This window comes from Syngnathoides biaculeatus, chromosome 12 (genome assembly GCF_019802595.1).
Source record: "Syngnathoides biaculeatus isolate LvHL_M chromosome 12, ASM1980259v1, whole genome shotgun sequence".
In the NCBI taxonomy this organism is placed as follows: Eukaryota; Metazoa; Chordata; class Actinopteri; order Syngnathiformes; family Syngnathidae; genus Syngnathoides; species Syngnathoides biaculeatus.
Window position 1 is genome coordinate 7,633,803 of NC_084651.1, and position 448,047 is coordinate 8,081,849.

General features: G+C 43.6%; 10 protein-coding genes, 2 long non-coding RNA genes and 1 pseudogene across 44 annotated transcripts in view; 7 read left to right on the forward strand and 6 right to left on the reverse strand.

The window, feature by feature from the left end:
* LOC133509618 (uncharacterized) overlaps positions 1-3,291 on the reverse strand; it is a 9,249-nt gene extending 5,958 nt beyond the window's left edge. The window contains exons 1-2 of the long non-coding RNA XR_009797396.1: positions 2,875-3,291; positions 575-742 (exon numbers count right to left, since the gene is read on the reverse strand). This is a non-coding gene — a long non-coding RNA (uncharacterized LOC133509618). The remainder of the gene's footprint in view (positions 1-574; positions 743-2,874) is intronic.
* Positions 1-23,162, forward strand: part of dachc (dachshund c) — a 53,305-nt gene extending 30,143 nt beyond the window's left edge. The window contains exons 4-11 of one of the 3 annotated variants that reach the window (XM_061836823.1): positions 6,030-6,211; positions 7,105-7,228; positions 7,317-7,430; positions 14,331-14,506; positions 16,235-16,385; positions 18,144-18,275; positions 18,443-18,514; positions 22,778-23,162. In XM_061836823.1, the coding sequence (XP_061692807.1) occupies positions 6,030-6,211; positions 7,105-7,228; positions 7,317-7,430; positions 14,331-14,506; positions 16,235-16,385; positions 18,144-18,275; positions 18,443-18,514; positions 22,778-22,815 (989 nt within the window). In that variant the 3' untranslated portion in view covers positions 22,816-23,162. Of the gene's footprint in view, positions 1-6,029; positions 6,212-7,104; positions 7,229-7,316; positions 7,431-14,330; positions 14,507-16,234; positions 16,386-18,143; positions 18,276-18,404; positions 18,515-22,777 lie in introns of those variants that run through there. The other 2 variants (XM_061836824.1, XM_061836825.1) reach the window with 2 other exon arrangements.
* Positions 23,163-27,226: 4,064 nt separating this feature from the next.
* ubac2 (UBA domain containing 2) lies at positions 27,227-37,192 on the forward strand. Of its 3 annotated transcripts, none has more exons than XM_061837823.1 (10): positions 27,227-27,519; positions 29,330-29,454; positions 29,657-29,776; positions 31,612-31,718; positions 31,790-31,913; positions 32,002-32,049; positions 32,463-32,571; positions 32,653-32,792; positions 34,090-34,218; positions 35,070-37,192. In XM_061837823.1, the coding sequence occupies exons 1-10, from the start codon at positions 27,489-27,491 to the stop codon at positions 35,175-35,177; spliced, it is 1,041 nt and encodes a 346-aa protein (XP_061693807.1). In that variant the 5' UTR covers positions 27,227-27,488; the 3' UTR covers positions 35,178-37,192. The 3 variants fall into 3 exon arrangements, with proteins under 3 accessions (XP_061693807.1, XP_061693808.1, XP_061693809.1); XM_061837824.1 differs by having other exon boundaries at positions 34,093-34,218; XM_061837825.1 differs by lacking the exon at positions 27,227-27,519 and adding an exon at positions 27,939-28,024.
* A 16,146-nt stretch (positions 37,193-53,338) lies between these two features.
* On the forward strand, positions 53,339-199,961 carry LOC133509923 (ankyrin-3-like). Of its 16 annotated transcripts, none has more exons than XM_061837451.1 (50): positions 53,339-53,379; positions 54,778-54,893; positions 55,865-55,994; positions 56,117-56,271; positions 56,477-56,793; positions 126,292-126,393; positions 127,577-127,675; positions 130,261-130,359; positions 131,155-131,253; positions 131,872-132,057; positions 134,371-134,469; positions 135,513-135,611; positions 136,582-136,680; positions 137,761-137,958; positions 138,983-139,081; positions 140,416-140,514; positions 140,609-140,707; positions 140,951-141,148; positions 144,327-144,425; positions 147,434-147,532; positions 148,451-148,648; positions 149,805-149,903; positions 150,337-150,435; positions 150,521-150,619; positions 150,715-150,810; positions 152,434-152,506; positions 152,627-152,683; positions 157,959-158,082; positions 163,723-163,825; positions 165,445-165,554; positions 168,350-168,574; positions 169,741-169,895; positions 170,791-171,002; positions 171,348-171,555; positions 171,636-171,732; positions 171,965-172,193; positions 172,293-172,418; positions 173,684-173,806; positions 174,276-174,302; positions 175,334-175,415; positions 184,686-184,760; positions 184,868-184,999; positions 185,155-185,298; positions 189,902-189,983; positions 190,057-190,219; positions 190,833-190,913; positions 193,032-193,115; positions 193,218-193,322; positions 194,440-194,537; positions 197,214-199,896. In XM_061837451.1, the coding sequence occupies exons 5-49, from the start codon at positions 56,716-56,718 to the stop codon at positions 194,509-194,511; spliced, it is 5,331 nt and encodes a 1,776-aa protein (XP_061693435.1). In that variant the 5' UTR covers positions 53,339-53,379; positions 54,778-54,893; positions 55,865-55,994; positions 56,117-56,271; positions 56,477-56,715; the 3' UTR covers positions 194,512-194,537; positions 197,214-199,896. The 16 variants fall into 16 exon arrangements, with proteins under 16 accessions (XP_061693435.1, XP_061693437.1, XP_061693427.1 ...); XM_061837443.1 differs by having other exon boundaries at positions 53,340-53,379; positions 185,155-185,235; positions 188,771-189,983; positions 197,214-199,961; XM_061837439.1 differs by having other exon boundaries at positions 53,340-53,379; positions 188,771-189,983; positions 197,214-199,960.
* Positions 199,962-200,428: 467 nt separating this feature from the next.
* On the forward strand, positions 200,429-213,968 carry LOC133509925 (coiled-coil domain-containing protein 6-like). 2 transcript variants are annotated; one of them, XM_061837456.1, is made up of 9 exons: positions 200,429-200,908; positions 203,359-203,508; positions 206,228-206,356; positions 207,749-207,852; positions 207,932-208,110; positions 208,609-208,765; positions 210,408-210,508; positions 211,910-212,031; positions 212,677-213,968. In XM_061837456.1, exons 1-9 carry the CDS (start codon positions 200,654-200,656, stop codon positions 212,866-212,868), a joined length of 1,389 nt encoding a protein of 462 aa, XP_061693440.1. In that variant the 5' UTR covers positions 200,429-200,653; the 3' UTR covers positions 212,869-213,968. The 2 variants fall into 2 exon arrangements, with proteins under 2 accessions (XP_061693440.1, XP_061693441.1); XM_061837457.1 differs by having other exon boundaries at positions 200,435-200,908; positions 207,950-208,110.
* Positions 213,969-216,497: 2,529 nt separating this feature from the next.
* On the forward strand, positions 216,498-231,947 carry slc16a9a (solute carrier family 16 member 9a). Its single transcript, XM_061837786.1, has 7 exons — positions 216,498-216,583; positions 219,356-219,428; positions 220,559-220,813; positions 224,890-225,033; positions 227,038-227,133; positions 228,961-229,839; positions 230,577-231,947. The coding sequence occupies exons 3-7, from the start codon at positions 220,621-220,623 to the stop codon at positions 230,762-230,764; spliced, it is 1,500 nt and encodes a 499-aa protein (XP_061693770.1). The 5' UTR covers positions 216,498-216,583; positions 219,356-219,428; positions 220,559-220,620; the 3' UTR covers positions 230,765-231,947.
* Positions 231,948-232,358: 411 nt separating this feature from the next.
* LOC133510297 (5S ribosomal RNA) lies at positions 232,359-232,477 on the reverse strand (annotated as a pseudogene).
* A 1,553-nt stretch (positions 232,478-234,030) lies between these two features.
* On the forward strand, positions 234,031-256,179 carry fam13c (family with sequence similarity 13 member C). Its single transcript, XM_061837854.1, has 15 exons — positions 234,031-234,494; positions 235,214-235,415; positions 235,504-235,710; positions 236,627-236,807; positions 237,925-238,067; positions 243,352-244,193; positions 246,727-246,970; positions 247,153-247,282; positions 247,465-247,546; positions 248,588-248,805; positions 248,886-248,969; positions 250,149-250,253; positions 250,791-250,981; positions 251,108-251,209; positions 252,831-256,179. Exons 6-15 carry the CDS (start codon positions 243,968-243,970, stop codon positions 252,955-252,957), a joined length of 1,509 nt encoding a protein of 502 aa, XP_061693838.1. The 5' UTR covers positions 234,031-234,494; positions 235,214-235,415; positions 235,504-235,710; positions 236,627-236,807; positions 237,925-238,067; positions 243,352-243,967; the 3' UTR covers positions 252,958-256,179.
* A 55-nt stretch (positions 256,180-256,234) lies between these two features.
* phyhiplb (phytanoyl-CoA 2-hydroxylase interacting protein-like b) lies at positions 256,235-271,605 on the reverse strand. 6 transcript variants are annotated; one of them, XM_061837073.1, is made up of 5 exons: positions 271,289-271,605; positions 262,366-262,562; positions 259,937-260,111; positions 258,831-258,948; positions 256,235-256,784 (listed from the first exon to the last, which is right to left on the reverse strand). In XM_061837073.1, exons 1-5 carry the CDS (start codon positions 271,395-271,397, stop codon positions 256,235-256,237), a joined length of 1,149 nt encoding a protein of 382 aa, XP_061693057.1. In that variant the 5' UTR covers positions 271,398-271,605. The 6 variants fall into 6 exon arrangements, with proteins under 6 accessions (XP_061693057.1, XP_061693061.1, XP_061693058.1 ...); XM_061837077.1 differs by lacking the exon at positions 271,289-271,605 and adding an exon at positions 270,764-270,940; XM_061837074.1 differs by lacking the exon at positions 271,289-271,605 and adding an exon at positions 268,574-268,617.
* A 10,785-nt stretch (positions 271,606-282,390) lies between these two features.
* On the reverse strand, positions 282,391-361,295 carry LOC133509879 (protein bicaudal C homolog 1-like). 3 transcript variants are annotated; one of them, XM_061837312.1, is made up of 21 exons: positions 360,863-361,295; positions 338,740-338,786; positions 323,354-323,423; positions 314,399-314,478; positions 312,181-312,339; positions 308,894-308,947; positions 304,690-304,872; positions 299,655-299,906; positions 297,646-297,777; positions 294,930-295,137; positions 293,174-293,329; positions 292,759-292,946; positions 292,539-292,680; positions 289,536-289,689; positions 287,937-288,096; positions 287,818-287,857; positions 286,831-286,985; positions 286,555-286,717; positions 285,817-285,980; positions 285,266-285,365; positions 282,391-282,598 (listed from the first exon to the last, which is right to left on the reverse strand). In XM_061837312.1, the coding sequence occupies exons 1-21, from the start codon at positions 361,059-361,061 to the stop codon at positions 282,471-282,473; spliced, it is 2,934 nt and encodes a 977-aa protein (XP_061693296.1). In that variant the 5' UTR covers positions 361,062-361,295; the 3' UTR covers positions 282,391-282,470. The 3 variants fall into 3 exon arrangements, with proteins under 3 accessions (XP_061693296.1, XP_061693297.1, XP_061693298.1); XM_061837313.1 differs by lacking the exon at positions 338,740-338,786 and having other exon boundaries at positions 360,863-360,998; XM_061837314.1 differs by lacking the exons at positions 323,354-323,423; positions 338,740-338,786; positions 360,863-361,295 and adding an exon at positions 317,173-317,242.
* Positions 361,296-363,772: 2,477 nt separating this feature from the next.
* On the reverse strand, positions 363,773-369,780 carry LOC133509403 (ubiquitin-conjugating enzyme E2 D4-like). The gene is made up of 7 exons (XM_061836330.1): positions 369,600-369,780; positions 369,087-369,150; positions 367,723-367,754; positions 367,347-367,424; positions 364,772-364,877; positions 364,491-364,584; positions 363,773-364,397 (listed from the first exon to the last, which is right to left on the reverse strand). The coding sequence occupies exons 1-7, from the start codon at positions 369,777-369,779 to the stop codon at positions 364,352-364,354; spliced, it is 600 nt and encodes a 199-aa protein (XP_061692314.1). The 5' UTR covers position 369,780; the 3' UTR covers positions 363,773-364,351.
* A 5,733-nt stretch (positions 369,781-375,513) lies between these two features.
* Positions 375,514-446,923, forward strand: rgs7a (regulator of G protein signaling 7a). Of its 4 annotated transcripts, XM_061836327.1 has the most exons (19): positions 375,514-375,683; positions 378,381-378,485; positions 379,660-379,780; positions 422,089-422,185; positions 426,705-426,755; positions 430,134-430,240; positions 432,354-432,405; positions 433,919-433,983; positions 434,289-434,365; positions 434,656-434,737; positions 435,448-435,522; positions 435,595-435,693; positions 435,777-435,838; positions 437,000-437,110; positions 438,301-438,426; positions 440,382-440,568; positions 440,782-440,871; positions 445,445-445,479; positions 446,048-446,923. In XM_061836327.1, exons 3-18 carry the CDS (start codon positions 379,703-379,705, stop codon positions 445,463-445,465), a joined length of 1,380 nt encoding a protein of 459 aa, XP_061692311.1. In that variant the 5' UTR covers positions 375,514-375,683; positions 378,381-378,485; positions 379,660-379,702; the 3' UTR covers positions 445,466-445,479; positions 446,048-446,923. The 4 variants fall into 4 exon arrangements, with proteins under 4 accessions (XP_061692311.1, XP_061692310.1, XP_061692312.1 ...); XM_061836326.1 differs by lacking the exon at positions 378,381-378,485; XM_061836328.1 differs by lacking the exon at positions 378,381-378,485 and having other exon boundaries at positions 446,158-446,923.
* Positions 377,099-400,385, reverse strand: LOC133509405 (uncharacterized). 3 transcript variants are annotated; one of them, XR_009797327.1, is made up of 7 exons: positions 400,240-400,385; positions 397,721-397,780; positions 397,519-397,594; positions 392,168-392,294; positions 386,287-386,750; positions 386,147-386,197; positions 377,099-377,182 (listed from the first exon to the last, which is right to left on the reverse strand). It is a non-coding gene; the product is annotated as an uncharacterized LOC133509405 (long non-coding RNA). The 3 variants fall into 3 exon arrangements; XR_009797326.1 differs by having other exon boundaries at positions 386,287-386,821; XR_009797328.1 differs by having other exon boundaries at positions 386,287-386,821; positions 397,692-397,780.
* Positions 446,924-448,047: the final 1,124 nt, after the last annotated feature.

The following is a 448,047-nucleotide window of genomic DNA, read 5'->3' on the forward strand; positions in this document are numbered from 1 at the left end:
CACCGCCAAAACTGTTGCGTCTGTGCAAATCTGTCAATGTGAATCATGCAGCTGTGTTTACACGGGGCTGATTGGACCCCAGGATGTGACATCAGTCACATTGCTAGCGTCTTGCTTGGTAGAGAGGAAGTAGTCCAACAGGGAAAATATAGAGAGGTACCTTTATATTCAAGTTTAACTTATTCCGTGACCAAGATGAGAACTTCATTTCATAGATGAGATGAGAAAAATGTTAAATGTCCAGTTTTCTATTGTGCTTGTCCTCATGAAGGTCACAGGTGACCTGTAGCCTCTCTCAGCTAGCTTTTGTAATGTTGGAGGAAATTGGAGTACCCAGAAAAAATGAGCACACCACACAGCATGGGTCGGAGAGACGAACCTGGTACCTTTTGACTGTGAGGCAGAAGCATTCACCACGCAGTCCCAACAATATATTCATCCATTTATATTGCATTTGCACTGAATTTCACATTAGATTGGTCCAAAATTTGTAGTAATAACAGAGCCATGTGTTAAAAATTTTAAAAAATCCATCCATTAACCTCACAAGGGTCATGGGAGTGAAGGAGCCTACCCCAGCTATCTTCGGACAAAAGCCAGCCAATCCCGAATAAACAACCAGTCGCACCCACTGTCAGGAACCATCGGTGCAGGGCTGTACCCAAATGCAGGACTCCGAGACGAGGGCATGATGTTAGGCGTGGTCTATTCGAGGAACAGGGTCATACACGGTGTAAGCAGTCTGAGAACGCAGAGGCACAAAAAGGCTCAGCAAAGACAGGATCCAAAAACGTGAAGCGAGGTCTGGTGACTCGGCCACAAACTAGGAAACATGAACTAGGACTCGACTATGACTATGAAACATAAACTAAGACAGGACTAAACCGAGGTGGTTACAAGGATAGCTCAACATTACACTATTCTCAGTGGTGGAGATTCTTACTGTCAGTGAATGCAACTCATGAACTCAGGGCAACAAACTGGCAAATGTCAGTGACAAAACTCCAACATAAATACTTTGTCTAATCACAGTCCCAATGTGAATCAGCTGTGAGCGGTGACACCTGTCACCGCCCAGAGCAGTGTCCTGGCCACGCCCCTCTTGGCAGTGGCCAAGACCCGCTTGTGACACCCACAATCACACCTAAAGACAATTTAAAGTGTCCGATTAAAGCATGTTTTTGGGATATGAAATTTAATACATTTGGACACAGACGGTTTCGGTGTAACACCAGTGCTAGGTAAAATTATCCATCCATCCATTTTCTTTGCTACTTATCCTCACGAGGGTCGCGGGGAGTGCTGGAGCCTATTCCAGCTGTCAACGGGCAGCATGCGGGGTACACCCTGAACTGGTTGCCAGCCAATCGCAGGGCACATAGAGACAAACAGCCGCGCTCACAATCACACCTAGGGGCAATTTAAAGTGTCCAATTAATGTTGCATGTTTTTGGAATGTGGGAGAAAACCGGAGTGCCCGGAGGAAACCAATGCAGGCACGGGGAGAACATGTAAACGCCACATAAGCGGATTGAACCCGGGACCTCAGAACTGTGAGGCCAATGCTTTACAAGCTGACCCACCGTGCCGCCTCGGTAAAATTATATAATTCTAATTATTTTTAAATTGTATCCATTGAACGCATAGAAAAAAATTAATTGATACACATTACTAATTGTAGGTAAAAATAAACATTTAATAAATGAAAAAAAATTACAGGATTCTGTGTGATATTATACATTAATTACTAACTCACGCAAGTGCTTGGTGGAGCAGATTACAGAACAGCGCAAACCGTACGCGATTACGCAGGGTCCGTACTTTGCCTACCTTTATGGCCTTGATGGCCAGATCTAGAGATGACCAAGAAAAGATGCCGAAGCGCAATCGATAGCCTCCTCTGTAATTCACTACCTTGAATGCAAACGACAAACAGGCGCACAATCGATAGCACACAAGCCGGATGCACACCCCCACCCATACACCCACCCACCCCCGCGCGCCGCCGTTATCGACAGGTTAAAGCGACATCAGTGTGTTTAGACAGATGACAGGGCTTATTGGGAAGCCTGCGCGGAATACACTATCAATGTAGGGCACACTCACACACGTACAGTTTAAATTAGGCGTCTCTTTATATGTTACTGTCATTACTATTATTAGTTTCTATTGTACACTTTTCCCCTGGTACTCGCGTCCCCTCGCAAGCTTTGTTTACCGCCACTGATAGCATCTGTGTGGCGTTAGGTGGCATGGTTACCACCGCCCATTACAAACCTTTAAAGCTTAATCACTCTTAATGGTAAAGTCAAGTGGAAACACACACACACACACACACACACACACATATGCATACAACAGTTTTTTTTTTTAATTTTCCCTTAGCGCCGCCCCACTGCCTTCTGGGAAGCGTAGAGCCCCTACCAGGCCTCGAACCACCGCAAAGACGGCCCTCGCGTACACACTAACGCACGGGCACAAATGCTGACTGTGACACCTTTCCGGGCGAGAGCGAGCAGCCATTTGTGCGTTTAACAAGATCTTCTGGGAAATTTACAACGACTGTTTTGTTTACAGTAATGGTTTGTTTGGATAAACATGAGAGAGCCACTTTGACTTTTGATGTTTTTTAATGAAACATAAGAGAGAACGATGGGAGGGCCGGAGAGAGGAAGGGGCGGGGGAGAGGTGGAAAAGGGAGAGAGAACGAAATGATAGCAGGAGGTGGAGGTGTTGGGGGTGACAGAGAAGAAGAAAAATGCACACAGTGGCTGCTACTTCATTGTGGCAGCAGCTGTTTACATCCACTCACATTTTCTTTTGTCTGAAAGGATCCCGGGTGCCAAAACACCAAACATATGTTCACTTACTCACCGTGCATTCACCTCCATCTTCTTTCTTTTGTGAGTCATTCCGTTTCTTTTCTTTGCAGTTTGCCATTTTGTAGCACTGTTCAGAAGTGAAGTGAACACAGAGGCACCTTGAGATGAGTCCTTCCTTCCTCCCTTCCTTCTTTAGTTTACTGTCTTTCATCCCTTCATTCTTTTTCCATCCTTTATTTCCACTCAATTGCATCTTCATTTTCTTTATTTGTTTGCCATGTCACATCTGTCCTACCTATGCCCCCCTGTTTCCATTCCTTTCTTCCTTCCCTCTCTCTCTCTCTCTCTCTCTCTCTCTCTCTCTCTCTCTCTCTCTCTCTCTCTCTCTCATTCCGTCTTCCCTTTCCCTAGCTGTCCTCCCTTCATTCCCTTTCTTCTCCCGAACTCCCTTTCATATTATTTATGACAACTGTGCAGAAAGGCGACCGACATTGTGTTTTTCTCCCCTCCTTTGTGTGAATAATTACCCATCATGCATTGCTGGCCCAGGACCAGCACTGCCATCAGCTTCTTTTGTTCCACTTCCTCTCCGTGTGTGTCTTTTGTTTTTGCTGGTGCCTTTATTAAATGATAAATATTTATGTCAAAGCCTTACTGCCCCCCGCCACCCCCTCGCCATCTCCCAAATGGAATTGTTTGTGTCCTGAACAGAGGGGTCGTCAACAAGCCACAGGGGTGCTGTTGAGTGAAGGGATTTCCCCTTAAAGCGAGTCAATTCTTGACTTAAAGAGCGCTTTGCGAACAATACATCGGCCGAGATGAGACGAGAAGCGCTTGGAAATGGCGAAAGCGCGTCGGGATATCGAAAGGGACAAGTTGTTCTTTGACGCTAGTGGGGCGACCAGTGAGAACATCATCTTTGTGCTGTCGTGAGCACAACAACAATATCAACTTAACTCAAGTGAGGCAAAGTGGAACGCAGGAACTATCACACTTGCAGATTTTAGTCCCCTTTAAGGCGAGGTCCACTTTGCTCTCCGCCTTGGTGCTGTTCACTTGGTCAGGTGTGAACGCAGTAATAAGTACAGATTGGTTCTTTGCAAGGTCATTCCTAAAACAATGGAAGTTTCAGGCAACTTTCTATAGACTGTTTTCGACCACGTGACTGCATATGCGGCACCTTGCCACGTTGGATGGGTTCACTCTACCGACGCGTTGTTCACTCTATGGATTTGCACACAGACCGGAGTTACACAAATGTTCGTACGACTGTTAAAAGTGACGCATGATGGCTAAAAAGACTTATTATAAAGTTATCGGGGCTCATTAGATGTTGTTTCAAGAAACCGTGCTTTGATCGACAATATCGACCCATATGCCTTGGAGAAACAAACAAACGGAGCACAGAAATGTGGGCGTCGGTAATCTATCCAGACTTCGTCAACTATCTCCTCTTCTCGACAAACGCTTATACCGTGGACCAACTAACGAATTACAAAGGTCTGGAGGCCTACAACCGATTCATCAATGGCTGAGTTCGTGATGCGGCGGTATCCATTGTAAGCAACCTGTGTCTCCACACTGCTAAGGTTAGCTTACCGCACAATGCAATTTGAATATGTACAGTCAGCGTTGTGTTAAATTATATTGATCATACCGATGAAAGAGGTGAAGATTATTAATTTCGGGGTTTTTTTACCGAGATGTAGCGAGAGAGAGTTTCGACCGGGACGAGTCCCAAGCGGAGCCCGCACCTTTTTCCCACTTCCACGGCTACATTTTTAACTCAACTCACGAAACAGCTAGCAGTCCGGTAACTCGTTTTTGCAAACTTATTAGAAGAAAACAGAAAATACTGATTTTGGAGACATGCATTGCATTCACACACGAGTATTATGTAGGCCCTTGGCCCTAAAGAATACATCTCCTTCACAGAACTTAGTTATTGCTAAGTAGGTGTGAAATTCTAAAAGGTATCCAATACTTGCCAAGAACAAAATGCTCCGAGCAAAGATCGCCTGTGCTAATACGAGACAGCCAAATTTGTCACCGTTTGGTTGATAACTGCTCCGTTTTCTCGCACTGGTTCTTCATCACAGCTGACAGTCGAAAGAAAGACGCTTTACAACGCCCCACTTTCGTTTGAGCAACCGATAACATAGCAGTCCGCCCCCTATTCGTACGCCTTTCTGAAATGATTCCTGCGTCGTTACTGTTTGTTTACACGAAGTCACGAAACCAAAATGGCACCCGCGTTCTAAATCGGAAGGTGTGTGACGTCATTCGAAAACAGTCTATAAACTTTGAATGGACAATTCAGCTAACAAATTCTCAAATTACATAAACATTTTCAACAGTCACACTGACAATTAGACGAAGTATACCAAAGAAATGGGCGCCATGGTGCCTCAGCTAGTAAAGCGTTGGCCTCACAGTTCTGAGGACCCCGGGTTCAATCCCGGCCCCGCCTGTGTGGAGTTTGCATGTTCTCCTCGTGCTTGCGTGGGTTTTCTCTGGGTACTCTGGTTTCCTCCCACATCCCAAAAACAAGCAACATTAATTGGGCACTCTAAATTGCCCCTAGGTGTGATTGTGGGCGGGGCTGTTTGTCTGCGATTGGCTGACAACCAGTTCAGGGTGTACCCTGCCTCCTGCCCGTTGACTGCTGGGATAGGCTACAGCACTCTCCGTGACCCTCGTGAGGATAAGCGGCAAAGAAAATGGATGGATAGCAAAGAAATAACCAACAGTCTGACTGACTGATCTGATTGACTAGCTTAACTACTTACTAAGTAACAAAATAAGTGATCACAATCTGAATGGCAGCTAAGCAATTCCACAAACAACTAATCCACAGGCAGCTGGAACACTGACTACTTAATTAAACAAAAATAAGAATCTGACTTGACAACTAACAATAAAAAAAAAAACTAACAATTTGATCAACAATTGACATACTAACTAATTAATTATTACCCAAGCATACTGTATGAAACACTGACTCACTAAATCAACAAATAACCAACAAACTGATTGACGAACAAATCAACCACAGCAAACGTTTTGGAGAGCAAGTATAACAATTAATTGGATACATTGTATTGCATACAAATATAATGCACAATTGTTTCGTCATAAGCAGACGTGCATGCGGAAATTTTGCCATTTTTGTCAATAGAAACATTTTATTGTTTTCTCCCTCTCAAGTTCTGGACCAGTTGCCCTTCATGATGATGTCACATCCCCTGATCCCGGCCAGTCTGGCACCGGCCTCCGTTTCCATGGCGATGGGCCAGATGAACCGCTTGAGCACGCTGGCCAGCATCGCCAACATGGCACAGCTCCACCACGCCAACCCCGCCGCCCGGCCCCCCGCCTCCGTCATTAAGGTGAATGTGCGGGGATGTCGTCGACCTAAAAGCGAAAATCATATTCCTTTGCTGGCTAGAACCGTCTTGTTCCATTGCTCAGGAAATACTGTGAAAATGAAAAGTTGACTTTTTGATTTTTTTTTCTCATATTTATGTCATCCTGTTTCACACAGTTGCTTTTTTTTTTTAACTTCAGCATGAAAAACATACATTACAATGTAGCCAATCTTGCTTTTGTGTGTTTAACAAGTTTTCACAAACAGGATGCCATAAAAGTTTAATATTCTTTCAGTGTATAAGTAGCACCACACTGGATTTGAACCGGACTATTTTTGCGTGTCTCCAAATAGATGCAGCAACCGGCAGGGTGCACTCAAAAGGTTATATTTTTCCATGAAAGAAATGTGTATTTTTCTAGTGTTTAATGTGAGGACATGCCCTTCCCTGTATCGTTTTAGTTTTCTTGATAGTTTTAGTACAAAATCCTGCTAAACTGTTGTGAGAACGGAGATGTTTATTTAGCAGTATCCTGCTGATTCTCTCTTGTCACGACAAATTATTAAGACGTACGCCAAACGTGCGATTGCCAGGAGCAGGACATCTTAATAATAATAAAAAAAAAACATTAAATCTTGATTGCAAGGAGGGACATTGTTTTTCAGTGGCTCACAGTTTCCAAGTCTAATAGCAACAATTCCAAATTATTCTGGACGAAGCATTAGGGCAAAACTTTACATCACCGTTTCCATTTTTATATATGAGACCTGCATTCACCGGCCAATCTGTTAGGTCCAGCTAGCCATCTCATATTTGATTGTTTTGTGGAACAAGAATGGACTCTGAAGAGGGTGAAAATTGTGCTTTGTCACATTGTCGGGTTCAGAAATGAACGTTCTCTCATTTGCCAATAGGAGCGAATGCATGACGATAGCCCTTCCCCATCCCCCTCGCTGGAGGAAGCTCAGATGTCATCCAATCACAGCAGCAGCGTGTCCAGTTCGCCCTCTCACACAGAACGCGCCACGGAAAACACACGTATGTCCTCGGCCTGTGTCTTCCCAAGCACCGAAAGATGGCAATGACCGGCAAATGCCGGGTATTGACTCACGCGTTTTGACTTCAGACCAGCTCCACGATGGCGTCACATTAAGTCACTGCGTGTTGGCACAGTCGGGGGTCCGAGAGTCGGACTCGATGGAATACAGCAAAGAAAGCAAAAGGGGGCGCATTGACAAAGGTAAGATCACATCATATAGGCCAAACTGTACATACAAATTGGACTTAAGCCGAAAATAAGAAGTTGGTTAGGTTTAAAAAGTGAGGCTCAAACTATAAAAGTAGAGCAGGCACAGGAACAAAACATGTATTTTAAATGAAGGCCATAGCTATTTTTTATGTATATTATACAAGTACATCATCAAACCTGCAATAAAGTTAGAAAAGTTACAATGCGAATTTTTAGACAAATTGTCAAAATAATATTGGAGGTGGAAAAAAAAGGGATTTTTACAGTTTAGAGGGAAAAAAAAGGAGGGATTCGGGTTTGAGTTATGAAGATCTGGATTACCATCATTTCTGGCCTACAAGCCACGACTTTTTTCATACGCTCAACCCTGCGGCTTATACAGTGATTATAACCAGGGGCGCTCTGTAGGCCGGGAATTACGGTAGTTTTAGGGGTTCTCGTTAGGGTTACAGCGGTTTGGGTTGGGGATTCACGGATAGGCCTGTTACACACTAAGCAACATGAAGAAATCCAACTGAACCGTCACACAGTGTTGTGGGTTGTGCAATTAGTTTTCTTGAGTGGGCCATCATGTCTAGTTTTTCTGCACTTCAAAATCTAAATCGCAGGCGAACTCCGCCTTAGCGTCGCAGATATAATGTGACAAAAATGTGTGTCTGGTTATAAAAAAGGGGTCACGACAAGACAAAGCTGCTGAGCAACAAAAAAAAGACATAACTTTGAAACGTTTTAGGACACTCACATTAGAACCTACATCTTCTGTGTTGGGTCAAACAGTTTTTTCCCCCTAGATTTTCTTGTCACTGCAATTAATCATTTGTAGATGCTAAATTAGTAATGATTATTCCACGGACAAATCAATAGGCAAGGAACAACGCTTGCCAATAGGATGTTTGGATACTTTGAATAATCCATGCAAACGCCGTGTCCTTTGCAGAATTTTCAAAAACAACTGCTGTCTGAGTAACTTTTTTCGTATTTATATTGTTAATGTTATTTTATTGTTAGATTTGTTTTTCCTTTCATGAAAGTAAAAAATACAGTATAAAAAAACAATCTTTGATTCAACACTTTTCATGATCGCAAAAGAAGAGTAATCAGAATATGTTCTTCTTTGTATCAAAATAGTCAAATATTTCAACCTTGGAAGTTTAATTATATTTCCAGTGAAAATGCATGAAAAAAAAATAGCAAGGTGTAATTAATTCAGAAGACCAAAACAATTCAAAATTTAAACATCTTCAAATTTAAACAAGCAGTAAAATTTCCAAAGCACCATGGTAATTGTAATTAATCCCTCTTTTTCAATTAAAAAAAATGAAAAACATGGCATACAGTCCTTAAAGTAGTTCTGCTGAGAATTCCAAGGTTCTTCTCAACCAACAGAAGTGTACATTTGTTTTAAAGTCATCTGAGGAACGTCATCATTTCCAAACAAGTAGTTGATGTCCTTCCACTCCCCTGCCGAAAGCGAAGGCGAATAACTCTGTCCAATGGCGTTAGCCCGCCGTTTGCCAGGGGGCGGCTGAGGGGGGTGGGTGGGGGGTTACCGCGGCCTAACGAGCCGGGCGGCGCTCCCGGACCTCATCTGCATAACGACCCACCTCCCTGTCGTTAGGGACCCAGCGTCGGCTCGGCGCTGCAACGTCAGTTTGTTTGCTTCTCTCTGTCCTGGAGCTTTGCATTAGCTTAATGAGGACTGCTCAAGGACAAACAGTCAGCAGAAAAATAAAGAGGGGAGCGCCTGTGCAAATGTATTCTAATGCAGAATCGCATTATTCCGTAAATCAAATCTCCCAAATCACAAAGGCATCCTCAGGTAAGTTTTTTTTGGGGGTGGTGGTGGTGGTGGTGTGCTGTCAGGTCGCTGTGAACATATTGACAAAGACGGTGACGGTGGCACGCAAAGGCCCCTTTCGGGCGGACGCCGCATTTATGCAATTGACTTTGAATTGATTTTCCCCGGATGCAAATAAAGTCCGCGTACATTTGCTGGATTACATGCTTCTTCTGCGGATTGCGGGGGGGGGGGGGGGGGGGGGGTCAAAGTTTTCAAAGGGCACTCCGGCGCTGTCATTCTGTCAATCCATTGTGCTTAAATCTGCGCGTGTGTGTGAGAGAGAATCGGATTTGGCTGTGTGTGCTGTTTCGCGCACGCTTTGAACAACGTATCCATGCAGCAAAGATCAGAGGCCATCCCTGACACCTCACTCCCATTAACCAAACATCAGCAGAATTTTATTCCGTCTCCGGCTCCCCCGCCTCTCCTCACCTCTCCTCCATCCCTCCATCTCTCCTTTCCTCCCTCTCTTGTCTCTCTCCCTTCCGCTGACTGGCAGTCTTCATGCAGTGATGCTCGATGCCCCCTGGGGACGGCCGGGAGAGGAATAAGAGCGGAGGAAAAAGAGCAATGAAGTTTAAGAGGAGGCGGGGAGGGAGAAAACAGACAGTGACCTTGGTTAGGTAGATGGGTAAATGATCAAACGGGCCAGCAGATGTGTGTGTGTGTGCTTATGACTGGCGTGTGTGTGTGAGAGAGAGAGAGGGAGAGAGAGAGTGAGGTAAAGTAGGCGTAAAACAGTAACTCAATAACGGATCAGTCACATCCAAGGAGCCTGGGGAGCTCACACTGCTGACTGCGCACTTCAGCGGGCTATCAGTATGTACGTGTATGTGTGTGTACGTGTATGTATATACGTGTTAGTGTCTGTGTGTGTGTGTTTGTGTGAGCCACAGGAGTGTCGTTGGATGCCCTCCGCTGAGCTCGCCAGCACCTGCTAATTACCTTTCTCAGCAGAGCAATGCTCTTAGCTAGAAAGTAATAGACGGAGGTTTGTGTGTGTGTGGTGGGGGGGCCAATGCTTCTCATCTGTGAAACACCTTGAACGTGACAGTTGCCAAGATGTGAGGCCAAGACGGGAGTATTTTATATTTATTTTTTTGTGTGTGTGTGTGTGTGTGTGTGTGTGTGTGTGTGTGTGTGTGTGTGGATGTTGAAAGATGCTGCGGTCAGCTAAGTGGATAAAACACTGTCATTTGTCACAGATAGAAGAGGGAGAGGAAAAAAAGTGTCAGGGTATCAAAGTGCACGTTTAAGCTCCACAAACCCTCCACCGGTACTCACCAAGCAAAAAACAAAAAAAACAAAACAAAAGTGTCTGACACGGGTTTAAAAAAAATTGCACATCTTCATCACCATCACTATGAACCAGAGGCGAAGAAAGTACTTATACATTGTACGTAACTACAGGTACAGATATCCATCCATCCATCCATTTTCTTTGCCGCTTATCCTCACGAGGGTCGCGGGGTGTGCTGGAGCCTATCCCAGCTGTCAACAGGCAGGAGTCGGGGTACACCCTGAACTGGTCGCCAGCCAATCTCAGGGCACATGGAGACAGACAACAGTCGCACTCACAATCACACCTAGGGGCAATTTAGAGTGTCCAATTAATGTTGCATGTTTTTGGGATGTGGGAGGAAACCGGGGTGCCCGGAGAAAACCCACACGGGCACGGGGAGAACATGCAAACTCCTCACAGGCGGGGCCGGGATTGAATCCGGGTCCTCAGAACTGTGAGGCCAACGTTCCGCCCAGGTGCAGATATTTGCATTAAAAAAAAAAAAAGGCTGGAATGACTGATTCTACGCCGTTCAAGGGGTTCTGTGTAGCTTCACGTCACTAACACCGGACTGGGTGGCGGTGCGGTTCTGACTCAGTTCCACTCTCATAGGATTGCTGAATAATGTGTTTAGTTAGCTGTTTACAAATGGGAGACAAGGAGGTAAGCTAATATGCGTGACTTCCGGTTATACGTCATTTAAGGGGTTCTAGCAAGTGGTCGGCGTGGCGATCCGAGCGCTCCTGGTGCTGAAAAGTCTACTTGTGATTAACGCGCTTGTGTGTCTATCAATGTGTATATTTTATAAACTTCCGGCCAGTCTGAAACATCCCCGTCCATGCTTCAACATCTGCCATTCGACAACTTGTCGCCGAGTGTTCATGTTCTCTATGCATGTATTAGAAAGATGAACACAGCCAACACACATATATGTGTTTATCTTTTTTATCAACTTTTGTTTTAAGGTTAGGTTAGGATATAACCTATGCTGGTGCCCTCTATGTACAAGAAGGGGAACTATGGGACCGGGGGATTTCCCAGTAAGTGTCTGCTACGTACCCAGAGTTCCCATATTAGTAAAGCATGCACCTTAATCACAAGGAGACTTTTCAGCACGGGGGAACGCTCAGACCGTCACACCGGTCTGGGAATGTCGCCATTCGACATATGATATAAAAATATATTATAAATTAAATACAAAAAAGTATAGCAAGATGTTTGTGAAGCTAATGGGCTTAATCGGCATTGTGTTATTCATTTCCTGTGGTAGTAGCTTGAGTGAAAAATGTTTTTTTTAACAATAAAAGTTACGCAATGCAGCTTAAAGTACAAAATTAAGCTACTTTTGGCTTGTCCACAAAAGATATCTTGGGGGGGGGGAAGCTAGAAATGTTTTTTTTTTCTAGTGGGATAAAAAAGTCGCGTCTGTGTTTTCGTATTCCTAAAAACAAAACATTCAGTGGGTTTTTAAAGAGAAGTCGCAATTTCACAATGCTATAAAATGGGCAAAACCAAAGTTTTTGTACTTTGTTGCTTCCCATCACTCCCATGTAGAAAGCACACGAGTGCTTCTCACGTGTCCAAACAGATGGTCATCCATAATGCAGCTTCTTCTTTGCTGCTTTTTATGGGCCACATCAAGCTGTGATGCATTATCAATAGGCGCGCTGCCATGTCATAAAAAGAGAAATCCTCAACCAGGACAAAGATTAGTGTAAACACTCATTTAATATGTACTTTTATGTGTTTACAAGGAATTCACTCAACAAATTAGAATGTTGTAAATTATTTAAATGTGCGTAGAGCAAAAATATCATTTGGATGAATTGGTCGAACGGTGTGGTGGGTGCTCTGCTCATGTCGGTCAGAAGAACAAGACTTTAATTCGAAAGTACTTCATGCAGCAGCTGTCAAAATGTGGCACGTTGCAATAAAAATGCTTTATGGGCAGAAAAAGAAAATGCTTTGCTGATTTATTTGGGTTGGCCTTTCTCTTTTTTTTTCCCTGTTGAAGTTGGAGAGTGTTTGTTGAATTCAATTACACGCAAAATAGAAATTGGAACGCGATGCATTGCAGTGTACTTTGGCAGATGCAAAATCGGCAGCGGTAAAGACAATAAAATCGTTTTCACGCGTGTTGTCAACACATCATAGAACCCACGCAAGCATGACGACAACACAGGAAGGCCGGAGGAGGGATTTGAACGCATAACCTCTCAAATGTGTGGTACATGAGCTTACCACTATCTGCTGTGGTACCCCTGTCAGTTTTCCACAGTCCAGTTTTTTGTTGACGGTGGTGCCTTGAAATAGAAGTTGCAATACGATACAATGCTTCTAACATAAAACACTCGTTCTCCATTGAAAAGACTGGAAATGCCGCTAATCTGTTCTAGCCTCCTTCCTCAGGATAAAAGAATTGGGATTATATGTTGCTGCTGTACCATTTGTCTTCAAATATCCATTTTAACACGGCACGCCAATGTTGTCCCTGAGCTTGTCTACATTGTTTCCCTTTATATTTTAGCATCAAGATAGCAGACGTTAAGGCAAACTTTTTTTTACTCTTTTTTTTTTTTTTTAAGTTCAAAATGTGTCATTTTCTTTAAATTGAGTTAAAGTGGAAATCCAGTGGTTTGCATGAACAGTGTATGTAATATGTAATCAATGTAATATGTATGTATGTATGTCATGTAATATGTACCCTATTTTGACAATGTGAGGCAGGCCGAAGCGAGGCTAAAGGCCTCCGCCGCCCGGAACCTCTGCTTGCGGCCCGCCGGCGGGGGTTGCAGCCTACCTTCGGCGTTGGCGGAGGCCTTTAGCCTAGCTTCGGCGTCTGGGGCTAACTGCCTCCGCTACCTGGAAGCTTGGCTCACAGCCTGCTGCTGGGGTTTGCAGCCCACCTTCAGCGTTTGCGATACCCTTTCGCCTAGCTTCGGCATCCAGGGCTAACGGCCTCCGCCGCCTGGAAGCTCGGCTCACGGCCCGCCGCCGGAGCTGGCTCGACGGACTCCGCTTCATTCCTCTCCAAAGAACCATCTGAATATTAAACATTAATTAGAGGTTCAAATCTGTATGGAAGTATTCCTCCGTCTTCCCGATCAACCGATACTGCTATTTCTTCATCAGATGAGGATAAATCCGAGAAATCGGCACTGGGCTTAAACGGTGTCCCATGTAATCGAGCCTTTGTTGCGGCACGATACACGTCACATCCGCGCACGTAGGTCATGTGACTCGCGAAAATGGCAGCGCCCCTGAAAATTCGTAATTGTCGATTAAAAATCTTCTCAAAACACTATTAAATGAGAGAGGATTTAACATCACATTGTCAAAATAGGGTACATATTACATGACCTATTGGGTTCACTGTTCACGCAAGTGCTCGCATCTCATTTTTTTTGCTCGTAAGTCAATGCAAAAAATTAAAGTAACCCTACTTGCATCTCAAGGTAACATTGTTTGTCCATTTTAACAACAAGAAACAGGAACACTTCATTTTAGATGAAAATGTTATTAATTCAACTTGTAAATTCTACCTGTGTGAAATAAGTGTGTATTACAGGTTGAATGTGGAAATTAGAACTGAACAAGCATGTGAATGGTTTGCTTTGGACTTGTCCGGAACAAAAGAGAAGTAATCCACACTCGATCAGGTTTTGGCACAGCATGCAGGGATCGTGTCTTTTGTTGATTTGTTCTGTTCAAGAGAGCGAAAGTGCCTCCTTATTAGGGCCTGAGAGATGTTCGCCTAAATGTCTCGTAGAATCCAACCCGTTGGCCGGTGATAGACAAGTGTACCAGCAACCCCCGCCGAGCAGGGACGGCTGCGAGAAGGTGCCGTACCCCGCGGGACAGAAACTCCCAGCAGGTCTTCACCACGCTCCCTTCATCTTCCCGGAAGGCTTGTCCTCCATAGAGACCTTGCTCACCAACATCCAGGTGAGGCTCTGCCGGGGCTTTGTTGCCATAATTATCATCGCCGCTTTTATACTCAAAGATGAATAGAAGGGCGATGACGAGTTGCTCTTTTAAGAGTCGCCCGAATTGTAAATAACACCGTAGGGAGACATTTAGGAGACGGGCAAATTGTGATGGGCGTGCGGTGGGTTGCATGTCTTTGTTATGAAGCAGTCACCGCAAGCTTGGTTTTCACTCTATCTATCCATTTTCTTTGACGCTTATCCTCACGAGGGTCACGGGGAGTGCTGGTGCCCATCCCAGATGTCAATGGGCAGGAGGCGGGGTACACCCTGAACTGGTTGCCGGCAAATTGCAGGGCACATAGAGACAAACATCCACACTCACAATCACACCTAGAGGCAATTTAGAGTGTAAAAATGTATCCAGCCATCCATTTTCTGAGCCGCTTATCCTCATAAGGGTCACAGAAGTGCTGGAGCCTGTCCCAGCTGTAAATGGGAAGGAGGCGGGGTATGCCCTGAATTGGCTATTTGCAGGGCACATGGAGACAAACAAGAGTCGCATTCACGATCAGACCTCGGGGCAATTTCGAGCTGGAATTCGAACCCCGATCCTCAGAACAGTGAGGCCAACCCTCTTCAGCTGCTCCACCGTGCTGCCCTTATGAAAATATACAATTTTAAAAAAATAAATAAACTATGCAAACATAAAATTATTACCAGTGGCTCTGGATTTGCAGACTGGGGTGGTGGTCACCATTTTTAAGAAGGGGGACCGGAGGGTGTGTTCCAACTGCAGGCAGATCACACTCCTCACTCAGCCTCTCTGGTAAGGTCTATTCAGGGGTGACGGAGAGGAGTCGAATCTCAGATTAAGGAGGAGCAGTGTGGTTTTCGTCCTGGCCGTGAAACAGTAGACCAGCTCTTCACGCTCAGCAGAGTCCTCGAGGAGTTATGGGAGTTTGCCCAACCAGTCTACGTGCTCAGAGTAGACCCACTGCTCCTCTGTATTGAGAGGAGCCAGATGAGTTGGCACGGGAGTCTGTTTAGCCTCCCATGTGAGGTGTTCTGGGCATGTCCCGCTGAGAGGAGACTCTGGGGGACGCCCCAGGATCCCCTCGGAGAAGCTGGAGGAAGTGGCCGGGGAAAGGGAATTCTGGGCTTCCTTGCTACAGTTACTGCCCCCGCGACCCGGCCTTGGATGGTATTGAGACTTTTGTCATTTAGAGTATGAGAAGCCAAAACACAGAAGCTCTCATCCAAAAAAAGGTACTTTTTGGAGAAAATGCACCAAAAATGTGTTTTCTTGCTGGATCCTAGTCATCAAGATGACATCTGCCGATCATAAAATCCTGTTGAAAGAAGGTTTTGTCTTTCGTCCATCATTATATATGTATTTGGTAATTTGTCAGTTTAAAAAAATTACTGTTTTAAAAATATACTTTGCTCCATTAGTTCCTGCCTACGTATGTCTAAGATGGGTGAATATCGTTCGATGTTAATCTGCGGTCCTTAAATAGGATTTCATTGCATTATGACACTTTGGATTACAAAAAAAAACCCCTCCTTTTAATAATATACTCTGATAAAATTGTCATGATTTCAACTATCCCCCCCCAACAAGGTTTAAATGCAAATTCCATTTGTCGGGCCGCGAGCGGCTGCTGCAAAATGTCTGCCGCGGCTCCCGGCTGGTCGTGTTCAGCGTGTAACCTGTTGTTGATGTGCGCCCGTGTGTGTCTCCAAGCAGGGTCTGCTGAGGGTTGCCATAGAGAACGCCCGGGCGCAGGAGAAGCAGGACCACCTGGAGAGGACCGAGCTGAAGATGGAGCTGGTGCGCGAGCGAGAGCTGCGAGAGACGCTGGAGAGGCAGCTGAGCATGGAGCAGAAAAACAGAGGTAAGCCGTCGAGCCCTCTATGCCCTTTTTATACCTCATTATTTTAATTTTTTTGCAGTCAGTTGGCCGTGTAGCTTGTTGTGATGTACAGAGTAATAAACATATGGTGAAGTGAATGCATTTCTGATAAAAACTGATCGTTCAAGTAAATGAGTAAATATTATTTACATCCTGGAGGAAATTTCACACTGGAATCACAAAATGTGTCACATCATCGAAGCATCAAGTGGGCAAAACAGAAAGTGAATACAAACTATTCAAAACTTCTTTTTTGTTTTCAAAGTGTCCAACAGTTTCAACATCTTAGAAAAACGAAGAGATTGAGCCACAAGGTGGCGCTTCGAGGTCAAATTTGGAAGAATGATCCGTTTAAAGGCACATGACTGCAGAAGAGAGCCAGTCAAAACCTTTGGCATTATTTGGTAGTGACGTGACATGAAAAACAGTGGTAAAGCGTTGGCCTCGCAGTTCTGAGGACCTGGGTTCGATCCCGGCCCCGTCTGGGTTTTCTCCAGGCACTCCAGTTTCCTCCCACATGCCAAAAACATGCAACATTCATTGGAGACTCAAAATTGCCCCTAGGTGTGATTGTGAGTGGGATTGTTTGTCTCCATGTGCCCTGCAATTGACTGGCAACCAGTTCAGGGTGTACCCCGCCTCCTGCTTGTTGTAGCTGGACAGGCCCTGGCACTCCGCGCGATCCTTGTGAGGATAAGCGGCAAAGAAAATGGATGGATGGATGAAAAACTCAATTTGAGCTGTTTCATCTGTTGTTCAAATGTAAAAAAAAATACATATATATTTATGGAAATTTACAAAAGCAACTTGAATGCAATCTCCCAGTAGCGTAATGAATCACATCCATCCATTTTCTTTGCCGCTTATCCTCACGAGGGTCGCGGGGAGTGCTGGAGCCTATCCCTGCTGTCAACGGGCAGCAGGCGGGAGACAAACAGCCACACTCACAATCACACCTATGAGCAATTTAGAGTGTCTAATTAACGTTGCATGCTTTTGGGATGTGGGAGGAAACCGGAGTGCCCGGAGAAAACCCACGCAGGCATGGGGAGAACATGCAAACTCCACACAGGCGGGTCCGGGATTGAACCCGCGACCTCAGAGCTGTGAGGCCAACGCTTTACCAGCTGTGCCACCATCACATGTACACACATATTAAATTAGTATACATAATCTAGTTGATTGTTCTGTGGAACAGTATTTTGCCGTGACATCTTTTTCTGGTTAGGAAATTATCAAATTTCCATTAGTTGGTCAAAATATTATTCATCCACAACCCCAAAAAATTCATCTTTGTTCATCCGTCTATGACAGCGGTGTATAAAGACAGACAGAACAAATAAATGCTTTTGTAATAGATGGTAGAAAGTGTATAATTAACTTATGTATCCACCGATTTTTGTTTGTTGGTGTGCCGTGAGATTTTTCAAATGTAAGATACCCGCCTTGGGTCAATAAAGGTTGGGAATCACTGATTTAGTTACTCCCAACACTGATTTTACACTTGCAACTTTTTTTGGGGGTTCATGTTCACAATATGTTTCAATATGTATTCAATATGTTTAAAGAGTAACCGTTCGAAGCTAACCTCCGTTTGCAAAGAGTCAGAACAACAACGCTGACCTAATGCATGATGATCTCACCTGAATCTTCATGATGTGATGTCAGCCGACAGACGGGCCAAAACTAATAGATGCCTTCATTGTTATCACTTTTCTCTCCTCCTATGGTTTCTTTCAGTTCTCATCCAGAAGCGACTGAAAAAGGAAAAGAGGAGTAAGAGGAGACTTCAAGAGGCTTTGGAGGAGGAGGTGAAACTCCGAGATCAGGCAGAGCACAGCTTCCTGCAGCACGCTGCCGGCGCGCTCTCGGGTACGCCGAAAAAGCTTTTTTTTTTTTTTTTTTTGATAAAAATGTCATGTCAACAAGCATTTACTCGCAAACAGCCTCGACTGTTCGTTAGCCTCATAATTGACTTCCTTTATTCATTAATGACCAAAGCGCAGCGCATCAATCATCGGCCGCCTCTTTCCCGACAGAGTCTGTGACCCAGGACGCGGACGTCGTCAAGCTGGAGGACGACAGGCTGGACGCGACGGCAACTGTGCAAGGTATTAAACAAAAGGGCTGTCCTCCTGCGACTCACAACAGCTTGTGTACCTTGTTAATGAGCTTAAAGCCCAAGTGTCATCGCTATAAACATTCTAAAATAGATATTGAAATGAAAAATACATTTAACATTATTCACTTCAATGTCTATATGAAAGAATAAATATGAGCGGAGTGCGCATCATCCGTGCGCAAAGTTGCGGAAATGTCATCCGGCATCCAAGTGGTCGCCATATTGGCTGCATTTCCTGCCCGTGATGTCACAGTGGGACATTCGCCATTGAAAACACGCTGCGGCCCCTACTATGGGACACACCCCTTCAGACACGGAAGCTCTTTTCGAAGAAGAGCACATCTCAAGATCTAGTGAAGTGTCCTCGGCAATATTACCGTATTGTTTCGAGCCATATTTAGATGATATGTGGCTCACTTCTAACTAACAACAGACTCCAAGACAGTATGTTTGAGCCAGCCCAGCCGAAGCCGTGCTCGTCCGTGAGGCACGGCTTGGCCGGCGGTTCGCGGGATACGGAAGCTCGGCCGACCCCGTGATTGGCGGACACGGCACATTAAGCACCTCTCACTTTTGGACGTGGATCTTTTGTTACGTTCTGAAAGGATTACGTCCTCCCCCCCAAACTATTATTTATTTTTAATAGCTGTAGACACACATGCCTGTCATTTGGAACCCATGAAGCTCTCGTCCTTCGCACCGGTGCAATCCATTTTTCACGACGAACCGGGTCTCTTGGAAACTTATGAAGGCTAAATCCATCCTCCCGAGTGTTCAAGCAATATCCCGCAATGCAACGAGTCGGCATTTTGGCCAACACGCAGGAACAACGAGCTACCTTCCAGCAGGGAAAACTAGTATAAACATACGAGAACGCTTGAGCGCACTCCTGCCTCCAACGTCACTTCCTCCTTCTTGTCGAAAACCAATCCCTCGAGAGGATTTTCATGGCGGGAGTGACAAAAAGCCACATACGTCAAAATCATGTTTTGTGGTGGAAAAAAAAATGGATGGATCCATAGTGGCAGCCGTTTTTTCATTAATAACATATTAAAAATCATCCATTTCATGACAGTGGCACTTTAAACTCATCTGTGATACGATGTCACGTGCTGTATATCCAAAAAAAAAAAATATTTCACACGGACTGCCACAATATTTAAAAAAAAATAAGGGTCGGGATGGGCTGAGTGAAAAGTAGAGAAGTGGAGAATTATATTTTTTTAAATGACCACATAACTTTACCTTTTAGTCTGCTAGCATAATGCTAACCCATAATGGGACACACCATGACTAACAAATTGGAACCATGCGATGGTGTTGTACTACTTAAGTGATAGATAATGGAAGACTAATGGTGCAGTAACACAGAGACAGACAATATAACAATATTCATACCCGCATATTTTTTATCCTCTGCAAAATATCACTTCAGACGTGATTCAGATCTACGCTCGGAAACAACAAATCGACCGAGCCGCAGCTCTTGACTGGAGAAACTAGTCCGAGTTTCTTGCAAGTGAAGGTGCCACTGTATGTTCAAAACTGTAGACAGGAAGCTCGCGAGCAAACATATAAGACTCCCACACAACATCCTTGGCCAGGGGTGGTAATTGATCATTTTTGCCCCCCCCGTCCCCCCACCCCATGCCTCACTGATCAGTCTGCTGGAAGGAGCTTTGGGTGATTTATTTTTTTTTACCTCACAGGGAGACAGAGCACTTCTGAGAAACACCGCTGAGCACGACTCGCTTGACTGCGCCTTCTGTTTTAATGCACCGCGACGTTTAATATATTTATTATTTGTCCCACTCAATTGTCTCCGCGGCCATTGGATTAACGACACAACGCGGCTTGTTGGACAGACACCGAGAGACAAGAGTAGAAAAGCCGAAGTTCCTGGCTGTACCACCTCCGTTCTAAGCCCCCGCCCGAAATTCCCCAATGAAGCGGACCCGGGGCCCGCCGCGGCAGTCAGCGAGCTTGTTCCAAGGAGCTTTTTTTTTTTTTTTTTTTTAATTGAATGCCAGTGAAGCAAGAAGAGAAGTGGCCACTAATTAACGGCTGTCTTAATTGTTCTCGTGATGAGTTTGTTTGGACATCATTTGCATAATTAACACCCAGCAATAAATCATTTAAAGGGGAATTGTCTGTCAGACGGCGGGGGCAGGATGCGCTTCCTTTGTGCCAGGAAGTTTAATCGTGCAGAAATCGGGATCAAATGCCTTTAAAAAAAGAAAAAAAGGACAACGGCCTTCAGATGAGCCTTTTTTTCAAATAATGCTCTTAGGTCAAAACAATGTAGGAACCGTGTACGCTAATTATCATACTAATGAATTGATCGCACAAAGCATATTCTGTCAAAAGGACCTGATTTATGTTGTTCTTGCCTGTCTTTGCTCGAGTTTTCTTCAGCTATTAAGGCTTCCTCCCAAATTCCAAAAATGTTCATTGAAGACTTTTGTCGGTGTGAATGGCCATTCTTCTCTTTGTGCCCTGGAATTTACTAGGGACCTCTCCAGGGTGTCCCCCGCTTATTGCCCAAAACTTTCACCTGTCACCTTAAGAGAGGACAAGAGAAAATGAATGGATGTTTGAATGGTGTCCCAAACACCAGGCAAAAGTCACTCTTTGGTTGTTTTTTTTTGTTTGTTAGGGGTTTCAAAACAACTCCCCCAAAACCTCTCATCTGGAAACCTGAGAACAACTTAGCCACTACCATTTTCAGTAGTTGACATGGAATTAGGTGTACATGTTTGTTCGTGGCGGCACGGTGGAGCAGCTGGTAAAGCGTTGGCCTCACAGTTCTGAGGACCCTCGGTTCGATCCTGACCCCGCCTGTGTGGAGTTTGCATGTTCTCCCCGTGCCTGCGTGGGTTTTCTCCAGGCACTCCGGTTTCCTCCCACATCCCAAAAACATGCAACATTAATTGGACACTAAATTGCCCCTAAGTGTGATTGTGAGTGCGACTGTTGTCTGTCTCCATGTGCCCTGCGATTGGCTGGCAACCAGTCCAGGGTGTACCCCGCCTCCTGCCTGTTGACAGCTGGGATAGGCTCCTGCACTCCCTGCGAGACTACTGAGGATAAGCGGCAAAGAAAATGAATGGGTGGATGCTTGTTCGTAACAGGACGTACAATAAAGGTCTCAAGGAAATTGAACAGAAAGTCGGTTGTTTTGATTTGGTGTATCAAATTTGGGAACATTCAAGGACTTGTAGATCATCATTTCGAGATTTCAAGGAAAGTAAAAATAAATAAATAAATAAATAAATATCAGCCACTGATGAGTTTTTACAAATCAACACCAAATTTTGTGCACGTCTATTATAACCAGACACATTTAAAGATGGACAGACAAAGTTGTGCAAGTTTTCTGTCTACACTATACTATTTCAATGAGTCTCAAAAACTTCCATCCATCTATTTTCTTTGCCGCTTATCCTCACGAGGTCGTGGGGAGTGCTGGATTCTATCCCAGCTGTCAACGGGCAAGAGGCGGGGTACACCCTGAACCAGTCGCCAGCCAATCGCGGGGCACTCACGCCCACAATCACACCTTGGGGCAATTTAGAGGGTCCAATTAATGTTGCATGTTTTTTGGGGGGAAGTGGGAGGAAACCGGAGTGCCCAGAGGAAACCCACGCAGGCACGGGGAGAACATGCAAACTCCACACAGGCGGGGCCTGGATTGAACCCGGGACCTCAGAACTGTGAGGCCAACAGTTTACTAGGTGCCCCACCGTGCCGCCCCTCGGAAACTTACAAAAAAAAAAAATCAAATCAGCCTCAAATACCATATTCACCGAAAGTTTGTCAGTCATGTTGATCATAGCAGCGCACATGAAAAACCATCAAGTACCCATGCCAGGAATTAAAGAGAAAGTCGTCCATTTTGATTTGACGCATGAATCGCAGGGCTTGTTGTTACTTTGCTAAAATCCTACCATTAAATTGTCCCAAATGAGCCCCCGTAGAAGCAGGTACACTAGACGGATAGTTGACACTAAATTCCCAAGCATTTTTGCCTGTGCCTAGGGGCAATATATGCATTGATTTTGGGCAAATTTTAGGGGTTGTATGTTGATTCACTTGTATTGTCCAAAATGAGCCCCAAAATGGATGTTGTGTTGCAAAACTTTTCTTTCTCTCTTTCTCTTATGTGGGCGACTTTGTCGTCAAATTTGATGATCGTTCGGAGGGTTCGCCATAAAAACGCTTGAATTAATCTTTGTGCTTGCGTGTCTTTCAGAGGGCCGAGTATTCCTCAAGACGGCTCCGATGTATTGAAGAAACACACGTTTGAACTTTTTCCACTCTTCTCTACCTTTTAATTTATTGCATTTATTACCCAATCCTGGACCGTAGTAGCTGCAATTACTTTATTCTGCTGATGTGTTTGTGTTTCTTTCACCGGAGGTCCCACCCGACGAGGAGCGTAGTTGTTTTTTTTTTTTTTTTTGTATTTTTGTTTGTCTGGACACAAGTGATCGGCATAACTTCCAACCCGGCTGTGTACATATATAGTTATTGCTTTATGTTGTTATAATCCCCAAAAAAAGGCATGTTGTATAGTCAGTACTTGTATGTTGTATGTTATGCAGTAGGGCAGTTTGACAAGACAATACAAATACTTTTTAATATTAAAATGTGTCCTTGCCTCTCCATCTTTTTTTTCTTTTTCTTCACATCACACAAAGTATTTTTATTAGGCTTGAAATTTTAACATTCGAGAAAGTGGGGAAAGAAGTTTTGTTGGTCTACTAACATGTAATTACAGTTTTTTTTTGTGTAGGGGGGATAATTACACATCGATTCTGACCATTATTTTTGGGTATACAAGTCATTTGGAACAAAGAATGTGTAACACCCAGCATGATCAGAATTTTGGGACACAAAAGTCCTTTGGAATTGCGGCGTTGGATTGGGTGAGACATCTGCCTCACAGTCATGAGATCTGGGTTTGAATCTCTACTGAAACATTTATTTATTTACGTACACTTTATTGAAGGAGGTAAAAGACCAGTTCAGTGGTGACCTGGCCAACATCAAGTCAAAAGCAATCACATTCAACAACATTAGATTCAATCACATCAACGATCCAGACAACAAATGATGACCAAGCACGATGGAAAATATGGATGGGTGTGGATGTAACTTAAAATATTCATCCATCCATTTTTTTTTTTTTTTTGCCAGAGCCTATCACAGCTGTCAACGGGCAGGAGGCGGGGTACACCCCGAACTGGTTGTCAGCCAATCGCAGAGCACATCAAGACGAACAGCCGCACTCACAATCACACCTATGGGCAATTTAGAATGTCCAATTAATGTTGCATGTTTTTGGGATGTGGGAGGAAACCGGAGTGGCCAGAGAAAACCCACGCAGGCACAGGGAGAACATGCAAACTCCACCCAGGCGGGTCCGGGATGGAAGCCAGGACCTCAGAACCGCGAGGCCAACCCTTTACCAGCTGATTCCACCGTGCCGCCAAATTAAAATACATATGGGTAAATACAACCGGGGCCTCCATTTTCCAGGTCCAAGCCGAGCCGGATTTGAACTAAAGATGCGGGGTGCGCCCTGGGCTGTGTGAGAAAAGCCGTAGAACACTGAAAAAACACGTAACAAAAGGGAGAACATTCTAACTTCACGCTAGAGTACCCGAGTCCAGACTTGAAGCCTGAACTTGAGAGTAAACGTGGTTAGCTCGGTTTAAAATCGATATTCCAAACATAAGGCCGTTCTACTTAAACCTTAAATCTACCGTTCAGAGGTTTTAAAAATGCCACATTGTTGTCAAATGATGATTTCTCAATTTTCTTGTGGTTGAATAGAAGGGTGGAGTGGTGGCACAGCTGTAAAGTGTAGCCCACACAGTTCTGAGGACCCGGGTTCAATCCCAGCCCTCCCTGTGCGGAGTTTCCATCTTCTCCCTGTGCCTCGGTGGTTTTTCTCCGGGTGGGCACTCCGGTTTCCTCCCACATCTCAAAAACATGCAACATTAATTGGACACTAAATTGCCCCTAGGTGCGATTGCGACTGTGACTGTTTGTCTCTACCCTGCTATTGGCTGGCAACCGGTTCAGGATGTACCCCGCCTCATGCCCGTTGACAGTTGGAATAGGCTCCAGCATTCCTGCAACCCTCGTGAGGATAAGCGGCTAAGAAAATGGATGAATCGATTGTATAGGATAATAGGAAACCACCCAATCCTTGTTGTCATGTTGCATACACTGCAAAGTTGCCTTAAAAGTGAGTCCGTGGTTTTCCCTCTTCTACGATTCAGTGTTAAAATTGCGTCATTGTTGACTTACATTGGTTACATAATGCGAGATCGGATAAGAGGTGGGAAAATACCTCACCGTAAATGGTAAGGCGTAGAAAGTACATATATCCGGAAAATCTACTAACATTCAGTATTTGTACTTGTCACCACTGCGACCTGAATATTTCAAATGTGTCATTTCCTCAAAGAGGTGACACACTCCGCGCTACTGTACTTTTTGTCATCCTCAAATACGCAGTGTGACTCACAAATGGATTAGCGAAAGAGTCATTGCCTTTTTTTTTTTTTTTTGAGGGAGGGGGGGGGTGGAAACACTTTACCGTGTCTTCATTGGGCACAGTTCTACTGTTTCACACTGCCTTGTCTTTCATTTACACACATGCGCGCCGTCACGGCGTAACATTGTCCTGCTGAAAGATGTGTAATGGAAAAGATAAATGGAGGATGAAGCTCGGGTGACAGGCCTGAAACTGTACGCGCGTGTGTGTGTGTGTGTGTGTGGTGTGTGTGTGTGCGCACAACAGTGCAGCAAACCATCTGCTCATCTCCTCTTAATGAACAAAGCAAACAGCAGGAGTCAAGGCTGTCTCCAAATCTGCTCTCATTTTATTGGCACGCTCACACACACACCCGCGGCCACGTCTTTGTGGCGTTTAATCTGATTATCTTTGATTGAGAACAGGGGCAAAGCAACCTTTTTAGACCCGACTCCTACGCCGGTGACAGAGAAGGTCTGAAACGCAATTAGCAAGCTGTTCCTCGCGCTCAAAGTCTGACCACCGGCGAGCAAATAGAGCTAATGGGCAGGAACTAACCAATGGGAACGAGCAGGCCGGCGCGTCGCCGTACACGCAATACTATTAGACAGCTGTTGTACTTGGACGTAAGGCGGCACTGGAGGATCAATCGGAGCCACCAGAGTCACACATGAAGGCCTCGTCGCTTGCGTTTGATGTGGAGTGAGGCGAAGCAGCGGGAATCTGCAACGTGACAAGCTGTGACACAGCACATATCGAGGAGATATCGAACAGACGGCAAGAAATCCACCGTACAGGTGCAACAGTAATAAACTACGGCATGAAACGCAGGTAAAAATGCGTTATTCAGATGATTCGCTAGGGTTCCGGTATTGGGACAAATCACACGGGCCAAAGATACTGAATGCTTAGACGGTAAATCCCAATTTCCCATCCACGCGTGTATCCTTCCCCGCAAACGCTAACTAGGGTCATGACTCGTGGTGGTGTTGACTTTGAGCACAACCCGAGCCGGTTGCCGCCCAATCGCAGGGCACGTAATGTATCACGGAACAACCGTTCACACTCACACGCACACCTACTGACAATTTGGAATCTCCAATTAAACGGCCCTGCGTGTTTTTTTTTGGGAAACCGGAGTAACCAACGCAGGCACGGGCAGAACGTGCAAAGGTCACGTTTGAATCCGCGACCTTGAGAATGTCAGACGAATGTGCTCACCGGTCGGAGGCCAAGTCACCAAATCTCAATTTTTATCCCGCATATTATCCAGATTTGTCCTTTAACATGCATTTCATGGACAAAAGCGCATCTTTTAGTATATAAAGAAATCAAAAAATGGACCAGAGCCCAATTTGCCAGAGGAACTTAATCTATTGTACATAATATAGTATAGTTATTGTTATCCATCCAGCCATTTTCTTCGCCGCTTATCCTCACGAGGGTCACGGGGAGTGCTGGAGCCAATCACAGCTGTCAAGGGGCAGGAGGCGGGTTACACCCTGAACTGGTTGCCAGTCAATCGAAGGGCACATCAAGACAAACAGCCGCACTCACAATCACACCTAGGGGCAATTTTAGAGTGTCCAATTAATGTTGCATGTTTTTGGAATGTGGGAGGAAACCGGAGTGCCCACCCGGAGAAAACCCACGCAGGCACGGGGAGAACGTGTCACCGCCACACAGGCGGGTCCGGGATTGAACCCGGGACCTCAGAACTGTGAGACCAACCCTTTTACCAGCTGATGCATTGTGTCGCCTGATTATTATTAAAAATGATAATATATAGAAAATTATGCTAAAACAATCTTTGTGTTTTTAATGTATTCCACTAATGATGATGACGATGATGAATAATATTAATGACTATTCTAATTACTCATATTGTCGATTAGTGCGGTGTTCTGACTGCAACACCTGAATAAAAACGTCGTTCACAAGGCGGTGTTATAATTATGTTAATTATGTTTCACTCTTCTCACTTTTAATGGTATTTCTTGCACTGTACGCTGCTTATTTTTCATCTTTAATAAATATATATATTTTGTTGTCATTTTTATTGTTTTTCCCCCGTTTTTTATATGTTTCATTTCTTTTTTGTTAGCTTGTGTATGAAATGCACTATATAAATAAATTGGCTTTGCTTTTCACGTTTAAACGTAAGCAAACACTCCCCTCTAGTGACCAAGTTGTAGAAGACAAGTTGAGCTTCCGTCAAATGAGGAAGGTGTTGTGGTCTAACGGAGCTTCCGTCGGTGGAGGTGGTTCACTTTTCCCCTTTCTGTCCCCACTAGCCAGGCAGCCTCCGCCACTACTCCAGTCCTGATCTCAGCATGGATCGCTTTTTCTGCATCACCTCATTGTGTCGATCGTAGTTTTTGTTGACACACTGCCTGTTGTGAACTCCTTCGACGCCATGTTTAGCACCACTGGTTCACGGGGCCTGTGTGAGTATTCCCTTCTCGGACACTAGATGGCTACACAGCTAGCTCAGTTAAGTAGATTAGCATCGAGCTGTCATTTTTTTTTTTTTTTAATTTCTCTCGAGGCAGAGGGTATAAAGCGCAATTATTTGGAATTTACTTTATTATTTTTAGTGCTGGGTTGAGCTAGCTGAGATTCGGTTGTAGAAATCTCCGAAATTCGTCATGTAAATTTTAAGTCATATCTACATCTTTCACCTAAATGAAACTTTTCCCCAGATTTGTCAAACTCTTTAAAAAAAAAAAAAAAAGTCCAAACATGAAATTTATTGCCGAAAACGACACGATGAAATGTTTCTCCATTGTTCTAATGAACTATTGTTTTTCAAAATTTAGCTCTTCAGAATGATGGGAAAATGAATAATTCAGTTTATCATCTACAGGTGTCCATCATTCATAGCTGATTATGGATAGATTTCCAATTACGCCATCTTGTGTGTCATAGAGGTCAAAGAACAACAGGTGACAGGTGAAGCCGGAAGCTTTTTTTCCATCGTTAATTTATCCGATTGGTCTCAAGGTGGTGGTGACGTCACTGGAAACCCATCCATAGCGACTGAATATAAAATTTGAAACAGAAAAATAGTACTGCCTTATAATACTGTATCAGTTTATACAGAATTAGTGTTTAGAATATTTGTACTCCATTTTCTATACAATTATATTAATCCTCAAAATTCTCTCTTACTCTTTATGTATTTTTTCCCCCACTTTAAATTTCACCCCAAGGCCTGGAAGAATCTCTGATTTTCTTTTTATTGAATGAACTTTCTATGTCCAACATGCAGAACAACAGAAATAGAAAAACCTGCAAAACAAATATTCCACAATTAAACACTTCAAAAAGGAGTCCGAAGAAATGTAAAAAGTTTTCAGGTCATACACCTTCTTTCATTACATCAGATTAATTATCTGTCAAAAGTGCAATTTAGTAAAAATACATGTTTTAGAGTGCCCTTGTATTTTGGGTAGCCGACGGCACACCTGTGTGATCATCGCCATCTTTATATGCCATGCTTGTGAGGTTGATGGATTATGGAGGAAAAGGAGACATGCTCACCAACTTAGATTTTTGAACAATATTTAAGAGAAATAGGCTGTTTTTGTACATAGCCTTAGATATCTGAGTTCAGCTCGTGAAAAATGTGATTGAATAACAAGTGTTTTGTTGTTTATATTTTTGTCCACTATACATAGACGAACTACCATACATACATATATAGTACATTTGCATAGGTTCTCTCTCTCTTTTTTTTATTCTATTCATATATATATATATATACACACACGCTAGAAATGCCTATACACATGTACCACAGATAAAAATGTCTATAATGCATATGCCCCGCACTTTGACAATATAGTTCTGTTTTGTGGTTTCCATACAAGGCTCCTCTGTTATTTATATTTTTGTTCAGTATACATAGAGACGAACTACTATACATACATATATAGTATATTTACATACATATATAGTATATTTGCATCAGTTCTCTCTCTCTATTATTTTATTCCTATTGATATATCTATATATATATACACATATTTTCTTCTCTCACTCTCTTTTTTATTTTATTGATATACATACATATATCTATCTATCTATCTATCTATCTATCTATCTATCTATCTATCTATCTCTCTATCTATCTATCTCTCTATCTCTCTATCTCTCTATCTCTCTATGCCTATACACATGTACCACAGATAAAAATATGTATCTAATGCCTATGCCCCGCCCTTTGAGAATATAGTTCTGTTTTGTGCTCTCTAGACAAGGCTCCTCTATCCAAAGGCCTCCTCCTGGTGCTGAGCGGGTTGACGGTGATGCTCAGTCTGCTGCCCCAATACCAACACATGTTCGAGTACAACATGTATGCCGTCAGCCACCAGCAGCAGGTATGGAGTCTGCTCTGGACTGTCTTGTATGAAGGAGCTAAAAGCAGTGTACATGTACTTCAACAGAAAAGTTAAAGTCAGTTTGAGACTTGATTACTTAGTCTTAACATTTTTTGCCATTCGTTCTTGTATGAAAAGTCACTTTCTGATACTCAATTATTAGTGGGAGACTGTGTCTAACAATTCGGTTGTATTGTCGTAGGTGTGGCGCTTGTTGTGCGGCCGGCTGGTGTGTCTGGACGTTAAGGACTCCTTCTGCAGCGGCCTGCTAATATACAACTTCAGAGTCTTTGAAAGGAGATTCGGCTCCAGGAAGTTTGGTGTAAGTATCATGCCGATCTAACTTTGACATCATGATATGGGTGACGCCCATCTCCTTCCAGTTGGGTCTCTGATTTAACACGAACATCTTTCCCTGTCCTGAGCGCCGGTGGCCCCCTCCCCGCCCCCCATTTTTTATTATAATACAGTTAGAGATCCATTCGTGTTGTCAGCTCCACATTTATGAGTGTATGTAGTCACATTTGGAGTTAACCAGATGAAAGCTCACTGATCGTAAAAAATGGGATACGGTGCTATTGGAATACAAGGTTTTATTGCAATAGTCTGACATAGTGCAATCGTAAAAGAACAGATTTGTCTTAGTAGTCTGATCCACGCATTACGTGTTGTCTCTCTAGCGGTCTTCTCTCCCCCATCGAGCTGGTGGGTTTTTTTTTTTTTTGTTTTGTTTTTTAAACTTTATTGGTTATCAGATGTTTACAGGGATGAGAATTTTGTGCGTATTTGTGGAATTCCGAGTTTTTCCATCTGAAAATGACATTTTTGTGAAACGTCTAAATCCGTTGAACATTTTTTTTGGGGGGGCTGTGAAATTAGTCACACCTATGATTGCGGAAAGCGGCATTGCTATCTTTTTGCATTAAATTTGATGTTTATAATAACAACAACATTCCTATTTCCGGTAGCATTTTGGCGGTATTTCGTCGGTATTTTCACTCTGATGTTAACATTTCATAGAGAAGCGTTCTATTTACTACGGCATAGTTATAACTTATAGGCTTATGTACGCATGTGTTATCGAGCGGTCTGCACGTTTGGCGAAAGTCTTTGGGCGAAAAGATGAAGATCGTGCCAGGGAAATTGATAAAAACCATGGAGTAAAAAAACTGTTTCAGATGGGCATGGGTTGAAAAAAGTGTAACTGTACTGATAGGAATGAAAACGGTATCAACCTGTCTAACTGAGCACATAGAAAACGACGTTCCCGGCAAAGTGCTGTGCACTCTGTGTTCTGATAGGAACAAATAATATGCAGGAGCATATCCAAACCGGAAATTTCTCAAATATTATATAATTGACAACTGTTACTACGATAAGGCCTATCTGTAGCACTGGCCCTGTAGATCACGCATTTTATTACTCACTTTTATGTTATATTTCATGATCTCTCTCTCTCTCTCTCCAAATTACTTGTGTACTTATTTCTAAGTATAACTTATAAGTGCAGTAGCCTGTTTGATATGAATTTCACTCAGTCTACATTTTCATGTGTGAAGTTTGGCAAAATTATTTGGGTTGTTTGGACTCATATTTTAAGTTTTCAAACAGTTATGATTCCCCTGTATTTACACTGTTAGAAGTAACCTGAGGTCACCATTCAACAATGTGTTTTATAAAAAAATTTCTGCCGAAGATAGACATTTTCAGTGTTTTTCCAAATTGGTCATTCTCATCCCTGTGTTTACAGTTCTACGTAAAGTGACACAAAAAAAATATAAATAAAGTCGCATTTGGATTCAGATGTACTGTGAGAGGTGTGGACACGGAGTTAATGTCTTTCTCCATGACATCATTGATCGGATCGGCAAATTATGACGTCAAAACCGATCGGCAAATAAATGCCAATTATCGGCCGATCCGATCAGGCCGATCAAATCGTTGTAAAGTGTACTTACGAGTGCCTTTTTACTTCCACCGTTGTATTTTCAGCCATTTATTGAACTGGCTAAACACTTAAACCCACCATTGGATTGGATTAACGGCATTTAAATAGGGAACATTATTTAGTGTGTGATTTAAATTGAAATAAATTAAACTTTTCAGTCAAGGTAGTAAAGAAACTACTGCTTTCTTTCTGTCTGTCTTCCTGCAAAGTCATTCCTGGTCGGCACCTGGTGTCTCTCTGCACTACTGGATTTTGTGTTGGCTCAAGCGCTCTCCTTGTTCTTCAACTTTGAGGTGGAGGACTTGCCCGCAGGGCTGTGAGTAGCGGTGACATCATTTCAAATGATATCTAATCATAAGCTTGATGGTTGACCCCTGACTTCCACAGGCTGGCCCCAGTCTTTGCTCTCTTCGTGCCTTTCTACTTGTCCATCCCTAAGGTGCCAGTCACCCAGGTCATGGGCAGCATCAACATCACCAACAAGACTTTGGTCTACATAGTCGGGCTGCAGGTATGGTTATGTTCAGCACTCCGAATTTCCTCTTTTTTTGCACATCCAGGTGTGAACCTTAACCCTACTTCTCTGTGTGTCTTTGTAGCTGTTCACATCCAGCCCCTTCATGTGGCTCCTCGCGCTCAGCGGACTGGTGAGTCACATGATTGTCCCAAGGCCCATTAGAGCACCTGTGCAAAGTCAGTGGACCCTCAAATGGTTTCAGTACTTGAGCAGCTCAGAATTTCAAGCTAAAATGTCACCATTATCTGGTGCAAACATCAAAGAACAATGCCAAATCTTTACATTTGGACACCCAAATATTTGTTTACAAACAAAAACAGTATTAACATTTTTTTCATATCTCTCTGAAAGGATTACCTGATTTAAAAGTGAATTTGTCTCTTGTTATTTCTCAAGAAGTATTCCTCTCAAATCCATCCATTTGACATCCAAAGTAGAACATTTACCTCAGAGAGTCCACTGTACTAAGCTAAACTAGGCTAAAAATGTCAGCACACCATATCGTAACACAATAATATACTAATTTCAATATGTATATATCAGATCTCAGGTGGTTTGTACCACGCCAATGTCCTCTGGCTCCAGAAGTTGCTGTTTGTGCCTGCCTGGCTGTGTGCTGTTGCACGTTACCTCCTGGAGCCCCTCTTCTCGAGTGAGTTCAAAATGGAGCCGTCGCAATTCACACAGCAGCCGTGTACAAACGTGATCATGCGTGTTTATTTTACCCTCGAAGCTTCTCAACCAACCAGTGAGGCGCCTCTGGGGATGGGCGCCACACTCGACATCCAGAGGCAACAGCGGATGGACCAATTGGATCAACAACTGTTGCTGGCCCAGTTCGAGGCTCGTGCGAATTCCAGACACCAAGCACAAGTAGGGCCTGCCATCACTTATCCTTAGGGGGTGTGGATGAACTGCAGTCTGTCCCAGGGCGGAGAGGCGGGGTTACAAAATTTCAGGAACTCTCAGAGTTGGACTCTATGGGAATTAGTGAAAAATTCATGGGAATTAATGGGAGTAAAGCAGGAATTTACAAGATTGAAGGAATTTAAGAATAATTTTAGCACAAGCCTGATTATAACCAGTCTTGATTTACAAGTGCCCTAATATGAGTTTTTTTACGTTCTGAACCGTTACGTAGTATATCCCCCCCCCCTTTCATTGTGTTCTGATTCAAAATTGAGAATTCAGAGTGAGCTCCAGTTACAGTGCTGGCTAATTGAAGTCACTGTGGAGAGTTGAATGTATTCATTTTCAAAGCCACCTATCCTCACAAGGTTCACAGTAGTGCTGTAGCCTGTCCGAGCTAACTTTGGGCAACAGGCAGATTACACCCTGAAGTGTTCTCCAGTCAGTCGCAGCGCACATATCGACACAATCACTGAGCAAAGACAAAATAAAAAAAGTAAGTGATTAAGGCTCTCCAATCCCCTTAGATATGGTCAAGGAGATGTATCTATTTTGCATAACAAAATATTTACATGTATCATTCCATATGATACCTTTTTTATTTGCTCCACCTCAGTTCCAAGTTAATCTTGCACATTTGGATTTTGGCTTTCCCAAATTCACCCATTTGCAGATTTTTTTTTTTTTTTTCAGATTCTATACAAGTCTAACTTTGGCAACATCTGATGGCATTTTGGTCTCAAAGAATTATCTTGAAGTGAGTTGGAGTTTAATTTAGACAAACTGGTTCTTTGTTGCCATCTTGTTGCAGCTATGTTGAGGAATTACTGTGTGTTGAAGTGAGTTTAGGAGTTTCCCATGGGGGAAAAAAATAATGCTTTGCTGCCACCTTGTAGCCATTATAAACCATTCTGAGGGGAGGGCTTATTTGCAGATTTTTGTAATTCACAGCAGCATTTTCGCTCTCTATCATCAGCAAATGGGGGCTTTGGCTACCAGTTCCAGTTTCTGGACTTTTGGCCAAAGATAGCTGAGATATGCTCGAGGATGCCCGCGACCCCAGTGAGGATAAGGGGTTGAGAAAATGGATGGATGCACTTCCTGTGGAAGTTTATCAGAAAGTTAGTTTTAATCTTCAATAAATCTAACTTGCATGTCTGCGGAATGTGGGAGGAAGCCAGAGCTGCCAACACCTATTTAGCTGAAGTAGAAAAAATGAAAACGTCCATTTTTAAAATTAAAAAAAATAATAATGTTTCAGCAGACTGGGTTGCTCCAGTGGACCAGATTGTTCCCCTCCCTGAGAGCCAGAAGAGCGGCCCCGACGCAGGCTCAAACACAGCCCTCGGCACCTCCGCCACCATTGGACAACTCCGTCGTCGAAGAGCAGGTGCAGCCGCGTTTACCTGTACTTTCCGATTTTGATGCTTCTAAAGAGATCCTATTCAAGAGACATATCAATTAATTGTACCTTCATGATGCCAATAATGGTCGTTTTGATCGGTACAGGATGCCGAACACGTTTTTCTTATGTTCACCCACTCGTGAAATTAGCCAAGGTACCACATTTTTTAAACACAGCACTCAGAATGATTCGATGCAGTTCTACACCACTGCAAACTCCAACCCCAATAACAAATATATGAGACATTATGCAAAATGTTCTTTTTTTGTAATTTTTCAGTGACATACTAAGGCTTGATAATTATAGTATAGTTTTCTCCCCCTTTGTTTCGATTTGTGTGGTTTGAGGAGGCGATTCTTTGTCGCGCCAATGAGGCACTGCGCCCTTCCCCCTTTATGCTGGGCTGATGATGCAGAGGGGTACATCCAGCAGATACGTGCCCAAACATCAGCGCCAGTTATTTTTTATTTACCCCTAAAGCTAAAAATGAGAGCGTGTGAACTGCAAAGCACACACAAGACAGTGACAGTAGAAGCCTCAATAGATATTTTCACTCCTTCGCCCCACTTTCATCACCAAGCTGCCAAAACAGTTGACAGTTAGTGTGTGGATCTGTATAAGTGGTAGATACAACAAACACATCACTAAACAGATGATCCAAAATGAAATATGGCAACAGAAACAAGTCTTGCATTAGCTTTACATCATCACAAGCTGGTACTAAAGACCATTTGCTCATAAAGCATGACGTGCTCAATTTCTATATCGAAATGCTTTCGGTGCTTGCATGATACTACACATTCTCTCTCATTCAATCCATGGCTCACCTCCTCTAGGTTGCCAGGTTGGTGGAAATGGGCTTCTCCCGGATGGACGCGCTCGAGGCCCTTCGGGCTTCTAACAACGACATCAACATGGCCACCAACTTCCTCCTGCAGCACTGAAACCCCCCAACGTGAGAGTGGGATGAGCAGCAAACCGAAGCGGCGCAGCCGAAAACAAGAAGGCAGGAGAAGAGATTGGGGGGGAAAAAAAGAAATGGTGACAAAAGAAGCAGTGTGTTGTGCTTGTGCAGATAACGTGAAGGCTCCACACAGCTGATCACGCCTCGAACCGAACAGTTCTTACCGACCGAGGAGGTTTGAAGCACAAAGTGGGATGTCATAGTCGACAACTGTACAAATGGCAAGCCTCACATTACAGCTTACATATATTTAAAAAAAAACAATGTGATCCAAATGGCCTTTAAAATCTGTCATTTGTACAGGAGTCCATGGTTTACGACAGTCTTGACACAAGGTTTTAAGGTTGTGGACTGGGCACAATGAAGTAGTTTTCGCAGCGGCATAAGAATACACTGAATCGTCACTATTTGCGGGGGTTAAGGGAGCAAGTCTTTCCACCAATAGCAAATACCCGCAAGTAATTGTCGCACTCCATACTTGCCTATGAATGCCACAAGATGATGGTGATGCAATACATGAAGCTCCTCAACTCATGTCAACACGGTTCTTTTGCACCATGATACCACGAGATGGCAGCAATGCACTACATGAACCTCCTCATTTCATTTCATCCTAGTTCCTTGGCACCAAGGTACCACTAGATGGTGCCAAAGCAATGCTCATATCTTATACAAGGCTCATCTCAACTCATTGTCCAGGATTACAATTAAAAATTCATAGTCTACAAATGATTTGATTTGGAGAAAAAAAAAAATCACTGGAAGTGCAAAGACCCTGATGTGTGTATGTGGGAGGGGTGTTAAAGAGAGCATAGAAATACGTGGATAGGTGTGACAGTAAATATTTATCATTCAGCAGAAGAAGGTGCACATAGTTTCTTGTTTTATTTACTTTTTTTGATTTGGTTTTATTTTTAAGGACCACAAGCATTTTTCATCGTGTCTGGAATGGTTTCAAAACAGTACACGGTCCGACTACAAATTTCGGTTCCATCTCCACGGTACAAATGGACCATTTTTTTCACTCCATTGTCATCAATGACCCTCATAACTGTAGTGACGGTATGCAAAACATGCCAAAACAGATCCTCAAGGCAGAAATATTTTTTTATACTTTTCATCTTGTACTGGAATAAAAAGTGCTTTGTTAATTTGGCAAGGAGATCATATAGTCTTACTCTTAATGCCAAAACATTTCATTTTACAGTATAAAACTATGAAGCACATGCAATGCTTTAACTTTTTTCTAATACTTGCTGTCCATATGTTGTCTCTCTGAAATGCTTTTTTTTTTGTCTTTAACAAGTCAGCAAGTGTGACTGATGGCAGCAGATCTTTGCGAGGACGCGTGTTCATTCCGTCTTGCAGGTTAGATGGGTCATCTCAGGTGAGACCGTGTGTTCTGTTTAATCACAATCTCTTTCGCACCCCCTCACGGAACACATTAGGTGCACCTGTACCAAAAAAAAAAAAAACACGTCTTCACTGAGATCTACTGAGGACATATTACAAATGCAGAATATCCCACTATGATGTGTAATTAAAAAACAATGCAAACTACAACCACAATATTAAACAAATGTTCTCTTTAGTCAAGCTTTTCTCTTACAAAGGCAGCTCCTGTTTGCAGGTGTACCTAATGATGTGGCTGTTGAGTGCAAATATACTTGATGTATTTATCATATTTTCAATTGTTCCCTGATTTGGAAGAAAATAAACTTTAAATGTTTATTTATTATGCAGTAAATATGACAAATGCTGTTGCACATATCACGTGTGTGTGTTTTGTGAGTATTGTAAATGTTCAAGAGACAGCAGTTGCGTCAGTGAAGGGTACCACTTCTGTACATTGGCACAAAAATAATATTGCTATGTGAGCGCACTTGAGTAGAGCCTAATGATTTATAATCAAAGTGAAAATGTAGAGATGTTGCTTGGAATCGCAATGTAACAGAGCCTACTTTTATTGATGAAATAAATCAACTTGCTGATTGAGCTATGCCCTCCACGTGAGACTTTCACCAAGGAACACAAGCATGACTTTCTAAGTCCATGTTCTGAGGACTGGGGTTCAAATCTTGTGTGGAGCTTGCATGTTCTCCCCATGCCTGCGTGGGTTTTCTCCGGGCACTCCCGTTTCCCACATCCCACAAACATGCGGTAATTGGAGACTCTAAATTTCCCTCAGGTGTGATTGTGAGTGTGACTGTTTGTCTCTATGTGCCCTTTAATTCACTGCCAACTAGTCCAGGGTGTATGCCGCCTCCGAGCCCAATGATAGCTGGGTAGGTTCCAGAACTCCCGTTACCCTTGTGAGGATAAGTGGCTCTGAAAATGGATGGATGTACTCTGTGATGGGCTGGCAACCAGCCCAGGGGAGGATATGGGGTCCAGGTCTACCGTCTCTCACCCGAAGTCAGGTGCCACACACAATTACCAAATATAATACACAGTAAAGGCAATTGATTTTTTTTAAAAGCTCTTAATTAGAATTTACAGATAATCATTTTCCCCTTTACAAAGAATTAATTAAACCGATTGTGAAAATGTTCTAAAACATCTCTGAAATCCCTGTGTTTATGTTGAATTAATAGACAATAATCAAGACTCAGCAGGTAAAGCGTTTGCCTCACAGTTTTGAGGTCCCGCGTTCAATCCCGGACCCGCCTGTGTGGAGTTTGCATGATCTCCCCGTGTCTGCGTGTGTTTCCTCCCACATCCCTAAAACATGCAACATTAATTGGACCCTCTAAATTGCCCCTAGGCGTGATTGTGAGTGCGGCTATTCGTCTCCATGTGCCCTGCGATTGGCTGGGGACCAGTTCAGGGTGTACCCCACCTCCTGCCCGTTGACAGCTGGGATAGGCTCCAGCACTCCCCGCGACCATCGTGAGCATAAGCGGAAAAGAAAATCAATGGATGGATGGATAATCAAGACACCTTTTTACAAAACTGCTCACAAATGAGCCATGAATTAATCCATTTCTGTGTGTATTGAAATAACTATACAACCAGAGTTCAAAATCACAACGTTGTCTTGACACTCGATGGCGCTCTTTGATAGCAAAATGTACACCCACATACTATCAGAATTCACCCCCCCACACCGCAAAGCCTAGATTGCTTCACACGCAAAAAAAATGGGTAGACTTAAGTCAGCATTTTAGATTTGATTTTTAGACTCGTGTAGTAATGAATGCGTAAAACTCATGTAATTAAACAATGTATCTGGTATATTAGAAACAACGGTGGTATATCTTGTGCAGGTCCACATTAATAAGCATCATTTTCATTTAGTAGCGAATTTTTGATCGGCCTCTTGTATGGGATCTCAGAATGTCTGTGCCGTCCCCAAGGAAGTGCCCAGTGGTGGCTTTGGCCTAGAGATGGCCCCATTGAGTCAGATATTGTTGCCAGGCGACGGCGTGCGACATCCTTTGAGTCCACACTGAGCAGACGTCTCCATCCGCCTCATTCCTCAATGGAGATGCAACAAAAAAACCTAAAGTGGGGAAACCACCATTGTTAAATGTGTGCATTGTGTTCTGCACCATGAGGTTTTTTTTGTTGTTTTTTTTTTCCTATTCACAGCAGTCACTTTAACATGGACTGATATATTTTTGCAGCTCTGTTCTATTTAAGGGAAGAGCACGACAAATACTTTGTCACTTTAGTCCAATTTCCCCCCCGGCAGATTGTATGTCATAGTTTTCTAATGAATAAATATAAAATCCTTGTATCAACAAGTCTATCAAAGTTATCCCCTCGAGTAGTCTTACCAGGAGCGTTATTGTGCGTGTGTGCGGTACAGCTGAGAACACACACTTCTTAACCCAATTAAGTTACAGTCACTTTTAATTTAACACATCCACCTTAAAATGAAACGGAAAATAAGATTGGGAGGAAGCCTCGTGTTAAGAACTTGGGGTTATGCAGTCAGTCAGGTTTGAACCTTTGCAACCGTCAACTGCTGTGATGCGCGGAAATAACACCTTGCAGCTGTATTATTAGCTCGAGCGTTTACTGTAATGGTAAATAAGATTTCAAGTTGCCGCTCGTCCATCCACTCGTTTCGCTCGCATGGTTTTCCAGGTCGCGTGCTCGCAACTTTGACAAACACTTTTTTGTTAGGTACAGTATTTACACTTCAGCATGTTTTGTTATTTGGTCAAACCGAAAGAACAAACATCTGGTCAATTTCAAAATAATCATCTATGGTTTTAATTCAATTTTTACTTTTCAAGGAAACATCCAGAGGTTGTCTTGATACATTCATTCAAAATTAATAAAAGTAATAATAAAAAGATGGATATACGTATATGTATAAACATGTAATCAAATGTAATTAAGTTATTTGAAGAAGGATGTTAAAATAATTACACTCATTACATTTTCAGCAAGGTAACTTGTAACTGTAACTACATAATCTTCCCAACACTGCTTACTATCTTCCCTCCCCCGCCCTCTACTACTGTACACTACCATAGGACATTTCAGCACACTAGTACGAAAACTTTGGCGTACTATTAGGACCAACTACATAATACAAGCGATGCAAAATTGCCCTAGTTAAATTTTATGATATGCATAAAAGTACTACTGCCACGCAATTGTTACCTTGTACATGCAGTTTTGCCTCAGCAGTAGCATGTAGTTTTTTGACTACTGCGGTATGCCAAAATTGTCCACCTAGTCAGGACAAAGACCATACTAGTGGAAGAACCGAAAGCTGGATCTCAAGGATAATCACATTTATTTGGGATTTTTGACAGGTTCATAGGCGGCACGGTGGCTTAGCTGGAAAGCTCACAGTTCTGAGGTCCCGGGTTCAATCCCGGACCCGGCTGTGTGGAGTTTGCATGTTCTCTCCATGCCTGCGTGGGTTTCCTCTGGACACCCCGGTTTCCTCCTGCAGCCCAGAAACATGCAACGTTCATTGGACACTCTAAATTGCCCCTAGGTGTGATTGTGAGTGCGGCTGTTTGTCTCGATGTGCCCTGCGATAGGCTGGCAACCAGTTCAGGGTTGACCCTGCCTCCTGCCTGTTGACATATGGGATAGGCTCCAGCACTCCCCGCGACCCTCGTGAGGATAGGCGGCAAAGAAAATGGATGGATGGATGTTATAATTAATGAGCTCTTTGGCCTCACTCAGAGGATGATTTGACAAGTGGAGAGACTTTATTACAATGTTTTCCTACTACTACACAAAATTTTTTCTAGAAAAGTAGGAGAACTTTGGCACACCAGTTGGACTAGTAGATGTAAATCTTGAGGCAAAATGGACCACTAGTTAGATGCATTTAACTAGTATTACTCGTGAAGTGCTAGATGTTAGCTAGTGGAATGCAATGATGTGAAGTAGTACTAGCCGTTTGATCATTTTAGTTGTATGGTTTGATTACAAATGTGTAGAAAAAAGGGAAAATCATTATTAGTACAGTAAGTGGTTTTACTAGTGGACTGAGTTGTCTTATTATTGATGACAAAAAGCGTACTATTGACCTTAAGCTTGATATCAAGGACGTTGATTGAACGCTCACGTGGCTTTTCACACAGGCTCTATGCATGTCTCACTCCGAGTGGCCCAGACGACAACCCCGCCGCCGTGCTATTCCCTCGTCGCCGGCTCTGTTGCCATGGTGAGCGTGCGCCATGGCAACGCCGTATGCGAGAACCGTCCGTCCACGCTCTGCTCGCGTGCGCGCGCGCACGTTTCTGTGAATCATTTTGCACGACTCGCAGCGGAAAACGAGCGATCGCCACACTCAGTGACTTGAATTGTCAAAAGTATGAGAGGAACGGGGAACAATGTCACATCTGTTCTCCCGCCTCACATGAAGCCGTTGTTACGTAAGAATGCTAAATGCCACCCACTGCTGCGTTAAAATGTTTGTAACTAGTGGCCACATGTTCCTGAGAACATATAGGAACGTTTCCGTCACCTTTTGGTGAGCCGATTGCCTTCAGGTTGTGCACATAGTTTTGCGGTTCCTTGTAATCATCAAGCCTCAGGTTGTCGGGTTCACTTGAGTTATTGTGGTTTCAACTTGTGCTCAACTTGTTTTTCCATCCTTCATCAAAGCATGTTGACACTCTTAATAGTTTTTTCTTTTCTTTTTTTAAAATCTGATAGTGGGTCTTTGCCCAGACCTGCTATGAAAAACCAAAACCGCACAGCGTATGGGGGAAAAAAAAAAAAAAAGTAATTAGTAAGTTAAATAGCTTCTACAATTCAGTTACAAAGCCAACGGCCATGATAAAACACATCAACCACACAATTAAACACTAGATTATATACAGCATTCCTGCGAAAGTATGACTTGGTTATAAAAGATACATTTTTTCATGTTAAAACTAGATGAGGCAGCACGGTGATGCAGCTGGTAAAGCATTGGCCTCACAGTTCTGAGGACCCGGGTTCGATCCCGGCCCCGCCTGTGTGGAGATTGCACCGTCTCCCCGTGTCTGCGTGGGTCTTCTCGGGGTACTCCGGTTTCCTCTCACATCCCAAAAACACGCAACATTAATTGGACACTCTCAATTGCCCCTCAGTGTGATTGTGAGTGCGGCTGTTTGTCTCGATGTGCCCTGTGATTGGCTGGCAATCAGTTCAGGGTGTACCCCGCCTCCTGCCTATTGACAGCTGGGATAGGCTCCAGCACACCCTTGTGAGGATAAGCAGCAAAGAAAATGGATGGATGGAAAATAGATGATTTTATTATATTAAGATTGCAGCTGGAACCTCATTTTTTAAAATTTTGCCCTATTTCAGGGGATGTGTTCCAGACCTACCCACAATATGTAAAAAATACCCAAGACAGAGATCAGATAAAACTTAAAAATAAAATAATTTTAACTCCCCTCACTTGCTTTACTGTGACGGAGGAGTGAATGAATAATCCTTGAAATTGAGTGCCGATAAAACCCCCAGGTAAGCGTAAAGCATTGTTATTATTAGTAGACTGTATTATCATTACGATGAGAAAGTTAATCTTGTATTTTGATGGTGTTTCGTAGCGTCCACGTGAAAACAAAGAAGGTTATTTGTACTTTAAAAAGCAAAGCAAATGGGAAGGTCTTTGTCTTAGTGACGACACTTTAAGGGAAGTCACTTGTCACCAGCCCTGGCGCTATCCTTTGCACAGTGACACACTGCAGACACTCTGAGTGAAAATGTAAATGTTCTCCGCTGACTAGAATGGAACCAGAACCCCCCCTATTAAACCTACGCATGGTCCCTTGTAACAGCGCCCACGGCCACCCTCTCAAGAATCTCCCAGTGACGTCTGACCTTTCACTGAGGTTCATTTCCTCTGTAACTGTACACAAAGATGCACACGCACGCACCAGTGAAAGTCGGAATCTTTTTTTATTTGCCAAGCATGTCAGAAACACTTGAGGAATTTCTCCCCGGTAATCGAAGCTGCTCTAGTATGACAACAGACAGCCATTTTGAGACATAAAAACAAATACTTACAGACTTTCCCCTTCGTCCTGGTGGAGATTCTTCTGTCACGTAGAACAGCAGACACCTTCGGTCAAGTGTTCCACCCCACTTGGACCCGTTTCTTCACTTCCTTGCCACACTCTCCATTGCTTTGTATTGTGGACCCGAAGTATTTGGAGTTGTCCACCCTCGCCATCTCTTGTCCCTGGAGCTTCACTCTTCCTCCTCCGCACATATATTCTGTTTCACTTCGGCTAATCTTCATTCCTCTCCTTTCCAGTGCGTGCCTCCATCTTTCTAATTGTTCCTCCACCCGTTCACTCCAGATCACAATACCATCTTCGAACATCATAGTCCAAGGGGATTCCAGCCTAACCTCCTCTGTCAGCCTATCCATTACTACCGCAAACAGGAAGGGGCTCAGCGTGGATCCCTGATGCAGTCCTACCTCCACCTTAAATTCTTCTGACACACCTATGGCACATCTCACCGCTGTTCTGCTGCTATACCTTAATCTATAACAGTGTCACGTTCAGGTAGTTCTCAAACAGAAATGGTGACCATTGCCAAGAACAGATATGGAAATGGCGCAGAGTGATGTGACTACTTAGTGATGTTTTGACTTCTGCGGAATGTACCTAGATCTATTAAGACCGCTTTTAGTCTCCGTTTGAGCATTTATTCCATTCAGCAATAGCTCCAAAAACTATTAGTCTATAAGTGCGCACTTTGTTGTAACAACCCAGCTCAATGTTCATGTCCTAGAACAGAGGTGCTTTGAGAGTTTTGATTTGTTCCATCACCTCACTTGAAACTCAAAGCACCTTATCAAATCATTTTTCTTTAAAGAACGGACATGCCATGAAAATAATTCAAGCCCACAAAACAAAACTTATTTTTTTAACCCCATAAATTGTACATTTACCATCCTGGATGCGTGGAAAATGCAGGAACAAAGCACTTCTGTGGTTTATTGTTGTTCCAGTTGGGGTCTCCGGAGGTATGTGGATGTTAGGCTTCAACTCAAGGATGTCGAATGCATTTTAGCATTTTTTTTATATGCTTGATATCATCTGAACATCACTGGTAGGCTAAAAGTTGCACTTATGAAATTAAATAACATTACTAGTACAGAACGAGTTGTTCTACTAATGCGCCAAGTTGTTCAACTAGTGTGCCGAATTGTCTCACTAGTTACTGGGTGAAGAGCATACTAGTACATGGACCTTAAACTGGATATCAAGGATACTAGGATTTTACTGTCATTTTTTTTCCCCCCAGATGGATACTAACATTGTGTCCTCCATTTTTGACATTTTTCCACATCGCCTGTTCTGCGCAATTGTGTACATGATTCTTTATTGTACACTAAGTAAACGTATGTCACTTTTTCCAATTGTGTAAAAATTTTAAGCAGAGTAAAAGTTTCTATGGCCGTCTGCAAGGAAAGTGTTGCGAACCACTGACCTAAAACTGACTTAATGAAGTCACTGTGATTGTCATGAACTGTAAATGACTTTTTCAAATAATCACTTCATCTGCACTGCACTAAACTTTGGGGAGTATTCATTGGATATTTCTGTTTTATCACACGGCCTTCTGTGATAAATAAGGCACATAAAGCAGACCACAGCATAACCACATCAGCACTTAGTACTGTACTGATTAGAAAGTCATTCTCAAATCTTTGACACCAATTACGACCTTAAAAAAAATACTGTGAGCTCCAAGTACCACTGTAATGGCCAACATTAAAATACAGTTGCACAGTCACTGTCACATGATGCCGGTGGTTGGCAAACGTTTTTTTTTTTTTTTTTTTGCAGCGCTCTCCTTTTGGAGATGACATAATTTTCAACCTGCCCACCCCTACTCCATAGGCCTTTACGCATAATTTTAGCCAAAAACCTAAACACTTTTTCTTCTAAAATTCAAAGTCTTGAATTCCTGCAGTAATTTCAGTGACTGTTGTGGGTTTGTGTGCTCGGTAGTAAAATTAACTCCCTTTCGTAGGTGTGACTTAACAATGAAAAGTGTTCATGGTAGCCCCCCATCATAACACCTGGCCCCCCATAGGGGGGTGCACCCCTCAGTTTGAAAACCATTGCATTATGCAGTTTGTATAGTACTGCACTAAAATATAGGAAAATTGTATTAATAAAATTAAATAAAACTGCATTTGCTCACTGATGTTAAGTAAGCCCAGCTACCACTTATGGTACTAATACCACTGTTTGGTAATCACTAAATTAGAAAAAGTAATATTCAAAGTAGGAAGACATCTACAATTTTTTAAATGCATAAACATAATATTTTCATTTTATTTTGATTTGTTTGACGTAGTAATGATTTTTTTCTTGTGTTAATTTGGATTATTTTTATTTGTATTGACCTTATATTTGTAAATATTTTAAAGTTGTATAAAAACTTTTCTTTTGACACAATTGAACTGTAATTTCTAAAAATGTTGTGGTTTTTTTTTTTCCAACAATTGCATTAAGTTGCTTTTTGTTTGAAGTCTTCTAAAATTGTGGGGGGCAATGGGGGGGGGTGCTGGGGTATAGTACCTTATTTTGGCACAAACTGAACGTGTTCATCACTTCAACAAAAGGATATTCTGTATTTATGTATATATTCCATTGTGCTTGCCTCGTTTGACATTTTAGACAACTGTGATGAAATATTATTTATGGTCTGCTTATCTCAGTCGCATCTGTAAAGCCAGTTGATCACTGGGCTTGGGTGTTCCCCATTGAAATTTTAATCTAAGTTAGTAATGACTTGTTGAATTACATCTGGTTTTGTGCGTTTTGAACATTGTCATTCATCTTTTCCATCCTTTTTGCATTTGTCCGTCGTCCGTGTGAAGACAAAGATAACACAACCCAATCCCCCCCCACCACCCCCCTCGCAGTCATTTTGAAATACAAAGACATACCCCACCCCTCCTTTCTTGTCTGTGGTGATTCACAACGGTCAGGAACCTGCCAGCTCTGAAAGCTCGTCTCCATGGAGACAAGGGTGGGAAAACGAGTGATGTTGCTGGGAGAAAATCGGTCCCATGTGTCACTTGTGTTTGTGCATGTGTGTCGTGCACGCGACGTAACAAGGGGGGAGCTCGATAAAGAGAGAGCGGTCATTTGGTTGTCCGTAGCAACGCTTGACCAGATTATTTTTGTCCTGTGGTTATTACATTGTTAAATCTTTAAAGAGGAATCAAACTAATGATATGCAGTGCTGCTGTTTGGCAATTCGTTGACGCACAGCTACTGGCAAGCTTTGTCACATGCAAGTTGAACTCTTGTAATGGACCATCTTCTTTGTTATTTTAAGCGTATTACAGTATAAAGTGTGTGTGTTTGTATATTAAATGTATTTTTTTTCCCCCTCCACAGTCATGTCACATGTAGGTAGCATGGTGGGTTAGTGGTTGTGCCCCTAAAACATGTGCCCCCAAAATGGCTGACAATGGTGAGTACAGCGTATCTCCGCTATTAACGTAGATTCAACGTATGGATTATGCAATTTACCTGTTGACATGAATATATCTCAACTGCATTCATTTGGATATGAAACTGATTGGGTGTCTTTCGGCAGTTCCTCAGAATTTGAAGCTTCCTCATCGGCGTAGTTCTGCTTAAAAAAAAAAAAAAAAGTTGACCTCTGCCAATCAACTGCTGATGCGATGGTAACAATAAACACAACATTGTTAAACAAGAGAAGGGCGCTTCCTTGTTAACCCTCTTCATACACAAAAAAGGCTTTTCGGTCTTGTTCTCCATCCCGTGTCATTGCTGCCCCTGACGTTAATGGGCCCGTCTGGACAAGCAAATTGAATTTCTTGTGATGTTATGTCAAGATGTGACATGGCTCGTCCCACAGGAAGTTGGTTTGATGCATCCAGATAATATGTATTGTCGAGTAAATTTGCCAAGGGATGGTACTCAACAGAGGAAAATGTATTGTAATTTCCGGCCTACAGAGCACATCTGCTTATAAGACATCACCCAGTACATTTGTAAAGGAATTACCATTTTGTACATACATAACCTGCACCTGTGTAAAAGCCGCAAGTGTCCACATTCAAACATGAGATATTTACAAAGAAAGTCAGTACAGAGAAAGAGTTTTCAAAGTTTTAATACCTTAGCTTAGCTTAACAGAGCAACAACACGGTAGCACGAACAGGGCTGGTTAAAAAAAAAACACATTGTAAAAAAAAAAAAAAAAACAGCCACAGCAACTACATAGTAGTAACACAGGAGCAGAGCACTAACAGAGCCAGTTAAAAAAAATAAAAAACATACCTAAATCACTGAGACGCTGCAGTAACACGGCAGTAAGTAACACAGCCGAAACACGCGAGAGCGGTACTAACAGGGTTGGTTAAAAAAATATATACCGGTAAAAATCACAAAGACAATAACAAAGCACCAACACACTAGCACAGAGCTAAAAGAGCCGGCAAAAAAAAAATACAAACATACCAGTAAAAATCACTGGGACACGGCAGTAACACAGCAGCAACACGCTAGCACGGTGCTAATGCTAGCGCAGCGCTAACAGGGCTGGTAAAAATCACTTCCTCAGCACATATATTCCACCGGTCTCATTGTTACCTTATCCGCTCGAGTGTCCCCTTGAAAAAATGCACAAATTAGCCGCATCAACGCATAAACCGCAGGGTTGAAAGCGTGTGAAAAAAGTCACGACTTATAGGCCGGAAATTACGGTGAGTAAATGTAATATTTGATTGTTTTTTGTGACTTATCATGCATCTGTCCTCCATCTTCTACAGGTAAGACGCTCGATGTCATGTCAAAGCCAAAAGGTAAGAGTGGTCGGTATGTTGGATTTTGCTGTATGCGTAGATGGGTGTTAGCTACAGAAAAGTGGCACGTACTGTACTAGATTACTTGGGCAAGATGGCAATGTGGGTCGAGGTGACGATTTTTTTCTTTTATGTGCCACATGGAAACACTTTGTATGCATTTTTGTATCCTTGAGTGAAACTAGTTTTGTCTTATACATATTTGCACGTTTTTTGTTTTTTTTTTACCCGTTGTACAAATCTAAAAAGATGTTAATCCTTGTAAAAAAAAAAAAAAAAAAAAAACTTTCTGTGTAGATTCCTTTTTCCTCCACAGTCTTGTCCTTGTTGGACTCATCCTTTCGGAATAACAATTGTGGCAAAAGAGGCCGCATGAAAAGGAAAACCCCCGTTTTAATACTTTGAAACTTTATTTGTATAATAGAGCTTCCATAACTGACAAATACTGTACAAAATATGGATTGGTTGCAAATGTTTTAAAAGGCCCTACAGTTAATTTTCCTAAATCCTATTCCCAGTGTTTCAATGATTCCTGTTACGTCAACTATCTCCCCACCTGTCTTTGTCTGACCTTCGGTTCCTTACTGTCACAACTTTGTCATCTTTCATCTTTCCACCTTTCTCTGCGCTTGAGTTATAGTCCGAGTCTTGTAAATGTAATCTCACTATGACTTATTGAACCTATATAAAAGAGGAACATCAAATCATCCCATAAAAAGTAAATTTTAGCCAGCACAATAATAGAAAGAAGAAACTTTCACTTGAAATCCGCAAAAAAGGAGCTGTATAGTTTTTTTTTTTTTTTTTTTTTTACCCCTCAATGAGTTAATTATCAATCACTGCCCTGTTCATAGCTAGTTTCTTCTTTTCATCTTTATAATTTAAGATGTTGGAATGAATTTTTTTTAACCGTTTACTATCTCCTTTTTAAGTCTAGTCGTCATCTCCTTTTTATTCTACACACGTTAAAACTTGATTCTGAATGCCCGTGTGGGTGTTTCTGTGTGCTTTACCCCCTGTCATTACTTTTTTTCTTTTGTTGTTGTCCCCGCACTCTAAAGTAGCAATTTGGAGAAATTAAAGTCATTATACAGAGTTGCACTTTCCGTTCAAGGCGAGGGAGCTTTAAAATGCCCCTGAATCAGCAACGGTTTCTCAGTAAAATCATCGATATCGTAAGATGGCTCTCCTGGTGAAAATGCTAAAGACGCAAATGTGTCCCTGGAATATTAGGGCTGAGGTAAAAATGGAGCCCCTTCGTCCGTCCCCGTAACTCTTTATCAGTCATGGAGCACGTGCCTGTAGTTGACCTGGTTGCAGCGCAAAGTAGGGCTCAGTTAGAGCACCTGAAAGGATAGCGCTCAAAGTCACACGCTTCAAATGAAAGATTTCTGCCCGTACTCAAAATGCATGCCTGGCAACACTAATGTGGGGAAGTGGAATAGAAATTAGATATCTGAACAATGTGTATTGAACATTATGCTATCTTATACTATCATCTAAATGCAAGTTTCTCAAGTTTAAAAGGCCTTTTTGCTCTCAAGAAATATTGCTTTGAGGCTTGGTTACAGTCATAATGAGGTGATAATAGCATTGTGGACACAGTGTAGACATTTTCTTCACTCATCCAGTCTATTCCATTATTATTCAGCTACTAAAAATATCTATCGGGACAGAACTGTCCGAAATATGTAGCGTAATTCCCGGTCTACAGAGCGCACCTGATTATAAGGCTCACCCAGTACATTTGTAAAGGAAATACCATTTACATACATAAGACGCACCTGTGTAAAAGCTGGAAGTGCCCACAGTGAAACACGAGACATTTACAAAGAAAGATGGTACACAGAGTTTTCAAAGTTTTAATACCTGAGCTTAGGTTAACATATAATAACATTGTGAGTGCTAACAGAGCTGGTTAAAAAAAAAAAAAACCTAAATCACTGAGGCGCGGCAGAAACACGCTAGCGTGGCGCTAACAGGGCTGGTTAAAAAAAAAAACAGTAGCTTAACATAGCAACAACACGGTAGCACGAAAAAGACTTAAAAAATAAACCATACTGGTTAAAAAAAAACAAAACAAAAACAGGAGCAGCAGCTACACAGTTGCAACACGGTAACACAGCACTTAGGGCTGGTTAAAAAAAAAAAACAAACAAACAAACCGGTAGCTTAACATAGCAACAACATGCTAGCATGAAAAAGACTGCTGAAAAAAAAAAAAAAACAGGAGCGGCAACACGGTAGCACTTAACAAGGCTGGTTAAAAAAAAAAAAAAAAAAAGAAAACATACCGGTAAAAGTTTCTCCGCACATATATTCCACCGTTGTCATTCTTACCTTTTCCGCTCATGTGCCCCCTTGCGGCCGTTAGGAAAAAAAATGCCCAAATTAGGCGCATCACCGCATAAGCTGCAGGGTTGAAATCGTGTGAAAAAAGTCACGTCTTATAGGCCGGAAATTATGGTACACACATGAAGTGTACACACATACATGATACACAAAGGAAAGATTCAAAGAGCCAGAGAAAAATCTTGCGTACAGCTGTAACAACAATGATGCAATAGAAGAGGGAGTCTGCATTTTTATAACGATGAGTATTGCAATGTTGGAATGCAGCGTCACTCCACTAATTCATTTCTGTCAAGCAGAGGTGTTGATAATTCCACGTCGCTTCTCAATCCTCACAATCCCTTCACTCTCACACTCACTTTTTTTTTGCTGTTCTCATGCCCATTTGTTGTCCAAAGAGGGATGTATTTTTTATTTTACTTTCTTGATCTTTTCTTTAATTTCCCGATATGGATATTCCGCACGGCACGGTGGATCAGCTGGTAAAGCGTTGGCCTCACAGTGCTGAGGACCCGGATTCGTTACCGGCCCCGCCTGTGTGGAGTTTTGCAAGTTCTCCCCGTGCCTGCGTGGGTTTTCTCCGGGCACTTTGGTTTCCTCCCACATCCCAAAAACATACAACATTAATTGGACACTAAATTGCCCCTCGGTGTGATTGTGAGTGTGGCTGTTCGTCTCTATGTGCCCTGCGATTGGCTGGCAACCAGTTCAGGCTGTACCCCGCCTCTTGCCCGTTGACAGCCGGGATAGGCTCCAGCACTCCCCGCGACCTGTGTGAGGATAAGCGGCAAAGAAAATTGATGGATGGATATTCCGCCATAGTTTCAGCAAAGCTCCTGAAGCCCAAGATAACAGGTCAGTGTGAGGCTGTCAGGGTGCGTGGCCATTGAGCAAATTGTTCAATTGTTGACACCTTCTCAGTCATGCCTTCTCTCTCTTATTGGTTGTTTCTCCTCAGGTACATTGGTTACGTAAAAGTTAGATGTACAAAAAGAGAATTTTTTTTTTTTTTTTTTACAGATCATTTTACTTATACGGTAAGTTTATACCACCTGTTTTAATAAATATGACAAAAAATGAGTTCCTTCTCAAATGAATAAAGTCAGCAATCAATAATATGGACGGAATTTGTACAGTATTGTTAAGTATGTGTGGAGAATGTGACAAAATATAAAATAATAAGAAATAGACACTGATGGGTTAATTTGCTAAAACGTTTTATTTGTGTCGAAAGCCCATGAGATTATATTAATGCATCTATGAATGCAGAGTACATAATATGTATTCATCCTGCGAGTGTGGGAATTCCGTCGACGTGGTTGACAAATAACGCGGAATTCGCTTCCCACACCCCGTGCGCATGCACAAACACATCCCGGAGAATGAAATCCACTTCAAACACTGGTATGAGTATGGGAGGGCTTATACAGCTTTGAGGGGTTTACGTGCCTTGCCGTGGGGCACTCCGGCAATCCTCAGAGACCACCAGATTTTTTTATTCCTTGAAAAAAAAAAAATACAAATTTGATTAGAATAGAATAAATGTATGAGCCACTGAAAAAGTTTTTTGTACATGTGAGACAAAGGGGGATACAGGTATTTGGGGGTCCAAGGTAAACCCAATCACGAAGCCCCCCCTACATCTGTGAAAAACATTGATAAAAGTTTCATTTTCACTTCTACGTGAGGATTAGAAGGATAAAGTCCTTAAAATCTTTCCCGAAGGTTATTTTCTCGCAAGTGAATCATCCCGATGCTTTTCATGTAATTAAGAACATTAATCAATATTTAATACTGTTTCCCCTTTTGACTGCTTTAAGACTCCAGTATTGAGTATTAATCACATCTTGGTGACGTGAAGCGTGACTGAATCGTGTCCCTCTCCACTTCATCTCATCTGCATCCTCCTTGACTGACACTGACAGCAGGGCTACTTCTAATGGAAAGAGCAACTCCCTCTCGCTGTCGGCGGTTACACATTCAGTGTCGCTGTGAACAAAGTTCAAACCTTGAATAGCTTTGATTTGGAAAAAAATAAAAATAAAAATTGTCTTATCTTCTCTTTCCAATACCCCGGTGGTAATTTTACAATTTACCCCATCCACAACATAGTTTTGCTCATATTTTCCTGAATCGAGCCTATATAGCGAATAATCCCCGAAGCTCGGCTAACGGCCTCCGCCGCCGAAGTTTGGCTAACGGCCTCCCCGGACGCCGAATCTCGGCTAACGGCCTCCGCCACCAAATCTCGGCCAACGGCCTCCGCCGCCGAAACTCGGCTAACGGCCTCCCTGGACGCCGGAACTCACTCATCAGACTCCGCGTCATTCCTGTCCGAAGAACCATCCGCAGCTGCCCGGCCGGAGCTCCGGGGGCTTTTGTTTACGCACTTATGTCCCGCGCGTAGGCCTCCGAGTAGTCAGCCTCCACAGGATCAAATGTGTATGGAAGTATTCCTCCATCTTCCCGATCAACCGATACTGCTATTTCTTCATCAGATGAGGATAAATCATTGCTGAGCATAAATCGTGTCCCATGTAATCGAGCCTTCGTTGCGGCACAGTACACGTCACATCCGTGCACGTAGGTCATGTGACCTGCGAAAATGGCAGCACCCCAGAAAATTCGTAATTGTCGAAAAAAAATCTTCTCAAAACACTTTTAAATGAGAAAGGATTTAACATCACATTGTCAAAATAGAGTACATATTACATGACCTATTGGATACATTGTTCATGCGACCCACTGGATTTCCCCTTTTTAAATAAAAGAAATCAATTCATGAGTTTCCACAAGCTGTTCCAGGACCCCCAGGCAGTGGCCTGGATTTGGAAACTCTTAAGTCTGCACCTGGTGACAAAATGGCTCCCTGGTGGCGAGAGCGACAAAGAATTGATCTTTGGTTCATGGATTGGCTTTGTTAGATGTCGCATTATTCTTTTTTTAAACATCGCCACAGATTGAGCATACGAAAGCTTATTGTTGCAATGATGTACTCACTTGCTATTGATTCCTGATAAGCACATTGATCACTCGTCGGATGAAAGCCGCGTTTGCTGTTTGATTCATGGGAAGATGCGGTGTTCATCATGGAGTATGCGATGATTGATTTCCGGTGAAGGTGGGAACACTTAACCGGCTCAGAAAGGGAGGGAGACGCCAACAAGATCTCGATGTCAGGCCCTATCTGTCCTCGACCTGAGAGATTCGATCCGCTCCGTGATGGATGTGAGAAGATATTTGGAGGCCGATACCGTCCGTCACAGCCTGGTTGAAACTGACATTTCTTTACAACTGTGTGGCTGAGCTGCCTTCGACCTTTTCAGTTATTATTTTTTTTTAAATAATATACATTTCTTTATTACAGGTTGCAACGAGATTTTGAGCAGTGCTGGTATAAGTAGTAAAAGTCTTTTCCTGTAAAATTAATCCCAGCAATCTATTCTTTGAAATTGAAAGGTGACATATAACAATTTTTTTCCTCCTTTTTTTTTTTTTTAAAGAATTACGTCTCTGGAGCGCCTGCCCACCCACCAACTATGACATTAAGGTGCAAGTAAATCTTTTATGTCTATTTATAAAAAAAAATAATAATGTTTGTGGTCGGCTGCACGGCGGATCAGCTGGTAAAGCGTTGGCCTCACAGTTCTGAGGTCCCGGGTTCAATCCCGGACCCGCCTGTGTGGAGTTTGCATGTTCTCCCTGTGCCTGCGTGGGTTTCCTCCCACATTCCAAAAACACGCGACATTAATTGGACACTCTAAATTGCCCATAGGTGTGATTGTGAGTACGATTGGTTGTTTGTCTCTATGTGGCCTGCGATTGGCTGGCAACCAGTTCAGGGTGTACCCCGCCTCTTGCCCGTTGACAGCTGGGATAGGCTCCGGCACTCCCCGTGACCCCTGTGAGGATAAGCGGCTAATAAAATGGATGGATAGGTGTTTGTGGTCAGGCATTCATTCCAAAAATTCATCATGCTTCATGTAAATTCTTCTGAGTGGCAGGACAAAAAAAAAGCTGAAGCATTTCCTGATATCATCAATCGAGCAATTGAGAAAACAGGAAAAATGGCTTCAACGAGGGATTTTTCTTGTTGTGGGTTGCCACGGGAAACCTTCTTCTGTATGTATGTATTTTGAATGTGCGAAGCGTTAATCGAAAAGAAAATGCTATGCGAGGTCACTACTTGAAAAGGGAGACCCAATAGATGAGTTAATTCAAAAGAAGACATGGTGGAGGTTCAGACAGTTTGTGTGACCAAATCAAATATAAAGATGATATTTCGTATGTACTGTATGTTGACCTTGGGGTCTTTTGAAAGCCAGCCAGCGTATTCATCATTCATCTTCCTCTCTCTGAACCTTTGTGTGGCGACTACTGAGAAAGCCACCAGCGCAAAATTAGGTTTCCGCGCATGACGCCACATGTCTGGCTTTGGGATGATCAAAGTCACATTAATGGCAAACGCAGAGTCAGATCTCATGACATTGTCTGGTCTCGCTGCAAGGACACCACTGAAATATTACATATATTTTTCACTGCGTTTAACTTCCATGAATGCGTACGAATATTAGAAAAAGCTGACACTACGATGTCGTACAGTTCTAAGATGACGCTAGCCGAACTGTTGCTACAGTTCTTGCAGTCCTGCGGTTGATAAATTGTCCAATGAATGAATAACACTCATCTTTGCTTCAAATAACATATACAGTACGGTTTGGAGATTTAATTCAGTAATTCATATTCGTACTACTAGAAAGGGCCCGTGTACCACTTTTTCCACATGTGCAGTACCACACCTTGAAAATTAATTAATGTCTGGAAAGGATTTTTTTGGGGGTTTGTTTAAAGATGAGATACTATCAAATAAGATTTTCCTGAGAACAAACAACTCTGTTAAACTGCAATGAATATAGAGCTAAATCTTTATTTTCGTGGTGTTTTCCAGTGTGTGTGAGTGTGTGTTCCCCAACAAACAGCCCACTGATGGAGCTGCCGCCAGGTCGCCGATCAAGAACGGATGACACTGAGCTAAAGCAACCGACCACACCCTCCGCATCCATGGTGAGTGCGGCCATGAACTCTTACACACACGCAAGCTACCAATGACGTAAATGACCGCCATTGATGGAGAAAGGTGTGGGGGTGGATGGGATAATGGATGGAAGATGACAGCGTTGCTAAAATGTGCTTTCAAATGGTTTCTTGCTCATGTGGAGGGTGATTCCGTAGCTGTGGTACATAAAGTAGCGTCATTGGGTTAAATGGCAATACATCATGCAGCTACTTCACCAATTACCATATTCAATAAATGAGGGGTATCTTGATACTACCACGTTACAATAAGTAATTGGTTTTTGAGGGTTAATGAATTGAGTATACATTGGTAAGTAATTTAACACGTTTCCAAGACTTAGTCTTTAGACCACAGGTGTCAAACTCAAGGTCCAGGGGCCAGATCCGGCCCGCCACATGATTTTATCTGGCCTGCAAAGCCAAATCTAGAGTTTCCATTTCCATGATTCTTGTAAAAAATCTGTACCAACAATTCAAATTGCCATACATCATAAATGATCAAGTTGAGCTATTACAAGCATTTCTGTGTGACCAAACATGAATAGGTGAAAAACACGTTACACTTGATTTCCGATTCGGATTCTGGCTCATAAATTGATTATGTAAACATAATGAGACGATTAAACATTTTCATTATTTCACAGTCAAAACCCGAACTACAATGTGGCCCTCGAGAGAAATGAGTTTGACACCCCTACTTTAAACTATTTGGCATAAAGTTTTTTTTTTTATTGGGGGGGTGAGTGGATTTTTTTTCTATACTAGCTTTCTGCGACCCACTTAAAAAGGGTCCGCGACCCACCAGTTGAGAACCCTTGCATTAGAAGAAAGAACCTGTTGTTGAGATGCCGTTTTTAGCTGCCCTCCCCTTTGCTGTGCCCCCTCTCTGCCTCCTTCATCACTCTATCACATTTGTTCCCTCACCCTTTTTTTCTCCTCTACCACGCTTTGATTTGTAGCCCCCCCACCCCCACCATCTCCTTTGCTGCTTTCTCCTCATTCCGAGCGTCTGCCTCCCCTTAAATACACTATTCGCTTCATTGTTGGAGGAGTTTTCAAGGCGTGGTCTCCAGCCCACCTCCCTGGTCGGTGAGTAGCTTTTATTTTATTTATTTTTTTAACCATTGCAATCTTTGCCCCCCCCCCCCCTCTCCTCTGTCTCTGTGTGAAAATCTCTTCATCCACATCTCTATCACCCTCTCCCTTTCCAGTAAGCTGATCTGGCGTGTTGGCAGAGAGTGGAAAGGAGTTGCTTTTCTGGAAGGACCCCCGCCACCTCCCCACCCTCCCCTACCTTGAACACACACTTGCCAGTCAGAGATGTGGAAAGCCTCATTCCGTGTCAAGGCTCCGAGAGAAGCGCATGGTAAAAAAAAAAAAAAAAAAAGGCAGGAGGGTGTGGATCTGTTTTTTTTCGCCCCCCACCCTACCCGCCACTTTCTCCACTTTACCTTTTGCATCCTTCTTTTTCTTTTCCTCAGCTTTTCGGAGACTCTCAGGTAGCCTCACGTAGACACCCTTCCTTCATCAAATCTCTCTCTCTTTTTTTTTTCTGTCGCTCTATCTCTCAGCGTCTACCCCACCCTTGCCAGAGAGCGCCGCTAATTGCGAAGGCAGCCGAGTGGGAGTGGACCTTCGTGGAGAAAAGAGGAGGAGGAGGAGGAGAGCATCATCTCCTCTCAATGACTGTGGCCATGGAGCTCCACTGACGATGAGCTTCCACATGCTGGATTAAAACGAGGCACGGCAGCCAAAAAAAAAAAAGAAGGGAGAAGAAGAAGAAGAAAAAGGAGGAGAAGTGACTCTCAACATGAGTGAGGAGGCAAAGGAGAAGACCGCAGCGGGAGGAGGAGGAAAAGGGGCTCATCGCAAAAAGAAAGGCAAAAAGGTAAGTTCATTTTTGCTTTGAATGGAAAGTAAGCTTCGAAAACATCGCTGACGATATTCGAGTCACATGACGGCCGATGTTTCAGTAGCGCAATGTGGCCCGTCAATCACCGGCGCTAATCCCCAAACTGCAACCGGTCGGTCTGGTTGTTTTCTTGCCCCAGGTGATTGGCTACAGGAGCGGAGCTATGCAAACTAGAGGGTAGGGGCAGGGGTGGAAGTGGGGCGGGGGGTGTCAGAGCAAACAGGCGTCTGTTGTACTGTAAAACTCCTCCACATCTGTGTGCACGCCCTTATGTAATACACGACCGGGTCGTCGTTTGTCTCCCGACTTTTGAAAACCCGGAGTCGCACAAACATGTTTTGACTGATGACTCGGAATGTCGAGGCGCGCGTGAGCCTGTGCGCACACGCGCGTTTTCTTCTTCTTTTTTTTTTTTTTTTTTTTTTTTACACAAACCCGGCGTGCCTTCTTTCAGAATAAACAAACCTAAAAAGCGCGCTTATCGCGCCGTGTCTCCTTTCTCTCCACGCGCGTCTGGTCGTAAAACACACACACCAGGACTATTTTTTTCCGTCTGAGACAGGATGAGGCTTAACGCTTTATTTGGGGTCGGCCCTTGAGATGCAGGATTTATTAGACAGAAGGGAAAGACCAGAACAGAGCGCACCGTTACGCGAGATTGCCGCCATACATTTTAACAATGTTGGAGTGGCTGGAGGTGTTGAGAAATTGCACATTCTTTTCTTCGGTTTTCCAAATAAATTTATAGGCGCGCCGGTTTCTGTCAGCCCTCTCGTGGTGCAAAAACGGATTGAATGTTAATGCAGGAGGGTCACAATCCCACCAAAACAAGGATCATTTGAACATTAAACTTGAAAAGTGTGAGGCAGAATAATGTAATTAGCATAACCTTGTAGTGATACAAAACAGGTATTTAGATTACTGTGGCGCCTTGCAGTGTGATTTGAGTTCATTCCGCGATCATGCTCAAGTTTGTATTTCAAATCATCATTCCCCATTGAAATGAACGCAAATGCAATTAATCTGAAAGTAATCAAAAAGTAAACAGGGGAAGTCGTTCGTTTTGTTTTTATAATGAGAAAAATAAAACTTTATAACATTGAACTTTATAAACGCAGACAGGAATGACAAATAAACACAATGTGAAGGATGAAACATTTTTTACATTGTGATGTAATGCTTCAACTCAGTTCTTTGTGCTGCTCCTTCTGGTGTGCTTACTTTAGCCACAGAGAGGCAGTATAATACAATCCTCCAGACACAAATTAAGGAAAATAGTACTGGTATTGATTCTGTGACTCAGTAAGATGCTGTAATATTAGTTATTTTTCATATCAGATAAAAAAAAAACACATCTGTGAGTGTTGTTATAACAGTAATAATCTACATGTGTTGTTCAACCATTTGTGTTCAAATATCTTCTAAAACTGCAACTAGCAATGCTTACTTTAGCATACCAATAGCGGACTTTCCCAAAACAAAGCTATGGTGTGGTTTTAAATACATAATTCTTATGTTTTGTTAGACGGTAAACTTGAACTAAAATGAAATAATTAAAAAAGGTGATTAGATAAAGGTTGTCCGTCTAGTACTTTTCTCTATCTTTTTCCATCTAACAATCACTTCAAGCCATCAGTGATATTCTTTCTTTGTCTTTAAGGTTAAGATTAAAATATGCAAACTTAAATTCAATACACGTATAAAAGAAAAATGTTTCTACAAAGCGTTGAAACATTTTCCAGTATTGCCTTAATCTCCCAGTGGATAGTTGCACTGCAGGTTGGTTTAAATGAACCAATAGGATTATCACTACGGCTCAAAGTTCCCTACAGACGTATCTTCTTCCTCAGCAGGCCCGTGGTCCGTTATCTCCCTCACGCAGACTCCATTCTGCCGCCACAAAGCACGGAACAGCTCTGAAAATCATGCATATTGATGCTTTTTTTTTTCTCTCCCCTCCCTGGTTTGGTTCTGTTTGTCGGTTGTTTGTCATCATGTCACCGTGCGCGCATGTGCGTATGCCACATCATAACTACGCCAGATGTGTTCATGATTGTATCCATGGCAACTAGGCTCTCTTTGGAGCGAAAGATGTCGAGGGTGAGCGAATGGAGGAGGGAGTGGAATTAAAAAGGAGAGCGCGATGAGGAAAGGGGAGGCTGGGCTGGTTGAACTTGTTGGCCAGAAGAGAAATATTACATTTTTCATGAAGCAGATGCTCTGATGGACCCGGCAGCTCACATATCCAATTAAATGTCTGTCTGTCCACCAATATGTGGGTGGGCTGTAGAATTAAAAAAAAAATAAATAAATCAATTTTTAAGCAAGTGTTAGTGCTCCTACTTGGGATCCATTTAAAATGACTCCTGACAAGAAATCGCAATCATGCAATGAATCTGGAGCCTATCCCAGTTGACTTTTGAGAAAAGCCAGAGACACACTGGACCGGTCCTCAACCAATTTCAGGTCACATAATAGAAAAGCAACCGTTCACACTCACATTCTCACCTGAGGACAATTTCAAGTATGTTTCAGACTCAAGGCCTGGGGGCCAGATCTGCCCTATCATATCACTTTTTGTAACCCGTTAAAACAAATCAAGTGTCTTCTTCTTCTTGTTCTTGTTTTCCTTTCGGCTTCTCCCGATTAGGGGTCGCCACAGCGTGTCATCTTTTTCCATCTCAGCCCATCTCTTGCATCTTCCTCACTAACAGATACAGTCTTCATGTCCTCCCTCACCACATCCATCAACCTTTTCTTTGGTCTTCCTCTCGCTCTATTCTCTCGCAGCTCCATCCTCATCACCCTTCTACCAATATACTCACTCTCTCGCCTCTGAACATGTCCAAACCATCGAAGTCTGCTCTCTTGAATCTTGTCTCCAAAACATCCAGCTTTGGCTGTCCCTCTAATGAGCTCATTTCTAATCCTATCCAACCTGCTCACTCTTAGAGATAACATCAACATCTTCATTTCTGCTACCTCAAGTTCTGCTTCCTGTTGTTTCTTCAGTGCCACCGTTTCTAATCCGTACGTCATGACCGGCCTCACCACTGTTTTATAGACATCCTAGCAGAGACTCTTCTCTCACACAGAACACCAGACACCTTCGCCAACTGTTTCACCCCACTTGGACCCATTTCTTACCACACTACTTTCTTTCATTGCACATCACAATATCATCTGAACATCAGGGTCCAAGGGGATTCCAGTCTAACTTCATCTTTCAGCCTATACATGACTAGAGCAAACAGGAAGGGGCTCAGGGCGGATCCTTGATGCAGTCCCACCTCCACCTTAAATTATCCTGACACACCTATGGCACATCTCACTGCTGTTCTGCTGTCCTCACTCGTGTCCTGTACTATTCTAACATAAAACAATCAAGTCACGTTTATTGCTAAATTGATTTATTTCAATTTAGATGAAAATCTTTACCAAAGCTGACCCACTTCATTTTTTTCTTTTTACAGCCATGGTGAGAATTTTTAATCACTAAATCCCTGCTTAGCATAACTAATGTTGTAATGCTAAATGTAATGCCCTAACCACGATAAAGAGGAGGAAGCAAAGACCATGTCCAAAAATACATTGTGTTTAGTTGCAAGTAGTTGCGCAACCACTAGATCGATGCTTCAATAGTCGATATCAGATGCTGTGGAGGTGAACTTATGGGTGGCATCGGTTGTTGGGAAGAGATGATGAAACCAGCTGTTCTGTCTTCACACAGGCCTGCAAAACAACAGATAACATGCTTTAATATCCCTAACAGGCCAGTAGTTGGCAATGTCAGTTTGTGAACAAACAAAACAATGCTTGTCCTCCCCGATCTTTGATGGAATATTTTTGGGGTTGGCATTTTGGCTTCACTCAATACTTGCATGTACACGCCTCATCTTTTAGCATTTTATTGGCATGGGCACAGCCATTTATGTCCTTTTTCACATCCAAATGCACTTAAATTGTTCATTGGCTTGGAAATGGGATGCAATATAAAAAAAATAAAAATAAAAATAAAAAACCTCCCACTTTGAGTTGGGTTGTCAAATTAAAGACAAATGGCCTATATAATCTACTCTAGAGTGTATTTTCCTCAATACATTTTTCTGGTCCAAGTAGACTATTATTATTAGAATACAATAGTAAATTTAAAGGTATGCACAGGGGTTCTGTCAGAATACCATCTGACAATTCAGCGCACTAGTAGATTGAGCGTGTCCACTACTAGCGCTACTTTTGGTCTACCAGTAAGATGTTAAATAAACACAGTAAATGCTAAAATTGCTTAATATGGAATAATGACAATAATTCATCAACTAAGACTAGTTTTGACATTCTAATAGTCAACATCTAGACTCTCACTAGTAGCATTAGTAACAAGCAAACGGCTTTGTCTCACCAGGAATATGTCGTTGTTCCACAATAATATACGGCACGTATATTATGCGGCACGGTGGATCAGCTGGTAAAGCGTTGGCCTCACAGTTCTGAGGACCAGGGTTCGATCCCGGCCTACCTGTGTGGAGTTTGCATGTTCTCCCCGGCACTCCGGTTTCCTCCCACATCCCAAAAACATGCAACATTAATTGGAGACTCTAAATTGCCCCAAGGTGTGATTGGGAGTGCGATTGGTTGTTTGTGTCTATGTGCCCTGCGATTGGCTGGCAACCAGTTCAGGGTGTACCCCCCCCTCCTATCCGTTGACAGCTGGGATAGGCTCCAGGACTCCCCTTGACCATCGTAAGGATAAGCGGCAAATAAAATGGATGGATGGATGGATGGATAGTAGTAATGTAGGCATTCTGTCAGAATACCACCTGACAATTAAGCGCACTAGTAGATTGACTGTGTTTTACTTGTAGCATTTGTCCAATATATGTGATACTTTAGGCCTACCAGTAAGATGTTAAATAAACACAGTAAATGCTAGAATTGCTTAATATGGAAAAATGGCAATAATTCATCAACTATGACTACTTTTTACACTCCAATAGTCAACATCTAGCCTCTCACTAGTTGCATTAGTAACGTGCAAACAGCTTTGTCTTACTGTTTCACAAATATGCCAATGTTGACCTAAGAGCAGGAATGTCATAGATTAGTACAAGGGAGTAGTGAAAAAAATATTAATATGAGACACAGCAGTTCTGCTGGTGCACTGAATTGTTTTACTCGTAAGGAGAAATTGCTTACTAGTACTCGGCCCTCATATGGTTATTGAGGATTTCGACTAAATGCTCACAATCCATTGCGTCGTCTCGTCCTTTTGGTTGAGTCTTGGAGTCACTTGCCGCTATTTTGTTGATCGAGCGCTGTCTCCCAGCCAGAGCTTGCGTTGTGTTTTTCTCCCTCGCTCCCCGTCTCTGGTCTTGTCTTGTGTCTAACGAGATGGTCTGGGTCATTTCTCATCCCGAAGAGCGCGGCTGCTGGAAAGAAGCTGTTGTGTGACTGTGTCAACAAACGGGGGGATGACACATGACGCAGGCCCCCAGACGACAGCGAAGCAAATGTGTGCGTGTTTGTGCCCGCGTGCTCCTTTTTGAGTTTCACATTAGGCTTAATGGACTTAGATCGCATTCTTCAGAGGGGTGGATTGAGCTTTATCGGGAATTGCAAGAGGCATTATGGTGATGTATTTGCTCAGTACTCAGATATGGTTAATGCTTAGTTATATTTTCATTCTAGCTCCGTAATGTACCTTACACAAGCTGGAAATTGGGATTGGATTGTGCCAAACTGAACATCCATGTGATTTCTTACATAAAGCCGCGCATGTTCTTGATCAGGTGGGCTGCAGAGGTGTGAGGGAGTGCACGTGTGGGCTTCCCCCTCATCCCAGCGGCGCTATAAATGAATGCACGCATGTGTAGGTGGGTTATTCCTGCCCTTGGCTCACCGATCCATGGAGGGAGATCGTGGCAGGCCTGGGGAGAGAACACGGGGGTCAGCACGGCGGAGCTGCAACGCTCTCGCCGGGGAAACCAGCGAGAAGTGGATGAGAAGTGTGAGAAAGAACAAATCGGGGAGATGCTTGTGAAGAGGAAGACTTGATATTAGTTGCATTTATTTGTTATCACTGTTCAGCTTGTGTGGGACCCAGACTTTTTTTTTTTTTTTTACCACAAGATTTATTTTTTCATCAGCCATCCTTTTGTGGTTGACCGGGGGTGGGGGGCGGTTGTAGGTGGAAGGGGCGAGGGGAGGCGGGCTGACGTCTTTTTTTTTTTTTTTTTTTTTCAAGAACGACCAATAATGAAATAGATGAATGACCAAGCCACAAAGATCTACCCACTACAAAAATGGAAAACATATTTATTTTTAAGTATATTCAGGATTCTTTATGTGTGAATTTATGTGTACCTTGCATAACTGCAGTTTACATTTTTTTGTAACTATCTGAGTTCACGTTGATGATCACTAAACGCCACACAAATGAAAATGCACACCCGGGCTGTGTCACTCACGTCAGTGGATTTGTCCAACTGCACACTTCTACACATCAGCCATGGCTTCACAGCACCGTGTAACTGTACTCCTTTACAGCTGCAGGGATTTTATTGAATATAATATTTCCGCCTTATTTTTAAAAGATTGGAACAACGATTTTTATCATCTCTCCGTCTTGAACGATGATGTGACGAACCCGGAAGAATACTTCGGTGGAGGCTTTCGCTGTTGAACTATATTGTGTGAAAAGTGACTGCTGTGCGGCCAATTGAGATTTGAGTTTGTTCAGTTTTCTCATTCTCAGCTTGCTTTTCGGCGGAATGTGGACGTCGTAGTTTCCATAAGCAGTTCGAAAATGCCGCCCCACATTTCACTCCACTGGTAGATGAGGCGAATGCGCTTCGGAAATGACATCGTGAAAAATAAGTCCACCTCCCATTCTGTATGATAGTGATAAGTTTTTGTTGTCTTCTTTACGCCTGCATCTCCCGTCATGAAAATTCTCTCAAGGGATTTGTTTTGGAGAAGCAGCAGGAAGTGATGTACATGGCAGGACCGCCCTCTAGTGGACTCGTTTGTTTCTATTAGTTTTACCTCCGGGAAGGTAGCTCGTTGTTCCTTCGTGTTAGCCAAAATGCCGGCCCGTTGCATTGCTGGACATTGCTTAAACACTCGAGAGGATGGATTTACACTTCATAAGTTTCCAAGAGACCCGGTTCGTTGTGAAAAATGGATTGCACGGGCGTTGTCGTCCCACGCAGCTGAGTGCAGCGTTGTCGGCAGCGTTGTTCAGACCGCGATGGCTCATCCCCGCCGCGGAAGTGGATCGGACGGGGAGTCGGTTTGGCCGTGATCGCGAATCATCTGAATATGGCTCAAAACAATAGGGTAATATTGCCCCTGTAACTTCACTCGGTTGTGTGATGTTCTCTTCTTCGAAAAGAGTTTCCGTGTCAAAAGGGGCGTGTTCGTCAACCCTAACCCCTAACCCTCCCAAAGTAGGGTCCACCGCGTGTTTTCAATGGCGAATGTCCGGGGTGACGTCACGGACAGGGGATGCGGCCAATATGGCGACCACTTGGATGTCGTCGAATGACACTTCCGCAACTTTGCGCATGGATGACGCGCTCTCCGCTCATATTTATTTTTCGTATAGACATTGAAGTGAATAATATCTATTTTTCATTACAATATCTATTTTGGAATGTTTATAAGGATGACACTTGACCTTTAAAATAGGGAGTCTGATCTAAATGAGTGCAGATTTACCTATTCAGGGACCACAGCAACCATTTCGATCCAAAGAGAAGTGCGCGTACGCACGACATGAAGTGTCCAGCTAATCAACAAAAAAGGCCAAAACAAGTGCTGGCCACTCTCTTCCACTCTGTCCATCCAGCACTCGGCAAATCTCGCTGCCCGGCCCGCCCTGCCATCATCAAGGACACTGTTTTTTTCTTTTTTTTTTTTTTAATATTCTCTAGGCAAGGATAAATCGATAACAGGGGAGAGCTCAGCACAGTTTAAATGGCTTTCTCTCCCCGTTTATGAGATGGCGTTCGCCGCTATATGCTTCTGTCCATGCGAAACCCCGTCGGGGCTCAGCTGGCAAGTGTAACTTTCACGACGTTTTCGAATTAAGACTCCTAGGCAAACGTTGATTGATTGATTTAAATAATCTATTAAGAGGTATGTCTCCGAGACTTTTGGGCTTGTCGTGCATTGCTGCAACAAGGAGGAACATTTTCAAGTATTTTCCTGGATCCACTTGCCTGATTATTTTCTGTGCAAGCATCTGCTACTGCCTCATTATGGCAGCCTCTTCCGTTTCCCTCTCTTCCCCTCTTGTTGTGTTTATTCCATTCCTTTTATTTCCCTCCTCATTTCAAAGACTACAGTGTGAGGCAGAAAGAGGGGAAGGGGGGAGGATGGTGCAAGAACTAGAGTTGCACTGTTGGATTTTTAAAAAAAAAAAAGGGAGAGAGAAATCTCAAGAATTTGGGATGCTCTTTGAGCTTCCGCTGGATCAGCGTTGCCATGGCAATTTCTAAACACGAGCATGTGGGACCCAAAAAAAAGCATTTTTATTAGCCGCCTAATGAAAGCGGTTTATAGCCCGTGTTTTGTCTGCCGACCCCATTTTGACTGTAGCGACTCTATTTATGGCAGCTCTTGTAAAAACACTGCAATTTATTTGGTGGCGTACTCGCCTGACTTTCAGTTCCCATTTTGTGATGTTGTGAATTTGAGTGCGAATGATTATATGTGCCGTGGGATTGATTGGCGACCAGTCCAGGGTATGTATCATCTGCCTGTTGGTTGCAAAGTCAGCTCTGATAGACTCCAGTTTTCCCGCAAGGCTAATTAGGACAATTCCTTAATGGTATTTGCCATGGGGATTAGTGGGGATATTAGTTTGTTTTCTCCAAAATTAAAGGGGAACAAACTAAACCTTGAATTCACTTGGTTACAGTTTTGTGCGGTGTTCTATCAGGCAAAAAAAAAATAAATAAATAAATAAAATAAACGAAGATGCCAAAGCCCTGAAAGTAGAAATTGGTGCCAAGGAATTTTCTTGATGTGATGCATTTGAACTGAGAGACAATCATTGTTTTATGTCAGGGTTGAGACAACTTTAGCCTTTACTATAAATGTGTACTTAAAATAAATCATTTTCAAGGGTAACGTAAAAGTAGTTTGAAATGATAACGTGTTTTACCATTCCAATTTTTACTGTCTAACTCAAGGCCCACGGGCCAGATCCGGTCCGCTACATGATTTTTCGTGGCTCGTGAAGGCAAATCATCTGTGTCAACTTCCATGATTCTTGTGAGTGAAAATCTGTACCAAAATTTCAAATTGTCATAAGTCATAAATGACAATGTTGAGATATTATAAGCATTTTCTGTTACCAAACATGAACAGCAGTTGCAAAAACCATTGCCCTTGATTTCTCGTTCCAGAACTAGTTTGTAAATTTTGTGTGTAAATATGAGGAGGCGATTGAAAATTTCTGAATACGGCCATGACGTACGGATTAGAGACCGTGGCACTGAAGAAACAACAGGAAGCAGAACTGGAGGTACCAGAAATGAAGATGCTGAGCAGGTTGAATAGGATTAGAAATGAGCTCATTAGAGGGACAGCCAAAGTTGGATGTTTTGGAGATAAGGTGAGAGAGAACAGACTTCGATGGTTTGGACATGTTCAGAGGCGAGAGAGCGAGTATATTGGTGGAAGGGTGCTGAGGATGGAGCTGCCAGGCAAAAGAGGGAGAGGAAGACCAAAGAAAAGGTGGATGGATGTGGTGAGGGAGGACATGTAGACTGTGGGTGTTAGTGAGTAAGATGCAAGAGATGGGCTGAGATGGAAAAAGATGACACGCTGTGGCGACCCCTAACGGGACAAGGCGAAAGGAAAAGAAGAAGAACAGCCCTCTAGGGAAACCTTAACTACAATTTGGGCCACGACAAAAAATGAGTTTGACACCTTTGGTCTAACCCAGGGTTTAGGAACCTATGGCTCGCAAACCATACCTGGCTCTTTTGGTGGTTGCATATGGCTAGCAGAGCCCTCATAACGACATCCTCTACATGTAGTTTCTGTCATGCAGAGAAGGTTTGTCCTAGTGGGGTTGCTGTAGTTTTTGCGTGGTAGTCGATCTCCACAGGCGCAGAGGGTCTAACGCCCATTGTGTCGGAACAACTAATTACGGAAACGCTTTTGACAAAAGTCGAGGAGTAGCGAAGTTTTCAACAAGAACGGACAGAGGGAGGGCTCTGCTGTGTTTAAATTCACAAATGGGGAGTATGCCAAAGCATTTGCACTCGACATTGCCAATAAACATTTTGCTAACTTCGCATAAAGACGAGATAATCAAACAAATAAAAGACACGCCTTTGTCGGCAAGAACTGTTCACCATTGTACCAGCATGATGTAAAATCAAATTGAATCACAATTAACAAATGAGGAAAAAAAAAAAGCTTAATCTGACGATGTATGAACTCCAAAGCCATCAGCAAAGTACTTTTGTCATCATTGGTGAGCAACAGCATAACAATGTTATTTAAAATAATTCAGAGACTTATATTATTATACCTCGTAGAAAGTTTCAATACATTTCCGACAGTTTCAAAGGCAGTATTTTGAAGGGCGATAAGAGAAACGCTGGAGGTTGAGGGAGGCTTTGACGTACGCCCCGAGGCAACGTCACCCTGCGGATGAACGTTAAAAACCAGGAAGGCAGATGAGAAGGTGTGCCGGAGTTTGGGTTGTACGCAGGAAAATGGCACCCAGCAAGGATAGCAGTGCGCGACGGATGAAGATGAGCGAAACGTAACGAAGCTCCGCAGTCCCTTATGTGGCTTTTCACAACGTTACGTAATTTTGCGAGATCAAAGTCCTCCCTTGCTGTAATCAACCTGCCGCCTTATTTAAGCTTTCGGAGAACTCAAGTGGTTACCTCATTTGAATTTCCCCTACTTTTCTTTCCTCTCAATGATGCGGGATGGAGACAAACTTGACGATGATGAAGCTCTGAATTCTTGTGCTTTGGCTTTTTTTAGACTGAATTTCCTGGCAGCTGCTTTGTCTGACGGTGCCACCGCTGACTATTAATTGTCAGACGCCGCCCGCTCTCTTTTCTCCATCGCCTCCACCCGTTCTTCACGCCATTGATTTTAACGAGCGGCCCCAGCTTTTCCTTGGGCTCCGACTCACGCTGCAAAGCTGTTATTGCCGTTCGGCTGGACGCCTCCGTTTATGACGTTCTCTGTTCAAACAGCTGATGTAATGAGCCAATAAATTAAAAATGTCGCGGGCCTCAATCACGTCGGTTCTCGCTGTTCCATCCGTGTGTCGAACGAGACCAGCTCCAGCACGGTTATTAAATGCAAATGAACATCAAATTGTAAAAGCACAACTTGCTCAAGTCGAAAATCAAGGATGATTATGCCACAAAGCTCGCACAAAAACTTTGAACCGCTGTCATGTGACATCATATTCACAGTTTCTCCTATTCATGTATTACTACCAACCAATGATCGATTCCCACTCAGAGATGACTGGCGACCAGTCCAGGCTGTAGTGCGCCTTTTGTCCGAAGTTAGCTTGGATAGGCTCCAGCACTCACGTGACCCTTGTGAGGATAAGTTACTTGGAAAATGGTTGGATGGATTTTTAGCTATTTGTGAAACAGCCAAAGAGGCTGCCAAAGCACTTTTTAGCAATTGGTCTCAAGGAAGTCTTGTGCATCGACATACACTTTTTGTGAATTTATTATTTTTTTTAATCAAATCATCTGTTGTAAGAGGAGTTTGAAATGATATTAATGTGTTTTAGGAGCATAGTTTGTGATAAGGTTAAATTATTAATATTTTAAATAATAATATTTAAAACATTTTGTGCGGTTTAAATTAGTCTTCATTATTATTTTTTGCTATTTGCAGCAGGTCTCGGTCCAACACCCAGTAAGAATAATTTTTAATTACTCTTTATTTGTGGCTTTTATTATATTTTGAGGCTGATAACATGGTGCTAGCTAGCGACGAAGTGACACGCATATGTATTCATGCGACAATACATATTTTTTTTTACATTTGTATGACCTTTAAGAATGTTAATGATACTTACTTACTTACTTATAATGTTGATAAATATATTATAATGACTCCTCTATGACACAAGAACATTCATTCAGTTTTAATTGCTTCCTCTTGGAAAATTTTACCGTTTCGTAAAATATCGTGAATACTTCCTGGGAACTGCAGTACAAAAATATGCTTTCTGTTACATCCAATTACTAGCAGTGATTCCTGTTATATTCTAAAAGAGTGTCATATTTTTTTTAATAAGCTACGATTTAAGTTGCTGTGTTTGAACTGACATCTACAGGGTGACGTGCCAAGGTAGGATGCCCCCAGGCTCGTGGGCGTCTACCCTGGCTACCGTTGTCATACATAAGTCTGTGTGTGTGTGTGTTTATTCTGTAGAATAGGCTGCGTGCGTGAATCGGGTGCGGTTCGGTTATGGGATAACAGTCGCACGATGTGACAACCTCCAGCTGCGCGGGTGTGAGCTTGCTAATGAGATAGCCTCTGGACGTGCATACGCGTTTGCGCGCGTGCAGTTCGCGGAAAGACGGCGGGCCGCATCCAAGAGGTCGATTCCAAATCAGGAGAAGGAAAGTGAGCTGCCATTAAATATGTAAGGATGATGAGCTGGTAAAAAAAGGGTGAATATGGGAAAAGGAAAGAATGAGTGTGGGGGGGGGTTGGAATGATGACTAGGGAAGATTAGATGGAGAAAAAGGGGCGAGCAGCGTTAAGGGTGAGCAAAGTTGTCGCGAAGGAGAAAGGATGAGAAGCGATAATAGTGTAATAGTGAGAGGGGGTGGGATGACTAGTGAAGAAGAATGATTTGGGAGGATGGATCGATGTGAAGAAGGGGAAGTGAGGATGAGTAAGCGTGAGTATAACGGAGGCGCCAGAAAGACAAAGAAATCTGGTGGACTGAATGTGACACTTTACACAAAGTCCAGTTGCCTTCTATTTCACAACTGAGGATGAGAGGGAAGATGGGATGAACAGTAGGGAGAAAGAAGGTATGCTTGAGGAAGGAAGGAAGAAAGAAAGAAAGAATACATCTGAAATGGAATTAGAATTGAACAGATTCATTCCTCAGTTTTCATTCATCTCAGGGGGCCGCCACGATTGCCAATATCGCCCTCTGCTGTCGATCGAAATTAATGTCACATCTTCTCTCCTGCTTGTGTGGCGAAGGTCACAAGACCAAATCCGGGAAATGTTCCGTGTATCATACACGGTGCATGATGCGATAACTTCGCGCGACTACGGCTTGATGATGTGATGGTTTGAAGTGGCGGCACGGTGGAATCAGCTGGTATAAACGTTGGCCTCACAGTTCTGAGGTCCCGGGTTCAATCCTGGCATGTTCTGCCCGTGCCTGTGTGGGTTTCCTCAGGGCACTCCGGTTTCCTCCCATATCCCAAAAACATGCGACATTAATTGGACACTCTAAATTGCCCCTAGGTGTGACTGTGAGTGCGGCTGTTTCTCTCTATGTGCCCTGCGATTGGCTGGCAACCAGTTCAGGGTGTACACCGCCTCTTGCCTGTTGACAGCTGGGATAGGCTCCAGCACTCCCCACGACCCTCGTGAGGATGAGCGGCAAAGAAAATGGATGGATGGTTTGAATTTTGCCAAAAAAATACCATCAAACCGTAGTTATTTCTGCATACGTGAGGAGTCCGTCTGTTTTCCGGATTTCATTCTTAAATCAGTCCACAACAACAATATCAATCCAAATACCGTGTTTAGACTCACGATGGCAGATACGACGTATTTTTGCAAAATAATTTGGGGGTTTAGTTTCCCTTGTAGGAACAAAGTGTAGGCAAGGAGGAGATAAGTGAGGAAGGATGCAGTCATGATAATTGAGGGGGAAGTGTACACAAAGAGGAAGTCTTAGAGTGGGAAGAAGAGGGGAAAAATGGACGTGGGGTATGAATCGAGAGAAACGAAGAAGGGAGGATGAGTAGAGAGGAAGGATGTGGTCATGATGGCGGGATGCGGATGAGTGAACGCAGAGCTGAGGTGTCCAGGAAGTGGCTTCGGAGAGGCACAGTCCGCCGTGTCTTCCCTCTCTGGAGTCATGAATAAATCACTGGTGAGTTCTCGAGAGGAATCTCGTTTTAGTTGCGACGCGTCCCAGATGGCCGAGTCCTCCCGGAGTGAGGACTTGCCAAGTCGTAATTCCCCAGCTGAGGACGCTTTCCCGTTGGCCTCGTCCTCTCGCGGGTATCCAAACGCATCGCATCTCCTGATGACGACCTACATCAATTGGTAACGACAAGAGACATATTTGCAATGGTACCTCCGCTTACAAATTGAATTTGTGCCCTAACCACCTTCAGTCGTTCGTATCTCAAATCGACTGTTCTTATTGAAATCAATGGAAATGCCAATAATCCACTTCAGCGCTCCCTAAAACACCTGCAATTTTTTTTTCAACATTTTGACATTTTTAGTATTCTTACAACTGTATTAAAACGTACAGTAATGCCATAATTAAATGGAATGTGAAGTATGAAACGCACGATTTTTTGATTTTGTTCAATGAATATTGTTCAACTACTTACAGTGTGTGCACCTTGTCCACCAAGGTGCATTAGGACATACATGTCCACAATAGATGTAGTTTTTATGATGAGACACGAAAGAGGCCGTCTGGCTGCAATATTATTTTTTCACAGAGAACATCGTTAGCCTTGTAGCATATTCGCCCAAGACATTAACTACTGTCACAATGTTAATACAAAAAATACCAATGTATGTGGTAAAAATTATTTCTTTACGTCTGTGTAGATTCACGTTAAGCCTCAAAGGTTCAATCAAGCGTATCGGACTCTTCTCGTTTGTTGAATTATTTTTTTCCTCATTTTGGTTCCAAAAAGAAAAACGATAGTACCTATGAGCATTGATTTATGCTGTCTGCATCCGTGTATTGCTGCACCATTTGTTTTCAAATATCAATGGTTGTTTAAAGGTTTATAACTACCGGCCTATTGATGCTAGTTTCATTAGCTTGTATATGGCCTTTCACATGATATGTTAGCATTAAGCTACCATGTGCTCGTGAGACAAAATTACGAGGGTTGGAATCGTCTTTGTTTTGTAATTAGTGTTGCAGCGAATTTCAACTGGCAACGTCAATAAACAGCTTGAAAAAGCACATTAGATATCTTTTTGTTGTTGTTGTTGAACTGTTCACGATTTGTTAGACTGCACACGGCAGAATCATGGAGGGCAGAGTAAACATCACCCGCTCCTTCTCAGCACTCATTTTCTTGGGACCCGTGGTTGGAATAAAGCACAATTAAAAATCCAATCATGGTGCCACTATCAGGAGGCCATTTATTGACTAATTTGTTATTGAAAGCATGTTGCATGTATGTGCATTATTAAAAGACCACTTGCACGGACAGGAAGTTGTTACGTAAAAAGCGGGTGGGTGGACGAAGACGAGCGAAAATGTTGACAGATTCCCTTAAATGATGGGGTCGTGTCGGCTCGCACGCAACCGTGGAGGCGGTAATGGAGTCACGAGGGAACAAAGGGGAAACCATTTTCTCCCAAAGCGTCATTAAACGATGGAGAAAATCTCCATCTCGCCGCGGTCCTGACGCAGGACGATAGAGTGGTTCTGGTCCGACTGTCTTCCGCCCCTCTGATTTAGTGTTCGTCTGAGTGTCTCTCGCTCCCTCTCTTGTGTTTCTTGTATGAAAGGTGCATGTAAGCTTCTCATTAACAGCATGCTGGACTTGGAGGAGAATAATGTAATCAAGTCACGCAGGACTAAGCCTTAGACCTCTTGAGTTCTTTCAAATATAATAAATAGATGCGTGGCAAGGGACGTCCATGTTTGTTGAACCACGCACACACATACAATAAAACCTCAAAAGTAAAAGCTGTTCCAGTTGAGTTGCGTAAAACAAAGTCAAACCATGTGGGGGGACTTCATGAGGCGCGAGACCTTCAGTTCGGCACGTAGTGAAAATGTTGCCTGTAGAGTTTCCGGAATTATTTGCCTTGTGCAAGGCTGGACCACGGCCAAGAAGGGCTCTGAGCGGATTCATCTATGACACCTGTCGCCAGTCACAGCTGTTTCACATGAGCCACTGTGATTAGACCATATATTTAAATTGGAGTTTTGTCACAGTTCATTGAGTATGCTTTACTGCATCCTGGGTTACTCCGCCACTGCACCATTGTAGTCCAGTCACGCGTTTGCTATGCTCTTTAGTTGTCTCATAGTGGCCGGACCTTGTTTCTTGTTTTGTGGATCCTGCCTTCTTGGACTGTGTTGTTGTGCACAACTTAGTTTATAATAAAGGCTATTGAACATCATGCCTTTGCCTGGGAGTCCTGCATTTGGGTCCGCCTCCGCACCACTGGTTTTTGACATATTTTCCCGATTTCGTGTGCTGCTCATATACTTTTCCCCTCAAATCAGCAGACTTCGCCGGTCAAACCAAGTTCTTGCCCATCTGCCTGTTTTAACATCAAATTTGGCACAAAAGCTCAAAGTTGCTGCATTTTACCATACAGTTCGTGACGTTTTTGCATCCATAGCCGCAATATATTTTATTTTCTAGTTATGTATAAAATCATATAAAATTCTCGTTAGAACAGGCTATAAAAGCCTCCCCCACAAAAAAAAAAAAAAATCAATCTTCCAGTCGATGTGCATTATAGTAGCACAAGGGGAGAATCAATGTTTGACTTTTAATGGAAACAGCAGTTTTCATTTTTTTTTCTCAGCAGTGTAGAATATGAATTGCTCTATTTGCAAACCGGTGGGCCATCAACGTTTCTGACTCACCGATTCTTCCAACTCTAAATGCTAAGGTTAAGCTTTCGTGCGTCGGGTTTTTTTTTTTTCCCAGAAAAAAAAAAAAATTGCAGAATTGAACGCATTTCAGTTTTGAATCACCGAATCACGTCTTCACCCCTGTGACGCCCTCGTTCCTCCACACACATCGCCAACATTCGGCGATTCAAAGTGCGCCAACGTGCAAAAAAGTTACCCGAAGTGTCCTCGTGAAAGCAGCGCACGAGGCTCTCCCACCAGCCAGCGAGCATTTCTGAGGAGTCGTCGTCTCCTAAGTGAAAGTGGCAGCTAATTGTCTGTTTAGCCAGCATGGTCACAGTCAAAAGCGGATGAAAACAGTGTTAGTATTGACCTCGCGCCGCCGGGCGGCCGTGTAATCCTCAGGGAGTCGCGCTGCAAGCGATGCGAGCGCACACGCCGGCCAGCGGGGATGACGTGACTTGTGATCCGCTTGCGAAATTAACACCTAACGGGAAAAGAGGAGGAAATCGTGGCGAACGACAGACTAAACAGCCGCGGGGCCAAGGAGGTTCTCCATCTTTAAATCTGCGGCCATTTAAGAAGCGTCGAATGGGGGATTTGGAGGGAACGAGATCGGGGAGCGGGGATGATCCGCGTTCATCTTATTATTCCATCTTCATGAGCGGCTAATTGGAGCTGTCACGCCGCTGGTAATCTGCACCGGTGGAACGTTCCGAAAAACGGCGTACCACCTCAGTCGTAGACGGGATTATCAACCAGCTGACGGAAAAGCGCTTTTGCTGATGAAAAATGTAACGCAGTCAATTTGTCCACGTGAATGGGAAACTACCCCAAATCATTATTGCATTAGTGTAGTTTGATGTACGAGTTGAATTTGCCCTGTGACCTTGCTCGTAACCCAAAGCATCTCAAATCATCCTCCCCCAATGAAATGAATGGACTTCCCATTAATGCGTTCCAGAGCCATTTTGTGTCTCGTGTGGGCAGTATAATACAGACATACCCAGAATAAAATAAAAATGAATACATGTAAAAAAAAAAAAAAAAATCCTAACACACAAGTCACTGAGTAACTAACTACCACCTCACAAAATACTTGGCTCTCCAAGTACCACCAAAACGATCACATTAAAATACCGTAGCGTAGTAAAAATTAATTAAGTAGTACAATCCATTTGTGGAGTTTTCATCTGATCTCAGATCTATCACCCTTATAATGTCTTTATTAAATGCACAAGCATGTGTGAGGGAAGACATGAGGGCAATTGGGGTTAGAGAGGAAGATGCAGGAGATAGGCTAAGATGGCAAAAGATGACACGCTGTGGCGACCCCTAACGGGACAAGCCGAAAGGAAAAGAAGAAGAAGAAGATTAAATGCACAAGCAATGTTTTAGTTGCTGTTAATGAAACATAAATGTGCTTGAACTTTGATGAAAAAGTGATCGGTTAGCTATGGCGATGCTGGAATTTTTTTCAGGAATATGATTTGAATGATTCGCAGCCGAGTGTGAAGCGGCTGGGATGAGAATCAGCACCTCCAAATCCGAGACTATGGTCCTCGGTCGGAAAAGGGTGGCGTGCCCTCCCCAGGTCGGGGATGAGGTCCTTCCTCACGAGTGAGGGAAGAATGGAGCGGGAGATCGACAGACGGATCGGTGCAGCGTCTGCAGCGATGCGGAATTTGTATCGGTCCATTGTGGTGAAGAGGGAGCTAAGTCGAAAGGCGAAGTTCTCAATTTACCAGTCAATCTACGTTCCTACCCTCACCTGTAGGCATGAGCTGTGGGTCGTGACCGAATGAACAAGATCCCGGATACAAGCGGCCAAAATGAGTTTCCTCTGCAGGGTGTCCGGGTTCTCCCTTCGAGAAAGGGTGAGAAGCTCGGTCATCCGGGAGGGGCTCAATGTCAATCCGCTGCTCCTCCGCATTGAGAGGAGCCAGATGAGGCGGCTGGGGCATCTGATTCGGATGCCTCCCGTAGGCCTACCTGGTGGGGTGTTCCGGGCACGTCCCACCGGAAAGAGAGCCCGAGGACGACCCAGGACTCACTGGAGAGATTATGCCTTTCGGCTGGTTTGGGAACGACTCGGGATCACTCCGGAAGAGCTGGAAGAAGTGGCTGGGGAAAGGGAAGTCTGGGTATCCCTGCTGACGCTACTTCCCCCCGCGACCCGACCCAGAAAAGCGGGAGATAGCCAAGACTCCATGTCATTTCTGTGTCTATTCTTCTTTTGTCACTTTCTTGTGAGGTAGACTCGGGCCGGCTGGATCTTTGGCCGGCCTAGCTGCCAAGCGATGGGTGAAGACTGGGGGTGGTTATTATGTTAATTAGCTCCACTGAAGTGAAGAACAGCTCACTCGCAGACACATTTTCAGAAGTAGGTTGATCAAAGGAATAATTTCACCCTTGATTGGCTTGGCCAGCCACTCCAGAGGCCCAACTTTTTGTTTACAAGCAGAGAAAAAGTCAATTTTCCATTATAAGTCCCCTTTAAGCAGAAGCACAAGCTACACAATATCCTGGGTGATGTGTGCTGTTTACGGGGAGGTGTCACTCTCGGCGCGTAGATTTTCCAAAGGAATTAATTCATCACAATGACGAGGAGCCGCAGAAAAAATGTTCGGAGTGGCCGCCAGGTGGATCGAGCGTATTGATCATCCGTCATACGCATCCGTTAGCATCCCTGCGAACTCGAGGCGGCGCTCCGCCTGCCCCCATTTCTACACCGGCACATCTTTATATTTATTCTCGGGCTTTCGAGCAAAAGCAAGCGCCACCGCCGAGCAAATGTCGGACATAATTTATTTAGACGTGGCAAGCGTCCTCCCATTCTCACTTTTGTATCTGTGAGTGATTTATAATGAAAAAATTATACATATCCGCTGTCTGACCTCCTTTTATAACTCCTCCCGCTGCACCAGCCCGACTCCCTCGCCTGGCATGGAGCTGTTAAAAACATGAAGGAGGGTGGAATTTCTAACTAGGATGAAGCAGACGTGAGCACAAACGCGCGCTTTGTAGCCGACGACTGCAGCGGAAGGGTGGCGATGATGTAATTCTCCCATCTTTTAAATAAGTCTTCCCCAACCTGTATTGAGCCAAGGCACAGCTTTTACATTAGGAAAAAAAAAAAAACCCCACCAGCAAACAAAAATGTTGCAAAAAGTGGTGACCCGTGACATACTTTTCGTCGTATTGGAGCAAACCATTTCAAATCCCCAGGCTATGTTGCGACTCCAGACTGGATCGTGCGTTTAATCCGAATTAAACCCCTAATAGCTGTTTTCGCATCCCCTCCCGGTGTTCTGGCAAATAATGCCGTCTTGCCCGCTCTATTGTCTGTGAGGTTGTGTCCTCCTTTCCGGCTCTTGAGTGGCTCGTTTGTTGATCCCCTAACCAGATTAGCACTGTCTGATTAACTGGCTGAAACTGCTTGCTGTCGTTCTGGGCCCGCGAGGAACGCGCGTCGGCCCTCGGCTCCGCGTGAACTCTCGGCGTCTCGGTGTTGTCATTGTCAGCTGGCTTTTGTGCCGTCTTTCCATCCGCTCTCACTCTCTCGGCGTCCCGAGTGGTCCCCGAGTGGTCCCAGATGGCCGTGATGAAGTGAAGATGCGAAGAGTTGAAAAGGTGAGATTTCAAAGCCTCGCCACACGGTTCTCTGTCGAATCAAGACTTTATTTTCCACTCGGACGCTAAGAGTTGGCAAACAATACTTTTCCCCACCCGTCATATAAAAGTGTATCTCAGTAAATTAAAACATCATAGTAATTGCTCTTTATTTTAGCGATTCAGACTCGTGTAATGTAAATCCTCGTTAATTAATTGTAATAACAGTTTAACAACAGTGTTATTACAATACAGTCGTGTTCCATGACCAAGTTTGCAACTCAAATCATTTGTTAAGCATTTCTAATTAATTTCCCCCGTTTGCATAATTGTCATTGGTAGGCCATCTTTAGGCTCAATACAAGTCGTTGAGCCCACTTTAGCTATGTGACAATGATGTAATTCTAGATCACTCCAGAAGGTAGGCCAGTGTTACCATGGAAACAGCTGATGTTATTTTCCTCCTGACAAGCCACTATTGGCAGAATTTCCCCTCTGCTTTAAAATTGGTCTTCTGCTCATTTAAAGACGAAAACCTGATGTAAATTATTAACAAGTGGCCCGAGGCCCCTGCGGGCTTGCTTTTAACCCCTTGACCTCGTCCCCTTTTCAATGCGGCCCCTGCCTGAGCGGCCATGACAAGTTGAGCTCCGGGGACGAGAAGGCGAAGACACACTTTGCGAGAGGGAGACGAGAGTCGTCGTCGCAGATAAATCCACGCATGGCTGGTCAAATGTGCCCTCGGGCGCTGAAAGTTGGGGACTGGGAAGCCGGGGCCAAGGCGGCGGTGGGGAGCAACCTACGCGCATCTGCGGCCTCGGCTGGAACCCTCCCCGACGATGCGATTGCTCGCCCCGTCAAACGGAGTGGCAGATCTGGAAATGTACACTGATGTGAGACCGCGGGCCCCAGCTGTCGAAGCCGAACGGCAACGGGTGGGGGTGGGGTGGGGGGGATGGGTGTGTTCGGGCGGCGGGTGGGAGACGGCGTTCAGGGTGAAATGAGTGGAAGGGGAGTGACAGAAATGCGTTTGCTTATCAAACTTGGCAAGATCTCCCGGCGTTTGCGGCTTACGGGGTTTGATAAGTCGCCCGCTTCCTTTCCGTCCCTCCGGGTTATTGCGTTCAGTGATGGGGAGCATGATAGGCTCGGTGTGAGATGCGGCGTTATCGGCGCTGACGGACGGCAGCGTTGGTTTCTGGGCTACCGTAATAAACGTAGCCGTCAAACCGCACCGGATGGCTTTCTGGTCAGGAGGGTAGTGTCCAGGCTTGAAGACACGTTGTAGTGCTGCTTGTTTGTGTACCAACTGTGCTTGGTTTTACAGTACAGTGATGCTTTGAGATACAAGTTCAGTTCATTCCATGACCACGTTTGCATCTCAAGCCATCTTTCCCCATGGAAATAAACAGAAATGCCATTAATTCGTTCGAGCCTACCCCTGTCCCCCAAAACAAACAAAACATTTTTAATGTATATAAAAAGCTATAATACAGTATGTTACTGTATAAAAACATACAGTAATTACATAATTATAATTTAAAAAAAAAAGGTTTTGGCACAAATTCTTAACTGGACATTGTGTTGCTCATTCTGGTGTGCGTGTAGTTCTACACGGCATGTGAAGATTATACGGTAGTGAGTATTATGTTATTTGTCTACATGTCTTGATGCACCGTTTGTGTTCAGAAACCTATTTCTTAAAGCAGCAGTGGGCAACTTTCACCTGAGCTACTAGTAGTGGAAATGAGTGATTAAGAGGATCTACTCCTCTAACAACTTGCTGTATTTTTCAGTGTTTGACTGTTTACATGTCTTGTTTACGGGTGAAATTACCGCACACTGCACTTGCTTTCAGGCTAGAAATGATGCATTTTACCTACAGGACCAATGAGAACGGCGCCTCTTATTATCACATTGCTGCGAAAAGCTAACAAAATTATTTTGCATTTCTGTAGCAGGAAATAATCACAGAATATTTACCTCTTCAGAAGAGGCCATGTTTTTTTCCCTCCGGCTGTGTTTTACAAATAATTCATGATGAACACGGGTTGACTGTATCACAAACGGCTCTTCCTCTTTAATAATCGGCACTTACTGGCGACCAGTTCAGGGTGTCATCCGCCTTTCGCCCGAAGCTAGCTGGGATAGGGTCCAGCTTTCCCGCAACGCTTGTGAGGATAAGCGGCTTGGATAATGACACGACATGTCATGACACTTACTGTAACTTGCATTGAGCAGCTAGCCCTTAGCACTGGATCAGCTGTTAATTTCGACAACCGCCGATAGCGATTCATATCTTTCTGTTCATCATCTTGGTGATGTTTACCACCCTTCTTAACACTAATTGTCATGTTTAAATTTAACCTATAATTATTATTATGAACCAGGTTGCGTCATGTGACCGTGTACAATAGTCAATGCAGTCTATTTTACAATTAGCTCATTTGCATCATATTAAGAGGCCATTTGTAACCTTTAGGTGCTCGTTAATTTGGTGGCACAGCGTGGAATGCTTCGCTGCCGTGTAATCACACTTTCCTCTTATCAAACAATCAATCGGCCATTATTTTTCCTTCCATGACTCTTGAGTCTTTTTCTCACGTTGACATTTTGGAGTATTTGATGCCTTGAGCCTTCTGATATTGGCATTTAGCGGCAGGGGATATAAATGGGAATAGACAGCGGTGATATTTGCATTAGGTGCCGATGGCGCTCACACATTTTGTGGAAAAATTTTGTGATACTCCAGTAAGATACGGCATCTCATTTAAGGATTAATATTATGATTATTTTTCAAGATTTTTTTCCTCCATACTTTTGGTGATTCCTGCCATTCTTCCTGTCCCGTCGCTACTGTATGGGGCAAGATAGCCATCTGTCCAACAAAAAAAGAGAAAGGATGTCAACGTTTTAAATTAGAGTGTATAATCGGTTCTCGAATGAAAATTTCGAGATTTATTTGCTTCTTTTTTCGAACGAAAATGGGCACTCGAACACCTGCGACATAACCCGGAAATAACATAAAGCGCGCGGTCTAACCAGCTGACCCACGACGCCCTTTGTTGTGAATTCCCACGCACCGCGCATAAACCCGGAAATAACATAATGCGCTCGACCCGACCAACCAACCCACGACGCGCGCTGTTGTTGTGAAATCAAACGCATAACGGAAAAAATCGAAAATAGCATAACGCGTGCAACCCGACCAGCTGACCCATGACGCGCGTTGTTATTGTGTATATAATACAGCCTCTGTACGCAGATGTAGGAAATACATAGCTGTCAACTCGTACGGTTTAGCCGTAGTTCATAGGGATTTTGTGGTGAATCTTACGTATACGGCCGTATATCACAAATCATACGAATTCTGAAAATTTGGATGGATGCTGTAATTTGGAGCCGAAGGCTTAGCATTTATGAATACAATTCTGAACACAATAATGCCACTAAATGGACTTTGGTATTTAGACATTAACTTCAGAAATTATCATTATAGAGATCTGCCATAAAAATCATTGAAAAAAAAATCATTCCCTCTGTTATTTTGACATGTCATTTGCTTCGTTATGTTATAAGGATTTTTTTTGCTCTCTATAAGGATTTTTTTTGGTAGTTTATACAAAATGCCCCTCCGAAAAGTTGACAGGTATGGAAATATCGATTCGGTTTTCGAACAAATCACTTCTCGAACCGCCTTCTGGAATGGATTATGGTCGAGAACAGAGGTCGTACTGTACTGGTATGCTTTAGGGCACAAATGATTGTACCCCATGAATTCCACCTAGCAACAAGTGACTGTGCCAAAGTCAAATTGCAATTCTCTAGCTCTGTACATGGTGTACACTTGAGTTAAAAAGTGTGATAATATTCCAGCTCACACTGCATACAGTATTGTTTAGCATGGTAGGCACCTCCGGCAAAATATTATTTTGGAAATTGAAAACACCTCTGATGATGAAAAAAAAAAAAAACGCTTTGGAAGCATAACTCTTAACGTGCTTGTTACACCTTGTAGCAACAAATTTTACACGCTGGCTGAGTTCAGTATGTTGTGAAATTAAGTGGCACACGAGCCAAAAAGCCTCAAGTATTCTGGCGGCCCCTTTATTTCTTTTTTACAGTCGCAAACAGCGGCATCTGTTAATGAATACTTTCATTTGACCGGTATGAATTATAGTTTGGTGTAAATGTATCCATGCGTCCAGAATAATATACAAACTATAAATGCTGAGACCCATTCTAACCTTTGCTCTGGACTAGATGTGGAATCGTGTGGCAATATGTGTTTGTGTGTGATACACGCTGATGGCGCACCGATGCGGTGCCCCGTTGCGAGGCCTCCTCAGGCGTAGCCATTCTTGGCACGTCCCCGCGATCCATCATACCGAGGGAAACACGACACTGGGAGAGGATGTTCCACGAGCTCGCAGCTGTGAGCGAGGGTTCACAAACACACCGGTTGCGCACTTGCGTGGATTAACGGAGGAGGGCGGAGGAAGTTTGTGCAAGTCAGAAGTCTCAAGTCTTAGCGAAAGAGGTGGAAGGAAGGCCCAAGTTACTGTTGTAAAATCGAGCAAGTGCAGTACAGTCCCTGCAAAATTACAAGCCAGTCTAGCCAAAAATCTGAGTCGTCATGTGACCCGAGTCCCCTCGCCTTTGGACTGAATGAGCGCGATGCACACAAACGCTCCTGGACCGCACTAACGAAGGCTCTCGCTGACACGGAGACGACCGGCGCTGAGAAAAGCATGAGACCGGCACATTCAGGCAGATGGCACGCGGACCCGCTGACGGGCAACTCGCATATGGCGGCGGTGGCGTCCGTCGCTTCTCGCGGGAGGAATGCACCGCGCTCGCCGCCTTTGATCGGACTCCAGATCGCGGAGCTCGCGCAGACTACAGCCAGATTTAAAAACAAACCAAAAAAAAAAATAAATAAATAATAACCCTAATACAAAAACACGCTCCCCCCGTTTCCCTTTTTAACTTGCATCATTTTGTCCCTCCGGACTGCAGTTTCTCCGCTCCGCTGTCTGTTACGCAACATTTGTGTTGAATTTGAATATGGGTTTGAGGTAGCAGCACAGTGTGCGGGTGGTTATCATGTCCGCTTCACAGTTATGAGATTCTGGGTTCGATTGAGTGGCTATTGTTTTCTTGGTTGGTTGTTGCCGTGGTATGAGAATAAACACACTCAGAAGAAATGTAGAATTCTGCCAACTCGCACCATGCTAACTGCTACATACCCTGGAGCAGGGGTGCCCAGACTTTATTTTTTTTTTTTTTTTACCCGAAGTTCTACTTTTCAAGCAGCCAGCCTCTCACGAGTGACTGACCGGGGGAAATGATGCTCCCAAACCGTTTTAAGGTTAATGTTATATTGCCTCCTATATTTAAAATACAGAATTAGCTTTTTGTGCACTATATTGTCTGTGCTTTCATCCTGGATCAGGCTGTGCCAAGGTGGAATTTTAAAATGACACACCATCTCATCCTGCACTTTCTACTTTGGCTTCAGACCAGACCTTTCCCACTCGGAAAAGAGAAAATCTTGTCCAGTATAACCACTTTTTCTTCTATAATTCACATATTCCGACAGTCATTGCATCTTAAAAAACAGCATTTTTTTTAACTTTCTCCTTTAATATCGAAAGTAAACATAAGCAGCATGTCTAGCTCGTCTTTGCTCTACGTTGCCCAGACTGTGTTGCTAACTAAAGCAGCGGTGGTGGACGCTGTCATTATAAAACACATTGATGGGTTGCGTAAGTACTGTAAGATTTGTAATTATGAGTGTACGTCTTTAAGAGTGGGAGGGTGTAAAGTAAACTAGGAAAAGAGAGTGTGGTGTTGTTTGAGAAAATTCCGTGCACAATTGCGCACGCACGCAGTTTAGAGGTAACATTGGCTGATGTAATTCAATGCTGTTTTAGCTAAAATAAGCGTCATTAAGTGAAACAGTCTCGGTTTTCCTTCCACTTGTTTTTAGAAACAGGTGGTGAGATGTGTTTGAATTGTGCAGGGATTGTAGTTGTGTAGCTGTGTTAAGTACATACAATTGCACGAGTAATAGTTGCCATAGCAGTATTTTCTTGAAACCTGCAGCAATTGACCTGACTGTGATGTAATGTTTATGCTCTCAAACGGAGAAAATAATTGAAAACAACGTTCTGAGAATAGCTCCGCACTTCGCCCACCGGAGCGGCGGAAGGTTCCTTCCGAGTTGGAATTAGCAGCGGAGTCACCCACGCTGGTGCGGCGCCAGTTCCTCTTGGTCTGTAGGCGACATATGCAACATTTCCGGAGCGATGCGACCGTGACGTGACAATTAAATCCCATTCTCTCCTCTGTGTCCTAATGCAAGTTGTTAATTACCCCAAATGAATGTGGAGGGCCTTCTTTTGAATCAACCTGAAGTCTCATTATGGTGTTCTTCGCCTCCATTAAAGCTGTTAAAGTAAAACGTATGCACCGTTCGCGATCTATTTCCAATTAAAAACCACTCCAGCCTCCTGGAAATGGTCGGAATGGGAAAACGATGTTTTATTAATGCCCAAATTGATCTTCCCTCTCGGCCTCAGCTCGTCCATCAGTTTGCACGCAACGCATTTCTGGGAAAGTCCTAATGTGATTAGACTTCCTGCGACGCCGCCGCAAAGCGTCGCGCTTTGATGGATGCGTTTAATAGGAAAGGAGGGAAATGTTTTCTTCGGTTTGGGTCTCGCTTTTATTTTGAAGAAGAAATACTGGGGACGGTGGCTACTTTTCAGCTGCCGTGCACTTTGCGGGGAGGGGGCGGGTACGACTTATTGCAGGCTGTGATTACAGGCAGACGCCGGCCGCGTTCGTGCGAGGCGTCCCCGTTTTTGCGCTCGCCGACAGACCGTGAAATTGTTTATTATTCTTCAACCTTTTCCCGTGGAAGACGGCGTACAAGTCTTCACGCGCAAACCCGCCGCCGCCTCCCACACGCTTCTTTTAGCAGAGAAACGATCTCCCGCACTGATAAAATTCTTCATTAACGGGCAGCTGTTTCGTTCTCGTTGTTCGGCGATTGCGCCGATGCCGTCGCCGTGGCCTGGAGGCATCGCGGGGAAAACCCATTAAGATTATTGACATTTCCCCCCCCTCCACAAAGCAATTTCGTGATGAAATGGCACATGACGCAAAAGGGATGCAAGCATTTTTTTAGAAACTTGAACATTGTTGTCAATTTTAAATGGAGCCTCGCTTGGCTCCGTTGGCAGCTCGTGTCAGTCTTGTTCAGAAAAGAATTCTGTTGGAAATTTTGTATGAAAAGCGATTTTCACATCTGCCTCGCAGTCAAGAGGTGTTTGGTTTGAATCTCAGCTGATTGGCAAAGATCTTGGTGTCTCAGTCCAAGGGTGTCACTTTTACTAATACTTCTTTGATGCCGATTGCTTTATCCCTGTCAAACAGGGCTTTGGCGCCATCTTGTGGCATTTTAGGACATACCCTAAAGATATGCAAATAGGTGAATTTTTCAAGGAATAATTCATAGTCAACCTTACAGTTCAACTGTATACAGAAAGCAACAATGGTGTGCATTGTAGTCAACTACATCCATGCATTTCCAGTTCTAAATCTTGTATTACTGCTCCCATATCTAATCCTTTCGGCTTGTCCCACAGCGTGTCATCTTTTTCTATCACCCACAGTCTTCATGTCCTCCCTCACCACACCCATCAACCTTTTCTTTGGTCTTCCTCTCTCTCTTTTGCCTGGCAGCTCCATCCTCAGCACCCATCCACCAATAGACTCACTGTCTCTCCTCTGAACATGTCCAAACCATCGAAGTCTTCTCTCTCTAACCTTGTCTCCGAAACATCAAACATTGGCTGCCCCTCTAATGAACTCATTTCCAATCCTATCCAACCTGTTCACATCAAGCGAGAACCTCAGGATCTTCATTTCTGGTACCTCCAGTTCTGCTTCCCGTTGTTTCTTCAGTGCCACCGTCTCTAATCCGTACATCATGGCTAGCCTCACCACTGTTTTGTAAACGTTGCTCTTCATTCTAGCGGAGACTCTTCTGTCACATAGAACACCAGATACCTTCTCCCAACTGTCCCACCCCTTTCCTCACTTCCTCACCACACTCTCCATTGCGCTGTATTGTTGACCCCAAGTATTTGAAGTCGTCCACCCTGCTATCTCTTCTCCCCGGAGCTTCACTCTTCCTCCACCGCCCCTCACATTCACGCACACATATTCTGTTTTACTTCGGTTTATCTTCATTCTTTTCCTTTCCAGTGCGGGCCTCCGTCTTTCTAATTGTTTCTCCACCTGCTCCCTGCTTTCACTGCAGATCATAATATCATCTGCGAACATCATAGTCCAAGGGGATTCCAGTCTAACCTCATCTGTCAGCATATCCATTACTACCGGAAACAGGAAGGGGCTCAGGGCGGATCCCTGATGCACTCCCACCTCCACCTTAAATACTTCTGACACACCTACGGCACATCTCACCGCTGGTTCTGCTGCCCTCATACACGTCCTGTACTATTCTAACATATTTCTCCGCCACGCCAGACTTGCGCATGTAGTACCACGGTTCCTCACTTGGTACTCTGTCATGGGCTTTCTCCAGGTCTACAAAGACACAATGTAGCTCCTTCTGACCTTCTGTGTACTTTTCCACGAGCATCGTCAAGGCAAATAATGCATCTGTGGTACTCTTTCTCGGCATGAAACCATACCGTTGTTCGCAGATACTTACTTCTGACCTGAGTCCACTACTCTTTCCCATGACTTCATTGTGTGGCTCATCATCTTTATTACTTTACTTTATTACTGTGTCCATATCACCTTTTAAAAACAAATATGACTCAATCTCACTTTTACACGTTGAAGCAGCAGCTGCGCCCGATGCTAATATTTTCAAAAAAAGCAAATGATTCTGAACCACAGCCTCGGGGAAATGCCGGCTCTCCTTCCTTTTATGTATCCTGATGTAACCTGCTGCCTTCACCTCCTCCCGCACTCAGTTTGGGAGGAGGTCCAGTTGAGGCATGCTTGGTATACTCGCTATGCGTCGTGACAACAGACACACGTGCGGTGCATTCAGGGTTTTTGTTTTTCTGAGACATGTGGACTCTAAGCAGTTTGTCCTCCAAAAATTCATCCATACGTGGTTTGGTGACCCACATTTTGCTTCTCATTTCTAATGCAAGAATGAGGGCGGTAGTGGACCCACATTTCTGTTTGGGCGGCGGGAGGGTGTGTGTGTGTGTGTGTGTGTGTGTGAGTGTGTGCGTGTGTGTGTGTGTGTGTGACAAAGACACCTCTATTCACAAGTTCTACTCACCTAGAATGACACAAAAACAAAGCTACTCCCCAGCCTCAAGTCATTCGGGACTCTCCTCCTCCTCCTCCTCCTCTTCTACAAATGTATGGCTGCCCCTTTGTGGGCAAACCGAGCAAGGACACTTTGCTCCTGTTTTTGGGCCATGACACACATTTTGGTAGGTTAGTGGGAGCAATGTGGGTTACGTCTCGTATTTTGTATTTCTTTATTTATTTATTGGGGGTTCACACACACAACAGAATTAGATGATGGAATTGGGTGACCGATGCGTGTGAATGGATAGTATGAGGAACTGTGAACACTCTGGGTGGGCAGCCTTTGAGTCGTAAACATGGACCGCTTGTTTAGTAATTAGTGGAATTCATATAATGTACTATAAATACTAAATTGAGGTTGAGATTGATCCATCACTTGTATTTGTCATAAAAGGAACATTCCCCATTGGCGTCTTTCCGTTATATCATGGCAGACCCCCCCCCCCCGGGTGATGTGTAGGCGTTGTGTTGGTGGCTCTATTACTATCTGCCATCACTCAGTATTGCTGTTTGGCCTTCCACCTTTCATTCTCGTCTTATGTCTCCCATTTGAGTTTGCCGGAAGGGTTTTGTTGTCTCGTCTGAGCTGCAGGGAGAAACTGTAAATAAAATGAGCTTTTACCCAAGTTGAATCCTACTGAAGATGAAAACTGAAGCAATATAAAAAAAATATAAACGTCTAGATATATTGGTGTATCTTTTTCTCGCTCTTTTTTTTCAGCATTCTGTAGTAGAACGTCAGAGGGCAGCACAATACAAAAAGCTGCCAAGTGCACTCAGGTCGGATGAAGAGGCTGAACATTTTTTTGTTTTGTTTTTGTCATGTGAATATTTTTTTTAAAAAAAGAATTACTCTTTGTGTTTTTGTATTTTCACTGTTTTCTTTTTGTGTCATTATAAAAACATTATACCCTATCAATTGAAACATACCTAATGTAAAAATCACCTTAATACTTAAAAGCTCTATATTATTTTAGAAATTAGCCAAATTATTTTGAATGTTGCAAAAAATATTTTTCTCTTTATTACTAACGTGACCTTCAGTGTCTTTTGACATTTTTTTTTTTGTCCTTTGAAGCCAGACGACGCCATTCAAAAAAAATGAATAATGAATAATTTAAGTGTACTTTATATGCGCGTCGACGTGCTAATGATACTTCAAAAGCATCATGAAGCCAAGCTGTAATGTTAATAAAGCTAATAGTCTCATTGGTTATTGTGCCCCCTCAGCGTGACCTGTAAAACTCAACCCCCCCAAACACACACACTCAAACGACATGCCCCCAACCGTTTCTTCCCCACCCAGGATGCACTGGGGTGGCCGTAAAGGTCAAACGGTCAACGGGATTTGTTGTCTCGCTTGGCCAGGTTGCACTCTGGGGAATTTTCCAAGCGGGAGCCCCAGACTACGAGGGAAGGAGCTCGACGGCGTTGATAAGAAATGGACAAATGAAATGTGGCGCATGTCACAGCTGGTTTCTATTCAGCGAGGCTCAGGAATGACTCAAATTACATCCATCTATCCATTTTCTTTGCCGCTTATCCTCACTAGGGTTGCGGGGAGTGCTGGAGCCTATCCCAGCTGTCAAGGGGCAGGAGGCGGGGCACACCGTGAACTGGTTGCCAGCCAATCGCAGGGCACATCGAGACAAACAGCCGCACTCACAATCACACCTAGGGGCAATTTAGCGTGTCCAATTAGTGTTGCATGTTTTGGGGATGTGGGAGGAAACCGGAGTGCCTGGAGAAAACTCACGCAGCCCCCGGGGGAGAACATGCAAACTCCACACGGGCAGGTCAGGGATTGAACCCTTTACCAGCTGAGCCACCGACTTAAATTACAGTATTCTATCAATTGTAATAACCTCCTGATTATACATACATTAATAAGCTCGCTAGATGCTCAGGTACTAATCTGCAACCCCCCCCCCAAAAAAAACAATAATCATTAAACATATTGTAGACAATATCATTTTTTTGTTCTTGTTTTTAATAAAGAATACAGTTTAAGCGAAATACAGTCATTTTGCAGGTGTGATTGCAATGTGGTTTCATGTAGTCGAATGTCAGCTCCTTTGAGGAGTTTTCACGTTCCATCTGTTTTCGGGACAGATGGATGAATGGTATTTTTTTTTTTTTAATTTTAGTGCTGCCTATGAAAATACAAGTGACAGAATGAGCAGCTATTATTGTCCTAGTGGTCAGGCAGTGTTACGGTCCCGTTTTGGGTTCGAAGAGACATATTTGCGGCTATTTCGTGCCAGCAAATTTGTCATTTTGTGTCCCGTGGCTGTAATATTCTGGCACCTGAGACTAAAAGTCGATGGCCTTATGTCTGCCTGGCAGCGTGCCCGGAAACGGCGGGTGGAAAAGTTCCAAAAGGCGTCAACTCCTTCGCGGCCACCTGCCAACCCCGGAGCTGACTTTTTTTTGTGTGTGCGTGTTGGAGTAAATGTTGTGCCGTGAATTGACGTACGTCTTGGCAGTGGGTTTTTTTTTTTTTTTTTTTCTTATCAAAAGGTTTTCCCCTCCCGTGCCAGCTGTGAGTCTACGAATGGACTTTTATCAATGAAAACCTACGCAACCTGCAGCTTTTTTAATTGAATTGCCCATTGTACAATCATAGATGATTTTTGGTGCCTCCGCCATCCACGTGCATGTCCGTGTACCCCATGTACCCCCCCCTTCCCGTCACCCCCACCCCAATCCTTTTTCGCACCTCTCCGCTCCCCTCATCCATCCGTCCTGTCCTCCCCTCCCCGCCGCCGCCGCTCCATTGGTCCTCGCCTAGCAACGGCACGATCATTTGGCATAATGTGACGCTTCCCGATGCACGATGGGGGCTGAGAGTAAGCATCAACCCCCCCCCCCCATCCCCAACATCACCACTTTCCAACGCTGGTGGCTGTGTGTTGTTTGAAAGAAAGACAAAAAGAGAGGGAGGGTTAGGTTTGGAGGAGAGAGAGGAGGATTTCACGTGTGTCCACCGGCTACGTGTCCCCTGATGCTTGGCCCAGCCCGCCACCTTTCAGTAATTTCCCTACAGGGTCGCTAATACTTCATCTACCAGTTAAAAGACCCGTGCATTCATTATACCGCGGAAACAACAGGCACATGCCGAGGCAGCTTCGCGGTAGCAGGACCCGGATAGACCCTCTCCCATGCCGCACGTGCAGGGACGAATGCAAAAATGGCTGCCACGCGCTCGGCCAATCGGCCGCGTGTGACGTGAGCGGAGTTGCTGTGACGGACATTTGAAATATATTTAATTTACTCTTAAGCAAATCAAAGGCTCCTGTCCTGTGGTCTATTTTGACCTATCAAGACGTAGGATGGCAACTTTCAAAATGCAAGCGCGCAAACATTCATTAAAATCCCGCCTTTCGTATCGAATGAAAGAATCACGGTGCAAGTTACGCGACAGTGGTGATGGTGCTCCCCTTTTTCCCACCTCCCCCCAAAAGTGCTATTCACAACCTCCTCTCAATCACAATTGCTTTTTCCACGTGGTTTTGTGGTGTATGGACAAGTCTGAATTGAGCGTTGCGCGCCTTCGGAGTTGCAAAATGCCAGGCAGCACCGTGAGAGAGTGAGAAGGTCTCGCTCTCAGATAGGTGCCACGGTGGCACTACTGGTTTGAGTGTTGGCCTCACAGTTCTGAAGACCGGGGTTCAAATTTGTATGTTCTCCTGTGCCTGCGTGCCTTTTGTCCGGGCACTCCGGTTTCCTCCCGCATCCCAAAAACATGCATCCGTTGGATACCCTAAATTGCCCCTAGGTGTGATCATGACTGCGACTGTTGTCTGTCTCCGTGTGCCCTGCGATTAGCTGGCAACCAGTTCAGGGTGTACTCCGATTCCTGCCCGATGACAACTCCGATAGGCTCCAGCACTCCCGCAACCCTTGTCAGGATAAGCGGCAGGCACAGAAAATGGATCTATGGATGGATATTTATTCACACAGTACTTTACGTATGTCTCTCCCACAGGAGTCCCTCAGAAATTTGGTCACCTATAGAACATAAAGACCAGTCCCTATGCTGTACACATGTAGATGTGAGCCTATAGCGTTCACAAAGTTGCCAGTACACAAATATTTGGGGGAAATTTGCATTTTTTGTGTTCAGGTCAAAGCCATACATAATGTCGTGTAGAGTCTTGGGGCAAAGGGATTGTGCTGAAGTGAGGGGACATTTATTCATTTAGTCAGGCCATAGCCTTGTCTAATCTCCCCAAAAATGCTTTTCTGCCATCTTGTGGAATTCATAGATAATTACAAACCTTTTTGGGTCGATTTGCAGCGGGGCTCAGTCCATTGGTCTACGGCAGGGGTGCTCAATGCGTCCGGTCGATCGCGAGGCAGTCTTGGTCGATCGCAATGTTCCCTCTAAACTGCACGCGTGGGCAATTGTGCACCGCTGATGGAGTCTCTTCGCAGATATTCTGCATTGCACGCAAAAAAAAAAAAAAATCCAATGCAAATTGAAAGTATAACATACAGTTATTCAGTTTGTGGCATTTTGCAATGTGATTCAATGAGTGAGCGATGACTGCTTGTTACATCCAATGGCACAATTGACATACGTACTGTAAAAAATGAAAAGAGGAAGCCATGGTTTCTTTTAGGCAGCACATGGAACTTTCTTTCACAACAGCTGCTCTGCCACACTCTTTTTCCTAGTTTACCGTACACCCCCCCCCCCCCACTCTTAAAGTGATTTCAAACCTCTATAGACCCAAGACACATATTTTACAATTGAAAAATCCCACGGCACACCAACAAAAATAAATGTCACCAAAAATGGATCGATTAATTACCGTATGTACTTCCTGCCATCTCATAGAAGAGGATTTTTTTGTTCTGTCTGTCATTGTGCCTCACTGTCATAAATAGATGAATAAAGATTCATTATTTCTTGGAATAAATGTTTTTTTTTTAGCAATTACATGAAATTGGATAACTTCCCACAGCACACCTGAAGAGTGCTCACGGCACACTAATGTACCCCAGCACACTGTTTGGGAATCACTGACGTATACTCATAATTACAAATGTTACAGTACTTACACAGCCCATCAATGTGTTTTAGAATGACAGCGACCACCACCGCTGCTTTAGTTAGCAACACAGTCTGGGCAACGTAGAGCAAAGACGAGCTAGACATGCTGCTCATATTTACTTTCGATATTAATGGAGAAATGCTGTTGTTTTAAGATGCAATGGCTGTCAGGGTAAGTGAATAATTGAAGAAAAAGTGGTTAAACTGGACGAGATTTTCTGAGTGGGAAAGGTCTGGTCCGAAGCCAAAGTAGAAAGTGCAGGATAAGATGGTGTATAATTTTAAAATTCCACCTTGGCACAGTCTGATACAGGATGAAAGCACAGACAATACAGTGCACAGCATAAAGTAGATCTTGAGGTAAGGAAGTACGGGCACCCCTGGTCTACTGGGTATCCACATAATCTTGTCACAAAATTTTTTTTTTTTTAAACTTTGAACTTTGTGGACACTCAAATCTATACAGAGGTATCCACGAATGAGTGTGTGTGTGTGTGTGCGTGGCAGCTGTCATTTTCACCTGTGCCTTCATTTCATTCATTCATTCTTTCACGCACGCACGTACACACACGTGTGCATGGCGGGGTGGCGAGGACCAAATAGGAGGATAAAGTGAAACAGAAGGTGGTTGCCATGGTAACCACTCCCCTCGCAGCCGCCCTCCATTCTCTCTCTCTCTCTCTCTCTCTCTCTCTCTCTCATTCTCTCTCTCCCCCTCCCTCGTTCCATCCATCTCGCACCGCGCTTCCCTCCAACCCGGTTTGTCCTCACCTCTCGGCTCACGCTGCCACCCGAGGAGGAGGAGGAGGAGGAAGAAGAGGAGAGGACTCCTCTCCATCTCTCTGAAGTCAAGAAGAAGAGAGGGAACGGACCAAAGCAGGGCAGCAGCCACAAGGAAGGACAAACAGGATACTTGCAGAAAGCCCCAAAAGAGAGAGCCTACGCTTCTCCATTCTCTTTTTCAAAGGAGGGCATTTTTCTTCCCTTTCCCCCCCTTTCCTTTTCTACCCTGATTTTTCCCCTCTGGGATCCCGGCTTTGTCCGCCGCGGCCACCGTCGTCCAACTTCTCCGGGATCTCAGGTGAGGCGCGCGTGTCGCAAGCGGCGTCGGCCGCCGCCATGGCTCACGCGGCCTCCCAGCTGAAGAAGAATCGGGGGGAAGTGGATGTGAATGCGTTGGAGGACGAGAAGGAGAAGCGGAGGAAGAGCAGGAGAGCCACGTCCCGGGAGCAAAAGCGAAAGGTAAACGGAGGAGCGGGCCGGGACCGGTGCGGGCTAGCAGGTCGGCGTCGCCGCCTGCCCCCCACCCCCTCCACCGGCATAGATGGAGCGTGACTTTCTGTGCGCGTGTCGGACTCTTGATACAGGATAAGGTGCGCTTGGAGGTCACCTCAGCACACTCACTTTCATCTGCACGCAGCTCTTCTAATCCTTAAAAATGGACCCTTTGCTTTCATGCCACACTAAATTGATTGCTGACCTTGTGTGTACGCATGTACTTCGTGCGTGTGTGTGAGTGTGTGGTGCCACGCATGCACTTCAGCTCTGAACGCGTCCTCCAAACCCGCCGTGGGTTCTGTTGCAGTTCCTGTGAGATCATTTTCTACCTTCCAAAGTAGGCTTTTCCAAACTTGGCGTTGGGTCCCAAAATGTTCTTTTTTTTAATTTATTGGATTGCTGATTGTCAGAGGAAAATGTTGCGTAAGAAGGCACGTCATTTCTTGGCAAATGGCTTTTTGACTTGTATGTCGTTAGTTTATGTAGGCAACACGGTGGATCACCTGCAGAGTGTTGGCCTCACAGTTCCGATTTCCCGGGTTCAATCCCGGCCCCGCCTGTGTGGAGTTTGCATGTTCTCCCCGTGCCAGTGTGGGTTTTCTCCGGGCACTCCGGTTTCCTCCCACATCCCAAAAACATGCAACATTAATTGGACACTCTAAATTGCCCGTGGCAGCATGGTGGATCACCTGCAGAGCGTTGGCCCCACAGTTCTGAGGTCTCGGGTTCGATCCCGGGCCCGCCTGTGTGGAGTTTGCATGTTCTCCCTGTGCCTGCGTGGGTTTCCTACGGGCACTCCGGTTTCCTCCCACATCCCAAAAACATGCAACATTAATTGGACACTAAATTGCCCTTAGGTGTGATTGTGAGTGCGGCTGTTTGTCTCCGTGTGCCCTACGATTGGCTGGCGACCAGTTCAGGGTGTACCCCGTTGACAGCCGGGATAGGCTCCAGCACTCCCCGCGACACTCGTGAGGATAAACGGTTCAGAAAAAGGATGGATGAATGGATGGATGGATGAATTGCCCGTAGGTGAGATTGTGAGTGTGGCTGTTTGCCTCGATATGCCCTGCAATTGGCTGGCAACCAGTTCAGGGTGTACCCCGCCTCCTGCCCGTTGACAGCTGGGATAGGCTCCAGCACACCCCCCAACCCTTGTTAGGATAAGCGTAAAAGAAATTGGATGGATAGATGGATGGCTGGATTGATGGATAAATTCCCCGTGTATTTTCAGTGTGGCTGTTTGTCTCCGTGTCCCCTGCAATTGGCTGGCATCCAATTCAGGGTGTACCCCGCCTCCTTTCCATTGACAGCTGGGATAGGCTCCAGCACTCCCGTGACCCTTGTGAGGATAAGCGGCAAAGAAAATGGGTGGATGGATGGATAAATTGCCCATAGGTGTGATTGTGAGTGTGGCTGTTTGTCTCAATGTTCCCTGCGATTGGCTGGCAACCAGTTCAGGGTGTACGCCGCCTCCTACCCATTACCAGCTGGGATAGGCTCCAGTACTCCCGCGACCCTTGTGAGGATAAGCAGCTAAGAAAATGGATGGATGGATGGATAGTTCATGTACAATTTGTCCATTCCCCACATGTCTAGAGTTTTTTGAGGGAAACCTATCCACTATTATTTGGTGGGAAACTCGCGTATTTGCCATTTTAGTAATGCCAATGCCCTGTGTATAAAAGTATTGTTTTTATGGCCATCTTGATGCCAAGGAACTATGTTCAAGTGAGAGGAGGAGCTTCATTTAGTAATGTCGTAGCCCTGTGTAATATAGAAATGGTGCTTTGCCACCATCTTGTGGCATCTATAAGTTCAGTTCCCCTTGAATATTGGAGGAACACAATAGAGTACAGCTAAGTAGAGCTGAAAAAGTTGGAGGAACCCCTGAAGTGCGACACCCATCCATCCATTCTCTGCCTTGCAGAACCCGAGACCCCTTGAGCTCAAGCAAATGTTCCAACCGTGTCGGTTCAAACCTCATTATCTGTTTTCTATTGAGCTTGCCCTCATTAGGGTCACGAGTGAGCTGAGTCTCATTTGACTTTGAGGGCGAGGTGCACCCTGGTCTGCGAGGTCTGCCCGTACCATGGAAACGTGCATTTTTTTTAGGGTTTGTGAAGAGTAAACGCGGGACTTTCTGACATCGAGGCAGCACCCGCTAACTGCTGTTTGACCGTGCCGCCACAAACAAAATTAAGTACATAAACGCCACAGTGGCATTGATTGTAAGTACTATATAGCGCTCTAACTGAAGACATTCAAATTACACTCAGCTCCAACAATAGTACGCATCCACAAATATTTGCACGATCGTCATTTTAAAACATTGTTGGATGAATGGCCAGTGCAGATGTATAAATTGCATTAATAATAGCTGGGGGAAAAAAAAAAGATCCTCTCCCGCTGTATTTGATTTTGTGAGCAAGAGCGCTGAGTAGGTCCGTTTTTGTAGTTTCCTTTTGTGTACGTGCGCGCACTTGGGATGCATGTATAATGCATACATGGCTGATTTATTGATGACCGTGCTTTTCATATGACGGAGAAGATGCACGCGGGCTTCCTCTCGTACGTGTCCAATCACACCCACAAACACGCACACACACACACACACACACACACACACACACAATATACAGTAGAGAGCCATTTCAGTATTTATTTAGCATCTTTAATATCCAACTTAAGGTCATTTTACTAGTACGGCCTTTGTCCTCTAGAATACTAGTAGAATGCCAAGTACCGTAATTCCCGATTTACAGAGCGCACTTGGTTATAAGCCTCGGTACACAGAAAGAGTTTAACGCTAGCGCCGCATCACCGCATAAACCGCAGGGTTGAAAGGGTGTGAATAAAGTTGCGTTTTTTTTTTTTTTCCACTACTAGCTTCCGCTACTGTTTGACAATTCTACATACCGTATTTTCCGCTCTATAATGCGCACCTAAAAGCCTTTCATTTTCTCAAAAGCCGACGGTGCGCCTTATAATCCGGTGCGCCTTATATAAGGATCAATATTGAGCCTTTAGTGCAGCTCCACCTAATGGATGCATAACGTAACCCCAGCCTCTACTGTAGCGTCTATTCTACGCGCCTTATAATGTGGTGCGTCTTATATATGAAAAGAAGTTTTAAAATAGGCCATTCATTGAAGGTGCACCTTGTAATGGGGTGCGCCTTACAGTGCGGAAAATACGGTACTTGTAGGACCTTTTTGAGCTCAATTAGTACTAGTGAAGCACTTTATCAGTGGTTCTAAAACTGTTTTTTTTAAAACTTCAAATACCACCTTAAAAATACTTACCATTGCTACTGTAGGATTATGCCCAATTTGATATATCAATATAGACCAAAAAAACCCTATAGTGAATAATTTAATTAAAAAAGATGATTTTAAGAATGTATTTCAGAAAAAAAGGTTGAGAAATAAACAGTCTTTCAAGATGAAATCCAAATGTAGATGACTTAAAAGTTAAATATATACTTATATATACTACATATATACTTACTATATATATACTTAAAAATGTCATTTACGTGAAAAGTAAATATAAGCATTCTTAACTGATTAAAACTTGGCCAAGATGGTACGAGTGGTGGAAAAAAATACAACAAGTGAGACAGTGATTGTTCTAGTTCTACTGCGTTGGGTATTCATACATTGACCTTCGGCTAGATATCAAATAAATGTCTCAAAACGCTTTCCACACACTCATCCCCCCCAGACACACACACACAATCACGGATTTTGTTGAAAAGACTTTACCAGTGCTCATTGATGACCCGGAACCACGGGCTGATACAGTTGTAACTACTATTGTGCCGAACGAAAGCCGTATTTGCGTTCCGTGCGCTGACCGTGATGGATCTTGTTCGGTAGCCTGGCGATGACATTTACTGTACTCTACTGTGCCCGAGGGGTGCCTCGGTTTTAAATTATGCTGCTGGCAATGTTATTTGACCGGGGCATAAACAACAAGGGAGTCATCACAGCTCTAATCATCGTTAATGGACACAACATTAGGTACCCTGGCACCACAATGTATCGTACGTATTAGGAAGGGAGCGTAGTTATCGTAATATGAGGAGACATTTGGGTGCTACTCATTATATCGATGCTTATGTTGTGACTATCTGTCCATCTGTCTTTTACATAAGCGTATCCTTACTAGGGCCGCCTATCCCAGCTGACTTTGTGTAGGAGGAAGGGGACACTTCGGACTGGTCCCCATCCGAATTTTTAGACTTCAGACTTGAGATAAAAGTTCTGTGTGCTGGCAGTTAACTTAACTCAATTCACTACAGAGAGCAAATGAGGAAATAGTGAATAATTCTTCTTTATTGCCACTCACAGTAGAAGTTCACTGTCAAACTAAACATCAAACAAAGGAAACTACAGTTTGTGTATTTAAAACGACCACATGGTCTTTAGGTTATCTAGTTTTATGTTCACGCTAAATAGCATGCAGTATGTTGGCTATTTTGTGGTTATTTAGATCTCCGAAGAGCGAATCTATCATGCATTTATTATAAAAGTTTCATTTTCACAAAAAACAGAACACTGAAAAGCCAGAAAAGGCCTCTGACATATGGAAGCAGATTAGTGCCACCAGGATTTGTATTTGAAATGTAAAGTGATCACATTTTCAATAGTTGTATTTCAGTGTAAATTTTCAATGTTTAACAATTCAACTGGCTACAATTAAAAATTCACCATCTGTGGCACCAGGCAGGGTAACTTCCGGTCAGAACCGAACACCCAGCCAATCGCAGTTACACTTTCTTAGTATGTGACGTTACGTGACTAAGAAAGCGGAACTGCGATTGGCTCGGTGTCCTGCCAGGTGGCACAGACGGTGAATTTTTGACAGCGAATTGTAGCAACTATTAAAAATGTGATCACTTTACATTTCAAATTCAAATCCTGTTTTCTGTGGCATTTCAAATTCAAACCCTGGTGGCACTAATCTATTTGCATAGTGACAGCTACTTCTGTTTGACCCAATTTTGTATCTGCATTGTCCACATCGGTGAAGACTGCCCCCTTTCCTCTGATTGGTTGCCTCTGTGTAGTCACTAGTGTGCACACATCTGCTCGTGAAGTTGACAGCGCTGGCTCTGGAGTGGAGAGGTAGGCAAAAATCTTCGCAAGTGAGGTAGCTAAGCTCGATAAATTCAAATGACCTTATGACCCGAGATTAGTTCGCACATCTCAATGAACAGTCGATCTTTGACTTCCCCCAGGTGGGCAAGGCGGACACAGTAGACGCATTTCTATTCATGTACAAGATGATTTTAAGTAAGAGTGCTGCGTTACGAACTTGATGAAAGAGTTCATCTTCCTGTGAAATTTACTGGAAGCGTTCCATAATTGCGCTTTGCCGCCCTATTTGTGACGGCTGCGTCTTTCCCATCTTTTACTATGCTGCTGCTTTGGGTGCGCGTACCGTATAACTTCAATTTGTGTTAAAATGACAGGTACACATCGTTTCCTATTTATCACTCCACCTGTCCTTTAAATCACTTTGTCCACTATCTCACCTTGACTCGGCTTATTATTAGCTCTGAATGTGCTCTGGCTGATGCTGCGAAACCAGCCCACTACAAAGTCATCAGTCACCCGAGTGACTGAGTGGATTTGTCACTTGTCATCCCAAAACTTTTTAGTATTTTTTTTTTTTTTTTACTACTGCTCATCCTCCTGCTTGGTGGCCTTCCAACTATTTCTGTGTTCTGATGAAGGATGACAAAGTCAGAGAGATTCATGCAAGATTAAAGAAGTGACAGATGTAGCTACAATAAGGGTACTGGGGATGGAACAAAGTGCATATTAAAACGTGAAAACTCTTATGTGCGCATACTTAGCATGTTCAGAGACAAGATTTGAGTTGTTCATGTATTCCAGGTCAGGCAATAGGAGAAGAAGTTCTCTCATATCACACTGCAGCTGCCATGACTAATGTCTTTGCATCGCAACTGGTATGAGTAAGTGTTTCTTGCCACTCAACGCCACATTTGCCTGGTACCGAGGGGTTGGAAAAAGTCCAATATAGATACTGCAATCTTCCGAGGGGGTCCGTGGTTCAGGTACGTTTGATTAGATGTGAGTGGCATAAGTCAAAACGCAGGGAGGGATTTTGTAAATGAACTTCCGCGAGGTGTTTCGAATGAGACCTGCTGCTTTTATCAGGCGCCACTCACTCCGCTCTGGCACTAATGGAGTCTGGGATGGCACCACATGCCAAATATTGAGGTGTGTGTGTGTGTGTGTGTGTCTGCATTTACTGCACACTAGTAGGACAATTTCAGCATTCTAGTAGGACAACTACATTACTAGTAAGGCAAAACTGTGCACTAGTTGAAATCTGCGTGCCACTCCTATAATTCTACTAGTGAAAACTTTGACGTTAACTTGAATTTTAAAATGTCACTTTTTGTATGAGTACCAGACAGTTGTCAACTAGTGCACGGTTTGGCCTCACTAGTAACAGAGTATGCTAAAGTTGTACTACCAGGACAAAGATTGTACTAGTAAATGCAATTTAAGATGCGTATCCAGGATATTGAATAAATCTTCAAACAGGTTTGATATCCTTGATGTCAAAGCTTATGACCCAATTTGTCTTACTTTTACTTCCACTACTAGCGTCAGCAGCAGGAAAAAAAACAAAAACATGACGAGTGTCAGAGTAGTATTCACTGCCAGCCTTCCCATTTAACGCAAATAATTGACTTCTAAAGCCGTCAATGGTAGAGAATGTGTTAACTAGTAGAATTGACTATTATAGCCCCACTGACAAATTATTGTTCCACACACTGAAAGTGTTCGAGAACCACAAATATATTCATGTTGAATATAAATGTTGGTACCGAAATCAGAGCGAGAGCACTTGCATGAGCAATTGTTTCACTTGATCTTTGATATTACTCCTATTTTTTTACTCTGTTCTTCCTTACATTTTTTTCAATAGTACAGGACATGTATGAGGACAGTGGAACAGCGGTGAGATGTGCCGTAGATGTGTCAGAAGAATTTAAAGTGGAGGTGGGACTGCATCACGGATCCGCCCTGAGCTCCTTCCTGTTTGCGGTAGTAGTGGATAGGCTGACAGATGAGGTTAGACTGGATTTCCCTTGGACCATGATGTTCGCAGATGATATTGTGATCTGCAGTGAAAGCAGGGAGCAGGCGGAGGAACAATTAAAAAGATGGAGGCATGCACAGGAAACTTCCTATTCCATACTGTTGTGGTACCTCCCTGGGATATTTATCGGACATTCGCCGGTTTGTGTGTTTGCTAGACCTTGGAAGGACTCCTAGCCGGAGAATGGCGGTGTTTAATTTGGGTGTCAGCCCTCAAGCCCATTGGCAAGAGTGACAGCAAGAAGACTGTGCTTGGCCCGAGGTGGGGGGGGGGGGAGGGTGAACAGACATCAGACTTAAGGCAAGGCAGAAGGCAAAGAATGAGGCCATTTAATAGATTGTCTCCTATTTGTTGCTTCTCGCTGTCAATTCTATTCAAACAAAGCCGGCATACGTGTTGCATCCCATCTACTCCTCCTCCTCCTTTTCCCGAGTAGCTCATAAAAGATGGAGGTTAATGAATTCGGTGCTCGTGCTCGCCTCGGCTAATTGTGTTGGCTGTGGGAACTCCTCCCGGTGTCGCTGAACGTTTCGCCGCCGGCTAGACGGCCGTCTAGTGCGGGCCATTGCCAAGCTTCTCCTACTTATTCTCGTTGGTGATGTGACAAAAATGTACAATGAATATTTTTTTTTTCAGGTTGCATGTTTTCAATAAATCAAAGTAGAACTATATAGTATGGGAACAAAACAAAAAGACATCATCACCTAAAAAACTTACATATACGTATAATTGCTGTATATTTAGGCAAGCCAAGTCACAACAATCATAGTGTTGTACTTATGCCTTTAAGGGGCGTGGCTTGGTCAGTGATCTCAGGACCTTGGCCGGGTCATCTGCATGTGAGCGTCTGGACCTGAATTTTGCCTGACTGTAGCTCTGACAGATAATTTCCTGTTATATTTGTGCGTTTGACTTTTTGTTCTGTTCAATATTGTAGCGCTCCTTGCCCACGTGCGAGTGCATTACAGTTCCTTAATTGGCCCACTTTTTTATCCCTAGTTCCACCCTCGTCGTCATGGTAACAAAATCTCTACTTGCCATTGGTCCAGCCTATATGGAGTGGGGAGTCCAACTAGTCACTTGACTCAGACAGGCAGGACTCCCTGCCACCAAAACAGGTGGAGTTAAAGACGAGAGCATGCTGTAATTCTTGAGCCATTGGGAATTTTGACTAAATCTATGACAAACCAACTTTTTATTTTATTGAATATTGTCCCTATGTTCCCTAAGTAAACCTGTCGAATATGGAATAAAATCAACCACGTGTTCTTGAGTCTGAGAGATTTTTCTGCTGAAAGGCCTGAAATCAGGTCATTTGGGTTTCTCAAGCTTATCTACGTCACTAGCGAGGAGCTTTGCCCTCGCTTTCCGCTCCCGAGCTAGCGCTGTCAACAAAAACAAGTCTGCTCTCACAAGTATGTCTCCTACACGGAGGCAGCCAGTCAGAGGAAAGGTGGGCGGTCTTAGCCGAATGTGGACAAAGTGGATACAAAATTGGGTCAAACAGTCGTAGCTGTCAGAGGGGGGTTTTCTGAACAGTTGTATGACAAAACCAAGGTGTTGCTTTTTTTCTAGAGATTGACAATTTTATTCGAAATCTACGTTAGAGTATCACTCTACGGAGGTCTAAATAGCAAAACAACCCAGCCTTTACAGAAAAAAAACACATTATAGTACGCCTCCTGCTAAAATGGGTCAATTTGAGCTGTAACGTAATCAATTTCAATCTATTCATGTATTGCTGTTTGCTAGTTCACGAGTTGAAGCTTTGCTGGCCTGATCAAAGTCTTATTCAAGATCTCAACAGGACACTTTCCTTTCATCTCTCCATCGGTGCGACCAGCAAGACGAGAGCGAAGTCACGTGGTTTGTTGTGACACATTTTGAGCCACTTGAAATTTTTTTTCCCAGTGTGACAGGAAAGGCAACCAAATGTATGGACCAAATTTATTTGAAAAAACCTGTTCTGGATGGGTACTCTGGCTGCCTCCCACATTTGGGATGAAAAAAAGCTTGCTAAACTAAGACTAAAAGACTGAAATGTCGATTGGTGTGGATGTGTACATTCATGGTAGTTGGCGCCCTGCGATTGGCTGGTGACAAATTCAGGGTGTACCACGCCCGTCTGCCAAAGTAAGCTGGGATCGGCTCAGGCTCACTCTAGACCCCGATGAGGACAAGCGCTGTGGAAAAATGAATAGAAATGAATACCCTCACCTACGGGCACGAGCTATGCGGAAATGAGCTTCCTCCGCAGGGTGTCCGGGCTCTTCCTTAGAGATAGGGTGAGAAACTCGTCTTTGGGGTCCCGTGGTGTTGGTGTGAGGGAGATGGCAGGCTTGTGCTGTTTTGGAGGTATTTGTCTGTTCCATGTCGTGTATAATTGTGGTCTGCCACAGCTATTTCCGTACATTCAGCTATTTGCCGCACTACTCAACTTTAAACGTTGACGAGTCTTCCATTCGCATCGGCGGGAGTGCATTGAATAGTCACACGGAAAAGGACTGGAGAAGGAGGTCCAATGTAGAAGAAGAGTGTAGATAAGCGCAAATGGAGAAAGAAGGCAAGCATTTGTGTGAAAAAGAGAGATAAGGCAGACTACAAATAGTTGGAGAGGGAGAGAGTGACAGCGAGAGAGAATGATGGCAAGCCTAAAGGTCATTTGAAGGTGAGAGGCGTCTTTTTCTCGCCTGTCCTCGTCCGCTCCTCGTGAATGCTCTGACGATGCGCTGCCCTGATTGGGAAGCGCCAGATGGGCCTTTATGCAATCACTGGGCGCTTTACGGGGGTGGGGGGTCCTCCATGGAATTTTGGTTCCTCCGACGGCAAAGTAACCCATCAAAATAGGAACGCTCCGTAGTCTCGGTCACGACTCACGCATGCACTTTCAGAAAATATTTGTGAGAAAGACTCTTCTCGGCTAGCAATATAAGAGTCAAATAGCCGCCATTTGCAAAGGTGTAATAAGCCCGATAGGAAAATGGTAACGACCTTGGGAGGGCACTACAAAATCTTAATATCGCCAATTATTTTTGTACGTCGGTCTGTAAAATGAAACAAAATGTACAGTACAAAAACATCGATCCCGTTCCTTCTTTTTGTTGCTATGCAGATTTGCTTGAGTTTTCTCAAAGTTCACCTTGACATTATTAACACATGCTAATGAGGACAGTTGTACTTTGTAATGATGTCATTATGGTGGCTCGATGAGGTGGGGGGCGGGGGAGGCCCAAGATGGAGGGAAACGAGGTGGATCGCAGGCAGTGCGGACTTGCTGAGGCGCCACTGGGATGGATATCGGAAGAAGATGATTTTTTTTTTGTTGTTGCTGAGGGGGACTATTTGTATATGTGTTATACACAGGTACAGCTCACTAAATGATTATATTAGATGTATTGGAATCTGGGGGATTATTTTTTACAGTACACTAGTCTATTGTATTAAGATGCACGTGTGCACATGTAAATTGAGATAAATCTGTTCTTGTCAGGAACCATCGGTGCCGGGCTGGACCCGAATGCAGGACTCCGAGATGAGAACATGGTGTTAGGCGTGGTTTATTCAAGGAACACGGTCATGCACGTTGTACGCAGTCCGAGAAGGCAGATGCACAAAACGATAAGCAAAGGCCGGATCCGAAAACGTGAAGCGAGGTCTGATGACTAGGAGACTAACTAGGAAACATGAACTAGGACTTGACTATGACTATGAAATATAATCTACGACGAGACTGAATTGCGGTAGGATAGAAGCGTTGTGACGAGGATAACTCAATATGATATTATTCTCAATGGTGGAGATTCCTACTGTCAGTGAATACAACTCACTAACTCAGGACAACGAACTGGCAAATGCCAGGCAGGGGCCAAGTCTTTCATGACAGTTCTTGTTAGAAAAAATTATTTCACAATTATTACAAAACTAGCTATTTCAAATAGGATTTATGCATTTTTAGCAACATAATCTGAACAAAACTAGCTATTTTAAATCAAATGTATGCTTTTTTATGAGTAATATATAGCACCATAGTACGATATTTGCTTGTCACTGTGGTATGTTTACAAATCCATAAATGGCAGGTGACATTCAGAGATAAAGCTTAATGTATGGAAATGGCACGCGCGCATGCACACACACACGGTCGCACACAGGCGTGCAGCATATGACCCGTGGGACTCACTCCTGCTCGCCTTGATAATTACTTTTTTTTTTCCCCCGCCCCTTTTAGGTCCCCCGCCACCACCAGGCTTCTCCCGACCCCCCCCCCCCCCCACTTGACCACCTGCCACTTTGATGTCACATTCGCAGATAACAAGAACAATGTCACCGGCCGCTCGTTCCCTATTTTGAAAATTCGTACAACAGCAAGCAAGAACTTTTTGTAGCGCCACGCCCAACATTATTATTTTTTTTAATTCAATATTCCTGATTTTATTGACACTTCTGACCCCATCATACAGCCCAGTCAGTCTTACTTCACAGCCAGTAGATAGCTGGAAAGCGTTGGCCTCCCAAGTTCTGGGTTCAAATCCCGACCCCATCTGTGTGGAGTTCGCATGTTCTCCCCGTGCCTGCGTGGGTTTTCTCCGGGCACTCCGGTTTCCTCCCACATCCCAAAAACATGCAACATTAATTGGACACTCTAAATTGCCCATAGGTGTGATTGTGAGTGCGACTATTGTCTGTCTGCATGTGCCCTGTGATTGGTTGGCAACCACTTCAGGGTGTACCATGCCTACTGCCCGTTGACAGCTGGGATAGGCTCCTGCACTCCCACGACCCTCGTGAGGATAAGCGGCTTAGAAAATGGATGGATAATACACATTATCACTTTAAGCCCTCTCTATCGTCCAGCTAGTAGCTGCCTCTATAACTCATGTTTTGTCATAACACACTGGATGTATTGATGCTTGTGGCTTGAAGGCCAAAAAAAAATTATTATACCCTAAAGAGGGTAATTGACGATGAAAAGATACCATTTTTTTCCCCCGGTATACATTTATTTATTTGTAATTCAAAGTGCTTTCACCTTCAACGCGTGGCCTCGGCGATTTATGTGCAGCATTGCCAAAAGTGTGAGCCTCGGTGAAAGAATCAAATTTGTCAACTGCTGGCTGGTTCAGTATTATAGTTGCGCATCTTTAAAAGGGTCCACAGGCCCAATGCGGCGGGAACTAATCCAGCATAACGGCATCTGATGGGGAAAAGGTTGATTGTCGCTCTGAGGTGGGATTGGTATTCTTTATTTTGTGCGGGATATGCGACGGCGAGGGATAAAAATAGGCCTTTGTGCAGATGATTTGGGTATATTTTATGAGGACGCACTGACTAAATGCTGTGCGGCCTGTTTACAAGATGCTTCAATTATTCACAAACTGCTTTGCCAAACATGTTAGAGAACCTTACGTGGGGGGGGGGGGGGGGGGGGAAGAATTTTATCATCCCTCCAAACACTCAGCACAGAACATACCGAGAACACACAATATCGATTTTTAACATTGACTGGAAAAAAATGTTATTCAGTGGTACTCCACCTCTTTCCAGTTCATCATTTGCAGCATTTTTCGAGAACACATCGGCAGTTATTCCGTTAGAATGTAAAATGGAAGAAGATATCAAGTTATCTTATCACGTCACAATCACGTCGACGCCGGCTCGGCCGAATTTGGTGTTGATCACACTCTGAGGAATTTGTGATCATAAACACGTTTAACATTATTGGCACTGATCATTTTCTTAGCACATCGGGGAAGAAAAAGTACCCTGTAAACATAAACCGCAGGACAATCGCTCGGGATTATCTTCGAGACGTCCGATAATCGAGCCTTTTCAGAGGAGAGGTAAAATCTTCAAATTTGCCAAGATTGTGGATTTGAGTTGAGGATCAAAAAGCTCCACAATGTATGCCGTGCAAGAATGAGACCCGGTAATTTTTAACATTCCATTTCATTGTTTAATATTCCAAATAAAATGATTCGTACGTCAAATGTATCCTCGCGTGAAAATGGTCATCGCTTAAATAAATCTGCAAAGAGCAAAGGTGTACTGTAACTTGACTGATAACCATCGGAGCGTAGTTTTAGTTTTATCACGCTACGCTATGCGTTGTAAATGTTTACCAGAACATTAATTCCGGGTGGGTTATCTTATGTTTGATGCTAGCAGTTTAGCTCTAAGCTCGCTGGTCTTGTCAGGAGTTTACTAACATTGTATGGGATGTATTTTATTTAATTTATGTCTATATATATTAATTAGATATATGTACTTTGCTTTACTACCGGTTATTTATTTTTTTTCCAAAGACTTTTTGCTAATTTTGTGTAGTTGGTCAGACTTTCTACTTTTAACAGTTTGTGTGTGTGTTTTGATACATATACATGTATTTACTTCCACCTAAGCACATATTGTATGTACTTTTGCCACCTGTTTTTTGTTTTACCAGATTATTAACACGTTTCATATTTTCACCTTCCAAATGGAATGGAATACCAGTGCCAATTCTATGTGAAGTAATGCTAACTTCCTTAGCATGTTTTAGCATGGGGTTTAGCTTCCCTGTTTAAAGTCTGTAAATCATTCAAACTACTGTAATTCCGTTGTAAGCCTCAGTACATTTGTAAAGGAAATACCATTTGGTACATACATACGCCACAGCTGCGTAAAAGCCGCAAGTGCCCACATTGAAACCCACATTGAAACACGAGATATTTACAAAGAAATGCAGTACACAGAGAGTTTAACGCTAGCGCCGTGCTAACGCTAATGCTAACACTAACACTACCGGCGTGCTAACAGGCCCGGTTAAAAAAAAAATATATATATATATATATATATATATATATATATATTGGGTTGGGTACGCGCAATGAGATCCAATGAAAGCTGCATACATATATATATATATATATATATATACCGGTAAAAATCACTGAGACACGGCAGTAACACGCTAGTACAGCACTAACAGGGCCAGACCGGTAAAAGTCACTTCCTCGGCACATATATTCCACCGGTCTTCCCTTTTTCTACTCGAGTGCCCCCTTGCGGCTGTTAGAAAAAAATGCACAAATTAGCCGCATCACAGCATAAACCGCAGGGTTCAAAGCGTGTGAAAAAAAGTTGCGGCTTATAGGCCGGAAATTACGGTAGATGCTAAGTGTAGCAGCAACTGTTAAATGTGCTGCTTAAGCGACACTTTTGTCACTGGTCAGCATGACGTATGAATGTGATGCACCGAGACAAAACAATTTGCACTTGACATGTTGGTAGCGGCGTTGCTGCTGACAAAGTGGCTGTCACTGTGTGTGTGTGTTGCTGTTAGGCATGCTGTCAGCTGCGTTGACACTCGTAGCGCACTTTTAACTTTTGGTGAGACCTTGTAAAAGCTTAAATGGCCGCTTCAGCCATTATGGAAAACACACCAACACAGAATGAAGGGACGCTTCGTTACAAAGATAAAATAACAGAGCTGCTACAGGTGCTGTTCTATCCTGGCATCATGGATGGATGGATGGATGGATGGATGGACGGACAGATGAATGGTGGGCCATGGGGTCAGAGAGGGTCAGCCAACACGCTCCTACACAGGTTGGGCGGTGGCGCTGTTGGTGGTGTGGGGGCTCACAGTAATGTCACTCATAGGATTTAGTGCTGCCGCCCGCAATTTAAGTCGTCCGTCCCGCACGAACGCGACGTCCGCCTGCCGCCTTCTATTAGCTTTATTTTAAACACGCAGATCAAAAAGGATCATTATGTTTTCTCACACTGGACACAAGGTTGGGTACGCGCAATGAGATCCAATGAAAGCTGCATACAAAAACATCAGTACGCCTTTGTGTATTGCGGAATGCTTTCCGGACTTACCTACCGCAATTTCCGGCCTACAAGCCGCGACTTTTTTTCACACGCTTTCAACCCTGCGGTTTATGCGGTGATGCGGCGCTAGCGTTAGCGCACCTGGTTATAAGCCACGGTACACAGAAAGAGTTTAATGTTAGCGTCTGTAGGCTGGGAATTACGGTAATGAAAATATGCTATATAGAGAAAGCATATGAAAAACTTTTTTTTCAAAGAAATACTTTTAGCTTTTCCACATGGTTTGAACGCTTTTCAATTCCTCAAAACGTTTGACTGATCTGTTAGCGCCTGCTCGCAGTCTACTGGTGTTAAGAAATGAGAGACTATAGTATCACATCACTTTGACAAGTTAGAAAGAAGACGCTCTCACTCACAAGTTCTCCAAATGCTTGCTTCAAGCTTTTTGTTCCTCAGTTAACAAACAACATTAAATTTGACACATCAAAAGAGAATTAATTGTTATGCTCATTATAATCCTTCAAACAGCTACCGTAATTTCCGGCCTATAAACTGCAACTTTTTTCACACACTTTCAACCCTGCGGTTTATGCGGTGATGTGGATAATTTGTGTATTATTTCTAACGGCCGCAAGGGAGCTCTCGAGCGCAAAAGGTAAGAGTGAGACCAGTGGAATATATGTGCAGAGGAAGTGACTTTTACCGGTATGTTTTTTTTTTTTTTTAACCGGTCCTGTTAGCGCGGCACTAATTTTAGCGCTGTGCTAGCGTGTTGCTGCTGTGTTGCTGCCGTGTCTCAGTGATTTTAACCAGTATGTTTTTTTTTTAACCGGCCCTGTTAGCGCTGTGCTAGCGTGTTGCTGCTGTGTTACTGCTGCATCTCTGTGATTTTTTACCAGTATATTATTTTTTTAACTGGCCCTGTCACTGCTGTGCTAGCGTGTTGGTGCTGTGTTACTGCCGCATCTCAGTGATTTTTACTGATGTGTTTTTTTTTTAACCGGCCCTGTTACCGACACGCTAGCCTGTTTCTGCTGTGTTACTGCAGTGTCTCAGTGATATAGGTATTTTTTTATTTTAACACGCTCTGTGAGTGCTGTGCTACCGTATTCCTCCTGTGTAGCTGCCGCGCTTTTTTTTTTTTTTTTTTAACCAGCCCTGTTCGTGCCACCATGTTGTTGCTATGTTAATCTAAGATAAGGTGTTAAAACTTTGAAAAATTCTTTCTGTGTACCGTCTTTCTTTATAAATATCTCGTGTTTCCATGTGGACACCTGCGGCTTTTACACGGTACGGCTTATGTATGTACCAAATAGTATTTCCTTTACAAATGTACAGGGTGAGCCTTGTAATCCGGTGTGCTCTGTGGACCGGAAATTACGGTACTTAGTACAGAGAGATGGAGCAACAACACATGCGAACGTAGCATCGAACGGAACAGAATACACCATTTTATACCGAAACAGCAAAAGGTTCAACCAAGGCATTTTTTTTTTCCATTTTGTAAGAACCGTTTTCGAGTTTATGTAATGTGAAACACCATAGACGGGCTAAAATGAACAAAGATGTGACTGTATTTATAATCCTTCAAAGAACTCTACTTTACCACATTTGAACAAAGAAGAAAAATATACAACAATACTCACAGGCATAGTGTATAGTTTCTCCTCTGTGACAACAAAACTATTTCTAGAGCTCGTTGGGGACCTACACCGCTTCTCGTTTGTTGTTGTCATCGTTGTTTCATGTTTTCTAGAAGATCTCAGTGCTGCACAACTCTAAATTTGGTCCCGCCTCGGGTATATTGTAAAAACCCATGAAAAAGAAACTTAAAAATACACAATATGGCTGAGGCGGGAAGAAATAAGCACATTGTAGCAGGGATTCACTGTAATGCTCATTTCTTTTCTGACACAGAAAGTTATAACATTATATGCTGTTATATTTTCCATTTCTCTATTTGATGATATAGTCTCGCCTCGATTTTTCATCAATGCCTTCATTCTGTCCTTGGCCTGCTGCGGGATGGACGAGAACACGCTTTTCCTAAATTTAACGTGTTTACTGGCCTCGCGTACGTTTGTTTTTGTGCACCGGCGTGTACGGTGGGAGGTCTGGTGGAGACAGATGGCTCCAGTCTGGTGCGGCGTACCTGCCAAAGATCCATTGAAAGCCATCACTGTGCTTCGTCTCTCAGCTTGGTCCGAAGCTATTTTGGTTTTTATACTCTTGAGCTGTATCGTTGTAACAACTGTAAAATTTTTTGTTGTATTACACGAGCAGGAAGTGTTTGGCAATGGATGCTTTTGATTGGGTGATGGTGCGATAAGCACGCTGCTGTTGTTTTTTGTCATTGATCCTTTCTTCCGAGCAAGAATGACAAGAAAGATACATGTAGAAGCATTTTACAATGATTTCATATCTCATTCGCCCTAATTATCCGTCATGAATGTTTTCGAAATCAAGAGATACACAATGCATTGCCACACCTGGCTCTTTTGGCGGTTGCGTATAGCTCGCAGAGCCCTCATAACGACGTACTGTATACACCAGGGGTGTTCAACGTGTCCATCGCGATCGACTGGAAGTTCTGGTCGATAGTGTGAATGCGTGGCCAAAAAATTTTAAAAAGACGTTAAAATTTAAAATTTTTTACATTTTGGCACCACACTTAACTTTCTCTAACAACGACCTGCTACACAGCCTCCAATGACTTTTTCCTAGTTTACCTTGCACCGCTCCCCCCTTCTCCCCTCTTAAAGGGGTACACTCAGAATTACAAATGTTACAGTCCTTACGCAGCCTATCAATTTGGTTTATAATGACAGAGTGCTGATGCGCCGCCCCCCACTGGAATTTTTTTTAATATAAAGACACGCATCTGTCGGCAAGCATTGTTGGCGAGCAAACATAAGTGGAGACAAATGGAAAAAAAAATGAAACCTGCAGACCAGCTGATTGTGAAAAGTTGGAACGCACTTCCCGTCACATTCCACACACACTGTGGCGTGTGAATATTGCTGTACTGACAATGTTTAGTTATAGCTATGCATATCAAAAGTCTTTCTCACATTTAAAAAAGCAAACCTACGTTCATGAATAACGGCTGGAAGTCTCAAAGGCTGCATGAAGTTTAATTTAATGACGTATGAAACAGAGGACTAAGCCATCAGCAAAGAAGTCGCATTGATAGTAAAAAGTACTTTTGTCGTCATTGGCCGGCAAAAGCATGTTGTTATTTCAATGAATTTAGAGACATTGTACTCTTAAAGTGTTGATCTTACATAAAATGCATGAATACACTTGTATTTAGTTCTTAAAATATTAGATGGCTCTTTTGGAATTACATTTTAAAATATTTGTCATTTATGGCTCTCAGCCTAAAAGGTTTCCGACTCCTGCTCTAGTGGTATGTGAAAGAATCTCAGCCCTAGTGCAGCTCAGTTGTATTTAACTTTTCATGACATTTGCGTTGTTGATTAAGAAGTATTTTTTTCATTAACTATAATGGGGTTGAAATTGAATCAGAATTGAATAACTGATTGTCCTACATTTAATTTAATGCAATAACCGTTAATGGTCCAAATGCATAGAATGTTGCAGTGACTTAGAATAGTATACTTTTTTAAATTATTATTGTTTTTGATGAACACCTTTTACTACTACTACACCACTATATTATAATGTTGGCCATAGTGGTGAAACCAGCAGAGCCCAGTAATGTTTTTTGGTGGTACTTGGTATAAAGTGTTTGACATTCACTGATCTGTTTTATTAGTTTTAAACAATTTGAAGTGTTTTCTTTGCTTTTCTGTCTGGAAAGGAAGCTCCACTTTCTGTATCGGCTTTACAAGCATGCGCACACACACTCGCACGCACGGCTATAAATACCTGCAGTACATACTGTAGATGACATCTAGGCATCCTTCCGCGTATGTATCTACCAAACGTGATTCCACTGCAAATGATGACAATCAAAGATCATTGAGTGGTTCTATTTCCCACTATCTGAACACTAATAGAATTACAGACAAAAAGAGATGGTATTCATTTTAAGGACACTAAAGTGGCACTCAATGGACTTTTCCGATTTGCCAGTGGTGGCTTTTCGGCATTAGCCATTCATTCATTTCCGGTCCTAATGCGGAGGAACATCGGTGAATGTCTTTCTTTTTCTGGAGGGAATCCTCACAGTCTCCAGAAGTCTACAGTTATTGCTTTTTATTTTAAGTTGGGAGTCTGATATGGAAAAGTAGCGAAAGACAGTGGTGCCCTGAGGTGCGAGTTTTCATTTGTTAAGTGATCAGCCTCGTAACTTGTATCGCAAATCTTCTTTCCCCTTTAAAATGGAAATACTAATATTTGTGTTCAAATAGCCGTTGCTTTGGTGGCACGGTGGATCCGCTGGAACGCGTTGGCCTCACCGTTCTGAGGTCCCGGGTTCAATCCCGGACCCGCCAGTGTGGAGTTTGCATCCTCTTCCCGTGCCTGCGTGACCTCCCAAAAACCTGCAATGTTAATTGGAGACTCTAAATTGCCCCTAGGTGTGATTGTGAGTCTGGCTGTTTGTCTCGATGTGCCCTGCAATTGGCTGGTAACCAGTTCAGGGTGTACCCCGCCTCAATTGCAGGGCAACCAGTTAAGGGTGTACCCTGCCGCTTGCCCGTTGACAGCTGGGATAGGCTCCAGCACTCCTGCGGCCCTCGTGAGGATAAGTGGCTAAGAAAATGGATGGATGGGTATGTATCCATTACTTAAAGCTTGATAATACAGATGTTGGCGGCACGGTTGCTCAGCTGATAAAGCTTTGGCCTCACAGTTCTGAGGTTCCTGGTTCAATCCCAGACCCGCCTGTGTGGAGTTTGCATGTTCTCCCCGTGCCTGCGTTGGTTTTCTCCGGGCACTCCAGTTTCTTCCCACATTCCCCCCAAAAATGTGCAACACTAATTGGACACTCTAAATTGCCCCGAGGTGTGATTGTGAGTGCGGCTGTTTGTCTCAATGTGCCCCGAGATTGGCTGGCAACCAGTTCAGGAGTTCAGGGTGTACCCTGCATCCTGCCCATTGACAGCTGGGATAGGCTCCAGCACTCTCCGCGACCCTTGTGGGGATAAGTGGGAAAGAAAATGGATGGAATACAGATGTTTATTCATCAAAGTAAAAAAAAGTTGTTAGAACGACAGCTTGTATTGTCGTAGCTAAATTGGCAAAAAGGTAGTTTTGCTGCACGCCAAAACTTCCCCCTCCGTTGTTATGACGGCAAAAGCCGTACTTGGCATTCAGTGTGAGAAACCTTTTTAAAATACCTGCAAATTTTGTTTTAAAAAAAAATGCATGTCTCCTTTAATATTCATGCACTGAAAAACTACAATTAATGACGAACACAGCTCCACCGTCGTCACTTACTGCAAACGTGTGTCCGAAGCCGATGAAGTGCGTCCGTGGCTTTAAGGAGACGTTTCTCTTGCCTGCTGCGCCGTGAGCGACCCACACATCAGGTCGAATTCTTTCCCCATCTCGCATTTTAGTCAGGAACGCCAGAAATATCAGCTTACACCTACATTGCAAACTTGTTGCAATATGCTGTAAATTCAGTTCAAGTCAACGTACAGCATGCATTTTTTTTTTTTTTTTTTTGCACAATTTAGCAGAATTCACAGGTGTCTTCATAAAAGGTTTCATATACTCTCTCACGGCTCTTTTACAACAAAATGTCTCGAAACACTTGTGGTGTTATTGGATATTTTTGGAGACTCTGAGACTCCCTCCAGAGCAGGATATGTTCAACCTTCCAGATCCATCTATCCATCCATCCATCCAATTTCTTTGCTGCTTATCCTCAAGAAGGTCACGTGGAGTGCTGGAGCCTATCCCAGTTCACAGTTCACAACACAGTTCAGGGCGCACCCCGCCTCCCGCCCGTCGACAGCCGGGATGGGCTCCAGCACTCCTTGCGACCCTTGTGAGGATAAGCGCCTAAGAAAATGAAAATGGATGGATGTTCAGCTTTTTTTTGGCTGGAAATGATGAGGAATTGGTGGGCTTTGTCAGCCTCAGCGATGTTCATGTTGGAGAAAGTGTGGTTTCAACATAATTTAGTGTAATTCCATTTTTTTCCCCGACTAAATTTTAATTTTAGTATTCAGAGGAGATTACAGGATGCTTAGCGCAGGAGTTAGTCGAGTGCATAATGCTCGTTTTCACCTGCAGCGAGAGACCTGGCTCGGCTTGATCTGTGCACCGACTGTTTGTTAAACACAAATCATTGGATTCGGCGTGCACATATTTGTTCCTGCGCTAGATTTCAAACAACAGCGTTCAGTCACTACGACCGTTTTCAGTCACAATTGCTGACCGTGGCCTTCATGTCGGCAAGTGGCCTGTGATGTCCGAAGTGACCAGCAGAGTCCAGTGTTTGACTATTGGATGGACTCGGAGGAGGGCTGAGGCCAGATAAAAACTCCCCTCTCCGGAGGCTTTCTTCCGAAATTCACCCTTTTTCTCTGAGCTCATTTATTTCTCTATTTATCTTCTGTCATCTTTTCTTCCTGTGTTTATTATTTTCTGTTCAATTCTCATCCTCTGTTCTTCTCTGGGAACTTTTTATTCCCCCCTCCTTTTATTTTTGGCAGAATGAGAATTGATCAACGGGCTTTTGCTTTTACAGCTGATGGCGAGCTGCTGGATTGAATCCAAGCGAACGTTTCGGTTCGGTTTTCTTTTTTTTTACTTATATTGAAATTAACTCTTTAGCTCATTCGTCACTGCTATTGACAACCCTGTGAAGAAAAAGTGCGTTTTTCTTAATGTGAGCAAATCTGAGGTCGAGTAGATCTTACGTCTATCCCAATATGTCCTCCCCCACCCCCACAATGGTCTCAAGTCCCAGGTGACAGGAAGGGCACCCACGCCCTTGAGCGAGCAGCAGGAGCAGTAAATCTCGTTCATGCTGCGCGTACGCATATTCAGATAGCCCCGCTTGCAGAGTGACCCCGGCGAGATGTTTTACTGCTCCTCTGAGATTGTCCGAGCTCGTCTTTTGTGTGCAGGGAGAAAAAGACAGAGAAAGCGGATCGGCGCAGGCGGACCGAGCGATTGGATTTATGGGCAGGTTGCGACAGGCTGGGAAGAGTCGTGCAGCGAAAGCGCCAATTCGGAGGAATATTTGTGCGATATCTGATTGAACTGCCGCTGTGGAATTCAGTGCACTTGCATTAGACTGATGACATTTTATTTTTTCTTCACATATTTAAACGTGTTGGGTATAGTTATGGAGGCACAAAGCGTTTGGGAGATCTTGAGTTGGTTTTCAGGACATATTTGCTGCCATGTGAAGGATAAGAAGGAGTATTATGGGTTACTTTTCAATATTTGTACGATTACAATTGCAGCACGTTGAGAGGATTGGTTAGCATGTGCCTCAGTTCAAAGGTCATGAGTTCAAATCCAGGCTTGGGCTTTCCTTTGTGGAGTTCCAAGTTCTCTCCGGGCTGTTTTTCCACATTTTCCTCCTCTATCACCAAAGATTTCGCATCGGGCCGACAAATTGTCCATAGGTGTGCATGTGAATGGTTGTTTGTCCACAGTAGTGGTCTCAAACTCAGTTCACCTCGGGGGCCGCTGTGGGCACATTCTCGCTGAGGCCGTGTATATATTTATTTATTTATTTTAGCGCAAAATAGGATAAGCAAGGAAGCTGGTGTAAACAAGTTGTGTGCAAAACTACTCATGAAACTCTCCGTGGCAACACCACTCAATGAAAAATGTTTCTCTGCTTGCGTCGAGGCCGGTCGCTGTCACGCCCCCCCGAGAGCCACATCCTCGCCGTGATTGGTAGGCTCGTCGGATCCACACACAACACCGCAAAAGTGCCGTGCATATAAAACTTCAGGGCTGCACTTTTATTTCACTTTCATAGTAAGTTGGGGGCCACAAAATATCATCTTGGGGGCCGCAAAATGGACCGTGGGCCGCGAGTTTGAGACCAGCGGTCTACAGTATGTGCCCTGCGATTAGTGACATGAAATAAATAAAAATTAAGTAACCCAAGAACTAGGTCATTTATATTTTGTGCAAATATGTTTGTACATGCTCATGAGAAGAAGCTGCAGCAGAATTAAAGGGCCACCGTGAGTGCACAAGCACAGCACGAGTCAAAATAATTTTCCCATAAGTAGTCCTCTTCTGCTGTAGCCTCCCCCCATTGTCATGGCAACCCTGCATTCTTCAATTTTTTTTTTTTAACACAAGCAAAGCTGCTTGCTCACTGCGGCGCTGTCGTGAACAGGGCGCCTGCGATCCACCAATCACGCGTGCCCAAGTCCCCTCCTCCGGAGTCCTGAGCATCTGTCGCTCCCTCGGTCAGCTCGCCGTCTCCTCCCGTGTTTCGTTCTCCTTCCAAATGTCTCACGCGGGCGCTGACTAAGAGCTCTGAAATGTACCCGTGATGCAAGTGGCGACGTTCCGCTGGCGTGTGAGCGATGTGCTCGGTGCTGAGCAAAAAGGTGAACAACCAATGAACAGCGTCGCGTTTGTTTACTACAAGCAGGCATTTTTTTCCCCCACCGCTACTGTAAATTGAAATATACGGAAAGGACAATTATATTGTAACATAATTCATGGTGGGGCCTCACGGGTGGCTCTGGATCTGGGTTTGAATCTCCGGCCTTCCTTTGTGGAGTCGGCAGGTTTTCCCCATGCTAAGTCGGGCTATCCCCTCCTTCTTCCACCTTAAGGAGGATGAGCGCTCGCTGTAATGGAAGGATTTTTTTCCTGAAATATTTCAGTCTTAACTGCCATAAAAGTGTCACATTCATATGTTAAGTATAATAATTAAGGCGGCACCCGGACCCACCTGTGTGGAGTTTGCACATTCTCCCCGTGTCTGCGTGGGTTTTCTCCGGGCACTCCGGTTTCCTCCCACATCCCAAAAACATGCAACATTAATTGGACACTAAATTGCCCCTAGGTGTGATTTTGAGTGCGTCTGTTTGTCTCCATGTGCCCTGCGTTGGGCTGGCGACCACTTCAGAGTGCACCACGCCTACTGCCCATTGACAGCTGGGATAGGCTCCAGCACTCAACGCGACCCTCTTGAGGATAAGCGGCAAAGAAAATGAAGAAATGGATGGATATAATAATTAAAGACACCATTGACTATAGTCAGTTTGTGTTCTTAACCATCTAGCACCATGTGACTTGTGTTTATTAACGCTGACTTTTTACACATTTTAGAGCAAATTTTCATTCTGCAGTGGGTGGCCCCCCCCCCCGAGATAAAATCCCTTCACCTACCACCCGCAGGTGTAATACCCCCGCTTTTATAACACATATGTTAGCTACGCTACGCTACGCGTTCCGCTTAATCACGGGCTTGTTTTCACTTGCAAGCAGATAGCGATCAGCTCCATCTTGTTTCAGTGTGCGTTTTCCCCACGTGTGCGCATGCACGCGTGTTAACTTCTTGTGTGGCGTTATTGCAAGCCAGTATGGAGCAGCGGTGCAAAGTAGCAAAGAGATATAAATACTTTGTGACTACTTCAGAAGATTTTATTAACTTTACTTGAGTACTGGTGGTATGTTTTTGACAACTTTTTACTTTTAATCCCTACTTTTGAAAAGAGATATTTGCACTTTCGACTCCATCCATCCATTTTCTTTTGCCGCTTATCCTCACGAGGGTCGTGGGGAGTGCTGGGGCCTATTCCAGCTGTCAACTGGCAGGAGGAGGTGGGGTACACCCTGAACTGGTTGCCAGGCAATCGCAGGGCTCATTGAGACAAACAGTCGCACTCAGAATCACACCTAGGGGAAATTTAGAGTGTCCAATTAATGGTGCATTTTTTGGGGATGTGGGAGGAAACCGGAGTGCCCGGAGGAAACCCACGCAGGGCCGGGGAGAATGTGCAAACTCAACACAGGCAGGTGCTGGGATCGAACACCGGTCCTCAGAACTTTACACTTTACCAGCTGATCCACCATTCCGCCACGCTTTTGACTCCTTCCTTCAAAATAGATTTCTTATTTTAGCCTCCCAGATGTTTACACAGCGTGTGAAAAAAAAGGACAAGAAGTCAATTTCAATCCTGATCTTGATTGATTGAGAATTTGGCGTCTTTTATAAGGTTCAAAAACAACGAGATGTGAGTTTTTTGTTTTTTTATTTTCCAAAGATCATTCCTAATGTACTACTGTTATGTCATACTGACAGTTTTAACAGATATGATCAAAGAGATTTTTAAATATTTCCGAGTAATTACCTTTCTACTCTGGTATATTTTATCCATCCATCCATTTTCTTTGCCGCTTATCCTCATGAGGGTCACGGGAAGTGCTGGGGCCTATCCCAGGTGTCAATGGGCAGGAGGCGGGGAACACCCCTGATCACCAGCCAATCAGCCGCACTCACAATCACACCTAGGGGCAATTTCGAGTGTCCATTTAATGTTGCGTGTTTTTGGGATGGGGAGGAAAGCAGAGTGCCCTGAGAAAACCCATGCAGGCGGTGCCGGGATCGAACCGGGTTCCTCAGAACTGTGAGGCCAACGCTTTACTAGCGTGCCGCCGGTATATTTTACCATTCAATTCATTTGTACTTTTGTATCTGCACTTGTACTGAAGTACAGAGTGTGAATCCGAGTGCTTTGGCCACCTCTGGAACCGGGTGAGCAGATCATCCCTATCTGTGCGGGTCGAGAGGTGGGAGGACAGTAGGGGGGGGGGGGGGGTGTCCCTAATACCAGAACGAGAGCCCCCCTAATCCTCTGTTAAAGTGTGGAATGTGGCGAAGGGGGGGGAGGGTCGGCACGCCCCATGAAAGTGTCTCCTGTTGTCATTTTTCTGTATGAGATGATGTCACAGAAACCCCCCACCCCCCGAAAAAAAAAATGATTCCTTGCTCCCACTTGCTGAGTGGAGGTAGAACTGGTGCGGTGGGCACTCGAACCCGCACGTGGTCTTTGTTGGGAAGAAAACGGCCGGTAAGCGGGATGACAAAGAGTCGCATGCTGCGGGAGGCAGGGATAGTGGGAGGGAACGAGTGCGGGTGGGTGGGATAATAAAACCCAGGGTGGGAGGGATGGAGGTGGGTGGGGTGACACATCCCCGGCGTAGTCATTTCGGCTCAAGGATTTGCACCAGCGTCTATTTCCAGCGCGCTCGCCTCCCTGGCCTCGGACAGCCGGGGGACCACAAAGACCCGTCCCGCTTCCTCTTCTTCCTCCTCCTGGTGCAGAGTCAATGAAGGTGAGGAAGAAAGGGAAGGAGGCGGAAAGGGAGGGAGAATCCATTGCTGTCATGGTAAGTCATGGGGGGGCTTCCCTCCTCGTTTGAAAGGTGCAGAAGCTGCAGGGTTTCAACTGATTGTGGAGGGGAGGGGGGGGTTGCATTATGGAGAGTGCTTTACTGCTTTGTTTACTCACCAGTCAGCATCCTCCTCATCTTTACCTCCTCCGCTCTCTCCATCCCCGCAGCCTCGCCGAACCACACTACGGAGGGAGAAGCACCTTTTGTTGTTCCGCGTCTTTTTCTTTGTATTATTTTTGCGTATGTCAGCACTCGTGGCCGCTCGAGTGGAATGGATGCCCACGAGGTCGGGATGAGTGTCTGAACGGTGACGGGCAGGTGGGCTGGCCGGTCTGCTGTCGGTGGGGGTGGGGGGTTCGGTTTTTACTCCTCTTCCTCTAGAGAGGAAGGAAAGTGACCAAGTGTCGGTAGTGAGAGAACATTTCTGTGGATGAAGCTGCTGGCTTTTTAACACCTGTGAGTTTTTGTTCATAATTTGTCTTTTGAAAATTTGGCCGACCTTCGGTGGTGGATTTTCTCGGATGAATCCAGTTTTCTACAGCGAGGCTGTTTGCATTTGGTACACCTGCAGTACTTGATAATACGATACAAGAAGTGGAATTGCACATACAGTATATTGATGAATTCCCCCCCCCCCCTACCAAATATCCATCCATCCATTTTCTTCACCGCTTATCCTCACGAGGTTTCGCGGGGAGTGCTGGAGCCTATCCCAGCTGTCAACAGGCAGGAGGCGGGGTTACACCCTGAACTGGTTGCCAGCCAATCGCAGGGCACATAGAGACAAACAGCCACACTCACAATCACACCTATGGGCAATTTGGAGTGTCCAATTAATGTTGCATGTTTTTGGGATGTGGGAGGAAACCGGAGTGCCCTGCACGGGGAGAACGTGCAAACTCCACACAGGGAGGGCCAGGATCGAACCCGGGTCCTCAGACCTGTGAGGCCAACGCTTTACCAGTTGAACCACCGTGCCGCCTCTCCCAAATATAGATTTTTAAATCATTTTGTACATCAATGGAATTGGGTGTAGTAAGATTGTGCAGCTGTACCTAATGTTATTATCCATGCGTGGGATTTGTTGTAATATTTATTTGGCCTAAAAGCATAGTTTCTGAAGTCATATGTGAATGTTTTTTTTTTGGGGGGGACACACACAACAGATTCAACGAACAAAAAGAGTTGGGTTGCCTGGATTTGACCCTTGAAAATTACTACCATCTGGATGATAAAGAATATTTACAGGTGTAAACAAACAAAAAAAATATATATATATATATTTAGTTTCTGCCTGGCGGCACAGTGGATCAGCTGGTAAAGCGTTGGCCTCACAGTTCTGAGGTCCTGGGTCCGATCCCAGCCCCGCCTGTGTGGAGTTTGCACGTTCTCCCCGTGCCTGCGTGGGTTTTATCCGGGCACTCCGGTTTCCTCCCACATCCCAAAAACATGCAACAATAATTGGACACTCTAAATTGTTCCTAGGTGGGATTCTGAGGGCTGGTGTTTGTCTCCATGTGCCCTGCGATTGGCTGGCAACCAGTCCAGGGTGTACCCCGCCTCCTGCCCGTTGACAGCTGGGATAGGCTCCAGCACTCCCGTGACCCTTGTGAGGATATGCGGCTAAGAAGATGGATAAATGGATAGTTTCTACCTGTCCTCCTGTCCAGTTATCTGTTTGTCTCACCAAACTATTTATCTCGTCACTTGAAGGATCGTCACGTCATCACAGAATCCTCTGATGTCCACGTTTGGTTCTCGTTTTTTTCCCCCTGCAGAAAAATGTATATTACAAGTGAGGCCATGAGCGGGTGTCATTTATTTATTTATGTATTTATTTATTGGCCAGTGCGGTGTAAGAATACGTCGTCGTGTGGCACAAGAAGGGATAAGCATGGTGGTGGGTGTGATAACTGAGCAAAAGTTACTGCCATTGTTTTGTCTTCATGGCTGAAAAGAAGATACAAAATATTTACTGTAATTGTGACTTTACAACCTTATTACTGTAAGTCAGTGATAAACAAGCCGGAACGGAATTCTGATGTGAATTGAGGCGCTCCTGTCCACCGCAGTGTTCCTGAAATCCGCGGTCCTGTTTTTGGAGCGGTGGAGAAGAGACATATTTGGTGCCCAAAATAGCAGCGTCTGTAATTGACAGTTCAACGTGCATTGTGTACTGGAGGGGTTTGTACATTTGAAACTAGAGAAGGTTTTACAACACACGTGTCAAATCTGAGACCTGAGGACTAGATCTGGCCCGCCAAGCTGTTCCATGAGAACCGTGTGAGGGTCATCTAGAACTTTTTTTGGGGCAGAACATTAAAAATGGTAAAAATACGAAGGAAAAAAAAACCAGACCCAGTGTGTCTTTTTTTTCCTTTTCTAAGGTTCTTCTGGTCACAAGTTTCGATATGAGAGTACGTAACATGGCGGGCGCAAAGGTGTCTGTTCACCGGGCGCTGTTTGAGGCCAGCCGGTGTGTGCGCCGGGCTTTTGGGAGCTCCGCTGTGTCGTTTTTGTTTAGTCAGGATAGTGAGAGATCAAGTGAAACAATACAAGCGCTTCGGCCGGTCCGCTGCTTGTTCCGAACGCTCGCCGCTCAGCCAGAATTATCAGCGCATGACATCAAGTGCTTGTAGACACATTTGGCTGGTTCTCACCTTTATGATGCCACATCCCGGCTTCAAAGCAAACAAAAGCTGAAGTAAAAACAAAAAAAATGAGACTTTACAAATAATGTTGATTGTAAAGTATTGTTTGTACTGGTCTAACAATTTTACTACAAGTAGTCTTCACTGCTATTCACTGAGTGTAGAGGCCGAACCGCAAAATTCTGCCCAAAAAGGTTTATAACTGTTTATAAATGCCGCATAATGGTGTCAAAATGCTACTTTGTCTAAATGAAGCTCGTCAACTCACTTTAACAGAGTTCTTGAGCACCATTTAACACAAGCAAAACAAGGAAAAAAAAATGTGTGCAAAGTTTCTTTTTCGAGCACAAGATGTCAACCACAGAGCCACCAAAGGTGACAATAAATGCTGCTTAAGCTTCATTCATCATATTTGTAAAAAAGAACGCTATATTTGTATTTGTCATGAGCAAGGCTTGGCCACTGCCAATAGGGGCGTGACACCTGTCACCGGTCTCAGCTGGAATTAGTCAGGCATTTCAATTGGAGTTTTTATCACTCGCATTTGCCAGTTCGTTGCTTTATATTAGTGAGTTGCATTCACTGCCTGTGGGACTCTCCGCTTCTACGCGTAAGTTAGAGTCACCCTAGTCACAGCAATTTTGTGCCCTTTAGTTTAATCCTGTCCTGTTGAGTTTGTTAGTTTACCCCAGAGTCATCGGACCTTGCTGTATGTCTTTTGGATCCCACCTAGTGTTGCGTTTCTGTGCCTCTGCCTTGTCGGACCGCTACACCGTGTATGACCCAGTTTTTGGAATAAACCACATTGAACATTATGCCTTTGCCTCGTAGTCCTGCATATGGGTCCACCCCCGTACCGGAGGTTCATGACAGTATTTAAGGAAAACACAACCTTAGCTATTTCCGCTTCAAACAATCATGTCATCAATCCTCATGAGGGTAGCACTCACAGGAAGTCAGCGATCCTGTTTTCCGCGTCGGTCACATGACATTCTGCATATAGCGGGTTGGTTTGGGTTATCTTTCAAAAGATGTCCGGCAATCAAGCCTTTGCTGACTTGCTGTCAAAGTACTGTATCTTGTTTACATTTATTTTATCGATGGCATCAGTGTTAGAATATCTCAAATTATCTTTTATCAATCATTGCAACCATCATAAACGGGGGTGTAATATGTTACCGTGTGTCAATTTATAATGTCTAACGTGCATCTTTGTATTCTTTCTCTTGGGTTGCAACCTTTTTTTAATATTCTCATTCAATACAAAGAAGTTACTGTAATCGGAAATAAGATGACTTGGCTAAGACTGTCACTGTTTAACTTGAGGGGGGAGGCTTTTGTAATCAGACCTGGGGATGGTAAGCTCCCGCATTTGCATTCATTTTTTCCACAAATGAGCTCGAAGCTCACCGGGCTCAATTAAATATAAAATCTACGACACTTGTCTCTTAACGCCCCGTGTGTCATTTTTCTCTAATGCCGTCCTCTCAGGCTTAACCTACAGTTTCTCACGGCGCCTTTTTTCTTTCAATATGCGATACTGGGGGGGAGGGGGGCTTAGCGATATTTCTATAATAAATCTGCCGCCCTGCCCTGCGTGACGTACCTTCATCTTGAATGGAGACATAACCGGAGGGCGGAGCGTCCGACATGTTGGTCACTAAGCATTAAAGGATAAAGAGACGAGATCCATGAGTTGCGACTTAAAACAATTTAATCTGCCACTTAAGCCGTTCACACAAAGAAGAAGAGACTATAAATCATATTTGATATTTGCCACGTGATGCTTCCCCGGACTGGACTGAGACCAGGACTGCCACGTTCAACGCGTTTAACCTACATAAGAGTATTTTGTTGGCACAAATCGCGACGCCGCATTCTAACCTGCACGCTCGTACGTCAGAGGCAAGTTGTTGATCATGCGGGCAAGCTACAGCATAGCGCATCAGGCCTGCTTATGTAAGGAAGAGGACAACTCTTTGGATTTGTACCAGCAGACACACACACACACACACACATGCTGCACAGATGTTATCCTGCATGGGAAACTTCGGCTTTAATAACCAATGAGCAAAGACAAAAATGATGCGAGGTCGTCGGAGAGGCTATATTTAGGTCCAGAAGTATTTCCGTGAATGAAAACCAGGCTATGTTGGGTTGACATCGGGTGACCAGACAATGAAACAAATGTTTTTTTTTTGCCACGTTAGAAGATCTCTGACAGTGTCAGTGTCGAGTTGCTGAATAAATAGGAGCTACTTTCCCACGCCACCTTGACTTTTGTGGGGCTTCAATTTTGCCCCTTTGTGAATGAAAAGCATTCTCTGTTGGGTTGAGATCAAGTGACATATTTGGCCATTGAAAAATATGTCTGACAGTGCCAAGTTTCAGGGATTCAAAAGTATGAGATGCTTTGCCAGGACTTTGTCCATGACCTACTTCTTGACGATGTGGCATAACTTTTGGTTTTTGTAAGAGAAATGCATACTCTGTAGGGTTGAGCTCTGGTGACCCATTTGGCTGTTGCCGATTGTTCTTTGCCTTTATATCATTTCTCTGAAAGTTTCAATATTTACGGTAGCAGATGCTTTATCCATCCACCCATTTTTCTTTTGTCGCTTATCCTCACGAGGGTCACCGAGCGTGCTGGAGCCTATCCCAGCTGTCACCGGGCATGAGACCGGGTACACGCTGAACCTGTCACGACCCATCGAAACGGAGGTAGGACCCAAATGCAAGAGTCGGGAGACGCAGATGTAATTCGGGAAAAACGTTGATTATTCCAAGGTCGGGGATCGGGCAGGCAGCCAGGTGCAGCAGCGATAATCAGATCGTTGGGCGTAGAGAGCCGGTCAGCGGGCAGGCAGGAGTCGGTACACGTGAGAACGATCAAAGCAGGCAGGAGTTTCAAGGGAGTCAGGCTTACGGGGTCGGTCGAAGAACAGGCGAAGATCGGTACACAAAGGTTGTCGATCAGAGGTACGGGAGTGCTGGAACGGGGCATGAGTTGCGACGATCTGGCGCCGGACCAGTCGTCCCCATGGTCCTATATACACCAGGCCCAATCAGCCAGCATGAGGCGCAGGCGTGCGCCTCACAATCAGCGCGAACGTGCGGGCACCCGCACAACCAGGGTTGGACCGGCAGGACCATGACAGAACCGGTTACCAGCCAATCGCAGGGCACATAGAGACAAACAGTCACAATCACACCTTGGGGCAATTTAGAGTGTCCAATTAATGCATATTTTTTGGGATGTGGGAGGAAACTGCAGTGCCCGGAGAAAACCCCTGTGACCCTTGTGAGGATAAGCAACTAAAAAAAATGGATGGATGGATATATTCTTCGCTTTCTGACTATGTAACTAAAAATGAAGCATTATTGTCGATGTCAAAGCAGAATTTTGAACTTTTTCCAGGACTTTCTTCAGCGAGTCAGCTGTTGTTGCAGAGGTCATGACAGTCGAGATGTTCTCTTGGGGGGAATTTGTCAAGAAAACATCTCTAGATTGGGGCTCGGGTGTGATCTTAAGTAAAAATATCTCAATAATCAGGAAATGGCTCAGTGACAAATATTTTCCATTCACAAATTTGCACAGCGAACTGCTCTGCGTCGTCTGTTTATTCATTTTGTTGCTGGATCAGGCTCTATAGTCAGTTGTCGAGCAGGTTCCCACGCTGAATAAGATTCTGGAATTAAGCAATATTTGGTGATCCTCTATTATGAAGCGACACCTTTCTCGCTCTTGCTGTGCATAAAAGGTGGACTTTTGTCACGTGAACATGCAAATGTCAACAAGGTGCAAAAAAAAAAAAAAAAAAGCAGTTGTTCAGTTTTTCAGCTTTTCCCTTTCTCTGCTCTTCCGCCCTCCCTCCTTCCCTTGCTCACATTTTCTTATGGGGGGGGGGGAATTATGCTTGCCTCATCATTTTATTTTAGTATACAAAGCCCCGTTTTAGAGGGCAGCCCAGCGCATTCGGGGAGGCTGCGGCCGAGAACTCTCTGTGTCAGGATGGTGCCTCCGGGAATCAAAACATGCTTTGGATTTGAAGGAAGTTCACTGTCCTTGGGGATGTGACGGATGACGTGCGTGGTCGGGGTGAAGCGGCGTGCGGGAGATCTGCTGCCTTCCATATGGCTTCGGTCTGCAGGATGTTTTGCTTTTAAAATCTTCGTCTGGCCCGGAGGAAACACATTTTAAAACATATACGCCAATGGGATGAAGTACTGGGGACATACGTGCATGGATACCATCTTTCCTCTTCTTATAATGTTTGCGATGAGGAACGATGACTGAGTTTTACCTGGTACATGGGAAATACATATTTTTTGTTTCAGTTTTTCAGCAGTTTCTATTTTAACTCATTGTTTCCCCTCTTTGCTTCTTGCCTGGCTCCCTGCAGTCTGACAGTAATGCCAGTTACCTGAGAGCTGCCCGGGCTGGAAACCTTGAAAAGGTCCTTGACTACATCAAGTCTGGGGTCGAGATTAACATTTGCAATCAGGTGAGCTGAGCACACTTAGCTGTGATCATCTGCTTTCATTTGGTGCATTTGAATACAGTATATCATACAGTATATCTAGTCCATGGGTAATGCGGTGGACTCTGGATTTTCTCCAGTTCCTCCAGTTTCCTTCTACTGTCTAAAAATGTCCATGTTAGGCTAATGAACGATGCTGCGTACTGTATTTGTTGTAATTAGTAAGAACCTCCTCGTCATCTTGTCTACGATAACATTGCGTGTTTTAAGACTGGACATTGGAGCCAGGCCCCCAAACATTTTGCATTTCTCTGTTTAACTGTTTTACTTGTAACATTTGAGGTAAGTACAGAGAAGGTCAGAAGGAGCTACATTGTGTCTTTGTAGACCTAGAGAAAGCCTATGACAGAGTACCAAGAGAGGAACTGTGGTACTGCATGGGCAAGTCTGGTGTGGCGGAGAAAATATGTTAGAATAGCACAGGACATGTATGAGGGCAGCAGAACAGCGGTGAGATGTGTGTCAGAAGAATTTAAGGTGGAGGTGGGACTGCATCAGGGATCTGCGCTGAGCCCCTTCCTGTTTGCGGTAGTAATGGATAGGCTGACAGATGAGGTTAGACTTGAATCCCCTTGGAGTATGATGTTCGCAGATGATGTTGTGATCTGCAGTGAAAGCAGGGAACAATTAGAAAGATGGAGGCACGCACTGGAAAGGAGAGGAATGAAGATTAGCCAAAGTTAAACAAAATATATGTGCATGAATGTGGGGTGGGGGGGGTGAGGAAGTGAAGAAACGGGTCTAAACGGGGTGGAACAGTTGGCGGAATGTGTCTGGTGCCAATTATTAAAGACAAAGCCCGTATTTTAGCGCATGTGAAGGGTTCCGTTCCCATGTCGTACACAATGATCACAAAACAAGGTCGAGATGGAGAGGCTTGAGGACCAGGTTCCTTAGCAATAGCTAAGCACAGCCTCCCCTTCTTCTTCTTCATCCACCTCTCAGCAGTTAATGCTAAGTACATCATCTTGTTTATGTCAATGTATTTTGTTTTTTATACAAAATATTTTCATGCATATTCTGACTTTAATGGTGCAATCCAACTTGAGTAGAAATTCGAGTTAAGTCGCTACTGTAGGAACTGATCTCAGTCGTAGACCGAGGACTCCCTGTATATGTCGCATCATCTCCTTGCCTCCTTTCTCAGAATGGCTTGAACGCTCTCCATCTAGCCTCCAAAGAGGGGCATGTGGAGGTTGTGGCTGAGCTGCTGAAACTCGGCGCCGCTGTGGACGCAGCTACCAAGGTAAGCCGCACGTCACCATCCACAAAATGAAGCTCTGATGCTTTAAAAAGCAACGTTTGGATCTTTTTTTTTTAACGGATGGGCAGTAAGGAGTAACAGTGCAAAGCCACTACACGCTCTGCCCATAGAAAGTATTTAAGTAATAATTTAACAGCAACACCACTGCTGGAGTATTTGTATTAAAATATCCCTGAAGAACAAACAAGGCCACAGTGCACTCTTTTTTTGGAACGATTTCAACAATAAATCATCATAGTACGCATTATAGGAGGAGCCTGCGATTTTCAAGCTGCTTTCATCTGATGCTAATAAACCCTTCTTGGGGGGGGGGAAATACAGTATTGTCCCCGCTAATGTCTGGCAGTGGTTTCTGGCGCTCCCCCACCCCCACCCCGCCATAGGCTGCAAAAACCCTCTGCTGACAAACACATAACGTGATGAAATATTCAAGAAGAACGAGAGAGTCCCCCCCCCCACACTCCCCAATTAAAGCCTCACAATTGTGACCCCGAGCAGTCTGACGCATTAGTGGAAGGTTTTGGGAATTTATTGTGTATGCGCTCATGCATTTTACACATATGTTAAGACGGCGAGGAGGAGGTCTAAGCTGATGTGGTTCTTTGTTCGTGGTTAAGTTGAAGCGCAACTTTTGTGACACCTTCAGTGGCAAAATGCTCCTTTTAATGAAGACATACTGTATATACTGTACTATCTGTGACTTGCCTTCGTGAAAATACATCAGTGCTCCAAGTAGCAGTACATACAGTGAAGAAAATAAGTATTTGAACACTCTGCTATATTGCAAGTTCTCCCGCTTAGAATACATGGACGGGTTTGAATTTTTCATCGTAGGTGCATGTCCACTGTCAGAGAGATAATTTAAAAAGAAAAATCCAGAAATCACAATGTATAATTGTTTTAACGATATATTTGTGTGATACAGCTGCAAATAAGTATTTGAACACCTGGGAAAACCAATGTTAATATTTGGTACAGTAGCCTTTGTTTGCAATTACAGAGGTCAAACGTTTTCTGTAGTTGTTCACCAGGTTTGCACACACTGCAGGAGGGATTTTGGCCCACTCCTCCACACAAATCTTCTCTAGATCAGACAGGTTTCTGGGCTGTCACTGAGAAACACAAAGTTTCAGCTCCCTCAGAAGATTTTCTATTGGGTTTTGGTCTGGAGACTGGCTAGGCCACGCTAGAACCTTGATATGCTTCTTACGGAGCCACTCCTTGGTTTTCATGGCTCTTTGTGTTGGGTCATTGTCATGTTGAAAGACCCAGCCGCGACCCATCTTCAATGCTCTGTCTGAGGGAAAGAGGTTGTTCCCCAAAATCTCACAATACATGGGCCCGGTCATCCTCTCCTTAATACAGTGCAGTCGTCCTGTCTCATGTGCAGAAAAACACCCCCAAAGCATGATGCTCCCAGCCCCACGCTTCACTGTAGGGGTGGTGTTCTTTGGACGGAACTCATCATTCGGCTTCCTCCAAACACGGTTAGTGGAATTATGACCAAAAAGTTCCATTTTGCTCTCTTCGGACCACAAAACTTTCTCCCATGACTCTTCTGTATCATCCAAATGGTCATTGGCAAACTTAAGACAGGCCTTGACATGTGCTGGTTTAAGCAGGGGAACCTTCCGTGCCATGCATGATTTCAAACCATGACGTCTTAGTGTATTACCAACAGGCACCTTGGAAACGGTGGTCTCAGCTCTTTTCAGGTCATTGACCAAGTCCTTTGGTGTAGTCCTGGGCTGTTTCCTCATCTTTATAAGGATAATTGAGACACCACGAGGTGATATCTTGGATGGGGCTCCACTCCGATTGAGATTGAGGTGTTCAAATACTTATTTGCAGCTGTGTCACACAAATAAATCATACATTGCGATTTCTGAATTTTTCTTTTCAGATTATCTCTCTCACAGTGGACATGCACCTACGATGAAAAATTCAAACCCCTCCATGATTTCTAAGTAGGAGAACTTATACTATAGCAGGGTGTTCAAATACTTATTTTCTTCACTGTACAACGTAGCGCACCTTGCAAGCGAGTCAGCGCTCACGCTGCTTTTGTTGGTAGACCAATGACACATAGGGATTTTATGACCAAGTAAAGAATAATTGGTATGGGATATAACATGGATGAATGTTTGTACAGTAAATATGGAAGTTTCATTCCTTTGCGGTCATGTTTATTTAATTTCCGTGCTAAAAAAAATATTGCACATACAGCATGTACATCGCGTGACTCTAGTAGAAACTCATCGGGTGGATTCTGCTATCACGGGGTATGGCGCAGTTTCATAAAAGCCTCCTGAGAGTGTTTTTATGGCCTCGGCTCGACGAGAGCTCATTTATGTGCGGGACGTGTGGCATCGGAAGTGACACATTGTTGGCAGTGCAAGCAGGGGGAGCTGGAATGCCTTTGGAACTTAAGTGTGATTGGTTTTTGGGGGGGTTGAGGGGTGCATGGATACTGGCGTGGATATAAACGGACTTGACTGTACACAAACGCGGAGGACAGGTGCGTGAGAGCTTAACAGCATTCCTATGGTTGTTCCCTGTAAATCCAGAAAGGAAACACTGCCCTGCACATAGCGTCGCTGGCCGGCCAAACGGAAGTCGTCAAAGAGCTGGTCACCTACGGAGCCAATGTCAACGCACAATCTCAGGTGAGTAACACACAACGCACGAATCATGTGCGCGTAACCAGTTGCAAAAAAAAAAAAAAAAAAAAAAGCGTGTCTTTCCGTCCATTTACTTGATATTGTATCATCAAGTCCCGGGAATCCTCGCACAGTCTGGCTCCGCGCCCAGTAGGCTTCAACCCTTTGCAGAGCCGCCGGCGTCACATTTTACAGCAAGCTCTGTCACGTCAAGGTGAAAGCGAGGTCTTCGCGCTTCTATTTTTTTCCGCTGCCGTCGTTAAAAACAGTGCTGATGTTGATGATTACATATTCGGCATTCCCAAATCCACAGAGTATAGCCATAGCCTTGTCAAATAGAAACAGTGTGAAAAAGTGGAGGTTAGTTTTAGACTTCAAATACTTGAGGTCAACAATGCAGAGCAACGGTGAGTGTGGTAAGGAAGTGAAGAAACGGGTACAAGTGGGATGGAACAGTTGGCGGAAGGTGTCTGGTGTTCTATGTGAAGGGCAAAGTTTAAAAAACGGTGATGGATGGGGTGAGGGAGGACGTGAGGACAGTGGGTGTCAGAGAGGAAGATTGAAAAATATGACACGCTGTGGCGACCCCTAACGGGACAAGCCGAAAGGTAAAGTAGAAGTAGTTTTAGCTAACTTTAAAATGGATACATCTAGCTGTAGTGTGGTTCAACGTGATGCTGGCTACACACTAAGCAATTGTCGGTGTTGCAATTGTTCAAGAAGTGTTTGGCTCTGTTGGGTTGTAAAATATACCCTAAAATGGTTTTCATTTTTTACGCCTGCATTTTATTTGTGCTGCAGAATGGCTTCACTCCTCTGTATATGGCGGCCCAGGAGAATCACCTGGAGGTGGTACGCTTCCTTCTGGAGAACAGCGCCAGCCAGAGTATGGCCACTGAGGTACTGTGCATAAGTCTGTACAAGTCCACCACACACACACCCCCGCATTCAAGGCCACCAATAGTCCCTGATCGTAGTTTAGGTACCCCCGCTCTTTACTATACAACTCATCTGTCCTTCTCATTTCCGACTTCCCTTCCTCTTCATCCTTGCATATCGTCCCGCGTCTCACATTTCATTGATTGGAAGGTAGCGTGACCTTGAGCGTATCGATGATGAGTTTCGCATCGCTTGCTGCCTCTCAGCTCCGATTTTACTCTGCCGAGCTCGTGCAGACACAGACAAGTGCAGACGCGCTTACCAGTCTCAGTAGACTGATCAGGTAAATTGAAGAACCAAGGGTCATGCATATGAGATAAATTTCAGAAAGACGTTTGTCACTCATGCAGATACGCTAACACAGAATCCCATGTGAAAATGCGTACACACACGTTGTAGGCTACATGCATTCATTAGAGACTCTAAATTGCCCTTTGGTGTGATTGTGGGTCCAACGGCTGTTTGTCACTATGTGGCTGGCAACCACTTCAGGGTGTACCCCGCCTCCTGCCCGAAGATAGCTGGGGTGAAATCTGTGTCCAACCCTCGCCAACTCCCTCCTCTCCTCACTCTCTGCAGGATGGCTTCACCCCTCTGGCGGTGGCCCTCCAGCAGGGCCATGACCAGGTGGTCTCCTTGCTTCTGGAGAACGACACCAAGGGCAAAGTGCGCCTGCCCGCCTTGCACATCGCCGCCCGCAAAGACGACACCAAGGCCGCCGCCCTGCTTCTCCAGAATGACCACAACGCGGACGTGGAGTCCAAGGTGAGGCGGCCGTGCTCGGTTAGCGTTGTGTCATTTCTTGCGACCACTTCTGAGGATTTTTATCTCCTCAGCTCTCCCGCTCACATCGGAGGGTCTTGTTTTGCTCACTAACGTTACATTCTCTCCTCTCTTGGCTGACTTTGTAGATGATGAATAGAACAACAGAGGTACACCTCAACTATTACTTAGTGTCTCCATCTCAGCTCATAAACAGTCTGAAAAAAAGAAACCCACCCAAAACAGTTCCCTAGACTGACTGCAGTACTGAAGCCCCCTTTTGTCCCACCCCTACCTCTTGTTTCCATTTAACATCATCCTTCTCCCCTCCCATGGCTTCACTCATGTAGCAGAAAGTCTTGGCAAGAGACTATAAGGGATTAATGGCGCATGTTTCGTTGCCTTTTGGCTGGACTCTGGGGTATCCAAGCGCGCCTTGATTTTAACGGTTTCATGGTGCCTAAAATGTAAGCTTCGGCTGTTATTTTTGGCAGACGATTTGAGTCTAAAAGTTGACTTGAATGGCGTGATTTTCTGATCCATGAAACTGATTAACATGATAACCCGGATGTCGAGCATGCCGAGCGGTTATCAGCAGTGGCTTGGCCTCAACCCGCATGGCAACTGATTCTCCATGATGCTACAGTGAGCCCAGCCTGATAGTTTACCAGTCCACCCTTTTTTTATTTGGCGTGCGTGAAAGCTGAGAGAAACGTGTTTACACCAATGCTATTTACGGCCGTCTTGGAAAGGCCGCGTTCATCATTACGATGATGATTAATTGCCATTTGGCGTGACTGAAAACTCCTTCATCATGGCGACCATGCTTTGTTTCATAGCAGAGCAAACACAACCCAGTAGCGCCCAGTTAAAAGTGAGGGGAAAAATTATCCCCTTTCACCAGTTTAATCAACTGACAGAAAATTGGGTGGTAATGTATATCATGACAGTAAACTACATCTCCCCGTACAAGGGAATTGGCGCCCATCGGAGGCAAGTATCTGAGACATGCCTTGAAAAAAAGGTAGTGCAAGGACCCGTTTGTTTTGTTTTTTTTTGCTCCTAGCAGCTTTCATTTGGTCTGTTGTACTTCACCTTCCTTTTACCTCCTAAATACCGACGTTGTCCTTCAAGAGAATGTCCAGCTTGTTGAGTCCAAACAATCCTTAGCCCGGACACTGATCTGTTCCTAATTATTGGACTCTAACAAGAGGGCTTGTTCGCATGGGATCTGCCAATTCCTTTGACATGCTGTGAATTAATTTGTGTCTTTGGCATTTTTGGCTTTGGTGACTCTCAGCGTTCACATGCCATTTCCAAGGGAATTTGCCCTTTCCAGTTGCCTAAAGTCTTTTGCCTGGTACCAGAGTAGCTCTGCCGCTACGATAACACCAAAACCAGAAAAGAAAGGAATGTTTTAATCTGGTTTGCAATGATTGTATAGTACCGTTAGTGCTTTTCTTTTGCCTCGGTTGTTTGGGACGTTAAATATCTGTTAGCAAACACCTTCTTTCTCCCGGCTTAGCAGTAATGTGGAATGATTACGTAGCTTAATGTGGAACTGTTTCGTCATTTGGACAGCTGTCCCTCACTAAGCCCGGAAATGACTTATTCGGGATGGTGGGTTCGTTTTCAGGGTCATTTTTAGTACTCTCAACTAAACAACTAAACTAGATTTAGTCCAATTAATCCCAAATGATGTCTATTATGGTGCAGCTACTGTTTTTTTTGGTAACATGTTAGTATATATAAAGCCAGTAACAGGCTCTGCATATAGTATCTGAGCCTTCAGTGGGGGACTGAACTTCCTTACTATATTTCCTCAAACTAACACAGATTATTGAACCTGTCAGTAATATACAATAACACGGAATATAACAGCAAATGACTGTTTCATGTATGTCATCTGCACCAGTTCAGAATCACCATTTATATTGTTACATGACAAAAACATAAAACATTTACACAAAATAATATTCATAATAGTTTCCCGAGATGCTGATTATGAAATGCATGTTAATGTATTAATATGTGGCTGTACAAATTTTGCTAAGACTGACATCATCAAGGGTCAGTGCTCTGGCCCAGTGAGAGATTTGAAATCTGATTGGTTCAAGAAAAGGTCCCATTGTTTATATAGTTTGAATCACATTGACCCTAAGAAGATTAGATTGACATGTCGAGGCTCATATCTGGGGGGGAAAAAAATCTAATATCCACATACAGTCCACGTACTGGACGCAGATGATTTGTGTGCGTGTGTTTTGTTTGTAATCCAATGTGTTTTCACTTGTGCGTGTGTGTGTGTCCAATCAGAGTGGCTTCACCCCACTTCACATCGCAGCCCACTATGGCAACATTAATGTGGCTACACTGCTTCTGAACCGAGGGGCCGCCGTGGACTTCATGGCCAGGGTGAGTTTAGTGCAACCTCTGCTGTCTGGGAGGTGAACTACATACTGCATATGTCTTACCAAGCAGGATGGCGTGCTACAGTTTATCACGATTGCCTGTGAAAGAAGTTTTCGCCTCCGAACTTCCATGACAAACAGAAAAAAAGACAGCTGACACATACTTAACTGTGGTTAGACTCTTGATAAAATAAAAATTTTAAAAATGTTCTGTTTAATTTAAGTTCCTATTCAAAAACTAAAATAAATACATTTGTTTTTAAGCATGATACAACCATAGTGCGGTAAGTAGCAAGGTAGCTAACCAGCTAGCTAGTTAGCTAGCTAGGTAAGTACCTAGCTAGCTTGGCTAGGTAGCTAAGAGGTTGCCTAGCTAGCTATCTAGGTAGCTTGATAAATATTTGTTTAGTAGATGCAACAGGATAGTACAAAATACTCAAAAATTATATACAATGATATAATGATGTATATATGAAATACCAGTGCATTTAAAAAGTTGAATATTATCATTATTATACTGCATACACTCACTACACACAGAGTAAAGTATTTCCTGGTTTTCAAAACTAATTATGAGGAATTTAGTTCAACAGTCAATGAGAAAAATCTAAATTTATCATCCAAACACATGAGAATAATACATAACATCCCATGTCTTTTGTGATTCTACATATGAATTGAACCCCTTCAATAACTTTTCTACGGTATTCTAATTTCAGATGCTTCTATTCATAATTGTGATAACAACTTCCGCCAAGACATCATTTTGTTCCAGTAGTACTAGTAGTAGTATTTTCTTGTTGCCATTAAAGTGATATACGCAAAACACAGTCAGCTGGGGTCCGTAATTACATTAGCTAACGTCTAGAGGAGTGTTTGTGGCTAATCACATGTTAGCCTGTGGAAGTAGCAGGCATGCAGAAGTGGGTAGACACACACGCGCTATGTTATCATAGTAATTAAGCACCACACGACGTTCGTTTTTGTGTCTCGCTAATGAAGCGCTGCTTCTAGTAATCTATCGTTGTTTCTTTTTCTCTCGCGCAGAATGACATCACGCCGCTCCACGTGGCCTCCAAAAGGGGCAACAGTAACATGGTCAAGCTGCTACTGGACCGAGGCTCCAAAATAGATGCCAAGACCAAGGTGACACCATGATTCTTTTCATAACGGGAGGCTGGTGATATTTAATCAAATCCTCCTGGAGGACATCCATGCGCAACAACGTTGCAGCAGACCCGGGGATCCATTAAACTGATAATATACAATAACCCTTCCAAAGGCACTTTTTGTTTTTTTCATCCCAGTGATTTATTGTACTTCACTACTATACTTAGCATTATTATTGGATTGGTAATATTAGGACTTCAATATAACATACAGTAGTTTTTTTTTTTTTTTTTTGCATTTAATTACAATGGTGCCTTAAGACATGAGCGACCCAATTTGTTTTTCAGACAGAAGAGACGATGGAAAATGCCATAGTGGATAGCATTTATACAGCGGTATTATAACGCTCTCAAGAACAGATATTTAAACAAAAAGTGCAGAGACACATGCAGATCAACAAATGTAATACTCATAGGTATATATTATTTATCCATTTGCAGAGTCATAGTAGTTGAAAAGAAACTTCGCTTGCCTACATGCATGTACAGTGCTATGATGTCACCTGGTGGACAAATCATGTACACCAGAAGGAGGTGCAATTTGTTATTCATGCACAAACTGTTACATTCTTTACATTTTACATTTTAATTATGTTGGCGAGTGCTATTTTACTTACAAAACATTTTTTCGTGGGGGGCTGGAACAGATTGATGGCATTTGCATTCATTTCAATCACAAATAATGATTTGAGATACAAGTGTCTTGATTTATGGGCTTATTCGCTGAACAAATTGAATATGTATCAGAAGGCACTACTGTGTGGATATACGGGATTCATTTTTTGAATTGAACTACTCATATAAATGACGTTTTACAATATATTCTAATGTACTGAGCTGCACCTGTGCTTTGCTTTAATTTCGAAATTTGCTGCTGATTACTTTTTCACTGCTAAAAAAAATTATTTATGATTTTGGGACTAAAAATGCAATTGTTCTCACTGCAGGATGGTCTGACTCCCCTTCACTGTGGGGCGAGGAGCGGCCACGCGCAGGTGGTAGAAATCCTGCTGGACCGAGGGGCTCCAATCCTCTCCAAGACCAAGGTAGCTACTGGGGAGTGTCGGTTCAGGAGAGGCGATAAAGAGTCGAGTTTGTTTTCCAGCTTTCTTGTACCAGGACACAGTGCTACCTTGACTTACAAGTGCCTCAACTTTCAAGTTGTCGGTCAATTTGTTGATTTGTAAGACAAATGTTTGATGTGGGAGTTAGCTTCAAAGACCCCACTCCTTATGGAGGCATCCAACTTCGCAACACCCGGCCATCATCAGTTCCAAATAGTTACCCAAGTGAAAGTTTAGGTATGAGTTATGTTTTGTGCTTGCATTTTCTGTATTTTGGGGCAGCTATTTTACCAAATTTGACTGAGAAAGAAACTGAGTGCAGAGAAAAAAAAAACATGTCAATTGAGTTAATACTGTACTTGAAACTATGGAACAAACTGAGCGAGTGTGGTGAAAAGGGGGAAAAAATAGTCAAGAAAGTTAGGTTTTAATGTTACAGTCTATTTTACTGTATTACCACATGTTTTTTATACTCTACAGTACTGTAGAGTGCTCGGTTTCCTATTTGGAAAAAAAATTGGGTGATGGTATAGTAGAGCTAGAACAGATTAATGGCATTTCCATTCGTTTCAATGGCGAAAGTTATTTGAATTGCGATTGTGGTCTTAAAACAAAATAGACTTGTAAGTCAAAGTAGGCCGTATATGACCTTTCTCACTGTAACTGACACTTTGAATAACCAACAGTGCGTTTGAATGAATTAGCTCTCTTCACTATACTTTTCCAGTTATATAGCAGAGCTTTTGTTGTTGCTGTGGCGACGCGGTGTCGCACTGTCCCCACATCTGTGCGACCCGAACTGAACGCGTCCACTTTGACCTGCCGGGACCACAAATGTAACCACGTAGACATTGTTGTAATGCCCTCGTTATAACAATGCTTCCGCAGTCTCCCAACAAGCTTCCTTTGCAGTTTTTCCCTGCAGCACTTTGTGTCCACCTAAGTGACGTTTTTATCCATCTGTCTCTCCATCTTTCTTTGTGTCCATCTGTGTGGTTCTCTCTTTCTTTCGGTCCCTCTCTCGTGTCCCGTCCATTCCGTCTCTCCCCCCCGCCGCCTCAGAACGGCCTGTCGCCGCTTCACATGGCCACTCAGGGAGACCACCTGAACTGCGTCCAGCTTCTGCTGCAGCACGACGTGCCGGTGGACGACGTCACCAACGACTACCTGACGGCGCTGCACGTGGCGGCCCACTGCGGCCATTACAAGGTGGCCAAGCTCATCGTGGACAAGAAGGCCAACCCCAACGCCAAGGCCCTGGTAGGAGGGGAATCGAACTCGGAGGTTTTAGGTTCAGTTCTTAGATGGAGTTTAATATTATCTTGTGCATGGAAAAAATATTACACAGAAAAGTGAATAAAAGATTAACTAAACTGTAGTGTTAAAAAAAAAATGAACTAATCCACCCATCCATCTTCTTCGCCGCTTATCCTCACGAGGGTCGCATTGAGTGCCGGAGCCTATCCCAGCTGTCAACGGGCAGGAGGCGGGGTACACACTGAACTGGTTGCCAGCCAATCGCAGGGCACATGGAGACAAACAGCCGCCATCACAATCACACATTTGGGCAATTTAGAGAGTCCAATTAATGTTGCATATTTGTGGAATTTGGGAGGAAACCGGAGTGCCCGCAGGAAACATGAACCAAACGATGATAAAAAAATGAACTAACTAACATGAGATCATATTGCATGTTGATAATTCATAAATGTATACAGACATGCATTAACTAAAAAAAAAAAAAAAGAATTGTTCTCGGCAACCAAAACATTATGTACAGTATTTAATAAGGCCACATACAACAATTTTACGTGTATTAAATAATTTTGCCTTTCTTAATAGACCGATTAGTGACGCTGACACATTTTCCTTTTTACTAATTTTTTTATACTTCAAATTATGTTGATATCCATGTGGAGACACAGCACATTAATAGTTATATCGTACAGGGGAAGCATCTTTCCCTACTGTTAAACACTTTATTTTTAAATCTTTAATCTAGCTTTGTAAAAGCCGAATTCTTCATCCAACTCTTGTACTGGACCTCTTTGTACTGGTCAGGTCCACCTAATGTTATGGCCAAACGAGGCCAGCAAAGACCGTACTATAAAGTGAATAATAAAACAAATTGAAAGATTAATAAAAAGGGTGCGGCTGATGGGGAAAATTCCTCATTAACGTCACATTTGCTTCCACTCTCGCCGGCAGTCACAGTTGTTTTCCTACCAGAGAAAGTCCCCTCGTTGCATACCCGCTAAGACTTTTCATCCCCCCCCCTCTGCAGAATGGTTTCACCCCGCTTCACATCGCCTGCAAGAAGAACAGAGCGAAAGTGATGGAGCTGCTGCTGAAGCACGGAGCGTCCATCCAAGCTGTAACAGAGGTGGTGCTGACACATCTTTATTAGCTTCGACTCTGCATCAACGCTGTAGTGCCTTTATGTGGAAAAATTCACTTTTACACTTCTAAGCCTCTTCACTTTTGCCATTTATCATGGGGTACGTTTAACACCATTTTGAGAAAAATAAAATAAAACTCTCACTTTTCAAATCAGATGTAAAACTTACACATAAAAACGAAAAGTGGTTGAAACATTGTATAGTTTAACCTACTGTATAACTATTCGACCAAAACATTTAATTTCATCCAATAAAAACTGAATTAATTCTAATCTATAATGTGAAATAACATGGACAGGTTAAAGAAAAATAGCAAGGATGTTATGTAATTAAAAAACCTTCAAACGGCTGCGCCTTTGAAACATACAGAGCAGCAACAAGGAGATCATACATCAAATGAGAATGGAGAGAAAAAATGTACATTTAAAATACCAACATGTTCTACCTAACACATTTACATAATACATTATATAAATACTAATACATTTTGTTTTGCAAAACTCAACAGGGAGTCCTCAGTCTACGACTGGGATCCGTTCTTACAGTAGTTCGAATTTCGACTTAAGTCAGATTCCACCATTAAAGTCAAAATTTACATCAAAATACTTTGAATAAAAAACAAATACATTGAAATAAACAAGATGATTCACTTAGCATTACTGCTGAGAGGTGGATGGAGAAGAAGAAGAAGAAGGGGAGGGTGTGCTTCGCTATCGCGAAGGAACCTGGTCCTTAATCCTCTCCATCTTGACAAGTATCAAAGAACCTTGTTTTGTGATCATTGGATCTGACATAGGAACGAAATCCTTCATAAGCGCAAACATACGGGCTATGTCTTTAATAACTGCCACCACGGTTGACCGACTGAAGCCTTGGTGGTGTTGGTGTCTCTCCTTTCTCCGTTCTTTTAATGATCTTGACCTTCATTTGCATGGTAATGGATTTTCTTTTGGCTGCAGAAGCCTTGCTAAAAGACACAGCTTTCTGCTTTGGGATGATAATGTTTAAAAAGGAGGGCGAAAAATGCAAAGATACTCAAGGCGCACAAACACGGACAACCATGAGCCAGACAAAATGGCGGACGGGGACGGGCGTTGTAAAGTCGAAACGTCGTATCCCGAGGACTCTCTGTACTATCTTGATGTCAACATAAAATGCAAAACGCCATAACTGGGCTGACAAAATTTACTCCTAAACACTGAGTTAACTGTATACCGTAAAAAAACATCGTAAACGATTGCTTAACAAACCGCGATATTGTGGGGTTTGCTGTATTTTATACTTTGCTCCAACCTTTAAATGAAGTTTCTCTCCGCAGTCTGGCCTGACGCCAATCCACGTTGCGGCCTTCATGGGCCACGAGAACATCGTCCACGCGCTCACGCATCACGGAGCTTCGCCCAACACCACCAACGTGGTGAGAGAATCATTACCGGGTTGTTACGTGTTGGATACTGTACGCGCTGCTCAAGAAATCTCATCGACTGTGTCTGTGTGTGTGTGTCCTGCAGAGAGGCGAGACGGCACTCCACATGGCGGCCAGGGCGGGCCAGGCCGACGTGGTTCGATACCTGCTCAAGAACGGAGCCAAAGTGGAGACCAAGTCCAAGGTGTGCACTCTGACTGACAGTCTGAATGTTTAAAAAAAATCTGCACACAGAATGTCAGTTTTTTGTAAAAATACTTCAGCTCATTGGGTCAGAGTGGGCCACACATCATTTTACCTCCGTTTCAGACTTCAAGCTTATTTGACACTTGCACGTTTGACTTGACTGCAACCATAACTATGAAGTACTCATGTAGACCCTTCACACGCTTGCAATAAAATGCAACATTGAAATATTTCTTTACAGGACGACCAGACGGCGCTGCACATCTCCAGTCGGCTGGGGAAGGTGGACATCGTGCAGCAGCTGCTGCAGTGCGGCGCCTCGGCCAACGCGGCCACCACCTCAGGTTACACCCCGCTGCACCTGGCGGCCCGCGAAGGTCACCAGGATGTCGCCACTATGCTCCTGGAGAACGGAGCCTCGCTGTCCTCCTCGACTAAGGTAGCCTGCTTTTCTTGCTTTAAACTGATACAAATTTACCGCACGGAAGGGATGCACTCCCTTCTTTTCCGGTTACAAGCTGTCACTTAGTGGATTTTCAGGGAAAAATAATGCCGCAATTAAAGTACTATAATCCCCTCGAACATGGGCGACGAGAACTACAATGGACCTTTGCGACTGGCAATCTTAAGCTCCGCCTCCTTACCTACAGTCACCACATCCCGCTATCTTCCAAAATGGCGACTGAACAGAACAGGTTTGAAGTCGATTGTATATCGCATATTCCAGATAATATTGCGTATGTTTTTTGCCAAATGTGTCAGACTTGTCCAAGAGAGTTCTACAGAGAGGTCTCAACTATTTCATGTAAGGATATGTACCCGGAATTAAGATTTTGGACGGAGCAGGATGCAATGTCAGAGTTACAGCGAAATGTTTGCGATCAATGGAAAAAAGTTCGACGCCTCTCAAACTTCATATTGAAATCCAACAGGATAAAATAGTGGAATCGTACTGCGCATGTAAAGCAGGGTGAGTACTTTTTACTTGGAAAGATCACGAGCAATGTCATTGTAGTCTTTATAAGTGAGGTAGGTTCGATTTTATACAAGTACATTTAAAAAATGGTGTGATTAACTCAGTCAGTACCGTAGTCACTAGATGAATAAGTTTGACTTGGCTCGTAATGGAATCCAGTGCTCTGTCTTAAAAGTCAGATGTGATACAAATAGGCAAATAGACATTTTTCTTGCATGACATGGCGCATTTACGCATCACTAACCCGACTCTTCGGCATAAAACATGACACACTTCATTCAGCAGGTCAGTGATGCACTAGCAAAGTGAAAGTTGTTCTCCTGCAATGTATAAAGCACTGGTAATAATTCAATCAAACTCCGAGAAGATACTTGTCCCTCACTTACCTTCGAACATGCAGCCTTGTGTTTGTTGATATTCTTCACATTTAGTTGTACGTGCACTCGAGCCTTATTCCATCGTAGACACTTCGTCCTCTGTGTTTCAGGCTTTGGAAAATGAATCAAGCAGGCCCCTCGTAACCTAGCCGGATATCTTTCATCAGAACTGCCCGTTCCCCAAGTGCATCTGAAGACCATTTTCTTCGTAACATTAACTTTTCCAAGCGCACGCTACTGACAACCAGCATTGCTTGTGGGACAACATGGCGGCAGGGGCGTGTCAAGCCAAGGGGTTAAGACAATGGGGCTATCTGATTGGCTATTATTTTACGAGTGATTAACAGGTCGGAACAGTCCATTGCCGATGCACATCCAGTCATTGATTGAATGTGGCAAACCATCTAACATGCAAATACAAAATGAAAACACTCATAAGGAGTATGGAGGAGACGCTCACACAGATCCAAAAGCAGTGCAAACAGCCAATCCAGGGTGAAATCAGAGGTTCTCATATTACCCACTAGGTCATACCCCTTAAAGGCACATGTCAACACGCAAACACTGCAGTGTGGATGTATGGGTGAAAGACTCTTGGCTGAATTAATTCATGAAATTTAATATAAACACTTGCTAAAACCAGCATAGCTCTTTGCATTATCTTTTATCGTATTTTATAATATAGTGGTATTTTCCCCATTATTTTATTAAAAGTATGTAACATGTAAAAGCAGTATCAAATATTCTACATAGTAATGCCTTTTTTAAAAATGTATTTTCAACTAACTTTACTATTTAAATGATAAAAGTCAAAACCTTACCAAAAATTTTAAGCAGATGACTTTCATCGTAGGCGGCACGGTAGCTCGGCTGAAAAGCGTTGGCCTCACAGTTCTGATGTCCCGGGTTCGATCCCGGACCCACCTGTGTGGAGTTTGCATGTTTTCCCCGTGCCTGCGTGGGTTTTCTCTGGGCACTCCGGTTTCCTCCCACATCCCCAGAAAAAACACCCAACATCAATTGGACACTCTAAATTGCCCCGAGGTGTGATTGTTGTCTGTCTTTATGTGCCCTGCGATTGGCTGGCAACCAGTTGAGGGTGTACCGGACCCTCTGCCCATTGACAGCTGGGAGAGGCTCCGGCACTCCCCACGACCCTCATGAGGATAAGCAGCTAAGAAAATGGATGGATGGATTTTTATCCTTTCGGGGGTTCTTCCTCCGCACAGTTGATGACGGGTAGTCCCAGTTTCGCAAATGACTAACTGCATCGAGGGAGGTCATAACGAACTGTGAAGGGCACTTTGATCATGAAACTGGTTTAAGCATGTGTGTGGTATGTCGCTCTGACGGGGAGGGGGGGGCTCTTTGTGACGGTGACCTTTGTCAGTGGAACAGATTAATAGAGGGTGAAATCCTTGGTCTGCAATCATGCAAATACACACAGACACACACACACACACACACACACGGCATCTATTGGGACATCACCCGAGTCAGCTGTGTTCCGGAGAAATGATGTCACCGTCAAACTGCCCCATTTCCATTGTTCATGGAACAACTGACTGATCACTTACAAAGCTGTCTAGAGTGTTCATAACCATATGAATAAAATTCAAAATTCGTAGTTGCAGCACAGGTTAAGACTTCAAAATGAATTTGATGAAGTGCTTCAGAGCTGCCCAGATTCTGATATTTTTCTGGAAAATGTGAGGCAACATCTTCCAAATGCTTGCAGGAAGAATTGAAACCAGCATGCATAAATAAAATGCTTGCATCATGAGGGGGGCTGGAGCACCACCGGGAGGGGCGTGGCTTGTTCACCTCTCTGGGCGGTGCCACCTCTGGTACACATCTCAGCTGTTGCGCATTCGGCATGTTAATTAACCATGTATTTATGTTGCCGTTTACGTCACGGGCATTTGCCAATTTAATTGAGTTTGCACTGTGTTACCGTGTGCAGACACTACTTCTGCAATAAAACCCACTGGACATTTTGCCGTTGTCTCGGAGTCCTGCATTTGGGTCCACCCCTGCACCGATCGCATGTGACAGCTTGCAGTTTGTTTCTTAAAATCTCTTTTTTTATATCTGTGTTTTAATCAGTGGAAATGTGTTTAAAGCATGTAAAAGCGGTAAAACTATATTTTCAGGGGTGGACCCTACACCCCCCCCCCCCCCACGCACAAAAATCCATCATATAAATATTCCCTTTCCACCCTTAATGATGAATCTTATTTTTATGGGATTGTATGTTCCAACAGAAAGGCTTCAGTCCGCTCCACGTGGCCGCAAAGTACGGCAAGATGGAGGTGGCCAGTCTGCTCTTGCAGAAGAGAGCTGCGCCTGACGCTGCCGGCAAGGTGAGGAGTCCATTAAAAAAGACGAGTGAGAGGCCAAGAAGGGTCTCTTTACGCAGTCCATTTCATTCCTGATATGTTGACCCTGAGGCCGTTAGTGTGGAATGCAAAAATTGACATTAAGACCTTTTTCTAAAACAATGTAATCATTACAATTACATACCTTGATGACTTCCTAATTTGGATTGGACTCTCCCACTTTTAGTTTGTGATTGGGAGGTGGGGGGAAAAAAAAAAAAGTATTGCTCATTTGTGATAATCAGAAAATGTAACTTTTGCTTGCCACCTCTGCGCTTCTGCTTGGCGGTCGCGATAAATTTATTTAATTCTGTTGTTTTGCTCGTTGTATAACTCAATGTGATCTGCTGCTTGTTACTCATACAAAAGACAATAAAAATGCATATATATTGTTCATCTAACATCATAATCCTCCAAGTCATTTTTAACTTATTATTACCAAATTATATAATGTACTTCATGAAAATTGTGTTCTTGTGTTTGGAAAACGTTCAAGGATGACTTGGGCAACTATATGATTAATTTATAGAGTAAAAATAAAAATAAGGTCATCTGATGTTTTAGCTAAAAAATTCAATTTTTTTTTCTGGTTAATGCATTTTTGTTAATAATTATTTTTAAAATGACTGCTGTACCAGTTTTTTTCCGCTGATTACACATCATCACGCTGTTCTACTTCCTTCTAGTCTAGTGCGTAGGCCTCCAATATGAACTCCCTCTATGTGGCTACCAAATATGCTTTTATAGGAATATTTGTCTAAAAAGGGAGTGATCTGACATTGATGCGATGTGTCAGGCTGTAAATGATGCTCCCACACAAAGAATGGATGAACTACTGAACTGAACTATTTTGACCTCAAATTCCATAATAAATAACCCTGCACTTAATGTTTTCTTTCCCTGTGGTACACCAAAAATGTTGATAATATATAACGTAAATGTGACGTATTTATGGATGTTATAATGTGCTGACAATCTTCTGATGCGTTGTTAGCTAGCAATATGTCCGCACTACCATCTGAAAGCATTTAGCAGCTCGTAGTTTCAGTCAAGTATGATAATGACGCTTCTATTAGACCTTTTGGATAACTCAGCAACTTTTCAGGTTCACAAGATTTTGATCCTACATTGAACTCGAGTACAAAATACCACATCATATTTTTCCACTCCTGTAATTCAAGTTTTAATACATTACATTATGGTGTAGTGTGTGTACATATGGTGACTAAGCCGTGCTCGCTGTTGACTGCGTAGAATGCTGCGTGGGTGTAGTTAGAAAAAAAAAAAGTTTGACCGCATTATTGAACAATGGGTCATTGTTATGGGAAAATGATAAATAACCCTTTTATAAAGTGCAGCTTAACATCTTTTAACCTAATTTGAGTCGACATTTATGCGGTTAACAATGTTTTTATTTATTTATTTTACATTATTTCGTGAGTAATAATTTGGGAAGCATTTAAATTTCAAACAACAGTTGGCACATACAAACTCATCCCTCTTTATAACTGCTGAGTGTTCTTATTTCTTCTGTTTGCATGAACATAAACACATACCTTTTAGACCAGGGGTGTCAAACTCATTTTTCTCGCGGGCCACATTGTGGGTCCGGTTTCCCTCAGCGGGCCGTTATGATTTTGAAACAATACAAATATTTAATCGTCACGTCGTATTTACATCAATTTATGATCTACTTTTGGAATCAGAAATCAAGGGTAATGTGTTTTCCAACTATTCATGTTTGGTAACACAAAAATGCTTGTAATATCTCAACTTTATCGTTTATAATGACAATGACAATTTGACATTTTTGTACAAATTTTTAAAAAGAATAATTGAAATTGACACTCTAGATTGGGCTTCACGGGCCACATAAAATCATGTGGCGGCCCGGATGTGGCCCCCAGGGCTTGAGTTTGACACCTGTGCTTTCGACGCACGTATACACTTACACAACTCCACTTGCACACTAACAAACACATTAAACAGATACAGAATACAACACAAACTCAACACATCAACACTAACACAATTAAACACTCTTAGACAACACACTCACGGATTCAACACAGACGCACACAAAATTACACAAAGACTTACAATTGAACTTTACATTCCTACACACGCGTATACACGCAGACACACACAGTGGAACCTTGATTTCGGATTTAAGGGACAGAAAATAGTTTCAGTATCACCTAATAACACTCCTTCCATGCAACAGTGAGGTATGTATGGATAAACTTTAAAACTTGTCAAACATTTTAAAGATTTAAAATATATATGTATATTTATGTACAAGTTATTTGTACTGTACGGGGTGTTTAAAGGCCATGGGGGAAAAAATTGTGTAGCACAGGATTGGTGTTTGCACAAAAAATGCTTCAATAAAACGGACAGTCACTCTCCCCAATTATTCTGTTAAAACACAGGTGTCAAACTCAAGGCTCGGGGGCCAGATCCGGCCCGTCGCATGATTTTATGTAGCCCACGAAGGCAAATAAAGCGTATCAAGGTCCATGATTTTTCTTAAAATTTGTCCCAAAATTTCATATCGTCATGCCATAAACGATGACGTTCAGATATTTCAAGCGTTTTTGTGTTAGCAAACAACAATACTGTAGTTGAAAAACGCATGACCCTTCATTTCTGATTCGAAAGATAAATTTCATTTTTATGGTTTCACTGTCATAACAGCCCTTTGAGCGAAACCGTAACTCCAATATGGTCCGTGACAAATCGAGTTTGACACCCCTGCATTAAAACGAGGTTCCACTGGACCTACAAATCTACAGACACACACACACCCACGCTCACGCAGACGCTGCACAAAACTTGCCTCTGGCGGCTTTCAGCTTTGGTACTGTATTTACTGACCCTGCTGTCTTTCTGGCCCATCTAAATGTGGTGTGGCCCACGCGTGTCTCCGTCCAGTCGGCGAACTTCTAACCGGTTGCATGCGTTTTTGTCCGTGTCCGTGTGCGGTGTTTCAGAGCGGGCTCACTCCGCTGCATGTTGCCGCTCACTACGATAATCAGAGAGTAGCACTGCTGCTGCTGGATCAGGGAGCTTCCCCGCACGCCGCCGCCAAGGTACACACAACACACCACCGGGTGCGGGACCGCCGTGGTGTGTCTCCGGATAAAAGAAAGACTCCCATTTTTGTCCATTCATAAATTAGCATTAGCTCACATTTGTGTTTTTCGGTCAGATGTGGTGAAGTCATTTTACCTCTCAGCTCTCATTCTTTTCATCTGTTTCTTTACTCATCTGTTTTTTTTTACCTCTTAACATTTACATCAATTCCTCATTCATGACGGGATCAGGTTATAGATGAAAAATAAAAAGTAGCAACCACATATTTTTTTATTTAGACCAATTTTAAAGCTCTATAAACCTCCCCAGACTCTTATTAATCTTCCCCACACTTCTATAAACACATTTCATACTATGATAAACTTTCCATATTCTTAAAAACACATTTTAAACTCTTAAACATATAATAATGCACAGTAGTACTCTACCTTATGTACATTTTTCTTTTACAGTTTTAATATTTTAGGCTACGACGCGTTTATTTTTTTGCCACCAAAAACTACAGCGTACACTCACAATCCTTCAATTTGTTAAATTATGTATGATATGAATGTGAAAAAAAATATCTGCAATGCACTGCATCTGATGGGATGAATGATTTGGTATAGAATCAATTTAGATGCAAAATTAATTATTAATTGGACAAAATGCTGGAAAGGGCTTGGAAAATGAGTATTGTTGCAGGTTGGGTAAGAGTTGATTTTTTTTCCGTGACCACACTCATAACTCAACTGACACAAATCCCTGTTACGTGAGAAAAATGAGTTATGAGCTTACGCACAGAACAATTTCAGATCATAAGTTGGCACCGCACTGCATGCAACTTATACTATTGGACATCACAACTTCTACAATTTAAATGGGGTCAGTATGAAGTCGACCCACGCAAAGCCTCCGGTCCTCTGTCTCTCCAGAATGGCTACACGCCGCTGCACATCGCCGCCAAGAAGAACCAAATGGACATCGGGACCACGCTACTGGAGTACGGTGCCGACACCAACGCGGTGACGCGGCAGGGCATCAGCCCCATCCACCTGGCGGCTCAGGAGGGGAGCGTGGACCTGGTGTCGCTACTGCTGGCCAAGAGCGCCGCTGTTAACATTTGCAACAAGGTAATGCCAATCAAGAATTGCCTCCAAGCGCACTCGTAGGCCATGATACTAGAGTTATGAGATGTTTAAAGGTCAACTGTCACCAAATGCAGGATTTTTAGTATGTTGTTAATGAAAAAAACGGCAGCCAGTATGGACCCATCCGTTTTTTTCACCACAAAACATGATTTTGACGTACAGTATATGACTTTTTGTAACTCCCGCCATGAAAATCCTCTCGAGGGATTTGTTTTCGAGAAGAAGCAGGAAGTGATGTACAGAGCAGTAGCGCACTCAGACGGGCTCGTATGTTTCTACGAGTTTTACCTGCTGGAAGGTAGCTCTTTGTTCCTTCGTGTTAGCCAAAATGCCGGCTTGTTGTATTGCTTGGATATTGCTCGAACACTCAGGAGGATGGATTCGCTCTTCATACTTTTCAAAAAGACCCGGTTCGTCGTGAAAAATGGGTTGCACTGGTGCAAAGGACAAGAGCTTTGTGGGTTCCAAGTGACAGGTAGGCGTGTATACACCTACTAAAAAAAAATATAGCTGGGGTGGGGGCGTAATCTGTAAGTCAGGGGTGCTAAATTTGTAGATGTGGCACCCCAGCCGAAGCCGTGATCAGCTCATCACCGCCACGGAGGTGGATCGGACGAGGAGTTGTTTTGGCCGCATGCGGTTTGGCTGTTATCTGCATATCATCTAAATATGTCTCGAAACGATAGGGTAATATTGCCCCGGTCACTTCACTCGGTTGTGAGATGTTCTCTTCTCCGAAAAGCGCTTCCGTGTCCTACAGTAGGGGCCACAGCGTGTTTTCAATGGCGAATGTCCGGGGTGACTTCAGGGACAGAAGATTCAGCCAATATTGCCACCACTTGAATGTCGAATGAGACTTTCGCAACTTTGCGCATGGATGATGCGCTCTCCGCTCATTTTTATTTTTTCGTATAGACATTGAAGTGAATATTGTTATATGTATTTTTCATTACAATATCTATTTTAGAATGTTTATAGGGCTGACACTTGACCTTTAAAAAAAGCCTTAAGCATGTGGGAGTGTTTTCTGAAATTCCGCTGCAGTTTACCAAGACGCCTTGCAAGACTCCATGATGGATACACTTGACTTTTGAATGTTTTTTGGCGTGCGTATGTTTCTTTCTTTGTTCACGCTCAGAGCGGACTTACGCCGCTCCACCTCGCAGCTCAGGAGGACAAAGTCAACGTTGCAGAAGTCCTTCTCAACCACGGTGCTGATGTCAACGCGCAAACAAAGGTACAGACAACCGTACACTTACACACACACACCCACCCACACTGACTCACCACGGACACGTACACTCACGCATCCACACGCCCCCACACCAAAGTGTCCGCACCTACAGTATCGTACACACATGTATACGGTAGAGTCTACAGTACATAGCTGGCAGCTCACGTTCACACAGACCTCACCAGATGAAGGTTACACGAGTGCTTGTGTGTGTGAGAGAGTGTGCGTGCATTTTTGCTGACAGGACAGTTGTTGACCGTGAGGAGGTTTTTCACTCACTGATGCACACTACACACGCAACACAAAGGAGTTATCGTCCCATTTTAAAAAGGGGCCTTCTAAAATGATGCTCGGATTGCCAGTGAACGATATTTTTAACGCACGCGCTGAGTCTTTCGACGCGAGAGGGCGAGTCAATAGTCTCACTTTCTCACAGTTGGACTACACGCCGCTGCATGTGGCTTGTCACTATGGCAACGCCAAGATGGCAAACTTCCTGCTGCAGAATCACGCCAAAGTCAACGGGAAGACCAAGGTAGAAAAGCACAAATGAAAATCCCATGGTCGTGTTTTGTCTGCGTATTCATCCGGCGTCTTGCTCTCCATCCGTGTGTGTCCAGAACGGTTACACTCCGATGCACCAGGCAGCTCAGCAGGGCCACACGCACATCATCAACGTCCTCCTCCAGCACGGCGCCTCGGCCAATGAACTGACAGCGGTCAGTGCCACCGCTTGACCGCTGGTCAATCCGTTTCTTTTCTGTGTGCGTCGGCCGTTATGTGGCTAACTTCCTGTGGGTCTCTCTCCGCTCAGAACGGGAACACGGCGCTAGCCATCGCCCGTCGCCTTGGTTACATCTCGGTGGTGGACACCCTGAGGCCCGTGACGGACGAAAACCTAAATACTGTGGTGAGACGCGTCAACAACAAATACCGTCACGTGACACACAGCAAATGATTTAAAGTCATTTATCTGCACTGCTTTCTTTGACCAAGACAAGTACTAATTTGAGATAATCTATTTGTACTGTACGTATTATTACACTCTGTATTACAATACTTTATTATATATAATTTATTTGATGAATTTATGCATTTTCTAATTTCAACCAATACATTGTTAATAAGTGTAATTAATGCCATCATATTTTTGTTTGAATAACATCAAATGTTGAACTGTTTAAACAAGATATGAAAGTATGAACAATATGTTGATTCTAATCAATTCAAATGTAAGCTTATATTTGTATAGTATTATTTTGTATATATTTATTGATACATACTTATTATTTTTTATTACATGGAAATATATATTTTCTTATTTTATGAACAAATTTTTTGATTTAATGTTACTAATACTATATTTTTATTTTCACGGAAACAGAATTAGAGTACAGAAACAATATATTAAAGTATAGTCTTGATTAAAAATAGTCATAAAATGAATACACACATACACAGACACGTATATAGTCATTAAATAAAATTAAATTAAATCTCAATTAATCAACCCCAAAATACTGTTTAATAATCATTGATTCATATAAAATATAAAATAAAGTATATAAATTCATGAAATAAAATGTAGAAATAATTCACACATTATTAAAACTTAAAAACTTAAAAACAGTTGTGTGTGTGTGTGTGTGTATATGCGGTATCTATAAAATTTTGCATAGCCAGATTATTAATTTGTATTATTTATTGATTGAGAATCACATTTAATATTCACACTATTGCACCAGACTCATGTAAGCCTCAGAATAAATGTGTCTGTGTGCGTGTGTGTTTGTGTGTGTGTGTGTGTGTGTGGGGGGGGGGGTTGAGGCAGGTGTCCATCTGCTGTGATGTAACTTGATGATCAAGGTTGCCACATTGGGATTTATCTATTATTCACTCTGCTGAGGCATCTGCTCATATTATGATATGCCTTCATTGAACATGCAGCTGCAGTCAGCTTTAGAGTGGAGGTGGTTTTTATGCCTTTATTATTATTATTATTATTATTATACTGTAAGACACCCAGTTGCATAGCATCACTTTTGATTTTAAATCCGTACATCTTTTGATAAAATAGAGATAAAGATTAGGGGGTGAATCTCTCCTTACGTCGTTCATGGAGCGAAGAGCCTCTGACGTTCAACTCGAGCCACCCAGTGTGTCCGCGTCCATCACGATATCATTCATAGTATGTCCGTAAATAGTTCCACGTGTCACAAATGCAAGAGATATTCGCGTCATAGTCACTTTTCTACTTAAAATCTTTGTCCACAAAAAGATCATTTTTGCCACTTTTTTTTAATAAGAAAATTGTATTCATTGAAGCCAACATACTCACAAGGAGAGAGCCGAACTCAAACCTCAGCACTGTGAGGCAGACGTGTATACAACACGTTAACAATGCTGTCCTTTATCTTATTAAATTCATTATTATCCTTATAAAGGAAAATGCTTTTAATCGAAGACTGCACACAGATCATTTATTTTGGAACTGAGCCTTACTTACCATTTTATCTTCCTCTCATGTTGACAGAATGCAGCTGAAAAACATAAAATCAATGTCCCGGAAACCATGAACGAGTTCCTGGACATGTCGGACGACGATGGTGAGCTAACAAAACTTTAATTTTTTTTGCTATACTGCATGACTCTTCTGCAATAGAGACTGTGGTTTGTGAAGTCTTAACATGTGCACATGTGTCGCCACGTATGCATTCAAATCACAGTTTGGGCCAATGTGCCTGAAAGTCTCGAGCAGGAGTCGATGTCAGACGACGACGAAGGTACCGCTTCATTAGTTTGCCGTCGGAACCGCTCCGGTTGTGGTTTCAGTTTCCTGTGCGTGCTTCTACTAATTCTTTTGTTTCGAAATCTGACTTTTCTCCTCATGACACTCACACCAGGATAATTTTGACTGATTCGAGCGGGAGTGCACAAAAGTATTGGGACACGTGACGCTCATGGGAATTTCCAATTGAAAAAAATATTTTTGGGTTCCTTGACTTCAAGGTCTAATCCAGTGGAAATGTATTTTATTTGTCTATCATACAAAAGTAGCTAAAATTTCATTTAAAAATATTTTTAAAATTCTCAACACGTCAGAAATAAAATAAATTAGCGTCAAAGTCAGTCTCAAGATTTTGTTCGAAATTGTCACTTAGTTTCAGCAAATTCCGTAACCCCCCGGAATGTGACGTCACATTAAGACAACATTTAACCACAGAGTGAAAAAGCTAGCAAAGATGGTGAGGAAGTGTCTTGTATATGGCTGTTCCGCGTCAAACGCTGACGGAGTCAGGTCACATAAATGGCCGAAAGATGAACAGATGGGCCGGTTTTGGACCAAGTTTGTGAAGACAAAGCGAGCGCATTGGACTTACAAATCAAAGTGGACGATCGTATGTTCCAAGCATTTCACAGAGGACTGCTTTGAAAACCCGGTACAGTGTTCACTTGGCTTCTATAGCAAGTAAGTACGTACGTGATCAATTGTTTAGTATTGACAAGTATCTAGCTCGTTTTAAATGTAAGCACAATACCGATACAGATATATTTGTCAGCTAATATCCATATCCATGTGATGTTTAGGAGGTGATGAAATTTGGACACTGTATAAAGTTAGTGTCCTGTTGACGCTGAGGTCTTCCTGAAATTCGACTACGGCAGTGTGTGCTCTCAAGTGTTAGGTGCATTCTTTAAAATACGGGCTAAATCTTTAAACGCAAAACAATACCGAAGGTTTTGATTTTTGTTTTACGCCGACTCCGTCGCTAGTACAACAACAACAAAAACCGACTCACTGTTGTGTGCAAGAAGCATCGGACGTTTAAACGTGTTTGAATTAGATTATTTCGTCAACAAAGTGTACGTAGATATCTTGAGTCTGTGTTTTTGGTGCAAAGTTCCACGCCAACTTCGTCAGGCCTCTCCGAATCCTGTCCTTGTATCGCATTCCTCAACTCAGGTTCGAACATATATGGTTGAATTACACATGCATGGGATGTTTTTTGAACATAGGAAGAATAAGAAAATTCCTCCTCTTCAGTTCCTACTGTATGTCTTCCACAGAGCATTCCATAAAAACTTCTTCATCACTGCTGTGTATCTCTAGATCCCAGTCGCAGCGTGTATGATTGTCGGTATAGGACGCCGTTTTCTTTACTGGGGTTGTCTTGGTGTGATGTCACACGGCAGCAGCTTCAACAGAGCCTCGGTTTGAAACAGACATCGGAGGCATTCAGATTATAAAAAAAAATGTGCACTTTGGCGCTAATTTATTTCTTAGCTGTTGTGTTGAGAATTTGTAAAATATTTTTTAAATGAAAAATTTGCTACGTTTGTGTGACATATAAATGAAATATAGGTCCTCTGGATTACAACTTTACATGTGCAACACATTGCATGTAGTTTTATGAATATTTAGGATTTTGTTTTGGTGGTGCAAGCTTTTGATATGCCAGTGCTCAAGTGAAGTGGGAAAATAGACAAGTGAAAGCCACATTCAACAATGCGCCATCTGATCAATTAATTCACTAAGATGTGCGTCCTAATACTTTTGTCCAATAGGGCGTACTAACATCATTCCAGAAAACCGCAAACACGCCTTTCTGACGCTGGTTTTGCTTCCGACGTGAGCCTTTTGCTGGGTTAATTTGGGGTTCCATCCGTCTCTTTGCAGACTGACAGCACTTGTGCTATTTTCCACTAAAAGCTAATTTGTTATTTTTAACACGACCGCGCCGTTCTCCGCTTTTAAGAGGAGATTGGAGGAGGTCTACCAATCTTGTGTATCTGTTGAACTGGACATGTTATAAAGTGCCGCAAAGCCACCCCAAATATCAACAACCACGACAAGAAGTTTTCCGTGGCTTTGTTTCCGAAAGCGACACGCTTGTAAAATTGATGAGCTGCTTCATGGACATGTTGCCTCGGCAACTATTGTGTGCCTGGAGTTACGCTTTGTGTGCCAACTGAAGGGGGGGGGGCTCAACAGGTATGATCCAGTACTGGATGGAAGGTCCCTCGTAGGAGGGTTCCCGGCACGATTCACAGGTGGTTGTGTAAAGAAAGAGAGAGTGGATGTAAAGAGTCTCTAATCCTCTATACAGGTAGCAAATCTTCTTATGCTGTAGGGTGGTCAGGATGTGTGTGTAGAAGGGGATGCTGGGAATTATGTTCAAGCAGTATTTATATGAAAAAACAGTAATTGATGACGTATTCTTACACAGCTTTGTAAACTAGTTCAATGCACGTTGTTCTTAACCTTGAAATGTTCTAAAGTAATCCCCCAACTGTTGGCAGGGCAGGTATAAGGATAAAGAGAGATTTATAATTGCTTTTATATGCCGCAAGGAAGCAGCAAAGTACTAGTTTGTGTCATGACGCAAGTCAACATTTTTCAACATATCGTTCCTTGGCCCGAGATGAACTGATTGTTAACACTTAATAATACAAGCAAATCTAAATGTCTTCCTTAAATGAATATTTCAGGAAAGAGGTTTTGATTATTAAGGGACCCCCACTATGCACGTTAAAGGGGAACTCCACTGGTTTGCATTAACAATGTACCCAATAGGTCATGTAATATGTACTCTATTTTGACAACATAATGTACGGAGTTCCAGAACTCACAGGGACCGAGACAAGACCTAAAAACATGATGTCTGCAACTCTTTCAAACCACGCAATGTCTAAATTCTTGCAATAAATACAATAATCACACTTGTTTGTATTAAAAGTGAAGATTTAAAGATCTTGGTTGCATTTAAAAAAAACAACAACATACTGCAGTATTGTGTGACCTTAAAGGGGATATCCACTGCTTTGCATGAAAAATGTTTCCAATAGGTCATGTAATATGTACTCTATTTTGACAATGTGATGTTAAATCCTCTCGCATTTAATAGTGTTTTGAGAAGATTTTTAGCGACAATTACGAATTTTCAGGGGCGTTGCCATTTTCGCGAGTCACATGACCCACACGCGCGGATGTGCCGCGCTATGTGCCGCAACAAAGGCTCGATTACATGAGCGCTCGCGGCCGTGTATGGAAGTATTCCTCCGTCTTCCCAATCAACCGATACTGCTATTTTTTCAACATATGAGGATAAATCCAAGAAATCAGCACTGGACATAAATGGTGTCCCACGTAATTGAGTCTTTGTTGCGGCACGTAACAACTTCACATCCGCGCACGTAGGTCACGTGACTCGCGAAAATGGCAGCCCCCCTGAAAATTCATAATTGTAGATAAAAATCTTCTCAAAACACTATTAAATGAGAGAGGATGTAACATCACATTGTCAAAATAGAGTACATATTACATGACCTATTGGATAAATTTTTCATGCAAACCAGTGGATTTCTCCTTTAAGGTCAAAAAATACTGCAGTTTGTTGTTGTTTTTTTTTTTAATGCAACCAAGATCTTCTTTAAATCTTCACTTTTAATACAAACAAGTATTACTATTGTATTTATTGCAAGAATTTAGACATTGCGTGCTTTGAAAGAGTTGCAGACATCATGTTTTTAGGTCTTGTCTCGGTCCTTGTGAGTTCTGGAACTCCGTACAAGTCTTAAACACTCCATGGCTGGTTGAAATGACTTGTTGTGCATCCCAAAATCGCACAGTTGGCCTTGCGCAAAGTTTGCAACAAGGGGACTTCCTCAAATCGGCTTCAATTTTGGCTTCCTCCATGCGTGGTCAGACCTGTGCCACCATCGAAGAAGAAGATGGTGGAGGAGGTCAGTTCGTGCTCGTTTATGGAGGATCACTTTCTCCTTCGTGGTGGGTTAGAAAAAGGCGTTTGCGGGAGAGCAGTGTCGCCTCTTGAAAGCCAACGAGATGATCTTTCTTAAGCGAATTAACGCCGGACTTTGCAGACGTCAGATGTCACCAGACTTTACTCTTCCTCCTCTCTGCTAATGCACCGAGAGCAACTTTTTTTTTCCGGAAGTAATTTTCCCGATTTCGTTGCGTGGACGCTGTTTCACTTGAAATGTAAAAGGAATCCTTAATTCGAATAAAATAAAAAAAGGAGTTATGGCTTCGTTACCCAAAGGTAAGTCAACTCGAAATTAGATGACTGATTCAATGGAAACATATCGTGACAGTTTTCCACCGTTACTCGAAATCGGTGTGTAAATGTTACGTTTTGATGTTGCGTATTATTTGAAAAAAATGGGCAATAATGACGAAATCGAATTAAAAAAAAAGGATAAAAGCTTCTGTGAAAGTGGGATGTCAAGTACGACAATGGTGGCCAATGACAACAGGAAGTTAAAGTTCTCAAAATAAAAGCACAACGTTCGTCACCGAACAAAATTGCTCCAGTGGGAACGTAAATTCACTTGAATTTACAAACACTGCGTCGAATCTATAGCCTGAACATAGATTCGTCTTCATGAACAAGTTTAAAAGGGAGGGAAAAAAGTGGGTTTTATTATGAAAGGTTAGTTCGGAAACGCTTTGAGCCGGGCATATGTGTGAAACTGGAGTGCGATTGTAGTGCGGCACCGGCGAAGGCGAGAGGGGAGGGGCTGCGGTGGAGCAGCGCAGTGTTTGCGGGGCTGCGCGCTGCACACAAGCACCTTTCCAGGCATGAGGGAGAAAGCCAAGCACGGTAGCCGCGCCGCGCGCTTCGTGGAGCGGCGTGTCATCGTCCACCGGTCCGCCGATCGAGGTGCTGTGCGGTGGGGAAGGGGGGTTCCTCACTTTTGGCATTTGTGCCTTCAGGCTTATGGTGGCTCAGCTGTACCGGACATAGAAGTAGAGTGACTATGGATGTACTTAAAAGGGTGTATTATACATTTAAAAAAAAATGTTTTAATGATTCTTGTCTATTGCATGTCCTTCTAGAAGATTTAGTCTCATGCAAGAAAAAAGTTGGCGTAGGTTCTGCAGGTGCATTCTGCTTATAATTGGGACAGATGAATGTCCCAAGGCCTCTTGCCTGATTAAAATCTGATAAGGGACTACTTTTGCTGCAGCAGTTTAAAAAAACAAAACAGTTTAATTATTATTTTTTTTTAACAATTCATGCTGCTATCCCTTACCAGGCGAAGATGCCATGACTTGCGACACGGACAAGTACCTGCGGCCCCAGGACCTCAAAGAGCTGGGGGATGACTCTCTCCCTCAGGAGGGCTACATGGGCTTCAGCATCGGAGCCCGCTCGGCCAGGTAAACGTCTGCCATTCGTTTTGATGAAGATGACGCAAAAACATTACACTGCTTGGGTACATACTGTATTATCAGATGTATGACACCTGCTGAAACAGTGTGCGGTGTACACTCTCTGCCGGAAAGTTGCCATTTAATAATCAAGAGACAGATAAAATGATTCAGCATTTTTTTTTTGCGTGTCCTTGTACAAACCCAGGGTTACAAAGTTGTCCTGGTTAGCGCTATAAACGCGCTGAATATTTGAGCTCGGGTATGCCCTCTGGACTGCTACTCGGAACTGAATCCCGGGGAGACGCTGCAGTGAAAAACACATTGTATGATGGTTAGAGAGAGAAAAAGAAAACAGTTACAGGAATTGGATAACATCACTGTGCTTGATATTTACTTTTTTTGTGGGGAAATTTCCCATTGAAACAACTCGAAATAGTCATGACATATTTTGTGATTCAGAGTAATAATCGCAGGCACTAGGTACACCTTGACAATCTAATGAGGTTCAGTACGTTACCTGTATATTTACTATTGTGATTGTTGTTGTTTGCAGTGCTGTAAATGTGCGCTGCATCATATTTTTGTCCCGCAGCACCGTGATTCCTAATTGGCTTTACAGTAGTTCCATTTCACATCACACCACGCACACCCAAGGATTTCTGATCGAAAATATTGAACAGGTTTAACACTTACGATTGTCAGCACGATCATTTTCCAAGAGTTTGAGGAAGGAAAAAAAACATCACTCTTCACATCTTACCCCGCAGGATAATCACTCATGGTAATCTTTTCAAGACATTAGATAATTGGGGATTTTCTCTTTTTTTTTTTTTTTTTGAAAGAGAGGGAAAAAAAAATCTTATTGCAAAGTGTGTATCACACTTTACGGTAAGTCCAATTTTGAATGCAGCCATTGTACGTGAGCTTATCAGATAATGGCGCTGCACCCAGACTTCAGTTTATTAATATGAAGCTTCCTGATAACTGTATCATGAGATCTGTCGTTTCTGAGGCAACTGTTGCGTTTCTGAGGCAACTGTTGTTGAATAGATTTTCCAGTGTACAGGAACTCATTTTGTTTACTATCTTGGGGGTTTCTGTGTATGACTTCCTCACTGCAAACGCACACAATTTGGCTTTCTGAAGACTTAAAGTCAGACTTTGCTTGATGCTCTCCTTTCTGTCTTCCTTTCTTGGCACCTCATCTCTCGCTCTAGCCCTAGAATCAGGTAAGACAAGTGCAGTGTTGTAGGAATCTTTAGTTCTGAATGGCGTCTGGTGTCACCCTGCCCTAAACTCACACCCCTTATAACCCTTTAATGGCAAGTGAGCACTTCCTCTGTATCCCACAGTGTGTTCTTTGTGATAGTTTTGTCCCTGTGTTTCAGTGTTGTGATCTCTTTATTTCCCTCATCTGTTTACGTGAGTCATCATATGCAGTAGAAGAAGTTCGCAACGCAGGCTCTGGTATATTATATTTACCAGAATGCTGTTTTTATTTTTGTGCACTAATGCCATCACGTTGATATGGCTTTTTATTTAAGCGTCAACTTCCAGGGATCAGCCACACAAGTTAGGGGCAGGAATCCTTGGTTTTTACTTCAAGGAGACAAACATTTTATTGAGTTCCTACGACAACAAAACACAAAATACCCAAAGGACTGGAATTTCTGCATGGTAGTGTTTCCGACCATGTAGACTGGTGACTGGACTTTGGCTGTGGCTTGAAAGTGGCTCTGGATTTCCTCCCTGTTTGGTTTTGCCATGGGCAGAGAAACTTGGTGTGGGAGTCTTGATAATGTAAATTAGCATCACTGTGATGGTAGTGTGGTAGAAGTGCAGCCGAGCTCGCTCATAGACAAAAGTTTCAGAAATGGGTAGATGGTATATTCTTCTTCTTTTCCTTTCGGCTTGTCCTGGTAGGGGTCGTGTTCATCTTAGATGAGCGCACATTTGTTTGGCACAGTTTTACGCGGGATGCCCTTCCTGACGCAACCCCTCTGCATCTAGCCGGGGAGAGATGATTACAGCGCTTGGTATTCCCAGGAGGTCTCTCATGCAAGTACTAACCAGGGCCAAACCCACTCAGCTTCCGAGATCTGACGAGATCGGGCATTCTCAGGGTAGCATGGGCGTAAGGCAGATGGTATTTCTTTTAAAAAAAAAAAAGATTTGGTTGTTTAATTTCACACTTGAGAGCCCGCAATAGCCAAAATGCAAAATCCCCTTATCTGAAAATGCTACTTTTTTGAGAAAACTGAAACAAACTTGATTTCTTGGAGGGAGCTGTTTGTCGAGGTGAAATCTGCCAATCAGAAAATACTGCAAATGAGAGGTTCCATGTTTTAAACAGCGCTATGAAACAAGCAGATGTCAAACCTGTTTTCCATTTATGTTAGAATATGTGGGGGGAGGGGCGTACTGTCCACATCATGCAAAGAAATGCATCAACGTCATCTTCCATTTCAATATTTCCTCTAATCTGAACTTCATTGCTTGTTCCCCATAGAATGAGAGTCCGTTCTTTGGAACTTTCATGAAGCGAAGTGTTGAGCTTGTGACATGAATCTTCTTCTTTGCTGGTTTTAACACAAGTTAGTCGTGTTGATTTCTTATCTCACTGGGGCCTTTACTCCCCAAGAGGGGTTGCGTCAGGAAGGGTATCCAGCATAAAAACTGTGCTAAACAAATATGAGCGTTTATCTGACATGTCACGCTGCGGCTACCCCTCACAGGACAACCCGAAAGGAACTTACTTTACTAGTCGTGTTGATTTCTGAGCACATTCTGTCGCGACCAATCAGTTGTAAGTCGATGCGGACACTGTTTGACTGTAGCTGCTATCTTTTAGCAGCTTAGCGACAGCGTAGCATGCTACCTAAAGCCCTTTTCAAATCTCATTAACTCTCCTCTCGCCCCCGTGAAGCTGGATTAATATTATCAAAATGTCAAACTCGATATCCTTTCTCTGCCCTTCCTTTTTTGACTTTGACTCTAGAAATGTTTAGCGAGACATACTGTAATATGGTTTAGCGACTAGTGTAATAGTGTTTTGTTGGAGAAACAGAGGGGACCTTGTGAAAGACAGGCAAGCTGTAAACAAAGTCGTAAGTTGCAACGGCCGTAAATCAGTGGGGATGGGAGGAGTCTGCATGTTGTGCCAATATTCGGCAAAGATGGGAATGTAACTCATATTATGCACATTCTTGCGTGGAAAGAATAGCTTTTTTTATTATTACAAATTGGGGGTGGCAACAATTAATCCGTAAAATATGCTGTGCAGCTTCAAGAAAGGATGGCAGGCAGATTGATCTCGGGAAAGATGAATGGAGCAATGTTGAACCAGGACGGAAGGAGAAGAGGATGAACTCGCTGAGACGGATGGAAAAAGTGCCAGGGAAAAGTAGCTGAATGAAAGGCCCGTCATTCAATAGAAAGACAGGAGGAAAAAGAGAGAGAGACAGGTGATGTGACATTCTGGATACAGACAGAAACATTGCATAACAAACGCCGGGGAAGCGACTAGAAAGGAAGGACGACCCTTTGAACGGATGTTGGCTTGGGAGACCTCCAACTGGGAATCGCCACTGAGTCCATTTGGGCCTCTCAGAGTTGCTCGGTAACGCGGCGGTGAATAAAAAGGGCTTCCCTTTGTGCCGAGCTGCGCCCCGGCTCGACATGCTGAGCTCCGCATTTTCATCCCTCCGAACCCCCTTCACAACCGGGCAGCTTAGTTGTTTGTCTTTCAGGACGCGTGAAACTCTCGACGGTCTTAATTATGAGCCAAAAAGCACATACTAGTGGTGCGGACATAAAAGATCTGAGCTACTCCATAAAATAGCCAGGGCAAAACATAAATCAGCATTCTGTGTGGAGTCAAGTCTTGTAAAGAAAACGGACTAAAACTAACAAGGCATATACACGGCGTTCCCAAAAATATGTCATCATTTGAAATATAATACTATTAAACAACATTTATTCATCAAAATACAGATATAGATTTTAGTACGTGATTCTCAATGCTAAAAAATGTTTCGTTATTCAGACTGAAACAACGTGCGTTTTCCCCACAACTTTTAAATTCACAGACTAGAAACTGAATTTTTATTGAAGCTACTGAAGTGTTTGAGCATATTCTAGCACAGACCTTTTTTTACCCCAAGAATCTACTTTTCAAGCAGCCAGCCTCTTGCGAGCTACCGGGGGCGGGAGGGATGATGATGATACTCCGAAACCGTTATAAGGTTAATGTTATGTTGACTCCTATATTTAAAATACAGAATTAGCTTTTTGTGCACTGTATCGTCTGTGCTTTCATCCTGGATGAGGTTATGCCAAGGTGGAATTTTAAAATGACACACCTTCTCATCCTTCACTTTCTACTCTGGCTTCAGACCAGACCTTTCCCACTCGGAAAAGAGAAAATCTCATCCAGTTTAACCACTTTTTCTTCAATTATTCACATACTCCGACAGTCATTACATCTTAAAACAACAGCATTTCTTTTTCAACTTTCTCCATTCATATCGAAAGTAAACACAAGCATCATGTCTAGCTCGTCTTTGCTCTACGTTGCCCAGACTGTGTTGCTAACTAAAGCAGCGGTGGTGGACGCTGTCATTCTAAAACACATTGATGGGATGCGGAGTGTAAGGTAAAGTAGGAAAAAGAGTGTGGCGGCGCATCAGTCGTTGTTAGAGAAAGTTCCATGTGCTGCCTAAAAGAAACCAGTGGCTTCTTCTTTTCATTTTTTACAGTACGCATGTGAATTTCATCCCTCACTCATTGAATCACATAGCAAAATGCCACAAACTGAATAGCTGTATGTTATACTTTCAATTTGGATTGGATTTTTTTTTTTTTTTTTCCCGCGCTACGTAGAATATCTGCAAAGAGACTGCATCAGCGGTGCACAATTGCGCACGCACGGAGGTTAGAGGGAACATTGGCTGACATCTTTTTTTTTGGGGGGGGCACGCTATCCCGCGATCGACCAAGACAGCCTTGACGCATTGAGCACCCCTCTTCTAGCATCTTCTAACACGCTAAATGTTTTTCTGTCACAGGCGCTTTCTTAATATTCAACCTAATTTTGTTTTACAGATGTTAAAATTTTCGATCACTTTTGTGAGAATTATTGGCAAGGATGTAATTATTTTGAAACCCCGTGTTACGTTAATTATAGTGCTGCACCTGTCGATGAGCGTTCAGCAGTTTATCGAACGGTTAAAAAGAGTCAAACATGCACGTACAAAATGTCAACGCTCACAACGACCCACCCAAATCACAAATGTTAGAGTTTGAACTGGAATTAGTAGAAACCACGGAAGCTAAACTACTTTTCCTGTTTTTGTTTGTTTTTCTTTTTGTGCAAAACCAAGCTAATCTTACTCTAGCAGTAGTAGTTGTAGTATATCCATCCCAGAATAACCATCTTCTCCAGAATCGCATCCTACTTTCTGCCTCCTAATTTTCCTCTCCGGACACTCTTTGTCCAGTTAGATTAAAAACAAAAACATGTCCCCTGGAGGTTGCATGAAGTAACGTAATTCCTTGCTTTTTTTGTCCTGTGTCATGTTTCCCTGACGCACGTCGCTTGTCGTTGACCCTCACCCCCGCGACGCTGGCTTGTGTGGTAACATTTAGCCTCCGCTCCTTCAGTTCGGATAGGTCCAACACCCTCAACCGGAGCTCCTTCGCCCGGGACAGCATGATGATCGAGGAGATCCTGGCCCCCACCAAGGACACGGTAAGGCACGCCGCCGTTTTAAAGTCCCCTCTCACACCTTCCCGTTCTGAACAAGGACATAAAAGTGTCAATGCGATGCTCGCCAAAGTGTTCAGAACATCTATGTAGCGCCCAGAATTTTAAATTTACCACAAACCCAACTGGAGTGCACACCCCGTCCTCTTTTCACTTGTTTGGTCATGGAAAATCCCAGGGCACACTGCAGGGATCTCCCACCTGTCAGACTATTGTTTTGGTGGTCAGGAGCTAAACCAGAAACCTTTCGTATTGTAAACAGCAGCTGTAACGCTCAGTGAGGACATTGCCCAAGAACCCAAACTATACACGGCCCGAATACGTACTCAACTTGATTAACAAGTTAAAAGAGCACATTTACACAAGTTTAACTCTTTGTTTAGTAGATGTCCAATCACATCTGATTGACTGAATTGTCATTTCGGAATAACATCTCCTCACTTTATCCTAAATTGTGATTAAGTGTATCTCTTGACTGTTTCCTCTTCCCTAAGCTTCAGAGTGTCTGTAAAGACATTTCCTACCTGGTCGACCCACTAAATAAGGTATTTAAAAATAAAAATAAAAAGTGTTCATTTGGCTACAACCGGTAACATCATTCATTTCAATCCGAGTGGTTTTCCACCACCTCCGACATCCAATCCCCGCTCATCCATGTTTGTTTATATGTCGCGCACATTATCATGCGAGGATGCGTCCGCATCTCAGTGAAGTAGAATATTGTTCGGTCCTTCAGTTAAACGCGTCTAGATTCACTGCACACAAATTGAACTATTTTATGAAAAACAGCTCATGAAAAGTGTCTCAAGGAATGAGAATATTGAATAAGAACTGAATCAAAACAATTAATCTGGAAACTGGGTGGGATTTCGCCTTTCTTGCCTATTTGTTTAATAAATACACAATTACTGTGGAGCAGCTGATAAAGCATTGGCCTCACAGTTCTGAGGTCCCGGGTTGAATCCCGGACCGCCTGTGTGGAGTTTGCATGTTCTCCCCGTTGCCTGCGTGGGTTTTCTCCAGGCACTCCGGTTTCGTCCCACATTTCAAAAACACGCAACATTAATTGGACAGGTATGATTATGAGTGCGGTTGTTTGTCTCTATGTGCCCTGCGATTGGCTGGCAACCAGTTCAGGGTGTACCTTGTCTCCTGCCCACTGACAGCTGGTATAGGGTCCAGCACTCTCTGTGACCCTCATGAGGATAAGCGGCAGAGAAAATGGATGGATGTTCATGAGGGATAGCGACCGAGCCGGATTGCGAATAGCGGAAATCTGAAGATAATTGGGGGCCATTATAATTACATAAAAAACAAAATCTTTAACTAAAAAAAATTCTCGTGTAAATAGGGATGGACCATAAGTGAACCATTTTGGGTTGGCTACTCCAAAGAGAAAAACCACAAATAGGTGAACCCAGTGAGTATGTGGGGGGTCTGTTTATGTAACATATGGGCATGTTTTTTTTTTTTCATTGGACTACTGAAAGTAACTTTTCCCCAAAATTTCTAATTCATCGCCACGTTCCCGTCCCATCACATCCGTCACCTTCCACATCTCTTCTCGGAGTCACCTGTTCTCACCCACCTCTTTCTGTTCCCAGCACCTGGCCGTGACGCAGGAATACAACTCGGAGTGCTTGCGGCGCTACAGCTGGACCCCGGACACCGTGGACCACGGCCACAACATCGCGTCCAGCCCCATCCACTCTGGGTAAGGACGTCAAGGCGTGTGTGCACGTGTGCAAACATGTTCCTAGATATTATATTCAGCTCCACACATCACATTCAACAGCCGCCAACGGCAGTGAATGAGTTCATATAGTTGTTCTCTGGTATCATGTTTTGTTTTTGTCACGTTTGTTGTTTGATAAATGTTGATTGTGAACTGCTCCAGATGATGTATGTGGCACCGTTGTGCGCCTGTTATGTTGAGTGTTTGGACAGTATTGACGATTGCCCTAATTGTGACGTGATGGAGGTGGTATTGAGAAGACCTCAATCAGTTTTTACTGAGAACCAACAACTGGTTGGTGTCAAGAAGTCCGAACGTGTGTCGTACATTTGAACTAACCTATGCTAATGTGAAAAAAAAAAACAGATTAAAACCTTTTCCTTTTACTTTTCGTGTCACGTGACGACAAATTAGTTATTAGTCGCTTGTAACTGAAATCGAGGTAAACTTAAGGAACATCGGTCATTTTTTTTATATGAATGATGCTTTGGGTCTGTTGCGTACAAGCTTAAACAACACGTCATTCCTCCTAATTTGATCCTACATCATTTTGTTAAGACTCCCAGTCAGTGTGTTCTGTTTTCCGTCCCGGTGTAGTGCGTAATGTTTGTGTTTTGTCGCCATAGATACCGACAGCGATTGTCAACCTTGATACTAAGACTAGGTTTCGGGGCTTTGGCTCCTCCTGGATTGTCTCCATGTGTTTATTTTGCAGCTTCTCCTCCCCGCTCCCTCAGTATGACTCCAGGTGAAGACTGTAATGCGTGACAACTCCCCCCCCCCACCCCCATCAGTGATGCCACTCACTCATTCACCATTGCCTCCCTTTATCTTTTTCCCGACGTTCCCTTTTTTTGTCCCACCCATTAATGTGTGCTAGTCTCATCCGTGTGGTCTGGTGTTCCATTTGCATCGCCTAGAGATAGAACGAGCGAACGAACATTTTTGTGTTATTGATGTGCCGTCTTTCTCTTGCAGAGTATATGAATAACAGTATACTGCATTTACAGAAAATTCAAACTCACGAGAATATATACAGTGATCCTCCGTTTCAGACTCGCTCACAAATTGTAAAAATGTATCAAATAGAGAGACTATTACAAAAAAATTATACGTTTTGGGGGAAAAAAAATACCCCTTGCATATAGTTTAAACACGTTGAAGCATATTTTTTAAAGTCCCATTGTTAACATAATTTTCAACAGACAAATTGCACTCATAAAATGCTTTGAAAATACAGTATTGTTTTATATATACGTAATAATGGGATGAAGGCAGCAGAGTGTATCAGCTGGTAAGGTGTTGGCTTCACAGTTCTGAGGACCCGGGTTGGATCCCAACCCCACCTGTGTGGGGTTTGCATGTCCTCCCCGTGCCTGCGTGGGTTTTCTCCGGGCACTCCGGTTTCCTCCCACATCCCAAAAACATGCAACATTAATTTGACTCTCTAAATTGCCCCTAGGTGAGATTGTGAGTGCGACTGTTTGTCTCAATGTGCCCTGCGATTGGCTGGCGACCAGTTCAGGGTGGACCCAGCCTCCTGCCCGTTGACAGCTGGGATAGGCTCCAGCACTCCCGCAGCCCTCGTGAGGATAAGTGACAAAGAAAATGGATGGCTGCATGAATTAATGGGATAAATAATTTTTTAAAAATTTCATTGCTTCATCCTTAAGTCACTGCTGCTCCCACATGTTATAATCACATTGGAAATTTGTAAATGTAAACACAAGCACTCAAGAAAAATAAAAATCAGTGATATAGCGGGGGATTACTGTACTGTACTCACTCTTTCAAGTGTCAGACATTTTACTGACACGACATGCACAACTCATAAAAAGTGGGATATTTGGCTTTTGGGTACAATTTCAGGGTGAATCTAAAATGCACTAGAACATTTGCAGGTTAACGTACTTTGACCTTATCTAAGGTTTGAATGTACATGTCCGACTGTTCAAAGTTTCAGTGCTTTTTGCACATTTTGCTGTTCTTTCACAAGGAAGTGAACAGCAAAATTTAAAACGGGTTTTTGATCCACGATCGTAGCAATACATTTCTTGGTTCTATTAGAATTGCCCTCTGCATCATCCACTGACTAATGGTGCCTCAGAGAAGTGACCCTCTCATCAGCAGGTTGCTCCAAAGAGAGACTGGGAGAGTCACAGAAAGGCAGAGGAATTGGGATGTAATAAAACAAATTAGTTGGAATTTTTTTTAACTCTTTTTTTGGAAAACAAGACGTTGTGCAAAAACTACAGACACATTGAACATTTATTCCATTTAATAACAAAAAAAAAGAAATCAAATTGGATATAAAGTTCAGTTTAGGTTCAACCTGGAATATCATCCAGCACTCAAATATGTGAAACTTTTTGTTAGTGGTGTATCACCTTTTAACTACATTAACCCTGTTGGTGAAACATCTGTGCAGGTGTGTAATATTTGATCACTGACTGCTGCTTCAGAGGATCTGAAACGCTGGCATCAATCTCACCTTTTGCCTCCAAACTAAACTAAATGCCATCCATGTTTAGTTTCCCCCTCAATTGAAGGCATTTCACGTGAGCCAGCTCTCGGAACTCAAAGCACCTTTCTTTGTCGTGTCTCCGGCGCTTTCTCTATTATTTTATTCTCTCTTTTCCGTTCCGTGTTTGAGTGTCCAGTGATCACAGCATGGGGATCGTCCTGCTCACTTTTTTCGTCCGTAGCTTCTGTCCTTGTTGGCCTCAAACTCTTCTTCCTCACCCTCTCACACATCATCTCTTTTTCTCACACAGGTTCCTTGTGAGCTTCATGGTGGACGCCCGCGGCGGGTCCATGAGGGGCAGCCGCCACAACGGCATGCGCATCATCATCCCGCCCAGGAAGTGCACGGCGCCCACGCGGATCACCTGTCGCCTGGCCAAGAGGCATAAACTGGCCTACCCGCCCCCTATGGTGGAAGGGGAGGGCCTGGTCAGCAGACTGGTGGAGGTCGGCCCAGCCGGGGCGCAGTTTCTTGGGTAAGTTTGACCATAGACATTGATATACAGGACTCCGGGAGGAAAAGTTAAGACACTGTTAAAGGTCAAGTGTCATGCCTATAAACATTCTAAAATAGATATTGTAATGAAAAATGCATATAATATTATTCTCTTCAATGTCTATGCAAAAAAATAAATAAGTTGTGGAAGTCTCTTTCGACATTCAAGTGGTCGCCATATTGGCTGCATTTTCTGTCCGTAACGTCACGTACGCCACTGAAAACACGCTGTGCCACCGATTATGGGAGACGCCCCCTTCAGACACGGAAGCTCCTTTCGAAGAGAACATCTCACAATTGAGTGAAGTGACCAGGGCAATATTACCCTATCGTTTCAAGCCATATTTAGAGGATATGCGGATCACGGCCAAACCGCATGCAGCCAAACCACCTCCCCTCTCCACTTCCGCAGCGGCGATAAACAACGCCACCCTCGGTCGCGAGTGACGACGACGCCCCAGCCAAACCACTTCCCCGTCCAATCCACTTCTGCACCGGAGATAAACAACCCTGCCCGCAGCCGCGAGCGACAACAACGTCCCTGCCAAACCACCTCCCCGTCCAATCCACCTCCGCGGCAGAGGTGATCCACAGCGGCCCGGCACCGCGAAGAGCCACCACAGCAGTGCCGCGTCTGCCGATTTACGGATTACAACCACTATTATTTTTTTTCTTAGCTGTATACACACCTACCTGTCATTTGGAACCCATGAATCCGTCGTCCTTTGCACCTGTGAAATCCATTTTTCACGACAAACCGGGTCTTTTGGAAAAGTATGAAAGGTGAATCCATCCTCCCGAGTGTCCGAGCAATATCCAGCAATCCAAGGAGCCGGCATTATGGCTAACACGTAGGAACAAAGAGCTACCTTCCAGCAGGTAAAACTAATAGAAACATACGAGACCGCTTGAATCCGCTACTGCCCTATACGTCACTTCCTGCTTCTTCTCGAAAACAAAGCCCTCGAGAGGATTGTCATGGCGGGAGTTACAAAAAGCCATATATGTCAAAATCGTGTTTTGTGGTGGAAAAAATGGATGGGGTCCATACCTGCTGCCGTTTTTTTCATTAATAACATACTAAAAATCATGCATTTCATGACAGTGGACCTTTAATGACCCCTTCAATCCCGTGCTCTCTTTCAGTCCCGTGATTGTCGAGATTCCTCATTTCGGCTCCATGCGGGGAAAGGAGCGGGAACTGATTGTGTTGAGGAGCGACAACGGCGACACATGGCGAGAGCACCAGTTCGATTCCACTCCAGAGGAACTCACGGAGCTGCTCACCGGGATGGATGAAGGTGAAGAAACAGTTCTGTAACGTATGAACAATCGGCGGGTCGAAATAAACTGATCCACTGTGCAAAAATTCTCCTGAATAGCCAGAGACATTTTTCTCGACTAAGAATACAACATCCAGGACGTTATGTCGTGTATTCTCTTATTCAAGAACATGTGGGGCTGTCATGATGTCACTATTGAATCTTTTTATAATCGATTTGCCTATTGTTTATTGACCAAATAGAAACTGCCCCCAACTATTAAAAAAAAAAAACAACCCTAAAACAATTTATTTTTTTTTGCTACTAACATGCATTTGATTTTTATTTATGAGGGGAGGATTTAAACCCTTAAAAACTGCACATGTTGGTACAAATTTGGAATACAGAATCTGAGACGGCGACACGGTGGTATAGGTGGTAAAGCGTTGGCCTCACAATTCTGAGGTCCCGGGTTCAATACCGTCCCTGCCCGTGTGGAGTTTGCATGTTCTCCCCGTGGCTGCGTGGGTTTTCTCCGGGCACTCTGGTTTCCTCCCACATCCCAAAAACATGCAACATTAATTGGACAGTTTAGGTGTGATTGGTTGTCTTTCTCCATGTGCCCTGCGATTGGCTGGCAACCAGTTCAGGGTGTACCCCGCCTCCTCCCCGTCGACAGCTGGAATAGGCTCCAGCAGGCCCCGCGACCCTCGTGAGGGTAAGCGGCAAAGAAAATGGATGGCTGGATCAATGAAATCTGAGACAGCAAAATGTGAAATGCTAAACACCTAGCAATCTCAATTAGCATTAGCACTGCGTTTTAGTTAAAAAAAATAAAGACTAACTACCAATCAGAGCATTTAACTGTGTCTTAAATAAAATAACTGTCGTAATATTTTTATGCTTATCTGCACTCCCGATCGGGATGTTGTAGAATTGGACAGCCCAGCCGAGTTGGAGAAGAAGCGCATTTGCCGCATCGTGAGCAGAGACTTCCCCCAGTATTTCGCGGTGGTGTCGAGGATCAAGCAGGAGTCCAACCACATGGGTCCCGATGGGGGCGTCTTGTCCAGCAGCACTGTCCACATGGTGCAGGCGTCCTTCCCGCAGGGGGCGCTGACTAAGAAGATCCGTGTCGGCCTGCAGGTTTGTACGACATCAGCTCATAGACTTCTTAATGTGTAGGCGTTGTTTTTTTTTTTTTTTTTTTTTTTTTTTTTTTTTTCCGGGGTGAAATGTTTACAATTTATTAAATACAGGGTGTACCACACATTTTGCCCAAAGTCAGCTAGGATAGGGTTCATCTCACTTGTGTAAATGAGGATAAACATTATCGAAAACAGATGGATGGACAAAAAAAGTGCTTTTTTTCCAGATTAAAAATAGGTCAAAATTGTGTGTGTGTGTGTGTGTGTGTGGGGGGGGGGGGGGCTACAATTTGTTCCATACCACTTTACATGACTTCTCTCCCCCCCCCCCCCCTTTCTTTAGGCTCAGCCTGTCCCTGACGATATGGTGAGGGCGGTTCTCGGGAACAGGGCCACCTTCAGCCCCATCGTCACCGTGGAGCCCAGGAGGAGGAAGTTCCACAAGCCAATCACAATGACAATCCCCGTCCCGCCTCGCCAGGCAGAAGGCCACCCCACCGGCCACCGGGGTGACGCGGCCCCTTGCCTGCGTTTGCTCTGCAGCATCACAGGCACGGACACCTTGAAATTATCGGAGCGTGCCAGACATAATGGGTGGGCTTTATTATGGGATGTTTTGTGCCTTCCACAGGAGGAACGTCCCCCGCCCAGTGGGAAGACATCACAGGCACCACGCCGCTTTCCTTTGTGACCGATTGCGTCTCTTTTACCACAAACGTGTCGGCCAGGTAATTCACCATTAATTTGAATATACAGTACTTTACGACGCGCCACTGCGTATTAACAATTCAGTGGTCGGGAATTCACATATTGTCAGTCGTGGGATGTGGAGGGGGGGCTTTCCTTCATTCCCCTTAAACTTGTCTTATTTTTGCGTCATTTTGGTGCCAAGAAATTGTGTAGATACCATCGTTGATATTCCTTAACAAAGTATCTCCCCTGCCATCTCCTCCTGGGCAGGTTCTGGCTCGCAGACTGTCACCAGATTCCTGAGACGGTGGGTCTGGCGTCTCAGTTATACCGGGAGCTGATCTGCGTGCCGTACCTGGCCAAGTTTGTGGTGTTCGCCAAGATGAACGACCCGGTGGAGGCGCGCCTCCGCTGCTTCTGCATGACGGACGACAAAGTGGACAAGACCCTCGAGCAGCAGGAGAACTTTGAGGAGGTGGCCCGCAGTAAAGACATCGAGGTGGGCTTGCGTCATACTTGACTAAAATAACCGATTATTTGATTCATTGATTAAGATGTGTTTCAACACTTTTGATGTCATTGTCACGGCGTCTTGCAGGTTCTGGAGGGCAAGCCCATTTATGTGGACTGCTACGGCAATCTGTCGCCGTTAACCAAAAGTGGACAGCAGCTTGTTTTTAATTTCTACTCTTTCAAGGAAAACAGACTTCCTTTCAACGTGAAGGTACAGGATTTTTATTACAGTACGTGATGCCCACTTTATCAAATGTAAATAGAAATATATTCTCACTTTAAAATACAGTGCAATTATTTTCTAACATACGTCCAGGTACATCTCAATACATTGAAAACTTAATTTATCTTAGTTTCAATTAGCTTAGTAGAAAAACTGAACATCATTGTATTGAATCACTGCACTAATTGAAATAGGACATAACGTTCACTCATTCTTTCATTCATTTATTTTTTAAAATGATTTTGATTATATTTTGCATTTAACAAAAAAAAAAAACCCTCACCATCACCAAGGAAATGGAAAAAGTACAACAAAAAACATAAGTGACTTTTAATATCGAAATTAGGCATTGTTAAAACTATTTTCCTGTGTGTATACTTATCCCCTTCTTACCATTTTTCTCTCACATGGAAGAAGCATGATTCAATGATTATTAATGTGGGCTGTGAAAGTGAAATCCAACTATAAAATTACTCCTACATCTAAATTGTGATTATTAACTGTTAATGTACTGAAGCTGGATTTAATGATATGGGTGGAGTTATATATGGGGGGGAGATAATTATTTCAGATTTCAATCCATCCATCCATTTTCTTTGCCGCTTATCCTCACGAGGGTCGCGGGAGTGCTGGAGTCTATCCTAGCTGTCAACGGGCAGGAGGCAGGGTACACCCTGAACTGGTCGCCACCCAATTGCAGGGCACATCGAGACAAACAGCCGCACTCACAATCACACCTCGGGGAAATTTAGAATGTCCAATTAATGTTGCATGTTTTTGGGAGGTGGGAGGAAACCGGAGTGCCCGGAGAAAACTGACGCAGGCACGGGGAGAACATGCAAACTCTACACAGGCGGGTCCGGGATTGAACCTAGGATTTCAAAACTGTGAGGCCAACACTTTACCAGCTGACCCCCACTGTGCCGCCTCAGATTTCAATTTATGTGAAAAATGGTGTGCGATCCATCAGCTGATCTTTAACAGCAGTTTGGCTTCTTGTGTCCTCTGGTCTCTGTGGAAGAAAGTACACTGGATATGTTTGTCTGCATTGCAGATGAATGCCTCTGCGGGTTGAAGCCACGTAGTGCTCTCCATTTCACCGCAATTACTTTCTGTGACAATTAATCAATTAGAGTGAATCGAGCAAGTAATCGATCGTGATTGGTTTACAACATCGGATGTCAGGGAGAAAGGCTACATATTTTTTTTTTTTTTCCCCACTCACTAATGCCGTTCCTTACGTTTTTTTCCAGATCAGAGACATGGGCCAAGAGCCCTGTGGCCGCCTGTCATTCCTGAAGGAACCAAAAACCTCTAAAGGTCTTCCCCAGAGTGCCATATGCAATCTGAATATCACACTGCCGACACACAAGAAGGTAAGCGTCGCGCTCTCACGCGGTCCTGCGTGCTTTTCGGCTCATGTCATATCACCAACATGGTAAAATAACGAAGAGGAGATGGCCATTGGGTTTGAGAGACGACAGCCTATTTGTCTTTTTATCGCACATATTAAGCCAGTAATAAGACCCCACAACTTGTACACATATTTATATTTATATTGTGCTTTGCTCTGCTGCTGCCTGGCTCTATGTTAAGGGCGGTTAACACTTCTCATTTGTTGCAACAAAATGGTGCTTTGGCTTGGTATGTTTTTCTATTATTGTTGGTATTGTTAGAATACTGCTAGGTTTTTTTTTGTTTTGTTTTGTTTTTTTACTCCTGATGTATTCTCTCATTTTTTTTGTTTTGCTGCTCCATTTTCATCACTCCATCTCATTACAATGTCCCCGCTCTCCATTTTGTCATGTCTCTCTCCTGCCGCAATGCATCTTGGGAATTCCTCAGGATACGGAGTCTGATCCTGAAGATGAGGTAAATAGTCTTCATCATCACACAAACGGCTGCTTTTGTTTTTGTTTTTGTTTTTTTAATTTGTCCCACTCTGTTAGCTTTTACTGAGTAAAAATGCTTCGTGCATGAATGAAATGGTACTTGTTTCAATCAAATTATTTTTATTTACCGCCTTCATCTCAAGTCCGATGCTAAATGTTTCACACCTCTCACCACGCGTCCTCCTTTGCTTGTAATCGCTCATTAGCAAATCAACAGCTTTAAGACGATCCTATTTTTACGTCCTGTGGTTCTAAAAGTTTTGTTAAAGTGGAATATTTTAACCAATACTGAAAGATAATAGAATGTCTATAAAATCAGTAATTTAATAAACTGTTTATTATAATCCTAACTCTTGCAGCTGTATGCCACCTTTCTGCATCTATATTTTCTGTTTGACGCAATGACCGCATGTGTTATTCTTCAAACAAAAGTAGCATTTAATGATTTTAATAAGCCATCATGGTAAGCTAGTAAATTTTTACAAAATTAAATAGTGATAGCCTGATTTAAGAGGACCCTAATTTAAAAGATTTTTTTTTCTTTGTGATGCAAGGACATGTCCCACAGTGTGTGTGTGTGTGTGACCTTTGGCTAAATTACAGTTGATAAAATCAGTTATTTTTATATTTTGTTTTATATATTTGTTTTAAGACTACATTGTTATATTATAATTGTCTTCTTTAAGATTAAGTAACAAAACAATTGTAGTGTTTTTGGGGGGAGTTGGAACCGATTGAAGGCATTTCAATTCATTACAATACTGAAAAATGACTTGATATAGGAGTAAATTGAGTTACGACCTTGTTCATGGAGCAAAGCATGTAAGTCAAAGTACCACTGCACTTACAGCTTGATGTAGAAGAGCATATAAACAGTTTTGTCTTTGGTTCCAACAATGATGATTTGGTGAAAACAGGGCCTTCCTACTAAATTTACAACATAATTTTCTTTTAGGTTAGCGTAACCATCTAACCATATTTATGATCAAGCACTTTTTGTTTTTGTTTCAGAATGAAAGGCCAGAACGACGCCATACCTTTGCCTCCTTAGCTTTGCGTAAGCGCTACAGCTATTTGACCGACCCTGCGGCGAGTGAGTTCCCCTTTTCTTTTTATAATGTGCATGAACAGCAACAGCAGCAAAATAAATCAATCTAAAGATTTTTCTACATAATTAAGAATCAGTTGAACTTGTCTGAAGGTCCCTTTATAATGGTGCCTATAGATGTTGCTTACATTGACATCGTCCGGAAGCAGTATTTACTCACAAACATGCTCATGAATCTTTATTTTCCCAGCCTGACAAACATTCTCTCATCCCTCTTGCATGGTTTTTGTGTCAAGCTTGGCTAAGCCTACTGCATTATGTGCCGCCGTTTAAACTCTTGTGTAACACTTTTGAAAACACTGTATCGAGCAGGTCAGCATCATACATGTCATTGATTTATTTGAGCCAAATGCTTTTCATTAGTGGTCTATGAAAATGTGTTTTATTTTGTTCTTATTCATTATTGGTTATTCTCTTATTGGCTTTGTGACTGTGTGGCTGTGTATAGTTTTGTCCTAATAGGTTGCACTTTACTCGTCATGCTACTATCATTTTGGGTCAGATTTAAATTCTTAAACATAAAGTTTCAAAGAACTCAAGCATGCAATGTGCCGCTTTTTAACATTTTCCCGCCTGGTCCACCTTGAAACCTTTGGAGGCAATTTTAATATCATAAATGCCAGACAGTATGTATGACAAATTAGTAGGAAACTACAGAGCAACTAAATCATAGAGGACATTTAACTGTCGATTTTCAGAGTTTTGTAAAGTGCAACCTCATTGTTTATTCTAAGTTGTAGCCAAAAAGGTCATGTGATATTTTTTTCCCAAATGGTATTAACTTGTGGGGTCATCTCTGGCGTTCAAACTGAAGCGAATGTAAGGAATTGCCTGTCAAGCAAACATGGACAGTAAAAGGCACTTCAGTCAGAACAAGTCAAATGAACACATTAAGCACATCACAAGTGGAATGGAATTGTAAATTGTACTTTTTGGTTACCGTGTTTTGTACCTCGACCACATGTCATGCATTTTTGTTCCACACACACACGCTGTATTTTGTCATTTGTTTGTTTTTGTTACGTTCACTTCTCATGTCATCCTGGATGTGTAAAAGGGACCTTCTGTAAACTACAACTGTACATTTTTGTCTTGCTACATGTAAGTGAAGCTGTTTCTGACTGAATTTCTCTTTCTTTTGTTTTCTTTTTCAATTATTTTACGTTATACTTTCTGTTTCCTCCTTTTTTTTCTTTTCATTTGAATTATTGTTGAAGAAACATCCGATCGAAGTCCGCAAAGAACACAGCCTTCTTGCTACCCTCACAAACCTGTCTTTTCAACGAGATCTTATCAGGCGTGGGCGCCTGTTCCTGTCGCCGTCCCTGGCCAAGCCAAGTCTGGGTTTGGCTCCCTCTCCAGCTCATCGTCCAACACACCTTCTGCCTCTCCACTAAAGTCTGTCTGGTCCATCAACTCAGCCTCCCCCATTAAGACAAACATTCCTGGATCACCTGTCTCTTCTGTTAAGTCAGTTAGTGACATGGCCTCTCCCATCCGAACCTACAGAACCATCTCCTCTCCCATCAAAACTGTAGTTCAACATGCACACTACCCAGGCCAGGTTACCCCCAGTCCCCTGGCGTCACCTGCAAAAAGTACTTCAGACAGTGTGTCTATGAAAGGACTTGCAGCATTGTCAGCCAGGACTTCCCCTATAACGGTTTCTACAGGGGAAGTCCTCTTCTTGAGAGGACATCAATAGCTATGACACCTCCAACATCTCCCAAATCCTCCCTCAGTATGTTCAGTTCCCCTCTGTCTTACAAGACCGTTGTGGGGGGTTCTACTAGTATGGTATCATCTTCCTCTCCCATCAAAACTGTCCCCGGCCTCTCCTCTGTACGTTCCCTTTCCTCAGATGTGTCAGGCCCCGCAAGGAACCTCTTTTCCTCACTGTCATCACCACTCAAATCCAACACCCCTCAAAGTGCTGCGGCTCTGATCAACGGAACAGTGTCACCAGCACAGTATCGCTCCTCCTCCCCAACTTCTCTCCTTGCCGGCAGTCTCCAAGAAAGAATACAAGCAACCACAAATGCCGTGACGACAAGCGTCAATGCAGCATTTGATGAGGTTGAAAAAACATTCAATTCTTGCTCGGCTGGCTATGGCACTTTAAAATCATTGTCCTCATCTGCATCCTCCTCATATCAGTCCATTAGGTCCTCAGCATCTAGTTCCCTTTACAACTCACTAAGGTCCCCTCCTAATGCCACCACTGCCGGAACATCCAGCACAGTGACAGTTCCTGTGTATTCTGTTATCAATGTACTGCCAGAGCCCCACTTCAAAAAGTTACCAGAGGTGACCAGGTCAACAGCTGCTATCCTGTCCCCACGTAAGACTGTGCCCACAGAAATGAATCCTCAATTACAGTCTTCCTTTGCCAGAACTCTTTCCCCTACCAAACCTCCACTTCTCTCACCTGGTTTAAAGTCAAACACATCCCCATTGTCATCCAGCCAAGAAATTTTGAAAGATGTTGCTGATATGAAAGAGGACTTAATACGAATGTCAGCTATTTTGCAGACTGATACAACATGTAATACAAGTAAAGGATTTCAGTCTGGTTCTGCAGTGAAGGTAGAAGATGAAGAGCCATACAGGATTGTGGAGAAAGTAAAACAAGATTTGGTAAAAGTGAGTGAAATCCTGACTAAGGACACGGCCAGAGATCCAATGGCAAGGGGGCCCTTGGATGACATACGCTTCTCAAAAGTACCTGTTGAACAACCACCAAGCAACTGGAGTTATCCCCCGAGATATGAGACTGTGGTTCCTCAAGCAAAAGCAAAAACAATTCAAGACAGAGATTTCAATCTTTCAAACGTTGTCGATTATCTGGCTAATGATATTGGGAGCAATTGTTTCTCCAAAATGCATGACATAAAGCATGCAATAGATGAGGGCAAGAGAGAAGTGGATGGCAGGGAGAAGCAAAAACGGGTTCTGAAACCCACCATTGCAGTTCAAGAGCAAAAACTAAAAATGCCTCCAACAACCATGCGATCATCACCATCAGACAAAGAGCTAGGTAAAGGGGCTGGTGCTCTTTTTGGAGCAGACACTGTGCTGGAATCCCCCGATGATATATACCATGAACAGGATAAGAGCCCCCTATCAGACAGTGGCTTTGAGACTAGAAGTGAAAGGACTCCCTCAGCCCCCCAGAGCGCTGAAGGCATGGGCCCAAAGACCCCTTTCCAGGACATCCCTGTTCCCCCAGTGATCACTGAGACGAGGACTGAAGTTGTTCATGTCATCAGGAGCTATGAGCCCCCTGAAGACAACAAACAACCTGCAATGGTGGAAGGAAATCCAATCAGATATATTGATACTGAGTCTAAAGGACATCCTAATCAAGCTTCATCCACCTCTGAATTGAATAAGGGATATTCAGTTAAAGTAGTCCCTGAGGAGGATCCAATGGGTAAAGGCATACGTCTGAAAGAGGAAACTCACATCACTACTACCACCAGAATGGTGTACCACAAACCAACTGGCAATGAAGCTGTATCAGAGAGGTGTGAAGAAACTATGTCTGTTCATGACATAATGAAGGCTTTTCAATCAGGAAAAGACCCTTCCAGGGAACTTGCTGGACTTTTTGAACACAAATCAGAGGAAACATCACAGAGATTCTCTGACGACATCAAACCAAAGGTTGAAAGAATTATTGAAGTTCACATTGAAAAGGGCAATAAAACAGAACCAACAGAGGTCATCATCAGGGAGACTAAAAACCATTCAGACAATGAAATGTATTACTACCCAGGAAATAGACAAGAGGATAGGGAACCTGAGGAACTTCCTGTATATTTTGACTCCAAATTTAACACGACCACAGCACACGAGGATAGTCGCCCTAGTTCAGTCCAATTAATGGCAGACGAATCTTACAAGGCCTTGAAATTGCTTAGCCAGCAATCCCTTGAGTACAATGAGGATGAATCATCAGAGTTAAGGGGAGAATCATATAATTTTGCAGAGAAAATGTTATTGTCTGAGAAATTTGATCAGTCCCATCCTGACACTGACGAATATGTTAGAGAACGGTCTCCCTTTCACTCACCGGACAGAAATAGAAATGAGACTAGGTCAGTAGGGCCGAGAACAGAATATATCTTTCGGTCATCACGAAATGTGTTTGACACATCACGTAGAATGGCCAGTGCTGATGATAACTATGACTCAATGACAGTTTTACAGCATTCTTCTGAGCTTGGTAGCCCAAAGCAGTCTGTTTGGATGCGTGTGTCCGCAGACGACACAGAGAAAAAGGAAAGAGAGCAACTAATTTATGAAGAGAGAGTGGATAGAACTGTGAAAGAGGCAGAAGAAAAACTCAGTGAGGTATCTCAGTTTTTCAGAGATAAAACAGAGCAACTCAATGATGAACTTTCATCTCCAGAGAGAAAATCTCGCAGACAAGATTTTAGGGAATCACGATCTGGGCCTAGTTCCACACAAAGTAGCCCAGAGAGATCAGTTTATCGAAACGGTGCTAGTGGGGAAGAGTGGAGCAGAGAAAGATTAAGAGACAAGTTCAACTCCAATGACAGGAAATGTGCCAGTTTACCCAGTAGTCCGGAAAGGCGAGTACTGCAGCAGTTTGGTAATTCAGACTCTAGAAAGCAGGGAGATGGGAAAAGTGAAGGCTCAAAACCTTTTCAGGTGTCTTCTTCCAAAGTAAGTGCAGTAAGGCTCAAGTTCGAACAAGAGGCTCAAAGACAAAATAAGGGTTCTCAAGGTGGCCAAATTTGTAATCCTCCTGTAAGGAAGCTCCATGAAAGTAAGCTTCCTGTGTACCAAATATTTGGTGGTTCTAACAGTCCAAAAACACCAGACAGTCCATTGAGCCAGAGAAGAGGTCAGGAAAGTGACTCAAAGTTATCCTCCACAAATCAAGTCTGTGGGAAAAATCATGAAGACGTGAAGTTATTCAAAACATGGGAGAACCAAGGTTACGGAAACTATAAACCCCAATCCCCAAAAGTATCTCAAACATTAGTCCATGAATCTCTAAAAGATGATAACAATAGTGATTCACAGAGACAGGAAGCGACTAAGAAAGTTATTTACACTGAATTTGTTATCAACGAGAGTCCAAATAGCAATGACGGTCTAAAAAAAAACTCGGAATCTCAAATTCTCGTAAGAAAGTCATCTAATTTTTCTGAAAATCGTAGATCCCCATCTTTAAAATTAGATGCCACTGTCGAATCACATGAAAAAGAAAGCTCTCGTACGCCCGTCCTTGCTCGAAACCCGATACATAGTAGCTTTGAATCTTACAAATCTACTTGTGGATCATCAGAGAAATCCACAGACTCAGACTGTAGCCAGTCAATTATTACTTGCAACGGTATTGACAGTGACCAAATAGAGTATTTGGATCATGGAAGTCCTGCAATCATCACAGAAAGTTTCAAAGATATCAAACCCTTGCCTGTGTATGTCAGCATTCAAACGGGAAAGCAGTTTGAGAAAGAAACAGCTTCCGGCCAGCTGGGAAGTTACAAAAAAATAGTAAGCCATGAGAGTAGGACCATACACGAGACCAGGGGAACATTCTACACAGTCAAACAAAAGCAGTCTCCATCGCCTCAAGGGAGTCCAGAAGATGACACTCTAGAACAAGTGACATTCATGGACAGCTCTGGGAAGAGTCCTGTAACTCCCGAGACGCCAAGCTCAGAGGACGTTAGCCTGACCTCAAGAATGCCTGACTATGTGATTGGCTCCATGGCTGGCATGCCAAGTCCCATCCCAGAGGATTCAGAAGAGGAATCCGGTAAGACCTTCATCTACAAGGGGCCTTCAAGGGAAAAATCTAAGCAAATGGCTTCCGAGAATAACGGCAAGAAACAGGAACCAGGGAAACAGAAGTCACAAGGGGAGAAGAGAGTTCCAAGTATAGAATTTCCACCTCCTCCTCCTTTGGACACAGAGCAGTCAGACCCTGATAAAAGAAAGTCCTGCGCATCCTCTGAGACAGAAACAGAAATGATGGAAGTAAACCTCCAGGAGGAGCATGACAAGCACTTTTTAGCCGAGCCAATCATAAGGGTCCAGCCCCCATCCCCTATTCCTCCCGGAGCCGATAACAGCGACTCCAGTGATGAAGAGTCTGTCTTCCATCCCATCCCTGTCAAAAAGTACACCTTCAAAATGAAAGAGGAGGGGGAGAAACGCTCAAAACACCGAAAAACAGAGAAGAATGCAAATAAGGAGGCTGGAGTCAACGGCGTTGTCAAGGGGGATGATGCTGAAATGGAACAAAATGGGAATGATCAATCACTCACTGACTGCTCCATAGCAACCACTGCTGAATTCTCCCATGACACTGATGCCACTGAGATTGACTCATTAGATGGTTATGACTTTCAGGATGAGGACGATGGATTGAGTGAAGACCCCAAAACATCCAGTCTATCCAATGATGGAAAAACAGCTGATCGGTCCTTCGGTCAGTCTAAGCTGGAAGTGATTGAGGAAGAGAAGTGTGAAGATGGAGGGAATACTGGGACGTCAAAAAACAATCCATCTTCTGCAAAAACCAGTGGTGAAGAAATAGATTACACCCTTGAAGGAAGACATCCAGAAAGACAGAGCTTTGCAGACAACTACTTTGGGTACCAGCTTGAAGAGGAGCTAAACTCAACCTTTAAAACGGTCGCCACAAAAGGCCTCGACTTTGACCCCTGGTCCACCAAAGGGACCGATCATGATGGAGTTTATGACTCCAAAACCAAAGATGAAGATCCCAAGCCCTTTGGTTTATCGGTGGAGGACAAATCACAGGCTACAACACCTGACACAACACCTGCTCGAACGCCGACTGATGAGAGCACACCAACTAGTGAGCCTAACCCCTTCCCTTTCCATGAAGGGAAGATGTTTGAGATGACCCGCAGTGGTGCTATTGACATGAGCAAGCGGGACTTTGTTGAAGAGAGGCTTCAGTTTTTTCAGATTGGTGAGCATTCCTCTGACCCTCTAACAGGGGAAAAGGGGAGAGGGGGCAAGATCCTGGGTGTAATTTCCTCTCAATCAAAAACAGGAGAGAGGGCCACAGTAGATGGGAAGGTGAATGTTCTAGATACAACCACAGGCAGCACCACAACACCAGCAGCAGCAACAGCAAAATGCAGCCCTTCGCACCCTGGCAGTGACACTGGCTATGCTGGTACTGAGGTACCCACCTGTGAAGCCATAGCTGAAACCGCATCCTCGTGCACAATCACAGCCTCCAAGGTTGATCCCAAATTACGCACCCCGATTAAGATGGGCATAGCTGCCTCTATCACTGTGAAAAAAGACTCAGGTGATCTCACCGATTTTAAAGCGGAGCTTTCAGAGGGTCAGATGGTGCCAGAATATATCAGTATACAGGGTCAGGGTACAGAGGCCCTGTCTAGCAAAGACATAGAGGCCAAGTCAGAGAGAACAGATTACCCCTCTGAAAACTGCAACAACAATAACAACCTTGAGTCCTCCAGCATTCAGGCCAACTACATTCAGTGTGGCAGTGTGGTGTTCAATCTGCAGTCCTCCTCTGAGCCCACACTTCAGAAAGCCAGCAGGATAGAAACATTGTGTTGTAGGGACGTAGACGAAAAAGTAGAAGTCAGTAATAGCAGTCATCTGCAGCTGCAGCAAACTGTAAGAGTTAAAGAGGGTGAAGGGAAGCTACCCAGGTCCAGGCTCCCGGTGAAAACTCCGGGGCGGTCGTTTCACACCCAGGGAACAGCCATAGGCAAGCAGAAGCCCAAACAAGCAGTAAAGATTGAGACCAGGAAAAGGGGAGAGCCAGCCATTGCAAAAGTTGAACCAAGGTCTAGAATACCAGTCAAGGATATTAAGAAGAGCAGCTCCACAGCCTCAGCTAGCTCACCGCATTCAGTTAAGGTTACCTCACGGCCAACGAGGCCGTTGGCTAGCGAAAGAGCAGCCATCAAGTTGCCGTCGAGGTTACCTCTGAAAGATAGACATCAGGTCGGAAAGGTGTCAGGTGAGGGAACGTCTAGGCAGGAGAGACAGGAGAATCCTAGCGAGGTTTGCAAGCGCACCATTGAATACTTTAAAGACATTAGCGGAGAGACGATAAAGTTGGTGGACCGCCTGTCAGACGAAGAGAAAAAGAAGCAGACAGAGCAGTCGGAGGAAGACAGCACCTCTCGGAGCACCTCTCTATCAGACACCTCGCAGCCTTCCCAACCGTCCCAGCCCTCCCACTCGTCCAAGTCTGGTAGAAGTTCGGGGGCTGAAACCGGGGCTCCGTCCGTTGGGGCAAAGGTGGCGACGACGGACAGGGCCTCTGGCAGTCAGAGGAGCAGGAGGAGTAGGCGGACTGGTGGGAAGGAGGGCAGTCAGGGACTCGCAGGGTCTCGAACACCTCCCATCGCAGAGATCAAGCCTAGTTTGTAAAATTTTCACACTATCAAATACATATATATATATATATATATATATATATATATATATATATATTGACCTCTTTCACTTATAGTTGCATGATGTGTTGTGGTCGTTGAATTGATTGACTGGAATGCCTGTGGCGTATATATATATGCACATATATATTCTCTTAACACAGTAGGTACCATTGAACCATCATCACTGACGTACTTGTGTCCCGTATCGTCTCTCTTTCAAGATTCCTTTTTTACTCTGTACCTCTCTCCCCCTTTCTTCACCCTTGTGTGCCCTGTGCAGTAGAGTAGCAAGCCAGTTGTGGTGACCGCCACACTGACACAACCCGTTTGACCATTTCTGGTTTGTCTGTCTCTGTTCAGGGCAAAGTTGTCGTATTTATGGTTGTAGTCTCGTCAAAAGATTTCGTATACTCGACTGTCACAGTAGCAGTTTCTGCAAAGAACACCGTAAAGCGCATGTCGACCATTTAGATTTAACCTAGAACATTCCACCCTAGATTTTTAGCCCAGAGTTTGTGGTATGCTATGTTTTGTGTGGTTCTCATGACAGTTAATGCTTGCTGAAAGGTCACAGAACATAAATAGCCGTAGAACACCACATAAAATGTGAAATGCCTTTTCTTGCCATCACGCAAAAGAACAATTCAACATTTTGTACGAGTACTGAATTATAATAAAGCATTTAACTTGCATCACTTGCGAGTTATCTTGAAACTTAAACCGGAAAAGTGGCCAGAAAAGGAGACTTGTCTGTTAATATGTGAGTAAAGTAACACGCACCATCTTAACGACTCATTCTCGTCTGTTTTTCCAGGTCCCCAAAGTCCTTGTGAGCGGACAGATTTGCGTATGGCCATTGTAGCAGATCACCTGGGACTCAGCTGGACAGGTGAGGAAATTGTGGATTTATTACAATCCAATATTCTGGCCAGTGGGTATACACTACAACGGTTATGTCCGACTTCTAAGAGTCTCACTTTGTGTGTGCCGTCACAGAGCTGGCTCGGGAAATGAACTTCACGGTAGACGAAATCAACCACATTCGATTGGAGAACCCCAACTCGTTGACAGCACAGAGCTTCATGCTATTAAAGAAGTGGGTCAGCCGGGAAGGGAAAAATGCCACAAGTAAGTCAAACCTTCTGTTTGCGTTAGCTCAAAGTTTCTGCATAGCTTTCAGGTTTCCCAACCCTCCACGGAAAGCGTTTCTGAAAGGGTTTACCTCATCTTTTGTTGAATCATCACGTTGGCTTCCTGTTTTTGTCTCATTTCATTTTCCACAGCTGACGCCTTGACTGCAGTGCTGGCCAAAGTCAATCGGATGGATATTGTGACTCTGCTGGAGGGCCCAATTTTCGACTATGGTAACATTTCCGGCACGAGATGTTTTGCCGATGATCATGCGGTTTTCCGGGATCAAGCTGATGGTAAAGTTTAGCTCTGATTAGCTGACCTATTAGCTCTCCCTCTTACCATGCTGTTGTTTTTGCATGCACCACATTGCTTGTCGCATGTATAGTGGCAATGCCCAACTCTTTATATTTTAAAATTGTTTGGACAACTGGTTCCTACTCTTCTCCCCAAAAAAATTAATAGCACTTGTGCTTACAGGATTAATTCTTGCTTGAATTAAAATTAAATACATGTCTACTGTGTAACAGTTGTCACAAATGGACAGTATAAAAAGGAGTATACTTTTTAAGTGCATGCTTTAAGATACTACAATAATATTTTCCAACAAATTGTAGATTGTGTGATTAATCATGTTATACAGTGTAGTTCTCCTAGTGCTCCTCCAGTTCCTCTGAGCCTTCCTTGGATAGATGAGAGTACCGCTTCCCCTCTTCCGGCTCCTCCTGCCTCCCATCACCTCCCTCTCAGCAGCACCCACTGCTGATAATACCACATAACAGCTCCCAACTTTTTAAATCAACAAATTGCTGATATCCATCCTTCCGCACAAGCCCCACCATTTGTTGATTTTCCTCTTTTGTTGAAATTCAGCACTGATCTTCATTTTCCATTCTCTCTTGTTCTATTTTTTTTGTATCAATCCATGCCTGCCCCCTCAGTGTGTGTGATTATTCCATTGATTCCGAGCAGTCCTGCCTTCATCCTGCATACAATCCCATCCATCCCTCCCCCTCCCCTCACACCTAAAGCCTCGACCCCACGCCGCTCTCCAAGTTACGAGTTCTCCATTTCGCTCAAAGACTTGGCACCCCCTTCACAACTGGAAAAACACTTCAACTTTGTTCCGGTGCCTCTTCAATGCTTCAGCCCTCAGTGCACCCCTTATGACCCACGGCATTCCCCTGCTTTTCCTTTTTCCCCGCATCCATCCTCCCCTATCCCACTCATCACTTCACCAGCACCTTCGTTTTTACCCTCCTCACCCCCAACCTCTCCCACTCAAACAGACCCACCGGCTGCAGATTTATCCAGTAGTACCTCCGAACTCAACTGTAGTGCTAGCACCCGTTTTGAACCTACGACCAGACCTGCAGCCCTCAGCATTGCACCATCCCCTGCTGCCCCCAGCCTACTTGAACATGCAATGACGCGTGTTTCTTCATCGCCTAGTGAGACCGCGTCCTCTCACCCGGTCTCCCCTCTCTCCTTGCCGGCTCCCTCTGGGTCCCGCTGCCCCAGCCCAAATGCCCCTTCCCCGCCCCTCCGCTCATTGTCTCCTTGCCATGCATGCCCTTGCACTTGTCCGCCTCCCGCTCGCACCCGCATCGACCCAACCTCCTTGGAAATATTAATGTAACATGCTCTAAATGTTTGGTTCTCAAACTTAGGTTCCCACGCCCCAGGGGTCAGTGAGCCATAGCTTGGTGGTCATTAAAATAATTGACCCCTCCGTGGATATTGCGCAATCCGCATCACTGACCAATCAGAGGCCAGAGATCTGCATAAACCATGCCCCTTTTTGCTCCCGCCATTTTCTCAGACAACATTGCATGGTCCAGTATAGGTTTAGTTAGCGTTTTATCGCGTATTTGGGTTATTTAACAAAAAATATGGTTAAGAGGTGTAGTCACGGACTTTGTAATAGTGACGACAGGTACCCTGAAAGGCTAGTTGGTGGAGTTCGATTCGTACCCTTTCCAAAACCGAAGACCCAGTACGAAAAATGCCTTCGATGGATCAAACTTTGTGGAAGACCGCATCATCAACTAAATCCATCTTATATTAACAGGAACAGATATGTTTGCACGAAGGTATGCCTTATATTTGATTTTCAATACATGTCTCGTATAAATGAATTCAAAGTTCTTCGCTAGCATAACATTGCTACGTGTGAACGATTGACACACTTATTCTTTGTTGAGAGATATTTAGTGATGATCCGACTGCACAAACGGGTCGCTTTCTTGCCGGCTCGCGGCCGAAGCTTAACTAGACTGTTTTTGCACGAAGACATGCCATATATTTAATTTTCAATACACGTCTCGTATAAATGAATGAGACGTTCTTCGCTAGCATAACATTGCTACGTGTGAACGATTGACACACATATTCTTTGGTGAGTGATATTTAGCGATGATCGGACTCCACAAACGTGTCGCTTTCTTGCCGGCTCGTGGCCGAAGCTTAACCAGACTGTTTTTGCACGAAGATATGCCCTATATTTGATTTCTAATACACGTCTCGTATAAATGAATGAGACGTTCTTGATGATTGAAATCGGAAGCATGGCGTCTCTCTCAGTTAAGAATGTATTGTATTTAGAATCTATAATGTATCGTTGATTTAAATGAAATCAGAAGCATGGCGTCTGTCTCAGTTAAGAATGTATTGTATTTAGAATCTATAATGTATCGTTGATTTAAATGGAATCAGAAGCATGGCGTCTGTCTCAGTTAAGAATGTATTGTATTGTATTTGCCATTTTTACGAATTGTTTGTCTTACGTCCCCGCACGTGGCGTGACGTCACTTCAGGAGGCGTGGTTAAGTGCCCTGTACGGAGGGGTCAATTTACAAGGGATTTTGTCATTAAAAAAAAAAAAAAACACAAAAACTAAATTTCGGGATCTGCACACCAATAAAAGATAAATGTTAAACCAGTTGCTCCATAATTTTGAGGCAGTTAAAAGCTCTAATTTGATTTTTATGAATATGTGCATGGTTTTAAAGACTTTGTTTTCAGGGGGGGGAGTTTCAAAGTAAGCATTTATCGCACGAATAAAGGTTTACATTTTGATGAATATAGTCTTTTAATTTAGAATGTCTTTTACTGGATAAGAAACATAAAAAAGAATAAATTTGTATTTTTGAAACTCACTCATTAAAATATGACTCCCGTTGTTAAATTTTGACATTATCATCACAATATGACTTCATTTTGGGAAAGTATGTCTTTATTCTCAGAAGATTAAGATTAAGATTTTAATCCCGTTAAAATATGCCTTTGTTCTTGTCGACATTTATTTATTTGAGGCTTTTTGTTTTTAATTATAACTGTGGTTCTTAGGGGTGCATAACTGCCACGTGTTATGTTTAATTGGCCTTAGGACAATGAAGATGTTCATGGAAAAAACTTCTCCCCTACTCTATAATAAGGGTCCTTGGAACCAAAAAGTTCGAGAACCGGTGCTCTATAATTTACCTCTCATCTGTCAACTATCTCATGTAAGCATGTAGCCAGTACGACTTAAATATGACCTGCTGTATGTTGCTCCTTTAAAAACACCTTGTTGGATGAAATTCAGGCTTACTTAAAACATATACATTACTATTTTTTTTTCATACATTTCATTGGATATGTTGGTTTAGCAACCTGCTTCCCACTTAAGCGTCAGCGCCACTGTCTGTGTCTTAGGACGTATGTGTTTTTGTCTGTTTTCAATTCTTAGCGTGCTTTGGTGTACATTCATCATCATGTCACCCACAGATTATCAGAGCATTCTAGCTGAGTTGCATTCCCCCGCTGCACTGCACTCCGACCCACATTTCCTGGTCCCCGAACTTCCCGTCACACCCAACCCTTCCCCTATCCACCACCGGCATTACCATTATCCACAACCCGACCCCCCTTGGCCGGTCGACTCCCACCCTCGGCCCGCGGCGTGGAGCCCAGAGATAAAGCCTGGAAGCCCACACGAGATTCCCGCTAAACCCTGTCAGCTTGCCCTGTCCCTTTCGGCTTTTGACCTCCCTGATCCTCTCCCGTCCAAGGTGCAAAAGCCCCACATCGCCCTGAACGACCAGCTGCTTTTGAGTGAGGAGGAGGAAAGGCCTTATCGAGAAATGGAGTGGAGCCGCAAGCCCAAGTCGCACGCTGCTCCTGCAAAGTGTGAGTTAGATGTCAACATGGCCTACTCAACATCATCCTCTTCAGTCTCATCTGGATCATCAGTAACCCCTTCAACACCTGACAGAGCGCAAATGGGAGATGGAAATGTAATGCATGTAGACATGTATATTAGAGGAGACGTGCCAAAAGCGAAGGGTAAGGTTGATGAGACGGTTGCGGTGGACGGAAATGTATTTGCGGAAAGCTGGGTAGAGCAGGACTTGATGAAAAATGTGGAAAGAAAATGTGAGATGGTGATAAAAGACAGGTGTCATTTCGAGGTGAATACGAACATTTTGACAGAACAAAAAGAAGAGCAGATTGTTTTGGGAACTGGGTTTCTAGTTGAGTGTATAGATGAAACAGCCGAGGTACAGCAAGTAGAAGGAAATAGTGAAGAAACGGTACGCCGTCGGAAGGGAACGGAAGTTGCTGGGAAAATTCTGCAAGGTGAAGACAGAGGCATTTGCCAGGCGAACGACTTGACCATCCAGGAATGGGCTGAGGCCCTTTGGTACCATCAGCCCACCGATTGTGGGTCTAATGAGGAGGAGGATGGAGGAGGAAATAGTGAGATCCCGGAAAAGGATTTTAGTTCCCGACGTGAAAAGATGAAGACTGAAGGCTCAGAGGAGAAGGAGGAGGACCTGGAGCTGACTATCGAGGCCAGCGATTTGGAGATTCCCAATCGAATTGAACAGCCAGAAAAAGACATGTGCTCGCTTTCAGGTTGGCAGAATGACTCATCCAGCGTAAATGTGGAGCCACTGACGCGACCCCGCAGCTCGGATCTGCTAGACAAGCGGGAAAGGTGCGATTTCTCCGGTCACTGAAATCCGATAGCCACACGAAAAAGTCCATCCTAATTCTGCGTCTCTCACCAGCCACGAGCATTCAAGCGATTCAGTTACTTCCTCATCCAGAGGCGAATCAGGGAGGTCCCGGCAGAACGGCGACAACTCAAGAACCTCAGCTCAGGGCGGCTCTTCCGGGTCGATGAACGGCAGAAAGGAAGAGGGAACGCTGGTGTCTGAGAAAAAATTCCAGGTAGTTCTGACAAACCTATTTGAAGATCCCTTTTCGTCATGTTACTCTAAGGCTGGATTTACACCCCATGTCCAATTCCTCAACTACAATTGCCTATTTTCCAAAAGTACATTTCTATGGACATTATAAGTGACACCACAAAGTCTTCAATTACACACCGCACTCATATTGAAACATATCAATAAATACTGTGTCACATTTTAATCCAAATTTAGAAGACTCCTCATTTCAATATGGAAAAAATATGCTATGCCATGGTCCTGCTGTAGCTGCTCAAAAATGGGTGCGACCAAATCATGTCGGACCCTCCAGTGCTACCGATGCAAAAATTTGTGTAGTCAAGACCTGCCCCAACTGTCTCACTTGAGAACAACAAATTGGAATTTTCTCTTGAATGAGCCAGTGGAAATCGGGTCAATTCTATTAAAACAGACAACAAATCTGTTCTAATCTACAAATTAGATTCAAATCTACAACTATGGTCAAGTGCATTAACCAGGTCTTTCAACAGAGCTGCCGATGGAGCCAAATTGCATGCCTAAATAATTACTTTCTCTCCTCCTAACTTCCCTTTATGAGTTTCTGTAATGATGTTTAAAATATGCCTACTCAGCAGCGAGTTAGTGTAGAGTCCGGTTCCGAGGAAGAACAGACCGTAACCACGAGAATCTTCAGACGCCGGTTCATTCTAAAGGTACAAAGGGCAAGCATGGGAAGCGATGCTCAGTTTGGCTTGAGGCTGAAGTGCTTTTTTTTGTGTGTGTGCTTGGAATTGGTGCCTCTTTGGTTCTGGTTGCATTAAATAGAATAGGAAAGTCACTTCTTTTGATTCTTGAGGTTGTCGTGGTGTCCCTCACTGTGAATACTTTGAATGTCAAGCATTTGTACTGTTGCTTTCACAACACATAAGAGTGTTGGGGTTTCTCAATTGATTAGATTTGATCAAACAAGAAATTTAAGGTAGAGTGAAGAAAATAAGTATTTGAACACCCTGCTATTTTGCAAATTCTCCCACTTAGAAACCATGGAAGGGTCTAAAATGTTCATCGTAAGTGCATGTCCACTGTGAGAGCGATAATATAAAAAAAATTCAAAAATCATAATGTATGATTTTTTTTTTTTTTAATGATTTGTGTGATACAGCTGCAAATAAGTATTTGAACACAATATCAGCTAGAATTCTGACCCTCAAATACCTGTTAGTCCGCCTCCACTCCATGTATTATCCTGAATCAGATGCACTTATGTGAGGTCGTTAGCTGCATAAAGACACCTGTCCACCCCATACAACCAGGAAGACTCAAACTTATAACATGACCAAGACCAAATAGCTGTCCAAAGACACTAGAGACAAAATTATACAACTCCACACGGTTAGAAAGGGCTATGAAGAAATTGCCGAGCAGCTTGGTGAAAAAAGGCCCACTGTGAGAGCAATCATTAGAAAATAGAAGACGCTAAACATGGCTGTCAGTCTCAATCGGAGTGGAGTCCAGTGCAAGATATCACCTCGTGGGGTCTCAATGATCCTTAGAAAGGTGAGGACTACACCAAAGGACTTGGTCAATGACCTTAAAAGAGCTGGGACCACCGTTTCCAAGGTGACTCTTGGTAATACACTAAGACGTCATGGTTTGAAATCATGCATGGCACAGAATGTTCCCCTGCTTGAACCAGCACACGTCAAGGCCTGTCTTAAGTTTGCCAATGACCATTTGGATGATACAGAAGAGTCATGGGAGAAAGTTTTGTGGTCCGAAGAGAGCAAAATGGAACTTTTTGGTCATAATTACACTCACCGTGTTTGGAGGAAGACGAATGATGACTTCGATCCAAAGAACATCATCCCTACTGTGAAGCATGGGGGTGGTAGCGTCATGCTTTGGGGGTGTTTTTCTGCACATGGGACAGGACGACTGCACTGTATTAAGGAGAGGATGACGCCGACCATGTATTGTGAGATTTTGGGGAACAACCTCTTCTCCTCAGTCAGAGCATTAAAGATGGGTCGTGGCTGGGTCTTTCAACATGACAATGACCCGAAGCACACAGCCTGGAAAACCGAGGACTGGCTCCGTAAGAAGCATATCAAACTTCTGGTGTGACCTAGCCAGTCTCCAGACCTAAACCCAATAGAAAATCTTTGGAGGGAGCTGATTCTTCTCAGCAAGAAACTCTAGAGATGATCTGTGTGGAGAAGTGTGCCAAAATCCTGCAGTGTGTGCAAACCTGGTGAACAACTATAGGAAACATTTGACCTCTGTAATTGCAAACAAAGCCTACCGTGCCAAATATTAACATTGATTTTCTCAGGTGTTTTAATACTTATTTGCAGCTGTATCACACAAATAAATCGTTAAAAAAAATCATATATTGTGATTTCTGGATTTTTCTTTTTAGATTATCGCTCATGCACCGACGATGAAAATTTCCGACCCCACCATGATTTCTAAGTCAGAGAACTTGCAATATATCACGGTGTTCAAATACTTACTTTCTTCACTGTAGATGGGCTATTACTGCTCTCAGTAGAAATGGCCTTTGCCTCCAAAACGTTCCACTTGCAAAAAGCAAGGACATCGCAGTGATGTTATGACAAATGCGAAGCCTCTAGAGGGCGTCGGTGCATGGCATCTGCGGCTTGCTCTGAGTTTGCTGTGAGAATTTTTCAGAAGGAAATTCGAGTTTGTCGTACTGTTGGGGATTAACGAAATGCTTGATCTGTCTCTCCTCTTGGTGTGGTGATGGTTTGTTGGGGGTATTTTGGTGTGAACTGTCTTATTTTGTGGCATTAATGACCAAACATTCACAGGGCGAGGAAGCTAAAAACATATCAGGCGAGTCTGTGACCGAGGAGCACTATTTGGACGAAGACGGTAACCTCGTCAGCCGAAAAGTAACGCGTCGTTTCATCTTCACATCCCAGTCCGTTACACGGAGAGAAGCGAAGTGTTAAACCATCAGTTCTTTTCTCTCTTTTTTTTGACACATCGAGCAGGTTATCAGGAAGGTAATCCGCCGACTGTCTAGCTCCTCAACAGACAACCACAGATGCCAAAGGGACCTTCCCAAAAATTTGGTCCTGCAGGACGGCGGACCTGAGGTTGGCATAGATAGCCGTCTTGGGAGCAAAGTCTTGATGGCATGGATATTATCGTTCGGGGAAAGAATATCCTGACTTGGCTCCATAATTCAGTCAGCTTTGACAGTACAATTCTAAACTTCAGAATGTCATAATTTATGTATGAAAGACCTTAAAAGTGTCTGTCACTGCTATGACATGGCAGGTTTAAGTCACTGTTTGATTTTACTGTGTTGGGGATGATTTGGTTTGGTCCTGGGTTTGAATCTCAGTCTTATCATCCCGTGTGGGGGTTTGCATCTTCTCTCTATCCTTGTGTGGCTTTTCTCTGGGCAATCTAGCTCACCTGCAACCAAAATGAGGACAAGCTTTAAAAAAGATGCTCGTATGGATGGGATGTTCTTTTATTTTCACTGGACTAGAACACACAAATGTTGCCATTTGAGATGCAACCTTGCTTGTTTTGTTCGTGGACTGTGGGGTGTCTATTCTACGTTGCAACAAAGGAAATGCTGACTCAGCTCACCAGTCAGGGCTTGATGCGCAATACAATAAGAACGAACCCTTGCTAGCTTGCTTGGTTATATGATTTAGCTTCATAAAAGGCTTAAAGATAAGACCCGGTTCGCAGTGTGATTCAGTAGATTTGTCCACCACTGTGAACCAAATCTACAATATCCATCCATTTTTTTATTTATACAGTAGCGCTTATCTGAATCAAGGTTGCAGGGAGCTGGAACCTATCCCAGCTGAGATTGAGCGAGCAGTTGGGTGCACCCTGGACTGGTCGACTGCCTAAAGCCACCATATTTGTATTAAAATAATCAAAATCTGATTGAGTTTAGTGCAACTCTTTCATGACATTTTCAGGCTGACTGAGTGGTTTCAGTGGTGCAACCACCTTGAATGCATTTTTCCACTCTTTTCAGTGGAAATTTGTGACTAATCAGCGCTGTGACTGTATTTTAATAATATTTTCCCCTTTCTCTCCGTAACGCATTTTTCCTCTTCCAGGGCGTGGTCGGTGTGTAAACAGACGACTAACGTTCGTTGCTTTCAGATGACAACGGTTTATGGTTAAATAAAAATAATAAATCCCTTCTCTCACGCAGCTTTATTTCTGCGTTTTATTTTGCAGAAAGAAGGAGGGTCAAGGACCGGCAGCCGAATGGACGAGAGGAGGCCCGGGGATAAAAAGTTTCACTCGTAGGGATGGACGGTTGTTCTCTCTCCCAGGTAGGCGACAGCAGCTCCGTGGCTGTCATGTTTGTGCAGCCATCAATATTGTTATCTAAAAGTTGGGATTATTTAGGATGCGCGCGTTCTGCGCCTCCACCCTTCATCCATTCCATTCGTTCAGAAGGACCGGATAAAAAAAATAAACTATTTCCTCAAATTAATTTACAGAATTTGTGAGTGGGGCAGATTTGTTTATTAGAGTGTATAAGAGAGGTTTACAGAGGATGATGACACTTGGCTATGTTAGCTTGACTGTTGTGATTCTCTTTCTATTATTTTTGAATATGTAGAAAATATTGTATATTATATATTTCATTATTATTAAAACTCACAGCAGTGGTGTTGTTTAGAGGTTAGGAACCAGTAAGTGTTTTACTTCTTGCTACTCATTTTGTGCATTGCCATTGAAGGACAAAATTTACTGCCGCCTTCTATTTGTAATTTTTATTTGATAGCAAGCATTCTTGTGTTGAATTGTGTCATATGTCTTCAATAAAGTTATTTAAAAAAAGGAGGATGTTGCCCATGGTGATTTGTTGCATCACGGTCGATTTATTTGAGGTGTTTGTTCAAGTGGCTGACGCACAGGGCGATTGAGTCACAGTCGATTTATTCGTAGTGAGGGGTTTGTTCAAGTGGATGATGCAACTGCTGATTAATTGAGACACTGCGTCTGTGAGAGTGCAGGCACAAATTTGAGGAAATATGGTCTAAGCGTGTTTTTCCCCAAAATGGCGAAGCATCTCACACCGCATATTTGCTCTTGTGTGTGCAAAAGGCTTAGTAATGTCTGAGCCTGCTCATTCCCTGCCAGCATTTGTTTTTAGAAAGAAAGAAAGAAAAAAAAGTGGATTTTTTTTTTTTTTTGTGAATGGGCATCAGTAACAAAGCGCTGATGAGCAATATTTAACCCCGAGATCTGTGCCTCTTGTCTTTTTTTTTTTTTTTTTGTCCGCCAAATCCCTGACTCAGAGCAGCGTGTAACTTCCAAAAAGAGAGCGTTATCCCACTGGCCTCACTGTTAAGCCACACTGCTGTTCGGCCGTATGCTGCACGATCGAGGCACCGCTCGTTCTCGTCCCAAACGAGGAAATATATTGGCAACGCTGTGAAGTCGAGCAGCACGCCCGCAGAGCATCAGGCGCAAGCATCATACTGTACAAAAGAAAAAAAAAATAATCAGGACCTGTTATTCCTGTATGAAATGTAAAGTCACTCCAGGGCTCCCCCTGAAGGTGTGAAATTTTAAAAGTAGGCTTGTCATGCTAAATGCTCACAAGTTAAATCAGTGCCCAGGCAGGATAAAGAATCATGGTACAATTGACATGCACTTGTGACACAAACTAAAATTAGTAATGTAGTTGTTTTGTTTGTTTTGGGTTTTTTTTTTTTTAACTTCACTGTCCACTGCTGGGGCAGTTGGAAGTCAAGTTACAACTTCTTCTTTTCCTTTCGGCTTGTCCCGTTAGGGGTCGCCACAGCGTGTCATCTTTTTCCATCTGAGCCTATCTCGTGCATCTTTCTCTGTAACACTCACTGTCCTCATGTCCTCCCTCACAACATTCATCAACCTTTTCTTTGGTCTTCCTCTCGCTTTTTTGCCTGGCAGCTCCATCCTCAGCACCCTTCTACCAATATACCAATAAAACTCTCTCGCCTCTGAACATGTCCAAACCATCGAAGTCTGGTCTCTGTAACCTTGTATCCAAAACATCCAACTTTGGCTGTGCCTCTAATGAGCTAATTTATAATCTAATCTTTCCTATCCAACCTGCTCACTCCAAGCGAAAACCTCAACATCTTCATTTCTGCCACCTCCAGTTCTGCTTCCCGTTGTTTCTTCAGTGCCACCGTCTCAAATCCGTACATCATGGCCGGCCTCACCACTGTTTTGTAAACTTTGCCCTTCATCCTAGCAGAAACTCATCTGTCACATAACACACCAGACACCTTCCGCCAGCTGTTCCAACCTGCTTGGACCCATTTCTTCACTTCCTTACCACACTCACCATTGCTCTGGATTGTTGACCCCAAGTATTTGAAGTCGTCCACCTTTGCTATCTCTTCAATCTTACCCCTCCACCCCTCTCATTCACGCACACATATTCTGTTTGACTTCGGCTAATCTTCATTCCTCTCCTTTCCAGTGCATGCCTCCATCTTTCTAAGTGTTCCTCCGCCTGTTCCCTGCTTTCACTGCAGATCACAATATCATCTACGAACATCCTGGTCCAAGGGGAATCCAGTCTAACCTCATCTGTCAGCCTATCCAATACTACCGCAAACAGGAAGGGGCTCAGCGCGGATCCCTGATGCAGTCCCACCTCCACCTTAAATTTTTCTGTCACCCTATGGCACACCTCACCGCTGTTCTGCTGCCCTCATACACGTCCTGTACTATTCTAACATATTTCTCCGCCACACCGGACTTGCGCATGCAGTACCATTGTTCCTCTCTTGGTACTCTGTCATAGGCTTTCTCCAGGTATACAAAGACACAATGTAGCTCCTTCTGTTACAACTTTATGAGTAAAATTTGTGCCTTGACCCGTACTGTGCAGCAGCATCCAAATGATTTTAATGGTGATATTTTGAGGTCACAATTCAGTCTAACTTATTGTTTCAGCTTTTAACGGACTGATTTGAATGCTTTGAATGTTTTGTGTCCTACAGCCATATGGGGACAGGCTGAGGGCTGAGGTGTTCCACTTTGAGGACTTGAGTCCAGCCAGCGTCGGCTTCCAACAAAGGGGCTTCACAAGATGAGAGGCGACAAATCCCGGCCCCCTTTTCTTGACCCTACAAGGCATGAGCATGAACTAACTCCCCGTCAATCAAAGGGCCAGAGAAAGCGAACGCTCGGACCACGAGACCCACCAGCGAGCATTCCGCTTCCTGTTTTTTTTTTTTTTTTTTTTTTGGGCACAAAAACGGTCGACTCTCTCCACGGGCGTTTCGCTAGGACTTAAGGGGGAAGCCCCCTGGAGCGTCGGGGCCGCCACTTCGCTCACGTCCACACAACCTAGCTGCAACCGTTGACCAAAGACGGCGCAATTCACTCCAGAGGAAATATGAAGAAAACGATCGAATGGAACACGTCACCCAACTTCAACATGTGCAACATGTTCATGCCTTATAGTTTTTCTTCTTGTACCCGCTTTTGTCAGGATGTTAATCGTTGAGGCACTTTTTTTTTCTCCCATTTTTTTTTTTTTTAAACAAAAGTAAATGAGAGTTTCTGTATATAGAGTTAGAATGTGTACAATTCTTGTAATATACAACTGAAAAGGGTGGGGTAGGGTCACAATTGGGTTGTGGGTGATCTTTTCAAGTGCTTTGGTAATCCGCTGAAGCAGTTCCACTTTTCAAAGATTTGCGTGTCACACAGGTTCTTGTAAAAAAGAAAAAAAAAAGAAAAAAAAATACATATTAAAGCAGGTATAATGTTTGTACACTGGCTGGTATAATTTTAACTTGAGGACATTTCCAGAAAATCAGTGTTGGGCCAGTCCCATAGTGGGATCTAATCCCGCAGCCTTTCGAGAGTATTTTCCACGCATGCTGTTCACATTATTTTAAGTACGATTTCTACAAGTTTGCAAAAACACCATATGGGAAAAAAAAGGCCCTTTTATCTGTGTATAAACGTATAGCCCTAATGTTTGTCACTGTTTTTATATTTTAAAACTGTCAAAGATAGCATTGAAGTGTTTTTTTTTTTTGGTGGGGTGAGGATGGGAATAATCTCGAATGTAAGCACCAGTTGGACGGTTCGCTCGCTGTACAACACTGTAACCGTATATTATCGGCTATAAGGTATAAGGGTCGCTGTACACTGTTTAGACCGTGTCTCACAAATACTGTGTGGTTTCAAATGGAAAAAAAAACAACCTGAATTCCCCCCCCATCACTTTTTTGGATGACATGTCCCTCGATTTAAAATCCACTCGAGAAAGATTTTGCCTGTAGCTCTGAATAGCGTCTTGAAAAAACACTGGATGGTCAGCAGAGGCCAAATAAAAGTAGGCATCAAATAGTGTTTGACTCTTGACACCGTGTGATACTTAGGCAAAAGAGTCTGTATATGCAGTGTCGATTTGAATCATTTCCATTTTGTGTGTGTTGGTTTTTATTAGACGGACCCATAAATCAAGTGTGTTCGGTATCAGTACGCCGATGCCATTGCTGTGAACATGAAAACGATGTGGCGTTTTCTTTTTCTGCTGCGTGGCACACATCCCCTTCCTCCTCTCAAGTCTATCAGGGGCCCGACGTTCCTTTGTTACGCTTGGACTATCGATTTTTTTTTCCGTTTCATCTGTGTTTTCACCCAGGTGGACTTTTTGATGTACAATTCTTACTAACAGAGTGAAGCCATTGAATATGTAATAATAATTCTAGCACTTTGGTTACCCGAGTCTTTTAGAGGCGATAGCAGCAGCGAGGACACCACAAATGTTTCAGATGTCTTTAGAGAAAATTTAAAAAAAAAAAAAAACAACACAAAATCGACCGAGAAAAGACAAAAATAAAATTGCGTTGGTTTTGCAATACAGTTTTTCTTGTGGTCTCTGGTGTATGTGTGTCGTTGTGTGGCGAAATATTGATATTTCATGAATGGGATTTTCATGACAAGAATTGCAGTGGGGGTGGGCATCCCGATGTACTTGGATGCGTCGTGGGAGCAAAGATAAAGTTTCCTCTGAGATTTTGCAGTGACTTAAATTGGGCTTTCTAAACTAAAGTCAAGTGGGCAGAAACTAAATGTCTGTTGCTAGTCATGATGTATATTAATCAGGATCATAACTTTTTTTTGCATCAATTAAATGGTTTGGGCCTTGATGGTCAACCATTATTTTATTTACCACTTAGAGTGGATTTTTCCATTCCCAAACATTGGACTTTTTAAAGAACTCTTTGATGTCAGCTAAGGTAAGTTTTTGTTTGGTTTTTTTTTCCAGTTGTTACTATGTATTAGTTTAGCGTTTTTTTTTTTTAATTAAAAACTTGTTCAACCTGTTATAACCAGACCTCAAAACTCGTCCTCTTTTTCAAGACGGCTTTTTGAAGTGAAAAGCATAAGCCTGTCTTTTTAAGATGCAAACGAACTGCTGAATTTAAAATTTAAAGGTGAGGTGTCTTCAACCAACAGCAACAGTCTAGTTGCCTTACTTTTTCCCACTAGACCAGGTTGCTTTGAATCATTGGTTTCTCTAAAATAAATTTATTTTAAATTTAATAACAGCATTTTATCATTCGGTGGGTTATCTTTACTATTTATTTTTATAATAAAGTGGGGCAAACTATGCCAAAAAATTGATAAGTTTAAAATACTTTTTTTATCGTACTTCTGTTGTAGACGTGTTTATTTCTAACGATATATTTTAACAATTTATGAACAGATGTTTTACTCTTGTTTTGAAGTATCAAATCACAACTTGACCACTATCTACAAACTATGTTTTTTTTACCATTATTTCTGTGAGGGGAAAAAATTGTAGCCCTTGCCCCTTGGCTTTTTATAATTTCTTTAAATTCATTATTATCTGTTTTCAGCAATAATAACTTTATTTAGAACATTTCTAAAGAACTATAGGACTTTAGGACCCAAGTCCTATAAATATTCTATTGTCTGTGTAAATTCTTGAGAAAATCACAGCCAAAGTTCTGTAGATGTAGTTGCTCTGTACAAATTCTATAGTTTTCTGTTGAATTTCTATAGAATTTTTTTTTTTTTTTTTGCAGGGTTGGGGCATTTTCATCGTTTTAAAAGAGTCATAACTTTCTTAATATTTGTCCCAGGATAACGATACATCACTGGAATCGTATTTGAAATATGTATTATTTTCATGATTATTGTGGTTATTGTTATTATTATTTCTTTGAGGTTTGAAACAAATACTTTATGACGTGCGGATTTCATGGAGCCGCCGCGCTTCCGGAGACCTCCTCGCCGGGTCGCTGTCCGCGCGGCGCCCCCATCAAGGTGACTCGGCGCAGGGGAGCAGAGCGGCGCCGTCGAGCTGCGTGGAAGAAGCCACGATCGTCTTCTTCTGCGCGGAGCCTCTCCTCCTCCTCCTCCTCCTCCTCCTCCTCCTCATACACAAGTCGCCATGGCGGACAGCGCGAGCGAGAGCGACACCGACGGCGCGGGCAGCAGCTCGGCCACCCCGATGTCGACGTGCGCCTCCAACTCGGGCAAGCCGAGCATCGTGATCTCGCAGTTTCGCCTGGAGGAGCTCACCAACCGGCTGGCCTCGCTGCAGCAGGAGAACAAAGTTCTGAAAATCGAGCTGGAGACGTTCAAACTCAAGTGCAAAGCGCTGCAGGAGGAGAATCGAGACCTGCGCAAAGCTAGCGTCACTATTGTGAGTAGCCCGAGCCGCTTAGCTCGAGGGGTAGCGTACGTGACAAGCTTATCGCGACGTGGGGGGGCTTTTTGGCATCTCGTCGCATGTCACGGCAACCAGTTGCACATGTGCTGCGTGTCACGCGTGTCCTTTATTCCCCTAACACGCCCCTCTCGTGTTTTTGTTAGCCTCTTGGCTAGGTTGCCATGCTAACGTAGCGTGCGTGCTAACGTCTGGTTTGGGGTTAGCCGGCCAGCTAGTTTGGCTTTGTTTTGTTTGTTTATCCCCCCCGCAGCTGATCTCCGCTAACCCCAACTCGCTTCTCCGAACCGGTGTTGACACCTCACCAACTCATTGATTAAGTCTGCGTGAGCTGTTTAGGGGCGTTTAAGCCCGGACACGCACATACGGGAAGGCTGTGCTATGCGAGTTAAAAAAAAAAAATGTGGACACGGAGCTAAAACATCAAGTGTATACATTATTTGCCCCGACGAGGTGTGAAACTGATGCCGTGTTGCGATGGGAAGTATGTAGGCCAAACTTCGCCAAGCGAAGCCGAGAGGGAGGGTCGTGTGTCGGCCAGTCGAGCGAGGTTCGGGACGGGTAACACCTCAAGCCTTGGCCTCGCCATTCCAGCTCCTATAAACGCATTGCCAATGTGATTAATTTGCGTGTGCATCATCGTGCTGAAATGTTAGCTGCCTCCTGTACCCCCCCCCCCCCCACACACACACACTTTTGAGCCTCCCATTACTGCAAGAACTCAAAAGCCATTAGGGGAAATTCTGTTTCCGTTATGGATGCCAGTGGAAAAACAAAAAGTGAATCACCAGCCTACCATTAAAAACGTTTTGGCCACCGTTCAGTTATGCAAGTCCACCCTGTTTAAATAAGCGTCTTAAGTCTGGTTCGACACAGTTCAAGTGACTGGAGCACGGTAGTCTAGTGGTTTGCACGTTTCACAGTTCTGACCTTTTTGAATCTGTGCTTAGGACCTTTGTGTGGAGTTTGCTTCCCTGTACTCATGTGGGCTTCCTCCCACTTTCCAAACCCGTGAACTTTTAGGTTCATTGAAGACTAAATGGTCCATCGATGTGACCCGACTAAGCGCCATACAGAAAAGAATAGTTGTGTTCAAGCGACACGATTCCCTTTTCTTTTGTGTATGTGCATATGCTCTCAATTGCCGCAATTAGTAATGACTGTGTAATGAGAACTTAAAGGTCAAGTGTCATGCCTAGAAACATTCTAAAATAGATATTGTAATGAAAAATACATATGACATTCCTCACTTCAGTGTCCACACGAAAAAATAAATATGAGCGAAGAGCGCGTCATCCATGCGTAAAGTTGCGGAAGTCTCATTCGACATCCAAGTGTTCGCTATATCGCCTGCATCTTCTGTTCATTACGTCACACCAGGACATTCGCCGTTGAAAACACACCGTGCCACCTACTATGGGACACGGAAGCTCTTTTCAAACAAGAGAAACATCTCACAATCGAGTGAAGTGACCGGGGCAGTATTACCCTATCGATATATTTAGACGACATGTGGATCGCTTCTAACTAACAACAGAGTCCCAGACAGTATGTATGAGCCAGCCCGGCCGAAGTTGTGCCCGACAGGTACATCGACATATTTAGCTCCCCTGATTTACATGTGCAGATCTTTTGTTACATTCTGAGAGGATTGTGCCCCCCCCCCAAAAAAAAACAAAACATTATTTTTGTAGTAGCTGTATACACACCTACCTATCATTTGGAACCCACAAAGCTCTCATCCTTTGCACCCGTGCAATCCATTTTTCACGACGAACCGGGTCTTTTTGAAAAGTATGAAGAGCGAATCCATCCTCCCGAGTGTTCGAACAATATCCAGCTATACAACGAGCCGGCATTTTGGCTAACACGAAGGAACAACGAGCTACCTTCCAGCAGGTAAAACTCGTAGAAACATACAAGACCGCTTGAGTGTGCGTCTGCTACTAACATCGCTTCCTGCTTCTTCTTGAAAACAAATTCCTCAAGAGGATTTTCATGGGGGGAGTGACAAAAAGCCATATAAGTCAAAATAATGTTTTGTGGTGAAAAAACAGATGGGTCCATTCCGGCTGCCTTTTTTTTCCATTAATAACATAATAAACATCATCGATTTCATGACAGTGGCACTTTAATGTATATCAAGTCTCTTGTAATTGCTTACGGTAAATGCTCATAAACATAATATAAAATACCCCATGTGAATCGAAACTGAAATATTACACTTAGAAATGCAATCTAAATATGCAAAATCATTGGTGTATACATCATTAAACAAGCAAAATAGTGGGCTACACCGGTCAGTCAGCTCACGTCATTTGAATCGCTCGGGAGTGAGTTAGCGCAGGTCGACCAAACGTTTAACACTTGTAATATGTACCGTATTATTGTTTACATCTGTGTTTTTGCCGCCCATATCCTTGCAGCAAGCCCGCGCGGAGCAGGAGGAAGAGTTCATTAGCAACACGTTGTTCAAGAAGATCCAAGCCCTCCAGAAGGAGAAGGAGACCCTGGCTGTCAATTATGAGAAAGAGGAGGAGTTTCTCACCAACGAGCTGTCCAGGAAGCTCATGCAAGTGAGTCGGCCTACAACTGCAACCGTTACCCGAAAAAAAAAAATAATAATAATAATGTTGCGCCTTGGCTGCTCAGTGCAGGATGGCAATTGATGATAGGAGAGCGGAATGTACATTGCAATGCCGTTTAGTGTTATTGTGAGGAAACTTGCCACACTTGGTAATCTCCACGGCGCACCGCTAGTTAAGTGTTAGTACTCAGTTTCGTACGCACCAGTTAACTTCCTTTTATATTTGTCTGACAGTTGGGGTTTGAATGCGATTCGATTTTCACTTCCCAAAATTGTACATGTTTGTTTCGGTTCTTTGAAGAAAAAATCCTTTTGTTTTTGGGTAGGTTTATTCGTTAATGTTTTGTATTTGTACGACTGTTAGGAATGCTGGGGAAACAAAGTAATAAGTGAAGTTGATCTGTGCGCTTCCTTAAATGATTTTGGTCTACGTTTATTATTTTGTAGAAGTAGAGAAGGTGGAGTTGAAGAGAAGGTTTATGGATGTGGTGAGGGAAGACATGAGGGCAGTTGGGCTTAGAGAGGAAGCTGCAGGAGATAGGCTTAGATGGCAAAAGATGACACGCTGTGGCGACCCCTAACGGGACAAGCCGAAAGGAAAAGAAGAAGAAGAGAAGGTGCAGTTGTTCATGTGCAGTGGTACCTTGCATTAAGTTTAGCTTGCGTTTAACACAATTTATTACTATTTCCATTAAATGTTCCTCTGAATTTAAATAAAATGCCACCAATAATTTTTTAGCTCCCCCCCAAACTTACCTTTTTATAAAAAAAAAGAAAAGAAAAATGTAATTACAATATTTTGAAACATGTTAAATAAACTGGCTTTTTAAAGTGTACTATAGAGCTCGTGCACCTACGCCATCAAATCACGTGACTTTTGATTACGTTGCCGTATTGCTGGTCAAGCTAAGCATTGCTCGATGCTAAGTCGGTTGGAGACGACACAGAAATATGTCTAGAAAAATGAGATAAACTCGGTATAGAGGACACGTATTTAATGCCAAAGTCGATGTTTTCGCCGAAAAGAAATTGGACTGTTAATTCGCTTCCGCTTGTCTTGGACAACTGGATCTACACATGGATCTCGTGAGTAAGTCATCGAGATCTCCACGTAAAAGTTTGAAAGCTTATAAAAGTCTGGACGCATACAAATACTTAATTTCTGGACCTGTTCTCAATCAGGAATAAATCCCACATAGTGACGGGTTGACGGCTCGTGAACACGGAAGCGTTCGGCCACACGTTAACCTTTGCAGGAATCCATCAATGTTTTCAGCTAGTATTCATACAAATGCCAGTATTTAAATAAATGACTCCTAGTTTTACACAAACTCGCATTCATTAACTATGATTGGGGAAAAAAAAAGAGAGGACGGAGTCTTCTCCATGGAATGTACACGGAAGCGATTGCGGTCACACTTAAACTCTGTGAACTTCTGTGACAGACATTTTTTTTTTCTTAACACTCATTGTTCTCAAATGAGCCAACTTGGCATTCTAAATACTTTTTGGTAATTTGAAATTGAGAAGAATAATTCCTACCTGAAGTGAAGCGATTGCTGCACAGGCGTGTGCGTATTTTGGTTGGGCACCATCCAACACGTTTAATTGCCGAAATCCATCGATATTTTATGTTCTTTTCAGATGGTATTCCATAGAATGATCTCTTTGAATATTTGTCTTGTCTGTTGTGACAACCGGAAGCACAACGGATCTCGGATATTGTAAATATTCTCCTCCGGTTGAATGTCTCCCCACAATGTCGAGCAGCTCTATTTGCCCGGCAATATGGCGGCGTGAAAATGGTGACGTCACGTGCATGAGCTTTATAGTGTTTATGTCAGATGTGTATTTTCAAGGTGCTGAATGAACGCCTAATGATTTATTCCCCCTGACGTTAAACACGAAACCACCCCCGATACATAATATCAATTTTAAGATGTAGTCTAAGCAGGCAGGTGTGTATTCTTCACCAATCGCTTGAGTTCAGTGACCTCACGCTCTCATTGACGAGGATCTACACTAGTGCGTCTTAACGAATTTTTACCCACCCAAATTTGGACGGGACCAAGTTCCAACGTGAAGATATCCGATCCCCTGCATTTTCTATTTCCGCCGCCCTGACGCACATCCAGATTGTGCCACTTGAATCACGCAGCGTAAATCCCGCCGACGTGGACCCGTGTTTGACATCATCCGTCTGGGTCGTCCTTGTGTACACAAGCCGAGAGCAGCGAGTGTATTATCATGAGCTGTATTTTTAAACTCGCCCGGAGGATGAGCGGACTCCCGATGACATCACTCGGGCCTCGAAAGGACTCTCTAACGACTCTCCTTCCATCTGTCGGTTATTTGGTACGGCTCTGCCTTCTGTCGTGTCTGCGGCAGTCGTTCCTAGTTGCCCTCGCCAGTCATTTCCCAGAAATTAGCCTGCAGTTTTCCTCGTGATGACTAACGGTCGCTTATGTAATCCGTCATTCTTGTTTGAGTGGTTTATCTGCCAAATGTGGTGACCACGGTTGCTACGTCTTGTCATTTTTCACAATCCGTCCCGTTTTGCAGTCGGCTCAACGTTGGAGCTATGGCCGTGATCTTTTTCACTCCCGTCTCCAAATAGTTGACGGGTGCCTCATTGTCCGTCGCCCTTTTGTGCTTCTCCACTTCGCCCGCCCCGCTCACTCTTTCCCTTTTCCGTTTGTTTCTTTCAGCTCCAACATGAGAAGGCCGAACTGGAGCAGCACCTGGAGCAGGAGCAGGAGTTCCAGGTCAATAAGCTCATGAAGAAGATCAAGAAGATGGAGAACGAGACCATCTCCAAGCAGCTGACTTTGGAGCAGGTATGTCGGTTTCAGGCAAGAGTTCAATATTCATTTTTGTTTATTTTTCAACACAAGATGGTGCCTGAGCAGGAAGTCACGGAATCATCTCCAGGTAAAATCGGTGCCTTGGAAATTGTTCATCTGTGATGAGATTTTTCCCGTCACTTACAGTGAAGAAAATGAGTATTTGAACACCCTGCTATATTGCAAGTTCTCCCACGTAGAAATCATGGAGGGGTCTGGAATTTTCATCGTAGGTGCATGTCCACTGTGAGAGAGATCATCTAAAAAGAAAAATCCAGAAATCACAATGTATGATTTTTTTTTTTTTTTTTTTTTTTTAAACAATTTATTTGTGTAATTTCAGACCCCTCCATGATTTTTCCAAGTGGGAGAACTTTCAATATAGCAGGGTGTTCAAAGACTTATTTTCTTCAATTTAAGTCTCGAAGGTCTGAGTGACGCTTGTGTATTAACCTTCATATATCACAAAAATGAACATTGATTTTATCAAAAAAGGACATAACCTGTGTTGCTAAATGGTGTTCTGAAGAATAATAAAATCAGGAATTATTTTTTTTGTTTAATCGACTGCTGGTGAAATTAGCCAACATTTATCAATTGCTGTTTTAACCAATTCGTGGGGAGCGTCCCATTTTTGGGACATCATGATTTTCACGAACTATATCCTTTAATATATCAAAATATTGAAGTGTTTTAATCTGAAGCCATAATTTGGTATCAGGAGAGGATAACTCATCGGTCAAAGTTAGCACGGAGTTATTTCCCTTTCTTTCCTGACCCAACACGGCTGCCTCAAGTTATCGTATAACTTAACCATTAATGAAAAAGAAGTGTCATTTCCTTGATTGTGGCCTGTTAGGAGACCTTTATCTCAATAAGGCAAAGAATTGCCACCCTGCCCATGAATGGGTTTAAAATTGTTTTTCAAAGTGATCAAAGAAATTACAAAGCTCGAATAATGTTGCCGTTAGTTTTTCAAATTTATTAGAAAAAATGTCAAAGATGAATAATGTTTAGGTTTTTATTTCAAGAATAAAATAATTGCTTTTTGAAAGTATTTTTAGACAGAAATTTTGAGGAAAGTGTGTGTTTCGTTTGCTGACTTTAATCGGAAAATTTAATGGTGTGTGTACAGTACTCTGTACATTGTTCCTGTACAACATCCTGGATGCGTTTAAATATTTCATTAGAACCAACACTTTGAGGAAGATGATCAAAATTTCCTAAAAAATCACTTTCCCCAAACTTAAAGCGTAAAATGGATTTGAAAACGAGTTGCCAAACTCAATGTTTCCTCAAAGTGAGCACACAGCAGAAATTCTCTTGACTAGAAGACCTTGGATGAGCTTTCTCTGAATGTTTTTCTTTTTGCTGTCTCTCCTCCAGTTGAGGCGGGAGAAGATCGACCTTGAGAACACATTAGAGCAGGAACAAGAAGCCCTGGTCAATAGACTTTGGAAACGGATGGACAAGCTGGAGGCAGAGAAAAGGTGTATATTTCAAAAAAGAAACATCTTCATTGACATTTAACTCACTTTTTTTTTTTTTTTTTAATGGACCGGTTGATAGTGACCTTTTATTCAACAGGATCCTCCAGGAGAAGTTGGACCAGCCCGTGTCAGCCCCCCCGTCCCCACGGGACGTCTCCATGGAGATCGACTCCCCGGAGAACATGATGCGGCATATCCGCTTCCTGAAGAACGAAGTGGAGAGGCTTAAGAAAAGCCTGCGCACCACCGAGCTGCAGCGTAAGTGGGCTTCCTTGACCCGCCACGCGAGCCGAGCGGGCTCGCGCTTCGGTGGGACAGGTGCCGATGGGGCCCCGGGTTGGGGGTGGAGGCGGGCACATCAAAGTGGGTCTTCTTTCTCATCTGCAATTCAGAGCAGGATACTTGCTTGCGAGTAAAAAGATTCTCCAAACTTATTTTACAGCCACTTTCTCTGTTTGGGGGAAAAAAAGTTCTTTTTCGAAGGAGGAAATTCTACATGTACATCATCATCATCAGCACATTGGTAGTGATCCTAATTCTGTTGGTTTGCACTCAGCTAGGTAATGAACATAAAACTAACATCAGAAACCTTGTCCTGTAATTTGTTGTTGGCCACTAGGGGGAGCGCATATCTCATTCGTAAATACAGGCGTTTTGCTTCCTTCATGATACGGGAATCGGGCATTGACCTGCTTGCTTTGTTTATTGGCGATAAGTTCATCCTGTCGTAAACAACGTTGTTTGTCTCCCCCGCAGACACGGAGAAGCGTGCGCAGTACATCGAGGAGGAGCGACACATGAGGGAGGAGAACGTCAGGCTGCAGAGAAAGCTCCAGAGGGAGATGGAGCGTCGGGAGGCGCTGTGCCGACAGTTGTCGGAGAGCGAGTCCAGCCTGGAGATGGACGACGAGCGGTACGAGCCGCACACGATAAACATTTTGAAAGCAGTTTTAATCACTGCTGGCTCAGTGGCATAAAAAATATGACGTGATGATGGATGCAAGATCCAAGCCCCAAATTCTGATAGGACGCCTACATCGAGTATTTTCATGTACATATCAAGTGACACGTCCAATATAGCTGTGAATACACGAAACAACCTAGTTTCCACAACGTGGCCCAAAGTAAGGCCCCGGGGTATTTGTCTCTAAATTTTATTTGCAGGAAAAGGCCTGACAAGTCTCCACACCTCGCGGTGACAACTTGGAAGTAAACTACTATGTAAATATAACAATTATTCAGATTTCACATAGTTTTTAGTCCGTCTGTACTTTGATTTTAAATGAGGACTCCACTGGGTGCTCTCGTTAATTATTTTAGCCATATTTAATTAATGATCAATGCTTTTGCTGTAGTATAGAATTATAACTGGTGTTTATCAATGTTTGAAAGAGGGCTACGCATATGTCATTAGTTGGTATTTATATACTGAATATATTGGTACATATATCAGCACATAGAGGCAAACAATAGTTGGACTCACAATTACATTTACTGGCAATTTAGAGCCGCCATTAATGTCTGTTTTGGGATGTGGGAGGAAACCGGGGTGCCCGGAGAAAACCCACCCACGCAGGCGCGGCGAGAAAATGCAAACTCCACACAGGTGGGACTGGGATTTGAACCCCGGTCCTCAGAACTGTGAGCCACATGTCGGTATAGGGTTTTACAATATTTGGTGTATCCAAATCCTGTCTTATCCATCCATTTTCTTTGCCGCTTATCCTCACACGGGTTGCGAGGAGTGCTGGAGCCTAATCCCAGCTGTCAACGGGCTGGAGGCGAGGTACACCCTCAACTGGTCGCCAGCCAGTCGCAGGGCACATAGCGACAAACAGCTGCACTCACAATCACACCTAGGGGCAATTTAGAGTCCCCAATTAATGTTGCATGTTTTTGGGATGTGGAAGGAAACCAGAGTGCCTGGAAAAAACCCATGCAGGCACGGGGAGAACATGCAAACTCTGTACAGGTGGATCCGGGATTGAACCCGGGACCTCAGAACTGTGAGGCCACTGCTTTTACCACCTGCTTCACTGCGCCGCCTTCCTGTCTTATAATATCTCTAATATCTGTCTTGTATTTTCTTCATGGAACTTCAAACTGCTCTGCTCATGGAGGCTTGTATACAGAGCTATTATAACATTACCAAAATGTCCATAATTTCACAATATAACTCCCAAATGGATATTTTACATATTTACCTCCAAATTCCACATTTTCTCACAAATTTCAAACCATCCCAATTTCAAGGCTCACGTTGTACACTTGAAATATTTCATTATTTCAGCTTGAGCTCTTTAAACATTCACATGCAATTTATCCAGAAATAAAGCGTATGTAAATTGTGTCACTCGGTAGCAAAAAAATAATAACAATAATAATTTGACCTGTGCACTGTAATTCCGGCCCGAGTGTGTTGTGATTGCATTTTAGCCCAACCGTTGCGTTACATAACAGTTTGCCCCTCATAAAGCACTGCGGTGTCATAATCATTATGGCACTCATCGTCTGGGCTGACGACGTTCCTTTTTGATTTTGTGTCGCCTCATCAGGTACTTCAACGAGATGTCGGCGCAGGGCCTGCGAGCGAGGACGGTGTCCAGTCCCATCCCGTACACCCCCTCCCCTAGCTCCAGCCGCCCCATATCTCCAGGTAGGTCCACGGTTGCTCAAGCGGTCAGAAAGCAGCCGACAAGAGATGTCAAAGAGAAGTGGCATCAATACAATTTATTTTTTTATAATCTATCATAAGAACTCTGGCAGCAGCACATAGACATCAATATCATAAAGGTCACCTTACATAACAGACATTTTTATGATTATCGTAAGTTGGTCATGTCACCATTGTTGACCTGCAGTTTGATGTTTGAAGTAATCCTTGGACCGGAAGAAAGAAATATATTTTATTTCTCGGCACTGATGGTTGAATGTGTGTTTCAGGGGTTTCCCAGCACCGGGCGCTCGTAAACAACAGGCCTGTTTCACTTCGTTCAAAAATAACTGAACTGCATTGTTCCCCTGCTGTATCATTAACTCAGTTGAAAAACAATTTTTTTATGCTGTGAAGGGCTAAAATACATAATTGCCAAGGGCTAAAAATACACAGATTTCACCAATCAAAGTAAAGCTTTATAATTGTCTGCCCCAAGGCAAGGCAAATATGGCACAGGTCTTCAATTTACCCAAACATAGTTCCTTTGTCCCAAGTTGGTGGAGAATAGCTACACGAAGCCCCTCAACTTCAACATAGTTCCTGAGAAGCTCAAAACAATACACATTCAACAAGGCTTTGTCCTGAGCTCAAAAACAGTCAGTGGGTGAGTTGCTCAGCTCAGGAAAAACAAGTAATTGGTTCTCCCTCCCCCAAAAATATGCCCATGTCAGTTTAGGATTACCAGAAGAGCGAACTTGCGGTTCAGAAAATCGAGGTTTACTACGGAAGCATATTACTGACACACACACATTTCACATTATAATGTAAATCATTTCCCATAACAATGTGAATCGTTTCACATAATAACGTAAAAAATAATAAATAAATGAATTTCACCCCTCTTTGCCCCGCCCCACCCAAAAGACAATTACTTCCGGTTCGGGTGGGCATTAGCGTCTTGCATGAAGATTACCTCTTACACATGGAGCAAGAACATGTAAGTTTATTCTTAGCATCCTATAGTTTTGTGCTCCTTTTCTGTTGGGTGTGGTATTAATATGCTTCCGTACGGGGTAAAGAGGGGTGAAATTTATTTATTGTTTTCTACATTACTGTGTGAAAAGATTCGCATAATAATGTGAAACAATTCACATTATAATGTGAAACGATTCACGTGATAATGTGAAACAACCTTTTTTTTTTCGGTGTGGCAGTAATAGGCTTCCTTACTTTACAGTATGCATAGTTTAATACTCTTTCATGTTTTCACCTACGCGGGTAGGTCTTGAACATATCCCCCTCGATAAACTGGGGTTCACTTTACTAATACTGTTGATACATGTATAAAAATGACGCCCAGTCAAAGTTTGTTGTGCAAGTTTCACTTCCCGTTCCCTGCAGGTCTGTCATATGGCAGCCACACAGTCGGCTTCACCCCACCGGCCACCCTGTCCAGAGCCGCCATCTCGCACTACAACACCCCTGCCCTTCACGTCCACGGAAGCTCCTCCCACTCCGTAGCGGTGAGTCACAGCCGCCCACGCGCTTGTTCAGTTTTGGGTTGTTTTTTTTTTTTTTTTTTTTAAGATTTTGAAGGAACTTTGGGTCTATCTGTCTGTCTGTCTATCTGTCTGTCTGTCTATCGATCTATCTATCGATCTTTCTATCTATCTATATCATTTTCGTTATAAAATATGGTCTATGGCGAAGCACCTGTTTTTGTTCAGGAGGGTTTTAATAACGTAACTATTTCATAATAACAGTTGTATCACAAATTGCCTGTATAGGAGTTACACTGAGATTTTATTTCAACAATTTTTATCAGTGTTGCTCGCCTTCATTTTTGTTACATATTAGCTGCATGAGTAGAAAAAAAAGAATATATATGTACGTATGTGTCTTATATTCTTCAAATAAATTGTAGTCGAGTACTGCATCATAATCTGTTTTTTATCATCTTTTTGTCGCCTTATTTCCCATGTGTAGCAATTTTTTTTTAAATTAAAAGCGTTGTCTGTATATCAATAATCCCAACATATTTTGACAAAACAATGCTTCTAAATTTTCTCTTTTTTTAAATCCAGTTTTTGCATTAGAGCTGTACTTAATATTGTTGTTCATATGTGTAATTTTTTTTTTCCCTCTCTCTCTCATGCCGTCTTACGCAGAGGCCCTCGCCGAGGAGAAGCACCAGCCCTGACAAATTCAAACGTCCGACCCCCCCACCGTCCCCCAACACACACTCAGGGGCCCTGCAGCCTCAGCCCCCGCCGCCCCCGCCCATGGTCCAGTCCATGTCCTCCCCGGCAGCCATGTCGCAGCACGCCGCAGGGGCCCAGCCGCCTGCCTCCCAGCCTTAACGCCGCACGCCCACACACACGCACACCCATATATGCACACGCACACATAAACACGCACACACACACATCTCCGTCTCGGGGTGCACGAGGGCGCCCGCCGGATGCCATGACGCCAAAACCTGCAGCAGCTTCCATCGTTAACAAGCTCTGGAAGAAGCGCTCAGAAGCAGCTTACAAAGTTTTAAAGAGAGAAGCGACACAAGCCCAGCCAAAAGCCGCGCGGCGGCGTTTCCGAATTGCTCTTAAACAAATGGATGTACCGAAAAATAATCGCTTCTGGGACTCGTCGGCCAATTATCTGTTCCGCCCTCCCGTCGTGTATACGTCTTGCGTTACTTTGCTTCGGAACTTTAGCTGGTCGGAATCGTGTTTGTGGCGTTTTTTTGTTTTTTTTTTTTTTTTTCAGATAGCACAAACAGCACAGAGCTTCACCGCAGCTTTTATTTTATTATTTTTTTTTTAATTCGTTGACGATTTGGATTTGCGATAGATGGATGTTTGGTTCAGCTGATGGATGTATGGCCGTCTCTGTGGATGTGATCGATTGTTTCCACGCCTCTAATGTGGCACTCAACTGCAGTAATGTCCGCCACCCCGACCCACACTCCCTTTTGTCCGTTGGCCGCTGTCATCGTTCGCTCACATTTAGCAAGGTTGCCCGAGAGGTGTCATAGAAGACCACCCGGTGGTCTTTCCCGTAGCGTGTTCAACACGGAGCACGCGTAGCTGTCGTTTTTGTTCCTGCAGACATTTTCCAAGCTCGTCGAAGTAAATTTGGGGGAGGGAAGGCTTAAAGGGGTGCGAGGGGCGGGGGTCGTCTCTCCGGATGCACACTGGTACATAAACCACAGATAAATGTCGCCTTTGAGGTGTTAAATAATGTAGTCCGAGGTGTTACTTCGTCATGTACTCTTAGCTCTTCTCTCTTTCTCTGAGTGTATTTCTCAACGCTTTATCATCAGATAATGGCAACAAAAAAAAGAAAAAGGAATAAACACATTGTGCTCTTTACACTAAATATACATACTGCTAAAACATTCTCAATGAATGGTACTGTCAAACTAAATTTCTATGTATAATTAAAAGCTCTTGAGATGAAATCTTGCTTGATTTGTGAGACCTAACCATCCCCCCCCGGCCCCTCTCGATACTCCCATCATCGGGCAGGAGGCGGGGTACACCCTGAACTGGTTGCCAGCCAATCGGAGGGCACATAGAGACAAACAGTTGCACTCACAATCACACCGTGGGGCAATTTAGTGTCCAATTAATCTTGCATGTTTTTTGGGTGAGGGAGTGCCCAGATAAAAACTACGCAGGTGTGGCGAGAATATGCAAACTCAACACAGGCGGGGCCAGGTTTCCAACCCTGGTCGACAGAACTGCGAGGCCGCTGCTCCCAACGCACTGAAAATCAACTGAATAAACAAACTATTGGCCATAAATAAAGACAGCTTCACGGAACACACGTTCAATTTTCTTTTGTCAATGTAGGTCAGCCTAACTGGTTCATTGACATATTTTGGAGGACGGCGCCCGCTTTCAGTTCCACGAAGCGCCGTTTGTTTTCCGACTCCCCGTGACCGGCTGAAAAAGACGCTTTTGTTCTCAGGATCGAGTCACCGCTCATCTTACCGCGGCGCGCGGTGACCTTTTGAGGCCGGCGTCCGCTCGGCTGAAGCCTTCATTGGCTGCTACGAAACCTCCTCAAGGTGAGTGTTTTGCTTTTGGTAACGCACACCATCCCTCGAGAGTCTTTGTCTTATCTTTGTGGTTTTTTTTCAATACCTGAACGTGTGTGATCTATGCTCTCTTCCAGTGACTGTATCCGCGGGGGGGAGGGGAGGGTCTCCCTGTGTTGACGCCGCCTATGGGAGAAAACAGCAGGTTGCAGCTTCTCTTATGTCACTGCAGCTCATAACATCTCCAGGACATCACTGACGTCTGTGCACTGGATGTTAAGTCGACCCACAGTGTGAGCTTGCAGCAGATAACAGGTCCAAAAAAATGTTTTCATGTGTGAAGTTATACAATTACGTCACACGTGATTGAAAAAAAAAAAAAAAAAAACATTCAGGCCAAAGAGTCTTAAATTTTATATCAGGTTATTTGTTACAGTTACACAATGGTGTTATTCTCCATCCAACCCATCCATTTTCTTTGCTGCTTATCCTGACGAGGGTCGCGGGAGTGCCAGAGCCTATCGCAGCTCTCAACAGGAGGGAGGCAGGGTACACCCTGAACTGGTTGCCAGCCAATCGCAGGGCACATCGAGACAAACGGCTGCACTCACAATCACACCTAGGGGCAATTTAGAAAGTCCAATTAATGTTGCCTGTTTTTGGGATATGGGAGGAAACCAGAGTGCCCGGAGAAAAACCCACACAGGCACGGGGAAAATATGCAAACTCCACACAGGCAAGTCTGGGATCGAACCCAGGACCTCAGAATTGTGAGGCCGATGCTTCCCAAGCTCATTCACCGTGTTGTGTGAAACAATTGTTGTATAGAAGTAGATTAGTGCCACCAGGATTTGAATTTGAAATGTAAAGTGATCACATTTTCAATAGTTGTATTTCAGCATAGCTTTTCAATGTTAACAATTCAACTGGCCACAATTCGCTGTCTAAAATTCACCGTCTGTGCCACCAGGCAGCGTTACTTCAGGTCAGAACCGAACAGCCATCCAATCGCAGTTACGCTTTTTAGTCACGTGGCGTGTCACATACTAAGAAAGAAATTTTTGACAGCAAATTGTAGCCAGTTGAATTTTAGACAGCGAATTGTAGCAACTATTGAAAATGTCATCACTTTACATTTCAAATTCAAATCCTATTTCACTTTATATTTTAAATTTAAATCCTGGTGCCACTCATCTACTTCCATATTATTGTCTTATCCTGAACAAGATTTAACTCTTCAGAGGCTGGACTTAAAATCGAAGACTGATTTTTTTTTTTTTTTTTGTTTGTTTTTTGTGAACATGCGTGACTGTTGGTCACCAAGTTCTATTTTTCTACTGTTTCATAAAATTCAACCATTTCGATTAAAGGTCACGTGACCCTGGCAGGAACCCGGATTGGTGCCTTGGACATCAAACCTTCTGATGTAAAAACCAAACCCACTTAAATTTTTTATTTTTTTTTTATATTTTTTATTGCATCCAAATGTTTACCAGGGAGTCAAAATCATTTTCAATTCACCCCCGCCCCCACTTCACTCCTCTAAGTAGGAACCCCCGACCACTTCATTCCTTCTATATGTTACTATCAATACATTTACCTGATAACTGTTAACATGTTTAACAGCCTTAGTGAGGTCACAAAAAAGCAAATCGTGAGGGAGTCTCGTAGGAACTCGACCTGATGAAAGAAAGTGAACAAAAGGTCCACGGTTGGGGTGGTGGGAAGATAAAATTCCTCAGGACCTTTGACGCTTCCAAGGCGGTACTTTGCTGTATTTTCCGGCAAAGAATTTGGCCCTGTAATCCTCCTCCTGCCAGGAAAAGTGACAGGAGCGAGAGGTATTTGCGCTGCGCTCACGCTGGCGTTCAAGTGACACGTTGCCTTTTTAGACCAGTTCCAACCAGATCCAGAGAGAGCATGTGCACGGGTGGCGAGCGCGGGGGATGATGATGATGATGATGATGTGCGGGAACTCGAGGAGGCGCTTGAAACACGACAAGCGCCCGTCAATCATCAACAAAACAATAAAGGTAATACTACGCTTATCCAAAACAACAGCAAGGTTACAAAAACCGCTACGTCCAATAGAAAGGATGTAAAAAAAGTATTATAGCATATAAAGATCTTGATTATATAACTATCATCATCCCAGTGACAGAGTATCAAGATGTGATATCTCGATGTTCTTTCTGTGAGATCGTAAAGATGATAGGTGGTTTTGGTCATTATGGCCTTGCCCCTGTCTTGGAACCTCATCTAACAGTATCATAGATCCTTTTACTATTCAAAAGTCACCACGGTTACACTTTAACCATATTTATACGTGTCGAAAGCACTTAAAATGATTATGATACACTTTAAAACATTGTGAACATATTTGGGAGGGGGGGGGGGACTGTTAGATATGTGCCTTTGAGAGGCGGGGCCTGTTAAGGTGGCTTCTGATTTCAGAGAATCTCTGTGAGTTTCTGCGTGTGAGCTGTGGCTTAAAGCAGCTTCTGCGTGATAACGGCCAAAATTTGAGGTCCGAATAAGCTTTCGATACAATGGTCACATGAGCGAAGAGAGCTGCAGCCACCGATGCACCTTAAATGGATCTTTCCGACCTGTCAGTCACTCGTACAATAATACCCAATCAGATCGCCGCATTTAACACAGCCCTCTCGCCATATTGTCCCACAAGTAATGCTGGTTGCCAGTAGCGTGCGCCTGGAAAAGTTCACGTTACGAAGAAAATGGTCCTCAGATGTGCAATTCTGATGAAAGATATCCTGGTAGGTTACAAGGGCCCCGCTTGATTCATTTTCCAAAGCCTAAAACACAGTTGACGAAGTGTTTACGATGAATTAAGGCTCGCGGAAGAGCGCACGTAGAACTAAAACTACAAATTTCGACAAACACAAGGCTGTATGTTCGAAGGTAAGTGAGGGACAAGTATCTTCTCGGAGTTGGATTTCATTATTATCAACACTTTATACATTGCAGGAGAACAACTTTCACTTTGTTAGTGTATCACTGACCTGCTGAATGTTTTATGCCGAAGAGTCGGGTTAGCGATACGTGAATGTGCCACGTCATGCAAGGGAAATGTCTCTTTGCCTATTTCGATCACATCAGACTTTTAAGACAGAGCACTGGGTTCGATTACGAGCCAAGTCAAACTTTTTCATCTGGTCACTACGGTACTGAGTGAGTTCATCACCATTGTTTAAATGTAGAAAATCGAACCTAACTCACTTATAAAGACTACAATGATATGATTTGTGATCTTTCCAAGTAAAAAGTACTCACCCTGCTTTACATGCACAGTACGATTCCACTGTTTTATCCTGCTGGATTTCAAAGTAAAGTTTGTGGGGCATTAAAACTTTTTTTGCATCGATCGCCAACGTTTGGCTGTAACTCTGACATTTCGTCATGCACCGTCCAAAATCATAATTCTCTGTACATATCCTCGTGCGAAATAGTTGAGACCTCTCTGTAAAACTCTTGAACAAGTCTGATGCTTTTGGCAAAAAAAAATTACCCCAATATTATCTGGAAGACCCGTTAGAGAATCGACTTCAAAATTGTTCTGTTCAGTCTCCATTTCGGAAGCTTGTGGGACACGGCAACTGTAGCTACAGGGGGGCGGAGCTTAAGATCGCCAGCCGGAAAGGGCCGTTGTTGATTGGACTGGACAAACAGTCCATAGGCACAACAAAATGAGAGCTCCCAAAGAACTGCTGTAGGCCGCAACTCACACCCCGACGTTCAACGCCACTCCAGCTTCTGAAACGACACACGAGGCCTTAACGGTGCACATCTGACACAAATTATATCATGTACCATAAATAGACTTTAATTGCTTTACATTTGCTTTTACTGGGTTTTTTTTCCAACACACATTGGTGCCATGATTAAAAATCTTTTTTTTTTTTTTTTTTTTTTTGGGGGGGGGAGTATTAATGGGATTTCAATTAATTTTAATAGGACAAATTTCTTTGGTCTATGACTAACTTGAGTTATGATCTCGTAACAAAAGTGAGTAGACCCCTAAGTGAGTGTCCAATTTTATTTTATTTCTCCTTAAAAATAAATCAACAGAGCCATTAATATTTAAACTACGGCAACAAAAGCGAGTACACCAGTAAGTGAGAAGGCCAACATTTTAACACTGTAGTCAGTGCACAACTTGTACCAGGGCTTGAATTTATTCTCCCCTCAAAATGACCTAACAAAATTACAGCAGGCAACAAAAGTGAGAGCACCCCGAAGTGAGACTGTCATAATGACTGCATATGTACGTGTGCACTTTTCTGTGATGAGTTTCATGGGAAGGTATTTCATACATTCCCTTCCCCAAAAACAACAAAAATGCCCGCTTATAGCCATCATCTTGCATATGTACAAATGCACTCCAATATTGTCATTCAACCGTTGCTGTTTTATTGTATTTATTTTTTTCCCCGCTAGCATTTTTGGGGCTCCTATCAGGTAAATATTATTAATCTTTAATGATTTATGAAAGAAGGTGTGTCGTGTTTTTATGGCGCGGAAAGAGCATCCGCGTGCTTACGGGCAGCCGAGCGCCTGCTGGCCGGCGAGAACAGCTTCGAACCGGTTTGCTCGTCGACCACAAAGCCGCCAGGAAACAAGAAGGAGGAGGAGGAGGAGGCGCAGTGCAGCTGATGCTCGGCGTCCGGTCGACACCTCTTCTACCAGACGTCACCAAAAATAACACCCGATTTTTTTTTTTTTTTTTTGTGGGGGTGGGGGTGGGGGGGTCACTACAAAGCCGCTGTTCGTTTTTCCCCGTCCAGGAAGGTCCAACCTACATGGAAAGTTGCCGTGGACGAGCGCGCATCAGCACCGCAGGCACCGGCTGCCGTTGAGGTGAGTGCTGCATAGATTCTTCAACAACATTAGTAATAATAATAATATATATATTTTTAAAAGCCCACCTCGTTTAAGATATGATCGTTTGTGGCGTTGCCGTTTGGTGCGTTTTCAACCGCCGCAACGGAAAGGTGTCGTCCGTCCTTCCGTTGTCAAGCAGGCTGAATGCTGCTGCTGCAGCTGCGGCGTTGCACTTGCTCGCAAAAGTAGGGAAACACTTTGGAAATCAACTTAGTGAAGGGAACCTTGCTGCAAAAAAGGCAGAATTCGGAGCGCGAACCTTTGCGTAAAAACCCGCCGACCGTGATTTGGAACCCGGACGACGTCTTAGCGAGGAAGCCTATTCCCAAATCAGAATCTGGAATCTTATATATGACACAAAACTCACACCGCCGGCCTTGAAAACCTAAATTGACACGCAATCCCTCTGAAACCCAAAGCCCATTTTGGAACTCTGCCTTGTAACCCCAACCCTGGTTTTAAAACCATCATTTAAAGTTCCAACCCTGTTTTAAAACCCGAGTTCGAAACCCCGACGCAGGCCCCCAAACTCTAAATCCGAAACCCTGACATGAACTCGTTGTTTTCGAAGGGTAACACTAGCACACTTGGCAGAGAGCTTCATCCATCTGACAGACAGTTGGTGGTTTGAATCCTGACATCCACTGTTGAAGTGCCCTTGGGCAAGGCGCTGATCCCCAAAAACCACCTGCAGGTCGCCTTTCTCAATTGCCGCAACGGGGTGAAACAAAAACTACGACTGTGATTTCAAACCCTAATTCTGCATTGATTGATGTTTTTTTTTTAATTTAATTTGGGAGGTAAATATTGTAGAATATTGCAATTCTAACGGAGTCGATTTTGAAATTAAATTAAATTGATTTTTGTAGCTGCTGAGTCGAGATGAAGATGCTGGGGGGGGGGTAGCAGCAGACCTTTGTGTTCTTTTTCTTTTTTTTCTTTTTTTTTTTTTGTTTACTTTCCCCTCCTCTAAGGTGTGCGTGCTTATGAAAACAAAAAGTGCACCGGCACTGTGCTCAAGATACGTCCGTGTGCCTGCCTCAGCGAGTGCTTTGTGAAAGATGACAACTGATTGATTCATCGCTCTTTTGTCACCCCCCGCAAAGGAACCCACCCCTCCCTCACCCGGCGGGCGAGCAGCAGCAGCTAAAGCAACGGCATCGCCGACATGGCTTCCAAAGCTCTGGACGGCGGCTGGGGGTGGGCCATCGTGGTGGCCTCCTTCCTGGCCCAGCTGCTGGCCTACGGTTCCCCGCAGTCGGTGGGCGTCCTCTACCCCGAGTGGCTGCACGCCTTCCAGGAGGGCAAGGGCATGACGGCCTGGGTGGGCTCCCTGGTGGCCGGCGTGGGCCTCATTGCCAGTGAGTGGGCGACACTCGGGCGCCGTAACCATCCAATGCAAAGATCAATCAGTGGTGCTGTTTGAAATGCGTGACTTTAACAATGTTGTGGTTGGGAGTGTTGCTTACAATACTAATAACATAATAATAACATCAGCGGCTCATCTACACTAGAATAAGGCTCAGAAATGAGGGAGGGGGGGCACACTTCAAGGACAATCAAAAGCATTTTTATGGACGTAAATAAGTGCCACCAGGGTTTGAATTTGAAATGTGAAGCGATCACATTTTCAATAGTTGTATATCGGGGTGGGCAGCAGGGTGGCGCAGCTGGAAATCGTTGGCCTCACAGTACTCAGGTCCCGGGTTCAATCCCGAACCCGCCCGTGCCTTGCGATTGGCTGCGAACCAGTTCAGGGCGTACCTCGCCTCCTGCACGTTGACAGCTGGAATAGGCTCCAGCACGCCCTGCAACCCTTGTGAGGATAAGAGGCTAAAAAAATTGATGCATTTCAGTGTAACTTTTAAATGTTAATAATTCAACTGGTAACAGTTCGCTGTCTAAAATTCACCGTCTGTGCCACCAGGCGGAGTTACTTTGGGTCAGAAGCAAACAGCCAGCCAATCCAGTTACACTTTCTTAGTATGTGACTAAGAAAGCGTAACTGCGATTGGATGAGTGTTCACCTCTGACCTGAAATAACCCTGCCTGGTGGCACGGACGGTGAATTTTAGACAGCGAATTGTAGCCAGCTGAATTGTTAACATTGAAAATTTACACTGAAATACAACGATTGAAGATGTTATCACTTTATATTTCAAATTCAAATCACGATTTCTGTGGCATTTCAAATTTAAATCCTGGTGGCACATATTTACTTCCATAATTTTCGCTCGTGGCCGGACCACTTCATACACGTATCAATTTGCCGCGTGAAGATTTGTGCATGTGGTTTCATTTTGAAATTGATTTTTATGTACAAAAATGAAAAAAAAAATATCATGATTAACTTCCATTGCTGAACACAAAAATTAGTTGTAACTTTTGTAACTTTTTTGACAGTACCGTAACATTGACAACTGGTTTTTTTTTTTGGATCATTTTTGCTTAAAATGGTAAAAAATGTGAAGTGTCTGCTTTCAAGCACTTGCTTGAATTAGACGCTGTCTAGGGGAAACAGCTTTTCTGAAGGGGGAATTTGAAATTTAGATTAAAAATACATTTTAAAAAATCAATTTGTCATAGCTGTTAGATAAGTGGCACGGTGGATCAGCTGGTAAAGCGTGGGCCTCACAGTTCTGAAGACTCGGGTTCGATCCCGGTCCCACCTGTCTAGAGTTTGCATGTTCTCCACGTGCCTGGGTGGGTTTTCTCCGGGCACTCCGGTTTCCTCCCACATCCCAAAAAACATGCAACATTAATTGGACGCTCTAAATTGCCCCTAAGTGTGATTGTGAGTGCAGTTGTTTGTCTCGGTGTGGCCTGGGATTGGCCGGCAACCAGTTCCCTCCTGCCCGTTGACAACTGGGATAGGCTCCATCACTGCCTGCGACCCTTGTGAGGATAACCGGCCAAGAACAAGGATGGATGGATGTTAGATAAGTCATTAGATAGAATAGAAATCTGCCCTCTCTAGCTCCATCTTGTGGCTTTAATTTGACATGTAGTTCAAAGAACCACCGCACCCGAAGAAAAACCATCAGAGACCGAATGTGCGACGCACGAGGTGTCAACACACTCACAGGTGCACTCGTCGTGTTGTGGTTTTTTCAAAACCAAAACCATAACTGTTTTAACAAATATCAAATTCCCTGTAAGCACTGCAGATTGTCTATTACGTGCACTTTAGATCGCGGAGCAGTACCTCGTTTTAGACTTGGATGCTGGTTATGATTGACCATAACTCACAAAGGAGCGGCTGCGCCCTCAAAGAGAAACAAAAAGATGTTTTGGCAGCGCGTTTTATGCTTTGGCACCTCCCATCTGCTGATGCGCACGAATCGCGACGCGATTATTATTACCCCGCGCCACTAAAAAGTAGCGCACTAATGCGTCACCTTTACACCTGACCTTGTTTCCATTCCCACCCGCTGATGCCGCTGATAAAGAAAACAGAATTAAAACGATGGCGTCACGGCACAGGTGTTTGCAACAGGGCGGAAAGCACGCACAAAAAAACAAAAATGACGTCAGTTTGATGAGCACTTAGCGGCTCCCTGAGCTGCTGAGCTGAGCCGCTCCTAATGACTTTAGATGGAAAACCAAGCGCAAGTCATCCGAGCGGTGAATGTGACAAGATGACATTTTGCCCACACGGGGAGGAGAAGCGCAAACGCCAAAAAACACAAAACAATTTTGAGTACGGTTGCTGCAATGCAGGTGAAATGTAAACAGCAGAAAGGTGTGCGAGAACATCATCGCTAAGTGGAATAGGGCAAAAAAAAAAATAAAAAATAAAACGTACGATGGATTTTTTTCATTGTTTCGTTTAGAGTAAAAACACAGTGAAGAAAATAAGTATTTGAACACCCTGCTATATTGCAAGTTCTCCCACTTAGAAATCATAGAGGGGTCTGAAATTTTTTATCGAAGGTGCATGTCCACTGTGAGAGAGATAATCCAGAAATCACAATGTATGATTTTTTAACGATTTATTTGTGATACATAAATATGTCATGGTTTGGAATCATGCATGGCACGGAAGGTTCCCCTGCTTACACCAGCACATGTCAAGGCCCGTCTTGAGTTTGCCGATGACCATTTGGATGATACAGAGGAGTCGTGGGAGAAATTTTTGTGGTCAGACGAGACGAAAATGGAACTTTTTGGTCATTGGAGGAAGACCAATTGATGAGTTTTATCCCAAGAACACCATCCCTACTGTGAAACATGGGGGTGGGAGCATCATGCTTTGGGGGTGTTTTTCCTGCACACGGAACAGGATGACTGCGCTGTATTAAGGAGAGGATGACCGCGGCCATGTATTGTGAGATTTTGGGGAACAACCTCAGTCAGGGCATTGAAGATGGGTCGTGGCTGTGTGGCACATGGCAATGACCCGAAGCACACAGCCAGAAAAAACGATGAGTGGCTCTGTAAGAAGCATAGTAAGGTTCTGGTGTGGCCGAGCCAGTCTCCAGACCTAAACCCAATAGTAAAATCTGTGGAAGGAGCTGAAACTCAGTATTTCTCATTGACAGCCCAGAAACCTGTCTGATCGAGAGAAGAACTCTGGAGAAGTGGGCCAAAATCCATCCTGCAGTGTGTGCAAACCTGGTGAACAACTACAGAAAACGTTTGACCTCTGTAATTGCAAACAACGACTACTGTACCAAATATTAACATTTGTTTTTTCAGGTGTTCAAATACTTATTTGCAGCTGTATCACACAAATAAATCGTTCTAAGTGGGAGAACTAGCAACATAGCAGGGTGTTCAAATACTTATTTTCTTCACTGTAAAGGGATAAAATAGCTTGAGGTCAATCGGGGAAGATTCACGGCGACGGATAAAAAGTTCGGGTTCTCCACGGCCGGAGAATATTCTCTTAATCCTCTTATCCGAATAGGCTTCGTCAGTTCAGATCTCAAAAGACGAGATGGGACAGGTCCCGTCTGAGAGGGATTTTGTACGAGTCGAGTCTCTTTGGACCCAAGTCGAGGGAGGTACGCCCCATCCAAGAATGCTTTCACGCTCTGCCAACCAAGACCGTCAGTTTGGGCGGGCTCATCCTTTCTCAGTGTTCCGTTGAGTTGTAACACGAAGGCCCCGTGAAAGGAAAAATGACAGCTGTATTTGTTCGAAGGCTCAAATGATTAGAGTTATGTATCTGCTGAGTTGCAAGCGTCCAATACAGAACGGGTAAAAACGCATTTGCCGAGTTCTGCTGACTGAGGTGATCGAAAGTCGGCAGATCGGGCCTCGGGTCAGGTCAGGCAGGTTTCTGGACTCGCGTGACCCCTGGCCCAGGGGAGTTTTTCCTTTGGGTGCATCTGATGGATTTGCCAGCACTTCTGGAAGGTTCCATTCGCCCCCCCCCCCCCCCCCCCCCTGACGGATGAAAGAGCCAAAACGGTCTCGCCGCGTCTCTCTGCAGGTCCCGTGTGCAGCGCCTGCGTGGACAACTTCGGCGCCCGTCCCGTCACCGTCTTCAGCGGCGTCATGGTGGCCGGCGGCCTGATGCTCAGTGCCTTCGCTCCCAACGTCCAGTTCCTTATCTTCTCCTACGGAATCGTAGTGGGTAAGGCGCCGCGGGGTGTCTGGGGGGGGGGGTGTTAAGAAAAAAAAAGTGCGGGGGTCAGGGGGTGAATCAAAAAGTTGAATGCCTTTCAAGCCGAGGCGATCATATGACGGCCTAAGCTTCTTATCTTTTGGAAACGCACGGGAATTTTAACGAGTCCGATAATCATCAGAAACTGACATCTGTTACGTAATGCACCGGCTGATTATAGCTAATGAACGTGACGAAAAGACGGGCGCTCCGGAAGGAGCACTGACAAAAAAAACAACTTTCTTTTATTGCCCTTTTCCCACCTGTTGGCTCACTTGAAGCGCAGCGTTCGAAATGCGGAGGAAGCCGAAATGGACGCCGCGCATATTTCGGGAGCCGTTTATTTGCGGGAACGCCCCCCCCACCCGCGCACGTGCGGCTTGTTTACGGCACTTTGACCTTGTGTGCGTGTTGCGTAAGGTCCTGTACGGTGCAGTATATTTTATGACCCAAACATGCAAAGAGATACTGTACCTTCGTGTAGGTTTAAAATCAGTGAACCCCCGATGTGTTTGGATTACACAAATAAAAATGAAAAAAAAAAAAAAAACAAACACCTTGGAAATAGAAATAATCCATACCAGCGTCAACTGTCGCCATTGTAAAACATTTCTACAAACAGTAAATACACACCGTCACATTTTGACATTAACTGTCACACAAGTGTGTACCGTAATATCCGCGACTTTTTTCACACGCTTTCAACCCTGCGGCTTATGCAGTTAATTTGTGCATTTTCTCAAATGGCCGCAAGCGGGCACCCGAGCAGAAAAGGTCAGAGTGGCACCGGCGGAATACATGTGCCGAGGAAGTGACTTTTACCGGTATGTTTTTTTTTTTTAACCGGCCCTGTTAGCCTGTTAGTGCTGGACTAGCATAAGCATTGTGCTAGCGTGTTGCTGTGTCTCAATGGTTTTTACTGGTGTTTTTTTTTTTTTTTTTTTTACCGGCCCTGTTAGCGCCGTGCTAGCGTTAGTGCAGTGCTAGCCTCTTGCTGCTGTGTTACTGCTGTCTCAGTGATTTTTACCGATGTTTTTTTTTTTAAACCGGCCCTGTTAGCGCTGTGCTAGCGTGTTGCTGCTGTGTTACTGCCGCGTCTCAGTGATTTAGGTATGGTTTTTTTTTTAACCGGGCCTGTTAGTGCTGTGCTACCGTGTTGCTGTGTAGCTGCCACGGCAGTTTTTTTTTTTTTTTTTTTAACGGCCCTGTTCGTGCTACCGTGTTGTTGCTATGTTAAGCTACGCTAAGGTATATAACGTTGAAAACTCTTGGTGTACCCTCTTTCTTTGTAAATATCTCGTGTTTCAATGTGGGCACTTGTGGCTTTTACACAGATGTGGCGTATGTATGGACCAAATGGTATTTCCTTTGCAAATGTACTGGGTGAGGCTTATAAGCAGGTGCGCTCTGTAGGCCGGAAATTACGGTAACTCCGCTCCACCACGCTAAACTTTACAGCTGTAATATGGCCGAATGCTTACCTTTATGAAACCACGTACGCTAAAACAAATTTCTCTTGCCCGCAGCGGTAATATGGCAAATTGCATTGTTGTCAGTAGAAACAAGTCAAAATTCAAATTGCGTAGACGCCTTAATGAACTTCACAGGGTATGTTTTGAGTATTCTACTCACAGTAGGCGTCACTGGTCGTTTGGGGAACACTTGTCGGACTTTGGTGCAGGCAGTGTGGGTTCACTTCCCACATGGTGACGGTGTTAGTATCTTCCCTGCAGCTGACCGGTGACCAATTCAGGGTGTAGTCTCCTGTTGGCTGGGATAGGCTCCAGCACTCGCATGTCCCTTGTGAGGATAAGTGGCTCGGAAAATAGATGGTTGAATGGGCAACCACCGTATAGTTTTCCTTTTCACGTTCTTCTCCAAATGCCTGCTGAAGGGACTTCAGCTTTTCAAAATGTGTCACCAAAAACCGCAAAGCTAAGCAAAACCTGTTTTTTTTCTTTGTTGTCCTCACAGGTCTGGGTTGCGGCCTGGTCTACGCAGCCACCTTGACAATCACCTGCCAGTATTTCGACAAGAGACGCGGCCTGGCCCTCGGCATCGTCACCACAGGTACTGCTGCTGTCGCCTCCTCTGAGGTCTGTGGGTCCACAACACCTCTCCGTGCTTACTGCTTTCATTTGTGCACTGCTGCCTGGGAACTGTAGAAAAGTGTTCCTGGGAAGTTTTTTTTTATCGCAAGGCCGCATTGTACCATAAAAATCTTTAATTGACACATCATATTTACACATTAAATGTATCAACTAGTTTTGGAATCAGAAATCAATGGTAATGGGTTTTTCAACTATTGTTGAGGTTTGGTAACACAAAAACGCTTGCAATATCTCAACGTCATCATTTATGATATGACAGTTTGAAGTTTTGGTTCAAATTTGAAGATAAAAAAAACATTGAAGTTGATATGATTTGCCATCGGGGGGCACACAAAATCACGTCGCGGGCCGCGTCTGGCCCCCGGCCTCGAGTTTGACACCTGCGCTTTACAGCATACTGTTTATTATGGTCTGCGTCTCAGTCGTCTGTAAAACGCTCACCACGCACAAGCCAAACATCCAAAACGTGGATTGGCCGTCAAATGGGCTCCACCCACAGCTTCAAAATGGCCAATCATCGGTGGATGGGTGGCGTCACCTGACCTGCGTCCACTTCCTGTTTAAAGTCCAGGTCCTCACCCAGAAAACACCGGATGTTATGAAAGCTGCTGCGTTATCAGTATTTATTTTTCCTTTTCATTGATCATTGTTATGGAATGAGGAATAGGTTGATGGTGATGCGTATCGTTGCTCTCGGTGGAACAAACACAGATTTGGCCAATTTTGTATCTCACAAATCTTAATCGTTGGTCGGAGTCCACAGGTTTCTTTTTTTTTTTTTTTTTTAACCAATTATTAACCAATGTAGAGTGTTGAAAATAGCTTCCGCTTTTTAACGATAAGACCACAAAGAAAAATAATGAAGTTAAATTTTACCCCAAAAATCATTGGAGATGCGAGGATTCCGCCTCCCAGTAGCAATATTTCATTTGTAGGTCATTTTCACATAATTCGCGAAATAATGGTAAAGAAACTTGTAAAAATGTATTTGCTCATAGAACTATTTTTTTTCCCTTTTTGTTTCCTTGGTGGTGGGACGGTGGGTCAGCTGGAAAGCGTTGGCCTCACAGTTCTGAGGTCCCGGGATCGATCCTGGACCCGCCTGTGTGGAGTTTGCATGTTCTCCCTGTGCCTACGTGGGTTTTCTCCGGGCATTCCGGTTTCTTCCCACATCCCAAAAAACATCCACCATTAATTGGACACTAAATTGCCCCTAGGTGTGATTGCGAGTGCGGCTGTTACCTGTCTCGATGTGCCCTGCGATTGGCTGGCAACCAGTTAAGGGTCTGACCCGCCTTCTGCCCGTTGACAGCTGTGATTGGCCCCAGCACTCCCCTGACCCTCGTGAGGATAAGCACCTAAGAAAATGGATGGATGGACATTTCCTTGGTTTTATATCTGCAAATGTCTCCCATGCCGAAAAAGCCATTCTTTGAAGTCGCATTTTCAAAAAGTTATTGTTTCAAAATTTCAAGTCATAACAGTCATAAAGACCATCAAGTGGGGAAGTCATAAATTTCATGGCAAATGGAAATCTAAAATGAAAAATAGTTCTTAAACTTGTGTAGGAAGAAAATGAAACAACTTCAACTCTGCCACAGTTTTTTTGATCACTGACTGCAAATATGGTGGTGACCCAAAGAAATAAAAAACCCTTCTTGCATAAGTCGGCAAACGGGCATAACGGTAAAGACATGGAACAGATTCTTAGCAACCATATGAGTTGCGCATGAATTCTGTAGATGCATAAATGACCATAACCACACAATCTGCATCTCTCATTCAGGCACCAGCGTCGGAGCCTTCATCTTCGCCACGGTTCAGAACGAGTTCATCGTGCTGTACGGCCTGGACGGCTGCCTCCTGATCATCGGCGCGCTGGCGCTAAACCTCATGGCCTGCGCCGGCTTCATGAGGCCGCTCGACATGCCGGGGTACTACCTCAAACGGAAGGCGGCCCTGGAACGCAACGCAGACGGGCAGCTCTTCGAAAAGCGCCAGCCGGACGACCTGAAGGCGGCGCCCGGTTCTGCGGCGTCCGCTCAGGGGAAGAGCGCGACGGTGAAGGAAATTCTCATCACCATCGACGGCATGGACGCCAATATTCAGGTGGAAAAGAAGAGGAGCAGCTTCCTGGCTCGGTTGGGCGTCATGAAAATCATCAAGAAAAAAAGGCAGGCTTACTCCAAGTATATGACCTCAATGTATGAGCTACTGCAGGACCAAGCCATGGTGGGCTTCTGCATCGGGGTCTTCCTGTTTAGCCTGGGAGCGTTCCCGCCTGTGCTCTTGATTGAGGATGTGGCACAGAGCCAGGGACTCATCGAAGAAGTCAGTGCCATTCCTTTGGTCTCCATCGGCGCCATCACAACATGCGTGGGCAAACTGGTCCTTGGGATCCTGGTGGACATCAGGTGGATCAACAGCATCTACTTGTACACCTTCACCATGTTTGCAGGAGGGGTCCTGCTATTGCTCATCCCTGTCACTAAAAGCTACTTGGGACTCCAGATCCTCTCCGCCGTCCTGGGCTTCTTCTCAGGAAACTGGTCCATCACCTCGTACATTACCACCAAGATCGTCGGCTTGGACAGACTCACACAAGCCCACGGAATCGTCATGTTCTTCGGTGGATTTGGGATCATGCTGGGACCGCCTGTCGTTGGTAAGTAGCATTAGAAAGCGCCAGAACTACCTTAAATAGGGTCCAATTTGTACAAAGTGACTGAACTACAAATGAATTTGACCTTTTTAATGACCTCAGAAATTGGAAATGTTATAGAGCTACTAAAGAACTGGGCCACTTTCCACAACGTGACTGTACCAGATAAGAATTTGCCTTAGTAGTAGCTAAGATTGGGTTCACTTTGTGAAGTGATACAACTACCCAAGAACTGGCCTCGGTTTGCAGCTTAGAGAACCACGCAACAACACAACACACCTTGGAGTGTTAACACAACTACCTAAGAACAAGGCCTGCTTTGAGCAAAGCAACGGAACTACCTAAGAAAAGACCGACTTTACATCTCAGAGAATTAGTTAAGAACTGAGTTCACCTCCTGAAACCTGACAGAACTATCTTAGAACAAGTCCCGCTTTCTCCAAATTGAAGTACAAGCCTGACCCACTTCAGGTAATTTTAGGGTGCTTCACATGTGGTAGAGCTACCCAAGTTACTGAAACAGAACTACCAAAGAACAAGGCCCGCCATGCCCAAAAGAACAGAAAAACCTACGAGAACTGTGTGGCAAACGGCAAAACTGACTCAGACTTCTCATCTAAGAACTGGATTTGCTTTACTTTAAGTGACTGAAATAGCCAAGAACTAGACCCACCTCATGTGAACTATTTATCTGGTTAAATGTTCCAGGAGTCCTTACTGTGTGTTTCATCCCTTTTTAGGGTGGTTCTTTGACTGGACCCAGTCTTATGACCTGGCGTTCTACTTCAGTGGGAGTTGCGTGTTGCTGGGAACGCTGGTTCTCTTCCTGCTCACGCTTCCCTGCTGGAATAGGAAACCCACGTCCGAGAATGACAGACCAGACGTGCAGTATACCAGCAACTGCGAGAAAGTGGCCTCCGTAGCGTGAATATGAGGACTTTGGGTCAACGTGCCAACACTTCCGAGCCCCCTCGACTGCACGGCAACTGTTGTATCTGAAATACTTCTGACCACAAGCACGGTTTGCCCCGACAACTGCTGCCAGGTGTACTCGCACCAAAACACTTACCTGAGAAAATACAGGTCTTTCCTCCAAAAACCGTACCTGCATTTCTCAGGTTCGACGCCAAACACGCAATGCACATCAGTTGAAGGTACAAGCCTGCTGTAGGTGTCGCTCCTCTTTTATAGCCTCATTTTACGAGGCGGTCCAAACAATAACCTGGTTCAATGGGCATGTGCTGAAATTTGAATTTACTGCAAATGCACACAAAAAACCCTGAAGAAGTGAACTTCTTTCATACAATTTGTTTTTCATCAAGGTGTACATTTGATGTACACTTTGCGTACTACAAACGCATCAGAGATAGTTAATACTTGTCACCACGGAATGCCTGTTTGAACAATGCCTTGCTTTATGGACATTTTACTTTTCAAGTTTTTTTTTACTTGTACAACCACGATTTACACAACACCTGCACAATCCGATGAGGTCCTGTGACAAGAGCGCTGCCAAAAAAGTGAAAAGCTCAATTTTGATCGACTCCGTCAGAGGTATTCATTTAAGAATTACTTTTCTGGTTGTAGAAGTATTTTTTACTACCTTGGAGTGTGCAGGTGTACCTAATGTACCACCTGATGTTTTTTCATTCTTTCACCTTTGCGGCATAACTATTTTGACCTGGCTGGTCCTCCACCCCCCCCCCCCCAACGCATTTTTATGTATATGTTGTGCGTGTTCATACACACGTGTTGAGATTTGCGTATTGTTTGATATACTTTTGTATTAGCACTAGTTTATAAAGTCCTATGTACTCGAGACTTTTATATGCACCTGACTGTAGAAATGTTAAGTCATGTTTGAAGTTATTAGTGTACCGTGTATGCGCAATCACATGTAGACTTGAACGTTCATGAGACCACTGAAAATAACGACCGGTAGCAGGTAAAGCTTATTGTTTTTATGTCTGTGAACGCAGTACAGGGTGCAGAGCAGACGCGATGCAACTGGCACTGACCTTGCGTTGAGACACTTATGTCTGTTTTCTTACATTTGTCTTACTTCCTGTCTGTTGTTTTGCGTGCATTGTGCCAATAAACGAAGTTTGGAAGATGTGTTTTTTATGTGGATTATACAGAAAGTCAGTACCATCACGATTGATGGATAAGACACCGATCGATCTGATCGGCACCGGGCGATAATGGACCTTTCTGATGGCGACCTTAGCCATGTACCACAAGTTTTCAAAATGGCGACTGAACAGAACATGTTTGAAGTGGATTCTCTATCGCGTATTCCAGATAATATTGGGGTGTCTTTTGCCAAATGCGTCAGACTTGTCCAAGAGAGTTCTACAGAAAGGTCTCAACTATTTCTTTCTATGTCTTGTTCTTGCTTTCAGTTTGTCCCTTTAGGGGTCGCCACAGCGTGTCATCTCAGATGAACGCACATTTGTTTGGCGCAGTTTTACGCTGGATGCGCTTCCTGACGCAAACCCCTCTCCATTTTAGTCGGGGAGAGAAGCTTACAGCACCTGGTATTCCCAAGCGGTCTCCCATTCAAGTACTAACCAGGGTCAAACCCGCTTAGCTTCCGTGATCTGACGAGATCGGGCGTTCTCAGGGTAGCATGGCCGTAAGCCTCACGCAAGGATATGTACACGGAATTAAGATTTTGGACATAAAAGCACTGAATAGTTAAATCCAACTCAGAGAAGAAGCTTCTCCCTCACTTACCTTCGAAGATACAGCCTTGTGTTTGTTGATATTGTCCACATTTAGTTGTACGTGCAGTCTTCCCTAAGCCTTAATCCATTGTAGACACTTCGTCAACTGTGTTTTAGGCTTTGGAAAATGAATCAAGCGGGCCCCTTCTAACCTAGCAGGATATCTTTCATCAGAATTGCATGTTCCCCAAGCGCATCTGAGGACCATTTTCTTCGTAATATTAACATTTCCAAGCGCACGCTACTGACAACCAGCACTGCTTGTGGGACAAGATGGCGGCAGGGGCGTGTCAAGCCAGGGGTTATGACAATGCGGCTATCTGATTGGCTATTATTGTACGAGTGATTGACAGGTCGGAAATGTCCATTAGCATTTCATCCTGATGGGCTGATGTGCTTCAATGTCATAATTCGCCGATCGGTCAGCGAATGACATATTTTTCGCATCACCGTTGTGTACACTATATGTGAATCCAAAAGCTAGTTTATTTTTAGCCTTATAATAAACGGAGCATCGATTCGCTGTGATAGCCCCTTTATTGGTGCTTAGCACACAACACGCATGCGCAGTCCATCTCACCTACACGATACACACGCCCACCTGTACCGACCCCGCCGTCACAACACCTGCAACAAAGCATATTCAGTTCTTACCTTTTAATAGAGATTATTCTCTATGAACTCGAAATGTAACCTTCAGTCTACACTTCCACTCATTTATACACATATTGAGCTATCTCTTTTGTAACATAATTTATATTCAACAGTATACAACCTGTGATGCATAATAATAGTGATAAACTGTGATTCTGAAATATATATTAGTGACTGTGATATACAAGAATTGTGATCTGGCTATGATATATGCCTGTGATACTGAAATATATTATCAGTGATGGAAGCCTCTTATACACCTCCATCTAATGCTCCAAACACATTAATCTCCACTGTAATGATATATTTTCCACATTCACAATTATAAGGATTAATTATGAAGGTTAAACTGAAACAGTTAGTAAAGTTACTTCTTTGCGACCGCCCGCACAGTTTTGACAAGCAACAGCGCAACAAGAATTAACCATATTGACACTAAAAAGCTAAACCTAACGTAATCCAATTAAATTTGATGTTATTATGTTTCACAATGTACAATTGTAAGGATGTCAAAGGATGTCAACTTTCACTTTCCCCAAAACAATTCCTTGCCCCGACCGGAAGTTGAAGCCGAATTACCACGTGAAAGGGGTCTGTGTCTAATTATATTTCTACGTCATTGGTTCTGCAAAGAAAACGTCGGCGTTACGCATTTTTAAAAGGATCAATACATCACCAAAAACACTATATATATTACCTCCATATGATCTGTTTACACAAAATCCGTCGGTTGGTCATTATTTACTTTTTAAAAATTCTAAAACCCGGAAATTGCAAGCGTTCCCAACGTCGCACAAATAGTTCCGTGATACGTGAAAGTGGCCCGTGACGTGCTACAAATAAAGATCAAAACAAGCACTCTCCGTCGAGACGCGCTACAGAATATAATTTGCTTTATCTTGAAACCAAATATCCTTAAGTGTCTTAGTTATTCAGAATAGTAAAGTATATTTGAATCGAAAACAAGCGCGTATTCGGTAAATCACGTCGTGATATTGCTTCGTATCCCTCCGCTAATCCCCCCTTCAATTAAAACAACCGAAATTGACCTCAATCCCTAATCTATATTTTTGTTTTTAGAGAACAGATTAAGGGAAAAATATATTCACATCCACAAAGAACATTTCTTAAGCAAAACAAAAAAAAAAAAGCCTTAGATAGGCAATCCCTTCTGAGACTAAAATGGCAGTAAATGAGAGAAAATCCCAACCTCTCAAGATTGCTTGACGTCCCAGTGTATCAGTCTCCAAAATGGGAGGAAAACTTTCATTAATCTCTGTAAGTAAATCTTTGGTAAATTATTTTCTTTCTCCTTGTCTGTTTTTGAGGGTGTCTAACCTTAAAACTATCAAGTGTAATTGTGTATTAAGAGTAATTACATCATGTTACAACTCTTAACGGAACTAATGTTATGTTTCCATGTTTCAAGCGTAAATGAAACACAAAATACTAAGCCATACCAATATATGCTGTACAGAATACATACATCTTGAGATTTACAATAACACTCAACTACTTTAAAATTAATTTTTATGTTCCTGTGCCTAGTATATGGAGAATCTCTGTCGCCGAAATGCTTCAGTTTAGTTGGTGAATGGGGCAATTGCCAACCGCCCATCAAAATATCCATGCTGTCTCCTCATTTTTGCCCCTTTCCTCTTTGTAGCTACCTGCATCTTTCTTGACAACCGCACCATGTTTTTGTAGCTCAGTCGAAATGAATACTGTACAGTTTCGCGCATTCGGGGCCTCAAAACTCGTACGGGCTCTCGGTTTTTACATTGTAGTGTGTTAGAAAATGTTGGGTACCGATACATTTGGTGTGAGGTAAAGAATAAGAGTTTTATTTTTTTAATTGTGTTTTATCATGGTTCACTTGAAGTCACTTTCATTTTGTCACTTGGTTTGTAGTGGAAATAATGGAAAATAAATACCTAAAAGTAGCAGAACCTTGATCTAAATCACTCACGTTCAACTGTATATCTCTCCCCTTGCAGCATGAAAGGTGTTCGGCGATAAAGCTTCGGTTCGGTATTCATTTCAACCAAGATCCAGATGCTCCTGGCCGGATCTCAAAGCCTGTAGTAGAGCCCAACGGCGTGTTTGGTGTTTCCCTGCAGACTCTGAGACAAAACGGGAAGATGATACACGGGATACCGCTGGTGTTACGCGATATGGTGGAGTTCTTGGAAAAAAATGGTAACGGATGCACACACCGCCTGACACTTTGTCTTAGTCCATCTTTAATCCTCAAACCATTAGTGACTTTATCTTCTTTCGTTATCAGGGATGGACCACCCGGATCTTTTTCATGCGGGCGGCTCAGTGGTGAAGATCCACCGATTGAGGTGTCAGCTGGATAATGGCGAGAATGTCAAACTGGAACTGGAAGAAGTGTCCACTGTAGCTTCGCTCCTCAAGCTCTTTTTTCAACAGTTGCCTGATCCCATAGTCCCAGAGTACCAACGCAGACATCTCATCCAGAGCTTCAGAGGTACATTTTGTTGGCACGGGATCGTCTAAACCTGGTGTGGTCTCAGCTGGAAAATGCACAATTGGCAGTTACAGCCAATAGTCCATTTTATGACCAGTGCAACTTTACGACGACGTCTACTAAAAGGGCCGTAGACTTCAAAATCACGATGAAATCAGGCTCGATAAAGAAGAGTGGAAATCAGATACTTTTATGGTCTTATCGGTGGACTATGCAGTTTTAAAACTGCTAGCAAGATTTGAATGGTTAGACTAAACCGTAGCTTATGCCCTCCACTGACGTACGTACACGAGCACAATTCTCAAACATGGCCATTCATAATGGGACGCAATTAATTTGTGAATTTATTTCGTGGAGCTTTGACTGCGGCTTGTGCTTTAAACGGTGGCATTCTGATCATTTTCAATTACCATAATTTCCGGTGACTTTTTTTTCACACGCTTTCACAGGCGAAGCAGACACGCTCATGCGGTGATGCCGCGCAAGCGTTAGCGCAGGGCTAGCGTAAGCGCGGTGCTAGCGTTAGCACACATGGTTATGAGCCTCGGTACACAGAAAGAGTTTAACGATAGTGTGAGCCCCGCGCTAACGCTAGCCCCGTGCTACCATTAAACTATTTCTGTGTGCCAGGCTTATAACCAGGTGCGCTCTGTAGGGCGGGAATTACGGTAGAGTTGAGATCACTCAGTAAGGTTTTCTTGGTGTGCAAAGAATAAGAGCCAACTTGACCTTATGAGTCATTGCTGCTATATTAAAATCAAACGTATCAGAGATCTGCACGTGAGGAACTACATTATGCTGTTCTATTTAATAAACAACAACTGTAATGTACTATACAAGCAATACGTGAACTGTAATATAGCAAATAAATACTCTACTGTCCTTTTTCATTGACTTTATTTCATTTATTCCCCAGGTAATGCTGACGAAGCCCATTTGAACACGTCCATGACAAAACACCTTTGCCGCATCCCGGACGAGAACCTCACCGTTTTGTTGTACTTCGTTAACTTCCTGTCCAGAGTGGCAGCTTGCAGCCAGTTGAATCACATGACGGCGGACATGCTCGCTGCTATTTTTGGACCTTACATCTTTCAGTAAGTCGCGCCGCGAGGGACCTCAAGTCTTCCGTACATCACTTCCGTCAGTGATGTGGAACCAAGTCGCAGCTTAGTCTTCTTTTCCCTGTCCATTGCGATCAACTATGCTAAAATTGTTATTTCAAAGATCACCTTTACAATATTTAAAAGTATTAGAATGGAAGAATTTTGTTTAAAGGGTCGGTTTGTATTTGGAAAAAAACACAACTGATAATTTCACTCACTTGTCGGCACTCAAACGCGCGAAAGCATGTCGGGTGTTAGCATATGCGCTCGCCATCTTGCCGATATTGCAGCTTGCTTTACAGCTCGACCTCAGTCGCTCTTGCGCATATTTGCTACCCGAGGCTCTAAATATCCCCGTTTGCCCGTCCGTGCCTGCTCTGTAAGCCACCCTGACCTGTCATTCTGACCGGCCTTCCTTCACACTCCCCCTGCTAGTTTTGTCTGTACCTTGTGTACTTTGTATACAGAATAAAAGGTTAACGTGGTTCTATTTTTACACGCTGAATTTAAGGTTTGAATGACTTCAAGCGGTGTGGGTTGCCCCGAGTCGTTTGAATTCCCGTATCGGTGACATTAAAGCAATTACTGCAAAATAGCAGCTTCTCAGCCTCTTTTACGGTTAGCGGGCTTGTTGCCGTGGCGACCCGCTCACCACCCCATTGAACAGTCTATAATGTTGGCGCCGACAGCACAGCGAGTCCAGCAGTGAGAAACTAAAACCCCGCTTGTTACATATTGTCAGTTTAATAGCAGCTTTTAAAACTGCAACTATTGATGCTAACCTTAGCATGTTAAGAATTTAGCATTTTTTCTTAGCGTTCAGCCAAGGGCACTTTCCTAAAATTCTCAGTGCACAATGTGCAATTGTCTTTGTGTTATTTTTAGGTTAGTGATAAACATCAACAGCTTGAAGCCCATTTATTGATGAATTGTTCAATATTTGCAAAACTGCTTTTCTTGGGGACACTTCCATCCAAGGCACAACTGCAAAACGCTTTGCTACTTCTCCGATACATGATTCCCTCCACTAGATGGGAGTGTTTCAAAATATCTAAGTTGTAGCCACGACACTTGGTGTTTAGCCGTGTCCCCTATCATCCACATGCAGCGTTCCCGGAGGACCCGAAATGCTGGAGGAGCAGAACGTGTGCAACACCGTGTTGGTCCATCTCTTCAGGAAGCACAAGATCTTCCCTCTCCCCCCTGGCTTCTCCTGCCCATCGTCTACGTCGTTCCCTGAGCCTTTCTGAGGTGACTTTTAAATTCTTGCCACTGTCTTTGTGAGACCATGCAAACTCCACACAAGTGGAGCCGGGATTTGAACCCAGATCCTCAGAACTGTGAGGCCATCGATTTAACCAGATGCTTCGCCGTGCTGCTTCAATCTAGTAATTATTTAAATCCAACCTAACAATTGAAAATTGAGCCATTCCTGCGAGAAGCCTTCCTGGTAACCACAGGGGAGCTACAATATTTTGCTTGCATTCAAGTAATATGCATAAACTCCATATAAGCATAACAAATGCAAGATTGACATGCATATTCTTTTCTTGAATGCGCGTCAGTAGCAATAAATGACACAAGAGTGGTTTGTTTGAATGCGAGTGCTCATGTGCGCACACCCTGTGGCCTACTTGCAGCTCATTCCAGGGGCTCCAAGCGACTACATCCCGCCGTGTGTAATATTTTGGTGGGGGGGGCTCGCTTTGTGATTGGAGGCAGCCAGTGAGCCGCTCTGCCTCAAGGAATTCGCCGGTTGACTGTGGAGTGCTCACTTTCCTTCCTAATGGAAGGCGGCCTGGTGTCAGCTGTTTGCTTCGCTGTTGGGCATTTTTGATGGAAAAGCATGTTGTTGCTTTTTTGTTGTTGTTGTCTTCTTGTGTGCTTCGCCTGTTGCTTCAGAGCATCTGTGTCCAAATTTTTGTTAGACTACAGATACAGAAAAATCTAAGGATGCAGGGATGTCTTTGACGTTCCTCACGCTAAAAGTCTAGCAAAGCGTTTTTTTCACGACACAGTAGTTCCTTACATTCAACATTCTTACACTTGTTTTTGTTATTAATTTATTGTGATAAAATGCAATACTCTAAAGTTCAATTTTTCCTCATTGAAAACAGTTTGAAAAGTCCTTGACTGTTTAGCGGGTCTGAGGAATCGAGTTCAAATAAGCCCTCGCTTGTGTGGAGTTTGCGTGGGTTTTCTCTGGGCACTCCAGTTTCCTCCCCAACCCTAAAAGTTGCACTGGTCGTTAATTGACGACTCCAAATTGCCCATAACCCGCAAAATGCATCTTCCCTAATGTGCAGACCGATGAACCGCTAAACATTAGCAAAGCGAGAGTGAGTTTTGTGAGATGTGCGGATTAGCGTTAGCCACGAGCATCAGGTTGTGATAATATTCGAGATGTGTAGAATGGCCTCTACAAGGGAAAAAGAAAAAAAAAAAGCCGCTCGCATGTGCTTTGCAGTTCAGTCGCTTGCTTAGATTTTGAGATTCGGATGAAAGTGGGTCACAGACATTTTTTCAAACACCCGGGGGCTGTATTAAATTGTGGGGGAAAAAATGCACGTCTCCACTAAAGTGCTCTAATGAAGTCATTTGTCTTTTTAGGCATGTTTGTTGGGCAAATGTTTACAGATTCGGCCAGTGTGCTTTGTTTTTTTTGCTGCGAGTTGTTCATTAAAGTTTTATGAGTCGTGTATCAAGTGCAGCACATTTCTGCTGCACGCTTCTTTTCGAAATCTAAAGTAGCCGCTAAAGAGGCCCTTCGGGTCTCATTGTTATAGAGAGCTCGAATCTCCAGAGTTTACTCCAGCGCTCCCATTTTCTATTGTGTTTGTTTGTGGTTGAGAGGCAGAGTACACGTCAAGAGAAATACCATTAACACTTACCGTAATTTCCGGCCTACAAGCCGCGACATTTTTCACACGCTGACGTGGATAATTTGTGCATTTTTTCTAACGGCCGCATGAGGGGCACTCGATCGGAAAAGGTAAGAATGAGACCGGTGGAATATATGTGCCGTGGAAGTGACTTTTACTGGCCCTGTTAGCGCTGCGCTAGCGTTAGCGCTGTGCGAGTATGTTGCTGTTGTGTTACTGGCGTGTCTCAGTGATATTTACTGGTAACTTTTATTTTAACTGGCCCTGTTGGCATTAGCACTAGTGTGGCGATGCGTTAGCACTAGAATTAGCACTAGCGCTAGTGCGACGCTAACGTTAAACTCTTTCTGTGTACCGTCTTTCTTTGTAAATATCTTGTGTTTCAATGTGCGCACTTGCGTTTTTTACACAAATAGTATTTCCTTCACAAATGTTCTCGGTGAGGCTTGTAAACAGGTGCGCTCTGTAGGCCAGGAATTACGGTACATTCATCACTCTGGAAATGGAATTTGCAATTGATTATTGTTGAAGTACAAAAAACAACAACTAAAACCCATGAGTCCGTCGTACAGTGTATTAGGACTCCACACAAAAATGACGTGTTTGTAAAGTAATATGCCAACCAACACATGAATCAAGAGAACCCAGGAGAAAGAATTCCACACACACATGTATATACACCGTAGTTTCCGGACTATAGAGCGCACTTGATTATAAGCCTCACCCAGTACATTTTTAAAGGAAAAAGCATTTTGTACATACACAAGCCGCACCTGATTTAAAGCTTCATGTACCCACATTGAGATATTTACAGAGAAAGACTGTACTCAGAAAGATTTTCAAACTTTTAATAATACATCCCAGCTTTCCTTTCCAAACAGTGCCTGTGACACGGCAGTAACATAGCAGCAACACGCTAGCATAGCGCTAATGCTAGCACAGTGCTGACGCTAGCACAGTGTTAACGGTAGCACAGCGCTAACAGGGCCTTAAAAAAAGATATTGGTAAAAATCACTGAGACGCAACAAAAACAGAAGCAACACGCTAGCACAGTGCTAACAAGGCCAGATAAAAAAAACATACAGGTAAAAGTCACTTCCTTGGCACATATATTCCACCACTCTTGCCTTTTCCGCTCGAGTGCCCCCTTGCGGCTGTTAGAAAAAAATGCACAAATTACCCGCATCACTGCATAAGCCGCAGGGTTGAAAGTGTGTGAAAAAAAAAATTGCGGTTTATAGGCCGGAAATTACACTAATATAAGATGAGCAAATGGATTAGCTGTTTTGTTAGCACTTAAGTCTTTCCTGAGTGACACTCTTGTCATGCAATATGGTTAATATTTCTAGCATTGCCAAAATGACAAATTCCATTCATTCACTACAGGTGACCTTTACCTTGGCCGGAGGTACGCGGCAAATCTGCAGGTCGATGTACTGCATCTGGTCCGATTGAATTTGAATGATGATACTAGTAGCAGCTGTCTAATTTGCATGACAGAGTGGGGTCACCTTGGTAACGTGGTTGTGAAACTCAAAAAGGGCTGATGGGCGTCCTTGTTTACATCTTTCGCCGACGTGAAGCGATCCCTCGGGACGCCGCGGTCGTCGCTGTCCTCCTTTGTGCCGCCTCGCCTCGCCTCCGCCCTGCTCGTCCCGCGGCCGCTGTGACAAGTGGGTCATTGGAGCGGCGCCGTGCCCGCAGACGTGTTTTTGATATGATTCCAGTCCAAATAACACGAAGCCGCCACGGGGGTTCGGGTGGCTGTCATGTGACGGCGAACTGGCTACTTTCGGCCGACATAGTATGGCGGGTTGCGCGCTGCTTCTACAGTGCAGAGCCGCGGGAAAGGTTGTCTCGGTTTTGCCTCGCTGATGTCGCACATGACTAAGCCAGAACCTTTAATGGACTTGCCAGATGGCCTCGGAGCAACACAACAGCAGAACACGCACAAACACACGTGATTTTGCACACACTTCAGTGCAGAGCTGATACAGTATTGATTAAAACTATCCACCCATCCATCCATTTTCTTACCCACTAATCCTCACAAGGGTCACTTGGAGCGCTGGAGCCTATCCCAGCTGTCAACAGGCAGGAGGCGGGGTAGACCCTGAACTGGTCGCCAGCCAATCGCAGGGCACATGAAGACAAACAGATGCACTCACAATCACACCTTGGGGCAATTTAGAGGGTCCAATTAATGCTGCATGTTTTTTGGGATGTGGGAGGAAACCGGAGTGCCCGGAGAAAACCCACGCAGGCACGGGGAGAACATGCAAACTGCCCCACCATCCACCTAATCAAAAACGAAAGGTACAATAATTTGATAACTCGTACCGAAAAATTGATGGTAAAAGCCAGAATTGCCATGAACAATTGACAGCTCTTGTTTTGGAGTTCATTAGAACGTACGTGCACATCCCATTCGTGGCCAGCGTCGCATTTTTGGGACAAGATGATTTCCACGCATTATATCCCTCAGCATACCAAAATATTGAAGTGTTTTAATCTGAAGCCATAATTTGGTATTAGGAGAGGATAACTCATCGGTCAAAGTTAACACAGAGTTATTTCCCTTTCCTTCCTGACCCAACATGGCTGCCTCAAGTACATATGGAGCGTCTGAAACCTGTTTCTGTTAGCTGTTTAGATAAACCTTCTCTGACACCGACATAGGACACAATAAAGTTTGGTACCTTGAAACGAAAAAAAAATTAAGCTTTTAATTGACTTATTTACAGTACATAAATGTAATAAACTAGTTGGATTACAGCGATACCATTTTTTTCCCTTGAAAAATATATCCTTTAATGATATTTTGCGATGATCTACTAAGAAAACCCAAGTACCCTCTCGTGGGGAGCGTCCCATTTTATATTTATATATATATATTTTATTATAATTTTATTATATATATATATATATTTTTTTTTTTATTATAAATGAGTAAAGTTATCATATAACTGAACCATAAACGAAAAAGAAGTGTTATTTCCTCGATTGTGGCCTGTTAGGAGACTTTTATCTCAATAAGGCAAAAAATTGCCACCCTGCCCATGAATGGGTTCATATATCGGAATTCAAAGCGCACAAACTTGTGGCAAAATACTCTTGGCTTGGCAGGTAGCTGATGACACGCTGTAAGTCGCATTTACTGGTGCGTACGTGCCACGTTCAATGGACCGCAACACGACGCCGCATCAGCACTGTGTCGGTCCTCCTTCAGGCGGAATGAGGAGGAGGGATGTGGCGCTTCAGACACACACACACACACACACATATTGATAATGACACGGGCAATGACGTACAATGGGACCCTCCATCCTCGGTGCCACATTTAGACTCCTCATGTGTTACAATAAGGCACTTTCAAAGCTTATGTAAGTATTTTATTTTATTTTTGCGGTCATGCTTTATATTCGGTGCCTCATCTGTAGATGCCCTCTTCCTTCATCCTCCCCCCGCCTACCCTTGTGACGCACAAGGCTGTGTGGTTTTTTTTTTATTTTTTATGAATGAACAGTGCGGGAGCGTGAGAAAGCAGCGTTTGAAGCCATGATGATGTCATACATTCCCCCCCCCGCCCGTGTAACCTCCCGCCCCCCGCCACCCCCGAAACGCCTCAAAACAAAACTGCTTTCCGTTGCAGCCTCCATCTTCGTGAACGAGAGCTACGTGACTCCCGCGCCGCCGCCGAAGCTGGTTCTGTCAACGTTGCCGTGGCAACCCCCTCTCATCATCATCACCATCATCGTCGTCGTCTTCTTCCTCCCGTTCTGATCTCACGCACGCGCACACACCCACGCCGCACGCAACCGCCCGAGCGGTACTCCCGCCGCGCCCCTTCTTGCCGCGCCTGATGAATAATCCATGTGGAGGCAGCTGAGCAGCGGGAGCGCGGGGAATGCCGGCCAGGAACGAGCGCCATGTGCGTATGAGGATCATCTGCCCGTCACGTATTCCCGCATGATGGACCTCTGTGCCGCATCCAGCGCTTGGACGCCAACATGTGTGGAATGCGGTCCTTCTGAGTTTTTTGGTTTGAATTCCATCGCGGTCAAGGCGATGTTCGAGACGTGAGGAACGCCGAGGGGGGCGGACACCGCGTTTGACGGGATGCGTGCGCCAGCATTTACGATCCTTCCCCTCGCGCCCTAAACGCTGCGTGACACCTTTCCAGGGGAGGACTCTGCCTTCGATCCCCCCCCCCGCCCCCCCCCGGAGGACTTTTTAAGATCAGGAACGACACCTCTCGGCTTGCAGCCATGTTCTGCTTCTGCTTCCAAAGCCCCTCCCTCAAGCTTCAAGCCCTGGAGGCTGATTTTAGTCCGCCGGACCCAGAACACGACGACGTACAAGAGCAGAAGAACCTGCCGGCCCGCCAGCAGTCTCTTTCGAGCAGGCAGCCAAGCCTGCGTTTGGACCACAAGCCGCTCCTCCACTCGTCTCCGACGTCGCCGGCTCGGGATACGGTTGACTCATCACAGCACGGTGAGTGCATCCACGCGCACCGAAATATCACGTTTGGGCATAAATATGTGGGAGGTGACACAAAAGTAAATCACTTTCATACTTTTTATATGTAACGATTCTCATGTTCGGGGGTTGTTCGTCAATAAAAGGTACTCGTTAGAAACATTTCATCACAAAAAGTAAGAATGAATATGCGACTGAAATGATGACCTCAGTTAACTCATACATTTACTTTGTGTGTATCTGGGCCTATTTAATTAAACACAAACCAGATATAATACTCATATTAATGTTATTTTACCTTTTGCCATGTAACGGAAGTTGTACCGAACCAAAGAAGAACCTGAAGGGAATATATGACAATTTATGTCTTCCAAATGTGGTGTAGATGTTGTTGTCATGAAAGCAGTAGGAAGACATAACAGAAGGTGGCCAGTTCAAGTCCCAGTGGCCCAAAAATAAGCTCATTGAAGTAGACCCCGAGAAAGATGAAATTTCTTTCGCACATCTGATGTGCCCGTGAGTGAGACACTGAGTTGCTTCGCGCAGTTCTTTGCGTGTTGCCCCCCAACACTACCCATGTGGGGTTAAATGGAAAATACGGTGATACCTCAGTTCTCGACCACGAGAAGTGATTTGTTCGAAAACCGAATCGATGTTTCCCATTACAATGAATGGAAAAAGAAATAATGAGTTCCAAGCCTAAAAAATTGGGCTTTTTAAAGCATTTTTTGTAGCTTTTCCTGATAATAAACTGCATACTAGAAATACATGTATGGTTTAAATGCTTTATATAATAAAATAATTTAAGAAATATATTTATTTTTGGCATAAAATGTATGCTTTAGTAGTAGAGTACACTAGGCTGAGAGTGCATCGCCATATCTGTAGCGACTCAGCTCCCAGTCTTGTAAACTTTTTTTATTAACAAAAGTGCAGAATAACTTTAAACAAGCAACTTGCCTTCTTTGGAGCCGTGATTGGGGGTTAATACGGTTGTCGTCGATAAGAAGAAAAACAACAGTCACTACCGGGACACGTCTGTGTACAGAGGATGCCTTATACAGAATAACAGAAGTGCGCTGGTTGCGCCGCGCGCATTATGTCATTTCCGAATATTTTTCGCGTGGCGTTCGAATTGACAACAATGCTTCTTTGTGTACTGTATTACAAAAACTTCGATGTCATCTAGCCCCGCTAAAAGCAAGTTTTAATCTTCCAATGAGAAATGTTTGCACGTTTAAACATTAAATTACAGCTTCAGTTTTTGAGCAGGATATCATTTACATAATCCGGCCATCTATTTTCTGTAATGCTTGGGGTGAGCAACAGAGATTTGGACCCTGGATCTCAGAACTGCGAGGCAGACACGCTCACCACCTGCGCTAAATAAAAAATGATCATCATGTGTGGGATTGTTTGTCCACGGTTGTTCGCTCGGGATGGCGGAAAGATGAGTCACAAGGTGTAAATTAATTCCGGTCTCAGAACCTCAGACCAGTTACGCAGACATGAAAATTCTCAAATATGCCATTTTTCTACCGATTGTAGCTATTTTCTAGAATAGGCTACTAAATTATTAAAGGGGTAGCCATCACCCTGACTTCCCTCCACTAGTGAATGTTCATAGTACTGCACGTAGACTGGCTGACTTGTTTGAGGGGTCTAGAAGGTTCTACATTAGACCTCAATGTTGAAGTCCTGGTCACTGCCCCCCGTAGGCTCCAACACGAGCTGACTTTCACTGTCAAATGTGCAAATTACGTCTGATGTCATTATTTTTGTTTGAATTATCTAAATCAAGTGCGGCACGGTGGATCAGCTGGTAAAGTGTTGACCTCACAGTTCTGACGTCCCGGGTTCAAGCCCAGCCCTCCCGTGGCTGCGTGGGTTTCCTCTGGGCACTCTGGTTTCCTCCCTCATCCCAAAAACATGCAACATTAATTGGACACTCTAAATTGCCCCTTGGTGTGATTGTGAGTGCAGCTGTTTTGTCTCCATGTGCCCTGAGATTGGTAGGCAACCAGTTCAGGGAGTACCTTGCCTCTTGCCTGCAACCCTTATGAGGATGAGCGCCAAAGAAAATGGATGGATGGATGGATGGACTTTGACTTTGACCAATCACAGGCTGTCAACCAGTTCAGTTGACAGATGGGATAGGCTCCAGCACTCCCCGCGACCCTTGTAAGGATAAGCAGCTAAGAAAATGGATGGATGGATGTTTTCTACTTTTTTTTTTCACATGTTGCAAAAATTATTTAAAATAACTGACTGCTGTTTTATATTTCCTTGTAAAGATGTTCTTTATTAATAAATACTTAATTATATATTATTATTATATTATATTATATTATATATATTATTATATATTATAATACTTATTTAAATACTATACTATATAGTATATACTTTTTTTTTTTACCCAAAGTTGAATGCTGTTTCTAGGTTTCTTAATAATTGTAACATATTTTACAAATATACTTATTGTGTGCATATAAAAAGCCAATTTTCCATAATACATGATGTTGTTTTGTTCGTCCTTTTCCGACAGTCCCAGCCCCATCCCAGGACCTTTCGTACGCTCCCGCTCCATCCACCGCCTCCTCCCCTCCGGGGGGTCCGGGAAACGAGGACCCCCCGCCCAGCTCTCCGGGCAGCCCTCCCCTGCTTTGCACTTTCACCACCAGCGAATGCCCCGTCCCGTCCCCTCGATGCCCCAACCTGAGCAGGAGTCTCCGCTACAACCTGGACCCCGACACCGCCCCGTCGCCGCCTTGCTCGCAGCACATCCGCATGTAAGAAGACACATTATTATTATTAGTTTACAGTCCATATGAATCATATCGACACTTTACTGCACGTAACTGTGCCTGAACTTTTCATGGTGACAAAAAAATGGTCAGTTATTTATTTTATTTTTTTTAGACCAATTATTTTTTTCAATCATTGCGAATTGTCTTTTCTTTATGGCGTGCAGGGCGCGCTGCGGTTCCCGCGCAGAAGCAGACGACCGCTCGCTGTCCGTGTCCGTGTTGAAGAGGCACGTTCAGACCTTGAGGAAGAGGATCAGACAGCTCGAGGAGCATTTTGAGCAGGAGAGGCTCAAGGTGACCGCCAAAGTCCAACTGCTCGAGTCACGCAGACGCCCGCAAGCGAAGGCCACATCTCAACACTGCGACACACAAAACATGTCACGTGTTTTTTCCGGGAGAGTTAAGACGGATGGGTAGACGGGGGGGCGTGGCCTCTTATATGATTTCTATTTTTGTTTTTTGTTTTTTTTCCCCAGCCTTCTTATTATGACAAGACCGCACATCCGGAAGTCGCCAGACTGATCAAGGAGCTCCTGAAGAGCCGCAAGCAGCTGAAAGGTCTTGATGCCAACGTTCAGATTTTGCCTGCAAACATGCACAACAAAATTTTTTTTTTCAATTTTTTTATATTCTACGTAATTATGCGAAATACTGCTTTGGATAAGAAATAAATCCAAATTTAGGGGCTCTCTGTTTACAAAAATAAGTTTCTTCACAAAAATCACAACAAAGGTCACAAGTCACAACAAAAACATATTTTCTTTATTTTTGAGATAAAAAAAAAAAACTCAGATAATTTGGGAAGAAAATATCTCTTCCCTTTTCAATTTTATTTATTTTTTTTTATCTGAAACAAAATTTGTTCATTTAATTTCTTCATGTGAAAAGAAAAATTTGGAGGTACATTGTGTGATATATATATATATAATATATTTATATAAAACAACACAGAAGTAGTGATGACGTGATTTTCATGACACATGACACGTCTTCTTAATGTTTTGTATAGATAAATAAATACATTTTAAATAGAATATATAATCAATAAATAAAACAAGCTAAATAAATAAAAATAAAAAATATATAATTTATATATATAATAGATTCATGGATAAATAAAATAAATAAAAATACATTATATATATATATATATATATATATATAACTTTTTGAATTGATTTATCTTATTTTATTTATTCATTATATATTCTAAATATATATTCAAAATATATTTATCCGATTGGAAAAATAAATAGACATTTGGTGATTTTTTTCCCTTTGAAATACAACACAACAAAACACATTTTCTCCATCTTTTTGAAAAAATAAACACACAGTATAGAGGTACTTGTTATTCCTGTTTTGGAGTTTTTATGCCAAAGAAGAAAAAATATGTTTTCTTTGTTGTTAATCAAAAGCACTAACTCAGAATTTGGAAGTACATGATAAATTGTTCCATGAAAGAGAACACATTTCTGTAATGTTTCGGATCAAAACAGTACGATGCAGTGTAGTTTGATATTACAATTAACTCTCATTAAATTGTGTAATGTTGCGGTGATTCAAAAAAACACAATCGTCGTTTGTTTCGTCCCGCAGAGCTCAAGTTGTGCCACGCCGAGGAAGGCGGCTCGAAAGGAGGTCCGAATCCTCCGCCGGAAAGGACCAATCAGAGCGAGGCGGCTCTTCCGGGGCCGGATGTTCAACAAGCGAGCGACGCCGGCAACGCCAAGCCCAGCGTGGAGGAGACGGTCCACGTCATGACCCAAAGACTGAGCGAGGGCCGGCGAGAGCTCAGCCTGCCCGACAGCGTCAAGGTTGGCCTGCTTCGGCTTTTCGGTTGACGATTGCGCGCTAAAATTGTCCGACGTTGACCGTTGAGCGTTTTCATGTGCAGGAGATGAGCCATTCGCAAATTAGCCTGGAGAAGTCCAGCCTGCAGAAGTGTTTGCTCTACTTTGAGAGTCTGCACGGACGCCCGGTAAAAAAAAATAAAAATACTTTTGGGCCGTGTGATTAGTTCCTTTCTACCTTATCTCATGGAAACTAGATTTTTAGCCATGGAGGTTGGATGTTTACCGTGTAGTTTAAATACCGGTACTGATTTCAATGCAAGAACCACATTAGTCTTAAATGATGTCAAAGGGCGGCACGGTGGATCAGTTGGTAAAGCGTCTGCCTCACAGTTCTGAGGTCCTGGGTTCAATCCTGGCCCCGCCTGTGTGGCGGTTACACGTTCTCCCCGTGCCTGCGTGGGTTTTCTCCGGGAGGGCACTCCGGTTTCCTCCCACATTCCAAAAAGCATGCAACATTAATTGGACGCTCTAAATTGCCCCAAGGTGTGATTGTGAATGAGACCGTTTGTCTCGATGTGCCCTGCGATTGGCCGGCAACCAGTTCAGGGTGTACCGCGCCTCCTGCCGTTGGCAGCTGGGATAGGCTCCAGCACTCCCCGCGAGGATAAGCGGCAAAGAAAATGGTTGGATTGATGATGTCAAAGGTTTTGCAGGTTAACAAAAATGTTTGAAATTGTTCTACATTTTTGCTTTTTTTTTTTTTTACTTTTTTGAGACTTTATTTTTTTTTTTTCATTTTTAGTGCAAAATGTACCGAAAACACATTTTCTTCTCCCTCAGTAAAGATAAATAGGGCTACAGTTGGAAATACATGATCTTTTTTTATTTTTTATTTTTAAAATTTTCAAAAGTAATAACTAAAAATATTTGAAGATGCATGAGGATTTCTAATGCCAAACTCTACCAAAGCACATTGTTATTTTTTTATGCAATATTTGGATTATAATATTTTTTTTGTTTTTCATTTTTATGTTTTTATACAAACAAAATAACAAAAACTGACTTCCCGTTTTATTTTTTTTATTTAAATTTTATGTGTTTTATGTTCCATTCTTCCGTTTTCTGTACCGCTTATCCTCACAAGGGTACAAGTATTTTCTTCAGATCTTAATTTTTATGGGGTGCAGGGCAATATTTCTTGTGCTTTTGATCAGGTTAAGCAAAATACTGCATTTGATATAGGATCTATTGAGTGATATTTCCCCTCGCCAGCTGCTTCCTTTCGAAGTAATCCGAGCGAATAACGTTTTCGTTGTACTGCACGGCGCTGTGAGTAACATCGTACTCTGGGTTTGCGTCTTTAGAGTGGCGCAAGCGAGCGGATTCTGGTGAAACCTTTCTACGAGCGCTACCGCGTCCTCAAACAGCTGCTGCGTTCCTCCAGTACCTGCACGCTCATTACCACCATTGTGAGTAGAACACCTCAAAACTTTTATTCACTCATATTGAAACCAAAATCTTCAGTGAAAATAGTTTTGTAGAAAAAGAAAGTGAACCTTCGATTAAATTCCAGTTATTTTATTTCATTATTTTTTTGCAACTCGTATTACTTGTTGCTGATTAAAAATTGTAACTCATAAAATTAAAATAATAAAATGCAATACACAGGAAAATATAATTTTATTTGTTAGACCAAAGAAACAAAATTATGTTTTGACCTAAAAAAAAAAAATAGGATCTTCACAGAAGTTCAAATGATTGTGATCAAAAATTTTGTTTTGTTTATTGTAATAATAACTAAATCAATACCTCAACAAACACAAATATACATGATTTATTTAATGTTCAAACGAGAAAACCCAAATCAATGTTTTAAGAATGACTCACCCGGTCATTCAGAATGCAAATACTTGTAGTGTACTTTGCTGGCCACACGAGGACACTACATGGAGCGTCCAGTGCATTGTGTACATTTTTATCCCGCATGTTTTTGTCGGTGGCCAAAGGAGGAAGAGGAGGGCTCCGACGAAGATCATCCCAAAGAGCAAAACCCGAGACAGCAGTGCGCGTCGACTGGGGGGCCGCCGCCCCCTCCCGCCTCGGAAACGTCCGACACGCCCCTGGTGTCGCCTTTGGAGGAGGGCAAGTGTCTCCAGCCGCAGCCTGTCACCATGGCGACGCTCCATGAGGCTTCCAGGTAGGGACTGCAACCTTTTTTTTTCATCCTGCAAATGTGGATCTGCTCTGTCAATCAAAAATCTCACCATTTACATATTTTACGGGTGTTCGATAAACGGTGAATGATATGTGATATTTTTGCCAGATCGGAATTATTGGATCATCTTCGGATCACCCGTTTGGAAAAACGGAGGCTGCACCGAGCACTGCGGGAATTTGAGGACCTTTTCTACACCCTCAGTGGGAGGTACACACACACAGAAATATACACAAATATCTGACTTTTCTATTTTATTCTGTCTTCAAACAAACTTGGGACCATTGGGTTCAAACAATGCGTTGTGAGAATAAGAACAAAATGTAATTTTAAAAAATTTCATGAAATACAGTGGTTGCCTGACTTATGAGAGACACGATTTCCAAGTTTTTCAAGATACAAAGTGTCGCTCGCATGATTTTGATTTTTTTTTTTCCCCCGTCGTCATGTGTGCAAGCAAACATTGGCATCACACGCACTAGACGGTGGCGGCGGACTTCCTAGCAAACAGCAGTTTGGCGGAAAAAAACGGTTTCCAAAATGTCCAAGTTGGTTCGAGCTGTTGTTTATTGGGTCTCCCAGTTGAAGTTGACTGTAAACTAAAACAATAATAGTAAAATGAGAAATACATATAGTGTATTCATCCAAACAACATACAAGAGTCCACTAGCTTAATGCTAGTAACCGGGCTAACAAAACTAGCATTGACGTTGCGCTGCTTCTAAAATATTCATCAGAATCGTTCGCAACACACGCGGACAAAAGTATTGAACAATACTCACGGGCTTCTTCTTCTACTACTTTTTTCGCGCCCCGTTGAATTAATGCACGAAATCATGATGCACAAATTTTTCATTCTTTACATTCTATTAAATTACGTTACCAATGTATTTTTTTCTTTTCTGAGCGAAATAATGTGGCGTGGTATTTTTTTCTTATTGTAAACATCCATCTGTCCATTTTCTTTGCTGCTTATCCTCACGAGGGTCGCGGGGAGCCTTTACCAGCTGTCAACGGGCAGGAGGCAGGGTACACCCTGAACTGGTCGCCGGCCAATTGCAGGGCACATCGAGACAAACAGCCGCACTCACAATCACACCTACGGGCAATTTAGAGGGTCTAATTAATGTTGCATGTTTTTGGGATGTGGGAGGAAACCGGAGTGACCGGAGAAAACCACAAAACTCCACACAGGCCGGGCCAGGATCGAACCCGGGTCCTCAGAACTGTGAAGCCAACGCTTTACAAGATGACCCACCGCGCTGCCCCTCCCAAATATATATTTTTAAATCACTTCGTACATCAATTAAATTCGGTGTAGTAAGATTGTGCAGCTGTACCTAATGTTATTATCCATGAGTGGAATTTGTTGTAATATTCATTTGGGCTAAAAGCATAGTTGGTGAAGTCATATTTTTGTTTTTTTTTGGGGGGCGGGGCAAACACAACAAATTCAACAAAAAAAAGTGTTGGGTGGCCGCCCTTATTGTAAACATTACATAAATTTTGGTTGGTATTTTCTGGGGGGGGTCTTGAACGGCTAGAATCCGTTTATTGATTTCAGTGGAGGAAAAGATGATTTAAGATCCCACAACAAATAAAACTTGTAAGTCAAGGCACCACTGTACACGCGAGAAAAAAAAAATAAAAGAAAATCCAGCACAAAATCAACTGTACACGCCTTTTTTGTTCTGTACACATTCATTTTCCCCCGTTTTGGATGACAATACACACTGTACAAGGCTATCGGAGGAAGGGAGCGCCAACAGAGTTAAGGAAGCTCCCCAAAAAAAAAAAAAAATCGAGTTGAGCATCCTCTCCCCTCCCACAGGGTCTGTCAGAAGGAGGACCGCGGACCCATGGCGGAGGAGTACTGCCAGTACAAGAACCTCAAAGCCAAACTCCGGCTGCTGGAGGCCCTGCTCAGCAAAAAGCAGGACACGCCCAAGAGCGACTGAGCTTCTCATGACGGAGTCCAAAGCCCAAAAAAAAAGAACTGGACGACGATGATTATCAATATGATGATGATATTGAAGATGCACTTTACAGGAGGATGTCGGACGGCGTGGAAACGTCCAAAAAGCACACGACGAGGAAGCAAGCGGATGATGTGGAGCATTACGAAGTCCGAACGGTACATGTAAATATCTATGGCACTTACTTTTGTTTTTGTCATCATTGTGGAATATGCAATTTCTAAATATCTTGCCCAAAATAGGTGCGAGGGAGTATTAAGGACATGCTGAACAGAAAAAAAAAACTGTACAATTATGAGGAAAAAGTCATAAAGCTTTGACAAGTTTTTTTTTTTCAAGAAAAAAATGCAAGAGTACTGGAGAAAAAAATAATGCAGTATTTGAGAACAAAATTTGTTTGTCGCTCCGAAAGATTTTGTGCTGAAAGTAAAAATGTGTTCATATTTCAACCATTTTTTTCCCTCGACTGAAACTGTCCATGTATTTAAAAAAAATATTTAAATTTATCCACTTTTGAGTGGGAAAATAACTTTTTCTTGACTTTATATTTTGTGAAATTGCAACTTTTTTCTCAGCATTTTAAAAAAAAAATCAAAACTATGCCTTTCTTTTTGTAATCATGATTTTAGAAAATATGGTTACTGTAATATTCAGTTGTTTCTTTTGTTTCTGTTGAAACAGTCATTTTATTCTAATAATAATAATAATCTGAGGGGAAAAAATATTTTAATGGCAACACATTATTACAGGAAAATGGGTGAACAAAATTATTTTTGTAGTCAGGTTACATATAAAAAAAAGTTCTGATAAAGCATTTTTTTTCTAAACAAAATCCAATTTCTGGTGAAAAATCGTTGTATCATTACATGAAAAATGTATCACCCTCACCAAAAAGTTGTAATGTTGGGATTTTTCTATATTTAAAAATGGGAGCAGTATTTATGTTATGAATGATATTTTTTTTATATTTTCAAGATTTTGATGCGCACAGTGATTCAATGTTACAATTTTTTTCTTGAAAAAAAATATTCCGCCGAATTATGTCTTTCTCCTCGTACTTTTTTCCACCGTCTAGTCAGTGTGACCTACTTTGAATCCATCATCCATCCATTTAGCCGCTTATCCTCACAAGGGTCGCGGGAGTGCTGGAGCCTATCCCGAGATATCTTCGGGCAGCCAATCACAGGGCACATGGAGACAACCAATCACACCTAAGGGCAATTTGGAGCGTCCAATTAATGTTGCATGCTTTTTGGGATGTGGGAGGAAACCGGAGTGCCCGGAGAAAAGCCACGCAGGCACGGGGAGAACGTGCAAACTCCACACAGGCGGGGCCGGCGGGATTTGAACCCCGGTCCCCAGAACTGTGAAGCCAGCGATCTCACCAGATCCTCCACCGTCCTTCCTCTGTTGACTTTGCAAATTGCTGAAGGTTGGCAGTTCCACCTGGTGTCTCCCCCACCCAGCTTGCTTGATACGACCCCCCCCCCTTCAATGTTTTCAGCGAGATGAACCAGAACTCTGCGCACTTCTGCTTTCGAGCGCACTCCGAATACCCTCCATGTACATATGAATGTTTCAATAAAAAATAAATATTTTTTCACATTTAATCCCCGCTGAACAGTGTTTTTTTTTTTTAAAATACCTTTCCACCACCGACCACAGCACAACAATGACAACGGTGACTGTTGCAGAAAGGGTTGCCATGGCGACGACACAGTATACCCGTGCTCAGACAGCATCATGCCTTTTTTTTTCTTTTCTTCTAAAGGTTATCAGTCGTGTTTATCACAGTAGACGCTCAAGAGGCCCGTTGCACCAGTTTTCAGTCAGAATCCACAGCTTCTGTTTTTTTTTTCCATTTTTAAAGTCTTTGTTGTTTTTTAATACCTTTGGTTTAAAGAAATAACAGGATGCGGCAGCCTCAGAACGTTGTATTATCATTCCATGCCATAAGTGGAAGTAGCGAGGAGGCGTCCTCCGCTAGAACCGCAAAAAAAAAAAAAAAATGAAGCGTAGAGACAAGAATAGCAAAAAAAGAAAAAAATATGTAATTTGCGAGTTGTTTCAAAGGGATCGTCTTCATGAATCCAGGCAGATGCGCCCCGAGCGTGTGTGTGGTTGCGTGTGTGCTGCATATTGTCTTAATATTACACATTTTTTTCAAAACATAACTCTTGAAAAACATTTTCTTATATTAGGGGGTCTTTTCTTTTGGATTAAAGCCATAATAGTTTGAGGAGGGGAAAAGAAGAAAAGATCGCTGAGAGAAAGATGACAAGATTGATATTATCACATAAAGTGAAATATCGTATTGTGAAAAGCATTACTGATGGATAATTTTCTAATAATCTAATGAAAAAAAATTGGGCCTAAAGTGACATCCCCACTAAAAATTATTTAAAAAAGAAAAATTACAAGAACAACATTGAACTATTTATTATAAGAGGCTCGCGACCCTTGTGAGGATAAGCGGCTAAGAAAATGAATGGATGGATGGATATTGTAAGAGGATATTAAGAGAAAAATTTAATCTTTTAACAGCATTTTATATTAAAAAAATGTGCTTGTAAAAGGCAATGGAGTAAAATGTTTTGGGGTGAGAAAAAAATTAATGAATTATTAGTTAATTAAAATTAATTTAAAAAATGTAAATACAATTTTGGGAGTGCAAAAGTAATGTTTAAATCACAAAAGGAGTGTTGTGAAAAAAATTGCAAGACTGTAGCATGAGAAAAAAGTTGTGATGGGAAAAACAACATGAGAGAAATAAATGGGGAATTATTATGACAATGTTGCAATTTTAACAGTCGTTTTTCCAAGAAAACTATTTTTCTCTCAAAAATCCGCATTTGGAACATGACGACAACAATGTCAGCTTTTTGGGAGAAAAAATATGAAAAAAAAAGTTACACGGCAAGAGCAACAAGATTTAAGTCAGGACAATCCCAGACAAAAAAATAATATTGAAAAAATAAAATTGGAAAGTCACTTTTTTTGGCAGAAAAATTGAATTTTGTTTTTCAAGAATTATGTTTGACAACTTTGTTCTTGAAAAAAATATTAATATGTTACGAGAACAGAATGTGATTTTTTTTGTGGGGGGGTGAAAACAGTTTGTGTTGATGGCCGACGTTGTGCGCGAATGTGCGTGTGCGTTTTCATGCAAGTGTTGCTCTCCCCCAGCGCACAGGGGAGGTGCGTTCCCGCCCCTGTCCCCCCCCCCCCCCCCGCCCTCACCGAAGTCCACCCCCCGGCACTAGCGTCCCACGCTGATGTTGCAGGTCTTGCAGCTGGGGTCCTTCTTGGCGTTGACGGTGGAGAGACTCATGAGCTGGTGCCCGCTGATCTCGGCCACCGTGCCCAGCGCCAGGTCCACGGGCTCCGTGTAGATGACCTCCAGGATGACGTCCTGGGCGTGGCGGAACACCAGGCCGCCGCCCTCGCCCGCGCCTTCCACCCGCTGGCACGTGAGGAAGCGGTTGTCGGCGATGTCGAGGGCGGGCAGCCTCTGCTTGCAGAAGTCGTCCCCCCGGGATCCCTTGGGGGCCAGGACCAGGATGACGTAGTGGTAGGCCGTGTACATGCAGTAGAAGTCCCCGAAGTAGAGGTTGGTGTCGGGGTTGAACAGGGCGTCGGCCCGGACCTCGAAGCGGTAGCGGCCGTACGGGGAGTCCTGCGGGGTCTTTCCCGTGTTGAACTCCGTGTTGCAGCTGAAGAAAAGACCCTCCAGCTTGCCGCTGATGGGGGAGCCGTGGCTGCCGCTGTTGTCCTTCACCGACGGAAGCATCCGGTTGCCTTGCTCCTCCCTGGAAGGAGAAGCCACGGAAAAACAGCGCACAGTCACGACCGAGGCCGAGTTAGCGCGATTCTCGGACCTTTCAGTGTGGAATTCGCAAAATAGTTTCTCATTCTTAACCGCTTTGACGTGATCGTACTATCTCGTGGAGTACCTTTTTTCTTTTTCTTCTACGTACCTGTGCCACGAACTCAAATTATGTTTGCCTTTCTCTCACAATGCGACCTGTGTAGTTTGTTTTGTTACTGTAATTTCCGCCCTACAAGCCGCAACTTTTTTCGCACGCTTTCAACTTGCGGTTTACGTGGTGATGCGGCTAATTTGTGCATTTTTTTCCAACGGCCGCAAGAAGGGCACTCGAGCGGAAAAGGTACGAATGAGACTGGTGGAATATATGTGCCGGGAAGTGACTTTTACCGGCCCTGTTAACGCTAGGCTAGCGTTAGCGCTGTGCTAGCGTGTTGCTGCTGTGTTACTGCCGTGTCTCAGTGAGATTTACCGATAAGTTTTATTTTAACCAACCCTTTTAGCATTAGCATTCGTGCTGCGCTCGCGTTAAACTCTTTCTGTGTACTGTCTTTCTCGTGTTTCAATGTGGGCAGTTGCGCCTTTTACACAGCTGCGGCGTACGTATGTACGAAATGGTATTTCCTTTACAAATGTACTCAGGCCTATAACCAGGCGCGCTCTGTAGGCCGGGAATTACGGTATTATTGTCAATGCTCGTGTGCATATTTACTATGTCACACCAGTTTGTATCTTTGTGGATGCAAGCTAATACCGATGATAAACTACTCATTTACAGCTATGTAACATGGCTTCCTGATTGTGTACATGCTAGAAAGTGTTGATGTTTTATGATCTTGTAGCATCAACAATATATCAAATTAAAAATTAGCATTAATTCCCAGCCTATAGGAAAGGAAATACCATTTGGTACATAAATATGCCACAGCTGTGTAAAAGCCGCAAGCGCCCACATTGAACCCACATTGAACCCACATTGAAACACGAAATATTTACAAAGACGGTACACAGAGAGTTTAACGCTAGTGCCGCTACACTAACGCTAACCCTAGCGCCGTCGGGCTAAGACTAGCTGCCGCGCTAACTCTAGCACCAATAGGGCCGTTAAAAAAAAAAAACATACCGGTAAAAATCACTCATACACGGCCGTAACACGCTAGAGCACCGCTAACAGGGCCGGACCGGTAAAAGTCACTTCCTCGGCACATATATTCCACCGGTCTCACCCTTACCTTTTCCGTTCGAGTGCCCCCTTGCGGCCGTTAGAAAAAAATGCACAAATTAGCCGCATCACCGCATAAACCACAGGGTTGAAAGCGTGTGAAGGAAGTTGCGGCTTATAGGCCGGAAATTACGGTACTTTTGGATGCGAGGCAGGGACGGTCAATTAGTCACGGATCTTCTTCGCTATTTGCGGCATGTTAGCGGCACGGACGTTTCTACGAAATTCTCCGCGGCATTAGTTTAAGCGTGTGTGTCCAGAGAGTATTTGCCTGTCGGGTTTTGCCCTGGAAGCACATTCCGAATTCCACCGGCGTTTCGGAAAGGAAGGCAAAGCTGATTACATTTTCCAGAAAATAAACGAACACAATTAAACCGAGCTCTTGTGTGGCTTTGCCGCTTTCTCCGAGCTGCTGGAATGACGCTAGAGCAGTGAGGGAAAATTGCTCTTGACAAAAACAGAGGAAAAAAAAAAGATTTCATTATTACAAAGTGCTGGAAACAAAAGCATCTCTCGCGTTGCGTGAACGCCATTCGCGCAACAATAAAAATTGTGACGACGCACGTCGCGCGTTGGAGGCCGAGCTTGGTTGGCACCGTCAAAACATGACAAAGCGATTTAATACGGCGGGAAAGGACCACTCACGTGAGACAAGCTAAATATGACGTAACACAAAGCTAACAATGCGTCATCTGCATTGACTTCATGTGTTCGTTTGTTAGCAAAATTGCGACGCAGACAAGCAAAAGCACCCAGACAAAGAGACAAAATGGCATTACAGTTCAAATCAAGTACGCATCGACCGACCTGGCGTGGTCGAAGTATTCCTTATTCTGGTTGCGGTAGAAGACGGAGAAACGCAGCATCCGGCCGGAAATCGCTTCGGCCTTGGCCAGCAGCTGGTTGAGATGCACTGTGGAATAATCTGGAAAGAGAAGCCTTCATTCCATTGTGTGCGCGCTGCGTGCTTTGTGTGGATTTCAAAGGATTATTGATTTGCTGTTCAATGCACATTAGCATCCAGTTATGCTCAAATAACGAGTGTTTTTTTTTTTTTTTTAAACCAAAGCCTCACAACGCTGCCAGTGTTGATTTTTCTACTTCTTTTAAGGCCAGCTGGTGCAGCGCCTACGAGGCCCCCACCCCGCCCTCCTTTGTCACGTGACCTCTTGCCTCCCCCTCCCTCGACGTCGACCTCCAGCGCCATTAAATGCTCTGACCTCTGCGCCGCTCGCCTCGCTGCTTTATTTAATCCCGCCGTCCTGTCCGAATCTTAACGCCAAAACCCGCTCGTACTCACTCTCGTACGTCGTACGGGCGAAAGCGGAAGGCCGCATCATCTCGGAATTGCACCTCGTGCAGTACAGACAAAAACAAACAACTTTACCTTTTTATAATGTTAAATGGCATTGACGTGCTAACGGTTACCATGGATAGTCACACACACACACACACACACACACACACACACACACACACACACACACACACACACACATATATATATATATATATATATATATATACACATATATTCTTTATCTTCCGCAATAAACAACTGAAATGACAAAATATTGCTTTGTCTCTGCATGACCATACTTTATTATGCTGCCTCCTGGTGGCCAATACGGGCACAACAGAAGGAAGAGCGCAATACAGCATTGAGTTATGATACAATATGTGCTTAATTACATGTAATTACATAATGATTCATGCTTTTGTAAAGAACCATATTATCACGTATTTTTCCCTATTATTAAAAATTGTTTTTTTTGGAGTGGGATGGAATTGGTGAAAGATGATAAGACAAGTGCTTTATCAAATCAAATCATGTCAAATCTCTTCGTCAAGCACAAAGCGTGTCGTGTTATGTTGTGTGTCGTCGTGTATCCAGAGCCCCCCTCGCGACTCACCGGCGGTGCAAAACTCGACGATTTCGCTCCACTCCGACACGGCGTAGTCGCCGTCGGTCTGCTTGGACGCCGTCTGCACTGCCACCGTGTACTCGGTGCGGGGGCTGAGGAACCAGTGGCCCCGCACCGTCATGGGCAGGGGCACCGCCTTGGCCACCAGCTTGGTCGGCACGTCCTGGAAGGAGGAGATTTGAGATTGACGTTACCGTAATTTCCGGCCGACAAGACGCGACTTTTTTCACGTGCTTTGAACCCTGCGGTTTATGCGGTGATGCAGCGCTTGCGTTAGTGCACCTGGTTATAAACCTCGGTACACGGAAAGAGTTTAACGCTACCGCTGCGCTAACGCTAGCCCTGCGCTAACGCCAGCACCGCGCTAGCCCTACCGCTGCACTAACACTAATGCCACGCTGACGCAAGCCCCGCGCTAATGCTACCGCCATGGTAATACTAGCGCCACTGCTAGTGCCACGCTAATCTTAAGTGTTAAACTCTTTCTGTGTACCGAGGCTTATAACCAGGTGCGCTCTGTAGGCCGGGAATTACGGTAATTCGTCGCTCGCAGCGGAAGAAAAAAAAAAAAATCACAATTTTTTACGATTTTAGTCCATTATTTTTCTTCCAATAACAACAGCACAGTAGTGTATTATACTGTAATAGAATAATAAAAGAGATAAATAAAGCTGCTTCAGTATTTGTGTGTTGGTTGTGTCCCCTTAAGGGGCGTGGCCTCGTGAGCAACTTCCGGATCCGGGCTCGGCTTGTGTGAGAGTTGTGTGGCATGTAGCGGCCCACAGCAGCTCATTGCGAGTGCCCTCATTTTGTATTTCACTAAAGAGACGAAAGCCAACACAATTGCCCCCCCCGCGCGCTCCACCACCCCCGCCACATCCCATGAACCTCAGGGGACAACAGCGTCAATAATTCTACCCGGCAACATCGCGGCGGCATTAATCTCCCGGCACGCCGTCGCCCTCTGTGGTATCACAAAAAGAGCATCAATCTCCGCGAGCAAGGAAGTCGCTTTAATGGGGACATTTTATGGAGAATTGAGTTTTGAATTGCTTATATCCAAACAGTGTTTCTGGAGTACGCGACGACCCATAAGAGTGAGAAATGAAACAACCGAGTCAATCGCTTGTGCTGAAAATGTGCGTAAGCGAGGCGTTCTGCACTTCCGCCCCACTCTTGTTTAACAAACCTAATTTGCGTGATTAAACCAGAATAATATCCATTTGCAAGCTTCGTCGGCTTGGCGCTGAGCAATCGGTCCATTCATCCATTTCCTGTCGCATTTGTCCTCGCGCGGGGACGAACGAGCGTTCGTCTTCACACCGATGGGCGCTTTCGCGTCTTCAATGAAGTGAACTCGCGTGTTTCGAGATGTGGGAGGAAGCAGCAGTAATCCCAAAACACAGCAATCATGGGGAGGACATGCCGAGATTCAAACCCAAATTTACTTAGTTTTTATTACATAGTTTTTTGTTTTTTTTTGGGGGGGAGGGGTGTCTCAATGTGTCCTACAATTGGCCAGCAACCAGTTGAGGGTGTACCTCGCCCCCTGCCCGTTGACAGCTGGGATAGGCTCCAGGACTCTCCGGGACCTTTATGAGGATAAGCGGCAAAAAAAATGGATGGACTATTCATTGTTTTTGTGCTCAGGCCAAAGCCTGGTTTCACACAAACAAGTGTTACTTTGCCCCCATCTTGTGGCATGTTGGTGCCAATGAATTAGGTTGAAGGGCATCAAAGGAGCCCTGTTTTATACAAAAGAACTGCTTTGGTGCCTCATTATGACATTTTGGTGACAAGGAATATTCTTGAAGTCAGTGGAGGAGCCATAGCCCTGTCTAATATAAGAGTAATGCTTTAGTGACATTTTGCGGTGTCTTGATGCCAATAAACAATGTTGAAATGAGGGGCGGAGCTTAATTTACACAAACCATAGCCCTGTCTAATACAAAACTATTGCTTGGGTGTGGTTTTGTGGCATCTGGGTGCCAAAGAACTTTGTTGAAGTGAGGGGCGGACCTTCATTTTTACCAGTTTCATAGAAAAGTAGTGCTTTGGTGCCACATTGCGGTATCTTGGTGCCAGGGGACGATGTTGAAGTCAGGGGAGGAGCCATTGCCCTGTCTAATATAAAAGTATTGCTTTGGTGACATCTTGCGGTATCTTGCTGCCAATAAACAATGTTGAAGTGAAGGGCAGAGCTTCATTTACACAGACCATAGCCCTGTCTAATACAAAAGTATTCCTTGGGTGCCATTTATAGGCAATTCTAAACTTTAGCTCTGCTGAAAATGGATGGCTGGAAGGGGGCGGACCGCTGCGAATGAATTTCTAGACCATTCTGCCTTCACCACAGTTGAATGACCAGGATCAGGAAGCCACACGACGACAACAGGAAGACAAACAAAACGCGTTACCTTGTGTTTGAACTTGTTGGAGTTTTTGTTCTCCTTCTTGTTGAGGTCAATGAAGTAGTGCGTGATGCGCTCTTTGCCGCGCTGCTCCATGTCCCAGCAGATCTTGAAGGAGTCGCAGGTGATGTTGCTGATCTTGATGCTCCGCGGGACGGGCAGCTCCTCCATGTCGGAGAGGGCGCCGTCCTGGGATTTACTTCCTGCGTGGGAAGGAAATCGCGTTTTGAAGAAGAACGAACAACGCCCGTGAGCAAAATATTTGGACATTTGACCTTTAAATCCTGCTTGTGCATTCATCATACTCACAACTTTCATTTTTAAAATTGTGATTATGATTGTTATCTCTCCCTGTTGGCCAATTACAGTAGAACCAGCGGCCGCCCTGGTTCCCATGGTAACGCATCACCCCCCACAACACAAAACTACGCGCTTCGTCGAGCAGAAGCCGCACTGAATCGATCGAATGCTCTCTCGCCGCAGACGAGGAATCCGTCTCTAATCGGCAATGCAAAAGAAATGACATTTGGCTGTCAATATGGAACACTGCATCCCATAATTTCCAACCGGGATCGCGCACGTAGGCGTGCGACCCGGAGTGCAAAGCGAGGGCAACAAAAATGTCAAAACACGGCTCAACGGATCCTTTGTGGAATCGGCGGCGAATATGGACCCCCCCCCCCATCGACATGGCAACAATGCGGCGTGTGTGTGTGTGGAGGGCGTGAAACATGCACATCTAAACAATGGCCGAAGCAGCCGAGCGTGGCGCATCCGTCGCCATTCACGACGGGCCAAGATTAAAAGAGCAATTCCATAATTGGACTATCTCGCAACCTCACACACACATACACACACACACACACACTGTTTTGATACAAGAATCCAGAATGTGTAGATTCCTGTTTGGAAACAGCCAATCAGAAAGCAGCCTGGTGAGCATTTCTCGCCTGGAACTGGACATAAATACGACATGATTGAAAACAGAATAAAATGCGGCAGTTTTGCGTGTATCGCTCGACACGCAACTAAATGTAGAAAGTGGGGGGGGGGGAAGGATGACGAAAACTGTGGCTATGATATGAGCGTTGTCGAGGGCGCAGTCGTTTGAAAGTCATATTTGATCATGTTAGCTGTCATGCAGGTGGAAAATGGCAGCAAGTGGACAACGGTCACTCCTAATATTTATGACGCCATGATGATCGCTTTTAAAGTTTAAGAGTGAAAATAAAGAAGCCAAAGGGGAAAAATTACAGGGTGTCCCAAAAAAAAAATGTATACATACTTTAAATATTTGTAAACCTGATGATTATTATAATTTGAAAAATTTTTAACATGTAAAATAATTTTTTGGGGACAACCCGTATTTGGCCATTATTTGGATATACAACAGAGTATACATAACAATCGATGATGCATCCATCCATCCATCCGTTTTCTTTGCCGCTTATCCTCACAAGGGTCGCAGGGAGTACTGGAGCCTATCCCAGCTGTCAACGGGCAGGAGGCGGTGTACGCCCTGAACTGGTTGGCAGCCAATCGCAGGGCACATTGAAACAAACAGACGCACTCACAATCACACCTAGGGGCAATTTAGGGTGTCTAATTAATTGTGCATGTTTTCGGGGTGTGGGAGGAAACTGGAGTGCCCGGAGAATACCCACGTAGGCACGGGGAGAACATGCAGACTCCACAGAGGCGGGGCCGGGATTGAACCTGGGACCTCAGAACTGTGAGGCCAACGCTTTCCATCTGATCCACAATGCTGCTGCAGCATAATCGATTATTCTAATAATAATATAAATTTTAGAAACTCAAAGGTAACTTCCTTTCAATTACTACAGCCAATTTATGTACTTGGTATTTGACATCATGCTTGAAGTTAGGGGCAAATATTTTCCTAAACCTTGGATCGAATATCAAATGACGTTCACTATGTAAATGTACATGAATGACCAAGAAATCATGTGAAATCTAAGATGTCATCACGTTTGTGTATACAGAAAAGGGTTAAGTGGATCACCTGGTCAAGCGTTGGTCTCACAGTTCTGAGGACCCGGGTTCGATCCCGGCCCCGCCTGTGTGGAGTTTGAATGTTCTCCCAATGCCTGCGTGGGTTTCCTTCCACATCCCAAAAACATGCGACATTAATTGGACACTCTAAACTGCCCCGAGGTGTGATTATGAGTGCGGCTGTTCATCTCTATGTGTCGCCTCCTGCCTGTTGAGCGCTCCCCGTGACCCTCATGAGGATAAGTGGATGGATGGATGGATGGAAGTTATGCACCGTAAAATGTTCTCTCCCTTAATCTCTTCAAATTTCTAAACTGTTCTAACCGCCTGACGACCACGTTGAACTATTAGAAAATGATTGGATAATTTTACCAATGTATGCTTCAAGTGGGGAAATAAATCTTCCCACTGTCGAGTTTGTTTGAATGATTCCCGTGGTGCATTATGCTGGGCTGATACTCGGGCCACTGGGAGGTTTTTTTTCTTCCTAGACTTGACATTCAGCAGCCAGATTCAACGACAATGTCGAGAAGTTTCTGCGTGCAGTCCTGCTGAGAACGTTATTTTGGACCGGAGAGGTTGTGCTGTCCCACCTTTTGTTGCTGACCTTTGATTCGGGCAAGGCACCCCCCCCCCCCAAAAAAAAAAAAGGAAAAACTGTAAAACGGTTGAGAGTCTCAATACATCACAAAAGTAATTTGGGCGTGCAGCGGTTCTTATATTTGAATTTAGTGAGATCCAACAGGGCGCCGGCGTGGCCACTCAAGTTTGATAATGACTTCGGCAGCAGATCGTGGCACCATATTTCAAATGGGCGCTATTACTTCTTTCGTAGCATCGCAGTCGTCGCTGCAGTCGTTTATGATATTTGCGTCGTTGTTATTAACATCAGTAACAAATAATTGACAAATCAATAAATGTTATTTGTATGGAAAAAATATTGCACGTAGACACGGTCAGATTATAGACATTTAAATACTGAAATATATACAGCAAAGCCTCGGTTCTTGAACGTCCCCGTTTTTGAACTAATTCAAACAGATACGGCAATGCCGTCCCAGCCTAGCGTCCTCTACTACTAAAGCATACATTTTAAGCAAAAAATAAATATATTTCTTAAATTATTTTATTATAAAAAGTATTTAAACTATACATGTATTCCCACTATACAGATTATTATCAGGAAAAGCTTTAAAGACATTTTAAAGATTTTTTTAGGCATGGAACGCATTATTTCTTTTTCCATTCATTGAAATGGGGAACATCGATTTGGTTTTCAAAGAAATCACTTCTCAAATTGTATTCTGGGCATCACTGTATGTGCTAATCATAGAACAGTTACGTTGATTTTATTTTATTTTTTTACAAATATTCTCTGTGAATTTGATGGCTGCAGATAAGCAACAAAAAACTGGGGAAGTTGAGGAATGCTAAAAAAAATGGTTTGGGTCATACCAAAGGTCAATTGGAAAAAGGTAAGCGTTGTGATTGAGTAAAAAAAAAAATAGAAGCACACCTGAAAGGCTCAATTGTTGACGACCGAGGATGCGGGACGCGAGGTCCAGAATTTTATTAAGGAACTTGCAAGCAAATTGTTCAACAGTTTTAAGAGAAACGTGTCTCAACGTTTGATTGCAAGAAATTTAGGGAGACTCGGACAAAATCGTCTTAGCCGCATGACCGAAAACCAATGTGGAGTGCCGACATTTAAAAAAAACGGTAAAAGTTGTGTAAAGGTTAATGCCCATACATCACCGTATTTCTATTATATATATATATGTATATATATTACATAGTAGATTGCATACTTAATATTGTGGTGAGGCTGCACTGCCTTTTGGAAGTGCGGCCCAGTACACGCGAATTCAAGCTTCCGACAGCCTGCACTGCTCATCTGCGACCAATAAATACTCCGGCGACCGCGGGAATGAAAGATGAAAGGGGGTGAAGATCAGAGGGAGGAAGTAGAAATTAACCCTGAGCCGTTCTACAGCTCTCCGGGATGACGAAGCGTCACCGTGACTCACATCTGTTGGCAGGTAGACTAGCTTGCGGTACGCAGTATATTCACTTGGTTGCGTCACCATTTCGCCGTAAAGCCGCGGGACTGCAATTACTGCCGTGCGAGCACATTTACGGCTTCAGTAAGAGCGTTTGCGGAAAGGCAAATAATCCTGATGTTCACGACCGTGATTCAGGAGTTCCCCTTTTTTTTTACTCAACGCGTACTATACACCGCACAGCAATAAATGAATGCAGTGGGATCAATAAAAATCTTGTTAACATGCAAACACATCACCCTCCTAATGGCTCTCCCTTTCTCCGATCCGCTCCAGTCCTACCCGGCTTGACTGACTTCCTTGTTCGTGGTTTAATCATGTGTGCGGATAGATCCAGATGTGGCGAGCTCATCGAAGAGTTTGGCATTGACCAGCCAATTACAGAACAAAATGTACATTCAGGCCATCGCTGGTCGGGAACTGAAACTGAAAACATCCTCCACGATGACCCGATGTCAAGTGCTTTTCGGTTTGGCTTTTTTGTTTTGTGACATCACTAACAATGTTAATGATGTCACTTAAAATAGAACATGCACGGTCAGCGAGGTTTTGTTTGGGATTGGGGGGGGGGTGAATGAAGAATACTTGGAGGGAAGTCAAGTATCACAGAACCGAATGCGTTTGGTCTTGGGTCATCTACACACATTGTCTCGGATTGTACATCACTCGGACAACCTTTCCAAATTCTTTATATTAAATGGGCAGCAGAGCACAGGGACGTTGGCTTGGTCTTTAGAAAATAGCGCGTCTTTGTCCGTCTCGCTACACGGACTACTAGACCGACACGGACGTCACGCTGGGAGCGCGAAGCGGCCAGAAACAAGACCATCTTTCTCTAGGCCGAGCAACGTGAACAATGTCCCCGTTCATCGGCGTGTTTACACATCAGCAAGCTTCTCGGCACCCAGTACAGACACAGTAAAACCATAATAATAATAATAATCACGACAACGATAACAATACATTTATCTTTAGTGGGGTTGGAAACAACCATTGTTCAAATTCCATCCATTCATTTTCTGTAGCACTTGTCCTCTTTTGTGTGCCAAGTGTGCTGGAGTTTGCCCCAGTTTGGAGACTAAATGGACTTTCACTTGCGTGGTAAAGGTACTGAAAGCAAAAATCCACCCTGAACTGGTCGCGCCGCCAGTCACAGCGCACATTTTGAGACACACAACCATTCACAACAAACACAAAATCAGTTTCCATTCCAATAAGGACAGTTCATCCAAAGTATGAATAACTCGCAAGTTGGAGCGTCTCCTGGACCAGATGGTGTTCACGTGACAGTGCTAGGGCCAATGTGTACCAGCTGTCGTAGCCTGACAAGTCACCGAGTATGTTTGCACAAATCCCTCGGCTCGAGTAGGCGCAAATATAATCAACCGCAGCAAAAGACTGAATAACATAGCAACAACAAGTGTCTCTTGTTGGAGTCAACCAGAAGAAGAAATACCGGTACTTATTCCACCAAAACTGCTAGTTACTACATAGCCCACCATTGATTTCAAGATATTAATTCGATTGTTGGGCTGTAGTTTTGGTGAAGTATATATAAAGAATCCATCCATGCCCAATTAATGTTGCATGTTTTTGGGACGTGGGAGGAAACCAAATTGCCCAGCGAAAACCCACACAGGCATGGGGAGAACATGCGAACTCCACACAGGCGAGGTCCGGGATTGAACCCTCATTGGACCTCAGAACTGTGAGGCCAACGCTTTACCAGCTGATCCAACGTGCCGCTTATATCAAGAATATAAAAGATAAATAAATATTGAAGAGCTTTGACTGCATCAGGTTTGAGCAAAAGGGATTTACACGATTACATAACTCTGCTCTCCCTATCAGTTAAGTAACAAATTTTTAAACCATCCAGAGGGCGCAATCACATTTTTGTTATCTGACTGCAGCATAAAAATTAATAAATAATGCACACCTGTCAATCACGCCATCACACTCATGTCGTCGCGCATGGCCTGCTCCGAATATCAGCCCAGTCGCACGAAGCGCTGCAATTTATGCCCAATTATCGTGCTGCCATTCGACACAACGCTGACGTTAATTTTCTCGTCTGCATCATTAACGGCAAGCGCACGTCTGAGGCCGACATTATTAATTTCCGTTTGATTAAAACTCACTCTTTGGAGAACGGCGCAGGCTCATTTATTCACCGGTTGACCTTCTATGATGAATCAAAACAATTTGCTTGAAATGATTATGATGATGCTCAGCTAAGATGGTCAGTACTACAGAGGGAAATGACATCACTGAAACCCTTTTTTTTTTTTTTTAGTGGTCATTATTGGAGACCAACCTAACCGTTTGTACCTTTGTAGTATACAGAGTACGTGAAAAAATAAAAAGGCATTAAAAATTTGCAGTGAAATCCATATTCCTCTTACAATTTCATTGAAACAAATGATACGTGCTCTTTAATATATCAAAAAACGAAATTGAATCCTCACATTTCAACATCCATCCATTTTTTTTGCCGCTTATCCTCACAAGGGTCACGGGGAGTACTGGAGCCTATCCCAGCTGTCAATGTGCAGGAGACTGCAGCATTTTGTTATTCAGCGCCACACGCTAACCCAATTGTCCTGCCACGTGTTTAAATGTGCATTGAAATGCTCTGGCAGTTCTGTTGGGTTCCCACAGACAGGAAGAGGTCCAGTGACGCTGCTGCGCTCCCATTTGCTTGCTCAGCGCGGCACCATGCAGCCTTTCATGTTGCCAATTAAATATTAATACCTCTAAGAGGTAAATTTAGAAAGCAGCCAAGTATGGAAATGAATATGGCCGTGAGAGAGAGAGAGAGAGGGAAAAAAAAAGTTTTGCGGAGAAGGACACTGGCTATTTTCGGGGAAATCAATGCGAGTACTTTTCATGCTCGTCATGTTCAGGGTCAAGGCTGCTATGCTAATGTTACAAGGACCAAGCAGTCGATTATTCTCTTCGTTTTTGTAGCATTTCTCTTGAATGTCCTTCCTCCGGCACTTGCACGTGGAGGTTACATTTTTCACGTTATTTTTGTCCAATCAGACAGCAGCCTCGATGTGTCGCCGTGTCGATCTAATCTGCCCCAGTAGCGCTGGTCGATGTGACTTCAACTACATTAGCAATGGAACTGTGGCCTTGGCGGCACGGTGGAGCAGGTGGTGAAGCGTTGGCCTCACAGTTCTGAGCGCCCGGGTTCGATCCCGGCCCCGCCTGTCTGGAGTTTTCATGTTCTCCGCGTGCCTGTGTGGGTTTTCTCCCGGCACCTAGGTTTCCACCCACATCCCCAAAACATGCAACATTAATTGGACACTCTAAATTGCCCCTAGGTGTGATCGTGAGTGCAACTGTTTGTCTCAACAGGCAGGGGGGGTTAACCCATGAACTGGTCGCCAACCAATCGCAGGGCAGATGGAGACAAACAGCCGCTCTCACAATCATAACTCGGGGCAATTTAGAGTGTCCAATTAATGTTGCGTGTTTTTGGAATGTGGGAGGAAAGCGGAGTGGCCGGAGAAAACCCACGCAGGCACGGGGAGAACATGCTAACTCCACACAGGCGAGGCCGGGAATCAAACCCGGGTCCTCAGAACTGCGAGGCCAACGTTTTTCCAGCTGATCCACTGTGCCGCCCATCTCGAACAACGTATATATTATATTTGCAATTTCTTTACATTTCTCAACTATCTTCAGCGGTTGGTCAGAGGTAGCCAAGCTAGCCGACGAGCAACAGAAATACATTTAATAATCACAATCCCTGGTTTTATGTATTGTATTTAAGTCTGTTAATTTTTTTTGTCATGTATTGCTATATATATATATATATATATATATATATATATACATGTATATATTTTTAGAGTCCTGCAACTAAGAAACTGGTCTCTCGGCTGCATAAAAGTGGCCAGCAGGTGTTTGTTGCCCCATCAACAAACATCATGGGGGTGTCTCAAGGACACAGAAGCTATATTGACTTGGACCACTCGACCAGAAGCGCATTCGGACGTGACGAAAAAGGCTCCGGGGTCTTTCCTACGAGAGCCCCCCCCCCCCCAAAAGCTGGCACCCAGTCCGCTCCTGACCATTATGGAAATGAAAGCTTTCCAATGAAGCCAGCAAAGCACTAAGAGGATAGAAAGTGCGCCGTGGCGCCGCCGCGTCTTGCATGATGAGGAGCGGCTCGGGAAGCACAACGGCCAGGTAGGAAACACACACACACACACATTTCATGTAAACGTGATGTTGAAAAAGGCCCGGGCAAAACAAATGACTTCAGGTGAACGGTGATCTTTTTGGCGCTTTCAGGATGTTGCAGAGGCTTTTGCACTCACATGTGGCCGCAGCCATGTTGGAGCCTCACACACTCTCCTGATGATGACTTGCTTTTTCCCCCCCTTCTTCTTCTTTTTTTGCACCATTGCACTGAGGGTTTCACCACCTCTGATCTTCAACCGTGCGGATTCATGACGGCATGGCGTGGACTGCCCAGGTCACCTTACTGAGCACATCCGCTTTCATTAAGAGCAACTACAAATTGGGATGTTTGCTGTCATGGTGCAGCTGTAAGAGGCAGCAGATAGGTGTGGTGGGGCCTGCGGGAGTCAGATAAGAGCTTCTTTTTTTTTGGGGGGGGGGCACATATAATGACATAAAAAGACATTTATTGCCACACAGCAGACACTCTTGCAGATTTTCACACACGCACCAACCATCCAAAAGAAACCCTCTCAGTCCTTTTAAAGGCATAAACGTGAAAAAAAAAGGCAATTAAAGGCAGACTGCACGTCACAGGAATTTTTGCCTGGGGGGCTGTAATGCACGGATGCACCCCGCTAAAACGTGAGGAAGTTGCTTACCGTCTCGCTCACAGAGCTGTATGGCGTCCAGGCTCAGGTCCTTGATCATCCCCTCGCAGGGGCTCAGCGGACTGCTGATGCTGCGCGCCTGCAAGCCCGGTGCCTCCATCTCGGTGGGTGATGCCGATGTCACAAAACGATGACGCCCGAAGCTGCCGCTGTGCTCCTCGATGGCCGGCGGTGTGGTCCGCTCGCTGGTCCACTGGTGGACGTGGAGGAGGAGGAAGAGGAGGAGGAGGAAGAGGAGGAGGAGGAGGAGGGGGGGGGGGGGGACGGTGGAGTAGAAAGAAATCGACTCCCTTTCTCTCTCTCGATATGAAAAAAAATATGCCTCGTTGCACACAATTGAATTAATGCAAGTATAATTTGAAATTGCTCAATTGTTTGGTCGCCTTTGTTGTGTCTTCTCGTCCACGCAGAGCCACAAGTGTGCATGCAAGCGTGTGTCATGCGTGTGCTGCATGAGCGCGAATAGTTCGGCGGATTACAGAGAGCAAGAGAGAGAGAGAGAGAGAGAGAGAGTTAGAGAGAGAGAGAGAGAGAGAGAGAGAGAGAGAGAGAGAGAGAGAGAGAGAGAGAGAAAGAATTGAATGATCGTTTACGTAAGAAGATTATCCCGCAGGTTCTCCTTCTCGGTTGCCTGCTGCAAAAAATGCACGTCCGAGACGCGTTTCACGTCGTGCAGTCCCATCAAAAGGGGCCAGAACACTTCTTGTCTGGGGTTCTGTCAGTCTGACTGTTTTGGAGCTCAGATGCAAGAGGACTAACAAAATCAACCCCCCCCCCCACCACCACCACCAGCATATTGCATGCCGTAATGATCGCTTTGATTGATGTTCAATTAACGTCTTGACTGGACAAATTGGCGAATTACCCAGGAGACAAAATACCAGAAAAACGGAATCGATCATGAATGGGCAGAATTACACCAACGCATTTAACCACAGTTTAAAATGAAGTCTTAAAACCATGTCTGCTTTTGTCCAAATATGCCAAGAGTCAAGAATTGTAGCCTGCTTTTCACTGCCGATTTATTTTTGCTTTGTTAAAGTCGGATGGGCGGCAAGGTGGGCTCAGCTGGTAAAGCGTTGGCCTCACAGTTCTGAGGTCCCGGGGTCGATGCCGGACCCGCCTCTGTGGAGTTTGCATGTTCTCCCCGTGCCTGCGTGGGTTTCCTCCGGGCACTCCGCTTTCCTCCCACATCCCCAAAACACGCAACATTAATTGGACTCTCTAAATTGCCCTTAGGTGTGATTGGTTGTCTGTCTCCATGTGCCCTGTGATTGGCTGGCAACCAGTTCAGGGTGTGCCCTGTCTCCTGCCCGTTGACAGATGGGATAGGCTCCAGAACTCCCCATGACCCTCGTGAGGACAACCAGCAAAGAAAAGGAATGGATAGATAAGGTCAGATGCATTTTGAGGGGAAGGGCCAGTCCCCCCCTCTACTGCGGGGCCAATGTCGAGTCCAGCATATGTTATTATGACAAACGGGGGCACCATTAGTGAAAAATAAAGATGAGCAAGCGTACTAAACTGCGTGTATGTGGCACGTGGACAGCACACTATTTAAGCGACCCATTGTGTCGCCTTTCAGACGCGTGAAATTGAAAGTTCAGCCCACCGCTTCCTGCTGCGGAACCAATGCAGAGCACAGACTTCATTACCATGACAACCAGGGGTCGGGCAAGGTGATTTGAGGAGAGGCCTACGATTTAAACAGTCCAGAGGGTGCATTAAAAAAAAAAAAAAAAAAGCGCTTCGTACGAAAGTAAAACTAGTGATTGCAATTTTTCCTCCGTGGAGGCAGCACTTCATTAGCAAGCGTAAGAATACCACAGCACGTGGCGCTGATCAAAACCCAGTTGGAGTTTGTATCCCACTGTTCATGTATGACAAACCCCCGTCAAACGAAGAGGCGGTCTCAATTGTTAGATCACTTCAATAATCTGTAAGCTATTATTAGGTGTATATCCTTGTGAAGGCAGAACCGATCCATCAGTGGATCTGAATGGATTGCGCAGTTGGACCTAATGAAGCGTTGGCTTTGCTGATGAAAAGTGCGCAGCTGGCTGGCTGGGCCGACTGTGTGTGTGTCATGCGAATTACACGCAGGAAAAAGGTCCGGCAGAGGTCAAGAGTCTGATAAATGGAAGGCAAAGCGCCGACCTGCGGGCTCGGGGGCGCCTCCGAACGCCATTTGGCCGCGTTAGAGTCAAGAGAAATTACCACGTGCGTGGCTCCCGAAAGCGTTCAGTGTCACTTTGGATTTGGTTTTGCCTTCCTCTGTTTCATGCGAAACAGCCCGAGGAGGAGCAACCGGGTCGGACGACGGAGTCTGTAAATACGGCGAGACCCCGGGTTAAACACAACGAGGGGGCAAGCGTTCTGTAGCGGCAGAGTAGTTGTTATTACACAGTCATTCTTTTGTTGACCGTTTCAAGTTCGGCAAAGGATGAGATCAGACGAATGGAGTCCGGTCGAGGAAGGGCGTCGTTTGTTTGTCCATTTGTGAGTTACCAGGTTATGGAGAAACAAAATGGACAAGAAATCAATTCCAATAGCCCAGGGGCGTCAAACTCATTTGTGTCGCGGGCCACATTCTAGTTACGGTTTCACCTCAGAACTGAAACCATAACAATCTTTAATCGCCTCATCGTTTTTACACATGAAATGTATGAGCTAGTTTTGGATTCAGAAATCAAGGGTAAAAACAATCCGGGAGCAAGCGTTGTTCTCATAGTGTCACTTTGAGCTCTGGAAGCGTTGACAAAAGCGTGGCGTTTGACCTACATGTAGACTCCGCTTTGATTGCGAGAGAAAACAAGCCGCATTTCCTCATTCACATTGCGGGATTAGCGAGGGACGGCTTAGGCGGGCCAGCGGGATCTAACTCTAAACTAAGCTCATAATCACGCCGGGTTCGGTGGAGAAACATTCGCGACGTGGCGACCTGGGCCTCGGTTCACCTTTTCAACATTTCCCGGCAGGCCGAATCTTGGCCTCCGAATTGCTTTCCGGAAACTTGCGCGTCCCCGGTGCCGAAGATGCAACACAATGACCGTACAGAGAAGCCCGTTCCACACGTGATGCTCTTATGCCGACTTAATAGGACCCAGCTTGCGAGCATGACTTAACCGGCTGCCCCCTGCTGCGTTTAAATGCCTTCATCGCTAAAACAGCTCAGCCCCCCCTGATAACCGCAGATTAGCACCGAAGCGTTCATTTAAAGGACTTTTTCACTTCGGAAGCGACACGCGTTACATCATCAAAAGGCATCAAACACCTCCGATGGCGGCTCCCCCCACCCCCCAAACCTTAAAAAAAAAAAAAAAAAAAAGCTCATTGTTATGCACGCCATGCATCGTCTAGTTCTCCCTTTGCCTTCAGTTATAGAAGAGGAGGAGGAAGAAGAAAAGAAGAATGAGGCGGCGACTGGCCGGATGATTCTGGAGGTTTCCTACCTCCCTCCATCCATCAGCCCAGCTCATTCCCTCCAGCTAGAGTCATTATGTGTTAAGATCAGCGCTGGGGAGGGAGGGGAGGGCAGTGACACAGCATCCCATGCAAACTAAGATCAACCCCTCCCTTCCCCCATCACACACACAATTCACTTCCATCAACTTGCTCTGTTCTTCCTCATCATCACTTCCCTAAATCCCTGCCATGAGGATATTCATCTACACTGTGTGCACGCGCGATTGGCTCACCACTCCTGTGAGCTCAGAGGCCGCACGGCAACAGACGGAAGACGTGCAGAGTGAAGGTTGGGGGCGGTTGGGTGGGGGGGCACCGTCTTCCTACAGCACATGAAAGGATGGGCCATCTATATGGAGCAATCGGTCAAATTAGTGGAGAAAAAAAACGCTTCGTGAGGTACATTCACACAATCAATTAAGACCTTGTAATGCAGGGGTGTCAAATTCATTTTTGTCGCGGGCCACATTTTACTTACGGTTCCCCCCTATGACTGTGAAACCATAAAAATCTTTAACCGCCTCATCATATTTACACGTGAAATTTGTGCGCTCGTTTTGGAATTAGAAATCGAGAGTAATACGTCTTTCAAATATTGTTGTTTGGTAACACAAAAATGCTTGTAATATATCAACGTTATCATTTGTGATATCACAATTTGAAATTTTGCTGCAGATTTGAACAAAAATCATGAAAGGTGATCCATATGATTTGCCCTCGCAGGCCACCTAAAATCACGCGGTGGTCCGTTCTAACGCATAGGTGTCAAACTCAAGGCCGAGGGGCCAGATGTGGCCCACCACATCATTGTGTGACCCGCAATCGAATCATGTTTGTCAACTTCTGTGATTTTCGCTAAAATCTGCGCACAAATTCTTTAATCATTAGTCATAATAAAAACAATAATGTTGAGATATTGCATTTTATTGTTACCCCTCTCATTTGTAATGTACAGTAACTACTCAAGTATTGTTTGCTTGAAGAAAATTCCATCCTTGTTTTCCCATTTAAAAAACATCCATCTATCCATCCAATTTCTTTGCTGCTTATCCTCATTTTAGGTCTTATTGTGCGATGAGAAGTGTAAAAGATTAATCCGTGTTTGGTGATGAGGCCATTTGGCAAAATGTGGTAGGTGGGCTCCCCCTAGTGGTATGACAAAGAATCACTGCTGGAGTACCATTCAGCTGTATTTAACTTTGCATTTCATCTTTAAGAACTGATTTAGTTAGGTGTATGTTTGACATTATTTTACATTTTAATCAAATCTCAAGTAAAGTTTTCCCAATTTGGTAATATTCAAATTGCGCATAATGTTACATTGGATTCCAATAACATTAAATATACTTAAACAAAAAGTAAAACTATCCAGTTTTTTGATAAATCCAGTGCAACTGTATTTGAATATTGAACATTACGGTTCAGTATTTTACTTGGAATATGTACAGTATGAACTGTTGCCTCTACTAGCTAAAATACTATCATTGCTATTACTTGGGCGAGACTGCAGCGTGCACTCGCCAGCGGCATCTGGCCTGCTCTTCGGCATACACTTGCAGGCAAAACGTGGAACCAACTCGTGAAGTCTCTCCGGTGGCAAATCTCAGACTTTTGCCTGAGTTGTCGTGCTAACGAAAGGGGTCCTTGATATACCGACCGCTGATCCCAAGCCATTGATTGGCTGGTTCAGCAGCGCAACACAGGGCTTCCGTAGCTTGTCCAGTCCAAAATGCGCATATCAGAAACCACAATTTAGCAGGTCTGACGTTGCTTTCGATGAGTTCTGGTCAGTGAGGAGTCTTGCCACTGATCCAAAAAACAAAACAAAACAAAAAAAACTGGATAGCGCATACACTTGACGTGGTATTGGTTGACGTCACTAGCCGCCATCTTGGTACTCCCAAAACGTGTGGAGGACATGATTTACAAGTTGGATTATGGCGGGGTTTTTCCTCAAAGTTTGGCATGTAGAATTAAAACTGGTCGTGTGAGCTTGACCTTTTTTTCCAGTTCTGGTAATATGAAGGATTTTTAATTCGAATTGGTAACCCCAAAAAGGCTAAGTGCAAAGGACAGACATATAACACCGTGACAACCAAGAAACCTTGCATATTACCTAGGGCCCGATTTCCGTGACATGTTAACGTTTCCCAAAATACGCTGGGAAGCACTATCATCACAACATAGAAAAAAAACTAAGCATTTTTTTCGTCATAAAAACATTAAATTTTAAGTCAGTCAGATATATTTGGGGAAAAAAGGACTCACAATGGGAAAATACATGCTAAACTCAATGTTCATTTGTGGTCTCTGCGACATCCTATTTCAGACAGAAAGTTTAAACTCGTTTCCTCGCATTTATAAAATCAAATTGAATTTGCAGAGTTCTGTATTATGAAATTCATCAAAAAAAAAAATTCACAGAAAATGTGTTTTCAAGCTTATCCGACTGATGAAGTTTGGGAAAATATTGACATTGCTTTTTCGCGAAAAACCGTCGGCCTATAAAGGTGAAGCGGAGAGCGAACAGTGAACCACAACAACTGTAAAGAAAAGTTTGTTCAAGAGAATTAAACTCATCAGAAAAAAAAAAATGTTTTACAAACAAACTTTAACAGTCTCAAAGTAAATATTTCTAACTTACCTGTGGAATGTTTTCTCAACCATGAAACTGGCGATTAACGCATTTAATTGCCGTTGCTGCATAGGTCGGCATGCTTGTTTTGGGAGTATCAAGATGGCGATTTCATCTAGTGTTTTTTTTTTTTTAGATCAGTGGGGGTCTTGCAGTTTGGTGTCCGATGCTGGTGTGCTTTTTCCAGGGTGGAGTCTCACCTTCGCTGCCAAACAGTCCCCAGACAGTAGGGAAGCGGGACAGCGGATTAACAAATCTCCGGCTACTCGCCAGCATAGCAGCTTTGACGGGTTTACTGGTCTGTTGTAAATGAATGAAAATGCACAGTTTTACAAACATATTGTAAAAACCACGGGGGGGGGGGGTGTAATGACACCACATCTCGTTCACACCTTTCCTGCAGTGGAAATCAGTGGACATGTGCGGACAATATTGTGGACCCGACAAGTGGGAAGCCTGCCTACATGTTGATGGCTGCTTAGTCATTAAAGTTCTGCTCACGCTCTGCAATTTGATTCACTTTCACTTGATTGACAGCTCCACAAATGTGATATTTGATTCAATGAGGATGTTTTTTGAGACGTGTTGAGAAGCTTCAAGACATCAAGCGAGACGTTTTGAGACCGAAAGCGAGCTGGGTAATCGTCATCTGAGTCAAAAATGTCATCCATATTTCAAGTGAAATGAATTAGTTTCAAAACTTTTGAATGCACATGTCCAACATTTCAATCATCCTGAGTGGAGAGCGCGGTTGTTGCATTTCTTTTTGCCCCAAAATGGAAGCTTTAAAAACCACTCTAATCCCCCCACGGTGCATCCATGTGTCCAACTGGGCACGGTAATAAATGTTTTCCCACTGCAGCCTCCTACATATTAACCCAGAGAAAGCAGTATTTACACAGTCGTCAGTGCGGCACTGTTACACAACAAACAAAGGCGGCAAAGGGAAAAAGTCCAAATGATTCACACGCTGTTGATGAACAGACGCTCCGGTGGTGCCACCTGTTCCTACGCCCTCCTCGCCGCCTGCACTGGCCATCTGACACGTGGATGACATCACGTGTAAATTATGATTGGAAATATTCACAACATCAAAACAATAACTTTAAATAAAGGAACGGAATAAAAGCAGCTAAATGCAAATGAAATTAACAACAACAACAACAACAACAAGACAACATGTATAAAAAGCACAATATATTTAAAGCAGGTTACTACTCTTGAGGGTGGGGCGTCAGTGAGCCCAATAAAAACCAAAAGATGGGTCAGGTCTAGGATTTTACAGCAAAATAACATTACAAGATGGGCCTTTCTCCTCTTCAGTTTTGAAATACAGTATTGACAAATGCATAAAAAAATCTATAGGACACCATGGAAATTAAATGTGAGTCAAGATGGACCCCATGGAACTCCATAAAGTCCACATCAGGTGGTTTATAAAGGCTTAATGTCTGTCTGTATCTATGGGCGTGTATGGTGCTGATCCAAATGAGGACCTTTAGGTCCTCCTGTAGCCTCACTACTGCTATTGCACCATGCACCGCCTTTCAAACCATTTTAAGCTACAACACTGCCCCCTTGAGGCTTGAGATGAAGTCACTGCTGTTTAAACAAAACTCAGTAAAAAAATAAAATAAAATCCAATTAAATAAAACAAAAAAGACAGAACTGGAATTCAAACCGACGGACAATTTTGAGTAGCTCCTGAACCCAACGTGCATGTTTTTCGAATGTGGGAGGAACTTTTTGATCCATGAAGCCACCAAATAATTTCCTGCCTCAAATTTTAAAGTCAACTTCACCATGCCAGTCACATTTTGACATCATGAGAAAAAGACGACACCAAGCACGGGAGAGAGACAGAGACAAACAGAGAGACTGGAAGGGTAACAGAAAGTGAAATTCACCTGAAAAGGTCATAGGGCATTTTAGGCGGGTCCCGCAATTAAGCCCTCAAAGCTTAACATCCCAAACTTTTTGGGAGTGGTGTACATGACAGGATTCATGAGAGAGAGAATTTTAGTTTGAGTTACTACAGTTCAATTCATGTCTATACATTACGATCATACCAGTTGGATTAAATCGGTATCTTACACAAGTTTGAAGTCCTGATGGACGACGGATGGATTAGAGTTGCTCATATTCAGCACTCACACTTGCAAGAAAATGTGCATGTACCACCAAACCTATGACACAGTACCAAGAGAGGAACTGTGGTACTGCGTGCGCAAGTCCGGTGTGGCGGAGAAATACATTAGAGTAGTACAGGACATGTATGAGGACAGCAGAACAGCGGTGAGATGTGCCGTAGTTGTGTAAGAAGAATTTAAGGTGGAGGTGGGACTGCATCAGGGATCCGCCCTGAGGCCCTTCCTGTTTGCGGTAGCAATGGATAGGCTGACAGATGAGGTTAGACTGGAATCCCCTTGGATCATGATGTTCGCAGATGATAATGTGACAGTGGGTGTTAGTGAGGAAGACGCATGAGATAGGCTTGGATGGTAAAAGATGACACGCTGTGGCAACCCCTAACGGGACAAGACGAAAGGAAAAAAAGAAGCGCATGTACCACCATGTCACAGCAAAAAAAAAAAAAAAAATAAATCTTTTTACTGACTGGCTTTATTCTGCCTAAAAATACACCAGACAGCGCAGAACCATTTTGCATATCAGCTGCATGAGAACGTTCTGGAGGCAGAAAGGTAGCAGGGGATTTAAAAGGTTTTTGATAGCGAGAGCTGTGATTCTCCACGCTGAGCTTCCCTGTAGAGTGTCACTGCAACATTTTGAAGATAACCGCGCACCAAATGGAATATTTCCCAGACAAAACCACAGGAAAAGAAAAGAGGAATCTTGCATACATTTATTATCTTCAGAATATCAACGTTTGAACATGTTTTGTGTGTGTGTGCCTGATTTGTGATTTATTAAACACACACATCCAAAAAGAAAAAAAAAATCATTACGATAAGACAACTGGAATACCAGACTGCGAGCAAGAGCTTTTTTGGCCGTGATGCACAAATCCTTTGGTGCAGAATTGTATCTTTTCTTAACAAAAACAACCATTTAAAAGTTGCACAAATGTTCCAGAAATCTCTTAGTGGTTTTACATTTGTTATAACGTCGCATCAAATTGCAGTACAAAAGACATCTTCCATTAGAACCTTTTTGGCAATAAACCTTGACGGCTGTATGACTTTTTTCAGAGGAGCCGCTAGTAAACTTTTCTGACAGAAAGAGTCCCTTTAATGATCCACAGGAAAAAAATAAAATCAAGTCAAAAATAAAAACCTCAGTTAAAGCGCTTTTTTTTTTTTTTAAACAACATTCACCGGTTAAGACGAGACGCTGACCTTGGAAGGACAACAAAACGAGTCGCGACATGTAGTGCCTCTGGATAAAGTCATATTTTACATTTTGCATTCTTTTTTTTTTCCACTAAGACTTCAATACAAAAAAAAACAACTATCCGGTTAGCATCGGCCACCTTGTCACAAAAGAATTCGCTGCACCGTCGTGTTATTAACAACCGTAAAAAGACGTCAAATAGGTGAAAGTGGTTGAGGAATTAGAATTAAAGCGAAAGGCACTCGTTCGTTTCCTGCTGGTGTTTTCTGTCTTACTTCAGACGCTTTTGGTGCATCTGCGCTTGACAGGCGGTCAAATCCTTTTAAGGCACCTTTTGGACACGTAAAAATAGAAAATCTAGATTCTTCATTTGTAATACTGAAAAAAAAAAAATTAAGACGACGACTCTTCATTGCACTTGAGCTTCAAAATCTAGCGTCTAACTCTTCAAGAACATATCTGACAGACTTGAGAATTATGATGCACTGTAAGTAATGATATATAGTGCTTCAAAAGTATCAAGATGACCCCAAAAATATGATAGTGGAGCAATTGTAGCTTTTCATTGCATTCCTTCAAATACCGTTTTTATGTTCACTGTGAGATGCAGTCATTTTTCAGAGCAAAAATGTCCCTTCTTCAAGCACCCCTCCCTCAAACAAAAATGTTAACTGGCACTTGAGGCTACAAAAAGTTCTCGAAAGAGATCCTTGCTCCATAGAGAAGGCAGAGGAGTGCATTGTGGGATTTTGAGGCCACCGAGAGGCCGGCGCTGACAAATAACAGATGGAGGGAAAAAAAAAAGCGTAAGCTATAAACAAACAGACGAAAACCTGCTGCGGCCATTTAAGCGCTCCGCAGACTGAGAAATGAACATAAAATGACAATAATAATATCAAATAATCATATTAAGTCATTCATGACGTATAAAAAAATACACATGTAAACTGATTACCATTATACATCTTGCCCCTTTCCCCTAACATGAAAAAAAAAAAAACATAAAAAGAGTACACTTTTTTTTTTTTTGTCTATGAAATACGTGGACGCAAACGATGGCGAGATGGCGCGACAGCTGCTGGACATAAACACTGACTTCGGAGGTATGTTCCTAATCAAAACACTCCACGCTTTCCTTTTTGGTACAGGACGCGACTTCGGTGCGCTAACCTACTTTTGCACTTTGTTTGGCCGTGCCCTAGCACCCCCCCCCCCCCCCAATCGGGCAGGCTAAGTGCTTATTACATTTGGCTTGGTACCTTTAAAAAAACGAAAAAAAAAAAAAAAAAAGGCATCTGTGCTTTTTAAGTCCAATGCTTCGTTATCAATATTCCGATCTAGGCAAATGAAGGCTTTCACAGGCAAAAGTCTAGTAACATTAAAGTGCATGTCACCGACACAGCTGCAGCGGCGTCAGTGGGTAAAATGATTGTACTAATCATTCCGCCTGTTCCCTTGAAATACTGGAGTACCCTCAGTCAGGAGCGCAACAATAACGTCCACGCAGAAATGCTTCGGATAGACTTAACGGCTCGTACAGGACAGGAGTGAAGGCTCAACCTCGGAATCCCTTTTTTTCCCCCCCCCGCCAATGCTGGTTGGTACTTGGAAGGCAAACTATGGCTTCTAACTGGATGGACTTGATAGCGGCGAATGGAAAAAGGTGGCGCCGGGCTTTGAAAAAAGGGACGCCGCCGGGACGGACGGACGGGGCCGGACGGCCTACCAACGCCCGCTGACGCTGGCGATGTCGGCGTGGAACTGACGGGACAGGCGACCGCTCGCGCCGCCTTCCAAGAAGGACGACCGGATGGGGGGCTCGAATAGCTTCCGCCGGTTCTTGTTAAGTTCTGAAATGAGAGTCCACATTGGAAGCAAGTTTAGCAAAGGAAGTCAGTCCGATATAGAGTACCTAAAACCCTACTCGCAGTTCACCATTCACAAGCTATTTTTTCCTGCGAAACTTTATCTCAGCCATTGGCCCGGAAGTTTCGTTCCACAACCCTACACGGTGACACAGGATGGCGCAGAAGCCCTCGGCTGATAGGAAACTACTAATGTGGTACATTTTTACTCAGAACCCGATCTTACAAATTTTCTGAGTTCTGATCATGGTTGATTTTTTTTTGCCAGCAAAAATTTGACTTCCTCTCACATTCCGAAAACTTGGTACTAAGTTCATTGATGACTATCAGGTGTGTCAAACTCATTATGGTTTCCCTCTGAAGGCCGTTGTAATTGTAAAATCATATCAATACATGGTTGCCTCATTATCATAATTTCCGGCCTACAAGCCGCGACTTTTTTCACATGCTTTCAACCCTGCGGTTTATGCGGTGATGCGGATAATTTGTGCATTCTTTCTAACGGCTGGAAGGGGGCAGTCCAGCGGAAAAGGTACGAATGACACTGGTGCCGAGGAAGTGGCTTTTACTGGCTCTGTAAGCGCTGCGCTAGCGTTGTGCTAGCGTGTTGGTGCTGTGTTACTGGCATGTCTCAGTGATATTTACCGGTAAGTTTTATTTTGACTACCCCTGTTAGCGCTAACGCGGCACTAGCGTCAAACTCTTTCTGTGCACCGTCTTTCTTTGTAAATATCTCTTGTTTCAATGTGGGCACTTGCGGCTTTTACACAGCTGCGGCGTATGTATGTACCAAATCGTATTTCCTTTACAAATGGACTCAGACAGGCTTCTAACCAGGTGCGCTCTGTAGGCCGGAAATTATGGTAAACATTTTTCGTGGGAATCCATGGTGAAAGAAATGTTTTGGTTTCTGCCACGAGAGATTTCACACAGGACTGCTAAACACATTAACCAACACACTCGTGAATATGTAAAGATAAGATTACATGCTGACTGTAAAGCAGTCAAGCAGTACTGCAAACTCACAGAAATAGTATTTTTAATTTTTTTCATTTTATGAACTGGTTTATTATTTTCTGAAATCTGAAGAATATTTGTTTTCATTGGACACCACCGATATTGAAAGTATTTCTTCTCTGACTGACGGTCTTTTTTAACCCGCAGATGATGCATCGCTGCTTTGATTTTGCCCTTGAGACTAGCTTGTAAATTTTAGCGTTAGCACTAGGGGGGCGCTAGCGTTAGCATTACCATCTTTCTTTGTAAATATCTCGTGTTTCAATGTGGGCACTTGTGGCTTTTACACAGCTGCGGCGTATGTATGTACCAAATGGTATTTCCTTTACAAATGTACTAGGTGAGGCTTATAACCAGGTGCGCTGTAGGCCGGGAATTACGGTACATATATACAAAAAAATTTAATTGAACCAGTTTTGAAACCAGAAGCCAGTAGAACATTGTTTGTTGCACTATTAGTTGGCTTATTTTGAAAGGGGGTATGCTTGCCATTTCTTAGTGCTATTAACAAAAGACTTATTGCCATTTTGGTATATTAGCAAAAAAGTTGACATCCGAGATTTGCTTTCGTGGACCACATAAAATGGCCCCCAGGCTCTGAGTTTGGCACTTGTGCACTGAATTGTTCACAGGTGTGAACGCGAGTGTTAACGGTGGTTTGATGGAACTGACTAGTGACCGTTCTTCGGCGGCCCCCGCCTCTCGCACAAAGTGAGATGGGATAGGCTCCAACTCACCCGTGACAAGCGTTGCAGAAAAAAAAAGAGATGGATTGAAGCGCTTGTATTTTTCACACCATATTCCCGTACACACTCTCCTGCCTTACTGCAGTCCAAATCACTGCTTCTACACAACTGTCGAGTCCAAAAAATGACATCACTGACCAAGAACGACACCCAAACATGAGCGTTGGAGCCGCTGTGTCAACAGAACAAAAGCAACATCAGAGAGCGGAAAAATACAAAAACAGACGCGCTGATCCGCAAAGAATGTAAATGAATCCCTTTTACTGTAATCTTGCTGCTGCAAACAAATATTACTTACTTTATTTTCCATTGACTGAACACGATCCGCCATTACTAATGCTAACACGTCATAGAAATATTACCGTGGCAAGGATTAGATAGTATCCAGCCATTCATTTTCTAAGCCGCTTATCCTCACAAGGGTCCCAAGAGCCAACACTCTACAGCTGCGCCACTGTGCCGCCCCAGGATTAGAGAGGATAAGACTAAATTAAGATAGGATCTTTGTCACAAACTTCTTTTACAAGGTATGGATGTACTGTATTTTCCGCACTATAAGGCGCACCACATTATAAGGCGCACCTTCAACGAATAGCCTATTTTAAGACTTTTTTCATATATAAGGCGCACTGCATTATGAGGTGCATAGAATAGATGCTACAGTAGAGGCAAGAGTTAACTTATGCATCCATTATATGGAGTTGCACTAAAGGCTCAATATTGATCCATATATAAGGCGCACCGGATTATAAGGCTCACTGTCGGCTTTTGAGAAAATTAAAGGCTTTTAGGTCCGCCTTACAGTGCAGAAAATACGGTAATTGAACAATCTGCACAAATGATTATTAACACGCCTTCAGAACAATAGAATTTGACGTTATTGAAATACCTGAGATGGCCAGTAGCATTTTCCTGCGGGCGCCAAACGTAGTGATGCCCAGTTCCTTCAGGTCCTGGTCGGTCAGAGTCAGGAATGTCTGGAGGTCGATCTAGAATCCACATCAAGCCAGTTTAATGACCAGTTTCAGTGACACAAATGTCAGCCTACAGTATTAAAAACTCAATGAAGAAGTTAAGCGACAATTTTTTTTTTTCATTAAAGCAAAATTCTCCATCTTTGCCAAACATTTTGGAAAACTGGACACTTCCAACTTCATGGGGAATTTGATGAAAAAACATTTTCTGTTCACAAGGTCCATAAAGGCATGCTTGGATTAGTTTCATGAGGAAGAACTTGACTTCGACGCTGATATCAAGCTCATCAGTCAGAACTAGGCTCTCCTTAATTAGGAAATGGGGAAAGACACCTGTTTAGACGGTCTTCCGAAAGAGTGTGAGCTGTTATAGCTGCACAAAAAAAAAAAAAAAAAAAAAAAACCTTCTTCCATTTCCCGACTCATTTGTCCCCGATACGGGCATTGCATATCGCCCCTTGCTTACCTCCTGTTGTTGGAAGACGTCGGTGTACTTCCCCAGGCCCAGCTTGCTGAAGAGCTCGGGCAGGTCCGAACCTTTGAGCGAGGAGTTGAGGCTGCAGCCGTTGCTGCCCGTCACCGACGAGATGCAGTCCATGTAGTTGCTGCTGCTCAGGTAATGTTCAGCGGCTGTCCGCCCAAAATACAAAGGGAAAAAAATAATTAAAAAAAAAAAAAAAAAGAAGAAAAAGTTAGCTCCTAGCAAAGAGGTAGTTGTAGTAAAAATTGTATTTTTCATACATTCTTCTTCTTGTTTGGATGTTTCAATTATAGAACATAAATGGGTTAGGGTTAGTGAGTGGTGTAATCATTATGTAAATAGAATATTGGAATTTACATTTATTTTATTAAAATGGAAGAAATGTTTGTTGATACTATTTGTCCTCTCTTAGTCAGCCCACACCCCAAAAAGTGATGGAGGCCAATTGCCATGGCAACCGTGCAGAGAATTGAGCTCACTGACCAAGAGTAATGATGCGGAATGGAGAGCAGCTGTCACCCGGGGGCAACTTTAGCGCAAGAGCGAGAAGCCGTCTATTTCGTTTCAGAGCACATAACCAACACGTAACTTTACGGATAAACGAACCTTTAACAACTATCGTGATCACTGATAATAATAAGAATGAATATAATAAATACACAGGAATAGTAACCAAGCTTCGAGGTAAATTTTGTACAACTGCGACGGAAACCTGCTGCTGACCAGATTTGTTCTGCTTCCTCTTGGGGCTGCTCACGGCAGCGGGGAACTCGGCGTGGGCCTGCAGCCCGTTCGTCGAGCCGTTCCTCTCCCGCCAGTTGTCCGAGTCGCTGCCGTTGGCCACGCCCTCCCGGCTGCCGGCGCGGGACAGGGACAGCGGGGAACCCTGAGGGAGGAAGTTCACCCAAACGTCACAGTAGCCAAACGCATTTGAAAAGTCAATATCGGGTATAGAGGGATTGATCGGTAAGGTCCAAAGGGGGCGGGGGGGCGGCATACCTCGTAAGTGGTGCTCATGCTGGGCTTGTAGGGCACGTGATTGGCTCTCCTCAGCTCCTTGATGGTTTCGGCTGGCATGGACTTGGAGAAACCAAGACCGCTCCAGGTGTTAGTCGGGGTCCGCACCTCTGTCACCACGGGCTTCTTCAACATAGCTGCGTGAACACGTGTAGCATATTGGATGGCGCCAGTTAATTTTATCCCAATTTCCCCCAATTTTTTCAAGATATATTATTTTTGCAATGTGAGAATAACAACAAAGTGGTACCTTGACTTGTGAATTCCTCAATTTCTGAGTTAAAATTTTAAGCTAGGATTTTTTTTTTTTTTTACATACACACTTGCTCATGCAAATAATTAAAAGGTACCAATATATAAGGTGTGATAAAATATGTATTTGAGATTTTGACCACTATATTTTTAATTGTATTTGTACAGAACTAAACTTATAACAACATTGTTCTGGGGTTAGCTTTTATGCTAAAGTGCCAACTTTGACTTTTAAAATGAACAGATGAGCCTGGTCATTTGCAGATTAGGTAGAAAATATAGCTCAAATATGTATATGGAAACATGAAAACAAGTGCTTGATGAGAATACAAGAATAAATCATTCCAATTTTTAGATGGCATTATTCACGTTTTATTTAATTACAATTAATGAACCAATTATTTTAATATATTAAATACATTTTTGATGCATATTTTTTTTCAATCATTTTATTGTTGACTATAAATCGATTGACCAATTTCATGAACCATTTTAATTATTACAGTTATGTTTCATTCAACTAATTATGTCATAAAATTCAGTTCAGTTCTATGTAAATGGGAGGGGCAAAAGCAAAGGAAACTACTTGGCGTTATTACACATCTATAAACAAATGGGGCACAGCTAATACAAGGCAATGCGTTCTTATTGGTTGATTTAAAGAGCCATTGACTGACATCTGAAAATGAAGATACACACACACAGATGTTAACTCACCTTTGGTTGCCAGAAGCTTTTTCTGTTCGTAGTCAAACGCCTGTAAACAAAAAGTATTCATCCTTGTGATCGAAAGTCCCGTTTGTGTTTTTGTACGCACAGTGTGCCTTTGTACTCACCTGCATGTTAGCGAAGGAAGTCTGCGGGGCCAACCTGATGCGCTCCCTCTCGCTCTGCTGCGCCGCCCTCTCGGCCGCCCGCTCGCTGCCCGGCGCCCTCTTGTCGGCCACGGGGCTGTCTGACGAACTGGACTCGGCGTCCGACAGGAGACAGTCGGAACTGCGCGGGAAATGCAAATTTTGGGAACAGAGACAAATTGCACTGCAGAACTCCGTCTATAACATCAATTTCCTGTCGCTCATATATACACAATATATCTGCCAATATTTAAACACATCTTATTTCAATTAACATATTACATTTTAGTTGACTGATTTATGCTAAACTGCATTTCATATTTTGGCTGGATTACACTAATGTCCTTTACTTTGGAGTCACCCAGTCCTTCGTCAAAGGTCTCCATCCGGCTCGAAATGTGGCCGCTAGGCTCTTAACTGGAACACACAACCGGGAGCACAGCAACTCCTACTGTGGCCTCTCATCACAGTCTGCCAGGCCAGATTTTGTGTAAACAATCACTCAAAGGGAACGGAAGGACCGCAGTGCACCTTTTTGCTAATATGATGCAGTTTTTATGCTGAATACGAATCTTAAATCCGTTATGGAGGAAACATTTTATTTGCAACAAATGATCACACATTGCTAGATTTGCCGGAAAAAGACGGAAATGAAGCGGAAACAGCCGATGAGGGGCGTGACGTAGGACATTGTGACAACAACATGGATCCCGGAGGAAAACACTGCAAGAACGCCGATGAGTTTTCCGACAATTTGAGGGATGAACATTATTCGGATGCTTTATGAAGGCGTTAAAGGTAATCAATTTAAGTAGCTGGCGATGAAGAAGCCGACAGCAGTCAGACCCATTGTGGAGGATATGCCTCGTGTTGGAAATATCGACTGGTAAGCGTTTGTGAAGCTCTTTTTTGGTTTAGTTCGTCATCAACCGATAAATAGTAAAGGCTTCGATATCCTTAACGTACATACCAAGTTTTCGGTCGTGTTTGGAAATTATGCAAACGCCGCAGATTTTGTGATTTGATACACGACAACCGCGGCAACCACTTTGCGTGTCAAAAGCTTGTTACTGCACCAAAACACGCAGAAGCCGATAACGTATTCTAAGTTGGCAAAGAAGTAATAATATAATAATATAATGCTGCTTTCTTTCAGCTTGTCCCGTTAGGGGTCGCCACAGCGTGTCATCTCAGGTGAACGCTCATATTTGTTTGGCGTCGTTAATAATAATGCTAAAATAAATAATAATAAATAATTTTCAAGGATTGGTTTTAGCTTACAATCACTGAGGAATTCTCGAAACTAATGGGTTTTTGTTCGACTACCACCTTATTGTCGATCCAAAACAGCCCATCCCAGATTTTGTGACATCAGAAGGTCTCCCCACGAAATGAGTCGTTTTGCAGGTAAGAGAAACAAGGTCAAAGTTCGCGGACTTTAAGTCATAAACACCTATATTTTTTGGTTAATAACAACAAACAGGGTATGCATTTTATGGAACAGTTGAACATAAATTGTTGTCTGGATAAGATAATTTGCATTAGGGATGACACATTCCATACACTTTAATTCGGACATACTGTAGGTGGGAATTCTTGGTGCCCTGCAGGAGCTCCACCGCTTGGCGTTTTCCCGACGACGTTTTGCACGAGGCCAGCATCTGCTTCAGCTCGCTGCCGCTGGCCGAGTGCGAGGGGCTCCTCGGCATGCCCACCTCCACAAATGTGTCCGAGCCTGGGCGACATAAACAGACTGCGTGAAAAGTCCCGGCAGATCTGTGGATTAGTGAAAATTCAGCAGCTGTAAAGCGGCTTTCCGCTATATGCTGTGCAACAGGATGCGTGAGAGTTCACATGCGTGCAATCAACGCTGTATGAATATGCATTTCAGTTTGGCACGGGCCAAGAAAACGAACATGATGTCAGGCGATCTCATGGAGCTCTCGGGGGGGATTCACGATGGAACGGCCCGCCCCGAAAAAAGCAAAGCGGGGGCGGGCGAGCCAGTCCAAACACTGTGAGAGAAGGGAAAACGTGATGGAAGGATGGAAGCAAGGAGGGAAGGATGGAAGGAGAGGAAACCTGCCCGTGACGCAGCAAGTCACCAAGAAGACGGCTTCGGTAAACACGTGAGGAAAAGGAGACGCGTGAGAGAGAAAGATTCGAGGGGGAAAACCGCCTGCGTGCACCGCGAGGAGGGCAGAAGTTAAACGGTCTCCTCTTGCACTAAATATACACTGCGAGGTTAAGAACTGCATAGGGAAACGAGTTCATTCGAGGTACGTATTCTTCAAGGGGCTTCAAAACCTACACTCATCTTTTGATGCTACAAAGTTTGTGATTTATATGAGATATGCATCCCCCCCAATTAAATTCCCCAGGTGTCTTTCTCGGAGAGCTATGGAATACTTTTTATTGTTTATTCCACAGATTATGCCATCAACAAATAGAGCAATCAAGAAACAAAAAGCATTTTTTGAAGGACAAAATGTGCATGTGAGGTGCAGGTATTATCATTGTCCACTTGGGGTCACAATTCCAAAGTGTATTATCTGTGACTTTCGATGAATTTTGCTTTAAAATGCGGGGCCTGGTCTGGTGAGTGATGTGGGCGCCAGCGAATGAAAGCGTTAATTGTGAGCTCAAGTAGAGGCTGGCAGTTTAAACGGCTATCCGTTGACCTGTCTGGGCGTCAATTTGCGGGCATCGGGTATGAATGATTATTACGTGTTCATTTTGTTTGGTCAATAAAGGGCAATACAATAGGTGCTAGCTATCAGCGGTAGGCTTCTTCAAATTAGCCAACATTGGCCCTTTGTGTTGGCGATGGAAGAGTGTAAAACAGTTCAGCTTTGCCAAGCACATTGCAAAATATATTTTTTACAAAGGAAAATAATCCAAAACTCCAAAAAATTTGCTTCACCATTTTGTTATTTTACTTTTAGGGACCAGTCTTTTCTCACTCAAGTTAGCCAATCTGTAATGACACTCTCCAACTCTTTTAGGCAGTAGCTCAAATATATAGATGTACGCATAGACATATTGCCAAGTAATATTCCTTCTTAAAAAGTGGGCAGGCACATTTGTATCCACTCAATTAAAACAAGTATTTCGAGCCCGCTAAGGCGGAGGTGGGACTGCAACGGGGATGCGCTCTGGGCCCCTTCCTGTTTGCGGTCGTAATGGATAGGCTGACAGATGAGGAAGACCAAAGAAAAGGTTGATGCATGTTGTGAAGGAAGAAATGAGGACTGTGAGTGTTAGAGAGGAGGATGCACGGGATAGGCTTAGATGGATAAAGATAACGCTCTGGCGACCGCTAACGAGACAAGCCGAAAGGAATAGAAAGAAGAAGATTTTGAGCCTGCTAATGAAAGTAGTAGAATCAGTTTGATAGGAGGATAAAAGAGGCCGGATGTATGCCGGAACTGACCCAGACCTGACCCAGAATACAACAACATCTGCAGAGTGTGTTTATACGGCACATAAATTACACTTCATATTTGAGCAGCACTTTGGTTCTGGTCTACGTAATGACACGTGATGCAACTTGGACAGGGTCAGGCCATTTTGACCTGGCTGATATTTGAAGTAATATTTCACAAGCTGACCGAATGACCGTCACGGAGGGAAAAATAAATAAATCAGAGAAAAACAAGAATAAAGAGTATATAAATAAGTATCACTCACAAATTCAGTTTGATGAAAGCAATCGAATGTATACTTTTTATTGGGATTTAGCTGAAGTGAATTATTTGATTTGTGTTTTCTCTATTAAATGCGAAATGTTGTTTATGTATTTTAGATATGTTAGGACTGCATGAAGCAATTTGAAAGTCCTTTCTGTGAAGAGTGAAGTGTAAATGAAATGTACTTACTCACTTCCCAACTTACTATATTACTTCCACACAATTATCTGAACGTTGAAAATGAAAAAAATGGTGCCTTATATGTGTACAGCATGTAGAAAACTATCATACCATATATAATACTGACCTAATAACAAATATGCACAATTTAAACAATAGAGCTTCATGTGAAACAAATTAATATACTGCACCACAACGTGGCATTTTGAGATCATATTTGGTAAAATATAGGAGAACCAATCACAAGCCTCTTTAGGCTTTAGAAGGAGGAAATAATATATATTACATAAATAATATTAATTAAGAGTCACTCATGGTGTAGTGGTACACACGCCTGACTTTGGTGAGGGCAGCATGGGATCGATTCCCGCTCAATGATGGTGTCGATATCTGCCCTGTGCGCCTTTCACCCGAAGCTAGCTGGGATTGGCTCCAGCTTTCCTGCAACCCTTGTGAGGATAAGGGGCTTAGATAATGACATGGCATATAAATTAAAACCAGAGCTGTTGTGGCTATTTTACAAATGTGACTAAAATTGTAATCATGGAAAGTTCCAAACGCACTTGCAATTTCGTTACACATTTTCTCCTAGTAATGTAACAGATTACAATTCCATAACTTTTGTAATAAAATGACCTTAACTGAAATTAGTTAGAGCGGCAAAAAGCGGCAGGTTAAGGACTTTCAAGGTGTGTGGTGGAATGCGATGAGTTACCTTCATCGGCGCTGGACTTGCTCGACAGTGGTTCCGATGCACTGTGTCCGCTGCCCTCTTGGACCGAGTCGCACGGCGCTGGACTCAAAACCGTTTCAGCGAGTGACGCGGTGGCTATCCTCCCGTAGACAGACGCCGGATGCTGCGCAGGAGGTGCAAAGTCAAGATATCAAACAAAGCTATTTCCAAAGGACACGTCGAGTTGAGAAAATGGGCTGACCTTAACGTGACCGTTGAGCGCGCAGGCCGCCTTGGCGCAGTCCGGGACGCCGTTGGGCTGCTTGTCGATGGGCGCCAGGCCCGGCGGAGGGGAGGGCGTGCTCTGCGTGTAACCCTGCACGCCCGACAGCAGGATGCTGCTCAGGGTGGCGTGGGTGGCCGGGTGAAGCATCAACTGGGACGAGAAGGCTGAGGAAGCATAACAAGACAAATATTTACAAAAAAAACCCATCCATCTATTTTTATTTTGTTCTCATTAGGGTGGCGGGGTGAGCTGGATCCTATCGTGAGTGACTTTAGGCGAGAAGCCGGGTACCACCCCGAGACTCGTCGCCAGTCGTAGGACACATAGAGACAAACAACAATTAACGCTCAAGTTCAAAACGATAGATTGCTTATTGTCTTGAACGACAGACCTTGGGTGCTGGTAAGCGAGCTGGGCCAGAGGGAGGGCGTGGGGGCGCTGGGGCTGGGGGCCTGCAGGGGGCTCATGGAGGAATTTAAGGTGTTTAGGACGGCGTTGGGGGCCGCCGAGTTGGCCAGCGAGTGGGATGCCGTTGCACCCAGGAAGCCTGCGGGGAAGATAAATAGATTAGCGCTGGGCGGGTCAAAGTCCAACCATTTTTTTTCCCCTTGAACTAATCACGTTAAACCAAGACCTTTGGGAAAATAATCTCACTCTTCCTGCTCTTGAACAAAAATTCCATTGAGGCAGCAGGCAAGTGTGAGCAGGAATTTCTCGCATCCCCGCAAGGTCACTACCTAGCCGACGTGTCTCGGTGCCCAGAGAAGCCTTGTTATTGAGACAATGTGCCGTTGAGTGCTTTAACCTAAACACAGCGTATAAAAACACAAAGAAGCAGGTCTGCGGCTTTTACAAGGGGGCTAGTTTGGCTGCGGGAATGAGGCACGGGACTCCGCTGGCAGGCCGCACTGTAATCTGAGCGAGAGAAGCATGTAGCAATTACTAACGGCCAGGATGTGGGCCCGTCCACAGCTTCAGCCACCAACTTTAAACCAGTTCTAGAACGCCGGGCCTGCACGGAATGATATTATTTTTTTTGTGACTGATTATTTTCAATAAATTTACTTGCCTCCCTTTTTTATTTGGCAGGAGAAGCGAGGTCATGAAATGTACATTCAGTGGGTTTAAACGGCTAACACGGCGTATTCTCTTTTCTCAAAAAGTAGAAACTACAACAGGAAGACTTTAGGATTATTGAGAGGAAAATAGACAAGAAAAACCAAGAGAACAACCTTGATCAACATTTTGTGCGTGAAAATGACCCTTAGCTAGGAGCAGAAAACCGTCTTTGGATTTTTTGGTACTGGTTTTCTGTCCAATAAATGACTTTCGGGCGTTCCGTCGTACATTCGTGATTGATGATTTTTGGAGCACGTATTCTCCATTTGGTTGGAAATGCAAAGTAAATGAGCTCTGAAAAAAAACTCCACTTGATTTAATCCTTTCCCTGTTGGGTACCATTAAAAAGGAATTGGATTTGTGCACTGGCAAAGATGAACCTGAACGTTTACCATGCATGTGGAAAGTATTCACGGCGCTTCCCTTTTTCCACATTGTGTTATGTTACAGCCTTAATATATTAAAAAAGGCCAGGTTGTAATTGCTGCCAAAGGAATATTAACAGTATCCAGCAAAGGCTGTCATTTTTCAGTTATTTTCCATTCATCTTTTTCACCGGTTAGTCCCATTAGGCTGGCGGGTGACCTGGAGCCTATCCCAGCTGACTTTGGGCGAGGGGCGGGGTACCGCCGGGGCTGGTCACCAGCCAATCGCAGGGCATAAATATACAAGCGAGCATGTACACTCACATAAAATCTCGGAATGTTCAATGAAGCGAAGGTGCATTTTGAGGGAATATGTGAGGAAAGAACGGGAGAACATGCACACTGTGAAGCCGCTGTGCTAGCTTCTTATTTATTTATTTATTTTCACATTATGGCCTGCTGTGTGCAGGATTTTGCAGGGGCATAAAAAAATGACTTCAATATATTTTGGAATGAGGCTATAATGCAAAATGTGGAAAAAGTGAAGTGTTGAGTTCCACTTTCAGGATGCCCAGTCGTTAAAATAAAAGCAAAAGTGGCCATTTGGTGGGTTATGTCCCAAGAACAATCTACTTGTGAAAACTTTATATGTCTTATTAATACCTAGGCTGCTGAGCCCCAGACCAGCTGAGGCCAGGATGTCCAGGCCAACGGGGCAAATGAGAGACGGCGAGGGGACGTTGGGCGCCGGCGGGTTCAAGGCCACCGAGGGCGAGGAGCAAGACACACCATTGCTCTCCAGGCCCAGGAGGAACTTCCGGGCTTCGTACATGTTTACGGCGTTCCTCTCCACACTCTTGACTATTACAGACTGTATAAAAAAAAAAGGTTGAGCGCACATAAAAACGATCAAGTGTGTGAGAGAACAAGTGAGGAGGACGGGAGGGTTTGGGAATGTTGGACGCAGCGATAGGGAGTGAAAGGGAGGACGAGGGGGGAGACAAACAAGATGGAGAGGAAGGAAGGGGGGAATTAAGAAGAGATTAGAATGACAAACAGCGGCAGGCAGTGTGGGAGCAACATTTTCAACGATGCCTTTTTTTTTCTTTTTTTTAGCACATCACGCTCATTTAGACACACGTCGAAATATTCATGAGAAATTGTTCCTCCCTTTGACGTCACATTCAGGCAGAAATGTCAACAATAAAAAAGGAAACCTGAGAGAAACCTGGGGACAATTATCACACACAGTTGAATTATGCGCAATCATCACACCACAAATTGCTGCACTATCCAGTCTTTATTTTACTTTTTATTTGATTTTTTCTTTTTTACAGATCTTCAACATGATTAAGTGACACAGGCAAACCGTAACCCTATGATAGTGGCTGCAACAACAGCAAGTTTTTGAAATGCTGCTTACGATGATGCGGACAGGATTGGAACATGTAACAGAATGGGGAAAATATACTGCAAAAAAAAAGCATTACGGGGCATGTTTTGTTACATTATTATTTTTTTGGGACATTACAGAACATGATTTCCTTTCATTTGTTTCCAAATAAATTTCTAGTTTTTAGATCATTATGTGAAATCACCAAAAGTGATCTAGATCTGGAATAAATCTGATTTTAATTCTATTTTTTAATATCTTGTGTAAACACAGCAAATTTGGATCATATCAGAATCAGCTTTATTGGCCAAGTGTGTAAAAACATGCTCGTACTGTATATGATTTGCAAAGACATTATATATTTTTGTATTTTTTTTTTGCACATTTTACAAGATCTAATTTTAGAAATGGTAAAAAAAAAAAAATCTTATTGTTCAAATGACATCAGGCGAAAACAACTGTGGACTAATCCATCAGAAACGGAGAGCCGCAACGTTTGCCAGTTAGAGCAAATTAACACATACTGTATTCTCCTCGGCTGCATGAATACACGATATAAACGTATTCATAAAGATTCATAGAAGTGAAAGTCACACACTCCTACTTATCAGAAATTTTACGGAAAATTCATCCAAGATGCGTTCTAGAGAAATATTCAGGTCAGCGTGGCCGTTTCCAGCCAAGTGACAAGCTCGGCTTTCTTGGATGTCAAACACGCATAAATGCAGACTAACTGAAATAAAATCAAATCTTTACATTTTGCCAGTCGTCTAAAAACAGAATCCAAAATCTTTGCTTTATGACTGTGCCAAAACGCTGAGGGGGTGGGGTGTGCTTGGACGGGCCTACTGCTGTCACCTCGTTAACATATTTAAGTGAAGGCTTCTTAGGCGTGTCGGGAGGGGGGTGGTGGTGGTCTTGGAACAGTGTTTGGCATCTTCCACTAGTTTCAGTAGGTCAATATGAGTTAGGCACTCTGCCCCAGGCCCACTCAAGTACAATTGGGGTGTCTGGTCTGCTCCAAAGTAAGCAAAACAGGCATTGGAGGAGCTTAACACATACTCATCGCTGATTTAAAAAAAAAAAAAAAAAAAGGATATGGAGCGAAAATGCACTCCGACCTTTGCAGGTGAACTTCATTTGAACTCTCCCAGTTCTGAGGACTGGGGTTCAAATCCCGGCCTCGCCTGTGTGGAGTTTGCATGTTCTCCCAATCCCTGCGTGGGTTTTCTCCGGGAACTCCGGTTTCCTCCCACATCCCAAAAACATGCAACATTAATTGGACACTAAATTGCCCCAAGATGTGATTCTGTGTGGAACTGTTGTGAGGACAAGCGGCTCAGAAAATGGATGGATGAATGGATGGATGGATGGGTGGATGGATAGATGGATGGATGTTCATCCCTTCATTGTTTCTGTGCTTTTTCCCCCCATTTGCATTTCCTGGTTCAATCTGAATTGAAATGATGCTCCTCACCATCCTGAAATTTCAACTGAAGGCCCAAAAAAATGCCTTTATGCAAATAGTTTTCTTCTCCCTCTCCATTTTGATATTGGCATTGTTTGTTTTTCTTCTTTAGAAACTTAAGACCATGTTGGCATCCATAAGTCTAAATTTCACTGCACAGAGGAAACACATTTCCCTAGAGTTCATCCCATAATGACCACTTTGGATCCACACATGTATTAACCAAGAATATCTGCATCTAAGTCATCCCGAAGCACAAAAACGGAGTCGGCCGGTCCTCTTTGCTTTGCACACAGCATGAGTACAGAACGAGGTCCTCTAAAGCGACAGACGCTGATTGAACACGGCACCATTCCCTTCAATTTCCCCTTCCTGCTTTTTTCCGTTTTAAATCGCTCGCATACCGAGACGTGAGCCGTCAACATGTTTGTTCAATACAATCGGACAGAGCGACGCCGCCCTCGCTGGCCTTTGAGGACGCGAGACGCTCGAGATGGAATGTTGGACGAGGACCATACCTTGCTGGGCTGCTTCGGCTTGGGTTTGATACTGATGAAGACGTCCAGCTGCTCCATGAGGGCCGTGATACACTGCGGCTCCACCTCCACGTCCTCTTTAATGTCGAACATTAGCACCAGCGGCAGGCAGCCCTGAGGAGCAGAAATGTACAGTACTCACTTTTGCAAGTGGAAATGTTGCAATTATGTGGGGGAGTGTCCGTTGCAAGACATTTCCAAGGAGATTTTGGACATGGTAGCCTTTGGCATCCTTCTAGTTCTTCATCTAAGCAAAATTTCATTCAGGTGTTTTGGCCAGCGAGTGCATACATATTTGTTGTGCACATCATGTCTCCGTCGTTCTATTAAATCAGCACCCGGCAACAACGGCATAAATCCTCGATGCTATTATCACTTGTAGACTGGGAGGTAAACCCAATCCAATAAATCCTCAGACTCCCCGGTGGACTTTTTGCATCTTGGGTTTGGGGAAAGTCCGCCAAGCGCAATATGCTTCACATTAACACCACCGCAAGACCACGGACATCTATATTTTTGGGGCAGAGCGCTGCATGGCCGGTGCTCCTTTTGCGAGTAGGTGTAATTAGCAGCAGAGGAGCGCTGCTCCTGAAGGGCTCCGGACCGGAGCTGTAATCAACAGTTTGACTGCGAGTGGCCAAATCACAAAGTACGCTCTGACGGGCAGGACTCCCCATCCCGTGCGTCCACTTGACGTTTTATTTTTGGGCCTTTCTGCCTTCTCCACGTTTTGTTTTTGGTTCCCTCGACCTCCCCCGCCTGCCCCTTGGCCACATTCATAAAACTGTTTTTCTTGCTGCTTCTCCAGTTTCCAAAGCACGAGAAAGCCCTGCTCAGTCGCCACAAAAGCTCTGGCGTTTGTTAAGTGTCCTCCACGGCAAATAGGCGGCCATAGGAAGGAATTAGCTGACATTATGCTGTCGTCTGCAGCCGTTCAGATGACACGTACCGCGGGTGGGCAAAATTTGACGATCCAGCCCACTCAGAATTTATCTTGTACAAAACTTATGTAATCTTTGTAGCATTGATTTTTTTTTTTTGCTTCAAATTTGTTAACTAAAATATATTATGAGATATTTCTTTTCAATTTTATTCATGTTTTAACAAATGTGGTTAGTTAACTTATGAATATTTTCCATGAAAAGACGATGCTGTATTTAATTTAGTATTCAAAAAGGTTGGGTCACTTTTTAAAGCGCATTAACAATGTATATACTGCATTTCTCGTAAATTAAGTAAAAAAAAAAACATTTTCCTTAAAAAATAAAGACATTCCTTTGAAAGGTAGTATTTGTATATAAGTGTGTGTTTTTTTAGGACATTTCTCCAGGACCCTAAAACTTTTAATGGTAATGTATATCTCAGTAAAAAAAAAAAATCATGAATTACTAATTTTAATAATTTATTAGATTATTTCTTAAAATAATAGAATATTTGACATGCACATTTAAAAAGCAAAAATTTAAAATCAAACCTGGCCCCTCAGCACACCCCAGACTTAGTAATTTGCCAAAAAGGACTTGATGATGAAAGGCCAAAATAGATTTGCCTCAAGGACATCCTAAAAAAATGTGAACTATAAAGCACTGAACGAGCCCAAACCAAATAGACTAAAACGAACTCGGAATTGCTATCTGCAATCCGAGCAAACCATTATCATTAGCAGCAGTCAAGATAATGTGTCTAACTAGCGGCTATGTGGCAGCTTAATAGTCGCTGTTGAAATGCGCATGCACATTTCAGCAAAGCGCAGCCAAAGCAAAGGCAGCCAAGGCTCTTCCCAAACCCCAAAAGGTCATTGTGGTTAACGTCCCGAAGGCCGCGCATCCCTCGCATACCGAGCTGATGTTAGCCCGACTGTGACATCCATCACAGCTACCACACAAACTGGGGAATCAGAATATGGTCGGGATAGATTCCGGTGCCAACGCGTGGCCACAAAAACAAAATCTCAGAGGTTGGAAGTCATTCCTGGTAACCGAAATACGCACCATGAGGTACTGCCGGGCGAGGCACACCGACTCGATGGTGCCTTGGATGTAGACGGTCGACTTCTTCTGGGGGCTGTTGGGGTCGGGGAAGTGGATCTGGGCGCCCGTCCTCTGGGTGATGTGCTTGATGTTGCTGCCGTTGCGGCCTTTCATGAAAAGGTGGTGCTGGGGGGCGATGTCCAGGTGGGTGCTGACCGAGATGGTGCTCACCAGGCTCCCTGCCAAGTGCTCCAGCAGCAGCGCCGTGCCGCGCTGCAAAGGAAAAAAAAACAACAACGCTAAAACGAATTCGTGCAAAAGAATTGAATGAAAACGATTACTGATTGGCCAGAAATAAGTTGTGTTTGACCTAACAAGGTCCTCGGAAGAATTAGGGCTACTGTTCCGAGTTGAGCGTAGAAAAGCTCTAAACTAAATTACTGTTACTTTACCACCGATATAAATATTGTATCAACACTAAGGTTATTCTTTCTGGCAAGAAAATTAATAATTAAAGCTGATTTAGAAGATGGTTTCGTTTAGATCTGTGTCCACACCGCAATATAAAATAGCCCATATCCTTGAGAAAATACTCCCGTTTTATAACGACTTTGGAAAACTCGATATCTGTCCACGAGTTGAGGAGACTCACTCGGCATTGTTTCTCCGCGACGCAAACCATCGCTCGGCCTTGTAAAGCCAGGCTTTCCCGTCCTGCGAAGGGGAATCCATCCCCACGCACCGTGGCCAGCGCAACACGGCCAATCGGCGGTGGGTTTGGCAATCCTCGAAGGTAATCCCAGGGTCTCGCTTGCACCGCATAATAGCGCTCACACATTCCCCTAATCATGTCGGCCTTCGTCTGCCCTCCTCACCCTCTCTGACCTAGCGCAAACTCGATGACGTTTGTAACACATTTACTAAACAAACAGTCTTGATTGAACTCAAATACAGAAATATGTGACTGCGAACGTAGATGAAGAAACACAAACCCAATTCCAATAAAGTCGGGTCATTGTGTTAAACAAATGTAAACAGAATACAATGATTTGCAAGTCATGATCAACCTATATTTAACTGAGTACCCTTCAAAGACAAAAGATGTAATGGAAGCCACCCTGTTGTAACACGTGCATAATGTGGTTTGGCATTGTCTTCCCGAAATAAGCAGGGGGCATCCATGAAAAAGATGATGCTTGGATGGCAGCATATGTTTCTTCAAAACCTGTATTCACCTTTCAGCAGTAATGGTGCCTTCATAGATGTGGAAGTTACCTATTTCATCGGCACTAACACAGACCCATACCGTCACAGATGCTGGTTAACGTCCGTAACAATCGGGATGGTTCGTTTCCTCTTTGGCCCGGAGGACACGACGCCCACAATTTCCAAAAACAATTTGAAATGTGGACTCTTCAGACCACACAACACTTTTCTCAGGCCCAGAGAAGCCTGCGGCATTTCCGAGTGTTCTTTATAAAGGGCTTTTGCTTTGCATGGTAGAGTTTTAAGTTGCAATTATGGATGAAGCGCCGAGTTGTATTTACTGAGGTTGGTTTTCTGAGCCCATTTGGTGATATCCTTTACACATTGATGATGGTTTATGATACAGTGCTGCCAGAGGGATCGAAGGTCACTGATATTCAATGTCGGTTTTCAGCCTTGCCGCTTGCATGTCGTGATTTCTCCAGATCCTCTGAAGCTTTTAAGGATATTATGGAAAGTAGATGATGAAATTTCTAAATTCCTTGGAATTGTACGTTGAGGAACATCGTCCGTCCTTAAACTGTTAGACTATTTTCACACGCACGTGTTGACAAAGAGGTAACAATTCCCGCTCAGCGATGGTGTCGATATGTGCCCTGAGATTGACTGGTGACCAGCTCAGGGTGTAGTCTGCTGTTCCCCTGATGATTAGCGGTTTGTAAAATGGACAGTATTCTGTTTTTATTTGTTTAACACGACGTCCCAACTTCATTGAAATTGCGTTTGTACATATTGAACATGGAGACTTGGAAATGTAGTCGCTGGCAAACCGTTATGAGATCCGAGAGGCTCTGTGAAGTTCCCGGGCATGATTTTCCGCCGAGAGGGATGCGAAAACTCAGACAGGCAGAAATCTGCCTTGGCCAGTTGAAGAAGTACAGTATGTGTGTTTAGTATAAGCATGTACACGAGAGAGGGCAACGCTCGTCGTGCTGCAGTGCGAGTGGGCTAAACTAAAAGGTTTAAGGTTGCACGGCCCCCGGCGGTGGAGTTCACGCCACCGAACAATCTCTCAGCACTCTCTCGGCTGCAGGGCGCTAAGAAGTAATGAGGCGGTTTGTGCGGGAAAAAACCAGCAATGCTGACGGTGTTGGTGGCCACAGGAAAGAAAGATTCCTTCGCAATGCGACTTGCCAAGTAAACGGGCGGGTAAGAATGCATAAATGGCTGCGGACAGGAAATGAGAAGATCACAAACTGAGGTCCCCGCAACCTTGGGGGTTCACAAGTTGGAGCTTGGACGGGGATGGGGGGGGTCTCCAAAATAATTTGTCTTGAACAAAAATAGAATAAAGGACGATATAAAAAAAGACAACTTTTTTTTTTTTTAAATACCGTAATTCCCGGCCTACAGAGCACACTTGGTTGTAAGCCTCAACCAGTACATTTGTAATAGCCCTGTCACACCATGACGTTCTGGTCAGCGTTCTATAGCGTTTGAGGAAACGTTGGTAGTCCCCATGGTGGCCGGGATAGCGCCAGAAGAGCGTTGTTTGAATGCTAGTGAACGTCAATGATCGCTGGGAATTGGCAGTGAACGCCGGTCGGGAAACATGCACAAAAAGTTCTCACCGAGACCAGCGTTCATCAACGTTTAATTTTAAACACTGCAAAACGTTCAAGAACATTCGTGGAACATTTTACTAACGTTCGCCGAGCGTTGCGCGCGTTTGGCTGTCGTTAGTCAGTCGTTACTGTAGCGTTACTTGGTTGTTACTTAATCGTTTGTTTTGCAGTGAACGACTAACAGGCGACCTGTCAACGACCACTGAACAATCCCCTAGCGCACACAGCGTGTAACTAAAGTCAAACAAACGTCCTTTGGCGTCCATTGAGCGTCATTCGAGCGTTTCCCGAACGTCCATGCATATGGGTATATATAAACCGATTGCTTTGCATTCTTATTTGCAGCGCGAGTTGCTGAAGTCCGCACCCCACCTTTTTTTCGTCTAGGCGGCATGATGCTGACGGTTCAAACTCACAAGAACAACTGAAGTGAGTATGAAATTGCCAACATTTTCGTTCCCGTTCCACTGTAAAAATGACACGGCAGCAAAACGCTATTCTGTCATTATTCACCCGTTTAGTCACACACTCAACACGCTCGTCTAACTTTGACAAATCGCTCGTCGCGCGCCAGTGACACGTTAGCACACGCTAATGGTTTTTAGGGGTATCTTATTTGGTCGCTGTTACACGCTTCTCATACGTTAGACACACGTTAAGTCATGCGTTAGACACACGTTAATCACACGGCAAATGTGTCATCCGCGTTTGAGAACGCTGAAAAATAGAACGATTGAAATGTTCAGAGAAGGTTGACCAGAACGTCATAGTGTGACGGAGCCTTAAAGGAAATACTATTTGGTACATACTTAGGCCGCAGCCGTGCAAAAGCCGCAAGTGCACACATTGAAACAGGCATTGAAGCATAACATATTTACAAAGAAAGACCGTACACAGAGAGTTTAACGCTAGCGCCTTTGTGTTAATGCTAACGCTAGCCCCGGTTAAAAAAAACATACCGATAAAAATCACTGAGACACGGCAGTAACACGCTAGCACAGCGCTAACAGGGCCGGACCGGTAAAAGTCACTTCCTCGGCACATATATTCCGCCGGTCTCACTCTTACTTTTTCCGCTCGAGTGCGCCCTTTGCGGCCGTTAGAAAAAAATGCACAAATTAGCTGCATCCCCGCATAAACCGCAGGGTTGAAAGCGTGTGAAAAAAGTCACGGCTCATAAACTGGAAATTACGGTAATCTGTATTTACTGTACATGCTGTGGTATCTTTGTGTTGGATGTACCCCTGGTCGGTTGCCGGAGTCACTTCCTTTGTATTTGTCTGTTTGACTGTTGGATTCATTTAATTTTCGGCATAAAATGAATCAGCGACAGTTGCTTTCCTGGCCCACATGCAAGGGCATTCCAGTACCTTAGTTACATCATTTTTATTTTGACTTTTTTTTACACTTCTCTCAAGCAGCGGCTTACGTGATGTCCAGTTCTGTTTGTAATAAAGAGCAAAAAAAAATAAATACATAAAAATGACCACACCAAAAAAAAAAAAAAAAAAAAATCTAAGTTGGAGTATTCACACATACAGGTGCCACTGTAAATTATGATATTTTAAATAATAAATGGCGGGGCAATAAAACAAATCTGACAAACCAGTTGCTACTCCCTAAAAGCTCCGGTATGATTGTGACGTATTAGCACATAAATCTGACCTCCCCGCATCAATAAAGTCGTTTCTCATCAAGAACATAAAGTATCATTTTTCAAGAATGTAGTATGAACATTCTTTAAGGAATGTAGGCGTCTTTTCCACAACCAAAGGTGTAATATTTTGAAAATAAAGCTGTATTTTGAAATAGTTTCACATCAATCTGACATTCTTTCCTTTTTAAACTTCAGCTTTACAACATAATATTACACTTTATTTTGGAAAAAATACTATAAAAACTAACCCTTGTAAAAGGCTAAGACTTTACCTGAAAAGAAATTGTAAAAAAATATGAATTTCCTATCATGACATTTATAGTGTTTCTCGAAAGCACGCAATTTTTTAATATCTATGGAGATTAGAGTACACATGGTAGTTGTTTATAGTTAAATTGCTGGCAGGCTTATTGGGGGCCTCAACCCCAAAACTTTGAAACTTTTGTCTTTGGCGTCTCGTGACTTTACGATTTATTCTATTCATATCTGTAGCAAATAAAAAAAGACTCAAATCAGCAAAATTATAAAAAGAAGCCATTCAGCATCGAATCGCACGGTCAGTCCTCACCTTGACGGCGTTGGCGTTGTTTTGGGAGCCGCGCACCACGCCGGTGGCTCTGTAGAGCCGAGTCGGCGGTTTGAAGGACACGGCGAGGTTGTACGTCTGCGAGATGGCCTGCACGCCCGGCGAGCTGGGGTCCGACTGCATGATGGCCGGCAGCTCGAAAGACAACACGAGAGGGAGCAGCTCCTGCAACAAAAAAAAACGAAAATTGACTTTTCATTCTTTGTGCACAAATAGTTGCGTCACTGGAGTGGCTACCAAATCATCAAGTGGGAAATTAAACGGGCAAATCCAGTGCTTTGCATTAACAATATATCCAATAGGTCATGTAATATGTACTTTATTTTGACGATGTGATGTAAAATCCTCTCTCATTTAATAGTGTTTGGGGAAGATTTTTCATTTTTTTATCAACAATTACGAATTTTTAGGGGTGCTGTCATTTTCGCGAGTCACATGACCTACGTGCGTGGATGTGATGTTGTTACGTGCCGCAACAAAGGCTCGATTACATGGGACAGCATTTATGCCTAGCGCTGATTTCTCGGATTGATCCTTGTCTGATGAAGATATAGCAGTATCGGTTGATCGGTGAGACGGAGGAATGCTTTCATACACAGCTGTGAACGGTTCGGCCGATTGGTTGATTGGGAAGATGGAGGAAAACTTCCATCCTGGAGTTGAGGTAGTCTGCCCCCCGCATAACACGTGTCACTCACGTCTTTTTCCTCCAAATTGTGGAGGAAGAGCCGACATTGAAGGATCCAAAAGTGACGTCGCTATGGCCGCCACAAGCCAGTAATTCTGTGGTAACTTTTCTGACACCTCCCGCTTGAAACCCACAGGTGCATGTCCTCTGTCCCGCGCACGCACGGGCTTGGGATCGGGCTGCCGGTGGAGAGCTCAATTGCGCAGCGGCAGCGGGTCCTGGTTAATTCCGATAACGAACGAGACTACGGCATGCTAACTAGTTTCGCGGCCCGTATTCCTCAGTCTTCCTGATCAACTGATACTGCCATTTCTTCATCAGATGAGGATAAATCCGAGAAATCAGCGGTGGGCATAAATGGTGTCACATGGAATTGAGCCTTTGCTGCCGCACGGTACACGTCACATCCGCGCACGTAGGTCAAGTGACTCGCGAAAATGGCAGCGCCCCTGAAAATTTGTAATTGTCGATAAAAATCTTCTCAAAACACAAAGAAATGAGAGAGGATGTAATATCACATTGTCAAAATGGAGTACATGTTACATGACCTATTGGACACATTATTAATGCAAACCAGTGGATTTCCCCTTTAAAGTGAATGTTTTGCCATCCACCTATTTCTGAAAATGTTATCCGTTAAGTCGTGGTACATTTTGTAGCAAAAGTTGTTTAGGCTGCAAGTTAGTGGGGATGTAATTCTGGTTCAGGTTTGCTGGCTAATGCAATCGTTCTGTTCTGATTCAACAAAAATAAATGAAGCCGACTTTCTGCAAATAAACGTCTGTCATTACCGAAAATATGCTGCAGTCTCTTCAACTTTATAGCATTTGAACTACGAAACCAAAGTTTTCTTGGAACCCAGGGGGATTTTTGCCTGTTGGTCCTCAAACATGACTTTTTAAATCACTGCGCGTCACCGCAGCGGCAGCGGCAGATATCAGTGGTCCAACAAGTAACGCACATCTACGATACCAACTCACTCTGTGTTAACTTATGCGTGCCGTTACACAGTGGAAAAGTGCAAGTTATGGACATGCACACATAAAGAAACACAGAGTTCTCTAAACATGGGCTGTCGGGCGGGATGCCACGATGGGTTTGGCTTTCAGCTAAGGGCAAGCAGCATGACTTGCTCCCACCAACGAAATGCTTTCCTGATCAGTCCCATATGCGCTTGGCCTTGGTTTTGCGTCACGCTTCCACGCTCGCCCTCTGAGGGATCGAGAAATTTAGGTCAGGACAGAAAGGACAGCCGGATGCGTGGAATGAATGAAGAAAAGGCCGACTTTTACAGTTCCAGCTGACCGCAGCTTTACTCCAGACGGAGTACCTGGAGTACTGTTTCAAGTTGAAAACGTGGGTGGAATACCTCAGTTTGGGATAAAAGACGCTGGAAAACGTAAATATCTTTGAGGTCAGGCGATCTTTCATCACCTGCCCGTTAAAAGTTGAGCACAGAAAGCTTCTTGGAACCCTAATGACAAGCCACCACCTCAACAAACCACTTTAAAATTTTAATTTTACAACTGTATCTGCTCAAAGCTGGTGGCTAGAATACTGCGGTACAACGAGGCGCTCTAAAGAGGCCACACCAGCGGGAAGCCCTGGCTGTCAAGTATAAGCATAATATTGGCACAGATGTGTAAGTTAATCATAAATCACACAAATCATCACGCTAAATTAAGTAAGGAAAGCTAACAGAATTTTTATGCGACCCAATATGAACTGACCGGGACCCAACTTTAGCGAACTTTCCGACTGAGGGTTCTTTCAAACATCTTATGGTCTCTTTCCAAGACTTAAACTGAGGTTAAAAAAAAACTATTCCCTGGAAAATAATCATTGCTAAACCATATACATGATGAGTGAAGGGCAGAGTCAACGACTGGCCAAGTCGTCCAAAGGAAAACACGCCTCGGTCCCTCCCATCTCTTCCGCTGACTTGGTGTTCTTTGGGGGAACAGTTTTTGTTGCCTGTGCAAACAAGGCTTTAGCTCGCCGCGCTACGGCCAGAAAACCCCTGACGTGTTTCAGCAGACACCGCACAAATGCGCGGCACTTCAAATCTCCCGCACGCACGCAGAGTCGTGTTAGTTTTGGTGCGCCGTCTGCCATAACGACCACAGTGCTGAAACACTTAAAAAGTTGACGGACAAGTCATGCGGGCATTGAAAGATTGCAAAACTACCGCCCGATGTCAATGTTGGGAGCTTTAAATCGACGAACGTCGCGAGACTGAAGGATGACGTAGAATCTGAATTTATTCTGTGACGACTTTAAATCACTTGAATCTCAAATAATCTTTCCTTGTTGAAATGAATTGAAATGCCATTAATCTGTTCCAGAGCCCGTAACAACACCAAAAATACTTGATGTGTGTGTTTGTGTTTTTTCAAAAGAAAAATAGCACTTTACTGTACATTATCATACTGTGTAAAAACGTGAATAATAACTAAAATAATCTGAAAATGAACATTTGGATCACTGGAGTCCCTGCCTACCCATCAAGTTTGAAATTAATCATTACATCTTTTACACTCTAAATTGCCCCGAGGTGTGATTGTGAGTCTGGCTGTTTGTCTGTATGCGACCTGCGATTGGCTGGCAACCAGTTCAGGTTGTACCCTGCGTACTACTCGTTGACAGCTGGGATAGGCTTCCAGCACTCCCCGCGACCCTCATGAGGATAAGTGGCAAAGAAAAAGTATGGATGGAGTTCATCTTTTTTTATTTGCCTACTTCTGAAAACATGTCTACAAGTGTGGCCTTCTGCACTTATGCCCCACTGTTATGTAGCAGCTAGGTGAGGTGAAGATCATGAGCCACTTTCAAGCGACTACATTATCTGAAACACCACCGACCAGAAATGCACATACCTACTTGCGCCACGCTTGTAATCTCACGAGAAAGCCAAAAGGTAAGCAGAGCTGCATTGTGTATTGTGGGATGTGCAAATTACAGCTATTAGCATTAGCTTCTAAGCCACACACTTAATGTGTAGGAGAAGAACTGCTGCACGTAGTTTTTGTGTGTATGTTGAGAGGGATATTTTCTTTTTTTTCTTTCCATCCCGCACTCGAGCTGTCATGGTAACAAAAGCACGGCTCGCCATTTGGCCCGGAGTATATGAGGATGACTTGCACGGGACCGTAAATCTTCCTCCTCGTCCTCGGGTTATTTTGACAAAAGCGTGTCACAGACACAGGAATAATATGTCTCCATTAAAACAAACAAAGTCAGAGCGCCGGGAAAATTGGTGAAGACAGATGAAAGGAGTTCTAAGTGGTGCACGTAGGAAATCTGAAATGCGTGTAACCAAAAACGGGTCCTCTCAGGTCCAGACATGAGTTCAGAACGTTTCAAGAAAATATATATGGATGTCCTAAAATCAGATGTCTGGAACTGACGCCAGAACTAATAGCTGCAGCAAGTGTAGGAAGTGCTCTTCTAAACGGTTCTGGTGGGAGTATCCCTTCCTGAAGACCTGCTCCAACTTACCCTGATTTTAACTCGAGCCGCCTCCACCCCTCCAGGCTGCCCCGCGATAGACACCTGTTGACAAGAAGAAAAAAAAGCAACACATTGGATAGGAAGCCAAGACAAATACAAGGTCAGCTCGTTGCATAGAGCCACACTTAATTTCAATGCTGAGAGATATTGCAAAGAAAAATAGAACCCCCCCCACTTTATCTTTGCCAGTGATGCACCCTATGTAATTGTCCCTCCCTATTGTACGGGTGTCTATTTTAAACAGCCGCGATTGCATCTGAGACGCCCTCCACATGCGCATCGCGCTCATACTTCCGCCAAATCCCAAGTCGGTAAATAAACCGGTACATTGCGTTTGAAGAGCTTCTTCACTTCCTGTTCGGTGCTTTACGGCACCGACTGCACTTGGAGAGCCGCGCAGCTGTATATCTATGTACGTAGTTCAATATGTTCTGGAGCTCCGAGGCAGTTATTACACTTCGGTAGGCTTTTAAAAAGATGGAAAGGAGGCAGCTTAATGGGTCTCGAGGGTAAAGGAAGCCCCTCGCCGATTCTCAGCCGAGCGTTGCGTCATCAGACAGAATCAGAGAGAGGGTTGAATGCACTCCAGCAATCATGTAAATTGGGAGAAACAAGGATTTGCTCTGTGTATTGTTTTTCTTTAAAAAAAAAAACCTCTTATTCTTAGCTCTGGTAACGTGTCAAGCAAAGTTCAGCGCTTACGCGTTCAAATAATTGAAAAGTAAAATGTCACAAAAATGATACAACCAAGGAAAAGCACTGTGACTTCAATTTTACACCTAGGGGGTTTACGCAAGATATGCACACCAATTCGGATTTCATTTTATTTTTTTAACCCATGTGGCCCAGTTCAGATGTACACTGATACCTCAAAATGAGAATATTCAATGTCTTAAAAAATGCACATTTGAATTGTCTTCTTTATTTGTGAACTTTGTGAGTAGTAAAAAAAAAAAAAAAAAAAAAAAAAATTGACCTATTCAGGTTCTGTCTTATTTTGTATTGGTCCACCCAATAAATTAGGGTGTATTTTACACTGCAGGTACAAGTTGCCAATTCTGATTTGATACCTATTATATCTGATTTTTGGTACTGTATATTTCCAAGAGTGTGATACAGCTGTTTACCCTGATAAAGCATGTGAAACAATCCAAATACTCAACACACGTCAACACCAGCAGTGACCTCATGGATGTAAACAATAATAAATAACATAAATATTAAACATTTCATGGCATTTACATACTTGAACTGGGCCACATTGATTTAAAGGAGTGTAAACCCAGCATTTTTCCATTGGTTGCCATCACAAATTATTTTGATTATTTAATGATGGACAAACCTTTACTGTAATTATGCCATATTTACAATTTCCCGGTCATTTTTAATTATTTATTTTTTCCACACTTTTATATATAAACTGAGAAAGAAAAAAGAAAAGAGAAGAGAAAAAATACATTGAATTGACTTTCATTAACAGTGGGATAATAATACCTTTATAAATGAGAGAATAGGAGGGTTTCTCTCATCTCTAATTATCTGATCTAGTAGGTCACCGTAATTTAGCATAATTTAAATTTAAAGTGTGTTCAGATGTTGCGCTTTGAGCAAATGTGGAAACGTCAAGCTCACACTGACGAGGTACATCTGATCTCTGCGTTTACCCTGCAGTCGCGTCGGAACGTATCCGATACTTATTGGATCCACATTTGGAAATGGCCTGATTTCGATCTAAGTATATAAGATTTCATGCAGTTTTAAAAAATCCATTTCACGACGGCACCGCGCGTATTCCGAATTGCGCCGCTTGAGAGCAAAATTTAGGAATCGTGTCAACTGAACCGCGCAGGGTCGTCCACTTTAATAACGGTTTTATGACGGTGACATGACCATTCCCATTATTTCCCCTGGGAACCATTCGCTGAAATTTGAACCAGTTGGACGTCGACCAGCGCTCCGGAAAAAGATTATCATTGGAGGTTCGGCTGGACGTCATAACAGAGCAAGCAGAAGAAATCGAAAAAAAGATAGACTAGACGCATAGACTCATGTTTAGGCTATTAAATAATGAAAATGATGACCGCCTAAATTGAAATTCCACCCATTCCCCTCTTTTTCAAAACACTTTCAATCTCTTAATTCACATATGGATTGCTGAAACGACTTTACAACGCCCGTCCCCCATCCGCCATTTTGTCTGGCTAATGCTTGTCCGTGTTTGTGCGCCGGGAGTAGCTTTTCATTTTTTGCCCTCCTTTTTCGACATTATCGCCCCCGAAGAAGAAAGCTGTGTCTCTTAGCAATGCTTCTGCAGCCAGAAGAAATAACAGAAGCAATAGCGAAGCGCAGCCTCCCTTTCTTCTTCTCCATCCACCTCTCAGCAGTAATGCTTGTCTATTTCAACGTATTTGTTTTTATACAAAGTATTCTGATGTAAATTCCGACTTGAATGGTGGAATCTGACTTAAGTCGAAATCCGAGTGAAGTCGCTACCGTAGGAAAGGATCTCAGTTGTAGACCGAGGACTCCCTGTACTGTACCAATAATGTATCTTGGAGTTTTTTTTTTTTTTTGAATTGTATGTTTTTTTTAATTAATTTATTTATTGCTTCATTAGGTCCATATAAATACAGGGACCTGTATTTAGTCGTCACATTGTTGCCCTAACCAACTACCGTAATTCACGGCCTACAGAGCGGACCTGGTTACAAGCCTCACCGAGTACATTTGTAAAGGAAATACCATTTGGTATACGCAAAAACCGCATCTGCGTAAAAGCTGCAAGTGCCCACATTGAAACCCAGATTGAAACACAAAATAGTTGCCAAGAAAGACGGTACACAGAAAGAGGTCATTATAGCCAGCGCGGGCTGTCGCTCGCTCACAGCTAATCTGCAAAATTATCAGCCTTCAACAGTCGTTTGCTACTTCTGTTCTCCATCACATCTCTCAAAGTCACAATGTGATTGCTGTGTTTTGCAGAATTCTCGTTTCGGTGACATTAACTAACCTTGGGGCAGCAGCATTGATTGACAAGATTTTAAGCAAAAAAAAAAAACAAAAAAAAAATCTGAACCACATAACTGAATTTAGGTCAGTGACCAAGGACCAAAACATATAATTATGGGGGGGGGGGGGGGGGGGCGCTTGGCCAGCAGTTTCCCTACGACTTTAAAGTCCAAACATAATCACGCAGCAATGTTGCGGTCCGGCCGATCAAAAGTAAATATTTATTGCGGCGGATGCCTCGAACATCTGCCGCCCGTGTCACGGACCTGGTTGCTTTTCTCCGCCTGGTTGTTCCGGTTGGAGTCGGGGAAGTGGATGTGGCAGCCCGTCTCCTCCATCACCCGCTTGATGTTGTTGCCGCCCTTGCCGATCACGTGCGAATGCTCCGTGTGCGACACGTCCATTTTCAGCGTTACCCTGTTACTCTGCGGAGATCGAGAAGAGATTCAATTTTCTTTACCGCTTATCCTCATGAGGGTCGCGGGGAGTGCTGGAGCCTATCCTAGCTGTCAAGGGGCAGGAAGCAGGGTACGCCCTGAACTGGTTGCCAGACAATCGCAGGGCACATTGAGACAAACAGCCGCACTCACAATCACACCTAGGGGCAATTTAGAGTGTCCAATTAATGTTGCACATTTTTGGGGGGAATGTGGGAAGAAACCGGAGTGCCCGGAGAAAACCAACGCAGGCACGGGGAGAACATGCAAACTCCACAGAGGTGGGGCCGGGATTGAACCCAGGTCCTCAGAACTGTGAGGGGAACGCTTTACCAGCTATACCACCTTGCCAACGGCAAGAAAATGTTTTTTTTTTTTTTCCTAACTTAACATCTAAAACAGCCCACTTTTGAGATGAAGTCAAACAATAAGAACATCCACATCTCTTTATAAAAATGTATATAACGTACCCAAAAAATTGTGTGGTTGAAAAATACATCATAAAGTCATAATTGTATGAAATAAAATTTGTTAGTCATAAGAATATTTAAAATAACATGGCTAACCCTCTTTAGCAGTATGAATCTTGTAAAATATGGCAGTGTTCAGCATGGCTCAGTGCACTTCTGTACCTATGCATACTACAAGGATATAAAGCTATAAACTAAAAATACATAGTGTACATGTGGAACCTTTGAGATGGTTCTGATCCAGCTTTTCTGTCGGATGAGACGGGCAGGTGTACCTAATGAAGTGTCCACTGCGGGCCAATCGAAAGCGCTGGCGTATTTCGTAGCCGTCCAAAGCGCGCGGACGTTTGGCTGCCCCCAGAGGGTGTCAGGGCCCAATCGCATCACCTGGGCCAATGTGCTGTTGCTGTTGCTCTGGCAACGAATCCTTTGCCAGAAAATCAGCAAGTTGGATTGTGGGAAATTGTAGCTAGAGGCTATGGCTGCCTGACTATTTGGCACCTGGACTGTCAGTGAGGACTTGCTAATAATACTATACCATAACGCGATATAATGACACAACTGTGCCATGTGCATCAGGGGGGAATTTGAATCAGCTCAAATATAATACGCCATTCTTAACACAGATCTTCTTCTTCTTCTTTGCCCTTCGGCTTGTCCCGTTAGGGGTCGCCACAGCGTGTCATCTTTTTCTATCTGAGCCCATCTCGTGCATCCTCCTCTCTAACACCCACTGTCCTCATGTCCTCCTTCACACCATCCATCAACCTTTTCTTTGGTCTTCCTCTCTCTCTTTTGCCTGGCAGCTCCATCCTCAGCACCCTTCTACCAACATACTCACTCTCTCACCTCTGTACACGTCCAGACCATCGAAGTCTGCTCTCTCTAACCTTGTCTCCAAAACATTTAACTTTGGCTGTCCCTCTAATGAGCTCATTTCTAATCCTATCCAACCTCCTCACTCCGAGCAAGAACCTCAACATCTTAATTTCTGCTACCTGGAGTTCCGCTTCCTGTTGTTTCTTCAGTGCCACCGTCTCTAATCCGTACATCATGGCCGGCCTCACCACTGTTTTGTAAACGTTGCCCTTTGTCTGAGCGGAGACCCTTCTGTCACATAAAACACCAGACACCTTCCGCCAACTGTTCCAACCCGCTTGCACCCGTTTCTTCACCTCCTTACCCCACTCACCGTTGCGCTGTATTGTCGACCCCAAGTATTTGGAGTTGTCCACCCTCGCTATCTCTTCTCCGCGGAGCTTCACTCTTCCTCCTCCGCCCCTCTCATTCACACACATATATTCTGTTTTACTTCGGCTATTCCTCTCCTTTCCAGGGCGTATTTTGGTGTGAACAGATTGGATAGGACTAGAAATGAGCTCATTAGAGGGACAGCCAAAGTTGGATGTTTTGGAGACAAGGTTAGAGAGAGCAGACTTCGATGGTTTGGCCTTGGAGGGCCAGCGCTGTGTCTCTGTGAGGATGAATCTGAAATCTCAATAGGTTAAATCAGCCTGTCGGGCAAAAAAATGGACCAAAAAAAAATTGGACAAAAAATGTGATGCAGAGGTGTTTACCTTTGTATCCAGCACTGACATAATTCTGTCTTTGGCATCCTTTACGTGTTCCCTTTTGCCGCACACCTTGATGTGTGGATCTGCAGAAAAGAAAGAGAGGGAGGGTGCGCGCGTCAGAACAAAAAGGTGACAACGTGAACGCAACACGGCTGACCGGCGCCACTCAGTCGGACATCCCGGCAGTCCGCCTCCGTTGGCAAATTACAGCGGTACTGAAAAGTTCTTGCTGTGGTAATTGCAGGTTTTGTCAAGCGGACGGTGGAGTTTTGAGTCCACTCGTGATCGAGTTTGAGAAAGCGGCTGAGCTGAAGATTATTGCTTTGCGTGTCACGTCTTAGCCTTAATAAACGACACGAAAAGGTCATGTGACGCTTATCACGATCCACAACCGTATGACTTTTTTTGCAAAACACACTCGAAAAAAAAGGGTTCCCAAGAACAGAATTCATTTTATGTTTTTCTCTTCCCTTCTGGGCCGGGACGATATGGCTTTCCATATTTTCACATTCATTTTGTTCATGTACTGTATTATCTAATATTTCGCAAAAGGAGCCGCGGTCAACATACATTATGAATTTTGTTACTATGGCAACTAGGGCAGCACTAGGATAGTTGCCACAGAGCGAGCATCTTCTACTTGTGGAATGTGGAAAAAGAAAAACAAACAAACAAGTCGCCATAAAGACAGCAAAAGCATGGATTGCATTTTCATTTGTGCTCGCAGCACTTCATCACCGATGTGACGCATGCAGCGGACACAATTTTATACTTTTTCTATTCCTAAACGGCGTTGTTGTTCATCAACTGGATTTGAGGATTAATAATTTTTTTCCCAATTAAATCCAATTCATTTATCCGTCAGGATGATTTTTAAAGTTTGGATTTTTAATGGTCCCGTAGCTTAAAGCCCCCACCTCGCTAATGCGTACTGCTTCTACTAACAACATGGCCACAAAACAATGAGCTAATTTACAGGAGCAGAGCCAGTGTCAGCAATTCATCAATTGGATCGGGATACTTTGCAACTTTTCCAACCCCTCTAGTGACTATTTTTCCATAAACGCGCCTAGCGAGTTGCTATTGCTAATAAAAGAGCGGAATTATTTTGGCAATGTTTTCTGGATGACAAGAAAGATGTGGGAGGAAATCACCGAGTCAATCACGCTAAACGTTGCCAAAACATGGTGAACTTCTATAACGTGCTAAAACTAATATCGCGGCATGCTGAAAACTTTGGACTCGGTGGATATTTTGCAGAGGTCTGCATGCGCAAGTCTGGTGTGGCGGAAAACTATGTACATAGTATAGATCATGTATGAGGGCAGCAGAACAGCGGTGAGATGTGGCGTAGGTGTGTCAGAAGAATTTAAGGTGGAGGTGGGACTGCATCAGGGATCCGCGCTGAGCCCCTTTCTGTTTGCGGTAGTAATGGATAGGCTGACAGAGGAGGTTAGGCTGGAATCCCCTTGGACCATAATGTTCGCAGATGACATTGTGATCTGCAGGGGGAGGAACAATTAGAAAGATGGAGGCACGCACTGGAAAGGAGAGGAATGAAGTTTAGCCGAAGTAAAACATGAATGTATGTGCGTGAATGTGAGGGGCGGAGGAGGAAGAGTGAAGCTCCAGGGAGAAGAGATGGCGAGGGTGGACAACTCCAAATACTTGGGGTCAACAATACAGCGCAACGGTGAGTGGGGTAAGGAGGTGAAGAAAAAGATCCAAGCGGGATGGAACAGTTGGCGGAAGGTGTCTGGTGTTTGATGTAACAGAAGAGTCTCCGCTAGGATGAAGGGAAAAGTTTATAAAACAGTGATGTACGGATTAGAGATTACTGAAGAAACAACAGGAAGCAGAACCAGAAATGGAAATGCTGAGCTTCTCGCTTGGAGTGAGGTTAGACAGAGCAGACTTTGATGGTTTGGACATGTTCGGAGGCGAGAGAGTGAGTATGTTGGTAGAAGGGTGCTGAGGATGGAGCTGCCAGGCAAACGAGCGAGAGGAAGACCAAAGAAAAGGTTGATGGATGTTCCGGGCATGTCCCACCGGAAAGAGACCCCAAGGATGACGCAGGACATGCTGGAAAGACTTTGTCTCTCGGCTGGCTTGGGAGCGAGATGAAAAAAGATGACACGCTGTGGCGAGCCCAAACAGGACAAGCCAAAAGGAAAAGAAGAAGAAGATTTTTTTTTTTTTTGGAAGAAGTCACCTTTGGTCACCTGTTGAACTCTACATGGGTTTAATGTGGAAGAGCGCCGGGGGGGCTGCACCGTGACAGACACCCGCCCCAGTGGAGGCGTTCCTTTGCCTGATAATGACTGTTTTGAAGCGGAATTTATCTTATCCGTATCGCCTAATATTTGTATGAAAAACACTCCATGGCCACGAAACATCAAAACAGAAAACAAATGTAAAATATTAAATTCTGCACGATACTCACTGAGTGTGCCGCGTGACCGCGTATTCTTACAACACTACGCAAACTAGTTCATTGGTCGCTGCAGGTCAATGTCGGGACCAACCACCATAAACCGAGGCCCCCTCACCCTGTTGTACTTATTAAAACTGCGGAGACCACTTTCAGGTCATGTAATCAAGTCAATGCTCACATCTGTGCAGCATCGGGTACGCCTCCCTTTCGGGTCCCCGCAGAATCAAACGCAAACACACTGACATACTACAATGGTGTAGTACACACATCGGAGGAAGTTCGCTCAGGCCCCTTTCCAGGAATCCCCGTCCCCTCCCTTATACATACACACAAAACGACTTACAGTATCTCGGATTTACCGCTACGGCCTTGGGAGAAGACTCGCTGAATCCCATTTATTGTTACAAAGTCGCCCCCGCACCTCCGCAGACCTCACGAGAGCGTGTTTACACTTTTCGAGGAGCCCGGGAAGGAGGGGGGGAATAATCCTGGGCGGGGAAGAACGATTTGTGATGACGAGGGAATTCCGAAGTGTATGGAAACAACAGAGAGCCACATAATAACATGGCAAACACACACACACAAAAAGAGAACTGCCTTCCACATTCTTGTATTAGCTCGAAATAACCGCATGCAATACCCAGTATGAGCGTCAGAGGGCGCTCCACCAGTGTCCCCACTGTAACCTGCTGTGCACATCTGGCAACCATTAGCCGGCCTGCATTTGTGATGTAGAACACCCCCGCATTTTTTAAGCGAAAGGTGGCATAGGTTTTTTTTTTTTGTTTTTTTTTGGGTGGGTGAAAAATGTGCACCTAACAGCTTAATTTGGCACACGCGACACCTACAAAAACAAACAAAAAATAAGAGCAGACGTTCAGCTGGAGAAGGTGAAGGCTTTCAGTCACACAAATAAGGAACCTTTTGACCCAATACTGGAAACAGTCCCCTAAAAAATGAAAGAAAACCACAAATGTTGTCTTTTATGTTAACAGATATGCCTTTATGGCATTCAACCATTTAATAAATAAAGAATAAATAGAGGGCGTTATTGGGGGAAAAAAATACGGCATTTTGTAGTCTAACAAAAAACAAAACGAGGCAATTGTTGGTGAAATGATCTCAAACTTTAATGAGACTTTCCAAAGCTGAGTTTAATGCTAAACTGAAGTCGAAGGTTGTTTGTTTGACTGTGACTGTGCGCATTTTTTAGGAAATTCAATGAAAATGCACCAACTAAAAAGCAGATTTGGACAGTCCACAAAAAAACAGGAATATGATACACATAATTAACATTTAAGATGCATCATTAAATTGGTCAATATCTATAAAAACGGCGGCTCGGTGGATCAGCTGGTAAAGCATTGGCCTCACAGTTCTGAGGTCCCAGGTTCAATGCAAGACCATGTCTGTATGGAGTTTGCATGTTCTCCCCGTGTCTGCATGGGTTTCCTCCGTGCACTTCGGTTTCCTCCCACATTCCAAAAACATGCAACATTAATTGAACACTGTAAATTGCCCCTAGGTGTGATTGTGAGTGCGGCTGTTTGTCTCGATGTGCCCTGTGATTGGCTGGCAACCAGTTCAGGATGTACCCCGCTCCCTGGCAGTTGACAGCTGGGAAAGGCTCCAGCACTCCCCAAAACCCTCGTGAGGATAAGCGGGAAAGAAAATGGATGGAAAGGCCCCAAAAAGTGAGGCTCAGAAAAATCTATGGTTGGGCATGAACCATTCTGAGGCAAAAAAAAGGGAGGGGTTACTGTTGATTTTGTTGCTAAAATATTTCATTCATAATTATCTTTGTTGCTTAAAATGAACATGCAGTTGAAAATATAGTTTTAAATCGCTCACATTTTAAGGGGTGCTTTCAGCATCCACCAAAAATGAGAAAAAACCAGTTTACAGAACCTTAATTCCTCCATTTTTTTTTCAGCTTCACTCTAGCTACGTTGTAGATGAAACTCCTCCCTCACGTACCCTGAAAAAAAAAGGACTAAAAAAGAAAATCTGGCATCCTTCATAACTCAAAAAAAAAAACCTACAAGTTGAGACAATCATAAGTCAAGGCCCCACTGTGTTCCTATTTCAAATGAATACAGTAAACTTTGGGCCTGGGAGTTACTTTTGCAACACATGAGTTATTTGGTTCCTCGGAGCATTAAATTACTGGACGTACACACACACACACACACACACACACACACACACGCACACACACGACAAAGTGCACGTCCACTCTTATCGCGACCATGCAGGTGGCAGAGACGCTCGGCCCCTGGCGAATTGACCAAGCGGGGCCAGTTCGCATTTTGATGGAGAGCAACGCTCGCTCAGGCTAAAAAGCGACAAACATCTGCCGCTCGCCTGCCGAGCTCAAAACTGTTTCCAGACCCGTCGCGAAAGGCGACGGCGGTGCAAAGTTACGGGAAAAATGTCTAGCCTGCTTTTCAATGGGAAGAGCAAAAATAACAAGCAGACCCGCGGCATCACGTCATCAATGAGTTTTCGCTTAGTCAGTCCCTGGTTGGATCAAGCGAGAGGAAGCAGAAACTGTGCTCAAGGAAAAGGAGGTGACTGTCACTTTAAAATAACATTTAAAAACACATTTTTATTTGTGGAAGCGGCGCTTCATCTCGAGGCCGCTCTATTGGCAATTAGTGCGTCGATACACCGGCACAAAATAAACACTTGCTCCTCCTAACTACCGTAATTTCCGGCCTACAAGCCGCGACTTTTTTTCACTCGCTTTCAACCCTGCGGTTTATGCGGTGATGTGGCAAATTTGTGCATTCTTTCTAACGGCTGGAAGGGGGCAGTCCAGCGGAAAAGGTAGGAATGAGACTGGTGGAATATATGTGCCGAGGAAGTGGCTTTTACCGGCTCTGTTAGCGTTAGCGCTAGGGCGGCGCTAGCGTTAGCGCTAGTGTTAAACTCTGTGTACCGTCTTTCTTTGTAAATATCTCCTGTTTCAATGTGGGCACTTTTACACAGCTGCGGCGTACGTACGTACCAAATGGTATTTCCTTTACAAACGTACTCGGTGAGGCTTGTAACAAGGTGCCCTCTATCGGCCGGGAATTACAGTGCACATTTTTCGTGGGAATCCACGGTGAAAGAAATGTTTTGCTTTTCGCCATGAGAGATTTCACACAGGACTGCTAAACACATTAACCAACACACTCGTGAATATGAAAAGATAAGATTACATGCTGACTGTAAAGCAGTACTGCGAACTCACATAACAGCATTTTGTGTTTTTTTTTTAAATGAACTGGTTTATTATTTTCTGAATTCTGAAGAATATTTGTTTTCATTGGACACCAGCGATATTGAAAGTATTTCTTCTCTTACTGATGGTCTTTTCTAACCCGCAGATGACGCATCGCTGCTTTGATTTTGCCCTTGAGACCATCTTGTTAAAAACGTGCGGTCAGTTAGTTTCTCACATGTCTTCCTCCAAGAACACATGTGCTCATAACAATAAGACACTACCCAACACCCCCCCCCCCCACACCGAAAAAAATGATGACACCGCTCTGGAAAACACACGACGCTTCAACAGATGATAAAAACTATTTAGCACACAGAACACGCGTGCCAGGTGATGACGGCGACTACTTTATGTAAGACGGCTTTTTCTGTCATTTTGTCAAAGACGTTCTATTCCGAGTGACTGAGGAAGTTACATAATGCCGATGGATTCCACATCTGGCTTGCGGACTCGCGTTGGCGATTCTCCTGTGGACGACAAAGTGGGCGTGGCTACAACTCATTGTCCAACCTCGCCGATCGGCGCGCCTGCCGGATCAGCACTTAATGACCATGGTCATGTTTATTCGTAATGTGACAAAAGACCAGTGAACACACAATCAACACAGGACCTGTTGGCCTCCATATCCATGCATTTATCTATCTATAGCCTTCTAAATAACGACTAAAAATTAGTCTTAATATCATCACTGTCGGGTATAGAAAACAATACTATACAAAACTGCTACACCGCAGCATGGAACTGTGCCACGTACATTATCTAGAGGAGTTGAGGATCAACGTTTCTCTAATCTTCTTCTACTTTTCCTTTCGGCTTGTTCCGTTAGGGGTCGCCACAGCGTGTCATCTTTTTCCATCAAAGCCTATCTCGTGCATCTTCCTCTGTAACACCCACTGTCCTCATGTCCTACATCACAAAATCCATCCATCCGTCCATCCGTCCGTCCATCCATCCATCCATTCATACCCAGACTTCCCTTTCCCCTAGCCACTTCTTCCAGCCCTGGGTCATCTTCTGGGTCTCTTTCCGGTGGGACATGCCCGGAACATCCATCAACCTTTTCTTTGGTCTTCCTCTCGCTCTTTTGCCTGGCAGATCCATCCTCAGCACCCTTCTACCAATATACTCAATCTCTCGCCTCTGAACATGTCCAAACCATCGAAGTCTGCTCTCTCTAACCTTGTCTCCAAAACATCGAACTTTGGCTGTCCCTCGAATGAGCTCGAGAACCTCAGCATCTTCATTTCTGCTACCTCCAGTTCTACTTCCTCTTGTTTCTTCAGAGCCACCGTCTCCAAGACGTGTTCTATGGAACAGTAGACACCTTCCGCCAACTGTTCCACCCCACTTGAACCTGTTTCTTCACTTCCTTATCAAACTCTCTATTGCTCTGTATTGTTGACCCCAAAAACACAAAACAGTTAAATAAAATATATCAGACTCACCAGAGATGCTGATTATTAAATTTATTGATGTGAGGCGATCAGTGCAGATATGTTTTGCGAGTCAAACTTGATAGTAACAGGTTTTCCTCTGGCCAACCGATCAGACGACGTCACTGAGGGCGTGCTGGCCCTCTGAGGAATCTGATTGGTTGAAGAAAAAGTCCATTTGCTAATAATGTTTTGTTACAACAGCCAGCACTCTTGGTTCTGTAGGCCCTGAGCAGATGGCAGCCAGCACACGGTGGCTGAAATCTGATTGACAATCCCCTCCCTTCCCTCAAGTGTAGCAAACACAATTAGTACAATTTATATATTAGAAACAGTGTGTGTTAAGTGTTTCTACAACATCTCATATGTCACACAAGGCAATAAAAATGACGGAGTGCAATGCGGCTACAAGCGAGTCACTGTTAGCCTAGAGTCTTCTTTTTGTTTTTCTACTCCTCTTACTACTACTCTTTCTTGCCTGGATCCCACATGCGAGCATGCTCCCTCTCTCCTAGGTCAGTCATGACACAGACATTTTGTTTGCGGAAGGAAGCCCCTGATACTTTTTAAAAAAATAATTCCTTGTCGCGTGTGGGGTCTCTTAACATGTTAATAATCAGTAACTCACTTATGCGACGGCAGTCACTTTGACCTTTAGTCAAAATTTAATTATACTTCCTCCAGTGAGGTTTTGAAACTGCATTAAATTAGATTGAACCTGGAGGGCAATGAATGGAATACATCTCTTCTCCTTGTCGGACTGCCGTTTCCCCCCCAAGAATAACTCAGGCGGTAGGTACTAAAAACCACATTGGCTAATTAACGCATTGTTGGCGAGGGAGCGCGCAGCAAAATGTGACGACCACAAACGACGCTGTGATGCAAAAATATGACTTAAAACAAAGTATTTTGGCTATAGTACGTAAAAACAACATTAAGACTATACACAATATAAAATACTACAGTATACATTGTACAGTGTTATTGTATTTTGGTTAGCTTAATTCAAATGATGAGAGGTGCAAAACAGAATATTGTCTCTGTTTGATGTAGTACAGTTCTACAATCAGCAAAATGATTGTTATTATTGAATTAATATCTCTCTGCCAGTGTCGATGAAAACTGTGCTTAAAAAAATTACATCAGCCTGCGTGTCAGTTCGGCCGCTACGCTGAACAAAGCGTCGGGGAAGAGTGCTGTACATATACGCTCGCGTTTGCTCAGGGTTCATATTATGGGCCGTGTTTACGGGGCTGTAATTTATTAACCAAGAGATCATCCAAAATAAAATTCAATTCAATTTTAGAAGGAATAAAAACATCGAAGCATTCATTATCTGAGACGCTCATCCCCACGAGGATCGCGGGAGTGCTGGTGCCTATCCAAGCCCAGTTTGGGCAGGAGGTACATCCTGAAACTGGTTGCCAGCCAATCGCAGAGCACATGAAGGCAGACAACCAATCACACCTAAGGCCAATTTGGAGTCTCCAATGAGGCACAAAGAGACAAACAGCCGCACTCACAATCACACCTAGGGGCAATTTAGAGTGTCCAATTAATATCGCATGTTTATGATGTAGGAGGAAACCGGAGTGCCCGGAGAAAACCCACGCAGGCACGGGGAGAACCTGCAAGCGCCACACAGACTGGGCTGGGATTTGAACCTTGGTCCTCAGAACTGTGAGGGAGACGCTTTAACCAGTTGCTTTTTAAATTTTAAATTGAATTCACATTGTATACCAACATTTGCTCACAACAAAACTTAAAAAAAAAACAAAAAAAAAAAAACAGCAGGTAAAGCAGGAGGTGTTCGTGCTCACCTTTTTTCGACTTTGCCCCAATCTTCAACTTGGAAGGCCAGGCTATCTGCGTTTGTGTTTCATCCATAATCTGCAACAATATTTCACATTCATTAATGTCATCTGGTGCATCGGGGTCGAAGAGCCAGTTTAGCGGGTGATGCTTTGTTTACAATCAGTGCATTTCTGTGAAAAGTGGGTATGGTTAGAAAAACACACATAGCAGCTTGAAGGTTACTCCATTTTTTTTTAACAAGCACGTAATACACGTTCAACGCATCCCATTGCAGCAAAAATACAACTATGGTGGTACCTTGACTTACGAGTGCCCCAACCTAAAAAGTCTTTTGAGCTGCAAACCGTTGCATTGTCAATTTCTTGCTTTCCTTTGCAAGCCAAAATCTGACTTACCAGTAGAAACACTCGATACACTGTCACGCAAATGAAGTGGGGTGGGGCAAGAGTCACTATTGCTTCTTCTTCTTTTCCTTTCGGTTGGTCCCGGTAGGGGTCGCCACAGCATGTCATCTTTCTCCATCTAAGCCTATCTCGTGCATCTTCCTCTATAACTCAACGTTTTCTTTGGTCTTCCTCTCGCTCTTTTGCCTGGCAGTTCCATCCTCAGCACCCTTCCACCAATAGACTCACTGTCTCTCCTCTGAACATGTCCAAACCATCGAAGTCTGCTCTCTCTAACCTTGTCTCCAAAACATCCAACTTTGGCTGTCCCTCTAATGAGCTCATTTCTAACCCCTATCCAACCTGCTCACTCCGAGCGAGGACCTCAACATCTTCATTTCCACTACCTCCAGTTCTGGTTCCAGTTGTTTCTTCACTGCCACTGTCTCTAATCCGTACATCATGGCCGGCCTCACCACTGTTTTCTTTTTCATCCTAGTGGAGACTCTTCTGTCACATAGAACACCAAACACCTTCCGCCAACTGTTCCACCACGCTTGGACCCGTTTCTTCACTTCCTTACCACACTCACCATTGCACACAAGAGTCACTATTGCACTTTCACTTGTTGAATTGGACAAATGGTTACAAACACAAATACAGAATGAGAACACCCACAAGGAGCCACAGGAGCCAAAACTTGACTAAGCAGTCACGTTCCTAACGTCACTCACTAGGCCACACCCCTCAAAGGCACACATAAAAACACTGCAGTTGTTGTGACTCAAGTTGTCCCACCGTACACTAATTGCACTTTATAAAGCCAATTTATTTCTTTACATTCTCTGCGGTACTTGTGAGCGCCTGTTTGCTTTCTCTCAATGTCAAGAATTAGGAGACTGTTGTATAACATCACTTCGTGGTCACGATTACTTTCTAGGTCTTATTGTGTGATGAGAAGTGTAAAAAAATTATTTTGACCAGAAACAAACATTCTTTGGAAGAGAAGAGTTTTTGCAGTGTGCATACTGTAAGATCCATCCATCCATTTTCTTTGCCGCTTATCCTCACGAGGGTCGCGTGGAGTGCTGGGGCCTATCCCAGGTGTCAACAGGCAGGAGGCGGGGTACACCCTGAACTGGTTGCCAGCCAATCGCGGGGCACATGGAGACAAACAGCCGCACTCACAATCACACCTAGGGGCAATTTAGAGTGTCCAACTAATTTCGCATGTTTTTGGGATGTGGGAGGAAACAGCAGTGCCCAGAGGAAACCCACGCAGGCACGGGGAGAACATGAAAACTCCACACAGGCGGGTCCGGGATCGAACCCGGGACCTCAGAACTGTGAGGCCAACGCTTTACCAACTGATCTCACCGTGCTGCCCCACACTGTAAGATATGATTACAAAAAAAATAAAAATAAAACAGCGCAGGTGCGAACGATGAACGGTGTCAGTGTTACAACTGGTTTCAAAAGCCCTTTTTTGGAGCCGTGAAATATGCAGACGTCAATGGGGCTGTGACAGAATCCATTTCAAGCGTGTATGTTGATATAATCTATACAATATATTATGTATTGGCATCGCGCAGCACAGAAATCATCTTATAAGCAGTGCGAAAAAAAAAAAAAAACCCTTTGGCTTGGCTACCTGTGAAAAACGCCAAGGGCAATCTGCATGAGAGGCCCTTGACAAGTCCAGTCGTGGTAACCAGCAGCACATGCTCGGACCTTAAGAAAGCAAACCTCCGACCTCCTGCTCCTCCTTTCAACCACAGGAAAGCTCACCTTGCTCAGCTTTCTGGTTACAAATCCACAGACAAACCTATCGCGTGTCGCTCGCCAGAAGTTAGCAGAGGAAATTTTTTTTTTTTTTTTACTTCAACATTTAAAATAAAGCTGATATATATTCCCCATCTTTGTTTTCATACTTTCCAGGCATCTTCGGGGTGAAGAAGGCAAGAATTTCTCCAAAGTGCTCCCATGTCTGACACCGGAGCACCATTTAAAACGGCCGACTATTCCTCAGTGGTCTGCGGCCACGAGAAATAAAACGGTAATGTAATTTAAAAGCGCACCCTCTCTAAGATTAGCCGGACAGATTAGCAACGCCGCTACATTCATTGCAATTCACAGCTTTTCCCCTTAATAACATTTTGTAAAACCTTTCTCTCGCCGAAATGGAAAACAGCCCGTGTCCTTAAGGCATGCCTTGAGGGCCACAAATTAAAAACGGGAAGTGCTTAAATTCCACCATATGCTCGTGTGGGAGTGACCCCGGTCTGCAAGCCGTCGCGTCTAACGCGTACTGACAGCTTGTCCTTCCCGAGCGCGACACGCATCACACGAGCGCGTCTTTCCTCGTGCTGCGCACACATGATGGTTGACTGCAAGCGCCGTCAGGCCCCCTTCATTTCACACACGTCCTATAGTCGCGTTAAAAAAAAAAGGACAAGGAACACTACACATCATTCGCAAAAATAAATCCAAAACAAGCTTTCTGCTTGTCTTTGAAATCTAATTTGCACACATTTACAGAATTGGCCTTTTTTTTTCCTAAACACTTAACACGTGCCATTTTTTCCTCTTCTGAAGCAATTGAATCAAGATGCACATCTGTGGACTTTTGCATTTGTTATCATCTAAAAGCAACAAAAATAAAAAGAGCAAATCATCGGCAACTTCAGAAATACGAGACTGGCGTTCCGGCGGGATTTCCGAAAATGCAACGCAGAACTCAGTTTCGGTACGATAACGTGGAATGAAAATAAGGCACAATTTGTTTGGAGAAAAATCATCTTTAAGGATTTTTTATCCATTCATTCATTTTCTATCCTCACAAGGGTCGCGGGGAGTGCTGGAGCCTATCCCAGCTGTCAACAGGCAGGAGGCGGGGTACACCCTGAACTGGTTGCCAGCCAATCGCGGGGCACATGGAGACAAACAGTCGGACTCACAGTCACACCTAGGGGCAATTTGAAGTGTCCAATAAATGTTGCACGTTTTTTTTTTTTTTGGTGATGTGAGAGGAAACAGAGTGCCCGGAGGAAACCCACGCAGGCACGGGGAGAACATGCAAACTCCACACAGGCGGGGCCGGGATCGAACCCGGGACCTCAGAACTGTGAGGCCAACTCTTTACCAACTGAGCCCCCGTGCCGCCCTGTAGAAAAATTATCTTTAAGAATTTTTAAAAATGTATTTATTTATTTTAGGCCAGGGTCACGCTGATGCATCCTTCACAAGACAAGGCAATGAGTACACATAAACACAGTAGTCTTAACTTGAAAACCTGGTTGAAATTGGTTTTGGGGGTTCAATTGTCTGGCAGACGCAGAGTGCGGTTTCCCATGACAACCAGGGGCGGAGCTAGAATATCCGTCCAAGTGAGCAGCGACTCTGTGATGCCTACGAACTGACTTCTCCGACTCTCTTGGGGAACTTTTTGTTTGTTTTGAAAGCAAGGTGGAAAAAAAAAAATCTAATGACGTTTTGCGGTGTTATTGGAGACTTCTGGACACTGGGACTCCAAGCAGAGCAGATGATCACGCCCCCACGTTTGAACTGCAAGTGTAGAGAACTCAGTCCAGCTAACTTTGGTAGGCAGGTAGCGTGGGTTCGATTCCCTCTCAGTGATGGTGTCGATATGTGCCAGGCGACCAGTTTAGGGTTCAGTCTGCATTTAGTCCAATACTAGCTGGGGGAGGCTTTGGCACTGCCATGACCCACCCTTGTGAGGATAAGCGCCCTGGAAAATGAGCATTCAGAAAAAAAAAACAAAAAACACTGCTTTACAGTCAGCATGCCGACGAAAGCCCACAGAGATAGTAAATAGTAGCTATGTGACGGTGTTATAACACTAAGGAACAGATATTTGAACACAAATGCTGCAGCAACACATGTGAAGGGACTATATTTACAATTCTCACAGCCATATAGAGAATATATTATCCGTTGCGAATAACGACTATTGCACTGCAGGTTACTAAGCCATTTTTTGTAGTAGAGTGGAAAAAAGAATATTATACTCTCATCCAGTCGCCCACTCGTGCACACCAGAAGGAGCCGCAATGAATTAATTATGCCCCCCAAAAGTATGTAACTCTTTTCACTGTATTTATTTATGTTACTACTATGTGTTTTTTATAAAGTAAAGTATAAGAGTGTGCTATTTTCCCTCATTAAAATCATTTTATAGAAATTTGGATTGTGTTTTTTGAGGAGGCTGGAACAGATTGATGGCATTCCAATATATTTCAAATGGGAACGAAAATTTCAAAGCATTTTAAGATACGGATATGGCTATGTAAACACGTGAACTAATTTCTTTAGGCACGACTGTATAAGGAAAAAAACATTTTTTTCATCTGATTTTACCATAATATTCCCCCTTTAAAATTTGTGCACCACCCGCTACAAAATTAGCAACGCAGGGGATGGCAGTTAGTCTCACTGAGATCTGGCCACTGTCTGACTGTATGTATCATAAAAGTTGGAAACGTTAGGAACATTAAACATAACTTAAGAGTTACTGTATTTGGACCACGCTCTCAAGTACCCTTACAGACAGTCATAATTTTAACATGACTTACTTACTTATATAACACTGTAATAACACCTGAACTTCAAAACTGTGAGGCCAGCGCGTCAATCATCGTACTGTGCGAGTCGCCAAATAGTAACATCCATCCATCCATTTTCATTGCCACTTATCCTCACGAGGGTCGCGGGGAGTGCTGGAGCCTATCCCAGCTGTCAACGGGCAGAAGGCAGGGTACACCTCGGACTGGTTGCCAGCCAGTCGCAGGGCACATCGAGACAAACAGCCGCACTCGCAATCAACACCTAGGGGCAATTTAGAGTGTCCAACTAATTTCGCATGTTTTTGGGATGTGGGAGGAAACAGCAGTGCCCAGAGGAAACCCACGCAGGCACGGGGAGAACATGAAAAGTCCACACAGGCGGGTTCGGGATTGAACCCGGGACCTCAGAACTGTGAGGCCAACGCTTTTCCAGATGATCCAGCGTGCCGCCAAATACTAACACACAACACCCAGTCCAGTAATCCCAAACGCAATGGTGTCTTTCTTGGGCTATGTGGCACCACTTTACAAAGAAGTTGCGTAACCCCGGCTTGCAAACACATTTACTGAACAATACTGTGGAATGAATACAAAGCAGAATTCCTTTCTGATGACCCACCCTGGTTTATTCTAATTCGCTGTGCTAACGGATTCAAAGAAGCAAAAAGCGAGGGTGCTCGGCGATGTGCATTACAGACAGCAAAAACCAGATGAGTTCAGCTCTGGCCCGAGGCCCAGGTCACCGTTGTCTGCTGCTAAATAAAAAAAATGAAATAAACCTCTGTAGCTGAATCAATCTTTTCATCTTTAAATGAAGCCAGAGGAATTTGCTTCTCACCACTACATCTTACTTTTCGCCGGCCCTCTGCAACAATAACAAATGGAGTGCGTCCTAACGTGTGCTATCCAAAACCAAAAGAAATATAGACTTCCTTGGTCATTTATAAGAAAACTTAAATAAAAGTAAAACAGCCCAATACATTACATTATGGAATCTGTTAGTAGCAGGTGCTAAATGTTGTTTTCAGACTCTGTCCAATGGACTGACTCGGTTTGACACATTTGGAGCATGACTCGCCAAGACCTGGTTGAGGTCAACTGCAAGCAAAAATGTGCTTCGCGAATACATCAACCGCACGCTTGTTCCGTAAAAAGTCAACACGAAGCATCTCGGATGGATAATTTAAGACTTTTGCATCAGACTGAGATGGTTTCGGGCAATAAATTCACCTGGGGGTAAAAGGCTGATGCTCAATTTACAGTAACAGCATTGAGGAAAAATGGCAAAAGTACATACAAAGGACCTTTCCGACCTGTCAATCACTCGTACAATAATAGCCAATCAGATAACCGCATTGTCTTAACCCCTGGCTTGACACACCCCTCTCGCCGTATTGTCCCACAAGCAATGCTGGCTGTTAGTAGTGTGCGCTTGGAAAAGTTCATGTTACGAAGCAAATGGTCCTCAGATGCGCTTGGGGAACGTGCAATTCTGACGAAAGATATCCGGCCAGCTTACAAGGGGCCCGCTTGGTTCATTTTCCAAAGCCTAAAGCACAGTTGACGAAGTGTCTACGATGGATTAAGGCTCGCGGAAGACCGCACGTACAAGTCAATGTGGACAATAGCGACAAACACAAGGCTGTATTTTTGAAGGTAAGTGAGGGAGAAGTATCTCCTCTGAGTTTGATTGAGTTATTATCGGTGTTTAAAGTCGAAGAGTCGGATTAATGACACGTAAATACGCAATGTCATGTGTGAAATAGTTGAGACTTCTCTGTAGAACTCTCTTGGACAAGTCTGATACATTTGGCGAAAAACATACCCCAATATTATCTGGAATATGCGATAGAGAATGGAACTTAAACATGTTGTGTTCAATCGCCATTTTGTCATCTTGTGGGACATGGCTAAGGGGGCGGAGCTTAAGATCGCCATCGGAAAGGTCCATGAAACAAGACGAAAGATGATGTACTGCGGCAGCGCAGTGAGATAGCGGTTAGCGTGTCTGGCTTACAACTCAGGGCTTCTGGGTTCGAATCTTAACTGGGGTTTTCCAGCGGGCAGTGTGGATGTTCTCCCTTTGCTTCCGCCCACATTCCCAAAAATGCCATTCAGTTCATCGAAGACTCAATTGTGCATGACTGAGAATGTGCAATGTGGTTTTTCTATATGCGCCCTGCGATTGACTGGAAAACCACATCCAAGTAGTACCCTGGGGTACTCTGTCGCTTGCCCAACTTCAGCCGGGATAGATCCCGGTTGAGTCGCGATCCAAAACGACAACACGGAAAGGAAAAATGGAGGACCGGGCACAAGTAAACCCTTTCACGACGAGAACTGCATCTCAAAAGAAGACACAGCTCTGATTACTTCCCCGAAGTCTTCAAGCTTCCTGAGCTATGCTTCATCAGGGATGTCTTTGAAAAAAAGGTCCTTGTTCAGAGAGCGGGTGAGACATTTCCTGTTCAGCGCTGCTGTTTTTGGCGGCGGCGTGCAGATGGGACTGATTTCTGACAAGACCACACACCGCTTTAATTGGAGGACTGTGTTTATTTTTGATGAGAGCACACGTCGGCAACTCTCCCAATGCACCAATTCGGCTACCTTTACCTTTTAATGCCTCACCTCTGCCTGCCTACGCCCCTTGCGCAATGCAACAGTCGAAAACGTCGCGTCTGATCGGTTTAATCGCACGGCCTTGACACGACGATTGGCTCTTAGAGGTTTCCAGCTGCTGTGCGAGCAAAATCTAACTGGATTTCATTAAAAAAAAATAAAAAAAATGTCCTGGAACGCAGAGCACATGTGTCGGACACACGGGGCCGCGCACGTGCACGTTTTGTGTTCTTGCACGTCGTACAGCGCTGCAGCAATCAACATGGCAGAGGCATGTTTCCTCCTGGCCCGTGCTGCGATGGCGCAGCTGTTGTTTCAGCTGGAATGTTTGCGTGTGCGTGCAGCAGCAGGACATGAGGGACCGAAGACTTGAGCAGACCTCGAGGCCGTATCAATAGAAATTACGCAGTTGACCGGTTCCATGTAAGAACAAAAACAAAAAACTCTTCTGGCATTGTAGTGGTTCCGTTAGCTTTTCTTTTTTGGGAGGGGATTGGTTCCCCTTAAACTGCTTAGTGGCAATTTGTCCCAGCTTATGAAACAAACATTTTTTTTTCATACAGATACGGGTGGACACTGAGCTGGGAGCCTCTCACCAGCCGAGGCGCTGTTGAGTCCCTCTGCACTAGTTTGCCGTCTAAAGAAGAAGACAACGAGTTTGGGCTACATCCCTGCAGACCTCCGGTATTGCACGACTGCTCCTTGGGGCATTATTGTGCTTCAATACCACACTGGCACTCCAGAACATACAAATAGTTTCTCCCATCCCATTAAAAAAAAAAAAAAAAATTAAATTACCTTATGTTGGGTTACCAAAGTGTGCTAGCTTAATGCTAACAAATTATGTAAAACCCCACTGGCGAGCTAACCAAATATGCATCAATGTTGTTGTCGTCATAAAGTGGCATAACCAGGCAAACATCCATCCATTTCCTTCACTGCTTAACCTCACGAGGGTCGCGGGGAGTGCTGGAGCCTAGCCCAGCTGTCAACGGGCAGGAAGCGAGGTACACCCTGAACTGGTTGCCAGCCAATCGCAGCCGCACTCACAATCAGACCTAGGGGAAATTTAGTGTCCAACTAATGTTGCATGTTTTGGAATGTGGGAGGAAACCGGAGCGCCCGGAGGAAACTCATGCAGGCACTGGGAGAACATACAAACTCCACACTGGCGGGTCCGGGATCGAACCGGGGACCTCAGAACTGTGAGGCCAACGCTATCCAGCTGATCCACCGTGCCGCCACAGGCAAACATTTGAAGAATATTTGCAAAATATAAATCAAGGGCATGCATTTATGCTGTGCATAAACAGCAAATATTTTTGCAGCTGAGTTGCGACTATCTTCTCAATGTTACATCATCAAAATGCATGCGTGTGTTTTAGATCGCCCCGATTGGTCAAGTGTGCAGAAGGAGCAGCACAATGTCTATTGAAATCAAGATGAAAAAACAGTTTGGTCCTTAACATTCTATTTATTCTCATACTGTGTTTTTATTCGATACCATAATGTAGAATGCTATTTTTCTTAAAGGGTCTAAAAGTGATTAATGTAATTTATATTCATTTCAATGGGGAACGATGATCACATTAGACCACAGTTATGATCTTGGCCTAATTTACTCACAAATGTACTAAGTGTTAAATCTGGGCCCGCTTCGTCTCACGCACGGCTCGACCAGATGAGAACACGAACGCAGTTGGGAATCACCGAATGACGTTGACAACGCATCGGACAGCGCAGGGGTACCGGATGATGTGGCTGGTGGGCGCGGATTGTACTTCTGCCCGCAGAAAGGGAATAAGAATAACTGGCTTGAGATTTGGCGCTTCAACATCACGCCTGGTCTTATTTACAGAACCGCAAGTGTCGGGACGGAGAAGTGGAAAAGGGTTCAGGGACGAAGTGGCCAAGGCTCACTTCGAATCCCAGAAGCTCTGCGGTCAGTGTACTGTAGTGGTTATTGGCTTGAAGCCGCTGGGTTTTTCGTAAGTATGATGGTGAGCCACGATTTTACACTCCTCGGTGACACGAGGAGTCTGACGTAAAAAGGTGCGTGGAGCTTTGTTTGACTTTAACCGACTTTAAAGTATCCAATTTGTGCGCGTATTTGCTATGCTTGGTATCTTGCTCAAGTTCTATATACTAGTATAATTTTCGTCATCACTAGTGAGACAATTCAGTGCACTCGTACAATTACTTCCTTACTAGCAACCTTTATTTCCCCCTCTATGCCTTCTATTATTGTGCAACCCTTCAGTACAGTAGTATGCCAAATTTGGCATACTAGTCGGACAGCTACATGTCATTGAGGCAAGTGGGAATTTTGGTGGGAATAATAGTGTCCATAAGGCTACTAGTGCATGAAATACCTACAAGTTGATTTCCAACTTAAGGTCTGTTCGTTAGTACTGTACGTGAATTGACCCCTCCGTGGATATTGCGCAATCCGCGTCACTGACCAATCAGAGGCCAGAGATCTCCATAAACCAAAGCCCGTTTTTGCTCCCGCCATTTTCTCAGACAACATTGCATGGTCCAGTATAGGTTTTGTTACCGTTTTATCGCGTATTTGGGTTATTTAACAAAAAATATGGTTAAGAGGTGTAGTCACGGACTTTGTAATAGTGACGACAGGTATCCTGAAAGGCTAGTTGGTGGAGTTCGATTCGTACCCTTTCCAAAACCGAAGACCCCGTACGAAAAATGCCTTCGATGGATCAAACTTTGTGGAAGACCGCATCATCAACTAAATCCATCTAATATCAACCGGAACAGATATGTTTGCACGAAGGTATGCCCTATATTTGATTTTCAATAGATGTCTCGTATAAATGAATTCAAAGTTCTTCGCTAGCATAACACTGCTGCGTGTGATCGATTGACACACTTATTCTTTGTTGAGCGATATTTAGCGATGATCGGACTGCACAAACGTGTCGGTTTCTTGCTGGCTCGCGGTCGAAGCTTAACCAAACTGTGTTTGCATGAAGATATGCCCTAAATTAGATTTTAAATACACGTCTCGTATAAATGAATGAGACGTTCTTCGCTAGCATAACACCGCTACGTGTGATCGATTGACACACATATTCTTTGTTGAGCGATATTTAGCGATGATCGGACAGCACAAACGTGTCGCTTTCTTGCTGGCTCGCGGTCGAAGCTTAACCAGACTGTGTTTGCATGAAGATATGCCCTAAATTTGATTTTAAATACACGTCTCGTATAAATGAATGAGACGTTCTTCGCTAGCATAACATTGCTACGTGTGAATGATTGAATGAAATCAGAAGCATGGCGTCTCTCTCAGTTAAGAATGTATTGTATTTAGAATCTATAATGTATCGTTGATTTAAATGAAATCAGAAGGATGGAATCTGTCTCAGTTCAGAATGTATTATTTTGTATTTGCCATTTTTACTGTTTGTCTTACGTCAGCGCACGTGGCGTGACGTCACTTCAGGAGGCGTGGTTAAGTGCCCTGTACGGAGGGGTCAATTGTCCTTGTCGACAGTTCAGTGCATTAGTAGAACAACTAGGCCAGGGCATACTAGTAGCCTACTGTTTTTTCCACTAATGTATGAGATATCTGCACATGAGAAGGACAACGTTCCCAAACAAGTCGGGAAACTACATGTTACTAGTGAGGCAAAACCGCACTAGTTGGCATCAGTGTGCTAAAAGTAAAGCCCTAGATCAGGGGTCTCAAACTCAATTGAATTTGTGGCCGCTGGAGGCGGATTCTGGCTGAGGCTGGGCCGCAGCCTCAGCGCACATGGACTTACGTAGAATTAAAATTAGAAATTAAAAACAATCCTATCTTTTCAAACATCCTACATCCTTTTTTTTTAAAAAACAAAATACGATGAAGGACGCTGGGGTTTACAACTTGTGTGTAACACGTCTTGAAAAAAATAAACTCTCCTTGGCAACGCTGCTCCAACTTTTTCATTGACAATTGTTTCTCTGCTTGCATCAAGCCTGGTCGATGCCACACGCTATCTACCCACCGTGATTGGTCTGCTCCGCACACAACACTGTAGAAGCGCCATTCATATTTCATATAAAACTCAGGGGCCGCACGACCATTATACTTTCACCTTAAGGTGGGGGCCACAAAACATCATCTCGCGGGCTGCAAATGGCCCACGGGCTGCAGGTTTGAGACCACCGCCCTAGATGTTGACAAGTACAATTCTATCATGCCACTAGTATAGCTAGAAGCATGTCGTTGTTAATATGTGCACATTTTTGTGTCACAAATAACGTCGTGTGGTTGCCCTGATAATATGCTAAATAGTATACTAGTACACTTGGTTGCTTGGAAAACAACTCAGCACGCTAGTAGAATGACTAGGGTGGACTAGTGGAACAATTGCACCTTGCTAGTAAAGATTTTTTTCCACTACTATATGACGTTTGTGCACATTAGTAGAACAACTCTAGAATACTAGTCTGACAAGTATACAATGTTGATAGTGAAGCAAAACTGCTAGCAGACACTGTGTTACAAATAGGGTCCAGGAGGTGACTAGTGTCTGACCCATGCCTACTAGTTAGGCCGACTTATGTTATTTGTGCAACACAGAAGTTTACTTATTTCATATTAGCAGGCCAAATGTAGCAGTAGTAATGTCAAAAACATTACTAGTAGGACAAAATTGTTCTATTTGTGTGCCCTAGTCATTCTACTAATGCCTAATGTTGAAATTGTCTTACTAGTGGGGGCGTCTTTGTATACTGTTGCTCATCTTTTTGGCTTTGCGGTGACACCGCGAGGCTTTTTTTTGCCGCTGTGGAATCAAAGGAAGTCCAGTAAACGGTGAGTAGGAGTAACGGGACTTCGGGAGAAAAAGCGGGGGTGGATATTGTGTGTTTGTGTGAGGCTGTCGTCACCTGCTACCTCAGAGTCTTCCGGCATCTAAGGTACCTTCACAAAAGGTAGCATGTCATTCGTTAGCCAAGCAGGAAGTCTTCAAACAGTTTCTAGTTTTCATCAGTTTTAGGGTACTCTCCCGCACATGCACTTCATTCATTTACGCTCAACAATACCATTACACAGACCCAAGTTGTGTTTATTTTCCAGCCTTGAGAGGTGCACGGACACAGATCACGCGATCTGAGGGCCGGTTGCCCACAAACGGATCCAAATGGAAAGCCCGCACTTGAATGAAAACATTGTCTTTTGCGGTCTTCCAACTCAAATAGCTTCGCTCTAATTTCGAACCGATGATTTAACCTTGAGCCGTGACTACTATGCTGAGGTCTTGAGATCTCGAGATCTTGAAGGGCAAGGTTGAAACACTTCCAGGCAGATTTTCTCTTAATAGCTTTGCGGCGCAGGAACCATATCTTGAACTTGTACTGTAAAATTTTTAAAAAAGTGGAGCGGTGCCAATAGTGTAGAGTACTTATAAATATTCCATCCAGAGGACTCTTAGCGCCTGTTTTGCATTAGTTGGCTTTTGAAACGTGCTTCAGGAACTTTTAAATTGCCTTCCCCGCTCTGGTTCATTAAGTCCAACACCAAATACTTTAAACAAACAAGAGGACTGCTAAGACACTGAAAACTTTCTCGAAAAATTCATTCATTGGAGCCCTCAAACCTTTTGACACTTAGGGCATCACCTTAGGCTGACAAACTTCATTCATTTTTTAACAATCTTTCATAAACATGACAGGATTAAAGTTGTCCATTCGTCCTCCTTGGAAAAATTTGATTTGGCCTCCGTTTCCAAATGTCTACACTTGGTAATTCACCACCAACGTTCCTCAAATTTTCAGGGCTTATTTCTCTATGTCAAGTCAAGGTCCCGATTCAAGAACGACAGTGTCTCAGTTACAAAAATCAACCGCATGAACCGAAAAAAAAAAAAAAAAACAAGGCCAGAATTGAACCTTTTATACTCAACAAACCGAGATCCTGTGAGACTTGCTGACATCTCGTGGCACTGATTATCATTCGCTGTCAGAACAAGAACCGTACACATTTTTAATAGAACCAGTGACTTCTGATCTATTTAAAGGGGAAATCCAGGGCTTTGCATGAACAGCGTATCAATAGGTCATGTAATATGTACCCTATTTTGACAATGTGATGTTAAATCCCCTCTCATTTAATAGTGTTTTGAGGAGATTTTTATTGACAATTAAAAATATTCACAGGGGGCTGTCATTTTTGCGAGTCACATGACTTACGTGGATGTGAGGTGTAACGTGCCGCACCAAAGGCTCGATTACATTGGACACCATTTATGCCCACCGCTGATTTCTCGGATTTATCATCATCTGATGAAGAAATAGCAGTATCGGTTGATCGGGAAGACGGAGGAATACTTCCATACAGATTTGAACCTGTTGCTGTATAATATAATAATAATAATGTTTAATACTCAGATGGTTCTTCGGGTGGAATGATGCCGAAGTCTGACTACTCGAAGGACTACGTGCGGGATGTAAGTGTGTAAAGAAAGGCCACCCTGAGTGCCAGGCAGGCAGCCGCGGATGGTTCTTCGGACCGGAATGACGCGGAGTCTGACGAGCGAGCCAAGCTTCGGCTCGCAGCCTCTGCCGGACGCTGAAGCTCGGCTAACGGCCTCCGCCGGACGAGCGAGCCGAGCCGAGCCACTGGAGCTCGCTCGTCAGACTCCGCGTCATTCCTGTCCGGAGAACCATCTGCAGCTGCGGCCCCCGGAGCCCCGGGGGCCTGTTTACGCACTTATGTCCCGCGTGTAGGCCTCCGAGTGGTCAGACTCCGGCATCATTCCGACCGAAGAACCATCCAAATATTCAACATTCCAACATCTGTATGGAAGTATTCCTCCATCTTCCCGATCAACCGATACTATTTCTTCATCAGATGAGGATAAATCCAAGAAATCAGCGCCGGGCATAAATGGTGTCCCATGTAATCGAGCCTTTGCTGCGGCACATTACACGTCACATCCGTGCACGTAAGTCACTTGCGAAAATGGCAGCGCCCCTGAAAATTATTACTTGTCGATAAAAATCTTCTCAAAACACTATTAAATGAGAGAGGATTTAACATCACATTGTCAAAATAGGGTACATGTTACAGGACCTATTGATACACTGTTCATGCAAGGTACTGGATTTCCCCTTTAAACAACCTAGAACTATGCTAAGCGTTCACAAAAGTGCACTTTGCTAAAAGCATTAGTGCAATTTGCCTCGGTGTCGAGAGGTCTCAGGATCAAGACTCCTTCCTGTATGTGTTCTCGCACGGTTGTGCGGATTTCATTTCAGTGGTACTTGGAGTACTTGAGTAATATTTATGGTGTTATTTGGTGAAAAATGTTTGAGAACCACTGCATTAAATCGACATAGGGTCACATCGTTAAGGGATAGAACACGTGGACGAGAGGGAGCTGTCATGGAACACAAAGTTCATAACGTGAATTAAGTCACACATGAGGTCAACGGGGCAGAGACCTCTACGACCAACCTGACGCACACGCTTTCGACTTTTACATCACAAATGTGTACTTGCTGCGTTCCGTTGCAGAAGTGAGAAAAAAAAAAAAGGCCCGGTGTTGTGTCAGCTGCGTTACGGGGAGCGTCGTAGCCTGCGGTGACTCAACGTCAAGTGTCTGTTCCATCGTTTTATGTTTTGTTTGGATTTCAAAGTCAGGACCAACCGGCCAGAGCACCTGACATGTGCACGACAGTCCCCCCCTCCCCTTTCCTCACCTCCCACTTGCCAGAAAAGACACTCAGTGGGCAACAACAGAACCAAAAGATAATAAAGCAAACAACCGAGTGTGGACAACACTTGACACTCACCTTCTGAAAGAAATCCTCCCCGCCATTGACTCTCCCCTCGGAGGCAGCTATAGTGGGACAGAGAAGGATAAAAAAAAAATATATATATAGATATATATATATATATATCATTGCAAATCACGTCCAGAATGAGCTCGCTTTAAGATTGTCTCTTCACATGGCAACATTTATGCTTGAACTCACTTTTTTTTTTGGCCAGTTACTGGTGGCGTTCATTTACAGGAAAGGTATTAAAGTCATTCTCTATAATCCAAACGACTGGATAACAATCCCACGTGACTAATTGACGGCTGAAGGCCAATGGTTATTACAGTGTGCAGAAGCCAACAACGGTGTAATAAACGCAATGTTTGAGTCAATTGTTGGGGACTGGCACCCCCCCCCCTTTTTTTTTTTTTTCTTTAGATTCTTAGGGACAATTCTGGGAATCACTTGGAAAGTGCAGGTTAGGAAAGAATATGAACCACATAAGAAGGATCCCAGTGCAAACAAAAATGAAAATTTACAAGAGCTGGGCGCTTGAAAGTCATTTTCCGAGCACGAAATTGAATACGGAAGAATTCCCTCGCCCTGTCCAATGAGTTCAACTGCAGCTGGTTGTTCAGAAATGTGAAGGAAGTAAAAATTTTTTTGCAAAAGAAGGCTGACAAAATAAAATTAAGGCTTGTATATTATAAGGATGCTTATGCTGACCTCAATCAATACATGTAATCATGCGATCAACTTAAAGTACTCTAGACAAAAGTAGAATGAATTGGCAACATATGTGATGTTAGTTACCAAGCTACGGCCATTTTGTAGATGCCCAGCTCGAGAAAGTAAATTTACTTTGTGAGCTGTGGAAATTACTTTAGCATAATTTAAGCACCAATAGAATAAAACACAAACAATGGATCTTAATTTGCCATTCACAGTAGATGAAGAGGATGGAAAGATATTTTTTGTTAGTTTCTCATTCAAGTCCAAAGTAGAACATAGTTAGCTTGCGAACCTTGCCTTGATATTTCAAGAATTCATCCACATGTACAGCATTTAAAGATACCACTACTACTACCATTCATTTATAACATACCTGTATACAGTACTCATGAGAAACATTAGCTTTTATAACTATAGATATTAAAAAAAAATGAATGCTAACTGCACCAACAAAACTAAAACATCTGATGAAACAATTTGACCAATGCTCTATTTATATAAATCGTACACAGGACATAAATATCTGGTTTAAAATCTTTGACAGTTAAGACAGCAGATAGTTAGCTTGTAAGCTAGCGCAGAGAACTTGGGAATCTACCAACATTTTCTCTAGTCATGAGAAGTCTGATCGAGATAAAACTCTTGGACCGCTATAAGTGATTTCAAACATCAGATTTTTATTGAAAACTTGTAGCAGCACATCTTTAAAACAACCTACATATAGCCAAACTCAAATTTCTGCTTCATACGATTTCAATTCGGGCCACAGCTGATGCAACAGTCAGCAACCCGTGCACTTAATCAGTTGTTAAATATGACACATGCAGTTTGAGTTTGATGAAGTACTGCTTTGATTCGACTCGAATTGGAAGCGCGACCCGCGTTGGATGAAGACGGAGGCCCGAACACCAAAGCGAACGAGGCTTGTCGTCACTCCAGCACATCTGCAAGTCTTCCAGATTGTGGCAACTCTGCTGATGTAAAATACATATCTGTCCTCCGAGGAGAACTCTCATGTTTCGCTATCATTTGGGAGAACAGGAAGTTTTAATGACGTCTCCTTAACCGACGTTCCCTGAGATGGATCTGTTGCAGACTGTCGGAATCTGGGTCAGGAGCGTCCACGGATGCAAATGTGGGTCGCTGTATCAAAACTGTGCAAAAATTCCCTTCTAAATATTGATGTTTTAGATGCATATGCAGAATGTGAGAAGCCTACTTTTTTTTTTTTTTTTTTAAAGTCGCTTTACTGCCATTCGGAGCAGACGTTGCGGTCTGTGGCAATGCACACCTACATCATCAGGGAGGTATTACACTTCCAAAGTCTGCCCAGTAAACAACAATCCAGGCATTTAATGATCACATTGAGACCGTTCGGCTGTCGCTACATTTCAGACGCGATCCAGGCCAAGCAGATTCTCCGTCTCACATGGCCTGAACAACACAAGGCGTCTGGATATTTGCTAGATCATTACTGAAAGTAAAAAGGGAAAACTGTTGTGCGGAGTGACAGATACTTAAAAAAATGAAATGGGGGCCCAATCAATCTTTCGTAAAAGACTTTTTCTGATTCTCGACAACAAATAATCAAATCGTAAATGTACGATTAAGAAAGGGGGCTGGTTTGACCGGTCTGGACACACCGATGGATTTCACGTATATCGAAGCACATTTCAGGGACCAATACAGTCGATCACAGAGACACTGAGGCGGCGGACTGACAGGAAAGTTTTGCGAAAACATGAGCAAAGACCTCAGACGTGCTGAAAAAGGAACATCCTGTCGACAGATGTGTGGCATGCAAACACGCACCCAAGATGGGAAGCTCACAAGACCCTTTGGGGCTCTCATCATGACAAGGACCCCATCGGACCCCCCTTTACGACATGTACTTCCAGACCTGGATCTGATTAAATGGTTCATTTCAAAGACAGAATATTGCAGTTAGTTGCTATTTACGTTGCCTCACTTTGGAACATATCAAAGATGCTTGTAATTAGATTAATTGAGAGAAACATAATTTTTTCAGTTCAGCTCAAACATTTGTCACAAAGATGGTTGTAGGGAAAAAAAAAAAAACTTGAAGCCTACAACTTTACTCTTTTATAGACCTGCAACACTTTTGTTAATAGTCTGACAAAAACCTCCTGGATAAACAAAGCATATTCTCCAATATAATCCAACGAGAAATTCCGGTGTAGGTTTATGACAATTTCCAGTAATAATATCCTGTAGAGGCCAACAATAATCTCTTATACAGGTCTGTAATTTTCAATAATAAACTCCTGCATCGGCCTAGAATATTCCCCTATATAGGCGGCTACATGGCTGCAATTATCTCCTTTATAGGCCTGCAAATATAATCTACAGGAACCTCTCCTATTGGTCGACAATGCTCTTGTATCCTAGAATATTCTGTACAGGCCTAGCATCTCCCACATAAACTAGGCCTACAGGAAAGACCTACACAATATAGTTGCTTGACTTTCAACCAAGTAAGAGAACTCAGTCCTTCATAGGAGTGTAAGAATATCCAGCATAGCGTAGACCTACACCGATTTCAAGCTCAGGCCGGCAATAACGTCTCATGTCGCGTAACAAAAATCTGTCTTTGGTCTGCAACCATCTCTTGCGAAGACCTGGAGTCTTGTGTACAGGACTCCAACAATGTCCGATATAAAGCTCCAACACCATATTGTATTCATTCTGAATATCGGTCCACAAGAATCTCCTCTGGACCACTACAACAATCTGTGCTCGGACCTACTGTCTCCCCACTCACAGCAACAACGTACATAGATCTTCACTAATCTCCTGCGAAGACCTAGAAAAAGATCTTGTATAGAGCTACAACAATATTCCAACTAGACTCACATATCCTAGGAGAAAACTGACAGCAACAGATTCGTCAAGAGGAAATTATTGGTGACAACATCTGTTGTACCGCAGAGGTGTGGACTCCGGTCGGGTGACTTGGACTCGAGTCATGAATTTGAGGACTTTAGACTCAACTCGACAACATGTTAAAAGACTTGCAGCTCGATTTGGGTTTGAACACCACTCGTGTCTTCAAAGTACTTGCTACTTTGATCAAACCACTGACGAAACAACACTTGGGCACAATTTATATGTTACGTGACAATATAATGATGGAACTTTATGATTATTTAATAGGTCAAAGCACCCCACGTCATTATCACAAATGTGTAATAAGTTATTATTACCTTTTAACAGCTAACGTCCTGCTGGACACGCTCTGGTACACAAATTAAAATTACAGTATACCTTTATGAGATGATTTATTGCTTAAATGAATTATTAAGTGAAGATTCTCATTTAATCTTTTATATTCATGATTGCCTTTTTAGCAAGCAAAAACAGATGTTATCCTTATACTTGATTATTCCGATAGAATTATTTGTGGGATGCTCTAATCACAGCAAGACAGGATGCTTCTTTTTTTTATGACAGGTCTGTTTAATGTCACTTCAGAGATATATTGAAAATATTAAATTAGCATAGAATTTCTTTTTCTTTCTTTCGGCTTGTCCCTTTTGGGGTCGCCACAGCGTGTCATCTCAGATGAACGCATATATAAGTTTGGCACAATTTTTACACCGGATGCTCTTCCTGACGCAACCCTTCTCAGGGAGTGGAGGCCCCAGTGGGATATGAACCCACAACCCCTGGTTTACCTAACCAGTGCTCTAACCACTGAGCTACGGGGACTCTACATTAGAATACAGGCATAATATTTAAATGTAAATAGTACATTTTTTCTTTGCTGGTAAAATGACTCGAAACTCAACGTGTAGGACTTGGGACTGGACTCAGGACTTGAGACTGACTTGTGACTTGCAAAGTAATGACTTGCTTCTACCTCTGCTATAAAGTATAAATGATATCTGGTTCTACGGCCTTGTCGTTTAACACAATAATGAGTTTGGTGTTTATTTCTGTCTCGGCCCTGCAAAGTTGCTGCCTCTCAACGTAGACAGCAGAGAGTGTTGCTCTTTAGGTCGCCAACCAAAATTACAGGCCACCGTGGAGACACGCTGACTGGAGGCTTGAACAAGAGCTGCAGAGCACGTCCTTTGTTGAAGTATACTTTCAGCATTTTGTTGGAGAGATCGTTACCTCTATTGCGATTTCAAAATAGAGCCTTGTACCTTTGCAGCTCAGCTTGCAAAAGGACATGGACAGAGTTTGTCTCCGTCCAGGACGGCGACTCATAAAAGCCTCAGTTGGACAGCAAAAGGCCAAAGCACAGATCACATGATGCAACAAGTAGCGTAATTTCCGGCCTATAAGCCGCGACTCCCCCCCCCACACGCTTTCAACCCTGCGATTTATGCGGTGATGCGGCTAATTTGTGCATTTTTTCCCAACGGCCGCAAGGGGGCACTCTAGCGGAAAAGGTAAGAGTGAGACCGGTGGAATATATGTGCAGAGGAAGTGACTTTTACCGGTTCCATCCCTGTTAGCGCTGCGCTAGCGTGTTACTGCCGTGTCTCAGTGACATTTACCGGTATGATTTTTTTTAACTGGCCCTGTTAGGGCAGCGCTAGCGTTAGCATGGCGCTAGTATTAGTGTGGCGCTAGTGTTAGCGCGGCACTAGCATTATACTCTCTGTGCACCGTCTTTCTTTGTAAATATCTTGTGTTTCAATGTGGGCACTTGCGGCTTTTACACAGCTGCGGCGTATGGATCTACCAAATGGTATTTCCTTTGCAAATGAACTGGGTGCGGCTTATAACCAGGGGCGCGCTATCAACCAGAAATTACGGTATTCCCGTGTCGTTCAGTTTTTGTGCTTTTCAGCTGTTTATTGCTCAGAGGACAGTTAAACACAGCTGGAGCAAACTCACGCACAAGCTGCTGTCATCCACGGCTCTCATCCGGACACTCACATGTAAACTCGCCGATGTCACGAGCCACACCGCCGGGGCTCTTCAAGGCACATAACTGTACACAAGATACTACAATACGTACGGTATTGTCGGTACATTTTATGCTTTTAAAGTGTTTTATTTGTGTTAAAATACATTGACAATGTTTTAAAACTGTTTTTGAATAAGTTTAACATATGCGAGACATGTCAAAATATGATATACAGTATTTTTCTTTCCATGATCTCACTGTTTTCACCACTTGTGAGTCTGAAACTTTCCGCATGGGATAAATGGAGACTTCTGGACTTCTTTTTTTGACAGTACAGTGTATTAATTAAAGACTGCGATCGTTCATATTCTCCTATATGTAGTCGTTGTGTCAACAAAGTGAACTGCAGTTCATCAGAACCGCACCCTGCAACTGTGATAAACGATAATATAATGCGGCGACATACATTTTTGACATCCGATCAAGAATGTGCTGAATGTTTACTCGTCAAAAAGAATAGAGCTCATCCCGAGGGATAAATATCCCGGACAGTTTGAAGGCAACCGCTTGAGATTTCCAACCAATTGCGTGCTGACAAGAAACAGAGTTTATGTCCTAACTCGTCTTGTCATTTTGCGGCGGGAACGGCAATTAGTGAAAACGTATCCAATGAGTCCATCTGTCGTAGCACGTAAAGAACCGATGATCTGCAGAGAAAGCATGAAAGCCTAAACCCTGGCAGATGATCCCGAGGTCTGTTCTCCATTACTTCCCGGAGAGGGACGAAATTCGGGAGATTCCACTGTTGTGACACCGGTGGAATGTAAACAGTGTTGATTTCTACAGTTGTGGCTGCGATCCACGCGCAACAATCATGCAAACAATACCTTCTAACTCCGTCCAGAAGACTTGGATGGGTTTTACTGGAGGATTCTTGCACTCTCATACAAGTTTTATGGGAAAAGGTGAAATACAGGTTGAGGGAAGGCGAAAAAGCCAAAAATATCCACTCTCTTCCAGAAACAGCATTGGTCACCGTTGTGATGTAAAAAAACTAAAATAAAATGGTCCATTCATTCTAAAAACTTCACACCATTCAGTCAGTACAAAACTGCCGATGAGCCAGAAGGTTTCCCCAGAATGCAATATTTCTACGATTAGTACTTGGTCTTCAGTAATGAGAATTTAAAAATAAAAACACGGTGTGGATGTGGTTTGCCTCTCTGGCTTGCAGTTGAGTTGGACAAGGGCTAAAGAAAATGGACGGAAGCAGTAATGCAAAAGTCGAGGGAACTAAATGGATTCAAATTACTAGTACAGTATATCAAATCAATTTACCCAGTTGAAATGAATGAAAATGCCATTAATCTGCTCCAGACCCTGAACTACTTCAACAATTTCTGTTTTCTGTTTTAATAAAAAAATATAGCACTCTATTGTAGAAAATGTAATACAGGTAATGACAACATACATCACTTAAACTGGTCTTATGAAGTTTGTAAGAGCTGTGGCCAATTTTGGATGGCAAAAAATAATAATAAAAAAAGAGATGGTTCATAATTTAGGAAATTAAGGCCCTTTCAAGTTAAATTATCCCGAGTGCATTGTTGAATAATACCTACCGTAATTTCTGCCCTATAAGTTGCGACTTTTTTCACACGCCTTCAACTCTGCGGCTTATGCGGTGATGTGGCTAATTTGTGCATTTTTTCCTCTAAGGGGCGCACGGGGTCACTCGAGCGGAAAAAGTAAGAGTGAGACGGGTGGAATATATGTGCCGAGGAAGTGACTTTTACCAGTTCGGCCCTGTTAGCGCTGCACTAGCGTGTTACTGCCGTGTCTCAGTGATTTTTACTGGTATGTTATTTTTTAACTGGACCTGTTAGTGCAGCGCTACCGTTAGTATTAGCACGGAGCCGCTAGCGTTAAACTCTCTGTGTACCGTCTTACTTTTTTTAAATATCTCGTGTTTCAATGTGGGCACTTGCGACTTAATTACATCCGCGGCGTATGGATGTACCAAATGGTATTTCCTTTCCAATGGACCATTTTCTTTGCCGCTTATCCTCACGAGGCTCGTGGCGAGTGCTGGAGCCTATCCCAGCTGTCATCGGGCAGGAGGCGGGGTACACCCTGAACTGGTCGCCAGCCAATCGCAGGGCACATAGAGACAAACGGTCACAGTCACAACTACAGCTAGGGGCAATTTGGAGTGTCCAATTAATGTTGCATGTGTTTGGCGTGCAGGAGAAAACAGCAGTGGCCGGAGAAAACCCACGCAGGCACGGGGAGAACATGCAAACTCCACACGGGCGGGTCCGGGATCGAACCCGGGACCTCAGAACTGTGAGGCCAACGCTTTACCAGCTGAACCACCGTGCCGCCGAATTACGGTATATGACACTGTCCAACAAAATTGAGCATCATAAACTGTTGTTGAATCGTTTGCTTATCAGATTACGCTCAGAAGTTGCACAGGGGTGGTGGTGGTGCTGGGGGGGTAGACACACTCCCTAACCTTACAAAGACTCAATCACGTGAGCAGGATTTGAAGCGAGAAGTCCAGATATCAAGCCGATGCCGCTAACGTTTTCAATTCTCGCCTCCTCCAGCATCATCCCTCAAAAATGACGCCAAGCGATTACACAAGGCAGCGCATTCCTGGTGCCTGGTATCGGCGGTACAGTATCAGGTCCCCCGCCGAGCGGAGGGAGGAAGCCTCGCTTGGAAACCGTTGCTGTGTAAACATGACATTGTTGGGAAATCGCCGTTAATCATATTTGAACCGTCGCCGCGGGATACTTCTGAAGTCGACTTGGCTGATCTCGCCACTCGGCTGCGTCTACTGATACCAATCAGATGCTCTCCATGCATAACTGGATAGAAAACGAATATTAAGTTCAAGCAAATCATATTTCCCCTTCTCTGCAGTGAAGTGGAGAATATTCCAGCACAGACAGAATTAGATCCAAAAGAATTCTTTAATTAAAAAAAATAAAAAAAATCATGGCAAGAGGATGAAATGCAGCTTGGAGTCAATGCTGAGTGATCACCGAGAACAACAAACCAAAACCAGAACTTCTCCAAAAAACAAACACCAAAAGGGGAGCGGTGAAAGTGCCGATTGCCGTACACCCATGTATGTATGTGTAGGAAAGTCAGGGGTGCCCACCGCTTCAATTCTGATGCCCCCCCCCCAACCCCCACCGCCACCCCTACTCACCACCTCCACCCAGCCCCACACCCTCAAAGCAACATTTCTAAAATAGCAACCGCAAACCAGACAGAATGTAAATCTGCACTCCGACAAGGGAAAAAGAAAAAGACGTTGGAGGGCCGCGGAATAACAGATATTCATTTACAGCTCCGGCAGCACAGAAATGGGTCAGAGAGCTCTGCAGCGCTGAAATAAGACTCCCGGGGCTTTCGGGGTTTTTTTTCTTCTTCTTCTTTTTTAAGTAATGAATTACAGGTTTTTCCACCGACTGGAGCTCAATTATATTACAGCTGCTGAGAGCTTCATCATGTCTGTGATGGAGGAATGCGGCACGCAAGCAAAGTTTGAATCGAAACATTTTAAATCGGACCACCGTGTCGTTGTGGGGACGTGAAGGTGCGACGGGGAAGGAAAAGCTGGCGACAGGCGTACCCCAGGGTTGAGAATGATCAATTTGGAAAAACACTGAAAATGTCTGCCTTCGGGGTAGGCTTGGGGGGGTGGGGTGTTCAAAGGGCATGAAGTTTTTTTTATAAAACACACTGTTAAATGGTGACCTCTGTTTTTTTGTAACAGTGTAAATACAGGGCAATCATAATATTTTGAAATATTCAAATACGAGTCCAAACAACCAAAATAATTTTGCCAAAAACTTCAGACGTAAAAATGTACACTGAGTGAAATTTATATCAAATGGGCTATGGCACTTACAAGTTCTTCATCTTCTTCTTTCGGCTTGTCCCGTTAGGGGTCGCCAGAGCGTGTCATCTTTTTCCATCTAAGCCTATCGCGTGCATCTTCCTCTCTAACACCCACTGTCCTCATGTCCTCCCTCACCACATCCATCAACCTTTTCTTTGGTCTTCCTCTTGCTCTTTTGCCTGGCAGCTCCATCCTAAGCACTCTTCTTGCCACTCTCTCGCCTCTGAACATGTCCAAACCATCGAAGTCTGCTCTCTCGAACCTTGTCTCTAAAACATCCAACTTTGGCTGTCCCACTAATGAGCTCAATTCTAATCCTATCCATCCTGCTCGCTCCGACCGAGAACCTCAACATCTTCATTTCTGCTACCTCAAGTTCTGCTTCCTGTTGTTTCTTCAGAGCCCCCGTCTCTAATCTGTACATCATCATCATCACCACTGTTTTATAAACTTCCTCCTAGCGGAGACTCTTCTGTCACATAGAACACCAGACACCTTCCACCATCTGTTCCACAACGCTTGAATCCGTTTCTTCACTTCCTTAACACACTCTCCATTGTTTTTGACCCCAAGTATTTGAAGTCGTCCACCCTCGCTATCTCTTCACTCTTCATCCTCCGCCCCTCTCATTCACGCACATATATTCTGTTTTACTTCGGCTAATCTTCATTCCTCTCCTTTCCAGTGCATGTCTCCATCTTTCTAACTGTTCCTCCGCCTGTTCCCTGCTTTCACTGCAGATCACAATATCATCTGCGAACATCATGGTCCAAGGGGAGTCCACTCTAACCTCGTCTGTCAGCCTATCTGTTACTACCGCAAACAGGAAGGGGCTCAGCGTGGAACCCTGATGCAGTCCCACCTCCACCTTAAATTCTTCTGACAAGTTATACTTCAGAAATAAGTACACGCGTAATTTGTTTATATATGAGAGAGAGGGAGAGAGAGAGAGAGAGAGAGATCATAAAATATAAAAGTGAGCGATAAAATGCGTGAGCTACACGATCATCTTTTCGCTCCAAGACTTTCGCCACGCTGGCAAACGTGCAGGCCGCTCAATAACATCACACATAACAACTCTAAGTTAGGACTATACCGTAGTAAACAGAATGCTTATCTATGAAATGTTAACAGAGTGAAAATACCGACGAAATACCACCGAAATGCTCCCGGAAATCGGAATGTTGCCGTTATTATAAACACCAAATTTAACACAAACAGATAGTAATGCTGTGACTAATTTCACGACGAGCGTTGCCGAAAGATGCTGGCGGCCGGTCTCGATCACAGCCTCGCCCCGCGTCAAGCCGTACCACCCCCGCCCCCCCTCCCAAATTTTCTCAACGGATTTACAGAATTCCGCGAATCCACAGAAAATTCTCAGCCCTGGTACCCCGATTGTTTGTGATTCCGAGTCGTTCTGCGTTTCCCAGCCACGCAACAAACCGTTTCGCCCAAAAGCCACTTAAAAAAGGCCCAAAACTGACAGCGGCTAACGCAAATCAACGCCAGGATTGGAAAATCTAGTTGGGAACGCGGCCCCCGTACGCCATGTGAACCGCTGCAATTCAAATGGAATACTTGAAATGCTTTGTAGATTGACATCAAAGTTTCACCCATTGTACATTCAAAGGAATCGTTCCACCAGTCATTTTGGATCTCTCATCTTCTAAAATTGTACATTAACACGAGCCCGGTGAAAAGCATTATTGAGGAATGACCGAGCCGGGAGCTGGCGGCAACATCTGCAGAAGGAAATCAAAAACAGATTAAGTGACTTCGATTCCAGGAAGGTGGCTGCCTGCTTCTGCTGCTTTCACATTTAAAAAAAAAAAAAAGGCCTTCTGCCCTTGACAGCCGCGTTTGCTTTTATTTTGAAGTTGTCAGGAAATGTAAAGCGACTTTTCCTTGGATCAGGTTGGTTTCGAACAGCGGGACTCGTTGGAAATGATATGTGGAGTAATGTTACATGGGGGGAGGGGAGGAGGGGCTCAGAGAGCTGTGCGGGGCGCGTGGGATGATGGGAAAAGGACAAATGACCACAGATTGGCTATGAAAATAAGGCAGCGTATCAATGAAGACTTAAAAAGAAAAATCTGGATAAGTGTTTAATGTACTGTAACTTGCCAAGATGGTTTTTTGGGGTTAATTTAGAAGTACAGCAGGAGGTTTTTTTTCTCCCCGCACATGTGAAAGGTTAAGAGAACAGAGGAAGCAAAAGAAAGGCAAGGACTGTGGCGTGTTCTCCCCCCCCCCCCCCCCAAGACACGCACTTCCTGTCCAATGCTCTTACTCAGCACCCGAGAGGAAGAGAAGGATGAAGCCTCAAAAGAAGGACTTTTGCTATGACATGACAACAAAATAAAAGATGCCGAGACCTCTGGAGCCGCACAGCCACCTCTTTAACTATTGTCTGAGAAAGCTGCTGGAGTTTGCAGTTTCTGTGCCGCCACACAAGCCAACTTCATGTTGTTCAAAATTCTTCACTTAGTTCAATTGCAGCTTTTTCTAGCCTTTAACGTGCACGGCTATGAACCAGACTTTCGTTTACAAGCGTGTGACACTCACGGGGTTCAGAGCGGGGATCGGCACGCCGGCCTGTTAGTCCACCGACACGTATGTGCATCAATTATTCGTGAATGACATTTTAAAACATTCACCCAAAACATTTTCGATAGCATTTGTCATCATTCTGGTTGCAGGTCTGCTGGGAGGGTGGGGGTGGGGTGGGGGGGGCACATCATAGCTATGACTTCCCTCTTTATGAGTGTGAACCTAAATAAAAGAATTATCACATATAATTAATGACACAGGTGGAAGCTGGTAAAGCGTTGGCCTCACAGTTCTGAGGACCCGGGTTTGATCCCGGCCCCGCCTGTGTGGAGTTGGCATGTTTTCTCTGGGCACTCCGGTTTCCTCCCCCATTCCAAACACATGCGACATTAATTGGAGACTCTAAATTGCCCCTAGGTGTGATTGAGTGTGGCTGTTTGTCTCGATGTCCCCTGCAATTGGCTGGCAACTAGTTCCGGGTGTACCCCACCTCCTGTCCGTCGACAGCTGGGATAGGCTTCAGCACTTGGCGTGACCCTCGTGAGGATAAGTGGCAAAGAAAATGGATGGATGATTTAATCTTCTACTTCTTCTTTTCCTTTCGGCTTGTCCTGTTAGGGGTCGCCACAGCTTGTCATCTTTTTCCATCTAAGCCTATCTTGTGCATCTTCCTATCTAACACCCGCAGTCTTCATGTCTTCCCTCACAAAGTCCATCAAGCTTTTCTTTCGTCTTCCTCTCGCTCTTTCACCAGGCAGCTCCATCCTCTGCACCCTTCCACCAACATACTCACTCATTCGCCTCAGGACATGTCCAAACCGTCAAAGTCTAATCTCTCTAACCTCGTCTCCAAAACATCCAACTTTGGATGTTCCTCTACACTTCCTCTGTTAATAACGCGAGAAATTGATGTATTTAGTACAAGAAGCCCAGGGTACATATTTTTCAATTATTACATTTCTTTTCAAAATAGGGTTGGTCACAAAAAATGCTTGCAATATGTTAATGTTATGACTATAAAACAATTAGCAATTCTCATTTGCTTTCATGTGCCAGATAAATTGATGTGGCGGGGCAGATATGGCCCCTGTGCCACCAGTTTGACAACGCTGGTATATAGAGAAGAAACTATCTACACTAATATTCACACCTTTTAGTTTAGTACCTAAACACAGGAAGGTTGGGGAAAAAAAAAGTTACACCAGTAAATACTGGAACGGATGCTGTACACATTCCATTTATCGCATTTATTGGGCTTTTTGACAAAAATAGAAATGGAAGGAACCATGCAAGATTTGGTTTACACGGTTCCTGCCGTACAAGGTTTGGAAGTGACCAACGATGCGAAATGAACTCGTTAGCACGGTGGCGTAAGACTAAAACTGGCCCAGGACTTCACGGGGGTCCAGAAGAAAATTGCATTTTGGGGCTCTCTAGCTCTGCTAATAAAATTGATTAATGATCACTACGATAAACTACAAGAGAGGACCACTATCACTATATTTTTACTTGACCATTTTGTACTCTATTGATAGCCAACAAGGTATTTTCATATAAATATTTATCCGTAGAGCAGCACGGTGGTTCAGCTGGAAAGCGTTAGCCTGACAGTTCTGATGTCCCGGGTTCGATCCCGGCCCCACCTGTGTGGATGTATGCATGTTCTCCCCGTGTCTGCGTGGGTTTCCTCCCACATCCCAAAAACATGCGACAATTTGAGACGCTAAATTGCCCCTAGGTTTGCTTGTGAGTGCGACTGTTGTCTGTCTCTGTATGCCCTGCGATTGGCTGGCAACCAGTTCAGGGTGTATCCCGCCAACTGCCCGTTGACAGCTGGGATAGGCTCCAGGACTCCCCGCGACCCTTGTGAGGATACGCGGCTAAGAAAATGGGTGGATATTTCCTGCAATGATGACAACTGCAACTTTACTACCGACCCAGGTACAAATTTGGGTTGCGTCGCTATCATACGACCAGCCCTCCACCTTCAGCCGAGAGCACCTCGTATTATTTGATGAATTGCATTTTGTTACCGGACGCAGACAAGGCCCGGAGTAAATGTTAATCCTTTCCCACCACAGTGTCTTGTCTCTTAAAAGATAGAGAGAGGGGGAAAAAAAAACAAAAAGGGGTTTTTTCTTGTCCACATAAAGCCATCTTTCAAGCTTTCACGCGGCTGTCAAGCTCCCCAAGCTGTTACAACTTGGGAGTTCTGGTCTGCCGTGCCAAGAAGACAACAGTAAACTTCGATGGCTACCAGGGTGAGATTCTGTTTTTTACTGTTTCCCCCTACAGAAACAAACAAAAAAAAAAAAAAAATCTATTTACCGATTTGACCTGCCAAGACGGTCAGAAAGGGCTCTTCAATTGCCGGCTTCATAGTTTCCACTTTCTCCTGGAGAAAGTGGGCCAGAAGCAGAGACAGCTGCAGCGATTTCAAGTGGCTATGAAGTCACGCCGGCTAATCATCTTTTTAATGCTCGTTTTCATTTTCCAAAAGTCACACAACCCGTGACAACATGCCTGTGCGCCGTCACGAAGTTCCCATTTCCAAATGACGCCTTTTTCTCCCGACTAATTTTAGCTTAATGTTTTGGAAGGCCTCTTTTAGTTTTTTTTTTTTTTTTTTTTTTTTTTTGTTTTTTTTGGTCTAACAGCTCATATAATTGCAGCCTTTGATTCAGTTTCCATATTATATTAAAACATAAAACAAAGAGTGTCAATCCATTTTAGATAGCCGTTGGCGGATTACGGGATGCTGGGAAAATGTGATTAAAGACCAGAAGTATTTACTAAAAATACACGTTGATCCTCCAAAGGATGTTTTGTGTACCAGGCCACAACTGGGATGCAGCTTTGTTGGCAGGGTGCACGTTCGTGACATTTCGGGCCCTTCGGTTGTGGCCCGGATTGAATTTGCAGCGCGGTGGTTACAGTGGGAAAAAAAAAAAAAAAAAAAAGTAACCTAAGTGACCTTTGAGGCAATTGGATTTGTTATATTCTACCTTGAAGCTGATAACATTGTGGTTGCTCCCCTAAAAAAGGAAGTTGGTCTCCCTCTATCGGGTTCCATCATATGCCCGTGCCGGCACAAAGCCTATTTGCCAGTTGAGAAACCATCCTAATAAACTCATCTCACACATTAATAGCCTCCTGGACCCAACCGGTAGCAAGAAAAAGCCCACCAGACAAAGTTGCCTCTTTGCACGTAATGGTCTTACTAGCTTTAAGTCAATGCAATACTACCGTAATTCCTGGCCTATAAACCGCAACTTTTTTCCACACGCTTTCAACCCTGCGGTTTATACGGTGATGCAGCTAATTTGTGCATTTTTTCTAACAGTCGCAAGGGGGCACTCGAGCGGAAAAGGTAAAAGTGAGACTGGTGGGATATATGTGCCGAGGAAGTGAGTTTTACCACTGTTAGCGCTGCGCTAGCGTGTTACTGCCTTCTCTCAGTGATTTTTACCGGTATGTTTTTTTTTAACCAGTCCTCTTAGCGCGGTGCTAACGTTAGCATTAGCACAGCGCTAGCATGACTGAGGAGGCGATAGCGTTAGTGTGGAGGCTCTAGAGTTAAACTCTCCGTGTACCATCTTTCTTTGTAAATATGTGTCAAGCAAGACGCAAGTTTAATGTAACTTCGCGCAATGGGCATGAGTAAAATTAGCTTGAACAGACCCTCATCATGGAAAATGCAAGAAGAAATGCACGTGACGCAGCTTTCAAGTTAAAAGCAATCGAGCTGGCCGATAAAGAAGGAAGCAGAGCTGCTGCACGTATAATTGGAATAAATGAATCGATGGTGAGACGCTGGAAACGGCAGCGGGAAGAACTGGAGCAATGTAAAAACACGAAAAAAAGCTTTCAGAGGTAATAAAAGCAGGTGGCCTGAACCGTATTGCTGCTGTGTTACTTCCGCGTCTCAGTGACTTTTACCAGTATGTTTTTTTTTTTACCCAGCCCTGTTTGTGCTGTGTTACTACCGCATTGCTGCCGTGGCACACACATTGTTTGGAAAGAAAAGCTAAGATATATGATTAAAACTTTGAAAACTTTCTGTGTACCGTCTTTCTTCGTAAATATCTCATGTTTCAATGCGAGCACGTGCGGCTTAGAGACAGGTGCGGTTTATGTATGTACAAAATGTTTTTTTCTTTATAAATGTACTGTGTGAGGCTTATAATCAGGTGCGGCTTATAGTCCAGAAATTACGGTACATGTTAGTTACGAGTGAGGCACAACTGTGAAGTACAGTAGTTGTTGACAACTGGCTGCCTATAGGACTTCTGGGATGTCCCCAAAAGCAATTGCAAAGTTTTAAATAAACACCAGCATGGATGCAGCGGTTTTATCAGTCATAACAAGTCAATGGCAGCAAACATCCGGGACACAACGATCCAGGAAAAGACTTTTCCTGATAAAAACAATGTTGCATTTTTTTTTACACGTCTCTATGAGATTGGCCACTAGTGCACGTGAGAGACACAAGCATCAGTTAAATAACATTCCAAGTTGTTGTTGTTTTGAGTTGAACTACTATCTCACAGTTTGGGGAGTGAATAGAATGTCTGAGTCAAGAGCGTAGATAAGAAATAATGAACATGCCTCATTTTCAAAAGATGAATTGAACTGAAACCAGATTTTATTATTTTGTTAAATGTCCTATTTTGACCACTTGCTTACCTGACAAAGCAACACTTGAAAACAGTTCACCAAAGATATAATTTTGGAAATGATACTGTACATTGATCGTTTAAACTAATAGGAATCTTGTTCACCAGGGGCTAGTTTTGTTTCGTTGCAAATAGTTACAAGTACATTTGAATAAAATACTGTACTGCACTTATCTTGTTGCAAACAAAAATGCGCCCAGCTCAAAAGAATACAAATCGCTGATTCCATTTAAAGATGTGCAACTTACATCTATAACACATCTATAAACTTCATGTAGATTTTATAAATCAACTTGTTAAGCTCTAGAAAACAATTGGAATTTACATCAATTTCCACACCCATCTGGAAAAGTGATGTTCAGGTATGTCTATTCCACCCATCCATCCAACCTATTTTCTGTGTTGCTTATCCCCACAAGGGTCGCGGGGGTGCTTGGATCCCTCCCAGCTATCTTTGTGGCATAAACCGGGGCGCACCCTGAACTGGTTGGCAGCCGATCCCAGGGCACCAACCCATACCACCTATGGGCAATTTGGAGTCTCATATTTTTGGGATGTGAAAGGAAACTAGAGTACCCGGGGAAAACCCAAACAGGCACAGTGAGAACATGCTAACTCCACACAGGCCAGGCCGGGATTTGAACTAAGAACAGCGAGACAGATGCTCTCGCCAGTCACCACCATGCCATGTATGTCTCCTCATTCTGATTTGTTGATTAAAACTACCATGAAAACCCTTCACGTTCATATAAAATCGCATTATTAATCAAAACAACCAATTAAATACTGTATGTTCATGGGTAAATAAAGTGCTACCACGAATAAATAAATCATCTTAGTTATTTTAAATATGTTTCATGGGGTCTTACATGCGTGGAAATTCTGTCAAAAACGACATTGGGTTGTGCAGCGGAGGAAGCATTTTTGTTATGTTTTGTTGTACAATATCGTGATCATTTTATACATGACAATTGTGAATTTCACGCAGTTTCACCTTTCTACCATAAAAAAAGCATATTTACACACTGCTCCAAAAGACAGTTTCAGTTCAGATTTAGTTACTGGTTTCTACAACTATTTTTGCAACATTCGTTTCACTCTATCGGCCGTATTTTATCGACCGCGTGCTGCCGTGACACCTGAATTGCCTCTCTTGGCGCCATTAAAGGATTATCTTATTTCATCCTGGCTCAAACGCTTCCCGAAGAGTCGCCGCCATCGTCGGCCGCTTCACTCTGCTAACAACCAGTTGGGCATTCGGGCCGCCAACTCGTGCAAAAAAATAAATAAATTCGCAGATGGAGAGCTATCATTTGTGCACTGACCGCAGCATAGTTTGACAGTAGCTTGCGACCAAGCGTCGCATGACTATATATTTATATATAAATATTTCTTTTTTTTTCTCCTTAACAAAAGGAGCAAGCCAGTGATCCAGTCACACACAATTAAACCAGGCATAAAAATACCTCAGACCTCTTGTGAAATAACGTCCATACAAACAGAAGGAGTTTCGAACATGTCAAACGGCAGCTCGTCCAATGAAAACACAGCCAGACGCGATGACGGCACGGGCAACATTTTTTGGACAAAATGCTGAATTGAACAGGAAATCGTGTTTTTGGCCCAGTTAAGTACAAAATTAGCAAACAAAAAAACAATGTCATACGATGGAAACGACTGAGTTGGCAAATTTTGTTCTTCCCTCTCCTTTTGTATGTGTTGCTGCTCCACGTTGCTTAAAGCTCCACTGTCATGCCTATGAACATTCTAAAATAGATATTGTAATGAAAAATACATACTGTATAACATTACTCACACCAATGTCTATATGAAAAAATAAATATGAGTGGAGAGCGCGTCATCCATGGGCAAAGATGCGGAAGTGTCATTCGACATCCAAGTGGTAGCCATATTGGCTGCAATATCATCAGCAGATGTTACACCAAGATATTCGCTATTGAAAACACGTAGTGACACACCTGCTATGGGATGCGGACGCTCTTTTCGAAGAAGAGAACATCTCACAATCAAGTGAAGTGACCGGGGCAATATTACCCTTTCTTTTCAAGGCATATTTAGATGATATGTGGATCACTTTTAACTAACAACAGACTCCCAGGCAGTATGTATGAGCCACCCGGGCTGAAGCCATGCTCGGCGGACAAGGCGCCCCCCGAAGCTGTCCGCGGCGCTAACGGGTACATCGACACATTTAGCACCCCTGACTTACGTACATTGATCTTTTGTTACTTTCAGAGAGGATTACTGCCCCCCCCAACTATTGTTTTGGTTTTTTTTTAGTAGCTCCATAGACACCTAGCTGTCATTTGGAACCCACGAAGCTCTCATCCTTTGCACCCGTGCAATCAGTTTCTCACGAAGAACCGGGTCTTTTTGAAAAATATGAAGAATGAATCCATCCTCCCGAGTGTGCGAAAAATATCCAGCAATACAACGAGGCGGCATTTTGGCTAACACAAAGGATCAACGAGCTAGTTTCCAGCAGGTAAAACTAGTATAAACAGATGAGCCAGCCTGAGTGCGCTACTGCTATCGATGTCACTTCCTGCTTATTCTTTAAAACATATCCGTTGCGAGGATTTTCATGGCGGGAATTACAAAAAGCCATATGTCAAAATCATGATCATGGTGAAAAAAATGGATGGGTTCATTCTGGATGCGTTTTTTTCCATTAATAACATATTAAAAATCATGCATTTCATGACAGTGGAGCTTTAAAGGAGCAGTTGTTGTCTACACTATGAGTCTAGATGGCCTTTTGGATTATGCATTAGTATTACGAAAGCAGAGTCGAGTGGTAAATGACAGATATTTGGGTGTTAAAATACATAATATTTGATGATCTGTTTTGTATGGAGTGGTTTTATGGCAAACTGCGACTGGGGGTGACAAATGAACAGCTTGAGGGAAGTTTGGGCTCTTAACTGAAGAACAAGCCCAGAGGAATACTTTAAAAAGCCCCTTTTAATAAATTCAAGTGTGCTTTAATAAATGTATTTGAAGCGTTTGACGTATTGTTTTTAATATATTCTCTTTGTTTCACATTTTTTTTTAAATCCTGGGTGAATTTAAATAAAAAAGGGTTCAGTGTGCTGTATGTGCAAATACTCATGACTGAATTTTCCACAAAGCCAGCGTTCAAGTACTGAGATCAGAATTTTGATATGACCCATTTGTCACCCGTTCACGCGTTTCCATGCATCGCCACGACCGGGGAGACGACTTAAAAGTGGAGTTGGAGCTTAGTCACGAAAAGACGCCTCGGACTGCCTGCTGAGTAATGAGCGGCAGAACGCGAGCAGACATTCTGCATTATTCTCGGCGGGAGGATGAGGTCAGGGGTTAAAGAGGCTTCACGGTTTAGATAATCGTGGCCTCCCGAGCCGGACTAATAAATGAAGCGGAGGGGAGCGGTGGACAAAAGGACGGGGCGCCCAATCTGCGCTCCATCCCGGCCGGAGCGACACCTCGGCCGCTGACACATCGAGAAACCGGGAACATCCGAATTATCAACGTCCTTTTACGCGCCGTGAGAAAACGCGACGCATACGCGCAAGCGTGACGTGGCGTGTGGTATGTCCGGGACGCTTGGATTTTGGGCCCCTCGAGCCAAGTTGTTTTCCTGGAAGAGTTTGAGATGACATGGAGCTTTGAGGAATGTTCATGAGCAAGCGCAGCAGCGCCAGACGTGGGCGACGGACGACACGTGTGCCGAGACGTAAACATCAGCGGATGTGGGGCATCTCTCACACCCACATTCAATACTTGAAAAGCTATTAAAAAAAAAAAAAAGAGTTATTTTTTTTTTTTTTTAAATAATTGTAAATTATAAGTCGAAAGGCGTAGCTCTCAATTTATGAGCTGATCTACGTTCCTACCCTCACTTATGGGCACGAGCTGTGGGTCGTGACCGAAAGAACAAGATTCCGGATACAAATGAGTTTCCTCCGCAGGGTGTCTGGGCTCTCCCTTAGGGAAGCTCGGGAAGGGCTCAGTGTCGAGCCACTACTTCTCCGCAGGAGCCAGATGAGGTGGCTGGGGCATCTGATTTGGATGCCTCCCGGACGCCTCCCTGGTGAGGTGTTCCGGGCACGTCCCACCGGAAAGAGACCCCGAGGACGACCCAGGACACGCCGGAGAGACTGCTTGGGAATGCCTCAGGATACCTCCAGAAGAGCTGGAAGAAGTGGCTGGGGAAAAGGAAGTCTGCATATCCCTGCCGAAGCTACTTCCCCCTGACCCGACCCAGAAAAGTGGTAGATAATGGATGGAATTGTAAATGTATTTGACCACACACACACACACTCACACACACACACAAAAAAACCAATAGCGTTAAATGTACAGAAAATACTGTATGGATTGAACATGTAAATGCGTGCCCCTTTAAGAGGCGGGGCTTGTGGGAGGCCACGTTACATCACAAGTCCGCGTGTGAGTGTCTGGTTGTAAGCTGTGGCTGACAGCAGTTGCAGTGGGCTCGACACAGTTTGATCAGCTGTTCAGTGAACGGGTGCAAAGCGCAATGAAGGCTGCGGTTCTACATTCGACATGCGACCGCGTTGAAGTGAATATTCTGTTCAAAAAAAAAAAAAAAAAAATCACTTCAAGAAAAGTGATACAGCTGGTGCGCAAATAATGTCAAGGAAGGCTGTACAGTCTTGACATAATTTTTAACATAATTTTCGTTAACTTTCACTTTCAAGTCACAATAACAGTCACTTGGTCAGTCCAGATTGGTTTATCCTTATTTTTTTGTTCTGCGTTTTGAGTCTTGAGGTCTATATCGTGACAAAAAAATGTTAAAATTAAGCATTGTTTTCGAAAACGCAATCCAGGTCACAACCTCACGTACACAGACAAAAAAATAATAAGAAGAAATTCTACCTCCACCTATGTAATCCTTATTCTTCGATTTACCCATGCGACGGGCGGGCTGTGGATTTGGTACCCGAGACCTTCAGTGGGGATTTACTCAACTTCATCCACCTTTTAATACCACCGCTATGACGTCACGTTTATAGAAACCATTACGACGAGAAAACATGGCAATAAAAGAGCACGCAACAGTGCCGCACATCTGGAGCAGTTCAGAATCTACATTTAACAAACAGTGACCCGAAAATAAAATAAAATAAAAATACATATAAGCACCACAGATGCTGATCATTGAATGTATGTTGAACGTTATGAAGAGATGATCCCATGACAATCAAAACAAATCACGGGTGTGCTTGAAAACGACTAAAACGGGTCCGAAATGACTGCAGAGCAACTTTTTAAAATATAAATTAAACAAAGGCCCATTGAGAGACGCTCCGCAAAAGTGACAAAAATTATCAAATTTTTTCCCCCTCGTTTTGTTTTAAATACCTAGTAACATGAATTCCAGCTTCTTTCGGTCCACTCGAAACCGCTCCTCGGTCCACTCCGGGTCCGGCAGCTGGTGGGGTCCGCTCAGGTCCTCCTCGGAGCCCGGCAAAGGGGAGTCTGTGCTGCGCTCGCTGTTGGAGCCCTGGTCCGACTGCTGCTGCTGCAAGTATCCGCTTAAAGCGTCGCACTGGGCGGCCATGGCGGCGCTACTCGTCGGCGGTGGCGGTGCTGGAGGAGTCGGAAAAAGTTGCCGAGTTGTGTCGCACCGCGTGTTCGGTCGCTCGGGAGCTGGGCCTCGCGAAATCTTCACGAACCGTCATTTCCCCCCATTTGAGCGCCGATTTTGGGGGGACTAAAAATAGGCGGACTCCGATCCCTCTGCAGGCTGTTCAGAAGTGCAACGCCGAAGAACTCTTGCAGAAAAGTTTCACATGTCACCCCGCACCAAAACTCCTCCCAGAACCCCCCCCCTTTTTTTTTTGAGAATGTATTCAGCATAAGGTTCATGTACTAGTACACTCTTTGCCCTGACTAAGTAGAACGTCTGTCACTAATAAGTACCCCCCCCACACTATTTTATCCTGCATACTAGGCAATACTACAGGTGTTAACAACTGCTCACTACAAGTGTTACTAGTAAAAGCGATAGATGTACTAGTAGCAAACAGTTGTCAAACAGTGCCGTTCTGTCAAATTAGTCATGTACCTGTATGACATGAAGGCAGAGAGTGTACTAGTACAGGAACTCAGTCACTCCCATTGACTGCTATTGAATTCAAATTTTCCCGTTAACGGTTAGAACAGGCAATTGTTAAAATTATAATCCCAAAAAGTAATTTTCACCCAAGACAGTAGCAGATGACAGAATGCTGATTAGGCCCATCGGCTTCTCACACATTTTGCTATATTTTTCAATATTACCTTTTTTTTACATGTATGAACTATCCTATATGGATCACTTATCTTTGGTAGTTTTTGTTCTTCAGCACCAAAAAGCTCAACTTCTTTTTCTTTCGGCTTGTCCCGCCAGGGGTCACCACAGGATGACATCTTTTTCCATTTAACGCCATCTCGTGCATCTTCCTCTATAACACCCACAGTCCTCATGTCCCCCCTCACAACATCCATCAACCTTTTCTTTGGTCTTCCTCTCGCTCTTTTCCCTGGCAGTTCCATCCTCAGCACCCTTCTACCAATATAGTCGCTCTCTGGTCTCTGGACATGTCCAAACCATCGAAGTCTGCTGTCTCTCACCTTGTCTCCAAAACATCCAACTTTGGCTGTCTCTTAATGAGCTCCTTTCTAATCTTATCCAACCTGTTCACACCAAGCGAGAACCTCAGCATCTTCATTTCTGCCACCTCCAGTTCTGCTTCCTGTTGTTTCTTCGGAGACTCTTCGGTCACATAGAATACCAGAAACCTTCCACCAACTGTTCCACCCCACTTGGACCAGTTTCTTCACTTCCTTACCACTCTTATCATTGCTCTTTATTGTTGACCCCGAGTATTTGAAGTCGTCCACCCTCGCTATCTCTTCACTCTTCCTCCTCCGTTGCTCTCATTCTGTTTTACTTCGCCTAATCTTCACTCCTCTCCTTTCGAGTGAGTACTTCCATCTTTCTAATTGTTCCTCCCCCTGCACATCGCAATGTCATCTGCGAACATCATGGTCCAAGGGGATTCCAGTCTAACCTCATCTGTCAGCCTATCTATTACTACCGCACACAGGAAGGGGCTCAGTGCGGATCCCTGAGGCAGTCCCACCCCCACCTTAAATTCTTCTGACACAACAACGGCACATCTCACCGCTGTTCTGCTGCCCTCATACTACCGGACTTGCGCACGCAGTACCACAGTTCCTCTCTTGGTACTTTGTCATAGGCTTTCTCTAGGTCTTAAAAGGCACAATGTAGCTCCTACTGACCTTCTCTGTACTTTTCCACGAGCATCCTCAAGGCAAATAATGCATCTGTCGTACTCTTTCTCAGCATGAAACCATACCGTTGCTCGCAGATACTTATTTCTGTCCCGAGTCTCGCCTCCACTACTCTTTCCCATAACTTCATTGTGTGGCTCATCATCTTAATTCCTCTGTAGTTTCCACAGCTCTGAACATTAACTTTGGTCTTAAAACAACTATCAACTATCCAGGTCAAAGAGCGTACTAATTGACAAACGTTTACTACTTATGAAATGATAAAATTGAGCTGGTTAATCACTACCACTTCACTAGTAGTACTTGCAGGGCACACGTCAACCAATTCACAATTCTACCTCCTGACTGACGCGGTTGTTTATTCCAACTAGTGTACTGAAAGGAAATCATACAATACAGAGCAGAAAAACTGTTCATTCTAAGAGCCAGTCGTTCCACTGTAGCACTCAAAATGCATTAGTACATTTGATATCAAACATATGGAATAAATACTTAAACTACTTTCCGTATTCTTGTTCAAACAAGCCATACCGCTCATGGTATGTATATGAAATGCCGCAAAAGGTTTCACATGCGCACTCTTGTGTCGAGGCCGTGTATGATCTATCCACGGCGCAACTACTTTATTGGCCTGTAGAGGAAACAATCCACATCCTGTAAGTGGGAAAGAGGAAGCAATACTGGAAAAGTTCAAGCAAAACAAAACATGCCTGCGCCGAGTGAAACGGACCCACCTACCGAGCCCAAGATGCAAACTCGTGCACGCTCCGTGTTGTTGTTTCTGTTAGGAAAACAGCAATGATGCTTATATGATCTTTGCTAAGAGATAAAAAAAGTTAGTTTTCATTTTCAGATCATTTGTCTTAGTGCATAAACAACAAAAAAAAAAACTTTTGAGTGTTGAATTGCCACCATAAAAATCAATTTGCTCCCATGCTATTCTAAATGAGTAAAAGCCAAAACAACTCAAAATGGAATAAACGTAACTTTATATACAACGATAGCAAAACAATTCATGAATAACCTTATGCTCTAATGAACGTAGAACATCACTTCTGACAAATATTTCATAAACACAAAGGCTATGTTGTACTGCTGTGAATTTGCCCTGCCCTCGAGGCATGCGCAGAAAGGGTTGAGGACGCCCCCTCGTGGTCACCAAAGTTACAACTCCATGCAGGACCTGACGTGCGCATTTTTTTTCCTTACCTCAACAAAATCAAATCCAACTCAAAATTCCACGTGTTTAATGCAAAGGAAAATGGGCATAATTTTGTCATATAAATCTCTTAAAAGAAAAATAAAAAAAGAGGTATCATCATCATCATCATCATCATCATCATCATTGCTAATAACCATAATAAAAATCCATTCCAATTGAATGAAATCAGAATAAACTTAACAGTCGATAAGAATTGGGTGGGGTCAAGTTTTGAGGAGTGAAAGTGCTCCCAGCGTAGACAAGAATCAGCGTGACAAAAGGTACTTTTTCCTTTTTTTTTTTTTAAATTTGAGGTGTCCAGGGGAATGTTGCTGAAACTTCACTTGCCTTCACATCGCAAACTTCTTTGTCCACTCTTTGGCGACTTCGTTGTACCTACAGCAACAAATCAAAGTACAATTTTTTGTTTTAAAAAAAAAAAAAAAAAAAAAAAGTTTGGAAATCAGCAATTGTGGCTTCCACACTTACTTTTGTCTGTCTGATTTGTACGTGTGTGCTATGTCAGGGACTAGCGGGTCGTCGGGGTTGGGATCGCATAGCAAAGAGCATATGGACAATAACACTGGAACGGCACAGAACAGAGAAACGTATAACAAGCAACCTAAACTTTATAAAAGTGACAGTTAGTTCTTAATAGGAAACTTAAATATCGCGTTGGAAATATTTTGTGTCATGGCCGCGTGGAGAGGAAAAACTCAAGGGATCCGATAAAACTGGGTCTGGAGTCCGGAGAGCTAAAGTGAACGTACCTTTCGATACGGTGAGGGCAGGTGACCACTGCGACCTTAGTATGTCCAGGCAGATGCTGCCATTGCTGTTTATATTTGGATGATAAATTTTTGTGGTGAAAGCCACCTGTGGGAGGGACAAGTCAAGAAAGACGATTCAATGGTTAAATGGCATGCTTTCATTGTTTGACATAGAACTTTACCAGGACACAAATGATATCCCAAAATGCCTTTGAGGTGACATTAAGGAAAATTACATTTGTAATCGTTTGTATGCAAATTAATTTGATACATAACATTTTTTCCTGTATCATTTTATTGTGTAATTCGGTAAGTGACAGCAGTCCAGCCAAATCATACGATACGATGCAAATACGCAACTTAACCAATCACGGCATTGACAGTACTTGCGCATGTGCTGTGCAAGTACACACTCCATAACAATAACATTGCGGTAGAGTTTAGTAATGCCAATGCTAATCCCTTATCATGGAGAAATGAGGGGGTATTGAATGCGATGCGCCGGCTCCTCAAACCCAAGTAAAAAAAGAAGAACTGCGGTTCTTTTAAGATGGAATGGCTGTCGGAGGCTGTGCAAATAGAAGAACAAGCGGTGAAACAGGGTGAGAGCTTTTCTCTTTCGAGTAAGAAAAACTGCTAGTTAAATTTCTCAGACAATACTTTACTTGGCATTAAAATGAATGCAACGCTTACGGGCACGCTACCCTGAGAACGCCCCGATCTCGTCAGATCTCGGATGCTAAGTGGGTTTGGCCATGGTTAGTACTTGGACGGGAGACCCCCCGGGAACACCAGGTACTATAAGCTTCTCTCCTCGGCTAAATGCAGAGGGGTTGCATCAGCACGCGGCGTAAAACTGTGCCAAACAAATATGTGTTCATCTAAGATGACATGCTGTGGCGACCCCTAACGGGACAAGCTGAAAAGAAGAAGAATGCTGTCAGTTCAACAAATCCACAATCACATGGCAAAGTATGTGAGTATACCAGAAAGCTGGCAAAGCAAAAACGATCCCTTTCAATTTGTGAATTCAATCAATGAGATAGTGCAGAATGACTCTGTGCGTAAGTTTAAAAATGCACCCTGGCATAGTCTAACAGTAGACGGGAGCACAGACATAACAGGACACAAAATGCCAGTCATACATATCAAATTCAGGGAGGGAAATGATGTCAGCTATAAAACTGTGTAAGTTGTCCAAATGCGTCATATTGAAAGTAAACTAATGGAAATTGCTGTTGGAATTGGATTCTTTTGATAAACTATGAAACTTTCTATGATGATGTGTGATATTGGTGTGTGGCCACAGTGAGCACTTCTGTTGCTCACGGTGGTCTTCAGGTGTGCTCAGGGATCTTGTCTGTATGCCCAGACAGATGAAAAATTAGAGGGAACGTTGGGGTCGAGGGTCCTGACCACCCCAAAAGAGTGCAATTAATCAAGTAAATATTTTATTTTCCCGTTTCTGAAAGTGTGGGCAAGCTGTTGTGCACACCTGACATCATCGTGTCAAGGCCAAAAGGTAAGCAAAGCTGCACTGGATCCCTCAGTTAAATTGTCGCTGCGGTGGGGATCGCGGGTTATTTGCCTTTGCTCATGTGCCGTGTGTAATTCATTGGCTCGGTTGGGAACAATGACGTGCTGCCTCCACAGAGGAAAATACAATCCATCCCATCTTATAGGGTACAGATGCCAAACTTAAGGCCCGGGGGCCAAATCTGGCCTGCTGCAGGATTTTATGTGCTCCGCGAAGGAAAATTATGAGAATCAACTTCCATTAATTAAAAAAAAAAAAAATCTGGACTGAAGTTTCAAATCATCATACAAATGATAACATTGATATATTCCTCGCAATATTCTGTGCCCCACGGCAATAGTTAAAAAAAAAAAAAGCCATTACTCTTGATTTGTGATGACAAAACTAGCTCATAAATTCCATCTGTAAATATGATGAGGTGAAAGATTTGCATGGTGTCACATTCATAACAGCCCTCTGGGGGAAACTAACACAAACATGAGTTCGACACCCCTGTTATGTGGTGTTTCGCAGGTTTAGGGCCGCCTCTTTTTGCTTTAAAGAGCTGGAAGCGCAGCCGCCTCCAGTCGGCGAGGTAACGAAAGGGGCAACACAAGTTTTTGGGGGTGGAAATGGGCGGACTCACTTTTATGTTTCAGTATTCTCTCCCCCAAACAGGGTCATCAGCAAGTGTGTAAAGTGTGCCATTACGTTTTACCCTTGGGTTATTTTGACAAAAGTATGTCACAAACTTAAGAGACCTGAGAACGGTTTCAAATTGTGAAACAAAAATGCTGTGCCACATCAAAACTAGAATCTCCAACTCAACCCACGCAGTCTCACTAAAAACGATGCCTTGTAAAGTGAAAGATATTATCATGATGAGAGTTTGACCCGAACGTGGATTAATCTAGTTTCCTTTATTTCCGATGGTGGAGAGAAAAATATCTTTGGAAATCTGATTGTGTTAAGACATTTAAGGATTTCTCTAGCCCGAGTTGATTGATAACAAAGACTTCTCTGAAGATCACAACTCAAACAGTGAGATTAAAAACCTACCTTAGGTGGTTTAAAGGGATAGTCTGTGGGGAAATGGACGGAAAGGAAGAAAACCCCTCCGTGGTATGGACTGTCATTCTGAGACGGAAAAGGAACACAGAGGTCAATCGAAACGTTTTTATTACCTTCTTCCATGCATTGAATTTGTAGCAAAAAAAGAATTGCTGATATTTAAAAAAAAAAAAGTAATAATAATCTAAAGCTATTATCTCAACAGTGTCACAAGACCAGCATACTAGTGTGCCAGGCTAAACACTTTAAAACAGGAAACAAGGGGGTGCTGAAAAGTCAACATACAGCCATATTGTCTGCACATTCTGAGGACTGAAAGAAATACAGGGAAAAAAAAAAAAAAAAGAATCTAGAAAAATCTTACCGGTCCAGTGATGGTGGCTTGCCAATGGAACACTATGAAAGACAAAAAAAGGTTATTAAGAAACTAGAAAGACCAGTTACTTCAAAGGATTGTGTACATGAATGCCAAGAGGCCCGGTTATTGTTTACAAAGGCACATACCATACATATTACGACAAGATGTCATAAATCATGGATAATATCACGCAAACAAGCCGCATAAGGAACTACAACCCCTGCCGATTCGCAGACTTACCTACCTGCGATTCCCACACTATTAAGTATTCGCTAAAAAAAATGCCCTATTCACACTCAATTACATATTTTGTAGCTCTTCCTACAATGCCATAAGATGTCGTCATAATGCCACATTCCTCTTAAGGTGGCATGTTAGAGGAGTAGCAGCTGCCCCGCTGGATGATAGACAACATTTGACATCTTTGCAGTTTTTGAAAGCAGATTATTCCCTTGCCCCATGGCTCACCCGCTGACAATACAAAAAAAGTCCACCTGGTAAAAAGTTTTTATGCCCCTCGACTGAAGTTTAGCACCCGTTTGAGAGAAGGTAAAAAGTTTCATTCATTGGATGCTTCAGAGTGTGATAAAGTTTTACCTTGTACCGACGTCACGCTGTTCAAAGGCTTCAAAACAGCGTAAAATGTACCGCGTGTGGGAGCAGGGCGACGGCCAACCTGGCACTGAACTCACTTCGGAGGACAGAAAAACTTCTTGCCAGGCAGCAATATTGCAACGCTGTGCTAGTGTCAGTGATGGGAATGGTTTGCTTACAAAAAAAAAAAAAAAGAAAAACCAAAATTGTCAAATGTTGACGGCCTCACATCTGTCCCAGTGATACCTGAGATCAAATAGAAAGGAGGAAGTGTACAATGACTTGTGGGACACCCTATACAGTGGCATCTTAGAAAATGGATGAATGAATTTGAAATGTATTACTTTTTTTTAAAAAAAAAAAAGGTTATGTAATCAATCAGGAAAAAATTGGCTAGTAGTAAATTGTGTTAAATTATTATACGTAATTCTGTTCGGGGTTTTTTTGCGAGGGGGGGTTCCAAATAACAACCAATCCTGAATACATTGTCACGTTTCTGTCCATAATCTGTAATTTCACTAAGAAATAAATATTGGGTATCGAGGGAGGTTTAAAAACTGCATTGTGAACTTTGTCACACTATGGGTTCACCACTCTTCTCGAGCAGTCTTCAAAAACAGACATCCAGAATTAACACACGTGTATGAATCACCTTCGGGTGTCAAAAAAAAAAAAAAAAATATATATATATATATAATATATATATATATATATATATATATATCGAGAGAGAGATGACGATGATGATTAAAAACAAACCATTTTATATGACTCACTGTCGTCTCCTACAGGCCCAGCCGAACACGAAGCAGGAGGGTCCCGCTGCAAGTCCATCAATTCCTAACAAAAACACTGTTTAAGGCATTTTTAAAACACTTTTGAGGGACTAGGGGGAAGAAACCGACGTTAAGGTCAAGTGACGACCGGTGTATGGGCATCTAAAATAAACCAAAAACACAAAAACAACAGGAAAAAAAATATGACAAAGATTACAGATGAGTAAAAACAAGCGAACACGCCTTACATCCCTTGCTAGGCCAACTTTAGCCAACCAAGTTAGCTTAGTCGAGTTGGAACCAGACGTGCCAGGGACTTAAATGTTAATGATTGCAGCGTCGGGGCAGTTCACATTGACTGAGTGTCTGTTTTACATGTGAAAATAGAATCCGTCCACGCTAATATTTACATCAAACTACTTGGCAAACACGGCGATGAATGTTGGCTGAATTAACCGGCTATCTCGACGTGCCCTGGCGACTTAAGAACAAATGATACGGGGAAAAGCTCACCTTCTTTATTCTTTTCAAAGCCATGATAACTCTTCGGTGTTGCGTGGGGAAGATCGGGGCGTCAAACCGGCAACTGTCAACTCGCAACAATGACCCGATCCGATGTTTAATTGTTTGGAGACGAAACTGGTTCGCTTTTTGTTTCCGCGTTTTTGTCTGAGCGCGGTGCATCGTGGGCATTGTAGTGTGCGAGCCACGTCTCTCTTAAAGGGGCCGCACGCTTGAGGCCTTCGGAGTCGGGAAGTGTGGACACTCTGTGAACTCACCGCACTGCTCTGTCATTGGTTACATGTGCGTCACATGTGCTACGGGCACCATGTTGTTTCTGTGCGTTTGCATATCCCTCGCCGTCCCCATGCTTTTGACTTTGGTGGCTTTGCTCAGACTTTGCTACGTTGGAAGTGGATTTTTGTCTAAAACGGTTTGTTGTGCGGCCGGAGGCTGTTCAAATCATCCTGGAATTGGCATACTGATGCTTTATTTCCCGAGAAAAACCCAGAATGACAACATACTGTATTCTTTTGAAAGGGAAAATGAAGTCACTATTTGTTTTCGAGATAAGACTAATTGTTTCTTTATGGTTAGAAGTAGGTGGTCACTGTCAAATATTGCTCGCATTCAATTGTTTTATCTTGTTAATAATTAACTTGCACAGGGTGTACTTCCATGTTCCATGTTGGCTGCAATGACGTGTGAGTAAAGTTCATTCAAATCAAGTACAGCACACCAAAGATGTATAAATATCCATGTGTGAAATACATCATTGGATTTCCTTTAATGTTAGGAATAAATTGACAGTGAACGCAATCATAAGGCTCATGCTGGCTACACTAAAAGGTGGGTAACAAGATGGTGCCTCAGCGCACGGCTGCTCAGATAAATTCCTTCTAGTTCCTTCCTGTTATTACTTAGTCACTACTAGAGTCACTTTGAAAACTCCGTTGAGACAGTTCATTCATTTGACTCCGTTTGATTGGTCAAACGGCGTCAAATCTCTCTTTTTGTTACAATGGATTAGTGAAACAATCATATGACAGGAAGTCTGTGACAACCCCCCCACCGCCCTAAAAAATGATCACACAAGAAATCATAGATTTTTTTTTCAAGATAAAAAATACAAGTTGCGATCAGAATGTATTCCAATGTGAAGGTTTAAAATAATCTTTTTGTCTTAAAAAAATAACAGTACAAGTAAAACGTATCTTGATGTAAAACTACAGTACTCTGACAAGTACAATTTATCCACAAAGTGATTGAGCAACTGTTACACAGTAAATGTAATATTTAATTGTTAATATCCACTTTACCTGCTTTCTGCAGAACGTAGTACCACGGCACCTATTGTTTACAAACAGGAACAAGATGATTTATCCTCTGGAAGAAAAAAAAATCAAAACCATAAAAACAACAATATTGTTGCAGGTAAAATAAACAAATATTTCTAATATTACAACCATTAATGAATAGGTTTTGCGTCGCTTTTTGCCTTAAGTGTCTGACTTTCGACGATCATCCATTTCACCAGCTTTTATCGCCCCACAGGTGCACTTTAAAATTTGATGCTTTGGCCTAAAATACCCTTTTGGTGATGAATGCTTGAACTCCAAAGCAGATTTATGATTGAATTGAGCAGACGGCTCCTGATGATCACAAATTATTATCCATCCATCAGTTTTCTTTGCCGCTTATCCTCACGAGTGCTGGAGCCTATGCCAGCTGTCAACGGGGTACACCCTGAACTGGTTGCAAGTCAATCGCAGGGCACATAGAGACAAACAGTCACCCGCAAAATCCCACCGAGGGGCAATTTAGAGTGTCCAATTAATGTTGCATGTTTTTGGGGATGTGGGAGGAAACCGGAGTGCCCGGAAAAAAACGACGCAGGCACGGGGAGAACATGCAAACTCCACATAGGCGGGGCCGGGATCGAACCCAGGTCCTCAGAATTGTGAGGCTTTACCAGCTGCGCCACCATGCCGCCCCCTACAACTATGTTGTATATATATTTTTTAATGCTTTATGTTTTTGGAAAGTAATTATGTGACGTAATAGTAGTGGGTATTAAGCGTTGGATTAAGTGAGCAAATGAAGCCCCCAGCTACCAAATTCACAATTTGCCTGTTGTTGTGACCACATTTAGCCCACAATAAAGCAAATTCTCTCTTTTTATTAAATTTATGATTTATTTTTTAATTTTGATGAAGCTTGCAGGGAAAAGCAGCTGAGCTGAATATTCAGGTCCTACTGGTCAATAGCTTAAGTCCAGAGAGAGCAAAGGCCACGCAAGGACAGGACACAAACACAGGCGCCAGACAGGAAGAGGGGGGTCGTAGCTCCAATTTTTCATATCTTGCCTGCGCTGCGTAGCTAAAATGAAATTCTTACCATTTGTTTCCACCGCATTGATTTACAAGGAATCGAATGAGCGCATTTTGAATTCATGGCATTTTCTCAGAGATTTGAGGAACAACCTTGTCTAATCAACTTCTTTGTAAAATCTCAGGAGGATCCAAACTTTGCTTAGGAATATGAATTACGAATGCAATCTTCTGAATAGTAGTGCAAGGGTGTGTAACATTTTGCAAGTGAAGTTAAAAAAAAAAACTGGAGCGCATGCTGTGCAGAGCGGAGCCGGCCGGGGGACTTCTAAGCCAAAGTAAATCAATAATCAATTTTATAGGTCAAATCTGAGGGGAACTGAAAGCATCCGGATGCTGTGTCTCTTTCCGAAATTAAATGTTTCATATTTGTGTGTTTATCAGCAAAATGGTAATAAAACACTTGCAGGTCTTGATGTTAGTAACATTTGTTCAACTCAAAGATGTTTTAACAATTCTTCTCAATACAATGATAACAACACGCAGTTCTGATTGACGGATGTCCGAGAGGTGCAAATATAAAGCCCCTCTCATATTATGTCATGTCATTATCCAAGCCGCTTATCCTCACAAGGGCTGCGGGAAAGCTGGACCGTATCCCAGCTAGCTTCGGTCGAAAGGCGGACTACACCCTGAACTGGTTGCCAGTTAGTCGCAGGGCAGACATCGACACCATCACTGAGCGGGAATTGATCCCACGCTGCCTGCACCAAAGGCAGGCGTGTGTACCACTACACCATCGTATTATGGAAAATTAATTTTTTTAATTGCCTATACAGTGAATCCTCATTTATCGCAGGGCAGAACTTCCAGACCCACCGGTAACAGATGAAAACCGACGATATAGAGATTGTGTAACAAATGCTTTTATTAAATATGCTGAGGATTTACACCTCCCACACACTTTAAAGACTTTTAAGCTTATTAAAATGAGTTTTAATACCCTGGCCTCGCTCTTTTGTTTGCACAACTCTACAAATAAAATGCAGTTATTGTAAAATGGACGCATAACACGAGAACCAAAGATTTATTTAAACATCAACCAAACTGTGTAATTTTGTATCACCGAAGTCTACGATCTTAAACGTAGACTACCGGAAATTAGCATCGGTGAGTACAATGCACAGTAATTATGAACCTTCCAACAACTGTTATTACAATTTGTAGTTGCATATAATTAACAACTCCCACTTTCTATGACTGTAATAAAAGGGTCAAATTTGATATACACACAATGGCGACACACACACACACACACACACACACACCACACACACACACACACACACACACACAGTTCTAAAGTTGTCACAAGTGAATTAAACCTCACTTGGTTTTATGCTTTCCTCATCCTCATTGTAACCAAAACATCGCTCCGCATTTGCATGAGACAGAACCAACCCCGAAAAACATCCAGATTTTTATTTACATTTTGAAAACCCGCCATAATACGTGGGCGTTGCAGATAATCCTTCCCGGATCACCTCCCCGAATGGGGCTTTTGTAGGTCCTCGTGTTGTGGTCTGCGCGTGAATTCAACGTGCAAATACTTGTGTTAAGCGCCCGCAAATGGCCTCGGCGGAGGAATAATAATAATAATAATATTCAGTATAATGACGGGCCGCGATTCAATAACAGAGCGAGCTGCGGCGGAATTAATTTCTACCTATCTTGTACAGGTCGATGGATGGGTGATGTAATTTCCTTAAGAGGGTACGTGTTGCATTATATACCAATTTAGTGGTGCATTCGAGCCTGTGAAGGAAAGCAGAAATACATTTTTGACATAGATCCAAATCAACATAGAGATGCTAGTCCTGTGTGCTAATTGTAATTTTTACTTTTATTTTAGATTTTTTTTTTAGAGGCAAATTATATCGAGTCGCATCTAGAGATCCAAACCTAGTTTGTTCCATGGCCATGTTTGTCATTTTTAAAACGTATCCTAAATCATCTTTCCCACTGATATGGAAAGAAATTCCATTATACAGTTCCAACCTATGCCCATAGAAAAGCAAAACATCTTGGGTCTTTGAATATGGAATAACGGCATTCTATCTTCACATAAAAAAAATGACAATTCAAAAGAATGTAAATAACCAGTTTTTGCCACAATTCAACAAAGATTGTGCTACTCCTTCGGGTGTGCACCCTTAGGCCACCTGAGGACACTATGATACAGAGACACACAAGAAGAAGTTTCATAACTGACTCAGTAAGCTGCAGTAATATTAGTCATATTTCACAAAGGATAACGAATATATAACTGTGATTATTCTATTATACTGTTTGTGTATGTGTGTTGCTCCACTGTTTGAGTTCAAGTCACCATTGCTCAAATAGAACAGTGACACTGACGCTATTTGTTAGCCCATCTATGACGTTTTGCATCATCTGCTGCCATTAAACAAACATATCAATGTGATTATTCTATTATACTGTTTGTGTATGTGTGTTGCTCCACCGTTTGAGTTCAAGCCACCATTGCTCAAATAGTTAGAACAGTGACACTGATCGTATTTCTTAGCTCATCTATTGTGTTTTGTACCATCTGCTGCTATTAAATGAACATTTGACTGATTATTCTATTATGCTGTTTGTGTATGTGTTTTGCTCCACCGTTTGTGTTGAAGCCACCATTGTCATATAGTTAGAACAGTGACACTAATGCTATTTGTTAGCCCGTCTATGGTGTTTTGCACTGTTTGCTGCCATTAAGGTAAAGACACTAAGTCAAAGCTACACGGTGGTTTTAAATATACAAACTGTAACTGTACTTGTTTTATGTTTTGTTTCACAGTAAAATTCGACTAGGTCTGGAAGTGGCAACAAACAGCTTGATGCCTCTTTTTTTGGGTGGGGGTTTTGAGGGGAGGGGTAAGAATTGTTCACTACCTGCCAAACCACTGCATGATTCTAATTGAGTTAAATTTACAGTCACTATACAGCACTTGTATCTCCCTCATATCCTCAAAAAATCTAATTTTGGTTTTGTGGAACTAAAATTAACTTTTCAAAAATACAGTAGTGTCGTGCCTCGAAATATTATTGCCAGTCACATGGCTCTGGTGTAAACTATCATAAAGAATCCACTCGCAATACATCTGGCGGATGATATGATGCGCTATGATGGGCTAAGAAGCAAAGTAATTTAGTCAATTATTTGGCTATTCTGACTAATTTCTAAGCTTCAGTGCCCTATTTATTGCGAGTAATGCAATTTGTAGCTATAATTAAGACCACCTCGTCTTTCTAGGAATGCCCTGTGGTCAATTCTATTTACGAACATCATGTTTCCCGAGGAAAAAAAAAATCTACGGGAGTTAGGCGTGTGTCTCCAAAACGGTCTGCAATTTATTCCGCACACGCGATTGGTCGGGGATCGATGCGCGTCCACGGCGCAGCGAGAAGGGTGCGCGCCCGCGTGCTTCGCAGCATAGCGGGGAGAAAGGAACGAGGCAAGTGTGGGAGAGAGAGAGCGAGAGAGAGAGAGAGAGAGAGAGAGAAAGAGAGAGGCAGTGAGAGAGCGTGTGACGGGCAGCGAGTGTAGTCCGCCGAATGTTCGCCTCCTGGAGCCGCCGATGAGCCCGCCTCGCGTTCCTGTGCGCGCCGCTTGACAACGCTCAAGGCCAGCTGGGTCCACGGCGTCCGCGCACGTCCCGATCCCCGGGTCCCACCAGCCTTGGGGGGCTGCGCGCTTTTTCAGGTGAGCCCCCCCCCCCCCCACCCCCACACACACACACAACACACAGATACACGACCACTCACAAGACACACAACGCGGTCTGTCCCGTTTTTTTTTTTTTTTCTCCCCCCCAGTCCTGTGTTTACGGGCGGACGAGGGGCGTTGTTGATCGCTGTCCAAGGTGCTGGCCAAGAAACAAGGCAGCCTCATGCACGAGCAGCTCGCACGCATGCACCACTTCGTGTTTTTTTTTCTTTTTTTTTTGCATGCCACCTAAATGGTGGGGGCTGCTTAATATCCACGCACCGATGCAGTGTGGCGGGGAATAAATAACAGCAACGACGACGGAGCGGAAACGTGCACATGCTACGTTTGCCTATATGTGAGCACCCGAGTGGCTGCTGTGTCTAAGCTGCATTGTGGAGTGCCTCCTCCAGGGAACGGTGTACTGTTTCTACAGCATCTGCCGAATGCTCAGTCCATTCACTTGATGGTTTCTACAATCTCAGTTTAAAACAAAAAAAAATATGAAATTAGTGTACAGTCACTGATAGTGTAGTGGTACATTCAGCTGACTTCCGTACAGGCCGCATGGGTTCAGTGCTCCCCTTGTGATGATGTGAATGTAAAAGTGCGTGAATATTTCTCTCTCTATATGTGCCCTGTGATTGACTGGCGACCAATTCGGGGTGCCACCTACCTTTTGCCCAATGTCAACAATAATACACGCCGCTCCCCATGACCCCGACAAGATAAGCAGTATAGAAAATGACCGGATGGATGGTGGTGTCTTTCCTTTTTTGTTGAATTATTTCTTCGATCTGTCCTTTATTTGATTGAGAAACTCACCTATTTGCCGTTTTTGTGCCCTCTCTGTCTATACGAGTGATGTCTAGAGCCACCCAGGACAATTAAATCCTCATCCAGTAGATGGCACAATTGGTACAATTGAGGTAAAAAGGTATTTTTAAGAAAAGTCAAATTGACCAGTGTATACACCTGATGCCATTTCTACCAAAGAAAAACAACTTAGTGTTCAACTAAACAAGACCAGTATGGACTTTTGGAACTAAATTGACAAAAGAGCATTATTATTTCAGTATATACTGTATACATATTGCGATATTTTTCAATGCGGCAAGTGGAAGAAGCTGAGGCTAGAGTGTGTGTGTGTGTGTGGGGGGGGGGGGGGGTAATAGCCCTGACAAACAAAAGTATTTTCACTCTTGGAAACAGCACTTCATACACTTGTCAAAGAGCGAGTGGATCAGTGTATGCGACGCATGCAGCGGACATATTGCCAAACACAAGTATTGGCCACCCCAACCCCACCCTGACCATTGCCATGCCATCAACTTCACCGATCAATCAAGAAACCAAGTTGTTCGTTATGCTCATCTGTGCGTCCAATCAAATTAAACACAGCTCTGCTTACCTTTTGGCTTCGACATACAGTCGTTGGCTTTCAGACAGCGTAGTTTGGCCGCGGCTTGAACGTATCGGATCTTCATCCAGGCAAGCTGTCGAGTAATTGGCAAAAGTGCTGGTTATTACATAAATTAGTTCCAGTTACATAACATAATGGCAACATAAACAACTGACTTGTTTGTATCGCCCCAGCAAAGTACTACGATGTTCCGTACGTTTTTTTTGGACGGCGTCTACTGAAAGTTCATTTCTGACAGTGACAACGCAGCACTTAGGTCTTGAACAGAGCTGATGATTTATTGGGAATAAAGGGTTGATAACTGTGGTAGTATCTTTATAAGTACTACTTAATTCACTAGTAATTACAAGGTACTTTACAATTTTGCATCCTCCAAAACCGATTCACCTCATGGGTACTTCTCGGCACGTGACTTGTAGAAATAAGGGTTATTCTTTGGAAAGGAGATGAGCAGTTACCTTGGAGATGAATAATTTGCCGTGTTGGGTACGTAAATGTTGTCTGTACCGTGAAAACTACAATATGACTTTCTTTGACCTAAGGGTACAATAGGAGTCCATTTTTGTACCTCACCAGGGTTGGGCACCCAAGTGTAGGCCAGGAACTCCTTAAAACCAGGCTACTAATCTTTTACATTATTTCAAGTCCTGGATATTTGGGGTATTTATGTGTATCTTTTTTTTTCACTTTAAATATTTTGGATATGCTATATATTACTATTTAAAATACTTTTTTTTTTTTTTTTACCTCATGTATGATTGACCTGGTGCTTCTGGTCAAAACTAATTCACCTGGTTGGAATGCTTGTGGGACTCTAGTGTAACTGTCTGTATCTTTTCAGGGAGGGGGGGGGCAGTAAAAGCATTGTCAGTCAAAATGTTAACGCTACAGAATATCTTGTACCAACGGTGCGGTGGGGACCCAAATGCAGGACCCCAAGACAAGGGCATGATGTTAGGCGTGGTTTTATTTCGGAAACAGGTCGATTCCAAAAAGGAGTCCAAAACAAGGCAGGGGTACAGATAGGCTATGGTAGGCAAGATCCAAAAGACGTAAAGCAAGGTCCGATGACTATGGGGCAAACTAATGATCATAACAGGACGGGATTAACCAAAGGCCACAGAATCGCTGTGACGAGGATAGCGCAACACTTCACTTACTCTCAGTGGTGGAGAATCCAACTGGGAGGGAACGCAACACACTGACACAAGGCAACAAACTGGCCAATGCCAATGACAAAAACTCCAACTAAATACTTGGTCTAATTACAGTGCCTAATGCGAACCAGCTGTGACAGGTGACTGGGGTCAGAGGTGACCTGGCCCCTCTTGGCTGTGGCCAAGCCTAGCCCATCACACAGAAGGAGTTTCTAAAAAGTAAGCTACTGTACCCCTAATCATGCAATACATTGTATGGATAGACTTCTGTCTTGAGATATGAGTAACAGTCCTTTTTTTTTTTACTAGCGAGCAAAATTTGAGATGTGAGATATATATAGAAGTATAAATGTATATAAAAAGCATGCATAAAAATGTATATAAAACTGCTGGAGACATAGTGGCAGTGAACACAACTTGGTTCACTTGAGAGCAAGCAGCAGTTTGGAAGACATTTTTTTAAAAGAAAGTCTTCAAATTGGTATTGTTATCCATGTTATAATCATTTCAACAATTAGTTTTTTTAGACATATGGTTTATCCATCGACAATATAGCAATACTCACAGCCATAGAATCTTTGCGTACAGCGAAAAAGACAAGTAAAGACATTTCCGGTAGTTGTGAAACTCTTCTTTATCTGTGTTTTGCATTAGTGTATTACGCTGCCTCCTGGTGGCCAAGTCACACACACCAGAAGGAGCTGCAATGAATTCATCACAATGCACATTAAAAAAAACTATATTGAGTTCTTTACATCCTATTTAAATTAGTGTATGTTATTACTGTTTTATAAAGTACAATATTTTAGTGACCATTTTGTAGGTTTCACTGGGTAAAGCTGAGTTGAGTGTTTCGAGTTTCCTCAGAGAACAAATAAAACTTGTATCTCAAGGCACCGTCGTTCTCTGGACTAATGTTGCTCTTTCCCTAGTTTTGAATTTAGAACCTCGAGTACTGACTCGGGTGCTGTAATGTAAACAAAACTCGATGACAGAATGGTGAAAACGTCTTTAGGGCAGAAAGCCCGCAGGGGTGGGGGTGGGGGGTTTGGGACCACTTGCAGAACATTACATTTCCTTCCTGAACTTTTGCCTCCCCCTCCGCCTCGGATTCACAGTGTGTCCTCTTGCCCTGACACTCCAAGGGGGGGGGGGGGGGGGGAGAATAAAAAAATAATAATAAATCCCTGTCCTTGTGAAAACCTTCCGGGATGTGAACAGGTGCACAGGCGGACAAGAGAGCAGCACATTTGTTCCGTGTGTAAATGTCAAATATGTTTAAACACGATCCAGGTAATTCTGTGGCGTTCTCTGCGGTCAGGTGAGGGCAAGGCGGCCCTTTCGGCTTCATTGTCCTTCAAACGGACTCAAATATCCGTTCTGCCCATCACAGGAGCACCCGACATTTCCTGCGGCAGAGCGGCTTATACCGGAGCATGGCACAGACCAACAGCGGCGGGCAGGGGACCAACGGGGTGGCGGACGAGTCTCCCAATATGATCGTCTACAGAAAGGTAGTTTCGCTGATGTTGTGTGCGCTTTTTGTGGCTTTTGCTGAATTTTACCTGACTGCAAACTGCGTGAAGGACATAGAACCAACTGGAATTTGGCATGGGACAAAACAGGATTACATGCAGGGTGTTACATTGTAACGCTCACTTGAAATTTGATTACACAGTTTAAGTAATTACATGTTCTAGAATTCAATAGGTAGAGACAATTTTTTATTTTTTCCAGTTAGTGTATTTTTATTAAATGTCCTCAAAAAGGACCGCTGCACACTGTAACCTTGGGAAAAATTCCTTTTACTAGCTACACTGGCATATATATATATATATATATATATATATACAGTGAATACTCTGTTCTTGAACGTCCTCGTTCTCAAACAAATTGGTTTCCGAACAAAAATTTCGAGACCTTTTTGCTTCTCTTTTCGAACGAAAATTGGAACTCGAACGCTCCGGACAAAACCCGGAAATAACATAACGTGCGCGGCCGGACCAGCTGACCCACGACGCGTTTTGTTATTGTGAATTCCAACGCTGCCAAATGTCACGAACCTCCGAAGCGGGGCTGGACCCAAATGCAGGACTCCAAGACGAGGATATGATGTTAGGCATAGTTTTATTCAAGCTGAAGTGGTACAGAAACACTTTGACGAGGATAGCTCAACACTACACTATTTTCAGTGGTGAAGATTCCTACTGTCAGCAAATGCAACTCACAACCTCAGGGCACAATGCACAACGCACAGGCAAATGCCAGTGACAAAAACTCCAACTCAAATACGCAGTCTAATTACAGTTCCAAGGTGAAACAGCCGTGAGCGGTGACAGGTGTCACAGCCCAGAGCAGTGGCTACGCCACTATTGGCCTTGGTCCAGCCTAGCTCATGACACCGAAAAAACGCGAAATAACAAAGTGCGCGGCATGACCAGCTGACCCACGACGCGCTTTGTTATTGTGTATAACGCATTCTCTCTACGCAGAGTTACGAGTTAATGTTTTTGGATGTTACTTTTTGTAAAAATAAAAAAAAATGTTTTGCCCCCCCTCATTATTATTGCTTGTTTAAAGTTATTCTACACTTTTGTTAATTAAAAAAAAAAAAAAGTTTACAAGGCCAGGTGCCAAGTCACTACAGACACGGCAATGCACTCCCGGGCTGGCCTACTCTACTATTAAAGCATACATTTTAAGCAAAACATAAATACATTTCTTAAATTATTTTACTATATAAAGTATTTTAACTATACGTGTATTTCTACTATGCAGTTTATTATCAGGAAAAGCTAAAAAAATGCTTTAAAAAGCCAATTTTTTAGGCTTGGAACTCATTACTTCTTTTCTCATTAATTGTAAAGGGAAATATCGATTCGGTTTTCAAACAAATCACTTCTTCAACCGCCTTCTGGAATGGAATGTGTTCAAGAACCAAGGTTGTACTGTATATGAATATATATGTGAACATTTTTACATATTGTTTAAATATGAGATGATGATGACCAACAGTGTGAGGAATTAGCCTCTGTTACTTAATTAGTTAGTTCCACAATGACTACTTATTTACTACAAGTAGCTCATTATAGTATTATTTTTAGTATCTTTGTCCATCTTTCTATGATAGTGACGTACAGTGACAGGCAGAACAATTAATTGATCGTCCACTAGAGTACAGAAGGTAAAATGAACCCGTGTATCCATTGTTGGCAGTCATACAACAGAATAATTCCTCATTCAGTCTTAATTAAAGAGACTCCAACTCCACACTAAATACATTTGTGAGCAATTTCAAAATCATTATTTCAGGAAATATTGAAAACATTTATTTGGTGGTGTGCGGCCAGCTTTATCTAATGCAAAAAAAAAAAAGTCTCCCTTGGTTCAATAAAGGTTGGGAAAAACGATTCAACTTTGAAATGATGTAAAAAAAATGGAATACCCTGTATATATAATGCATCTTCACCTTATCTTTTGTAGTACATTATTTATACAACAGCATGGAATATTGATGCATCGGATTCATATCCCCCTCCTTCTGCTGCAGATTTTAGTTTTTTTTTTTTTTCCAAATCATCCGTTTGGAAGCACACTCACCAGTGATTTTGAACACAATTCTCCTACTGTACATTGTTGCTAATTTTGGGGCAGTATTGAAACGTTAGCCCATGAAGCGTGTTGTATATTTTCCCCTCGCGCAGGCAGCGCATCGTACGTCAAAGCTTTATAGAGCGCGCGGGTGCGTCCGTGTAGCACCCCCGAACGTGCAGCGGCGTAGATAACGTTGCTACAACGCACTTTTATCTGCATTAATGGAGGAGAAAGGACACCGGCGGGATGTTGGAGCGTGATGGGCGTGTATTTCGGGAATGGCAAAAACAGGGAGGGGAAGGGAGATGGGGGGGGGCAGTGGAGTTCTGGGACACCTTAATCCAGCCCAGCTTCACACATCAAACAGATTAATTAACCCATTACGATCCGACGAAAGATTCACACGCCAGCTCCCGTCCGAGCCTTGCTCCAACCTTTGATTATGCTTATTGATTTTTTTTGCTTTTTAAAATATGTTCACGAGGATAAAGGCAAAAGGCAATAACATCCAATCCAATCCAATCCAATCCTCCGTTTTAAAGACGCAGTTGTACTATGCCGACAGAGCAAAAAAGATTTACAATGGAGCCTTTTTCCCCCCTGGAAGATAATGTATTTTTAAATCTTGCGGTAGAATTCTAATTTTAATACCTGTAATGTGACACAAAGATGTACGAGTGTGGACACTGCTCATTTGATTGCAATCTTTTTTTTTTCTTTTTTTTTTTCATTCTGCATTTAGATGAAACCATTTTTGGAAATTGCTTCCCTGCCAAGAGGAGAGGCTTCTTTTCCCCGGTGGCCCAGACTTTATTATCCGCGAAAAGATAACACACACGCACACACACAATGGTGGCTGATCCATTTTAGTTTCCTACTTCCTGGCGTGTAAAACCTTAAAGCTAAATTCACTTAGCCTAGATGGTACAGTTCCATAATGAAGTATGATCTACAGTATTACAGCACTTGATTTGTGATAACATGTATCGCTGCCCCGATGGGCCCTTGAATGCTTTACTTCACGTTCAGGTGCACCCATAAAGTGGACATTTTCTCATTTTACTCGTGCACGAGTCAGGCGCTGCATGTCGATTTTCGCCATTTTGTCCGCTTCACCCTTCAACGTTCCATCTGCTCCCGCACGGCGGGAAGAGGATGCGCTTAGCATGATATCATAGATCGACGGCCTTTTATGGCGCTGGTGTGCTAGGCAATATCGCTGCCATGTGGTGTGAGACCGGATTTGGTGGGCCGGTGTTGGTGTTCTGAATCATCCCTTTCAGGAAGTAATCAAAGAAAGGTGACAAGATCAGTATGGCCAATGAAGTAGATACATATGCAATATTTTTTTAAAAATTGCTTTCCATATACTGTATTTTCCGCGCTATAAGGCGCACATAAAAGCCTTTAATTTTCTCAAAAGTTGACGACTTTATAATCCAGTGCACCGTATATATGCATCAATAGTGTCTCTAATAAATGCATAACATAACTCCAGTCTCTACTGTAGCGTCTATTCTATGCTCCTTATAATGTGGTGCGCCTTATATATGAAAAAAAGTTTTGAAATAGGCCATCCATTGAAGGTGCGCCTTATAATGCGGTGTGCCTTATAGTGCGGAAAATACGGTACATAATCCTTTTCTTACTGTCGGTCAACATGAAATAATTGCATGTTTACTGGAGTCAAGGGATTCTCAAAGTGAGGTACGTGGCTAACCTCTAGCGGTATGAAGTACAGTGGTACAGTTCAGTTGCATTTAACTTTGAAGTGCAATAAATTTGCATTTCATTTTGAATAACTGTTTGAAATTTATTTAGGTGCAATTATGTCCGATACATTTTAATTGAATCATGTTCAGTTTATATCACGAATAGTGAAATTTTGTGAATAATTTGGTCATTTTAATTGCCATGAACAAGCAAATATGGAAATACATGAATATGTGGGAGATCGGCTAAAAAAAAAAAATGAATTATTGGTGTTAGACCCTCTCAACTAAAAAAAAAAATGAATTTGCGACTGGATAATCACAAATACGTGGGTGTCTACCGTTCTGTTTTTTTTTAAATTAACATTTGTTTTTTTTGATGGACACTTGGGCCCACTATGCTAACATATTTAAATATTGGTCATGATGGTTCTACTTCAAGAGAAGTATATTTTTAGGTGGTACTTGACTTAAAAAAGTTCGAGAACTACTGTTGTTGTCTGTTGGAAATGAATTACAATGTTGGTCAATGAATAGACCTATGCAAAGTTGATTATATTTATCATTATTATTATTACTATATATATTATAATATATAACAATATATATTTATTATATAATATTATACAATATATAATACATATTTTAATTAGAATTTGATTGTAATTAATTAATTAGTAGCATAATATAATATGTACTATTAATTTCTTAAACAGTTCGTAGGTGCCTTAATACCATATTTGTAACATGTATTCTTCCAAATACTCAAAATAGCCAATGATAATAAAAGATTATAAGCAATTATTTCAAGAAACTGAAACTATTTGGGCAGTTTTATTGACCCGTTACTTCAGAACCAATCCCGAGTCCGGCTTTTGCGACCATGGTAACGGAAGGGTAAAGTACACTAATTGTGTATCCGTGTTAAGTTTGTGGTGTGTGCAGCTGACACGTGGAGTGGACAAACGCCAGCGCCCCCCCCCCCCAACCCCCACCATGACAACTCTGCTTATCAGGAACTAACACCTATTGATCTGGTCATCAAAACTCAGCGCAGCTCTGCTTAATATTTTCTTTGCCGCGGCTTGCCAAATCGTGGCCGGAGAAACTCACGTGTGGGCGGTTATTATGTAAATGAGGGAAAATTCAGGCCGGCTTGCTCGCTGGCATATTTTCAGAAATGAAGGACATCTCAAAAAAGAAATTAACTGGCTATTTGATTTCATGTAGGATAGGTGGATGGGCACCCGAGAATGTTTTATACAAGCAATTTAAAAGTAGATTTCCCCAGAATACGTCCTCTTCAAAGTGATTTGTTCCATTTTTTTCGCAGGCAGCAATCCAACCAAAACTATTTTGTATTCAACACTTTAGAAATTAAAATACTTCTTATTACTCTCGGTTCCGTTCTATTTCCGGACACATCTAAAACTCGAGCTTATCGCATCATTAGTCCACTTTGAGCTCCTTTTGAATGTATTTCTTCAAAATGGGGTGTGGGGGGTAGGGGGTTCGGTCGGGCCGCTTTCACACACACAATCCGACTCGCTGCCTCTAATGAACTTTTGTGACGGCGCACACTTCCTGACCCAGATACGGGCGCACCACAAAAAGGGAGAGCGCCGTGACGGAAGTCAGGATGAAAACGCCGCTTTCTGGAGTGGCTTCGGGTCAAACTTTGAGGGGAAGGCTGCGGTCTTGGGGTCAGGCGGATGCCAAATGCTTTTTAGATGGGAGTCGAGGCGGTGACCCCGCTCTGACTGGGTCGCGCCCTCAGGAAAAACATAAAGTAAAGTAAAATAAAAATATTCTGAAGTGAAGAGAGGCACTTTTATCGGCGACGTCTCGTCTGCCTTCTTGTGCGTGAATGTCATAAACTCACAGTGTAAACACTGCGGCCAGTGTTGATATTAGCTCGCTGTCGTCTCCTCAATGGTTACCGTCGGGAGTTACGTAACGAGCCAACAGGGAGTTCTCTGGTTAAGGTAGTTAAATAGTCCTTCCACCAGGATCAGAGCCGTGTCCTCTCTCGCACTCGGCGCTACCTCGCTCCGCCGACCGTCCGCTGATCCACTCGTTCCAATAACCTCTAATGGAAATGGATGAACGAGTCGAGCTGTTGACCCGCTTTCCTTGCAGATCAGTTCTCCGGCGATGTCTATTTCCCTCAAAGACGAGAGCAAAACCGGGCACTTGTTACCGGAGGTGGCAAAAGTACTCACGCTGTACTTTGCGCTCAAGTGGACACAGACGCTTGCGTATAAAAAGCAACGCTGTAAAATTACAACAACTCATCCAAGTGACCCCGGACATTCCATCAGAATCAGCTTTCATGGCCAAGAGTGTAAAAAACACACGAGGAATTTTTCTCCGGCAGTCGGTGCTGCCCTGGTACGACATTCAGAACAAAGACAAGGAACGACATTGCAACAAGAACAAAGAGCAAGAGACGTTTGTTTATCTGAACTATTATAAGAGTCGTGCAAGATGTAAAATATTCTTCATTCAGTACAGGTAAGAGCTAAGTGTGTTAACATCGCACAATGTGTTTAAGCTTGTGCAGAGGGCCTTTACCTGTTTGCGGTACTCGGTTCTGAATGGACCAGCAGGATGTGAGTGAGTGTCCTAACATGGCACAAGGCAGAAAAATGTTAGGTCGCTGATCAAGAGTTTAATAACTTAATTTGCCAGAGGGAAAAAAACTGTTCCAATACCTGCTACTTTTGATTTTCATTGATCTGTAGCGCTTTCCAGATGGAAGGAGCCGGAAGAACTGGTGGACCAGGATCTGGAGGGTCCGAAAGGAGCCTGCCTGCTCTGGACCTAGTTTTGTATTGTGTGCAAGTCCTCGTTAGTAGGTAGCGTGGTGCTGACGATCCGTGCAGCGGTTTTGATTGTCCATTGCGATCGGAGTTTGTCCTATTTATGTGGCGGCCCCAAACCAGACAGTGATGGCGGTGCACAGTACTCATTGGATGTACCGCTGTACAGAACCGTCTCAGCAGCTCCTGTGACAGGCCGTGGTTCCTCAGAAGCCGCAAGAAGTACATCCTTTGCTGGGCTTTTTTGAGGATGGAGTTGATGTTAGTCTCCCAGTTCAGGTCCTCTGAGACTAATTCCCAAGAACTTGAAGGTCTCGACAGTTGACACAAGACAGTTGGACAGCGTCAGGGGCATGCTGTGGAGAAGGATGCCTCCTGAAGTCTACTAATGTCTCTTATTTAGAAAAGACGTCAACTCTTCAGGAAGCTGAAAAAAAAAATATAGATAAATGTAAAACTCCCACTGGCCCGTAGGGCATGTGTATGGCTGATCATGTGTGTGTGGCATAAATAATATGGCGATGCATGCGTGAACATGCCCCCCCCCCCCGTGTCGCGTTATGTAGGGCGAACGCTGCGTAGACATGGAGAGAGAGAGAGGGAGAGAGAGTGAGAAAGAGAGAGAGCGAGAGAGAGAGTGCTGAATTTTTAATGCAAGCCTAAAACACAAGTTCACAGCCACTCAGCATGAGGAGGGAACATCATCGCTCACCAGCCAGGCCCTTTTGTGTGCTTCGCGTGTACCACATAATACACTACACATCGTGTACAATATAAATCTTTTGGATACAGGATTACTCACCGGGGTCTTACGACTGTGCAGCACAGAGGCTGAAAGATATATAAAAGCAAAAACCTTTATGTCCTTGCCGCTTGCCGTTAGTATTTTAAGCAGTTTTCTCTCGGGATTTGGACCAGTTGTTGTAAAATCGGCCCAATTAACAAATTAGGGTGTGTTTTGCCGTCTTGTCTCATCAAACGTTGTACGTCAGTTCTCATCTGAACGCCGAGAATCGAGCATTCTCACATTGGTTTCACTGCAGGTGGCACGGTAGATCAGCTGTTAAAGCGTTGGCCTCACAGTTCTGAGGTCCCGGGTTCGATCCCGGACCCGCCTGTTTGGAGTTTACATGTTCTCCCCGTGCCTGCGTGGCTCCTCTCCAGGCACTCCGGTTTCCTCCCTCATCCCAAAAAACACGCAACATTAATTGGACACTCTAAATTGCCCCAAAGGTGTGATTCTGAGTGAGGCTGTTTGTCTCGGTGTGCCCTGCGATTGGGTAGCAACCAGTTCAGGGTGTACCCCGCCTCTTTCCCGGTGACAGCTGGGATAGGCTCCAGCACTCCCCGCGACCCTTGTGAGGATAAGCGACTAAGAAAATGGATGATGAATGGATGGCTTCACTGCACTCACAGCACATTCTATTCGAATGTTTTAAATTGCAGATTTAGATGTACAAGATTGCTTTTACATTTTATTACTTGCTGTTGTATTTGTCTTGCTTCTAGAACGACCCTTAGACATTAATAATACTGATGGATTAGAATTTTGAAGACAAACTCTTGGAAAACGCTCCATGTGTACTTGAGGCAGCCATGTTGGGTCAGGAAGGAAAGGAAATAACTCAGTGCTAACTTTGACCGATGAGTTATCCTCTCCTGATACCAAACTATGGCTTCAGATTAAAACTTCAATATTTTGATATACTGGAGGCTATATTGTGTGAAAATCATGGCGTCCCAAAAATGGGACGCTGCCCACCAATGGGTTACTACTCGTCTGCTCGAGTGAAGTGACAAAAAAAGAAAAGAGAGCCACGGTCGCCGGTGCACTTTTGGCGATTTGGTGAACGGAGCGAGCAGCCAAATCACAAAGAGAACATGAAAACACAAGCAAGGCGCATGGAGCTAGCCATGCTAACTGCCTTGTAAACGGGCCAGCTGAACTCACACGTGTAAAAATGTGTGTGACTGTGTAGATGTGAATGTTGGGTTAATTACACTTAATGAACCCACTTTAGCGCTTAACATTTTCTTTTGTTGTTGTGACATCTGGCTTGTCCCAAACATGACTTATTATTGTTTTATACATCTGCACAAAAAAAATAATAAAAAATAATCAACCTCTCACACCACTTCACTCCAAGTCCTTCCTTCATTTGTGTTTTTCGGCCCTTCAGGTTCCGTCAGTTTTTACAAGTATTGCGCGGCTCATTTCGCTCGTTTGCATTTCGGCTCATCAACAGCACCTCTCAAGATTGCAATTTTCGGAGGCAATCGCAATCACGCGTAGCAACGGAATAGGACATTATCCCGTGTAGTGTCGGGCTTGCCGAGCCACCGGTCCACTCATATTTACATCCCGGCTGCCGACGGGCACGCAGTAATTGTTCTCCCGGCAGTCACTTTGGTTGGCTTCCATTAATCCTCGACTGTACATATACCGTTTTCGTTCCATGCACCAGTGCGGGGGAAAGTGTACAGTTTTGCATTCTGGCGCTTACACGTCTGTCAATATGGATCGCTTTTGCCGTAACCAGTCCCCTGGTGGCACGCGAGCTTTGCAGAAAATAAGGTAAAAGGAGCGTACTAGTCTCCCCCCTTGAAGCACTTAAGGGCTGAAGCAGAGACACAGTCACATGTACAGCACGTAACCTTACATTAAATATAATTACAGTCATTTTTTTTTACGACCGTAGCACCGGCATGAATCACACACAGCTCCCTTCTAGCCGCCTCTTCTTACATGTTAGTTGCATCATCACCTAATGTTATTGGCCTTATTTGTGTCACATGAGAAAATATTGGTGTTCCATTTTTGTGGACCTCATATTCTCGGGGTGTATTCACACAATTTCCGTTCGGTCTGTGAATCTCCTCCGTGCATTTCTGGCTCGAATTGATTCCTTTCCACTTAATAAATCAATTCACTGTGCAGTGCATCAAAAAGGAAATACTAAAACTAATGACGTTTGGGATAAAAAGTAAACGGTTGACAAACGGAGTCAAAGCTTTGGTAATTTTAATTGCAAATGGGGGAATTGGTATCAAATAAGATGTGATCAAAATGAATCAATCACAGGGGGAAAAATGTAAAATATGTATATTGTACATATATTCAAGATTAGATACAGAGCAAATGTAATTTTTGATTTTAATATTACATTTATTAATGTGGTTCTTTGGCAGCGCAGTAAAATGTGGTTGGCATGTCCACCTCACAGTTCTGAACTTTGACCTCCCTGTTTGGAATTGCTGGCTCCAGTTCACCTTCGACATTAATGAGAGAAAGCCCAATGCGAGATGTATTTTCATTATGTATTTTGGACTGTATGTCCGGTATGGTATGTTTTAATATTTTAGCCAGATGTGGAAAATTATTAGATCTAGATATTGTTAACAGCGAGGAAGAAAAAAACTGAGCCTCAGTATCCCGGCAGAATTAAGGGTAGGTATCATTTTACGCATACACCTTCTGGTGAGTATTGACTAATAACAAATCTACAGGATATTTTATGAAAAGAAATTAAGTAGAGCGACAGAACGGAGGAGCAACACGAGAGCACAAATGGTGATGAAACGAAGAAGGGCTTGCAGTCAAATCACATCCCATCTCATCAGTGACGCCCGCCTTAAGTGATTGTCGACGGGCGCGCGCCTCTTCCTGCTAGTGTCTGTATTATTACATTATTTATTAGACGCCACTTTACCAGACGCTCATAAGCGCAGTCCCCTGAAGTCAGCGTGTCGTCTTAATGGCTGGATCGGAGCCCTCGCGATGCTTTAGGTCACGTGACACCTCTTCGCGATGAATACATTACACATTACTAATATGTAGGCCTTCAGAATATTTTGAATAATCGCTATCACCACATACATATACAGTATATTAGGTACCGAGTCCACGGTATAAACCAAAATTAGCTTTTGCTAAATGGTTAGCATTCGTGATTAGCATTAGCGCGCTAGTAATTAGCCTTTTCTGCCACTCACCTCACTCACGGCATTATATAAACATTACATAACGCAAAGTGTCTTAAAAAAAAAAAGACAGACAGCAGCTCCTCTGTTGTCTTTGACAAAAGTTTACAAGCAGCCCAACCCTGCATCCATCCGCAAAAAACGTCCGCGTGAAACATGGGTTCCGGTGGCGCAATTATGAGCGCAATGCTGCTGTTCACACTTTGGTAAGGTGTTGTCGCTGCACAGCGAGAGCTGCAGTTTCTGCTCCCCCCGGCGAAAACCCAGTAATGAACCAAGGAATAAACAGAATTAACAAGCAAGGCAAAGGTATTAGCGCAAGCTATTGATCTGCCCGTTTCGTAGGCCGTCAGCGACGTAAGATCATTTCGCGGGTACAAGACTTTGCCTCGTGCCTGCATTACTGCAACACGGCTGTATGACGGATACCGTACGAGGCTTTATTGAATGCATAAATTCCGGGGCCTCGCTCCTTCGACAGGAAGTCTCGCCCTTCAACCACGTCTGTATAGCTACTCCATACTCCTTATGACATCTTATCGATATCGCTTCCTAATTATGCTCAGTCGGTGACGAGTCATACAAGTGGCTTTTTGCTCACGAGTGAGATTGACGGGCTTTTTCCCAGCCCCTTTCTCCTTCACGTTGTAATCAGAAGATTTGGAAACAGAAAGAAGGACGGGTGGGGGGTGAGGTGGTTGGAGGTGGGCTGATCTATAATTACAAGATTACAGAGAAATCTTTTGTACATCTTCTCCGCGTGTCGGAAAACACGCATGTTGCCGCAGCTGAAACTGCAAATTATGGAAACGCGTGTCGTCGTGGCCCGCTCGGACGATTGGCCCACGACTTTGTGCGTTTCCGACTAATCCATCGTGTCCATATTTGCCGTGGTCAATACCTAAATGCCAATTAGAGGGGCTCGTGTGCTACAGTCAATAGCGGCGCCGTCCTGCTATCTCAACACGAGATAATCCATCGGACCGTCAATGTAGCGAAATGTTGTTTACAGCACTTTAACTGCAAAGTCTCGAACGACTAAGCGAGGAAAATAATTGCCCAGCATGTTAAGATGTAATCAAATGAGTGGGTTACAGTAATTCATGTTTGAAAAATCCACAGTCAAATTAGGGTAGAACTAAGATAACTGCTATTAATATTGAGATGGAAAAACAAAAAGCTTAAAGGTGACACACGGGAAATTGCCTTTAATAGTTTGCACCATAGGCGGCACGGTGGGATCAGCTGGTAAAGCGTTCTGAGGACTTAGGTTCGATCCCGGCTCCGCCTGTGTGGATTTTGGATCTTCTCCCCGTGCCTGCGTGGGTTTTCTCCGGGCACTCCGGTTTCCTCCCACATTCCAAAAACATGCAACATTAATTTGTCACTCTAAATCGCCCCTAGGTGTGATTGTCTCTATGTGCCCTAAAACTGTCTGGCAACCAATTCAGGGTATACCCCGCCTCCTGCCCGTTGACAGCTGGGAAAAGCTCCAGCACTCCCCGCGACCCTTGTGAGGATAAGTGGTAAAAGAAAATGGATGGATAAGGGATAATAACTCCTCCTATTATACAGTTTCTCCGGCCATGATATGATCAGCTAGGCTGAGCGAAGTTCCACAGCTACTTTCAAGTGAAGACCCGAGTCCTGAGTTAAACTCTAGTATCGGAACCCCCCCACCCCACCCCATCCCACCGACGTATGGGACGTCTCTGCTATCATCTTGAAACGTCTGCAATTGGTTGATCAATGTTTTGTCTTGACAGAACAAAAAAAGACATTGGATCAGTACCTGGCGTTGTCAGATACTCGGAGGTGCGCCTGGGTTAACGACATTGGACGTGATTAAAGGAGGTATCGAACCATCCTTGGAAGAGAGTACTATTGATCGGCCCACTCAAATCTGCAAGAAAGCACATCTGCAAAAAAGAAAAGAAAAGCAGAAAACAATGACTATTTCCCATCATGTTAATTTATTCCTTGAAGTTTCTTTCTGGGCCACACTGCGAAAACTGTGATGAAATAAAAGTTTTTTTTTTTTTTTTTTGCTTCTTAACAGGATAAAAACCGGCGGCTTGGGTATCAGTACCAAGCAATAAATCCCATTTCCCCACCTGTGAATATAAACGATCACATACGATTGATTAAGTGGATTTTCTTAGTGAAAATATGTTTCTAATCGGAATGTTCGACTTTGAGCTGGCCTGTGAAGACAGCGAAGATAAGGGGGCTCTGTCATATTCTATCTCCCCCCCCCCGCCTCCATCTGTGTATGTCTGCCACAGCTGGAGCCTTTAGTCCTGTCTGTTTGGATTATATAAGGGTCGAAGGGAGCCTGAGCATTAAGATAGCGGCTGACTCGGGCCTCGCCTTTGTCTGGACATTTAATTCCAGCTCAACATTTAGGGAATGATTACAGGGCGAAACCTTTGTCGGGAGCTGTGAATGGAAAAAGCCTGCGTCCTTTGTGATGATCTGAACAAGGGCGAAGACCCTAAAGTGGGCACGAAGAGGGGACAGGAAACACTTTTGGACGTATCGCTTGGTCTTTGTGACCTTGCGTTTCTTGAAAAAGGGCTATCCTTTACGCACTCCATTGCCATCGTTTAGTCTCTATTTCTAACCTTCGTTTTCTTCTTTTCCTTTCGGCTTGTCCCGTTGGGGGTCACCACAGCGTGTCATCTTTTTCCATCTAAGCCCATCTCGTACATCCTCCTCTGTAACACCCACTGTCCTCATGTCCTCCCTCACAATTTCCATCAACCTTCTCTTTGGTCTTCCTCTCGCTCTTTTGCCTGGCAGCTCCATCCTCAGCACCCTTCTACCAATATACTCACTCTCTCACCTCTGAATATGTCCAAAACATCGAAGTCTGCTCTCCCTAACCTTGTCTCCAAACCATCCAACTTTGGGTGTCCTGTTGTTTCTTCAGTGCCACCGTCTCTAATCTGTACATCATGGCTGGCTTCACCACTGTTTTATAAACGTTGCCCTTCATTCTCGCGGAGACTCTTCTGTCACATAGAACACCAGACACCTTCCACCAACTGTTCCACCCCGCTTGGACCTGTTTCTTCCCTCCCTACCACACTCACCATTGCTCTGTATTGTTGACCCCAAGTATTTGAAGTTATCCACCCTCGCTATCTCATCTCCCTGGAGCTTCACTCTTCCTCCTACGCCCCTCTCATTCACACACATATATTCTGTTTTACTTCGGCTAATCTTCATTCCTCTCCTTTCCAGTGCGTGCCTCCATCTTACCAATTGTTCATCCACCTGCACCCTGCTTTCACTGCAGATCACAATATCATCTACGAACATCATAGTCCAAGGGGATTCCAGTCTAACCTCATGTCAGCCTATCCATTACTACTGCAAACAGGAAGGGGCACAGGGCGGATCCCTGATGCAGTCCCACCTCCGCCTTAAATTCTTCTGACACACCACCGGCACATCTCACCGCTGTTCTCCTGCCATCATACATGTCCTGTACTATTCTTACATATTTCTCCGCCACACCCGACTTGCGCATGCAGTACCACAGTTCCTCTCTTGGTACTCTGTCATAGGCTTTCTCTAGGTCTACAAAGACACAGTGTAGCTCCTTCTGAGGTTCTTTGTACTTTTCCACAAGCATCCTCAAGGCAAATAATGCATCTGTGGTGGTGTCTCTACTTCTAACCTATTTTTTAAAAACTTTGACATTTCCCGTTTTTCAACTTTAAATGAGCCAAAATATATTTAACATCAGTAAAATCTCATAGCGCCCGAAAAAAGCGAGACAAAAAAATTTGTGTTACAGTAAAACGGCGTATGTTCACGGTTCGGTGTTTCTGAATTTGCATATTTGGAATTTTTTTTTTATTCAGAGGTGGGGTGGGTTGGGGAGGTTGCCTAAATCACTGTTTTCTGCTCAAAACCTTCTGGGGACACCTGAGAAACTATTTGAGGTGAGTTGTGAAGTTCCATTTCCACAAAAGTAGTCCCTTGCTGCCATCTTACGGTGTTTATAAATAATTACAAACACTTTGGGGGGAGGGCAGGCAACAACTGTGAATTTTCTTAAAATTATGAAATGTGTGGGTGAACTGAACGCAAGCCAATGACTGAAGGAAACTAAGGATGGACACTGACAAGAAAATGAGGCACACCTGGACGAGGACACGTGGTGGCGAAAACCTCGCGAGTAGATGACGTGAAAAACAGACACAGGAAAACAAAATAACCAAACAAAACGAAGTCAAATCAAAATAAAGGCAACCAAAAAAAAAAAAATCTGACATTTGTAGTCAAGCAATATACATTTTTAATTAATTTCCCCGCATTTCACTTACTTGACATGCCACTGTTATGTAGTAATTACTGTATACTTTGAAATAACATCGTGGAAATTATTAAGACTGGCTCATAAAAAAGAAAATAGCTCGTCTGGCATTGCCACGACAACCCCAGATCACTTTTTGTCTTCTTCATTGCACAAGAGGTGCTTCCCCATGACAATGCGGATGCTCATAATCCCCTGAGCATCTGACACTTCCAAGCTGGGAAGAACTATGCCGTGCTGGGACGGAGAATAGAGATTTATAATACCACGATTTCTCGTGGATAGCACGCATTCAAGAAAGAATATCAAGAAATGATGGTACATCTTTTGTGAATTCAGTCCTGGAACTTAGCTGCAGAGCAGTATTTACAAAAGTAGGCATTATATAGTGACTGTCTGCTTCTGAGTGGCAAAACAAACGTCCTTTGCATTCATGCGATGAAAGTATTCAGGCAAGGAACAACAGCGTCACCGGCGCGAGCACTTCTCCTCTGCGACTGCGCCTCTATGTACTTTTCCACACCGCGCCACTTCTTTGCCAGAGCCCAAATCGTATTTGCAGCCTTCAAAAGTCAACAGCAATCACAAATCTTGTCATCGACTCGCAGAGTTTCGTGCGTCGCCTCCGCTTCGCTGCAGTTTATTTTGCCAGCCGGGGATCAAGGATGTGGTTTTCTTCCTTCTTGTGATTCTCTCCTAACTTTGGCCCGCTCCCCGCGTCCTCGGCTTTTATTTTATCGACATTCCTTTCCCCTTTCTGCTCCCTTCCGTGACCTCCCCGACGCTCCCTTTTGTCCAACCTTCACATCTTTGATGCTGCCCAAGCACCTGCGCTGTAAAACCAACTTTGTCTGCTCGCTTCACCTGCGTGGAGTAGATATGTGCCTCTCGCTTTGGTGCCATCTATGCTGACAACACCCCCCCCCCCCCCCACCACCACCACCACCAGCCGCTAACCCCCGCCGGATCCATCCTCCTCTCACATCCTTCTCGTCTCTCTTTGAAGTCGTCAGAGCCCGATTCGGAGCACGGTGCCACTCCAGTCGGCTTTTATCCTCACAAAGAGATGACGGGTGGGGGTGAGAGCAATTTATTCAAACCCCGCTGCAGTACAGTCATCCCTTCTTATTGTGTGAAATGATTCAATTGTGACTCATAGCTTTATTGGGGACTCGAGCTAAACAGAAACAACAACACGGGATGAATTTGATCTTTTTTTTTTTTTTTTTTAAACCTCCCTTCTGATGAAAATCTGTAGAGGCTAGTTTATCGGAAGATTAGCCGAAAATGAAATTAAATGTCGATCGCAAGTGATTACGTGTGTGGTTTAAGTCACAGTTATTTGAATGTGAACCGGAATGATAGCCAATAAGGAAGTGACCTGAATCTTTTGCTCTTAACTGACACAAATAGAGAAACAATCGACCTTTCCCATGGCGATCTTAAGCTCCGCCCCCTGAGCCATGTCCCACAAGCTTCAAAAACGCCGATTGAACAGAACATGTTTGAAGTCGATTCTCACGTATTCCAGACAATATTGGGGTATGTTTTTTGCCAAATGCGTCAGACTTGCCCAAGAGAGTTTGACAGAGAGATCTGAACTTATTCACGCAAGGATATGTACACGGAATTAAGATTTTGGACGGAGCAGAACTTCAATGTCAGAGTTACAGCGAAATTTTGGCGATCGATGCAAAAAAGTTTGACGCCTTACAAACTTCATATTGGAATCGTACTGCGCATGTAAAGCAGGGTGGGTACTTTTTACTTGGAAAGATCACGATTAATATCATTGTAGTCTTTATAAGTGAGCCGGTGTATTCATTTGATTTGGCTCGTAATGGAACCCAGTGCTCCGTCTTAAAAGTCTGATTTGATACAAATAGGCAAATAGATATTTCTCTTGCATGACATGGCGCATTTGCATATCCCTAACCCGAGTCTTCGGCACAAAACATTACACCTTTCATTAAGTTGTTCTCCTGCAATGTATAAAACACTGGTAATAATTCAATCAAACTCAGAGAAGATACTTCTCCCTCACCTACCGTCGAACATGCAGCCTTGTGTTTGTTGATATTTTTTACACCGAGTTGTACGTGGGGTCTTCCGCAAGCCTTAATCCATCGTAGACACTTCGTCAACTGTGTTTTAGGCTTTGGAAAATGAATCAAGTGGGCCAGTTGTAACCTAGCAGGATATCTTTCATCAGAATTGCACGTTCCCCAAGCGCATCTGAGGACCATTTTCTTCGTAAAATTAACTTTTCCAAGCGCACGCTACTGACAACTAGCATTGCTTGTGGGACAATACGGCGAGAGGGGCGTGTCAAGCCAGGGGTTAAGACAATGCGGCTATCTGATTGGCTATTATTGTACGAGTGATTGACAGGTCGGAAAGCTCCATTGGTTGCGTTGTATATTAATATAATGTGTCTTGCAGGTCAGTCATTAGCCTTGTTCCGCCTCTTCTACTACTACTACTTTTTTCTTTTACCCTCAGTCTTGCAATTACCACTATATTCTGAGGAGGAAACTTCCAGTTGTTGATGGAGACACAGATATGTGTGTTATGTATATGTTGGTCTTCTCGAGTACAGCACACACCCAATAAGACCAATAAGAACGTATGCTACATTTTTTCCTCTCTCACATATGTAAAAACATGAATAAATTCGTAGAAACAGCAGTTCAGAGAATAGTTGTTAACAACCCTGACAAATTTTTGAATGTACTTTATAGGGTCTTTTAGGCATTAAAAATCAGTGTGTAATACATAGCAGTTTCTGCAAGCTGACAGAATATTATGGACCTCACCATGGAAGACAATTGGGTGTAGAAGCAAGGAGAGTCCAGCGGTGATGGTCTAGGATCCCAATTCTGACACCAAGATCTAACAAAGATTAAAGAGGTTAAGGTTTCATTTGGATCCCTCCGCACGTAAAAGACCAAAAATAGAAACTACTCATAAAACATCCATAACGTGGTACCCAAAAGTGTGACGATATACTGCACATACGTGCCCGTGAAGCCCTCTTCTTGGCCGTCGGTGACCTTTCCGCACGCTGCCTCGTTCACGCTGCATAACAACAACAACAAAAAAAAACAGTTGAGACAATGAATTTCATGAGGAAAGCGCTACCCGGTGTCCCATCAGGTATTCTGTTTTACCATTCCAGTTGAGAAACTTCTTTTGGCAAACACTGTGGGAGCGGATTTGCATAAAGCTGGGCCCGTTTCAAGTCATCATCAGAGGCGCACAAACACTCACAGCTTGCAGGTTAAAAGTAGATGAGCAGCTTCCACCCGACACCCGGCTGAGACTCGCTGCGTTGCGCTGTTAGCTCAGCTTAGCGAGCGCACCAAACCGGATCTCGAGTCCACATGCTGCTGCTTTTCTTTCGTTCTCTTTCTGTCTTACTTTTTTTTAAATGAGGCTTTCTAATCATGATGAATCGCTTGGTGATCTTCATTTGTAACTAATGTCTACCCTATTGTGGGCAAGTCCATATTTGAGTAAAGGGTAAAACATACTTGGTAGTCAGTATTTGCATCGATTCTTTGATCGTATTCATTTACATATTAAGATCACGACTCATGTTGAGTCATATTTGCATGCATTCCTTTTTGGAATACGCAGTTGACTGTGTTTCCTTTTTAAAAGAGCATCACAGCACAAGTATTTTTTTATTGTTTATTTCGACTCGTACGCAAAAATAAAATGCACCTCTATTATTTTGCATCTCTTCAGATGGATGAGTGCGGAAGGCATCTCCTAATTCACCCTTGGTGCAGTTCTCCTGGATATGAACGTTGACAGAATTATCGGAGTTTTTGTTCTCAGTGTGCTGGAGGGGAAAAAAAAAATCTTATCTGAGTTTGCACAAACAAAAGGCAAGGTCAAGGTTACAATATTTTGGGTTGGAATAAATTCGCGAGGTCCACTGTCTGCAATGCAGTCTGCATCAGAGCCTCATGTGTGGGTGCGTATAAAGCGAGACAGTCTGGATATTTATCGCTGATTCCAGCTCGACAAGGCTGACGGCAAAGACCTGCCGTTGATTAAAAATTCTGGGGCCGTTTGCTTGAAATATGATGGAAAGGCAGACAAATAAGAGTTTGTTTCACTATGCGTGGAGTGCGAGAGGTGCTGCCCTGGATCTCACCTCTGGTGCAATGCAGCTGTAAAATATCCACCTTGGCGTGCAGGAATCAGTTACACCTCAATCATTTAACAACATTCGTCAATAAAAAAATAGCAGATGAATAATATGGAAGATTTCAGTGCTAGTGCAAGTGGTCAATGCTAGTGTGCGCGGTTGTGTAGATGATCACTGCTTTAACACATAATTGTTGTATTGCGCATGCTTGCTGTAAATGTACAACGTTGGCACAATCACGCATGGTTATTGCAGTTATTGGTCATTGTAGCAACAAGGTGAATTGTGCTTGAGGAGTAACCTTGTGCAATTCAAACAGTCTCAAGGTCAGCACGAGCAGGATTCCGTAGTCTTGGTGTTATTGCACCTATTGAGAAAGCCTGAGTTCATGTTATTGGTTACATGGTTGTTGGTAGTAATTGTGGTTCTTGGGCGTGATTATCTCCTTTGGTTGCCGATGGTGACTCTTGTTTCTCTTAATGTATGCAGTGTTCCTCTGCATTATTATAATTCATAAAATCCTTAAGCTGTTTGCCCGCCCCCCGAAAAAAACTGTCCTCCATTATTTGTAAAACTTCCCAACAGGGGGTTTTGTGCTCAGGTTCTGTCAAATGAGAAGCTTTGGTGCCCTCTTGTGGCATTTTGGTGCCAAAGGAACTATGTTGAGGTGAAGAGCTTCATTAAATAATACTTCCTTCCATCCATTTTCTTTGCCGCTTATACTCACAAAGGTCACAGGGAACGTCTAGTATCCCAGCTGTCAACGGGCAGGAGGAGGCGGGGTACACCCTGAATTGGTCGCCGGCCAATCGCTGGGCACATGGAGACAAACAGCCGCACTCACAATCACACCTAGGGGCAATTTAGAGTCTCCAAATAATGTTGCATGTTTTTGGGATGTGGGAGGAAACCGGAGCGCCCAGAGGAAATCCACACAGGCACGGGGAGAACATGCAAACTCCACACAAGCGGGTCCAGGATCCAACCCGGGACCTGAGAACTGTGAGGCCAACACTTTCCAGCTGATCCACCATGCCGCCCTGAATCATACCAATACTACTCCTAATAATAATGAATTACACGCATATAGTGCTTGTCCGGCTATAGCTGTGTAGACTGTTTGTTATTGGCCAGTATTGTGTTGCCGTTCATTGTTAGTGATCATATTTTCCATTTTTTCTGAGTCCTGTTAGTCTGCATTAGTCAGTCTAATTATTTGTGCTATTGAAGCAGTTTCAGAAACATTTAACCAAGATATCGTGCATCCATGAATGCCTTTCTTTTCAATGCTACCACCCATCCACATTGCAGCAAACATGCCCCACACAATAACTGTATAAAAAAAGGAAAAACGACTGCATTCATTTCTCCTGTCAACCTTTAAAGGGCTCGCACAGCGCCATGGTAGAACCACTCCAGAAGTGACTGACGCTGTGAGGTGTCCATCATCATTGCTCCGTAGTACAAATGTCAAAGTGGCGACGCGTCCTCATAAGTGTTTGTGTACGCCCTCGCCGACACTTCTCCTCTCCTTGTTGGGTCTCTGCAGACAAGAAAAGGCAGAATGTCAGTCTGCCAGCATCCAGCTGCTTCTTTCTTATTGCTATTCAGGACACTCGCAGCCGTCTGTTGCACGTGCCAAGGAGGAATGTGGGAAATGAAGGATGGAGAGGAAGGAGGAGTTGGGGAGTAAGACCCCCCCAACCCACCTTTTTATATCTAAAAATAGAGCACATCACTTCTTTTCTATTCCCAACACACCTCCGTTTCCATACTCGCTCCCTTCCCTTCTCTGTTTTCCTCTCGCTCGTTTCCTTGTTATGCTCGACTCTGCTCGGTCGGGGTAAATTTACTCCCCGGTGGCCAATGAGGAGACTCTTCAAATGCACAGCCAGACACTTTGGACACTGCTAACAGGCTTGCCGCGATGACGGATTAACTCTAGTGCGTGCGTGAATTGAGTTAACCGCCATCATCACAGTCAGCACACTTTAACGAAAGAAAATGTTCACGTCTCCTGCATGTCTATCTACTGTATCGGTCACTTTACTTATGCCATAGGTAAGATGGAGTTTAGCGCATTTTTGGGGGGCAAGAGAAGTAAGGTACACCCTGAACTCCTCGCCGGACTCCTCGTCAGACAATCACAGGACTAATTATTGTATGGACAACCATCCCTGGCAGCACGGTGGATCCGCTGGTAAAGCGTTGGCCTCACAGTCCTGAGGAGCCCGGTTCGATCCCGGCCCCGCCTGTGTGGAGTTTGCATGTTCTCCCCGTGCCTGTGTGGTTTTTCTCTGGGCACTCCGGTTTCCTCCCACATCCCAAAAACATGCAACATTAATTGGAGACTCTAAATTGCCCCTAGGTGTTATTGTGATTGTGGCTGTTTGTCTGAGTGTGCCCTGCGACTGGCCGGCAACCAGTTCAGGGTGTACCCCGCCTCCTGCCCGATGACAGCAGGGATAGGCACCAGCACTCCCCGCGACCCTTGTGAGGATAAGCAGCAAAGAAAATGGATGGATGGACAACCATTCCCACTCACATTCACACCTATGGAAAAATGGAAAAGTGTGTGTCTCCTATAAAGCTAAGACCCATATTTTTAAGCGGTGGGAGGAAGTCTGAGCACAAGGAGAAAACCTGCGCAAGAACTGGGACAACCTGCAAAACCCATAAATGAAGAGCTAATCGTAATAAGCATCACCCATCACTCATCTTAACTTTTTCACAAGGACATGAATGAAAAAAAAATACTCGCCTTTAAGTACCTACTGTACCTAATAAAATCCTAAACGATCAAACGATATCGATGTCACAATTCACACTCACCCCACACGCTTTCAACACTTAACTTAACAAAATGTTCTTAAACTTATTAGAACACCCTTTGTAAAACACGTAAACTCATTTGAACCCAAGTACAAATTCAGTCACTGACATTTGAAAAATGTATGGGTGTGGTCAGTCACGCCCGCAGGTATAAAGCTGCGGCTGTGTGTTCTACTTTGTTTGTAATTTTGTGTGTACCCCTTTAAGAGCGGAGGGGGCGGTGTCAGGTAAATGAGGAAGACCGTGTGCTAACATGGTAAAAAAAAAAAAAAAACGTCAGGATGTGGTTCACTTAAGAGTGCTCAGCTTAGAGGGAACATTCGTCGAGACTACACAACTACACAAAATAAGTTTTTCAGTATCTATGTATTTCTACTTATAACAAATTTTACGCGTGTGATTTTTCGTGCTTGACAGTGCAGATTTGCGAGTGCGTAGGTGCGTACGCGCCCGTCAAATCAGTGACTGCAAATTGCAAGCAAATTATTTTTTTTTGTTTTACTGGAAATACTGCAATATCTGTGAAAGAGGCGGGGCCTGGTGGAATTGCACAAGACCTCAGCGATTGTGTGTGTGAGCATCTGCGCGTGAGCAGTAGCCAACAGCAGCTCCTGCGTGCGTTTACTCATTTATGTTTTACCGTTCTGCCGACGTTCAATAAGCAGCTGCGAGTGTGGCTCTCCTTTCCAGCATGTTGATGGCATAGGTGTGCAAAGACATGCCGATCGCCGAAAAACATGTGACAAACGTTGAACTGTGACATATCGTCGGGAACGGAAAGCGAAACATCGAGCTCCATTAAACCTTTGGCGGTTCCACTGGCGAGAACTTCAACACTTACCTCCTGATCTGAAGAAGCACTGGTGCATCCTTTATCTACTAATTTATGATAGCATACAGTTTGAGTGATGAAATCATGGTGGGTGAGCAAGCGGGATATTGGCTTTCAGTGGACTATGTTCCAGCACATGGCCAACCTTGGCTTAGTCATCGCGCCCACTGCCCGCCCACCGACATGATGAGTGTGAGCGAGTGTGTGTGTGCGTTGTGTACATGTGAATTAGCGAGAGGTCCTGCCCCGGGAACGCTATTGCACAATCAGATCATTAGTTTGGGGAAAAAAAAAAAGTGTCAAAAGGTGAACGTGATGTGACGCACAGGGGAACAGACCTTGCCCGATCTTTCCTCAAAACAGGCTAACAATTCATTAGGTGAACCTGCACAATCTGGCGAGATATAATGTAACGGACTGTAAATCATTTTGGATTGAGGTGTCAGATTAATTTAACGTTTATTCGAAGTGACGCAAAACTGCGTAGGGCATCGGGTTTGCCAACTCTTTTCAAGTGCTTCACTGTACGTGTAGCATCAAACGCTTATAGCGGTCGTGCACGTGATGTCACCATTTTCACGGCGCCGGTCAAACACAGCTGCTCGACAGTGTGGGGGGACATTGAAACGGAGGGGAGGATTTACAATACCCGGGACCTGTTGTGCTCTTGGTTGTCACAACAGACGAGACGGATATTCAAAGAGATCGTTGTATGGCATACCAGCTGAAAAGACCAGAAAATATCGATGGATTTCGGCAATTAAACGTGATGAATGGTGCTCAACCAAATACACATGACTGTGTAGCGATCGTATCTCTTCAGGTAGGAATTATTCTTCTCAATCTCAAATTCAATAGAAGTATTTATAATACCAAGTTGGCTCATTTGAGAACAATGCGCTTGAAAAAAAAAACAAAAAACGACAGAGTCATCTTCAACGTACACGGAAGCGTGTTGCAGCCACAGGTTAATCTACGGCAGACTTTTTTTCACCCCTAATATGCATTGTTCTCAAATGAGTCCAATGCGGATTTAAAAAAGGAAAGTAAACCGTCGGTCACACAGAGGTTTACCGAAGTTCAACGTGTGGCCGCAACGTGCTTCCGTGTACGGGGGCTGAAGCCCATCGTAGCAGTTTTTCTTTTTTTAAATACGCATTGGACTCATTTGAGAACAACGTATATTTTTAGAAAACGTCTGTCATGGAGAAGTTTACCGAAGTTTAACGTGTGGCTGCAACACGCTTCTTGTACGGAGGAACCAATTTGCTGTCTTTTTTTTTTTCCCCAATCATAGTTAATGAATGCGAGTTTGTGTAAAACCAGGGGTCATTTATTTAAATATTGATATTTATATTGAAAAAATCTGAGTTGCTCCATCACTATGTGTGATTTATTCTTGATTGAGAACAGATCCAGCGACAAAGTATTTGTATGCGTCCAGACTTTTCTACGCTTTCAAAGTCTTCCGTATAAATCTCGACGACTTACCCACCAGATCCATGTGTAGATCCAGTTGTCCAAGACAAGCGGAAGTGGGGTAATGGTCCAATTTCTTATCAGAAAAAAAACATTGACTTCGGCATTAAATACGGGTCCTCTATGCCAAGTGTCTTTCATTTTTTCCACGTACATTAATTTATTATCACCTTCTAAATGTTTAACGGTATCGGAAAAAACTCTGGACGTCGCGCTATAAGACGTATTTTCGCATCGTCTCCAACCGACGACAGTGAAGAATGGTTTGTTTGACCGACACTTCCGGCCAGTGACGTCATTTGATGACGTAGGTGCACGAGCTCTATACAGACTGGCTGTTAAAATTGCTCAAAGTGACGGGATGAGTCACCAGCTGTCTTTATTTTTTGGCGGTGTGACATCCAATCAGGTGGGAGGCACACACATTTTTTTTTTTATTAAATTCTCTTTTATTATTGTTACATGTTCTTTTTTTTTAATATACTACATTGCTATTTTTCTGTGTTAGAAACAAGAGAGAAATGTGTTTCTTGGCGGCTGGAACAGATCAAAGGCATTCATCAACTTCAACCGCAATAACGCAACAAAATGAGCTGCCGGCCTGACATTGCCAATCAAAACCGAGCGTTATTATCTCCGCGTACACTGGACCCGATTGGTCTGTGCGGGCATCTCGAAAGAAAGGCGCATTAGAAACATGCTGTGATGACGCGGGTGTTAGTCAGACATTGCTATAGGATGTCGGGCTGGGGGTTGGCGTGGGGGGGTCACTTTTCGCCAGCTGTTGTCTGTGTGAGGACAGGCTATGATTACAAAGGAGCCGCAGCGTGGAGATAATTATCATGTAGTAAGTAGCTACCGTAAAATATAGCAGGGATTTAGGTTGAGCTAAAAGCGGCAGCGTGATATGGAGCTGGGTACAAAGATGCAGATAATCGGGCCTAATCTGAGCCCCAATCCCCACCTTCTAATAAAAGTTGACCCTCATTCGACCCTAAGTTTGGGAATATCGACTTTAGACTTGACGGTGATGCCCGATGTATGTTGTTGTGTATCTAGTAATTGGAATATGAATACGTTGAGAAACTGTCAAACGAGGCTACCTTCCCATGCTTAACCAGAGAGATGCAAACGACCTCCCATTTATGATTCCGAGCGTGCCTCTTTGTCTCCAGCGTGGGGATTGCTCCTTGGGGAGGGAGACGTTTGGCAGTCAGGGACATATATTGCACGTCCTCCTGCTGCTGCTGCTGCTGCTGCGCGATCCCACTGATGGGGGGCCTCTAGGGACACACAAGCGGGAGGGTGGGGGGTGGGGGGGGGAAATAAAGGGGCTCCGAAAGGGCCGGACAGTTGAGGACAACTCCGAGGGGAGGCGCAAAAGAATTCTGTGTGCGAATTCAAAATGGCAACTTGCCGCTGCGCCGCTACTGAGCCGTTTCGAAGGACAAAACAGCCCAGCTTTGAAATCTTGGCTCTAAAAAGTTAAAAAGGACCTAAAAAAGTTCAAGTAAAATTGACCTCAAGTCATTCAGGTCTCTCGCAATCATATTTAATGATATTGGCCAGGTTTATTCTGAAGTTTGGTTCTTTAAAAGGTTCACTGTCATGAAATGCATGATTTTTGGCATGTTATTAATGAAAAAAAAAAAGGCAGCCGGAATGGACCCAACTGTTTTTTCACCACACAACATGATTTTGACGTATATGGCTTTTAGTCACTCCCGCCATGAAAATACTCTCAGGGGATTTGTTTTCGAGAAGAAGCAGGAAGTGACGTTAGTAGAAGACGGCCACTCAGGCGGTCTTGTATGTTTCCACTAGGTTTACCTGCTGGAAGGTAGCTCGTTGTTTCTTCGTGTTAGCCAAAATGCCGGCTCGTTGTACTGCTGGATATTGTTCGAACACTCGGGAGGATGGATTCGCTCTTCATACATTTCAAAAAGACCCAGTTCGTCGTGAAAAATGGATTGGCATTTGGGATCGGGATTGGATTGAAAAATGGCTCATACATTCTGTCTGGGAGTCTGTTGGTAGATAGAAGTGATCCGCATATCATCTAAATATGGCTCGAAATGAAAGGGTAATATGGCCCCGATCACTTCACTTGATTGTGAGATGTTCGCTTCTTTGAAAAGTGCTTCCATGTCCCATAGGAGGTGGCACGGCGTGTTTTCAATGGCGAATGTCCTGGTGTGACGTAATGAACAGAAGATGCAGGCGATATAGCGAACACTTGGCTTTCCGCATGAATGACGCGCTCTCCGCTCATATTTATTTTCTTGTATGGACAACGAAATGAATAATGTTATATGTATTTTTCATTACAGTTTCTATTTTAGAATGTTTATAGGCATGACACTTGACCTTTAAAAATAAATATAAGAATGCTCAACAAAATAAGGAGGGGGTGGGGAGTAATTGCTGCTTGTTAAATTTTTGATACCACACTTATCCAGCATCATAGGATTTCTATATCCATCCATCCATCCATCCAATTTCTATATGACAAGCATTGACACCAACACATTTTCGGAATGTTGGATAAACCAGAGATTGCGAAGCAAGAGATTTTGACACCTCTGAAATGTGAAGCAGAAATGCTCACCAAAGTGCTGCCACCATCAATATAACAAATTTTCCTTCGGAATTTTTGATTGCTTTTGAACCGACACCGGAGCTGTGTGGCATCCGCCTTTGGGAAAACAAATTCCAACAGGCACGCAGGAATTGAATGTATCAGTTGTGAAACTCAAGTCGACGAAAGACATTGTTAAACTACTTCGCTGACAGATTTAATCAAAACTGAATACTATTTGCTTGGAGACATTTTTATTTTCATTTTTTTTTTTAAATACAGAACAGGTGACAAGCAAAACATTTGACAAGGTAATACATGAATTGAGTTATTTGAGAGTGGTGGTTCCACTCTGCACTTAAAAGTGAACATAGACAGTGAGCCCCTGACTTATGATATTATAATTTAGGGTCCATTTTGATTTGAGTCAGAATTCTATGACTGCTGTATTCATCTTTGCCCAGGACTCCCAAAAAAAGTAGACAGCTGCAGTGTATTTAAGCGCAGATACGACAGCAAAACACGTACCTCGGAAACCCCAAGTCACCGCAAAAAAAAAAAAAAAAATCACTTCATCCATCCATCCATTAAGAAATAAGATCAAGGCATTAAAAGGCTTTCAGTCACACCTCGCAGGAGCATTTCCAAGCTGACGAGGCATCACGGCTGACAACATTCATTTGTAAGCGTCCGAAGAAAGCCTCTCACTGTCCATCAGACGTGTTTACGATAATGCCGCTGCTATCACGAGTGTTTAACTGCGCCTTTCGCCTTGTCTCGACACCCGTCTCCATTACCCACTGAACATGTCTCCCCACCCCCTGTTCTAAAACACACAATCATGTTGTTTGGTGGTGGTTGCGTGGTAAAGCATTCTCATGCGGGAAAATTCTTGCATGATTGAGGGAAACATGAAGTCGTGAAGAGCAAAAAAAAAAAAAAAAAAAAAAAAAAAAGACAGCGCAAGAGATGCACTTTGTCTCCAGGCTGTGCAAATGATACGGAATGATGAATAAAGACAGCGAGGGGAACACATTCCGAGCAGCAGATGCTCCGTGTGACTAATTGTGTACACAGAGGGGGAAACTACGTTGATGAAGACGAGTGACAGCGAGGCTGATCAAGCGCCAACCCGCAGATGCCGTTAAATGGCCGATGGCCCGGTGGAGGATGCGTGCCCGGAGAAATAAACTTTCATCTTGGATGGCGCAATCGCCGCCTGACGCCTCCGGGCGCCGCCGTCACCCCGCGGCATCTGCTCCTCAAGTCTTTGGTCTTCGCCGGATGTCGGACGGCCCGCTCGTCATTCTACGTCAACGCCCGGGTGCGAGAGTTCCAATTACTGAAATGATATTTCGTTTGATGTATCGTTTGGACAGACATGATGCCATCACGGCGGCTAAGCTGTTAAGCGTTGATCTCACAGTTCTGAGGTCCTGGGTTCAATCCCGGACCCGCCTGTGTGAAGTTTGCGTGTTCTCTCCATGCCTGCCTGGGTTTCCCCTGGCCACTTTGGTTTCCTCCCACATTCCAAAAACATGCAACATTAATTGGACATGCTAAATTGCCCCCAGGTGTGATCGTGACTGCAGCTGTTTGTCTCCATGTGCCCTGCGATTGGCCGGCAACCAGTTCAGGTTGTACGCCGCCTCCTGCCTCTTGACAGTTGGGATAGGCTCCAGCACTCTCCGTGACCCTCGTGAGGATAAGCAGTGAAGAAAATGGATGGATGGATGGATGATGGATGGATGACGGCATCACCATGTGATGGCTTCGGCTTAGCAGATTTTGTAAGCATTTCATTCCCTTGCCTGGAGCAGTGTTGCAAAATTGGTGACGTTTTTCTGTCCGTGAATGCAGTTCAGTGAGTATTTGAGAAGCTTCATGGCTGCCAGACTGCTCCTACACTTATCACAATTTAAGCTGCGCATGAATTGAGAGGAGGGGGGGGGGGTAGAGTGAAGCTCCAGGGAGAAGAGATAGCAAGGGTGGTCGACTTCAAATGCTTGAGGTCAACTATACAGAGCAATGGGGAGTGTGGAAGACCAAAGAGAAGGTTGATGTTGTGAGGGAGGTCATGAAGACTGTGGGTGTTAGCGAGGAAAATGCACTATCTCGCACTGGATGGAAAAAGATGACACGCTGTGGCGACCCCTAATCGGGACAAGCCGATAGGAAAAAAAAAGAAGACGACGACGACGCTATCCATGGCAGGTTTCTAGATTGAAGACCTGTTCTTGACAAACCAAGCAGTGCAAGGCGTGATACTATCACAACAGATGAAAACCAAGGGAAAATTTAACTGGAGGGCTGCACTGGAAATCACGTTCAGCAAAATTTGGATTCAACCGATGCACGAAAGACTGAAAAACCCTTTGCTACTTGAGTTTGCCTAAAGTCTCCATGTAAAAGATTGTGATCCATAACAACCTACTTACCATATTTTTCCGCACTATAAGGCGCACCTAAAAGTAATTTTCTCAAAACCTGACGGTGCAGTTTATAATCTGGTGCGCCTTATACATGGATCACTATTGAGCCTTTAATGCAGCTGTAACCCCAGCCTCTACTGTAGCATCTTTTCAATGCGCCTTATAATGCGGTGCGCCTTATATATGAAAAACGTTTTGAAATTGGCCATTCATTGACAGTGCGCCTTATAATGCGGTGCGCTTATAGTGCAGAAAATATAGTACTTTGATTCATATTGTTTTCCACTTCATTGTTTTAAATGTATGACCGAGGAGGGTTTGATCTTTACTGCTATTGCTAACTATTGTGTCATTGAATGTTAGTGACATACTATGGCGCGTTCCACCTTACGTGAAAATTCAGATGACGCCGCTGCCATATGAACCTCTGCATATTATAATTGTTTGATCCTAAAACATTCCCAGACATTGCATCCCTTTCAAAATCAATAAGATTCTCGTCCGGATGAAGAGACGAAGTCTGAAATTGATCGGATTACAATTCCTGCAGACCTTGCAGGGATTCTACCACCCCAGAGTCCAAATGTTTTAACTCCAATAAACAATAACCTCCAAAATTATTATACATGATATAGGAGTTTTCCCATTTGGCATTTGAATTCTACTAAATCATTTCAGCAAAGTTTGTCGAATACGACATCCAAGTGCAAAATTGCATGTTGAGTGGCTCCCGTCCTCGTGCGTCCCTGCCAACAGAAGGCCTTCTGTCCCCCCTCCCTCCCTCGTCAATGAACCACGACTAGCCGGCAAAGATGTCCTTGCGATTGTGGTCGGACACCGCGTTGCCGTGGTAACCCACAAGTGAGAGGCAACCTCGGGAAGGCTCGAGATTCACGTCACTGACTCGACAGCTTCGTCAGCATTACCTCACTGATGTCCCCCCGCCGCCTTTTCCGCTAAGTCGCATGCTTGGTGTTTTGTGAGGGTGCCTTGTCAATGAAACTTATATAGTCATAATTTATCATCCTATATTGCCTGAGTTGCAATATGCCGTTCTGCATCTCATTCAGAATGCAAGGCTGCGTTCATCGATTTCATTTCTGTCTCAGTCGGGACATAATACATATTTCCCCCCAAATTAAAATAGTTCTTAAGTTCCCATTAAAATAGCCCAAGGATCACGAATTATCGCGCATTTTACGCTTAACTTGTCTTGCTGAAATTAATCAAATTGAGAAGGCATTCCGGTGGAAGGTGTAAACTGGATAACGCACAAATACTGTTGGGCCAATGGCACGTACGGATTTTGTTACCATGACAACTGGGGGTGGAACTTAATTGTTGGACAACTGAGGCAAGAGCAAAGACAGAACCAAATCATTTTCACCCAATGAGGCAGCACGTCGTACGGACACGGACACCTAAAAAAAAAAAAAAAAAAAAAAAAAAAAAATTCCGTCTCACTGCGTCATTCTCTCAAGCACTTAAACATGAGCTGCTAATCAGAAGCGAAAGCTCGTTGGTCCGTTTGGCAAAACTGAGTGAAGCTCGACTTACCTTCTGCCTTTGACCTTCAAACTGGTTTTTCAGACAGTGTCGAGTGCGGCTCTGGATCATCGCCCCAGCAGAGTTGATCATGCCGTGAGCCGAGAACCTTTATGTGGGGGCTGTGATTATGTAAATTAGCACCACTAATCACGTAGACGCAGCTGGCTTTTCGCGCAGGTGGCCCGAGAACAATTTGTCCCAAGCCTGGGTTAAAAAAAAACAACAAAGAGTTTGTTTCAGAAGAGGCATCTGATGTAAAGACTTTGTCACATCAAATCATGCGAGTTACTCTCCGGGGCGACCCCTATTGACACAAGCCAAGTCACAACAACAACAACAACTTCTTCTTCTTCTTTTCCTTTTGGCTTGTCCGGTTAGGGGTCGCCACAGCGTGTCATCTTTTTCCATCTAAGCCCGTCTCGTGGATCCTCCTCTCTAACAGTCACAGTCCTCATGTCCTCCCTCGCCACATCCATCAACCTTTTCTTTGGTCTTCCTCTCCCTCTTTTGCCTGGCAGCTCCATCCTCAGCACCCTTCTACCAAGATACTCACTCTCTCGCCTCTGAACATGTCCAAACCATCGAAGTCTGCTCTCTCGAACCTTGTCTCCAAAACATCCAACTTTGGCTGTCCCTCTAATGACCTCATTTCTAATCCTATCTAACCTGTTGACTCCGAGCGAGAAACTCAACATCTTCATTTCTGCCACCTCCAGTTCTGCTTCCTGTTTTTCTTCGGTGCCACCGTCTCTCATCCATACATCATGGCCGGCCTCACCACTGTTTTCTTTTTCACCCTAGTGGAGACTCTTCTGTCACATAGAACACCAGACACCTTCCGCTAACTGTTCCATCCAACTTGGAGCCGTTTCTTCACTTCATTACCACACTCTCCATTGCTCTGGATTGTTTACCTCAAGTATTTGAAGTCATCCACCCTCGCCATCTCTTCTCCCTGGAGCTTCACTCTTCCCCCTTCACCCCTCACATATATTCTGTTTTACTTCGGTATTCTTCATTCCTCTCCTTTCCAGTGCGGGCCATGTAAAAAATTGAATTTTTTGTTCAATTATCCGTGGAGTTTTGCCTGCTCCCTACCCCCCCATGAATAGCGGGAGTTGCACTCTATTCCTCACTGGACGCACTGAAACAGACATTGATCATCCGCCCGTTATTTTTTATTACAAAATGGGTCACCCTGCGGCATCGCAATCCAGGCCAGCACTTTATAGTATGCTTAGCATGCACTCCGCTATGTAACATTATCCCATCCCAAAGGATGGCGTACCAACAGGATCGTACAAATGGAGCGGTCTGTCAAGAGGAGATGCGTGATTCATATTGAGCATGGTGACATTGATTGCGGCACGCCGTAATGCATCTTTGAATGCTTTCACTTGCCTTGATCAGGTAAAGCAACGACTGGGCGCGTGCCTGAAATGACGGATCTGCACTCCTCTACATTTTTGATGACGTTCTGGGTTGCGTTGGGTCTTGAGGCAAACTTTTCTTTTTTCCTTCTGCAAACCACTGCTGGTTTTTGAGAGGGCATAAAATATGAATTATCTTTCCTCACTGCGATAGGTGTCTTATTTATTGGGCATCTTAGAGGCGAGTTACGTCAATCAAATGCAAGATGTGGTTGCCTGTTGCTATATTATGTATTTATTTTATTGCCAGAGGTCTTCCGGGCGGCCTTTGGCAGCGAGACTTGGCCTCTGATTTTTATGGGGAAAGGATTTCCTGATACATTTTCATGAGCTCACCTTGATCTGCTGGGCTGTTTTTGACAAATGCTCATTTGTCTGAGAATTATTGTATACAAATCATGCGCCTACGTCACCGAAGTCACGGGACTGGCCATACTGCCGGTCAAGCAAAGCATTGCAGAATGCTAAGTCGTTTGGAGACGACACGAAAATACGTCTTATAGCACGACGCCCAAAGTTTTTTTCCGATACCCTGAAACATTTTGAAGGTGATAATAAATGAAGGTCTGTGGAAAAATAAGAGACACATGGCATAGAGGACCCATATTTAATGCCGAAGTCGATGCTTTCGACGATAAGAAATTGGACCGTTAGCCCGCTTGCGCTTGTCTTGGGCAACTGGATCTACACATGGATCTGGTGAGTAAGTCGTCGAGATTTACATGGAAGAGTTTGAAAGCGTAGAAAAGTCTGGACGCATACGAGTACTTTGTTGCTGGATTCAATCAAGAATAAATCCAACACGGTGATGGAGCCACTCGGAATTTATTCAATACAAATACCAATATTTAAATAAATGACCCCTGGTTTTACACAAACTCGCATTCATTAACTATGATTGGGGAAATAAAATAGACAGCGAATCAGCTCCTCCATACACAGAAGCGTGTTGCGGCCACACGTTAAACTTCGGTAAACCTCTCCGTGACAGATGTTTTTTTTTTAAATATGCTTTGTTCCCAAATGAGTCCAATGTGTATTTAAAAAGGGAAAATAAACCGCTGGGATAGGCTTCAGCCACTGTACACGGAAGTGTGTTGTGGCCACACATTAACCGACGTAAACATCACTGCGACCGATGGTTTGTTTTCTTTTTTTAAATACGCATTGGAGTCATTTGAGAACTTTGCATATTAAAAAGTAAACAACATCTGTCGGGGACAGGTTTACCGAAGTTTAACATGTCGCCGCAATATGCTTCCGTGTACGTTAGTTACGTGACTTTCCTTTTTTAAATACGCATTGGAGTCATTTGAGAACAATGCATATTAGGGGGGGAAAAAGTCTGCCGAAGATTAACCTGTGGCTGCAACACGCTTCCGTGTACGTTGAAGATGACTGTCGTTTTTTTTTTTTTTTTTTTTTAAACGCATTGTTCTCAAATGAGCCAATTTGGCATTATAAACACTTCTTGGGAATTTGAGATTGAGAAGAATAATTCCTACCTGAAATGAAATGAACGCTACACAGGCCTGTGTATTTGGTCGGGCACCTTCCACCACGTTTAATTGCCGAAATCCATCAATATTTTCTGGTCTTTTCTGCTGGTATTCTATAGAATGACCTCTTTGAATATCTGTCTTGTCTGCTGTGATAACCAACAGGTTAACGTACATAAATACTGCTGGGCCAATGGCGCATACGGATTTTGAAGTCTCGGGCATTATGAATATTCTGCTCCGGTTCAATGTCCCCCACAATATGGCGCAGTGAAAACGTTGACGCCACGTGCACGAGCTCTATACAGGTAGTTAGAATGTGCCACTAATCCTCCCAATAATCTTATCATTCTGCGTGTCATCATTTTGTGCTTTGTGGTAGCAATTTTCCAATTCATCATCAATTTCTTGCACAAATCAAGTTGATATGGAGAGCTTGTACCCCACGGTCATCACAACGAAGGTACAAAAACACACGTACCATAGGAATCAAGGTCACACGTAATTCAGTGTTTTTCCATCAAATATCCTCCTCAAGACACTTCTACATACTTCAAGACCTCAAATATCCCGCCGGCACTTTAAAAGCAATCCACAGGGTCAGCAGTCATTTAAAAGGCCCCACGATGGTACGTTTGTTGCTCAAAATGGTGCTCCAGAAGCTGCTGATTGCGTTCTGTTTGTCCACTGCGATCATCTTTCAAGTGTCGGCCTCATTTTTGTCTCCCCTAAGCCTCTGTTATTCACTTCACATCTACAGAACTATCTGTCCTCCTAATCATCCCGTGATTCACCCCGTTGCGGCGACAACACTTGTGCGTACCCGTCAAAAAGGCTGCGGAGAAATCATCACGCGTCAATGTAAGGATGCGGATGAATAGGAAGGATTTGGGATGCTATCCAGTTCCCTTTCCGTCACAAATTCTTTTCCTCTCCCCAACGTGAAGATGGATAATAAGTGACACGCGGCAACGTTCTGCCTCCGATGGCACTGAGGGAAACCGCTAATTCTTCCAATTGTAAGAACAATGAAGAGCAGCAACACCGCTCCACTTATGCAAGCATTTTCTCAAATACCCAAGACGGATGTTGCCCGTGATTTGAAAAATGGAGTTACTGAAGGCAAAGGCGGGTGAGGAACAAACAAACCGTCCTTTTCTTGGCATAAAAAAGTGCTACAGTAAAGCCTCGGTTTGTGAACGGTCCCGTTTTCGAACAAATTGGTTTTCGAACGAAAATTTAGAGATTTTTTTTTTTGCCTCTATTTTCAAACAAAAATCAGTACTCGAAAGCTGCTGAAAAAAAAAAACGTAAATAAAATGTTGCGCGGCCAGACCAGCTGACCCACGACGTGCTCTGTTGTGAATTCCCACACCGCCAAATAAAATGTGAAATAACAATGCGCACAGCGCAAGCAGCTGACCCACCCACGAGGCGTTTTGTTATTGTCGATTTGAATGCCTAAACACCCCCCCGCCCCCGAAAAATAACACCGGAAATGACATGTAGCTTGTGGCGGAATCAGCCCACTTTTGTTATTCTGTATAACGCAGCCTTTGTACACAGACGTGTCCCCGGTAGTGACTATTGTTTGTCCCAAGTGCTGACATCAAAGCCATCTGTGCCCAGAAGAATGAAATCCAAAATTTCGTTGAACTTTATCACCCCAATAATCTGAATGTAACAGACAACTCCAAAATTTTAATGATGTCATGATGGGCCACTTCAGAAATGTTCTTAAGAGACGGCAGAAACAAATGTTTTAAAAGGGGGCGAGTCCCCATTTCTGCATTTTTTTTTTTTTCGTTTGTTAGCTCCGGTTACGAATGTTTTTGTGTTTTACTTTTTCTAAAAATAAAAAAAGATGCTTTTCCCCCCCTCATTATTCTTTAAAGTTATTCAGCACTTTTGTTAATAAAAAAGGTTTACAAGGAAGGGGGGGGGCGAGTCACTACAGATACGGCAATACACTCCCAGCTGAGCGTACTCTATACCTGAAGCATACACTCTAAGCAAAAAATAAATATAATATTATTAGTTATTTATTTCTATAACTTAAACTATACATTTGTTTCTACTATGCAGTTTATTATCAGGAAAAGATCAAAGAAAATGCTTCAAAAAGGCTAATGTTTTAGGCTTGGAATGCATTATTTCTTTTTCCATTCATTTTAATGGGAAACATCGATTCGGTTTTCGAACACTTCACTTATCGAACGGTTTTATGGAATGGATTGTGGTCGAGAACCGAGGCAGACGGAAAAACAAACTCTGGCTTCAACCCTCTCTTTGGCTGTACGATGGATGTTTGGGAGATTGTGCTGGTATAGAATAAGATTATTTGTGCAGCATACTAGCGTTCCTATTGTCTCTGATGGCGTAGTGGTACACACACCTACATTTGGTGCGGGCGGCGTGGGATTGATTCCTGGTCCGCGATGGTGTCGATATCTGCCCTGCAACTGATTGGCGACCAGTTCAGGGTGTAGTTCGCCTTTCACCCGAAGCTAGCTGGGATAGGCTCCAGCTTTCCCGCAACCCTTGTGAGGATAAGCAACTTGGATAATGACAAGAGCTCCTCTTTTCTGACATCAATTGTAAGAGATAGAGGATGTCGTTACCTTTTTGGTAAATGGGCTTCACTTGTATACCGCGGGGGTTTCTTTTTTTGGAGGTATTTAAAGTGTTACCCCATTCCCTTACTTAATGGTTTATGGAGTATGTTAGCGTGGAAGTGTTCAAATACTGGAGATGGGAGTCGGGAGCTTGCGGAAGAACCCAGGGAATTTGGGAATTAAACCCACAACCTTCACATTGAGCGACTGGGACTGAGACGAAGGAATGGATGGAAGTTGGAAGAGGTGGGAATTGAAATATCTCTCTATGGATTGAAGGATGGATGAACTACGAGGGTTTTTCCATGACCCACCCCCCGCCTCTCCCAACCCACCACCCCTATTTTCCGGTGCAAACTACTTTCCCCTCCTACCTCGTGTTTTGGTGTTTGTATGGATGTACATTGTAACTACCTTCTTTGTCAGCAGCAGACCGCCCTCCTCTTTTCTCAGCGTTAAGATGGATGAAGAGGCAGAGAAAGGACAACCTGTCACTATCCCACACTTCTTTGGGCAAATGGGTTTCGCCCGTATGGTGCTTTCTTCTTTTCTTTTTCTTTTTCTTAACTTTCAAGGTAACCACCTCATTCACTCAATGATGAATGGACTGTTGTCGCGGAAGGAGACGAGCAGCGTTCAAACACTGAGGACACAGCATGAATATCCTTGCAGAAGGATATGGGGGGGGGGGGTTCAAGGGGGTTCGACAACCTTTAGATCAAGGGACTTCCATCACTTACGGATGGGTGGATGAATGTTGTGGTGCTTGGATGGGCGGCTAGTTAAGGGTGATGGAACTATAGTTAAAAGACTGACAGTCGCATTCATGAATGGATTAGAGGTGAATCGATTAATTGACAACTAATGGATTAGCAAACGAATTATTCAGCAATCAATAATTGCTTCCAAAACTTAAAATTGTCCAAATCCTCATAATTTCAGCCTCTAAATAAAAGTAAATAATCAACCCTTTCATAGTTTTGTATTCAATCAAAATAAGACATTTGCAAACATCGGCCTTTGCTTTGGAAAAGTGACATTTTTCCCGATTTTTTGGTGGATGTTACACACCAAACCAGTAACCGAATAGTAGTCAGTACACGTTAGTGCATATTCTGCACCATCGATTGGAAATCGAATCCTGTCTTTTAATAAAGGGATGGAAATTATTTTTTTTTAAATGTATTTGATTCATGGCGGCACGGTGGGCTCAGCTGGTAAAACGTTGGCCTCACAGATCTGAGGTTCGGACCCGCCTGTGTGGAGTTTCCTCTGGGCACTCCGGTTTCCTCCCACATCCCAAAAACATGCAACACTAATTGGACACCCTAAATTGCCCCTAGGTGTGATTGTGAGCGTGGCCGTTTGTCTCCATGTCCCCCTGCGATTGGCTGGCAACCAGTTCAGGGTGTACCCCGCGCCCTGCCCTTTGACAGCTGGGATCGGCTCTCTCACTCCCTAGGACCCTCGTGAGGATAAGCAGCCAAGAAAATGGATGGATGGATGGATTGATGGATATTTGATTCATCCCCCAAAAAAAAATCATCAGTTGATGAATCTATTATTAAAATAATTGTTGTTTGCAGCCCTAGAATAGATGGTTGAAAGGGGAATTGAACCTTCCCTGACTATGGACAGCAGGTCTTGTGAGATACTAGTTCTTTCTTCTCTTCCTGTTCCAATCTACTTTCCCTCCATACCCCGACATAAACATGGCTGGCACTAGAACGGAGGACAGAAAGACAGACGCTCTCTCGCCCTGGCGGCAGACGGCCTTCTTCTTCCTCTCAACGTGCAGCCATAGATGCTCCTCGAAGAGCTTTGGAGGGCGGATATTCACGCTTGTGGCATTTTAGCATGTGTAGGCGGGTCAATGTTTGTGGGGAGGGGGGCAGGGAAGGAGGGAGAGAGAGAGAGAGAGAGTATGGACCAATCTCGTCCCCGTTTGGTTTGAAGATCTCAAGCCAACAGAGAGCAAAGACACCGAGGCGGAGCGACGGTTGGCGTCCTGTGGCACAAGTCTTCAAAAAGCGATGAGATGAAACCAATTTGAATTAATTAACAGTGATATGATGGCAGGCGGAAAAAAAAGGGGGGGGGGCCTTGTTCCGCCAAACATAACAGAACCCTCAAACACCATCTTGATCTCTCTTGGTAAGCGTAGAAGGGAAAGAAAGCCACTTGCGTTATTTTGTGATGAGCGCCTGTCAAAAATGTTTTTTCCCTGCCTTTCATTATCGCAGCCTGTCTGCAAGCCCCTATTAGGCCGAGACCTTAATAACCGCAATAAATAACCAAGTGAAGAGAGCGACTCCTCGTTAAAAATGAAAACTGTCTCCTGACTGCGCGCCGTTGCCGGTCCGTGAGTGTCCCCGTTGTGGTGGTTTTGGACTTGCTCGTATCAATAATATTCCACAAACAAGCAGCCGAATGGAGACACACACACGCACACACACACACACGCACACGCACACACACACACACACACACGCACACACACACACAGACACGCACACTGGCGGCTGTATTATCTTTAACTTGAAAATCCAACTAACTTTCGAAATAAAGTGCTGCAGTCCTGGTACGCGAACTCCTCAAGGTAAAATAGCAGGAACACATTTTCAAACTGGGGTCTTTTATCATTAGAATTCCGCTCATCACTACTCGACCACGGGAAATTCATTTTCGGGCACAGAAAACACTCATTTGTGCTTTCCAATTGCTTTTCTCTTCCCCCGAATGAGCTGCGCTGACAAGGTTTTAGTGTCTATCTTTCGTGAAAGATGGAAATATATTACTGGAGCCAGTTATAATCGGACATGTTCGTGCAATTCCAAGAAGCCGCGTTATACACCACCACAAGACAATAACAACCATGGCAAAATGAACAAACGTTCTGATGCTGGATATTGTTTGTTGACACTTTTCGAATCAAATCAGAGCGCAGTTTATATTGATCTCGGCTCGGCTGCCAAGGTTCTTTCGCTAATCATTGTCGGACAAAGTGCTCATTAGGGACTCCTCGCTCCCGTTTAAATAAGCTCATATCATTTAAAAAGGGCAAGCTCGGGATAGCCCTCTGGTACTCCGTGATGAGGCACGCGGTGTACTCCAAGGATATGTATCGGGTCCCATATTCCTAATTACGCTGCATCTGATCCATTAGAACTAAGTACTCCGCAGCATGTTGCAGCAAAACACTGGTGTGCTGATTTCAGACTTGCATAATTGTTCATCTTATTTTTAATTAAGGCCTGCCACACGCCGAGTGACACGGCCAGAGACGACTGAACTGTCATGTGTGTGTGTGTGTGTGTGGGGGGGGGGGTTCGGCAATTAGTTTTCAGGAGTGGGCGACTGTCAGCCGCCCGGTTTTGCTGCAATTCAAAATTTGAATTGTCACTTTATGGCGTTGCAGTTTTCCAGATGTAACAGCCAATCAAAAATACACATTGCCTTTCACCAAAAATTTAAATAAATTCTGGTGCATCTATGCCCTAGTCCTATGCAGCATACATACGTACAATAATGTATATCATTTTACACTAATCCATCCATTCATTTTCTGAGCCACGTGTCCTCATGAGGGTCACGGGAGTGTTGGAGCCTATCCCAGCTGACATCGGGCAGAAGGCAGGGAACACCCTCAATTGATTGCCAGCCAATTGTAGGGCACAGAGAAACAAACAACACTCACAATCACACCGACGAGCAATTTACAGTCTCCAATGAATGGATATTTTTGGGATGTGGGAGGAAACTGGAGTGCCTGGAGAAAACCCACGAAGATGATGCAAACTCCAATAACAATCAACTATATTTATAATTTCAGCAGAATATATGTGCATGAATGAGAGGTGGTGGAGAGGGAAGAGTGAGGCTACAGGGAGAACAGGTAGCGAGGGTGGACGACTTCAATACTTGGGGTCGAGAATCCATAACAATGGAGAGTGTGGTCAGGAAGTGAAGAAACTGGTCCAAGCGGGGTGGAACAGTTGGCAGAAGGTGTCTGGTGTTCTATGTGACAGAAGAGTCTCTGCGAGGATGAAGGGCAAAGTTTATTAAACAGTGGTGAGGCCGGCCATGATCTATGGATTAGAGAAGGTGGCAGTGAAGAAACAACAGGGAGCAGAACTGGAGGTAGCAGAAATGAAGATGTTGAGTTTCTCGCTCGGACTGAGCAGGTTGGATAGGATTAGAAATGAGCTCAATAGAGGGACGGCCAAAGTTGGATGTTTTGGGGACAATGTTCGAGAGAGCACACCTCGATTGCTTGGACATGTCCAGAGGCGAGAGATTGAGTATATTGGTAGAAGGGTGATGAGGATGGAGCTCCCAGGCAAAAGAGCGAGAGGAAGACCAAAGAGAAGGTTTATGGATGTTGTGAGGAAGACATGAGGACAGTGGGTGTCAGAGAGGAAGATGCACGAGATGGGCTTAGATGGAAAAAGATGACACGCTGTGGCGACCCCTAACGGGACAAGCTGAAAGGAAAAGAAGCTTTGTAATTTCAGTACCTGTGGTGAGAAAGCAAAGGACTCAGGGAATTGTGATTGCCAAAAGACTAAAATTTAATCTTCTTTATTATGGTTCCTCTCGTTGTGGCCATCTTGTTCCTTGACCATTGTGCTGTGTTTTTGTGGTTCAATTGAAAAGACACACACACACACACACACACTTGCAGATGTGCGGTACGACCTGGAGAGTCACAAACTGTAATTTGATCCAATTCAGTTCCGTCCGCCATGTCGCTCAGTGTGCGGTGGGAACGTGGGAGCATTAAAAAGCTGCGGTACAGCATAGCGAGGGTCGAATGACGACCAGATCCTGTGTACTAAAGTGTGGTGATGTGGTTGGTGAAAATGATGGGAAACAAGAGTCAATTCCTCTCTTTTGCACTTATGACAGCTTTCCCTTTTTGGGAGTGTCTGTGGCGAACTTTGGGCATCGACCCAGAAGAACAATTGGTCAGAGGCCAATGACGTTGGACCTGAGAGAGGGCCTGCTGTTTCTGCTCCAGACTCTGTGTTGTAGCTCATCCAAGCCTGACTTGACGGATCTGCCATTGTGCACCGGGGCTGCAGTTATGCTCCCAGAGAAAAGGGCCTTTCCCACAAGATTGGAAAATTTGTGCCTCGGTAAAATGACAAATTAAGATTGCGGAGGGGGGGGGGGGGGGGGGAACAAGGGGGTGACTGGTGAAACCCTTGATTGAGTCGTTCCCCTTTTGTGTGGAATGTCTCTGTCATTCATTCATTAATTTCACTTTTTTGGCACTCAATTTAAGGCCGTGCACCCCTTCACAAAACTCCCATAACTTTTCTGTCACCTTGACGTGTGCAAAAGCTTTAATGCGCGTGCGATTTGTTTTCCCCCCTCCACTCTGCGGTTTAGATCAGGCACTAAGCCGGGGGACGGTGAAGAACTAAAAAATGTCTGCAATGCTGAGCCTGTGCCTTTCAGTCGACGCAAAATATACTGTGATGGATAATGGCAGGATTGTCCACTTGTCAGTCCCAAAGCGTGCCTCTTTTGTCGCAGAGTGCGGCTAAGAATACGACAGCGCCGACACGGGCTGCCCCAGCCCGTTGGCCCTGCAGGCGTGATTGAGGCATGTCTGGGGTGCAGGTGGTAAAGTGGGTTGCAGCAATCACAAAGACGGTGCTTGAACCAAAGATGGTGCCAAAGCCTTCTAGTTCGAGTGTCCTTATGTATGACTCTCAGCTTGTAATTGCTCCTGATGAGCAATCCGCATATGAATGATGTCGTAAAGCAGGGCTTCCCAAATGTTTTCTGGCTTCCAAACCCGCCCCCCAAAAAACAACACTTCTGTTAGGTAATCAAAAGTCTCTAAATTGTTCATCAGTGCCAATGCGAGTTTGAATCGTTGTGCATTTCTTCCGGTAGAATTGCAGGATGTATCTTTTTAGTTGTGTGATTTTTCATCGTGTATCATCTCACATTTTCGCCTCTTCTCTCCAGATGGAGGAAGTAATAGCGCGCATGCAGGAGGAGAAAAACGGCATCCCGATCCGAACAGTCAAAAGCTTCCTCACCAAGATCCCCAGTGTTTTTTCAGGTGAGGCTCTTATATCGACTTTTATGTCGCCTCAGTGTGTGTGCGGCGGTCTTCCCTCCCCTTGCGCTTCTCTCGTCATCTCACAAAAGCCCACAGTGACCCAACTCCTTTGTCTCCACCCCCCCAAACAAAACACGCAAACTTTTTGCCAATTCACCTCGGGCGGAATGTCACAAATACGACATCTAACGAGGAACCGAGTGATATAAAACAAACAATACTGCAATATATTATTCCAAAAGTACTAATGTGTAACAGTAAAATAAAGACGCTTCCATGTGCTAGATTAATAGCAGATCCATTATGAACACTTACTCAATAAAAGCCAATGCTTTTAGTATTAGTAATGACCGGGTTATATGGTATCCCAAACCCTTGATGCACTTTTACTCCTCCTGAGAGGGCCTCGTTCCTCCTAATTGTGCACAAGCCTATTTTTAGGTTTTATTGTGTGCGTCTGTGTGTGTGTGCGCGCAAGATGTTGCCCCCGAGGCTGCACCAATGCCAGAACCTACACTGCACCGCTCAACACCGCTTAAAAAATAAAATAAATAAATAAAAAGGACTGGTTTGTCAAAAACCACAATCATGTCTAGACTGCATCCAGTTTGTTTATAGAGTGTGGGAGCCACCCCGCACCATAATGTGGAAAACTCCGTAGATTGCAATATCTTGAGAAACCTCATTTATATCACTAGTTTAATGAAAAAAAAAAGAAACTCAAATTGTATATACAGGATTGATTAAAGAGGAAATCCACTGGTTTGTATAAACAATCTATCCAATAGGCCATGTGATATGTACTCTATTTTGACAATGTGATGTTAAATACTCTCTCATTTAATAGCGTTTTGAGAAGGTTTTTATCGACAATTATGAATTTTCAGGGTGCTGCCATTTTCACGAGTCTTATGACCTACGTGCAGAGATGTGACATGTTAACGTGCCGCAACAAAGGCTCAGTTACGTGGGACACCATTTATGCCCTGTGGTGATTTCTCGGATTTATCCTCATCTGATAAAGAAATAGCAGTATCGGTTGATCGGGAAGATAGAGGAATACTTCCATAAACGGCCATGTATTGCATTGTTAATGCAAACCAGTGTATTTCCCCTTCAAAGTGTGGAAACAAAGGCCCCCAGGAGCTCCGGGCCAGCAGCTGTGGATGGTTCTTCAGACGGGAATGACGCGGAGTCCGACGAGCAAGCCTGTATGGAAGTATTCCTCCATCTTTCTGATCAACCGAAACTGCCATTACTTCATCAGATGAGGATAAATTCGAGAAATCAGCATTGGGCATAATGGTGTAACATGTAATCCAGCGTTTGGAATGGCACGGTACACGTCACATACGCCCACGTAGGTCATGTGACTTGCGAAAATGGCAGCGCCCCAGACAATTCGTAATTGGCGGTAAAAATCTTCTCAAAACACTATTAAGTTAGAGAGGATTTAAAAGATCGTCAAAATAAAGTACATATTACATTACTTATTGGATATATTGTTAATGCAAACCAGTGGATTTCCACTTTAATATCACAGACCAGTCCCTATCAAATTACCATGAAAAAAAATTATATACAGTGTATATATATATATATATATATATATATATATATAATATATATATATATATATATATTATATATATATATAGATATATATATATATATATAAAATCATCTTTCATGTTTCACTTTTTCACCCCTGAAATGAATTGTTTCCCCACAATATTCTAATTGCTTGAGATGCACCCATATACATATGATTTGAATACATAATTCCAAATATTGGACTCTTTGTTTGCCCTTATTAGCATGACGGGAAGCATACCAACGGTGGAAAAAATGGCTTCCCGATTCATTGCGAGTGCAAGTTCTAGAACTGGAAATAATGTAAATTTCATTCATCCTTTGCAGATTCAAATTGCTGCCATCAAAACAAAATTTTCTGCACCGGCATGTATGGACAGGTTAAAATGAGCAAAACATTTCAGGCTTAAAATCATTTCTGGGCACACTAATCAAGTAAAACACAACATATTGTATTGATTATCTTTTTTTGTTTGCTCTTTATTTTCATTACGCAGGTTTTGCCCTCACTTTCATTAACGTGCAATACTAATTCCTATCACCCCGCTTCTAAAATTGTCAGCTGTGCCCTCGCACACCAACACACAGACATGCAAATGTCGGTCCAAAAGCATCATATTAATCAGGCCTTGTTTGAAGATTACCTCGCGCGTCTCGTTTAAGCTCGCTTTTGGAGAAGTGGGTCGCGTGTGACGGTGTGAAAACGGCGCTTGCGCTAATGATGGTAATCCACGGAAAAGCTCCTGTGGTTTTATGGAGGGGCATCGGGACGCACGAGGACGCCAAGAAATAGGAACCAAACGCACATTAATAACGGCCTGAATCCAGTGATGACGGACGGACAGAGTGACAGACAGCCGCAGGGACCGTCTGACATTTCACACTCTCGTCCTCTCACCTGACAGCTTGGTAGACAGCAATAACCGCGGCGGAAGATATATATTTATTTATTAGGAGGTATATTTAGCTCAAAATGACACAAGTCGCAGGTTCTGACGGGGTGTGAAAAACCACTGAGGGGTGGGAGAGAACGCAAGGTGTTGCTGTGCACTGCTCGGATGTGAAACGACTGTAAATCAGGGGTGATAATTACATCATTCTGCCGCCATTTGCTATTATCACTACCCCTGGCCTATCCTGTCTGATAAGATACTTCTGGCATCGCTTCCTCAAATGGTATTGCAAAGTCTGGATCGCTACACTGATTCGTCCTATCTGCTACTTGTTATGCCCCTTCCTTATAGGCTAATTACCACTCTTGTCCTGTACCGTCCTGTCCACTTTACTATTGATCATGTCCCTTTCTCTATGGGTGTAATACTACATGGCTCACTACCCCTCACTGATCCTGTCCTGTGCTACCTGTCACATCCCTTTCTTGCAGGAGTAGCACTGCCTAGTTCACCACCCCAGTCCCATTCCCCAGTCCGTACAGTCAAATTTTCGACTCGGCAAGTGCCTTGCAAATGTGTAGCAGAGTAGCAGTTTCTGGCTCACCACCATCATCCTGTCCTTGGTGCTACTTATTCCTTTATACAAGCCTGTATGCAGCACTGCTTGGCTTACTACACCTGCTCTTTCCTGACCTGTATTTCCCTCTCCTGTCCTGACCATGACATGTCCTGAGCATTGTCCGGCTTTCTAACACTGTCCTGTTCTGTTGGATTTGCCATTTACCCGATTCCATCTTCACAGGACGCCTGGATCATTACCCCTATCGTATCTTGTTTCTCAACACCTTCCTTCCTCACAAGGGTGTAGCATTATTTGCTACTCATCACACCCCTCAGGGCTAATTAGCCCTGTCCTGTCTTACTGCTACTTGGCAGTTGGCTTCTTCAGATGGGTAACAGTGCTTAGTTCATTAACCTTATCCTGCTCTGTCCCGTTTGCTATTCATTCTCCCTGAGTGCAGCATTGACTAGATCACATCTCCTGTGCTATCCCATCCTGTGTACTAATTGGGTCCCCTTCTTCCAGGATCTTTCACTGCCTAGATCACTAAACTGCCCTGCTCGGTCCTATTGGATACTCAGTCCCTCCCATCCTAATAGGGTCTAGCACTACCTGGCTCACTACCCCTGTCCGAATCCGTCCTGTGTGTTACTTGGCATGCCCCTCCTCACATGATCGAGAACTGCATTACCAGTCCACACATGAATAAAATACATCTTTGTAATATTAGTAATACTGCTCCCATTATTTTACCTGTGTTTGCTTTCCTCTGTCCGTTCTCAAACCACATTTTGTCCTGCTGCATTTTGGAAAAATATTCATCTTAATACAAATAACACCAGAGGTAGTCTAATATATCAAACACTACTGTTGCTCCGCATTTCTGTTCTGTATTGAAAAGGCATACAGACTCACGATAATGCATTACTGAGCAGCCAAACAGGAGAGGCTGGGGAAAAAAAGGGAAAGTAGAAACCAACACCAAAATAATACACTGAAACAATACATAGCAGAAATATGCTGTTCTTCAACCTAAATGGAATGTGACCACAATTCAAGTGTGTTCAATTATTTACGGTTATCAAAACGACTGTTGGTGGTAAAGTTCATTAAAGCAACAAAAAGGTAATACAGTTTAAAGCCCACTCTATGACAATAAAGCTAAGCTCCGGTAAGAATTGTTAGCCGTGAATCACCCTCAATTGTTTTGTTATTGTATTTGGTAAGCGCTCCATTATGCGGCCGTACCTGTGGTCATTTCAATTAACGGGATGCGGCTTTGGAGTGGCTGTCAGGAAAGAATAGCTGGGATGTCATCCGCCCACACCGTGTAAGGCGAGAGGAATTGCCATGCGCTGTGATTATGATGTACAGCGCGAAGGGCTAAGCGTGCCGTCGCTAACATTTCCATAAAATCTGGAGCGATGGATTCGCATTTCGTACTGATGAACGCTGTTCTCTGTCCTTTCAGGTTCTGATATTGTACAGTGGATGATCAAGAATCTAGACATTGAAGATCAAGGTAAGAAAAATCATTTCTCCACCGAGCAAGCTCTATGATGCACTTAGCATCGTACTAAGTGCATCCTTTGATGCCGCTCGTAATTACCACTCATTACCATGGTAACATATTTGGCGCTTTCTGATATTGCTTTACATTTCGTTAGATTTCATTTTCTCTGTGGAATGCGCACTGCAGCTTGCGTGCACTTTCTATTCTGTTCCAAGATGCCGAAATTGGTGCCAAAGCCCTGACCACAGGTGCGTAGTAAAAACGAGTAACATTTATTCCGTTACACTCTCTCAAGTAACATTTTCAACAAACTGTATTTGTCAGCGTAACTTTAAAGGCACAGTACTTCTTACTTTTACTTGAGTATTTATGTGAAGAAGGATAAATGCCTTCACGCCGTTACAATGATCAATTATCTACGCATTCTAGTGTACACGCATTGATTTTTAGACCTTATCGACGACTTACACATAGGGTCCCCACACATAGGGTCCCCGTTGCGCCAATCACGAATGTCATTTGAGTCCACTTCACCAATCAGATGAAACAAGGCGGTCACATGACTGTGCACATAGCCTTTGTGAGGAAATTTAAATGAATCCTTTTGAAAAATAAATACAACAGCCACACGTGTTTACTGTACAGAGAAAGAGAGTCTTTGCTATATGTAGGTTTTTTTCATACGATAATCCTACTTTGTGGTGTATTTATGGTTCATATTAATATTGTAAGCATTAAATAAGTATTAATATTGGCGATTAGAAACCTTTCTGGCAGGCCTCGGTCCATTTCACCTGCTAATAATAAATATATGAAAGGAGGTAAATGCTTTAATAAAGCTTAGAAACAAACGACAACAAACATGGATGTGGATCAGTTTTAAGCACAACGCTGATGAGAATAATATTAAATATTACTCAATAATATTGTGTATAGTGTGGGTGAGTTAGCCGCGTTAGCATAATGGGCGAGCGACCGCTCCTGTTTGTACTTTAAATGATGTACTTCTGGGTTTGCGGTGACATGTCCGGGCTTCTCTCCTTGCGTTTGTCCTCATTTGATGACCATTCACACTTGCTTGGTTTGAAAAGCTTTTGTGTAGTGCGTAATAATCAATAACAAAATACAAAAACTCTCGTCTTCGATATAATGAAGTTGCTTGAATACTCCCACGCGCCGCTTGGCGGGGCTCCAATCTGTTTGTATTTTGGCAACAAAGAGGCAATCTGATTAAATCAAAGGATACTTGCCAACTTGAATCCTTGTTGATTGAATTTTTATTTAACTAACAGATTGAAATCAGTTGTAACCGCAGCAGATTGATGTTCTACGGTAATCATTATTGGAAGTCCGTTTGGATAAAGAACACCTAAAAGTACACTTTCCACAGAACCCAGCGGCCGCTTCTGTGAACTCAAACATTGGATCCTATCCAACTTTCTACAATTCAACACCAATAACTGAAATCTTACTCATGCGTATCAAGTCCATCCTAGCCAAAATTGTTTTTTCATTCCGCTTGATAATTTCTCTTTCTCCCACCCCTCAGGTTCAAAGTCTGGGTGTCATCCGACAGCACACTCTTCTTCTTCTTCTTCTTCTTCTCCTTCTTTTCAGCTTGTCCTGTTCCATCTAAGCCTATCTCGTGCATCTTTGCCTCTAACACCCACTGTCCTCATGTCTTTCCTCACAACATCCATCAACCTTTTCTTTGGTCTTCTTCTCGCTCTTTTACCTTCTCTGTACTTTTCAATTAGCATCCTCAAGGCAAATAACACATCTGTGGTCCACTTTCTAGGCCTGAAACCATACTGTTGCTCGCAGATACTGACTTCTGACCCGAGTCTACCATCCACTACTCTTTCCCATAACTCCATTGTGTGGCTCCTCAACTTTATTCTTCTATAGTTCCCACAGCTCTGAACATCCCCTTTGTTCTTAAAAATGAGAACTAGAACACTTTTCCTCCATTCTTCAGGCATCTTTTCGCCCGCTAGTATTCTGTTGAATAAGTTGGTCAAAAACTCCACAGCCATCTCTCCAAATTGCTTCCATACCTCTACCGGTATGTCATCAGGACCAACTGCCTTTCCATTTTTCATCCTTTGTAGTGCCTTTCGAGCTTCCCGCTTGCTAATCATTGCAACTTCCTGGTCCTTCACACTTCCTTCTCTGTCATTTTCTTCATTCATCAACTTCTGAAAATATTCTTTCCATCTATTCAGCACACTACTGGCACAAGTCAACATATTTACATCTCTATCCTTAATCACCTTTACTTGCTGCACATCCTTCCCATCTTTATCCCTCTGTCTGGCCAACCTGTAGAGATGTCCAACCTGGTGTACATGTCGTCATATGCCTCTTGTTTCGCCTTGACCACCACACTCTCCAAAAAACAACACCCATTCCGCATACTTTGGAATCTCAGAACAGTGCGATCGACAAGTCCATCAGCCTGCGTGATTGTACTGTAATAAAGTACAAAATAACGCAAATAATAAAGAGCTAAAACTGTGCATGTGTGTGTGTGTTTGTGTGAGAGGTGATTATTTAATATAATCCTTCAAGGTTACGCCACAAAAGGGAAGTGTTTGTATGTAAACGGCCTTGAGTCAGTTCCGAGTTATTACTCATAGCTAAATGAAGCCCTGTTACACTAAGTGACGCAAACCCAATACAACAATGTTTATGTTTGTCCCAGCGGCATAATTCGCTAAGATCTAACTGCAGAATCGGCCCATTTGGACCAGATTAGATAGTTCAATTTTCGTTTTAATAATCTGGTCCTCCGTTTTTAAACACTTTCACAAGCAAACATGCTGCAGTACAAATCCAACACCAGACAGCGTGCAAACTGTTTGGACTATGTATTGTGATACGAACGGGTGGCCACGCAGAACACGGCTGATGGGTTTCGACGCCATCAAAAGGTTAAAGCTCGAGTAGCGCAGCAGGTGAAGGGCAAAGATGATAATGATGATGACGGTTACATGTTTTCATTACGTGATGCTTTAAAAATCAAGGACAGTCGAGGGAACGCAATAGGAAGCATATTTTTTTCCATGCAGGCAGCCGGGCAGGCACATCATGTGTGATGGGACTAATGAGCTTCTCCTCTCAAAGTGAAGGTGGACTCATCAGCGAGAAACCCCCCCACCCCCACCCGATCACGCTGTGCTGTTCGGTTCCAGTAAAGAACCGACTGTCCTCAGTGTGGTTCAGTCCAATAATAATGGACATACTGTGATATGAATCCTTCTCTTACAGCGGATCAAAACTGAGCATCATTTTGCATGCATGAATCTGACGAATAACGACGACGGTGCATTACAGAGTACCGTAACTTCTGCAAGACATGGCTTATGTGTGTTTTCCTTTCCCCAGTCGAGGCTCTTCACCTCGGAACGCTGATGGCCGCGCATGGTTACTTCTTCCCCATCTCAGACCATGTCCTCACCCTCAAAGATGACGGAACGTTCTACCGGTTTCAGGTAAGAATGAACTGCGACATCCCCGCATTTTTGCCATTACTAATTTGTCTTTAACTCGGCTTTGAATCCTAACCACAAGGAGTTTCTCTGATAGCTGTAGTATTAGGAACACCTCTCAGTGTAATACATTCAGAATGCCACAATGAAGAACCTTGAAAATTAACCTATCAAGAAGATTTGATTAGACTAGAGAACCGTGAAGGCCAGATTTAATACAGGATGTAGAGTAATACCCATCTTTTCCTTGTTAGCCCTGAATAAGTCAACACAATCACGACATCCTTGGTTTCCATTGGATTTCCGTTCTTACAGCAATGACGTAACCTAAATTTCTCAGTAAACTTGAATGCGCCATAATCTATTGCTAACATCCATCAACGCAATAAAGTCATAATTACAGCCTGTATGCGTCCTACGCAGATAAAACAATCAACTGAAGATCAATAGAACAATAAGTAAGGCAAGGACAGAGCGTGGTTTCTTGCGCCACATTGTGATTATCTTATATTATAAACCGAGGACACCCTGCAGGTGCATTAGGAAGCAATGCAAACGTGCTCAGTGTTAAGGTTTAAACTAGTAACATAGAGGCTATTAAAAACATTTTTAGAGTGGGCGTCACTTACTCGTGTTTTTCCGCTGTTCCAAGGGCTGTCAAACTTATTTTGCTTGTGGGCCACGTCATAGTTATGGTTTCCCTCTGACAGCAGTCATGACTGTGGAAACCACACACAGTCATGTATAATCAGTAATTAGTATAAGTGCCCATTAACTCTCAACCTCCTATGTCCAATTTTGGTCAATTTCACAAATCCACACTTTTGGTCAGTCCCCACTCGTGTCTGTTTTTCTTGCAATTTTCTAGTCAAAACTGTTGGCTTCTTCACTTTCATGATAAAATGTTTTGGTGGGGGGGAGGCTGAAAAGTGATGGGTTTGGAGATGCGAAGATTCTGCCTGATCCCAGCGAAGTGCACAATTGCCCCGTAATTTGATGATTACCATATTTTCCCTACTATAAGGCGCACCCAAAAGCCTTACATTTTCTCAAAAGCCAACGGTGCGCCTTGTAATCTGGTGCGCCTTATATGTGGATCAATATTGAGCCTTTAGTGCAGTTCCACCTAATGGATGTATAACGTAACCCCAGCCATTACTGTCGCGTCTATTCTCTGCGCCTTATAATGCGGTGCGCCTTACAGTGCAGAAAATACGGTATATATTTTTTCTAACAGCATATTGAGTCGTGTAAACCAATGTCCAATTTATGTTGATGATTAATTGGGTGACTACCCAGTAAATGCTCATGAAACAATTAAAGTGGGGGAAGAGAAAAAAAAAACGTACATATTTTCCAACCAAAAATTAAAAAAACAAATCCATTTTGCGGGAAACAGAAAATAAACAATATGTTTTTTTGGGCCACCTAAAAAATTTGGCATGGCAGATCTAGCCCCTGAGCCTTGAGTTTGCCCCCTGTGTACTATTAGCCCGTGCTGGGAATTTACTGTACTTACTAAAAGTGGTCTTCAATGTTTTGTCTGACCCATTTATGTCCAATATTTATTAACTACAGGAACATCTGTTATTAAAAAGACCTTTGTGGGTAGTGTATTATGGATACATGGCTAAAAGTACCACAGCGCCATCGTACAATGCACCGCAATCAATGTGGAGAGGACTCCATGTTAGACTCAGGTCCAATAATTTGAAATAATTTAAAAAAATGGACACAACCGGACTGACAGTTTTAACGTTTTCCGGCCAATTTCCGCCCTCTCGTGTGCTCCACCTCTAATCGATGAAAACAAAAGCTCAAGGCTGTTTGTGTTGCTCATATGATTTTCCCTTCACATCGGAAGCTACACACGGTGTCACCCGAAGAGCGGCAAGATGCACGAGTGCGCCGAGCGCTTGCCGAAAAGGAGCTTATGCGCTTTCAACGATGCGCAGAGCCTATTATACGACAAAAATGTTTGATTGTGACAGATGCGATGATGCTCCTATTCACCCCCCCCCCCCCACATCACAACTCACCATTTGGTCGTCTGTCAGAGATGTTCGGATTTATTCTCCGTTGTGCGTTGGGTTTCTTATCATGTTTCTGCTTGCAGACTCCGTACTTTTGGCCGTCAAACTGCTGGGAACCAGAAAACACAGACTATGGTGAGCATTACTGAAAATTGCAATTAAATTGACAAATTGCTTACAAACGCTGATAGATGTCACCCAGTGGTTTATTAAAGCGGGGATCAGAAATTACAATCACAATTCAATTAAGATTTCAAGTCTCATTTGCCAATTAAATGATTAAAAACTGCCGCATACGTGATTAAAAATGACTTATTATTAAGATGGGAAATTTGAGTGGGATGCAATTCCTGACAGATGCTGTTGCCAGAGCTGAAATGCCAACGAGAGAAAACAAATTCGGAAGTACGACGCCATTGCAGCATATCAAGGCAACCTGTACATGCATTACAATGTAAATATAAATTAAAAAAACATGCCAGAGATCGTCATGTGTGCTCCAGGAAATAAGACCATATCACCCAACGCTTTAAATATGGTTTTGTGAAATTTTGTTTGACTCAAAGGTTGGGAAAGATTCTCCCAAAGGCTTTAATTAGTGTAAAGATGCCCTCAGAGCTACGAGACTCTTTTTTTTTTCCCCCCACTGCACCAAATTATTAGAAATATTGTAGCTATTGACTGACAAATTAGAAAAAGATGACCAAAATGAACCCAAATAGTAACGTGAGCCAAACTCGTCTTTGTTTAGCTCCAGGCGACAGTATTGTACTCCAGAGTCTCCACTTTACTGCAGTGGCCTGTTTTCTTGCTTCCCTCGGTCTCCTCGCTCATAAAATCGGTCCCCGTACTGCGGCCGACAGACGTGAATCGCTCCATTGTTTTTGTTTGTGCCTCATTCTGTCGTGTGCGTTCAACGCGCCGTGTATTTCAGAGTTTCCCCCCTCTGTGCAGACCCACTCTAGAGTCGGAGCGTATTTCTCCAGTAGATTTGTAATAGAGTCGCAGAGATGAAACACGAGTGACTTAACTGTATCACAGGCTAAATTGGAATTTAGCCCTCCTCTAATTTCATCAGACAGACTGATTACAGTGACTGAAAGCTGAGCCACGGCCTGTGTGCAAGCACCTGCTGGGGACATTAAGGAGGGACATTTTAATGGTGACACAGAGATGGGCTTTTGGCAGCGTATTAATTCCAGCAGTGTGTTTTTTTTTTTCCCCAGTTTATTTTATTTATTTATTTTTTTGGTTGGTCTTTGTTTTGACTCATAGAGCGGGAGATGAAGTAGGTCACGGTGACGTTAGAGACTCTGCCAGACCGATAAATTATGTACTTTGAATTCAAAAATAAAACAGTCTAAGGGCTTAATGAGCAACTAATGGTCATTTTACAATGGGATGAATGTAGTATGATAATATGCAGAGACATCAAAAGTCAGCCACACGCACGCACACACAAACAGACTGGCAGTAACAGAGGCTCAATGCGCAGTCAGTGACCTTTGTGATTTACAGTCCAGTTTAAATGTGCAGTTGAGAGGATTAAATGAGTAAAATGCAGGGCCACTTAAGGCCCGAGCTGAGATCCAGTTCTCTAAGCCACCTCCGTACACCCCCCCACCCCCTCCCTCTCTCTCTCTTTCAGCTGTTTACCTCTGCAAAAGAACAATGCAAAACAAAGCACGTCTGGAGCTTGCAGACTATGAGGCAGTAAGTGAAAGAGCATTTAGCCTCAGTGCCACTTTCTGCTTTTCTCTCTCGCACTGATACCACAACATTTGTTTTTATTCTGTGTTTCTGCATCATTTTAACCCCCCCCCCTCCACCCATAACATCCCCCTCAACCAAAGTCATTGAAAAAAAAAACCCTACCCTGTATGTGTGTCTCCTCTTTTGTACATAACCAGGGATCATTAGTAATGCTATCCAGCCGTGCACTGTACACGGCGTGTGCGGTAAACATAATCAGTCCAATCACCTCAAAACCTTTTCTGGTGTGTTTATTTTACTTGCAGGAGAGCTTAGCGAGGCTACAGCGAGCTTTCGCCAGGAAATGGGAGTTCATTTTTATGCAAGCAGAAGCACAAGCAAAGTAAGGTTCTATACAGCTTCGTGTACTTTGGGAGTGACTACGTGGTGCAGTTCAGTTCGACTCAGCGTTCAAAATTTCACATCCAAACTTTAATTCCTTACAGGTACAGTAGTTTGTTTCCGTTCGCAAGCGTTTTATTGTTCCACAATGAACAGAAACTGAACCGTTTCGTGGCTTTTTGGGCACAATTGGGTCCTTTTAGCTCCTCATTACGACTTGGTCTGACGTCCTGTGTCACATCGGCGCTGTTCTAAGGTACACGGATTAAGTCTCACCTTGTTTCTCCCCAGAGTGGATAAGAAAAGGGACAAAATTGAGAGGAAAATTCTCGACAGCCAGGAAAGAGCCTTTTGGGATGTGCACAGACCAGTGGTGAGTGCTGTTGATTTGCCTAGAAAAGGGCAAAATGACCTCTACTAGAGCATCATATTACAACCCTAAAAGTTCTTTTTTTAAATATGTACATAGAGTATGGGCAATGTATGGTACTGGTGGCATATGAACGGTGTGAAGGGGTATTCCGCCCACCCCCATCCCCGTACACAGACAAATGCCAAGTCGATATGCATCAAAACACATCAGAATCACCGCTTCTCATTAACCACTTGCTTGTTTAGCATTAGCCTTAGCCCCCCCCCACCGCTCCCCACACACACACACGCACACCTCCCTCGAGGTTAAAGACCTTCTGCCACCGCCATCCCCAAATAGCATCAGCCTCTTGCTTAATTGGCAAATAACACATTCAATTTAGCCGTCCTTGGGGCAATATAATCAATATTAATTCCGATTTCACACCAACGCCATGACACAGAGCGACTCTACTTGTTCCTGAAGAGATCCGAGCCCCTTACTCGATCAGCTCAACTTTGTACTCCAAGCCACCCCCACCCCCTCCAGAAATGTCGGTTTCCCCATTTAAGTTACCGACATCAGCTAAATCGTCAAGGAGACGTCTCTGAATCTTTGCATGTATCCGGATGGTGATTTTTTTTTTGTATCAGCAACCAGATGGAATCAAAGGAAGCACTAAAAAAATGAACATTTAATGAGTTCCATTTCTCCTCCATTCTTTTTCCCAGCCTGGATGTGTGAATACAACAGAGGTCGACATTAAGAAGTCCTCCAGAATGAAAAATCCACACAAAACCCGAAAGGTGCGCAGTTGATTCGAAATAAAGTTTGGAATTGTATCCCTCTTGATTTATTCCACGTTCATCTCGTCCCAGTCCGTGTACGGCTTGCAGAACGACATCCGCGCCCACAGCCCGACCCACACTCCGGCCCCTGAGGCCAAGCAGCCGACAGAAGAGGAGCTGCAAGAGCAGGTGAGCCGATGTCGCGCTCACCTCGCTGCCCGACACGCAGACTGCGACCGACGCCGGCTAACTTATTCCCACTTTGTTTTCAGATCACATTTTGGCAGTTGCAGTTAGACCGGCATCGACTGAAAATGTCCAAAGTTGCGGAGAGGTGAGCGACCTTGAGCGACATGATCAGACTCGCAATGTGGTGCGATACGTTGTCGACGTCACTTAAAATCTTTGCTTTGGGATGAGGTGTTGTCGTGATTTTTACCTAAATAACACAGATTGAAGTTAACTTTTAAGGGTAATATCGTGAAACCAAACTATATAGTCTTGGCTTTACGTACGTTGTACATTTTCCAAATTAGAACCATGGCAACGTGTTCGGACTATTCCCATTTGACCCCAATGGGCGCAGGCTCGCCCACCAGGGGCTCGCCTTCGGGCCCCACCTCCAGGCCTGGCACCAGAGGAAGGCCCCAGTGACCCACGTTTGGGCAAGGGAAATCTAGATCCATTTGTTTGGACTTGTCATAAGGGTTTATGGAGTCGTGCTTTATCTGGTCCCTCACCTAAGACCATTTTCATTTGGGTGACCTTACCAGGGCCCTTGAAGCGCCAGACAACTAAGCTCTTGGGACACACAAAGCCCTCCACCATGATAAGGTGATCCCTCAAGGAGGGGAACTCCAACTTTGAGATCTTAAAAACAAAAACGTTTGAAGGAAAATCTTTGCCACAAAGGTTCCAAGAATCCCCAGGTTAGAAAACAAATTAGCGCATTCGTAAATGAGCCATCAATGGCCACAACGCACACCGAGTCATTCAACTTGTAGACTGCCAATCAAAAGCCAGCCGATCCGACACTCCACGTCATTCACCAGGACAGGCTCCGCCCTTTAAATCCATACACACTCAAAGTCACAGATACTCTATTAGATCTTGAAAATGGCAACCACAATGGGACAAAATAATACTTGCAACGCACATACTTATGGCAGTTAATAATGAAAAAATATATTCTGAGCCGACACATACATATACACAATTCTGCAAGATATTTGGCGTCCACTGGACTGGTTGCTAGCCAATCAGGGGGCAAATACAGACAAATAACAACTGTTTACGTTGATGGAAAATTTAAGTCTTCACGGAACCAATGGTGCATATTTTTGTAATGTGAGTGGAAAACAGCACACCCGGAGATTCAAACCCCGAACCGTTGATCTGTAAGGCAGATGTGCAACCCTGACCTGAACTTCACAAAAATGCATAAAGATGGCATAAAAGCAATAGTCACGCATTTTTTCTTCTTTGTCTCCCTTAGTTTGTTGGGTTACACAGAGCAGTACATAGAATACGACCCCTTCCTCACGCCCCCGGATCCTTCCAACCCCTGGATCTCAGATGACACTACACTGTGGGAGCTGGAAGCAAGGTGGGCACAGAACTAAAGCATGAATATTAAGGGTTTGAAGTCACGTTTTTTAACCAATTTGAGAGCCGACAAAATCTCTGCACGCGAAAATGCATTTGCAACCTGTCACATTCGTGTCAGTGTAACGGGGGGGGGGGACTTGGGAACTTCTACTCTGATAGTTGCAAGGCTGCCAAGTGGGATCAGTCAGGCAAAACCAGCAAAAAGCAGGGTTGGATTTGAGGGTCTGTAATCAATAGAGGACATACTGTACACGCACTGAACAATTATCAGAGGATTCACATAATCGGTACAACAAGGATTTTAAAAGAACAACAATACACAATGTTATTGATTGATGCTCTTTTGCGAGGAAGTGTTAGATCAGTCCAGTCCGGTTCCCTCTGTCACCAACAGGGTAGTTCATCATCAAATAGTACGCAGAGCATAATTGGCAGTAGCCTAGAATTTTTGTCATACGTGTACTTCAAGTATTCTCGCACACACACAGCTGACTTGGCCTGTAACTGGAGGGTGGTGATGTAGTGTCAGTGCGCACAGCATCGCATACATTTGAAAAAGGACCAATTCCATACCACCCGATACCGTTGTTGATATCGGTCCATTATTAGGTATCAGTAATTAGGAGTAAACCATCACGACTTTCTACTTTAAGCATACCACAAACTAGGGAGGGTCCCTGATGGTGTAGTGCTAAGCACGCCTGCCTTTGGTGTGGGCAGCGTGGGATCGATTCCCCCCCAATGATGATATCGATACCTACACTGCGAGTGACTGGCGACCATTTCAGGGCGTAGTCCGCCTTTTGCCCGACGCGAGCTGAGATAGGCTCCAGCTTTCCGCAACCCTTGTGAGGATAAGCGGCTTGGATAATGACATGAAATACAATTTCAAACTCGTAAAATTACCTTTAGAAATAAATGAAAACAATCCACATGTGCAAGCAATATGGTTGCACTTACAACCCAGCTCTCGCCTGACAGACAAAAATGAGACGTAGAACTTAAACATTCTTCCTTGACAATGATTAGCACGATTATAGAAAGAGCACAAAAACATGTATAGTAAGGGGTACTCAGTGAATAGTCAAGAACAGGTCCCACAGAAAAAAAAAACACAAATAGGTACATTTGAGTAGGGGTTGACTTTACGACAAGTACAGGTGTGTACGTGTACTCCCCTCTGTCCAGTAAGGAGCCCGGCCAGCAGAGAGTAAAAAGGTGGGCTTTCGGCATTGACGAGGTTCTCAAGGACCCCGTGGGGAGGGAACAGTTCCTCAAGTTTCTCGAATCTGAGTTCAGCTCGGAGAATCTCAGGTGGGATATATATATATATATATTTTTTTTTTCTTAATGTGCTTAAGTGGCTTTTATGAAGCCAACAACTAATAATATGCACCTACACACGGGGAAGCGACACTGTGTAATCAAAGAAGCGTCTGATTGCCGCTCGTGCTTTCATCTGAAGCGAAATGCACTGCGCCCTCTCGCCGAAGATTTAAATGCCTCTCATCCTACTACAAATGTCGAACCTTCGACGGGTACGAGGCTCCGGTTCCAGCATGATTCCCCACAGTGAGAGTGGGAGAACGTGTTTAATATGCCCAGGCTGCGACTGTGGAGGATTTAATTCACACGTTTCCCTCCCCCGGCGAGTGTGCGCACACATTTACTGATACAGTGCACACATACCTGTCCACTAAAAAAAAATAAATAAATAAATAGAAATGGGAATGAGTCTGTGCCAAATTGGAGAAGGAAAAAAAATATATGCAAAAACATGTCCTTACTCTTTGAACAGATCCACAATTATGGTTATGTTAAGTGTATCGTGTAAATGTCCTACAGGAAGTGTATATACAGGAGGAGCCTACAAGTTGCAGTATTTTTATTATTTATTTATTTTTATTAATAGGCACAACAGAAGCGACGTGCAGGTGGCTGAGATTCCTATGCTAATTGGTTTATTCATTGCACCATGAATACTGCACAAGTTTTAAAGATGCATGCAAACAGCCATTTATGAATTAAGCATGGCTGCGCCACGAGCCTTTTGCATTTACATCCATTCAAATCCCACCCAGGCGGCTGCCATTATGAAGCGTTTTGTGGGAATGCGCCATTACAACTGTTATCCTTCACCATTAGCCTCACTTCAAAACATTATGATTTTTGACTCTGATTCACAAACACAGAAAATTGCTTCGAAGGATCGAAATAATTCTTGGGTTGTAATAACAGTGGGCACCTCGACTTAAGCGCGATCAGACCGCCAGCGCTAGATGGATTGAGTGAATTGAACTCACTGCACAGGAAACGGCAGCTGGTGAACAATTCTTCACTCAGTTGAAGTAGCAATTTGCCTCCCGCCAAACTACACATAAAAACAAAGAATTATAGGTATTGTATTTTCAGAACAACCACATCCATTTGCCTAGAAGCTAATACACGATGCAAAACGACAAGGTAACGAATGGAATTGATGTTGCAGTGTTATGGGATGGCTATTTTTACACAAAGAGCGCTGGAACACAAGTAGACAGACAATTTATCAGTACTCGCAAGCATATACAGTATTCCGTATACTCTGCAAAATAAACAAATACAATTTAAAAACCCCTGACTAATACTACATCTTACTGAGCACTTGTGAGCTTTTTCTCAGTATACATCTGGATGTCTGTGTTACACCGCCCCCTCGTGGCCGACGTGCGCATTCAAGAAGGCCCACAATGTGCAGATGAAACAGAAAAAAATCATTGTATTCCCATTTTTTTCCAATGGAGAATACAATTTGAGATCATGTTTTGAGTTGTGAGTGCAGTGGAATGAATTAAACTCGTAAGTCAAGGCACCACCATAATCATTCCACATACAGTATGTCGCATCCCCCTCCCCCCCAAAAAAAAATAAATTAATTGAAAAGAAAACACTGAAATGGCACTTAAAAAAATTGTGTAAAAATGTAAAGACAATGAAAAATATTTAATGAAGCAAATATTTAACATTGTACTTCTTAATTTTCCAGTTCAATTATTTAACACCAATGCCCATTTCGCTGCCGGTACATATTTCTCTACAATGCCAAAAACAATAAAAAAGGTCTGGCTCCTTTTGAGTTTGTCTGCACTAGTTTGCAATGTGTTTATGCCTTTATAAACAAATTATGTATTTTCCTTTCAAAATAAGTAGTTAGGGATGTAGTTCAGATGCGGTCAAGTACTATACGATACACCTTCTTGTCTTATTTAATAATGTCCTACATCTGAAAGGTTCTGGCTAGCGGTCCAGGAACTGAAGAAGCGCCCCATTCGAGAAGTCCCAACTCGGGTTCAGGAGATTTGGCAGGAGTTTTTGGCTCCGGGCGCACCCAGCGCCATCAACGTGGACTCTAAGAGCTATGACAAAACCACCCAGAATGTCAAAGACCCAGGACGCTATGCCTTTGAAGACGCACAGGTACGCGGACTCTGAAGTGCTCCCCTGCATTTGCGTGCATCCATAATGTCGAAATGAATAAGAGGCCGGTTGCCAAGAGGTCTTCTGCTGCGACTTCATTTTTTTTTTCCTTTGCTTACGGATGAGTCACGGCTCGGTTGTGAAGCTATTCGGCGTAAACACCATGCGACACCCGCGTCTGATGTTTTTATGCATTACTGTCACGCGTTCCAGGAACACATCTACAAACTGATGAAGAGTGATTCCTACAGCCGCTTCATTCGGTCCAGTGCCTACCAGGAATTATTGCAGGCCAAGAAGAAGGTAACTACAGTCACATTTGGATTGGAGTTATTTTATTTTCATCTTTTATTTTGAATTGAATTTACTTCAGACAGTATTATGATCATGTACAAAATATGCCCAAAAATATTTCCATATAGCTGGCCTAAATAAAGAGTTAGTGCTCAAGATAAGTTTATAAATGCCCTAAACCAGCTGACAAGCTGTTCTTTATTTTTTAACTTTTCTACAAATAACCACTTAGAAATACATAACTTTTTATTCCATCGTCCCTTTCTCACAAGTTAAACAGTTTCCAGGTTTCTTCATATTTCACATACCTGTGACATGCTAGGATCAAGGATCTAGAAATATAGCAAACTTTACACACCTTTTTTTTCTAGCGCATTTTAGGGTGCGTGGTCCCAACTCATGCAAGTGAAGTGCTGGGCCAATCGCGATGACCAGGGCCGGCACTCGGGCTTGTGTAACCCAGATTGTGCGGGGGGGACGCAAAGGCTCGAAAAGACAATACCAGCATTTTCCCTTGTGAAGGCAGAACTTCACTCCACCGAGTAATCAAATATGTGAGGATTACTAATCTTTGGACTTTGACTTGGTGTTAGAGACAGCATAGCTGATGGAAAATCTATACAAGCAATGCTGAATTCACAAAGGCCCACTCGGAAATCTGTAATTTGAGCAGTGATTCCTGATATTATGTTACTAGTTACATAACTAGGAAACTGTCTAGAGACTAATACAGTAATCTAATATACTGCTGCCCTAAGGCTTTTGCACAATGCTGTTGATTAGCTTTCTAGCTTTAGCGCTTTTTAGCCCCATTCATCGTTGCGCGACATGCCAAAAGCTGCCCTCCCGGTACGCACAGTCAAGCTTTTTCCAAGCGTGTTGGATCACACTTTAAGCCCGCTGCGGCTAATCCCTCGACACGCGCAGCCGGCGCGGACCCGGAGGTGCAGTCGCTCGCGCCTCTATGTTGTCCCAATACCAGATTTCAAAGCGCGCTTAATTTGGTCAACACAGAAAACTCACATCAGGTCAACGATATTCATTTTCGGGGTAAATTCCAGCCAGTGAGTGACGAAGACGACCCAAAAGCGTTTGCGTGCAGATGGAGACAAAATCTGGTTTCATGAACAATCCAAATGAGCCATTGCTCAACTTGTGCCTTGCTGTCGAAGAGGCAAATACAGCATTTGTTACCATGACGATCGAGGCAGAACTAGGGTGTTGTGACTAGGTGAACGGATACAGAAGCATTGTAGTATAAACACCCATGGAGGCAACTTTTTGTATAAAATCCCCCCCCCCCGAAAAAAATCACATTTACATAGTTGTAAATTCCACTTTGAAAAAAAATTGCAAATGATAGAAATTCCCTCAGAAACACATACTTACAAGCAATAAGACTAGAATAACCCCAGACACACGGCATACACAAACATCTTATTAAAAGGAGCAACCAGCAGCCGACCAAATATTGATATCACACAATGATCGCTGTCCAAAATAGATACATTTACATACTTAATGAGAACAACAGCTTCCAAAGCAACCGCACAGTTTGAACATTCCGATAAGCGCTGACGGGCTAATTGTTAAGATTCTCGCACATCAGCGGTTGGTGAAATATGCGACTGACCTTGCACTAATTACCCTGAAGGCCTTTTTGAGTTTGTTGACAACGCCGGTGCTAATTTATTCTCCTTTTAGGTGCAACAGTTTGCGCCGGTCGCATTAGCTTCCTCCTGTTCCTGTTGGACTATAATGCTAAAGCTAGTCGTAGCTTGAACCGAAAGGAGTGCCATTTTTACCGGCAAGAACTCTTTTGGTGCATGTTTGACACTATTTTGTGAAACTTGGTGTGGGGGTGGTTATTACATAAGTTAGCCAAAAACAGCTTGCTCACACGTGCCTATTCAGAAATAGACGCGTAAAATATTCATTTGGTTGTGTAACTTCACACTTATTGGTGTGCAGGCTCGCCAGAGGCCCAACTATTTGTACGCGAGCAATTAAAAAGTACATTTTACTCACTGTCGCCTTTAAGTGTGAGAATCATTAATCTCCGTGTCTTTTCCTGAAGCGACTTTCTTCTGACTTTAGGCTGGCTAAATTGACCTTTCCTATGGCGATCCTAAGCTCCGCCCCTTAGCCATGTCCTACAAGCTTCCAAAATGGCGAGTGAAGAGAACACGTTTGAAGTCGATTCTCTATCGCGTATCCCAAATAATATTGCGGTATTGTTTTTGCCAAATGCGTCAGACTTGTCCAAGAGAGTTCTACAGACAGGTCTCAACTATTTCACGCAAGGATATGTACACGGAATTAAGATTTTGGACGGAGGAGGACAACAATTTCAGAGTTACAGCCAAACGTTGGCGATCGATGCAAAAAAAGTTAGACGCCTCACAGGCTTCATATTGAAATCCAACAGGATAAAATAGTGGAATCGTACTGCGCATGTAAAGCAGGGTGAGTACTTTTTACTTGGAAAGATCACGAGTAGTATGATTGTAGTCTTTATAATTGAGAGGGTGTATTCATTTTACTTGGCTCATAATGGAGCCCAGTGCTCTGTCTTAAAAGTCTGATGTGATACAAATAGACAAATCGCGCATTTACGTATCACTAACGCGACTCTTTGGCATAAAATATGACACACTTCGTTCAGCAGGTCAGTGATACGCTAACAAAGTGAAAGATGTTCTCCTGCAATGTATAAAGCACTGATAATAATAATAATAATAAGATACTTGTCCCTCGCTTACCTTCGAACATACACCCTTGTGTTTGTTGATATTGTCCACATTTAGTTGTACGCGCGCTCTTCCGCGAGCCTTAATCCATCGTAGACACTTCGTCAACTGTGTTTTCGGCTTTGGGAAATGAATCAACAGGGCCCCTCGTAACCTAGCAGGATATATTTTATCAGAATTGCAAATCTGAGGACCATTTTCTTCGTAACATTAACATTTCCAAGCGCACGCTACTGACAACTAGCATTGCTTGTGGGACAACATGGCGAGAGGGGTGTGTTAAGACAATGCGGCGATCTGATTGGCGATTATTGTACGAGTGATTGACAGGCCGGAAAGGTCAATTGTCCTTGAAGTTGTCGCGCCAGCTATAACTTTAGCATGGGCCGGGAAGCTTGCAGGTACATTTTCACGTAGAAGATTGCTTAGCTTGTCAGACATTTTCAAGAAATGAAAAAAGTACCTTTTTGTTTTGGTGTTTTTCCCCCTGGCTTCCGGAACAAAATCAGAGCTGGGTGTTGTTTCTTTGTGAAATCCTTTCATACGCTGATCCCACACCCCCCACCCCCTTCGGATTCGTGAATAAACCTCACAGAGGTTCACGAAGAGTTCAGCGCGAGCGCCTGTGAAAGAGACAGCGCGATGTGCGCACAAATTATAATATTATCCTTGCCGCATATAACAATTGCAGAGGACAGCCGTGAACAAGTCGAACTTGCCGAAATGTGCAAAGACTCGGTCAAATCTAAGTACGCGGTAAACAAAGAAGCACCCACGCATCAGTCATACCGATGAGTTGCAAAGGTTGGGGGTGGGGGGGGGTGAACGCCGCTTATTAAAAGACTTTCCTTTCAGGTGGTGACGACGGGGTGCTTCATCAGGCCTGTCTGGCATGTAGACCACAATGAGGAGGAACATTGAATTGTCAGGCTGTCGTCATTCGATTAATCAGCTTCTAATTAGTCTTCGGAGCTTCTGCCTGAGATCCTTGCACAGAGAATGTTGCCATTGAGCTTTGAAATTGGGGGAAAAAAACAAATGGAGTCTCGCTAATGAGGACGAGAGGGTTTCTTTGGTCTTTTCAGCAGAATTTGAGGAAACTACAAATACCAGATGATGTATTGGTTCAATTACCTGCAGCTCTCTTTAGTAGTCCTTTCTAAGGATGCCATTGTCAGTGCAGATACTCGTACCCAGACTTGTAAAAACGCTCCGAGACAACACTCGTTATATACGTACAATGTGTAGCTTTTCGGATAGCAAGCAGTTCTTTTAAAAAAAGGAGCACTGCGTGCTTGCTTCAACCTGATTTTTGACCCTCCAGATCAAGTTTATGAGACAAAGAAATGCACAGAGAATTAGAAGCTTTGCATATTTTACCAAAGGCATTTCTTCTTACAAATCACTTTATCTGCTATCTTAATGGTAACACATAATGCAAAATGCCATAAACAGGCTAACGAAAAGCATCAGATTTGTAATATAAATCTTTATATAACCAACCAATTCACTGTCAGTCCTCCATGCTCAAGATATTTGGATTCAACAGCCGTGAATGAGTTAATATCGGAACACAAACGGTACAGCAACATATACAAAAATATATGATAATAGTCACAGGCATGTATATATATTATGTACTGTTATACCATTACTGCAGCTTTGCTGGAACATTTTGCACAACTTAAACATGACATTTATACTGAAATTCTTTCATTTCAAATTTTGTATTGATTTGACGTGGAAGTTAGCTATTTTTGCCACAGGGTTAGGGTTATGCTATGCTAACATGTTCATTAAAGCAATGAACCGTCTTTTTCTTTTCATTACAGAAGAGTAAGAACCTCTTCTGAAATCTGTTTTCCAGGTAAGGCCTTCAACTAAAACTCTGTTTTCTTTTTCTATACTTATTCTCATTACAAATATGAATTCATCAGTCAAAATTACACACACCTGCACTATCTTGTGCTCCGATACCAGAATTATAGCAAACAAGTGACCTTTACAAAGACAATAACGGTCGATTTTGATTGGGGTGTTTGAAAGTAGATTATCAATATTTACTATGGTGGTTGTGGTGACCAAATTATTAGAAATAGCTCTCGGGATCATACAGTACCGCAAACCACAACCACAATCATATAATATTTAATTCCGCACTGACAATGTTAATAAAAACTCAGCGTTGTCATTTTTGTGACCGTAGAGTTTTTAAATGGTTCAAAGTTAGACATTCGAACAAGACTTGAAAAATGGACTATTTGAAAAGTGCTGGCTGTGCAGTCCTGGTTTTATTTGCATTTAATTTGGTGACTGTCAGGTACCACAAGAGGGAGCTCGTGTTCCACACTTGGAGCTCTCTGCTGAATGTAATGAACTCCCTAACAGTGTTTGGTCCTTTTCATTCCACATCTTTGGGTTTCTTTCCACTGTAGGAGAAGAACACGTGGATCCAAGTGGCGGAGCAGTCGTGTGCCATCATGCTAAATTTAAAAAAAAAAAAAATCATCTCTCTCTTTCTCTCTCTCACTCTTATGGAGAGCAGCCATGCCATCTCTCCATCATCGTTGTCTATCGCCCCGCACCGGATGAGGAGCGTGCCGGGCCCGATCTGTTTGCCTCTCCTCCACCAGCCGCTGGAGCCGTCCTCCTCGCTCCTCCTCTTTCAATAACTGACATTACAAAATTCAAGAAATTATGAGGGGGAGACACAGACACTCACAAAAAAAAAAAAAAAAAAAATGTACCACCGTTGGACTTGAGAGGATGCTGCCACACGTGGTGAGATGCAAAAAAAAAAAAAAAAAACATCAAAAAACAAAAAAGGCCCAAATCCGGCTTTGTTTCAGTGCTTTTTCATCGTCACTGCTGGATCTAAGGCCTTCTCACACTTCCTGGTAAAACTAATGATGTCAGAGAGTGAGAGAGAGAGAGCTGGGAAGAAAGTAACTTAAAACACACAGACAATAAATAAGCTTCAAATGATGAATCTAGCCAATGTCATTGCTTTACATGATATGGTCAAAGACTACGGGAAAGTGTTGTGCAGAATGAATATACAATACAGACATATTAATGTTTAGTGTGCATTTACTTGTTTTGCTTTGCATTACGTTATTGCACTACAATAATGAGCACATAATTGGTTTCTGATTTCTATCACACTTGTAAGAGTCCCATCCAAAACTGGAGGATAATGTCTGCTGTTTGATGTAAAACATAACTAGCTTTTTTTTTCCCCCTCTCTGCATTTATTTTTATACCATATTTAAAGACACTTTTACTTACTTGTATTATTAAAGTCGGCCCTCTGTCTAATCTTGTGGCTCGTCTGTGGGGATTCTCGGCCGTCCTGGATGCAAATGAGACGGCAGATGCGGGATGCGGGTGTACATTGCCTTCAACCGCTAGAGGGCGATGTGCCGTTTTCCACAGAAATGAGGGGAAGTGGATGGGAAGAAAGGGGGGCTTCTTAGGACACAACAGTGGAATGCGCGATGGTGCAGTCATCAAGATCAGTCACGCACATATTTGCACTGGGTTGTGTTTTTATATAATTACTCGTCATTCTTCTATTTTATGTTTTCAGAGCGTGTTTTTTCCATTTTTTCGACCCCTACAAAAATCGGATCTGGTTTATGTTTTTCACTCCCACCCCCTTGATTGTTTTTAGTTTTTTTTTTTTTTTTTTTGCGGGTGGGAGGCTCTCCCTCCCAGTTTCCAGTACTCCCCCCCCCCACTATTCTTCATGTTCCTTTTGCTTTATATTGTTTTCCTTTTCACCCTTCTAATTTTTCAATTGCAATTGTTCCTTGCACCTTTTTTTCTTAACCTGGCTTTTGTTTGTTTTGGGTGATAAACTTATTTATTTTTTTTTTTTTTATGTTTTGAGCGCAAAACAGCGTCACAGATATTTTATTTCGTTTTGACATTTCTCGTTCGGCGGCACAGTGGGTCAGCTGGAAAGCCTTGGCCTCACAGTTCTGGGGTCCCGGGTTTGATCCCCAACCCTCCTGTGTGGAGCTTGCATGTTCTCCCCGTGCCTGTGTGGGTTTTCTCCGGGCACTCCAGTTTCCTCCCACATCCCCAAAACATGCAATATTAATTGGACACTCTAAATTGCCCCTAGGTGTGATTGTGAATCACCTCCTGAACGTTGACAGCTGGGATAGGCTCCAGCTCTCCCCGTGACCCTTGTGAGGATAAGTGGCAAAGAAAATGGATGGATAGATGGATTTCTCCCCTTTTTAATTTTTTTTCACTTCCAGTTTTATTTTATTTTTAAAATTTTATATTTTCTCATGACTTTGAGGTGTATTTCTTTTCTTTCCATTTCATTTGCTTTGCAATTAGTTTAGATTTTCAAAAGATTTTTAAAAAACTGTTTAGTTTTCCATCAATCCCCCCCCCCCAAAAAAAAAAAAATTCCCTGTGA

What these genes read in the sequence shown, in the direction of transcription:
- rgs7a (XM_061836327.1), top strand. Translation starts at nt 379,703, where the DNA reads ATGGCACAGACCAACAGCGGCGGGCAGGGGACCAACGGGGTGGCGGAC. An exon ending in GATCCCCAGTGTTTTTTCAG is followed by an intron (nt 422,186 to 426,704) that starts GTGAGGCTCTTA and finishes CTGTCCTTTCAG; the next exon opens with GTTCTGATATTGTACAGTGG. An exon ending in CTGTGGGAGCTGGAAGCAAG is followed by an intron (nt 437,111 to 438,300) that starts GTGGGCACAGAA and finishes CCCTCTGTCCAG; the next exon opens with TAAGGAGCCCGGCCAGCAGA.
- LOC133509925 (XM_061837456.1), top strand. Translation starts at nt 200,654, where the DNA reads ATGGCGGACAGCGCGAGCGAGAGCGACACCGACGGCGCGGGCAGCAGC. An exon ending in TGTCCAGGAAGCTCATGCAA is followed by an intron (nt 203,509 to 206,227) that starts GTGAGTCGGCCT and finishes TGTTTCTTTCAG; the next exon opens with CTCCAACATGAGAAGGCCGA. An exon ending in AAGCTGGAGGCAGAGAAAAG is followed by an intron (nt 207,853 to 207,931) that starts GTGTATATTTCA and finishes ACCGGTTGATAG; the next exon opens with TGACCTTTTATTCAACAGGA.
- phyhiplb (XM_061837072.1), bottom strand. Translation starts at nt 266,868, where the DNA reads ATGTTTTCAGTTTCAGTTCCCGACCAGCGATGGCCTGAATGTACATTT. An exon ending in CGTCGAGTTTTGCACCGCCG is followed by an intron (nt 258,949 to 259,936) that starts GTGAGTCGCGAG and finishes TTCTCTTTCCAG; the next exon opens with ATTATTCCACAGTGCATCTC. An exon ending in GAATACTTCGACCACGCCAG is followed by an intron (nt 256,785 to 258,830) that starts GTCGGTCGATGC and finishes TTCTCCTTCCAG; the next exon opens with GGAGGAGCAAGGCAACCGGA.
- LOC133509923 (XM_061837439.1), top strand. Translation starts at nt 56,716, where the DNA reads ATGAGTGAGGAGGCAAAGGAGAAGACCGCAGCGGGAGGAGGAGGAAAA. An exon ending in AAATAGATGCCAAGACCAAG is followed by an intron (nt 135,612 to 136,581) that starts GTGACACCATGA and finishes TTCTCACTGCAG; the next exon opens with GATGGTCTGACTCCCCTTCA. An exon ending in CCCCGCACGCCGCCGCCAAG is followed by an intron (nt 147,533 to 148,450) that starts GTACACACAACA and finishes CTGTCTCTCCAG; the next exon opens with AATGGCTACACGCCGCTGCA.
- ubac2 (XM_061837823.1), top strand. Translation starts at nt 27,489, where the DNA reads ATGTTTAGCACCACTGGTTCACGGGGCCTGT. An exon ending in CCTGGAGCCCCTCTTCTCGA is followed by an intron (nt 32,572 to 32,652) that starts GTGAGTTCAAAA and finishes TTACCCTCGAAG; the next exon opens with CTTCTCAACCAACCAGTGAG. An exon ending in ACTCCGTCGTCGAAGAGCAG is followed by an intron (nt 34,219 to 35,069) that starts GTGCAGCCGCGT and finishes CACCTCCTCTAG; the next exon opens with GTTGCCAGGTTGGTGGAAAT.
- LOC133509879 (XM_061837312.1), bottom strand. Translation starts at nt 361,061, where the DNA reads ATGGCCGCCCAGTGCGACGCTTTAAGCGGATACTTGCAGCAGCAGCAG. An exon ending in AGGCGGAGAAAAGCAACCAG is followed by an intron (nt 308,948 to 312,180) that starts GTCCGTGACACG and finishes TCTTGTCAACAG; the next exon opens with GTGTCTATCGCGGGGCAGCC. An exon ending in AAAGCTTCTGGCAACCAAAG is followed by an intron (nt 286,986 to 287,817) that starts GTGAGTTAACAT and finishes GTGTTCACGCAG; the next exon opens with CTATGTTGAAGAAGCCCGTG.
- LOC133509403 (XM_061836330.1), bottom strand. Translation starts at nt 369,779, where the DNA reads ATGCCCACGATGCACCGCGCTCAGACAAAAACGCGGAAACAAAAAGCG. An exon ending in CTTTGAAAAGAATAAAGAAG is followed by an intron (nt 369,151 to 369,599) that starts GTGAGCTTTTCC and finishes TGTTTTTGTTAG; the next exon opens with GAATTGATGGACTTGCAGCG. An exon ending in AAGCCACCATCACTGGACCG is followed by an intron (nt 367,425 to 367,722) that starts GTAAGATTTTTC and finishes TTTCCGTCTCAG; the next exon opens with AATGACAGTCCATACCACGG.
- slc16a9a (XM_061837786.1), top strand. Translation starts at nt 220,621, where the DNA reads ATGGCTTCCAAAGCTCTGGACGGCGGCTGGGGGTGGGCCATCGTGGTG. An exon ending in CGGCGTGGGCCTCATTGCCA is followed by an intron (nt 220,814 to 224,889) that starts GTGAGTGGGCGA and finishes GTCTCTCTGCAG; the next exon opens with GTCCCGTGTGCAGCGCCTGC. An exon ending in CTCCTACGGAATCGTAGTGG is followed by an intron (nt 225,034 to 227,037) that starts GTAAGGCGCCGC and finishes TTGTCCTCACAG; the next exon opens with GTCTGGGTTGCGGCCTGGTC.
- fam13c (XM_061837854.1), top strand. Translation starts at nt 243,968, where the DNA reads ATGTTCTGCTTCTGCTTCCAAAGCCCCTCCCTCAAGCTTCAAGCCCTG. An exon ending in AGAGTCTGCACGGACGCCCG is followed by an intron (nt 248,970 to 250,148) that starts GTAAAAAAAAAT and finishes TTGCGTCTTTAG; the next exon opens with AGTGGCGCAAGCGAGCGGAT. An exon ending in GCACGCTCATTACCACCATT is followed by an intron (nt 250,254 to 250,790) that starts GTGAGTAGAACA and finishes CGGTGGCCAAAG; the next exon opens with GAGGAAGAGGAGGGCTCCGA.